At 39.3% G+C, this 476,434-nt stretch overlaps 3 protein-coding genes and 4 pseudogenes across 9 annotated transcripts; 4 read left to right on the plus strand and 3 right to left on the minus strand.

Annotated features, from left to right (window-relative positions):
* Positions 1-78,748: 78,748 nt before the first annotated feature.
* On the minus strand, positions 78,749-79,792 carry MAGEF1 (MAGE family member F1; the record flags this gene model as incomplete). Its single annotated transcript, XM_039850573.1, is given in 7 exon segments — positions 78,749-79,062; positions 79,064-79,233; positions 79,236-79,321; positions 79,323-79,380; positions 79,383-79,502; positions 79,505-79,618; positions 79,621-79,792. Coding segments are annotated over 7 exon segments (954 nt in total), but the record flags the coding sequence as incomplete, so codon positions are not given.
* An 82,263-nt stretch (positions 79,793-162,055) lies between these two features.
* On the plus strand, positions 162,056-397,839 carry VPS8 (VPS8 subunit of CORVET complex). Of its 7 annotated transcripts, none has more exons than XM_039850761.1 (48): positions 162,070-162,136; positions 169,400-169,489; positions 174,636-174,880; positions 175,761-175,829; positions 181,265-181,395; positions 185,175-185,268; positions 188,719-188,751; positions 189,706-189,760; positions 197,643-197,767; positions 203,750-203,836; positions 206,262-206,329; positions 207,599-207,752; positions 207,857-207,916; positions 209,198-209,305; positions 212,883-212,963; positions 215,288-215,458; positions 220,596-220,670; positions 221,413-221,448; positions 222,330-222,420; positions 222,860-222,906; positions 223,892-223,981; positions 244,094-244,140; positions 257,051-257,273; positions 260,485-260,574; positions 262,957-263,008; positions 273,793-273,835; positions 275,223-275,295; positions 275,592-275,711; positions 283,381-283,452; positions 288,543-288,662; positions 289,691-289,747; positions 293,083-293,165; positions 293,907-293,991; positions 294,829-294,927; positions 300,032-300,121; positions 303,268-303,314; positions 313,767-313,914; positions 317,231-317,320; positions 319,468-319,510; positions 322,817-322,920; positions 327,758-327,839; positions 328,188-328,270; positions 337,831-337,911; positions 339,534-339,703; positions 342,315-342,480; positions 360,758-360,811; positions 393,786-393,866; positions 397,109-397,284. In XM_039850761.1, exons 3-48 carry the CDS (start codon positions 174,728-174,730, stop codon positions 397,256-397,258), a joined length of 4,281 nt encoding a protein of 1,426 aa, XP_039706695.1. In that variant the 5' UTR covers positions 162,070-162,136; positions 169,400-169,489; positions 174,636-174,727; the 3' UTR covers positions 397,259-397,284. The 7 variants fall into 7 exon arrangements, with proteins under 7 accessions (XP_039706694.1, XP_039706698.1, XP_039706695.1 ...); XM_039850762.1 differs by lacking the exon at positions 162,070-162,136 and adding an exon at positions 162,539-162,720; XM_039850760.1 differs by lacking the exon at positions 169,400-169,489 and having other exon boundaries at positions 162,056-162,136; positions 397,109-397,839.
* LOC120593145 (uncharacterized) lies at positions 195,138-195,255 on the minus strand (annotated as a pseudogene).
* Positions 303,482-303,604, plus strand: LOC120593090 (uncharacterized; annotated as a pseudogene).
* LOC120593116 (uncharacterized) lies at positions 324,605-324,733 on the plus strand (annotated as a pseudogene).
* LOC120593080 (uncharacterized) lies at positions 335,158-335,276 on the plus strand (annotated as a pseudogene).
* Positions 397,840-406,268: 8,429 nt separating the features above from the next.
* CUNH3orf70 (chromosome unknown C3orf70 homolog) lies at positions 406,269-460,828 on the minus strand. The gene is made up of 2 exons (XM_039850630.1): positions 460,490-460,828; positions 406,269-410,196 (listed from the first exon to the last, which is right to left on the minus strand). The coding sequence occupies exons 1-2, from the start codon at positions 460,677-460,679 to the stop codon at positions 409,640-409,642; spliced, it is 747 nt and encodes a 248-aa protein (XP_039706564.1). The 5' UTR covers positions 460,680-460,828; the 3' UTR covers positions 406,269-409,639.
* Between the last annotated feature and the right edge of the window lie 15,606 nt (positions 460,829-476,434).

Here is a 476,434-nt window from a genome sequence, read left to right on the forward strand (position 1 = left end):
GCAGGTGCTGGGAGATCCCTGGGCGGTGGGGAGGAAGGGATGAGGGTGCTGGGGCCAGAGGCTGGGACCCAGGCAGTGGGGTCTGACCCACTCGGGCGGAAACGGAGACTAATTAGGGCCTTTTTATGCTAATATGCACCTGGCTGGTCTTTTTTAGGGCCGAGAAAGGGTGTAGAGTAGAAGGGAAGAAGTTCCGGAGAGCCAGAAACTTCCGGAAGCACTTGATTCCCTGATAAAAGGCAACCCGGCTCCACTGCTCACCCGCCCTGTGGCCTTGGGGAAGTTACAGGGAAGACGTTATTCAGCTTCAGTTTTCACCTCTGAAAAAGAGAACACAGGTCAAATTTCTTCCCGAACTCAGTCACTCTGTCAGCAAAGAGATGGAAGTCTGGCCCTTAGGTTGCTCTCTCAGAATGGATTGGAGGCCGACTGCAGGAGGCTTGAGGAGGATGTGTGTGTCAGGGCAGAATCCTGTCAGATGCAAAGCACTCAAGGTGGCAGAAGCCAGGAGCACGTTTCCACGGGCCTGTGACTATCTCCACTGTTGCCCGGAGGTCAAAATGAGGGGGCGGGGGAAGAAAGCTGAACAAAAGTCCCCGGGTTGATGACAGGAGAAGGCAGCCGGGTAGTAAAAGAAGATGGGAGATGGGGGGAGGGCGACAAGTCTGGTAAGAGAGTGAGTGTTTTATGGAGGGTTTTATGGAGGGGGTGGCTCACCTGAGCTTAATCGTAAGATTGGGGTGGAGGGGAGGGATGGGTTGAAGATGCCACGGAGAGAAAGGGGAGATGACTGATATGGTCGTGTCCTGAGGAAGGTTAGGCGGGGTGGGAGCTTGGGCACAGGTGGGAAAGAACAGGAAACACTTTGGGGTGATGGGTAGGGAGAAGAGAGGACATTTTGAAGGCCAGCCGGGTGGGGTAAGTGTGATGGGTGTGCGGGGTGCAGGGACGATCTTCACTGGCCTTGTACAACTCATCTCAGTGTTGGATGAGTCCTCAGTATAGCCACTGAGTGAAGAATGAGAGTGGACCTGGGGAGAATTCACTATGGAGACCACATCAGTAGAATAGGGAAGATGGAGGGGCTGACGGGCAGGGATGCGGCTGAGGTTGGATTACAGGAATTTGAAAGCAAAGTAAAAGAAACCTTTGAGGGATAGGAGAAGGCTGGCATTTACTGAGATTGTTTATACATTGTCTCATTTAATTCCCACCACACAGTGTGGTAGGTGTTTTTAATCCCATTTTATAGATGGAGAAATGAAGGCTCAAAGTGATGAGGAACCTTGCCCAAGGCCACTCATCTGGTAAGAGATGAAGGTGCTATTTGAATCCAGGTTTGTCTGCCTTAAAACAGCTTCCATTGTGTTCTGCTGGGTAAGAATCCTGACCCTAGGACCTCAGCGGTATTTCCTTCCCCAGGTATGGCCATCCTGGGGCACTGACCCATTTGGTTGGAAGGAAGGGGCTGAGTTTTCAACCCTGTGCAGGCTGTCTAGACCCAGCCTGAACTTAGCAGGAAGCCTCTACTCAGTGAGAGGAGGGGGAAAGGGTGGGCTTTTTTATTTTCTAAATGAGATCAAACCGTACATGTTGTTCTGTAATGTGCCATTTTTCTCTTACTATTTCCATGTGTGTGCATTTAATTTTTTAAAGTTGTGTAGTACTCCTTTGTATAGATATTTTACTTATTGTTAATCTATCCCCCTACCAGTGAACATTTATATTGTCTCCAGAATTTTGCTGTCACAAACAGTGCTTTAGTACGCTACCATTTTTGTAAGAGTATCTTTGTGCAAATAGAAGTATTTCTATAGGATAGATGCCTAGAAGTGGCATCAGTGGGTCAAAGGTATGCTTGTTTTAAGTTCTTATAGATAGAACTAAACTTCCCTCCAAAGAGGCTATATCAGTTTATACTCTTTCCATCTAAGTATGAGTATGATCATTCTTTCACATCCTTGCCACTGGGTATAATATACACATATTTGCCACTCTAGTGAGCAAAAATGATTTTCACTTTCGTTTTCATTTCTATTACCCTGAGCCTCTACAGCTCAGCCAAGTCCCATTAGCTAAAGAAAGCATTGTTTGTGAAGACCTGAAGAACAGCTTAAGAATGATTAGCAGAGATTTAAGGCAGCTCTGAGGAAGAACGGAATGTCATTTAATGCTATCAGGACCTTGATAAGGGAGGCAGCAGAATTCTGGTCTCTGAGCATATTCCTATGTTCTCAAGTAGATGGGATCCCCCTGGGGCTCAGCGTGAGGGCTGGCTACCTAGGGTCTCTTGGCCAGCAGCAAGATAGATACCTACTGGGAAAAGCCTGGCTCCACAGGGGTTACAGGAATAAACTAACAGGCTGCATGTAGCAGAGGAGGGTAGGTTTAAGGGAGGGCACAGGAATGAGTTCAGCTTCCTAAAAGAGCCAGGGAAGATGAAGGTCACCAGGCTCTGGATGCTAAATGAAAACTGGGAGGCCATAGGCCGGAGAGGTGAATGATGGGACAAGAGTGGGACTCCAAAATCTTAGCTTAGCAAAGGTGCGGGTGGGAGTACATGAAGAGTGGTAGCGGCACCCCACCATCCATTTTCTGAGTGCTTATTGTATAAGACATTGCTCTGAATGTTTCAATTTATTGAATAATTTAATCCTTGCAATGACTATATGAGATATGTGTAATTATTATCCCCACTTCACAGATGGGGACATGGAGGCATAGAGTTAAGTTGCTCACCCAACATCACACAGCTAGAAAGTAGCTATGCTGGGATTCAAACTCAGGCAATGGGGCTTCAGAGTTCATGCTTCCAACTCCCCCGCCCCAGCCCCACATACACACATGGCTTTTCACAGCCTTCCTTAGCCAATATGATAACTGCCATTAATTGAGAGCAGAGCAGGTACACTATTTTTCAAAATTTTCTAATGCTTAAAACAAGTCTATGTAATAGAAGGTGTTATCCTTAATTTAAAGATGAGAAAAGTAAAGTTCGGAGAGGCTGAGCACCTTGGCTAAGATTACCAGGTTTAAAAGAATTTGAGTTAAAATTTGCACTCAGATCTATGTGAATCAAAAGCCCCTGCCCCTTCCACATCGTCACAGGGCCTTTCACAACATAAGGAAAGGAGAAATGACACAAAAACAGACTGGGCCGGGCTAGAAGGGACCTCTGAAACCATCTAATCTGAATCTCTTATTATTGATGGAGAAAGGGAGGTGCAGAGAGGGTACACGCCCAGGTTACATAGCAAGGCTCAGAACGAGGCACACTCCTAGGCTCCTGGTCTTCTCTGGGGATTGAATGCTTTGCCTCATCTCTGCAGAGTGAGGGCATGTGAGTGCAGCCTAGAAGAGAATCTATATGTATATATGCGGGGGGCTGGGGCTGTATGCAGTGCTGGGGAGAGCCCCACTCATTAGCAGGGCCGACTGGGAAGCAAGTGACAGTTTGGAAGGGGAATCTGGGGAAGCCATTCCTGCATTTCCTCTCTGCCCCATTTCCCTAAACACATGTGTTCACCCTCGACCTAAGTAAAGCATGAGTTGATGTCCTTGACAGAACTTCTTTTGAAGGGTTCCAAGAGACTCCCACCATCCTGGGTGACCTGAGGACTACCATTTCATGTTATAGGGCCACCTGATAAGTTACCCATTGTCCTTTCCAAGGGTACATGTAAAAATGCAAATTACCTTGAGACCTATGGCACAGTAAAAGGATCTAGCAATCATTCACACCTTCCTGTGAATTTGTTAGCTAGGACAGTGTTTCTCAATCTAGGGTATTCATCCTCAGAGTTCCCAAGTTCTCTTAAAATTTGGATTTTATCGATATTAAAATATTTCAGCAGCTATAAAGTCAGAACTCTTTGCAGTTGACCATTTTCATAGACTAGAACTTCAGTGCCTTACATTGGTGTTGCATAAACACGGGTCCGTGATCTGTTGGAAACTCACAGACAGGATCTCTGAGAATTGCTTTTCCTTTTGAGAAGTCTGTTCATACACGGGTTTTGGAGACTAAGCAAGATTAGACAGGGGTCCAGAGATTTGGATTCTAGTCTTGGCCACTTGATCACTCTGGGCCTCAGTTTCTTCAGGTGTAAAATTCACTTACTCTTCACCACTTTTGCAGCATCCTCTCTGCCAAGCCTGTGCTGGTTGCCAAGAGGAACAGGTGAATGAAGTTCAGGCCTGTGGGGCCCACAGAAGCTGGTGCAGGTGCTGAGCCTGGCCCCCTACTCTCTGACAGTTCAAGGCAGAGGGTAGACAAAGGCTATGGGGTCTAGTGGAGGAAGAGGTCACTTCTGCCTGCCAAGTGCAAATGGGCTTTGTGGCAGAATTGGCTTCGAGGTGGGCCTTGACCCAGAGCCACAGTGGGTAAGGGATCTGGCCCTCCAGACAGAGAGGATGGGTGGGGTGGGCTTGTGGACAGTCAGAGCTGAAGTACATTCAGGGGACTAAACCCAAAGCTGAAAGACCTCAGAGGCCATCTCGTCCAACTCTTTGTAGTATATCATGAAGCCCCAATTTTAGGCACTTCTCCATGGTCACACAGCCAGTTGAGTCTATATAGATAGCAAAGAGGTAGGCAAGAATTTTTTCAATCTGGAGCTGAGTTCCCAGTCTCAGGAATGTTTTCAGGGAGTCCCGCCCAAATTGACAAGCTCCTCTTTTACCACACACTCCACGAAGCCCACTATGAACTCCTTATTTCCATTCAATAAAACAGCCCGATCCTGGCATAACCCAAGGTGGAAGGAGGTCTTTAGTCCACCCTTCCCAGCCCCTAGTCCTTGAGCTGGGGTAATAGAACTCAGGCTGAAGAGAGGTGTGAAGGCCAGAACTAACAAGACGCCTCTTCAGAGTGCAACCTGCACAACTTCCTAAGTTGTGGGAGTTCCAATAGCCATCAGTTAATGGGGGTGGGGTGGGGTGGGGGTGGGCTGTAGATTCCAGTCCTGAGCATGGACAGCCTGCCTCCACTTGGCCCTGGGAACCTTTTTCTCTCCTTGGCTGGGGAACACTCAGGCTGTGCCTACCCCTTTAGACGGGAGGAAATCCTCCTATCCCATAGGCCTGTTGAGATTCGCAGCTTCCCACCTTGTCTGGGAAAAGAGGGGGCTCATTGCCTCAGGACTAACAGGATGTGGTGAGGCAGTCAAAATGAGGCTGGGACCAAAATGCCTAGAGTCTGGTGTTCAGTTCTCCCAGAAAAGATGTGGAAAGAACAGGCTAGTATGGGAATCAATCATAGATGCCCAAAACAATGACTGTGAAACCATGTCCAATCTAGGTTTGGTTGCTGCTACCATGACCACCAACACTGTCATCATTTCTATTTCTGCCACCATCATTGCATTTCTACCACCATTGTTACCATCATCTCCACCACTATCACCACCACCACCTTTATTAATATCTCCATCACACTCACAGCATCATCTCCACTATCGCCACCACCTCCACCACTATTCGCATTTACATCTCCATTTCAACCATGATCTCCATCTCCACAGCCATCACTACACCCATCACCACTACCACCTCCACCACCATCATCACCACCTCCACTGGTGTCACTGCCTTCATCACCAGTACCGTCTCCACCATTAGCATCACCACCGCCACTACCCCTCTCGCCTTCCCCAATACTTTGGTCTGCTGCCACCACCAGCACGGTTACCCTGCCCACCCCTACCACTGCCCATTTTGTTCCATCCATGCTACGTAGAACACAAAGAATTGCATTTGGGTTGACCCTTCAACCTCTTTTCTTTTGCTCAACCCCAGAAAGGCCAACTATAAACCCCGATTCCTCCATTTTTCTTTTGAGACTTCTCATGGAACATGAAGTTAAATGCCTTGCTCTTTAAGCTAAGGACAATTACATGTCTCTTGCCGTTCTTGATTTACCAGGCCCATCATTCTGTCCTGGAAGGAAATTGGATTACTCTGACAGAATGTGTTCTTTGGAAAGCAGTGCTGGTTATTACCTAATTCCTTATGACCTAGTGTTTGCAGATTGATTTTTTGACGACGTGTCCCAATAGTTTTCTATCATATAGCAGCTCGGCTGATGGGTCCGGCACTTTCAGAGGCATCTGCTTTCCCCCAGGTTTAAAGAAAGGCAGGGACAGGCTGTCTGGTCTCCCTCTGGTCTCCAGGCCCCTCACCAGTTCTTTATAAATCCCCTCGGAGTCAGAGCTAGTGATCTGACTCCACCTTGGGCCAATTCCTTAAGTACCTAAGCATGTAAGTCATCAGAGCCTATGGATGTGAATACACAAGTTCTTTCCTCATTCCCTCCTGGCTTCCTGCCTTCTCATGATCCCATGCAGTGCCTCTTTTCAGTTTTCAGATCACAGCTGACCTTTTTAGGCTAAGAAAAAAATTCAAAGCCTCTGCTTTTTTAGTGTCATTGCTTTATAGGCTTTCTTTCCCCAACTCAAAAACGAGCCAGCAATCTCCTTATCCCCTTTCGCTGGCCTGTTAGAGTAAGAAAATGTTTTTCTCATTCTTCGCCTCCTTGTGCAAGTTATACCTCATTTCTTCTTCTAAACCACTCTTCTGATTTTATCTTCATAGCCTTTTGTTTTCTTTTTTCGTTCGTACCCTTCCTTTATATCCTGGCCTGATTTCCACTTTCTTTGGCATGACCATTATCATTTTAGTTCTCTTGGGAGCTTTCTGCATAACTAACAAGTAATCTCTGAGTCTTTTTGAGCTGTTTTATGCATCAGGGTAGTTTCATTCTCTTCTCCTAATTTTGTTGCCTTATGTGGAAATGTCCAACTTTCCTTAGAGAGTGCCTCAGTTCTTAAACTCAGGATTTGTGCTTTTCATCTTGGTTCCCAGTGCTTGGTGCAGAAAGATTTTAGAAAGGGCTAATTTCAGAATCTTGTTTGAGTTCCTGCTTTGCTTCTTTTCTCTCAGGCGGTGGTTACCTTTCTCAATACTCCCTTCCATTCTCTAGCACCTGTCGTGTGTGAGTGTCAAACCTAGTTGGCACCTGCTCCCCAGGATACATACTGAGGTAACTACACAGGGAGAGGACTAGCACCTGGATCTGGTCACTGGTGCTCACACTGGAATGTTGATGGTGACACTTACCAGGAGTGCTTGCTTACCATGGAGGGCTCTCTCCATTCACAGACCCATTCGTTCATTCTCAGACTCCCTCATTCCCTCTTGAACCTCTATTTTTGTTTGGGGGCTCTGCCAGTTACAGGTTCACGGGGCGGATGAGTCTTCCTGAAAGTCAAGTTGATAATGGCCTGGAGGAGTGCACCGGCTAGTAGGTACACAGACCTGAAATCATGTCAGTTACATAGAAGGTGGCGATTGCTTGAAGGCAATGGTGTACGTGATATGCTATGTCTCTGTTCTGAAGAAGGCTTCTCCGAGAAAGCCACATTTGAACAGAGTCTTTAAAGTTAGGAAAGTGTTTGCCAGGAAGGGGGGATGTAGAAGGGCATTCCAGGTAGAACAGGATACACAGAGACAGAGAGGGACATTCGAAACTGGCCATGTGGGGCTAGTTGAGCTTCTATACTCCATGCAGGCCCATGGTCTTCCCAACTCTCCATGGTCTAGACAGATCACATCAACATGGCCCTGACACAGTCCCTTTCTGTGCCTACCCTGGGGGTCCCAGTGCTCCGGGAGTTATATGCTGTCATCTCTAAACTTGCCTCTTTCATGAAGACTCTCTCCATCCAGCCCGGCCAACCAGTGTCCCTGCATTCCTCCCCAGGAGGCTCAGGACCTCATTCCTTTCCTTTTTTAATGGCTGTGACAGTAGGAACTCAACGAACCTTTCCTGCACAAATAACTTTTCATGGGTTGAGTCTGTTCATCTTCAACTCAGTTTGCTTAGTGAACTCCTACTCATCTTTCAGTGCTCTGTTCAGACAAAGAGTTTGTGAGGGTTCCTCTGACCTATTTGTTCCCTCCCCTAGGATGAAGAGTCTTTCAGCTACATTATAATGGACTCTGTCCACTGGACTCCCACCCTTCATTAATTGGATGAATTCCTTTCTTAGTCTGATTCCTGTGTCTTGTATATTATTTTTTATTGTTCTCATTATACTGTATGTGTTTACGTACTTGCAAAACCTCTTAGCTATGCATAGAAGGATAGAAAGATTCGTTCTGCTTCTAGAAATTCTTCCTATGGAAGATGTTCTCATCGCTTACTCAAGAGCCATTCACTGTGGTCTTCTTTGCTAATAGACCTTGATCTTGTTCAAGCAGCCATGTGCCTAGAGATAACTTTGCTGGTGATTGGTCAAGGAGTGGTCTAATTCCTGCCAGCAAGACACAAGGGACTAGTCTTCAGGGGGCTTCTGGAAAAGGTTTTTCTCCCTTCTAAGAAGAAATGACAGATTAATGTTCCCTTTTATACCTTCCCCTTTCCTCTCATTTGGGACAGGATTGTGCGAGGGTGTGATGTTTGGAGCTGTGGCATCTATCTTGTGACGAGGCAAAGGCCAAGAGAAGCGCAGAGACGTGGATCCAGAACCCTGGAACTAAACAAACCCTGGGTTCTCCTACCTTCCAACTTCCTGTCATGTGAGGTAGTTAAATGACTTTACTGCTTAAGACACAAGTAGTTGGAATTTCTGATATTTGCAGCTGAAGGCATTCTCAACTAAAAAATTTTGTGAATAAACTTGTTATTTTTAAATAATTGTACAACTTACATGTTTTTATGAGATTATGAAGCACTTAATATCCAGATGGTATAGAATAGTCTGTACTTTCCCCCTTAAGTGACCATACGGCATCTACTATGAGTGGGCCTTGGGGGGGCTTTCCTTTCTCTCCTTGTTTTTCAGTTTTCTAACCTCTCGAACCTCCTCTAGGAAAAGGAAAGAGCGTCCTCCTTTGGGCCTCTGACCCAGGCTTCAGTCAGTCAGTTTCATCTAGTTTTCTCCCATTGGAGCTGGGAAGAGTTTCGGGTCCTATATTATCTTCTTAGTAACTCATTTTGTAGAAAAATTGAAAGTCAGATTAGTAAAATGCCTGATTGTGATCACACAGTTAGTAAGCAGAGGCGCCCCATGGTGAGGTCTGCCCAAATGCATCATCTTTATACCTCAACACCTGGCCTCCCTTGGGTTTAAATAATGTTGGTATCAAGCAAGTGTATATAATAAAGGTTTGGGTGGCAGCCATGAAAACGTGCCACTTAGATCTCCTACTGCGGGAATGTAATTGACCAAGGGCGTTGTAATTGCTCCTGTGTTGGTGCCAAGGCCGTACTTCCCACGGGCTGCTCCTCACTGAACACTGAGCATGGCAGGGATACTAAGACAGGCCCGTTCCTGAGAGATGCAGGCCTCCTCTGGGGACAACTTTAGCTTGAGAACTTTCCATTGGCTTGACCAAAAGCTCCTTGGACCTACGCTGCAGTCTGGGACTCTGCCCATCTAACCCTCCACCCTTTCCTCACTTCCTCACAGAGGTCAGACCTGAATCACGGTCTGACAGCTCCACACCTCCTCTGGCCACTTCCTTTTTTCCTTCAGAGATGTTTCTGCAAATAAATCTTTTGCATATCTAATCCCATCTTAAGATCTAGCTCCTCAAAGGACCTGAACTAATGTGCTTTGATTTTTAAACCCCCAAACTCAACCCGGCAGCCAATATATAAAGCCTCTGGCATGAACTGGGTCGTTCCTCTTTTTCTGGTGTTAACAGTGGCCATACCATGAGGCTGTTCCTATGTCCAATGGGAGCAAGATGGACCACCCCATCACCAGAATATGTACATACCTGGAAACTACATATCTTAAGATCAGAGAGGCTGAGGCACTCAAGGGCACGCAGCTAGCTCATGCCCAGGTACCCACATATATACACTCTGATACATGGAGTGAGGAGACAAAGTCAGAGTGAAGAGATAGGGTCAGGATGCAGTGTGGGCAGGCAAAGGGAAGAAAGCAGCCCCTTCCTGCCCCTCCCAGTTGACTTTCTACTGCTGGTTAGTGTGTTTTGCTGCCCTGGCAACTGGCTATGAGATCTGCATGTGGAAAATGAAGCTTAATATTAGGACACTGTGGAGAGCTAGACAGGCCTAGAAGATACCAGGTCCATGGCCTACTGGCCTCCTAGCTTTGCTCCAGCCTGGAGACACTGCCCAGCCTAGCCAAGCCCTCAGCCATGGAGAAATGCCTTTCTCTGTTCATACTCACTGCCTATCCAGCCAGATGGGCTCACCTGCTTGGCTGTACTAGCTCTGATTCCGGTATGTTCTGTTCTCTTGTTTGTCTAAATCCTCCCCATCTCTCAGGGCTGAGTTCCAATCTCACCTCCACCTGGAAGTCTTCCCTGATTTCTCCAGTCCACAGAGCCTTTTTTTCCCTCTGAACTTGTCTCGCAGTTACTGTGATCTCTGTAGCATTCATATTGTGATTTTGGACTTTGTCCCAGTCTAATTCAACAATCTCCTGAATGCTGAATGCTCATGTGAGTATCTTGGGGCTGTCTACTCTAGGCTCATTAGACTTCAGACAAGGAAGCAGCGGACCATCTAGCAGCTCTGGCTTTATAACCAGGGGACCATCTAGCAGCTCTGGCTTTATAACCTGGCTTTATAACTGCCCCCATCAGTTCCCCAAATTAGGCAGGAAAGAGGGTTTGGGTTGCAGCTTATTAGAGCCTTGCATCTGAGTCTAGACAGGTCACTGTCTGAGTCTCATTTTTCTCAGCTATGGAAAGAGGATGATAGTACCAGCCTCACAGACTTGTTCTGAGGACAAAGGAGATGATATATGTAAAACACCTGACACTCTGATAGAAGTGGTACTTCTCTGCCTCTCTCTCCATGCCAATTCTCACCCTGTACCCCCTGAATCGACTGAAACTGAAAGATTGTTTTCTCATCTTCCCCTCAAGACTTTTCAAAGAACTCACTGTCCTGGGTCACAGAGCTAAAAAAGGCAGATGCCTGCCCACTAGGAGCTCACCATCTAGTGCTTTCACACACTGGCTCTCATTTCATCCTCCACCAGCTCTAGGACAGGAAATAGTATTTCTCTGTCAAAGATGATAGAGCCAGGACACAGAGAAGCTGAGCCCTATCCCAGATCACAGAGCTCGTAAGCAGTGGAGTTGGCCTCAGAATCAGTCCTGAGACGTAAGAGAAACCTGAAGTAAACAGAGAGAGCACTTGATATGGTGAATATAACATTTCTGCTCAAAGAATTCTATAAATTCAACATAATGGCAATCAAAATCACAAAAGGGTGTGTGCGTGCGTGTGTGTGTGTATGAAATTTAACAAGCCAGTTCTAAAACTAATCTGGGAGAATAACTATGTTGGAATAGTCAAAAAATATTTGAAAAAGAAGTACAATGAGGGAGAACTTGCCTCATCAGATAATAAAACACTACTAAGCTGTGCTAATTAAAATGGTGATGTGCTGGCACAGGACAAGACAAATGCATCAGCGTCATAGGATAGAGAGTTTGAAAGGCTTGTATAGGATAAAGTAACATTGATAGGATACATAGGATAAAGTAATCCCTAAGAGGTAGGGAAAGGATGAACACTTCGAAAATATTGTAGAGATAACTGGCTATTTGTGTGAAAAAAACGTAAAGTTGATTCCTGCTTCACACCATTCACTAAATAAATTCCAGATGGATCAGAGAGCTAAATGTAAAAAAAAAAACAAAGCTATGAAACTATTAAAAGAAAATATAGGAGAATTTGTTTATAACCTTGGGGTAGGAAAGGCTTTCTTTAGTAAGACGTGAAACACAAAAACCATAAAGGGAAAGATTGCTAAATTTGATTATGTCCAAATCTAAAACTGCTGTATGAAAAAAGACACCATAAATACTGTTAAAAGACAACTGACAGACTGAAAGAAGGTGTTTGCAACATATACAATTGAAAAGGATTAATATTCAGGATTATATAATGAATTCATACAAACAATAAGCAAAAAACAAACCACCCAAAAGAAAAAATGAATAATAGTTCGGAACAAACAGTTCACCTCAGAGGTACTGCAGATGGCCAATAAATGTATGACAACAGGCTCGGCCTCACTAGTCATCGAAGAAATGCAAATCAAACAATACTGATGGCAATGAACACTTTTCACTGTTGGTAAGTATGGAATTCATCATGGTGTTTGTAGAGTGTGATCTGGAAATGCCTGCAAAAACGTAAAATGCCCAAACCCATCGCCACAGCAATTCCACATCTCTGCCTGAAGAAATGTCCCAAGTGCACATAGTGGTCTGGTCACGGGGCTGTGGTGGCAGTGGCAGTAATCCAAACAATCAGAAGCAACCCAAATGCTCATTAATAGAGAAAGGGCTTAATACATTTCTGAATATCCACATTAGTAATGGTTATCTGAGATCCAAACGAATGAGGTAGACCTCTGCATCTTGAAGTGTAAAGGTCTCCTTATGAGAAGCAAGTCACAGAACAAGCTGGCTCTATTTATGTAAACACGGATGCACACTTTGAAACTATGTGCGTGAGAAAGAATATTCTGGAAGGGTACGCACCAAACTGACAATCTCTAGGGCGGGGAGTGAGATTGTGTAGGAGCCACAGCAGGCTTTATTTGAACTATTTACATTTTTTGCAGTGAGTATGTATAAGTTTAATAATAGTAATAATGAATAATAATAATAATAATAATAATAATAATAATAATAATACATTTAAAATAACTAGAAAGACCGGCTCTTACTCAACCCCAGCAGCTTATACCCCTAGTTTTCAAGCCCTGTACCTGTTGGTGCCCTGAACCTGTTGCTTATAGATCCCATGCCTGGTTTCTGACTACATGCCCCATCCCCACTCTTCACCACCTCCACCCCACTGGGCTCCTAGTCTGGGTTCTTGACCTCTGCCACTGGTCTATGTGAAATTGCTCATGGCCCCAGAAGAGCACAATTTCCAGTAAAATAAGAACTTCAGAAAAGATTTGATTGGAAAAACCAAGGAAGACTTCCTAAAGGAGGTAGCATTTGAGCTGAGGCTTAAAGATGGATCATATTTATTCTAACCTCTCTCTCCCTTCCCCTCCCAATTACGTAAAAACTATATAACATCATTATAGAAATTTTGAATAACAGGGAGAAAACCTATCATCCATAATCCCATCACCCTAAGCGAATAACTTTTGTGAATTCCCTACAAGGCTTTGTCCACAAGGCACACATATGTTTAAGAATTGCTATGGACTGAATTGTATTACACCAAAATTCATATGTTGAAACCATACCCCCAAATGTGATGGTATTTGGAGATGGAGCCTTTGGGAGACAATTATGTGTAGATAGGGTCACAAGGGTGGGTTGCTCATGGTGGGATTAGTGTCCTTATACAAAGAGGAAGAGACACCAGAGCTTACTCCTCCCTCTGTGCACACACACCTAATACCATGTGAGAACATAGTGGGGAGTTGGTTGTCTGCAGCCCAGAGAGAGAGCTCTCGCCAGTCACGGACCCTGCTTTTGACTTCTAGTCTAAAGAAATAAATTTCAGGTTCAGTTGTTTCAGCTAATGGTAATTTGTTATGGCAGCCCGAGCAGACAAAGATAAGTACGCAGTCCAAATAATACATTCTATTATATGTCTTGTTTTTTAATATAACGTTATATCATAGCCATTTTTATATTACTAAGTGAAATTTATAATGATCACTTTTAATGGCTGTACAATATGCCATCCAGTGAGTGTATTATGATTTAATTACCCATTCCCCTATTGTTGGATTTTTTGGTTGTTTCTTATTTCTAACACTGTAATGAACATGTAGTTTTCTTTTTTTTTTTCCTTTTGGGCTATTTCCTTGAAACAAATAAATTCTCAGAAGTGGAAATACTGGGTCAAAATTTATGAACACTTTTATGGCCCTTGAAACATGTTGCCAAATTGCTTCTAAAAGTTTAATTTCAGAATACACTGAAGGCTTTGTTAGGCAAATATGAGAGGTATAGGAATGGAATTGGGGGTCCCAATTCCAGGAAATAGCATGTGTAAAAGTGTATTGACCAGGACACACTTCTGTGATGTATCCTTTGAATGCCATCGCATGGCCCAGGTGTAGAATTCTAGGACAGATCTGTTGGTTGGCCAACTCGGTAGCCAGTCTTAATCTCCTTCTCTCCTGTTACTCTCTCACTATAGAAGGTAAATCTAGATAATCTGCTTCCCAGCTTCTTTTGCAGCTAAAAGTGACCATGTAACTCTGTTCTCTTCAAAGAGATGTTAATGAAGGCTCTGAGAAGAATTCCTTCCTTCTTTCCTTCCTCCCTCCCACCTTCCCTCACTCTCTCTTCCTTCCTTCCTTCCTTCCTTCCTTCCTTCCTTCCTTCCTTCCTCCCTCCCTCCTCCTCCTCCTACCCTTCTTCTTCCTTCCCTTCCTCCTTCCTTCTTCTCTTTCTTCCTTTCGCATTTTCAACTTGTTTATTAAGTTTTTCAGCTGGCAACTTGAGGGCTTCTGATTTCCTGATTAAAGGAGAAAGTGTCATTGGCACCATCTCTCTGTCCCTCTTTCTGCCTTGAATGCAGATGCAATGCCTAGAACTGCAGTAGCCACATTAAGAACATAAAGTTGGACAAGCACAAGGACAAAAAGCCAACGTAGTGAAGGTGGCCTAAAGGCAAGACAGAAAGGACCTTGATAGCACCATTTGAACAGCTGAATCAATACCGTCAACCACCTACCTCTAATTTCTTGTTTTGTGGGAGAAACAACCCCTCATTTGATTAAACAATTTTTAGTCAGATTTTCTGTTACTTGCAGTTTAATGCTTCCTAACAGATGTAAGACTCCACTGCTATGCCCCATCTCCCTCAGCACCTGGGATTTAGATTCTAGTCCCATTGTACTAGAGTTTAATCTTGTCCCTTGAAACTGGTGACAGGAATCTCTGCAGCCCAGTACATGTACTGCCTGCCTGCCCACAGTCTAGGTGGTATCCCTTCCTAGCTCTGGATGCCCCCAGAGTCTGAGGCCTGCTCCTAAAGTTCCTGAGCCCTGTTTGTCTTTTTCAGGAGCGGCCACTAGGCCAGGACCTTATATTCAGGGTATGACAATTACTAGCTCCCTTTGAGGTCTCAAGAGAATCCTGAGCCAAGAGTCCTGGATTCATTTCTGAATTGTTCCCTTACCAGTCATGTGGTCTTGGTCAATTCACTTAATCTCACTGAGCAACGGTCTCCTCATCTGTAAAATAGGGATGACGTGGATTGCCGGCAAGATTTAGAATTGTAAATCTGGTAACATGGTAGGGCCCTGAGACATATCTTCCATTTGAAGCTAACTAAGGTTCAGAGAGGAGAAGCAAGGAGCCCCACATCCTCACGGAACAGAACCAGGAAGAGACTCAGTGTACTGAGTTTCCATCAAAGTGCTTTCCAGTAGCTGTGTGGCCTCTGTGGAGATCTGATGCTGGGAGTGACACACATTCTTCCCCAGTCACTCACAATGGAAATGACAGCTGGCAACACAGTGCGCGGCGAGGCCGGAGTTCACCATGTTCTGCAACAGACCCCCAAGGGGAAGAAGGAGGCTCCGCTTCTAGGCCATGGGGCTCGCAAGGCCTGCTGAGACTTTGGGAGCTGGCGACCTGTTCCCAGTCCCCTGGCACAGAGCTGAGATTCCCTGCATCCCTCCAAGTGGCCAGAGTCAGATCAGCCTGCTTACGCCCCCTGCACAAAGTCTGCAAAACCAGCCCCGGGTCTCTCCTGCACATTCTCAGCTGACTACTTAAAGGGCACATGCCCCACACCAAAATTAAGACATGTGCCCTGTCAAAGGATTCTTTCTGTGGCTGAACGTATTTATTTGAAAGTTTTTATCGAGGAATAAAAATGAACTCCACCAGAGTTTAATGAATTGCCTTAATTGAGAGGAACACCAACATGTGCCAACAAGGCTGTGTTGGAGATGCTGATGATGTCAGGACATATTTTCTTCTTAGGAGCTGAGAGGTCAAAGTCTTAGGCCCAGGGCGGAAGTGGGGAGGTGAAAGGGAGTGACCATGGGTAGAAGTTACTTGCCTTGAACAAATTCTTCCAACAATTTTCAAAGGGAATATAGAGGCATGATGACTAGTGAAACCAGAAAGAAAAGACATAAATGGATGTAGCCTGAAAGAAAATCCAGGGACCACGGAGAGCAGGTGACCAGAGGGTTGGCTTGTCATTTTATTCACTGACTCCTCCCACTTCGTTCCCTCCCTGATACACAACTTGCCAATGGTGCAGGTCCTGCACCCAACCCCACCCCAGACTTCCCTGTGTAATTACCCACCCTAGACTGGCCTCTGCACTAGAGAGACACCAGGTCCCACCCGCCATAGACAGAGTTTCCATCTACCGTCAAAGTCACTCACAGCCTAAGGGAGGGAAAGAGAAAGAGGGAGGGGTGTGAGGCCCAGGAAGAGGGCTGTTCTCATTGGAGCATTGCAAGGTCATTCAGATGGAGTGTTTGCCATCCCATAATAAAGCTGGAATCCCCTGTAAGTCTGCTCATCACACCTGCTATAGTGGACACATGACTCATCTCCCCTGCCCCAGTCACCTCATTCCGGGTCTGACTGGGCCCCAGTATCCCATCCGTGAAGAGCCCATCAGGGGACAGCTTGTCACCTGAGGCCAGAGGAAGCAAACCCTTGTTCTGTGTCTTACTGTGTGACCTTGGTCAAGGTAGTTAATCTTACTTAGCATCAATTTCCTCATCTGTAATGTGGACCTCACGACTTCTCCCTTATAGGTCTAATCATATGCAGAGCACCTATTTCATTGTCTGACACATAGTAGGTCATTGATAAATAGCGACTATTAGTGTATAAAAACCATTATAACACATAAAAGTATAAGGGACACCAACATTAATAACAATTATCACATTCTTCTCATTTCCTCAGGCAGAAGGAAGCAAGGAGAAATGACTATTACAGCCCTTCCAGCTCTGAGGCCTGACTTCTCATGGGGCCACTTGCAATGCTCTTAGGTGAATGGGGTCTGGCTAATTTCCACAGGACTTTCCTTTTACACAATGCCATTCAGACCCACGGATCTGGCATGACCCTGTTCTCAGCTGGATAGGGTGCCACTCTCGCCTCCTCCATAACAGTCAAAGCCAAGACCAGGGGTATCCCTTCCTGTGTCAGCCACCTCCTTGCCACTCTCTAGGGGAGCCCCAGGAAGTTCCCTCTCCAGCTCTTCCAGCTCCCATATTCCTTGTCCATGATCCCTTCTTATCCCTCCTCTGATCCACTCAGCCTGTTCACCAGCAGTGGCTGCAATGCTGTGCACGTCCGAAGGGGAGACTCAGAGGAAAGCCCTGCTTCCTGCTCATTGTCTGTCCTGTCTCCACATCCTCCAAGCTGGGCAGGCGGGACCCCTGCTAGATGTCCTCAGCCTGGCTTAGCCTTGCAGCCAGATCCCGCCCCCACCTCGCTCATCTCCTCCAGCCTGTGGGGGTGGGGGGTGAGCGGGGAGATCTTAATTTCTCCCGCTTTTAATCAGCACAGCTGGGAGAACCAGCAGGCAAGGGCAGGAGGAGGTGAAAGGCCAGGGGCCTAATCTACAAGCCACCCAGTCACCAGAGCCCAGCTTCCCTCCTAACAAGCCATGCAGCAAACAAATTATCTTTGTTGTTCCTGGGAAATCTGCAAGTACTTAGCCGTGTAATTAGCATCTGTGCCTTGTGCCGGCAGTTCAGGTGAACAGGCCGTGGCTACCCGATGCCAGGCTGCCTGTAATCAAAACCAAAGCAGCCGCCAGGGTGCTCTCCGGCAAAGACGATGTCAAACTTAATCAGGCCCTCACCTGGGATGGCGTTTCCAGGAGCCAGCGCAAGTTGAGGCCTCAGTAGCTCTGAAATGCAAGAAAGGAGTGGATGGGAGGCTGGCATAGCCCAGCCATTTCCACAAACCACCCTGGCACTCTGAAGCTAGGACAGATGGAGGGCCTGAGGCCTGACCCACTGATGCAAGGCCCTGGGCCCGGGGATCTGTATTTTAAGCAGCTAGCTTCTCGGGTGACGCTGAGGCATAGCCAAAGTTTGGTAAACACTGGATATTCTCCAAGATCCTCTTGGCTGGTAGAGTTAGTAATAGTGATAAGTATCATTTATAGGCATACCTCATTTTATTGTGCTTTGCTTTATTGTGCTTCACAGATGTTGCATTTTTTACAAATTGAAGGCAAGACCCTCCATCAGCAAAAAGATTATGCTCACTTTATTTTGGTGGTCTGGAACTGAACCCTCGATATTTCCAAGGTATGCCTGTACTGAATGCCTACCTACTAGGTGCAGGGGCTTTATGTATGAATTCATTATCATTTAATTTCTCATACCTGCAAGGAAAGTATGAATGTACCCTTTTTATAGAGAGCATAACTGACTTGCCCAGAGTCACAGAGTGGTAGAGCTGAGAGTCTAAATAAGGTGTGCCTGTCTCCAAACCTTTTTCTGAGCTTCTCCTCAGAGTGATTTCCCACTAAAAGCTTCTCGTTCCTTGTCATGTGACTAAGTGGCATCTCCCTGATGTTGCACATGGTGTGGCAGCTCCCTACGTCAGAGGGGACAGTGAGGGTGGACACAGGAAGCTCCCAGGTATTTTATTCCGGTCTGATGGGGGAAGCTGTTCTCTGCTTCTTGCTCAAAGCAGGGAATAAATAACACACAGCTCTTTACCCCACTGCTGAGCAGGAAGAACTGGCCAGTATGGGCAACTATCCACACTAGGAACAAGCCAGAGAGTAGAGGCTGGCAGGAAGCCCAGGGTGGGGTACTCCCTGAGACTGTAGGAGGCTGGCCGAGGCAGCTCTCCTGAATACAGCCTACAGAGATTGCACTTAAATAAACCTGAGTGAGCCCACCCTTGGAGCCGGATGGTCGAGGCAAAACTCTGGAGCAGCCAGCCTGGAACTGGAGTGAAAGGAGCAGTGGTGAGAAGCTGCAGAGTTTGCAGGGACGGTGCAGGGTAGATGTTGATTCTAGCCTGGATAGCACAGAGACTGGGTTTTCATCAGTTCCTCAGTGAAGAGGAAATTGGAAATTAATATCAAAATCCCACTGAGTGGCGTCCATAGTTTCCATATGTAATCATGCTTGGCTTAGCTAGGTAGTAAAATGTTTATGATTTTCTTTCCAAGGTTGAGTTTAGTCATTCTCAACGAACCGTTTAGTTGGCTTCATAAAGTCCTGTATTAAAGAACCCCTCTCGGTGATGCTATCGATGGACAGATACCTGGCTAGGTGGGCCCTCCTCGCTGTTGAAGTTGAGGCCTGGGGCCCAGACCATGGAAATCTCGGGAAGAAGCCATATTCCCAGACAGCTGCTTTGACGAGACCGAGGCGCCACATGTTACACACAGCCCTGGCTTGACAAAGAATGCACCATAAGTCTCTTTTGAGGATCTCTCCTGGCATTTGTAATTCATATACAGAAATTCAAATAGTATTCCCCTCCCTCAACACATGCTTTTGGTAAACTGAGGCATCATTGCACAGCCAGCTAACATCTAAAGGGGAGGTTGATGGGTACAGTCAGTCATTATAATCAGGTAAACTCCAGTGCTTCTTTCTGCTCCATCTTGGAAAAAGCAAGAAGTGCAGCAGCCTCTTGCCCCCTGCCCTGATCTTTAGCTTATTCTACACTAGAAATGTGGACACAGATTTAGAGACCTATAGGCACATTCCCTCACCATCTGCTGGGAGCTGGAGGCAATGAGGGCAGTTTGGCAGGCTGAGGTCCTGAGGATCTCATCTCATCATCTGTCTACACACACACACACACACACACACACACACATTCATGTGCGCACACATACGTGCTCACTCATAGACATACACATTTATATACACACAAGCTTACATACAAAAAGATGTATTCTGACACACATACTCATATAGATGTGCAGGTATACAGACACTAACATACTCATACAAGACACATCCCTATATGCAACACACAGACTTCATACCCTCAGACACACCCAAGTGCACACACACATTCCCTCTTCAATTGCCCCCTGGACAGGAGAAGGCAGTGTCTGAACGGCCGTGTGTGAGGATGTCTAGTGCTTCCAAGCAGAGGGAGGCCTTCTGCCAAGTCCTCCCCTGCTGCCCTCACCTTGGCCTTGACAAATGCCCTGATGATGACCGCACACTTGGACCCAGCCTCCCCCTGCCTTCTGATCTTCTCTCCCACACATCGGTAGACTCTTTCACAACAGCATGCTCACCCCCACACAGACTCCAGCGCGCGCGCGCACACACACACACACACACACTCTCAAACACACAAAGCGTGCTCTCTCTCTCTTTCTCACCATCTCATTGTCACACTGGACTGCTCTGTCTCCAGCCTCTCTCAGTCACATCCACGCCATTTGCCTGTCAGCTTGCCCCGCACCCCACCCTCAGCTTTGGTGTTTGTCTCAGGCACAAATATACACGGTCCATGCAGACACCCTGTATCTGTCTGTCTGTCTCTTGAACATAAGGAACAACTTGAGCCATGGCAAGTGGAGAGGGTGTCAGGCCTGATGGAAGCTGTTATTCTTAGCCCTGTCACCGAACACTTCCAAATCCTCCCCACTCAGTCCCTGCCCTGCTCGTCACCCTCCCCACGAGACAGAGCCACAGAGCCACAGAGCCGAACCTGAGGCTGGTCTAATCCCCCATCTGTGAAGAAGGAGGGGAGGCAGTAGGGGATCGCATCCTAGCACTGAAAAGGAGCAGAAAATGGGATTTATTTTTGCTGCCCCCACCCCCCACTCTGCCTCCAGCTGCTCAGAGAGCAGTTGTGTGGGGAACTGATGGAAGGGAGGGAATTTGCATTTGAAAATACTTGTTAGATGGCCTGAAACATTTGGTGCCATCGCTGATCCAATTCTTTCTCAATTCCTCTCACTCTGCACCCCCCGCCCTGCACCCCTGCCCCCCCCCCCCACGCCCACTAACCCCACACCGCCCCGCCCCCACCCCAGAGGGTGCAGGCATGTAGGAGGGTGAGTGCACTGAGGAAGCAGGACTCAGGGAAGGCACCCGGCAGTGTCTTTCCTAAACCGTTTCTTATCTCTTTCTTGCTTTAGAGCTGAAACTGGCCATAAATAGATCAGGCCCCAGCTCAGCTTCTGTTCAGTCCTAGGAATCACCAACTCTCAGAACTCTGTGCCACTGGGCCCTCCCCAGGCCTCGGCACCTGCTAGGAGTTGACGTGGTGGCCAGGGGGAAGGAGTTCTGCCCTAAGAAAGTCCCATAGATACTTCGACCCCAGAGTTCTTGGTCTTTTCCTCTAAAAATCTCCTCCTTCCCATGTTCCCTAAGCTGGACACTTGAGACATCCCCAGTTTCCTCCCTGCCTCTGCCTTTCTGGTTGGGTTTCAAACCTTCTACCTCAGAAGGTGCCCTCCAAGAGTTCTCTGGTCTCCACTCCCATAAGCACAGCCCTGGCCAGCCCTTCTTGGGCCCTTCTTGCCTGGACTATTGCAGTAGCTCTTAGCTGGTGTCCCCACCCTCAGTCTCCCTTCCTGCCAGTTCATCCTCCAAACAGCTGCCAGTGATTTAAAAAGTAAAAATAAATAAAACCTGACCATGTCACTCTCCTGCTCAAAACTTTTCCTTGTCAGCAGATAGAATCCCCTAGGGTGGCACGCCGGACTCCTCGTTCCTTTCCTTGCCCCTTATACCTCTCATTCTGCACCACAGAGGGCCAGTGCCTCCCTGAGCAGGCCCTTCCATGCCTTCTGCCTTGGCACATATCGGTTCCTTAGCCTGAAATGCCTTTTCTTGCTTCTTCACATTGGAATCCAACTCAGCTGTCATTATCCCTTATGAAAACTTTTGCCTCCCGCTACCTACCACCACGTGGATAGTTTTTAATCTTCTCTCTGTTCTCAAGTGTTTGCACAAACCTTAATTCTAACCCTTAAACTCATTGCCCCTCAAGGGTCCCTTAATTATTCCTACCTCCCTGTCTTTGCCAGTTCAGTTCCTCTTATCGGAATGTCCTCTATTGCCTTGTCCATCTGACTCAGTCCTGTCCAGCTTGAGCCTAACCCCACCCCCTCTGACAGAGCCTCTGGTCTCCCTTCCTTTGGGATTTTCCAGTTTGTGGCCCACACAGGGCCCCAGATTCTTGTGCCCTGTGTTGTCTACACTGCTTACAATTTATGGTGTAGGGTCACCCCAGCTGGCCTGTGAACTCCTGAGGGGTGTCGTGGTGGGGTTCCTGCCACAGTACTCCTATGGAACCACAGCTGGGGCTCAGGTTCCTCAGGGGATGGGGTTGGAGCGGGGGAACTGAGTTTAAGTCCAGGAGAGAAAGGAGAGGAGGGAGAAAGGAGCCCGCAGGAGGTACTGAGTGAAGATGGGCTGCAGCCCATAGGACTCCAGTACACAGAGTAGGGCTGGGGACACAAGACTTGCTCTCACTTGGCAGCTGTTGGCAAAGCCTGAACCTGGCAGTGATGCCAGAGGTAGGGGCCAATGGACAGGCTCTGGCTTTGACACTGGCATCTTGACTGTCCAGGAGAGAGAGAGAGACTCAGAGTGGGAGAGGCAGAGGTAGAGAGGCAGAGAGAATGCCAGAGATAGAGACTGAGAGGCCCAGGTAGTAAGTGAGACAGATAAGAGACATAGTGACAGAGAGAAGGACAGACAGAAAAAGAGAGGGAGATAGAGATAGAGACACCAAAAGAGAGACTGACAATTCAGAGACAGACTGAGAGACTTAGAGATACACACGAAGATAGAAATGGAGTCATAGAAAGCAAGAGAAACCCAGAGGGAGACAAATAGAAAAGGAGACAAAAAGGAAGGTAAGCAAAAAGGACAAGAAGAGGCAGAGAGAGGAGGGAGGTAGATGAGAGAGAGTGAGGGAGAGGCAAACGGACATAGGGTACGGGAGATCCCGAGAGAAGCTTGATAAACACGTGCATACATATACACAGAGGAAGCAGGAAACCACCTGAAGACAGGCAAGGTGTCAAAGGGAGGAGAAGGCTCAGGGGCCAGGGGAGGCGTGGGGTAGGGGCCTAAGGAGGTCAGGGACTTTTAGCTGGGTTCCTCTCCTTGGCTGTGAGCTGGGGTGGAAGGCAGCCTTGAAAATAGGAATGGGTGAGAGGGTTTTGGGTGGTGGGGGTCAGGGGAGAGCTTAGCTCTAGCCTCGGCCCCTTTAGGGTCTAAAGCTGCCCCCACAGGAGCCTCAAGAGGGGAGGCTTGAACCAGAGAATGGCAGGTAACGAGAAGCTCCAGCCAAGCCTAGAAGCAGGTTGTCCCAGCCAAGACTGAGTCCAGAGAAGCTTCTTGAACATGGAGCCTCTCAGCTCAGCAGGGAGAGGAGCTGCTGGGGAGCCACAGGGCTGAGCCCTCGGAGGCACTCACAGTGCTGGGCATCTGTGCCTAGGCCCCAGGTAGACTCCCCAGGGCCTTGGCAACCCATTCCATTGTTCCACTATCCAACACAGAGAGCCCACTGGAAGTCCTCCCTGCTGTCTAATTCAGATACCTCCCACTGCAAGTGCAGCCCACTCAACTCTTTAGCAGGTTAAAAAAGAAAAAAAAGAAAAGAAAAAGAAAAGAAAAGAAAGGAAAAAAAACAACTCTACCGAAATCTGAAATGCCACAGAGTGCTCAGACAAAGACCCCTTTCTGTAAAGTTCCACTCCCTCCTACACCTCTCTCCCCCTCCTCACCCCCCTTCCTTACTGCAGGCTAAATTGGCAGTGGAATAGTTTTGAGTCAACAAATGCAGTGGGCTGGGGAAGGGAGCCCTGAAGGGGATTCCTGTCTGGGAGACATTTGCTGACAGCAGTTACTGTGACAACGAGGAAGGCCTACGACAGACCCACCAGAGCTCCCGCCTCCTGCCTGCTGACCCCGCCCAATTCTAGCTCTTCCTGCAACCCTTGCCCCAGTTTCTTCATTTATTCATTCATTCCGTCACTTACTCAATAATCTCAGGACATCGACCGTGTGTCCAGCACCTGCTTGGCATTTTCGTATTGACTGTATCAATACGAAACAGATACTTAGCAAAGTAGAAAGCTGAAGGCCAGTATACTGAAGTGACTTGCCCAAGGTCTCACAAGATGATAGAGCTGGGATTTGAACCCAGGTCTGTCTGGCTTCTCAAATCAGTATGTGGGCCTCTGGCCGGTGCCAAGAAGCCTAGCACCAGGTGGTGAGCTCCATGAGGACCAAGACTTCACCATCCTAGCTCTACATCCCTAGAGGGGTCTGTACACAGTAGGCACTTAGTACATGAATGAATGTTTGCTTATCAAGGGGAGTGCAGAAATCAGCAAAATTGGAGCCTTCAGAAGAGAGGGCGTTCTCACTTGGAAGCACCTATACCTTCCAAGCAAGGTATATATCCAAGCACTCAAAGGCATTTATGGAGTGCCAGGCACTGTGTGAGGATCTTTGAATACAAAGATTTTAAAAATGTTTGTTCTTTGCCCTAAAGAAAGTCTTTGTTTAGCTGTGTAGACCTGAAGCATAAACCTATGGAGTTAGTGGTGCTATAGAAGAAAGAATCCAGTGCTGTGGGATTTCAGGTGGAGCATGGACCTAACTATGAAAAGCAAAGCAATAAAGCTTTTAATAAAGGAAGGAAGACAACAGAAAAATAGCTCCATGACCTCAGAGTAGGGAGAGATTTCTTAATACAAAAAAATAATGCTAACCATAAAGTAAAAGATTGATAAATTTGAGTACATTAAAATCAAAAAGTTCCATCCTTCAAAAGATACCATTAAGAGAGTAAAAAGGGAAGTCAGAGTGGGAAAAGATTTTGCAACACATACAACCCACAAGGGCTCATCTCCAGAATGTGTAAAGATACTGCAAATTGGGACGCAGGAAACAGACAACCCAATGGGAAAATTGGACGAGGGAATTGAATGTGCGGAAATTCAAATGACCAAAAACATATGACGAGTTTCACAATCTGATTAGAAATCAAGAGAATGCTAATTAAAAGCCCAGTGAGATTCTATTCCATATCAGATTAGCAAACATGCAAAACTAAGCTTTGGTGAAGTTGTGGAATGGGGGTTCTCAAATACCTCCTTGGGAACATCCAAACAATATCCAAGTAGTCGAGTCCAAGACATGAGTACCCCGATGGTGAATTCACGTACAAGAATGTCCATGGCAGGCACTGATCGTGAAGGCCCCAAACTGGAACCAATGGATATTGTAGATTGGGTAAACTGAGTAAAGGGGAACTGAGAGAAGAGCACAGTGAATTATGTCTGAGGGGACTGAGTATATGGGAAGGGGACCTCTGAATTAGCTCTTGGAGGATGAAGTTTCTCAGTCAAGGAAGAGGGAGGGAGGGCATTCCAGATAGAGAGATCGACAAATGCACAGGCATGGGGTTCTGAGCCGTTCCCGCTTGTCCAGGAGGCAGCTGGGTTGGAAGTGGCAGGGAGCGAGGCAGGAGAGGAGAGCAGAGAGTGGCTTGGATTTGTAGAATATGAAGGCCTTTGTGTGCCATTGTACAGTTTGGCTTAAATACAAAAGTGGGAGAGAAGCAGGAGCAAGGAGCTGTTAGAAGAAGGGAGACCAGTTAGAGGCCATTATGAAAGATAAGGGCTGGAAAAAAAAGAGGAGCAGCTTGACAGAAGGGATACAGTAGATTTTGGAACATTTCTGGGACAGAATAGATAAAATGTGGTGATTGGGTATGGGGGGCGGGTGATGGGGAAATGCTGAGATAACTCCCAGGTCTCTAGCTTGGGAGCTGGGTGCATGGTTGGAAACATGCTGTTTTGGTTCTGCGTACAGGATAGACGGATGAACATCCAGGACACTGGGACAAGCTCGGACATGGAGCTACAGATATCAGAGTTATTGGAGCAAGAAGCCATGGGTTTCGATGAACAAATTTGGGGAGCAGGAGCAGGGCAAGACCAGAAGAAGTCATAGATGGAGTCCTGGCAACCCAACATAGAGGCAATGGGCAGAAGAGGAGAAGTAAGTGAAAGAGACAGAGACGGGATGATCAGAAAGTAAGAGGAGATCTTGAAGAGGGTGGTAGTATCACAGCAGCTAAAAGAGGAAGAAATTTCACAAGGGCTGGGTGGTCTGCGGAGTGCACATAGGTGGGGGTGGGTCTGTGATACGCGGGGAGGAAGAGTAGAGGAAGTTCGGGAGTTCTGGTCTAAAAATCCCTATTTCCTTTGTCAATTATACTTGAGAGAGGAGGCAGGCCAGAAGCCTGAAAGGGTGGTAAAGGTTTAGAACAGGAGCTGACCATCAGGGGCCCAGTGCCTGGAGGGCCAGGCTGGCGTCAGGGACCATAAATCTGGAGTGCCACCAGTCTGCATGGTTGGGTGATTTTCCTATGCCTTCCTGTAGCCTGGGAATCCTGATGGGGAAAGCAGATGACTGGAATCTTCCAGGGCTGGGCAAGGCAGGGTAAGGGGGTGTGAGAATCAGGGGTGCCAAGGAGAATGTATGATGTGGCCAATCACAGGCTGGTCGATAGGGGAGGAAGTGGAGCCAGGAAGGGGCTGACAGCCTGGCAGAGTGCCTAGTCCAAAGCCAGCACGCCAGTACCCTTGTCAAATGAACAGGGCAGAATGAGAGAATTGGAGAAATTTCTGTGAAAGGAGACCATGTTTTATGGGAGGAAAGGAAAGAAGTTGTGGCCCAAGAAGGGGATACTAGACTTTAAGATTTTGCAGGAGACATTCCAGGCAGTATGTAGGTGGCTTAGGTAGAGAGAAGAAGGTCTTTGAAGATGGAGAGGTAGAGGAACCAAGCAGTGAAGGTGTTGGTCTGTCCATGTGGATATTCAAGGTACCTAGGATGATGGCTAGAGTTGGGATACAGAGGCAGATCATAAGCCAGGTCCCCAAGTTCTTAAAAGATGTTGGGTGACCTGTGAGTGGATATGTGATATTGGCCAGGTTAGGTAAGGCGAATAATGGATGCATGACGGGGAACCTGGAGGTCTGACTTTGAGTGGGAGAGGAAGTATAATGGATTGAGGTGGTAGAGGGAGGCAGGAGAAAGCTGACTCTCCAGCCTGGCCAGGCGCCGCTTCCTGCAGGTTCCCTGATCACTCTCTTCTAGGCCTTCATCGTTCTTTGAGTCTGAAAGACAGCTTAACCCTTGAGTATGCACAACCCCTAATAAGTGCTTTCTCCCCTGAAGATCATAGGGCAGGACTTTACTCTGTGAGTGGATGTGGTCCCTACGTATTGTGGACCCAGGATATTCTGAGAAATGGGCATGAGTACAGGACAAAGAGGCCTGGTCTGCAGCTTGGGATAGTGGAAGTGTGGGGCTGTTCTGGGCCAAGCCATATCACCTGCTGGCTTTCTCTGTCCTTTCCCCATCTCACTGGGACACACAGAGCTTTCTACCCTTCAACTCCCACATGGAAAATTAAGCCAATACAAAGAAATGCCAAGTGTTAGGGCTTGAGCTAATGCATAATGGTATCCAATATTATGACAGCTCATTCTGTCTGAAATACCCACCCCCTTCATCTGCTACCAAAACCCTGCTCGGCCTTCAAGGCCCAGCCAAAGAGGTGTCACCTCCTTTCTAATCTCCACTTCTCAATATCAATTACTTTGATAGCAAGCAAGATTTGGTCCATCTGACATCCATCAGTCTTGATGTTGGTTGCTATATAAGGGTCTGTGTTTTCTAAGACTTGATTCTTGAAGACAAGATCTCTGAAGGAGCCATGAGGACAAACAAGACATGGCCCCTCTGGGGAAGAGCTTGCATTCTGGTCATAGTGTCCACGAAGTTGATTAATTTCTGGATCTGAAGGGCTAGGACTTGCAAATCAAAGGCCAATGGATCCCCAGGGAGAGGGAGTGGGAACCACCTGGAGAACCTTTCAAGATCACAGAGGCCATACCTAGGGATCTGGATGTAGCAGGTAGGGTGGAAGGGTCAGGATCTCTGGATTTTTAAAAACCTCAGGTGGGTCTGAATCTTACTTCTAGTTGAGAACCACTATTGGGAAAGTAACATAAACACGCTGGGGACTAAGTAAGAAGTGAAAAACTCAACTCATACTGTCCATATGATGGTTATACAAATGACAGTCATTCATGAGCCCTGCTTGCAACCAAACACTCTTCACTGTGAAGCACAATTAACAATTAGGCATGTCATTAAAGGGTGTCAACTCGTTTTTTGTAGGTGACATTAGGTGACATTAGATTATAACTAAACTTCTTGGGACTGGCCAGGCTGCTATGTTGTTCAAAGTACTGAGTGCTAATCACAGAACCTCACCATCTTTCTCTCTCTTCCTCGCCCCTCCCCTACCCCCGTCTTTGAATCTTTTGGCTTCTGTAGTTAGGTACCCAGAAAGAAGAAAATTAAGGCATACTGAGCAACTATCATATGCTAGGCACTTGAAGTATTTTTCTCATTCAATCCCCCAAACTTCTCTATGTTGGGGAGCAGTGTGAAGAACGAAATATTTTAGAGCAGTGTCCTCCGCTGACCCAGATTCAAGTCATAACCCTGCAGCTCACTAGTGCAATCATGGGACGGTCTCCTCACCCACAGCCTCAGAGTTCTTATCTGTAAAATGGGGCTAAGACCATCTCATCAGGCACATGGTAAATGTTTAATACTTTTTAGTTGTTTATTGCCATCATCCCCATTTTACAGATGAATAAACTGAAGCCTAGTTGTGAGTAGCTATAGGTATTTGCACCCAGGTTTGGATGGTAGAACCTCTTTCCTCCACCACTCCACCTCCAGGCAGCCTGACCTTGGCTAGAGGTGTGTGTGTGCCCCAAGGGCCTTGGCAGAAGCTGTGAATCTTTCCTGGGGGGTGGGGGCTGGGGGTGGTGAGAGCACCTGTGGCCATTAGAAATGGCTTTTATGAGCCTGTTTCACCAACTAACTCCCTCCCCCAAGTCTGCAGCACATTGAAGCTCTTCCTGTTTGCTCCCAAGCAGATGGTGCTGGAATCTCTCTACACCAACTCCCATTCATAAATCACTGCCTTTCCCCTGGTGCTGGAGCAGCCATTCTAATTACAGTGGGGGAGGTGTGTATGTAAGTGTGTGTGTGAGCGTTCGAAGAGACATAGAGACTGCTGGCCAGGAGCTGCCACCTCTTTCCATTGGGGAATATAGCCTCTCCCATCACCAGCACTCCTAGCCCACCCTACTTTACAGAGGAACTTTTGGGGTCCTAGGCCTGAGGAGGGAGGCCCTGTTTCCTGTTTTAGGTGCCCCACCCCCGTCACCACTAAAAGGAACTCTGGGACCAGGCAGCCATTCTTAACCCCACACTTCTGGCCCCAGGGTCTCAGGTGGTGGGGGTGGGGGTAGGGCAAGGGGAGTGTGACAACAGAGACCCTAGTGGTCTCTGGCACCCTGATGGATATTTGCGTGATCAGACTAAGCTCAGACTCCAGAGCTCTCTGATTCTCTTCCTTACCTCAAGCCCCTGGGCTATGTGAGTAAACATTATTCCCATACATATTCATATACCTGAGTGTGTAAGTGAGTTTGGATTCGCTTGTGGATCTGAGGGTGTTGTGCTTATTGTGTGTACAAGCAGATTGTAAACTCTAAGTCATCCTGTGCATTGTTCATACTTGTGTGTGAGTATTAATGGGCTTGTGTGGGTAGGGTAGGGATTGAAGCCTGTGTGTTCTTAAAGGGTCTTGGGGCGTATTTGTGTTTAGGGTGGGAATAGGGGAGCTGCATGGGTGCTGGAGTCTAGGTGACAGGTATGAGGTGTGGCTGTTGTTTGTCTATGACTGTTTATATGTGTTTGGGCCAAAGTGATGCTGCGCGCCTGAGTGTACTGTGTGTGTGGTCCCTGTTCCATCCACCCCTCCGTTCTGAGCACCTGACTGCAGAGCTGTGTCCAGGGGTTCGAATTCTTTCCCTAGTTCCTGGAGCTTCACTTACAAATCTGAGGCTTGGACTGGCCCCTTGCAGTTCACTATGAGGGATGGGAGGTGAGAGAGGACAGGGGAACCCTCCCCCGACCCCCATAAGCCAGAAGGGGGCATTCAGTCCTCTAATACTCTCACCTAGGGATAGTGGCTGCCCTCGGGGCTCATGGCTCAGTGTCTTTCCTCCTCAAATCCCTTCCTTTGTTGAGACCCTTGTAAATGTGATTCTGCCTAGGATCCTTCCCCAGGGGAGTCCACCTTTGGGGCTTCCTCCTTTTCTTTCCCTTGTTCCCAGAGAAATCTGAGCCTACCTGCTTATGTCCCCTCATCTGCCTCTAGCTCTCACTGGTATTAGGTGGCACACTGAGGAGAGCGGGGTGCAGATACTGTAACAGACACTGCTTTAATTTCCCCCGCCTGTTCCTCCCTACTTCTTGTCTTCATCCCTCAGCACTTCCCCAAGCAGTTCCAAGCTGTCCCAGCAGAAAGAGCCTTGACTTTAGAATAGGATATCCATATTTGGCACTTGTTAGTTGTGTCTCCAGCCACAAGTCATTGCACTTCCTAAAACCATTTCCTCTTATGCAAAATGGATATTAAAATACCCACCCTACCTACCTCATAGGATTATTTTAAGGGTTAAAGGAGGTAATGCATATGAAAGTAGCTAGAAATGATGAAAGACTATATGCACATGCTAGTTACTACTACTTTGGATTTTTCTTTTAAGTAACCAACACTATATCTATTTCACAGATAGAGAGACTGAGCCCCGGAGAAATTTGACCCTCTGTTGCTCCTGTGTCTTTTTTCAGGATCCCAGCCCCCACTATCCAGCCCTTACTCTCAGTTCTTAACACAGGAGAGCCTGACTTTTGCTATCCCTTCCGCCTGTCTCACCTTGCCTGCTTTGAAAGCTCTTAAGCATCCTTCAGGCAACAGCTCCAAGGGCACCTCCTCCAAGAAGATTCCCAGATCTGAGCAGAGCTGGAGTCTCCTTCGCCAGGCTTCCGGCTCTCTGAACACACCTCGTGGCGGCTCTTATCAGGCTGCTCTGTAATTGTTTGTTTTTCCAACACGATTTCACAATTACTGTGCAGTTTACAAACACTGACAGTGCAGTGTGATTCAGCTACTGCAGCTACTGTGAGGTGCCACCCAGGTGCTAGTTCCTTCTGGGCCGGCCCTTCCAAGGTAGAGCCATCTTGCCCCAGCTCTTACCTGTGACCACCCCCACCCCAGGGCACAACCCAGAACCTGGCTCCAAGAGGCTCTTGGTAAGTGGTTATTGACTGAAGGAACATATGAATGAGGGAAAGAGTGGAGATACTGGGAACAAGATAGAAGGAAAGAGATGCTTCTCATTAACATGTCTTCATAAAAGCCAGCGAGTTCCTACATCCAGCTGGTGTCTGAATTGAGGCCAATCATAGAACAAGGAGTCCCCTGAGGCTGAGGGCAGCTGGCTGGCCAATGGGCTTTATATGACAGTTTTATGGACTCAGCTGAGATGTGGTGATGAGAAGCCAAACTTTAAACATTCCCTTAAAGTTCTCTTTCACTCCCCTGGGCCTCTGAGCTGAATGGAATTGAGGAGAAGGCCTATTGAGGAGGTGCCTGTGGAGGGATGGTGAGAGTAGCATCACCCACATGGACCAAAAGGAAGTAGGCAGGAAAGGTATGAGTTAGATATGAGAGAGGACTTCCTTCTGGGGCTGGGATGAGGCAGAGAGTGACAGGGAGGGGAGCAGATGGACTGACTTGCTCCTGATTATTCTGTGACTTAAGGGGGTCATGCCATTTTTACTTCCTGCAGCCTTCGCTGATGTTTCTTTCAAGAGGGCTATCACCTCTGCTCCCCATCTCACCCTGCTCTCTCTTGACTTCTCTCCCATTTCGAGTCGGGCAGAAGCTGGCAGAAGGAGGGAGAAGAGAAAGAGAAGCTGAGGTCAGTACCAGGATCTGCTCAGGAGCAGAGAGCCCGGGCTGAGCCCAGTATGGCCAGACCTGTGAGCACAGAGTCCCCAGCATCCGAATTCTAAAGCTTTTCTTACAACCTCCCCACCTCCGCTGTTTGACTTGTGGAAAGGAGAAAAGCAGCCAGCCTGAAGAAAGTGCTGAGGTGAGATTTAGAGCTGAAGTAAGGCCAAAGAGACAAGGAAAGAGAAAAATCAAAGAGGAGAAGGAGAAAAATGCAGAAGGGGATTAACATGAGTAGAGCTCTCAGGGCGGGCTTGGGAGGATGATCTCAGCCATCTTCACAACACTTCAATGAGTGTTAGCATTTTACAGACGGGGAACCCTCACTTAGAGGGGTTCCATGGAGTTCGCAATGGGTAAAGGTCTGGAACCCAGGACTGTCTAATTCAAGCACAGGCAGGTTCCCTGGGGGAATGCAGGGCTTTCACAAACTGGTGCCAGGGCAGAGAGACTCTTGGCTTGGACTGTGTGAGCTCAAGTAGTCCGGGATGCTCCGAGGACCATTGTCCTTACAGCTGGCGGGCAGCTGATCCCTCTGGGCCCACTGGGCCTGCTGTTTGAGGCTGGGCTTGTGGTTGGGCTGTCTGCTGGGAGGATTGATGACTATGCTCTCAGGAATACAGAAGTCAGAACCCAGTGAAAGGCTTGTCAACTTGGGCCAGAATCCTCAGCCACAGAGATGGTGCCCTTTGCCTTGGGGGCAGTAGCTCATTCTCTGGATGAAAGCCTCTAGTCCAAGCCTAGTTCCCCACCCTCCGCCCCCTTTCCCTTCATAGCTTCTGTCTACAGGGAGTGGTCAAGGTCAGGAGGGGCTGCAGCTCTGCAGTTTCACTGCTACCCTGGTGGCCTACCCACTGCAGGAGGTGTCGCTTCTGAGACAGGGGAAGAGGGGACGGTGCTCTGACAGACCCACCCCATCCACACCCAGCTCTGAGTGCCAGGCGTGGGTGGGGAGTGTGAGGGGTGGGGAAACTTGAGGGTGGGGGTCTTCCTCCTTCTCCTTGGGCTTGGCCTCAGGTGTGAGTATGGCCCAACCCCTTCTTGATTCCCTGGGGCGGGGAAGGAGGAAAGAGAAGGAAAGGGAAAGAACCTTGATAGAGCACCTGTCACATGCCAGGAGCTTTACATACATTAGCACATTTAATCTTCACAGCCACCCGAAGGGAGGATTATTATCCTCATTTTACAAGTGACAAAAATGAAGTTCGAAGGGAGGATTATTATCCTCATTTTACAAGTGACAAAAATGAAGTTCGAAGAGGTTAAATATTCCACTCAGTCAGGAAACAGTGGAGCTGGGATTCAAACTCCGGCTCTCTCAGCCTGGCTTTTGCAGTCTGGGAGACAAAGATTTGACCACCCTTCCAGAACTTCCAGGCTCCAGGCGTTCCCAGGCACAACTCCATGTGTGCATATGGCCTCTGGGGGCCCAGGCCTCCCAACTCCAACAAACACCCTTCAGACGTTTCCGGACACTTTCCACCCCTGCTCTGGGTCCTTGGGAAAACCGGGTTGCCTTTGAAGGGGCCCCCCAGGCCCGTCAGCATCTCTACTATTTCACACTTTCTCTACAGGATCATCAGATGAGGAACAGCTGGGCCTGCAGATTTATTAGGGTTTTGCAAGTGATTCCATCCTCTCTTCCCTTCCCTAGCTAAGCCCCGCCCCTGCTTCTTTAGTAGCCTCTGGAAAGCAAAGGGAGTTCCTTTGTCACTGCCCCAAACTCACTTAGCTGGTGTGATTTTTTGCCTCTCCTACTTCTCACAACAATTGGGAACCTGCCATACATCTCCCCAGAAATGCGCGCATGCAAGCGAGATGGGGGAGAAAGAGAGAGAGAGAGAGTTGAGTTTGAGTTTTACCTCTGTTTCAGAAAACAAAACAGAAAAAGCCTGGCTGGAGAGACTGAAGACCCAGATTTTCTTCCCGGTTCCATCTGCTGTGTGGCTGGAGGCACGTCACGTAATCTCTCTAGGTCTCAGTTTCCTTGTCTATAAACTGGGACAGTACCTCCCTGAGTACCTGTTAGGGAGGATGTGAGTATCAAAGACGGGGCTTTGTACTCGGAAGGCATGTCCCAGGCCCTTCTCCTCATGGTTCCGTACCTGGAAAAATTAGGTGGTACGCTAATGTGTGATGGCCCACCCTCATACACACTGAAAATATAATGCGACTGTGGCGTTTTCACCTAACAAAGACTTCAGGAATACCGAGCATTTTTCATTTTTCTCCTTTGTTTTCCAGTGGTCACCCATTGACCTATACTTGTGTGATACACATGTGTGGGCAGCTCCCCATGGTCATGTGACACCAGGAGAGCCAAGGGGAGGAGGTACAGGAAGTGGTGGGTACAAGGGCACAATATGAACATTCAGTGACAAACAAGAAACTAAAGGCTCCAGCCACACCGGGGTCAGAGTTGCATGTGTGACCAGTTGTCACAGGTGCCACTTATAAGAGCTGGGCAAAGCCCTCAGGTAGTTGAGCAGAGGCCTAGACTGATGAAGATATTTTAAAAATGAATCATTATTAATTATTCTAATTATTAAACAAAGTATACTAATATTTGGTTAACTATTAAAGTACTAGTGATAGTACTTATGAATTAATGGCTCAGAATAATTATGATGGTCATTGCAATAATGCTATGCTGCAAGAATTTTTTTGCCAATGGACAAATCAGAAAGCAATTGAGGTATATAATTGCAGGACTGATATGTAATGACAACCAAAAATAAACATGCATGTGTCCAAATAAAAATGCAGGTGTCAAAATGACAACTGTCAGCCCTGACCACCAAGCTTGGCAGAAGAGCTCTGTCACAAAAGCCTTGTGCGGCAATAGCCTGGCCTTTAGAACCACCACAAGTGAGGGCAGTAAGGTGGCTTCGGCCTGAAGGAAGCTGAGTCCGACCAGAATCCTGAGTGGGCCCTGAGAGACACTGGACATAGCTCGGGAGAGTAAGCCCAGCACAGTGACTGAGGAGAGAGCAGAAGTACAAGCCAGCTGAGGGTGATGTGATGAGAGATGGGGGGTGAGAATTGGCAGCAGAAAAGCTCTCATGAGCTCTGTGCCAATTCTGCAGCCAAGCATTGAAATATAATCACCAGGTATTAAGAAAATAGAAATGGGGTCTCCAGGCGCCAGGCAACATGGGCAGATAAAGAAGACAGAAACAGACAACATGGAGAGATGATTGAGGTCCAGAGGCAGCATGAGGCTCACCTACCTCTGCTCGAGGAGCAGGGATGGGCTGCTAGAACCAGAAAGACAACCATGCCTTACACCTGTAATTAGGCAAAATGCTTACTTTAGTTGTTTAATAAAGTTGTAGTTGACTCTTCTGTGACTTGGCGCTTTACCAGGAATTCAGTAATTCCTTTGTTTTAAAGTCCAACTTAAGAGATTCGACCAGAATGTACCTAAACTTTCAGTGTCTAGGCAGAACTATTCACATCGTAGAGTTCAGAAAAGGACATAAAGACATAGAATAAACCCTGTTGTCTCCTATACCGAGCAGAGAAGCAGGGTTACCTTACTGGATAGTCACTCAGCCAAGAAAGAGCTCACCAGGTTTGTTGATGAGCCAAGAGATCATCATGGGAGAGAAAAGTTTGGGGCAGTGACACTGATTCCTCTGTTGGAGGAGGCCTTCAGGAGTTATTTGATTTGCTTTGAATTCTTCCAAGATTCAGTTTGTGCGGGCCTTTAACCAACTAGAGAGGGCAGTTGCCTTGCATGTAGGCAAGGAAGCTGCAGCTAGCTAGACCGGACTGGAAGAAGTACATTTTCAAATACCCAGACGTTTCCTTTTGGGGAAGGGGTTGGGCTTGGGGTTCACACTCTTCTTGGCTTGAATCCCCGGAAACATAATGGAGGGCCTCACACTGTCTTTTTGTAATCATGCTTACCATGTGGTGTTAGAAAGAAATTTAATGCATTAAAGAGCCAACCATTCTGTATTGTAAAACAGGAAAATTCCAGTGGTCTTAAAATTCCACAATGCCCTGAGTCTTTCAGTGAGTTCCAGTGTTGCCCTTCATGGATAGCCAGCTTGCCATGGGGATGTGCACACAGTAGGTTCTCACAAGCACTCATGCCTTCCTCTCCCCCTTCTTATGCTGGCCCAAAACACTTAAGGTTTTATAACAGGTCAAATCTTATTTGTAGATTTGTTTAACCTCACACCATGTTAGATATAAATTCCTTACTCCAAATAACGGTCACTCATTTTCCCTGCCTTGAAACAACAGGCATTTCATTCACCCCAGCTGGCAACGCCCGACAGACCGGCTAACTGGCTCTTATGGGCTGAAACGTGCTGCAGCTTGTTCCAGCTCCATCTCTCCTCCTTCTCAGTTTTTCTACAAGCCACATGCAAAAATCTGCCCCATTACTTGATTATCACATTTCATATGAAATTAGGTATTGCAGGTCTCATGTTATTCAATTAGCTTGGTGTAGGCTGAGGGCATGACTCAGAGGCACTCCCAGTTTCACCTCCTTCTAGTCATGCCCTCCTCTTTTACTCTAACCTCTGGAACGTTGTCTCGCCAGGACACTCTTCTTACTCCTGAGGCTTAGGTGAAGCTATACTTCCAGGCCCCTTAGTTCCTACACAAAGGGCCTTTTCTGGCCAGCTCCCCACTCGCCTCCTCCTCTCCCCCTCCCCCACCATGAACCCTGACTCGCCAGTGCCTCCTAGAAGTACTCAGATGAATTACCTCCATTCGCTTTCCTTATGGTGTGGCCAGCCCGGTGGGCCGCCCCTGTGCTTACCCTGGCCCTGGCGGCTTTTACATTCTTCTCCCTGTCACCAGACTAATGGTTTCTCTAAAAAGCTTCAGCTCTCCAGGCTGCAGTGTCAGCAGCTCTGGGTGGCCCAGCACACACTTCCTCCAGGTACATGTGAGTGTGCTAAAAATCCTGGTTCCACCCACATATCTTGGCCTGGTAGCCTCCCCTGTTCCACTTTGCAGGCTTCGCATTCTCAACTCCCATGTTAACATTTCATCAGAGTCAATCCCAAACTCTCTGCAATTTCCCCATCAATCTATAGTGATGTTTTTGGCTATACCCCCTGCCCCTGGAAATGATTTCCCACCACTCCAGAGACAGATGCATGTGGACCTCCTTCTCTTCCCCTGCACACTTTCCCTTCTCTGCTCAACTATCCTCAGAGGTGCCAGGAAATGCATTTGGGGTTCATTTGTTCATTCAGCAAAGATGTCTACGTACCTACTATGCACAAGACCTGATTTCTTACCTTCAGGATTTATAACCTTGGAAAAGAGATGAGAAAAAAAAAAATTAGTAATAACACGAGAGAAAGTGCCTCTTATGAGAGAGGACAGAGGAAGATAAGACACGGGGGAGGCTTAATCTGCATATTCACTCTGGGAATTCTGGGTTATCATGTTCGAATGCTCAAGGACCTCTAGGAAACAGTGAAAAGAACTTTAGGTCTGATGATCAAGTCTCAGGAGACTCAGTCAAGACTCTTAAAGACAAGATAAAGGATGCATCAGCTGTAGTTCTGCCCTATGGACCCAGAATTCACCTTCAGTTAGAAAGGAGGGAAGGAACATTGAAAGATCCAGGTTCCCTTTTTCTAACAATGAACTGAATCAGTTTCCTAAGAAGGGCCTCCCCTAATTTTGAGGTTCCCTTTGGAAATAAACCCTGTTAATTGCTCTAAAGTTCGTATGACTGTTTGAAGCAAAAATTATAACATTGCCTTGTGGGTTTTATAATGTATGTAGATGAAATACATATGATAACTATAACCTAAAAGATGGGGGTAGGGAATAATGGACTTCTGTGGTTGTGAGGTTTCTACATTTTACATGAAATAGTAACCCTAAGTGGACTGTGAAAAGTTAAGGATATGTATTGTAATCCCCGGGGCAATCATTAAAAAATTAATGCAAAGAGGTAGAGCTACAAATCCAACAGATAAATTTAAATGGAATTCTAAAAATCCAAAAGAAGTCGGGGAGGGAGAAATAGAGAAATAGAAAACAGAGGGGTCAAATAAAACTAAATTCAACCATATCGGTAATTACATTAAATGTTAATGGACTAAACATTTCAATTAAAAGGCAGAGATTATTATAACAGATTTTAAAAACCTAACTATTTGCAGTCTATAGGAGATGTACTCTAAATATAAAGACACAGATAAGTTGAACATAAATTATTGAAAAATGATGTACATTCAAAAACTGGAGAGGCTATATTAATATCAGATAAAATAGACTTCAAGACAAAGAGATAACAGAGGGACGTTTTATAATGGCAGATGAGTCAATTCATCAGGAAGGGAAAACTCATAACCACGTATGCAGCTAGTAACAGTGCTTCAAACCCATGAAGCAAACACTGACAGAATTAAAGGAGAAATAGACAATACTTTAATCAGAGATAGAGATTTCATCAGTAAGGGTGGTGTTGTCTGATTGTACCTTTGGGACACATGGATTTGGGAGGCCATCCTCTGGGCCAGATCTGGGCTATAGGGGCTTTGGACTGTGGTGAGACACTGCAAGGAGGAGGCTGAGAGGGAGTCGAGAAGTAGTTCAGCAACAAAGCCTGCAGAGATTCTCCAAGGCTGCCACACTGATGGTCCCTTGTGATTTTATGGAGAGCCTACAGCTCAGGCAGCATCTGAAGGAGAGAGGCAGTGGATGAGGGTATAGAAGCTGGTTCTGAAGGTAGTGGTCATAGTGCCCAATGGTCACTTTTGTTAGCTGTTTCTGAACAGGATGCCAAGTCGTGGAGTGGAAAGCAGCAGCAGAGGCCAAATACAGTTTACCCACTTCGTTCTTAACCACTCAGGACCTCATTAAATATATCCGATGAGGTGGGCTCAGGCGTCAGCATAGAAGGCCATCATTGGAGGTCAGGGTGAGTGGTGTGCCAGGTAGAGAAGACATTCTAGGAGACAGAAAGGACAAGGTGCATTTAAGAGGCTGAACTGTAATGTCAACATAAGGAGTGGAGCAGAGAAGCCTGGTAAGGTGGACCAGAACCCAAATCAGGCATGGAATAATTTAAAAGTGAAGAGCACAGTCTTAGGAATCAGACACGTGGGTTTAAATCATGACTCTGCCACTTATTAGCTGTACAACCTAAACGAGGTTACCTAAATTCTCAGAGCATCAGTTCCACAATCTGCAAAATGGGGCTAATGCTAATACCTACTCTCAGGATTGCTAGTGAGGTAGTCGGGTAAACACCTGGCACAGAGTAAGAACTCCGTCAGTCAATGCTAGGATTGATGCTGAACACAAGGCTAAGGATTTGTAGGCAGAGTGCACTTCTGGACTCATCTGCGCACTGATATTGAGCACATCAGGCCTGGGCTGCAACTTTGGCAATAAGCTAATAAGACAGTATTTGTGAAACCCTTCCTGAGGACACTGGACTTTTGGCTCAAAGAGTTCTGGGCCTCCTTCTCAAGGTGATCTCACATTCTTCTAAGTCAGGCTGCTCCCCAGCTCTGCTCTGGTTCTTCCCAAGCCCCTGGGCAACCACAAGGGGTGGTGAAGCAGCTCCCCTGGGGCCCAGGCAGAGGAGCTGCAAGCATTCTTCTGGATTTACTCATCCTGCTTTCAGAGGTATCGGTTGGCAATCGACAGAGCAAATGGCAGCAACATTTGGATTTCTTTTTTTAAAGCAAGAAGCAAAGGGGATTTTGTCCATCTGCATTAAGGAAAGGGGATGAATTCCTCCCTCCTTCCCCGTGTTTTGAGATAAAATGGTTCAATTCCATGAAAATTGAAACTCAGAGAAGAATCTTTGCTGTAGTACCTTTTTGATTGTGACCTAAAGGGGATAGAGTGATGTACGTAGGATAGAGAACCTTGCCCATCCCCCTCTCCTGGTGCCACAGAAGACCCCAGGGCATGGGCACTGGTTCCTAAGTGGCCCCTGTATGATTCTGACACTCTGCGCTGGCAGCTTTACAGGAACATGGGCACTGGTTAGATTAGACTGAGGTTTCCATAATCCCTTGGAAATCATAATCAGGCTCCTACTCCCTATCTCTTTGGGAGACGGCTTGTCACCCAGGCCACTACTCCTCACTCCAATCCCATATAATTCAAGCTTATTCCTCTTCTTCCCACCCACCCGCTACTAAGGCCTTAGCATGTCTTATGGCCATGTCCTTGCAGGACCTTACAGCGACAGGGTGGACAGTCACTGGTCTCAGGGCTAGAATCTCCACTGGTAGTTTTCTCATTCTGCGGCTTGTCCACAGTGAATTCTGACCCCTCAGTAAGGGTGCCTGGACCCCAGCACTATCTCTGTTAATCCCCATCCCCACTCCCTGCTTTCTGTCTTTGTGGTTTGAATGGAGCTCAGGATAAAGCCAAGCCTTGGTCATCTTGGGGAAGCATTGTTCGTGGTTGGAAATCATGAGTACATTTTGAAAAATAGTTAAAGAAAATCCTGCTTAGGGAAGCAAGTTTCCCAGCAAAAGAAGAAAAAGCCAACTGGCAAAGTACAACAGGAAAGATCAGAAATAGTCTCTGGATTATTCACCTTGGCTATCATTTAACCCCTCCCCAATCTTCTCCACAGCTCGAGTAACTGGGAGATACCTACGTTCAGGTGATTGTCTAGGAAGAATCAACTTAGACATGAAGCCAAATTCCTGAGCAGTTTCCACTGCAATCCAGATTCCCTCATGCTGCCTTCTCCAACTCCTTCTTCATCTAAATGCAGTTCACATTATGTACCTGCTCCCTGGGGGCTGTTGGCCCTGGCAGATGTTTGCAGCAGAACCCTGGGACTGATCCAAGGGTTAGACCTTCTGGGCCCTGCGTGGGGGAGGTACAGCTTAAAGGTGTAGGTGGATTTATCTCATCGGCCAAGTATTGCCTGAGTGAATGTCTGCATGAACAAAAGGATAGTGAACTCCCCTTACTTAGCCTTGCAAATCAGTCCCTCAGCGTTTCCAGCCCATGTGGGGGTACTTTCCTCCCCAGGGATGTAGTAGAATAAATGAGGCAGCAGCCCAAGTGGGAGGCAGGGGATCTGGTTCTGAACTGGCTGAGTCATCCCTCTGTCCTCCCCTTCTCCTTACCCTCCACCATAGCTTTAATTCAGTCTCCATTTTCTCTTTCCCCAGGTAGGCATCAGCCTCCCTGCCTCTACTCTCCACAGAGCAGCTTCTTAAAAAGTAGATCTGAGCATGTGAATGGCTTGGGATTTGTACATAGAAACAACCAGGTGTGGAGCTTTGCAGCGGCCTGGAAGAGGGATTGTGGGGAAGGCTCAATCTGTGTTAGGACCCTCTCTTGGTCCAGTGGGGTCAGGGGGCTTTCTATCTGTAAGTATAGGTTGGTCCCTGATAGTCCAGGTCATGGTCTAGGGGTGACACCTCTTCCTTAGAGCAGCGATCCCCAAACATTTTGGCATCAAGAACCAGTGCTCCTATGAGAATCTAATGCCTGATGATCTCGGGTGGAGCTGAGGTGGTGACGCTGGAGCTGGGGAGCGGCTGCAAATACAGATGAAGCTTCACCCACCCGCCACTTACCTCCTGCTGTGCAGCGCGGTTCCTAACAGGCCACCAACCTGGACCGCAGCCTGGGGGTTGGGGACCCCTGCCTTAGAGAGTGTTGTCGCCAGTACGACTAGAAATACTTAAGCCCTGAACTTCTTCAACTACCCTGGGGAAGGAGAGCGCACCTCTCTGAGCCCTCCAGTGCCCTCTTTGCTCTTGGAGGCTGGGCCTCCATGGATGTTTGTGGAATGACTGCAAGGCATCTAGGAATGCGGCAGAGTCCAGCAGCTTTGGAGTGGGGGTGAAAATGGATCATGTTTCTCTCCCAAGCCTTCCCCCAACTCCTTGGGACCCAGGAGTGAGGCCTCTGAGAGTTGACGGGCTTATTTTTAGTTCCGTTTCTGGCTCACAAGCCCTATTGTTTTTTGGTTTTGCTTAATTTGGGCCAGGCCCTGAAGGTGTCTCCTAGGACCCTGGCTTGGGCTGGTGAAGGTCTGCAGGACATGAATGGTCATCTTCCAGGGCATTGGCAGAATGCAGATTGCCCAGCCAGGCCTTCCTGGGGCCTCCCAGTTGGAAGAGGAAGGAGCCTGGGCCTCCCAGGGCTGAGCCTTTGGTGAGTTGGGGTGGGAGGGGTATAGACTTAACATCCTGTTTAAATTTGGCACTAGTCACGTTTTTTTAACAGAGGTTATGACCCTCTCTCCTCCCTCTCCCAGGCCTTCCTTACATATTCCTCTAATCAATTTTTCACTTTTGGCTCTAATTCTGCTCTTCACCTTGGAGCTTTGGGCCTGAACAAGGGAGGAGCAGTGTGATTTCTTGAATCTGCCTCTGGACAGGGCTGACTGTGGAGAGGCTGCTGGGAAGCATAGCAGCAGCCAGGGACAGACGATGCGAAAGAGGAGAGGAGGAAAAGGACAGAGGAGGACAATAAAGACAGGAGGAGAGGATTGACAGAGAGTGTGTGTCTGCGTGTGTCTGTGCGTGCGCACACGCGCACGTGCACGCGCGTGCACACGAGAGGGTATTGTATTGCCACATGTGAATGTATTGGGACAAGACGTGGTGGAGAAGGAGGTCCGTGAGGAAAGGCAAGAGAGAGGGGAAAATGCCTAATTACAGCCAGGCACAACTGCCCTCGAGCCCAGTCCCTGGCCAGCTGGCCATGTGAGCAGAGGCTCTGTCGAGCAAACACCCAGCCCCTCTGCGACTCCCAGGCGGAGGAGCCCACATTCCTGCCCAGCAAAAGCTGCTTTAATCAAGGCTCCAGATCCTTCCTGCAGCCGCCCGGGGGGGACTGTAACGCTAAACACATTAGTGTGTGAGATTGAAAGGTAACACATTCTCATGGAAGCCCCCGGAACAATGGGCCTCGGGTCTGGGTTTCATTTGGAGGAACTGTGCGGTGGGAATTTCTCTAATCAAATAAAAGGAAAATGAAAAACTCTATCGTTCGCAAACTTTAATGCTCTTAATTGCATTAATTTGAAAAACATACAGGGTCTTTCTGAGCATGGTGTTGGAGCCCGATAGAAGAGCAAGCTCAAGGCCTGGCAGGGGTCTAACGACAGTGAAGGGTGCCTGCTGGCGAGTGTGGCCAAGGCTGAAGGATGACCTGGCAGGCACCCAAGTGATAGGAGGTTAGGCCTCTGTTCCCCCATCACCCCTCCCAGCCCTGGTATTTCCGGGGCCTCTATGGTGGCTGAAGAGGCCTGAGAGCCCCTTAAGGCCACTTGGCTCAGACCTGCTGCTGTCACTCACTCCTCATCTGCCCAAACCTGAGGGGGAAGGGCAGATCCTCTGTGCTCTGTCAGCACCTACAGCCCAGGGCCAGCTGCTCATCTCACAACACACGCCACCTTGGATGCCTCCAGAAGCCCAAATGCCAGCTTGCCCCTCACTCCCACTTCGCCCTACTGGACTCCAGGAGTTTACCAGGCTCTTCCTGTTTAGATCTCCATCTCCACAGAGGATGGAACAGAAAGAAACACCTGCAGGAGGGCATTGAGTCTGTCAAGATTTGATTTAAGCTTCCTGAGGCTTGAAGGAGTTATAGGTTTTCCTCTGCCAGTCTGTGGCAGGGCCTGGAGCTAGTAGGTGCTCAGGTGATCCGCATTTCTTACCTGGAGTTGGCGGGGCTCTCCATAGTGTTAAGGTTGAGGGACAAGGAACTGGGCCCTGCAGAGGGTTGTGGAGCCTGGAGGTTTCTAACTATACTGGGGCACAGCCCTCCTTGAATATCTGATGAGAGCGAGAGACTGCTACACACACATGCACGCACACAACAGACTTGCACATGATTTCAGAGGTTTTACAAACACCTGTCATCTGTGTCCAAGGAGTCAGGTTAAGTCCTGCTCCTGAGTCTTGACAAGGACATTGACTTGCTGGAAATCCTTCCAGCGGAGTGGGACTCTGGGCACTGAAGCTGGGTGCAAGATAGGGGTGAGGATGACTGTCTGGATTTGCAGAGAACCTGGAAGACTGATATTTAAGCCTGTGACTCACAGAAAGATATGCCAGGAACCCGGCATGTTGGGGTTTAACTCCAGTGCTTCCCCATTCTCAACCTGTGTGACTTTGAGGCAGTTGGCCTTCATCTGTAGGAATAATGTAAAACCCACCGAGGCTGAGGTGAGGATTAAATAAGGTATGCTACATGTGGGGCAAGCAGTAAGAGCACCATAAATATTGGTTCCCCCGGGGAGCCCAGTCCTTAGGTGACAACGGGGGCGGGAGAGTGATGGTTAGCTGTGTGTACATAGGAGCCTCAGAAAGTGACCACACAAAGGTACCTTTTTCTCTATTCCATAATTTCCTCCCTGTATCACTGTTGTCTTGTGGGTCCCTCAACCTGGAATTCCTGTCTCATCCTTGAACTTGTAGTAAGATCATCTCATCTCTCAAGTGTCTCCTCTGTGAAGTCCTGTGAAATATTTGCAATAACTGATTCCCCTGGGAGTTAGGCTGGGGATGTGTTATTGTTCCTATTCTTCAGACAACTGAGACGCTGAGAGGTCTGTTGACTTGCCCAAGGTCGCGCAGCAGCAGAATCAGAACCAATATTCCAGATAATGGCCTCCACTATCTTGTACATGCCCTAAGCCCAACCCAAGTGACTGTGCTGATCATTTTGTCTATGTGAGCTTGCTGGATTTTACAGAAACCAAGTGTCTTGGCTCCAGGTCCACATTCTTTCCTGGCACCACACTGCCTCCCAAAGACAAAGATGGAAGACCATGAGGCTTCCAGCACTCCTTTAAAATCTTCCTTTGTGAAGAATTTTCTCAGTCATCGGCCAACACCACTTACTCAGCACTCTGGGAGTGGACTAATGAGGGATACAGTCCTTACTTGGGCGGAATGCAGGCTCTCAGGGTGGCCAGACCTGCCACTCTCCAAGGGAAATGGAAGAGAGAGAAGATAAGAATCCTAAGAATCCAGCTCTCATGCTGGTTCTGCCACCAACCAGCTCTGCGACCTTGAGTAAGTGATGCCTCTCCTAGTCTCAGTTCCCCCATTTGTATCACAGGGAGCTGGATGCAGAAGGCCTCTAAGGACATTCCCAGCCCTATGATTCTAGGATTCTGTGACTTCCGAGAGTGCTGGGGCTAGCTATGCCTGGGTGCAGGGAGGCAGTGAGCAGCGGGGGTTCACATGAAGATACCTTGGTCTGCTGTAATCTTGCAGTTCCATTGTCTGCCAGAGTTCAGAACTCAGAAGGAGGGGCTCATCTGGGATAAGGGGAGCCCTGGTTAAGATAATTTGCAAAATCAGGATGTGCTCAGGTTAGCAGAGCCTAATGGTGTGCTGGGGAACAGGCAGATGTGCTCCCTAAGCTGGCAGATGTTATTTTTTAAGAACTTCTGAGGCAGAGTCTTAGGGAGAGAGAATCTCATGGTCTCCTCTCTCCTGTGCCACAGCAAATGCTCAGTGACTTAGGAACATGACCTGATTAATCCTCTCATACGATCTGTTGAGAAAGAATATTGCTGTACCCCGCCCCTACCCCTCTCAGCTCCATCCAGGCTCAGAGGCAAAAGCAGCCTATAAGATGTATAAGGTTACCTGGCTGAGAAGTGGCAGCGCAGAGATTCAAACCCAGGCCAATGCTAAGGTTCTGTTCACTCCGCTGTGCCACCCTGTACCTCATCTCCATCGGGAAGGAGTGTAAATGACAGTGTGCGCAGTTGAATTCCAACACCAAGGATACTCAGAGAAGAAAACCTCAAATGAAGGGGTTGCAAACTGGATACTGGTATGCCTCAGTTTAAGCAAATTCGATATACCCAAATCTAAAAATAGCTCCTTATATTGGAACTCTTTCCCATATGAATTCATTCCCATATGAAAAAGAATCACTGGTTCTTTTCTTGAAGAAGCCAACTCCATTAGTGCATTAAAAATACAACCCAAGTTGCCAAATGTGATTTCATATGCAATTCACTCTCCCCACCCCCAGCCGCAACATACTTCTCACTCCTGATCCCAAAGGAATACTCCGCCTTGCCTAAAGAGAGGTTCGCCTACAGTGAGGGGGGCTGGTAATCAACATGGCAAACACATGTCCTGGATTTTCTGAGACTGGCTCACTTTCTAATATTAGGTTTCCATTGTCCCATGAGAACACTTGGAACTATTAGGCCTTGGGGACTGATGGTACAATATGGTCACCATGGAGAGGAGGGCACTGTTCTGTCAAATCCATTTTCCAGCCTGGCAGAGTTGAAAGGTAGGCCTGGTCATAGACGGGGTGACATGGGAAGCCCAGCACTGAGCATGTGAGGTGGGGTGGGGAATGCTGAGTATGGGGGGAGTCGACTGAGAGGCAGCCCCCTGGGTTCCTGGGATCTATTAGCGGGCTTGCCGTGCGGAACAGGCAGGCTGTAAAGACCAGGGCTGACTCCTGAGCGCTCCTCTGCATGGGAAGTGGGAGGGCGGGCCTTGGAGGGTGGCCAGGGAAGAGCAGCTCCATGATTAAAGGGTTGGAGACCAGGACTTTTGAAGCAAGATGGGGATGGCTGGTTATTTATGCATTCAGCTCTGGGTCCTGCCTCAGCCCCGCCGCACCCCACTCCACCACCCAGCAACTCTGACCCACAGCCCAGCCCTGGGCCACACACTGGGCTCCAGGAGGGTGGCAGGGAAGGCAAGGATCTCCAAAACCTTGACCGAAGACCTGAGGTGTGCCAGCGGAGGCTTTAACGCAGGCATCATGACTCTTTCCAACACACCTGTGGGGGTAGGAGTTACTATCGCCACTTTACAGGTGGAGACACTGAGTTAAAATGCTTCGCTCAAGGTCACATGGCCATGTGGAAGAAGGACCTAGGTCTTCTGATTCCACCTCATTACAGCAAAAATGAAAGAAACAAAGGGTGATGGTAGAGAAACGTGATCGAATTCCTCCAACGATTAGGTTGTTTCCCCAGGTTGTTTACGTGTGAAATGGTAGTTCTCAAAACACTAACAATAATGAGTTTGGTGCTACCTACCACTTATTGAGCAGCTACTACATGCTCCAGACTACTTCATGTAATTCTTACAACCATATCTCAAGGTAGGTATCATAATCCTCATTTTAGAGATGAGGAAACTGAGACTCAGAGACATCACCTGACTTGCTCATGGTCACAGAACTAGGAAAGGGCAGAACTAGGAAGTCAAACTTGGATTGTTCTGTCTTCAAAGCCCACAGTCCTTCCATCATCCCATGCCTCGTGTAGCACCCACTTTACATTTGCTGGAACTGCTTTATCTAAGGGATAGATGAGGTAGATGGGGAAGGACTCAGGAGCCATCCTGGGAGCATTCTTAGAGAAGAGGAGGGTTACCCCAGGAGGCTGCTGGCTGGTTAGCTGTTTCCCAGCACCCTATACTAGCTCACCTCCATGCTTTGGTTCATTCTGTTTCCTTCCTGCATTAAAAACAATTTTTTTTTTTTACATGTCAAATCCTAGTCATCCTCTAGGATTGAACTCAGATGTCTCTTATCCTATAACTCTTCCCTGATCTCCTAAACATATTCATGCACTCCCTCTCTGAACTCTTTCTCTGCCATTCATGTAGCAGGGAGAAGCCTGGTCTTTTCCTATTTATCTGGCTCAAAACAGTTGGAGGAGAGAGATCGAGTTAAGTTTAAGGAGGGGCTCCCTGGTTGAAATTTCAGAGTGGTGATTATGAAGTTCCAATGCGGAACTTGAATGAGTCATAGAGAATGGTTTCTCATGGTAAATTAGGGGATGGGGCAGCAAAGCCTACTCCCCGCACAGCCCCAGGCACAGACACAGCGCTGATCCGGCCTCTGTTTTCCCTTGCCTTCCTTATCAGTCTCGCATTGCTCCTTCGAAAGTCTGCAGTTTCCTGTCAGGCACCCCATAACCCTTCCTCTTATGCTGCACAATCGTGGTTCCACCATGGTGTTGTAGAAAGAACTCAGGACCAGGGGTCCCATAGACCGGGGTTTGGTGGCCTGAGCCTGTACCTGTGTGACTTTGGGCAAGTCAGCTTCCCTTTCTGGGCCTCAGACTGGCCAGTGGGCTTTCCACTGAATTCAGGAAATACAAGGGTCAGTAATGTAGTGTCCTGCCCTCAAGGAGCTCCCAGTCTAGAGAGAGACACAGTCAGGTAAATAGGTCATTGTAAGTCAACGTGCCTACATCTACAGTAGAAGGATGGACAGCATACTGAGGGGAAACAGGGACGATCGGAGGTAGTAGTGATCGACTCTGCCAGGGGGAGTCAGGGACAACCTTACAGAAGAAGTGTCATCTGAATAAGGATTTGAAGAATGATGGGAGTTTATTGGGTAGAGAAGTGGGTGGGGGTACCCTACTTGGGAGTTTGGTGGCCTGGATCTACTCCTGACCTCAACTCAGCCACCATTTAAATCCTGGCGAGACTCAGTAAGCTCACAAAGGAAATGGGTGGTAGGCCCGGAACAGAGACCAGAGAAGCAGGCCAGAGGAGGGAGTGTTAAGAAGGAGCTATTTAATAGCGTTAAGTGCTACAGGGACCAGGAAAGACGAGGATGATGAAAAGCAAGAAAACTATAGGGATAATGAAAAAAGACTGGAAGGAAGTATGCCAAAATCCTCACAGTGGTCACTTCAGGGTGGTGTGATTGTATATGGATTATCCTTTTTTCTGCTCCTATGCACTGCTCTATACTTGCCAATTTTTCTACAATGAAGCATTCATTTGATAATCAAGAAATAGAACAATTGAAACTTGTTTAGAAAAGAAGTCACTGGTGACCTTGGCAAGAGCAGATTCAGTAGATTTGTACCGCCAAGCCAGATTGCAGGGCATTAAGCAAGTGGCAGGGGGCGAGGAAGCGGAAGAAGTGTGTGTGGAACACTCAGAGAGGTTTGGCAGTAAACAGAAGGGCAAAGATGATACCTGGAGGCAGCAAGGCCAAGCAAAGATGTTTGTTCTTTATTTAATGGGGGAGGCACTTTAAAAAGTAATGCAACTTCCTGAATAAAAATATCAAGATCTTATAAAGGCCTTTTGTGTCTCTTCTGAATATAAGACACTGAAGGAGAAAATTTATTGGAATTTCTGGGACTTTTCTGGGACAATAGAAGAAAATTGTATGAAGCTGGAATTGTCCTGAAAAATCCAGGCTTTGTGGCTGCTGAATAGTGTGGGTTTCCAAACAGAAGAGAAGGAAAAAATAAAGAGAAAGATAAAGAGGATGCCAAGAAGTAGGGGACAACCATGTTCACAGCAGCATCATTCACAGTAGACGAAAGCTGAAAGCAACCCAAAGATCCACTGATAGATACATGAATAAACAAGGTGTTATATATACATACAATAGAATATTATTCAGTCTTAAAAAGGAAGGAAATTCTACAACATGGATGAACCGTGAAGACATTATGTTAAGTGAAATCAACCTGTCACGAAAGAACAAGTACTGTATGATTCCACTCAGATGAGATACCTGGGGAGTCAAGCTCACAGAGACAGAAAGTAAGATGGTGGTTGTCAGGGCTAGGGAGAGGGAGGGGTGAAGAGTTATTATTTCAGTTTGAAAAAATGAAAAAAGTTCTAGAGACGGATGGTGGTGATGGTTGCACAGCAATGGGAATGTACTTCATGCCACTGAACTGTACACATAAAAATGGTTAAACGGTGAATCTGATGTTACGTATATTTTACCACAATTTTAAAAATTAAAAATAAATAAAAAGAATTATGAAAGGAGGGGGAGAGGAGGAAGTAGAGAGAAGGGGTAGGGCAAGGACTCCTGGGTGGCAGAACTCGGGGGTCCTGGGTGTTCCAGTGGGGACGATTTGGGCAAATAGAAAGAACACTTTCTACTCAGAGCACAGAGTGAGTGGGAAGGGAGGATAGAGAAACAGAAGTGTGATGGAGGAGGGGACAGGGTTAGGTAAGGGACCCAGGAGAGCCTGCCCCCTCTGCTATGGCTAAGAATTAGAAAGCAGTTTGGAATTATTCATTTATTCTATGAGATAGGACATCAGCACCAGCAGGACTGTTGACATATATGCAGCACCTTTGCGGGAAGTATAGAAGAAGCAGGTCCCTACTTCCCAGGGGAAGATACTGCCTCAAGGGTGCGGGGCTTAGCAAGTGGTCAGCATCTCTGGGAGAGGAGATTTCCACCCCTGACTGGCCCCTCTGCTGAGCGCCTCTATATTGTAAACAACTTACCCAAATGTACCCATCGACCCTGTGTACCAAGTGCTGTGTGAGACCCCGTAGAGTTTTCTGAGCTACAGAAGACCCAGCCCATGCCCTGAAGTATCAAGTGTTGCCCAGGTTGAGGGAAGAGAGGGAAGAGAAGAGAGGCAATCAGTGGGACAGCATGACCCTGAAACTCATGCATTTTAATTCTGCAGGGCCCTACAGCCAGGATACAGGGATGAAAAAAATGGCAGGAGTGATTGGGGTGGACAATGGCATTGCAGACCCAATACAGGTCCAGGGGACAGGGACATGGGAAGGACCACACTGAAGTGGCTGATCTAGAGTCCAGGCCAAGGTGGGAGCCTGGCTTGTCTGGGGACGAAGGAACCTGAAGACAGCAAATATGCGTGAGGTGCTTATTCTGCTTATCACCTGGAGGAATGGCCGCTAATACTGGGTATCCTCAGGCAGTGATGCCTCTCTGTACCAACCCTGCTACCCAGAGATATATGGTCAGCAGCATTGACTATTTCTGGATTATCCCTAGGGCAGGATGCTTATGACTGATTTTAACTAGAGGTTGTCTGACCGACCCACTGCAACTGTTAGGTGCTGCCTTTTCCACTGTCAGCACAAGATCTTTGGCTTATTCGTGGTCTGAGATTGTGGGGTTGGAAAGACCAGGGTTCAAATCCCAGCTCTTGGCTCTACAATTTACAAGCTATATAATGCTGGATAAGTGTCAAGTTTCTTTATTTGAAAAATAAATTCAATTATATCATCCCCCCAAGAGTTTATAAATATTGAATATATATATATATATATATATATATAGCACCTAGCACAATGCCTGTAAAAACTAATGAATGTTTAGTAGATGTCACTTCACATACACGCAAACACACGCACACCCACTAACGCTTTTTAGGAATGTCTACTTGTTTGGAATGTCCACTCGTTAGGAATGTCTACATCAGTAAGGTTTGCCACCTGGCCCAGGTCAATAGGTGGTTGGGCTGGCCCAAGCTTCTACCTGTGGTCACACAGAGACCCATTCTGTTTGCTTGGTCACAGTTTCTCTTCTCCCCTCTAGTTCCTCCCTTGCATCTAGTGGCTTAGAAACAGGACTGCCTCTGTTGACCATGGCAGGGCCTTGGAGCTTCAACCCCACACACTGCATTTGTATGGTATTTGTGAAGAAGTATGATGTAGTATGCTGAGTGGCATGCTGAGGTGAGGTAGAGTGTGCTGTGGGGAAGTAAGTTATCTTGTGATGGCTGCGGGGAGGTGAGGTTTGCTGTGATGAGGGGGAGGACACTGATAAACTGAGGCCCCCTATGGTGAGGGGACATGCTCTGGTAAGGGACAGTGTTGCCCTCCATTTCACTGTCCTGTCTCGCCTTCCCACTTCTGTTTCTCCACTCTTAAATTAGACTTTTCATAGACAGGGTCCCTTCTGTAATGGACCTAAAAATATCCGTCTCCAACAGACACTACTCTGAGAACAGCTCTGTGACCTCCTGCCTGGGCTCCTTCCTGCCGGTACACCTTGCTGCAGATCCATAAGTGCCCACTTTACCGTGTATACCCTGGGCACCTAATGTGACCTGATGGATGGATGAAAGCATTAACAAGGGGACGAGTGGTGAACAGGGTTCGCTTCTGCACAGACTTACCGAAGACCTCCACGGTGTCACGCACTGTGCTAGTTTCTGGGGATCTGGACCTGAATAAAAACTGGTTCTCACTCTCAAGGAGCTCAGGGTGGCAGAGGACATAGATTCCTAGATTCACCTGGGCTTAAAGTGCTCCCAGAGGCTTGAACCTCTCATTTATTCAGAGCAGAAAACAGGCCACCAGCTCTGTCTAGGTGAGTCTGTAGGGCTTCCCAGAGGTGGTGACATCTGAGGTGGGAGGAGTAGGAGTAGAAAACCAGGGACCACACATTCCAGGTTAGGTCTCAGTGGCTCCAGAGGTTCTGACCCATGAGAGATGTGTCCTGTGAAGGTTCTCCAGGAACCTACAGTGCCATCCTGATTTTCTGTAACCCACGGGACCTCATTAGGGTGACAGGATCTGTGAAGGGGCTACTGCCGTTTCTATGTAGAGGGAGGTGGGAAGAGGGTTGGTCAGAGAACTTGGCTGCATCTCTCTCTCCCAGTTGTAATTTGGTCTTTTCCAGTCAAGGAAGGAGGGAGGTATGGAAGGTGAAGGAGGGGCTGGGTAGGCTGGGCTGGCACTGAAGGGACTGGCCGTTGGGTGGGAGGATGCTGTTTATTTGACTATGATGTATATTTAAAGGTCTCAGTTACAATGGGCCCGGGGCGCTCTTTAACAAGCTGCAGCTGTCTGGTCGCTCATTAGCTTTCTGACATCTTCTCTGGGCTGGGCCTCGGGTAGCAGCCCCCAAACCCCTCCCTGTGGGCCAGGGCCCTGGAAGGCTGACTTCTTGCCCCCAGCCATGGAGCCACCATGATGAATGGTGCTGCTGCCCCATACAGACAAACATCTTCCTGGAACAAGCCCTGTTTGTTTAAGACAAACAATCCCAATGGACTCTGGTGAAAGCCTCTGGATTGAAGGCCCCAGGCTCACCTGCCACTGCCTGCCCTTCTACCTTTGGGCACTGGGAAAAGACGCATCAGGGGCCAAGCAGCTCTAGGCACTGTCTTCAGAATGGGGACAGAGCGGAGTCTCCAAGGACAGCAGGGACTGCATGTCTCTGGAGTGAGTTGAGATAGAGAACTAACCCTCCAGAGAGAAGTGGGGAGGCAGGCAGGCCTCATGGTAAAGCAGGGGCTTCGGTGGCTCGGCATCTGTTCGTTGCCACTCTCACATGTGTCTCTGCTCAGGTTACACCTCACTTGGCCTCAGATCCCTCAAACATAAAATAGGCCAGTTTGCAAGATCAATGGTTCTCAACCCTGACTGCGCACTGGAGTCACCTGAGGAGCCCTTAAGAAATAGTAATGCCCAGACCCCATTCTCAGAGTTCTGATCCATTTTGGTTTCATTTTTCCCTCTTAAAGCCCTCAAGTGATTCTAATGTGCAGACAGATTTGAGAGTCATTGGTTTGAGTGGTTCCCAATGGCCTATGGGAACCACTCAATGACTCTATGGACTATGAGATCTTTCTTGAAAATTCCTGGTTCCTTAGCAGACACCTCCAGGAAGTCATCAATGTGCAGCATGTGGGCCCCAGAAGTTCTTCTACTAGGGGTTCCTCCTGAACGACCCACCCGGACTGGAGCCGGAAGGGACCTCAGAGCTCATCTGGTCCAAATTGGTTTTAGAGATGACAAAACTGAGGAATCCTCTCCTCTATGAAAAGAACTCCAGACCACATGGAAAGTGTTTTGTAAATCTAAGCATCAACAATGTGGGAAATTATTCCTATTACAGATGGAATAGTTGGAGATGGGGACCACGATTAGAGCACTAGAGTTACAATTACTCTGTTTTCCCAACGAGACTGCCAGCTCCTTAAGAGCAGACAACAGGACTCCTCTTCCTTGCCTTCCTCCTCTTCTTCCTCCTTGTCCTCCTCCTCCTCGTCCTCCTCCTCCTCCTCTTCTTCTTCCTCCTTTGGATCTTCCTCCTGACTTAGCAATACGTGACTTGGATGCATGGGTGAATGAACGGGATGAATGAATGGGGCCGCCTTGTTTTGGGCATCCATTGCTACATTTACTTGTGGGTCACCTGGGCTGACATCACCACTGTCACTGCTGTGAATAATGGAGGGGCAGGAGCTGAGGGAGGCACTGAAAGACCCTGTTAGCCTTGGGATTCAGGGGAGAGCCCTGAAGTTGGTCTTGACAGATTTACTGTGAATGGTGAGGCCAGATTACATACCATTTATACTTCACTGTGAAGTTACATTTTCCAAAGCCCACACAGCGTAACCAGGAATTTCACATCCTCAAAGGTCTTTTGGCCAAGATGGCCATTTCGGCCCAAGGAAGAATATAGTCCTGCAGGCAGCAGGTGGGAAAGAGAAGGGCCCAGCACTATGTGAGAATAGGAGTTGATACTCTAGATTGGGTCTGTGTAACCCTCACAAACTCTTCGGTTCCTCAAAATACCACCCAACACTCAACTAGCCACCCTCTATTGAGCTCCCCCTTGGACAGAAGCTTTGCTCCCCTGAGGTCACTGAGGTAAAAAATAAAAACCCTGTCGTTGAGGAACTTACAGTCAAGGAGTAGAAGCTGTCAGGAAACAGCAAAGGGAGCCACAGAGGAGGCGGTGCCTGACAGGGTCCGGAAGTCAGGGTGGCAGCATAGAGGTGATGTTTAAACTCAGTGGGAAATCTGAATTCTTTTAAAAACTCTTCAGGGGATTCTGTTGTGCAGAGAGGTTTAGGAATTGCTTGGCTAGTGGAGGGTGGGGGAGGCATCATAGGTGGAGGTGAACCACATGTGCAAAGGAAGGGAGGTGGTCCCAGGGCACACGGGAAATGGCCAACAGTCAAAAGAGTCTGGAAGCCAGCTTATTTGGGGAGAGGAGGAGATGCGATTGGGGTGGGAGGATGGACTCGAAATGCCTTTTTGTTAGAATAGTTTAAAATAATTCCCCTAGGAAGCAATAATCCATTTCAGTCCTCCTTCTGCAGTGCTGATTTGCCCAAGTTGCAGGGAGATCTGGTGCCGATTACCGGGTTTCGGTGCATTAAGTAATGCAACAATAAAATTTGGGTCACTGCAGCACAAAGTCCCCTTTATTTTGACAAGTGTAGTTCTTACTCTGAAGTGTTATCATAAATAATTAAATTAAACCAGTAAATGGCGTGTAGTGTGCTTTGCTGAAGTAACAAAGTCTCTGTAACCCCAGACACTGAGCCACTCCTTTGGGGATTCTTGGCTCAGAAACATTCGGGAATTTTTCAGAGCTCAAGAGTATTTGAACCAGTCAAGAGAGAGGATAGAATGGAAGGCTCATCTTATTCCCCTGCTGCCCTCCTTCCTATCGGTGTGTCCCTATTTGGCTGTGCCCCATCCTGTCATCTGACCTGTGGTCATTTAAATCCAAATTTGATTGCTCCCCAGCTCTGAGCTGGCCCTGGGTCAAGGGGCCAGGACCTTAACGCACATACTGGGCAGTCCATTTTTTATAATGCCTGCCCAGGCACCAGGATGTTGATATGTTGGTGTTTCGGATCTTGGGGTGGCAGAGCTTGCTGGGGCTCTCAAGACCATTGGACTCCCCACCCCCACCCACTGCTCGCACCATTTTATAAACAGGAAAACTGAGGCCCAGAGAAGTGACGTGGTTTGCCCAGGTGCGTGTTGGCTGATGGTTATGTATGAGCAACATGCAGTGTATGAATGAAGAAGACTCAGAGACCCAAAGGGAGAACGTGCTGGAGGCACAGGGGCTTCAGGACAGAGAAAGAAGCAGGGAGGGTAGAAGGAAAAGGGATACAGTGGAGAAGCAAGAGTGAGATTTCTTGGAGGGGGGAGAGCTTTGAACTAGGCTCTTGGGGACATCCAGGAGGAGACCCTGAGAGATAATCATCAGAGTCCTCAAGCGCTCAGACCTCTCTCTGTCCACTGCATCTAGATAGTTCTAAAAACTAAGAAAGGAAGAAGTGACATCTTTCTAGTGGAGAGAGAAAAAAAGATAGTAGAGGGAATCCCAATACAGAACACGCTGGTTAAAAGCAGGGAGGAGTGTTCAGACTCTCCTCAAGGTCAGTGGTAGCCTTTCTTCTCCTCTCCCATCCACTCCGCCCCACACCATACTCTCCCGTCATCCTGCCTGATAGACATCCAAGCATCAGCTTCCCTCACCTTCCTCAGGGCCCTTAGATAAGGTAGCAGCTGGCAGCCTGGTTGGAGAGGGGTACATTCCCATCACCCTCTCTTCTGGTGGCATTCCAGGCCTGTCGAACTCCGTGCAGGGATAATTCTGTCCTTAGAGCCAGCCAGAGTTCCAGAACCCTTGGCTCCCTCAGAGTCCCAGGCCACTGCCAGGACCTCCCGGGGCCTCTGTGCTGAGCCAGCTCTGAGTGTCACAAACAGGTGTCCTGGATGGAGGAGCCCATCAGAATGAGGTGCCTGACAACACACACAGACTCTCCACCCACCCCCTCAGACTGTGTGTTTTTCAGAGCACCTTCAGTGGAAGGGACAGCATGCTGTTCCAGCTCCATGGAATGCTGAGCTATGTCAACAATAGACATGGAGCCTGAAACAAAAATCACCTACAGGGCAGACAGAGCCTAACCAGAAATCCCAAAGAAGAGGTGACTTGGGATCTGAAGTTCCAAGGTGGCTAACAGTACATACCCTCAGATGTTGGTGAGGTGTTGGGTGACATGGGCTTTTGTCTTGGGACTCTTGGTTGCTTTTGGAGGGTAGTGGAGGGCTGGTGGCAGTCCCTTATCTCTCCCTACCATCCAATGCATCTGTCACAGCGAGTGTGGACAGGAGAGGGGAAATGAGCTCAGCTGACCTGGTAAACCCTGACCAGGCCTGCGACAGCTGGGAAGCTGGTAGGTTCTGCTGGCTCACTGATCCTCTCCATCTCCCACAGACCTATGGGTCCTACGCCACTTCTTGGCCAGTGGTGGCAGGGCAGGGGTGGAGAGGAAGAGGTGAACTGCACACTGGGTGGGATCCGAAACTCCTGAAAATTTGCTGCTACTAAGCTGAATCCTCAGGGAGCAACTTCTGAACTGACCTCCCCTCCCTACTGGCCTCTTCCTCCTCTGAGTCACCATCTACTCCAGGAAGTTGTCTCTGAGCCTCAAGGCTGAGCTAGGTACCCTCCTCTGTGCCTCACTGTACCCTGTCACACTCAAACCTTATCATCTCAAGTCTATCTTATTAAGGCAAGCTTGAATCCTACTTGCCTCTGTGCCCACTTCCATATACAATAGGTGCTCAATACATGTTTGTTGTACAGAACAAGATATCTCTAGACAATGCCTGATACTTGGGGCCTTTTCAAGGCTGAGGGCTTTAGTGGGACGCCTTATTCCTTGACTGAGGCTGCACTTGGCCTGGAGGTACCAGTTGGCGGAGAAGCCTGGGAGACAGAGCTATGTGCACTGCCCTCAATCCAACCACCTCTCTGTTCCCTGTCACAGTGGGAGCCTATCTCCTCTTCACCAAGCAGGACTGTGGCTACTGCATTCCCTCCCTGTCAGGCACTCGGGATGTGTGTGGCCAGGTTGGGGGGAGGGGACTTAGAACAAACAGTCCACGGTCCCAGTGAATGCCAAGGCTCACCACACCCCCCTCCCCAGACCCAGGCTCGCTGGACCGTGTGACAAGGAGCCCGCAGAATTGATTTATCAAAAAAAGGATTTGGTGCTCTGCTTTCCACTTTCCCAGCCAGAACAGACCAGATAGCCTCTCTTGTTCTCCTTCTCCCTTGGGCCTTTCACCCCCTAATCCACCAAGTTGGGAGCAGTCACGTGCCACCCCTGCCCCCCCGCAGCTCTCGACAGGAAGCTGTCAGCATCACTGGCTCACAAGGCTGGCTCTTTTGCCACCACCAGGAAGGCAGGCTGCCTTCTCCAGCCCTGCTCGCTGAAACCCAACCCCTCTTCCCAGCTGCAGCACGAAAGAGCCGCAGGCCCAGCCTTCCCCCCGGGACCGTGCAGCCTGCAGATCTCACGGTCAGGGAATTTTCCCTGTGCAGTGTTCCAAGCCGGCAGAGCCTCCAGAACAAAGGCCAGGCAGAGACAGCGACCATTTCCCCACTTCACTATACCCCCAATCCAGGCAAGGGAGACCTAGAGGACAGAGACCATCCTTCCTGGGGAGGCCTGTGTTTTGAGAAGGAATCCCCGGAGGAGCTGGGCCCAGATTGGCTTGGAGAAGTCCCCAATTCTTCCTGCTCTTTCCCACCAGGGAAGACACACTTATGCTGGCCCTGAGCTGAGTCAGAGTCAGGCCTGCTCAAAAAAGCCTCCCATGCTCCTCAGGGAAGGGGACTGCATCCCAGAGAGCAAGGAATGGTTTGAACCCGGTTTCACCAGTTACTAGCCATGTGGCTGGTCCAGCTGTAGTGACACCTTGATATACATTAGATACAAGTCAGTCTCATTTGCTCACCTGTAATATGGAACTAATATTATTTGCCATGCCTACCTTCACTCATTTCACAACTATTAAGTACCTACTATGTGCCAGGCCTTAAGTCAGTTGCTGAAGACTGAAAAGTAACATGATCTCCACCCATGGGTCACATCAGATAATGTGTATGAAGGTGCTTGGAAAACTAAAATGTTGAAATAAATAGATAAAGACCAGCTGTAATGATCTCATTAACTTTCTCTGAATGGGGCTGTTAAAGTGATTTTGAAAGTTCTTAAAAAATGTTTTAAGTAAGCCAGACCTGTCTCTGTAATCTGTCCTGCACTATTTATTTGCTTAGCAAACCATTTCTTCATAGATAGCGCAAAAGGAAAGACTCAGACCAGCCGGAGGCAGAATTTATCCCAAATTCAGAGTAAGTGGGGTCTGAATTAATTAGGTCTTTCTCTAGCTTAATGTATAAACCTGGGCTCAGGAAATTTGGCCTTTAAAGCAGGTGCCCTTTCAAATGAGGTGGGTTTCATGTGACTATTTTAACTTCAGCTCCATTACCCTTTATGGGCTGCAGGGGTGGTGGGGGAAGCTGGCAGGGAGGGATCTGGTGCAAGTCTGCTTCCATGAGTGAGGAGCCAAAGGAATTGTAAAACAGCACTCTCCCAACTGGGTAAATCCACACTTGCAGCCCTGGCTGGGGTCTCCTCCAGCAGGGGTGAGGGCAGGTGCGAAGGCTCCTAGTCCTACTTACAGGTCTGGTTTCCTGCTGGATTTTTTTCTCCACCTCTTCTTATTAGCCTCTCATTGTCTTTGGACTTTCCCCTCCCCAGCTTTATTGAGGTATAAGTGACTAATAACCGTGTAAATTTTAAGTGTACGTACAGCACTCTGATGATTTGATATACATCTACATTGTGAAATGATTACCACAAACAAGCTAATTTAACACATCTGTCACCTCATAATTACCTTTCTTGGTGAGAATACATAAGATTTACTTCCTTGGCAAATTTCAAGTATATGATATAGTGTTATTAACTACAGTCACCATGCTATACGTTAGGTCCTCATTATAAGATGAATAACTGAAAGTTTGTCCCCTTTGACCATTTCCCCATTTCCCCCACCTCTCAGCCTCTGGAAACCATCATTCTACTCTGTTTCTAAGTTCAACTTTTTTTTTAGATTCCACCTATGAGTGATATCATACAATATTTTCTTTCTCTGTCTGACTTATTTTTCTTATCATGCCCTACCGTTTTATTCATTTTGTTGCAAATGACAGGATTTCCTTCTTTTTTAATGACTGAATAATATTCAATTGTATATGTGTATATATATCACACCTTCTCTATCCATTTATCCATCAACAAACAGACTCTCAGGTTGTTTACATATTTTGGCTATTGTGAATAATGCTGTAACAAACATTGGACTGCAAATATCTTTTCAACATAGTCATTTCATTTCCTTTGGATATATACCAAGAAATGATATTGCTGGGTCAAATGGTAGTTCTATTTTTAATTTTTTGAAGAACCTCCATACTGTTTTCCATAGTGGCTTCACCAATTAACATTCCTACCAATAGTGCACAAGCGTTTCTTTTTCTCCATATCCTCACCAACACCTGTTATCTCTAGTATTTTTGATAACAGATATCCTAACAGGTGTGGGATGATAGCTCATTGTGGTTTCAATTCAATTTCCTTGATGATTAATGATATCGAACACCTTTTCATATACCTATTGGCCATGTGCATGTCTTTGGAAAAATGTCTATTTAGGTCCTTTGCCCATTTTTTAATCGGGTTATTTTTTAATTTTTATTTTTTTGCTATTGAGCCGTAAGGGTTCCTCATATATTTTGGATGTTTACTCATTTTCAGATATATGGTATGCAAATATTTCCTCCTATTCCATACATTGCCGTTTCATTTTGTTCATTGTTTCTTTCGCCGTGCAGAAACTTTTTAGTCTGATGTAATCTCACTTGTTTATTTTTGCTTTTGTTACCTGTGCTTTTGGTGTCAGATCCAAAAAATAATCACCAAGACTAATGTCAAGAAGCTTTTTCTTTATATTTTTTTCTACGAGTTTTATGAATTCAGGTCTTATGTTTAAGTCTTTAATACATTTTGAGTTGATTTTCGTGTACGGTATAAAATATGGGTCCAATTTCATTTTTTACATGTGGCTATCCAATTGGACTGCTTGTTCTGTCTTGTGGGTGGCCTCTAAATTCCCTAGCCATCAGAGTGCCATCCTGGGTACCAGGTCATAGGACACTCACTTAAGAATCTCTTGGTAATGCTGAAACTCCTCATCCCCAATCCATGGATCTTTCCAACTTCCTCTTCTTATCTGCCTTGCGGGATTCCAAGTCAACTGTCCCTTTAGCCAGTTCAATGCATTGGCCACTAGCCATATGTGGTTATTGAGCACTTGTGAACAGTTGAATTGAGATGTGCTGTGAGTGTAGAATACAGACCAGATTTTGAAGACTCATGGAAAAAATAATGTGAAATATCTCATTAATAATTTTTATATTGATTACATGTTGAAATGATATTATGGGTAAATTGGGTTAAAGAAAATATATTTAAAAATTAATTTCACCCGTTTCTTTTAAATTTTTTAATGTGGATACTAGAAAACTCGAAATTATACCTATGGCTCCCGTTTGTGACTCAGGCTTCTAATGGACAGCGGTGCCCTGGAGCATTGAGCAGTAAAACAGTGTCTGGGCAGGGCTGCGGCTGGTTTTTTTCAATGACCTATCTAAATCCCTGCTTCCTTTTTTTCAAAAAGGATTAAGAGTATCAGCTTCAGATAATTGTTGGGAGAACTTAGATGAGCTAACAATTGTGAAAATACCTGGTATATACAAGTTAACTCAGTATACGTTGCGTTTTTTCCCAAATCTCAGTTCACCTCTTAGAGCAGTGGTTCTCAATTCAGGATGCACCAATTCATTTGGGTAGCTTTTGAAAAATATGCCCAGGCCTGAGTCCCATTCTGGTTTAATTGGTCTGATTTGAGGCCTGGGTATCAGCATAATTTCAAAGCTCCCAGTTGATCCTAACACCCAGTCAGCGTTGAGAACCCCTGTTCCAGAAGAACTATTCACTTCTTTACCCCTCGATGTTCTGACCCCCTTGCTTTATGTAGTGTCCTGTTAGCATTTTACATGTGTTTTGTGCTACTTTAATTATAACCAACAAGTCTACCAAATGTCTGGCACTTTACATATATTGCCTCTAATCCTTACCACAACTCTGCAAGGTGAATTAGATTAACCCCATTCTGCAGATGAGGAAGCTGGGGCTTAGGAAGGTTAAGGTAATTTACTTGTTCAATAAATAAAGGGGAGCCTGGGGGAAGCACTCGACCCAGCTAGGTCTGACTCCAGAGTGCCAGCCATTACCACTAGACTACACTGCCTTTGTTTTAAAGCCTTCAGTAACTAGACATAAGCTTCCATGAGCAGGGACGATTTCTTTCTGTTTGTAAAAGGATTCAAATGATGCATTCAGCAGCTTCTTGATAAATACCTAATAAATCTTAAGAGTATCTGTTTGAGAGCAACCCTGAGTGAACTGATGGGCTGGAGACCCACCTGGGGATGAGTAAGGATTGGGGTCTGTGCTGCACTTCAAGGAGTGGGTCAGGGCTTCCAGGGCGGCATTCCCCTGGCAGACCCCTAACAAGTGCAGGAAGCCTCTGCGAAGGGCAGCAGGCATCTGACAGGCTCTTTGGTTTCCAACCTAACATTCTCCTAACTAGTCTCTCCTGGCAACTCTCTGGAATGGGAGCGATGCTGCAAACGCAGGTCCTGCAGGGCCACGAAGGCAAGGGGACTGGTTTTTGTGGCTCCTTGGTTGGTGGCAGGTGCTCCAACCCCATCCCCACTGTGCCTCCCCCACTCGCAGACCCCTTCCCAATGTGTCGCAACCAGGGGCTGCCCAGATCTTCTGAGTCGCTATAACTTTATTTTTTTTTTTTCAAAATAGTCAGGCTTGACTAAATGTGATTCAAATTTTCTACCTTTTGAAGGTTTCAAATACAAACATTCTTTTTTTAAATTTTTAAAAAATTTTTTATTAAGTTTATTGGGGTAATATTAGTTAATACAATTATATAAATTTCAGGTGTACATTATCATTTGACATCTGTATATTCTATTGTGTGTTTGCCACCCAAAGTCTAGTTTCCTTCAGCTACCATATATCTGATCCCCTTTACCCACTTCACCTTCTCCCTAAACCCTATATTTGACCCCCTTTACCCCATCTGTCTCTCCCCTCCTCCCCCACCCCACTAGTAACCACTAGTCTATATAGTTCTCTGGTAACCACTAGTCTATAGTCTATGTCCATGAGTCTCTGTTTGTCCTGCTCATTTGTTGCTTTTAGATTTATATCCCACATATAAGTGATATCATGTGATTTTCAACTTTTTCTGTCTGACTTATTTCACTTAGTGTGATTATCTCGAGGTCTATCCATGTTGTTGCAAATGGCAGTATTTCATCTCTTCTTATGGCTGAGTAATTAAATACATTCTTAAATCAGGGGTTGAAACCCTTTGCCCCTGCCCACACGATAGACTCACCTGCAGCCATTCAAAAGGAGGACAAGCAAACTGTACAGTGACATGGAAAGACAACTATGATGTCATGACAAGTGTTGGGAAAATCTGGATCTACATTCTGGAAATGATAAAGTTAAAATTATTAAAAAAATAGTTTTAAATAAAAAAGGTGGGATAACTGGGAAGGAACTACTTGAGAATGTTACCAGGAGTTGTTATGCTGGTGAAATTATAGATAATTCTTTTTCTTCTGTTTGTCAAATCTTCTGCAATATGTCTACATGACTTTTAGACTAAATAAAAAGAAAAATTCCTGTGGGGTGATCCATCCCAACAAAAACCAGAAGATAGGATCTGCACTATTTCATCCTCTACCTCAGTCCAGGCCACATCACCTCTACCCTTTCCACAAGAACAGTGGGGGGCGGGGAGGGGGAGCTCAGCAGGGCACCCTGGAGAGCCAGCCAGCCCCTGCTCTGTGGGAGGACACAGGCATTTTTTTTTCCCCCCACAGCCATTTCGGAAATGGAAGACTGAAGGGTTGTATCCTCCTCTCCAGGAGCAGGGTCCTTTGGCCTCTATAATCAGGCTCCTGTTGTTCTGCAGGGAGCAAGAAGGGAAGTGGGGAGCCTCTTTCTGGGCTTCCCTGGTGCCTTTCTCAAATTTGGAGCCAAGCGCTGGAGCAGGCCACCCTTGACATTGGTCCTAGCCAGGCACAGGGCAAGATAGCCATGTGGTTTTAGTCCGGTGTGTGCCGGGCTGGTGAATGTCCAGAAGTGCAGTTACTGAAAATGAACAACTTTCCCCGTTCTCTTAGGCTCTCTCCTCTCCCTGGTGTGGCTGGGGACCCACCCAGAAGCTAGTCCAGCCCATCCTGCCACTGTGGGCCAGCCCACTGACAAGCAGGCAGTGGGTAGAGTGGCTCTGAGCTTTGGATCCAATCAGACCCTGGTTAAAATCCTGTCCAGTTCTGCTACTAGCTAAATGAGCAACCCCGGGAAAAGGACATGCGATAGGAGACTCATCTGAACAATGACATAATAACCGCCGTCTGGCATGGTTGCGATTAGGGTCAAATGAGAGAAAATTGACAGGAAACACCTAGCACAGGCTCAGCAAACAACAGCTGTTATTGGTGCTTCTGTCTCCCTGGCCCCTCCGGAGTGGGGCTCTGGGCACTGAGGGAGGATCCTGGATTTGACTTTAAGGATCAGCTCCCTTTCGTGCTTTGTTCTTCTGGCCCTGCCTCTGAGGCTGGCTCTGGGAAATTTCTGTGACTTCAGGCTGGTGACTTCAGGCTGGTGACTTCTCCCTTTCTTTACGTCTGCTTGGCTCTGGAGGAGTGTGGTAATCCTTGGGAAGAGACCCTCACTCTTTCTGGGGGGTATAATCACTGTCCCCCTGCTGGAGATTTGATGCTGATGGTGAGAGGGCTGACCTCACCCTAGCCCTCCTGCCCTGGCCATGCCCTGCTGCAGGCTCCTTCAGGAGACAGAGACTCCTATCTAGAAGATTCTGGCGGTGTCCCCCCCGACTCACCAAATATTCACAGGCTTTGGGGGTACTTCTAAGGGATAGGGCTGTTTCATAGTACTTGCTACACTGTGTTATTATTGTTATTATTATTTCTTATTGTTATTATATAGCATTCCACAGTTTGCAAAGCATTTTTCATATCCCATTTTATTTTTTCCTTTAAACAAACGACCTTGTGGGAGCGATATTATTATTATCTTCATTTCACAAATGAGGCCACTGAGGCTCAAAAGAGTAAATGACCACAGGAAAGTGATTAAGTGATGTCTCCTGATTGCAAATCCTGGAGAGTAAACATGGGCTCAGTGGCAAGTCTCCTGGGGATTCTCCCTTTATGTTGAGTCTCTACACACACCCAAAGGAGGTCTTTTCTCTTCTCCCTTCAATAGAGAAAGTGGGAATCTGATTAAAGTGGAGGTGGGGTAAACAGAGAGGGAGGGGAGTTCATTTACCTCAGGTTCTGGGTATGAAATGAACAAGCGGAGCGGGCAGATGTCTCCTTGCCATGGGTGGCGTTTCAAGTGTAGGAGGGTTAGCTGGCTCCACACCTGGGGCCTGTTAGGTGGCCTCCACCGGGATGTGATCCAGTCCTTCCCACGATGCAGGCACAACCTTGAGGAAGAGAACTAAATTCTCCTTTTTGGTGTTTCCCTGGCGACTGAGGGAAGAGAAATCTCTGGAAAGGCTTTCCCATGAGCAAGACCCCCCCACTGTGCTCAGAGGCGGGGGGGGGCAGGAAAGGAACCCCTTATCCCACTTGTCCCACCTCTGGAATAAGTGCCTATGTCACCTATTAGCTAGAATGAGAGGGATGGGGGCAGGCTTGCTGAGATCAGTCTCCATTTCTCGGTCTGTTCTGCAGATAGATTGTGGTGGCCCAGGATCCCACTGGCTGTGAGGCTCATCCCAGTGACAAAAACTTGTTTTAAGAATCTTTGACTTCCAAATTGCTGTGAGATGCTATGGGGGAGGAGGGAGGGAGGAGAATCCTGTACTAAGTGTCTTGAAGCCAGCTATCAGTTTAGTTTGGCCATTGCCTGTCCCTCTGCCTTTATGGCCAGCTGTGTGGTAGTAATATTTTCAACATGAGCGGCAGAGCACAAATGTCCTTGTGCACTGTGAACCAGCTTCCTAAAGTGAAACCCGAGCCGGGAGGTCCCGGGGCACTCCCAGGCAGGGCCTCAGACTAGTCCCTGGAAACTATGGCCCCTCTCCATGCTCTGCTCAGTGCCTCTCTCAAGGATTGCTCAGATAATAAAATAAGGCATTACAGTAATGGTGGCCATTTACTGATCACCTACCATAAGCTAGGCACTGTGAGGCATTTCATTTACGTTATCTCATTAGTTACCGCCTTATCCTGCTTCTCCTATAACCTGCTTTAGAAAGAGGCATACTAAGTAGAGAACATGCATATGGTTTCTAGTTCATTAAATTTGTCGCTGATATATTAGTCCCCCCGAAACATTGTTTTCATGGGGGCAAATAAGACTTCGTTTATATTGTTTCGCTTTGCAAGAAAACTTCCAGAAACTTCATTCTGATCGAGGACTACAGCTGCTGGTGTCCACAATGGGCACAACCTCTGCAGACATGTCACCTATAACTCATAATGTTTTTCTGCTCTTTGCTGTTCTTCCCATCAAAGAGGCTTTTAGATGTTTTTCTCTCCTTTGCTCAATAACTAAATTCTTTCCTATCTGAATTGGAGAGACAGAGCTTCTGGGTCCAGCTAAGACTGGTGGGCCAGTGGGGTGGGCCTTAGCAAGCCCCCACCTCCCAGTTACTGGGCCCTGGGATGCTGCTCCTGCAGGAGCTGCCAGCAGAGCGGAGGGTTTGTGGGGAGGGGAACATTCCTCCAGCTGGTGGCAGGAGCTGGATGGCCAGAGGCCTTTTTCATGGCCCAATGCAGTGCGGCTCTTGTGTTTATGAGCTTTGTGAGATTTAGATCACTCCGTATTAGCCACAGGTTTTTTGGGGTCACATCAAAGGTTAGAAAGCCGTGGAAAGAGTTCTTTCCCCATGAATCACACTTCCCAAAAATCTAATTCTCTGAGAGGAGCCGGCTTGCTTTACAGAGCTGGCAGGAGAAAGGGAACAGCAGGGGCTTCTGGGTAGTTTTCCTGAAGAAGCCTCTGGAAGACAGTACAAAGGAGCTTTCAGATAGGAGAAAAGCCAGGGGAGGAGAAAGACCAGGTTAATGGACTAGGGTTTGGGGGTTGGGGTGAGATGGAAAAGGCTTCGATGTTGCTGGCCTGGAAGTGTTGGGCCTCTGCATTGTACGACTCCAGGGAGTGCCCTGGCTTGTGCAGTGCACAGCCTGCACAGCCGCATGTGGCAACTCTGTCTTTCCTTGCTCCCTCATGGATGGATTGGGTATCTCTTTAGTGGATGCCCATAGAATCCTCCAGATGGTCATAGGTTATAGTTATCTAATATAATTATCTGTACCCCATTCCCGGCCACTTGACAATTATACCTTTGAAGACAAGGGCCAGCCATATCCTCTCAGCTTTTGCTTTCTAGCTAGGCACATAATATACGTTCGGTAAATGTTTGTGGAAAGAATGAATACACATTGCTGAGAGAGTTCCAGCTTATGGGGACTGGTATGTCTAACTTAAGTGTTAGGAGCCCAGAGGGGCTTCGATTTCTTTGAAGAAAAATTACTATCGAAATATACCAACTCCTTTAAGACCCACATTGACCACTACCTGCTTTAGGAAACGCTCTGTAGAATTTTGATTCACTTAGTCCCTGCTTCATTTCTCAAACACTTACCAGCCTCTCTCTCAGGCACTGTAATGGGGTGCCTTTGAGAAGCCCACAGTTCTGATGGGGCAACAGGTATACATGTTGGTCATTACAATGGGGAGTTCAAAACTCCATATGAAAGGCACATATGAGGCATGTTCAGGGGCCAAAGGGTGCCAGGAAGGGAGAGGCTTACTCACCGCTCTAATAATGGCAGGCTTCACAGAGGGATGACAGGGGCGCGGGCTTGGAAGAAGGGGCTGGTGAGAAGACATGGAGGGAAACCATTTTTGCTGTGCTCTTTTCCAGGCGTTGGCTCTCTTGAGCACAGAGAGGTTAAGCGTCTGTTGCAAGGTCACACAGCCAATAAGTAGGTGTCAAATCCGATCCTTCAACTCCATATCCCATGACATGTCACCTCTTTCTATGCTCAAGCCCAGGTCTTGATTACCTGTCCATCTAGTAGCCCCCACGGGCTCACAGAGCATCCGATGTAGAGGAAGACCTCAGCAGTGGCTATGGAGTTTATTCCTGAGTTATCTAATGACCTGTCTGGGCCTCCTTTTATCTGCGGTTGCCCTGTTAACAATTCAGCTTGTTCTCAGCTCCTCACATATCTTGCTCAACAATTTGATGCTCTGTTGACCTACTTGGCAGCAATCATGCTTCCTGTTTTGTTCTCCAGGTCTTGCATGGCAATCTCCCTCATGGTGGATTATAACACCTTTGCACCCTTCTGCACCTGGCCTCCAGGTTGTCATGTGGCACTGGAGGCTTCAGCTCCTCCTGGTCTGAGAATACTCCACTGAGTCTCCTGCACTGGCTGAGCCCAGATAGAGTCCCTGCCACCTGCTGCCAGATATCCCAGGCCAGTCACCTTTGCTAGGACTTTGTCTTTTCCCTCCGCTCGCTGTCTGGGACACTGCCCATCAGGGACTGCAATAGCAGAGAGGATGTGGGCTCTGTAGTCAGACAGATCTGGTTTAATTCTGGCATCTGCCAGTTTTCAGAAGTTCCTTAACTTTCCTGAGCCTTATTTTCCCATCTGTAAAATGGGAATAATAATACCTACCTTGCAGAAATACATGCACAATATGTGAAAACGCCCAGTTTTGTACCTGATACATGGCTTAGGAAGTGGGAACTGATAGCAGCTACTGCTTATGAAAGTTTTTCAAAAGCTTTTCACTGTCCAGGCTTTGACTCTCTTGAGCACAGAGAGGCTAAGTGTCTCCTCCAAGGTCACATGGCTAGCAGGTATGTCTCAAACCCAATTCTTCAACTCCATATCCTGTGACACGCCACCATCTCGATGTCTTGGGCCCAGGCCTTGATAACCTGTCCAACCTACCAGTCTTGTTTGACCCTGAGATGTATGAAGAAAGCTCAATTTAGCCCATTTTACCGTGAGGAGATTTGGCCTCAGTGAGAATAAATGAGTTGCCCAAGATTGCACTGCTTATCAGAAGGGAGCTGGGTGAGAACCTGCTTTGATTCTCCATATCGTGGCCTCAAAACAAATCTTTTCCACCTCTTTTCCCCCACTGTCAGAGCCCTCTTGCCCCATGCTTAGAATGGCAGTGGATCTGGGCATAATTCTGGCTCTTTCCATGGTCTCAAGCAGACCCTTCAGGTGGAAGACAGTGAGAAGGGGCCTTCGGGTAGTTCTTGGGGTGTTGGGGCTTCTGGGGGGTGAGGGATACAGTGCCTGGAGCCCTGGGAAGGCGGATGCTGCTGGTTGATCCACTCCTGAGTCAGCCCAGACCCTGCTCTTCCCACACCCCAGCCCCTGGCCAGCGCAGCCCTGTGGCCAGCCCTGTGGCCAGTTGGCGGCAGCTGCCCGGCCTCCCGCCCCTGGCTGCCAAGGTTGGCAGGCTTGCCGCCACGCTGCACCACTCCGAGCCTGTCCTCCTCAGTTTATTCCTTCCAGATACACAGTTGCTACTTTGTATTTGGATCACTTTTCTGTGTTATGGCATTTTGGTGGTTTTTCCAATCCCTCCCTCCTTCCCCCTGCCTTTCCCCGTGGCAGGATTCCTAAGAGGACGAGTTTTTGGAGAGACCTGCAAGCACATCTGCTCTCTGGCTGTAGCATTCCAGGAGGGCCTTGTCAGGGGCTCAGGTCGCAGGCAGCCAGGACACGCCAGGCGGTGGAGGCTGGCAGGTGGGGTGCAGGGCCCCTGGCACTCGAGGCCCACAGTGGGCACACTCACTGAGGCAGGCAGGGCTGAGCCTCCGGGCCTGTGGGCACTGCGAAAGTCCTGGAGCCACAGCTGGCCGACTCCCCAGCCCTGTCGGCTGTGGCTGCTGGCTCTCTCAGCTCAGATCTGGTATGCCAGGCATGGGGTGGGAGAGAAACGAGGAGCCTTCAGAAACACCCTGGCTTTCCGTCTCCTCTTTTGTCAGTGGTCTTGAGGGGGTGGGGTCCTGCGTGTGGTCAGTGTGAGAGTGTGGGGGTACATTCATGTGTGCTAGGGAAAGTGTGGTGTTTGTGTGCAAGCTCAAAAGTCACAAGACCTGGGTTCAATTCCTGACTTTACCACCAACAGCTGTGTGAACCTGGGCAAGTTACCGTAAACTGCATCATCGACATGGTGAACTGAGTCAATACGTAGAAAGACTTCCTGGCACATAGTGAGTGCTCAATAAATGTTTTAGCTATTACTATTATTATGTGCGCATGGGGGTATGTATGAAATTTAGTAGATTTGGGGTGGTGCTTATTGGACTTTGGAGTGTGGGAGTTGCCTGGGAAGCTTGTTAAAAGTGCTGGCTTCTGGGCCTCAGCCGCAGAGATTCTCATTCAGCAGCTCTTGGGTGGGCTCAAGAATTTACTTTAATCCAGAGGCCCTGGTGATACTGATGCCGGTCCAGAGGCTGATTTGGAGTAGTTTGAGGTGTCTGGGTAAATAGATCCTTGGAATCCTGGGCTCTGGTAAGTCAATCAGAACTGCTCTGCAAATGTAGCCAGAGACCAGACGAAGGGATGGAGTGGGATGAGGCCGAGAAATGGGCAGAAGCCACCACAGACCAAGCCTTGAGGCTGTAGAAAGAAATTAAAGTTTTAAGAAAGGAATTGACACAGTCCTACTGAGTGATTTGGATTGGATCAGGCCGGTTTACAATCCCAGGGCACGGCAGATGGCAAGGAGGGTGTAAAATTCCAGTTAGCTCAAGGCCTGAGTGGCAGAAGGGTCTGTGTCCTGACAGCAGAAGAAGCAGTATCTGGAGAAAGAGAAAATCCTCAGGTTGAGCAGCTGTGCCAACCCCCTCCTCCCTCAGATTGGGCATCTTGAGCTGCTGGTGGAGGCTCCAAGCGGGGCTGGGGCTCTGTGAGTCAACGGACCGCTGTACCAGCCAGCCAGGCTGTGGCCAGACTCCAGGGCGTGGATGAGGATTGGAATCCAGCTCTGTCGACTGGTCCCCTCAAGAGCTTGTAGTTTCTTGGTTTATTTTTCCCTGATTTTTCTCTCAGTAAAAATCTTTTAGAAAAATTCTTTGTTTTGACTGAGCTAAGGAAAGGAGGAGGTGGGCAGTGCTGAGCCTGGGGAAGAGACTAGACACCATCAGTGGGGCCCACGATGCAGAGGTCACCCCTCCAGGAGCAGGCCGGTGGGGCAGCTCTGAGAGCTGGATCCTCCTCACCTGCCATCTCCCTTCAGTCAGTGAACTTGGTGCATCTATAAGTGTATGTGAAAGTGTGTGAGTGATTGTGTATGTCTGTGTAGAGGTTCATGTGCATAGATGAGTGTCGTATGTGTATATATTCATTCAATTCTTTTAACAACAATCATAAAATGTTTACTGAGTGTGTGCTAGGCACCAGGCACTGTTCTAGATGCCTGGGATACATCAGCGAACAAAATAAAGATCCTGCCCTTGAGAAGCTTGCATTCTATGGGGGTTTTGCGTATCTGGAAGGGATGGATATGTTTGTGTGCATACGTCTGTTGTGCACACATGTGTGAAGAATGAAGAATAATAACAGGTGAGAGTATTGGCAGACCTGGGTCAGGATTCATCTACTATTTCCAGGCATGATCTTGGGCAAATACCTAACTTTTCTTAGACTCAGTTTTCTATAAAATGGGAAAATAATCTCTTTCTCTCACAATTGTGAGACTAAATGTGAAAATACTAGGAAAACTCCAGGCATAGTACCTTGTATATCATAGTTACCAAATGATATTTTCCTTTGTGTCTCCTATATAGTTGGAAGAGACATTTCTAGATGTATATACCAAGCGTGTGTTCGAGCCTAGGTGAAGTTCCCTGTGTGTCTGAGGGGTCTGAATGTGTGGGTTCCCCCTGAGTGAGAATCTCCCATCCTCGGGATATATCTCGTGCTGTGGAGACATCTCAGGTCTGATTAAAGGTGATGATGTTGCCTGGAAAGTTCTAAGCCACAAGGTTCACTATAAAGAAAAGAGAGAAAAACTGCTAAGGCTTGAATCCCATGGGTTGGCCCATTTAAGCCTTGGCTTGGGTCTGTCATGAGTCCTTCCAGTGTAGTGTGACTCAGTTGTTTGCAGTTCTGTTTTAGGGTGCACAAAGAATCTTGGTTACCCATTAGTTGATACCCACCTACAACAATATGCAGCTTCTTTTCCCCTAGTTTCATGACTCCCTGGCCATGCTGCTCCCTTCTGAGACCTTTTTCTTATCCCCCAGATCATTTGTGGAAGTAAATCTAGAAGATGAATACCAGAGCCAGCCCCCAAAGGCAACTGTGGGAGTGGGACTGCATTTCTGGGTAATCTGCTTGGGACTTCCAAGATTCTTGCTTTCTCCTACACAAGAAGGGAGATGGGTCAATTTCCTGCTCTCCTCCCTCTAAACACTGCCAAGGAGAAAGACCATGGTTTTGAATACATCCTCTAAAAGGGTGACTCAGGGTGTCTACCTTCAGCCTTAGTGTGCCTCCTCTGCTTCATCTCTAAGTGTCCATTGGATGTACAACTGAGCAACTGAGACTCAGTGTTCCCCAAGCCCTATCCATCTTCCTGATCCCCAACCAGCTCCCCCTGAGCATCCAGCTATTCTGATGAACGACTCCAGCATTCTACTATTCACTCCAGCTTGAAATTGCAGAGTCATCTCTCACGTGTCCCTCTGTTCCATTGCCCACAGCTAATCAGCTATCAAATCATTTCCAGTTATACCTGCAACATGTCCTTTCCCACTGCCATTCCTGCTGCCACCACTCCTCTAGTCAGGTTGTCCTCAAGTCCTATTTGGACTATTGCCACGGTCTCCCATTTAACTCTAGCCTCCCCCTTCGCAACCAGCCAGTCCGCCTCCTAAAGCACCGCCATGCACCAATTGCCTACTCCCTCAGCCACGTTCTCCATCCACAGCGCCCTCTCTCCTCTTCTACACACTTTTTGCTCAAACCTAACTGGTCCCTTGTGGTTCCCAGGACATTGTACGCATTGCTGCTACCCTATCCTTGCTGAAATCCGTTCTCCCATTCCAACATTTTACTTACATTCCACGCATCTCCAACACTATACATAACACCCTAACATTTTGAAAACATGATAAGGAGAGGTGGGAAAGGTGGGGGTGGGGGAAGCTATAATTCCTAGTAGTTTGCTAAACGTAGAGAATTTAGTTCACCTCTGGGGCAGAATTTTGCTATGTTTTGGAAAAATCGACACAAACCTAAAACTGTGTAGTCACTGTCAGCCTGAATGCAGATCACTCTTCTGGTTCAGCATTGGCTTTGGAGACAGAGACGGCCTTTTTGTTCCTTTTTTTATCTAAGGTTCGAGAGCAGGAATTGTGGAGGAGGGGAGCATGGACCGATCCCTGTGGAGGTGACGATTTTCAGTTGAAGTTTGGAGAGTTGCTTGCAATCTTCCAATCTTCCTGAGGAGGTTGGAGGGGGTCTGGCACTATTGCTTGGGTACCCAGGTGACATATCTCGGCAGAGAGCTGGGGAGAAGGACACTTTGTTCGCCTCTGCACAGAACACAGCATCCCTCCAGAACTCTGGGCATAGAGGAGGCAGCAGCAATAGATGCTTGGGACCCCACAAAAAGCATCTCCAGTAAAGGAATCCACGAGCTCCATGTAGTGACTGCTGTGGGTGGATGGATTTATGACATCATTTGAGATGCCCCATTGGGAGCTCCCAGAAATATTTGAGGGAGATATTGCATGGAGTGGGGCTCAGTGTCACTGCAACGCATTGTTAAAGAAGCAACAAATTATTTATACTCTAGGCAGGTGAGAATTAAATACACACTACACTGTTAACCGTGGTTACCTCTGGGTGCCAGTATTCTAGAGAGTCTATTTTCTTTTTCGTATTTTTATGGAACTTTCCAAATTTTTGCACTGTAAGCATTTGTAATTAGAAAAACAAAAGCTATGAATAAAGAATATTTTCTCTTTCCTTCCTCTTCTGGGTCCAGTGGAAGCTTCCGCATTGCCTAAGGCTGCTGTGGTTTCTTCCCTTGCTGAACTCTTACAGTAACTCTTGGGTGCAGATCCATGTTTATTCATTGTTTTAGGTCCTTGTGCCAGCTCTGAGAGCTCCTTCAGGATAAGGAGTTCATCTCCTACTCAAGCTCTCCCCCTCCACTCACTCTGCTTTCAGGAGCTATTTTGCAGAACCTTCCTGGCCTGCTCCCACCCTGAGCCTTCATTCTTGCTGTTGCGTCTGTCAGCACCCCCACCTCCCCCATCACCCAGACAGCTTGTGGTCTCCCTGCTTATCACCTTCAGTTACGACTCAAATGTCACTTCTCAGTGAGGCTTTCCCTGACCAAGCTATTTACAATTAATTTCGCATCCTCTTAGTACTCTTTCCCCCTTTCCTGCTGCATTTCTTCCTAGGACATAGATCTCCATCCGACATGCTATGTATTATACTTCTTCATTATCTATCTCCTTACACTAGTATGTAAGCTCTATGAAGGCAAGGATTTTATTTTGTTCTCTGCTATAATCTCACTATCTAGTATATATATATATATATATATATATATGACTAGTATGTATAGATAGTATGTATAGAAGATGCTCAATAAATATCTGTTGAATGAGCGCATTTTATAATAACAATTGTTACCATGTACCAGATACTGTGGTGGGTACTGAGTAATCCTCTCATTCAGTCTCCACGGTGTTTTGAGGTAGGTGGCATGATTTCTGTTTTAAAGGTGAGAAAACCAAAACTCAGAGAGGTTAGGTAACTCAGCTGAAGCCACATACTATCGTGTAGCAGAATGGGATGACTGCTCCAGGGGCCAGGAGCTTCCACTTCAGAAGGTCTCCTCAATCCTGGTGGTTTGGGTAACGTGGCTAAGCGTCCCTCACTGGGCCTGACACCAGCAGACCTCCTGAATAAGCTCAGGCTGGGACTGCTGCTTCCCTTGTGCCGATTCCCCCACTGCAGGGACCACGGAGCTGCTGCTCAGAGGCATCACTCCTCAAAAATGGGCTCCTCTCCCAATTTGGGTTCCTTCTTGTGACAAAAGGCCCACGATCTTACAACCAGAGATGCTAACTTGCCCCTCCCCCGCTTGCTGCCTCTACTTTCTAGCCTGGTTGCTCTAGCTTACAGCATAAATGAGCACAACAATGGGTTTCCTTTCTTTTTCTGTCTATTCTCCCAAAGTAGGGGGGGGTGTCGTTTGCTCCCTAAGAACCTCCTGAAGACCAGTAGGATGGCACACCAGCAAAAACCCAGAAGATTTAGGTACAAATTCTGGATCTGCTGCTCACTAGCCATGTCATGAGTGTGGACAAGTCTTTTAACTTATGCACTGATGAAACAGAATCGTTCTTTCTCGGTGGCTGCCCTCTAGTATCGTAATCTTGGCAAACGTAGAACCCGCTTCATGGGACTGTTGTACAGATGCAAAAGACAATGTAGTGATCATATTTAGCACCATGCCTGATATATAAGGCTTAATAAATGCTGGCTTTTACTGTTATTTGGTCATGACTGATTTGGGAACTGGGCAGGGTCTGCAATCAGCTGGTAGGATGGGGTGTGCGCTGTGGATTGTAGCTGACCACCACTCCAATCACTCACTAAACTCTTTCCTAGAGCTTCAGTTCTCAGAGTGTATGTTGCTTGTTCAAGGTTACATAGTCATGACTTTTAAAAGGCCTTGATTAGGATACTTTTTCAGAATACCTAACCTCCTTAGTACACTATTATTTCTGCTGGGAGGTAATCGTTGCCATCTCTGCTGGGTTGCACAATTTGAGGAGTATTTGCACAAGCATCAATTGCCAACATGACCAAGGCAAGAAGCCTAATTATCTCTAGTGGAAACTGTGATTGAGCCTGTGAATTGAGGCCCTGATTTGCAGAGGCTGTAAATGAGCTGCCACCTCTGGAGCACTATGTACCAGCTGGTTGTTGGGGTTGTAATCAACCTGAGCCTGTTTCCAAACACTCATTCTCTAAGTTCCAGTGGGTCGAAAGTCTCAACTCTGGTGTCAAGATCCCTGCAGAGTATGTGGCTGAACTGAGATCTTCCTATCATCTGAGACATGATTCATAGTTTTCAAGGGAATTTCCTTTACTGGGTTTGCTTTCTAGTTGCAGTGTAAGTATGATTTGGTGCAATTCGTCCATCACCACTCTCCCCGAAACAACGCTCTGCTCTCCTCACTCAGTGTGTCGCCTAGGAAGATCGAGTTCTATTTGTGCCTAAAGGGGAAGGAGATGGGGGATCCAGGCCTTCTTTTGCATGCGAATGACCATACAAAACAGAAGAATTCATCTCTTGCCCTCACCATGGCCCATGTCTGCTCTACACATGGGCCCAGAGGCCATACTTTGAGTACTTCTGAGAAGCTGACGATGGCATCTGTGACATGGGAGGTCTTTTGTCCTGAGGCAAGGGTATGCGTTCTTCCAGCCCTTTGTACCATCTGGAAACAACACTGGGAATCCTATTTACAGGTCCACAAATGTTATTTGATTGCTCCATGACATGAGAGACTTAATTTGAGGCTTAGTGGAGAGAGCAGACTAAAGAAGACTGAGGTGACATGGGCTATAAGGGCAAAACATGATGAGTTTGAGCAAAAATACACATTCTACATGTAGTCAACACTCTGTGAACACTGGGGAGAGAGTAGGCAGAGCTGGGATCAACGTTCCCAGATAATTTTCCAACTTTATTTTGCCTTCCTTTTAACCTTCCTTCAGGCCATTGTCTGTCATAAGTACCTTGGCTACACAATCCTTGTTTGTAGCTCCAGAGAGACAGCGGCGTTTGAAGAAAGAACATGAGTTTGGAGACAGATGACGCAAGTCTAGGAGGAGCTCTAAGATAAAAGAAATGTAAAATAGTGAAAAGTGCAGGCTTTTGACTCAGTCAGACTTCAGTTCCAGTCCTTGTTTTGTTATACACTATCTGTGAGACCTTTAAAAAGGCTCTGAGCCTGTTTGCTTAGTGCAAAATGGAACATATAGTATTTATCCCGTAAGGCTGTTATAAAAATCACTAAAAAATACGTAAAGCATAAAAAAGCTGGCTTATCTTAGATATTAACATCTGCGAAATAGGGATATTTAGTAATAACTATTTTGTGATGTGGTTGTGAAAAGTAGGGGGGTAAATGCTTTTGACCTATAGTAGATGTTTAATAAGTGGTACTGTTAGTCCTGTCTTTGCCAGCAAAGTCCCCTCTGCCACTGGTAAAATGGTGAGTATTTCCACTTTACCTTACTCCTGTAAGTACTGCAGGGAAACTGGAGATAAGTACACAAGCTTTGCTGTTTTTTGGAGTTGTAATAACTCAAATCACACACAATATATTGGAAGCCAGTAATGGGGAATAATGTGCTAGAATGAAACACACCAGATTGGGGGGCAAGGGACTTGGGTTCTAGTCTTGACGCTCTTTTGCTGATCAAGTGACCACAGGCAAATCACCAAGTAATCTGACCTTCAGGTGCAAACACTGTTGACCTCTCTATGAGAAAATACAAACCTGAGAAATTATCATTGTTATTGTTCCTTGAGGATAAAGTCAGTCTCTCCCTTTTAATCTTTAGAACTCAGCAAAGTCCTTGGCTTACAGTGGGCATTCAATATTTTTGTTTAATGAATTATAAACTGCCTGGAAGTAATGTTTTTAATCATTAGCGAGGTGTTTTGCCCATAAGCTTATATCTTTTGATTCTAATCTGATTTGTTGGATCTCTGGGCCTGTGTCCCAAAGTATTTGTATTCCATGCTAACCTAATATACTCAGAAATGTTTTTATGGACACAACCAGGAAAAAAACTGGCAGTAAGAATAGAAGAAAGCAGCTCTTCTGTATATGGCAGCTGTAGGACAGTTTCACTATTTCTCCCAAATACATCTCTGGTTTGGTTACCACTCCTCTAGGCTCCTTATTGTATTATGTACCCACTCTACAGGATTTATCCCCAGAGTGAAGGTGGTAGGTATTGCAGAGGCCTGAACTGCTTATGTAGATGGCCCTTCATGAGTAGTCAAAACTGATGGGTGCCTTACGATCTCCTCCAAATGGGAAGTGGCAGGTGGAAAGCAGCAGGTAGAAACATGGATGAGGGCACTGGGCTTCCTGGTGCCAGGGGAGAGAGCAGAAAGTGGAACTTCTTGGTAACAGGGGACACCGCATGTGCCCTCCCCACCCACACTACATACTGTTTCAGAATTGTTACAATATTTGGTCTCTGAGGGCTTTGGTAGAAGAGGGAATCTTGTAGGGGTGAGTTACCATCATTGTTTGTGTACTGTAATAAGTTGCTCTGGAGCAAAAGCACAGGCAAAGGTAGAATGTTTTCCAGATCTATGGTGTATCAAGTCTTCTCCCCACGTTACTGAGGAACATCTGTGACCTTAAGTCATTTTTTTTCCTTACTAGGTTACCAGTTTATTATAAAACGATATACCAGGAGCAGCCAAATGCAAGGTATGGGAAAGGGTGCAGAGCTTCCATGCCCGCTTCTGGTATATGACTCCCCCCAAATCTCCATGTGTTCACCAATCTGGACACTCTAGCCATTTTTAATACCATCTTCCATAACCAACATCTTCCTCTTTTCCTTTCCTTCCCCTCCACTCATCACTCCCCCTCACCCCCATCCCAAAGTTTGACTAAAGCCTCACCCAATCACTCCAGCTGGGTTAGGGGGCTCTCTGTAGCCTTCAACTCACTGCACTGTAATTTCTGGCTTATTTACTTACAGTCTAGTTCTGGAAAGTAGGCTCTTCATGTTGTTCAACATTCTATCCCCAAACACCCCAAATGGCACATCACACTAAAGAAGATGCTCAAGAAATGTTTGATTTATTTAGTGTACCAAAGTATATCTCTGATTTACTGCATTTTAATTTTTCTCTAGGTACTATAATAGCTAAGCAAATAGAGGTACATGTCAGTCCCTTTTATTTATACAATAAGACAAAAAGTGTTGGGAAGCTAGACACCAATCAGCTACTTTTTTTTTTTTGTACCAGATCCTCATACTGCAGAGGTCCTTCAAATTGTTAAAGTACAGTACTACAATGCTGCATAATTTGTTCAAGATCACAGAATAAAATACAAAGTTTTCAAACCATTTTACCAAACCAGCAAAACTCTACAACAAAATCCTACAAGTAGAGCGATCTCATTTATAAACATCAATGGTATATTAAATCTAACAAAAACTATCAAGATACAAAACTTAAAACCTAGTTATACAATTCCTACAGAAATAATCCTCCCCCCACCTATACTACTTAAGACTCAAACAGTAGCTTCCATACCCACGCCCCCAACCCCTCTCTGGCTGATCACCTTTACATCAGCCTCACCAGGGGCAGATACCAGCATTAGCATTGGCTCAGGCCCTAACCCTAACCCTCATACTGACCTCAGCTCTGGCCCAGTTAGCCCCATCTGCCAGGGCCTCACGGTACCGCACTGGCCAGTGCTGGGGTTCTTTCTTATAGAACTTGGCCAAGAAACTTTGGATTTGCATCTTGCTGGTTTCCAGGTTGTTTCAGGGACCCCTAGAGAATTTACATTCTGGTGGATCGGTGTGAGGCGCCCTCCTGTAATTGAGGTATTCACTGCTACACGAAATCGTCTATAATAAGTCTCTTCCAGTACCCAAAGAGGAAGTGATACTTCAAGGGATTCATCTCCAATAGACACAGCATCTCCCATACCTGTGCCTCCCTGGCGCTACTACCTTTTATGTAGATAAGGCCCAAGATCATCATTGAGAGACTCAATCTGAGGCCACCTCCTCCTCCTCCAGAAATTTTAATTTGTTGATCGGGATATAAGTGTGGTGCTTGCGGCCAAGCTGTTTCACCTAGAAACCAAAGACACCGCAGATGTTCTGCGGCCCTAGCGATGATGTCGGGGACCAGATCCTTCAAGTCTCTGGACTCTTCTTTTTGTCCTTCACTAGTAGTAACCGCACCAACTCCACAACCATATGATCCAGAGAGCAGCAGGCCCTGCGCTGGGCTAAGGCTTTGGCGGCGAAGGCCCTCGCGCCTTTGGGGTGAGAGCGGGCTCAGCAGCCTTCTCCTCCCTCAGGGCGCCAAGGTCCTCCTTGGGGCTCTCCTGCAGGAGAGGGCTCAGAGCCTCCTCCTGCGAGGTGGTCAGGGTCTCACCGTCAGGCCGCCATCCTTCTCCCCCTCGGCCTGAAGGATGGGGAGACCCCCCGCTCTCGGTTTCTCCAACACGTTTTCAGGCAGCCAGGGGCGGAGCACATACACGGGCCGAGGGGCGAGCAGCCCGTTGCACAAACCCCGGCGGAGGGGTTGGACAGCGGCCAGCGCGGCAGCAGGAGATTAGGAGCGATGACAGAGGGGGATCTGTGGCTGCTGGGCAGCACCGCAGAGAACTCGGAACTGCCGCCGAAACACCCCCCGCACCAGGTTTGCGGGGCGGCCACCGCGCAGCCTCAGTCCGCGCCGGCGCGCCGGCTCACGGGGCCACTTCCGGCCACTTAGGCAAGATTGTGGGCCCGGGTCCCCGCAAAGCCCCGCCTTTTCCGGCTCCCCCTCCCCACCTCCCCGGCTTGGGGTACACGCGGGCTTTTTTGGGCGTCGGGTCCGTGGAAAAGTGTCCGCTCTTCGCTGCTTTTTAGACTCGAGAGCTGGAGGGGCGCTACCAGGGTTTTAACATCCAGGGCATTGGCAGTGGGTAATGTTACAATGTACAAGGATGAAATAGGGATGCAGTTCTAGCCACGTCCTTTCAGCAGGTGCTTATTTACAAGAGTGTGTATCTAGGATTTTGAATGATTTATTGTGGCCCACGTGCAGAGTGCATGGAGGTGAAAGCCGAGAGATAGGCCGTGCAGGCCAATTAGTGAAAGACCTTGAACAGGATGTGAGGGGAATTGAAATTATTCCGAACACGATGGGAAACTACTACAGGGGGATTTAAACAAGGGAGTGCCCGGACCAGTCTGTATCTTCACTATTCCTTCGTGGCACTGTGGAGGTTGGGTTGGAGTAGGGCCGACCAAAACCCGGGAATCCAGTTTGGAGTATTATTACAGTGCAGAATAGGAACTGGAATTTGGCCTGTCTTGTTCTTTGGTGTATCCCTAGTGTGCAGAACAGTGCCTGCCACGTTGAGGCACTCCATAAATACTGTAAAATAGATGATTAAGGGCTAGGGATAGCAGATTCTACAGGGGTGAAAGGAAAATGAAGAGATATATTGAAGTACAGTTGGCAGAAATAGAGACTGACTGGAGGAAAGGGAGGGTTTTGTTTGTTTGTTTGTTTGTTTGTTTTTACATAATCAAATTTAACTACTCCCGTTTTTTCTTTTTGGTATCTTACTCTGAGCTTTCTCTCACTTCTTGCCACTGTTTTTTTTTGTTGTTGTCCTCTTTTTCCTCCCTCCCTTCCTTCCATTCTTTCTTTTTCTCCTCCATTCTCTGTCCCTCCCTCTCCCTTTGCCCTCTCCCTCCCTCCGCTCCAGGGTTCAGCTTAAATGTCACCATCCAAAGCCTTCCTTAGTCTGCATGCATGGAAGTTATTCACTGCCATCTCTGAATCACCATAGCAATTTGTATTTATTTCACATCCATTTACATAGACCTTATTATGTGCTGGGCTCTATTCTCACCTTTTTTTTGAAATATTAATTTGTTTAATTTTCATTAAGTACTATTATGACCATCCCTATCTTATAGATATGTCTTTCCTATGGCATTTGCTATTTACTCGCTATGTAATCTTGGGCAAATTACCTAAACTCCCTGCCCTCAGTTATCTCATTAGTATAATGGGTATGATAGTAGAAATAACATTGTGGAGATTATGTGGTTATGGATATGAAGCATTTAACAGTGCTTGGCAAATATTGTTCAATAAATGTTAACTATTATTTACTGCATATTTTTAATGTGCTGATACTGTGCTAAGTATTTTCATGTATTAACTCATTTACTCCTGATAACAGCCCTGCTATATAAGTGGTATTATTATCCCCATTTTAGAAGTGAAGTAACACACATGGAGGTTAAGTAACTTTCTCAACATTACATGACTGAGATTTGAACCATATAGTATGACTCCAAAGATCTTCCCTATAACTACTATATTAATAAATGTTAATTATTATTCTTGACCATACTTTGCTTTGTATTATAATTACTTTTGCGCTTATTTTATTACCTTCCAAAACCAAACATCCTAAAAGCTAAGGTCGTGTCTTTAACTTTTCTGAAGAGCCCCTCAGAGTCAGCATTCAGTATATAATTGTCACAGAATAAATGATGGAAGCCTTTACTCTTATACGTAGGAAATAACATTTATTTTAACATCTGACAAATAGACTTTTCTAGATTAATCACGAACTCTTCATTTTAAAAACTTTTGAAAATTTATACTCATTTATACTATATGACTTAACAAATCTGAAAGTGTGTGAATGAAGCAAGAAGATATATATTATAGTCTAGTCTGAGGCTATTATTAGTTTCCATTGTGCCAAACATTTATGTACAGTATAATTTAGTCCTCACATATCCCTATTATGAATGTATTATTATCCTCATTTTACAAATGGGAAAACAGTCACAGGGAGGTTAAATCACCTGTCCCAAACCACCCATCTGCTAAGTGCTAGACCGGAAATGAGAACCTAGATCTGTCTGTTCTGAAGACATACTCACAACCACCATGCTGGATTGCCTGGTTATCTGTTTCTCCCGAAGGTAGAGAGAACCACTCCTACCTAAAAGGGCAGTATTAGAGATAAAAAAGTCCACTTACATATCTTTCTCATATCAAGCATTGCCTAAGAGATGCAGGATATATGCATGGAAAGGAAGCATGCAGGAGATAAAATGAATGGAAAGAATTTTGAAGAACAAATTAATATAGGACAGTTTTAAAAACTGAATAATGTACTACTGCTCATAAAAAAGGGAACAAACTACCGCAAAATGAGTGGCATATATTCTGTTGAGTGAAAGAAGAAGGATTTACAAAAGATTACATACAATATGATTCCATTTAATCTGATGTCCAAGACAGATTAGACTAACCTATGGTGCTAGGCATTAGAACAGTAGAGTGGGGTTGACTGGAAAGGGGTACGCATGAATTTTCTGGGGGTGATGGGAATGTTCTGTATCTTGGTTTGGGTGTACATTTGTATACATTTGTCAAAACTTATCAAACTGTGCCCTTAATATCTATGCATCTCAGTATATAAATATACCTAAAAATTATGAAAATAAAATTTTTATTGCGGTATAATTGACATAATATTAGTTTTGAGCATACAACATAATGTTCTGTGTTTGTATGTATTGCAAAATGATCACAATAAGTCTAGTTAACATCTATCACTATACATAGTTACAAAATCATTTTTTTCTTTTGATAAGAACTTTTAAGATTTTTCTCTCTTAGCAGTTTTTAAATGTGCATTACAGTAGCATTAACTATAGTCACCACGTATAAAGGATTTTTAAAAAATGAATCACAACTCTATAAGGTGTGTATTTTTGTCCTTCTTATATAGAAGAGGAACCTGAGGCTCGGGGAAATTCAGTAACTTGCCTAAAGTTACCTGTTGAATAAATGGCAATGCCGAACCAAGTCCAGATATTTTTAAGAGGAAATCTCATAATATTTTCAAGACCATTGGAGTGGCTTTCAGGTTTGGATTGTCACTGAAATTTGGATAAGAAACGATAGGCTTACCAGGTCGAGGTTTATTTCACCTTAAGAAGGGATAAAGAATGTGAAACAAGAGCATGTTAGGCTAATAATATCATAAAGGCCTTGGACATCCAGAGCCAGTGTCCAATGTCCCAATCACTGTTTTGGTCTTTTTTTTTTTTTTTTTTTTAATTTCAGGGAAACTTGAAAGCAATTTAGTTGTAAAACGAATTGAGGTTAAGAGACAGAAAGAAGAAAGAACATGAAACCTAACAGACAGGAGGGAGGACGGCCACTGGACAGGGACTTCCACATCAGCTCTTCTCTATCTTGGAAAAGAGGTCACCACAGATTCTGGTGAGTACATTGTATTCTTTAGTCTTCTGCTCCAGGTCTTCTCCAGTGAGTAGATGTGCACCTGTTCCTTTCTCAGGCTCACGTGGAAGGCCGAGGCCTCCGCTTAGGCCTTGCTGGTGACCTGGGCAACCTCCTTGTTTGCCAGCTTGAGTTTGTCTTCTGCTTGGTTCTTCAGTACATGATATCTTTGGCCTTCTCAATTCTTACAATGTAATCCTCAATGCATTTTTGACTTTGGGTGGTGAGCACTCTATAGAATATACAGATGTCAGATTATAATGTACGCTTGAAAATTATATAATGTTATTAACCAATGTCACCGCAATCAGTTTAATTTAAAAAAATAAAGCAGTCCTTACCCAAGCTATTAAAAGGGAGAAAATGTTTATCTCTGGTTGGGAGAGGACAGCGAAACAAATACTTTGATAACTATTAGATTGACACCTTGAGGGAGGATCCTTGTGGCTAGGCTAGAGTCTTTGAAAGCCCACAGTGCTTAGCACAGTTTAGTATGCGGAAAGGGATAAGGGAGTTACACTGGAAAAGCAGAAGTACAGGCTGAATTATCCTGGAAATGTCCAGCAGTGTGGGTGTAGAAAAGGTGTGTCCTAGAACAAAGAACTGAACTAGGTCAGAAGACCTGAGTTCTGGTGTCCCTCCTCACGCACTCATTCTGTGACCTTGCATAGGAGGCAACCTCTCTGGGCCACTGTTTCCTCATCTTTAAGGCCTGACAACCCTTGCTTTGCCCATCCCCACAGAGTTATGTTGAGGTTCAAGTAAGATTATAAATGCAAACATACTTTTTTTTTTTTTAGCATTTAAAGTGCTCTACTACCATTAAGAAACAAATATAAATGTTACGCTTTTTTTTTTTAAAGAAGTGGTAGAAAAATCTCAGTAATGAGTGTGACTGGCCTCTCATGCAGACATTTTGGAATGAGCTTACACATTCCTGGTTGAAAACACCGTCTGGCCAAAAAAGATTAAATAAAGAGATGTCAAGTCCTGACACTCCATCTAAGGCCAGTGAATGTTTTGGTAAAGAGCCAGAGTTATCTTGTTGGATTCCTTCTAAACTTGGCAATAGAATCCTCCAAATTCAAGGACCTTCTTCACACAGATGCTGAGTAACATCTCACTCCAGATCTGAGGGAGCCCCAAACTGCATAGGTGTTTGTGTCTTTCTTATTTCTCCTGGCAGTCTCTGCAACCCTGCAGCCGAGGAAGCTCAAAGAAGGCATCAGGGGAAGAGCTTTGTCCAGTATCCCTGGGCCAGGGGCAAAATAGAGCCCAGTTTTGTCACAGGAGAATCAGCAGAGCTGAGGCCACCAGTCCCTGTATGTGCGTAGCTGGTATTGATGCAGGATGGCTAGGCGGACAATTTGATCTGGCTTGGGTAATGAAAATTGTTTCTGTTTGACGAGCAATTGTGTAAGCAGCAGTACTTCTGTGTTGGGCCGCCTGTGACCCACCAGTGTCTGTAACATAACACCCAACCCAGAGGAGGAGCAGAGCCAGGCTAGAGGGGGAGGAGAGAGATGCTAGGGGCACAGGGCCTCCTTCTCCCTCCTCCACTGTCCCACCCCTTCTCTAAACCTCGAAGGAGAGTTGGTGAGAAGGCATTTGCCACCTGGACACAATGAGGCCCAGTGCAAGGGGCAGGCGCGAGGCTGGCAGAGAGCCAGGGCCCTGGTCTGAATGGCTGTCGCCAAGAGGCTGCCAATAACCCATCTCTATCCCTGTGAGGCCGGGCCGGGGCCTGGGCCAGGCCGGGGCCGGGTGAGGGGAGGGTCCCTCCACCCCCACCTCAGAAGCCCAACTCACGCCATTCGCTGGCCGTGATCGGAATGCGCGCGACACAGGCTCTTTGAGCAACTGCACAGAGCCGTTTCCCCTCTGCCGGCCGCCAGTTCACTTGGATTAGAGCAGGCTCTCCGGAGCCCCTTTGTTGGCTGCTTGTTATTCCGCACGCACCGAGCACTGTGCATTCATCTTTATTAGTTCTAATTGCTTCCCTATTCTAATGGGATCTTGATATTCCCATACAATTGAAAGGAAATCTATTCATTAAAATAATTCTTCTCCAAACTGCAGCTTCAAGCTGCTCCTCTAAGTGACATTGTCTCTCCAGCCACAGCCTGCTGAGGCCTCTTATTAAGACTCTAGTCAAAAGCCAACTTTGGGCAGCAAACTTTCCTTGCAGGAGTTTCCAGACACTGAAGAGAGGGCGCTTTTTAATCGGCTCACACACTGAAGTTGGAGGCCAGCTGGTGTAATTGGGGGTGCTGCTCTGGCGGGTGAGGGGAGAAAAGCTTGCCTCAAGCCCTGCCTCCCATAACAATGACCTCTTTCTGCACACCAACTGGCTAATTTAGACAGAGCTTGCCACCTGCCCACCCCACCCCCCAACTTTTTGTTTATGCCACAGCAGTTACTAGATGTGTTTTAAGTGCAGGGCTTTGAGTAAGGTGCTGTGGGAAGTGTGAAGACGGAGCTGTAGTCTCAAGGTGTTTATGGTCTCCGTGGGTGGCTCCCAACTCCCAGTCCCTAAAGTGAGGCAGGAGAGGAAAGCCTGGGACTGCTCTTGGTATTCAAAAAGCTTAATAGGACAGAGAACTTAGAAAAGCAGGCTGCTATTTCATAAATGTGTTTGATTTAATAACCATTCAAGCCATGGGATCATAGGGGGTAATACAAGAAGCTTTTCTGGGACATTGGGAACCATTGATCTATTTGGGGGAAATAGGCCATTATGAAAAAGAATGACTGTGTAAACATATATTCTTTACATGCATGGCATAAAAAAAGTGCTATTGGAGTTTGGAGGAGTGGAAAGGAGCATGTGCTGGGCACTGTGCTGTTGCTCAAAACTAATTTAATCCCTATAACAGCCTATGAGAGAAGTGTAGTTATTCCCCATTTTACAAGTAAGATCTAAGAGGAGTAAGGTGATTTGTCCAGTGTCAACAGTTGGAGTCAGGATTTAAATCCCAGTGTTCTGATTCCAAAGAACAGGCTGTTTTCAAGGCATCATGCTACCCCTCACATTGTATCTGTCAAGTGCCATCAGAGGAGGTTTAATGTAGAAGATGATGTTTTGAACTCCCTTGAGGACTTTAGTGATGGTGTGTTGTCAGCAGGTAGAGTGGGGTCCACAGTAAGGAAGAGCAAAAAGCTTGGGGGCTGGGAAGAACCTGGCACAGCAGGAAATGACAGGAGTCCAGGTGGCCCAGTAAGAGGAGAGTGTACAAAGGAGTAGTGGGAATTGGGCAGAAAGGTTCACGAGGGCCATTGTAAAGAGCCTCGCCTGTCAGTAGTGTGGATTTTATGCTATGGGAACTTCTCCAGGAAGGATACTTGAGCCTCTGGATAAACACAATATTTCTTTCAGGAGCATCATTTTTCCTTGAGGTGAATAATTACAAACATCTTTATCTTAAAAGAAATTCAGATATATCATGGAATAGAATGCAAAATTCTTATGAATTTTTAAGAGAAAACAGAAGACTTCAAAGAGAGCTTGGGTATGTTGGCAGGAGCGTAGGCTATGAAGTCCCTTGAGGGAACTGAAGGCATTTCTTTTGTCTGTTGTTGGTGTACTTCAGCTGGGAAGTTTGAGAAGTACTAACTTTAGGTAAAGGTTTTGATCCCAGGTATAAAATAATTAAGTGTATTTCAAGAAGCATGGCAGGGGCTTGGAAGATGGGTTGGACAGGGCAGAGACTGAGAGCAGGAGACCAGTAAGAGACTATTGCAATCAACTCTCAAGAGACACGAAGGGCCTAGGGGGCTGCCTGGGCCTCAGAGCCCACCTCTTTACCCTGGCCTTTTTGGGGGCGCTGCCTAATAGATGCCCTACTCCGAAGCTGCTCCTTCTTATTAAGGAAGGACTAGGATTAGACTAAGATGGCCAGGAAGGCTGTAGCAGAAGCAGCCTAGGAAGGGCCTGGGCCTGGGCCAGGAAAGGGTCCTCTCAGAGAACCTTCTGCACCCTGGCTACCTCACTCACCATGCTGCCTGCCTACTACCTTCCAGCCCAGCAGGTTTATTAGCTTACCTATCAGAAGGCAAGTGGTTAGGCCAATGATTCTCTTGGGAGTGGGGAGCAGGCATGAGGGAGAGAGATCCTGCCTTGTTGCAGCATCCTTCTGTCTTATACTGGTGGGCAGTGCTGTTGTATCTGGTACGGTTGCTGACAGACACCCTGTGGTCGAGAGGGACTCAAAGGGAGAAAGGAGGGAACAAGGCAATTTAGCTTAGGACCAAGGCATAGCTTTACTTCTCTTTATCATCAGTAGATGGAGATAGCCCACCTTAGTTAGCCAAACTCGCCTTTTGAGTGGGTGACTTTTTTTTAGATAGTTTAGAATTTGTCTTTTGAAGCATCATTTTTTTTTTTAAGCATTAAAAAATTCCTCAATGCTTTATTTTTTCTCATTTTAGAAGGAATTGTGTATTGTAGAGTATTGAGAAAATCCTGATGATCAAAAAGAAAAACAAAACAAAACACCTTTAATTCTACCACTCAGGGGTAACCACAGTTAACCAATAAATACCTTGCTGTGTATCCTCCCCCAATTTTTCTAAGCATGTACATTTTTATTTTTAATGGAGTTATATATATTACCTATATATGTACAATATATTTCTTTGCATATTGTGAATCTTTCACAAGAATAAATACTTTTCTATAATGTAATGTTTTGTGATTGAAAATATCTCAGACCCTGTGTTAACTTTAATGCCTATTATTATATATTTAGGTTGTTTTTAGTGTGATAAACTTACTTGTGGCTAAATATATCACCAGGCAATATTGGAAATAATGTTTCCTTCTATTTTATAGTACACAAATAACTATTTTATTACAGAAAAATAGAAGTTAAGACAAGAAAAAAATTAAGCACCTGTAATCCTACCATCCAGAAGTCATATCTATTTATCTTGCAGAGCTCGTCCTTACAGATTTATTCTGTGCATATATTTATATTATACAGAAATACATGCACCAAATAAAGTCTATAAGTTTGGTATAGATTCATTTTTATTAAAATGAGACTATTTGCCAACCCCCTTTTCCTTCTTAGTATATATGACTGTCGTCATTGAAGAGTATTCAATATTATTTTATTGCTTTCTGATAATATATTGTATAAGTGTACAAACATTTATTTGTTCTATTATTCATTTGAATTTTTCCTGGAACATTCTTCTTTTTATTATTTTTTTACAAGAGTTCTTTAAATAGTAAGGATATTAAATTCTTTGTCATGTTGCATATCTTTCCTGGGTGATTATTTTTCTTTGAGGCTTGTTTAAGGTAAGCTTCTTTCTCTTTATTTTGTAATTATAGAAATAAAACATGATCATTGTACAAAAGTTAGAAAATAGAGATGAGAAGAAAAATAATTAAAATTAAATAACCCTAAGTCCCCTTCAACTAGAGATAACTACTATTAATATTTTAGAGTGTATCTTTCCAGATCTATTTTATTTACCAATATATGTAGGAATACGACCATATAGAGATGATTTTTTAAAAAATTGATATTATTTTGTATACATACTTCTGTGACCTATTTTATGCACTAAATTTATTTTGAAAATCTTTTGTGTCAACATAAATGAATCTGTGCCATTATGTATTAAAATAATTTTATTTTAAAAATAAACAATATTTTCACATAGTTCAAAAATCAAAACAATATAAAAAAGTATACACTGAGAATTCTTGCTTCCACCCACACCCCCCTTTTCCTGGTTTTCTAATTTCCTTTCTCATAGATTACTGCTTTTCATAGTTACAGTGTTCCTTTTTGACAACACAAGCAATGCAACTAAATATGCCCTATCGTTTCACATAGAAGTTAGCACACTATATACATTATTAGGTACCTTGCTTTTAAAAAGCAACCTAATAGTATATAGTGGAGACTTTCTCGTATCAGCAAATAGAGAGATTCCTAGTATTTCATGGTATGGATGGTCCTTAATATCTAACAAATTTCACGTAATCGGACATTTGGGTCATTTCCAAATGTTCACAATTATAAGCAGAGCTATAATGCATACAGATGTCATATCTGTATGTGTGCAAATGTATTTTCAGGAAAAATTTTGGGAGTGGGATTGATGAGTTAAGGGGTAAATATGTTAGTAATATTAATGGAAAGTGCCAAATTGTCCTTCACAGGGGTTATATCATTTTGTAATCTTATCAGCAGTGTATGAAGGTGCCTATTTCCCTACAATCTCCCCCAATTTACTGTATTTTGGACATATGTAAATCTGATAGGTGAAAAATGGACATATCATTCCAACTATAATTTGTACTCTTCTCATTAAGTTGAACATATGCTTAAATGCCATTTGTATTTTTTCCTGAAAATGGATATTTTTTTCCTATTGGTCTCCTTGATTTATAGAAACAAATGATATGTTAGAGTGATTGACACTTTGTGAAATGAGTTGTGATTTTTTCTTGTAGTTCATCATTTGCTTTTAAAAAGATGTTATTATTTTCTACTTTGCTTATAGTGCTTTTGCCATGTAGGAATTTCAAGGTTTTTATGTAGATGTATTCATCACCCTTCTATTTCATGACTTCTGGATTTTGAGTCAATTATAAAGGTCTTTACTACTCCAAGATTATAAAGGAGTTCTATTATTCTTCTGGTAATTTTATGGTTTTCTTTTGTGTATTTAAATTTTGATCCAGTTGATGTTTATCCTGGTATACTATGTGAAATACTGGTCCAGCCTCTATCTTTTCTCAGTTAGTGGAACACCATTTATTAAAAAGTCTGCCTTTAACTCACTGATTTGATATTTATCATATACCAAATTCTCATATAAATTTGGATCTGTTCCTGGGCTTTATTCTATTTCATTGGTCTGTTTATCTATACAGCATCATTTTTTGGTAGCTGCATAATATTTCTGGTTATGCATATAGCATAATTTATTTGACCATTTTATTTTTGTTAAACATCTAGGTTGCTTCTAGTTTTTCAATATTCCAAAGAGTGCCTTAGTGAATAAAATCATGCACATATTTTACATGCACGTGCATGTGTAGTGGATCAATTTTTTCCTTTGGATAAATTTTTTTTATACATAGAATTACTGGGTCAAAAGGTATGCGCCTTCTTAGGCTTTTTTCATACACATTGCCAAAATGCCTTCCAGAAAGATCGTCCCAATTTACACTTCCTGCAATAGCATGTGAGTGCTGGTCTCCCCTCACCCAGGCCAGTTCTCAGAATTATCATTCTTTTTAATCATTGCCAATCTGATCAACAACAAAAAAGTGGTCTCTCATTGCTGTTTTAATTTGCCTTTCTTTGAATGCTAGTAAGGTTGAATATTTTTTCAATTTATGGTGGTTTTTTGATGTACAGAAGTTTTTAATTTTTTATGTAGTCAAATCTATCAATCTTTTCCTCTATGGTTTCTGCTTTTGTTGACATGTTTAGAAAGTCCTTCCCTATCCTAAGATTATAAAATATTCACTTATATTTTCTTCTAGTACCTTTATGGTTTCATGTCCATCTTTATCCATCTGGTATTCATTTTGATGAATGGTGTGAGCTGAGCAATAACTCGTATTATTTATTTATTTCCCAAATGGATACCCTGTTCTTTCATCACTGTTAAAAAGCATATATGTGTGTGTGTGTGTGTGTGTGTGTGTGTGTGTGTGTGGATAAGACGGGGTAATCCATCTCTAGACTTTGAGTCATCATTAGGAATATCAGTTATAGTACTAAATAGGCAGATGTGGCATTCGCCAACATATGTGGGCTTTTGAATCAAAACCAACTGACATTTGACATTCAAATGCCAGCGTTGCAGCTCAACATTTGTGCAACTTTGAGCAAGCCCATGATTCTCCTTGAGTCTTGGCTTCTTCATCTGTAAAATGGGGTAATAATATTTATCTCATAGTGCTGCGTTGTAATGTTTGTAACAACTGTCATCATATCCCTTACATATCATGGATAGTCAATGTATATCACTGCCCTTCGCACCGCAACACCCGGCTCCCCACCCCACCTAGTGATCTCCTCAGGTTCTACTGTAAATAGGATATACTGGAGAGGGGAGGGGTTGAGTGCTAGGTTTGCTTTTTATAGGTTTTCTATTTTTACTCTTGTGAGCAGACCCTCATTTGTTATGTCTTGTTGCTTTTAGTGTCTTTTCATTAGCAGTCTTTCCCCTTTCTAAATCTGCTGCTTTAAATCTTATACCAGCTAGGAAAACAGACAACTGTATTCTTAGGAGTGTATATAAATTAAGAGTAACTGGGACCTGAGTGAGGTCCTGAGGGCCTCTCCTGTTGTATAATGTAGTGGTTCTCAACTCTGGCTGCATGTTAGAATCACTTGGGGAGTTTTTAAAGCATATCCATGCCTAGGCCATACTCCAGGCCAATTAAATCAGAATCTCTGGTGGTGGAGCCCAGGCCTAGGTGTATTTAAGCTCTGCAGGTGATTCTAACGTGCATGCAGAGCTGAAAATCATTGATCGAGTGCGCTGGCTTTGTGAGATCTGTATTCACGTCCAGTAGTCGGTTTCCCTCTCTGGGTCTCTCCCAAAATGTGCCCCAGGTTCGGGAGATCTTTTTATGCTACAGAAGGCCGGATGGTAGAGATATCAGGAATGTTCAGAAGGCTGCTGGGCTTGCTAAAGGGAGCAGCTCCAAGTCTCAGGTCTCTGTCGCCCTGGAGGTCACATTCCTCTGGACATTTAGAAATGATGTTGGCAGTTTCTCTTCAGAAGACAGAGCTTTCCCAGTCCCCTCCCAGGTATGTGTTCTGCCTTTAGGGGCATCTAGGGACCACCATAGCTTTAACTCCTGAGAAGAGCAGGAGGTGACGAGAGACAAACCTTGAGAAAATATGTTTATTTATGTATTTGTTCTCTTTTTCTCTTGGCCTCTTCTCTGTCCCCAAAAACACATGTACGTGATACATGACAAACCTGCCTAGTTCCCAGCTTTGGTGGATTCATTCTGTCTAGGGATAGAAGCACTTTCTCCAAAAGGCAGACTCACTGCCACCAACTATTATTGCAGGTTGGGGATAACAAAAAAGAAATAAACAGAGCAAGTAACATGATTCTGTATAATTTCGTTTATAAGATGTGACTTGAACATAAGGGTTCAGGTCCTGCCTTATCCTAGTGATAGTCAGTATCATCACAGCAGTCCCAGCCTCAGGGCAGAAGCCTGGATAGCCATCCTCTTAAAAGTTCAGAAGGATCCACTAAAGGAATAAAACCAAGGAGACGAAAGTTTCCTTTCTATGTGGTCCTACCATCTGAATTCTAGTTTCCTGCCTAAGGAGCTGCCTCCTCCTGGGATGGTTGAGGTGATTGGTCCTATTTGTGGGAAATGGAACCTCAAATTCAAGTATGGTTTTATTGATGGTTAAGGCTGCACACAGGAATAAGAGGGGTCGGCACACATCAGCTCACCTCAGTGCTTTAACTGGTCTTGCTAGAAGGGCAGTTTACATCCACAAAAGACAATGGTGTTTCTTTAGATATGTTAGTCAAGAGGCAAAATGTCATAACATTGTGAACTACTCTTTGATGTTGATTCACAATGGAGCCATGCACAGGTGAGCCATTCGAGGTTACTTACAGAGTGCTGAGGATCTGCTTTTCAAAGAGTCCCTAGTAGTTGACCAGGGAGAAAAAAATAAAAGGATCTGTCAGTTTACTAAGACTCGTTCTCTGCCTGGAAGTCTAAGTGATGTAGCTTTGCCTATTTTGATGCTGATTTCTTCTTCATATTCTTCAGAGAGACCAGGTCCCCTATACATCAGGAACAACCTTACTCTGTGCTCCTGACCAAACAAGAATGTAGCAGGACACAGTAAAGCATTGGGGTCAGAGCATGATGTGCCAGTAGATTTCTGTAACATTGTCTGTCTGTCTGTGTTCCTGTAGGTGGTGTGGCTATCATCTTGCATTCCTGATCAGTTGGATAACACCGTGAACTCTGGCCCACTGATCCTCAGTGGAGTCAGTGCTGCCCCTGGAGGCATTTTAGAAATGGTGTATTTATGTTTGTTTCACTGGCAGCAGGGACTCTTCTTGGGGGAAGCAGAGGGAATCAGACTTCTTGCTTTAGGTGGGGCAGTTTTATACAATGAAGATTTGTCCTGCACTTCATGTGACGTTTCATGCCCCGCCAGACATTCACATAGATAGAAAATCTCTTTCTGTTGGTCTCGGCCTAGAACCTAATTCCTTTTTGTATATAACACAAAGAACTTTTTGCACAGTTTTAATAGACACTGAATTTTTCACGAATACTACCATCATATAAACCGAGAGAATATTATATTTTATCTTTATCAGGAGTCGTTCACTATTTCAGAAAACTACGATACCAACGGCAAAATGCTCATGGTATCTGAGTTGCCAAAATAGCACACTCTATTCATCTGCATTTGTACACATCTCTATGAATATATAGTACTTATTTAGTCTTGCTTCAGAACATCGAATATAAAGAAGTACCCATAATGTTCCAGTTAATATTGTTTTACTTCTCTTAAATTCAAACTTATTCATTATAAGTAGATAAAATTGTCTTATATCTTCTGGTGCAGTTATGCTCAAACATTTATAGATTAAAGTGCATATTATTTTATTCTAAATTATTTCCTTTTAGTTCATTATTCTATAGTTAGGGCAGTATACTGATTCTTTAAAAAATGACGTGTGCAAGCGAGTTATATTATCTATAATTTTCATTTCAGAATAGTAAAGGTTGTCTTATAAAATATTTGCTATAAAAAGAGAGTATTGGGTCTGATAGGATTGGGATCCACTGCTCTCGGCAACCTCCCAGAGGAGTTTTTGTTTCATCTAATTTTCACTACAGCTTTAGGAGCTAGGTCCTATTTTGACCACTATTTTGCACAGGAGAAAACTGAGTCACAAAGATATGAGATAACTTGCCCAAGGTCACATATCTAGAAAAGGTGGGAACCGGGATTCTCGAGCCCTCTTACTACACCAGTTCACTATTCTGCCTCCCACTCACCATGTTTTCTCCATGCCTCATGATTTGTCCAGGTGCCTGGGGCTTTTCTACCTTGAAGCCCTCCTCTGACCCTGCCAGTCCTGTTACAGGGCCCAGCAGAAACTCAGACTGGAAGAAAAAAAATAACTGTTCCCTTTTGAATAGAATTTCAATAGAATAAATCAAAGGGAAGTGCTTTGCATAAAGCAGACCCCCAATAAACTTTGTTGGTTGAATGAATGAATGAATGAATGAATGAGTGACTTGGTGGTGTTTTGGGGAATAGTGATTCTGGGTGTTTCGGAACAGCCTCGGGCCTTTTAGAAATTTATTTCAGTAAACTGAGTTTCTCAGGGGTTAACAGCAGGTTCATAGGGCTCCCAGCTCAAGATGGACACTTCCATTGTCTCCCTGGGGCTGAGGGAGGCTGGCCACTCTTTTTCCCCAGGAAGCACAGCTGTTGAAATAGGAGCCAGCACATCTCTTTCACTCTTTCCCCGTGCTCACTGACATGGATCCCAGTCCCTGGAGGTGGGGGTGTTCTTTAAATAACTGCCCCCTGGTGTGTGATCTAACTCTGGCCTTTGAAGACTCCAGCTCCTACACTAGGCAACCCACAAAGAGTAGCACTGTGTTTCCTATGGGTCTTTAGCAGGGTCTTACTCTGAGCTATTGCTTCTTCTTCTTTCATTCAGCAATGTTTCCCGTGGTCTTATTTTGTGCCAGATACTGGGGTGCAGAGATGAGTAACAACACATGGTCTCTATCCTCCAGAAACTCAGATTTAGGACAGAGGACTAGCTTTTGTAATAAAGTATGGAAAGATCCGTGAGAAAGGAATATATAGAGGCTCTGGGAACCCGAGGGAATGGGTAGCTGATTCAGACTGGGGAGAAGAGGGAAGCCTTCCTGGAGGAGGTATTGCCTGAACTTAATCCCAAGGAAAGATTCTGATTTAGCAAAGATAATGGACGACTATATTAGTCAGGGTCCTGATGAGGAATGATATGACACATAAATTAGGATAATTTTAGGAGGGTTTATGCACAAAGGTGTGGGTTTGGGGGAACATCACAAGTTATCACAGAAACCCAGGGCCAGCAGCAGCAGAGCTTTCACCATCCCTAGGCCAGAAGAAGTGTGTGTAGAGGAGTGTCGTACTCTGGAAGGAGAGAAAGTCTAGCCTTGATAGAACCTTCTGTCTGGAATCAGTCAGCCTTATACAGCCTACAGAGAGAGAATAAATACCCTGGCTGCACCGTCTTCTATGCTTCAATCTCTACTGGTGCTCCCCATTGGCTGAACCCAACCAGAAACCAGGGTGCACTGGAGTTTGTTTATATGTTCCACATGGGGCAGCCTCTGGGGTACAGAGCAGGGCAGAGAGTGGATCTAGACGGGCAAGTAGATCTACCCAGCACACTGAGTTAGGGAAGGCATTCCCAAGTGAGAAACCGTGAAGCCGGCGAGGCGTGGGAGAGCATGCAAATCAGGGAAAAGCATTCTTTTTGGATGGAATTTGGAGTGAGCAGGCGTAAGAAAGAGTTGTCCATCATGAAAGGCCTTTCGTGCTTTTCTGAGGCATTTAAAAATTTATCCTAAAGGCAAGGGGAGCACTGAACAATTTTAGACAGGAGGTGACATGATTAGGTTTGTGGTTTAGAAGAGCCACTCAAGTCCTGGTGTGTAGATGGTCTGGATGTATCTTTTCAGACCAGAGACAATGAAGCCTTAGTCAAGACAATGGCAGTGGAGAAAGAAGTGGATGAATTTGACAACATTTTAGGAAGGAGACTCAAAATGTGATGAAAGGTTGAATGTGAAGGGTGGGGGAGAGGGAGGTGTCCAGGGAAATGCCCCGGTTTCTGGCTCGGAGCTCGGGTGGGGGAAGGTGCATGGAGGGAGCGGGTTGGCTGTCCATCTGTCACATCCCCAGCTTTGCTCTCTGGGTTCAGGAGAAGACTTAGATTGTCCCCCATTGGCAGGACTTCAGGCTTTCAAGGGGGCTTTGGAAGGACTTCCTAGTCATGCCACAGGGCGGCCTCACCTTGGCTGTTCAAAGAGCAAACAAGACTACAGAGCAGGAGAAGTCACCTTTTGCTGCCACCCTGGGGTCTCCTGAGCTGGGACCTACTCTCTTCCAAACTCTTGTCCCTTTCCATATGGAGAGAGAGTGTGTTTTCTTTTAACGTGCTTCATTGCAGGGGCAAATGAGGCCCAGCTGAGGGGTGAGAGCCAGCAATGACGGCAGAGTGTGGCCTCTGCAAGCTGGGGCCAGCGCTGGGGTCCTGTCATCCCCAGTTTCCTTCCCTGGCTTTTCTGAAGGCTCCATCTGTCCCTGTAGGCTCATATTTCATCACTAGCAACTCTGAAGAACCTGCTATCCAGTAACAGGTCCCATTCCTTGGAGTTCCCTGCCCAGAAACCTGGAATAATTTTCTTTTGTTTTAGAGGGAAATGCTGAGGTAGTTCTTTCATGTTCTAAGAACTTGGGTAGTCATGGCAACACATAGGGTGGGGTGGGTGAGGTGGGGGACTTCTTAGCAGCATTTCGTTTCAAACGCCAGATTAAAGGAAAAGCTTCTTTGGAGTTTGCCTCATTAAGACATAGCTGAGTGCAGGCTTGCTGGCTGATTTTCTGGTTCATCATTTTACACATTACATTTTGCCTACATTTTCTTACCTGATGGACAGTCTTCTGAGACTTTTCCCTGTGAATTTTGGCTCAAAGACTTCTCCGAGAATTTAAGCCACTTGGCAGGAGAGGTAGTGGGAGTGTTTCCTTTGTTCCTAGCCGGGACCTTGTCCTGTAAGTCCCTTTCTTACAATAAGGCTGCCACTAAAAAAAAAAAAAAAAAAAAAAAAAAAAAAAAAAAATAGTATGTTTATTGAGGTTTTGTTTTGTCTATGGAAAGAAATATGTTCATTGAGTATCCTTCCACACTACACTTTTGGTGCAGGATCTTTCTCTTAGAATTTGACCTGGGCCAAGGAGCAAAGAGAGTCCCAAGCTGACTCTGGCTCTGGGGCTCTCGGGGGATAGCCTTCTGACTGCTGTCTGAGGAAATCTAGGAGAAAATAAAGGTGGAAACGTTTAACCCGGAGACTGAACTCAAGGGCTATTTTCTAAACTGAACTGCATATCCTGTATTGGTGACTTCAGAATTCTTTAGCTGGGACTGGACTCCCCACTCTACCCCAGTCCAAACCTTCTTTCCCAGCAGGGATTCCATTTCTGACCCACCGAAGATACTCAATCTCATTACAGTTGCCCAGGTGTCAACTAAAATATTTCCCACACTTAGTCACCAAGTCTTGTCATTTATTCCTTCAGAGTGTATCCTAGCTTCATTTTTATTAATTAGAACATTATTATTAATGTTCTTATTAACAATGGCCCTCACTTACTGAACACTTACTGAGAGCCAGGATTTCTGTGTATCATGTAATTTAATAGTCACCCAAACTCTATGAGGTAGGGACTACTATCTTTGGGAAGGGAACTGAAGAGCCAAATAACCAATTTGTCCAGAGCAAAATAGCTGATGGGCGGTAGAGCTGGGTCTGTCTGATGCACACCCACGGTGCTGCTCCCACCACAACACAGCCTGTCTCCTCAGCCACCACCCAGCTTTCATCGCCTCTTACCGGATCGCACAAAGCACTCCCGCACTGACCTGCACCTCATTTCCTCCCTACTTCATTTCAGCCAGTGTGTAGCCACCGAATGATCTTACTCAAGCTCCCTTTTCATTGCTTCACACTAGGCTCAGTTTGGGGGCTACAGAGACCACAGCTGTCTTGTTCACCATGGTATCGACAGGACTTAGCCCACAGAAAGTACACAATCAGTGCTTACTTATTTACTTAGTGGATCAATGAAAAATACCTTTTCCTCCACCAGTCCTTTCCTCATTCTCTCTTCTTGGGTCTCTCGTAGCTGGAGCCACTGCTGCCCTCCGTCATCAGATATGGCTTACTTACCTGGTTTATCAGAGTATGCAAGTGTGTTCTCAGGGTACATTTCTGTGGGGCTCCCATAGCTCTGGCTGCTTCTGTTTTTGCAGGGGCAAAGTATTTCTGTTGTGACAGATCTGAGATCTGGGGTATACAGGATGAGTCCTGGGCCCTTGAGGCCCCCTCGGTCTCCTGTCTCACCTCCTTCACATATCAGCCTCGTCCATCGAGTAGTCACTTACTAAGCACTTATTGAGTTGGGCACTTCACAGACGTTATCTCATTTACTTGTCACAGAAACCTCAAAAGCCTGATATTAATCTATCCATTTTACAGTTGAGGAAACTGAGACTTGAAGAGATCAAGTCACATGCAAAAGGACTCACAGATAGGCAATGGTGGAGGAGGGATTTGAGCAGGAGTTTATCTTGATCGGAGCCTTTGTGATTTTCCCTTCACTGCCCTTTCTCATAGGGGCTGAGCTTCTGCCACGTTCTACTCATCAAACCTAAATCCCTCATTTTCTGGGAACCTGACAATCTCAAGGGCTGATAATCATAGTAAGAACAGGTACAATTTTGTGAGCATCTACATATGCCAGAAGCTCCATAAATGACCTTATTTAATCTTCACCTCTATGAAGTAGGTGCTATAATTATTCCCACTTTACAGATAAGGAAACTGAGAGACTTTAAGTGTCACCTCCAATGTCATATAGTTACTTAGGTAGGGAGCTGGGAAGCAAACCAGGCTTGTCTGAGTCCAAAGCTCATGTTCTTTACTCCTCTTGCAAAAGCCAGCTGACTGGGAGTGGGCCCTGACAGTCCTCTACTCCCCTCACTGTACCCCACTTTTAGCTGAGGTCCAGCCACCCAAAACCAGGTTGCCACTGCCTTCCAGCCTCTGGACTTCTGCTGCTCTACTCCACCTGTCTAATGGACTAATCTTCCAAGTTGAGTTGACCTGAGCCATGTTCACCTGCCCCTCTGGTTGCTGGACTTGACACTGCTGACCACCCTGGCAGCCAAGTCAGTTCCTCCACATCCCAACCCCTGCCTTTGCCTGTGTGTGGAGGTCCCTGGGGGATTCTCACCACTGATCCCATCTGCCAACTTAATGGGCTGTCATGCTCCGCTCTTGTCTCTGCATGGCTTTCTAAGGCGGCCTAAGTTAGTCTTAGCTCCTCTGACTGGTTTTCTGAGTGTCATGTAGCTCCTCTGCTCCTATCCACCAGTGGCAACCTCTTCCGTAAGGCCTTGGGACCCCCACATTCTAGAGACAGTCCCTCTACTTGGCCAAACCTGGCTCAGGGCTTTCTAGGCACTGTGGTGATGCTCTTTGCTGGCTCCCAGCTCCCTGCTGACCTGCCGAATGCCCTGTTCTGCTTGGTTCTGCCATTTGATGCCTGCCTGCATCTATCTACCCAGTCACTTGTCTCACCCCATTTGATGGCACATTATCCAGCCTTTCTCGGCATCTCCCAACTTGGACTCTGCTTCACTTAGAGGAGAATCAATCCTTCAACTAATAATCTGTGATGCGGGCCCATGTACAAGACATTGTGTGGAGGCCCTGACACATCCCAGCTGCCGCTGCTTCTCAGACTCCCTGTTACACACCCTTTGTGCCAGGTCTTGGGTCTTTACTGTTCTCCTTGATTCTCACTACTGCAGCAGACTCCTTCACCTCCCCTCACCCCACCAAAGCCTCCTATGCTCTGAAACCTACTCTGAGGACTGTCAGCTTGGCTTTTCAACAAAGGAAAGGCAAACTGGGGTAAATGGAGGGAGAGCTAGCAGCCTGGGAAGAGCCAGCCTGGAGGTTTAGACAACCCAGGCTTGGCCACAAGAGCTAAAGGGATGGATGGAGTCTCTGCTCACCTCCTTAGACACTCTCCTCTAAGCCACAGTAATAAAAACCGTGATAGATCCCTTTTATCCAGTGATTAAAATGTACCAGGTATTTACATACATCTCTGGTCCTATACAGCAGGTAATCATTATCCCCATTTTACAGGTGAGGACCAAGGCTCAGAGACATTCAGCAGCTTGCCCAAGGGCTTTGCTTCTCTGAACTTGTAATGTGCTTAAAGTGGGTGTCATGTCATGTTCCCTGTGGCATTCTTTTTGCTCCATATGTACCCATCTTGCACTGAAAGAGGGAGCTCTTCGAGAGCAGAACTGTGTCTGATTCCTATCTGTGTCCCTACGCTGCCAGCACACTATATGATAGACTCTGTGCTACCTATTCTCCAGGTTCTTCTGGGAAGCCCAAGGCCCCTTCAGCCCAGCTCTCACTTTGATCTCAAAGAAATAAACCCATGTGTCTTCCCCAAGGAAGTCCAGACGCCTTATCTGGGTAGAGTGTTTGGGAAATGGGGCTGAATGGCCATCAGGTGGCTTGGTGACTATGGCCCTATGGGATTAGGGTGTTTCCAGGTCAAAGGTTGTAGGAGTCCCTATCTCTTTGCTCCTCCTCAGCAGGACTTCTCCATATACTACTGTCCCTGGTCATGGCCTCAGGAGGTCTTTCCCACTTCAGGTAGTGAGAAATCTCAAGTATTTCTACAAAGATGATCCTATCTTTATATTGAGCTCCTCATGGCAACCCATGGCAGTCCTTGAGAGGAGAGAGGGAGAGGGTCAGAGAATTGAGAAGTGGGTCCTTTTACCACAGTCCTGCCTCCATTCTATCAAGTAAAATGGACAGTGTTAGCTCAGTGCGACCCTAGGAATTGCTGAGCTGGTCCGATCTCTCCATTTACAGATGGCAAAGCCAAGGCTTGAAAAGAGGAAATGTTTTTTTGCAAGGTCACACAGGGGAAAGAGGCAGAAACACCCTGACTCTCCATTCGGGGCTCTTCCCACCAATTATGTAGCTTCAGCATCAACTCTGTTACTGAAATGCTGCCACCCATTTTGGGTTTCTGGAGGTCACTGACTTTTCTTGGTTGCTTCTTGGCTAGGGGACTTTATGCCGCACCTATGCAGGGTGGGTATTGGTGGGTAGGACCACAAAAGGGCAAAAATTCAGATGTGCCCATGTGGGTGGTTGGCTGCTGTGACACTTGACACAATGGCAGGCTGGGCTGCTTGCGCTCTCACTCGTGCCCCCTTTCGCTCTGTTCCCGCTGTCTGGAAGCCCGGTGGGAGGGAAGCTGCCTCTGTTTTGAAGACTGTAGTTGCTATGAGCCCATTCGTAGCACAGACTTTCTGCAGAGTAGAGGTCTGCGCTCTTTGGCCAATCAAAGGGCCTGGCTATTTCTCAGCCCGGCGGGACCTCCTCCTCATCGCCATTTCTCCCAGAGGGAAGGAGCGAGCTCTCTCTGCCATCTACATATTTTCAGCTGAGTTATATTTTGCATAAAGTAAACTTAGCAAACAGAGAACACAGTAAGAATATATTTGGCTTTGAAGCGTCAGTGTTCTGACAGGCATTTCCTATTAGCTATCTCTGAGCCGACCAGCCCAGCTAGGTTTTGCTTAAGTGGCATAATTCTCCTGCAGTGGAGACAGCTCATTCATTAGTCATTTCAAAAGCCAAATACAAAATATCCTTCTCTAAGCCAACTCCACCAACCAGCTCTGCAGCCCGGGTGGAACAATGAAACTCTGGGGCTTACTCGGCCTGTCAAAGGTCAGCCTGAGAGCCACCTGTCCGCTGGGCTTTGGAGGAGGCTTTGGCTCTAGCCCTCATTCCCTTTGGAACAGGAAGGACACATCTCCCTTTCTTGGCAGGAGTTTGGGGAGCCTTTTAGAGGATGGGCGCTATCCCATTTCACTACTGAGTCACTTGCAACAGCTCAAATGCACGTGGTTTTGTTTCATTTATGGTTTTTTTTGTTTGTTTTTGTTTTTGTTTTTGTTTTTTAGGTCCTAAAAGCTAAAGGTACCCATTCTAAGAGGAAGCAACGGAATGTGTCCTTTCTTGTTTGGGTCTCTCAGCTGAACTCAGCCCTTCCTTGATTGGCATTCTGAGTGTTATCTCTTTTAATCCCTGCACAGTGAGGGCTGATGTCCCCATTTTACAGATGAGGAAACTGGAGCTCAGGGAAGTGAAGTGATTTGCCAAGGGTCACATACCCAGGGTTCAAGACTGGCAGGCTCCAAAATGTGTCTTCTGTCTTCTCTTTCAGGAAACTTCCTTCAGGATGATTGTCTTGAATTTAAAAATGAAAATATACATAGAGATGAGGGTCTCCTTTTCTCAACTTTAGAAGAAAAAAGAATGCCACTGTGTTCTAGGCACCCAGAGCAGGGTATGCTGAAAAGCCAGCCGGGGAGAAAGCAGGGAAGGTATGTTGTTCTAAAAGGAAGGCTGAAAATACCCTGGGGTGGGAGTTGGCAGGGGTAGCGGCGGGGAGGGGGAGGATAGTTTGGGTGCGGGCAAAGCTTGATTAGAGGTGGGCCAGGAGCTGGGGCCAGAACAGGGACAGGGAAGGGTTTGTTGTTGTTCCACGGTCCAGGTGACAGTTCCACAAGTGCCCCACTGAATGGGCCATCTGACAAAGCCTGACAAAGCAGAAAGCTGGGGGGGTAAAGACTCCCCTAACACCCAGTATGAAGGGAACACCTGGGGAACACCAAGAAAGTTCCCGTGCAGATGCAAAGAGCTGAGGTTGTGACCACAGTTGGAGGTTCCTGTCAGACCCCCCAAGAGGGCCTATTTAGCGAACACATTCACAGGTACTCAGACCAATGGGAAGTGTGTGTATACGGGGGTAAGACAAGCTAGATAAGAGGTAGAGTATTTCTACTTAACCTAGAATGAGAATCTCGGAGTCCCTCCAAAGCAGATATCCAAAGCGGAAATTCTTGAATGGTGTTCTCCTTAGCCTGGCATTAAAATTCTCCTCAGGCTGCCCCAACTCACCTCCGTAGTATCATTTCCCACCTTTCCCTTCAACCCTCCACACAGTCTGTGTCCAACTATTTGTCATTTTCAAATACGCACAGCACTTTTACTCTATAGCCCTTCCACATGCTATTTTCTCTGCATACACTTCATCTCTCCCATCCATAGCCCCATCTGGCAAACTCCTATTCACCCTTCAAAGCCCTGGTTAATTGTATCCTTCTTCATCTTCCCAGGATACCTTTTTCTTTGTTCCTGACCTTTGTCTATAACTCTAGTAAATCATTGATTCTAGTGCACTGTCAGAGACCCTGTCCTGTTTTATCCCTGGATTCCCAGGACCCCATGGAGAGCCAGCATATAGGAAATATTCAACCAATTGATAAAGCAACACAGCCTGAATGGCTGTAACTTTTCCAACATGTGCCACAGAAACATTGTGCCTCAGACCTAGAAGAAAATATACAATCGATCTAGTAAACCACTTCTCTGATGCTTGAACCCATCATCTGTATTTCCAGCTTGATGTAAAGCACATAAACCACATAATCTAGTAAATGGCATATATTAGATGCTCCATGAATGATAGCTGATGTTGTTGTTTCTCAGGGACTCAGAATGGATGTAGACGAGCCCATTGAAAGAACACTGAATCTGGAGTCAGGGTTATGGCTCTGCCTCTAAGACCCCATACAACTGTGGAGAAGTCATTTCAGCCTCTCTAGACCCTTGTCTAGAGTGTGGGATACAACTAGATTCCCTATAATTGGGTCTCTTTCAGATCTAATTAAAACAATCCAAACAATACCAAAGCAAGTATCACCAGTAAATCTTAGGGATTCAAGCTCTGGTCTTCTTTGTATGACCGCTGATCAGAAATCAAGGAACCAGTCTTGGCGTTACTGCCCCTTCTGGGGAGTGTGCTCTTCCCCCAGGCAGGACCAGTCCTCAGGGAGGCAGAAACAACTCTTTGCTAAACTCGAGGCCAGTCATACCCACTTTGCCATCCTGGAGAAGGAGGGAGACAGTCTGTAATGGAGCTTGTGGCAAAATCCCTCTTCCTACCCAAACACTAGCTATGATTAGCTGTGTCCTCACCACAAAACTGCAGGGGTGTGTGCGGGTGAGTCACAGATGTTCAGATCACATTTATAGAGTGCTTGTAAGGCAGGGGGTGGGGACGGGTGGGTGGGGAATGCTTGGTGGTGGGGAGGGGGCTGTCAGAAGTTCCCCAGTTCCTTTCCCTACACCCAGCAGTTGTTGAAATTTTAGGACCCAGGTATTTGGGTTACAGAGTTTAAGAAACATCTGATGCCGCTCAGCTTGTTATGCCAGGTCTCTGCCACTCAGAGCAGCTACCCTGGAGGTGGGCAAGGGCTTGCCCCTCATTCCATTGTCCCTATCCCACCTCACGCCGCCCAGGAGGGCTGTCATAAAAATAGAGCCAGGCCTGAGCCCTCTTATTCTTGAACCCCTCTCTCCTTGTTCCATGCCATCCCCAGGGCTACTTCAAAGGCATCGGATCTCTCCAGAAGTGGATGGTCTGAACCTCGCAACCTCCAGGAGCCCCAGCAACCACTAACCCCATACCCTAGGCTCCCTCTGTGGCTGCTGATGTGAGGCAGAGTTGCAGCCATGGCACAGAAGTCCCACCCCCTCTGAGCTGCGCATTCTGTTCCCAAATGTCCCTCTCACACCCTCCTCCCATGTAGTGATGGAGGACCCTGATGTGCATTCAGGAGCTGGGGAGGAGGAGGAGACCTCTTAGGTGGAAGAATCCTGGCAGGCGGGCAAGTCTCAACAGGTGGACCAGGGCTGTGGTGTGCAGACAATGAATCACCCGGGTCCCCGCTGCTTACTGGACAGAGCCAGAATAATGACAATAATAATAGAGACTGAGGGTGCTGTTATTAACGCCCACCTTTCCTCCCAGGATGGCATCTTCTCTACTCATCTGATAACCCTCAGGGGCAGGGAGGAGCCAAGGGCCGAGGTTTTGTTGCCTTGTCTTAAATATGGGGGAAACTAAGGCCAAAGTTATTCTCCACTGAACCCAAGTAGTCCTGAGAAAAAGACTCCTCTGACTCCTAATGTCATCCTGATGTCAGGAAAGTCACATGGGGCTTCAGTTAGTGGTCCTCTTCATTGGCAAAGCTCTAGGCTCGGAGGTGGAAAGAACCCGTCTTCTTTTGAGTTCTCACAGCCTATCCTCTAATCCTTACCTATAATATCCCTAGGGGGGCAGGGATGAATATTTTCCCCATTTTACAGATGAGGAACCTGAAGTTCAGAGAGGTTAGGTAATTTTCCTATGGGCACACAGCGAAGAACTGTCAGAGCCAGGATTTGAACCCAGATTTGACTGTGCCGTCTTGGCCTCCAGTGCAGCTATGCTATCCACAGTCAAGAATCCCAGGCTCTCCAAGGTTGGCTTCTTAGGCCTTTGAGTCTGGCATTTCTTCATTGCCTTCCCCTCCTCACTCTACCTCAAGATAGGGCTCTTCTCGGGGCTTTCTGGAGGCTGGCTTTCATTTTCATCTTCGAGCAGCCATGGAAAAGTAGAGTCAACACTTTAATTTTGGGGTCTTAGTAATTATCTGGTATTCACCACCCACTCAAGTCTACCCACTAGTTATTATAATAACAACAATAATAATTTGGAGAAGCAATGATGATGATCACAGCATTCACTGATCCCCCAATGGAGGTTAGACACAGATACATATAGCCTCGCTATTTTTTAATTTCAAAATGTTCCTGGATTTAGGAGGCAGTAATATTGGATTCTAGCTTTGTTCTGGCAAGGAAGTCATATATCATATGGCTGAGTGAGCCCCTAAATCCCTCCATGCCTTCATTTTCCACTCAGTAAAATGGGGATAATAGTAATCTTAGAAGATGATGTGCTTTAAACTTCTTGAAAGAAAGTCATAATAAGACAATTTTTCTTTAAGCATCACTACCCACTATTTACTATTAAAAAGGACCCAGCAGTCTGATGCCTCTGGGTCCTTTTTAAGTGATGCATTATCTTCACTCTCCAGTCTCCCACTGCTCTGGCTGCCCAGCCCTTCGGAAGGGTGCTGGATGGAGGCTGGAGGCAGGGGCTGATCTTTTGGTTGCAATGGGAGTCTTGTTTTTCCAGCCCTCACCCTCAGCAGCTGCCTCTGCCAAGGCCCTGGAGCTAGAAAAAGCGAAGCCATTGCCTGAGCGTAATAAATGCTTTTATTAGTCCTTTTATTAATGATGGTTGGTATTTGTCGAGAAGCTGGGACAATAGTTATTCCAGTAAGAGGATATTAAGCTCCCGCTGACAGGTCCTGTATATCTAACACTCTGTGGCCCCCACCCTCCCCCCAAGCTGCTTTATTACAATGCAGCATACCCCTGGCCTCCTAGCAACTCCAAGAAGACAGAGGAGGGGTGGGGGAGGTAGGGATAAACTGGTGTCATTAAACACAGGTCTTTTCAGAGGTTACCTTAAGCAATAGCAGGAAGCTTTTTCTTTCCCCTTGAGAGCTTAAGGAGCCTGCGTGATTTTTGCATTCTTTTTTCCCCTATCTTTGGGTTCTTGGCTATTTTATAGCCAGAGCTGTAGGTGATGAGTTGATAAAGGAGGAGGACATTCTTGAACCATTCCTATTCTTCATTTTCAGCCATTTTACATTCTTTTCAATTTATCAAACACATTTATAATATATGCTGGCATTGTTCTGAGTGCTTTTCGAATACTAATTTATTTAATGTTCATAACATCCCTATGAGGTAGATACTATTATTATTCCTATTTCATTATTCCTATTTCATAGATGAAGAAATTGAGGCTCAGAGAGGTTAAACAACTTGCCCAAGGTCACACAGCTAATAAGTAACAGAGCCAGGTTTGATCCCAGGCAGTTGTCTCAGGAGTTTGTGCTCTTTATCTGAAGTTTTAAAATGGAGAGAACAAGGAAGTAGTTCCCAAATTCAGTAGCTTTATTGCTTTATCAAAGAGAATTAGATATTTTCATGTAGGGAATCATATAATAAATTATAACAACTCTCAGAATCAGAGTATCTGTGAGTTGAAAGGATCCTTAAAGGTCATCTGAGCCAATCCTCTAATACAAGAATTCTCCCTACAGCATACCTCATATGCGATCCTCCAGCTTTTGCCTGAATACCTCTAGTGACAGGGAACTCATTACCTCACCTGGCAGATCATTCTAGCTTTGCACAGTTCCCGCTGTTAGAAAAGAAAGGTTTTCCTCAGGAAAGACAAAACTTTAGCCTGTAACTTATTCTCATGGACCTATTTTTGACATCTAGAGTTGGGCAGGGGGAAGCTTTGTCTCTTCTGTATAGGATAGCCCTTAAAACAGTTTTGTTTTGTTTTGTTTTGTTTTGAAAGCAGCTTTCATGCTTCCTTAGATCTTTTTTTTCCTTTTAGGGGTTAAACTTCCTTAGTTCTTTCATGATTCTTGTTTGTTATAATTTCCAGATTCTCTACCTTCCTGTTTCCACCCCTCCGATGATGATAGTTTGTCAGCGTTCATCCTAGAGTGTCGTCAGAAGGAAACACATCAGGCTCGATCCAGCAGCGCTGAGAACAGGATTATCACCTCCTTCATCTCCTTCTTTTGCGTTCTCTGGTTCCATTGATGCAGCATAAACTTGCCTTAGGTTTTTTGAGAGTCACACTATACCCTTGACTCACATTGAGTTTGCAATCAACATGTAGCTCTTTTAGGTCCAGCTTCCAAATTCTGAAATTATACAGCTATGCTGTTTTTTTGTTTGTTTGTTTCTTTTTTTTCTTTGTTTTTGAGCCCAAGAGTGAGACCTTACATTTCCCACTAGTAATTTTATTTGTTAAATTCAGTTCCTCGTTCTAGCCTATGAAGTTTGACGTGGAATCTTACTCTTTTATCCTATTTAGTGATTTCCTCTTGATTTTATATTATCTGAAATTTTGATAAATATGCTGTCTATGTGCCCATTCAGGTTGTTATTATTTTTTTTTCTTAGGCTGGAGGATGATGGGGCAAAGCTGGAGTGATTCCTAAGAGTCGTTTTCTGTTTGGATCAACATGAATGACTAGTGCTGCGCACTTTCTGGGAACGTTGAGTGGCTGGGTAACCAGGTACAGACTCCTAAAGCATCACTTCTGCGTCAGAGGCTGTGACCCATGACGAGGCAGGAAGGCAAATATTGATAGCTTGTTTCATAGATCTGATTGTTTCCTATGTCCCTTCTGCCAACAAGTACTGAGTTGAAATAGAGGATGTTATAAAATAGAAGTAAGGCCCATTGTGAGGAGACAGACGACCCCCAGACCAGAAAGAGCCAGGTGATCGCCATAAGCATTAAAACCTCCAGAAGTAATAAAGAAGACATTCTTGGAACAAAGACGGAGCTAACAAGAAAAGAGCTTTAGAGTTTGAATAAATTTTTCTCAGCTCAAATAGCCATTCCTTTCTGTCATTCCATAGAGGTCACATCTAAAAGCTGAAGGAATCAGACTGAGGCCACATCATTGGGGTTCACGGCAGGGGATCTCTTTTTATGCCAAAGGGTGTAGGAAATTAATGTCCCAATTTTTCTATCATTGGCCCTTTAAAGAACCCAACCCACTCATGCCACTGTACCACAGGAGTATATTTTTAACTCTTTTTCTAATATTCACCCAAATGTTTCCTTCCTTGTCCATTTTGACCCACTCTTTTTATTTTCTAGTTCCCACCCCTTCTTTCCCACATGCCTCTTCCCTACCCTCTCCAGAGTCTGGCATGCTGTGGTATCTCAGGCACCTGAGCTGGATATAGCTAAAGAGACTGAGGTAGATTTTGTGCCTGGGGGAGTAATTCTTGGTGACTGAAATTGTAGAATTTCCAAGACAGCCATGAAGCAGAAATGGAACCCGGTTGCCAAGTTAAGGTAGGATAAGCCAGGAAGCCTGGACTGGGAGAGAGCCTGAGACTGAGTGACAGCCAGTGTCTGGGGCAGAACAAAGAAATGGACACTGAACTGATGAGCAGGCAGAGTTTTTAAGTGGCTCCTGTGGCTTAGGCAGAGTCATGCTTCTCGAGGTTAGGGTCCCAGGCTAGGGGAGAACATTTCCAGCATTTGACTCCCTCCCTGCTCCACACTCCAGCTCTGACACCCAGCAAGACTATCTTGTTCCCATAATGCTCTGAGACTCTGTCTTAGCCCATTTGAGCTGGTATAACAAAAATGCCATAGACTGGGCGGCTTAAGCAACAAACATTTATTTCTCCCAGTTCTGGATGCTGCGAAGTCCAAGATCAAAGCACCAACTGAATCAGTGTCTCGTGAGGTCCTAATTCATAGCCGCTCATCTTCTTACTGTGTCCTCATATGGCAGAAGGGGTGAGAGAGCTCTCTGGGGTCTCTTTTATAAGGGCACTAATCCTATTCATGAAGGCTCCACCCTCATGATCCAATCACTTCCCAAAGGTATCGCTTTCCAATACCATCATATTGGGGATTAGATTTCAACATATAAATTTGTGTGTGTGTGTGTCGGAGGGGCAACACAAATATGCAGTCCATAACAGACCTGCTTTGTCAGTTTGCTGAACTCGAAGTGCATGGTCACTCTCAACTTAGTAGGTATACCCCTTCACTCAGATGACCTGTAATTGTGGAAAGAGACACTTCTGCCACCTGCCTCAGCTGACTGGAGCCCCACTAGGTGGACTATCACACCTGGCCTCCCTGCTTGGTTAGAGTGGGGGTGGGGTACTGGACATACTGGACACTTACTTGGCATTAGGTGCTGTGCCTGGGAAGATCTGAGCTCAGACAAACAGGGGAGGCTAACCTCAAAAGGGTGGAAACCACTTATCTGCACAGAGCCAACATTTCCATTAATTTAGTAAATTAAGACCCTTGTTCAGTTAAGTCATTAAAAAGAAGGTGAGAGTAAATGGAATCTGTTTCTTAGTCATGTACATTAAGGGAACACATAAACCTCTACAGTTTGCCTGGATTAAGCATTTCACTTTACAATTTGTCTTTAGGTAACACCAATCCAGTTTCTGGCAGACCATCGGCCTTATTTATTATTATTATTATTATTTTCTATTATTAGCCAAATTCTTATTTGCCTGTGGTCTGATTCTTTTAGGTCTAGGATTGTGGACCTGTGTTAATTTATAGGATTGAGTTATTTATGTTGTGTTATAATCTGGTCTCAATTTCCTACACATTTTCCCCTCAAGATGAGCACTAATTTAAAATGAATTAAAACCCTAAACCCAGAGATAGGAAAAAAGGGGTGAAAATGGGATTTGAGAAGAACTGAAGGATTATCTTTTTGTATTTTGCTCTGGTGTCCTAGACCCCAAAGGTAAAAGAAGGCAGGCATTCCCACTCACTGCTCACAGCTGTAAGCTCGGAAGGAGGGGGAAATAGGAAGATAACACCTATAGAAACACCAGCCCCACCCAAATGACTCAAAAGAAGGCGTGTCTCAGAGTCTGGTGTTTTCCTGAAACTCAAGGCCTGAACAGAGAATAGAACTGTCCAGCTGCCTGGGCTCGAACGAGGACTTCATAAATCTCCAGAAAGCCTCTGACCCTTTCTCTTTTCACTTTGGCTCTGTTTCCTTCTATGCTGAGGGTCCCTATTTGTCAAAGCAGAAGGGAATTGCATCAGTCAGCTTTGAGTCAGACAAAACAAAAATAAGTGGACGGCCCTCCTTGAAAAGGAAAAAGAAGTGGTGAGATTTTTTTTTTTTTTTTAGACCATCTCTGACTTATTAGGCAGCCCAAAGTATGTTAGAGGAGAGCGGCCAGGATTCAGATACTGCATAAAGGAGAGGTTTGAACACTGGGGGTTGGGTAGGAAAGCAAGGGTTTGGATTCAGCCTTATAGTTCTCCCTCTCCCCCTGCAGGTGAAAAGACACACAAGGAGAGACAGAGGCAGAGCAGCAGAGGGACGTGCAGGTGTGAATGTGTGTGTGTTTGGAGGAGTGCCCATGTACACACTGATACAAGGAGTAAACAGAGAAAAGAGTGCAGAATAAAAAAAGAAAAGGTGATTGAAAGTACTCTGGGAAATAATAATGATCATAAGAACCATGCGCCGCACTCATCCATTCAATATGTATTTATCGACTGCTGCTCTGGGCAGGGTATGTTCTAGGCTCCGAAGATACAGCAGTAAATGAAACTAAGTCCCTGCCTTCAAGAAGCTTATGTTTTAGTGTAGTTCATGTCAGGCACATAACACAGATTATCTCATTTATCCACCCCACAAGGTAGTTTCTGTTATCTCATTCTACAAATGATGAAACTGAAGCACGAAGAAGTTTTAATAACTTGGCCGAGTCTCACAATAGAGCTGAGATTTAAACTCGGGTCATTCTGACCCCAGAGGTCCTGCTTCTAACCCCTGGAACAGAATACACCACCCCCACCTGCGAGTCCTGAGCTAAAGCCCCGCTGGCCCCACCTTGGTTATTAGAACTTCTTAGACAGACCATGTTTCCTTCTTGAACCTCAGTCTATCCATCTGTTAAGAAAGGGGGTAAATTAGTTCATCTCTGAAATCCCTTCCAGCTCTAGAGTTTTATTATTCTGGGGAAAAACTTCTATATTTGTATTCTACCCCCTCCCAAGTGTTTCTTATGGAGTAAGCAGACGCTTAGTAGATGTTCATGAAGAGATGAACACCCAGAATCATGTTTCCCACACTGGGTTCCAAAGATTTCTTTCCAGGGATTTGGAATTTTATATGAGAATTTTACTTTTATGAAACATTTCTTGAGGGTCCTCAGCCCCAGAGAGAAGCAGCTCTGGGGTTGCCCTCTGGCCAGCAGAGGAGGGGGAGAATGGGGTTGGGAGGGAGGATAAGGAGAGTCTGCTGGGGGTTGGGACTCAGTCCAGACAGCTGCTTTTCTTCCTTGGGGTACAGGGCTGGGGTAGTTCTTCCTTTTCCTCTTCCTCTTCCTCCTCCTCCTCCTCCTCCTTTTTTCTTCTTCTTCTTCTTCTTCTTCTTCCTTCTTCCTCTTCCTCTTCCTCTTCCTTCCTCCTCCTCCTCCTCCTCTTCCTCCTCTCCTTCCTCTTCCTCTCCTCCTTCCTCTCCTCCTCTTCTCCTCCTCTTCCTCTTTTTAATATCTAGCACATCAATATCTTGCTCAAGTCAATCCCACATGAGGCTGGGAGAGGTGGAAGGCAGTGGGGTCCATCTGGGGCCCAAGGCTCAGAGTCCAGGAGGGCGAGTGCGGTTCATCTTTCACCTAAAACTCTGTGAGGATCTGGCTAGAATGTTTGAGGTGGGGAGGGACATGTTGTCAAATGAGAGGGTGTGTGACCGAGCAAGGTGAGATGGGCCTCAGCTCTTCACCTTGACCCTGACTCACCTCACCTGACTGGTCAACTGCTCCTAATGTGAGCTTTGTCAAATGGGAAAGTGAGGTAGCAACAGGAGCCCAGCTTGCCCAGTGACTGACCGCAGCCCCGGTGTCCCCAATAAGCTCAGTCGACTTATTAAATTACACAGGAAAAACTGAGATAGAATATTAATTCCACACACCTCTTCTCTCTGCCTGGAAAACGTGCCTTCCTGGGTTTCACTTTTCAAAGCCTGGAACAGATATGGAGACCTCACACTTAATTAAAGGAGAAAGGGCACTCATTTCAAGTCTTTTCAAAACCATTTTGGTTCTGAGCTCAGTGGAGACCTCGTCACCATCTGGCAAGAAAGGTGTTAACTCAGAGACTCTGGACAACTCTAGATATCAGATTCAGAAACAAAGAGAATTAATTTCGGAGGCCCTCTTAGATGGCTCCTCCCGCTCCAGCCTGTAAATTGAGAGCCCATGTATTGACTTGCTAGGTATTAAAAAGTTAGGTCTGAGAGGTCACCTGCAATGCAGAACACCAGGTGCCAGAGCTCACCCCACAGGGCAGATTATCTTATCAGCCAGGCTGAAAGAACTCAGGAAAGACTGGCCATAAGGAACAAATATTTATAAGCCCAACACCTTTCAGCCCCTAACAGATTAGGCACGGAATGTAAGCAGGAGCAGAGGGGTAGGTTAGCAATCAACCCTGGGCATTGGAGCCTGATTTTTGATCAGAACCTTCCTGGGCTCCTCTGGTCTCATTAAGAAGGATGCATGTTAAATGTTGAATTGTTTAGGAGGCACTTTCACATCGATCACCCCACATGACCCGAAGGACACAGCCTAGTGAGGGCAGAGCTATTATTACCCCAATTTTACAGATAGGGAGACTGAAGTGCAGAGAGGTTAAGTGGTTTCCCTTTTCACATAGCTAGCAACTGGAACTCGAACTCAGGCCTCCTGATTCAAGAACCCCTGCGCTTTCCACACACCAGTGATGGCCTTGACTGGGTCTCACTAGGCTAACCTTTAAGTTAGCATTTCCCCAGGAAGACTCTCTGCTTTGCCACTCTGTCCCCCAATCACAGGCTCTGCTCCCTTGGCAGATGAGGCTGACCAGAATCAGGAAGAGGTAAAGGAGACAGTGACTCTGTGGGGATGGCTGAGGGGTGCTCTAAGATAGCCTTACCCCAAAATACATCCCTGTGGTCTCTCCTGGGGCTTGGAATTCATTCCTTTTGGTCTCCAAGTCTTCTGTTTATTTTTCCTGGGAGAGGTTATTAAAAGACTAAATGCACATGCATTATATGAGAGGCCCTTGGTGCCAGCAGAGGGGTCACTGATCTCTCGTGTTGGTGTGGAGAGGGCATGAGTGGAACCTGGAAGAAACCTCCTCCCTCTGAGGGCCTGGGTCTCCCCTCTGCCAAAGGTGCAGTCGGACTGGATGATTTGAGACATCCCTATGGCTTGGACCTCTCAGGTCAAATCTCCTGAGATAAAGAGCCCTTTAAGCCTTTCTCTTTCAATCCTTAGACACGAGAGTGGGAGTGTTCTGGAGGAAACAACTTCCAAGCTCAGAGGAGAGCAGGTGAGTAGCTGGGGTCAGGAAGCAGCTAGTGCAGAGGCCTAGACATGGGTGTGAAGCTGGAAGCTTAGGTTACTAGAGGCTGAGAGATGAGGCTGGAGAGATGAGCAGGAGCCAGGTCACAAAAAGCCTTGTAAAACCATGTCAGGGAGCTTGGGCTTTATCCTAAGAGCAACAGGGAGTCAGAAAGGATTTAAAGCAAGTCAGTGGCATGACAATATTTGTGTTTTAGAATGTTCCCCCTGGTGCAAATACGAAGAGAAAAATGGAGGGACAGGGACAGGAGAAGGTGATGGGAGGAGGAAGGGCAGTGGGAAAAAGACTCCAAGTGGACTTATTTCTACTTTCTACCTCCCTTCTCTTGACTTAGGCTGGCCTGGTTATGATAGCTATATTTGCAAGAGTAATACTAATGGCTACCATTTATAGATACTTTCTTTGTGCCGGGCACTGTGTGAGGTCCTGTGAACGCTTTGTCTCATTTAACCCTATGAAGTAGGAACTATTACCGCCCATATTGTACAGAGGAGAAAACTAGGCTCAGAGAAGGCAGGTGTCTTGCCCTGGGTCACACAGAAAACATAGTCTTTAAGTCATAGCACCAGGACATAGACAGAGATGTGGCTCATTGCAAAGCTCCGGCTTTTAACCACTGGTTACCCTGCCTGCTGGGATGGCCTGCACATCACAGTTAGTCTGTACTCTCCAGTGGTGGGACGGTGCCCTACTGGCCAGCTTCCTGCAGCAGAGGAGGACAAGAGCAGTCAGAGTTGGTACAAATGTGACTTAACTATGAATCTCCTTTAAACAAACTGAAGGTTATGTCTGGAGAAGGTGTGAGGTCTTTGGGAGGTTTAGTCTTCATGTCTGCTTCATCTTTGCTTGTCAGAGGAGAAATGGAGCCGGGTCTGGGACAGGCTCTGCTTCTAGTAACCCTGTTCTCCATCCCCCTGGCACATGAAGGGTCTCTTAGAAGCCTTAGGGTTTTGGGAACCATTTCCAATCCATGGGGGAGCCAAGAAATCACACTCCCCAGAGGCTGGAGAACACCGAGGGAGAATGGCCACTATTCTCTCACATGCTACTTCTTCTTAAAGGGGGAGCAGGGCCCCACGGCTGGGGCAGGGCAGGCTGGAGGGCACCCCAAGGTGGTTAGAGCAGGGGCAGTCTTCCCAAAGGTTTGGGGTTGGAGAAGGGCAGACTGTCCTCTCTGCTCCCCCAAAGTCGCCACGAACCGTCAAATGGCGTAGAGGGAAATTCACCCAATTCTAGCCACTGACAAGAAGCACAAAGGTCACTTTGCCAAGAGCCACAGGTGCAGGCTTCTGACCTGGATCCAACTGTGGAGAGCTGAGTCATCTTGGAAAAGTTCTTTCTCTACTCTTTGTACTTCAGTTTTCCCACTGGGTTAGGTAAGCCCCAAGTCCCCCATTCTCCTAGCTCTGGGGTGGAGTCTCTGGGTTGAGGCCGTGGTTCAGGCTGGCTGGTCACAGCCCTCTGCAGCCCTCAGGGCCCAGCTTCTCTCAGGGCTACTTTGGAACCAGGCTGGATAGCAGGCTGTTCCTTGGGCCTTCCGTAGCCTGAGGTGGAAGATCTGCCTGCCCACTCCAGACCAGCACCCCGCTACTGCCCTCTCCGCCCCCACCCCATAAGGACACCAACTGTTTGGGTCTGCTCTGTCAGTTGGAAAATAGGGCTGGCTTACACCTGCAGCAGGGAACATTGATTAACTTATTTTGTATCATTTTGCATTACCTGGCTTCAGGGCCTACATCTCGATATGCAGATTTATGTAAAATAGACCCGACATGCAAATGAGCCAGGCCTGCCACTTGTTTTAGTAACTGGGAGGACTGCATCACTGCTTTCTCCCGCCCAGCTGTTCCGCCTACAGCCACTAGTTCTCACAGGCTGAGGAGGTCCATCTCCCTGAGCTGCTCGTCTGCTCTTCTCTGATCCCAGGCCAAGTGAGAAGTCAACTGGACAATGAGGTCAGAAGGAAGGAGGAGGCTAGAAACAATGCTTCCCCAAGAAGTTTGTGGCTGAGTTGTTTGTGAGACACAGAGAGACAATGGCGAGATAGACAAACACACTACAAAACAGAGAAAACAGAGAGAGGGAGAGAGAGAGAAAGAGAGGGAGGTGGATTCAGAGGGGGCTGGGAGACAGCTGCACATAAAACAAGCATGGACAGAGATGGACAGACAGATGGACTCAGAGCAGACAGAGACAGCACAGAGTCAGAGGGTGAAAAGCAAAACGAAGCAGAGACAAGAGACAGGAGAGATGGGGACACTGGAGGGGGATGCTGATGGAGGGGGCGGAGACCAAGAAAGGAACAGATTTCAGAGTTGTGGAGGAAGAAGTGAGGATATAGCAACAGCCTGGCTGTGGGGAGGAAAAGTGAGAGAGAAGATGACGATGATGACAGCTCAATGTTGGGGAGTTGGGAGGAGTGACAGGCGGAAGTGACTGGAGAGACCTGTGAGAACAGACACAGGAGCTGCCCCCTTAGATGCACTGGTAGCAGCTTGGCTGCCACAGACAGGCAGCATCGCCGCCACCTCATAAATCCTTGATTTGTATCCATCTATATTTATACACACACATATGTCTAGACACACACGTATCTCAACTACTCAGGCACACATTGGGTAGAAGAAGCATTCTAGAGCCATTCTAGAGCATCTAGAACAGAAGAGCACTGTCTCTTCCTCAGAGAACCCAGTTCCACCCCGTCCTGGCTATCCCTGGCCCATTTAACAGCCAACACCTCTGATGCTACATCTCAGCTGGCCTGAGCCAGCCTCCCCAAGCTCTGTCCTTTGAATGTATTCAATCTGAGCATGAAAGCAAATAGGTAGACAAGTCAAAAAAGGAAGAGGAAAACCCACCTTGTTTCCACAGCCTCTTTTGTAGGGAAATTGACTTTGTGGAAAGGAGGGAGCTGAGTGTAGGCCCCGGGTGGGTGGTCTTGGAGTGCAGCAGGAAAAAGGCCTGGAAAGCTTCCTGTGGCTTTTGGATAATCTCTTCTCCCACACGAGAGCTCCAGGAAGGGGATAGGAGAGGGCATTTTTTTAAAACCTAAGGTGGCATCACTGATAGTACCCTCAGAGACCCAACATCATCATTTCACGGGAGAGGGAACTGTGACCCAGAAGGTCCATTAGCTTGATCAATGCAGAGTTGGGCTAAGGGACTTTTCGCTAAGAATTATCATTTCTTCCAAATTGACCCTTTAGCATTGATGACCTTTGCTTTCTTTTTCTATGATTCCTTTGACTTGCCTGCATCAGTGCTGGACACGCTCACAGGCCACTGAAGAGGGGACAGTTATTTTTACTCTGAGACAGATGAACTTCGCAACATTGTGAAAGTTGTGGGCACAGACCCTCCTATGCACTTTTCACTGATGCCCCAGGAAGACTTAGGGCTCAGTCCCCTTCATCATCTCACTAGCTGGTACCTAGAGCCTCAGCCGCTAAAACCAACAAAAAGCCCAGCTTAGTGAAGGTAATGTAGGAAGGAGGCATGAGAACGAAATGTTAAATCAAGCTGTATTCAGAGCTTGCAGTGTGCAGCTGCCAGACCATAGGTAAACCCACAAAACAAAGGAAGATTCCTGCTGGCATTACTAACAAACCATTTACCCACACTGTGAAGGGAAAACAGAGTCTTTAAGTCATACCCTACACAAAATAAACCCAATCATTCATTCCCTAGGCCAAAAGCCATGGAGAACCTATGGAACAAAGGCTGAGGATTGCCAGTAGGCTTTCTGGCTACATACCTATGACTTTTATGCTACATACCCTTATCTTTCACACTGTGTACCATACCACCAAAAGAAAATAGGTAAACAAAGTCTTTAAACTGTAATTCATAGAAACAAAGAATGGTATATAAACTAAACTCCCCGAACACTTAGGGTCTATCTGTCTGTCTGTCTGCCTGTCTTTCGATTTGTCTTTTTCTTCCAGTCTGTTGTCTCTGTCTCTCACTGTTCCTCTCTGTCCCTCTCAGTCTGTCTCACTCTGTTTCTGAGAGGAGACTGTGCTCTGTCTATGGAGCGTTATTCCTTTTCTAATAAACTTTCCTTTGTCTCTAACTCTGCTTGACTTCTTTCCTGCACTCAGTCAAGAACCCTCTCTCTTGGTGCAGGACTTGAATCCCCACTTGGGGGGATTCACCCTGTCCTGCATCAAAGGTGTATTACGTGAGCCATGGGATTTCACCTGGCAGAGATCAGCTTTCGGATGGAGTCTCCAGGAACCCAGGTAACCTCTGGGAATCCACCTCCCTTCTCCCCTCCCCCACATCTAGAAGTGAAGGTCACCTCCTCAGACTCACATTACTACTTAAGCTTGACCCAGTCTACTTGTTTCAGCCAGAGGTCATCTGGCTCCAATCTGGCCTTGTCCTTTGGGTCACTCTGGCCAGCCTCAAATGTCACCTTTGTGTTAACTTCTAGTCCTGCGGTTTTTACTCTTTTGAGGTGAGGGATCCTTTTGAGAATGTGATTACGACCATGAAGTTTCTCCCCATAATAATGTCCCTACCCATAAGATGTTGCATACAATGTCAGGGGATTCGTGGACTCTCTGAAGCCCTCAGTCCAAGACAGACTACAGAGTCCTCCTGGCATCTTCAGGCTTTAAGATGCCAGTGTCAATGAGACGAGACCTCAGGACCTCACCCATTTCAGAGATTAACACAACCCTGTTAGGACAATATCTTCTTTCTTTATTTCTGTCTCAGATATTCCTTTCCAGGCAATTATTTCTTCCATGTTGAAAGTTAGATCTAAGCTACCACTATCCCCTAGCTACATATCAAGGCAAGCTCAAATGTCACGTAATCTGAAACTCACTTCTACTCTCTCTTAGAATCTCTCTCTCTGTCCCCCTCTCCAGTAGCACCTCCCCACTCAGTCTATTGCCCTGATTCATTTTGCTCTGTCTCAAGCCAGGGCTCCGCTGAGCATCAGATCCTGAGGTGGTCCCAGAAGATGGGAAAGACAATACACTCTCAGAGTTTGAAAGCTGGTAAGTCTTGTCCTCTCATTAGCCAGAGGAGATCATGGATGGCCACATTCTCAGAAAAAAGGCCTCTGAGGGCAAGAGTATGTGGGAAGAGCAGAGAAGTCAGAGGAGAGGGGGGTAGGGATGGGGCTCAACCAGAATGAGGATTCTCTCTGCAGATTTCAGACCCTGAGTACTACTCCTGCCCCCACCTCACCCCATCCCACCCCCACCTCTCCTTTCCCAAGAGCTGGTGATAGAAGAGATTGCAAACTCCAGCTCTGGGCCTGGCTGGAGATGCTGAGAGGCCTCTGTGTGAAGGGGTAAGGATGGAAAGGCAGGAATCTCTAGGGGGCCAGGGCAGGGTAGGGGCATGGGAAGTTTCGAGTAGAAGGCCCAGGACTCGGGGTGGGCCGGGGCTCACAAGAGTGAGAGCAGGCCCCTAGCCAGAGATGGGTCTAGCCAGCCCACGGGGTGGCCCAGGCATCTGAAGTGCCTTTAGATGGAGAAAGCTGCTTAATATCCCCCTGGAAATCAGGAATTTGGAACCCACACAGCTGATTATGGGGCCAGAGGAGTGATTTCAGGGGAAAGATTAAAAGAATTAAATTTGGCTCAGGAGGGAGCAGATTGAGAGGGAGCTAGGGGCAGGTGTGGGGCTGAGAGGGTTATCTGCAAAGCCTCTACACCCTGATCCCAGTCAGGAGGGCTTCTGGGGGTAGCGATGGGGAGACTTGCAGAAGTAGAGTCCATGGCCGAGGATCAGGTCTGTCATCTGGAGGAGGTTCTGAGGGAATGAGCGTAAAAGGTAGAAAGGGAATACCAAGGTCTGAAGACCATGAGAGAACTCTCAGCGGGGCTATCAAGAGGCCAGAAATAGAGCCTAAGCCCAGATTTCCAGTCCAGGCAGGGCCTGGAGGGGTGGCTCTGTGTGTGTCTGTGTGTGTGTGTTGCGGGGGGCGTTGGTCTTCTCAACTATTCCTCTCCTCCAGGCCTAAAACAATTCAGCCCGAAATATTTTGGCTAAGCAGGAAAGAAGGACAAGAAAGTGTAGGGTGGGTGAGTTATCGCCAGCAGAATGTATCATGGAGGCTGTCCTAGGGTGGAGGAACAGGGGCTATGTCCCAGGAGACCCTAGGTTGAAAGACAAGGACAGTCCTGGGTAATGGCCTTGTCCTGCTTCAGGTCTAGACAGGAGAATCAAAGCTGGGGCTCAGGCAGAATCTCTGATGATTCCTCTGCTCTGCTGTCTGCTCTAGTCACACATGGGTATACACACACACCACTCAGCCATACTTACTTGCTCACCCAGCCTTCCCTCCTTCTCTCTCTGTCTCTCTCTGTCTCTCTCTGTCTCTCTCTCCCTCATACACACACACACACACACACACACACACACACACACACACGCACATACACACTTAAACATACATTTAAATAACTTGCAGACGTATATTAGCAAAAACATTCCATCTGAGCTGGGATTTCTCTCATTGCTTTGAATTCCCCTGAGTTTGAACTTGAAAAAAAAAAAAATGAGGAAGATTTGACTAATGTTGAGTTAAGGTTTTTTCTTACCCCTTTCTTTCTTGGTTACTGACTGCCAAGAATTTATGTTTGCAAAAGGAAAAGAATTAACTGTGTTGATTAAGAGGCAAACTCCCTGGAAGTGTTCTCTCTTAACCCTTTGGTGCCCTCTCATTGAGGGATACTGAGATTCTCTGGAGGCCCAGAACCTTCCAAGGGGCTGATCTTCCCCAAAGGGAACTTATGGAACTTGCCCCTTCTGGTGTGTGAGGGTACGTAAGTGTGTGTGTGAGCAGATGCATGGATAAGTGGTGTGAGAGTCAGTGTGTGGGTACTGTGGGAGAGGAGGGTGTGCGTGCATGTGTGCACATGGGAGTGAGCTTGGTGTCTGTGCATGTCTTTCGGCAGATGTGGGGTGTGCTGGGAGTCTCCGTGGCTTGCTGGCTGCATGGTAAAACTCCATGAAGGTGAGGAGACCTTCACTTTGACCAAATGAGCAGGAACTGATTTGGCAGGAGCAGGGAGGCAGAGGCGCTGGACGTGGGGAGGCTTCAGTTGAGGAAGCAGGTTCTTTCTTGATATCTAGCAGCTGTTACCATAAACTAACCACAACCCAAGGCTAATCCTGGCCATTGGTCAGTGTCCTTGCATAGGGAACAGGAGGGTGGAGAAAAATTTTCCTCCTTCCTGCCCAGCATAAGCACCCACTCCTTAGCGTCTCCCCTCCCCTTTTTCTTTCTAGAGCTTCTCTGTCCCTTAGGAAGAGCCTGAGATGCATGGCTCCCAAGCTAGGACATCAGAAGGACTGAAGCCTCTGGGAAAAGGCAGAGCTAGAGCTGGGGCCAAGGGGTCTGACCGGATGCATATGCATTCAACTGAACAGAACTATTTGTTTTTACTGAGTGCTCCACTAAGCTTTACTCTTTCCAGACTTCGTACAGGATATTTCCTTCCACCTGGACAGACCTTCCATTCCTCCTATGGTTAGCCAATTCCTATTTGTTCTTCAAGTCTTAGATGCCACCTCCTCCAGGATGTCTTCCTTGCCTCCATCACTTAGCTGTCCCCCTCTTGCATGACAACACCCTGGACACACAGACACTTTCCACGTGGTGTAATCCTTATGTCCTCTTGTCTGGACCCTACATTCCTTGAGAACAGAGGCACTGTCTTTATTCCAAATCCTCATTGCCTAGCATAGACTCAATCAGTGCTTACCGAGTTAGTTTTAAGGCCCTTGACTGCCAAAATCGGTGTGAGTCACTCCACAGTCTGTGATCTAGAGCGCCTTGTATGCATGCCCTCGTTATCACACTTACCCTAAGACCCTAGGATTATCTGCTCATATACTTGACCCTCTCAATTTTCTGCAAAGCTCTCAGGGCAAGGGTTTGGTCACAGTTATCCCCAGGGTCTACCACAGCATCAAACAGATAGTAAATGTCTAATAAATGTTGAATGAATGAAAGAGTAACCGATGCATAATAAATGTTCAAGAATGTACATAGAGTAAGCTAATTGTGGCTGTAAAAATTGTTAAGTGCAGAGAAGAGACTATGCTATCAGAGCAGGGTGGAGAAGAGAGAAGGGAAACATTTATTGAGCACCTGCCGTTTGCCAGCACTGATCCAGCACTGTACCAGACACCTAGGGGTCATTATTTCACTTCGTCCTCTCCTCATACTGTGAGAAAGAGGTATTTCCCTCATTTGACTATCAGGAAATTGAGAGTAAGAGAGGTTTAATAATTTTTCAAGGTCACATGGCTGGTATAGGTTAAGCTGAGATTCAAACCTAGGCCTCTCTGAGCCCAGAGCTTATGCAGCTCCCACTGTGCCATGTTTCATGAAAGATATGAGTTAGGGGTAGTATTTTGATAAATGAGAGGTACATGGCTTTGTAGAGAAGGATCTCGAGCCCAGGTAGGTGGAGGACTGAGGGTTCCCAAGAAGGCTGATGCTGGCTAGCTTGTCCCATCAGCTTCCATAAGCTACTATGTGACTAGGAGGCCTAGAGAACCAGCATGGCAGTGACAGAGCAACTGTGGAGGAAGGTGTGGAGCAGACAGCAGTCAAGGAAGGCCTTCAGAAATAGATCTGAAGCCCAGTCTTGAAAAGGCTCCGGGTTAGATTTTCAAAAGGAACAAGTGCAGATGTAGGGCTTGTTGGGTGTCAAGCATTGTACTGAGCACCTTGTTAATGCATTTAATTCGTACAGCAAGGCTACAAGGTGGCTCCTACTATAATCCCCAAATACTGACAGGAAAGTGAGGCCTAGGAAGGTTAAGTAGCTGCCAAGGTCATGAACATGGACTCTGCTTTCAGAGTCCAAGGAGAGAGAGTGTGGCTATGAATGGCCTTCAACGTGGAGGGGTCAATGTGAGGCAGACTGACAGGCTGAGTCTGGAAATGTCATCTGCATCTGTCTGGAACAGGAGGGTTCAAGTTAAAGGAAAGACTTAAAGCCAGGCTGATGAGTTAGGAAATCATCTGAGGCTAGGGAACGCTTATAGGTGGGATGCAAGGACATGGTCTCTGATGATCTAAACCTTCTCCATGTACATGGAGAGCTTGTCTTGTTTCAGGGACTTTGGGGTTCATCGACCCTGTCCCAGCCCCCATTCAGGAATCCCCAAAAGGCTACAATGAAGTGGGTTATTACTAGGCTTCTTCCCCTGGATAACTCTAACCTATTTCTTCTCTTTCCCCTCATCCCCACCTATAAGCAGGGGATCCAGGCCAGAGACAGCAAATGGCAAGCTGGCCCTGCCCCTGGCCTTGCACTTGTTCCTGCTAGACACCTGCTGCCCTACGGGATTGGGTACATTACTCTCTGAGGTCTCCTCTCTTCATCCATTCAGGGCAGGTCCCCCTGGGAAGGGGACTTTGGTAGCTCAGCTCTGACATTTGTCTAGTTAGTGGGAGACTGCTACCTCCCAGCTATGCTCCTTTGTGGTCTGGGTGGGTGAGTGTCACTGACTCAGCCCAGCCCCCATGCCTCTTTCCAGCCAGTCCAGAGACACTTGGGAAGAGTACTACAGCCAATCTGTGGGTTGACAGAAGACGGTGACTCCCACATACTCTCCTGGTCTTTGTGTTTTTTGGTTTTTTTTTGTTTTGTTTTTTGGGGTTTTTCTTTTTTCTTTTCTTTTTCTTTTTCTTTCTTTCTTTTTTTTCTTTTTTTTTTTTTTTGAGCGGGGTTCTTTGTATCAGAACACCAAGAGATGTTTTCTTGAACACCTGTGTTCAAGAAACACTTTCTACCTGGCTTTGGAACTTTGGGTCTGGAGGGAACTGGCATCCTGGGACCCTCTCTACAACTTTTCTGTAGCTACTACAGAGCAGCCTCCAGCTATTATCTCCTCATCTCTCCCCTGGGCAGGAAATCATCTAAAAACATACCCTTGAAACATCCCCTCAAACAGTCCCTTACAGCATCTTATAGTCACCAAACATTCTTGCATCCTCAGCCCCTGGAACCCTCCTCACATCAGCCCTGTAAGGTAGGCAGCTCAGGGATTATTAGAATCATTTAGAGATGAGGAAAATGAGGTCAAACGGTTAGTGAGTCACATTTGCTGCACTGTTAGATTTCTAGGCAGTGGGACCAGAAGGTAGCCCAGCAGGAGTGGGTGCTGGTGGTGGGGTCAGGATCTGGGTCCATGCCGCTGGGTCCATGGAGGAGTCGGAGGGATGGATGATCACAGTTTCTCTGTGACCAGAAAGTCCCACCTTGAGTCACATGCCTTTCCCTGACAGAGACAACAGCAGCCTCCCCACCGAGCAGTGGTGAATCACTCCTCTTTGCCACCACCCCAAGGTGCTCTCAGCCAGGCCCTCTCTTTGGCTTTCGTAGGATCTGACTCAGGGTCTGTTTCAGGTCGGCAGTATCTGTAGAACCTCCTGGTGTAAGGTCCACGTCTAAACCAGAGGAGGCGTTTGAAAATTATTTGCGGAAAAAAAGAAGCCCATGAACAGTGTTTGGGTTCTTCAGAGAAAAGAGATGTACAAGGCAACGGAGGTGGTGGCAATAGTAATACTCAATCACGTAACAGCATCGACAATTACATCTTGCATTTCTTTAGCATCTGCTTCCAAAGAGCTTTAAGCACCGTCAGATTTATTAGGCTATTTGATCTCGTAAAAGTCCCACAAATGGGTGGTAACAATTGTTATTACCATTTTATAGTTGAGAAAACTGAGGCCCTGAAGGGCGTTAAGTGATTTGTCCAATGCTTCGCAGCAAAGGAGTGAGGAAGTAGGGCTGGGTCTGTTCTGTTTCTAGAAGTTTCTTTAGGGGTTTTGTGCATGGGACTCGCTTTCGGTGTCTAGGTTCCTATGAGGCAAGGTGTGGGCAGAGGAGGTGACTGGCAGCAGGCTCAGAAAATTTTCCTGCACAAGGTCACTCAGAAACAATGAGTCAGGCATCCTCATGTTGAAGTCAGTTTCCTCTTCCACTTCCCCAAACAGATGTCGAGGCACAAGCTCATGTGTTACTTGTTCTCAGATCAGGAGCCAAGGATATTTGCACAGTTGCCCCTAAAGGTTTTAATAGTAGTGGTGCTCTGACAAAGAGGTCAGCGCTTCTATCCTGGGACTTCTGTCCTCCTGACTCACCCATCCTCCAGCCAGGTGTGGGGTTCTCTCTAGCCCTGTTACCACAACCTCTGTGCTGGTTTCCTGACCTCCAGTACCATTCCCATCCAATCCTCTCTATGACCGATCTTCCTAAAGCTCTTTCCCTTCCCATGAATCATCAATGGAGTCCCATTACTTCCAGCCCCAGCTTGGTATTCAAGCCCCACTCAGGTCCCAAACTGTCTTTCTAGCCTTGGCTCCTCTCCTTGTCCTTCTCTACAAAACCCTGTTTTCAGCCAAGACTGTAGGACTTGCCTAGACATGCTTTGTGTTTTCCCAACTGTACTCTTGACTGTCATATCATTCCTCTGGCCTGGAAAGCCACTTCCACCCTCTCTTCCTGGATCTACTCATCCTTCAAAACCTATGACAAATGTGACCTCCTTTGTGAAAACCTCCTTGATTCCAACACCAGGGAGTGATCTCTCCCTCCTGGGTTATCTCACCTAGTATACAGGTCTGTACACAAGCAATTCTCTGGTTGTGTGTGGTGGTGATAGTGTAAAGCTTTGGACGTTTGCAAAGCTACAAAGATTGCAGAATTCTATAATATCGTGCATGCGTGTGTGTGTGTGTGCGTGTGCGTGTGTGTGCGTGTGTGCGCGTGCGCGTGTGTGTATTGGTATTAGAGGTGAGCATGGTTATGTAGAACACCTGAGCACAAAAAAAGGGCTTGAATACTTACTGGGTTTGGAATATGTCAATCACTTCCACTCTGACAGTGACCAGAGAGCCAGATGTCTCCCTCAGAGGACAGAGAACACTCACTATAAAGTCTATAAACACACTCAGAGGAAAAAAGACTATAGAGAGAAGGAGGATGTGAACAAGCGTGTAGTGCCCGTTTACTCTATTCCAGGCGCTGTGTCAGAGAGGAAATTCCACATGCACACTGAGCTGACCTGACCCTCACAATAACTTTGACAGGTAGGGATTATTGCCCCCAACGCGTGCATGTGTGCTGTCGAGGGTCAGGTTCCTCAGGAAACAGATTCCTAGAGGGAGGCCTGTGTGCACAAGGTTGACTGGGGGATGCTCATGGCACAACGGCTATAAGGGAGTCCTGGAAACAGGGCTGTTCGGAGGGAGAGGCTTATGGCAGTAGGGTTGCCACAAGGCCTCAGCTGCTCCCATGGGGCATGCTGAATCTTGAGCAACCCTTCAAAGATGTTCCCCCATCCAGGGGAGATCCTGGGTCATTTTACCCCCTGGGAAGGGGTATAACTTAGGCAAGATAGCTCCCTTCAGTCAGGGCAATTCCTCAGGGCGGACGGCACTCACCTCACATATAACTCCAGACCTGAGAAGTACTGCCCTGCACGCACACAGTGCTGATGGCAGGTGGATGACTAGGGAATGACGTCAGTCCTGCCTGTATCCTGAGGCACTGCGCGGCTTGCGGCTTTTGGTCCATCTCAGAAGTCAGCCTGGCCACCCTGTGCCCAAGAGGCATCCTTAGGAAGACCACACCCAGAAAGTCTCCCATAGCAATCACCCCATGAAGAGAATGGTCTCCCTTTGTATAAAAGATCTAAGTAGATCTGGTGTCAAATAATAGCAGTGAGAATGCAGGTATTGCTAATCTAGTTACTGATGCTTTCGGTTGCTGTCTGGTTCTTACTCATACTTTGGAAAATTTGATGGTGAAATCCAAATGTGTATTCAAAATATTTAACAACCAGGAAAACTCTTAGGACAGTCAGAGTGTGTGCTGGCAGCAAGCTTCCCGGCTGACCATGAATTAGACCTGGCGGCTCCGGGGGACAAGGGTGCATTTCCCCTGAGGGCCATGTGGTGGGGAGGAACTCAGGAAAGGCTCCCTTCAGAAAACAAAGCTGAGAGAGGCAGGTCTCCTGATTAAACTGGGCATTCGGCTTAGCATCCGAGGTAGAGGTAGTAGTAATTTATGCTGTAAGCGTCTCCATTTTGTGTCTTACTCATCTCTGTATTCTTCCACACTTAGCACAGTAAATTTTGTTACATGAAATCTGGGTGACTCTGGGCAAGGCACCATGCTCCTCTGTGCCTCAGTGTCTTCATTTATAAGATGAGAGGTTTCCAAATCCTGTTTCTCCTTGAAACAGGAGAATCTGGTAAAGCCCTCTTAGGAGAAGGGAGGTAAGTGGGCCGGGCCCAGGGCCTCTCTCCGACTTTAAGCAAAGCAGCTCTCCTTGTGTTTGTTTATGCTTCCATACGGTTTCACTTAAACCAGCATTCCTCAGCTAAAAACAAAGCCTGGGAACCACGAAGCTGCATATGATATCTGAGGTCTCTTACACACAGCTCTGACATGTGCAGATGTGAGCAAGGGAATGGACAAATAGATGACTGACTGACTGACTGACTGAATGAATGAATGATTGAACTCTTTGTTCACCTAGCTAACATAGGCCAGTTCCTGGTCACACCCTCTCTTGGAGCAGATGGCCAGCTGTCCTAGTTTAGTTTGGAAACTTAAAAAGAGCTAGGTCAGAGGTCTCATGATGTCCTGTCGATGGCAGGATTCTGTCTGCCTCTGCCACAGCCACCAACATGAGGCTTCCCTCCAGGCACCTCAGGTGCCACCAGTCTGAACTGCACTCGTCTTCTTTGACCCTCCCAATACGCTGACTAAGCTGAAAGAGATACTGACAACAGCAACAGGAGTCACTGGCAGGTTTGGCAAAAGAATCATTGGGTTTTCTCGGTATGTGTCTCGGGGTGTGGCACCAGGTCTGGCTTGCCTCGCTTCTCTCCATCACAGGGATAGGGTTCCCAACTTTGTCCTAGCCATCCCTTCCACCATCCCTCCCTTTTCCCCTCCCTTCCTTTCTTCCTCTAAGGCAGTGGTTCTCAATATTGGCTGCACATTGGAATTACCTAGGAGAACTTAAAAATTACCACTGCCCAGAGATTCTGATTTCTTGGTTTAGGATGTGGCCTTGGCAGTAGGAGCTGAAAAAGCTCCCTGGGTGATTGTAATATGCGACCAAGGTTGAGAACCACTGGTCTGAGGACAGGGAATACAGATCCCAACTTTATTCAGCCTAAACCATTTCTAGCGGTGGAATTCAGATGTGTCTGCTGGATTTGGGGAAGTGTGTGGCACGGCATCTATTAGTAGTGAGGGGAAGGCAGGGGAAGGAGAGGGGAGTGCACTGCACCATACCTCTGCTCACTCACGCTTGCATCTGAGTCCTGTGGAGAGGGAGGCCTCAGAAGTAGCTGAAGGGGCTATTTTCATAGGGGGGCCTATGAGACTCAGAGAGGTCAGTAGTTTTGGTGTGCAGGTGACAGGGTGTGACAGAGTGGGGGAAGGGCACAGGACCCTCTAAGGTTTTAGTGCACTGAGGATACTAGGTGGGCAGTGGGGCCCTTTGGGGGAGCTTCAAGACAACACCCTGGGCATAGTCAGCAGCATTCTTACTGTAGTCTCTGATGCAAGGCATGCTAGCATCAGAGAGCAAACAGGATGGGAGAGAGAGAAGACTTGATGAGGCACAGCATCCACTCTCACTGACCATCCTATTTATGAGCACATATGGGGTACTTCCAAGAGGTCCCCCAAATTACAGAGTGAGCCTACGGTAGATAGGCACAAGCAGCAGTGAAATCTGGTAATTTCATTGATGAGAGCCTGCCTGGACTTAGGGGAAAATGAGGTCTGGGGACACTTGAGTGACAGATAAAAGCCACGATCATGAACTGATAGTGGCAATGGTGCGGTGCGATATGACAGAGGGGTACCAGAGACGCAGACATTTGCCAGCCGGCTCTGAAATTGCCCCTTGATTGGTTTAGTCAGCTTTCACTTCTTGCATGAGCTCACCACATGATCAGGAACTTCTCAACTTGAGGCTTTTCTGCATACATGTTCTCGATGCGAATTATTTGCTTTGCTTCCTGTGCAAGTTCTTGCTCTCTCTCTTTCTTTTTAAATTACATTTTCTCCTAAATTAGAAAACCTCTTTAATTGTTAGCAGGAGCTGGGGTTCTGCTCCTTGCATGGACAATATCATTAAACATTGGAAAATAAACAAACTGGAAAAGTTTAAGACATTTTCAAACCCTTTGCTTCCCAGAGGGTGTCTGGGGCCCTGGGCAGGACAAGGTTCTGCTGGCCTGGGTTTATACTGTGTTGATGACTTGACCCCTCCAGCTGTGAGAAGCCAAACTGACAGCAGGGTTGTTTTCACTAAACTTCCCAGGATTGCGAACTTGATTTGGGAGGCATTTGCGCTGATTTGCGCTGAGATCTCCAGTGACTGCATCGAGCGTCCTCCTCCGGCAGAGTGCATGATGGGAGTGGGCCAGTGGCTCTTGTCGCTGACAGCTGTTGTAAACCATCGCTGTCCTCCAGAGTTATTCCACAGGGCTGGGGGAGGAGAGGGGAGCCTGGGAGGGGTGTGTGTGTGTGAGAACATTTCTTTCCATCTTGCTGAAATGTGAGTCTAATGAAATGATAATGAGGTTGTGGCCTTTAAGCTCCATTGAGCTTCTTGCCCGTTGTAATTTTACCCAGAGTGGGGCTAGTTTTTGAAATGATTAAAACTATCGATTCCTAGGCTTGTGTGGCTTGAATCGGAATTCATTAGAGGCCCAGAGGTGAGGGATAAACATTTCTCCCTAGTTCAGCCAGGAAACAGATCCCATCTTGTGAGTGTATCCTGCCTGCCCACCCACCTCTACAGCAGGACCCCTGGCGGCACAACCAGCTGGTGTGGGAACCACTGGCAGTGCTGGCAGACAGACAGTACATAGGATCCAGCATCCAAAGAGCCACAAGTTACGAAAGTCCCAACCATGAGTCCCAGTCCATTTTCCTGAGACCTCTTTCTCAAGTCAGAGGACAGAAATTTTCAGAGTTCAGCCTTGGTTCTATTTTCTTACAGGAATTGTAAGTGAAATGTTTTCTCTGTGAAAAGAAACACACAGAAACAGAAATGCTCCCAAGTGTGACCTAGAAGAATGCTGAAAAAAGAAACTCTAGCTCGGAGTGGTGGCTAACAATGTGGCCGGAACTTGGATCTCCTGAGCACCATCTTTCTCAGCATAAAAAGAGGGGTTTCTCCCTCTGATTTTGTTGTCACCACCATTCTGGCTCCTAAGAACATAAGATTGCTCCTTTTAAGTTCTAGTTCAAGTTCTCTAGAGCTGAGACAGGTTGGTATCTTAAAAAATAACTTTACTTTGAATACAACATGGAGATGCTTCAAAAAAAATTAAAAATAGAACTACCATATTATCTGGCAATTCCCCTTCTGGGTATTTATCTGAAGGAAAGATAAACACTAACTTTACCTGCACTTCAGCGTTCATTGTGGCATTATTTAGAGTAGCCAAGATATGGCAGCAACCTAAGTGTCCGTTGATTGATATAGAAAATGTGCATCTATACAAAGAAATATTATTTGGCCTTAAAAAAGAAGGAGATCTTGCCATTTATGACAACATGGATGGACTTTGGAGGCATTATGCTAAGTGAAATAAGTCAGAAAAGGACAAACACCATAGTATGATGTCACTTATCTGTAGAATCTAAAAACAAACAAAAACCAAAAACCTGACTGGGTGAATAGGGTCAAAAGGTACAAACTTCCAGTTATAAAATAAATAAGTCCTTGGATGTAATGTACAGCATGGTGACTACAGTTAATAATACTGTATTGTATATTTGAAAGTTGCTTCGAGAGTAGATCTTAAGCAGACTGGGGGTAGTGTAAATAACTTAAGAAGACAGCTGGGATGCTGTGTTCCACATGTAGTCTGGCAAAAGTCTCCTCGAACCCCATCGCCATCTTTTTTATAACCTAACTGGGTAGTTGTAGTCATAAAATACACATCGCAATAATCATATTCAGACAAGAGCATCAGAGTCTGCCTTTAAGGTCACACACACCATGATCATGTTGACATTCTGGAGATGATGTGATATATTTCCAATTTTCTTGCTTACCTTTTACACGTCGACTCGGGCATCTACGTCCTGAAGCCCTGTCTATACCAGGCGAGTGGGCTTCTCCTCTGACTTTACATAGCACCGTGGGTGTCTAGGGACCCCCCCCATACCATTTTTTATTATTCTTTCCATCTTTTCCTCTGTATGGTCCCCACTACACTGTGGGCTTCTTGAGGGCAGGGTTTGCATTTTATTCCTTCTTCATCCCATTACCCAGCACACTGTCTGGCTCATAACATAACTGGGCAGATGATTGCTAAATGAATGAATGAAGAAAAGAATCTATGATGGATGTCATTTGATTCTCAGGACAACCTCGTGAGTCAAGCAAGATAGGAATATGAGCTCTGATTTCCTGAGGGGGGGGGAACAGAAAAAAACACAAAACTTCCGGGAGGGTAAGGCCTTGCTTAAGGTCACTTGATTCCTGGAGCTGGCACCAGGGCTGTGGTGCAGGCTGGCAGCTCTGAGAAGCATGCATTTTGCTGCCCATATTTGCTCTGAGGCTCATAAGACACGCACCATTGAGAGTCTCTCCTGAGGTGCCTCCTACACAGGTGGTTCCCAAGTGGTTCATATCAAGGTTCCCTTTTATTCCCCACCTCCCCCCGCCCCACTCCCAGCACCTGGGCTTTGAAAGATTTGGCCTAGCAAATGAACTACAATTATGCAGTAATAATGACTCCATTTTTCTCGTTTTTATTAATAAAAGACATATGTGACATGCCACTCAAAGCTTTCAGCTGAGAGAAAACGAGTTTCCCCACCAGGTGAATAGGATTCCACCCAGAGGCAGTTAAGAAACCGCCTTTTCTGCTCTGGGCTGGGATCACAGCGCTGCACTTGACAGCCCTTTCCATGGGCCTCCACTGAGCCGGCTGCCTGCCCTGGGTCTCTGAAGTCGGAGGAGACGGGCCATTTCAGCTGCTCCCCGCTTGCCTTCCCGTCCCCGCTGGAGTCAGCAGACCCTGACTTCTGGAGAAGCGTTACTGCGATGTGTCAGCTGCTCCGGGAGAGCCTGGAGTGATGTATTCCAAGAGCTGTCAGGAGAAAGGGTTTACGGTCGGTCGGTTAGGAACTGTAAACTCCTTCCCATGGAATTGTCGGTGGAATTTTAATACTCTGTCTCCCTCTGTCTGGGCACTTCCTTCTACTCTTGGCCGGCTCCTCAATGCATGTGGAGCAGGGCTCATGTTTGAGGGTCCCCTGGGAGAGCACACGGCTTCATTCTGTCCAAGTGTCATGACTGAAAATGGGAGGTGAAGCTCAGACAGGACGCCAGCCTTCCCGCCGCCCTGGCCCCTGTGCCGTTCATTCTCCAGCGCTCCCTTCCTTTTCAAGGCAGGAGTGAGGCCCTACACAGGCTTGAAGGGAGCAAAACATGGAATGCTAGCCTGGCTTCTCCTTCTTTTCTTTATTTGGGTAACAAACATTGAGGGCCCGTTATGTGCTGAGCAGGGAGCTAGGAGCTGGAGAATGAGGGTCACTGTCTCTGTCCTCATGGGACTCCTTCCTGCTGCTATTCAATTCTGATCATCTCACAGGAAAAAAAAAAAATTGGAAAAAGAGAAAATTGGAGAAAAGGGGGGAAGTAAGAGAGAGGAGGGTGCCAGAAGAAGTCGAAGTCAAGAATGACCTCAAGAGGAAGTGAAATTGAAAACCAGGCACTTTGAGAGATTTGGGAAGCCCAAATGACCCCCTTCCCACATTGCGGCTCTCTGCCCTGCACTCTTCTCTCGAGGTGACTTGTCTACCACATCTATCTACACTGAGAATTTCAAAGTCTCTATTTCTTACCCAGACTTCACTTTTGAGTGTCAGACCCACTATATCCAACTATCTTTACCTGGCAGTCATAGAGGCAATGAACAAACTCACTATTTTCCATAAGCTGTTTAATTATAATCTCCAACTTCCTTCTCCTCCTCCTCCACTAGACTGTGAGCAATTTGAGGCTAGTCCCCATGTCTTGGTTACCTCTGCGTTCCCAGTGCCCAGTGCCGCCCCTGGTACATGGTGGGCAGCCAGGAATGTTGTTGAAAAATGAGCAGTACCACTTCACAGAAGAGGCAGCTTCTACAGGACCAATTTCCCTAGTTTTCCCTCATCTGTTTTCCCTTGGCTACAACTCTCAAGACAGTTGTTTTTAGTAAAATCAAAATGGAACTGATGAGATTTCTTCATCCCACAGGGAACTCCTTTGACCAATTTGGGGGTGGAAGGAGCTGTCTTTGTGTTCTAAGTCCTCACGCACAGGGCTGGATTTGCATATGTTAATATGGAGAACTGTAGCTATTTAATGAGAAGCAGTGGGCCATGTGGGTGAGCGGAATTCCTCAGAGTATTTTTTTCAGATGTCTTAATTCACTCTCTTTGTTGTATTTCGGCAGATCCAGGTGTTTGGATTGAATCGGTCCTGGTCCCCACTCCCCTCCCCCAAATCTCTGAAACCACAGATCTTTCTAGATGCCAGACTTGGCCTTATATCCAGAGGGCGATGGTTGGGGGAGCATTCTCTCCACCTAGGGAAGAGATGACCTGAGGGAGACGATGGCCTGGGGCTGGAGGGCCCAAGCCCAGGGGTTGGGGGAGGGGATGTTCCCGAGGAGGGTGGGGTGGAGAGGATAGAATTCCAGAGACAAGAACCCTCTATGGAGACAGCCCGCTGGGCTTCTAGCCCTCCATCTGGGTTCCACTAAAAACACATTTTGCGTGTTTCTGTTGTTCTTAAGTCTGGGTTTATTTCAAGGGGAAAATTATAAAGAAACATCTTTGCCTCTATTTCAACAGCAGCTTGTGCTTGGGTAGATTCTCATTTGTCTGGCCTGTTCTGCTTGGAGGTTAAAGCATGGGGCTAGGTGGGGTCTCAGAGAAAGGAAGCCTCAAGAGACTAAGTCTCTAGGCTTGCTTGCTGCTAGTGTCCCAGACCAGTGGTTCTGTCATGGATTCTTACCTTCCCAGCTGATAGAAACATCGATGGGCAGAAGAGACCCTTGGAGGTTTGAGAATGAGGGGAGGGAACTGGGAGAAGCACAAGATAAGGGGAGATCTGCCGAGGCTATCACACCTGGGAAATCTTCACAGACAGGAAGGCAAGTGACAGTATCCCCAGAGGTATTTGAAAGACTTCACTTCAGAGCCCAGGGTAGCATTCGGCTGGTGACCACCCAAGTGAGTTTGGGTTTTGCCCTGACGAAAAGCCAGAGATCATAGAGGCCCATCCTGAGGACTCAGGTTCTAATCCAGTTTTAGAATCCCCAAGGTTACTGAGCCCTTGAACTTGAATCAGTCCTCAGAAATGCAAAAAATAAATAGCAGAGCTACAAAGGCCGGTACAGAAAGGCCTTCCTACCCCAGTGCTTTCATTTCATAGATAAGGAGACTGAAGGGGAAGCCGCTTACTCAGGCTGCACAGTGGATTAGTGGGTAGACTTGTCCTACATCCCAGGCGTCAGTGCTACTTGGCCTTTTTGTACCGTGCTGTTTGTGAGGGTAGGTGGGTGGTCAGATCCCCATGAACTCTAATAAACATGCCCATTCATGGACTCACACACACATATGCACACAACATGTAACTGACCCTCTGACTTTGTCAGCAGAGCTTATCATATCCACTCCCACAGCCCAACCTGGTTTTCTCCTCCAGGATCATCTTGGACACTCAGGCTCCAGGCAGACACAGGGACTTGGAACATCGTGGTAGATATGGTCCTGTCTTTGCACAGAGCTAGTGTCAGACACAAAGGGAGAATTCGCAGCCCAGGCACTAGGTCCTGGTATTCACCCACCAGAGAGCAATTCCTGCAAAGCCCCCCTCTTTTCCCTAGAGGAGGACCTTGCAATCACTCAAGTCGACCTGCTTAGAGAAGTACCTGATTGCCCCCTGGTGGTCATTTCTCACATCTTAAGCCCCAGCTCCCCAATGCTTCAGTCCATTCATTCATCAAATACATATGGAGCCCCTGCTGTGGGCCAGGGAAAGAAGTGGTCAGTAGACAGTAGGAGATTGATATGCAAAGTAACAATTACAGTACAGATTTATTAGTGCTATGATAGAGGTAAGCTTAGGGTACAATGGAAGCTAATGAAGAGAAAGGAACAGGTGTCATCCCAGCTTCCAGGCAAGGAGCCTAAGATAGATTCAAGGGGTGTGAGATGACATGCTTCCCGGGCTATGCATAAACAATCAATAATTAACATTCATTTGCCTATGAGTTTACAGTTTATCAAAATATTGCACTCATATTTCCTAGTTTATCCTACTAAATAGTCCCATGGGTTATATATTATTGTCTCCATTTTACAGATGAAGACGCTGAGGCTCAGAGAGGCTAAATGATTTGCTCCAAGTCACCATCTTATAATTGACTCTTATTTGATTACTAGAGATTCCAAACTACTCCAAGTGGACCAGACAGCCCATGGGGAGGTGGGTGCACCAGGCAAAGTTGCATGTGGGGATTGACCATGTCTGCCACAAAAGGATTGGTGAATTAGGGGTTCGAACAACTAAAGCTCTCTCTCACCTCTCAGGGAATAGAGTTCTCTTCTTCCAGAGCTGCACAATGATGCCTGATGGGCCTCACAGGGCAAATGCAAACTGGAGGGTCCTGGGTCTGGTGGCTAAGGCACAGTCTCCTCACAAACCTGGATGTGAGGAACGTGAGAGAGGGACATTTAATTTCCTCTTTACCACCACCAGACCTGTGGTTAGAGCAGAGCTCCGGAGCACAGCGTGACACTGCGAGGGCCTTGCTAGATGGGGTCCTCGGAGCCACAGTAAGGTTGGCTGGCTTCTGGGTGAGGAGCACAACTCTAGGAGGAGCCTCATCTTCCACACCCCGCTCACTGCCAAGCACAAGCCGCAGGTCCCAGGGGACGCCCTGTTACAGAAGAATGAAAAATCTGGTGCAGCTATTTAAAAATTAGCAGAGCGAAGTGGCCGATAGCAGTAGGGCATGGCCCAGGCAATATCTGAGAAATCATCCACCACTGTCATCTCTGGAAAAAGAGACCTTGCATTCCTAGCTGATGGGCTGTGGGTCCATCATCCTCGTGCCCCTGAACTAGTTCATCTAGGGGTCCTGTGGACACCTTTCCTGAGTGTTCCAACAACCCCAGTGCTACCCCAGGGTCCAAGCCCTGTCACTCTTGGCTTGGAAATCCAGTTTGTTTCTCAACTGCTCTCCCTCTCACTTCTCCCTACAGCCTCCCTTGACGGGGCATGACCAGTGCCTCGATCCCACCTGCTGGGCTCCCTCAGGGTGGGTCTGGACCTCAGGCCTTCTGATATCTCATCTAGGTAAGGAGCTGCCCCTGGAAAGGGGCTGGAAAAGGCTGTGGGGAAAGAGTTGGGATAGAGAAAGCCCCTGTTGTGGTAAACCACCAAGGGAGGCTTTAGCGCGAGAGGCTGTGTGCAGTGGCCTGGTGGGCCCACGAGGTGGGCTGCTGTGTGTGTCAACATTTGGGTAAGAGATAATGTGAAGATTCTGCTGGGGCTCAGTCCCTTGTACCTGCCCCCAGAGTCTAGGCCCATGTGTTTTCTAGTGAGCTATGAAATGGAGATCCAAGGAAGCCATGTGTTCTAGGAGCAAGGTTCAGTGAAGGCCTTTTGGACTAAAGAAATTGGCAAGGGTGGAGAGTTTAGATTCAATGAACCTTCACTGACAGGCTTCCGTGGACCCAACACTGTGATAAGTACTTGCTCATATTTAATCCCATTTAATCATCACCATAGTTCTATATGTGACTGGCCTCAGGTCACAAAGCCAGTGACAGTACTAAGATTCAAACCCAGGCCTCCTAATTCCAGTGTGAGCCGTTACAAGAGCATCTTTTGACTATGCTAATTTCTGGACATGATGTGGAGACTTTCACGAAACAGTCAAATATTTGGGAAGCCAAACATCCAAGGGAGAGGGTGCCAGGTATTTTTATGTAAGCAGATTGCCTCTGCCATGGAGTCTGATTCCCTGCCAGCTTTGCCCTATCCCAGGACACATATTCTCTGTCATGCATTTGGTTTTGTTAGTGCTCTATGGAACTGAATTTTCATGGACTCCATCACTCCCCAAGCATAAAAATGTGTCTCCTTCATTTTTCCTGTTAAGCAGATTTAAAGAATGAACGAAGAATCTTGGCCACCATTAATGTCACCGCCTATAATTATTTACATCCCCTTTTTTCTTGAGTCATTTAAAAAAGCCCTTATGATTCCTTTAATCCCCTTTGGTAGAGTGATTCCATTCTCTTCTCTCCCAACCTCCTCTCTCCTGAATGTCCCCCGCCTCCCCACCCCCACCACAGAAAGCTTTAAATAATGCAGCAAATTCTTGTTTCATTTCCTTTTCTCTGTTTCCAGATGGATTTTTCTCCCCAGAACATCCCTGGAAATCATTCTGTCAGACGCTTCACTGGATGTCCCTTGGTCTTTACACTCATCTATCCCCTTCTACCCTCCCCCTCCCAACTCCTCCGAAATTGCAATTTGCTGTTTTAATTATAGTTTCTCTTGCTACACTTGAGAGGTTTTTCCCTTTGCAGTCCTCTACCTCGCTTAGATTTTAATCCTTTCTTTCAGTGCAGAGAATTCATTAAGATTTCTAGATTCCTCTAAATTTTCTTCCTTGATGGTGAATAATTCTTCTTAGACTTTGTATTATTCTGATTGTTCAGATGCTGAATTAAGCCGCTGAGCAGTGGGGCCAGGGTGCCCCATGTGCACTAGGGGCCCCATCCAAGTGCAGATTGAATCACCCCTCTGGAAATAGAGCGTGCCTGGGTCTGCCTGGTTGCTGCAGTCTTAGAGCTCACTGTCTCCAAGACCTGACCATGGCCCTAGGGCGGCCAGCAGCATGCCTCTGCCTCCCCGGGCAGCTTGTGAGAGCTCCTGGGACTGTCTGTCTTTGGGGTCCGTGAGTTGCTCTTTGCAGGTCGGGCCAGCTGATCTTGACTGCAAACCATCTGGGTCGCTGTTTCCCAAGTGCCTGCTGGGCTTGTAGGCTGAGGCTGCAGCTAGATGTGAGTCTGGGCAGGAAGAGAACGGGGAAGTGACCAGTGTGACTAGGAAGTTGATGAGGATTTCATTCAAAGGGCAGGACTGGAAAGCAGTTCTCCGATGATGCATTCCAGGCATAGAGGCTGAGTTACTCATCACAAAGAGGAACTGCTTGAAAGCTGCCACCCATCCTATTTGGGCTCACAAACCTATGCCTGTTCTGTCCTTCAGACAGGTATGTAAGTGCGTACGAGTGAAGGTAATTTACTGTGGGAGTGTGTGAACTTCAACTTTGAGCCTGGCTTAATCAGAAACATAGGTGCTCCAAGGGGACCTAAAAGTCTCTTGGAAAGGGTGATACACTTATAGCTGTGTAACCTGGGGTGGGTCACATTACCACCCCCCCACGCCCCGCCGCCAACATACACACCAAACTTCAGGGCCTATTTGATGCAATGTCCACAAAAGACCACCAATGGGCAACACTGATATTATTATACAGCTGAGGACATGGGGGAGACATCATTCTCTCATTGATATCCTTTCATATTTTAAAAGGGATTTGGGGCAAGAGACCTAGCAGGAAAATAGACAAAGGAAAAATGATTTTTGAGATCCTAAAGTGCAAGATAAGGTCTGAGATTGTCTCTAGTGGGAGTAAATAAAGTAAACAGGAGGATGGTCCCGTAAAATCATGTAAGGAGGATCCAGAGGCTGAGGCCCTCGATAGCCTGCTTTTTGTTTTGACATAGGCAGCTGATGTCTTCTTAATCTTATGTAAAATGTGAATATAAGCCCCGTTAGAAAAGTTGCTATTTTTATTGATCTGTTCAGAATCAGTCGAAGTCCCACCACTGCTCTGAGACAAGTCCCCTGTTCCTGCTTCTAATCACACTGCTATTTCTAAGTCTCCACTAGGCAGACAGCCCAGAGTCTCATCCACTCCAGGGGCACTCCACATTGTACCAAGAGAGGGCCAGCCGACGAGGGAGACTCTCAGGTGGTCTGGGGGCCTGAGGGATGAGTTCTTGTCACAGTGGGGATTTTAGCTGGGCTGGATGTAGGGAAGGCAGGGGATACACTTCTTCTGGGGAAGAGGGCATGGACATTGATGGAGATGGGAGAGAGTCTGGTTATGGAAGACGTAGAGGTAGGTCTGTTGAAAGGGAGGGTGTCTAGAAAGGGGAAGCAGGAGGTGAGTTTGGAGAGGTGGTGGTGCCAGATCCAAGGAGGTCTGGAGTGCTGGGCGAAGGAGGCAGGGTTGTGTCCTTAGCAGGATCCTCCGCTGAAGGCTTCTGAGCCCAGGAAATGCAGGGGTGAAAGTCAGATCTTCCCCAGGTTCTTCTGGTCATGTATGATAAACTGCAGGGTGGGGACATGGCCAGGGAGATTAGTAGGGGTGCTTTGGTTCCAGCATGAGAAGCAAGGGCCTGGACTAGTGTGTATGGCATAGGAATGAAAGGATAAATAGTAAGTGAAATGCAAAGGACATGCCAATAGGAGGGGCATAGCCCAAGAATGGGAGGACTTGAACGTTATGAGGCGAAAAATGCACCAGGTGCAAGTGACATTGGTACTTTATATTCCCAGAAAAATTCCTAGGAGAGAACTAGTTAGTCAGGTTAGTTACTGCTGTCCAGCCCCTGCTAATTCATGCAAAAGAGCAGCAGAGAGATTTTCCACAAACCTTCCCCGGGAAACAGCAGATTGAGGTAGGTAGGGGTTAATGTGGTCTGCAAATAAACTGAAGATTAATCCTCAACAGTACTTAATGCAGGATAAAATGTGATAAATTATTCACATCGTACAGCGTAATAAGCAGGTTGAATCTGCGGCACTAGGCCTCTTGAGCTATACTTTACGCTTAGGTCCTCCTCTTATTCCTCTTATTTAATCATTTTCAGAACACCTGACTTAAATAGGTGTTTCAGCTCCCATTTTTTTTCCCTGCAAAAATAAATTAGATCATACATTCGCCTCATGACATTCTGACATTTACCATATCCTTACATTAAAATAAGCATGATTAGAAAGAAAAGAGCTCAGTAATTAGGCACAAGAGAAAGCTGAAACACACTTTTCCTAAGGTTACCCCTTCTGGTCTTCATGGAAGAAGAAGGTCTGTTCTACAGAGAGTCTTCAGAAAGCTCATTTGCATGTGGGATACTCCCAATCTGTGGTTTATCAGAGGGCATTGGATCTGTTTCTTTAGAGCTGACTGGGATTGTCTCTCCTGTGGAGAGGGGTGTCTGGGTAGAGGTTCTCATAGCCCTCTGGGGTGTCTGTAAAACATTCATGTATTGTCATGAACGGGCTTTTGTAGCCAACAGCCTCCCACTCGTGGGCAACCTTTCAATGGCTCTAATCCATGGCAGCTAATTGTCCAGAACAACAGCAGGGATGGGAGGGCGGGATTTGCTCTACCTTCCTCGGGCAGTCTCCCCAAAAGGGCACAAACCTTTATGAGTAGAAGTTTGTCTGTGGAACTTAAAGTTGGTGGGGAAGTGCTCAGAAGCCACAGGAGGAGGGTAAATTAAGGCATGATTGGGACAGGGGAGAGAGCACAGAAAAGAGAGGAGAGAGCCTGCCAGGAGGTGGTGGACTAAGGAATCAAGTACAAAGGGAGAAATGGCACCTGGAGAAGGGCAAACTGAGATGGAAAGTGAGGTGTTGGGGGGCAGGGAATAGCCAGGGCTGGCAATGAAGCTTTGGGAGAGAATTAAGGCTCTCAGACAGAAAAAGAAGCCAGAAAGGAGGCACATGGGAAGACGTCAACAAATGAAAGAGTGTCAGGAATAGTGTGAAGGCCGTCTCTATCCCCAGCCATTCTGATGCACCAAGCTAAGGGTCATTTAACTACACTGTCATCTGTTATTCCTAATCTGCTTCTTACTGTGTGAAGCGGGACACAGGCACACGCCGCTATGTAGTTCTCAATTTCTTTATTGCATGACTCTCCGTAAAGTACTTGGCAAACACAAACTGCTTGCTTCCTTCCCCACCCAGTGATGTCCTGGGTCCGCCCCTCCTTCTCTTCAACAGCCAGGCTAAGCAGGGCATTTGTGATGTTTAATTATAAATACAAGACAGATGGAAACTATTAGAGTCTGCAAAATGCCAACAAAGTGGTGGGCTCTTTTTCTCTCAAAAATAGTTTCAGGGGCCCGAGCAGCCCATTCAGCAGATCCAGTGAGTGTGATTGTGGCCCTGACCAGTTGTTTCTGAGGGAGGGGGCTGGTATAGATAAGAGTGGCTGGGGCACAGTGCTGGAGCCTTGTCTTGCAGAGGGAAGCAATGGCAGCAAATGTTTAGAAGTAAGTTTCTAATGGATATTCAGCAATACTATGAAAGTTCCAGGTTTATTTGGGGGATGGTTACAGTTCATATATGCTACATTATATAAGAAATCAGAAAAAGAGAGCAATGCAGCTCAGATTTCCCAATGACTATGAAAAGCTGATAATACTATGATTTTTACCACAGAGGCAAGAGGCACCTGCTATGGTATGTATCATGGGGGTAAGAATGACTGAAGGAAGAAACTCAGCATATCTTTGGGGATGCTGGCAGGCAAGCCCAGGGGGAAGGGAACATCAAGCTGCAGCCCACCCCAAAGCTGCTCAGAGCACGAGGAGGGTGTAGCTGACTGGGTTGCCAGTTTGGACCTTCCACAGCCCCACTTCAGCTCTCTGAGCAGGGCCATTGGAGCTTCCCCGTTAGTGCTGCTTAGAAGTTGATGGTGAACCTGATGTCAGCACTGGGTTCTGGCATGTTGCCTTTCCACTATCGGCACGGAAGGGAGGCCTTCTGCCCAGACTCCCCTGGGCGAGACAGTGCTGAGGACAGACAGTGGCAGTGCAGAAGCCTGGGTGGTACATCGCTGGGCAGAGGGGCTTCCAGGCCACTTTGGAGCACAAATAGTGCAATTGGGAGTAAAAGTTTTCAGCATTCCCTCTCAGTGCAGGCCTTCTGACTGTCTTACTGAAGGCTGGTCTTTTTTTTTCATTTGATCAATTAAATGGAATCAATATTTATTGAGCCTACATTTAAAGACTGGCCCTTAAGAATCTCCCAGTCCAGTGAGTCCAGTCTGAGGAACAGACTAGTGAACTAGTCATCTCATTTTAAGTGCATGATGGATTTTTGAACAAGGTACATGAATGACATAGAAGATGGAAGAATTTAAGGGATAAATAATAATAATAATAAAAACTAGCAAACATTTATTAAGTGTTTATCATGTTTCAGACACAGTGCTAGAGGCTTCCTTCAGTGAACTCCCTTAATTATCAGAAAAACTCAAAAAGGTAGGTTGTGTTGTTATTCTCATTTTACAGGAGTGAAACCAAGCACAGAGGGTTTAGGAAAGTGATCCAAATTTACATAGCTTGTAAGTGGGAAAGCAGGGCTTGATGCCACTACATTCAACTGACTTGCTAAGATATTAAATGAAAAAAGCGTTCACGTGGGAGAGAAGGTGGAAGAAACCATTGCTGGCAGAGAGAAGAACATATACAAAGCATGGAGGCATGAGATCGCATGTCCTGGGAACGATGTGTAGCTCAGTTTTGTAGGAACGTGAAGAGCAGGACCGAGTGAAATGTGAGGCTGGAGGAGCAGGCAAGGGCCAAGCCTTGTGGGGTCTGAGAGCTTAGACTTCACCCTCTTGTCATAAGGCACTCTTAAAGGGTTCTTAGAGGGAGAGTCGCAGAGTCAGATACACTTTTAAGAAAGACCACTCTGGCCGCGGAATGAATTGGGGTGATGGAAGCGGAGGGACAGTTGGTAGGCTATTGTAATAGAGAACAAGTGAGACAATGAGGAACTGAACTAAGGCAGTGAAAATGGACATCTTTTGGAAAATTTTTAGAAGATGGACTCAACAGGCCTTGGTGGTTGACTCAATGTGAGGGGTAAAGAGGTGGGTGGTGGGAAGGATGAGCTTAGGTTTCTGGCTTGACAGTTGCTATGGTCACCAGTCAGGGTAGAAAGAGCAGATTTGTGAGAGGGTAAAGGTAAGGAGCCCATGAGTTCAATTTTGGCCATACTGCTTTGGGAGTACCTGAGGGACTTCCAGGTATGCGGAGAGCAGCAGGCAATTGGATACACAGATCTGGATGACCGCTGGCCACCATTCCGTCTTCTGTGCCCCATCCTGTAGACAGTTCTTCACTGGGAGTACAATGACAGGAAACATTAGATGATGGAATCTGGAGTCGGCAAGGCGGAGCGTGATTAATGCGGAAGAAATGAAGACAGTATTCGATGGCAACAGACCCAGACTCTTAGACACAGCAGAAAGTGATCAAAGAGGCTGGGATAAAGGTGGTAATGGATGCTCAGAATATTCACTCCACTAGACAGTAGGACTCTTAAGTGATCTAAAGACAGAAGAATTCAATAAAGGCACACCTGTCTTTTATTTTTAGTGTCAACTTTTAATTCAAGACAATGAAATTTGTTGAACAGTCATATGCATTGATTCAACATTTATTAAACACTTACTGTGTGTCAGGCCCCTTTATAAGAGTTGAGGATAGAGCAGTAAAGAAAATAGACAAAAATCTCTGCCTTATGGAGCTCGCTTTCTGGTGAAGGAAGGTGGCGAGACAAATGATAAACAAAAAGGATATGAAATATATGATATTTGGGTATCAACTAATTTATACATCATCTTTATGCAAATTAGGGAAAGGCCACTCCTCTGGGCTGTTGCAACCCTGTGCCCAGGCGCAGGGCTTGGCGAGCTCCTTCAGACAGGCATCCAACCTGCAAAATTTTAATTTTGCACGGCAGCCCTATGTAGAATGCCAACGGCACAATGAAGAAAATTAAAACAAGATAAGGAAGACAGGTGGTAAAGGGTAAGGGGTGTTGCAATTAAAAAACTGAGAAAGCCTCAATGAGAAAATGCCATTTGAACAAAGACCTGGAGATGGGCGAGTAAGTAAGCCATGCGGCTCTCTGGGGAAAGAGCATTCCTAGGCAGGGGGAACGGACAATGCAAAGGCTTGAGACGAGTATGCTTGGAACATCTGAGGAGCAGCAAGGGGGCCTCAGAGAGCAGGGAGGTGGCTGGAGCAGGGAGAGCAAGGGGGAACAGAGAAGGAGACTGGATCAGAAAGGCAGCTGGGGGCCAGATATTGCCGCAAAGACCATTGTAAGGACTTTGGCTTTCACTCTGAGTGACACAGAAAGCCTTTGAAGGATTTTGAGTGGGGAGGGGGTGCGGGACATGATTTGACTTACTTTTTAATGTGCTCCATCTGGCTACCGGGTTAAAAATATAGTACAGAAGGAAAGAATGGAAACAGGGGACCACTAAGGGAGCTACTGCATGACCAAGGTGAGAGGTGATGGCAGCTCAGACTATGGAGTCCGGAGTGGAGGTGAAGAGAAGTGGTCAGATTCCGAATATATTTTGCGAAGCCAATAGAATTTGCTGATGGATTGGATATGGGGGTGGGAGAGAAGAATGACTTCAAAGTTACTGACTTGAGCAATGGAAGAATAGAGTTGCCATTTATTGAGAAAGATAAGGCTGCAGGAGGCAACATAATCGGGCATAATGTCAAAAAATTTAATTCGAGCCCTGATGTGAATGTGCAAAACGGCCCTCCCCTGTAATAAGCCTTCACCCTTGCAGCAACTCGAAATTACAGAGGACCAAACTGAAAGCCAGAATAATGTGTTTGAATCTTGCCCAGATAATAAGTGACAGAATTAGGACTCAAAAGAATCTGTGTGACTCCAACACCCATGCTCTTTGTCCCAAACCACATGATCTAAGAGAATTCCTTCACCAAGGGACAAGACAGAAACTAGACCACGAGCGGAGGCTGTACCTCTTCCACTTCTGTATCCCCAGTGTCAGAATTTGGTTGAAGGAACTGGTAAATAACACTCCTCTCAACTCGATTTTGGAAGCTGTTGAGAAACAGATATGAAAGTCATGCCGATAAAAAAAAAAAAAATCAGCTTTATCTTTGGTAAACTTGAGGTGGAAGATAAGACTTGAAGCACAGTCACAATGGGCTTCCTGCTGTTGGTTCCGCCAGCTGAGCTGGCAGAGCTTGGACAGTGCAGGCCCTTCCTGGAACCTTCACCTGGAGAAGCAATCTAAAATGCAGGTATGCTGCCGGCAGACCAGCTCCAAGAGAGAGAAAGGGAAGGGGATGTGCTTTGCATGCTCGGGTCCTTCTCTTAAACTCATTATCAGATAAATCACTTCTTCCACAGGGAACAGGAAAATGAAGGTACCCTGTATCCCTACCCAAACCTGGTAATATAATAAGTGCTCAGCAAATGTTTGCAGAAAGTTTTTTTTTTTTTAATGGCTAAAATACAACCAAGCACCTACTATCATGCAGACTCTAGAAGGCACTTTGCATACATACACATTTACTCCACTATAATCCTGTGAGGTAGGCACTATTTTTATTTCCATTCTACAAATAAGTAAATGGAGGCATTGAAAGGTTAAGGTTGACCTAGGATGGAGCCAGGGTTTAAACAACGCAGTTTGTCCCAGAGTCAGACCACAGAATGAGCACATGTGCATCCCTCATGTGCTGGTGAAAATCCCATGTGATAAGGTCAGTAGACATACTATTAGACATTATTATGAAGTGTGTTGGGAACCAGATGAGTGACCCGTTAATTCTGCCTGGAGTTGGGGTGGTGACAGAGGGAGTCAAGAATAGTCACAGAAAGAAGGTGACAGTTGACATGAGTCTTGAAAGACAAGAAGAGATTTGTCAAAGGGACAAGATTAGGGGAGGAAGGAAATAGCATTTTAGGTAAAAGAAAGAGCTTAGGCGAAGACCCTGAGACTTGAAGAATATATGGTGTGTTTGGGGAATGATGAGTGGACCAGATTGCTCAAAATAGAGATCCCAAAATGGCAGCCCACCCTCCAAATTCAGTGTGAAGACATGAGCATAAAATATACTCATATATTATATAATGTATATTTAATTATCCCAACATTTAAAAATTGGGTGATTTCACATAAAATTCTGGACTTTGGGCTTTTCTTGAAAAATCAGAAGATAACCCTAGGTAACTCTAGGCTTGAGTTCCCATGTGGCCACCTTTGCTGAGAGCAGAGAAGCTGCTACCTCCTTCAGATGGACATGTGCTCCCTGCCACTTCATCTCATTCCCCAGCACCTGCCTGCATCACCCACGTATTTAACTAACCTTCCTGGCTCCTGTGGGCCTTTGAGTTAACAACCCTTGGGATAAATGCTCAAACTGAGATTTGAAGGGCCTGTTGCGCCATGCCAGGACTTTAAATTTATCCTGAAAGCAATCAGGAGTCTTTGAAGGTTGTTAGAGGCTCGCACAATCAGATGAGTACAAAGACAGGGTGAATGGGAGAGACACGGAGGCAATGTTGAAATTATTAGGCATGAGGGTACCAATGGATTTTCATGGAAAATTTCTCTTCTGCCCAAAGCAGCAGTTGTTCCAGGAGAGTCACTGTTGTGGGCACTAAACTCACAGCTAGAAGGCCTGAATTAAAGAAGGTTTTTCTTTTAAACGCTGTTACCCCCACCTCTCCTGTCTGTTTAGTGAAGAAGAAGAAAATAAGCACAAACCCAGATCTAAGTCCCAGATTTGCTATTTGCTCCCTGCATCTTTGACAAGTTACCTAACTTCTCTGAGACTCAGTTTCCTCAACTGTGAAACAGGAATAACTACCTAATTTGCAGATTGATCCTTAGCATTGAATGAAGAAAGGTGTTTGAACATGTTTGTAGATGGTAGAGGTCCTAGGAAGAGTAGAAGATTCCTGAGATTGATCTTATAAGGAAGACCCTACATGTGGGGTTTGGCTCTGGGAACGCCAGACATCTAGAGGTGGCACAAACCCCCAAATAGCTGGGGTCCTGCCATCCTGGAACTTTTACCAATGACACAGGTCACATCAAGCTTCATGAAAAAGAGCATATGCATAAGGACTTACATCTCTTGCTTATCTCCTGCTTTTCTCTGCCCCGTCAACACACACACACACACACACACACACACACACACACACACACACACACACACACACAGTTTGATGCAAGGGCAAAAACCTAGCAAAAACCCAACATATAATCTGAGGATTTGACTTTGGGATTGGGGCAGGCTATAGGGGGTCTAAATCTCCTGTGTCCTGCATACAGAATAATGATGACTTAGGGACAGAGGATGCACAATCAGTCTGATTTCAGCCTCTCCTCTCCTTTCTCCCTTCTCTGCTCTGCTGCTCCCTCCCTTTCCCTCTCCCTCACTCTTTCTCCAGCCCTGCAATTCATCACAGCTCTGTGTCTATGCCCTCTGTGACCGTGTCTCTCTGCAGCACTACTTTTGCATTTTGATGTTAAAACAATATTTTACCCATTATATGACAGCACTTGGAGCCTTTGCAAAGGGCTTTCACATCTGTTATTTCATTTGATCCTTGCCAGGTCGCTGTCAGGTAGGCAAGGAAGGTATTATTAGCAGGCGTGATAGTCAAAATATTTAACAACCATGTACTATGGGCCCAACCAATTGGAGTAGATGCAGTCCATAAGGCTGAAAGCGGACACTGGAGGTGTCCTCCCTTAGTTAGTGGTGGAAGGTCTGGGGGCGGAGTGAGGGCAGTCCCAAAGTAGAAACCAGGAAGGCAGGGGCAGAACCGGGGCAGATTTGAGGGACTCAGGAAAATGGCTTTTTACCAAGCAGTCTGGAAGCATTTCTGTTTTTCAGGCACGTTTAACTTTACCAGTGCTTACAGTTGACTGTGATTATCGGCTCAACTATGCAGATATGGGAATAGAGGTCCAGGGAGATAAGTAACTTGCCCAGGTGAAAAGAGGACCAGACAGTTGGGTCCCTGGCCCCTGGGGCAGAGGTTTTACTACCACTTCAGAGCGCAGGCTAAATGCAAGGGCTTTTGTTTACACCTCATCCTCCCCTGGACAGCACAGCAGCCTTGAACATGATGACTGCTGCTCTTGAAATTTGATCCCTGAGCTCACACTTCTCTTCACACTTCAATCACCAAGTCGTCTTATCTACTCACTATCTCCTCTGTCTCACCTTCAGATGTGTCATCATTCTGCCCTCAAATTTCCTCACTTGACCTTCTCACTGATGATCTCCACAGATTCCCATATCTCCTGTTATCTGGCTGATCATTTCCAGAAACTCCCAGTGGCCCTCATCCCTCTCCTGAGCTGCCCATTGAATATGTCCCCCAGGTGTCCTATCACACCTCAACTTGGCCCAAAGTGATCTCACCACCTTCTCCTCTGAAACCTGCTTTCACAGGGCTTGTAAATGGCAGCACCATTTTTCCAGTCACCTAGACCACATAGAACTCATCTGGTAGACCGCCCTCATGCCAGTGCCCCAGGATGGCTATCCTCCTGCCGTCACCTGATGCTCCCAGAAACCCCAAGGAACAACAGTTCTGAAGTTAAGATTGAGGCTGGGGTCTGATCTCCTGCAGCCCCCTGCTACCCTAAGATCAGGACCCTATCTTCCTTTGCACGGGCTTGTTTGTTCTTTGGTAAATATAATTTTAACTTTTATTAAACTAATACATATACAATGTTTAAAAAGCTTAATAGTCCTACTAAGTATATAATGAAACAAATTGCTGTCTGCTTCATTTCTCCCCACCTCTGATTCCTCCTTCTCAGAGGTAATTGTTTTAATTTTATTTTTATTTTTATTTTTTTGCTACTTCTTCTAGTATTTGCCTCCATTTTTGTAAAGGAGGTTAAATTTCGATTTTGCTATTTCAGACATTAGCTATTGACTTCTATCTCAGATGCTGTTAGTGCCCTGCCTGAATCCCTTAGACCTTTCCATGCACTTTGCTTTCCTCACTTCCAGCTGCCAGGGTCCACATCTCTACATCAGAAGGCTTTGGGGCTCTGCTCTCACACACAACAGGCTGACAATCTAGGAAATGAGAACGCTACCTCCCCTGCCCCCAGCAGTCTTCGACTAATGACTCTCAGGGGTCGATGTGTAAATACTTCAGCTGCCCCCCTCTCAGGTAAAGTACTTCTGAAGCCTGTGTTTTGCCTAATTTCCCAGAGTGTTCCCAGCGGAATTACGTTCCTATCACCCACAGGGCTGTCTGAGGTAATCCCACATTCCTTACTGGTTGTTTTCTCATTCTTATATCATGTTCCCAGTTCTCTATGAGTGTCCCCTGCACTTCCCAACTAAACTGTACTTGCAGGCAAATCCTTGTCTCAGGGTCTGCCTCTGGGGAAATCTAAACTAAGACAACTTCCATAGGAATATGAAGAGTTATCTCTTGCAGTTCCTTTTCCTGAACACACACGCACACACACCCCCTCACAACCACCACCACCACCAGCACCCCACAGTTTCTCAATATTGTTGAAGCATGATTTTAGTTAAATCAACACTCAACATTTACATTATTATTACTATGTCAATACTGCTCACAGCTGACTGACATAATAAACTAGGATTACATTTCTTTTTTTAAATAGCATTTTCCTCATAAGTTAATAATTGCTTCTTTTTTTTTCTTTGCTTAGAATTCTATGTACTTATCATTAATTCATCCCCAAACTGTCTTACAGGCTAAAATATATAGTTAAATAAATCATGTTATCTATACATATGTTCCTTTATTTTCTTGGAAATTTCACTCCTGAAGCCTGAGGTCTTCCTGCTCCAATCTGGATTAGTTGCTTTCCTGGTTTGCTGCACAACTGTCATCCTGGGCCTTCCTTCATCATCTTTCTGGAAAGTTCTTTAGTCTTTCTCCTTTACTCTTAGGTTCTCTTTTCTTGGGTCCCATGTCTTCTTTCTTGGTTTGTTCCTCATAACATCCTTTAGTAACTTTATGAAAATGGGTACATCAGAGAAAAACTTTTGAAACCTGGAATGTTTGCAAATAACTTTATGTTTTATTAAAAACTATGTGAAACATTTTGTACATGGTAATTTCTCAGATAATTCTAGACATAAGATTTTCTTTCAGAATTTGGAATAAATTGCTCTATTGTCTTTTAGCTTCCACCCAGCATTGCTTTTATTTGTTTTTGTTTTACTTTATACAGTAATTCATTTGAACAATATCTTTAATATTTATGCGTGGATTGTTTTACTAGCTGCTTTATAATATGCTTATGCATTTTATATTTAAAATATTTATGTATTAATTCCACAGTTTTGTATTTTATAAATTATTTTTGTTACAAGATTATTAGGTATGTTTTTGGACTTGTAAAATTCACCATTTCAAGTGTACAATTTAATGATGTTTTAAAACTAAATTTACCAAGTTGTACAACCATCATCACAAAACAGTTTTAGAACATTTTCATCACCCCACTAAGACCATTCAGCAATGCTTTTGAGAAGTCTGATACATTTTGAACCCCAATTCTTTGTATGTGACCCAATTTTTCTCTCTAGAAGCTTTGAGGATCTGTTCTTTATTTCTGATGTCTAAAATATTACAGTGATGTACCTTAATCTGATTCTTTTTTTTTTTTTAACTATCCTGAAAAATGTTTAATTATTTCTTCAGCAATTATTCCCCAACTTTTCTCAGTCTCCTCTTTCTGGAAACCCTGTTGTTCTAGTTTTGAGTGTTCTGGAATAATCCTTTAATGGTCTTGTCTTTTTCCCTTATTAGTTCTTTAAAAAAAATCTTTAATGTTTTAATTTTGGGAGATTTCCTCAAATTTTTCTTCCAAAACTATATACTTAAAAAATTTTAGCTATCTTTATTTCACAGAACTCTTTCTGATCTCTGAAGCTTCTTTTTTCTATAGCCCCCTGATCTTATTTCATGGGCACAATGGATCCTTTTTCTCTGAGGATATTACTTATGCTGTTAAAATTTTTTGTTCTTGAATTGTCTGTTTCTCCTGAGTACATTGAAATCTCTATGTATGTGTGTATGCCTTAGGATTATCTGGTAGGAAGCTGATTTTCACTGGAGACTTTCCCAGATTCCAGTATTAGTAGGTCTTTCTTGGGTCAGTCAATTTACCCAGCAGACACCTCCCCAACCTCTTCCCTCTACAATGTAAATAAGTTTCCAGTTTTCTTGGAGCCCAAGAAGGGAAAAGGTGGGTTATCACATTTTTCAGGATGTGGACTTTCCCTAAAATCTCCATTTTCTGTGTGGTGCCTTACCACATCCATCTGCTTTGCCTGGTGTCTTTTCCAAATCCAGAGTCTCTCTCCTTTGGCCTCTCCAGAGAGTAAACTTCCTATATTTTGCTGAGTGGGGTAGAGAAAGTCATCCGGCTACAAAGGCTAGGAGAGAGGAATCACATTTTCAACCCATTCTTGAGTTTTCAGCCCAACTCCATTTCATTAAGTAGCTTTAACTTCTAAACATTTTCTTTTAGGGGTGGGGGGAGGGATTTCAGTTTTTCATATCAAATTGGTTCCTTTCTTGAAAGCTTCTCTACCTCTCTGCCTGCCCTACAGGAAGCTTTCTTGTCTTTACTAAGTCAGTGAATACTCATCCAATCATTATTCATCTTCCAATTTTTTTTGACATCTTCCATTAGCTATTGTCTTTTCACTTGTTGCTAGAGTCCTTGTGGGTTTATACTTTATTATTTTACTGTCATTTTAGGAACGAAGTCAAATGTATATGTTTAATGTGCCAAGCCTAACCAGAAATTCCCCTCCTGTTCTGCTACCACATGCTTAAGCCTGACTTTCATTTTCAGTCTGGACTACTGACTATTCCTCAAACATACTCTTTCTGTCTCTCCTTTCTTTGCTAATAGAGTTTATGGAATGGTCTCTTCACCTTCGTTGCATCCTTCAAAGCTAATTTTAAATATCCTATCCGTGAACACTTCTTCAATTGTCACTGCTAGAGAAAATTTTGCCCTCCTTTGATGCCCATTGCATGTTTCACCTCACCTAAGACACCTCCTACCAAATGGTGTGAACATCTATCACCTCTCCTATGTAAGTTCCTTGAGGGAAGGAACAATATCTTAACATCGTAAATCTCTTTCAATTAGCTCCATATATACTTGTCGAATAATAAGAATTATAATAATCAAATACCTGCCCTATTGTGTATATTTTTAAAATGTGCATGTTAACCATTGGCTTCTAACACTCACAGTAATTCTGCAAGGCAGGATATTAGCTTCAATTTTTAGATGAGGAAACTGATGCTCCAAGATATTAAGCAACTTGACCAAGGTCCAGCAAGAGGCAAGAACAGAATTCAAATCCTGTTCTCTCTGTCTCTAAAGTCTGAAGCCCACTTACTATGTTTTAGTTATCTTTTTTTTTTTTTAATTAGTAAACTTTATTTTATTTACTTGGGTACTTAACATTTTTCTTCCAACTGTGTGCTACTCCCAGTACTCTGAAAGTGTAGGTGCATTGTGGTTATATTGCTGATTCCAAAACATTGCCCTCAAGCTGGAATCTTCAACATGGCCCCTATCGATCCGTCTCTGTCATTTATTGGACATTTACTCTCTGCCAAACAATTAGTATAGGCTCTGAAGACAAGTTCAAATGTGGACTCTTCTACCTACTAGTTGTAAGTGTGAACCAGTTATAACTTTTCTAAGCTTCGATTTCTTCCTCTGTAAAATGGACTTAATAGTAGATATCACATAAAGTTACGGTAAAAATTAAATGAACCAAACATACATAAACTTCTTAGACCAGTATATACTAGGTAATGTTACCTATTATTTTCATATACTTTATCTCATTTAACTTAACTTCACACCAACTCTCTCAGGTAGAAATTATTATCCTAGCTTTACAGAGAGGAGCCTGCTATACAGATATAAATCTGACTCTGAAATCATATTCTTAATCACTGTGCTACACAACCAGAGAGACAGGTGATATTTATGGACATTTTTCAGGCTTTTAAAATTTGGTAAATCAATGAACAAGAAGTCAGGACACTTTGGCCTCCAGCACAGGTCTAGAAAGAATACGAGAGCATCATTACTGTACAGGGAAAAGAGCCACCCTAGGCTAAGAGTCAGGAAACCTGGGCTCCAGCCCTCATTGCTGAGTAACAACCCCCTACCCACACCCTCCCTTGGTCTCATTTCTCTCCTCTGTAGAATGAATTGTTGCACTGGCCATTTCCAAGAACCCTTTGGCTCTCTTGCAAAGGCTCCCAGCAAAGCCAGGGTGTTTGTTATCTGCTGAATGCCAGCACCATCTGGTGGCCATGAGCTATAACCCAAGCCCATTGCCTCCCACTGCCATCTGGTGGCCACTACTGCCACATTAAGTTTGCATGGCATTTCGAATTAAAAAAAAAAAAAATTCAATACATTAGCACACGTTATATTTATAGCAACCTGATAAGACAGATAAGGCAGGTGTTGGTACTGACTTTTGCCAACAGGAAACTAGTGCCCAAAGAAATTAGGTGAATGCCATGGAGTCACATGGCAAGTTGGTAGGCTGTCAGAGCCTGGTTTAGAAGTTTCAGGGGTATTAAGCTACCTTTGAAACAGATTTAACAGATATTTATTGAGAACCTATCATATACAAAATGCTTCACATAGGTCTTTTATTTATTCTGAATGCACAAATGAGACTCAATGAGATTAAATAATTCACTCAGCATAGGGTGTGACAGAGGTAATATTTGAACTCAGATTCTACAACTCTACTCAGCCATTTTTCTCCTCCTCAATGTCTGGGGCTAGCACATGGAACAACCAAGGTTTCTACTCTCAAAAATTCTGTCATTCCTCTTCAGGATCGAATATCTAATTTTTAGCTGGGCTGATAGTCACCCAGGAGAAAGACTACATTTCCCAGCCTCTCTTGCAGCTAGATACGGGCAGAACTGGTGTAGGCAATTTTAGGATAGAGTCTTTGAAAAGAGTAGGCAAGGACCTTCTTTGCTGGCAGCTTCTAAAATAGCTCCTAGTGATCCCACTTTCTGAAAGTCATACTCTTGTTAATCCCCTCCCCTTCAGTATGGGTTACAGCCAGTGCTTATAACAAATAGAATGTAGCAAAAAATGATAGGAAGTCATTTCCAAGATCAGCTTACAAAAGACTGTGACCTTTATCTTGTTCTCATTCTTGATGGCTCTTCTTACTTTCCTGCTTGGATGAAGCAAGTACCATGTTGTGAGCTGCCTTATGGAGAAACCTATGTGAAAAGGAACTGAGAGCACTTCTGGCCAACAACAAGTGGAGAACTGAAGCTCTCAGTCCAACAGCCTGCAGGAAAGCAAATCCTGCCAAAAAACATGTAAGTGATATTGGAAGCAGATCCTTTCCAATTTGAGCCTTGTGATGTCTGCAGTGTGGGCCAACACCTTGGTTGAATATTTCTGAGAGACCCTCAGCCCAAGGACCCAACTAAGCCACGCTTGGATCCCTGACCCACAGAAACTGTAAGATAATACAGTTTCTATTTCAAGCCTCTAATTTTTAGAGTAGTTACACAACAATAGATAACTAATATACCTACTTCCTTCCTCTTTTCTTCCTTGCCAATTGGAAGGTGGAAGTGGTGGTTGGAGCAGAGTCTTGGACCATGAGATAGATTTGGGAATTGAGGCCCAACATGGAGGCACAAGGAGATAGGAGGAGTCTGGATCCTGGCACAGGGAAATATCTCTATTTTGAGATTTTTCTCATTCTCAGTTGAGTCCAAAACTCTTCCTTTTTTTTTTTTTTAAAGAGGTAGTATGTATCCTTTTATGTAAGCAATGCTATCCCCAGGCAAAATGGTAAAATAGTTCAAATTTGCCTTTGATGCCCTTGTTGTTTCTAGATCTTCTTTACTCTTTCCTTGCTCTTTCCCTTGTCTAATAGTCCTCTTCAGTGCCTGCCTCGGGTCCCTTTCTAGCCCACATCCAAGCCCTGCACCTCCCTCTCTACCCCTTTCTTTGCTGCTGAGTTCCAGCAGGGCTCCCCTGCTGCTAGTCTTCTGTTCAAAAGGCTGGTATATGTTCTGCTTATCTGCTTACGGGTATATAGGTGGGATGGCAGAGGTGAGGATAGAAGACAAAATACTCTAAGCAGATTTCAAGTGATATCATTTCTGGAATTGTGAAATTACTGGGAAGAGAAATGCTTTTAAATAGTGGGATTTTCTAGTTTTCTCTCAACTAAGTCCACATAAGCTGCTATGTACTCTAAGGCTGAGGGGAAGGGGTATGTCAGAAGGCTCTAGAATAAATGAGTAAAAGGTGAAGGCAACCTGTTTGTCGAGAATGCAAAATGCTAGAGAGTATAGATATTATTTCTTTTATGACTTTGAGAAGCAATTTATGATTCCTGAGTCCTCTACCTGTACTCTCTCACCCATGACTTTTTGTTGTTGTTGCTATTCTAGTAATGTTTGGATATAAAATTTGCTTTTCTCTAAAGGTCAGAAGAATTTGGTCTTTTGATCTCCCATAATTTCTATTATGGGTCTTAATAAATATTGCATTTATTTATTTATTTATCTTTATTAAGTTCATTGGAGTAACATTGGTTAATACAATTATATAATTTTCGAGTATACATTATAATTTGCATCTACATATTTTATTGTGTATTTTCCACCCAAAGTCCAGTTTCCTTCAGCTACCATATATTTGATCCCCTTTACCCACTTCACCCTCCCCCTACTCCTCTATATTTGACCCCTTTTATCCCTTCTACTTCCCCCCTCCTCCCCCACTCTCTACCCTCTGGTAATCACTAGTCCATTGTGCATGTCCATGAGTCTCTGTTTCTTTGTCCTGTTCATTTGTTGCTTTTAGGTTTATACCCCACATATAAATGATATCATGTGATTTTCAACTTTTTCTGTCTGGCTTATTTTGCTTAGCATGATTATCTCGAGGTCCATCCATGTTGTCGCAAATGGCATTGTAGTTTTGATTTACATTTCCCTAATAGCTAGTGATGTTGAACATCTTTTCATATATTTGTTAGCCATTTGTACGTCCTCTAGGGAAAATTGTCTGTTCAAATCCTCTGCCCATTTTTTTATTGGATCATTTGTTTTTTGTTGTTATTGAGTTGTATGAGTTCTTTGTATATTTTGGATATTAGGCCCTTATTGAAGGCGTTGCTTGCAAATATATTTTCCCATTCAGATGGTTGTCTCTTTACCTTGAGATGGTTTCTTTCGTTGAGCAGAAGCTTTTTAGTTTGATGTAGTCCTATTCATTTATTTTTGCTTTTCCTTCCCTTGCCTTTGAGATCAAATTCATAAAATCTTCTTTAAGTCCAAGGTCCTTGAGTTTAGTTCCTATGTTTCTTTCTATGCATTTTATTGTTTCAGGTCTTATATATTCACGTCCTTAATCCATTTTGAGTTAATTTTGGTGTGTGGTGATAGACAAGAGTCTAGTTTCATTCTTTTGCAGGTGGCCTTTCAGTTTTCCCAGCACCATTTATTGAAGAAGCTTTCCTTTCTTCACTGAATATTTTTGGCTTTTTTGTCAAAAATTAAATATTGCTAAAAATTTTTCTTCCTGGCTAAGGATCAGGGACTATTTCTCATAAATGTGTTCCTGGTACCAAGCATAGTACCTGGCACACAGTAGGCACTCAGTACATGCTTATGTATGCTGTGAGAAGGGGTTCTTTATTCCTTGGGAAGCATCTTGGGTCAGTGTATGTGATACCTCCTCCATACACAAATATAGACTGTCATTGCCGAATTTATTCATGTATTTAATAAAAAATTATGGAGCTCCTACCATATACTAAGTACTGGTCTCGATGCTGGAGATAAACCATAAATTAAAGATAAAAATGTCAGCTCTCATGGTATTTATGTACCACTGGAGAAGACAGAAACTTAACAGATAAATAAATAAAATATATAGTATGTTGCATGATGATAAGTACTATAAAGAAAAATAAAACCTAAAAGAGACTGCTGGGGAAGGGAGGGGTGGTCAGCGAGACTTTGTAAGAATGCTCCCCAGATATTCTGAGTGCTCCCCTACACTTCCTGGCCTTTGTTGCAGTAAAGCAGGGTCAGATGGCTGGTGCTGGCCAATGGACTGTGAGCAGAAGTGGTACTTGTCACTTTTAGGCCAAGGCAGTTCAAAACTAGTGGGCCTTTTCTATCCCCCCTGCATCAGAGAACTTGGAGGACATGTGTTCATCTGATAGTGTCACCAGATGAAAAGAACCTGGGTGCTTGAGACCTGAATGCAAGAGAGTAATCTTTCTCAATCTGCCTTATACTTATCACCCTGAATAATGCAGTGGCATTTGAGCAAAGCCCCAAAGAAGATGAGGAAATGAGCCATGTGGTTATCTTGGGGATGGGAGCGGGGAAGGAAGAGCATTCCAGGCAGAGGGAAGCTGAGGATGATATCTGGCCTAGCTTGAGTAATTTACAGATAACTAATTTTACTTCTTTCCAGCTGACTTGGATGTTTTGACTCCATTAAGAGCTCTGTACACCAGGTTTCTTTTTAAAAGGAGAAAAGAGGCCAATTTATTTTGTGATCGTAAAAAAAAAAAAAGAAAGAAAGAAATGACTCAACTAATCATCTCCTAGTCTCTGCTTTTTGTTCCCAGGTAGCAGACATATTTTCTTTCGGGGTAGATGTGTCTTACTCTGGATGCAATGTCAACAGCAATATCTAGACCATGCTCTCCATCCTTCCTGTCTTGGGAGAGCTGGAGGAGTAGGACTGGGTATCAGGACATAGTCTAACTAACTGCAGCAGCCTTTGGATGATGTTCCTCTTCTATCTTCTTGCAATCAGAGCAGCCAGCCCTCACTGATTCCCATGCCCCATCACATGTGTGCCTTTTTTCTTATGGGTTTAATTTCTCCTAAGCCCATTTCACAGAAGTTCTATTATATTTGCTATTTGCGCAACTGTTTTGTCTTACTTAAAAAGACAAGTTTAATCAATCCAAACATTCTCTGTCTAGGTCTTACTGATGTGTACAAAGTTAACTTTGATGAATGGTTTATTTTAAGCCAAAACATACTCCTCAAACCCTAAACATAATATAGCTCTTGGTGCTCTTTCCAAAGGCAAGAAAATTATAATAATATTCTGTAGAGAAAAATTCCAATACTGTATAAGCTGCCACCACTTTTACCTTTTTGTTTTTTAAATCTCAATGCCTATGTTTAGATAATTACAAATGAAACTTTAAGAAACTTCCTGTATTAATGCTTCTCGAACTTAAATAATGTTTAGTTTCTTTGTAAGGGAAAAAGATTTTCACAGATCTCTAGAATTGGCTTAAATTATTTTTTATAATGTTGCATTAATATATATGTATATATACACACATGAACACATACACACATATATCAGACATGAAACAAAGACTCCTGATTTGTTCAGATTTTCTTCATTTATAAGACCAAAACAAATTTATAAATTAAACACAAACAAAATTAACAAATGAGGAAATTAAAATTTACAATATCGATTTTATATAAGGAATGTTATTTTGTTGAAACCAAATTACTCTTCACAACATGAGTATTTTACTGACTGCAATGGCACAAACTCATTTAATTACATATCTCATGATGACTCAATTTTCCCACCAAACTTTGTTTGTACAGTACACCACAATATAATTTGACTATAACTTGGTGTGACCACATCATTTATTTTTTAAATCCTTCTCTGTTTTTTTTTTCCTCCTAAGTTTGCAACAATTCAGTTAGTACTATTTGCCAATCACAAATGTGAACATAGGCAGTAAAATTGCATTTCCAGAATAACTATAAAGGATTGATAAATTTATAAAGACATTCCACCCCACTAGTAATCCAATACAGATTAAAATGAGAGACAATTTCTTCTATCAAACTGGCAAAGCGTTTTTAAAAGACAAAATAAACACTGGTGGCTATGTGTAATGGGCACCCTCGAGCACTTATGATACGAATGAAAACTGGCCTGAACTTTCTGGAAAACAATTTAGCAGTACGTAGTCACAGACTTAAGAACTTCAAAGTCTTTGGATCAGTAATTTCACTTATAGTTTTCTAGCCTAAGGAAATAACTTTAAAATGTGGGCAAAGATTTCTTTATAAAGATATTCATAGTCATGTTCTTGTTAACAATGAAAAAATAGGAAACTCTCTAAATGCCCCTAAATAATAAAATAAACTCTATTATCAACAGTTATGTAGCCATTACAAATGACATTTGTAAAAATTTTTAATAGTGTATAGTGTTCAAGATATAACATTGAGCAATAAGAGAAATTTAGGATACAAGACTATATATTCCATTTAGTTTTATTATGTCAAAAATGTAAATATGCAAAGTAAAAAGCCAAAACCATGAGTACTTTTTTCTGGAATGTGGATCATTTCTGCTTTACTTTTATATTTCCTGATTTTTCCAAGTTTTCTATAATAGCATACAATATTTTTAATTTTACTTAATGCAAACAACACTGTAAAGGATACCATGTCAGTTCGGACCACCCTAAAACACTCCTGATTGTGAATTGGAATCATTTCCCTATAACATCCATCCACAGGTCCCAGGTTTACTTTCTACAGTTACTATGGGTAGAGTCATGCCACTTCTCTGCTTAAGAACTTTCAAAGGCATTAACCAGGCAAGTAGACCCCCCAGCTTGTCATTCAATGTCCTCCTGGATGTGGTCCCAGCCTTTCCAGCCACTTACCCCAACGTACATCTAACTCACTCTACATCAGTGCTTTCAAACAATGGATTGCTGTGCATTAGTGAGTGATGAAATCAATCTAGTAAACAGCATTAAAAAAAAAAAGAATAGAATAGAAAATACCAACTTGGGCTGCACATGCTAAAAGCAGTTACTGTCTCAAGATGTACACACACATACACACACGCACGTGCGTGCACACACACACACACACACACACACAGTGTGCATATATATACCAGGCCATAGCTGAAATATGTGTCATACTGGGAATGATGACAAAGAAGTGTGAAAGCTGCTGCATCTGGCCACAGCCGCATCTGGCCACCAAGTAGTCCCCAATCTTGCTTTATACAGTAGTCTCCCTTTATCCACAGTTTCAGTTACCTGAAGTCAACCACGGTCCAAAAGTAGTAAATGAAAAAATTCCAGAAGTAATTCATAAGTTTTAAATTGTGCACTATTCTGAGTAGTGTGATAAAATAATCTCATACCTTCTGGCTTCATCCTACAGATTTGAATCATCTTTTTGTCCAGTGTATCTACATTGTATACACTATTGTTCATTAGTCACTTAGTAGCCTTCTCAGTTTTCGGATACAGATCGACCGTTGCAGTACAACGCTTGTGTTCATAATCCTATTTTACTTAATAATGGCTCCAAAATGCAAAAGTAGCCATGCTGGCAATCTGGATATGCCAAAGAGAAGCTTTAAAGTGTTTCCTTTAAGTGAAAATATGAGTACAGCATAATAATAAATTTTGAGAGACCATATTCATGTTTTATTACAACACATTATAATTGTTTTATTTTATTATTAGTTATTATTGTTAATCTCTTGCTGTGACTAATAAGTATGTACCTATAGAAAAAAAATATTACCAATATATAGGGTTTGGTACTATTTGCAGTGTCAGGCATCTAACTGGGAGCCTTGGAATGTATACTGCCTTTGATCCCACTGTTTCCTCAGCTGGGCATTCTCTCTGCTCTGTCTACTGAAATCCTTCAAGGCCCTAGTAAGATACCGCCTCCTCACCTAAAGTGTTCTACCTTTTCCACTCATCCGTGATCCTAAAATGATGGTGTCATACCTTTCTTATACCACTCAAAATAGCCTGCCTTGTATGACTACGTCTGTACGACTAGGTCTGCACACTGAGTTCTTAGAAAAAGAATACCTAGAGAGCAGGGCTGTGTCTTACCCACCTTTGAGTTTTTCAAAGGCCCAGAAGTGTAATGAACCTGGTTGTTGCTCAATAAACATCCACACAACTGAATATTTTCTATACCTCCTTCATGTTGTGGTGCTCTGCACACTATTTTCCTGACCATGGGCTCCAGCAGGCATAAGATTTTTGTCCTGGGACCAATGTTATCTACAGTGGTGCCTCTAAAAACCAATTTGTCCTGGAAGCTTTCATCTTTAAGAGGAATAAGAGAAATATATGCTTTTATCCATTTAAAAGGTATCTCTTTTATTTGGGAGTTTGTCTCTCCTATAATTTTGGTGTTAAGATGTATTTTCGTGGAGCATTGTTAATAAATTAGAAAATAGCTGCTTTTTAGTGTGTGTGTGTGTGTGTGTGTGTGTGTGTGTGTGTGTGTGTTTACTGCCCTTACTTGGAAAAATAAAAAGCTGGCAATTCTGTGTTCGTCTCTAAAAAGATTAAATGTAAAAAATACTGTTTGCAAACTCGGAAAGTCTGGGAATCAGTTGCTCTTTCTGGGATATCTGAAGGTAGGTTCGCTTTCTTAAAGGCTAGATAAATTCACTGACGTAGAGCTGCAGGAAGGTAGGTTCGTCTTCTCATTTCAAGGACTGCAAGGTTGCGCTCCTCCTCAGGTGTTTCCACTCTTGTTCCCAAAGATGTTTATTACCCGTTAAGTCCGGGTGGAGACTGCGTACTCCTGGCTCTTTAAATGGAGGCGTGGTGTAGAAAGACAGACCGCCCAGGAGAGACAGGGGTGAGGGGAGGAAAGCGGAAGCGTGGCCAGCGGTGGTAGATACTGCGCGTGCGTGAGGCTGTAGGGGGCGGGGTCACTTGGGCCGGGGATCCTGGGCTGGAATCGCTGTTAAGCGCAGGTAAAGAGTCTCCAGTGAGCGGGCCAGTAGGGAGGGAACAGCAGTGAGGGGCTGTACCCCGGGCGGGAGGAGAACGAGCGCCGGGTCTCCGAGCCTCCGCCCTTTTCCGCGCGCGACAGCAGCGCGGCCTCGGGGTGGCTGATGGAGCAGCCCCTGACGGGCCATCTGGACCGGGGCCCACCCGCCGGGCGAGGTTGACGCTGAGGGCGGAGGGGGTGTGCCCCATGTTTGGCCTGAGACTGGGTCGGGCGGTTTCTATTTGTTGGTTACAAACGAATGGGAGGCTGAGGGTCAGTTGCACCCTCTCCCTCGATTGTGTAACTAGGAGGAGGCGTTGGTTGATCACCCCACCAATCCCCCTACCCCTCCAGCCCCCACCCCCACCTCCCCTACCCCCCTTCCCGGTCGGAACAGGTGTGCAGCCCTCCTTTTCCGGCCTGGAGCATCGGTGTAGGCTCCTCCATCCCTCGAGGACTGGGATGAGTATGCTCTCCAAGTGTGAGGCCCAGGCTTAGATGGGGGTGTCCAACTCTTAGGATTGGTGCGCACTCCGTGAGGCTGGTTCCAGTTTCTCTGCCCGCAAGGTATGCCTCATAGTGAGGGCAGCAGGGGACTAGTGGGTCTCTAAAGTTCCAGGCCACTCCTGTGTCCTGGTTAGTTCTCCAAGTGTGGTACCCGGGGAAGGAGAGAAACAGTCTAAAGTGTTTGGGTGTATTTCAAAGGAGGTTAAGGTGAGATGAAGTTGGATCAGCCTGAGAGGCTCCCTGGCCAGGTTTATCAAGAACGCGAGAAGAACTGTCTCCAAATAGGCTTGCCACCTCCTTACCCACCTAGTATTAGGCTAATATTAGAATGGACAGGAAGGCATGTGTCCTCTGCATTGCCCACCCTCTATCACACTCTCCTTAGTGGCCGCCCCCACTGCCCCCCCAAAAAAACAAGCGGAACAAACGGATGTTAACTTGTGGCACCAACTCTAATCCAGATGTCTGTGATGGGAGATAATTACGTCAGGGGTGTGTGTTTGAAGTCTAATACAAATGGGGTTGGAGGATCTACATATGTTTGTGCAAGATGTGGGTTTGCTCAATGTTAAATTTAAGTAGAGAGTAGATTCTGAATCCTCTGGCAAAGCTGGCCTGTTCCATAGAATGCAAAATAAAGATAAATGGGTAAAAAATTTTTGGTTGAACTATTAGGCTTCATATGTTAAAGAGACATGTGTGAGAAAATTCTTTCTAGAGCTATGAGAATAATATGTTGATTATCCTTTATATATTTCCTTTGTACCTAGACCAGCATCAGCATATGCATGTTTTCTGTCTTCCAGAATATTGGGACATCTTGATTTTCAGCTGTATCTCTTTTCATAGGTATTTTGACACAACTATTGTGACACAAAATGTCAGTTATATATGTGAATATATAAGTAAGGGCTTTTGAACTTAATGAAGTATGTTTGACTTTTAATCTTTCTATAGTTTTCACAGAGGTTAGATAGCATCTTTTCTTGACCCACAGCTTCAGACGTCATCTCTGTATATTTGTAAGATTAAACTGTTCTGTTCTTAACTGAATCTTAAATTAATATTTGAATTCTTTATTCTATATACCAGCCCTTGTTAAACCTTCTAAGCTTCCAAGAACCCAGAGTAAAGAGAAAACTCCTGCCTTTTGTGATGTTTACAAAATCCAGGGAAGGACACTGATTGGCAAGATTGTACACAAGAATGTTGTGTGTCTTCTCTTCCGACTAGGTAGATAGGGTATTTGATTGGCAGCTAGGGTATTTGATTGGCAGCACCACCAAAATTACATGGTCGGAGTGGAGGAGGGGCAGTTTTCCGAAGGAAAGTGGTGAAGGTGCTTGGATGTTTTAATTGTAATCAAATTTGTCTTTTCCTCTGCAGTTCAGCAAGAAGCTTCCTCTTGCTCTTTCAAAAAATAAATAAATAAATCTCTTGTGACTCTACATCCTCCTTGACAGCTAACCAAGATAAATTGAATTGAGGTGACAATTTAGTTAATTGATAGTTAATTAAGATGGATGGGAAGGCCACCATCTACTCAGCCTACAACTGAGTGGAATCCTATCTTCTGTGCATTCAACTTATAAGAATTCACCCATACCAGTTCAGTGAAGAAGAAAAGGGAATATAGTTCAGCATACACAAGGCCTGTGTGCTTCTTATGAGTTGTCTGAGGTTTGTGGTGGGTCTTTGACAGAGATTCTTGTAATAATAGAGACTTCTTAGAAGCTTGAAGGAAGTGATGATTTTTCTTATTCATTTTACTTATTGCCTTACACATATTAATATAAAGCTGATGAATAATATTAGGATTTGTACATAATATAGATATTTGTAGACTTAGTTCTAATTATTTTGTATTTGTAATAGGAGATTTAGATTTTTGTTTTCTGAAATGGGGCTATAAGAGAGTTGTGTCTGATAATTCATAGTAGTAACTTAGCGCCATGCATAGGTAGGTCTCAGGCACTCTTCTTTTTTAAAAATGTCATTTATTTTTTATTTTGCCCCTCTGGTAACTACCCTTCTTTTCTCTGTGTCTCTGAATTTGTTTGGTTTGTTCGTTTGTTATTTAATGTTTTATGTCCCACATATGAGTGAAAATATATGGTTTTTGTCCTTTTCCATCTGACTTGTTTCGCTTAGCATGATTCTCTCTATGTTGTCCCAAATGGCAGTATTTCATCCTTTCTTATGGCTGAGTAGTATTTCATTGTATATATACCATGTCTTCTTTGTCTAATCATCCATTGAAGGATAGTTGTTTCCATGTTTTGGCTACAGTGTATACAGTGTTTTGGCTGCAATGAACATAGGGGTACATATATCTTTATAGATAAATGTTTTCAAATTTTGGGGGAGATACCAGAAGAGTGATCGCTGAATCATACAGTAGCTGTATTTTTAATTTTTTTTAGCAACCTTTTTATTGTTTCCCATAGTAGTTATACCAATTTACATTCCCACCAGCAGTGCATGAGGATTCCTTTTTCTCTACATCCTCTCCAACAGTTGTTTGTTGTCTGATAATAGCCATTCTAATAGGTGTGATGTGTTATCTCATTTTGGTTTTGATTTGTATTTCCCTTATAGCTAGTGACATTGAACATCTTTTCATATGTCTGTTGGCCATTTGTATGTCTTCTTGGGAAAAGTGTTCATGTCCTCTGCCCAATTTTTAATAGGATTGTTTATTTATTTTTTGTTGTTCTATGTGTTCTTTATATATTTTTTTAGATATCAACCCCTTATTAGAGGTATTGTTTGCAAATATCTTCTCCTATTTGGTTGGTTGCCTTTTTGTCTTGTTGAAGGTTTCTCTTGCTGTGCAGAAGCTTTTTAGTTTCATGTAGACCCATTCATTTATTTTTGCTTTTACTTTCATTTGGGGTCAAGTTCATAAAATCTTCTCTGAGACCAAGGTCCATAGTTTAGTACTTGTGTTTACTTTTATGTATTTTATTGTTTAAGGTTTTACAGTTAAGTCTTAATTCATTTTGAGTTAATTTTTTGTGCATGATGTCAATAGCAGTATAGTTTCATTCTTTTGCATATGGCTTTCCAATTTTCCTAGCACCCTTTATTGAAGAGGCTTTCTTTTCTCCATTGTATGTTTTTGGCTTCTTCATTGAAAATTATTTGCTCATATACATGTGGATTTATTTCTGGGCTCTCAGTTTTGTTCCTTTGGTCTATGTGTCTGTTTTTCTGCCAATACCATACTGTTTCGATTATTGTCACTTTGTAGTATTATTTGAAGTTAGGGAGTGTGTTACCTCTGGCTATATTCTTTTTTCTCAGAATTGCTTTGGCTATTCAGGGTCTTTTATGGTTCCATACAAACTTGGTGATATTTTGTACTATTTCTTTGAAAAATGCCATTGGGATTTTGATAGTGATTGCATTAAATCTGTATATTGCTTTAGGTCATATGGCCATTTTAACTGTGTTGATTCTTCTAATCATGAACACAGTATTTTTCTTTTGTCTTCAATTTTTTCAACAATGTCTTATAGTTTCCAGGTATAAGTCCCTTACCTCCTTTGTTTTTTCCTAGATATTTTATTATTTTTGTTGCAGTTGCAAGTGGAGTTGTTTTCTTCAATTTTTCTGATATTTCATTGTTAGTATATAGGAATGCAATGGATTTTTATACATCAATTTTGTATCCTGCAACTTTACTATATTTCTTTATTTTTTCTAATAGTTTTTTTTTGTTTGTTTTGTAGATTCTTTAGGGTTTTCTACATATAGAATCATGTCAGCTTCAAAAAGTGACAGTTTTACTTCTTCATTCAATTTGGATGCCTTTTATTTCTTACCTAATTGTTCTGGCTACGACTTACAGTACTATGTCAAATAACAATGGTGAGAGTAGGCATCCTTGCCTTATTCCTGACTTTAGAGGAAAAGCTTTCAGTTTCTCACCATGGAGTTTACTATTAGCTGAGGATTTGTCACGTATACCCTTTATATTGAGGTGCTTTCCTTCTTTTACCCATTTTATTGAGCATTTTAATCATAAATGGATGTTGTATTTTGTCAAATGCTTTTTCTGCCTCAGTTGATATGATCATGATTTTTATCCTTTATTTTCTTAATGTGGTGTATCGCATTGATTTGTGTATGTCGAACCATCTTTGCGCCCCTAGAGTGAACCCTGCTTGATTGTGATATATTATCTTTTTAATGTATTGTTTAATTTGATCTGCTAGTATTTTGTTTAGGATTTTTGCATGTATATTTATCACAGATATTGGCCTATAATTTCTGTGTGTGTGTGTGTGTGTGTGTGTGTGTGTGTGTGTGTGTGTGTGTTGTGTTGTGTGTTGTCCTTGGCAAGTTTTGGTATCAGGGTAATGTTGGCCTCATAAAATTAAGTAGGAAGTATTGCCTTTTCTTCAATTTTTTGGAAGAGTTTAAGAAGGATGACATTAAATCTTTGAATATCTGGTAGAACTCACTAGTGAAACCGTCTAGTTCTGGACTTTTATTTTTTTGGAGGTTTTTAATGATTGTTTCAATTTCCTTGCTGTTGATTGGTCTATTTATATTTTCCAATTATTCATGATTCAGTGTAGGAAGGTTGTATATTATTAAGAACATGTCCATTTTTTTCTAGGTTATTGAATTTGGTGATGTATAGCCTTTCATAGTACTCTTGTATAGTCCTTTTCATTTCTGTGGTATCCATTATAATTTCTCTTTTCATTTCTGATTTTGTTTGAGTCTTTTCTCCTTTTTCCTTAGTGGTTCTAGCCAGAAGTTTGTCAATTTATCTTTTCAAAGAACCAGCTCTTTGTTGTATTAACTCTTTCTATTGTCTTTTTGTTCTCTATTTCATTTCATTTTGCTCTAATTTTTATTATTTCCTTCTACTGACTTTGGGCTTTGTTTCCTTTTTTTTTCCTTAGTTTTTTAAGGTTAAATGTTAGATTTTTGAGATTTTTCTTTTTTTTTTTTTTTTTTTTAAGGTAGGCCTGTAATGCTGTAAACTTCCCTTTTATTACTGCTTTTACTGCATTCCTCCAAGTTTGATATGTTTTGTTGTCATTCTTATTGGTCTCTATGGATCTTTTGATTTCTTCCTTGACCCAGTCATGGTCAGTAGCATCTTGTTTAATCATACATTTGTGGCTTTTCCAGCTTTCTTTTGCAGTTCATTTTCACTTTTAAAGCATTGTGGTTGGAGAATATGCTCAGTATGATCTCAGTCGTCTTAAACTTGTTGAAGCTAGTTTTGTGCCCCAACGTAGGGACTGTCCCTGAGAATGTTTCATGTCACTCTTCTTTCCCCTCATGTTTCTTTTTAACATTTGTTGTTCTGCATGTGCTTCCTAAGTTTGAAATGATCTCATTTACCAGGAGAAGAGAAAAAGAATCAGAGTGGTTTGGGCATTTTGAAAGCAACCGTTCTAAGCATGGTGGTCGTAGGTACCTAACTGTGCCTGTTCTTGGAAAGAAAGTAAAGAGTCAAGTAAGCAGCTCGTCCCAGTATATAATAGCATTGCGTCTAACACAGACCTGTTTCTGAAGTCCATGGGTAAGGTGAAACTTGAGTACCCTTGAAAAGTACCTTGAATATTGAGTATCCTCAAAGCACCCTGGGAAGTAGTCATGTTGAAAACTGACATAAGATCTCTCAGGAAATCCAATGCATCCACTTTTTACTCCATATTGGAACAGCATGCTGTTGTTATTTTGAGCACAGATGAAATTGATTGCTTGTGTATGAGGCATGCAAAAACTGAGACTGACCAGAAGGACAGCAGATATCCATTTCTTCTCCTAGGCTCACTCTGAAGCATATAGTTAATGAGTGGAATGGTATACAGAGTCCTTTGGCTCTGTGTGAATCATTTCTTCTTTTCTTTTTCCCTTTGCTGAAGATAATAGTTGAAGTCCAATCAATTGAATGGACATATGATACATTTTCACTATTTTCATCTTGGCCTATAGGCTGAATTAATGTAAAAAAACATGAAACATCTGAAAGTGTGGAGTTTGTCTGTCATGTTATACATGAACAAAATGATATTTTAAAAAATCAGTGTTACAGATTTAAAAAATCTCACCTACATGTAAAGAATTGAGTTTGCAAGGTGGGAGACTTTTTGGGGTAGAACACTAATCATATCTTGTTTTGAATGACCAGAACTTCTGTTTGAGACTCTGGAAACCAGTGTTGAAGTGTTGCTTGGCTGCTTACCTAGTAGGGGAAGGATGACTGCTGGCTGGGTTTGTGGGTTGATTAGCTACTATGTCATTAAGCACTGGGAATACAGTGGTGAACAGGGTGGATCTGGTTTTTGTTCTCCTGGATCCTGCATTCCAATAAAGGTAAGGGAATGGTGGTTCAAAACTGAAAAAATGATTGTAATATGATAAGTATAATGAAAGAACAGTGTTATAGGTGCATATTAACAGGAAACCTGGTCTCGTTGAACAGGACAAAAAAGACTTTTTTGAGGAAGCAAGGTTTTAGCTGATATCTGAAATATGAATATGATCAGCAGTAGTTGACAGGCATGCTTACATAAAAGTAGAACTCAATTATAACTTGGCTTATTATGGTATAATATGGAGTCCTATATGCTGTGAGACAAATAATAATATCCTCTGAAGCTTAACATTACAGGTAATACAACAGATCTATTTAATTTGCAACACAGATGTTATTCCCATCTTCCAGTTTCTGTGTTAATCAGCAGGTATTTATTGAATGTTTACATAGCTATGCAAGTCAGCCCAATGATGTGGAGTGTACAAAGAAGCATGGCCCCATTTTTATTGTCTAGTTGGAGAGAAAAGACATGGTCAGATGGTAAGTTAACTAGTGAATCAGTATGAAGAAAGCATCAAGGCACTGTTCTAAAAAATGCATGAATTCATGCATTCTGGATTCAGAGGATGCTTGGGGGAAGGAAGGTGCCCAAATGGAAGGAAAGAAAGAAGAAACTTAGATAAATGGCGAGGAAAAAGAAAGGTGAACTAGCATGAGCAGACATAGAGGGAAAATGGAAGCTATTTTTGAAGGCCTAATTACAAATAGTAAGTTTATTTGTAAAGGAAGATAGGGTCAATCATGAGATGTCTGGAATCCTAGGTTTAGAATTTGGAATTTTATTCTGTAGGCATTGGGAAGCTGTTAAAAATTAGTCCATTTACCTGAGAAGGATAATAGGAAACTAGTAGAAGTTAATCTTCTATTATATTTTTCTTCACTAAACAAATTCAAGAAGACAAAACAAAGAAATGGAAGAAGTGAAATACTTGGATTGGGAAGGCTAGGAATGAATTTGGCATGTGAAAATGATTTCGTAGTATCTTTCTGGTGATATAGTAAATTAAAACACACACACACACACACACACTTGATTTGATTGCACTGTAATATGAAAAGTATCTTATGTAACTTTTAGGAGGAAAAGAATGTCAGTGAATTAAATAAGATCCTGGAACTTGAGAATATTTACCAAAGTTAACAAAAAAAAAAAATGGCAAAAGAGTTCCATATTAATCTGGCCTAGTCTAGGTCACATTCTAGAGTTCTTATTCAATTGGCCAATGTCATAATGGGATCATTGCTGTTTATATGGTGCATATCTTTTTTTAATGATCCTTGAATCTATTATTAATTAGTTGGGAATAATCTTATTAAGAAGTAACAACCTTGGGAACTTTCAAGATGTCAGATAATCTTAAGTCATAACTATTAAAATATTAGTTTATCAGCACTCAGAAGAGAGCAACATATGGGGTAGTCATGATTCTGTGACATACATTTCCTGTCATATTAATGTGATTTCATCTGGGAAAGACTAAGAAACAATTGACGTAACCTGACGTACCTGCAGGTACTATCTTGCATGACATTGCTTAAGAACTATAAAAAAAGTAGATCACCCAGTGAATAGGTGAAGAACTAGTCGTAGAATTGTATGTCAAGAGGAAATTATCAGTAGTTCATTGCCACTCTTTGTACTGGGATAAAACTTAAGTGATATCTGACAGCAGTATCTGCATCAAGCTTGTAATCTTAAGCATCATATATTAAGCATGTCATCATTGTTCTGCATATCGGAATGAAGAACTTGCTCAGTAAATACTTGGGCAACACCAACTGATAAGGGAGGGTTTAGTATTTCAGAATGTTGGAGATATGGCCAGAAACAAATTAAAGTTTATTAGAATATTTCCTATTGCTGCTGTAACAAATTACCACAAATTTAGTGGCTCAAAACAACACAGATTTATTATTGTATAGTTCTGTAGTTCACAAGTCTGGCACTGGTCTTACTCGGCTAAATTCCAGCCATGGCAGGGCTGTGGTCCTTCTGGAGGCTCTAGGAGAGAATCCATTTACTTGTCTTGCACCTTCTAAAGGCTGTGTGAATTTCTTGGCTCCTGGCACCCTTCCTTCATCCTCAAAGCCTGCAATATAGCATCTCTCTGCTTCTGTTGTCACATCTCTTTCTCTGGCACTCTCTTCTCCCTCTCTCTTCCACTGTTAAAGATGCTTGTAATTCCATTGGGCCCACCAGAAAATCCAGGATAAACTCCCCAACTCAAGATCCTGATTTAAACACATCTGCGAAATCCCTTTTGACACGTAAGGTAACATAGTCATAGGTTCTGGGGATTAAGATGGGCATCGTTGGGCATTGTCATTCTGCCTTCCACAGATAAGTTCATACACAACTCAGATTCCAAAACATTTCCAGAAGCTATTCTAGTGAACTCTTTTTAAAAAGCCTGAGCATGGTGACCAGGCTTTTTGATTCAGGGCTGGAAAATTTTGCTAACAAAGAAAAACTGGTGTTAAGTGACAAAAGAGGAAGTTGATGTAAAAAACAAAAAGGCATGATTTTACAATGAGTAGTATATGACAATTATTATCATAATTAAAAGTTTTTATTAAGTGCGTGTGATGCTTTGCTGGGGGCTGTACTAGTTTTAGGTAAAACTCCACCATTCAGCTCGTGAAGAAACTTATATGATGTTAGAAGCATATCCTTCCAATAAGGCATCCTTCTGATATGCTTAGCATGGTCTGCATCTTTATAAAAGTACTGGATCTTGCTTCAGAGTGTTTAAGAGAATTTGGAGATCTTGAGGAAATTTTAAATGATAATAGTTAATATTTCTTGAAAACCTATTCTGTGTCCAGGCATTATTCTAAATGCTTTACAGTTATTGTATCACAGTAGCCCTGCAAAATAGGTAGTTGCATTCGTAGGAGTCAGGACTCTTAATTGTAAATGACCAAAAAAAAAAAAAAAAATGGGAGAGTATGTTGGCTTATGTAGCCAAACTACCGGAAGCCTATGGCCAGAGCTAACTTCATAGAAGACTAGAATCTAGGGCTTGAATGATATCAGGACACTCTTTCCTCTTCTGCTTGTGTTTGTGGGTTGATTTCATTCTTGCTAGAGAATCTGTACCTAGAATGTAAATTCTGTCTGTAATAGTGGGTCTCCAGTGACAGATGCATAGTAGATGTTTGGTTGATATGTGTTGGATAAATGACCTCCTTTTCTGCAGACCCAGGGTTCGGGTGGAGGGTGGAGGGTGGGAGTGCTGCCCAGCCTTATTATCATTGTTTAGAGAACAGTGGAAATAACTCTTCCTCACCAGTTTCATTTTAATGAATTATAGTGAAAGACTCTGGCTTTTTTATATAATTTCTGTTACTAGAGGATTTTTGATTGGCAGCCTCCACAAGAACCACATGGTTTGAAGGAGCCCTTACCAGAACAAGAGGAATTGCTCTGTGTAAACAACACAAATGGCCACAATATTTCATCTTACAGATGTAGAAATAGAGGGGGCTCCAAAAGGATATGGACAGATTGACAAAGGTTATAGGTAGGAACTGATAAAGTCCAGATTCAAACCTGATCTGAATTGATTCTTTGGCTGTGTTCTCTCCACTTTGCCATCACATCACATAAATCACAGGAGCTCAGTGAGGTGAAGACTGAGAAAGGAATAGGGTAGCATGGCGGGATGATGTTCTTTCTTCAGGGAATGTTGATTATTTGAAACTTCTGCAAGGTGGGTTGGTGTTCACAGTTGCTGACCTCTAACTCCAGGTAGGAGATATAAAAAGAGCCAGAAAAAATTTTCCTTTCTGAGTTGTTATGGAAAGATAAATGTGAAGAATGAAACATTTTAGGTTATTGATCACTTAAAGTTTTCTCTTTTTCTTTGTTGTCATTTCCACTATTAAAAAAAAAGAATAAGTCTCAATAATCGACCTCAGGCACCACTGAATGTGAATTTTACATGTTTGCAGACATTCCTTGACTAATTGTAATTATTTTTGTTAAGTAGTACAAATTAGAGTGAAGCTTATTAAGTAATATTTTTTATGAACCAATTCCTCTTTGAAGAAAGATGTATAAATGCTAGTATTGCTACTGTATTTGGCTTATTGCAAAAGAAGCAGTACATTTAGTAACTAAGATTGGAAATGTACTTTCTAATGTTACCAGATACAGAGTGCCCTCAGTTATGTTTTCTAGGAATGTATTTAATAGCTCGTGTTTTATAGAACAGAGCCTTAGAGTCTCTCTTCTGGAACACGTGAAAGAAGTTAGTCTGCATTTAGTAGTATACCAAATGTACTAGCTAGAAAAAAAATGGTTTCAGTTCTTAAAAAACTAGACTTCATGAGTCTGTGTGTCTTACACATAGTAGATATTAATTTCCTTTAGTCTGACAAAACTGAAACATTGAAAGAAGTGAAATTATAAATACTGAAAAAATAAGCCTAATTAGATAAAAATTTGAGTTTTGGGCATGTTATATATATATTTAAAAACTAATTCTCCACTCCCTTTTAAAAAATTAGTTCTTTCATTGGCTCGGTGGTTAACAGCATTTTTTCTGCTTTCACTTCACTGAGGAGTAAGAGCAGAGAAGTTTTGTGGTGGGGAGAGTTGTTGGTAGCCGTGGTGATTCTGCCCTCTGTGGGCAGTATGTAGTTTGAAAAAGCTTCCCACTGAGAGTTCCTGCTACTTGATGGGTACTGTGGAAAACATCATCTAGAAAACAAAATGACCTTTGTTTTTATTGTCGTTATTACTATGGCATTGTTTATATTTTCATATTTAGCTTCTTTAAACAGGCAGAGCTAAGTGATAGACTTTTTAAAGTTTGGTCACTTGGAGCCTAATTATAACACAAACTAAAAACATTTAAGAGTAAATTTAATCAATAAACTTATTATTCCTGAATATGTTTTTAGTTTTCTAGAAATTGTGTAAGTAAACTAAATTTTTTTGATATAGCATTGTACTATTTAGAGCTGTGAAATCTACAAAAAAATTGCATATTTTTTTGAGTATTTCTGTTTTCCTTGAAAATGTCCATGTTTATGACTAGCTTTCTTTCTATAAATCTCTAGTTAACTATGAAATTATTTTATCATGGCATCATTTTTGTTTACCATAATAGATCTGAATTTTTAGTTTTGCTAGTTTCCTATTAAATGACTAGCTATCCATTCTGTGTCTACACAAGGCTTCCTGAGAGATCTGTGGCCCTATATGGATACCAATGACAAAATTGGTCTATGCTTATCTGCAGGGGACCTGGAGATCTACTCTAAGGTTTGGGAATGTGAGGTAAAGGTTAATTGCAGCTTTTGCCACCAATTTACCATTCATGCTCTTAGGTACTTAAGTCTAGTTACTACCAGGTCTAGTGACTGAGTTTATCTCGTTTATCACTATCACTAGACTTATGACTTTTGGTGATGAGTCACTTCCTAGATTTCTGAGTTAGATGTTCCTCCTTTGTGCTCCCATAGAAACCCTCCCTCATATCATACACCATACCCTAGTATTGTTTTCTTTTTGCCTATAGTCAGATGATTGAATTTCCATGTAAGTCTGACCAAGTAAGTCTTCAGAATGTCCAGTTGAGGAAATCTAAATGACATATTTTTTTTCTTTTTTGAAAAGAGATCATCATTCAGGTCATTGTGATCTAAGACTCAGAACAAAACAAACAAAAACTTACTTGGATCAACAGAATACAATTATTAAAAGTAAATATGGAAAATGAACCAGACCATGAAAATGTGGAACAGAGCCTCTGTGCCAAGACTACTGAAGAAGAACTGAATAAGTCTTTCAATCTAGAAGCTTCACTTTCAAAGTTCTCTTACATAGATCTGGACAAGGAATTGGAATTCAAAACTGATCTGGTAAAAATTCAGCTTCTGTCAAGTGATATTGTTTAACCAAAATGTTGGCTAGAGTGTACTTCATGACTCAAAGACTCCAAATCTATCATTTTTGTATGGATTAATAGGAGTCTATGTACAGTTTTATAAGATAATAGCACTTCATTTGTATAGTTCACTTCAATTTCTGAACCACTTACATGCATGTTCTCATTTGAGCTTCACAACACTGATAATCTATTTTATAAAGGAAGAAACTGAAGTGCAGCTACGTTAAATGACTTCTCAAGATCATAGAACTAGTGGTAGGTTTAGAATTCTTGCGCAGTGATTTTTTTTTTTTTTTTTACCATTGATTTGTAATTAATAGGTTCTTGTGACCATGAGAATATTTAATGATATATTTGGTGGCCATGAGAATATTTAATGATATATTTGGTGACCATGAGAATATTTATGACAAATTGTTGACCTAATTATTCTCACCATAATTTATGAAATAACTAAGAAAGGCAGTGTCAGACCTTTGTATATTGCTTATGGCTTATGTCAAAACTTAGAAAATTAGGGCTTGTCATAAAACATGTTGTTTTATCATGTCTAAGAAAGCAGATGCCAAAGTCCTTCAACAGAAGCGTCTGGAAAGGGCTGTCAGGATGGTGCAGTCAATTAATATGTGTCCTTGTTAATCACAGTATATGTGGATAGGAAAGGAAAAGATTCTATAGTCTTTTGACCGATTCTTATTACCATGGATTTTTATTGAGTTGTCTTTCTATGTGAACAGTTTGGTGATATGTTTGTTTCTTAATTGATAATTGTTCTAATCAATTAAAACACCCTCCCAATTATAAGAGAGAAAACATTATTATGTGAGCATTAATTTATTTTATATATTTAGATTGATGACAAGGAGTTTGATATTCCTCAAGTTGATACTCCTCCAACACTGGAAAGCATACTAAATGAGGTAAGTGTATATTAATGATCAATATAATTTTACGGCATTGATTTTAATATTTCTGGGTTAATTATAGTGTATGTATCAAGAGCTACACTGTTCAGTATGGGAGCCACTAGCCACATGTGACAATTTAAACTTAAACTAATTACAATTAAACAAAAATGAAAAATTCAATTCCTCAGTTGTATAAGGCACATTTCAGAGTCCACATATGGCTAGTGGTGACTATAATGAACAGTGTAGACACAGAATATTTCTGTGGTTGTAGAAAGTTCTTCCTGACAGTACAAATCTAGATTGTGAGCCTCTCAGGGGCAGAGGCCATGTCTTGTTCATCTCTGTGCCCAGTACAACGCCTCATACTTGGTGGATTAAAAAAAAAATGTTTTATTAAGTGAGTTGAAATACTAAATTCATGTCACTTTTGAGATTTGTATTGTTTTGATAAAGTCGTCTCTACCAGAGATATTCAAATAGCTCGTCTTCTGACACGAAAAAGCATCTGCAGTCTTGTAATGTAAAGAAAACAAACCCTCCATAATTTATCTTATGAGTGCCATAAAATGATGTTATTCTTTTCTGAATTAGCAATCGTAAAGGCTTTATAAAGGAACTCTGTGGAAGTACATGTTGATAAAGTATGTCGGTTTTTATGTACCCTGCATCTGCTGACAATTCTTCCACTCAGTCTTCTTGATCTCTTAAAAACTTGCTTAAGACTCCCTTTAGAGGTTTTCGCTTTTAATTTGAGAAAGATTTTTTAATGTATAAATCTGTTTCAGATCCATGGTTGTATATTTTAAAAGGTAGTGATGCAAAGGTTCCCCAACAGAAATGCCCACTGATCCTGCAGCTCTGAGTGAGCTGGGCCTCATTTGTTATTACTTCTTTACCTACACTACTTTCGGGGTCATAGTCAACACTCTACAGAATGCAAACTACTTTCTCTGAGTTATTACTTTCATTTTTCTTGCATGACTTTTATTCCTATTTTTTATACTAGTTGATGTTGCCATTACTTTGAATATATTTTAATTTCAAAAGTGTATGATCTGTGTTAAGACTTAAGCATTTAAAATTTTGACAAAATAGGTTTTGGTCAATGAAAGAATAGCCCGTTACAGTGATATTTATTTATTGCTTTCTAATATTGAGGAAATCTTTCATTTAGAGATGAAGAGGTTCATTTTAGTCAATTTTGTTATGGTATTAATCACATCTCATTTCAATTACTTTATTAAGTGTGAAATAAAAATAACCTTAGAGGATTGTGTACAAAGCCCTATTTGTACATATTTATATAATAATGGCTAAGAAAATAAGGCTTATATGAATGAGACTGTAGTTCATAATGAAGGAAAACCATCTTTGTACAATTTATCTACTAGTAACAGTACAATCATTAGTGGTTCACTGAGAAGATAACGCTGTTATCCTCAGTTGTAATTTGGGTGCCTCGTGTATTTGGGTCACAGTGTTAGATACTGGGATTATAAAGTGCTGTATGACTGCCTCTGACTTTGAGAGAAAAATGAGACTGGAAATTGGCCAGCCTTCACACTTCAAGGGAGCTAAGCAGGTGAAAAAGTGAAAGTAAAAGTAATTTAAGTTGTGGAACATTATGCAGACTGTAAGGAGGAAAAGGTATTAAAGAAAATGATTTTTTAAAAAGAAAAAATAGAAAGGGCAGAAGTAGAAAGTGTAAATAAGCACTTGCTCCAGGATATATGGGTGCAAATATTCTATAATGTTCATTAATATCAACCTGAAGAGAGGCTGAGAAGAGATATCCCAGATAGTTTACAGAATGGAAAGGTAGAGAACACTGAGACTTTTTAAATCTCAGAACTTAGAGCATGAAATAATGTTGCTAGGCCTTGTCATCCTTTGAAACTGTTATCTCTGAGGTTTTTAATTTTGAAATTCCATTCTCCAGCCCTAACAACCTCCCCCTCATTCCCTTACTTCCATTAAACCTGATCTTTGACCTCATCAAAACCAAGTCTCTTGATCGTTCCTGGTCTCCCAGTCTCTGAGTAGTCCTGGCTTCACTTCAATCTAATTGTTGCATTTTGCAGTCAGAAATTTCTTTTGAACTTTTTATTGAAGTATAACATTCATATAGGAAAAGTGCACAAATCATAAGTGTACAGCTTGGTGAATTTTCACAAACTGAATGCCCTGTGTAACCAGAATCCAGATGAAGAAATAAAACATTACTAGCATCCGAGAAGCTTCTTTTTGCCCCTACCTTATAGAACCCCAGGATAATCACTATCCTAACTCACTGGCATTGATTAGCTTGTCTGCTTGGAACTTCATACAAATGGAATAATACAGTAAGTGCTTTTGGGTGTCTGACTTATTTCCCTTTAGGTTAATTTATATTTTGCATATAATTGTTCATTCTCATTGCTGTATAAAATTCTTTATATACTATTATTTATTCATTTTACTGTTAATGGATGTTTGTGTAATTTCCAATTTCTGGCTACTGTGAAAAATGCTGCTGTGAATATTCTTATTCATGCGTATACGATCTATGTATACACATACATACATGTACATACACACATTTACACATTTTTGTGGGTGTAAACCTAGGAGTAGAATTGCTGGGTCATTAGATATGGGTATGTTGAGCTTTCGTAGATACTGCCACGGGTTTTTCAAAGTAGTCGTTAACAATATCTACTTCCAGCAGCAATATGTGGGGTTTTGGTTACCATAACCTCATCAACTTTTGAATTTTTCTCTTTTTCACTTATTCCTTCTTATAGTGGAATCACATCATAGTTTTCATCTGAATTTACCTCAAGACTGATGAGATTGGGTACCTTGGCATATATTTTGGCCATTTGGATATCTCTTTTGTGAATTGCCTTTTTATGTTTTTGCCCACTTTTCCACTGTGTTTTGTTAACCTATTATGGGAACTCTTTATGTATGATAGATATAAGCTCTTTATTAGATATTTGTATTGCAAATATCTTTTTCCATTCTCTGGGTAACTTTTTCACCTATTAATGGTTTCTTTTGATGATCGGAAGTTCTTAATGTAGTTCAGCTTATTAGGTTTTTCCATTATGTTAGTTTTTGTGTGTGTGTTTAAGAAAATTTTGCAGATTCCAAGGTCATGATGATACTCTTATAGTTAAAAAAATCTTTATTGGTCTACCTTTCATAGCCAGATCTGTAACTCATCTATAATGGTGTGAAGTATGAGCAACACCATTTACTGAAAAGAGGTGTCACTTTGTTTTAAATCAGGTGATCATATATGTAGGTTTGAGCCCATTACTCTTTCTGTACTTGCCCATATCACATTCTAATGTTTGAATCTATATAATAGATCTCAATATCTGCTAGTTTCAGTATTCCCGCTTTGTTGTTGCTCTTTAAGAATGCCTTCCTAATTCTTGGTCTTTTGTGTTTCCACATAAGTTTAGAATCACTTTATTAGTTTACACACATACACACCAGCTGAAATGTAATAGATTGTGTAGAGTTTACACATCATTTTGGGAGAATTGATACCTCTGCTGTATAGCTAGTAATTTTAAATTCAGCCTTATTGATACCTCAGTTCTCTTCTTTCCTTCACTTTTCCTTTGACTTATTCTTGTAAGCTCTCAACCCTGGCTTAACTTAGCTGATCTGTTTTCTTTATGTCCCCAGACTGCTTAAGAAAGTCAAATAAGATTCTGATCGACTTCTTGTTTAAGACATTTGTGCTACAGTTCTTATTTCTGAATTATTTCCTTTCCTTTCAGCAGTTATTCCAGTCTTGTACAGCTCTCTCAAATAACATGATACCTCCTTGCTAATCCTAACCCTGTTCTTAGCAGACTTGTGTGTGTGTAGCTATCTGAAAAGCAGTTGGAAATATGGGCCTAAACCTCAAGAGCAATGTTGATACTGAAGATACAGCTTTTGGAGTCATTAGCATGACAAGGTACTTGAAGCTATAGGTATAGATTAGCTTGTTCATATAGGAAGTGTGTGAAGTAGGAAGAGAAAGGAGCTAAGAGTATAATCCTGGAGAACAGAATCATTTAAAGGTTGAGCTGAGGAAAAGTAAAGAACATGACTGATAGAAGAGGCCATATAAGTTGGAGGAGTGCCAGAAAAAGAGAGGTACTGGAAACCATGGAAACAGTAAGTTGCAAGAATAGCAAGTGGTTAGTAGTGTTAAATGATGCATAGAGGACAAGAACATGCTAACTGAAAATAACCCAATGGATTTGGCTCGTAGTTTCAGCAAAGATAGTGCTCAGTAGCTAGTAATGGGTGGAGAAAGTAGAGATGGACTGCTCTCTTAAGAACATTGATGGAAATAGTAAGGCAGAAGGTAGTCCAGAGAAGGTATGATCAGAACATTTTTCTTTAATGTCTTACTCAGAATCCATTTGTTCAAGGCTAAACTCCTCATTCTGCTTTATCTGTTTTCTTATCTCAATTAATAGTATCACCTTTTGCTTATCTGCTCAAGCTAGAAATCTTGGAATCTTCTTTGACTTCTCCCTTAATCCCTCCATTTAAATGGTAACCAGGGACTTAGGATTTTAACTCAGTAATGTCTCTTTAATAATTCCTTCTCTTGACCTCTTCTGTTGCATTCCTAGGCTGAACTTTCCTGTCTTTTCTTGACATTACAGTAGCCTTCTTACTGGTTCTTAATAACTTCCCTGCCTCAGTCTTCCCCTTTACTCTCATCCATCTTCACACTGCCCCATTTATCTCACTAAAACATAGTTCCCATTATGTGTATCCACTTAAAAATCTCAGTTGTCTTCTTACTGCCTACTATATAGTACACTCATTCATTAAATAAATGAGTGCTAATTATATGTCAGGCATTGTGCTAGGCACTAAGGGTACAGTGATGGACAAGATAGATATGGTCCCTGCTGTCACCTAGCTTAATGGAATATAAGGCTTTTTATACCTTGGGCCCCAGCTTATCTTTCTAGGATCACCTCCAGCTCCTATTCATATACTCCATTCATTTTGGTCTACTACTTTTTTTTCCATGGGCAAAATACATATTGTGAAATCACTGAGTTTGCACATGCTGTTGCACAACCCAGAATGCCTTTCTTCTATCTGCTTGTCATATTTCTCACGATATACTATTTATATAGTCAGGTGGTGTTAGTTTTCTTCTAATTAGCCATTGGCTATTAGTTAACTAGTAAAGCATCAATACAGATTTGAATTTTAAGAAATATTCTGTAGCTAACAATTATCTGCATAACTTCTCCCACTTCTTCTACAACAAAGGAATAGTTAGTAACTATTTTGGTTAGTAACAATACATGGAAAAGAGGTGAAAAGCAGAAATAAGCCTGTGAATGTTTTGCAGAAACCCATTAATGCCTGTCTGACTTGTAGAGTATTTGGAATTTTTAAATTTATCGATCCATATTCTTCCAATTTAGACTGATGATGAAGAAGAGTCTTTTGTTCTCGAGGATCCTACTTTGTTAAACATTGATACTATTGATTCTCACTCCTACGATACTTCATCTGTGGCAAGCTCAGATAGTGGCGACAGGACTAACTTAAAGAGGTAAGTATGTATTCATTTTAATCTTGCACGTGAAATATTCGATCTTTTAAAATGTAAATATCTCTTTATAGTACAATATGGTCTGCTGAAGCCCTTCATAGAAAGTAGAAGGCCCACTCGGATAGAAATAATATGCTTATTAGACTATAAAAATTTTGGCACTGGTGAGGGGAGAGGATAGAAAGGTGTATGTCATAACCAGTGTCTTCTGCACTCCCAATAGGGAGCCTTAATAACAGCCAGGGACTTCTAGAAGCAGTAGAGCCCTTGGAGGGAGCACAGATTAAACCTGGCACAGTGTCTATGGTGGAAACGTGGAGCTTGGTTTACTTCACCACCCTTCTGCACTCCTCACCCGCTTCTTCCAACTCTCTAAGGTCAGCTCCAGCATTCCTTCATTCCATTGGAATGGGTTCAGAGGAGAGTCAAAAAGATGATTAAAGATTTGGGAAGAGGACTTCTAACCCTAAATAAGTTCATTTTGGCTGCTTTTCACCTTCCAAATTCTTGGAGAGCACATGAAAAGGAAAGAGAAGTGGAGGAAGCATAATGTAAATACTTTATTGAATTCATATGTAACTTCAATGTTGATAAAGTTGTCTTTGTATTTTTCCTCTCTTCTTAAAGTTTGCCTGTATCAGTGCTTTCTTCTTTTAGGTTGTTACCTCTTATGGTGCAGGGGCCATTGCTGGATATATTAATTTGTTTGTCACTATTTCCTACAAATAGATAACTTAAAGATTTTTTTTCAGCTTTATTGAGATATAATTGACATCGTGTAGATTTAAGGTATACTGTGATTCTTTGATATACATATATATTGTGAAATGATGACCACAATAGGGTTAGTTAACACCTCATCACCTCACATAATTGCCATTTCTTTTGTGATGAGAACGTTTAAGATCTACTCTTTTAGTAATTTTCAAGTATATAATACAGTATTGTTAGCTATAGTCATCACGCTGTACATCAGATCCCCAGAACTTATTCATCTTATAACTGGAAGTGTGTGCCCTTTGACTCGCATCTCTGCATTTCCCCACTCCTCAGTCTGTGGCAGCTGTTCTACTCTTTGTTTCTATGAGTTTGGCTTTTTTAAATTACACATTTGAGATCATACAGTATTTATCTTTCTGTGTCTGACTTATTTCATGCAGGCATAATGCCCTCAGGGTCCATCCATGTTGTTGCAAATGGCAGGATTTCCTTCTTTCTCATGGCTGAATAAACCATTGTGTGTGTCTGTGTGTGTGTGTATACATATACACACACACACAGACACACACACACACATACATATATACACACACACACCACATACATATATACCACATTTTCCTTATCCGTTCATCTGTAGATGGACAATTAAGTTGTTTCCATGTTTGGCTATTGCGAATAATGCTGCAATGAACGCGGGAGTGCAGATAGTTCTTTGACATAGTGCTTTCATTTCCTTTGGATATATACTCAGTAGTAGGATTGCTGGATCATATGGTAGTTTTATTTTGAATTTTTTTGGGGAACATTCTTACTGTTTTTCATAATGGTTAGACCAATTTATATTCCCACCAATGGTATACAAGAATTCCCTTCTCTCTAGATCTTTATTAACACTTATTTCTTGTCTTTTTGATAATAGTCATCCTAACAGGTGTGAGGTGATATCTCATTATGGTTTTGATTTGTTTTTCCCTGATGATCAGTGACGTCGAGCATCTTTTCATGTACCTGTTTGGCCATCTGTATCTTTTTTGGAAAAATGTCTTCAGGTCTTCATTTTTTATTTTTTTTTTTTTGCATTGAGTTTGTAAGAGTTCCTTATATATTTTGGATATTAACCTCTTATCAGAGAGTTGGTTTTCAAATATTTCCTCCTTTTCATTTTGTTGATTATTCCTTCTGCTGTGCAGAAGCTTTTTAGTTTGATGTAGTCTCATTTATTTATATTCATTTTTGTTGCTCATGCTTTTGGTATCATATCCAAAATGCTGTTGCCAAGACCAGTGTCAAAGAACTTTTTCCTTATGTTTTCTTCTAGGAGTTTTATGGTTTCAGGTCTTATGAGTCTTTAATCCATTTAATCCATTTAATTTTTGTGAGTGGTGTAAGATAGGAGTATAAATTTATTCTTCTGCATGTGATTATCCAGTTTTCCCAACAGTATTTATTGGGGAGAGTATTCTTTTACCATTGTGTAGTCTTGGCTCCCTTGTCAAATATTAGTTGACCATACATGCAAATGTTTATTTCTGGGCCCTCAATTCTGTTCCATTGGTCTATGTGTTGTTTTTATGCCAGTACCATACTGTTTTGATTACTACAGCTTTGAAGTATAGTTTGAAATCAGGAAGCGTGATGCCTCAAACTTTGTTCTTCTTTCTCAAGATCGCTTTGGCTAATTGGGGTCGATTCTATACACTAACAAGAAAAATTCTGAGAAAGTAATAAAACAGTCCTGTTTACATAGCATCAAAAATGGTAAAGTACTCAGAAATAAGTTTAACCAAGGAGGTGAAAAAACTATACACTGAAAATTATAAGACATTGATGAAATAAATAGAAGATACAAATAAATGGAAAGATATCCTGTGTTAACAGATTAATGTTGTTAAAATGTCTTTACTACCCAAAGCCATATATAGATTCAATGCATTCCCTATCAAAATCCTAATGATATTTTTCACAGAAATAGAAAAAATAATGCTAAAATTTGTATGGAACTACCATAACATAAATGTTTTTGGTGATATGGTCGTTAGCAGCTTAAAAGATATGGTGTCTTCTTTTTGTCTATATGATAATGTCAGAATTCCTTTGCATGCATCATTCTGGACCCTTTTTACCATTTGACCTAATCTCTAAGCAATCCCACTCCCATCCCCCTGGTTCATGCCTTTTGTATACTTATATTCTCCACACACACTGTGCACCTTTGTATCTTTATATTTCTGCTTGTGCTTTTTTGTAGCCTGACAGACTCCTAGTTGTCCGTCACGGCCAGATCAGATGTCCTGTCTTCTATAGCTGCCCCTGATAGCCCCCTAATAAAGTAGGATTAAGTTCTCCTTTATTTCGTTTCTCTAGTGCTTTACTCATTATTTTGTAATGTTTATCCTTTAAGAGTGAGTTTCTTATTAGTCCCTCTAACTAGGCTATGACGTCCTTGAGCGTGGGAACCTTGACTTTATTATTTTTATCTCCAGAGCATACATTTAGTCACACAGAGTAGGTACTCAGTGTTTGGTAAAAGTTTAGAAATTATTTTTTGATTGTTGTTGAGTAGGGCAAATAAAAGGAGCTGTTAGTAGGAGCAGCAGAGAAAGAGTAATGAGTGTGGAATTTGAGGTGGTTGAAGAATGAAGTGATTATAAACAGGAGGAGGGCAAGAAAGGTGGGCAAGTGTGGAAGGCAGGTAGAGGTGATGTAGACATGTAGGGCAGAAGGAGTGCTCTATAGGCAATCTTTTAGTGAATAGTGGAACCTCTTGCTATATATTATGTAAGGTGGGCAAGGAACAGTTTGAATCAGTGAAAAAGGAATGGTGGCTTTATTCATTTTTCTGTTTGTGTTTCTCCGAAGTTCAAGGTGGGTTTAGTACATCTTAATGTGAGATTATTAGATTCTTTATACCTCTTTGCAAAACAGAGCTAACAGATAACATAGGTTTTTTTCTGCCTTACTTATTTTTGTTTTTTTTTTCTTTCAAAGATTTAAGACCCTGCCTTTTAAATTTTTTTCTGTTCTTAAACTGTTTTGTTTTCTTTTTCTTTTTTTAGGAAGAAGAAATTACCTGATTCTTTTTCACTTCATGGATCAGTTATGCGACACTCACTTTTGAAGGGAATTTCTGCTCAGATAGTGTCTGCAGCTGTAAGTATTTTGTTCTCTTCCCTCAGCTTTATAACCTGCATAATGAAGTAGGAATGAGCATAAAACAAAGCACAACACTCCTTTTGGCCCGAGGCTTAAGAAAAACAGAATCTGGCTTCATAGGTTTTGTGTGATTATTTTTGACTCATAAGACATGCCTACACATCTTGACGTAGAAATTAGTGCAGCCATGAAATAAAGGTCTGCTCGGAGTCTCGGGTGTGCCTAAATGAAATATGGCAGCAGGCCTAAAAGAAACACTATCTGCTTTTTCTGTAAATTCCTTTTCAGTTCAGTTGCCATCTTGTGTATTTGGTTGAGGTAGAGCGCTTGTTTTTTTCAGTCTTTTCATATGGAGAAATGATTGTTCAGAATCTTTTATAACCGAGTGATCTTTTTTAATAATTCACACAGTCTTTTCATGTACCTTATTTAATTTACTCTTATAACTTTGAAAGTAGGTAAAGCCATATCCTATTTTCAAATGAGACAGGCTTAGAGAGGCGATATTAACTTGTCTTACATCACTGGGTTAGGAGATAGCAGAGCAATTACTTGAAATTGGGGTTTCTGGCTCTAAGTCTAATGCTTCTTTCTTGTGAAATGGAGGTGGTATTGGTGAATGTGTCCAGTGTATAATGGCTGGAACAGAATCTGGGAGTTTTTTTTTTGAAAATTATTTTGAGCACTAGGATAATGTAAAGATATTTAATAGTTCATCAAGACAATAGACGTTGATTCTGGTATGTTTTGTAAAATTTTTCTTGACCTCAAAGCCTTTCGTTTTATGTAGTCTTTCAATTTTAGTTTTCTGAATTCAATATATAGATAATAGTTAATAATAATAACGGATCCATACCCCAAGAACTTTAATGTGTTATTATGTTCTTTTCATGAAATTTAATTAGTGTTTTGCATACTCAGTTTGGACAAAGTTTTGATTTTTGAGGAGGGTAAGAAATAGATACAGAAGAGGCATCAGTATACCATAACCACATTACAATTTTCAGGTTTATTAAAGAAAGCTCCTATTGCAGATAAAAAAAAAGAAAGAAAGAAAAGAAAAAGAAAGAAAAGGAGAGGAGAGTGTTTTCTGTGGGCAATTGGTATATCCTGACCCAGCTCATGTATCATGAAGTCAATTTAAATAGATGGTCAAGCAATGGAGGAAACCTGGGCAATTGTCCTTCCTCTTTAGGTGGGGAGTAACTCATATTTGCTAGAATGGGAACCACCTGTTGAGGATTACATTTCCATGACGTTTTCTGAATTTAATCCTTATGTAGGTGATGAAATTCATTCCTTTCAAAATCAAGATGAACCAGAACAGTCATTTGACCCACCTGTGCAGTTTAAAAAATATTTTGAATAATGGAGACTGAAATAAAACTTAGACACTGAACAATGATTAGATAAATCTGTTATTTAAAAGGATTTCTCTTCTCTCTTGAAGAGGAGGGAAAAATTCTAATAAATCCCAGAGTGTTTGCATTCTATTCTTATTTCACTGCTATGGTTGAGCTCTTCTGGTATGTTAAAATGAAAACTGCTTTTCCTGTGACAGTCTTCATACCCTGCCTTCCTAATTTTGGATTACCAGCTCAATTTAAGTTGTATGCTTTTCTGTGATGGTTGGTTTATTAACCTGTAAAAGCTAGTTGTATTTTTGGGTGTCCCTTCTGAATAGTTGTTCAATAATGCCTTCAGCCATGTGCGTAATGATGTTGTTAGGGCTCCCTGAGGCCTTGATCATCATGGCTTTGTCACGCATGCCCGGAGAACGCTTAGGAGAAATGAAACTTTTCTAGTTGTTAACCTCATTGTTTAATTTTGGAAGTTGCCTCAAAGTAATGACATGTGACTATGTTTAAAATTAATTCAAATTAATTTATAAAGTATATTTGTCATTTGTATGGTCACCTAAGATAAAAGAGATACCTTAGCACAGTGGTTTTTTCAAAATGTGTCTAGTGCGTAAGAATCTCCTGGGGTGCTCATTCAAATGTAGATTCCTGACACATCTCAGACTCACCAACTTGGAGTCTTTGGCAGTGTAGCATGGAGATCTGCATTTTTACAGGTAGCCCAGGTGATTCTAATGCACCCTGGCTTTTGATAACCCCACCCCAAGATGTTGCAACACCAGTACTAAAATTCTGTAATCTCTAAAATGCTTCCCACATCTGTGGTTTTTTAGCTTTTAAAGTTAGCCGACTTCTGGTTTCATTATTGAGGTTCCATTTTGAATATTGAATATTGTTTCTGTTCTTCATCTGCTGTCTCATTCTTTTTCCCTGTCTGGGACACAAATCAATCATCAAATATTTATCACATATTTTTTAATTATTAAGCATTATGCTAGGTGAGCTTTATACACACATATCCACACAGGCCTGGGCATATCCTGCTGTTGAGGACACTGTACATAGTAGCCTTGGTGACTGTCCCTCATATCCCCATGCACTGGAGAAAGTTTTTTAAGTTAGTTTCTGGGAAGCTCTATAAAGTTGGATAAAATAAATTCTGCCTTCTGAGAGATTATAACTGGCCACATTGATAGGGACAGACATGTAGAGGTGATATAAAGAGCCTAGCCCGGGACCTAGAAGCCCTGAGTATGAGACATAGTTCTACCACTTGGAATAATCTTGGGCAAAACTGTTAAACTCTTCCATTTTCTTAATCTGGAAAATCCTAATAATACCTATTTTATTTGTCTCTCCTGATTTGAGAATCATATTGTGTAATACATGTATATGAAAGCTCTTTGCTATTACAGTGCTAATCATTGTTAAGTCATTACTATTATTTAAAGCTATGGAAGCAGCATATAGATACTCTTACATTTATATGACACTTTACATTTAGTATGATCCTCAGGACAACTCAGTTGAGGTAGATGGGGTGGTATTTGCTATTTCCTTGAACAGATAAGACTAATATCCAGAAGGGTTAGGTGACTTTCCTAAGATCATACAGTTACGGGTAAGGAGCTGGGACTAATTTTTAATTTTTTTACGCTTGAGAACTGACTGAACAGACCCCGCTCAGGTTTTATTTAGGGGTTGTATAATCTGCTGCATAGGAAGCTCCTACTTAAAGAATATCCGTAGCATATGTTTACCTTTTCTAAAACCTACATGTATTCCTACTGTTTTGACACATAGTACTTATACTTTATTGACATTATTGAAAATGGAACCTCTTTCCTCTCTTTTTCTTTATATATTCATTTATAATCAGTACCTTTCCTGAAGCAACTCTTGCTCTTTATATTTTGTTGGTATATTACAACTTTTGTAGTTTCTTAGTTAGGACAAAAACAAAGGTTCTACCTCTTGTCCGAATTGATTTGGATGAAGATATCTGTAAAGAGAGGCCCTTATACCATTATCTGTTTTATAATGAGAATATCATTTCAAAAACTTTTTTTTTCTAAATTTTATTTAGGACAAAGTAGACGCTGGCTTGCCTACAGCAATTGTAAGTATCCTTTAAATAATCCTTTAAAGGTAATAAATTTTCTATTTGAGTTTTCTTAGATTTCTTCTTCTAATGTTTAAAGTTAATACATAAATTATTGTGACAATAACTTTATAAGTAATTTATTGACAGTAAATCAGGTTTAAAATTTATCTATGTTGAATGTTCTCTTTCTAGTGTATTGTTACTCTTCAGGCTTTTGTTTGAAAATCACATAATGGAATAATGATTAGCATTTTCCAGGTTTATTTGTATGTGGTTATACCCTGCCGAAGTAAATTTGCTCCTTCTGTGACTTGGTCTCATTTTGGTCATAGGGAGTGGAAAACAGTATTCGGTAGAATCACTTTGTGGTATATAGTACATTTAACAGCTCTGAACTCTGTTGCTGAGCCTGCCAAGTAAATCTGTGGAGTGATTATAGAGAACTGGGGCAGATTGAAAGCACACTAGTGCCCTCTTTTTCTGACTACTTCCAGCTGTCTCCTGTAGCTTTCTTATTAGCTGGTTAATTGGTGAGGAAGTCAGCTGAATTTTAAACATTTCTAGTGCCTTTTGGCTCCTGTGATTAAACTAAAAGAGATCTTTCTAATCCTTTCTCCACACCTCATAGGAAGTTCTTGGTTGGATACCTAAAGTACTTCTTACTTTGTCTGGATCCCTGAATTAAAAAAAAACTGCTTTAGAGGAAGCTAAGTGTCATGTTTTTGCCTATAATGTTGAACATATGATATTTTGATACTGTTACCCTTAAAGTAAATTTAGAAGCATTTCCAGAAATAAAATGTCCTGAGCTTCATTTCCCGTTTTGCCTCCTAGCTGAATTTGTCCTTATTTGTAATACTTGGTATGTCATCTGGTGCCCAGGGGAAGAAAGACCAGCAAATTCAATTCTGTTTATTTCAAGATCCTTGATATAATATCTTAAAATATAATCTCCCCTTTTGTTCTCAGGCAGTATCCAGTCTGATAGCAGTGGGTACATCTCATGGATTGGCTTTAATATTTGGTAAATTTTCTAAGTGTTTTCTTTATTTTAAATATTAAATATTCTTTTGGGTTTTATAAGGTCTTTTAATCATAGTTTATATAGTGAACTTTATTTACTTGGAAAAGACAGGGAAACTTGAAAAGTAGCAGTCAGTATTTTTATAGTTAAAAATTACTTGACTCAGCTTCATTTTTTTTGCTTGTTGCAAGTTTATTTTCTTTATGCATTTATAAGCTGTCATATCTTTTGACTCTCTGCAGACCTAGACAAAAAGAATATGAAGTTGAAAGGAACCTTCAGTTGTCATGTTGTCTGCTTCCAGTTGGTGGTTGTGGTGGTGGGGGGTGATTTTTGATTCTGAATCATAACTGAGTAATAGGTATTCTAGAAGATCTTCAGAAAAGAGATTCCCAGGCGTTCTTAGTGATTTTCAGTAACTCTCACTGCCAATAAATTCTTTTTCATTTCCATTTAAATCCCATAATCATATTTTCTTGGTTGAGAAGAGAACTAGTTTTATTTGTATGATAGAGGTTGGTTTTAAGTATTTTCTCTTTTTTTTTAATCTGAGACAAAATAATCCTAGTTTCATTAATCTTTCTTTGGTTTTTAAATATAGTACCATGAGCAGAACATTTTGTTCTTTTTTATTTTTTTAATTTAAAAACTATTAAATAATATTTTCCTGTCATTTTTAGTGGTCTCCTTTGGATCTTAAATTTTTTTCATCTCTCTTAAATGGAATTCCTGATGACACTGTATTTCATTTAGGAATCTACAGGATATTGTATAAGGATCACTTGGGAATACTTTATAGCAGAACCACAATTTGATCTCTGTGGGCTGTACATCTTTATTTACAATATTAGTTATTTTCCCTTGCTTTTGAACAATATGACTTCCTATTTATAAAATTTTCTATTATGCTAGAAGCCTTATTATGTGATTTTTCACACCTGTCTTTTCCAAGGGGATTTATTAAATGAAAGTTTTGTTTGGGGATGAGAAGAATAGAAACAAAAATATAGTTCTCTTGAGCAAACTATAGAATTGATTTTAATAATTTTTTCTCAGTTCATAATTGATATGATTTTCTATCGTGTTCATGATAGAAAATTTAGAAAACACTGATGAGCAAAAGGTTGAAGATATGAAATACCAAATTTTCCCATGCAGGAATAGTCCCTAACGTTTCTGTATAGCCTTCTGATCATTTTTTTGTCTGTGTGTGTGTATGTGTGTGTATACATACGCCAAAATGGGATCATGTAATTGGTAATCTGATTGTTCATTATAAGGAACATCTCTCCATGTAATTATGTATTCATCTGTAACATTTTTAATGGCTACATAGTATTCTTTTGAATGGATTCACCATAATTTACTAACCATTTACTATGATAAGACATTTAGGTTGTTTCTAAACAAACAGTATAGTGATGAACATCCTTGTTACTACATTTTTGTGCACATGATTACTTAGGACAAATTGCTAGAAGTGGAATTGCTGGGGTCAGGGTGTGAACATTTTAAACTTCTGATATGTATTGCCTAATTGTCTTCTAGAAAGTTTTACCAGCTGGCTCTTCTATCATGTGTAGGAATGCTTGTTTTCCTATGGGGGCATACTTAGTATTGGACTGATAGAATTTGAGGAAAGGATCTTAAAAGATCTTTTAGTTCGGTTCCCTTATTTTACATGTGAGGTGGTTGAGAACCAGAGAGGCTAAGTGACATGCACAGAGCCAAGGTTAGAATCAGGAATATGGACTCCTGGGTCAGTGATTTTCACCATTCTGAGCAATTCTCCTGTCTTGAGAGAAAAGGAGGCAAATTCCAAGATATATGAAGAATATGATATATTCCAAGATATAGGAACTAAGGTGAATGAGGATAGAATATAATGCATACGTTTATCTGTGAGCAGAATACATGCTGAGTTTTTGTTCCTACTTACCATTTTTCACTTTTCTTCAACTCTACTTTAACATTCCCTCCTTACCATGAGGTTATAAGAATATGTACCTACTTATAATCAAACTCATGTAGAACTCACTGCAACAAATTAAAATGAACATACTTAAAATAAAAACTAACAGAATAAGAGTATATTATCTTTTGCTTCTGTCTCCTTAATTTCCTTGGGCCAGCTTCCTAATTTGCTTTAGATCCCAGCAGCTTTCTTGTAGATATGATGAAATAGTAAACTTTCATTATAGTTTTATGGAAAAGAAAGTATGCCAAAGTGAACATTTTGAGAAAGAATCTTAATATTCTGGTTATATTGTGGGTTTAATCATGCAGTTAATAAATTTTACTCATTATTTTTGTAGGAATCAGATATTTGGACAGTGAATTTTAACAGATGAATTAAAATTTGCTTGAGAGCCAGGAACAAATGGCAGAGTAATAATACTACAAAGTGTCTAGGTTAGATATCTGAGTTAAATCTGATTTTTTTAAAACATCTTCATTGATCATTTGGAAAAAGTGTGGAAGGAAGAACTATTCTTGTTTAAGTACCTAGATTCTCTTTTGGAATAGAGGCCCAGGTCACTCAAATAGTAACCATTTGAAACTCCATAAAGGTTGATGTATGTTGCCTATTCTTTGGAACTATAGATATGTGGCATTTATTGTGTATCTTGGTTGTTACCTATATACAAGGTCCCCAAAAATTCACATCTTAAGATGTTTCTCTATTCCAAAGCCCTTAGTTTTCCATTTTTCAGGTTGTCAGCATAATGTTTTTTTTCTATCAAACTTAATGGACTTGGATTTACTTAATGTGTTGTAATTTGAATATTATGCCTTTCCTCTTTTCCCATATTGGTACCTGAATGTAGTCATAAATGCTGGAGACATTATTTAATCACATTTAGTATCATTCATACAAATAAAGTTGGTCACTTAAACTCTTGAAATTTTACCTGTCTTTTCTTTGAACTTTTGAACTGATTTTTTGCTTTTCTCTCTTTTAATCTTCTCTATGGATTCAAAGGAAAAGGTATAGTAATTTTGGTTTGCATGAGTGACTTTTTCTTTTGACCTTTTTAATATTGAAAGAGAATGCTATCAATTAGTGCTCTCTTACGAAATGCTTATCGAAGAAAACCAGCTAATTGAAAGATTGGTTAGAGCAAGGAATTGTTAAAAATTATAAATTTATGCATACCTTTACTGTTGTAACTGAAAATATGTAAATATTCTTTATTCCCTCAATCTTTTGATATAGTCCAAAGCCTTCACTTTGAGTTTGTATCTGCCAGTTAGAGGTCTGCGGCATCTTTTTTAGTGTTAATTGCATCAATAATGGGTCATGTAAAATTTGCACTTTTAATTTTTAAAAAAAGAGGTAAAAGCTTAGGCAACTGTGAATTAATCAAGGAGTGCAAAATACTAGATTTTCTCAAAACTTTTCTTCAATCTTCCACACCTATCATGTTCATACCTTATTTCGTGATAGTTTTTTTTAAAGCAATTTAACAAGTTTTTCTAAAGCATTCATTTAGTTTTCATAGAAACAACAGCCCTTTCTTCTCCACTCTTTTGTTAATTAAGTTTTTAAAGTACAGCAGTGTTCAGTGGCATGAACAGGTTTGGGAACCAACACAAATGACTCTTCATAAGTGTCAGCATTCTAGAAAATAGCCAATTAGCCTTGGGGATTCAGTGTGTCCTGGGCTTTAATCAGTAAGCTTTATAGAGAGGATGAGAACTTTAATTCTGTGTGTTGGTTAGATGGGGGTCAGGTAAAGGCGTTTCTACTGTTTTATGATCATTAATGATAATGTTTCTTAATATCTCTTTGCTTCTCCTTTGGTCTTGGAGAATATTTTAATATGCTCAAAGGGAAAGAAAAGAGTAATATTAAAGAATGGTGAACACTGGCAATAAAAATAGAGCTCTAAACACACTTAAATTTGATTTTTTTCTAGGATCTAGGTATTTCCTACATTGATGGTCTTTTAGGAACTAGTTAAATTAGGGATGAAGAAATAGAAGGTTAGGTTAATTTTAGTATACGGAGAAAAGAAATTCTTGAAGTGTAGTCAAATTAAAATTTTATAGCTGTTATAGACTATGCATTCATTATTTGTGACTTTTCTTTGCTATTCAGCACATTACTCGTAAGCCCAGAATATGCTGGAGTGCTACCTTAAACCAAGAATACTAATAAAAGAAATAGGTATAATTTATTGCAGTATCAGATAGATGTGCTTTTTGTGGTATCTGGACTTCAAGTTCTCTTAATTGATAAGCTATTTATTTGTTAATAATTTCTTACATTCTTACCATTTTGTAGTTTTCAAATTTTTGTGGGCATTTTCTTATTTAAGCTATATGCCAATTCTGTGAAGTTTATAGGAAAAATGGTAGTCTCATTTCTTATTTCCTGCTCAGAGACATTTGCTTCATAAGGACCCACTCTAATTTTTTTTTAAACTAAGTCGACAATGCCAACCAAATGTGATGTGTGTGACTTTATAAATGAAATTGGATGTACTGCCGTACTACTAATTTAATCTCTTTTCTCCAACAATAAAGAAAGGTACTTCAGAGAGTAGGGGGAGAATAGAATTTTTCCTTTTAAATTAATGAGATCAAGAGCCCCCTCTGGAGGAGGAGAATGTAGAGTGTGCTCTGATTTTCACCTTTCTTGTTTCTGTCCATGTCCTTTTGGTTTTTTTCCATATAACTACAGAATTTAAATGTTTAGAAGAGGTTTTATTTTTATTTTTGTCAAGTACCTTTCTCTGGAATTGTCCAGAATTATCTAGACTACAGAATGTTTGGTTACTCTAGCAAAGAAACCTCTCCAACCAAACTCTGCTTGCTTTTTCCTACAGAAATCTATCTTTCCTGAATTTAGTCTAAATTGTGTAATAGCAAGTTTGTTAATATGGTACCATAAAAATAAATGTATAAAGACAGCAATAAGAATTGATAAATATCTTTTGGAGTTTAAATAGATTATATTTTATACAGTATGTATCACCTCATAGCTATGCTACCTTATAAAGGGATATTATAAAAACAATGAATACATTGTAAAAATCAAGAAAGAAGTTAAGAGTATTTTCATTAACACTGTCCTGTGGCATGTAAATTTAATACATCTTTCAGAAATGACTAAAGTTGATAATTTGGTTCCTTGTCTTAGCTAGTTTTTAGTATATAGGACCCATAGTTAGAAAAGCAGAGTCGTGTTTGGGTTTTTATTTGAGAAGTTAGATACGTCTTTTTCCTTCCCTCTTTTCTTCTCTATTTCTTCTTTCTTTTTTAAAATCCTTAATTAATTAATTAGTTAATTAATTAATTAGGTGAGGCAACCTTTGGTTGACCTCACAGATTGCAGTCGTCAGTTTTCAGTCCCTTATTTTTTTATTTTTTATGCCTGCAGCACCTGGTCTTCCTAGGTGGTCTCCCATCCAAGTACTAACTAGGCCGACCCTGCTTAGCTTCCGAGATCAGATGGGATTGGGCTTGTTCAGGGTGGTATGGCCGTAGACTTCTTTCTTAGTGGTACCCTTATTCTCTTAGCCTAATTTAAAGTATGAAGTTTGTTAAATCAGAAAGCAGTAGTGATTGTCTCTAAGTATTGGTGGATCAGAACTGTATAAAGTTTGGATCTCAAAACAGGAATTACAAAGGATCACAGCTGGATGCTATTCAGACACCATTCTGAGCCTGGTATAGAATTTCTGCCTTTGTCCTCTTACTTTTAGTCTAGCCATTGCCTACAGGCATGCCCCAAAGTAGTGGTATGTGTAGAACACTGTTGCTCAACCATTGTATCTTGACAGTTTGCAAAACAAGGTATATGGATAATCCGCTAACTGCATAAGGCATCCCTGACAAAATAAGGATCATGGGAAACATCATTTTTTGCAGGCAGTTTCAGTAAAGCAAAATAAAATGCGATGTCTTATTTAGAGTCGGGAATATAGAATAAAGGAAATTTTAATGATTTGAATTAAACTGGGAGATGGAGGAAAATATGTAAATGAGGAAAGGGTAAGGAAAAAATCTAATAATGCTAGATATGAATAAAGATAATGACTTTTAAATACATTAGACTTCGTTTATTTATGAATTTTATTCCTTTTTGGATGTTTATTTTGATAGACTAAAATCTGAAATGATTTCAGTAAATTCTGAATTTTCTATGTGCCAGATACCATACAGCCATCAATTGTGTCAGAATTCCTTGGGGAGTTGAAGATTACTATTTGAACCAGCTTATGAACACAAAAATATTCTTTTGGTGTTCACTTTGGATGGGCAAAAGGACTTAGATATATTATTCCCTAGACCTGAGAGTAAATGTTTTTGGGCTTGTTCTGATAACCAGATTCATAGAAAATCTTATAGAAGGAAGATTTGCAGATGTGGGAGCTCTTCAGATGATTGTCAGATACCTCTGAGTGCAGGGTATTATGGGAGTTTAATTCACTCATGACCTCCAGCCTTAGAGATGTCTTAGTTGAATAGTAAAATAGTATGACATTCTTACCTCCAAAAAGTAACAATTCAATAATGTTTAAAAAAAAAAAAATTCAACTGAGTAAATTTTAAAGATCTTATTGTCTTTATTCAATGATTCATGAACCAGGCAGCATCCCATCTAGCAGACAGAAAGGAGCTCCAAGAAGCTATACAAAATGAAAGACTTTCACAGGCAGAAAGGAATAGGACAAGGAAGTTAACAAAAGCAAAAAAAAAAAAAAGCAAATTGGTTGTGGCATGGTGACCTTCCTTTAGGGAATGACAGGGGTCTGTCAGGCAGATGACCTAACTACTACTGACTAGGCAATTCCCGATTGATTGGTTTAAGATTCTGTTCCTGGGAGAGGCCGAAACTGTAATTATGTTAAGTGTTAAGTCTCAGTATGGTGACAAGGGGTTTAGCAAAAGTGACTCCATTTGGGGCCTATTGTCTTGTTTTTAACAGTAGTATAAGGGAGGCACAAACAATTGCTGAGCAAATTGAGAGAAATCCAGACTGTGCAATTATGGCAAAGTTATTTATTTTTCTCCCTAAACAGTTAAAGTTTGTAGGCATGCCTTCTTACATTTAAATTTTTTACTTCATTGTTTTCAAGTGGATACAATAATGAATGCTATACAAAATAAGCATGCCTAGGAGAAGCCCTAGAGGAATTTCTTTTAATTATTAGATAATAAAGTTTAAATATATTTGAGTGCCTCATGGAGAAATCAGAGGTGATTAAGACAAGGTCCTTGCCCTTAAATAACCTAATCTAGTAGAGATTTGAATTATTTGCTTTTAGCATATTAGATGTTGATGCTCGAAATAATTTTCTTAGTTTAAATATTTGCTCTGTAATTTTGTTTGTACTGTTAATTTGTCTAGTAAATCTTTTCTTTATGGATAATATAAATGTAAACTTCAGCCAAATTCTTAATTAATAAATTTTGATTTTTGAAGTTTTAAAGCTACTTTAAAAGATGGTATTCCCTGTAACTTTGCATCCTGAAAATAGCAAAGAATACAATTCTAAAATGAGAGAGATGAAAGATAGTTTGTTTAAGGAGATACAGATTTCTTATGGATTTTTTATTTATTAGCAAGTTTTGTGTTATGCATCCTCAAAGATAGTTTTTTCCTGTATTCTTAGTGTCTAATTCAGTGCCCAGCCTCTAGTAGGTGCTTAATGCATATATTTTAAAATAAGTGTAACTTATATTAACCAATGTTACCCCAATAAACTTAATTTAAAGAAATTTAAAATAAAAAAATAAAAGAGTGTAACTTCATCATTTGATTCTTTTGATTCTTGTTTCCTTCCAAGTTTTTGATAACAAGCTTATACTAAACATATATTTATTCACGCCTTCCATTATTTTCACTTGATTTTATAAATTGCTTTTTTAGATCAGAATCAAGCTTTGCGACTCTGTCTGGGTAGCACTAGTGTTGGAGGTCAGTATGGAGCCATCTCTGCCCTCAGTATTAACAATGACTGCTCAAGACTTCTCTGTGGCTTTGCTAAAGGACAGGTAAATATGAATCTTATTTTATCCATAAGACAGTGTTAAAATCAATTAAAAGAAAAACTAATATCTCTAGATCAATACCTTAAAGACCAAAATATGTGTTATAAAGCGACATGTCTGTAGAGCTAACCTGAGATTGCTCAGTCTGACTTTTGCTCAAAATTTTTGATAATTGTTATTGACTGAGTCAGAGTATGTGATTTTTTTTTTTTAAAAACTGAGGTATAATTCTCATATAACATGTTAGTTTCAGGTATACAGCATGTTTCAGGTATACAATATTTGTATATACTATGAAATAACACCGTAATAAGTCTATTTACCATCCATCACCATACAAAGTTACTGTTTTTGTTCTTGTGATGAAAACCTAAGATTTACTCTCAGCAACTTCTAAATATACAATACAATATTATTGACTGTAGTCACTATGCTGTGCATTATATCCCCATTACTTATTTTATATCTAGAAATTTGTACCTCTTAACCTCCTTCATCCATTTCACCCAAGTCCCCCTCCCCTTGGCCACCACCAATCTGTTCTCTGTGTTTGTGAGTTTTGTCTGTTCATTTGTTTTGTTTTTTAGGTTACACATACAAGTGAAATCATATGGTATTTGTCTTTATCTGACTTGTTTCACTTAATACAGTACCCTTTAGGTCCATTCATGTTGCTAATGGCAAGATTTCCTTCTTCTTTTAAGGCTGAGTCGTGTGTGTGTGTGTCTCTCTCTCACATCTTTATTCATCCATTGATGGACACTTATGTTGTTTCCATATTTTAGCTATTGTAAATAATACTACAATAAACATGGGGGCGCAGATATCTTTTTGAGTTAGGTTTTCATTTTGGGGGGTTAAATTCCCACAAGTGGAATTGCTGGATCATATGATGATTCTATTTTTAATTTTTTGAGGAACCTCTATACTGTTCATATTTTTACCATAGCGGCTGCACCAATTTATATTCCCACCAACAGTGCACAAGGATTCTATTTCTCCACATTCGCCAGCACTTGTTATTTCTTGTCTTTTGATCATAGCCATTCTAATATGTGTGAGGTGATATCTTATTGTGGTTTCGATTTGCATTTCCCTGATGATTAGTGATGTTGAGCATCTTTTCTTGTACCTGTTGGCCATCTGTATGTCTTTGGAAAAATGGCTATTCAGATCCCTTGCTTTTTTAAAATCTATTTTTTTTTCTCTTGAGTTGTTTGAGTTCTATATATATTTTGTATATTAACCCCTTATGAGTTACATGATTTGCACATATTTTCTTCCATTCAATATGTTGCCTTTTCATTTTGTTGATGGCTTCCTCAGTGTGCAGAAGTTTTTTAGTTTGACGTCCTACTTGTTTATCTTTGCTTTTGGAGTCAGATCCACATATTTATTGCCAAGACAGATGTCATCTGTGTTTTCTTCTAGGAGTCTTATGATTTCAGACTTAAATTCAGATCTAATCCATTTTGAGTTAATTTCTTTTGTATAGTGTAAGATAGTGATCTAGTTTTTTGTTTTTTGCCCATGACTGTTCAGTTTTCCCAACACCGTTTATTGAAGAGACTATTCTTTCCCCATTGTGCATTCTTGCTTCCTTTGTTGCAAATTAATATGTGTGGGTTTATTTCTGGGGTCTCTATTCTGTTCCATTGATTTATGCATCTGTTTTTATGCAAATACATATAGTTTTGGTTACTATAACTTTGTGATGTAGTTTGAAATCAAGGAGTATGAAGTCTCCAGCTTCGTTCTTCTTTCTCAAGATTGCTTTGACTATTCAGGTCTTTTATGGTTCCATACAAATTTCACCTCCTTGGTTAAATTTAATCCTAGGTATTTTATTATTTTTGATGTAATTGTAAGTGGGATTGTTTCCTTAATTTGTCTTTCTTATAGTTTGTTGTTAGTGTATTTCTCCTTCGATTTCTTCATTGACCAATTGGTTATTCAGTAGCATACTGTTTAATCTCCACATATTTGTGATTTTTTCAGTTTTTTGATTTCTGGTTTTATACCATTGTGGTCAGAATAGATGCTTGATATGATTTTAGTCGTCTTATATTTATTGAGACTTGTTTTGTGGCCTAACGTATAATTTATCATGGAGAATGTTCTCTACACTTAAGAAGAATGTGTATTCTGCTGCTTTTGGATGGAATGTTCTCTATATATCTCTTAAGTACATTTGATCTAAGTGTCATTTAAAGCCCACGTTTTCTTATTGATTTTCTGTCTCATGATCTATCTATTGATATAAGTTGGGTATTGTATTAAAGTCTCCTATGATTATTGTAGTGTTGTCAGTTTTTCCTTTTAGGTCTGTTAATTTTTACTTTATATGTTTTGGTGCTTCTCTGTTGGGTTCATAAATATTTATTATTGTTTATCTTCTTGTTGGATTGACCCCTTTATCACTGTGTAACACCCATCTTTGTCTTCTATTGCAGACTTTGTTTTAAAATATTTTGCCTGATAGAAGTAGAGCTATCCCAGCTTTCTTTGGTTTTCATTTGCATGAAACATCTTTTTCTATCCTTTCATTTTCATTCTGTGTATGTCCTTTACAGTTGAACTCATCTAGCCACTTCTATGTCTTTTGTTTGGAAAATATAGTCCACTTACATTTAAAGTAATTATTGGTAGCTGTGTACTTATTGTCATTTTGTTGATTGCTTTCTGGCTGTTTTGTTGTTCCTTTCTGTTCCTTTCTGTTCCTTTTCTCTTGTTCTATTTCCGTGTGATTCAATGACTTTATTGTTACGCTTAGATGCATTTCTCGTTATCTTTAGTGTATCTACTATAGCTTTTTGCTTTGTGGTTACCATAATGTTCACATATAATAACCTATATGTATAACCAGTTTATTTTAAGTTTATAGCAAGTTTTTAACGCATTCTAAAACTCTACATTTTTACTTCCCCTCCCCCATGTTTTATGTTTTTGATGTCACATTTTACATATTTTTATTTTGTGTATCCTTTTAACTATTTATTGTAGTTATAATTAGTTTTACTGCTTTTGTGTTTTAACCTTCATACTAGCTTTATAAGTGGTTAATCCAGTATCTTTTATATATTTACCTTTACCAGTGAGATTTTTACTTTCATATATTTTCTTGTTACTAAATTGTGTTCTTTCTTTTCGGCGTAAAGAAGTTCTTTTAAAAATTTTTTAAGGCTTTCTTAGTGGTGATGATCTCCTTTAGCTTTTGCTTGTATGAAAATTTAATCTCTCCTTCAATTCCGAATAACCTTGCCGGAAGAGTATTCTTGGTTGGAAGTTTTTTCCTTTCAGCACTTTGAATGTATCATGCCATTGCCTTCTGACCTGCAAAGTATCTGCTGAAAAATGTGCTCATAGTCTTATGGGGGTTCCCTTGTTCATAACAAGTAGTTCTTCTCTTGTTGCTTCTAACATTCTCTCTTTTGACATTTTAATTATCATGTGTGTTGGTGTGGATCTCTTTGTTCATCTTTTTTGGAACTCTCTAAGATTCTCGGATCTGGATATATGTTTCCTTCTCTACTTTAGGAAAGTTTGCAGCCATTGTGTCTTCAAAAAGTTTTCTGCCCTTTTCTCTTTCTCTTCTTCTGGGACACCCATAATATGAATGTTATTTCACTTGATATGCCCCCGAGGTTCCTTAAGCTACCTTCACTTAAAATTTTTTTATTTTTGCTGCTCTGTTTTGGTGAGTTAGTTCCATCCACTGCCCTGTCTTTCAGATCACTGATTCTTTCTCTTACTTTATCTGCTGTTGAACCCCTCTAGTGTATTTTCCAGTCTAGCTTTTGTATTCTTTAGCTCCATTACTTATCTTTGATACTTCCTTATAGTTTATATATCTTTGTTGAAGTTCTTACTGTGTTCGTCCATTCTTCTCCCAAGTTCAGGGAGCGTCTTTATTACCATTGCTTGAACTTCTATCAGATAAATTATTTATTTCTATTTCATTAAGGTATTTTTTTCCTGAAGTTTTATCTTGTTCTTTTGTTTGGAACATACTCCTTTGTTTCATTTTGCTTCACTATCAATGTTTGTTTCTCTGTATTAGGGGAAGCAATCTTGGAGGAGTGGCTTTGTATGGGAGATGAATCTTATTGTACAACCTTGCCTAAACTCTTGGTTGTCTCTTAAACATTTGTGATTGTCTTAGCAGCCTGATTTATTCTTGATAGGGGCCAGTTTTTGAAGGTTTGCCAAGACCTGTCAGTGTTACAAAGGGAGGGATCTCATCAGCATCAGTTTCAGGCTGATTGGAAACCAGATCCTCCAGCAGCAGCTTTAAAGTATGCAAATATATACAGTCTTTTGAGACCTCAATTGTAAGCCATGCTGGCCTTCAGACCAGATGATCTGGAGGTGTCCCCTGGGCAACAGTTGCAAATATTGCAATTTCAGACAAGTGTATAAGCTCCTTTCTGGCTGGTACCAGAGAGTTGTAGTGATGTTAAAAGAGAGTGCAGAGATAGATCCCTTTGCCTATGTTTGTTCCCTAAGAGCTCCTCCATGGCCTCTGGAAGTGTAGCAAAGCTGAAACTTGCTTCTGTATGGACTGCACACTCCTGCTGGCTTTGACAAGGCAGAGGGACAGTACAGGGCTGGAGTACACCTGCCAGCTTTGGTGAGGCCACTAGAGAGTGCTGGGCTGGGGTACGCTTGCCCATTTTAGTGGGGTTGTGGAAGAGTATAAGGGTGGTGTGTGCCCTCCAGCTTTAGTGGGGTGGTGGAAGTGTGATGTGACTGTGCATGCATGCTGGCACAAACAGTCTGAAAGAGAGTGCAAAAATGGCACCTGTCAGCACCAGTGCTAGCAAAGTAGAAGGGGAGCACAAAAATGGTGCCTAGCAGTGCCTCTGGTTCCCAGAAAGAGTCCCATCAGGCCCCTGTCCTTCTAGCAGACACTTTAAGATTAGCAAATGAATCCCCTTCACATATAGTCTAGGCACTTTTTAAACTTCTGCTTTTGTATTGGGTGCCTGGGAAAGTGAACTTACATGCAAGCCCTTTAAGGCACAGTTTCAGTTCCCTAGAGCCCTTTGGGTCTCCTGGACATAAACCTCTTTGGTTTTCAAAGCCAGGTGTTTTGGGGCTCATCTCTCCAGTGCAGGTTCCAAGGGCAATCTGTGCCTGATGTGGGGCACAGATTCCTCACTCCTCAGGGAGAAACTCTGTATTTGTGAGATCTCTCCTGATTGTAGGTTGCCATGTGGGGGTGGGGTTTTTGGTGAAAGTGCATCTCTGCTTCTCCTAACTCTTGATTTAGCCCTTTTATTCTTTGTTGTGGAGGAGTTGTTCAGCTAGTTTTCAGGTCTTTTTCAGAGGGAATTATTCCATATGTAGCTGTAGATGAGGTGTGCCCATGGGAGGAGGTAAGTTTAGTATCTTCCTATGCTGTTATCTTGAACCTCAAACCTTCTGAGTCTATGATTTTTAATAAATCATGTAGCTGTATAAATTTAATAAACAAACCAGGGTGTTAATACAAAATTTACTTCCTTATAGTAGTATAGATAATTGTTGCTGCTTTTTAAATACACTATATTCTGTTTCGTGTATTCTTATTACTGTGATCCTGGATAACTATTTTGGTATTTTTTCTTTCCACTTCTGAAACTGTCAATAAGTTATGGTTTTTGTCATCTTTTGAATTATACATCACTAGTTAGTTTAGTAGTAAGCCTTTCCAACAATTTTTATCAGTGCTGAAGAAATGGACTCATTAAAGAAATTTATTTTACCTATCATTATAAAAACAACATTTAAAATCTAAGGGGAAAAGTAGATTGGGCAGGAGAGGGGTAGATGAAGATGGAATGAAGGCCCTGTGCTTTAGTGGACCCGCAGACTAACTTTATAGTTGTTTTTTGCCTGCAATGTTTATAGACCAGGAATAGATTATTTCAGTGAGAAGGCAGGATACTTAAGTCCAAAAAAGAGTAATAAATTTGTTTTCTAAAGCATTTAGTTATCTTATAGATCACTATGTGGGATTTGGCCAGTGGAAAACTTCTAAGATCAATAACAGATGCTCATCCTCCAGGAACAGCAATATTGCATATTAAGGTAATATCTTTGTTTTCTTTTTTTACTAATTTTTTGTTATTATGCCTTTCTATCTGTTTTTAAGTAAATTTCTTTACAAACGGAATCCTTGAAAATGAACTGTCTTTAATTTGACGAGCCTAACAGGATGTTTTCCCAAGTGGTGTTTTCCCGTTTCCCAGAGATGGGCTAGCGTGGTACCATTCAGTTGCAAGTTGTATTGAAGTCTGATAGGCACAGCAGCAAAAATAGTAACTGACATGATCCTAGATGAGAGGCTGGCAGCAAAGATGGCGGGCATACCCAGATGAAAACTCATATGAAGATTTTAAAAGTTTTGGTGTTTTTGTTTTTGTTTTACGTTTTGTTTAGTCTACCAAGATTTTATTGCTGAGGTGGTGTGCTCGGTCATACTTTGTCGGGAATTACCTGAGGTTCAAGGCACCAATTATGAAAGAACCAAGGTTTGCATTATGTTTAGAAATGAATCTGTTGGTTTATTTTCTTTCAGGCTTCCAAAGGAAAAACATTAAGATTTGCGTTTTGGCTTTCTCCTTACAGGCCTGAAAAAAATAAACCAACTTAGATAACAGATTTTATTTATAAATACAATGTGAACCTTGGTTTTTGTATGCTGTCAAGCCCATGTTTAGAAGCATAAAACGTAAAGGACTATAACTAGGGAAGTCTAAAATTAGATTTTCTAGATTTTAATCATGAACACATTTGGTTGCTTAGCTGTGCAGACCTCTCTTACCCATACATATGCTTTTTAAAGTTTGCAAGCATCTGGAGTTTGTGTCTGTATCTCGTTTAGTTACATGAAAGTCTTTTGTGAAAAAGCAGCATTGAAGCATTTAGCAACAATGAAAACAGCCTAGACAAGTAAAAGAGAGAATTTCTTCTCTTTCTGAATATCATAGCAGTTTATCTTGACCTCTTTTCATATGGCATGTGCCAACTTCTCGTATGTTGTTCATGTTTATGTTTTATCTCCATAAATAGATTAAGATCTTTGAAACCAGAATCTCTTTCTCACTTATTTTTGTGTGTTATGCATAATAGGTGCTCAATAAATGTTTGGCTGAAGGAATAAGTAGTTGCTGGTGTTTATAAAGACCAGTCCATTTGCAGAAAGAAGCATAATCTTTGGGAAACAATAGGGAATAGAAGTGATTAAAGGCAGAAAGGAAAGAGAAGAATGCAGTTGAGGTTAAAAGCCTGCTGGCCATCATGTTGCTTGGGAATGGTGATAAAGGAGGTGTGTGCAGACACCGACATTGGAGAAAGGGGTAGCAAGAGTTATATGTGACTGAATACTTCTAAAGTCTTGGATTGACAATAGCCCCTTACAATTCAGTACTCTTACTCATGCTCCAAACTTAACTCTACATCCCATCAATAACAGTTTGGGCTTGCACTCTTCATATTTAAATGTACATGTGCACATATATGTATGTATTTAAAAATTATGTAAATGTACTACTGTACTAATATTTAAGTACATTGTAAAACACATAAACAAGAAATAGAAAATAAATAAAAATACAAGTCTTGTTATTTTTTTACAGTACAGGGTATATGCCTCCCACTTTGGCAACTACTTGGCTAGGCTTTAAGACCAAAGGTGTGAAACTGGTTAACTGTGCCTGTGCATGGGGTCAAGGAAGAGAATTTTACAGTAGCCTCCTGTACTTCAGCTATCCCCGACTAAGCATGAAGGCATGCCATTTAGGATGGTTCACCAACCATTGGAGTTAGGGAGACTAGTCACTGTAAATGGTACAAGTTAAGTTATTCAGTTTTTTAGCTTACTTACATCACATTTACCATAGCTCATAAGCCCCTTCGGACAGCCTGTCATTGCGAACGTTATTGTTTTGAGTTTTCTAGGGTACATAATAACACCTGAAGTATACTTGGTCAAAGAAGATCAAGGAGACAGCACATTTTAGGAAGAGTTACATAAAAGTTCAGCTATTTTAAATGTGGTGGATTAACTCTTCAGTTATTAGGAAAACATTCAGACAAGTTTATTCCCCAAAGATACCAAATATCTTTTATTGTGTTTTTATTCTTAAACTAGGCAACTGTAAATATACCCAAAGTATCCTATTTAGTTTAATAGCAAGTTAGAAAAAGTTAATGTAAAAACCCATGTAGAGAACTTTTAGGGCTTTTATGAAACATAGTTTGTATCTTTCTTTTATTCTCATGAAAGATAGTTTTGCTTTCTTAAAGCTGCAGTTTTTTTAAAGGTAATTGAGCCATTTTCATTCAGAATATGGTTGTGTGTGTTTAGAGTAATAAGCTAAATCTAAGTAAGGCAATTTCAGATGCTATTAAATGTGTTTGATTTAGATTTTTTAAATTTTATAATTTTTCCCTTCAACACCTGCCTGGTTGTTTAAAAATCTATAAGAAAGTAAACTCTTTCTCTGTTTAGTTTACAGATGATCCAACTCTTGCAATTTGCAACGACAGTGGAGGCTCTGTTTTTGAATTGACGTTTAAGTAAGAGACTAATGGACATTTGTTGAGAAATGAAAAGAATAGCTCTGGTTAATGACTTGAAGTTGAACATGAAGAGGTCTGGAAAACTCATGTGATTGAAAATAGGTTATGGTTCTATATTATAATTACCTGAGGAGGTTTATAGAACATACAAAGTTCCAGGTCTGGCCCCCCAAATTCTGTAATAGTAGATCTGAGTTGGGATTCTAAACTCTTACTTCCCCAGGGGATCCACATGCCCCGCGAAGCTTGGGAACCATTATTCTGCAGTATTTCACTAATTTAGGTTTAGGCCCCAGGTCCAGTTGATTATAAAACCGAAATGGCCAGGTGTAGAGAGGTTTTTATTGCCTTGGAATTTCCTATTTACTCTTTAAATAAGAGCAAAGACTGTCTAGATACATGGAAGAACACTTATAAAGCTGAGTTTTAAAAAAAAAGTAAAACAAAATCAATGTGTATTATATTTCCATAAGTTCTTTAAAGTAAGGACTATGTTCCTGGTGGTTTTTTTTTTTTAATACCTTCTAACAATGCTGAGCCCAAAGTAATTGCTTAAAAAATACTATTTATCCAGCTAATGTTTATTGAGCATCTTCTATGTGTAGGCATTGTTCTAGGTACCAAAGTTGCAGCTGTGAACAGGACAAGGTTGCTGCGCTAATAGAACTTATATTCTAGTTGGGATGGAGTTAGGGAGACAGACAATAAACCAACACACAAATGAAATGATTTCCATAGTTATGAATGCTGTGAAGAAAATAAGACAGGTCAGAGTGCTGGAGTGTGCTTGAGAGTAATTTAGGGAGGCCTCTCTCAGAAGGTGACATTTGAGTAAAGACCTGAATGATAATGTGGTCAAACAAATGTAGAGATCTAGAAGCAGTGTTCTAAGAAGAGGGACATTCAAGCACAGAGGCTTTGAGGTGGACACAAACTTGGCCTGTGGAGCAACGGACAGAAGGCAGGTGTGGCCGGAACAACAGTAGTGGGAGAGGGGTGAAGGCTGGAGCCAGATCATAAAGCGCCTTTTAAAACATGGAAAAAGTTCGGATTTTATTTTATGTAGAGGGGCAAGCCATTGGACTGTTTTTAGAAGAATAATAAATTTGACCTATACATTAAAAAGATCATACTGATGTCATGTGGAGTTTGGATTGTTGGGGGCAAGAGTAGGAGTTAGTAGGCTATTGTAATAGTCCAAGCTAGAGATAATAGTGCCTTGGGTTCTTGCTAAATTGATTCTGAATGTTTTGATTACATTTTCAGGAGAGTGATGGGAGTGAGAACGTGTGAATCTAGATGCCTATTCAGTGGTTCCAAGGGTGAAGTGTGCTGTATTGAGCCTCTCCATTCCAAGCCCGACTTGAAAGATCATCCCATCACACAGTTTTCCTTATTGGCCATGGCATCCCTAACCAAGGCAAGTGTATTTAGAGGATGAAATTCATAACTTGTAAAGGCTTTGGATACCAAAAAAATGGAAAATTACGGGATAAATATTAAAAATATGTTTTTCTCCTGAAGATACTGGTCATTGGATTGAAACCATCCTTGAAAGTATGGATGACTTTTCCTTATGGACGGGTGAGTAACCCTTTTCATCTTATTGGCAAAAAGACCACGTCAGGAGATTGGGGAAAATGACTTATAAGTGGCGAATTCTGTGAGATTGTCAGAAAACTAGGTAGCTTGGAAGTCAGTGCTCCAAAGATCATTGTCTGGACTTACCTTGATGTCACCAAAGCAGCATAAGCTGGTGACTAGAGAGAGCAGTGTTCTGGGGATCGTGAGATATGTACTTTCCGGCCTTTATTACTTTAAATTTTTCTTCTATAAACAGTTTCTGCTTGGATACTGAACACCCTACCAAAATATCCAGCATAAATTGCTACTGCATACTCTTCCTTTGGCTTCTACCTCTGGTATTTTACTTTAGGGGTGGTGCTTCCTAGAATGTATTTATGCACACTGCACTTTCTCTCTCCTTTCCTGCTCAGTTGTTTTCAGAGAGTTGTGGTCTTCCAGTGTATATGTGAGAAGAAGTATCGATGGGATGGGATGGAGAATGATTGTACAGAACTAAGATTAGCAGCCCCTCTACCTCTTCTGTTTTCTTATTGGTACTCTGTATCTCTGGGACCCAGGGAAAGCCTGGCAGAGCTGGTTTAGATTGCCATTAACGTTTCTTCATTGGCTAATTGAGGTTTATCACTGTGGTATGTGATTGCACCTTTTTGGGTTTTTTTATTGGTATTTTCCCAACATTTTATTATGAACATTTTCAGACAAATAGAGAAGTTGAAAAAAAATTTACATTATACATTTGTACACCTACCATTTAAATTCTGCCATTAACATTTCTTTCTTTATTATGTATCTGTCTACCTCTCTATCGACCCATAATGTTTTTTTTCTGTGCGTATGAATTTTCCAAGTAAATTGCAGAAATCAATACTCTTTTTCCTAAATATTCAGCATGCATATGATTAGCTAGAGTTCAGTTGTTATTTAAGATTTTTCTTTGGTGTAAAATTAACATACAATGAAATGCACAGATCTTGAGTATACATTTGAGGAACTTTTGTGACCCAAACCTCTCTCAAGATATAGGACATTACCATCAACCCAGAAAGTTCCCTCTTGATACTTCCCAGTTAGCGCCTGCTTCATAGACCTTTTTTTTTCTTTTCCCCTCTTTAATCCCCCCCCCACTTCCACTCCTGATGCTTCATAGACCTTTAATGAGAAATTCAGAGAAGTCTTGTCAAGTAACACTATTCAGATGCTGTTTTTAATCAGTTTTATCTGTGTACTTCTGTCTGTTAACTTAATGACTTTTATTTTTGTGGCCTTCTCCTACCTCAGATGGATCCTTCCAGTGTTCCACTGCTGGCCTGGCACTTTGTGGCTGTGCATAATTATGTGAATCCCATGCTCGCTTTCTGCAGAGGAGATGTTGTTCATTTTCTTTTGGTAGGTCCTAATATGCCAGATCTGTTAAAAGTCCTTTATCATAATATTTTTTTCTCATTCACCAGTAATTTAATATTGTGTCAAAGAAATATGCTATCATAATTCTTTGGGGGAGAGAGTGACCTATTTAATTTTTCTTTGAGATTGTAATGGTTACATGGAAAACAACTGATCACCCTCTACTCCATGCCTTTTCATGGTATATTTCTCAGTTTCATCTCCTTTGATTAACACATTATTAATGGTATATGTGTATGTTTAAATATATGAGTGTACATATGTGTATATTAATGGCTTACTTATCTACATGTAGTGTATTTATTAGACAGCAAATATCAAATGCGTACCGTGTTCTCTGCACTGTAATGGACGCAAGAAGCAAGTGAAGGAAGTATAAACATAATTTTCCCTTTCACGTAGCTTACTATATTGTTCGAAAGGCAAAATCAATATGCTCATTACTACTAGGGAGAACAGTGTAAGGATTCAACTATGTGATGAGAATTAAAAGTTGATTAAATTCAGGGTATGAAGAGATTCGTATAGACTAGAGAAGCCATGGAGGACTATGAAGCATATATGGCAAACACTATAGGAGGGGTGGATATGCCTATTGGAGGAAATAAGTGAATTGAAGTTATAGAGGTAAGGATGTGCCTGTGTAATCTCCTCTTGGGTTTCTTATCTCAGTTAAGCAATCGCACCACTGTCCACTTAGTTTCTCCAGCCAGAACCCGAGGAGTCACCTTTCAGTTATCCTTCTTTCATTTCTGCTCTATCACCACATCCTGTTGACTCTGTCTCCAAAATCTCCTGAATTTACTCTCTTTTTGTCTCTCCTTTTACTGTTCCCCTAGCTGAAACCACTGACATTTCCAGCCTAGACACCGGGGTAGCTTCCTAACTACGTCTCTGGCTTTGGTGTCTTTACATATGTTGTCACCTCCTGGCTCATGATTAATGCTGCCTTCCCTGATCTCCTGAACTAATAAGTTAGTGTTTCTTGCCATGGACACCTATAAAACTTTCTCCTTTGATAATATTCAGCACTTTTTAAATAACTTGTTTAATATTTTTTTCCTCACTAGACTGAAAGCTCGATAAGTCTAAAGACCAACTCTACTGCTATATTTCAACTACTAGGACAGTGCCTAAATACAGGAGATGTCTAATAAATGTTTATAGAATTAATGACAGGGAGAAACCTATTGTGGAAAATAAAGTTGAATATATGGCACGGATCTAGATTAGGGGTTGGCAAACTATGGCCTGTCATTCAAATCTGGCTGGCTGCTTGTCTTTGTAATAATGTTTTATTGGAACACAGTCATGCCCATGCAGTTATGTATTATTTATGGCTGTTTTTGTACTACAGTGGCAGAGTTGAGTAGTTGTGACAGAGACTGCATTATCTGCAGAACCTAAAATATTTGCAGTGTGGGCTTTTTTTACAGAAGTTTGCTGACCTCTGATCTAGATTATGTATAATTGGCCTAAGTTGGTGATGGGGAGCCATCACACGTTCTTAGATAATTAAAGTACTATTTTAGGAAGATCAGTGTAGAAATAGCAAAAAGAATAGATTGTCGGAAGTAGGAGGGAAATAGAAGGTTTTGCTGTTGTAATAAAGCAGATGTGAGGTCTTTAGACAAGGATGGTTGGTTATAGTGAGAGTTAGGGATGACATTTTGAAGGGGAGACAGAGCTTCTCATATTATTGGATCTGGGGACTGAAGGACATGAATGAAACATTGTAGTTTTGACTTTGCATTTTAGAAGCATGAAATATTCAGAGGGTTAAGGTTAGGGAAGGTTTGAATGTGCTGAGTTGGAAGAGAAGGTGGGTCTCTCAACTGTTGTGTTGGGGAATGTCCTCTGGGTGGATGGCAGTCCAGTCTGGAGTGCAAATGAGAATTTTAGGATAGAGAAGGTAATTGAAGCTGCAAAAATCAAAAGCTAGAGTTTATGTAATCTTGGTGATCACTCACGCAAGGGAAAGGGGAAAAAAAAAAAGGGCAACAGGAAAGGAGATTCCTGCAAAGGCAGGTGAGGTAAGAGAGGAAACAGGACAGGATGGCATCATGCAGAGGACACAGAAGGAGAGGTATGAGGGTGTTACCAATTCCAGGTATACCAATATCAGGGTAAGATAAGGAAGACAAAGACCAAGGACAAGACCACTGCATGTGCAAGAATTAGAAACTTCAGAGAACAAAATATCAGTGGAATGGAGGTAGAGCTAGATTGTAGAGCCTTGTAAAAAAAAATGAGTATCTAGAAGCACAGACTCACAATCTTGGTTTAGTGTTTGGTTGGAAGAGGAAAGATAATGGTTAAATATCTTTAAGAAGAAAGTCAAGGGAAGTTTTTTTTGTTTTTGTCTTTTATTTGAAGATGGAAAAGTCGGAAACACATTCAATAGCAAGAGGAAAAGGAGTGATTGAATATACTGTCAAGGGAAGGGTAATACTAAACAGTGGTGGAGGAGATAGGATTTAGAGTGTATATGGGTGAAGTAATTTTCTTTAACAAGGACTTCACCATTAAGAGAAAAATTAATGTTGGCATTGATCTTTTCATTAATGAAACGCTTTCAACATATGCAAGGTATGGAACAGTTTGGTGCTGTCTTATTTTCATTTTACAAATGAGGAAATGAGAAAGAATAAGTAAGTTGCTGTTGGTCACACAACCGTAATAGTGGAACTTAAACCCATGGCTTCAGATCCCATGCTCCTTTTACCAAAGTGCCCTTTCTTACAGGGGAAGTGACTTAGTGAAGATAGGAGTACACAAAGGGCCCACATTAAGTGGTCTCAGATGTTTGTTAAGGTATATGGTGAGGTCAGTACTACAAGTGGTGGAACTAGAAAGCAAAGAGAAACTGGGACTTAAAGGGAAAGGAAGATATATAGAATACTACTATGGGGAATGTGCAAGAAAACTGAGGTTGAATTGAATGTCATGAATTTCAGGTGGGTCAGGTGTAAATTATGCTGTATCTCTCTTCTTCAGTGCTCTACCACCTTGGAGCAGAAATAGAGAAAGCAAATTATAGGGATGATTGAAAATTATAGGGTGTCTGAATACACATGTGTAAAGAAGATATTGACACTTGAGGTTCTTTGGGGGAAAGTTTATGTTTGAGCTATAATAGTATTATATATCAGAAAAGTCATTTTTGTCACTGCAGCAGCTATTTTTTTTAGTGAACTTCGTTTGACTTTTGCACACCATGTCGCCAATCCCACTTTATTCTTTAACTCTAGCTAAATACAGTCATTGGTGTGATGAAGTTAGGTTGTTCTGAATTATGACAGAGTGAATATTATATTATAGCATTTGCTAATACTGACAGCTGGACCACTGACCACTGACCAGATACGCCTTGGATTTTGGTACAAATCATGGCGTTGTGATGATTTTTGTCATTTGTGTAGTAATTGATTATCAGTATTTTTGGCTTATCTATACTCCGAATGGAAGTCATTTTCTAGGTGGAGTATTATTAAGTATCTAAGAAGGTCCTTCAGTCCTTCAGTAGCTGATACTTGGGTTGTTTTTATTTCATCATCAGGTTAAGAGAGATGAATCTGGAGCAATACATGTTACTAAGCAAAAGCACCTGCACCTACACTATGACCTCATCAACTTTACCGTGAGTATTATTCAAAGTAAATATCCCCATTTATTTCGTGTAATTGATTTCAGTCCATGGTGTAGTCATGCTATCAGGATTGCTGCCATCAACCATGACCTTTAGGATTATATAAAATACAGAGAGAAGGGAAGTCATGCTTATATTGAATACAGCCTGAGTATGCTGTGATGCTATGTTATTTTTGTTGTCTTTTAGCCTTATGTCTTACTGAACACTGGCACAGTCAGCAAAAGTTCTCTTTAATGTCCTCATTGGCTTACAGGGGAGTTCAGAAGGATTTAGGTGGCTTTCTTCAGGATCATTGCCCAGTTTTTTTTGTAAACAGATTTGTATCTTTCTGAGTTTGTCCTAACTGGTTCGGGAACTTCTGTAACCTATTCTTTTCTTGGGCTAGAAACTGCAGATTTCTCTCACTGCCATGCATTTCTGTACTGAGTGACTTTTTGGTTAAATAAAAAAAAAGATGATTTGTTTTTGCGTCAATTGTTTTTTCAAATAATGTGTTAATTCTGCGATAGTGTAATTATATTTTCTGAGTTTTTATCATTAGTGCTTTTAGCATTAATCAATATCTAATATCCAGTGAAACATTTTATATGTACATGAATATAGACAACTCAGAGTATAAGATGCCTCATTTTCCCAAAAAAAGTCTTAAAAACAGTTTTTACCCCCAATTTGATAATATACAACTTTTTAGCATTATAGATGAAATAGATCTTTTCTTTATAATACGTGATCTATAAATTTAGTTGCACTTTACCTTGTAATCTCACATATAGACTGTTGATTTAGAAATAATACTTTTTCTTATGCATATTTCACAAGATAATTTTGTTTTCCACCTCTTCTTTATGTTAAGATATCAATGTCTCTGTCATCACCAGAATCCCTTGTTGAATTATCTAACACAGTTTTCTAGAATTCATCATCACTTCTGTTTAAGATGTTTGATATACAGCATTTTAAAAACTGGCATATAATTCTTTCCCTGAGAAAATTTCCCCACAAATAGCCATTCTCCTAACAAAAGCACAGTATTTTCATTTGTCCTGTGGCTTATCTGTGATGTGACCAATAACTTCATTGCTCTGTAAGTTCCCTTTAAAAGGCCTATTTACAACAATGTCAACACTTGCAATTGTTAAGGTCTCATCTCAGGAATAATTGCTAAACTGCTAACATTCTCTGTCATTCTCTCTCTTTTAATCAGTTGATCTTTGAAAACATTCAGAAACTATTACTGACTGAGGCTAATGAATAATGTGTCTTTCCTAAATGATACTTTGTTTTTCAAAGTAAAGTAATTAAGAGAGCACCATATAGGAGCTCTTTGTGAAATATTTGAATATTAAACTCTTTTATGAGAGAGAATTTTTGGGGGGGGGGACAAACAAAATCAAAACTCTTACAGTAGCCACTATATAGTGATGGAGTGTATCTTCAGCATATATCAAAAGAAAATGGATCTACTTTCAACGTGGTTGTATTGATATGGCATTATGCAAATAACCTCTGACAACATGCAGTAGATCATATAAATAGACCAACATGAATACCAGCGAGATAAAGTGCAGGGGAAGCATTTTATTCTGTCTAATTTAGAATTCTAATTGAGCAGATTTTAAAACTTTATTTTTCGGGATGGATTGAGATTTAAAACAATATAGTTTGAAAATAAATCTCATATATAACGTAATAAATTTATCAAAACAGCATCCTTCAGATTTTTATCATTATTATTTAGTTATTACTTTTAAAATTATAACAGTACTTATTAAAGAAAATGCAGACAATATAGAGAAATAGAGCAAAGAACTCCCCCAATAATTTTTAGAGAGGTTTTGAAGGAAATATACATTTTAAATTGCTTCTATTTTAAAATATATATTATTTGAATGCTAACAATTATCCTTTAACCACCTAGGTTTATGAGATTTAATTTGCCTTTTTGTTTTATTAATGTCATTAATAACTAGAAATGCAAAGCTTATCGCTTTGCTTAAGTGGTTTGTGCCAATGTACTTTTTAAAAAATTTTGTAACAGCCAATATATCCTGTAATATATCTATTAAAGAGCTTAGTTAGCCTTCTTTTAGGCTATCAGAGTGTCATTTTAACACTGTCAAACTCAATACTATGTTATATATCTATTGTCCTCTGGGCTGGTTGCTGAGTAGTTCTTGCTGTGATTGTGTTGTCATCGAGTTAATAAATGGATAAGGTCCTCAATGTAATTTGACTGACTGGCCAATCTTCTTGTCTTGAATGATGGCATAGGATGGGCCTCACTTTTGTTTTGTTGTGTGCTTGAATTGCAGTGGATAAACTCACGCACAGTTGTACTCTTGGACAGTGTAGAGAAGTTGCATGTGATCGATCGGCAAACTCAAGAGGAACTGGAAACTGTGGAGATCTCAGAAGTTCAGCTGGTCTACAACAGCAGCCATTTCAAATCACTAGCCACTGGAGGAAATGTTAGTCAGGCACTGGTAAGGGTAACCCATTATCTTAGTATTGATTTGATAAACTTGGTCTTTTGTTATTGTTTTGTTCTAGAAATAGAAACTCTGAGGAGTTATCTTTATGTGTCGAGGTATTTCTTTAAAAGCCACTAGGTTGAAGTAGATATGGATGTGTTTGTAAGTATTCAGGAATGTGAACTAAAATAATAATTCCTGTCACCTTCTGTCCAGTAATATGACTAATTTAATACCAAAGAGTTTTCACTTGTATACTAAACTAATGAAATGAAATTGAAAATTTATGAGAAAGAAATTATAAAAGCAAAATATTTTAGAAAGTTTAGTATGGTGACAATAAGCCTGTAGATTTAAAGGATAAATCACTAGAGCTAGGTAGCTGATGAGGCTTTGGAAATATATGGGTGATTGGTAAAAGCTTGAACAAGTATGGGGCTCTGGGCATCGATGGCTTTGAGAGAAGGAAAAGATTCTTCAGGAATAGAAGATAAATGAAAGGTAGGAGCTTGGAGAGAAGGAAGATGTAAAAGTTATTATCTTAGTACTAATTTTACTACATTTTAAGCAACTACAATAATATCCTTTAGCAATTGACACAGATAGTTTACAGTTAAATTACTTTGAATTGTGATCTCATGTTTCCTAAACCAGTAATCTTTAAGCAGGAAATTTAGACTATTATGAGGCTTCCCTGGGTAATTTCTCTAAAAAAAAAGGTAATGATGGTCGTATTTAATGTGCCTACTGCATGATATGTAGCCATTGTTCAAATCTCCCTGAGATATTAGAACTTCAGAGCATAAAATATATATGAAAGGACCTTCCAGTCTCAAAACTTAGAAACCAAGAAAATCCAGAATAAGAAATGATAATACAAATTGAATTCACTAAAGTAAGAATAATTACTGTCTCACACTTAGATGTTTTCTTGTGCCTGAGTGGTTTTTAAAAATACTGTTAGACTTTAAACTTGTACTTTAGGCTAAGGTAGAATAATGGGGATTGGATTTACTCTCCTATCTGGGGAAAAATAAAAAAGACACGACTGTTTTCAAGATACTGAAAATCAGGTAATGAAGAATAATGATCTCTGACAAAATGGGAAACAAATGACATGAGCCCTATGGTTGTCCCAGCATCTAGCTCTGAGAGAGTTTCCAGACTGTGACTCAGGGAGGAGGAAACCAGTTGGAGCTTAGAGGACTGTATGAGTTGAGACAGAGCTAAACCTGCAGGAAGACACAGGTGGATTGAGCAGGATAGTACTGGACTAGAGAGTGCTATACAAAGGGTCCCTCCTGGGTATTCAGACTATTGATCACTAGATGTATATGAAGAAAACTACCCAACGCCAGGGAAAGAAATATTTGAAAGGTTTAGAAGGAACTATATCCAGTGTTCCCACTGGCTTGTTTACACTGGCCATATGGAAAACTTCACAATTCATGGGGCATGGGGTAGAGTACTCAGGGCATCTTGCCTCAGTAGTGGGAATATTAAGACTAAACACTGCTCTGGTCCACAGTAATAAATCTTAAAAACTAAACTAGAAAAGATCAAACTGTTTCTAAGTAATTTAACTCCCCCCAGGACAAAGCACAAGAATATTAATAGGAATACAGAAATTTCCACAACCCACAAAGGTAAAATTCACAATATCTGCCATCTAATCAGAGATTACTAGGCATGCAAAGAAGAAAATAAACACAATTTATAATGAGGAGAAAAATAAAACTGACTTAGACCTGAAACCAATGGTGGAATTAGAAAACAAGGACATAATAGTTACTTTAGTTATAGTTTGTATATCTGAGAAGTTAAGTAGAGACATAGAAGATATTTAAAAAGATGCAAATCTAACTTCTAGAGATAAAAACTCCAATGCTTGAGATGAAAAATACCCTGGATGGGATTAACAACAGAAAGTAGACATTGCCACTGAGGGATGGGGAGGAAGACTTTAGTGAACTTGAAGATAGAGATTTCCCCTGCTATCCAAAAGGAAGGGTATTCCTATGAAACCTTTCATAGCCGAAATGGTGAAAGCAAAGAAGCAGTTGCCATTAATTTAGGTGGAAAAATTTTTGAGTGTTCCTAGACCCCAAAAGTAAAACCTACCACATCATACCAAATATGATTAATTACATAGTTTTATGCTAAGTGTAACACCCATACAAATCTCTTAGGCTTTTCTGGTACCTTAGGCTTAGGACACATCTTGCTAATGGGTGCACAAAATAAATTGAGATAAAGCATAGATGCTTACACACATAGTTCAAAGCTATGGTAGTTCAGAGTAGGGAATATTGTCAGAGATGAAATTTCAAATTGATAAAAGAGTGTTAATTTGTCAGGAAGACATAACAGTCCTAAAGTTTTAACAGCCAATAATAGTGTAAAGCTAACACTAACAAAACTAAAAGGAGAAAGAGACAGATTTATAATTGCAGTTTAGAAATTTCAAAACTCCTCTCTCAGTAATTAATAGAATTAGTAGACAGAAAATCATTAAGGGTATAGAAGTCTTAAAAAGCACTGTTGACCAACTTGACCGAACTGACATTTATTGAATATTCCACCCAAAAAAGCAAAGTATAAACTTTTTTCAAGTGCACATGGAGCATCCACCAATATAGGTTATATACTAAGCCTTAAAACAAGCTTCAACAAATTATTGAAGTAATCATCAAGGTGAATCTGGAGAAAACTCAAATATTTGGATATTAATAACACTTTTATAAATAACCCATGAATCAAAGAAAAAATCTCAAAGGAAATTAGAATATATTTTGAATTAAATTTGAACTAAATGACAATGCGGCATATAAAAATCTGTGATCTAAAATTAGTTTTTTGAGAGTAATTTATAGCATCAAATATTTAAATTAGAAGAAAAGAAAGATCTCAAATAAATGATCTAGGCTTTTATCTTAAGGAAATAAAAAGGGAGAGCAAAATAAATTTAAAGTAGATTGAAGAAATAATAATAACACAATTCAATTAAATAGGAAAAGAACAGAGAAAAATCAAAGAAACTGAATACTAATTCTTTAAAAGATAAAATTGATAAACTTCTAGAGATCAATCAAAGAAAAAAGAGAGAAGACAGTTAATAATATCAGGAGTGAGCAGCAATATCATTATAGAGTCTATAGTTATTAAAAAGATAATACGAAAACTTTTTGCCAATTAATTCAACAACTTTAGATGAAATGGAAAAATTTTTTGGAAGGCACGAATTACCAAAGCTGACGACTCAAGAAGAAATGGAAAATCAATTAAATAAATTAATTTCCTGCAAAGAAACTCTACGCCCAGATAGCTTCACTAGTGAAGTCTGTCATTTTTAAGGAAAAATATAACACCAATTTTACACAAAAACCTTTTTAAAAATAAAGGAAAAAGGAGTACATAACTTTTTTATGAGACCAGCTTATCTCTGAAAATAAAACAAGAAAAGACATTACAATAAAGAACATTACAGGTCAATGTCCTCATAAGTGTAGAAACAAAAATCCATAATAGCAAATAGAAACCAGCAGTGTATAAAAAGAGTAAGCATGATCAAATAGTGTTTATCCAAGGCATACAAGGCTAGCTTCACATTAAAAAATCAATGTAATTCACCATATTAATGGTAAGAGAAAAACCATAATATTATCTCAAAAGGTACAGGAAAAGCATTGACAAAATTTAACATCCAGTTCTATAAAACTCTTAGTAAACTAGAAATAGAAGGGAACTTCTCCAACCTAATAATGAAGGGCATCTACCAAAATTCTACAGGCATCATCTTACTAATCCAAACCAAAACTGCTGATTCCGATCAGACCTCTTCTAGAGAAAATATAGAAGACAGAGAAACATGTTAAAAGATTCCTTGGGGATGCAGTTAGCAAAACTCAGATAGGATAAAACTCTATGAATAAGTGTTCCAACTTCTTCGATAAAAAAAATTCAAGGAAAATAAGGGACTAAGAGGGATGGAGCTAAAACCTATAGATTAACAGAGACTCAAGAGACCTATCGGCCAGCTCCAATATGTGGCCCTTATATAGACTTTGATTCAGACAAATTAAATGTAGAAAAAAACAAAAAACATAACAATAACATCCACAATGTTTGATGTTTATGAGGTAATTTGAAATCCAAACACTGATAGGGTATTCAATATTGAGGAATGACTTAAGTTTTAAAAATATGTTAATGAAATTGTGGTTATGTTAAAAGGGACTCACTTGTTTTACATATGCTGAATTTTTATAAATTTTTATAAATATTCAGTATATGTATAATAAATTCAAAATTTCAAAATCTGAGATTCACCTCAAAATTATACAGTGTTACAGGAGAGTCGATGAGACTGTAGATATAAGATTGGCGATGGGTTGACCAATGATGAAGCTAATTAATGGATGCATGGGGTTCATTATTTTCTTTACCTTTGCATATCTTTTAAAATAAAAAGTTAAAAATTATCATAGTTATCTGTTATTGATCACATATATTTTGGGGGATTTATAAATATTAACGTATTTAAGCCTCACAGAAACAGAGCATGGTTTTCAAAGATGAGAAAACTGAATATGAGAAGTTTGAAACTTAACATCATACCAAGTGACAGTCAAACTTTGCAACCCAGATTTATCAGACAGTAGGTTTTGTTTCTTTTTTTTCTGGACTATGCTGATTCCCATATGCTATGTTGCTTTGTCTTCCTGTTTCTTCTTGTGTTTTTTTTTAAATTGATAGTTATTTTAAAGAACTTAGAGGTACTCCTTTTAGTCAGCCCTATTCTTTGCCAGAAACAGAGACTGACTACCTGTCCTCTAATAATGGGCAGGTTGCAACAGTTTTCTTTTAGATTTAAAATTGGCATGGTCCTCCCTTTTCTGCATTACTCTGAAAAATAAAAAGACTATATGTAAGCAGAGAATTGCTTTCTGTGCTTTGTCTTTCTGCCACTTCCACTGACAGACTGGCACTTGATTGACATTTTTTTCCCCACTCACTTATGGAATGAAACCATGTTGACCTAAAATGTCGTTTCTGCAATTGACATTCTTTAAAACTTGATGAGACTTTTAAATCTTGTACTCTTTACCTTATTTATTTATTTATTTATTTATTTATTTATTTTTTACAGGCTTTGGTTGGAGAGAAGGCTTGTTATCAATCCATCAGTAGCTATGGTGGTCAGATCTTTTATTTGGGAACCAAAGTAAGCTCTTTTACTCTGTGACTTGGCATTTGTTTGTGTCAGGATAGTTGGGGCTGAAGGAAGTGTCTGGTAAAAAGAGCAGTGCATTACAAAGTAAATCTTGATCAGCATAATCTAAAACTTTTAGGGGTTAGGTAGTTAGGATTTTATCTAATTTTATTTTCTCCAGTTTTAGACATACTTTTACTTTCACTTAATAATATGATGCTTATTTTCTTGATTCAAAGATATACTTTCATAATCTTCCTTCACTTTTATGTTTTCATGACCAGGAAGATACCTTGTCATGTATATTTGTCGTGTAATTAAGATGTCCTTTAGCTAGATCAGCTTCACATATATTAAAAGGCATTGAGGCATTTGACTTAGAGTAGAATCACTAGCATAGCAACTTTCTGTGTATCAGTTTGTTTCTGTGCTTTTCTTAAAACTTAACATACAGAAACATTTCTTCATTATTAACATTTACAATATTCCCAAGTCAGTACAGGGAGCTGGGTGTTCCTTGTTCCTTGTCTGTGGGATTAGCTCCTTCTCAGACTGAAGACTTATTAACCTGGAAATATCTGTTTGATTTACTTTTTAATGTGGGCCCTTGAAGACCATTTAGTCAATACTTCTGTCTATAGTATGAAGTGTTTCTACTTAAAGAGATGTAAAATGAGATGTGGGACTGGGGCAAATGTGATTCCCAAACATGTTTGTTAAAGATGGTTATTTCAATTTCCTCTTTGTTTTCCAGTCTGTTTATGTGATGATGCTAAGGAGCTGGAGAGAGGTGAGTGCAAAGTAATTTTATATGTTAGAGCTATTGAATTGATAGCTTCTTAGTATTTATGTTTTGACTTTGCAGGAAAATATTATTTAGATTTGTGCTTTTTAATTTCAGAAGTATACATCAAAACCATTGACTGTTAAGTACTTGATTTGATAAAACTTGACTTTAAATTATGATTAAGTTTGGCTACATACATCAGAAAATGCAAAATAACAGTGGCTTCAACAAGATTTCTCTCTTATATAAAAGCAGTCTGTGGCTAGTGTGGTAGCTCCATGGTCTTCAGTATACTATCCCGTTCCACCGTCCTTGTGTGTGGATTCTAGTCCCAAGGTCATTTTATGTTCAGTATGGCTGCTGGAGCTCCAACTGTTAAGTCCACATTCCAGGAAGGACAAAAGAGAAGAGAAGGGCTGGCTCCTTGCCTTTTAAGGTGACATCCTAGAAATACCAAACAACACTTCCACTTATCATGGGCTAAAACTAAGTCACATGGCCCCAAGTGGCTACAAGGGAGTCTTAGAAATGTCCTTTAGCTGGTATACTGCTGTCTCAAATAAACTTGGATTTGTTACTAAGAAGGAGAGAGTGAAGGATATTATGATAAACAACTAGCTGTTTCTGTTACAGTGAAATTCTGGATGTTTCCTCTTTTCATATCTAGGCCTTGTGGCTGCCAGTATAGCCTACTAACCTATAGAGTCACTGTACTATCTAGTGCTTTAAGAAATTATTTTTCCTGGAAATAAGATATTCACATGGTTATTAGAATAATTATAGCTACTAAGCAGCAATTCTAGAAACATATTAGGAGGAATAGAAATACTGACTTGTGATTGGTTAGATAAAAGAGTCTAGCTTTTCTCATTTATTCACTTTAGAGAGTGGATCATCTCCTGAAACAAGATTGTCTTACAGAAGCACTGGCTCTTGCATGGTCTTTCCATGAAGGAAAAGCAAAAGCTGTAGTGGGTAAGTTAACAATACTGGTGTTGTAGACTTTGTTTTTCTGGAGTACAGAGAGTGAATAATACTAATCACTCATAAAACACTTTTTAGGTTAGTATTCAAGTATTTTATAAACCAGATGTTATCAAACCTTACAGATTTCAGTGAAAAAGTTAAATGATAAATAGAGGATATAGAATTTTAAATGTCACTTTTTAAATTCTTTCATTTCATCAGTAAAATTTACTATTAGATTACAAGGGAAGTACATTGATAAGCTATCTGCTTAAATAGATGTGAGGTGTTGCTATTATGGGTATCCAATATTTTGATACCTAAGGATTGTTATAATTATATCTATATCTATTGTTAGCATAGATTATAAATAGAATAAGACCAGACAGTTTCACTCCTGAAGATGTGGATTAACTTTGTTTTTATGTTGGATTTTACTTCTCTGCAGGATTATCAGGGGATGCCAATAAGCGAAAGGCTGTTGTTGCAGATCGAGTGAGTTTTTTAATAGGGTCTTTCTAGGGTTCAGTACGGATTTGCTTTGGGTATTTGCTAATAATCTTTGGGCATGATTAGGTAAATGGCTGTAGTCAAGGAGGCAGTGTCTTAAAAAACAAATCAGATTATAATTCCCTGGGATCATCTTGAATGCTTTTTAAATTTCTTCTTATCATCTTTTCTTTTTTTCTTGCTCACTCCTTTATGAAGAAGATAAAGTAGTAAAATAGCGAAAAGACTATTTTACTATTTGTAGTAGAAAGAAGGAGGAAGCCCATAATCTGATTATTTCTGAACCAAATTATAGCTCATAGAAAGTTGACATTTGTTATTTTTTAATAAACTGATTAGTAATTATGAGAAATATATGCAAGCATGTATCTTGCCTGATGTAGCAGAGAGGACTGATGTTTTATTATTAATTAATATTAATCTGATAACATTAATATTTAATAATGGCTTTGTTTTCCTGGTCTAGACTTAGTTGAACTCATTTACTGTACTCATTTTTCCCCTTTTAATTGTGCGAGTTCATTGGTAAAAATTATATTCCAAATTAGTATAGACATTTAGAAAACAAATAGGAATTGGCCGCTTCTTAGACTCTTGAATGGTTTTCTCAGTTTCTACTAAAATATTCAGGATTCTGTGTTCTATCTGTGTTCTTTAGGGAAATACCTACAGCAGAGGATTACGGAAGAGCTTAACTTCAATATTTCATTTCGTGAGCAATGTAGATACTAAGGTGTAGAACCTGGAGGTATTTTTAGGAAAGAGTAGCAAATTAGTACCAGCCCTGAGGCTGAAAGAAATTAGGCTGGGGTTAAAAAAATTGGGAAATAAAGCCACTAATATTTTTAATTATGTTTTTAATATAATAGCAGAGCCTGATTTTATGTTATTCAGGAAGATCAGATATATTAAGTATTGAAAAATTTTAGAGGTATATTTTAATATCAATATAAGGCTATTTTTCTTACAGATGGTAGAAATCCTATTCCATTATGCAGATCGAGCTCTGAAAAAGTGCCCAGACCAGGGAAAAATCCAAGTGATGGAGCAGCATTTTCAGGTACACCTTTGCATGTGCTTCTAATAGCCATTGCTGTTAGTAGGTCTAGCACTGCTTTTTCTTTCTTATTACTTGAGAATGGAACTTTCGTGGTTTGGTTAAACAATTTTCAGTATTCAAAGCTTTGTTCCAGGGTTTGTGGAGCATTCTAAATGATTAGATTTTGAAGTAACAGGTCACATGGGAACGGATGAGTAAAATGTTGTGAAGTGCTAGTGCTTAGCTGCTTAATACTGTGTGGAAGGAAAAGCTGTATGTATTAGGGTACATACCTGTGAATTGACCTCTTATAGTGGCTGACACCTTGCTAATGACTAGCATTTATGTTTACTATAGTTGGAGGAGAGGTAAACTACTAAGTTTTAAATTTAGTTCTCCTAGGAGCATCTATGAGTCAAGAACAGATCAGTTACAAAAAAAGTATCTAAAATATACTAATGAAAGATTTTTAGTTTTCTCTTGGAATTCAGTGAAAATTGGAGTCAAGGAATGATTTAAGGCCTATATAGTTTTTATTATACAAGTTTTAATATTTGCAATGATCTCCAATTATTTTTGTTGCAAATCTCTTTTTCTCCTTCCACATTTCTAGAGCTCCCTCTCCTCCCCTACCTCCTCTTTGAACAAATATTTTAGGATCTACTACAGGGGTCAGCAAACATTTCCTAGGAAAGGCCAGATGGGAAAATTTAGGGCACGTATGATCTCTGTCACATACTCTTTTCTCTCTCTCTCTTTTTTTTAAACAACCCTTAAAAAATATAAAAACCACTTTTATCTGTGAGCAATTCCGAAACAGGATGTGGGCAGGATTTGCCCATAGGTTTAACGTGTACTAGGTATTGGGCATAGTGAGTGAAATATACATGATCCTTGCTATCTTAACATTTGCAGTCCAGTCAAAGTAACTTTTCTTGTGTACATTAGCAGAAATATATAAAAGAAATCTAGGGGTTTTGAAGTTCTAGAGCAGCACAGTTCACACCTTTTCATATCTTCATTTGATCCTCATAATTTTGGAAAGTAAGGATAGGTACAGCAGTTCACATTTGGAGGGTATTAGAGGAGTATTTGGTTTCCTAAATTGTACTCTTTAATGAGTACAGTAGTGGACTTCTGGCAGAGTAACTTTTATTGCTATTTGGCCAGAGGTTCATTAAATTTATCAGTAAAGAAGAGAAATAAGCCTGGATAAAACTACAAAAATAAATAATTCAGGAGGAAAACATAGGTAGAAAGAAAGCATTTGGGAACAAAACTAAGAACAATACCTTGTTTATATACCTTGTATGTATATAAATAATTTTGTATACCAGTGGAGTATATATAGAAAACAATATTTTTTACAAGAGAATATCTATTACCAAGAGGTGGTAGAGATGGTATTCATGAAAGAACTCTGACTATTAGAAGGAATACTTTGTTGAAAAGAAGCATCTAATAAGGAACACTAGAAGGGGTGTGTGTGTGTGTGTGTGTGCACGTGCGTGCACATGTGTGTAATATAAAAACCACCATGCTGGAGAAGAACATGGTAGAGAGCTATAAAAGAAGAAAAGAACAAAAGTGATGTTTTGATGGAGAAATATGAAAGAATCTTAGCATGACAGGGAATGTAGATGATGGTTTTTAATACAAATCATAAAATTTACAGAGAAACAAACTAGTACAGTGTGTTCTTTAACCATCTAGATCTCTGTGAGAAGTTTCATTCTACTTAAAGAATATCTGATGAAATTTTTAATGTATTAATAATTTAGTCTCATAGAAGGTAAAGAAAACAATAGTGGAAACCATTATTCTGGATATACTTTTTATCATTGATTAGAGAAGTAGAAAGAATAGACTTTTGAGAGAAAAATTATCACTTAGCATCAATTCTATATTTTATAAAGCAAATAAAAGAAAATATGGGCACAATCTAATTGTTATAGGCTCCAAAAAACTAAAGGGTTCACGAAGAATAGGAAATTCTTAAATTTTGACATAATTATCACAAATAACTCCCCCCCCACAAAAAAACAAGGAAACCAAGAGGAATGTTGAGAAAAGTAAATGTCTACAAAGCACAGAACCAGCTACAAAGGATGGAGAGAGGCAGATAACCAAAGATCTATGCCAAAAGTATCATGAATCTATAAAACTGTTAGAAAGGAGAATAGTCTGATCCTGATTGTGCCTACCAAAATGCTAAGGTGTACACAAAAGGAATTTTCACAAAGATTCACTGAGTGTATATTACATGTCAAGTACTATGTAAAGTGTGCGATATTTATTATTCATTTTTATTTAATTTTCACAACAATCCAATGAAGTAGATACTGTTTTAATCATTAGTTTAGAGATGAGGAAATATAGGCTGAGAGAGGCTAGGTAAATTCCCACAGTAATATTGCTGGTTAGAGATGGGGCCAGCACTCAAATCCAGGTCTTTCTTACTTCAAAACCCAGCTCTTAACTAACCATTGTAGTATATTATTATTTCAGACAAGTACAAGGAGCGGATGGGTGAGAAGGGTAATGTTAGGTGATCAAGAATGATGATTATAGCTTATTATATGTAAAGTACTTAATGCTTATTATATGGCAGGTACTGTTACAAATTCTTTATGCATATTAATTCATTTAATTCTTATCATAACTCTGTAAGGTAGGTACTAATGTTAATCTTTATAAATGCGACCGAGGCACAGAGAGGTTAAATAACATGTTTAAGTTACATAGCTAATAAATGATAGAGCTAGGATTAAAATCCAGGTAGTTGGGCTTCAGGGTCCATATGTGATTGGTATACTCTATTGTAGAACAACGCTTCTTATTTTGCTTCCATTTTCATGAGTGCAGAGAATGGTCTTTGAAGTAGAAAAGTCCAGATAAATATATTTAAGAAAACAGCTAAAGCCTAGCATATGTGACACCTAGTTACATTATGATTATGAATATATTTTTTCCTGTAAAAGGTTATCTTCAGCCCATTAGGATGGGTAAAATACACACACAGTTGGCCACAAATCTACTGTTTTAAGTGTTTAACCTTAAATATTTAATCATAAAATAATTACAGTTTGACTCTAAAAGTGTATTTTTTTTAAAAGAAGAGTGGACTTCAGGAACTACCCACTGATAATCTCAATGTGGTTTGTGAACACTTTATGAGTTCACATAAAAATGTCCATGTTAAACTCATAAATTGCATTTTGAAAGGAACACGTGGACAGTATATTCATGGAATGCCTATTATATCACATCTTGATTTCATTAAAGTTTTTGTTTAAATTTTCCAGTATCCTCATGGCTGAAATAGATTGGTAAACAGTAAATAGATTTGCAGCTAGATAAACATCCCTCCCCAAAGAGAATTCTTTGGTGATTTAGTATTACCTCTGAGGGCTCTTTTATATCCAAGTTTTTATCTTTGATTTGGATGAAGATTTATTGAGTGGCTTGTCAAATTTAGATGCACCAAGAATTAAGGGTTCAAAATGATCTTGACAAAGTACAATCAGAATTGTTATGAGATGGAATTTAACAAGGATAAACACCAAGACTTCATTAGATTCAGATAATTAAATTGCATGAGTGCTAGACTGGGAAAATCTGACTGGACAGGATTTTAGCTGACCACAAATGTAGTATGAGCCAATAGTGTATTACAGCCCAGATAAAGAAAAGTAATGGGACCCCTGGGCTAACTTTTGGAAATAAGACCTCTAAGAGATTTTATAGACTGTTGACATACTAAGCTCTATCCCACAACTTAGATGATGGGAGGTTTTAAAAACAACAGTTAAAAAAAAAAAAAATACCGAGGTCGTTTCGTCAGAGGAGAAAATAAGTGGAGACATGCCTGCCTTCAGATGATGAAGGGCTGTCATCATATGGGGATTTACTGTATTGCTGCAGAGGGCAGGCTAGTGTGAGTGGGTAGAAATTATGGGAAGGTGCTTTTCAGTTTAAAATAACATAATGCTGATGTAACAGCTCTTGGATTTATGCACCTACTATTATTGAATATATTGGAATAAAGGGAGGATTACAAATTGACCAGGAGTGTTTTTAAAAGACTTCCTTTGCTGGTGGGAAGACCTGAGATTCTGCATCAGTATCAAGAAACTGTTAGAAACAGGTAAACTCTAATCCAATTAAGACTGGTTTCTATCAGTCAAAATACTGAGAATTTGTATTTTACCAGCAGGTGGCACTCATGCTTGCTGCCTCAATATAAATCTTTAACTTTGAGGAGGGGCCTCACCTTTTCTTAAGAATCAGAAAATATGCCATTCAGTTTTTCTACTTTCCTCTAAAGATAAATCAATATTCTGTCCTGTCTTAACTATAGAAAATAACTTTTGTAACTCGTGATGTTTTTTGACATCTGTGGCCTTTATTTATCTAAAAAAGATTTGAACCTATAATTATACTTTATTTGTATAATAACTAAGATTTTTAAAATTGCGTATAAAAATTTGGTCTTCATCTCATACATCTGGAACCTTGCTTTTTCTTCAGGCCAAGTTCTTTCCATCCCCAAAGTCACACAGCAAACAAATCCCTTCTTTGCCCTACGCCATACCTAGTAGCCTCACGCCTATGTTTGCACATTCTTTGCAGAGCCAAACATCTAATAAGACTTGTCTCCATTTCCTCACCTCTGTCTCGTTCCATGTCTATAAATTCTGTGGACGCTTTGCCCATCTTACTGATCCTCACTAACATTCAACATAGTTAATGACTTCTTAAAATAGTCTATCCATTTGGCTTCTCTGGTATCATACATTCCAGTTTTTCCCTCTCTCTCACTACTTTTTGACTTCCTTTGTTCACTCTCTTTCTTCTTCTACTTAACCAATAAGTATTAGAATTCTTCACAATACTCTTACATTATTTCTGTATCAGTGTTTCTCAGGATGTTTTCTGTGGACAATGTGCTTCAAAGTCACTTGAGAAGCAGTTTCTTGTATTTTAAGTTATTTTATCTTTGTACACTCATGTTTGTGAAACAATGTAGAGGTATAAATAAACATGAGGTATTTTATTAATATAAATCAGGCTAAAAAGGTTTGAAAAATAATGTAATTTTTAAAGATTTTAAAAATGAAGCATTACATTGTTACCAAACTCTCCTTCCAGCTTCATTTACATTTCCATGAGAAGATCATTCAAGGCCATTGTAGCAGCTGGTGGCATATGTTTTTGTATTAAGAGTTCATGCCAAAGAGTGGTCAGAGACTAAAAGTTGAACACAGAGTGAGGCAGTAGGAGATTTCCTCGTTGTCACTCATGCTTTCCTGAGGTGATTTGAGGAAGGGAAAACTGTGTTGGTGTCCAGCACACCGTCTTATCCCTAAGGCTTGCTTAAAATGCTGGTTCTAGGGAGTCAGGTATTTCCTAGATTATTTTGTATCCCATATCTGAAAAAATAAAAAAAGGAAAAATACGTATACACATACAGAGAGATATCTCTAGATAACTGCACACGATATTTGTATACTAGTATTGGAATGCCAGCTGCCTAGCTCTCTCTGGTAGCCTGTGCAGATCTGTCTGTCTGTCTGTCTGTCAGTGTTTAGGAATGTTTATTTGTCTTGGTATATACAGTCTAGGCTTTGCTAAAATTTTAAATCATTTTTAAACAATGAGGTTTTCAATGCTTGTTTGACTTTTAGAATATAAATTATGAGAATTAAAAGCAAAGGAATCTACATTTGCTATCTTATTTTTTTTCACAACATCCCTATGAAATAGAGAAAGCCAGAGATTATACCTTGTTGGCAGATGGTAAGAGTCACAGTGCAATAAAATGATCTATGCAGTCACTCAAACAATTGACAGGTCTAAATTTAGGTTTTCTCTCTGTCAGCTCACTGTTTTCACATATTCATGTTGCCTTTTTAATAAGTCTTAAATATGCACTAATATCTAACAAGAGAAACAATCTTCTTTGGCCAATTATAGGACTGTACATCAAAGAAGAGATTAAAGAAATATTTCTTTTTCTTTTTTAATGCTGGAGACTAAAAATTCATTAATTTCTTAGGGGCATCCTGCAAGCTTTTCAGACAGACTGGAATATTCTTAAAGTAAGCATTGCTCATTATGTTTCTGTTGAAGACTTGAGGCAAATAGTAGCAAGCAGCACACAGCACAGGCTGAACTTAAGGGCAGCAGGGCTGGAAATTTACATCTCTCACCATCCCCTAGAGAGGCATTTGTAGACCAAGCCTAGCTGGTTGGTCTGAGGGTTTTGTTTCCCTTTCTTTTCGGGCTCTCATAAAAGCAGCCTTCCAAATGGGATAAGTGGTGGGGATCATCTGAGTTTGGGTACCAGCTGCTCAAAGTGCTTGTATACTAGTCCTGCAAATGTCAGCTGCCTAGCTCTGACTGCACATCCTGTCAGAAGGTGAATCTGAGTTTACCCTTTGACACTGGGGAAATAGAGAGCTACTGATCTCACCTAGCTCATTTTTAGACATCTGGGAGATTGCCACCAGGGGTTATCCACTGGACAGTCTAGCTTGTCTCTTCGTAATCAGATTCTAGAAAAGAAGGCTTAAGATATGGAAATAGATTTCACTTTAATGTCTTGTTTATGGTTTTAAATGTTCAAAATTGATAAAGGCCTGATTTCTTTAAGAAGCCAAATTGAAAGCATTAATTGGGATGGTTTAGCCCTACTTGAGTTACGAACAATTAGGGGCAGACATAATGACTATGTATTTCCTTTTTTCAATTTAATTTTTTAAAAATTTGGCATTAGTGTAGATTCACATTAAGCTTTAAGAAATGATACAAAAAAAATCCTATCGTATTTTTAATTTGATTTTCCTTAATGGGAACATCTTGCAAAACTGTAATACAACTACATAACCAGTGTAGTCACTAATACAGTAAAGATATGGAACATTTCCATCACCACATGGATCCCTCATTTTGCCCTTTTATAGTTACACCTGCTTCTTTCCTACCCCTACCTACTCCTTAGGCCTTGGCAACCACTAATTATTCTCTATTTCTGTACTTTTATCATTTCTAGAGTGTTATATAAATGGATTTATATAGTATGTAACCTTTTAGAATTGACTTTTTAAACTCAACATAATTCTCTGGGATTCCATCTAGGTTATTGCACTTATCAATAGTTTGTTACTTTTTATTGCTGAATTGTATTCCATTGTATGGCTGTACCAGTTTGATTACCATTCACCCATTGAAGGACATCAGGTTATTTCCATTTTGGGGCTATTAAAAATAAAGTTGTTCTAAACTTTTGTGTACCTTTTCTGTGTGAACATAAATCTTCATTTCTCTGAGAGAGATGCCCAGGAGTGCAGTTGTTTGGTGTCCACGTGTTCATTAATAGCATATAAAATATAATTGATTTTTGTATGTTTATCTTATATCCTGCAGCCTTACTGAACTCACTTCTTAGTTCTAGCAGGTTTTATGTAGATTCTTTGGGATTTTCTATGTATGTAATCATGTCATCTGCAAACAGAAATAGTTTTGTTTTTTTCTTCTTACTCTGTGTTCCTTTCCCCCCTTTTCTTACTTTATTTCACTGGCTAGAACTTCCAGTGTTGTGCGGAATAGGAGTGGTGAGAGCAGTCATCCTTACCTGTTCCCAATCAGAATGAAAGCAGTCTTTCATCATGAAGTATAATGTTAACTATAGCTTTATTGCAGGTACTCTTTATCAAGAGGAAATTCCCCTCTATTTCTATTTTTCAAAGAGTTTTTTTCATGAGTGAGTGTTGAATTTTTTTCTTTATTGATTGATTGATATGATCATCTGATTTTTCTTTAGCCTAATAACATGGTGTATTGCATTGATGGATTTTTAATTATTAACGCTTATGGAATAAGCAGAGTAGGTTCAACAAATACACAGACCAGAAAAATAAAAAGAGAGAGAAATACCTTTTTGAAATTTGATATTTCAGAAAAATCAAAGTAGTTATTTAAAAAAATCAAAATGTCAGACTTGTGAAACTTATTTTACAGTTTAGTACTTTTTTTTTTCAAATTATATACAATGTATAATCTTCGTTTAGGACTGCTAATGTGTGTGTGTGTGTGTGTGTGTGTGTGTGTGTGTGTGTGTGTGTTTTAATATTTACTAGAATAGGTAGGGGTGATTATGCCATGAAAACAATTAAAAAGTAATTTCAATTAATAATCATGAAAAAGTCATTAATACTACCAGAATATAATTATCTTGATAGCTAACCTATTATACACTCCTAGTTATATTTGTTAGAACATCATAATTTATCTCAGTAATCATTCATTAGCATCACATCCAGTCTTTTGAATGAGCCTCGTAAAGCAAGATGCTTTGTCTTGGAGCATCTTAATTAGAAATAGGATGATCACTTTTCCTTGTCCCTTGGTAGATATACTAGAACTACAGTATGTTAGTTTTTTGTTTGTTTGTTTGTTTTTTTAACTTGAAATTTTTTTACCTTTTTAGCCCCTGCACTCATTTCTCCCACCCACCCCCACCTCTGCATCTGCTAGAAACCACCAGTCTTGTTCTCTGTATCTATAAGCTTCTTCTGCTTTTTTAGATTCCACATACGTATTTGTCTTCCTCTATTTGACTTATTTCACTTAGCATAAGTACCCTGAAAGTTCATTTATGTTGCACAAATGGCAAGATTTCATTCTTTTTTTTATGGCTGAATAATATTCCATTATATACATATACCACAGTTTCTTTATTCATTCATCTATTGATGGACTCTTAGGTTGTTTCCATGCCTTAGCTGTTGAAAATAATGCTGTGGTGAACATGGGGGTGCATATATATTTTTAGTTAGTGCTTTCATTTTTTTCAGATGAATACCCAGAAGTGGAATTGCTGGATAATATGGTAGTTATATTTTTAATTTTTTGAAGAACATCCATACTGCTTACCATAGAGGTTGCACCAATTTACATTCTCACCAGCAGTGTTCTAGTGTTCTCTTTTCTTCACATCCTCACTAACACTTATTTCTTGTCTTTTTGATAACAGCTATTCTAACGGGTGTGAGATGATATCTCATTGTGGTTTTGATTTGCATTTGTGATAGTTTGTGGTTTTTGAGGAATTAGTGTATTTCATCTAAGTTGTCAAATTTATGTGTGTAGAATTGTTCATAATATTCCCTTATTATCCTTTTGATGTCTACAGGGTCTCTAGTGATACCCTCTGCTTTATTCTTAATATTGGTAATTGTGTCTACTCTTTATTCTTTGTCAGTCTTGCCAGAGGTTCATCAATTTTACTGATTTTTTGCAATGAACTGGCTCTTTATCAACTTTATTGTTGTTTGTTTTTAATTTCATTGATTTCTGCTCCTTATTATGTCCTTCTTTTTGCTTTGTATTTGTTTTGTTCTTTTTGTACGTTTTGAAATGAGTGTATAGAGTGATATGAAACTTTTCTAATGTATACATTTAATGCTACTTTAACTGTGTCCTACAAGTTTTGACATGTTGTATTTTAATTTTCATACAGTTGAATATAACTTTAAATTTCTCTTGTGACTTTCTCATTGATTCTTGGTTTATTTAGAAGTGTATTGTTTAGTTTCCAAGTGTTTGCAGATTTTCTTATTATCTATCTGTTGTTGATTTCTGGTTTGATTCCAGTGTGGTTAGAGAACACACTCTGTATAATTTCAGTTCTTTCAAATTTGCTAAAGTTTGTTTTGCAGCCCCAGATGTGATTTTCTTGGTATATGTTTAAGGGCACTTGAAAAGAATTTGCTTTCTGCTTTTGTTGATTGGAGTGTTGTAAAAATATCAATCAGATACTTTGATGGTTGTTGATGTTATTGAGTTCTTCTATATCCTTACTAATTTTGTCTATTCTAATAATTGTTGAGAGAAGGATGTTCTAGACAGAATTGTGAATTTGTTTATTTTCTCTTTCAGTTCTATCAGTTTTTGCTTCATATATTTTGCAGCTCTGTTGTTTGGTGTATATACGTTTGGGATTGCTGTGACCCTTTTAATCATTATAATGGCCCCATTGATCTGTAAAAATTTTCTTTGCTCCAAAGTCTATTTATATGGTATTAGTATAGCCATTTCTGCTTTCTTTTGATTAATGTTTGTATTATATATCTTTTTACATCAATTTTCTTTCAACCTGCATATATTGTTATTTTTGAAACTAGTTTCTTATAGACCTCTTTTATACACTTTGCAAACCTCTGTCTTTTAATTGGTATATTTAGACCATTTACATTTAAAATAATTCTTCATATGTTAGGGCTTAAGTCTGAAATTTTATTTTTTGTTTTCTATTCGTTCTCTTAGTTTTTTGTTTCTTTATTTTCTCTTTCCTGTGTTCTTGTGAGTTAATTGAAAATTTTTTAGAATTTCATTTTGATTTCTCTATGGTTTATTTGAGTGTGTGTCTACATAGCTTTTTATAGTGGTTGGGCTAGGTATTACATTATATATATGTTTGTATTATATATATCATACATATCTACCTATCTTTCTATCTTTTTGTCTATCTGTTATTATCTATCTATCTATCTATCTATCTATATCTCATCATCATCACAGGCTACTGGTGTTGCATTTCCAGTTGAAGTAGTGTAGAAACCTTACCACCCTTAATATCTGTTTACCCTTGTCTGTTTAATATGCTGTCTTAAATATTTCCTCTACATTGACTTAGAACTATATCACATAGTATTATAATTTTTGCTTCAACCATAAAACAGAAGAAAACTCAAGAGAAGGTATGTCTATTATCTTTGCCCTTATTTTTGCTTATCATGTTCTTTATTTCCTGATGTTCCAAGGTCTCTTCCTTTATTGTTTTCTTTCTGTTTAGAGAACTTTCATTAGCCATTCTTTTGGGGAAGTTTTACTAGCAGCAAAGTCTCTTCGTCTGAGAATGTCTTGATTTCTCTTTCATTCCTCAAGGATATTTCACTGGATTGAGGATTCTGGGTTGACAGTTATTTTTTTTTTTAGCACTGGAAAAATATTGTGCCACATTCCCTGGCCTTCATGGTTTCTGATGAGAAAAACATTCATTCGAATTGTTTTTCCCTATAGTTAAGGTGTCATCTCTCTTATACCACTTTCAAGATTTTTTTTTTTGTCTTTAATTTTCAGAAGTTTTAAAATGTCTTCGGCGTGTTTTTCTTTAGGTTTATCCTATTTGAATAAATCTGTGTTTTGCATCTTTTGACAAATTCGGCACATTTTCAGCCTTATATCTTTGAGTACTTTTTCAGTCTCTCTTTCTTCTTACTTTCTGAGACTCTGATGACATAAATGCCAGATCTTTCGTTACAGTCCCAAAGATCCTTGAGTCTCAGTTCATTTTTTTCAGTTTTTTTCTCCTTCAGATTAGAAACTTCTATTTTTCCCTCTTCCATTTCCTTGATCCTTTCCTCTGAAACCTCTATTCTGCCATTGAGCCTATCCTTTGAGTTTCAAATATTGCATTTATTGTATTTTTGTAATTCTAAAATTTTCATATGGTTGTTCTTTATGTCTTCCTTTATTTCTTTGATGAAACTTTCTATATTTTCATTTGTTTCAAGATTGTTCCTAATTGCTCATTGAAGCACTTTTATGATGATTCTGCTTTAAAAATCTTTGTCAGATCGTGATAACATCCCTATCATTTCAGTGTGGGTATCTACTGATTATCATTTTAAAATTCAGTTTGGGATCTTCCTGTTTCTTGGTATGATTTTGTGATTTTCTTTTGGAACCTAGACAACGTGGGTGTTATATTGTGAGACTCCAGACCTTTACGCTGTTTTAAGCTGCTTTCTTCTGGTACTGCTCTGGCAGGGTAAGGGGCATTGTGCCACCTCGTTACTACTGGGTCCATGTTGCCCACATAGATGGGAAGTGTGCCTCCTCACTGCTGGACAGAGATGAGCATTCCTGTTCCTTACTGGGCCTTCACGGATACCTCACTGGGTAGTTAGGAGTAGGAGTGGCTCATTACTACTCCACATGTGGCCTCCTTTGACACCATGGTGAGAGTGGCCTCACTACTGCAGATTGGGCATTGGCGAAGGTTCTGATTCGTAGTTCTGGTGTTTCCTCTGATACCACGCCAGTGGGGTCTTACTGCTCTTGAGTTAGGTAGAAATTCAGGCTCCCCACATGATCTACACTAACAGTCTCTATGGGGAAGAGTAGGGGTTTGTTACTGGCTTGTTGGTATTGAAAATCTTGACTTTCTGTAGCCTTCTCTGATATCACCCTGGTTGAGGGAGAGAGGGAATAGATACCTTGTTATATCCTGTGCAGGGTAGAAATCTAGGTTTCTCACTCAGTCTTTGATGGCGAGAGTGAGTGTATTAATCAGGATTCTCCAAAGAAACAGAAATAGTAGAGGGTGTGTATGCGTGTGTGCGTGTGTGTAAAGAAGGAGGGGGGAGAATTTGAGATGTAATGGAAGGAATTAGTGCACATGATTTTGGAGGCTGAGGAGTCCCAAGATCTGTGTTTAGCAAGCTGGAGACACAGGATGGATGATGTGTAGTTCCAGTCTAAAATTTGGCAGATTTGAGACCTAAGAAGAGCAGACGTTTCAGCATTAAGGAGGACAATGTGCTTTGCTCAGTCTGATTCATATGTTAATCTCATTCAAAAAACCCTGACAGACACATTGGAATAACGTTTGATCAAATATCTGGGCACCTAAACAGCTATGGATACCTAATATTTTGTAAAATGCTTTGAAGTATGGGAAGAAAAAAAAGTACCTTGTGATCCAGCCAAGTTGACACATAAAATTAACCATCACAGCGGGCGTGGAGCCATAGTTTCTCAGTGGTGTTCAGCTGGAGTAGAGCAATTATTTCTTAAAGTTGTTTTTTTGTTTTTTTTCCTGTTATTTTGCCAGATTTCCTTCTCTTCTGTTTTATTGGTAGAGAAATTAAGCTTTTGTTGGGGCTTTTTCTGTCTGCTCTCCTGGGCATTTCTAGATTGCCGGCTTCTTCAGCTCCGAGTCTGAGACATGTGATTAAAAAGAAACTTAGAGAGCTCACCACCACGTCCTTCCTCAGGTCCTGAAGTCCCTAGCTGGTCTGCCATCTCTCCACCTTTCAGAGTCTTTGTGTGTTTGTGTTGTATATAATGCCCAGGGATTTTAGTTGTACTAGTGACAGAAATAGGGAAAAATTTGTCTGTTCTATCTTCCTGGAAGTGGAAGTTTCCTGTGTGTCCTCTTTCAAGACATTTTAAGCCCCTTGGATAAGAAAGAAAAGGAAGTGAGCAGAAATTTGGAATTGTAGATGGTAAGGAGTTTAGGCCAAGAGAACTAAGAAGTGCTACTGGGAATGGGAGTTGACAAGTGGTGCATAGTAGCAGAGACCACAAAGAAGTAATGAAAGTCTATACGTGTATTTTAATGTAATTGCATTGTATTTTTATTTTTGTGACAAAAGTAAAAAGACTCTAAACTATGATCCTTAAATTTTTAATCCCACTTCCTCACATAAAACCCCTTCAGTGGTTTTCCATTACCTTTAGAATAAAGTTCAGAATCCTGCGTATTGCCTCCTCCTCGCCCAATGCCATTCTCCTCTTTCTGTGCTTTCGTCACAGTGTCTCTCTCAGTTCTGTGCCATCTCTTATAACTGGACTGTCTTAGAAGCTATTATTCCATCTTTCTGGAGCATTCTTCCCTACAATTTGGTTGGTGAATGTTATCTTTTAGGTGTCCACTTAAATGTTCCATTCTCAGAAAGACAGGCTTAGGTTAGGACCGCTTGCTATATAACTCTCCGTGGCACTCCAGATTTCCCCTCTCTTAACTTTCATTATACTTCACTGGTACTACTTTCTTAAAAAAAGTCTTTGTACTAGACGTAAGATATGTCTGTTTTCTTAAATACCTATCATTAGTACTTAGCAATGTGCCTCATCCATAGAAAATGCTTTGGTTAAATTTCACCAGTGGTTTGGTGTATATCTTTGTCTATGTAAGTCCTAGCCAGTTATCTTTCCATAGAATTGAGATTGACTGTACATAGTTGTATTACCTGCTTCTGCTCTTTTTTTTAAACATTTAGTTAGTTTTTGGATCAGTTACACATTCATATGATTCAAAAATCAAAAAGTATAAAAATGTATACAGTGAAAAGTCCCCCTTCCACCCTAATGCCATCTGCCCAGTTCCCATCTGCTTCTCACTATTGTAACTAAGTTTTTAAGTATATTTCCAGATTTTCTTTACGTAAATACAAGCACACATACATATATTTACTTACCCACATGTCATAATTCCTCCTACTTTAACCCAAATGATAGAAAACTATATTTGTGATTTTGTGCTCTTTTTTCCACTTAATATGTCTTGGAGATCTTTTTATATTGGTTCATAGAGAATGCCAAGTATGCCTTTTTTGGTAGTTACATAATATTCCTTTATTTTTTAATAATACTATAAACAGTTTTTTTCCTACAATTTCAGCTTGTGCATGTCTATTATATATAGAAATACAATCGATTTTAGTATATTGGTCTTGTATCCTGCAATCTTCCTAAACTCACTTTTTGCAACAAGTTTTTGTATTTTCTGTCGGATTTTCCATGTAGACAACCATATTGTTTGTGAATAAAGACAGGATTACTTCTTTCCCAATCTCGATGTCTTTTAGTTCTCTATCTTGCCTTATTACACTGGCTCCAGTATGGCCTTCAGTATGATGTTGAATAGAAATGGTGAGAATTAACATCCTTGTCTCTCCCAGTGTTAGTGGGAAAGCATCTAGTCTTTGATTTATAAATATGAGGCTATTGGTTTTCAAAGATGCCCTTTATCAGGTTGAGGAAGTTCTATTCTTAATTTCCTAGGATTTTTTTTTAAAGCAAATGTTCTTGGCTTTTGTCACATTCTTTGTCTGTAGAGATGATTATATGGTTTTTCTTTTTCATTTGTTAATATGATAAATTATATTGATTTTTTAAAAATGTTAAACCAGCCCTGCATTCTTGGGATAAACCCACTTGATGATGATGTATTATCTTTTGTGAACAATTGTGTTCATGAGGACTGATGGTCTTCTGTCTTCTTTTCTTGTAATGTCTTTGTGTGGTTTTGGTATTGGAGTAATGCTGTTCTCATAAAAGTAGTTGTGAATTATTCCCTCCTTTACAATTTTACGGAAGTTTGTGTAGAATTGGTGCTGTTTCTTCCTTAAATATTTGATAGAATTCACTATTGAAAATATCAAGGCCTTGAGTTTTCTTTGCAGGAATGTTTTTAACTACAAATGCAATTTCTTTAATGTGTTATCTATTTCTTCTTGAGTGAGCTTTGGTATATTTTATGTTTAAAGAAATTTGGACATTTTATCTAAATTGTCAAATTTATTGGCAAAAGTTGTTTATGACATTTTATTACCCTTTTTATATCTGAAGAATCTATAGTTATGTCATCTGTCATTTTGTTTTTGTTAATTTATATCTGAAGAATCTATAGTTATGTCATCTCTGTCATTTTGTTTTTGTTAATTTCTAATTTAATTCCATTGTGGTCAGAGAACATACTTTGTATGACTTGAATCTTTTTAAATTTAAAACTTATTTGATGGCCTAAAATATATAATTTAGTAAGTGTTCTCTGTGCTTGAGAAAAATATATATTCTGTTGCTGCTGGATGGAGTGTTCTAAAAATGTCGATTTATAGGCTTATTTAAGACTGTCAATTAAATATGTATTATTTTCATTATTGTCTTTATATCTAATCTTCAACCTTGATTGGTTTTCCTTCTCTGAAGAGTTTTAGAGAAAGTTTTTATTCTTTTAAGTGGAAAGAATCTTATTTTCTGATACATGATTATTTTCTAGTGTTTTTGGGTTGTGATCAGATAATGTTTTATATACTAATTCTACTTTTTGGAGTTTATTTAGATTTTTTTGTGGCTCAATATATGGCCAGTTTTCATCAGTGTTCCATGAGCACTCAAAATATAATGCTTGGTGTGTTTTCACAGAAAATAGTTTATTATTAATCAGATTTTAGAAATTATATTCTAAACCCTTGCCCATTTTTATCCAACCAATTTCTCATGGACTGTGAAAAATAAAGTGCCCTGTTAATAGTGCTCTTTTTTTCCATTTTTTCTCCCATCTTCTGCTTTATGAGTATTAGCATTATATAATTTAGTAGAAATTTGGCATATAGAAATAGGAAATTTATCTTTTATGACTTTTTAATTTATTGCCCATTTAGCCTGAATTCTACTTTAGCTGATAGAAAGATCACAATCTCTGATTTTCTTTTTTGCATGGTGTACGTTTGCTTATCTATTTTCAATATTTCTGGATCACTTTGTATTTGTTTCTTGTTTACTCTGTTTTTTATTTGTGCATGTACTAATATTTAGGAATGTACATTTAATTCCAATGAATACCTTTATAATTATAGCATTATATAGTGCCCTTGATTCTCTATTTCCTTTGACAATGTTCCTTGCTGTGATAAAAATTAGCATGTTTTTCTTCTTCTTTCTTCTCAACTCCTCATCCATTACCAGATTTTAACCATTATCTTAGTATTTATTTTTATAACGTTAAACATGCTTCTAGTTCCAATTTTACTTGTGAGCTTTAAAGTCTATCTTTTGACTGCCAGTTTACAGATGAAGCCAATGATTTTTTTCTGTCTCCCACCTTCTTTTCTCTTTCTCTTTCCAATTTTTCTTAAAATAAATCTTTTCTCATTGTCAAAGTGTGTTTTAGGCTTATTTTTATAGTTGAATATAATTCATGCTCATCACCAGTGGTCATTTCTTGGTTGTGGAAGCAGTTTTTTAAGAAAGGCGCAGAAGAGCAATATTCTTTGAGTTGTTGTATCTTCAAATTGTTGGTCTCTAGCTTTTATATTGAAAATTTTCTTAAAGATATTGAAAATATTGCTCTGTTATCTTCTGGCATTGAATGCCTCCATGGCAAAATCTGAGGCTAGCCGTATTTTTTTCTTCCATTTCAAAATTGATCTCTTTTCCTGGCTATTTCTTAATTTTTGGAATCCGGTAACTCTACTGTGTTGAGTCTCCATGTAAACGTTCTAGGCTATTTTTTTTTCTGGCTTATGACATACTCTTTCAATATGTAGATTTAAGTCTTTTTTATATCAGGAAAGTTTTCTTGAATTATATCTTGAACTATTCATTGTTACATTGGTTTAATTTCCTTATTCACTGATTTCCGTTATGCATATGTTGATATTTTCTCTTTCTCTTCCTCCCTCTTTCCACTCTCCTCTCTCTTCCTCTAGTCTCCTCCCTCTTTCCTTTTCCCTCTTTTCCCCCTCACAAATGCCCAAATACTTCATTCACCACTTCTCTGCAGGCTGGATCTCACCCATCACTGTACTTACTATCTAATTAAGAAAAGCACCTTCTTACTAAACATACCAATGATATCTTAATTGCTAAATCCAATTAACACTTTTGATATCTTAGTCATCTTCAGTGTGGTCTTAATCAGTGATAATCACTCTTTTTTGAAATTCTGTATCCTGTAGATATCTGGGACTATGTATTCTTCTGATTTTTAAATCTCTGTGACTACTCCTGAGTTGGATTTTCTTTCCATCTTCTGACCACATCATAAATATTGGTCTTCCTCATGATTTACTCCACTGTTCACTGATTTTTATCTCTTACCTACCACTGGCAGTTTTATTCATATACGTTGTTTCCTCTCATGACTTAGAAATCTATAACTCTAAGTCAGATGTTTCAGATCACTATATCCAATTTCTTATTATTCAACATCTAACTAAACATGTTCCTCAAATCTACCATACCCAGGACTACTCTTACCTTCTTCCTTCTAACACCTCCTCTCATATCTCTTATTTTATGACATCTTTTTTCAATCATCATTTAAATTAGAAATTTAGGAGTTATTATAGACTCCTTCCTATGCCTTCCAATGCACAACCAAGTTGTCACCAAGCTCTACAGTTTTACTTTATAAATATTTCTTAATTTTGTTTGCTGTGTTTTATACCTACTATCACTACCCTAGTTTAGTTCCCTATTTCTTTGACTACTGTAGTAGCCTTCTATCTTCAGTCTTGGGTTTTCCATACCCTGTCATCATAAAATCACCAGAGTGATCTAAAGGTATGAATCTGATGGTTTCACCCTCCATTATTCCTATAGTATATCCTTAGTACTAGGCTAGGCACTTAATTTCTTACTTTATATCTTTAATAATTATAGATATATTTTAATAACTTCTACCTGATAATTATATTTGAAGTTGTAGCAGTTTACACCTGCTATTTGTAGTTTCTGCTGATGTTCACTCATGTGCATTATTTTATGAGGTGTTTTAAATTTTTATTTTGAGCACATTTTTACTAGTGCTTTATCAGGATTTATTTTGCCTGCGTTAAGCACTGTCTCTGGAGAGATTCTGAATTTGCTTCTTTCAGATGCCTCAAGAGTATCTTTTTGCAGGATCATTTTTGTGTTCATTTCTGTGTCTTGATTGTTCCCATACTAGGGAGATAGTGGGAATTCAAATCCCAAATCCACCTGCAGGCAGGATCTTGATTATGGATACCGAGATCGTACAAATTAACCCCCACTAAGTCCAGGCTCAGACAACCTTTCTTGTCATCTTTATTTGCCTATAGGCAGATTTTTTTTTTCTAATTTCTTTTAACAAAGATGCAGCTTTTTAAGAATCCTGGTTTTAGGCAGATCTTTTCTTCAGTTCCTCATGTTGCAAGGTCTAAAGACCTCAGCTTCTTTCTGGCACTAAAACACAAGCTGTTATATGACCAACGAATTTATAGGACAGTCTCAGTGACATCTCAGGGATTATTGCTTTGGTTTTCAGTTCCCCTTTCACTTTTAGACCCTGTTATTTCTCTAAACTTTCTTAGGAGCTCAGCTGTGTATTTTAGAGAATGTTTATGAAATTTTCCCCAGTGTTTCTGGGGAGGTTTTCCCACCCCAGGTTATCTGGCCCACTATATTCTCATTTAGGGTTGAGGCTTTAGCTTTAACACTTTTCAAATGTTTGATTTTCATTCCTGTTTTTGAAGAATCTAAGATTTTAAATATAGACATGAAGAATATTGATGACTAACGGAAGCAGATGGATGGGTCAGGGATAGTTCTATAATCCTTTCAGATTAATAGGGCCTTTTCTGATGTTTCTCTCTCAAATAATAAATGTTCCTCAGTTGTGTTCTTTTTGTCAAACCAGTGGTAGCATGTAGTATTTTCTTCACATAGTTCCTTCTCCTTCCTGATGGAATTTTTTTCTGCCAGTAACCCATGCCGACTAGGATTTTTTTTTTTTTTTAAAGGAAACCATTTCTCTGTAGCCAGCAGAAAATAAGAGAGTACTGCTGAAATCTGATGCTTGGTTACATGACAATTTTCAGTCGTAATGAACTATTTCTCCCTAAAACTGTTTCTCTTAAAAAAGACCAAAATTATGGATTGCTCTTCACTTGATATGAGTCTATTTATACATTATGAATTTAAAGTAATCAAAATATTACAAAACTGAGAAGTTAAATCAACTTTAAAATAGCTGGTTTGGAGGATTGTGACAAAATATGGATAACCTTAATCACCTGAGCCACTAATAGGACCAACTATGTCCTATTATCAACTTGATGTATTTTATTTTAATTTGCAAATTTTCTTTAGAAAGTTGTGAGATAAATATATATTTTTACCTAATGTTTATTATAATGTTATTATAAACTTGTATTATCTATGTAATATTTTACTTAAATAATGAATTTAATTAACTGTTTTCCCATGCTGTATATTTAATTTGTTTCTTCCTCCTCTCTTCCTCCTTCTGCTTCTATATAGAGCTACAGTGAACACTTTAATGCATTATAATTTTTTTTCTTTAAAGTATTTAGGATAAATTTCCAGATAGAATTACGTGTGAAAGTGTTTTCACATTTTTAAGACTTTTAACACGTTGTGCCAAATTGTTTACCAAAAACATGGTATAAAGTTACATTCTCCCAACAATTTAACGATATCTGAAGCAGACCACTTTCATTATGTGTTGTGTCTAACCAGTGGGCCATCAGACAAAGATATGGTGCTAATGCTTTTTTTATGGTTTCTCTACAGGATATGGTGCCTGTCATAGTTGATTACTGCCTTCTGCTGCAGCGAAAGTGAGTATATATTGCCTGTCAGAGTCAATTATTTTGAACCCAAGTTGCCTCTTGCTTATATTATAATTTACTGCCATGAATTGTGTGCATTTGACTAGATAGGTTTTAAAAAAAATTGATTTACAGAAATTTGATTCTTTTACAATTTACAGCCCATTTATCTAATAAAATTAAGTTTTGAAATAAAAATAGATACTGTAGGTTTATCATCTATGTGTTTGTGTAGCAGGATAGTGGAACATAGCTAACAAAAGAGCAATACTACTTAAGGATCTTAAAAGTAAAAATGTATGATTCATGTACTGTATATATACTCTTTCATGAACCATCACTAAAACAGTATTTCATACCAGCCAAAAAAAGGGCAAGATTATTATGCTTTTTCAGTGTCGATTTATGCAGCCTTTTTGTTGAAAAGAAATCATTGTAAATAAACTCTTGATTAGGCTTTATTGATTTAAATAGTAACTGTATGAATTAACCAACCTGTATTGGCTCACAGATTTTTCACACTTATATTAACAGCCCCTACATGCCAGGTATTGTTCTAAGCCCTTTATATTAACTTATCTAATTTTTATAAAAACTTATTTAATTTTATTACAGTGAAGTAGGTATTATTATCTTCATTTTACATAGGAGCTTCCAGAGGCAGGAAACCATTAAATAACTTGCCAAAACTCACTGACACTTCTTTTGAGGTTCCGAGGTGGCATTCTAATATAGGCAGTCTAGATCCTGGGCTCTTGTTCTTAACTACTGTCTTGTACCACTTTCTGATGGTGGAGAATAACTCTGAGGACCCAGTGCAGATACTCCTAAAATTCTATACAACATTGACTTGACTCATGAATTTAGATATATTCAGGTAACCTAAATCATAAAAGGTTGAATCATACTTTGAAAGTGTCTGTAAAGTTCATCAAGAGGGCAGTTATTTACCATGTCAGACCTTTGATTAAGTCATAAAGAGCTATATAGCATCTGCTTCCTTGAGGCTAAAATTAATTCCAGTATTTTAGCTATAGCGTAATATGTAATTATTCATTGAAATATGTTTTATTCATAGTTAGGATGTTGCTGAGAACATTACTTTGTTACACATTGTCTTTTTTTCATGAGGGCCTAAGGGTGAAATTTCCCTCAGGTATTAGTACCAGAAATACTTTTACAGCTTATGAACAGCTTGTTTACTATTAGCTGATGGAGAGTGAATTGTGTAGTTAATTACTGTTTCTTATAAAGCTAAAAGCCATGATATACTAACTTCACCCTAGCTTTTAACTTAGTTTTCTCTTTACCCTGCTTTTCACATTCTCTTGTTATTTATCTTGTATTTTTAAAAACAGCCTCAATAGTTTACGGATCAGTTTTACATATTTCATTTAATCCTCATAATTATAGTGTAAGAGAGGTAATTTTATCTTCATTTTCAGGTGAGGAAATTAAGTTGTAGAAATGTTTCTAATACTAATTAGCACTGGAATCAACCCAACTCTTCAAATCGAGATAATTATAAATGATATCAAATAAAGTTGAAGTGGCCCTAGCAGTTTTAAGATGAAGGATTACATAAGGAAAAAGAAAAATGGGTTCTTTCTTTTAGAAATATCTTGTGTTATTCTCAAATATGTTCATATAAAAAATGTAGCTTCATTTCAATATGGTATCTTTCTCCCTGAACTGGACTCTCTTTATACCATCATCTTCTTTGACATTTTCCCTTCAGTTTATATTGAGAAATAATTGATATATATCACTGTATAAGTTTAAGGCATTCAGCATGATGGTTTGATTTGTATATATTGTGAAATGATTACCACAGTAGGTGCAGCTAGCATCCATTGTCTCATACAGATATAGTAAAAAGAAGAAAAAAGGAAAAAAAATTCTCCTTGTGATGAGAACTCTTAGGATTTACTCTCTTAACTTTCCTATATATCATACGGCAGTGTTAGCTACAGTCATCTGCAGTCATTATGTACGTTGTACATTACGTCCCTAGTACTTATTTATCTTATAACTAGAAGTTTGTACCTTTTGACCTCCTTTTTTCAATTCTCCCTCCCCCCCAACCCTCCGCCTTGGGCAACCACAAATTTGATCTCTTTTCCTAGGAGTTTTTGTTGTTGGTGTTGTTGTTGTTTTTTAGAGTCCACATATAAGTGAGATCATATGGTATTTTTCTTTCTCTGTCTGACATTTCACTTAGCATAATGCCTTCAGTGTTCATCTATGTTGTGACCGTAGTGGTAGGATTTCCTCATTTTTATGGCTGAATAATATTCCATTGTGTGTGTGTGTGTGTGTGTGTGTGTGTGTGTGTGTGTGTCTGTCTGTCTGTCTATCTGTGTCTGTCTGTCTGTCTGTCTTTATCCATTTATCCATTGATGGACACTTAGATTGTTACCATGTCTTGGTTATTGTAAATAATGCTACTTGAACATGGGGGTACAGATATCCTTTCGAGTTAGCGTTTTCATTTCCTTTGGACATATTCCCAGAATTGGAATTGCTGTGTCATGTGGTAGTTCTATTTTTAATTTTTTGAGGGTCTCTGTAGTGTTTTCCATCATGACTGTACCAATTTACAACCCCACCAACAATGCACAAGGGTTTCTTTTCTCCACATCCATGCCAGCAGTTGTTCTCTCTTGTCCTTTTGATGATGGCCATTCTAACAAGCATGAGGTGGTAATTCGTTGTGGTTTTAAATGGCATTTCCCTAATGACTAGTGATGGTTAGCATTGTTTCATGTACCTGTTGGCCTTTTGTATATCTTCTTTGGAGACATGTCTGTTCAGGATCTTTATCCATTTTTTAATTGGGTTAGTTGCTGTTTTGGTTTTGAGGTATGTGAGTTCTTTATATATTTTGGATATTAACCCCTTATCAGACATTTGGCTTACAAAAATTTTTTTCCCACTGTGTAGGTTGTCTTTTCTCTCTGTTGACGGTTTCCTTCTCTATGCAGAAGCTTTTTAGTTTTACGTAGACCGATTTATTTATTTTTGGTTTGTTGCTTGTGCTTTTGATATCATATCCAAAAAATTATTACCAAGACTCACTTCCATGTTATTTATTCCTATGTTTTTTTCTAGGAGGTTCATGGTTTTGGTCTTGCATGTAAGCCTTTAGTCCATTTTGGTTTTAATTTTTGTGAGTGGTGTAAGGTATGGGTTGTTTCATTGTTACATGTGAATATTCAGTTATCCCAGCACCAGTTTTTGAAAAGACTGTCTTTTCTCCATTGACTGTTTTTAGACCCTTTGTCAAATATTGGTTTATTTCTGGGCTTTCTGTTCTGTTTCATTGGCTTAGTTCTGTTTTTATGGCAATATCATGTTATTTGATGTATACGGCTTTATAATAATAGCTTGAAATCAGGAAGTATGATTCCTCCTGCTTCCCTCTAGCCCTTAGGATTTTTTGGCTATTTGGGCTCTTTGTTTTTCCAAATGAATCTTAGGAATGCTTTTCTACTTTTGTAAATAATGCCATCGTAATCTTGTTAGAGATTGCATTGAATTTATAAATGGCTTTTGGTAATATTGACATTTTAACAATGTTAATTCTTCCAATCCACGAATATAGATCTTTCAATTCCTTAGTTAAATTTATTCCTAAGTAATTCATTGTTTTCAGAAAATTTGTTACTATTGTATAAAGTGCCTACTGATTTTTGTATGTTTTGTATTCTGCAACTTTACTAAATTCATTGATTAGACCCAAGGTTATTTTTTGGTTGAGTCTTTAGGATATTCAATATATAGAATAATGTCATCTGCAAATAGAGACAATTTTACTTCTTTCTAATTCTGATACCTTTTATTTCTTTTTCTTGACTGACTTCTCTAGCCAGGACTACCAGTACTATGTTGAATAGAAGTGGTGAGAGTGGGCACCCCTGTCTTGTTCCTGATCTTAGAGCGAAAGCTTTCAGCCTTTCACCACTGAGTATATGATTTTAGCTGTGGGTTTGTCATATATGGCCTGTGTTATGTTGAGATGTTTCTTCTATGCCTAATTTGTTAAGATTTTTTATCATGAATAGATGTTGAATTTTGTCAAATTCTTTTCCTGTGTCTATTGAGATAATCATATTATACTTTCTTTATTCTGTTGCAATATATCACATTGATTGATTTGCATATGGTAAACCATCCTTGCATCCTAGGGATAAATCCCACTTGATCATTCTGTTATGTTCATGTACTGTTGAATTTAGCTTGCTAGTATTTTATTGAGGCTTTTTGCATCTATATTCATCAGGGATATTGGTCTGTTTATTTTTATTTTTTTCCCCTTGTGTCCTTTTCTGGTTTTGGTATCTGGATAATGCTGGCCTCATAAAATGACTTTAGGAGTGTTTCCTCTTCAATTTTTTGGAACAATTTGAGAAAGATTGGTGTTAATTTTTATTTAAATGTTGGATAAAATTCACGAGTGAAGCAGTCTGGTCCTGGACTTTTCTTCATTGGGGGAATTTTGATTACTGATTTAATCTCCTTATTAGTAATTGGTCTATTTAGATTTTCTATTTCCTCCTGATTCAGTCTTTGTAAGTTGTATGTTTCTAAGAATTTTTTCATTTCCTCCAGGTTGTCTGGTTTGTTTGCGTATATTTGTTCATACTAGCTTCTTGTGAGCATTTTGATTTCTGTGGTGTCAGTTGTATTATTTCCTTTTTCATTTATAATTTTTTTTAATTTTGGTTATTTCTCTTTTTGGTTAGTATAGCTAAGGGTTTGTCAGCTTTGTGTATCTTTTCAAAGAACCAACTCTTAGTTTGGTTAATCTTTTCTATTATTTTCCTGTTATATATTTCACTTATATCTGGTCAAAACTTTATTATTTCCTTTTTTTTTTTTTTGGCTAACTTTGGGCTCAGATTGTTCTTTTTCTACTTTAAGGTGTAGAGTTAGGTTGTTTGTTTAGGATCTTTCTTCTTAATGTAGATGTTTATTGCTATGAACATCCCTCTTAGAATTATTTTTCCTGTATCACACAAGTTCTGGTATTGTATTTCCATTTTCTTTTGTCTCAAGAAAGGTTTTTATTTCCCCTTTTATTTTTTGACCCATTGGTGGTTCATGAAAGTTTTAATTTTTACGTGTTCATAAATTTCATAATTTTCCTCTTGTTATTGATTTTTAGTTTCATTGTGGTCAGGGAAGATACATGGTATAATTTCAATTTTCTTGAATTTGCTGACTTGTTTTGTGGCCTAACAGTTGGTCTGTCCTAGGAAGTGTTTCATGTGCACTTGAGAAGGATATATATTCTGTTGTTGGATAGACCGTTCTGTACATTTAAGTATATTTGATCTATAGTGTTGTTCAAATATAGTGTTTACTTATTGATTCTCTTGTCTGGATGATCTCTCCATTGTTGAGAGTGGGATATTAAATTACCAAACTATTATTGTGTTACCGTTTATTTCTCCTTTTAGCCCTGTTAGTTTTTGCTTTATATATTTAGGTGCTCCAGTGTGGGGCACATAATTACACCCATCCTTGGGTTTATGTGGATTATCTGTTCCACGTTTCTTTTTTTCTTTTTTTTCACATTGAAGAAAATCATGTAAAAAGAGTCTACCAGTACGGAAAAAAAATACTAAAGAAATAGGCCAATATAAGTCATAAAAATATTTATTTCACATATTTTCACATAAAATGCTAATGAAAATTCAGAAAAAACAAAATACATTTTATTCACTGTTGATGTCTGTACTGTAATCTAAAGCAATCAGCCTTCTCTTTTTAATTGACACAAAGTCACTATCTTTATTGCTTAAAATATTTGAAAGTACTACTTTAGCTTCATTTTTTATGTTTATGTTTTTGGATGATCTTTTTCCAACCTCATCTTTCACTAAGTTTTCATAAATTCTTCGGTATTCACTATAACATTTAAAAAAATCTTTTCAAAATTTTAAGGCTCATTCGATGTGTGGATCAATATCTAGAATTGCAGTTTCCAGTTTTGTGGCCAATTGAAGAGCTTCGTAATATTTTCTGCGGTGAATGAAACTGGTTTAAGGTCACTGCTGTATTCATCAGCAAGATGGACTTCAGATATTAATTGAATTGATTATCAGTAATTCGTTAATATCATCTCCATTCAGATTGTCAGAGCCTTCTTGAAATTTATTTAATAAATTAATAATGCCAGTTAATCCCTCTTCAGTTGTTGGAACCATATTCCCTGATACAACCACTTCTGTCCTTATTGCTTCCCAGCAAGCATTTAAAGTTGAGAGCTTTATATAACTCAAAGCTAAAGCAATATTCTTGCTACAACTTAAAATTCTGTATTTATTCCAGGGTTCTGTAGGTGATTCATTGATTATCTTCAAGTTTATTAAAAATATCCTTAAAACTCCATTTAATATATTTAATCTTAAAGGTGGAAATAACGCCTTGAACTAGAAGTTGGATTAAGAAAGTTTTATTTGGTGACAAACATACAACTTTTACATTTGGATGTTCTAAATTGTGTGGATGCCCAGGGGCATTATGTAAAGTGAATTCTAGTTTGACAATTGTTTTCTTTCAGTATTTTGAATGTGTTATCCCATTCTCTCATGGCCTACCAAGTTTCTGTTGAGAAATACACCTGTAATCTTATGGGGGGTTCTCTTGTATATAACTTTTCTTTCTTTCTTTTTTTTTGCTGCTCTTAAAACTCTTTCTTTGTCTTTGACTTTTGACAATGTAATTATTATGTGTTTCGGTATAGCCCTATTTGGGTTCAACCTATTTGGTATCTTTTGAGCTTCATGGACCTGGATGTCCATTTCTCTCCCCAAGTTTGGGGAAGTTTTCAACCATTATTGCTTTAAATATATTTTCTGTTTCTCTTCTTTTTCTGGATTTCCCAAAATATTGTTTCTTTTTATGTGTCCTATAATTCCCATAGGCATTCTTTATTCTTTTTTTTCCCTGCTCCTCTAACTGGGTAATTTCCAATGTCCTGTTCTCCAGGACACCGATTCTTTCTTCTTTGTGGTCAGTTCTACTTTTGAAACTCTTGAATTCTTCAGGTCAATTATTGTATTTTTCAGCTCTAAGATTTCTGTTTTTTGTTTGTTTGTTTTTTGTTAATATTTGCTGTTTCTTTGTCAAACTTCTCTTTTTGTTTGTGCATTGTTTTCCTAATTTTTTTTAGTTGTCTTTCTGTGTTTATTGTAGTTCACTAAACTTCCTTAGGAGGATTAGTTTGAATTCTTTGTCTGACAATTCATGATCTCCATTTCTTTGGGGTCAGTTATTGGAGCTTTTTAAATTTCCTTTGTTAGTGTTTTGTTTACCTGGTTTTTCATGATCCCTATGTTGATATCTGTGCATTTGAGTAATTGGGCTCCTTTTTTAGACCTTACAGATTTGTTTTGACAGAGGCAGTTCTTCACCAATCAGTTTGGGTTTCTGGGTCTGCTGATAATATCTTTGGTGGGTCCTGCTATTATGGTCTGGTCTTGGGTGAGATAAACTGTTCATGCCACTCGCTGAACAGTTAGGTAGGACTGCTGGCTTGGTTTCCTACTCAAGTGAGGCTATAGGATTCGCTCTGCAGTTGCCTGGATTCTCTGGTCAGGCTTGCTAGTTGGTCAGTACTGATTACTGTATTCGGTAGTAATTAGGACTATGAATTAGTTTTCCTGCTCTGGTAAGGGAATGAGGTGAGACCCAGGCCCTGTACAGCTCATTATTTGGGAATCCAAATCAAGTCAGAGTGTGTATTGATGGCCTTGGTCAGATGAGGCCACCAGTTTTGCTCTGCAGATGAGATGCCATGGGCTGTGCTCTGTTCAAGTGCCAATGTATATAGGTCTGTACAACTTCCCATGTGCTCTGGTTAGCTTCTCTGGTCAGACAGGCTGAAGGCTGTATTCAGCAATGAGCAGGGTTATGAATTAGTCCCTGCCTGGGCACAGGAGGAGAAGCATCTCTAAAGCCAGTAAAGCTCTGTGTTTACTGTGCTTCTTAAATCAAGCCAACCCATACCCCAAGTTCCCTGACCAAACAGGGCCACTGGTTTTGTTCTGCAAACTTTCAGCTCTTCCAGCCTGCCTCTGGGCTTGAGTTCCCCTGGTCCACACAGCTTCCATGAGTTGTCTTCAACCCTTCTGGTCAGATAGGCCCCGAAGATAGTCTCCACAGAGGGTGGGGCTCTGATTCACCTCCCTGCTTGGGTATGGGCAGACTGAGTTCTAGGGCCAGCAAAACTCTTCATTTGAGGATTTGAATCAGGCAGATATACACCCCACTGAGTTCCCTGGTCAGAGTACACTTCTGATTTGGTTCTACAGACGAGCAAAGCCATAGGTTGGAATTACTACTTGGGCTCTGCAGGTAAGAATTCCATCTGTCAAGATCCATCAGCCAGTTTTTGCAGGCCCCGCCTCCCTTCTCCATTACAGCCAGATTCCCATTGGTTGATTTCTGCAGATTCTCCTACAATTCCTGTGGTGCAAGATCAGAGTAAAGGCTTTTGCAAGTGACCCACAAGCTCAGGGCGGGAGCTGCTAGTTGTCGCCTTTGGTCTCTCTTTTCCACTGGAGGAACCAGAGACTCAGGGAAGACCTCTCTGCATGGTGCTGCATTGGCTTGGGGGAAAGGCAAATGCAGTCAGCATGTAACCACTTCTCTTGCCCTTCTACTGCAGTCTGTCTTGGTCTCCGGTACAGGGGTGTGCTTCAGGCTCACTCCCATGTTCTAAAATTCTCTCTGTGGTGTCTTGTTCTTGAATAGTTGTCGTTCTTGTTATGGAAAAGGGGCAAAGTTAAGAACAACCTGTGTCACCTTCTTGTTGAAATTACTCTCTTCTTTGACATTTGGTTCCATTTACGTCTAGGGTTTTCTCTTCTATATTCCCAAGTTTGCAAAGTATCTGTGACATTAAGATTGCTTTAAGGAATATTCAGATTGTGCACAACACAAATATATCTTACAAAACATAATTTAGGACTAAGTCAATTTCAGGTAACTTCTTTCACTTCTAGGGTCATCACGTAGATACTCAGTGCTAGCCCCTAGACTCCTTTCTATATTAATATGTTCCAATTGGTACATTATTTTTATAGTCAGCCCTCTTATTATACTGTTTCTTATGTGGGTCCAATTATAAATACAATACATATTCTGAAATTAATTTTAACTCTGTACCATAATCATTACATTATAGTTACTGTTACCTCTGTATCATAATTCATAGAACCCTATACCCAGCAGTAATATTAATTAAAGTAGTGTATATATGTATTCCCATTCATATTTAAGAATTCTTTTATAATGTAAAATCCTTTTCACTATGGCAAGAGCCACACTTCTTTTTCTCTGTAGGGCATACTGACCAATATGTTGGTTTTTTTGGTTAAAATTTGGCTCTATAGTCTCTGTATGAATTCTTTAAAATCGGAAATGACAGGAAATTATTTTTAAAGATGTGTGCTTTTATTCTCATAATATTGTCTCTGTTCCACAATTTCATTTCAATTTAGTAGTGTGTATTATTTTTTAATATTAGACAAAGGATATGTCTCAAGGCTTTTTGTAGGACATTTAATGATTTGTCATTTTGCCTGTACAATAGTAGCCATAATTTAAGTTTATTTTCAGAATAGATCCAAAGTTTACTTGAACTATAATTATAATTTTAAACATTGTTTAAAAATAGGTACAATGTTACTATATGTGAATGATTTCTCAATAAAGCTGTTATAAAAACAAAATAGGTGCTGTATATGGATGATCTTGACCACTTTGAGCATGTATCACTACAAGCAAATATCCAAAGATAAGCCATTATTCAGATTACTTGAATTATATATAAATATGAACTAAAAATATTTCTGTGAAATCTAAAGTGAACCTGATATAGTCTTTTGATAGCCAGGGTATTCGTTAAGTCTCATTGTTCAACATCAGGGTTATTGTTTGAGAAACAGAAAGATCTCAGTTATCAAGCATGGTTGAGGAGCTGCGTGTTTTGAATACCGTTTTCTTGACAACTGCCTGTTAAAATTTTAAACATCAGAGCTCAGGGGGAAAAGTGCCATTCCCTTTTAATTTTATAACAGATATATTCAGCTATAATTCACATACCATAAAATTCATCCTTTTAAAGTATACAATTCAGTAATTTTTAGTATATTTACAACCCTCACCACAATTAAGCTATGCATTTTTAAAAGAAATCTTTACAAATTGTGATGCTTGTATCAGAAAACAGAGCATTTTGAACATAATTTCATAAAGTTCATTTGAACTTTACTTTTACTTCTGTAAATAAAGAGACCAACCCAAATCAATTTTAGATTTATTAAATGCCACTTATATCTAGTGGGGATTTGTTTATTTGGTTATGGTGATGTGTTTCGTATAGAATGGCAAGTGTTAGGATTGATGCTCTTGCTCGCTCAGACACTCTCTAAATTTGCAATTATCAAAGCTTTATTCTTCGCATTTTTTTTGAATTATAAAATTAATAACACACAAATTTATCCATTTTCTGTATCAATTTGAAGTTATGAATGATAAACTCCAAATAATACTTTGAGTATTCACACAAAGTGAAGTTATGTAGAAAGCAGACCTCTTCGATGGTCTTCTATTATTCAGAATGGATTTTGTGTTATACTGGTTACAGGGAGGCTAAGCTAGAAGTGATAAACAGCAATTTGGATTTTAGCCTTCCCAGTAAACAAAGTCAGCACTCTGGAGTGTAATGCTTAAATATAGAAAGAAACACAAGGCCTAAAAACTTTTTTCATATGTACTTTTCTTTCTCCTTCCTTCCCTAATGCTCTAATAAATATTCTCCCGAAATGATGAAAACATGTCTTAGAATTTTGTTTTATTTATATTTCAAGGAAGAGATGTAGATAGGAGTTGCTGAATTTTATTTTCTTGCTTCTTTATTCTAGCTTCTGACTGGTTAAGAAAGAAACTTGTAGTTTTGCCATTTATCTCACCAGCATTGTTTGCTGCTATGTGTCACAGGAGTGCCTTCTTTGTCAACTTTTATGCTCTGTTGACTGAATTTTTAGCTCTTTAATTCTCTTCCCCAGGGCTTTTTATGCTGAAATAAAATATATAATTATCTTCCCTGGCATGTTGTTTTTAACAACACATTACAGAGTGCAAGGACTAGCAAATACATTTTCTTTAAATTCATTAGAGTTACCTTGTTACTCTATATTTCTTACAGTAAAGCTTCATTAATCTCAGTTTCTTTCACTTGGTTAGTAATTGGTAATCACAAAAATGTGATGGAGTATGGATTAAAATGAAACTAACATGAAATATACTCTGATAAATATGAAGCAAAGGGTAAAAATGTTGCAAAAATTACTTACATTTGTGGATATGAGCTAAAAATTAATGGATATGGATTCCCTCCCCTCGCCAGGATATTGCAAATGCTGTTTATTGGAAAGTGGCATATGGTTCAGGTGCAGTTGCAGCCAGTCTGTTTATCATCTGTCCCCTTTCAGGACCTCAAATGAGGCAGGACCCCATTATTCTCCTTTCAGAATCTTCCTTGCTTTTTTGTGGAACTTGTCATGAAGACTATACCTGTGGATAAACATCTAGCACTTTTCATGGTTAACATGATACTCATATAACGAGATTATACATTTAGTAAAGTAAATAAATAATACTAACGTATAGAGAATTAGTACAGTTTTTATATTAAAAAAAGAAATGAATGAATGGGTGAATGATAACAGGCAATACACTACAGAAATGGAATGATAGAAAATATTTAATTTTGCCAGTCATCAGAATTAAAAACAGTGATGTCGTTTAATTTATACTTATTAAATTATCCAGGAAAAAAAAACAAACACAATTATCTGGCGAAATTGATATTATACATTGCGGGTGGCAGTATAAATTGGTACTGATACTTTTTGAAGCTAATTTAGAAACACATTTCAGGTGCTACAAAAAGATTTCATATCTTTTAGGTAGACATAAATTTCTAAAAGTAGAATGACTAAGGAGTTAAGGCCCCTGAATGGGAAAGACTGTATATGTAGATGTTCATTGTGGCATTATTCATAAATTATTTAAATACTGGAAATAAGTGATATAGCCAACACTATAGGAATAGTTAAGCAAATTCTGGTGTTTCAGCATATTGAAACATTGTGAGTTAGATAAAATGGTCATTTTAAAAGTACATAGTAACTTAGGACAATGCTTACCATATAATGTTACATGAAAACAATTTAGAATTAATGAACTCTGCAGAAGGAATATGAAATACATAAAATATAATTATCGAGTATGGTGGCATTGAGATTAATTAAAAACATTTTTGTTTCTGCAATAAAATTGTTTTGACATATTTTTTGAAATGTTGAACATTTTCTTCTTCTACCATCAATTATTACTGCTTAAATCCTTTGGGAAGCAAATGGTAAGAACTAAATGAAGTAGCAAAATGCCTCTGCAGATCAGCTAAGAATATTTAGGTACCAGAAAAGAGGAAAGGATAACTTGTGACTAATCTTTTTAAATTTTTTTCCTACATTGTCATGTGCACCATACTACCTGCTCCCATGTCAGTGTTGTCTTTAAGATGTGTGCCATAATAAAGTCAGCGCAAGATTTAGGCCAGAAAGAGGAGTTCAAATTCTGACTCTATCACTTGTTAGCTATGTGACTCTCAGCAAATAATTTAAGTTAATTAACTTTTCTTATCTGTAAAAGAAGTACTGGGAAAATTAATTAAGATAGTGTATATAAAAAGGTTTTCACAATATAAAGCTCTGAGCAAATATTGTTACTGTTTTTAATAAACTTGTAAATTGAAATAGGAAAAAGATTATATACTTAGCAGACTGAATTTAATGAATGCTTGGAATGTTCCTAATTTTTTTTTTCCTTTCTTTTATAGGGATCTTCTATTTAGCCAGATGTATGATAAATTAAGCGAGAATTCAGTGGCCAAAGGAGTGTTTTTGGAGTGCCTTGAGCCATATATTTTAAGTGATAAACTGGTGGGGATCACACCCCAGGTAATGAAAGACTTGATTGTTCATTTCCAAGATAAAAAGTTAATGGAAAACGTGGAAGCCCTCATTGTACATATGGATATCACCAGCTTAGATATTCAACAGGTAAGTTTATAGACTAACTTCTGGAATAAACATCAATCCTTTGTTGATTATATTTACTTGACTGATCAGGCCTCAATCTGCCATCTGCCTCAGTAAGTAAGCCCCAGTTACTTGTTGAGCACTTTGGGTAAGATTTCTTATATACTTGTATTTGTCAATATATTTCTTAGGACTGTTTTTTAATGAAAGCTAGATTATGAACTCCTGCAAGCCAGCAGTTTTCTGTTTCTTTGACATTCCCTAGAACTCTTATCATAGAGTTTATATTTGGTAGTTGCTCAATAAATGCTTATTGACTGTTCCTTCTTCATCTGTTTGTTCTCATCCTGAAAGTGAATTCAACTATGAGTACTTTCATATAAATAATAAAATATTTTTACTTTTAAGAGTATGATGTCTCTTAAAAAAAAAAAAACAACTAGTTTCTAAGTCCAGAGTTGATAATTTTCATACACTGAGTTTTGAAATAGTACAAGAATATTGTAGGGTGTCTCAGTGTCCTCAGCCAGCCCATTGTTAGATAATATACTTCCAGTATATCTGAGGTCTCCACAATAAGTTTTCAGTCCTTAAGAGGAGCAGTATGTAGTCTGGCCTAATGTATTTCACAGTTTAACTCTTTAGTTCCACATTAGTCCTAATAATGAGCATGTTACTCCTGCAAAGGCACAAAGGCACTAAGCCCTATTGGGCTAAAATATGAGTAACTTAAAAAGATCTTAGATAGAATAACAAAAAAAAATTTTTTTAATGTGCAAAATTACATAGAAATGAAGGGTTTGGAAAAATGGTTATTCTTTCTGGAAGCTCTTTATAAATGGCTGTGAATTTGCAAAGTAAAGCCAGATTCCCTTTTATACATGCCTTCCTATTATAGGAGTAATTTGGTGTAATCTTCACAGTCCAACAATAAGTCTGATGATTTGAGAGCATGTTATCAATATAGCTTTATTTACCTATCGACCAGTATAGGAGAAATTTCTAATTTCTTCTCTTTCCAACGTTTCTAGCTTTTCCTCAATACTATGTAAATATTTTTCAGTCTTTTTCATGTTAAAACAGTTTTTAAAAAATCTCAGTCTCCCTTCCCTCCATATCAGTCCTGTTCCTCTTGTTCCCCTAGGTTCCTGCCCCATTTCACTCTTCCCAGTTATACAGCCAGATTTCTTGAAAGCATCTTGCGTAGGTTGCTATTTGTGTTTTTGTTTACATCCTAATAACTCTTCAAGTTTGCTTTCACCACAGTCAGCAATGACCTCCATGTCTACTATATCAATTGATATTTTTCAAATTTTATTCTTTCACAGCATTTGTTCATTAATTCAAAGAGCATTTACTGAGTGTCAGGCTCTGCGGATGCTTCAGTGACCCTCGTGGACAAGGTTTATCCTCTCATATGGCTTAGAGCTTAGCAAAAAAGTTTGACAATAAATATAAACAAGTAAATAAATAAGAAATATCTGAAAACAACTGTTATGTTAAAAATCAAACAGGCAAGCAGATAGGGAGAGAATTGAGGGTCTACTTTAGACTGGCTGATTATAAAAGCCTTTTCTAAGAAAGCAACACTGAGTCTGGAATATGAATGACAAGAAGGAATCAGTAATGCAAAGATCTTGGAGGAGAAGATTATTGTAGGTAAAAGTAACAATGCCAAAAAAATCATACGTACCTATACATAGGTGCACACACACACATACCTTGTAACAGATAAAAAGCAAATAAATTTGAAATGTAGTTGAGAGTGAGAGGTAGAGCTTTCAGGGCAAGGTACGGATTTTTCCATGTTGTTCTAGAATCACTAAAAAGTCTTAAGCAACATCACTCTGGTTTACTTTAGGGATAGCAGTATAAAGGGTGGGGGTCAAGGGGTGGGATACTACCCCTTGAGCTGGTCCAGCGGGTGGTCCTGGCCAGAGATGGTAACAGGGAGATGGAGAGACATGGCCAGATTTTGGAAATGTTTTGGAGGTAGAACTGATTTGCTGATGAATTGGATGCAAGGGAGTGGAAAGAATATAAGGATGATGCCTAGTTTTTTGGCTAAAGAAACAAGGTAGTGATTCCTTTAAGAAGTTTGGAAGACTGGGGTGGGTTAAGTTTAGGAGACAAAATCAAATTCTATTTTGCCATTTTATTTTGAGATAGCTACTAGACATTCAGATGACGATAGCAAGTAAGTGGTTGGATATATGATTCAGAGAGTAGATTAGGGCCGAAGCTGTAAATGTGTTAGTCATCAGCAAAAAGATGTATGATCATGGCACTGGCTGAGAGGGTGGGTAGTGAGAGAAGAGAAGAGGTCCAAGAACATGCCTTTCTCTAGAAAAACTACCCCAATGACACTTCACTTTAGTTTTTTCTCTTACGTCTATAATTCTCCTTCGTCGACCTGTACTCTACTCCAGCCCTCTCTTTAGCACTCTATAGTATAAATAAGTCTCATAGGAACAGAATACGAAGTACTCTATATTTAAGTCATCTCTATTATTCTTCCTAAATATTTTCTCACTTTGATTTCTCTCCATTCTTAAACATTTCAAGTTCCTTTCCACATTGGGACCACCCTCCTTACTGCTTCTGACTGCAGAGTCCCTAGTTTCTACCTATGCTTTTGGCTCACATACATGCATTCTTTAGGTCCTAGCTTAAATATTGCTTCCTCAAGAATGATACTTGAATATCCCAGACCAAGTCATGTTCCTTCGTAATACTTATCACAATCGTAAATGAATTATTTGTGTAATTGAGTGTCTTCCCCAAGTCTTAACTCACATACCATTTTGTGGCCCTCCCTTCTTTTAGTTAGTAGTGTCCAAGATGAATAGAAGTTCTGTAAGGGTAGATACTAGGTCTGGGTTTGTTTTATTTATCACTTTATCTCCAGTGTTTAGGAAAGGACCCAAATCTAGTGTTTACTAAATATTTATAAACTATTGACCGAAGGTAAAATGTATATAGAAAAGGGAAGAATAGAGACAAAATAAAAATAGATGAAGGTTGTTTAAAGTAACTATTATATTGTTCAGAGCAGTAGTGAACCTCCAACAGTTCCTACCATGGCCTATGTTTGAGTACTTCAATTTTTTTCAGAGAATGAATAAGAAAAATTAGGGAGGAGAATTCAGGATCTTCATTCTTAAAAGTTTAAGGAAAATAATTGGATAGACTTATTGAATTGTATGGACGAAGCAACTTTTCCTTTTTATAGGTAGTTCTCATGTGCTGGGAAAATCATCTGTATGATGCTATGATCTATGTCTACAACAGAGGCATGAATGAGTTTATTAGTCCAATGGAGGTAAGATACTTTCTAAATTTGGTACATATTTAATATTGTTTATTAATGTTTTTTCATGTTCTCCATTTGCTTTGAATAGTTTCTGTTCTCATCCAATAATTTTTTAATGATTTATTAGACTTTCACCCATTTGGGAATTTATAAAGTAGCCTTTAATTTCATATTTTCTGCCATTACTTTTTTTTTTTTAATCTTCATAAGTAGATATTTAAATCTCAGGGTACAATAGATAAAATTAATGCATGACTGTTAGACTTTATGTTTTTTCCTAAGAATTTTTAATATTATAATAGCTTTTCTAAAAGGTATAAAAAATTAACTATATATAGTTATTGTATGTAGAAAATGTGCTATTGAGTAATACTGTTTGTAGATATATTCTGCTGCGGGGAGGTCCTGAAAATATTGGAAATCTGCTGATTTGTTGCTTTTCCAAGCTCAGAATTTTATAGCATTCATTATATTAGAATTATTTCTTCTTACACTAGAAGAGAACATCTAAAAAGCATTTGGGTATTTAAAAACCCCATATCCGTCTTGTTACTTGCTTTATATCTGAAGACAGAGTTGAGAATAATGGATTTTGGAAACATGTGGTGCCCTGCCAGCCCATTGCCTTATTACAGCGACTAAATACTTGGCTCAAAAGAGTCAGGCATCTGCTGAAGGCATCCAGTCAACTTTTTTGCATATTAAATGGTCATCCAAAACTATCTCCAGTATTACTGAGTCAGCATGATAGTTCAGTCTTCTTTAAACACATTTAGGTTGGTGAGTATCCCTCTCAATTCGGAACTCCTTTATATTTGGTTGTACCTCTCTTCTCTTGGTCAGTTTCCAAAATAAGAGCCACAGCCCTATTCCCCTGCTTTTGACCCTGATTGTATGTCAACTAAATATTTTTTACACTTGAACACCTCTCAGCTGCTTCCTCTGACCCAGGTCCAGTACTTCCCTGAGAAAGAGCTGTCAGCTGCCTCCTCAGTGAGGTCCAAGGCCTCTCTGCATGCAGAACTACTAAACCACAATTAGGAAGAATTAATGCAATTTCTACTTTCTCTCGAAATAATTCCTAAAAACAGATTCTAATCTGATGTGTTTTAAGTTGATAAAAATGATTGCTGGGTTTGTGTTATTGTTGCTTTTGAAGTTTTTGTTTTGTGTGGGTTTTTTATTCTTCAAAATCTGGTTTGTATTTATACCTGTACATCTCAGATGGAACATCCAGGTTGCCTTGTTTTCTGTTAAGAGTGGTTTTCAAGTTCAATGGTTTTCAGCAGGAGCTTGGTATTTGTTATTAAATAGTCATTTGGAGATTTTAGCAGTGGGAGGTTAGGTGCATTCTGTGTTTCCTCTTTTATAATTCTCTTCCTTTAAGGAACTCTCTTTTCAATGTTTAAAGTTTAGTTAGTTTAGTACTTAAAGAGGTCTAAATTAAGAGAATATGTCCTGTCTTTTGAAATTTTCTAGATTTTCTAGAGTGAAAGTGTCCTCACATTTGAGATGACTACTATAGTTTCTGAGATCTTTCTTTAGTTCAGTTTTGGCTGCTTCAGAAGTAAAAGTAGTGCCTTGTATTGGGAGGAAAAACTTCCTCTTACCATCTTAGGTCTCAGTGGTTGGGGGAGGCCTGCAAATTAATTGACAACAGACAGATTAACAGGAGAAAGGGCAAGGTGTATTCACATGTGTACTGGGAGTACTCAGTAATAAGTAACTCATTAGGCAGAAGTAAAGATTTATATACTAGTTTAAGAAAACATTGGGTGGGTGGGAAAGGATTTAGGGCTTCCATGGGAAAGTTTGGCTGGTTTTATTGGGCTTTTTGATGCTAATGGACAGCCGCATTTGCACTTTTCAGTGCTAAGGGTTCCTCTTCTCCTAAACTGGAAACTTACTTCTAGGAAGCCCAGTGTAGTTTTTTATTTGTTATCGTATTTTCAGAGGCTCTGCTTAAATTTAGACTGTTTTCTTTTTCCGTGGCTGCTGATTATTCAGATGTTTTCAGTTTAAAGTAATTCTCATCATTATTTTGGTGGGCTATTAATCCATTTACTTGCTTATGATGTTTTAAAGAATAAAAGACTTTAAGAAACCTAAGGATATTTTATATCAGAAATTATAACCTAAGCAAAGACCTTCATCTAACTGGTATTTATTAAATGGTTTCTTTTTGTGAGGAATATAACAACAAATGCTTATTTACCAGTGATCCTTCGGAAACAGTTCATGTTCACATGAAAGGTTTTTAATCTCAGTAACATTTGACTGTCTAATTCCATCAGAGAAAGGTGATTACTAGCATACGATCCTTGATTATCTTTTTAAAGATATTCTTTTTAAAAAATAATGGTATTGTTTTTCTATTTCATTTTCATACAGAAACTTTTCAAAGTCATTGCTCCTCCTCTGAATGCAGGAAAAACACTAACAGGTATTTTCTAAACTTTAATTTTTTAATTTTTTTGGTATTTTAATATATTATTTAAACATCATAAAATTCACCATTTTTACATGTAGAGCGTGAATTTCGGTAATCGTATGAAATTATGTAACCACCGCCATAATCAAACTACAGAAGAAATAGTTCCTTCACACTAAAAAGTTTCCTACTGTCCCTTTGTCCACGGTCCCACCTTCAGTCAATCAGTGATTTACTTCGTCTCACATTTCATGTAAATGGAATAATACAGTATGTAATTTTTGGTTTTTTATTTCTTTCATTTAGCATAATGTTTTTGAGATTCATCCATGTTGTTGCATGTATTAATATTTCATTCCCTTTGCTGAATGGTATTTCAAGAATTGGATCTACTGTCATTTGTTTACTTACCAGTTGATGGACATTTGAGTTGCTTCTAGTTTGGATCTTTAATAAGTAATGCTGCTACAACATTTATAAACAAGCTCTGTTTTGTTTTTAATTAAACTTTTTATTGTGAGGAAATTAAAGATTCATATGCAGTTGTAAGAAATGACACAAGAGAGCCTATATACTCTTTATCCAGTTTCCCCCAATGATAACATCCTACAAAACTTAAGCACAATATCACAACCAGATATTCACATAGATAAAGTCAAAATACAGAACAGTTTCATTACCACAGGTATCCCTTATACTGCCCTATCCCCTATCGCTGGTCCCTAGCTATGAATAAGTTTTTGTGTGGGCATATATGTTCATTTTTCTTGGGCAGCCATCTAGGATTGGAATGGGTAGATTTTATGGTAAATATGTTTTACTTTACTGTATGATTTTTCAAAATATCTGTACCATTTTGCATTCCCATCAGCAATATATGAGAGTTTCAGTTGTTTCATATCCTGGCAAGCACTTGGTATGGTCAGTTTTTTAAAATCTCTTAAAAATTTTAGCTGTTCTACCAGCTGTATGGTATCTCATTGTGATTTCAATTTTTATTTCCCTGATGGTTACTGATGTTGAGCATCTTTTCATGTCCTGTTGCCCATTCAGATACCTTCTTTCGTGAATTATCTTTAAATCTTTAGCACTTTTCTGAGGGTGTGGAGGAGGCATTATTTGACTTCATATTGTTGAGTTATAAGGGTACAAGTGAGTGAACTCCCCAGCAGAACCTATAAGAGTTCTTTGTGTAGTCTGGATACAAGCCCCTTTTCAATGTGTGTTTTGCAAAAAACTTTCTCTTCTAATCTGTAGCTTACCTTTTTGTTTTCTTAACCATATTTTTCAAAGAACAAAAGTTTTTAATCTTCACGAAGTGATTTTATTCATTTTTTCTTTTGTAGTTTAGTCTTTTAGTATTATGTTTAAGAAATCTTTACACAGTTCAGTGTTGTAAATTATTCTTCTAGAAATTTAATGGGTTTAGCACTTGTATTTAAGTCTATAATCCACTTTGAGTTAATTTTCATGTATGATGCAACATCAGGTTGAAGGATTTTTTTTCCCCATAGAGCTATCAGTTGTTCCCTTACCACTTTTCAAAAAGATTGTCTTGTTTCCATGTAATTACCTTGATACTTTTTTTGTCGAAAAAATTTTGACAGAAGTTGATTTTTCTCAAAAATCAATTGACCATATAAGTGTAGTTCTATTTCCATGCTATTATATTTCATTGATCTATATGTCTATGTGATGCCGATAATATACTGCCTTAATTATTGTAGCTTAATAGTGAGTCTTGAAATCAGGTACCTTTATTTTCAAAATTGTTTTAACTAGTCTAGGTTCTTTGCCTTTCCAGTGAACTTTAAAATCGCTCATCAGTTCTTTTAAAAAGTTTATTAGAATTTTGTTTGGGATTGCATTGACTCTGTAGATTAATTTGGGAGCATTGCCATCTCAACATCACTGAGTCTTCTAATTATGAATATATGTTTCTCCATTTGTTTTGGTCTTTTAAAATCAATTTGCTTTCTCAAACTACAGAAAGGCAGCTGGGATTTTGATAAGGACTGCTTTGAATCTATAGATCAATTTGGGGAATATTGCTATCAACATTATTAAGTCTTCCAATTCATAAACACAGGATACCTTTTCATTTTTTTTAGGTCTAGTTTAATTTCTTTCAATGTTGTTTTGCAGTTTTCAGTGTACAAGTCATATACTGTTAAATCTATTTCTAAGTATCATTTATTTCGATACACTCATAAATGGAATTGGTTTTTAAATTTCATTTCGGAATATTCATTGCTAATGTCTAAAAATTGATTTTTATTTATTGGTCTTGAGTCCTGAATTTTTATTGAATTCATTTATTCTAATTTTTAAAATGGATTTTTTATAATTTTCTACATATATAAGATCGTATCATCTATAAATAGGATAGTTTTACTTCTTCCTTTCTATTCCTTTTATTTTTTTTCTTCCCTAATTGCCCTCAGCGTTGAACAGAAAAAGCAAGAGTGGATATCCTTATCTTTTTCTTGATATAAGGGAGAAGCATTCAGCCTTCACCTGTAATGTGATGTTAACTGTGGGGTTTTTTTGCAGATGACCTTACCAGTTTGAGAAAGTTTTCTTCTTTTCCTAGTCAGCTAAGTGTTTTTAGCATTAAAGAGTTGGATTTTATCAAATGCTTTTTTTTTCTGCATCTATGAAAATCTTGTGGGTTTGACTTTTTTTTTTATATGGTCTATTGAGATTGAGTTTTGTATGTTAAGCCAATCTTGCATTCTTGAGATAATCCCACTAGGTCATGGTATATAATTTTTTTTTACATGATGCTGTACTGAGTTTGCTAGTATTTTTTTTTTCCTGAAGATGTTTATGCCTGTATTCATAAAGGATATTATTCTATATATTTTCTTTTCATATTTTTTTCTGGTCTTGTTATCAAGTATACTTGATATCTTGTTATACTTACTTCCTAGGATGAGTTGGAAAGAGTTCTCTCTTCTGTTTTTTTGGAAGAGTTCATGAAGGATTGATGTTAATTTCATTGTTTGGTAGAATTCATTAATGAAGCCATTTGGGCCAGGGATATTCTTTGTTGGAAGTTTTAAAATTATAGTTCAGTCTCTGCTTGTTAAATGTATTCAGATTATCTATTACTTCTTGAGGCAGTTTGATAGTTCGTACTTCTAGGAATTTGTCTATTTCATCTGCATTATCTAATTTGTTGATATATAATGCTTATGGTATTCGCTTGTATTTTAGTTTTGTAATGTCAGTAGTGATATCTCTTATCATTGATTCTTGTAACTTGAGTCTTCTCTCCTTTTCCTGGTCTGTCTAGCTAAAGGTTTGTCAATTTTGTTGGTCTTTTCAAAGAACCAATTTTGATTTTGACATCCTTTATTTTTCTTTCCTTTTTCATTTATTTCAGCTTGGTTTTTATTATTTAGTTTGCTTTGGGTTTAATTTGCTCTTTTTTGTAGTTTCTTGAGGTGGAAGTTTAGGTTCTTGATTTGAAATCTTTTAAGATAGATGTTTATGGTTACAAATATCCCTCAAAGCAATGCTTTAGCTGTATCCCATAAGTTTTAGTATATTGTGTCTTCATTTCATTCATTTCAAAGCATTTTCTAATTTCTGTTGTGTAGTTGGTTCGTTAGAAGTATATCGTTTAATTTCCACATATTTGTGAATTTCTCACAGTTCTTTCTGATACTTATTTCTAATTTCATTCCATTGTAGTCAGAGAACGTCGTAAAATTTCTATATGTTAAATTTATTGAGACTTGTTTTATAGCCTAACATATGACTTATTCTGGAGAATGTTTCATGTACCCTTGAAAATAATATGTACCCTTGAAAATAATATGTTGAGTAGAGTGTTCTATAGATGTTTGTTAGATCTAGTTGGCTTATAGTTTTGTTTAAGACTTTTAGTTCCTGTTCATCTTTTTCTGATTGTTCTATATGTTATTGAAAGTGGAGTATTGAATTATCTATTTCTTACTTTAAGTATATAAGTTTTTGCCTCATTTTATTTTGGAATTTTAATGCTCCTGCAGGCAGTTTACAGTTCTGCCTTAGCCTTCACTTACTGCTTGTGCAGAGCCTCAAAGTCTACCATAGGTTATAGATTAGGGCATTTTTAGGTTTTTCCTGGGCATGTGCACAGCCCTGTACATATATATATCCTTGTAGAGTTCCAGAAATATGTTGGAGCTTTTGAAAGCCTGGAGACCTCCCATCCTCCAGTTTTTCCTTTTAAGTTTTTGGTGAGTCTTTTATTAGTCCCTTCGGTAGCACCGTCTCTGGTACTTGTAAAGTTAAATAACTGACCTGGTTGTTTCTGACAAATCCCTGAGGATAGTGCTGTTTGTGAAGAATAAACTCTTGAGTCAGGACAGAAAAAAGACAAACCCTGAAAATGGGACTTTTGGGGAGCTTCAAATCCATTCTGCCTCCCAGTGGCCAATAGGTTGCTGGTTTTCACAGCTACTGTAGTTTTAAGACTGTTGGTTTTAAAAAACTACTGTGTAGCTGGGGAAAGGGAGATGAGGACTAAGTAAAGATAAACTACCAAGAAACTCACTGTTCTTACTGAGATTCAGCCATAATTCTTAAATAAACATTTACTGGATTATTGTAAGCTGTTAGTTAATTTCAAGAGTTCTGAAAAAGTTGAATTTGATTGTTTTTGCCAGTGTTCTCTTTGCTTTTAAGGAAGAGCAGATTTTTGAAGGTTTTCCTCTACCATCTCATAGGTCAGTCCCTCTGGGTTTTGCTTTTGTTTTGTTTCATCTTTTTTTCCCCTCTTTGTTCTTCTCCTCTGATGATTTCTGTTGCTCTACCTTCAGATTCACTCTTTCATGCCAACTCAGCTGTTAAATCCACTCAGTGCATTTTTATCTACCACGATTGTATCTTGCAGTTCTGTAATTTTCATTTGGTTCTTTTTTTATTACTCTGTTCCTCTCCTGCATCTCTTCATTTATCTGTTTAAATTTTCATGTACCGAAACATGTTGTATTGTACTTCATTGAAGAGAAATATAATAGTTGCTTTAAAATCCTTATCTGTTCTAACATTTTGTTCATTTCAGGATTAGATTTGATTGATTTTTTTTTTTTTCTCTTAACAATACGTTATTATCTTGGTTCTTCATGTATTGGATAATCTTGGATTTTATCCTGAACATTATGAATGTTACATTCTGGAGATTATAGATTTTATTCTTTTTTTCAACTGAGAATTTTTTCTCTTTGTTTTATCAGATAATATTCTTGGCTAGGCTTGAATTTGCAAACTCTCTTTCTGCTGTGGCAGCTCCAGTCTCTTTTCAAAAGGACATTTTCCTTTAGTTGGTCTGCTTTTATCCTATTCTACATGTCTGGCTTAGAAGCGGTCAGTGATGATGGTAGAGTTTGAGGATCCTCTTTCTGGCTTTCTTTTTTGCAAGATTATTCCAGTGTGTTAACTGTTCATGTTTCTTATCTTCTCATCTCTAGTTCCTCAAACAGAAAGATTGCTGATTTTCTTACGTGAGCCTCCAGCTGCAGCTACACTTGCCACATAGACTGTACTTAGTCCCAGGCTAAAAGCCACAAGTAAAAGTAATTTATTTGTGCACCTCCTTGTCTCCACTCCTCTAAGCACCTGGCCTCCTCACCAGAGCCTGTCTGCTTCTCTTCACACTCCAGTCCATTCAGGGAGGCAGCGCCTCCAGTCTTGGTTCTGACTTTTTCTCTTGGGCTGAGCTGCTCTGATTCTTTTTCATGTATGGTGGTTTCAGGATCCCTCATGGATGTGGATAGATAATTTGAACATCCCCTCTTTGACTCGTTCCCTTTTGAGAATTCTCCTGCTATCTTCCACATTCACGGTTTCCTGGCTTCACTTTTCTGGTACCCTAGGCCACAAAGATTTGGGGTTTTCCATCCGCTCCCCCTTCCTCTACCCCTAAAGTTTCTATATATGAAGTGCAGAGTGCATTTAGCTCAGGGAAAGGCTGTGAAGAACAAAAGTTACTTGTATGGCTGCCAGGCTGGTCTCTTCCTAGTGAATGTAAACTCCCCACCAGATTCATCTATTTCTATTCACTTTGCAGAAGCTTCAGATAATTACTTTTAATATTATATCTAGGATTTTATAGTGGTTTTTTTTTTTTTTTTTTGTAAGGAGGTAGGGGGATCAGTTAGTCTCTCATACCTAAAGTATCCTGAAACTAATCTTTTTTGAAAAAGACTAGAAAGTTGTCTTTCCCATGTATGTGTAGCAGAAATGAAAGCAGAATATTGGAAATCCAAATGGGATTAATGAGCTTTTGCAATAGAAAAGTATATTAAAAAAGATATTGGGGAGAGAAAAGGAGGAAAAAAAGATCAAGAAAATTAAATGCTATGTGAGTTCAGTATACGTTTACTAAGTACTTACTATGTGCCAGATGCTATACTGGATGCTAAGAACACAGAGATAATACAGTCACTGCCTTCAAACTCATAGTAATGGAAAAGTGGAGTTGGAATGTTAAGCAAGTAAATTTAACTCTCTGGGAATATCAAGAGCTATATGCATTCTGAGATTTCTAGCAATAAAGGTTTATCTAACTGGCCAATAAACACGAATTTGTTATACTGGTAAAATGACTGCCACCATGTAAATGCTAACTGAGTTGGATCAAGTAACATTTGAAACTTCTGGTTTCTAGTCTGGCTAAAGGTGCTTAGAAGTCACCACTCTGTCTTACCAACAAGTAAAAAGCTGAACAAAGATCTCCCAGAGAAGTGAGGTCATAGGCCAAACCACCAAAAATTGGAGAGACAGGCAGATACAGAGAATTATAACTTACTGTAGCAGACAGCTCTGCAGGAACCAGTGCTAGAGTAGGGAATCTTAAACTGTAGTTGACAAATTGCCAGGAGCTCAATGTGGAAAAGTCTAAGATTTAAAAACTCCGGGGCACCCAGCACAGGGTAGCTCCCACAGTTTTGTGTGATGTACCTCGAGGACTGCTACCAGGTTCTCACAGTGAATATCAGAGAAAAATTCCTTGTACTTCTGCAGGGGAAGCGGAAAAGAAACCATTTTGAAATATCCTAGAGTATCCTTTTTTTCTTAAATAGGCTGGCCATCAGGAGAAACTAACTTATTGTGGTTTTATCAGAACTTAACTTACTTGGGGGAAGGGAAGTACCTAACTCCAACACCTTTAAATCATCTCGTGCTACCTAAGGGGAAAAAAATTGAGAAGCATTGGTGAAGTCGACAGTCCAGGGACACAGGCTCACCAAAAGGCTGAGACCTAATCATAAGACTATGATTATCCTAAGAGTGCTTCCCTTTCCCTCACAGCTTACCACTAAATTACTAAAGGCCTATTTACTATAGTGCCTTGTACCTAGTATATCATGTATCCCTTTCAAAAATTACAAAGCATACTACAAGGCAAAAACACAGTTTGAAGAGACAGAGCACTCATCAAAACCAGACTTAGATGTGTCAGGAATGTTGAAATTATCAGACCAGGAATTTAAAAAAAATACTATGATTAACATTCTAGGGGCTTTAATGGAAAAAGTAGACAATATGCAAGAACAGATGAATAATATAAGCGTTGAGTTGGAAATTATAAGAAAGAATAAAAAAGAAATGTTAGACTTTAAAAACACTGTAACAGAAATGAAGAATGCCTTTGATAGGCTCATTAGTAGACTGGACGCGTTTGAGGAAAGAATCTCTGAGCTTGATGACATAACAGTAGAAACTTAGAAAACTGAAAAGCAAAGAGAAACAGACTGAAAGAAACAAACCAACCACAACAGAATATCCAAGAGCTATGGGACAACTACAAAAGGCCTAACGTACATGTATTAGGAATATCAGAAGGAGAAGAAGGAGAGAAAGGAACAGAAGCAATATTTGAAGTAATTATGACTGAAAATTTCCCTAAATTAATGTCAGACCATACCAAACCATAGATCCAAGAAGCTCAGAGAACACCAATTAGGATAAACAGAGGGAGAACAAAACCCAAAAAACAAAAATAAAAAACAAAAAAACTATGACATAGGCATATCACATCCAAACTGTGGAAAATAAAAGATAAAGAAAAAATCTTGAAAGAGGCCAGAAGGAAAAAAGCACATTCCTGTAGAGGAGAAAAAATGAGAATTACATCCTACTTCTCGTCAGAAACCATGCAAGCAAGAAGAGAGTGGAGTAAAATATTTAAGGTGTTAAGAGAGAAACCCACCAACATAACATTTTTTACCCCACAAAATTATCTTCTAAAATTGAAGGAGAAATAAAGACTTGTCAGACAAAAATTAAGGACACTTGTTGCCTATAGAACTGTTTTGCAAGAAATGTTAAAAGAAGTTCTTTAGAGAGAAAGAAAAATAGTATAAGTAAGAAACTTGCATCCAGGAAAGGAAGAACATCAGAGAATGAATAAGTAGGTAAAAGAAAACATCTGTTTTTCTTATTCTTAATTGTCCTATCAGATAACAGTTTGTCCAAAATAATAGCAACAATGTGTTTGATTGTGTGTGTGTATGTATATGCTTATGTATAAATGAAATGAATGACAGCAAGGATACGGGCACAGAAGGGAAGAATTATGAGTATTTTGTTATTATAAGATACTTGCTCTACCTGTGAAGCAATATAGAGTTATTTGGAAGTAGACTTGGATTAGTTGTAAATGTATGTTGGAAGCTTGAGGACAACAACTAAAGATGCATAATTGACATACTATGAAAGGAGAGAAAATGAAATCATTTAAAATGCTCAGTTAAAACCACAAAAGGCAGGAAAAAGTGTTGAAGACAAAAATAGGAATGAAGAACAAAGACAAGAAATAGAAAACAGTAACACTATGGTAGATATTAATCCAACTATATTAATAATCATTTTAAATGTCAGTAATATAAATACACCAATTAAAAAACAGAGATCGTTAGAATGGATCAGAAAAACAGGACCCCCCACTAAGTTTTATGTATAAGAAACCCATTTTAAATATAAAGACGCATTCAATAAAGAAATGAAGAAAGTTACACCATAATAACACTAATCAAAAGAAAGCAGGATTAGTTGTATTAATTTCAGACAGAGCCAACTTCAGAGCAAAGTTTTCAGGAATAAAGAGAGGCATTACATAAAGATAAAGGGATCAGTACTCCAAAAAGGCATAACAATCCTTAATGTGTATGCACCTAACAACAGTATCAAAATACATGAGGCAAAAACTGATAGAATGGCAAGAAGAAATAGATAAATCTACTATTACAGATGGAGACTTTAACATCCCTCTATTAGAAATAGACATATCCAGCAGGCAGAAAATCAGTAAGGACATAACACCATTACGTTATAATATTAACATCTATAATATTATAGATGATATTAACATCTATAAACTACCTCATCCAGCAATAACAGATTACACATTCTTCTCAAACTCACATGAAGCATTCACCAAGATAGGCCATGTTCTGGGCTATAAAACACACCATAAGAAATTTAAAAGAATAGAAATATAATGCCTGCTCTCAGAACACAATGGAATTAAACTAGAAAACAATAAGAGAAAGGAAGCTTGAAAATCTCCAAATACTTGGAGATTAAACAACACACTTCTAAATAATACATGGACAATAGAGAAATCTTGAGAAATTTAAGAATATTCTGAATTAAATGAAAGTACTTATAGAAATATGTGACATGCAGCAAAAGAAGAACTTAAGAGGAAAATTTATAATATTGAATGAATATATTAGAAGAAAGATCTAAAATCAATACTGTAAGCTTTAACCTTAGGAATTTAGAAAAAGAAGAGCAAATTAAATCCAAAGGGAGAAGAAAAAAGAAGTAATAAAAACTAGAGCAGAAACATGACATTGAAAACAGGAAGTCAGTAGAGAAAATTGTTGATTTTTGTTTCGTTTAGTTGAAACCAAAAGCTGTTTCTTCGAAAAGGTCAATAAAATCGACAAGCCTTTAGCCAGGCTAACTAGGAAGACAAAGGAGAGAAGACACAAATAATTAACATCAGAAATGAAAAGAGAAAACATCAGTACATACCCTATGGACATTAAAAGGATAATAAATTAATGTTATGAACAACTCTATGCCCACAAATTTGATTACCCTGATGAAACAGATAAATTTTTGGAAAGATACAATTTGCCAAAACTCACGCAAGAAGAAATAGACAATCCAAATAGGCCTATATCTATTAAAGAAATGGAATCAATAATTAATGACATTTTAAAACAGCACTAGGCTGAGATTGGTTTCACTGGTATATTCTATCAAACATATAAGGAAACAATTATACCAACTCTCTACAATCTCTTCTAGAAGACAGTGCTGAAGGAATACTTCCTAGCTCATTCTATGAGGCTCATATTACTTAACACCAAAACCAGACAAAGACATTATAAGAAAAGAAAACTATAGTCGAGTATCTCTCATGAACATAGATGCAAAAATCCTCAACAACTTTTGAGCAAATTGAATCCAACAATGTATAAAAAGAATTATACACCACAACCACGTGAGACTTATCCCAAGTATGCAAGGCTATTTGAATATTTGAAAACCAGTTATTGTATTCCATCACATCAATAGGCTGTTTCTTGTACCCTTGAGTGACTCATTGATTTTGTCTGTGAAAAGAATCTAACGGGAATTCTAAAAATAATAAAGTGATCTCAGTTTTTTGTTATTTGGGGATATGCTTAACTTTAAATGCTAAGTTTTATTTTGTTTCCACATAATGATTATATATCTGAAAAGGTTTTGAGAGAAAATTGCTGAAGATACTTTTTCTATTTTAGATGAACAAGTAGTTATGGGCAATAAGCTTCTTGTATATATTAGGTAAGAGTTTTTTATTTATCTCTATGTATGCTCTTTCTATAATTTTCCCCATCCCCTCCCCTCGTGTTCTTAGAGGTACTGCCATCTCTTATCTATGTAGCTTTTCATTTTTCTTTATTCTCTCATATATAGCAGTGTTTCTCAACCATGGATGAGTTCGTCCCTCATCCACCCCTCCCCCCACCTCCAGTCATTTGGCAATTTCTAGAGACATTTTTGTTTGTCACAACTGAAGTTGGAGGAGAGATGCTACTGGCATCTAGTGGGTAGAGGCCAGGATGCTGCTAAGTATTGTACAATGCACTGAGTTGTTCCCACAACAAAGAGTTATCTCTCTCAGGGTATCAACAGGGTGGAGGTTGAGAAACCGTGATGTAGACTATTTTACTACTGACAACTTTGTGGGGTATGTGTCGTCCTATATTATATTCAAGGGCAAGAGATTTGTTTAATTCATAAAAAAGTTAGTGATGGAGTTAAAACCGCTACTGGAACAGTTCTTTGAAGTAGACTTTGCAGTCTCAGAATGTGTCGTGTTAGATTTTTTTAGGTAGATAACTGACAGGCTGGGAGCCAGGTAAGAAGGTGGCAGAACCTCCCAGAGCATCTCTATAGCTCCTATCTAGCATCAGAGTTAACTCAGAGACCTATTTCATAGTTTAAACTTAGAATATTCTGGTATCCTGCTGTCTCTAACACTCAAAATTGATGACTTGTTTAAAGAGGTTTAAAATCTCTCCCCCGCCCCGCAAAAAAAACTCCAGAAAAAATAAGGACATATTCAAAAGACATTTTTTGTAATTCAGCCCACAAGGCAAGTCATTAGCCAAAAGGAAGGTGTGATTCGGAGGTAAAACTGTACAGTTAATTTCTCATGGGATTTTAATTCTTCCTGAAAGCTTGTCTGATTGTAGACATTCTGCAGACGTTTCTTAGTTTATCTCATTCTCCATCTTTAATCACCACTCTTAGAACCACTGGCTTCAAAAGCCTCTGAGAACAATCAGGTTTTAACAGGTAAATCATAGTGTAATGGTGCCATTAGGTTCTTTCTAGATGCTGGGTGTATATATGACTTTTAGACAGTCTGCTTTTATTCCTTCTTGCCCCTTTAGTGCAGCTTGGGTTTTTCTTAGGTAAAATAAGAAAATGTGACTTACTCAGTCACAGATGTGTTACTTCACAACCATCTTGTCACCCACATTTTCTGAATTGGCTATCATATTGAAGTTCAAACAGTTCGAACTAGACTTGGGTTTGAACTTCTAACTGACAAAAGCTAAGCTTGCTAAAAAATCAAACTAGTTATCCTGGGTTTGAGAAACAATGTGTTACCTGGAAGTTAACCCATTACAGGTCGCCAAATCTGTTCTTTCTTTTCTTCTAGCTGTTGTCTAGCAGGTCGTGCCTACCCCCTTGGTGACATCCCTGAAGATCTTGTTCCCTTGGTTAAAAACCAGGTTGGTGCCATTTTCTCAGCATCTTTGACTATTACTCCTCTTGTAAAGGTGCAGTAAAGACAAATTGTACTGAGGGTTACACATGGTCAGGAGCTACCTATCAACTATGATAGGAGAGAGTCTACGTACCATTACTGAAGGCAAAGTGGTAGCTGAGAGAGGTTAGAGAAGGTATAACATAGTGGCACTTTAAAGTAGATTCAACTTGCTTTTATTTTATCCAAATGGGAATCAATGCTTCAGCAAGATACTTTGTAAGGTGAGAAAATAATCAACTTTTTTTTTCAACCTGGCAGGTTTTTGAATTTCTAATTCGCCTGCATTCAGCAGAAGCTTCCCTTGAGGAAGAAATATATCCTTATGTTCGGACTTTGCTGCATTTCGACACAAGAGAATTTCTAAATGTATTGGCACTGGTAAGAGATAATACGATTTTAAGGTGTTTTAAAAGCCAGGATGATACTTTTTTTTTTAATATGAAGAAAGATAAATAAAAATCGTTAATCAGGTACTATTTTTATGCCCTAACAGTAAGTCAGGTTTGAAATGTTTAATTTTGCTATGCCACCCAATATTTTCTAATTCCTTTTCTCCCTTCCTTTCTTCCACCTTCTTCCCTTCCCACTCCCCTCCTCCTCTTCATTCTCTTCCTTCTTCATTCTCATTCTCCCTCCCTCCTGCCCTCTCCCTCTCTAGTTCTTTTTAATACATTCTTATCAAAAAGTTAAAGCAAGGTTAAATGTGGTGCATCTTTGATTTCATAAATTGTATTAGTTGACATGCTAAATATGGCAGAAGGACATGGTGGTGATGGTAGTGGAAATCACTGTAGTTGAAATGAAACAAAGATGCTTCCTGCTGAAAAAAAAAAATCTTTAGACAGGTTTAATTAAAGGTGGATTTAGGTGAACTAGGTTCTTTGTGAAAATGCCCCCAAAGGAATAATTATATAAAATATATATTCCCAAATAAATAGTATTGTATTTGTTTTTAAAGGCATTTTATAACATAGACAGTGCTTATATTATAGTGTTTAGTGAAGCAGCAGGCTTACAATTGTATAAAACACACACAGATGTTGTATATGTCCAATGTTTGGAGAAACAATACATCTAAATACTAATAGTAAATGTGAGAGGGGGCAAATTTCTCTAATGAGCATAAATTATTTTCATAAGTTGAATAATAAACTGTAAATAAAAAAAATAAGTGCCCATGAGAAGGTTAGCATTCCAATTATAGAATATTCGAATTAGTTTAATTTGAAAATCTGACTTCAAGAGTAGTAACTTTAATTGCATGGGAAGAAGGGGAAAGAAACTTAGAACTGGAAGTCAGATCTAGTTGGTTTAGGAGACTTCAGACTTCCAGAAGAGAACGTAAGGGAACTTGGGTCTGGCATGTAGGAAAAAAGAAACAGAAAGTGTGAGGCATTGGATTCAGAAAGAGTGGTAAAGAGCAACAAAGAATTTTACCTGATTTTTTTTTTTTTAAGTGCTGTTGTAGCACTGAAGATCATTTGGAATGGTGTCTGAATAATGATACTGGGATTGGTAGTAAGGCTGCAATACAATCTCTCATTTACTTGGCAAATATTTGAGTGCCTAGAATACCACATGTACTATACTATCTGGGGGTACAACTTTGGCTGACAGGATATAAACCCTCTTGTGGAGTAATAAGATCCAGACTTGTAGATAAGTAATTATAGCATAGTGTAATACATGCCATTGGAGAAGATGCTGTGGGAACACTTAGGAGGGGGACCTAATGGAGGGTCAGGCAGCTTCTTGGTTAAAATGATATCCATTCTGAGTCTCAGAGGATGAGTAGAAACTAGTCAGGTTAAGGTTAGGGGAAAATATTCTAGGCAGAAGACAGAATTTGTAAAAGGCCTAGGAATAAGACAGAGCAATATGTGTTTAAAGAAATTGAAAAAAAAAAATCAGTATGACTGCATCTGTAAGTATTAGGAAGCCTGCAGAGAGAGACAGATCCAGAGAGGTGAGTAGAGACTGAATTTTATAATCTATGGTAAGAAGTTTAGATTTTATACTAGAGCAGTAGGTAGCCATTGAAGCCTTTTAGCTAGAGGAATGTCATTTGTAGTTCAGAAAAATTCCCTCTGATCGTTGTATGGAAAACGGATTGAAATAAGAAAAGATTGGAGGCAAAAAGATCTGTTAGCAAATTTTTGTAGTAATCTAGGTAGAATATAATGGTGGCTTGATTTAGGGCAGTGACAGTGGGGATACTAAGATGCGAAAGGATTTGGAAAATATTTTAGGAGGCACATTGGCCTAAAATTTAGGATGTGAAAGTTAAGACAAATGGGGAATCATCAAATATTCCCAGGTTTCTAACTGGATGAACTGGATGTATAGTGGTTTATTTGTAGATTCAAGAGGGAATCACAGGAAAAACAGGTTTCTCAAGAAATTGAGTAGGGCTCAGAGAGACATAGATAATTAGTTTTCTTTTGAGCATAATGAATTTGAAATGCCTAAAAGACAAGTGATGTTTTCCTTCCTTGCATACACCAAGTGCTGGCTGCATCCTCAAGTACTAAAGCTGGAAAAATTGCTAAGACCTAAGATACTGGATTCACTGCCTATTATGTTTACCATAATTAATTAATCATATGACTTTCCTAATTCAGTTAATATACTTTAATAAAAAGAATAGTTTCAGAGAGACCCAGAAGAATTTCAGTGACAGATTTTTAAATAACATTTCCCCAGTTTTTTTCATTTAGGAATATTTTTTCAAGTAAGACTTTTAAATTTAGCTTTTTTGTGTAATTTGTACAAAATATAATTCACCCTTTTCACAGGAGAAGAGCTTGACATATGTATGCAGTCTTGAAACCATTGCTGCAATCTAGATATAGGACATTCCCATCATTCCAAAAAGGTCACTTTTGCTAGTTTCTCCTGTGACTGGGTTGAGACTGACTTCAGAGACTCTGGCAACTACTGATTTGCTTTCTGACAGTGTAGTTTTGCCTTTTCTAGATGTCATTTAAATAGAATCATACACTTTGTAGTGTTTTTTTCCTGGCTTTTTTTTTCACTTTAAACTATGCTTTTGTGATTTATTCACATTGCATGTAGCTAGCTATAAGTTGTTCTTTTTTATGGCTATGTAATTTTCCATGTTATAGATATACAGTTTGTTGATCCATTCTCTAATAGAGGGTCCTTGGGGTTGTTTCCAGTTTTAGGCTATTATGAACATTTACAGACAGGTCTTTGTGTGGACAAATATTTTTATTTCTCATGAGTAAATACCAAAGAATGGAATCAAGCATTTGTTAAGTGTGTTATTTTACTTTGTAAGAAACTAAGTTTTCTGTTACAGTTCTAATATTATACATTTCTACCAGTAGTATATATGAGTATCAATTCTTTCGTCTTCTCACCAACATTTGGTATGGCTGACCTTTTAAATTTGACCATTCTAATAGGTATATAGTGATATCCCATTGTGGTTTTAATTTATATTTTGCTCTGGCTAATGATGTTGAGCCTATTAGCAAAGAAGATATGTTTGCCATTCATATATTCTCTTTGATGAAATATCTGTTCATATTTTTTGCTCATTTTTTTCAAAATTGTGTTTTCTTGTTGGATTTTGAGAATTCCTTATAAGCTCTAAATACAAATCAGATTGCACAAGCAAATGTTTTCTCTCAGTCTGTAGTTTGTCTTTTCTTTGTCCTAACAATGTCTTTTAAATAGCAGAAGTTTTACATTTTGATCATCTAATTTACCAGCTTTCTTTTATGAATCATGCTTTTGGTGTCATATCAAAGAAATCTTTGCCTAATCCAAAGTTGCAAAGATTTTCTCTTCTGTTTTCTACTAGAAGTTTTATGGTTTTAGGTTTTACATTTAGATATAATCTATTTTGAAGAAATTTTTAATGTGGTATGAGGGTTAGGTACAACTTTTTCCCCCTTTTTTTTTTGCACATAGATATTCAGCTCTTACAGCACCATTTGATAAAAAGACTACTCATTCTCTACTGAATTCTTTGTACTTTATCAAAAATCTGTTATCTGTATATGTGTGGAGTCTGCTTCTGAACTCTATTCTATGCCATTGGTCTGATTATCTTAATTCCAACACAGCACTGTCTTGATTACTGTAGCTTTATAATGAGTATGGAAATCACACATTATGTTACCTCTCCGATGTTTTTGTTCTTTTTCAAAATTGCTCTGTCCTTTGTAGGTTTTTTGATTTTCAGTATGAGTTTGTAGAGTTGTCTTGTTAATTTCTACTACAAAACTCTGTTGGAATTCTCATTAGGATTGTGTTAAATGTTCAGCCAATTTGAAGAGAATTGACATTTTAGCAACACTGAGTTTTCTGACCCGTGAAAAGGTATATTGTTCCATTTTATTAGGTCTTCTTTAATTTTTTCAAACGTTTTATAGTTTGTAGTTTTCTGAGTGATGAGGACTCAAAGTAATGTTTTTCCTACTATTGTGCAATTTACAAATTTTGATAAAATAAAAATCACCTTTCTCTTCTCTTGCTTTGTATATTGCTATCAAGAAAACTAATGTCATCCTGATTTTTCTTAACTTTCGAAGGAACTTAGTCCTTCTTTCTAGAGAGCCAGAACACTTTTCCCCATAGAGTTTTACTATAAGATTCAACTAGGTCTTTTCCTCTGAGATTTACTCTAGAATTGACCGTTCTGGTTCAGTTTTACTATATATACTTTGGGCCCTTTCAGTCGTGAATTCGAGTCTTTATTTCAAGAAAGTGTTTTTGAATTGTAAATTTAAATACTTTTTCTCCTTCATATTTTGTATTTTTTCTTTAGAAATGCCTATTATTTGTATATTGTATCTTTACCTTCTGTATCAGCTTTTCTCCAATCTTTTTTTCTTCCTTCTTTGTTTAAATTTTATTTTCTTGTTTCTTTTCATTTATCTTCTCAATTTCTCTTACTGTGCTTTAGTCATATCTGTTCTCCCTTGAGTGGCTTGTAATTGTCTTCATTTCTGGGGTGAATTTACCCTTTTTTTTTTTCATTTTTTTCCTGAGTTCAGTTAGCTCTTATTTCATATTTTTCTGCTCTTTGTTCATTTCTTTTTCAAATTCTTAAATTTCTGGTTTGTGATGTTCTTTCAAATCTGTAGTTGTATGTTTGAATATATTTAATATACATTGGCATATTGTTATAGTTTACTTCTGTTTCTATTTCGTGGCTAGTTTTTATTTTGTTTTATTTTAGAGTGCCTTCATTTGCTGTTTTTATTTTCATTTTTTGTATTGGATTTTTCTGGCTAGCTGTAATAGGTGACTTCGTTAGAGGGTAGGAGAAAATTACCTACTGGCATTCCTAGTTCAAGTGCCTTCTTCATTTGCTACAATTAAGTACAATTTCTTAAATAAACAATGTCTTCTGAGGATAGTCTATCTTCTCAGTCTTGTTTTAGTAGGACCTTTATCTTGAGCCACTTGCTTCTTTTCACATTAGCCATCAAAGAGTGTTTCCCACTCCCAAGGTACCTCCCTTTAGCCCTAAGCCATATCTTACCGAGACCTCTGATTCACACTTGCCAGTCCTCTTCTTTTCTTCTTCCTATTAGGCATTAGGTCTCAGGCCTGATCTCTGCACTTCCTCACCCAAAGTGGATCTCTTTTTTCTTCTGGAGGTAAATTCTATTTGATATTCTTTATTCTGCTACCACTGAAACCTTGTCATATTCTCCTTCTACCCAATTCTATTCAATTTATTGTATTGATGTCCTGGGCTTTGGAGCCGACGCTGCTAATTTGGGATGTTCATTTTTCCAAGTTTATTTTATGTAAGTTTAAATTTGTGGTATTTGTCATCCTTTAGTTTTCCCATTACCTTGAATTGTGAGTGTTTCTTTTTGCTCTTTTTTTTTAACATACAGGGGTCTTAATGGGGGATGTGTGAAAATATTAGTTCAGGAGTCCACAAACTACAGCCTATAGATCAAATCCAGCTCCGTTTGGCCTCTGACCTATGCAAGCTAAGAATATTCTTTCACTTTTTAGGGGTTATAAAAACAGGAGAAGATTATGTCATAGGATTGCATGTAGCCCACAAAGTCTTCAATATTTGCAATATTTTCTCTTTGGCCTTTTACAGAAAATGTTTGTTGACCCCTGGATTAGAATTTAGCCAATTATCATTATTTTACAGAAACTCTATAATAAATTTTAAGAGACTACACAGAGAAGTTTTATGACCAAATTTACAGATGACTTTGGACTTGAATTTTAGGTCTACCTTTGTGCTTCACAAACTGTCATTCTCCATTAGGACATCTTGCATATTATTTCTCTAACAAGCATTGTGTAATTAGAAGTATCTTTGTAGGATGATAATGTTTTAACAATGATGTGCCATTTTGGTGGCAGCTGTTAACTACAATCAAAATATGTCATTATGTGTATCATAATTTCATAATGTAGTATATCACCACTTAATTGTGTTTAGGGAAATAAATATTCAGTATCTGTTTCAAAGCAGTAAATTCATTCTGCCAAAGGGAAAATGAATAAGGAAATTTCTTTCTACTTACTATTACTGCTATAGTTTTTTAATAGGTATGTTAATTCTTCATGGTTTTGTGTTTTAGTTGAATGGCATTTGTATTAGCAGATAGTACCTTCTATTTGTACTTACAGAGTGAGGTCTCACTTAGACAGGCTGAGGTGGGGTGGAGGATGGTGTGTGTATGTGTGTGTTTGTGTGTGTTGTTCTCATAAACCTGAAGATAGAACTGAGAGACTTTATAGTCTATCTTTCTGTCTTCAGGCTGGATCATATTTAACCCACTTAAACATCAAAATATTTTCTGTTTGAGCTTTCCAGAATATGATCTCCTACGTCTCCTAGGTAACTCATTTTAGTATTTCTCAGCTAAGCAGCCTCAAAGCAGTCTAGTTGTAAAAATGATTAAAAAAAAAAAAAGAAAAGATTTTATTTTTCTCTGTAATTAACTAGACAAATCAGCAGTCGTTTGTTTAAAGTGCTTACTGTGTATTGGGCTGGAGAAAAGAAGGAAGGGCATGCTAAGAAGAAACAGCCTGAATAAAGGTACTTTGGAGAGAAATTGGGGAAGTTCAGGGCCCATTTAAAGATTAGCAAGCATTCTGGTTTGAATGTAACTATAATATAGTTTTGAAAGTTCATGGTTGTGAAATTCCTTTTTTTTTTAAACTATTGAGATAATATGTAGTCTTTGTTTCAGGAAAATAAGCAGTAAATTATTGATATTTGAATTTAAACATTTCTAAGAACCAAACATGCTAAATGAAAACTATTTGAAAATCAAGTCTTTATTATTCTTATTACTAAGTAATCTCATTTCAATTTTTTGATATGAATAAAATTTCATCTCTTTCATATATGCATCCTGTAGGTACTAGGTATTTTCAGAATCAGGTGCTGACCTTTACTTTGGTGCATGTTCTACTCAAAATATATTTGGCTCTACTTGAGCAGGGACATAAAAAGAGTTATACTTGGCAGTTTTTTGAAAATAGGATACCTATTCCTTATATGTAGGCTTGAGGATTTTAACATTGTGACAGTTTTGCCATAGTAATTTTTTAAAAAATCTATCTTTGAACATCATTTTTCTTAGTTGTCATGACAGTTATTTTTCATGACAGTTAATAAGGTGTATTTCAGTTATTGTTTCCAAATAGCATAGACAGAATGATAGCTGAGCATGTAACATGTATTTCATCCTTCTCAAATCCTTGCTTATAAATTGCCTTTCGCCATTCATTAGTGTTTGTTTTTTTTTTGCATTGCCAATAAACTTTGCCCTCCTTTCTCGAATCATTTTTGGTTGTATGATAATTACTACATTTTTATACTTTTAATCTATTTTTAAATTGCAATATTAAATGCCATAGCTTTCTATTAAACTCACTAAAAATACCTTATAATTAATGGTGTATAAAGAAAAACTTGATGAGCAATGGTTATCTTTTATGGGAATTTAGCTATTAATAAGAATTTAATATTTTGTTTCCCTCTAAAATTTGCAAATAATTATTTTTTAAAATTTCTCCCTTTTAGACTTTTGAAGATTTTAAAAATGACAAGCAAGCTGTAGAATATCAACAACGTATTGTGGACATTTTGTTGAAAGTAAGTATTCAAAGAATACATGTCTTTGTATTGATGTAGATATTAAGAAAATTGAATTACTTTATAGAAAGTTCTGAAATAATCTTGTTTAATGAAGTGATATGTTAAACATTTTAAACTTTTATTATGATGTCATTGTCTTCAAAAGCTGAATAAAATACTAATCATTCATTCAAAAAATTTACAACTTTAGACTCTGTACTACAATACAGGGTACTCTTGAGAAATGTCTATTGTGATAATGGCTACGTTAGTATGATTATACACAATAATAGAGACTGACTTCAGAGTGCTTTGATAAAATAATTAATGTGAAGAATCTCTTTTCGTCTCATACCAACATCACTGTATTGCCAAAGTAGTACCATAGTTTTGCCATGGTAATGAGATGATAGGTGGCACTTAAGAATGATTTGAGGCACACAGAAATGATCATCCCAGTCTACATCTAACTAGATTCATTCCAAAGCTATTTTAAGACTCATGCTGTTGCTAATGAATGAATGCAGAGACAGATTCCTTTCCATCTGCACAGCTTCAACCAGGCCAGTTTCTTCTTGCAATTGAAAGCTTAGAGTTTTCATCCTGTTCGTTTGGCTGTAAAATGGAGATTTCTTCCTCATAGTGACTTTTAGATTTTAGACAAGAGACCAATATGAAAATGTTCTCTAGTTGTGCATAACATTAATATATTACATTTGTAGTACTTTATAATTTTCAAAGCACATTTATATACATTACATCATTTAAGCTGTTTATTGACCTTGTAAGATAGGCAGTGATAAATATGAGAATCGGCTTGCTAAGCTTATCCCAAATAATGCCAGTTTGATCCGGGTGGCTGGTATGGAGAATTTTTACCTAGATTTCCAAAATGCTTATCAAACTGGTATACCTAATTTTGTCCTCCTTTACTTTGTGATCTTGCCTTTTCTCTACCTAATATTCTTCTATGACTCTCCATTGGATCGGCTGGAATTAAGTTTTGCTCTGAGAGAAAATTCAAAAAAAATTGATGAGAATTTTTTTTCTCATATAAGTCTTAGATGGGCAACCAGATCTAGCTAGTAGAGTAGCTCCATAAACTTATCAGGGATGCAGATTCCTTCTGTCTTATTGCTGTTATTCTTTGTCCATGGTTTCTGTTTTTTGGTCCAAAATGGTTGCTCAGGCTCTAGTCATTACCTCTGCATTCTACCCAGCCTTAATGCAGAAAGAGATGAAGAGAGTGTTTCCTCTTTTTAAGAAAATTTCTTACATGTTGTTTACTACAATTCTGTTTATATCATGTTGATCAGAACTTAGATGTACAACCCCTCAGCTGCTAAGAGAGACTGAAAAATGTACTCTGTATTGTGTATGACCATGTGTTTAGCTAAAAATGAGGAGTTCTATTTCTAAGTTAGGAGGGAGGAACAGATGTTGGAGCATAAGTACTAGTTTCTGCCATACCTATCTAAGCTGTTTTACATGACATCCAAGATCCTTCTATATTTTTTTGGTCTCTGACTACTTCCCTATAACTGCCCCCGCCATTACGAAAGTCTCAACTGTCTGAAATTATTGAGATTCACTGAGCTTTCTTTGTCATCTTTAAGGCTTATATTCTTTGTGTGAGTTTTCTTTTATCCTGTCATGCCTTTGCCTTCTCTTTTTCTGCATGGCAAATGCCTTATAGTTTTCCAAGATGTAACTCAAATATCATCCACGAGAAACTCTTAGAGTCCTCTCCCACTCTTCAGTTTGATTAGCTTGCCCCTTGTCTGTGTTCATATAACTTTATGCTACACCTGGCACACTGTATGGTAAGTATTTACACATATATTTTCCTACCTGGAGTTGAGCTCCCTGTAGGTAGAGACTGTGAGGATTTGTTTGTTTGTTTTGTTATTTCTTTTAATTGAATTATAGTTAACATACAATATTATTTTAGTTTCAGGTGTACAACATAGCAATTCAATATTTTTTACATTACAAAATGATCACCATAATAATTCTAGTTACCATCTGTCACCTTACAAAGTTATTTCAGTATTATTGATTATATTACCTATGCTGTGCTTTACATCCCCATGACTTATTTTGTAACCGAAAGTTTGTGTCTCTTAATCTTCTTCACCTATTTTGCCTGTTCCCTCTACTCCCCAACCCCCTTCCCTCTGGCAACCACCAGTTTGCTCTCAGTTTCTATGAGTCTGTTTCTGTTTTGCTTTGTTTGTTATGTTTTTTTGATTCCACATAGTAGTGACATCATATGGTATTTGTCTTTCTCTGACTTATTTTTCACTTAATGTAATTCCCTCTAGGTCCATACTGCAAGTGGCAAGATTTCATTCTTTATGACTGAGTAATAATCCATTGTGTGTATATACCACATCTTCTTTATTTGTTTATCTATAGATGGTTGCTTTCATATCATGGCTATTGTAAATAATGCTGCAATGAACATGGGATACACATGGTTTTTCAAATTGGTGTTTTTATTTTCTTCAGATAAATAACCGGAAGTGGGATTGCTGGATCATATGGTGCTTCCATTTTTAATTTTTTGAGAACCCTCCATAGTGGCTGCACCACTTTATCCAACAATGCACTAGTGTTCCCTTTTCTCCACATCCTCACCAACACTTGTTATATCTTCTTTTTGATAATAGTTATTCTGACAGGTGTGAGTGGTATATCATTGTGATTTCAATTTGCATTTCCCTCATGGTTAATGATATTGAGCATCTTTTCATGTGCCTGTTATATGAATTATCTATATTTTTTTAGGAGAAAATGTCTGTTCAGGTCCTCACCCATTTTTAAATCTGATTGTTGTGTTAATATTGAGTTGAATGAATTCTTTATGTATTTTGGATTTCAACCCCTTATCCAATATATTATTTGCAAATATTTTCACCCATTCAGTAGGTTCTCTTTTAATTTTGTTGATGGTTCCTTTGCCGTGCATAAACTTTTTAGTTTGATGTAGTGTCTTTTTTTTTTTTTTGCTTTTGTTGCTCATGCCTGAAATGAAATAGACACTTAAAAAAACAATTAAAAATCAATAAAACTAAGAGCTGATTCTTTGAAAAAAACTTTTGATAATTTTTTAGCCGGACTCATCAAGAAAAAAAGAGAGAGGGCCCAAATAAAATCAGAAATGAAAGAGAAGTTACAAACAACACCACAAAAATACAAAGGATCATTAGAGACTTTGAACAATTATACACCAACAAATTGGGCAACCTAGAAGAAATGGATAAATTCCTAGAAATGTACAAACTTCCAAAACTGAATTATAAAAGAATAGAAAATCTGAATATACCAATTACTAGCAATGAAATGGAATCAGTAATCAAAAATCTCCCAAAGAACAAAAGTCCAAGACAGCTTCAAAGATGAATGCTACCAAATATTTAAAGAGTTAATACCTGTTCTTCTCAAATTATTCCAAAAATTGAAGATGAAGGTATGATCAATTATGTACGTGAGCAAGCTGTGATTACTGGACAAAAGCAGGAAGAGTAAAAGAAAGGGATATACTGCTAGCAAAGTAAGAAAAGGTAGGCCAAAAGCTAGGCCCCAAGGAAATGTTTTATAATAAGAAAAATCTTATACTTTATTTTCGAATGGAGAATAGTCTGAGGGAACAGAGGACTTTTCGCTAATAAGAGGATACTGTTTTCTAATTTGTTGTAGAATTGCCTCCATAAATTCAGCTGTCTAAAACAGTACATTATCTTCTTTCCCAAACTTCTGCATTCTCTCTGCTAATGGCATTGTTATCCTACCTGCCTCTCAGGCTCAAGATTTGTCAGTTTTTACTCCTCCTTTAGCCACACTTTTCCACATATGTGCCCAGTCGTCTTGTTTCCTCTTTCCGCAGTGTCATTTGCACCTTCCCTTTTTGTTATCACTGCCCTAGTTCAGAACCTCTTCTCTCCCATGAACCCCTTCAGTCACATGCATCTCGGTCTCTCGCCTTTCTGTTTCTTCCTTCTGTTATTTTATCCTATACACTGCTGACAGGATAATGTACTAAGCACAGTACTGATTACGAACAACTCTCCTGGTCGAATACCTTTAATAGCCACCACCCCCGCTCCCGCCCCACCGCACCCCCTAGTTTTCTATGGAATAAGTTTTAGAATTTTTAGAATGACATTTGAGGCCTAATCTTTTCTTTCAATCTAATTTCTCCTTCCTCCTCATGTATCCTGCTGCATTCTAATGAAACCCATAGTTCTTCCAAACAAACTCATCTTTTCCTACATCCATGCTGTTGCTGACACTTGTCTCTCTAACTGGATTATACATTTTCCCCTGTCATGGGTTCCACGTCAGCTTTAAATCTTAGTTTAAAAAAAGTACTTTTCTCATTTCTTTTTAGTTCTCCCCAGTCGAACTGAATTTTCCCCACAGTGCTTCTATAGTCATTTGTTCCTTTATAATAGTGCTAATGACATTACTCCTTTTATTTAAAGTATGTTTACCTGTCTCACCATGCATTCTCATTTATAATTACTTCGAAGCCATCTACTGTAGCATCTTACACATAGTAGGTACTCAGGAGAGGACAGCTTACTTAAAGCAGTAGAATGATGATTCGATAATTCTCTGTGGTTGTAAAAAGCCTGTTATGCCAAACCATCTGTTCAGAAAACTGCTTATAGACAAGGCAGAAGCCATTCGCTTCATTGCATGGGTTAGTTGACTTCTTTTCTGGGATACCTTCACTCTCAAGTTACCTTACTTTTAAACCCCAAAGTAACTCCCTGTGTTGGTGGGCAGTTACTTTAAGTTTAGTAGGATTCTTTTTTAAGAATTCAAGAGGGAAACATGATTAATATTTCTTTGAAAGTTACCTAACAATTCATTTCTCATCAAAAGCCGCTAGAAATGTGCTAAAAAGTCGCTAAATGCTCCTTTCAGAGCATGCAGATAGTCATGCTCTTTCTCTGAATGGTATTGAACTCAATTGTTGCAGTCAATAAAAGAATTTTTTCATGAGTCTTCAGCAGTGAGCCCCTTCGCATCTCATTGTACATTTTTGTTTGTTTCAAACCAGATGGTGTATTGAATAAAGGGTCTCTTTTGCTTGTCAGGTTATGGTGGAGAATTCAGATTTTACTCCCTCACAAGTGGGTTGTCTTTTCACATTCCTTGCCCGGCAGCTTGCAAAGCCTGATAATACCTTGTTTGTAAACAGAACCCTCTTTGATCAGGTGAGTATCTTTAACAATGAGAGCTAAATTGTCTTTATTCTATTACTGTTCATAGAAAAGTTCACTGGATTTCACGGTTTCTTAATAGGCTGTAGGATATGTGTCGTATCATGGAGAAGCCTGTTAAGGTTTTGATTTGGGTCTAATTTAGTTTTTTTTCAATGATGTCTCTGGGTAGTATGATTTTGCCTAATAATTTGGTATCATAGGAGTATGGTTTGTTGAGACTAGTTTATAGAGATTCTGTTCTCTCAATTATTCTGTTGCTCCAAGTTGCCTAGATTTCTTTGCTCAAGAATTTTCCAATTTAAGAATCACCAACCTCATTGGCAGTAAGACTACTGTGTTGATCATTTAGAGGAGGGATTACTTTTAGAAAATCTGAATTTACTTACAGATGTTTGACTGTGAATGTCATCTCCTAATCTCAGTTAAATAGCTCCTATGTATCCACAGGTGGCAATGAAAATACTTTTTTACCTGCAGATAAATGCTAATGACAAACATTCATTGAGCTCTTCATAGTGCCAGGCTGCATGCCAGAATTTTATGTTTATATATGAACTCAGTGCTCCCAATAGCTCTGAAATTGGTATAGTTGTTATCCCATTGAGGAAAATAAAGCCTGGAGAGGTGAAGAGTCATGTGTTATTAATGCGTTATTATTACAAATAAATGTTAATAAGGTTAGAATTCAAATTTAAGTGGCCCAACTCCAAAGTTCATGATTTGCTTGGTCCATAGTATCAAGGATCTTAAAGTTAAGGTATATAGATCACACTGCCTTCTAGTTATGTTTCTAAACATAAAGTAAAAATGTGTGTAAGATACATATTAAATTGTAGCATACCTGACTCTTCTGCGTCATGTACTATGGCCACTCAGTTGAGAAGATTCCATACACCTGTGGTATTTGTTATGGCCGAGTGTCAATGAATGGGTGATATAGAAAGGGTAGTTGTTTTCATTGTGACAGTGTTATGGTGCGCATGCTGGAATCCAATAAAAAATACTTTTTCTTTGACCAGGTCCTTGAATTCCTCTGTAGTCCTGACGATGATTCCCGACACTCTGAAAGACAGCAGGTATGAACTCTTAGAACTCCTTTTTGCTAGAGAGTAGGAAAGACCACAGAGTAAGCCAGAAAGAACTCTTCTGTGCTAGATTTCATGAGGCATAAGGGGAAAATGACTTGTGCCAAACCTTAATACTAACTAGGTAGTGGAAACCAGAAAATAGTGTGGATGGTTGTTACAAGTACATATGTAAGGAGCTTATATCAAACTAAATTCCTAGGCAGGCTGGACCTGTCTTGCATTTAGCCTGATACCAAAAAGAACAACACTTCATCCTTCTCCATATGTAGAAACAGTTGGCACCTGTTGTGTTCTGCTTTCCACCAGTGTCATTAATTTGAGAAAACCATTCTTAGCTGCTGTAGCCCTGAACCAGAAAGACCGCAGGATCCTGAGTAATGAGACACTCAACTTTTGAGGAGTGTCCTCTAGCCCCACTGCTTTAGGGCTAACCATTTCTGGAAACTAAAACCCACCTCTCCCTCCACTAACCACTGTGAGATAGTAACTGTTTGATTACCACTTGCCACTTCCTTGAGGGTCCTTTCTAAGAGTAGGATTCTTTAAAAGTTTACCCATGATATTGTGAGCACTAAGAAAGTCAACCCATTTAAAATCAATAGCCAGATTTTTGTTAGGTAAGCCAAAAAAATTAAGTACTTTGAGAGCTATATTGATTTTTTATGGTAGTAGTCCATGGCTGAGAGGTTGAGATTCAGATAAAAAACATTGGATAGTAACAGTGACTCCTTACTCTGCACAGCTGTGGCCCAGTGACTGCTGGAGACTACCTCAGGGAAGAGAACAGCTGCTAAAATTGTAGTTATCTCTTCAATTATATTGAATACAAATAGTAATGTGGACCTCTCAATTTTGCTCCTAATTCTCTGTTGATCCACTGATTTGCATGGTGTTGCTATATAAAATGATTAAAACTTTTTATATAAATATCTAAATTTAACAGAAATAAAAACCAAATCTAAATGTAAAAGCCAAACCTTGGAAAATAATTATTGGATAGTAATATTCTATTATTGGGAGACCCCTTTGAGATTATCTAGTTTCTTTTTCTACTCATTTTAGAAATAACAGAAAACTGACAAAATTGCTCAAAGTCGAAACTTAGAACCCATTTCCTTCCCTTCTAATTCAGCACTCTTTCCCTTGTACAAATCGTTATATATCGGAATTCGTTTATGTGATATTTTTTATTGTTTTCTGGTGGAATGTTGATAAAAGTTTAACTAATGGCTCTTCAGTTCTGATGTGAATGTTGGTTGATATTTTCTTTTATGTAAATGAGTAAGATGAAAGTGCAACAATGAAAGCATGTCAAAATGTCACTCATTCATCAGTGAAGCGACTTCTTTGCTGAATCAGATAACAGTTTTTTTATATTAAAAAATAATTCCTTCATTTTTTTGTGCTATTCACAATGTGATGACTACCACATGCACACTTTTAAGTTTGATTGCCTTATTAATACCATCTCCCTCACTTTCTTAACCAAGGATTAGCAAACTTTTTCTGGAAAGGGCCAAAGAGTAAATATTTTAGGCTTCGTGGGCCACATATTCGTGACTGTCACATATTCTTTGTTTGTTTTACAACCTTTTAAAAATGTGAAAAGCCGTGATTTACAGCATTTGCCAGTTTCCATGGTGTAAGTACTCCCACCATGGCTGATTTCAGCCTACCAACATGATGTCACGGAGCAAAGCGTTGGGAAGAGATGCACAGTACCACAACCTTATGTAATAGTTCCACCATACAGATACAGTTATAGAAACTAACCTCATGAGAATACACAGTAAAATGTAGTAAAATAATTGGCAAGTGGTGAGTTTTGAGTATTACCATCATTTTTAATTTAATTTATTTAACTGTAAGTTTATATAATTTAATTTATAACAATGGCTGTTTTTAACAGCCGACTTACAAAATTCCTGAAAATGTAACAGTCAGCTCTAGTGTGTTGGTAAGATTGGCTCCAGCAATGGCATTTCTATTATGTTACTCCCTACTGAGGCTTCCATCTGATGGGGTTGACTCCATAGTTGTTCTACATAACAGTATGTAGTCCTACTCAAAATGGATTAATTTAGGGTTCTGAAATGTAAAGTTTGAATAGGTTTTATTTCTTTTCTGCCTTTTTTTTTTTAAACTTGAAAGTAATCAATTTCCCACGTTAGAAAAATACTTTGGTGAATGGTTTCCTGGAGTTCTAAAAAGGGTCCTGTTTCTCTGGATCTTGAACTTAAATGCAAAAGAGAGCTTTTTTGTATTCTGATGACTACATAACAATTCTATTGTATTTTGAGGTTTATTTTAAAATACTGTTGAATCTGTCACAACATCCTAGTCACCTTTTTCATTTTAGGTACTTAGTGTGTTAAAATTATTAATATGAACCCCAATGATTTTCTTTGTTTTTTATTGTGATAAAATATATGTACCATAAAATTAGTCACTTTAACTATTTTAAATGTATAATTCAATGGCATTAAGTATGTTATCATTGTTGTACAACCATTACCAACATCCATCTCCAGAACTTTATCTTCCCAAACAAAATCTGTACCCATTAAACAATAACACGCCATTACTTCCTCCCCCAACCCCTGGCAACAACCATTCCACTTTATGTCTCAATGAATTTGACGACTTTAGGATCCTCTATAAGGGGAATCATACAGTATTTTGTGTGTGTGTGACTGGCTTATTTCAGTTTGTATAATACTTTTAAGGTTCATCCATGTCATAGCATATGTCAGAATTTCATTCCTTTTCGAAGCTGAATAATATTTCATTATATGTATATACCCTATTTTGTTTATCCATTCATCCATTGATGGACATTTGGGTTGTTTCCACTTTTCGGCTCTTGTGAATAATGCTATTGTGAAAACCCCCAATGTTTTATTAGAAAAAATAACATGTAAACATGGATACTACCTATGGACCATAAGACAAAGAACCGTGAGAACCATAGGACATAAAAGTACTAGACAAAAATTCACTTCTTGAAAGTATATATATGGACACTTTTAGTTTACTGGAGGATCAGTTAGATATTCTAATAAGGCTTTATTTGCAAACACTGTGGCATTCCTTCCATGTTTGAAAAATAGTCATTTATCTGTTTGTAAGATTTAAATACAATATGATCAACCCTATAATGGCAGTCTAACCCATCATACATGTGAAAGTCAAGCCAAAATCATCAGCAAGTATTTAAGACAAAAGGAAAAAGTTATGGTTTATGTGGCTGAATGGACTCTTAAAGATCTAGTAAATAAAAGTAGATTCCAAGGTGTTTTCACTCATTACTTTTAAATGTTCAGGTCCTTTTAGAATTGCTGCAGGCTGGAGGCATAGTTCAATTTGAAGAGAGTCGGCTCATTCGTATGGCAGAAAAAGCAGAATTGTAAGTCATTTTGAAGCCATGTATTAGTTAATACAACTATTAAATTACATTTCTCTAACTTGAAGCCCAGTATACTTATGCATTGCCATTTTTTTAATTAAGAAAAACTATGCAAATAACAACAAAAAACCTAAGTGTGAAAGTTTTTGCCTCTCACGTCTAGAAATTAGTTAAATTTGCAGAAATTAACAGTGAGTAAATTGAAAGTGTTTGTACGTTTGTTTTAGTATAAAAATGAATTAACAATCTTACGATTTATTATTTTAGTTACTTTTTTACTTGCAGTTCTCATTTTATTTAATAGATGTTTGACAGTTATTTATATATATATTATAAACAATGCAGAATTTAACAAAGCAAATAAGGTGCTATTTTTTAGCACTACTGTTTATCTAGTTTGTTGAATATTTCATTTGACATTTAATTCTGAACATAGAAACATCAAATAATTAATTGATATCTAATATATTAAGTATTTTTATTGACACATTGTTGCTTTAACATTTATTTTCTACCCAGCTTTGAAATATATTATAAACATAGTATTATTAAACCTGTATTTAGAGGAATAAAAGATATTCATCCCCTTAGATACTGTAACTTCATTTAGCATTAGAAATAACATTTACTCTATTTATTTTTCTTAATACTAACTTCTATGTCTGAGCAAACTTTTTGAAACAATAAGTTAATAACCACTTGCCTGTTTGATACACTGAAGTTTTTCCTTTTATGTTCTAGCTATCAAATTTGTGAATTTATGTATGAACGAGAACACCAATATGACAAAATTATCGATTGCTATTTACGTGACCCACTAAGAGAGGTGAGTTAGGAGCCCGCTTACCCTTTTTTCTTACTCATTCCCTCCCTCCATTGAGTAGATATAACTATTCAGTAAGTATAACTGTTCAGTAGAAATATTTGGACATGTGTTTGCTGATTCATTTATTCAGTAGGTTTTTATTGAGCACCTATTAGCAAAGTATACAGCAATAATTAAAACAGATATAGTTCCTGCAATTTTAGAACTTATGGTTTAGTGGTAGAGACCGACAGAAACCAAATATATAATTACAAATTGTGAAGAGAAGCTAGATTTTACATTAGAGGATAATGGGGGAACTGCCATATGCAGAGTAGCCAGAGAAGGAATCTCAGAGGAAGTGACATAAAGTGACTTTGGAATTTAGGAAGTCAGTCAAGCAGAGAGCAACAAAAAGGTGTTCAGGGTTAGAGAACTGTTTATGCAAAGGCCCCGAGGTAGGGGAGAATTTCGGCACATTTAGAGAACTGAATAGAGATCATATAAATGAAGATCAGTATAAGTAGAGCACAATAGACAAGGGCAAGAGTGATTTGAGATGAAATTGGGAATGTGAACAGGGACCACCAAAGACAAAAGTATGATATTCCCTCATTAGGTTAATGAAAATGAGACCAAAATTAACTGGAACAGATTTGCAGCTTTTAAGAATCTACCCTAAAATTTTAAACAATTACTTTTTCTCTTTAGTGTCAGTTTTCCACTAATCAGTTGTTTCCAAAAGATTTTCTATCTCTGAACGATAGATATTTATCAACACTGGTGCAGATAGTAAAGAGTGACCATAGATTGCTTGAGTGAATTAATGAATAAATTATATTGTCTTGTGCTCCTTAGGAAGAAGTCTTTAACTACATTCACAACATCTTATCTATCCCTGGACACAGTGCAGAGGAGAAGCAGTCTGTGTGGCAGAAAGCAATGGATCATATTGAGGTGCTGATTCAACAAAACTTTTTAAACTTCCTCACTTGTATAGACATCTCCTGAATTAAACTATGCTAACTAAGCAATGGCAAGTGTCATATTATTAAGGTGATTTACTTGCCGATTAACATCTTTTTCAGATAATTTATTCCACCTCATATTTATATTCATAAAGCCTATGTCATATACAATTTATTATATCATGAATTCTGAAAATAACCCACATTCAATCAGCTGGTTGACAAACTGAGATATTAGTGGTTTTTTACAGCCGTTTTAGAATGATTCTGAGAGTACTCCTGGTCTTTTTCACCAATACATAATGAGAGCCATCCCCTACCAATCGCCCAATGGAATTTTAGAAACATTTCTGCAACGAGTTTTTCTCTCATGTATTTCCCTTCCTTCTGTAACAGGATGATGATTCTGATTTTGTTTATGCATGCTGTTTTACAAGAATTCAAGAGCTGACATTGAAACAAAAAGTTCTTTTTAAAAAACATACTTCTAGATGTCTGAATGGAGAGACTAATAATGTGTGATGAACATGTGATTAGAATGCATCTCAGACTGTCCAATTATTTTCATATTGTATTTTTAAATTTTGTTTTATGAGTCACTGATTATTGAAAAAAGCAATGACAAAAGGTGCTGAAGTAATCCTAGTTTTGGATATAATATTTATATCCAAAAAGTTTATTTCTTCTTCCTTATAGTAAGGATCAGGTGATGGGGTAACTTCTGGTGATGGGTTTAGAGATGCAGTGAAAGATATGGTTATTCAACATGTTTTAAATTTTTTAGTACATATTAAAATGATAAGAAAGGATGAGCTCTGAAACTCAGAAAACATTTCATATGACTTGAACACTTTGTTCCTGATGGTTGTAAAGTTTAGAAAGATCAGAAAAGTGAACAACATCTTATGTAAGACATCTGGTGTGAAAGAGGTAAAGTCGGTCATCAAATGTGTGTTCTGAAGTAATTTCTACACTTTCATCTATAGGATTGAGAATACACACACACACACACACACACATATATGTTATTTAATGTTATGATATTTCTGCTAACGACAAGATGAGTATATCTTGATGCAAGAACCCAAGAAAACCTCCTATTTTGAGTTATATCTTCTCTTCTTTAATCATTTTGCATTCTTTTTCTTTTCATCATCCCCTTTAAGTCTCCATAGTTACATTATGGCTCATTCTTCATTTCACTTCATCTGCATTATGCAGTGGTTTGAGCACATGGGCTCCAGACATCCAAAAATGAAGCTGTGTCTCTCTGCATAATGTGAAACGTGATGAATTAATCAATGAGCAAACAAATTACTCAGCAGAAAACTCACACTGGAGAGAAGTTTTTTTGCTGCACAACAGTTATTTCTGCTGACTGTTTTCTTCACATCTGTACATTCTTTTCACCTTGAACTTTTTAATAACTCTTAAGACTGTGATTACAAATATATAGACTTTTGGTTGAAGGACTTCTGTGGCTTTAGTAATGTAAATAAAATCAACATTAAGTCGGAAGGGGTAAAAGTCCTCATAATAAAGTTTCCTGACAGTATACTCAGTGTATAGATTAGTGGTCCTAAATACTTTGGGGATTATAGACCTCTTTTGAGAATCTAATGGAGGATTTGGACCTGTGCCCTCATAATGTACATGTGCACAGATACATAACTTTGTTTACAATTTCAGGGATTCACAGACCTCCGAAAAGCCATTCTTAGATTGGATCTGTGGATTCCAGGTAAAAAAATCACCAGTTAAGATGGTTTTTCCAATCCGGACAAAACATGTTCCATTAGATTTTTAAAAATATTTATTATTGTGAAATATAAAAAATATCCAAAAAGTGCATGAAGCAAATATACAGATTAATAAAACATTAAAATCAAACATTCCAGGCCCAGACCAAAAAATAGTTATTTTTAATACCTCAGACTTCCCATGTATTCTTTCTTAATCACTGTCTTCTGCCTCCCATGATATACCTGTTATCCTGGCTTTTCTGATAATCTCTTGCCTTTCTACTACTGTTAACTGCATATACCTACATCCCTACAAATTTTATTTCTGTTTTGCTTGTTTCTGAACTTCATATAAATGAAGTTATAGTCTGTATTTTTTTTTCCTCAATATTTTGAGAAGTTTGTACATGTTGTTGTATGTAGCTGTGGTTCATTTTTATTGTTGTGTAATATTCCATTTTACGAGTATATCATAGTTTATCTATTCTATTATTAGTGAACATTTCAGTTGTTTCTAGTTTTTGACTATTAAAAATAGTCCATTCATAATCATTCTTCGATACACATCTGAGCACAGCCACATGCATTTCTCTAGGCCAGTGGTTCTCAATTTGATCTCCAGTCCAACATTATAATATCAGCTAAAACTTGGTAGACATGCAGTTTCAGTCTTCAATTTAGACCTTCTGAATTAGAAACTCTGGGGATAGGACCCAGCAATATGTTTTAATAAGCTCTCAAAGTGGTTTTGAGGCATGCTAACATTCAATAATCTCTGTTCAGAGTCTATGATTGCCAGTTAATGGGGATAAATATCAAACTTTACCAGGTGCTGGCATTAAATGAGATTTTCCATTGGCTCTATATCCTTGCTAGATTTAAAACTTTTGCCAATCTAGTGGACATGTAATGATATTTCATTATGTTTTAAATTTGCATATCCTAGTTACTAACAAGATTGATAGACTTTTCATATTTATTGGTCATTTAAATTTCCTTTCTGTGATGTGCCTATTTATGTCTTTTGCCCATTTTTCTATTATAATGTCTTTTGTACTTATTGATTTATAGAAGCTTTTTATGTGTTCCTGGATATTAGTCTTTTTTCAGTGATGCATGTTGTGAATATCTTCTTCTACTCCATGGCTTTTTTCTATGGTTCTTTTTAAGAAGTTTTTTTTTTAAAATAAGTCAAAATAATCATTTTTTTTTCTTCTACACTAAAGAAGTCTCATATTATTGTCAAAAAGCTTTCTTGATTTGTTTTGTTTTTTTCCAACTTTAAATCTTAGGTCCACCTGAAAGCAATTTTCTTATAATGAATGAGATGGGAGACCAATTAATTTTTAAAAATATTGGTGCTCAATTTTCCTAGCACAGTTATTTTAAAGGTTGTCTTTCCCCATTGCTCAGAAGTGCTACTTTGTCATAAGTATATCAAGGATCTATATGCTTGGTCTATGTTTTTGGGCCCTCTTCTGTTTCATTGGTCGATTTATTGTGTCTGCATCAGTACCACAGAAGTATTTTAAATATCATTGTTTTATATAAATCTTGTTATCTTTATGAGAGTATTGGCTATTCAGGACCCTTTGTACTTCCAAATAGATTTTAGAACCAGCTTGTCAAGTTCCACAAAAAAATTTTTTAACCTTATGATTTTGACAGGGATTACATTGAATCTGTCAATCATTTTGAATGTTATTGACATCTTTACAATACTGAGTCTTCCAATCTATAACCATGTGTTATAACTCTTTATTCAATATTTTTTATAAAGTTTTATAACTTTCTCTTAGAGATTTTCCATCCTTTGTTAGATTTGCTCACAACTTTATATTTTTAGCATAACAGTGCTATTTTTAATGCAATTTTATAATTTCCAACATAAGTACAGTATTTACTGTAAGGATTTTTATGGAAGTCTTCTATTTCTACTATGTCAATAGTTTTCTTAAGGAAGAATTTTATCACCTTTTCTACCTTATTCTATTGTTATGGTAAATTTTTTTGCTATTAAACCAGCCCTGAATTCTGTGGATAAATAAATACAACTTGATCCCGGTATATTATTCTTTTTAGATATTGTTTGATTTTGTTTTTATTTAGGATGTTTGTATCAATGTTCATGATTAATTTCTGTAGTTTTTCTTTCCAATATTGTCTTACTGGGTTTCAGTATCAGAATTTTGCTAGCCTTATCCAATGAGCTTAAGAGGTTTCCTTTTTTCTGTTCTCTTTAAGAGGTTAATTAATGTTGGAATTTTTCTTCCTTAAATGGTTGCCAGAAGTTACCAGTGAATCTATTTGGGTCTAGAGTTTTCCATATGGAAAGGTTTTTGACTATTCACTTTCTTTAGTGGTCAAAAATTAATGCAGATTTTCAATTTCTTAAGTCAGTTATTTAATTATATATTTTTAAAAATTTATCTTTTGTGTCTAAATTTTTAAGTTCTTGACATAAATTAATTCACAATAGTTTCTTATCTATTTAATGTCTGCGGATCAGTAGTAATGTCCTACTTTTCGCTGCAATATTGATTAGTTGTGCCTTCTCTGTTTTGAGATGTATTCTGTGAAAGTAGTATAAACCACAATTATTTGTGTCAACTCATTATTAATCTACAAATACTAACACAAATTATTAGATATACCATGAATTTTGCAGTCACACTAACTTACCTAATTTTTATTTGATAATACCATGTTGATCTATATTTGTTCTTTCCATTTTATTTGTGTAAGAAGAGAGTTTCAAGAAATAAAGGGTAGCCAGTAGTGTCTAGGAAAGTTTAAGGAGAGGACAAATTGGAAGTCTTATATTTGACAGAAATAGATCTTATTAACAGTGGTTAATTAATAGTGGTCAAGCTCTAAGTTTCAGTTAAGACTTATGACCTTAAGTTGATTTCTTAAGATATTTCCAGGCATCAGAAGTAAAGTTTTAGAATTCTTCACCAGAGAAATTGTAACTATACTCTTTTTTTCATTTCTTCAAGTTATTGCTTTAGGCTCAAGGGTGAAATTCACTGATGGGGATTTTGGGAAGCTTTTGTTCCTTCTGATCATCCTGCAGATATCGCGGCCTAAATCCAGAGTTTTAATGCTTTTATTTTTTCAGAATTCTTAATTACCTTTTATATCAAATCTGATTTTTTATGTGGCACATTTTAAATTTTGCTCATTTACAACGTGCCTTTAAATTGAGGCCCTACATCAAGGTCTTTCGAAATGCAGTGTAAAAGCTCATAAAAATATTGAGGTAGATGATCATGCTTCATCTATGGAAATTCAATTTAAATTAACATTAAAGATTTAACAAAAAGGTTTTATCTTTTTCTTTTACTCTAGGAACTTGTGTCCCTGAAGCCCTGTAAAGCTGCAGAACTGGTTGCTACTCACTTTTCTGAACAGATTGAAACAGTCATTAAAAAACTTAAGGTAAATAATATAAAAATACATTGGGAAGAAACACCTAGTAGAGAGACAATTATTGCATATCCACCTAAGAACTTTTGGTTGTAGTAATTTCCTCAATTAATAGTTGCCATTTACACATCGTGTGTGTGTGTGTGTGTTTGTATTTGGGAGCAGTTACGTAATGATCTGAGTCTAGAAATGAGGGAGTTCATCTTTGTGTATAATACACATTAACATCACAGAAACAATTTTGGACCATAACCAGTCCTTATTCTAGAAATCGTATTGAGCAGATTCTCTCCTCAGGCCCCTACTCCCCATTTTCTTTTGCTATAGGAACGATAGTTGTACTCTCTTTGAGGTTCATGTTATTTATTCCGACTTTTGTTATTCTCAAATTGGTTTAATGCTGACTATTTAGAATTTTTGTTGGAAAATCTTACCTAGAATATTACCTATATTAATGCTGAATATTGAGATGCTCCGTTCGAAGTACTATTTAATGGACCTAGTATTCCACTTGTCACTACAAGTGATAGAGGTAGGGAATAGGATAGTGAGAAGGACATGAAGAACAACCCAGAGTCCTCAAGTGGTGATAACAGTAATAGGTGATAGATATGCAAGATAGAAACCAGAGAAGTGAGTGGGAGGCAGCTGGCATGGGAGACAAAGATACAGAATTCATTCATTTAAGCACTTATTGTGGCCCCACTTTGTACCACAGTGTGGTATGCCCTGGGAGGCGCAAATAAGAATACAATCTTTTTTTTTCCCCCTCTGGAACAGACAAGCACTTATATAACTACAGTATGATGTTGTGAACACTACAGCAGACATATGTAAAAAGTCCTGCAGGAACAAGAGGAGAGGGTGATAGACAGTGTGAGAAAGTAAGACAGGAGTTCTCAGAGCCTGAACTGGGTCTTGAATGATTGGTATCCATTTTCTAGGCAGAGAACTGGGAAGGGCTTTCTAGATAAAGTGCTCTATGTATGTAAATACTTGAAGGCGTGAAGCAACATGCTTATTCAGAGAATGGTCAGACTTATGTGAAGCATGATGTGGTGGGGACAGTGGTAGAAGAAGCATTAGATTAAACTATAAAAGGTAGATTGGATGGGAGGAGTTAGAAGTATAGAGGCTGGAAAATAGAGTTTCAGGACCTGATATTGAAGTCTTATATGTAATGCTAAGAAATTATACTGTATCTTCTGTGTACTGAACAATTACTAAAGTTTTTTTAAGCAAAAGAGTGACATTATTAGATTCACCTTCTAGAAAATAAACTCTATAGTGTGGAAATGTACTGGCAAAGAGAACAAATGGAGGAGAGAGACTAGTTAGAAAGTCTAGGCAAAAGATGGCAAGGACCAGGACTAAGTGGCAGTGGAGAGGACAGTAAAATGTGTAGAGCTTAGAAATTAGTTGAACGTGGTGGGAGGAGTTAAAAATGACTCCCAGATATCAGGCTTGGTTGTCTAGCATCATGAGGCCCATTAACTCAAGATGAAGACTCGTTAATTAAGTCAATAAATATTTATGTACCTGCTGTGGGCCAAAAGCATTGTTAAGTGCTGAGGATACGAAAGTATGTAAATGTATGCCTGTGCTCAAGGAAGATAAATAATCCAGAAGACAATTGCAGAGTCATTGAACTTGAATGATGATAGAGCACTGCCCATGGTACTGAGGAAGTATGTGGAGGGTCATCTAACCCAGTCCAGTGAGGGGCAACAGGAGGACAGTTCTTCTAAAACTACTCTCAACCCACAGAATTTCTACACCCTTTAAAAGAATTTCTACACCCTTTAAAAGTCAGCGATTCTGATGAATCTACTCATAGTGTTGTTACTGTCATTTAAAATGTAAGATTATCTATTGCACTATTCTTTTTTCCTATAGTCTCTAAAGATATTTAGAGGTAGAGAGGCTAGGTAAAATGAATATACATAATGTCATTCATCAGGCAAATGTATAAAAGCTGAAATGTCATGGATTTAAAAAAAAAAAAAAAGATTGTCTATTTGACCATGGAAAGTTTGTGTATTCTTACACATTTCTTTTAAAGAAATGAACTATTTCTTTTATTGCAGAGCTTTATTGATTATGTGAGAATCCTGTACAAATTTTAAAGTGCCTTTACTTTTGATGGCAAGTAATATGTCTCTAACCGTTGTTTTCAGAATTCTTGGAATAAAAAATAAGCCAGAATATTAAGTTATAACCAGGAGTCGTATAAAATAAAGTGACAGGCCAGGGAGAAGATAGAAAATCAAAGACTGATAAACATATTTAAAATATCATATTCTAAATGACAGTCCTTTTCAGTCTTGAGGGCTCCCTGCTTTTTTATAGGTGAAGGTTAAGTGGGTCAAAAAAGAAAAACTAAGCTATGATAAGTTTTGCTTAGCTTTCCTCAGACCTCAGAAACATTATTAATAGTCATATGGTATTCTAAGGTTTATCTCATTTAATTTTCACCTCTATCCTGTGCAGAGAGTAGAAAAGATACTGCTGTTCTCTTTTACACATAAGTAAACTGAATAAATAAGAGAGTCTGACTTACAAAAAGTCACAAGCTAATAAGTAGAAGAAATAGAATCCAGATTTCATGGCATATGAATTGCTAGTGTGTTGCAGTTTGCCATCTCTTCTGTAGTTTATTATATTGGGGAGTTAATGAGCTTTTTTGGTGGTGGTGGTTATTGGGGTTTCACACTCCCACCTTACCTAGATTAACTATCTCACAATAAGCCTTTGTCACAAGAAGCACTAGGTAAAGCAGTGTGAACCCATCAGTGCAGCCAGAACTCACGAGCAGCAGAGCAGTTCAGAGCATCCTCATGTTGGGAACTGCTCAGGGTTTTGTCTCAGTAGAGGGTTTTGTCGTTGTTTTTTGTTTGTTTTAATTTTTTTTTTTATGGTAACAAGGTGTTTGTGTTTCTTCTCCACTCAAAATCAAATGTGTGACACTGATTAGAGTTACTGAGAGGAAATGCTCTCCAAATGATTCTTTAGAATTTCTTAGATCTGTACAGAGGGCTTCATGGAAATAATCACATGTGTGTGTTTATTTTAAAGGGATATTCTATAGTTACTCTTTACCATGGCATAGTTTGAAGAATTTGTTTTAATATTATATTTTTTACTCTTTTTTTATTCAGAACCAGGTTTTGCTTTTCAAATTTCTGCAGAGTCTTCTTGACCCAAGGTATGTTGATAAACCTTAGTTTTTCATGATGCATAGATGAGAAATCAAAGAAAATAAATTGAGGTTAAGAAACTAGCCCATGATATCCAAATAGTATACTCAGCTCTTGATTTTTAATATTAGTGGGAGTAGCAGTTACATAGATTATTTCAAAATACATGACCTAAGTCTACGGCCATGCCACCCTGAACACACCTGATCTCGTCTGATCTTGGAAGCTAAGCAGGATTGGGCGGGCCTGCTTAGTACTTGGATGGAAGACCACTTAGAAATACCAGGTGCTGTAGGTGTTAAAAAAAAAAAAAAATCCATGATCTGGAATAGTTTATAGCCTAAAGGAATACTTTTCTTTCTATTTGAACATGAGCATACAGAGTGAGTTAATAAAATAATTCAAATAAGATAATGAAGTCATACCACAAAGACATGTTTCACAAGGAATTCGATAACCATCTAGCTTCTCTTTTCTATCCTAACTTCACTCCTTTCTTTTATTCCATACTGCAGATCGATGGCTTTACTTTCAAAGTAAACACCTAGTCTCAGCCCACATCTAAATTTTACCTTTTAAACTCTCATTCATAGTGCTTAGTTTTAAATAACTGTTCCGGGTGGTGTGAGAAGGAAAGTTTAAATGTTTTTTAAATGTTATTTAGTGGTACTCATCAAATAAAATGTAGCCCAAGGAGATGATGAAATTAGCAATGGATTTGTAAGCAAACCATCTCTGCATGTGAGATCTTAACATTTTGTTGTGACGAAATGGAGTACATTGGGAGTTGAGTGTAATGACATTTAATACCGTCTAAGACAGTCACTCTTAACCAGCAGTGTGTGTCAGAATCACCTAAGAAACTTTGAAAAACATAGATGCCTGGGCCCAACCCACAGAATTACCACGGGTGGGGATATTTTTGATGTACACCTAGAATTAGGAGTCACTGGTTTAAGTGTAATATTCCAGATGACACAGCTTTCACATCAGACATACGAACTTTTAAGTTGCATTTTAATGTATAGTAGCCATTGAAAACAGTCATTTACTTGCTTTAGTGATTATGATATCAGTTTTGGTTCTTCCACTGTTCTGTGCTATTTTTAAATACCAAAATAACAGTAATTTTGTTGATTATAATAATTTTTTTGAATTCTTAATCATTAAAACCTTGAGCAGGCTGTGCTGCATTTAAATTTAGAGTCATACAGATATGCATATGCAGATGTTTAGAAAGACAATCTGTCTACATTTTCCCCTGCACCCCAGTTCAGTAACTTTTCAAAGTATCTGTGTCAGATTTGTTCTCTTAGGACTGACTCCTCTTCTAGGATAATTAATTTTAACCAAGTCATTTTCCTCCAGCTATCCTACCAGGAGAGACTCAAGCTGGACAGATTAAGTTCAGCCTTGAACTTGGCCTTTATCACATGTAATAAAGTACAAAAGATAATGGTGACCAAATCGTACTTCTTTAAAATTAAAAAAAAATTACCAGTATTAGGTAATATAAATATCAATACTATCATTTGCTCTGATATTGCAATCGCTGCTTGAACTTCGCAGTAATAAAAATGACACATCACAAGAGTTTTCGATGTCTTCCATGGAAAGGCTTGCTCTGTTATTACCTATGTCTACATTTGAAAGATATTAATTAGGTAAGATCCTTTAAAAGTACTGTGAAAGTTGTTTTGTTTACTAACAAACCACAAATTATTTTACATTTACTTGGTATATTTTCTCTTCTCGAACTAACCCTAACCCAGGATAATTACTCTGAATTAACTTGTCACACATTGTTACCATTTGGGGGCGATTTGAACTCCGGTGTGGCCCCAGAGACATAGGGGCGGTGTGCGGGGGGCACGTTAATGATGCTAATTTGGTTCTTCCCTGCTGATGCTGATGCAGCAAAGAGTATGGAAAAGAGGATGCGCACCCCCATGGGGAGTGGGTTATAGCAGGGAAAGAGAGGGCTGTACCTGCAGAAGTAAGAAGGTTTGTATTATATCCAGGCTGTGATGGGTGGTTACAAAAATGTTCCTAGGTAATTAGCATGTGAGATCATTTTGATTGACACTTGGCTGCTATATAACTCTTTGCCTAGTGCACATGTGCTTACCCAGAATTCAGTCTGTAATAATTAGATTCATGAACTTCCAGGCATGAACATGGTATTATAATGATGGTATAATGAGGCTGAGGCTGTGGGCAGGTTAGGGTAATACCTTCTGCACAAGCGTCTGTGGCCAGATAGAACCAGCTATAAGTTATGGCCCTCCTGTCCTTTGTCTTCCAGAATGCAGGAGACATTCTTTAACTGCTAATGAGGTGTTCTTTGAGTGGTCTCTGGCCTGCGCCTCCATTCCTTTGTTCCTCTGTCACTCATGTCTAGCTACCTTAACAACATTATTCCTTCTCGTCATATCAGTTTGGCTTCAAGGTCCTCTCTTACCTGCTTCAGAGAGAAGCAGTATACCTACAGCCCTTCCTCTTCCCTCTTCCCAAAATCAACATGATCTAGAATGTCCTCACTTTTGACAACAGCCAAATTTCCAGCTTTACTTTAGCCTAGCAGAAATTAGGAGCTGACAAAGATTCTCCCCTTGACCAAACTTTATTCAGGTTTCTCTGAATCCTTGGCTCCACTAGGTCTGACTTTGGGCTTCTATCTCTATCCTTGCAGTCTTGATTTAGCAAGAATTCTGCTAAGTCAGTTTAGCTAGAATCCCCCACTCTTAGTATCTGATCAGCCAAAATATCTGTCCAAACTCTTCCATTCCCCAGTAATATGTGGTCACTCTGGCTTGCTTTCAGCAAGAATCCTGTTAGGTCAGTTCATCAAAGAATTACTCTACCTTGTTAGTAATTTTCTATCCACAACTGCCTTCTCACCTCCCCACCCCACCTTTAGCTATAAATTCCCACTTGTCCTTGTTGCATTTAGGGTTGAACGTAGTCTCTCTCCCCTACTGCCAAAACCCCATTGCAGTAGTCCCTGTACCTATCATGATAGTCCAAATAAAGTTTGCCTTACTATTTTTTCATACCCCTCAGAGCCTTTGATTAACAGGACTGAGACTTTAGTTCTACCTTTTAAAGAGCTCAATTTCATATTGATTCATCTCCAAGATGTCAAAGATGTGGTGGTGTACTTTGAGAGTCCCAATCCAGAATTTATCATATTTTATCCTTTTACCTTATGTCTTATATAGTGAGCAGATATCAATTTAGATTATGCTCTAAATTCATTGGTAAGTTTGATGTTTGGCATTTTAATACAATCATGCTTATGTAAAGATCATTTTAAGTGACAGTATCTCAGATTAACCTATAAAAGCCTGTTTAATGCACAATGTAAATATATAATAGTGGGAGAAGGAGAAAAATCTTTTCCTTCTACCCATCTAGGTTCTTGGCTGTTTAATGCACAATGTAAATATATAATAGTGGGAGAAGGAGAAAAATCTTTTCCTTCTACCCATCTAGGTTCTTGGCTGAGACTCTGTAACAAAAGACACATTAAGAGAAGAAAACATACAGATTTATTTAGGATAAATTTTACCTTATATGAGAGCCTTCATAAGGAAATGAAGACCTGAAGAAGCAGTTAAACATGAGCATTTTTTGCTAGGTTTGATGAAGAGTAGAAAGTTATAGGAAAACGTGATAGGACCAGAAGATATGAGCTAAGGATAATACATGGAGGAAGCTGTTTGGATTCCTCTTCGTGCGCATCTTCAGAGAGAAGGATACTCCTTTCCTCCAGGTATAGGGTGAGCACCTCTCACATGAAGGTCTTATGATCTCCTTACGGTGTGAAGGGGGAGGACGGAGAGTCCTTCGTGCACCCGCCATTTCTCAGATGTTTTCAGCTTAAAATATTCAGTATGCCAAGGTACCATATTTTGGGGTACCATATTTTGGGGTAGTGTGTTCCTCTGGATTGAAGGAGAGGAACAATGTTAAGAAGGTTGAGTGCAGAGGGAATAAGGAAGAGTTGCTTCCTGAGCTGGCCTTAGACAAAGTTTGAATTATAGAATTATTGTCTTTGGTGCCCTCTGCCTCCTCCCACTCTACCCGCTTCTTTCCAGGGGAACAGGATGCACACACTTCTTCAAGTTCCCATTTCATAAGCATATTGAGATATGTAGCATTGTTCTTAGGTAGATCATTTTAAATCCAAAATTACCTCCTTCCTTGATTCCCCAATCAAAACTTCTTCTAGTTGCTTTGTCAATTTCAGTATTATGTGACACTTTTATGGTGAGAATATACAAGTAACATATGATACAGTAAAGCATACACACTAATGAAAAAATACTTTTCCAATGCCCACTGACTTCTAGGATAAGAAGAAAGGAAGTAGTATGGACTAGTTTACAATAATCTCTGAATGACTGATTTTCTATCACATTTTGGCCTTTTCAAATGAGTATGCTTGTTGACTAACCGGAAGTAAAGGATTAGAGTCTTGTTAGGTACTGGGAAAAATGAAGTAGGAAACTAGGGGAATATGGAAAAAGATAATTAGTGTTGTTGTAAGAACATCCAGACCTGCAGAGAATTTTCATAAGAGTTTATTGGAACCAAACTGATGACATGCTGGGAAGCAAGATGTCAAATGCTCCAGAGAATGACTATTTTGCAGGTCTTTTTCAACATTTGGAATTAAGGAGGATAACATGAAAGTGGGAGAAAGGAAAAAGCAAGATAGAGAAATCTCTATGATTGGTTTATAGGCTAGTTAAGAGGTTTATGTGCTCCCTTGAGGGTGGTTATGTCTCTGAGGAGTATGAAAAAGAGGATTACTCTGGCATTTCAAAGGTATGTTAACCTAGATGTACAGAAACATAGTCAGGGCTTGCTTAAGGCCAAGAAAAACCTTTTACTAAAGAAGTTATATGCCTACGGTGTGACTATTCACCATGACCTGCCCAGTTAGAATTTATGATCTGATCACCCTATGAGGTTACTTTCAGTCACTTGAATATACCAGATTTATTACAGAATCTCTTTTTCATTCACAATAGGGACAAAAGAACATCAAGAATAAGTAGACTTATGTGACACTTTTATGATGAGAATATACAAGTAACTGCCCTCTCTAGTAGTTTTCCCTGGCAGACTTCAGACTATTTATGCCTTCGATTCTTCCCTTTTTGTTCTTTGTAAGCAATAAGATTTTTTTTTTTTTTTAACATCTAGGTTTATCCTCCCCATGAAGCTCCTATAGCAGCATTCCGGAGAATAGAGAAAAATGAACAAAAACAGTTATTTTGAGATGGGGACTGCTTGTATATATGTGTCATATAAGAATATTGCTTTTTTTGTTCTTTTTCCAAAAACCTGAGTTAATAGGATTCTCATTTCTGTGTATATAGTGTATGCATATTTGATTTAACATTTACATGTATTCATTGAGTTGTTTTTGAGGGAGTAGCTTTTTTTTTTCAATATTTTTAAAGGAAGAAGGCGTCTAATTAAATTCGTATATTTTTCTGTTTACTTTATTCAATTTCTTTGCTATTTTTGCTATGTAAATGTCTTCAGTAGAATTAATTGACCTACAAAGATACTGGTGACATCTGTATGTAGAAAGATTAGATAGTCTGGTTGGGGGTGGGAGAGGGAAGGCTGTTAATCCTCCAGAAACAAATTATTTGCCTGAATTGTAGCCAGAGCTTGGGAGAGAAAGGATTTGCTGCATCTTCCAATTCCCTTCTTTGGTACAGCTGCCACATAAAGCCCTACCCCACCCCCACTCCCTGTGTGCATTCCTGCTGGCCAAGAATTCTCACAGGAGTTCTCCTGGCATATTTACATCCAATGGTCTTTTGTGTACTGAGGTTGCTTGAAGGAAAATACAAAAGGACACTGATGTTTTTCGTGAGGCTGTAAGCTTCATAAGGAATAGAGAACGTGCAAGTATATTTATATTCACAATAATTTCCTCAGCATGATTTTCTTGGTAATGTCGTTTTAGCCTTTGTTAAGAATGTCCTGGAGGCCTCTGAAATATACGGTATGATTTTCTTGTAGGAAAAAAAAAACGCATAAAATGTCGCATTGTATTTCTAAGTCTTTAATCAAAATAAAAATTGAACATTGCTAAGAGAATGAGTGTTTTTGCCAAGGAGTAAAAAGGTAGTTTACGGAAATGGTTATACATTGGATTTAAGTTGAATCTGTCAGTGTTTCTGTGGATATTGATACAGTGTTGACAGCGTATTTCAAAGTTAAAATAAAAAAATTAGGATATTACATATGTTTATGAACTTAGACATATAAAAATACATTTCTACTTGAGTGAGTGTCTATCAGCTTGGCCAGGCTTACCACCAGGTATCATAACTTTGGCTAGTATTTTGCCAGCAGCTCAAATTCAAGTTTGAAATCCTAATACGTCATCATCCCCTAATCTTCAGACATTTCAGGTAGAAAGATAGGTAGGTAGGTAGAAAATAGATAGAAAGATAACATATTTATTTCTTTGTTGTATTATTCAGTAATTCTTTATAGTGAGACTGCTGTCTGCTAAGTACTGTGTGAGAGTTTGAAATGGCTCAAAATTATACTCACTTTTTTCAGTTTTTTCTTTGTTTTCTCTCTTAGCAAATGTCATTATCCACTGATTTATTTCAATGGACAATTTACTGAGTAACTATAACATACTAAACACCAGGACAGGCACAGGAGATAAAGTGATGAATTAGATGGAGCCCTGCTTTCAGAGAATTTGCATTCTGATTGAGGAAGTAGATAAGCACGCGGGCAGTTGTAGTATGTCTTTAAAAAGAATTCCGAGAGTGATGATGAATTTTTCACTTTTTAAAAAACACTTCACCCCAACTTCTTAGCCACACTACAGAGAACTAGTCTGTTATCAAAATCTACTTCGTGGCTATCTCTTCTATGTGAGTCCTCTTGTTTACCCACACTGCCCTGGTTCAGGCACGCAAAATCTCTCTCCTGGTCTCTCTTGCTGGTCTCCTAATCAGCCTAATTCTTCTTACTTTCATTTTTTTAATCTAAATGGTTAGACATTTATATAATTTATAAAGTTATCCCCCTGATTACTCTGGTACTACACATAGCCATTACAATAATATTGACAATAATATTGACTATATTCCCTATGCTGTATTCTACATTCCTGGGGCTGTTTTGTAACTACTAATTTGTACTTCTTCATCCCAGTTACTGTTAATATTCTTCTTCTCCTTCTCATAGTTCTTTCAGTTCCCATTATTCAAGGTAAAATCCAAACTCTTTATGGTGTACAAGGGCCTTCTTGATCTGAATCAGGCATATCTGTCCAGCTTCATTTTCTTCCATTCTGAAGAAGGGGAAATTTTCTCTTTTCCCCTTCATTCCACAGCAGTGCTGAAGTTCATAGGATACACTACACATTGTCTGTCATTCCTCCCTTTGACTACGTGTTCTTCCCTTTTAGTCCACTTTGTTTCCTTGAAAGCATTTTCTCTATATGTTTTGAAAGCTCAAAAGTTATACATGTGCTTTGATCCATTGGTTCCATTTTGGAAAATATATTTTAAGGAAATAATGTGAAAGAAAGAAGTAGTTACTACTCAAATATCCACATTAGCATTTATATAGTGAAAAAGTTATTTTAAAAAGTGGACGGAGGAGATGGCTAAATAAATGTTAAAGCATATGAGCATGGTTGATTACCAAATTGGCAAACATGACAATGTGAATGTAAAAATAATGCTAAACTGGAAGAATACATAACATTAAATAGCATGCACTGTTGTGGAGAAAGAAATTTTACTATACCCTTGTAGGTTCTTCTGGCTGGTCTAATATTTAAATCTACATGAGACATATTAACAAGAGAAAATAACCAAATTGAATTATGTATGTATGGGAAACCCACATACATGAGAGATGCAGAGACCCTACAAACATGAGAAGTTTGAGACAGAAAGGTGAAATGAGGGGTGTGTGTATGTGTGTGTGTGGTGTGTGTGAGAGAGAGAGGAGAGAGAGAGAGAGAGAGAGAGAGAGAGAGAGACATGCACAGACGCAGACACAGACAGACAGATAAACATCCTGAGCTAAGGAATGAGGTAAGGCTTCTGGGCTTCAGAGGGGAGGAAGATAATTCACAGGACGATAAGACAAGATGTTCGTTCAGCAATTAGATGTTTGCTCTGCCATACAAATATGTAATCACTCTTGTGTGGACAAAGCCCCATTTTAAATTCTTTGAAAGGAGAGGTAATAATTTCTCATGAGCCTCAGGGTCTTGATTGCCTTCATCTCAAAATAATCTACATCTCAATGTAACCTACCTTGGGGAGGCCTATTCTGAACCCCTTTACCACACACACTGTTTTTGTATATGATTAAATAATAGTAAGAGGATATATAGAGAGATAGATAGCTTAATATTCACTATACTGTTTGCCCCTGTTAAAGAACAGAAATTCAGTGGAGTAAATTTAAAGATCTAATTGGCTTTACTGAATAATTTATGAATCAGGCATCATCTCATTTAGTAAATGGAAAGATGCTCCATGAAGTCGTACAAAATGGAGAAGGTTTTTATTGGCACACACTGGGCAGGACAAGAAAGTTATTAGCAAAAGAAAAGGATTATTTTAGAAAAGACCACCTTTGTTTAAGTGAGGACTTGCTATATACTATAAATAAGGGTAAATAGCACTCCTACTTTTACTAATAAAAGGCTTCAGTTACAAGAATAGGAATTATATTTAGACATAGGAAATCTTTCCCAAATTAAGAACTTTGTGACTCTCCTGACCAAAGGTTGTTTGATGAACTCAGTAAGTTCTGCTGCTTCAGGCTTGGGGCTTTCAATACTTGCTGATAGGCTAATTCGTATCTCCTCAATTTGGCTGTAAATCCCAAAGATTGAGTTTCCAATTTTTTTTTTTCACAACTGCCTTCAACGCAGGATTTTGTTAAATGACTGACTATTCCCTATGTAGACCACCACCTTAGGGTTCTTACTACATAACTCGAAAATTATCTATTAAGTGTCTGTGGCCAACTATACTATACACTCTCATAGGAAAGACTGCATTGCATTCGTCGTTGTTTCCCAAGCATTAGCATAGTCTTGGCACATAATAGGTTCTCAGTAAATGTACACGAATTGAACTTACTGACCAGAAATAGTACATTGGACAGCCTTCAAACTGAGAGAACCAAATATAGGATGGAGGGGTGAAAATTACAAGGACTAGGGTAACAAAGTCAGATATCGCTAGGAATAAATTCTGTGAGAAAGTTCTGCGTGAAGAAAATAGAAGGTGCATGTGATAAACCCAGAGAAATGATAGTTCTTTCTGGGGATCAACACTGTCTGAATAGAACACTATTAGGTCAAAGAGAAAAGAGAGTGCTAGCCAACGTTTCTTGACATTAAGGTGAGCCAGTATAATTTTCCGATATTTATGCCACATTGTAGGTGGTGTTCATATTTTTTTCTGCATCATACTTCTGTTAATATGTCTTATAAATGCAAGACTATGGAACAAATTAAGATTAGACATAAGCATCTGCCAGTGACTCATAGTATTTATTTCTTTCCAAACATTTATTGGCAAAACCCTTTACAAATACTGAAGTTGTGAATATGCATCAAACCAAGCAAATCACCCAAATAAACAGATTTTGATGCACTCATTTGTGAGGGAAGTAATGTGTCTCCTGGGAACTGATCGGGCAACATCAACATAATCAAAACTTTAATAAATAAACTAGCATTAATGAATTTACAGTCATTTCTGACTGCTGCTTATCAGTCTTGCACATAAATACAACTTGTTATATCCATTTCTCAAAGCTCTTTCTGTTAGTCTCCTATGAGCTACCTGCTTTGTCATATACCCTCTGTTAACTTTAATGGCTACCAAAAGTAGCATAGTATTAGCATGTTATAAGTCAGTGCTCAGTAAAAGTACACTGTTCTAGGCTTTGAGAATTCATTAGTGAGGAGATCCCTGTGCTTACCTTCACAGAGTGTACCATCTCTTAGAAAAGACATAATTAAAGAAGTAATTACAGCATGGTGTGATTGGTACTATGAGGAAAGCTTAGTAGAGACATGAGACTGGTAGATGATTTATATCTATATATTTACTCACGAATCAAATTGTTTAAACTGAATTGGGCCATCTGTTTCTTTTAGAGCAACAGTACAACTTTTGGTATGATTTAGAGGAGCCTCCACTAAATATCATTTCCTTAATTATTCAGTGTAAAGTGAGCAGTATTGTAATTTAAAATGCCTCTGATGTAAAACACAGGTCACCCTAATAATCTAAGTAACAGTGAGACTTTTAATTCATGATTTTACCTGACCAAAAGGTAGTCTTGGTTTTAAGATAACATGCTTTTTACCTGTAGTCTCATTTATAGATGTGATTAATTAATGTTACTCTCTTGTTTTTTGTTTTCAGGGAGGGTATTCATGTAAATCAAGAATCGCTTCAGATATCTCCCTGTATTACAGAGCTGTTCATTGAGTTGTTGTGTCAGTTCAATCCAAACCAAGTTATAGAGACATTGCAAGTCCTTGAGTGCTACCGCCTAGAAGAAACTATCCAGGTAAGACCTATAACGTAGAGAAGACAAGAGTACACTTTCCATAATCATTCACCATTTTACGAATGAGCAAGGGAAGACTTACGTATTAAATTACTTGCCCAAATTCTGAGATCAAGCCCAGATAGTCTTACTCCTTAGGGCATGCTCTTTATTGCTGTGATAATAAACTGCTTCTCTGTTTATTTTAGTAAAGTCAGAAACAGCATGTCTGTCATGTTATTAGTCAGGCTTCACAAACATTAAAGCCAACACACTAAACATAGAAAACATAGTAAAAATATTAAAAGGAAGAAAACAAGCTCTTGTTTGCAGGCACTGATGGTCATTACATAGTCCTCTTATGCAATAAGACTTAATAGGCTGAATGGCAATTCAGTAGCCTTAGTAGTCATTGCCTTGATTCTCTTCCCTTGTTTTCTCCTATTTCCAAATGAAAATGCATATATACATATACACACATATTCTATTCTAAGGGGCTAGAATGTTTCCGGTTTAAAATTTTTTAAGCTACCATTATATCTCCTTTCCTATCAATACTCATGAAACAGTAACCTGAATTTTCTGTATCCACCTCCTGAATTGCTCACACTTAAAATTTTTTAAGTGATGAAATAGTTCAAATATAAAGAAATGTGCAGAATATCAAATACATATGTATCCACCAAGCCAATTTTATAGATATTAACATACTGGCTTCAGGTCTTTGTTGTTGTTTGTTTTGTTTGTTTTAGAAACAAAGCATCTTTTATCTGCCATGTCCTCTTCTCTTCCCTGAGGTCATCACCAGCCTGAAGATGGGAAGTTAATCCTTCTCATCCATGTGTTTTTATTTTTCCTATGTATATATATACCTATAGAATATAAGATACAGTTTTATATAGTTTTAAAATTTGTATTAACGGTATCATACAATACATATCCTATTGCAAATTGTTTTTTTCATTAATTTTTAATCAGTTTTTATATATGTAGATCTAGTTCATTCATTTTAATGGTCATACAATAGTCTGTTAAATGAATATGCCACAGTTTATCTGTTTCCCTATTCATCATTTCCAGTCTTTTGCCATTATAAACAATGCTGTATTAGACATCAGATTTCTCTAAGTAATACACCTGAAAGTAGAATTCTTCAGACAATAAAATATTTTAATTCTGTTGATGTTGCCATGCCGATTTCCTGTTTGTGTCTATTGTCATCATGAGTGATTGATATTTGCTGTTTTTCCACATCCTTGCTGATTCCTAATATTTTTATACCTCTTAATTTTTGCCAGCATTGTGGGTATCATTGATTACTCATGACATTGAATATCTTCCATATGTCTAATGAGCCTTTGGATTTTCTTTTCTCTGAATTATCTATTCATATCATTTGCTCTTTTTTTCTATTGAGTTTTGCCCTTCTCATTGATTTCTAGAAGTTCTTTCTAACTTCTGGGTCTCTAATCCTTTGCTGATTATAAACTTTGGGGATGCCTCCTTCCAGTCTCATCAGGCATGTCTTTTAACTTAGTTTTTAGTGACTTTTAATTTATCTGCCTTTTGTTTAAGGTTTAGTTTTTTTGTTTGTGAGTCATATTTCCTTTTTGACTTTGATGACATAAAGGATATCCTCTTATATGAGTTTTATAGTTTAGCTTTTTACATTTAGGCTCTTAATCCATCTGGAATTTATTTTTGTAAACAGATCAAGAGAGATTTATGTATTTTTTTCTGTGTGGATGGCTAACGGTCCATGTGGCATTTTATTGTCATTTCCTCACTGATTTATAATGTCATACTGACGTGCAGCGAACTCCCAAGTGTACATTGATCTGTTTGTGGATTCTGTTCTGTTCTGTTTCTGCAGTTATTTGTCTATTCCTTTACCCATACCACATTTTAATTAATATAGCTTTACAATGAGGCTTATTATTTGAAAGAAGAATCTTTCCTCCTTATTCTTTTTCTTTAAAATTCTTTGGCTACTCTTGGCCTCTTAGTACTCCACATTAATTTAGGAAGCACATTGTCACTATGCTTTAAAAAAATATGTTTTTCTGGTATTTTGATGGAAAAATACATTGAATTTATAGGTAAATTTGGAGAATTCACATCTTATGGTATTGTCTTCACATTCAGGAACATGGTTATCTTTTTAAAATATCTTTTATGCTTTTTGGTGAGGTTTTATAACTTTATATAATATTTTACGTCAGGTTCTTTACACATATTTGCTTGAATTTCTTCCTGAGTGCTTATACTTTTGTTAGCATTGTGAAAGGAAATTTGTTGAAGTGACATTTTTTATTGATTATTGCTGCTGTATGTTATTAATTTTTGTGCATTGATTTATATCTGGTTACCAGTATGAATTCTTTTTTAATTCAATAGTTTCTAGATGCTTTATGACAGTAACATTTTCTATGAATACTGATAGGTTTTTTTTTTTCCAATCTTAAACTTTTTTCTTTTATCAGATGTCTGAGAGCTCTAGGGTATTTTGAATAGAAGCAGTGGTAGTGTGCATTCTTGCCTTGTTTGTGATTTAAAAAGGAATGTATCTAACATTTTCCATTGAATATGGTGTTTATTGTAGGATTTTGATAGTTAATTTTTATTAAATTAACAAAGTTTCATTCCCAGTTTGAGTAAGTGTTTTGTATTGTTTTTGTTTTGTCAAATACTTTTTCTACATTTATTGTGATGATCACATTTTTCTCCTTTGATCTGTTAACTTGTTAAAATGTTATTTCTGCCTCTTTTTTTTAACACCTAAGTTTTATTTCACTTTATTAGTCTTTTCAAAGACTAATTTGGGATTTGTTAAATCTCTTGATTATTTCTCTGTTGTTTCTTTCTATGGCATTATTTTCTGTACTTCTTTTATCTAAGCTTAATTGGTTTTTCTTTTTTACTTATCAGAAACTCTTAGTTTATTAATTTTAAGAGCCCACAAGTTGATATTTAGTGTTTTCATTGTCATTTTGTTCTAAATATTTTGTATATAGTTACACTTATCAATTTCTGGTTTATATTTTTACTATTTATATACACGTGTTACGTTTTCTCCAATGGATATACCTCATTCAGGTGTATAACAATTTTTTAAATAAATAAGTGAAAAAAAATGAATGTACTTGGTCCAGTTAGAATACCAATGATGCCACTAGAAGACTAGAAAGTCAAATATTTGCATATTATACTGTAAAGTAGCATACTACTAAGGTATGAGTTCATTATTTATTATCATGTTCTTTTTTTCATCCTTAATAGGATCTTCCTTCTTCACATGATTTGTGAACAAAAATCTTTATCTTTTCTTCTTTCCTAGATTGCCCAGAGGTATCAACTTCATGAAGTCACTGCCTATCTATTAGAAAAGAAAGGAGATATTCATGGTGCCTTCTTAATAATGCTAAAGGTAACATTTAATCTATTTGCTTTATCATGTTTCTGTTTATCTCTCTATTCATCAGTCTCTTTTTTTGAGATTTAATTGACATACATTTTCATTAATTCATCTTAATTTTTGTTTTAAAGTAAATTAGAAACAGTAGTACATTTTACCTCTAAATATTTTTATCATACATGTCATTGACTAGATTTACCACTACAGTGGCAATAAGTATATTTACATTGCTGTGCGACCATCACCACCATCCGTGTCCTGAAAATTTTCCACTTTCCAAACCCATTAGACAATTACTCCCCCAATCCCTAGAAACCACCATGCTACATTTAGACTATGAATTTGATTACTCTAGGTACCTCATATAAGTGGAATCATACAGTATTTGTCCTTTTGTGTCTAACTGATTACACAACATAATGTCTTAAAGTTTTATCTATGTTGCAGCACCTGTCAGAATTTCATTACTTTTTAAGACTAAATAATGTTTCATTTTATGTATATACTACATTTTCTTTATCCATTTATTCATCAGTGGACACTTAGGTTGCTTCCACCTTTTGACTATTGTGAATAACGCTACTATGAACGTGGGTGTACAAATACCTTTTTGAGCCCCTGTTTTCAATTCTTCTGGGTATATACCCAGAAGTAAGATTGTTAGATTAAAGGTGATTCTACTTTTAATTTCTGAGGAACTGCCATACTGTTTTCCATAGTGGCTATATCATTGTACATTTCCACCGGCAGTGCTCAAGAGTTTCAATTTTTCTACATCCTCACCAATACTTATTTTCTGTTTTCTTGATAGTAGCCATTTTAATGAGTGTGAAGTGTTATATAAGTTTTTAAAATACTGTTATCTAACCAGGATTAGATTACAGATGTCTTATTTATATCAAAAATGATCCATGTTGGCTTCTAGTTTTTTTTCTAGTCATATAATTGTAAAACAGTTCAGGAAGAATACTCCACAGAGGCTTTGTGTTGGCTCTTAACCTCTTTTAATTCCTAAGTAATCCCTACATCTCTTTTTTCCTTGCAATTTATTTATTGATGATACCTTGAACCTAGTTTTAAAGGATAAGTAAAAGTATTCCCGGCACGGATGTGGGGAAAAGAAGCAGGAGATCCTTGCAGGGAATAAGATCATCATTTGCCAAGGGCATGAGGATACAAAGAAATATGAACTGCTAGGAGAGGAGCCAGCAGCTTTACTAGGGCTCAACTATCAATGTACAGGCAGGCCAGGCTAGAAGCAAAGGCTAGGTCCAGATTTGGAAAGATTCTGTGGGACACGCTAAAGAATTGGAACTGATTCTGTTTTCACACAGGATCAAATAAAGGTTGTCATTCGGGGAACTGATGTGATGTTTGTTTCATAAAGACTGCTCTGGTGACTTGTAGAAAGATGTGTTGGGAGGGTGGTATAGAGAAATGGGAGGTAAAACTGGAAGCAGAGAGTACTTGAGAGGCTATTGCAGTAGTACAGGTATGTGGCACTGGTGGTGGAGTGAAAAGAGCATGTAAATTTGAGAACTTATTGATCATTTGAATACAGTAGAGGGTGAATGTGAGGGAGTAGTTAATAACGATCTATGATTTTTAACTTAACGTTAGTCTATAAGGGACCTCAAGAAAAGGAACAAATTTTGGGTAGAAGGGATATGTTAAAGTCCACTTTAGTGTATACTAAGAAGCCTTTGGAATATCAGTTAAGGGTATCTAAGGATCTAGAATTCAGCAGAGCAGTGGACACTACAGCTGTATATTTAGGAGATATTGCATTCAAAGCTCTACCCTGTGCTATGGGGATAGACTTATCCTTTTTTATTTACATCACCCCTTTTTCTCATAACCCAGTATGAATTTTATCCCCTTACCCAAAGCGTGGGTAATCCTCATCGCTGTGTTTAAAGAATGTCAGTAATGACTATGCGGGTGGTACAGCAGAAGGAGAAGTGGGACAAAATAAGTGATACTTGATATTTTGGGTCCCTTCCAATACTGCTAGCTATGCTTTCTATATACATAAAAGTGTTCTTCTGAATACAGGAACCATTCTTAATAGCCTTGTTGTTTCCTGGGTTTTTCTGTTAAAATATGTCAATTCAAATATTTGGTGGATTAGAAATTAAAGTGTTCTCTTTACCTCCTAGAGACTACAAAGCAAACTTCAAGAGATAACCCAACAAGATGAAAGTAAGTTCTTGAGTGTCATTTACAATTTTCTTTTCAACATCAACCACATGTTTTTAACGATGTTATCTAATAAATTGTATTTATTAAGTACTAATTACATTGATCCGTACAATTACTGTTTATCCACTTTAATATTGATCCTAATTTTAGCTCATTTTCAAGGGTTCATAATAGGAAATCATATAAACCATGTGGCTTTATGTTGCTAATTGTCAGTGGGATTCAATGTACAGAAAATTAGGCACTCTTTTACTAGTATTGTTTTGTTTTGTTTTGTTTTGTTTTGGTTATTTCTGTACTTATATTCTGTACTTATAATCTATACTCATTTGGTTGTAAATGAGATGCATAACTAAAGTCTTAAAAATTATTATAATGTTCTCAGCAACAGCAAATCGAAGCTTCTAATCAGTAAGTAATAACCAGTGTTTTCGTACTGAATTTATGTAATTTTAGCACAGAGCAATAAAACCTGACAGTTTAGAATCTTGATAGACTGCCACAGATAGATATATAATTCCCATTATATTTCTTGATATTTAAAAATATTATTTATTTTGTAAAATTGTAGTAAAATATACTAACAAAATTCACCATTTTAACCATTTTAAGTGTACAGTTCAGTGACATTAAGTGCATTCATATTGTTATGCGATCATCACTACCACCCATCTCCAGAAATTTTTCATCTTCCCAAACTGAAACTCTATACCCATAAGACAGTTACTCCCCATTTCTTCCTTCCCACTCAGCCCCTGGCAACCACTGTTCTGCTTTCTGACTCTGTGAACTTGTTACTTTGAGTGTCTCATATAAGTGGAATCATACAATATTTGTCCTTTTGGATCTAGCTTATTACATTTAACATTATGTCTTCAAGATTTATCCATGTTGTAGCACATGTCAGAATTCCATTCCTTTTAAAGTCTGAATAATATTTCATATATATACCACATTTTGTATCCATCAATCATTAGACATCGGGTTGCTTCCACTATTGACTATTGTGAGTAATGCTGCTATGAACATGAGAGTATAGATATCTAAGTCCCTGCTTTCAATTCTTCTGGGTATGTGCCAAAAGTAGGATTGCTGGATTAAATGGTAATTCTATTTTTAACTTTTTGAGGAACCACCGTGTTGTTTTTCATAGCAGCTGTATGACTTTACATTTCCACCAATAATGGGTTTCAGTTTCTCCACATCCTCACCAACAATTGCTGTTTTCTATTTTCTTGAGAGTAGCCATCCTAATGGGTATAAAGTGGTATCTCATTGTGGTTTTGATTAGCTTTTCTTTAATAGTTAGTGATGTTGAGTATCTTTTCATGTGCTTATTCGTCATTTGTATATCTTTTTTGGAGAAATATCTATTTAAGTCCTTTGTCCATTTTGAATTGGATTATTTGTTTTCTTGTTAGTTGACATTTCCAAAATAGCTCTCCCAAAGTTCAGAGAATCACTTGATAGGTGATTTTTTAGATCATTCTACCTTTTTAACACACCAACACATTTCTTGGACCCCTTGGCCCACGATATTTGTCCTTTTGGATCTAGCTGATTACATTTAACATTATGTCTTCAAGGTTTATCCATGTTGTAGCAAATGTCAGAATTCCATTCCTTTTCCCCTAAATACCGGTGCCCTAATTCTCTGTAGATTATTTTTGGAACTTCAGTAAACACTTGGTTAACTTTTCTGTATTTATTCCAGATAAACATTTAATTACTATTATTGTACTGTCGGTATATGTTCAGTCAATTTAACTATGTTAGGTTTGTTGTATTTATGACATTTTTCTTTTTCAATTTAATGTTATGAGAATAATTTTTGCAGAGATTACATGAAAGAGTAAGGGAAAAGTAAGAAGAATGTTTCCATAAATCACTACAACGATTCGCAGGTGGTATAGATCTAGAGAAGCCAGTTCTTTGAATTCCCATGAAGATAAATTTCTCAGTGGTAGTCTCATGTCTACCATTTACTTTCAGATTCAGTTTTGACAGTATGCTTAAGAATTTTGGAGGATTTGCTACTTGCTAAAACACTGTGCTAGTTTCTGTGGGTTATACACAGATGGCTAAAACACAGTCCTCACCCAGAGAACTGTAGTCTTGTGAAGGAGACAGCTTTGTAAATAAAAACTTCTAGTGCTGGCAGAATCAAATATTATAAAAGAGGTACAGTAAGAGTGGCAAAGATTATGGAAAATTAGGGAACAATTTGTAATTTATGAATCGAAGATATTTTTGTAGAAGATGTGACCTTTGAAGTAATTAAGATTAGAATGATGAATAGGAGTTTGATAGGCAAAAAGCAAGGAAAGGGCCTTCTTGGCTAAAGAGAACTTGAACATGAAAGTGCCTGGCCAGTAACCTCAGAGAGTAAGAAGTAATCTGGCGATATCAGAACACAGTGTGAGAAGATGAACCAGAGTGTTTACTATGTTTATTTAGGGTCAGAGGTTTACTTACTGTCTATTTTAAAAATTAGAAGTCTTTGATGGTTTTTGTGGATGGAACTGATGTGTTTGGACTTGTGCTTAAGAAAAGTTTAGTGACAGCAGAAAAGAGAATGAAGGAGACAAGATTTAGAAGTCAAAAGTTTAAGAGGCTGTCGTTATAGTGCAAATGAGGCGATAAAGAGCTTCACCAGGGTAAAAGTAGTGGGCATATGAGAATATGGAAGTCTAATTAACAAAATTGGCAATTTATTTGAATGTGTGGGTGCATGAGAGGGAAGCATCAGAGCTGAAGATTTATAAACTGGTTGACTTAAAGATGATAATTGCACTAATTTAGTTTGGAAGTGTAGGGGGAGGAACAGATTTGAAGTGAGAAAAATGGCTTGGGTTTTGCATATATAAAGTTCAAGCTGATTGCAGGACATCTATGTAGAGATAGATGTCTTAGACTTTGTTGAAAATCCAAGCTGCAAATTTTGAAAGGAATAAGGGCTGGAGGTGTGGTGTATATATGAAAGTAATTAGCAAGGATGTGAGAGTTAAAACCACAAGAGTGGCTGAAAGTATTTAAAAATGAAAAGATCCTAAAATAGTATCTTGGAGAAATACCCACATTTAAGAAATATAGGGAGAAATGGTAGAGTAAGAAAGATGAAAGATAATCTCTCTACTAACTAATCCACAAACATATGTTTGGGAATTTTTCATAGCTAAAGCATATTAAAATGCTAAGTGTGATGTGCTATATATGTGCTATGAATGTTAAACATTGATATGGAAGATTAAAGCACAGAATCATTAATATATTCTTAAGTGATGTTAACGATTTTTCTGACTCTAGATACCAAGGAGGATTCCTCATTGAAGGAGGTAGAAGAAACCACGGTAGAGACGATTGCCCTTTGCCAGAGAAATTCACATAATTTGAACCAACAGCAGAGAGAGGTAGGAGAATATGACTACTTAGGCATTTAAAAGTCTGTTCTGGTCTAAAACTAGCAAATAATTGTAGTTCCACTGCCCTCTCAGCTGAGTTTAATTCAACTGGATTTTAATCACTGTTTATTGCTCCCAGGAGGGTAAGACTCCCAAAGTTATGAAGTTTGCCCGTTCTCTTTGTTCTCACAAAAGCTTTATATTCGTAGATTTAGCCGTGCTGCAAAACTTAGGTGTGTGAATACTGGATGTCCTAGTTCTCTTTGGACTGAGATTTTTTTGTATTCTGTGTAGCGATATTGTGATGCATCCTCATTTATCATCTCTTCCATTCCCCATGGATTAAAGTGAGTGTGAGGAACTGAAAGAAAACCCTCAGGGATACAGAGAAAGCTGGAAAAGGTTAAAGAAGGCTATGATATAGTAGTTCTCAGCCTTGGCTGCACATTAGTGTCACCTGGAGAGCTTTGAAAACTCCCAACACTCAGACTGCACCCCAAATCAGTTAAAGTCTCTGTGGCTGCGACCCCATCATCAGTATGCTTTAAAGCTTCCCACATGATTCCATTGCACAAAGTTGGAAGTCTGCTGTAACAGATTCCAGAATGCAAAAAGGGAGAACACAGAACTGAAGGAGGTATAGTTCAGCACCTGTGCAGGTGGGAGTTACAGCAGTGAAGCAGAAACTAAGGGGGCGAGATATGACTTGACAGCTAAATTTTGCAGTAGTTTTAAGAAGTAAAGTTGGCAGCATGGTAGGACAGAGCTCCTGAGGTGCCTGCCCCTCCAGGCTGTGGCCTCTGACTTGACAACAGCAGGCCTCTTTCCAACTGCCTGGTTTCCTGAAATGGGAAGCAGTGTAAACATTTAATGTATAGTTAGCCGTACATGTTACAATGGAAATAATAAACTTGGTATGTTTTCTGTTCTTATGGGTAAATTTCTCCACATTTTTGTGAAGGATTTTTTAAGGTCATAAATTTTGAAAAACCTTTGGAATATAAATTGTTTGTGACGAACACATTTATATAATAGATATGATTTTTTTCTTTATTAAAAAAACTTTTTATATGAAAAAGATACATACCCACTTGTTAAAAAAAATCCTGCAGTACAGAAAGTTACACAGAAAGACGTTTTAAAAATTACCCTGTATCCATCCTATCACCCAGAAATAACCATCATTATCATTTGATGAATATCACTCTAGATATTTTTTACCTGCTTAGGTTAACATGATTTTTAAAAAATTGGATCAAGTAATGCTTGCTTTTAAAACTAAATATGATATACAATTTCATTTAGGAAGCTTATGTAAAACAGGAATTTTTGAATTTGAAATATTTTTTTTTAATTTATTTTTGGGGGGTTGACATTGATTAACAAAATCCAATAAATTTCAAGTGTACAATTCAACAGTAAGTCACATTTATATTGCATTGTGTGTTTACTGCCCATAGTTAGGTTTCTTTCCATCACATATTTGACCCCTTTTACCCTTACTTACTTCCCCTTCCTTCCATCTGGTAACCACTAGTCTGTTGTCCATGCCCATGAATCTCTGTTTGTCAAGTTTGTTTGTTGCTTTTAGATTATATTTGACATATATGTGATATCATGTGGTTTTCCACTTTTTCTGTCTGGCTTATTCTGCTTAGCATGATTCTCTCAAGATCCATCCATGTTGTTGCAAATGGCTTCTCAGCCTTTTGGCTAAGATCAAGTGCAGTATCTATTCTTATCAGCTTGAAATAGTTCTTAACCATACTATTTCTTAATAAAAATGTCACTAAAGTTTAAAAAAATCTGAACTGTACTATTTTAGAATTATTATGTTTATAATTACATTTCAGTTTTTATAATATCTATGATGCCAAGCCAGTCAATAAGGAACTTTGCATGAACTCATGCTTGCTCTAAACTCTCTTCTACAACCTTCTTAATTAGCTATGTTATTTTACCTCATTAAGGTTGATAACACATTTTTTTCTGAATCCATAATTCCTATAGTTTTTTAATCTTTATTTAAATGGATTATCAACTTTACACCAGTCCTTTTGCCATGATTTTTCCATACTAAGTTTTTATTTTCATTTATCTTTTGGTTAGCTGGCTTTATTTGGACACGGTTATACTTTGATAGGAAAACACAAAAGGGTAAAATTGTTAAGCTACCTTATACCTATTTAATACTAAGCCTTTTTTATTTTTCAACCCTTCCATCTCCTCTCTGATATCCATTTGATACTCCTCTTCAAGAGTATCATAGTATAGATATGATATTTGGAAATTTTAAGGAAAAATGACAGTTATATTTTATAAATAGAGCCATTCAGATTTTAGCTGAAACATGTCCAGATTCACTTATTTTAACAGTAGAATTAGGTATAAAATCCATGCCTCCAGAACTCAGATTATCCTAACTGTATTTGAACTCTGTATCTCTTTATCAGAAACAGGAACAAGACTTCCTTTGATGTATGTGGCAAAAGGGAAATTCTATCTTTTTTTTGTCAAAAGTGTCTGAGTTGAAATTTGTTTAATAAAGATATTAGATGTTACACTTCATTCTATTCTTTGAAATTTCACTTCTCTAAAATTATTGTTACACCATTTACTGGCTGCATATAAGAAATGTCTACTTATAAGAAAAGACTGTCTCTACCTCTCTTAGACACACACACACACACACACAGACCTCACACTATGTACCCTTCCCTCCAACAACTAGTTTCTGCTTCGTTTCTGAACAAGTTTTATAACAACAACAAAAATATTTGAATGTTGGTTTTATGTAAAGAATATTTTTGTGAAAATACTCCCTTATTATAATATCAACTTTTAATTTTGGGAGATTTGAATGGTTTTTTCCCTTGTTTTTGTTTTGTTTTGGAGAAAGTAAGAACAAGAGCTATTTATTGCTACAGACCCTAAACTAACTAGAAATGTTGAAGTATTCAAAAGCATGATAATATCTTCAAAATATTTAATATTATGGAGTATTTCCTTAAAGTTTAACCACAGGAAGTTTGGTTGTCAATTATTTCCCAAGTAGAAGTTCTGTCATACTTTGTATGCCTGTCTATTTATGCTGCTACCCCAGTGTCCACTGACTAGATGGAATAAAGAATATGGCTTTGTTATACATATAATTCCCTGGAAAAAAAGCTATTTGCTACCTATCAGGGCAAAGTAATTCAGATTTAGTATTGTTACTCTCAGGGGTTAGGATTGTCACTGTCATAGATGGTTATTTTAGCCTGTGGGTTTTTAGTTATCCAGGTTAAAAATTTAAAGAACCAATATTAAAAAGTAAGAGAGGTAAAATATGTAAAAGATGTTTAGAGTATTTAAGATTAATATGGAGACTTAATTGAAGAAGAATAACTTCTCTGTTTAGAGTGTGAAGACTTCCCATGGCTCTGACCTCTACAGCCATACTTCCCCCAGTCTGCCGTTTATAAATCAAGAATAAAGTAACCTTTAAAACAGTAAATCTTCTAAAATGACTAGATTAAGTGAGAAAATTTATAATTCAAATTTATCAAAAGATAAAAATTTGATATGCCATATATAATTAAAAGACCATAAAATACACAGAAATAAATCATGGGGTTATAAACAACAAGTTAAACTAGGCAACTAAAATATAAGCTAAGTAAAAAGTAACGAACAAAACAAAACAAACTCATAGATACAGACAACAGAGTAGAGGTTTCCAAAGGGGAAGGTGGTGGGTGGCGAAATGGATAAGGGGGTGAAATATATGGTGACAGATTAAAACTAGACTTTTGGTGCTGAGCACACAGTAGAGTATACAGATATCACACTACAATGTTTTACACCTGAAATTTATATAAGGTTATTAACCAGTGTTACCTCATTTTTTGAAAAAGGTAAGAATACAAGATTAAAAGTTCATGAGTACTGAATAAAATAAAATTTCAGTAAAAGCCTTTGTAAATCATTATCCAACAATAAAAGGTGTTTGAAATTTTAAAATGTATTAGTTTGATTTTCTATTATAAAGATTTTTCCGAAGGCTTTAGAAGAGCACAGAATTTGGAGTCAGACTACCAATTTATTGGCAGTGTAATCTTTGGTAAATTACTTAACTTTTCTAAGTTTCATTTTCTTATCAAGTGAAGATAATACTCACTGTATAAGGTTATTATGAGATTGAAATGAGAAAATATAGGTAAAGCATTTAATACAGTGTCCAATGTAATAGGAATAAATAAATTGATAGATCTATTCATTTATCTCATGACGTGGTTGGAAATGTTAATTGAAATAATGCTAACTTCCACTTCTTGATCTGTGATGACTAAGGAAATACAAAATAATGCTTGATGTAGGAGAAAACTTTGGATAAAGTTTATTCATTTATCTTGCTTGACATAGCTGAAGAGAAATGGGGGGAGAATAGCTGTGTGTACATGGCGGCAGGGAGGGTTCTCTGTTCCCCTCTGCAATACCCAGGGTTATTTAGACTTATTGATGCATCTGTACCAGGGTATATAAGAACCCAGCAGGAGGCTCTGCCCTGGTTCCTTTGATACTACTTACTCCTGAGACACAGAAGATTGCAGTTCAAAGGTCTAGAATTACTTAACTTCAGCTTCTTTATTTTCCCAAGGTGTATGGTAAAGATATCTGTTCTAGCTATGGTCCATGCTTTTTATTGTCTTTTCCCAATCAAGTGTTCCATCTTTTCTTTTTCTAATTTTTACCAACAATATGTATGAGAAGTACATTTCACTCTATAAAACACTATGCTGATATTACTTATTCTTAAAAATAACAGAGAACTTTCATTTTTCTTTGGTTTTCTCTGACATTATAGGCACTCTGGTTTCCATTATTGGAGGCAATGATGGCCCCTCAGAAGCTGTCTAGTTCAGCTGCACCTCATTTACACTCTGAAGGTAAGTTCATTAGAGTTCACCTGTACCATTGCCCAATTTTTTATCTGCTAAAAATTATTATTGTGATAACCTTTTCTCAGTATCATATTATTATTTTCTTCATGAAATCATATTGTAGTATTGATCTCATCTTTTGGATTCAGTTCTTCCTGTGGCACCAATTATATCTTTTGTCTTGAATAGTAATAGCTTTCCAACTTATCAATAGTTAACTTTAAAATATTAAACTGGCCTTCGTTAGCTAAATGTGAAAGAAGCTATATAAATCGACTATTTTCCACTGACTTATAGAAAAAACAAAAACTCTTATCTTAAACTAACCTTAATATTAACATTTTATCATAACAGCTCTGAAATCTTTGACCATGCAAGTTCTAAACAGCATGGCAGCATTTATTGCCCTTCCATCAATCTTGCAAAGAATCTTACAGGTGAGTTAAAATGGGGAAAAATTCAATGGTGATCAATTCCAACTAATATTTTAGTTATATGTAAATAACAGCAAATTGGGCTAATATTTAATTGTGTGTCAAGCATAATAAAGCTGATTTTTGTTATTAACTAAATCTCGAGCTCTCATCTCAAATCTTTGCTAGCTCTAGTGGTGTAGGTTTGCCTGGCACACACTTGGAACTTTCAGTTAGGGTGTGCAGCCTTCAGGTGCCCCTGTTACTTCGGGATTCAGGTGCACAAGCTTCCTATTGGTGTGCTAATAACTGCGAGAGAATTGCCATTATTTCTAGCTGCTTATACTTTTTAAAAATTAAAAAAAAAAAAAAGATAGCCTAAAAATTAAGTTAAGATAGGCATTTCTTAACCATTGGTTGTTACTTAGGTTTTCTAACATCCTAAAACTTTTTTGTGTCCAAAATTCATCCCCTACTCTAGATTCTAGCTGGCTTTGTATCCAAAGCTTTTGCAGGAAACATTTCAGCCTATTCAGCAAAAAGACCTGAACCTTTCCAATTTCATTAAAAGGAGAACACTAAAAATACACTAAGGTATATTTTTAGAAAAATCTATGAACATTCTTGGGGAAATAGCAGGAATTATCCTTGGAGCCCATTTTGTCTTCCTTCACTTTATTCAGTATAGAGACACACCAAAAAAAAAAAAAAAATCAGTAATATAATGCCATTGGTCTTTATAATTTTCAAATGATTTTTATCCAATCAAGAATGTTTCTATCAGCTCTTTTTTAAGACCCTCCAAGCTCTTCTTCCCATCTGGTATTAAGCATCTGGGACTTCTGATAAAGACTACTGCATTTAGTAGTCTCTCATCACATAGTACCTTATCATTTAGAATGTCTCTTTACATATATTATCTCATTTGATCCTTGTCATGTGTTGAATAATTCTTTGATATAGACTGCTTCTCATATTCATTTTAAAATACATTAGTCGTAAGGTTTTTCATCTCATAGAAAGGAATATCTCCATAAGGCAGGAATACTTTAATTTACCAAGTAAGTTAGAAAAAATGAAATTCTAAAGCCAAAAGTGGCTTCTCTTTCAGTGTATGCATTTTGCTTTATGTTGAGCTTTAACCACACTTTCTGATACATAAATTATAATAAATAAAAATCTATTTTTACCTTGGCAAAAATAGATTTTTTAAAATTTTGTATTTTAAAATTCATATCTTTGAAAGCTTTTGATACTCGAAAATCTTCACTTTATTTTGAGTTACCCTGGCATTTATCATAATTGTATTCTTATCATTTTTCTACCCTAAGTGGTTTTTAACTCCTGATAATCAGGAGGGTATGCTAGTTCTTAAATTCTTTATTTGCACACTTGTGATTACTGTAATAACTCTACCTTATATTTATATAGAGATTTTTATTTTTTCAAGGTACTTTCACAGATATTATCTCACTTGAAGCACACAACAATCTCTTGAAGTGGGTAGGGCTACTATAAAAATTTCTGTTTACTAAGGAGGAAACTGAAGTATAGAAAAGTTAAGTACCTGGCCTGCCATTAGTGGCAGAATCCAGACTACCACCAAAGTCTCTTACCTCCTAATTTATGCTCTTTCCCATTATATCATGAAATCTTTTTTATTCATTTCAGTCCCTGGATTTTTGAAAAGTTAATTATTAGTTAATTTGTTAATTATATATGTTACCCAGTTTGGTCATTACCTATGTAGATGAAAGGCACAGTTCTTGCCCTAAAAGAGCGCTTATACGAAAGACAGAAATGTTCTGTCATAGGGCTCTAAGCAAGTAATAGTGGCGACCTTTAAGGATTATCTTCTCCATGTGGCGTAATTGCCACTTCTCCATCCCTACACTTTCAGTCCCTGTGCTTACAATAGGAGCAGCCATGTGAAAGCATGACCCTGCCTCCTGGCTCCACCTGATTGACTCACAGAGGGGGCTGGGGATGGGAGGGCGGCAACCAGCCTAAGTGGGGCCAATCAGTATTTCTTATTGGAAATTTTAGAACTGAACTTCAGAAAGATGAATAAGTGTCTCTTGAGGTCTCTGGATTATACAAGATACAAAATTCAGGAGCTGACAGTGGCTACTTTTCTGTCATATGGACTGAATTAGCAAAAATAAGTTAATCTACAGAGAGAAGGTGAAGAATAAAGTAGATATACAAAGAGGAGAATCGACAAGGTACATAGAGAAGAGAGAAGTTACAAGGAGAGGATTCAGGACACTGGGAGAAGAGACAACACGGAGAGAAAAATCCCGATGGCATTTGAGTCCCTCATTGTAGGTTTTAAAGCTTACCTGCATTCCTTTGCCTGGATCCTTAAAACACCCCAGTACTTTTATAATAATTATCTTTCTCGAATAAGTTACAATAAGTTGGGTTTAAGAATACATATATCCAAAGAAGTACCAATAAATCTTTATATCTGAAACAGACGGGGGAATTTCAAAAGATTTCCTGGAGGAGGAGATATCTGAACTGAATCTTAAAGAGCCTAAAGGAATCAGGAAAAAAAAGGAGATAGGACTATTCTGAGCAGAGTGAACTATATATACAAAGAATTAGAGGTAAAACATGGTACATAAGGGGAGTTCTAAGTGTTTGAATATTCTTGGAACATAGGACAAGAATAAAGGTGAGTCACGGAGCTAAAATTTGAGAGACAGGCAGAGAATGTGTCCTTAATTGCTTTGTAAACTATGGTAAGGACTTTGGATTTTATTTTTAAATCAGTAAATTCTCATCAAAGGATTTAAGCAGAGGAATAATGGAATGAGGTTTCTCTTTAGAAAGATCACTCAGCCTATATTATACAGTGTACACTGGAAGGGACCAAGACTGATGGTATAGAGACATTTAGAATGCAATAAGTTCTCAAAGTTTGTAAATTGAGTTACAGAGTGGATAGTAGAAAACGGATTTGGAAATTACTTAGTTGGTAGGATCCAGTTGACTTTTTGACTGTTTAGATGCAAGAAAACGCAAGAAGATCCCAGGTAATCCTTTGATATCAGGTTCATGAGGCTAACAATGAGCAGTGGGGGAACAGAAGACTGGAATTTATAGGAATAGATAAGAAGTGGAGATAGAGACTTGGAAATCATCCACATAGAAGTAATAGTTAAGTTCTTAAAACTAGATGAACTTTAGGAGGAAGTGAATTAGCAAGAAAAGCAGAAGGCCAGAAATGGAGTTCTAGGAAACATCTAAGAATTAGAATATTTTTATTTCCTATTAGTACAGAAGGACCTTGGATATAAGACTATACTTTGCCTACTACTCTATTACCATCACCTAGCCCAGAGGCACCTGGCATATAATAAGTATTTCTAGAGTAAATAAAAGTCAAGGTTGGAGGAATTCTACTTCTGGTCAAGATGGAGTAACAGAGACTAGATTTACCCTCCTGCTTGAAACAACCAAAAGAAAAAAATGTACAAAATATATGAAACAGTAGTTTCAGAAAACTGGATCTCAGGCATTAAAGACAGTGGAGAGAGACAAGAAGTAAACCAGGTGAACCCTGTTTGTTCCACATTAATGTTTTGAGAGTTTCCAGGCAATAGTGCAGGAGGGGGATCCCAAGCGGTTTCTGGCATACTCTTTGATTTAAGGAGATAGCTGAGAGTCAAGAGAGACCAATGTAGCCCGAGTTTGCAGGGCAAGACCAAGAGAGAATTCTGGAGATGTGCAGAAGGCTGCCGGCCCTCAAGTGTAAGTACGTGATATGAGGAAACTACCTAAGCAAGGGAGAGAATCACCTGAAAGGATTGAAGAGAGTAATACTTGAATTCAAACAGGGCCAACAATAGTGTCTTTCCCACCAGTAAAGATTAGAAGACCTCATAATTCACAGAACATTGGATAGAATTCTCAGAGGTACTCAGTAGTGGGAAACAATTAGCCATAAACATAGCTCCAGTCATGCCTTACAAATCTCAAAAGCAAGACCTGAAAGGATCAAACTGTTTCCAAGTAATTTAACTGCATCCCAGAACAAAGCTTAAAAATACTTTCAGAAATAAAAAAATATTCAGGTCCCAAAAGCATAAAATTTAGTGTATGACATTGAATCAAAACATATAAGTTATGCAAAGAGTTGGAAGACAAAACCCAGATATGACATAGATATTAGAATTAGTAGACAAGGACACCAAAAAAAAAAAAAAATTGAAGACAGAGATACAGGCTATTCAAAATGAAAAACTTTAAAGCAAATCAGAGCATCAACTCTGGGATAAGCAGCTATGAGACACTTTCACGTGATCTAAAATATGTATACTTGGAGTCCTGAACAGGGAGTCAGAGCAGAAAATATTTGAAGAAATAATGGCTGAAAATTTTCTAAATTTATTGAAAACTGTTAGCACACAGATAACTAACCCCAAACTCAAAATATGTAAAACTACAAGGCACATCACAGTTGTTCAAAATCAGTGATTAACAGAAAAGTTTAAAAGTAGCCAGAGAAAAAAGACACCAAGGAACAAAAATAAGAATAGCAGCAAATTTCCACTGAACACTTTTAACTGCTTTGACCTAGTTGACATTTATGTGTCAAATACAGTAGCAGAATATATATTGTTCTCAAGCATATATGGCACGTTTACCAAAATAGACCATATTTTGGGCTATAACACAAGTCTCAATAATTCTAGTATTTTAGCTTTTAACCATTCAAATAGGTGTGTAGTGGTCTCATTGTGTTAATTAGCACTGCCCTCATGGATAATGACATTGATCATCTTTTCATGTGCTCATTTGCCATCTGTACATCTCCATTGGTAAAGTGTTCAGTTCTTTTGCCCGCTTTTTTTAGTTGTGTTTGTTGTTGTTGAGTTTTAAGAGTTCTTTGTATATATTTTATACAAATCCTTTATCAGAGATGTGCTTTGTCTGTGGCTTTTCATTCTCTCAGCCATGTGTTTCATGAAGCAGAAGTTTTTATATTTTAACGAAGTCCAACTTTTCAGCTTTTTCTTTCATGGATTGTGCGTTTGGTGGTGTATCTAAAAACTCATCACCAAACCCAAGGCCACCTAGATTTTTTTCCCTTGTCATCTTCTAGAAATTTTATAGTTTTGCGTTTTACATTTATGTCTGTGATCTATTTTGAGTTAATTTTTGTGAAAAGTATAATGTCAGTATCTAGAGTCATTTTTCTGCATGTGGACGTCCACTTATTCCAGCACCGTGTGTTGAAGTGCCTTTGCTCGGGGGGTCTGTTTCTGGATAATCTATTCTTTTTTCATTGTTCTATTTGTCTAGTCTTTCACCAATGCCATACTGTCTTGATTATTGTAACTTCATAATAAGTTTTGAAGTCAGGTAATATCCTCTGACTTTGTCATTCTTCAATATTGTCTTGGCTATTTGGGGTCTTTTGTTTTTCCATATAAACTTTAGAATCATTTTGTCTATATCCATAAAGTAATTCGTTGGCATTTCAATTGAGATTGTTTTGTCTGTTTTTGGTATTAGGATAATGCTGACCTCATAGAATGAGTAAGGAAATGTTCTCTCTGCTTTTGTTTTTGAAATAAATTGTAAAGTATTTGTGTAATTTCTTCTTTAAATAATAAACCAGTGAAACCATCTGGGTCTGAGGCCTTGTCTTTTGGAAGGGTATTACTTATTGATTCAATTTTGGTAAGAGATACAGATCTATCCTACTTCTTTTTGTGTGAGTTTTGGCAGATTGTGTCTTTCAAGGAATTGACCCAGTTCATTTAAGTATCAAGTGCTCTAACCGTGAGATTTTTTGTACCTAGGTGTTTTTGTTGTTTAATCTTACCCCCATCATCAGTTTATAAAGCACTTCATCTCCTGTGATCTCTATAAGCTGGGAAGGTAGCAGTATCCTCATATTTCTCATAAGGGAAGTGCCACTCAGAAAGATTAAATAACTTGCCTTATGTAGTTATTAAGTTGGCACAGCTGGGACATTAAACTAGATCTTCTAACTCCAAATTTTAGGCTTTTCCTCTGTACCTAACATCAGCCATGGTGTTTTTCATATTCACCTTACCTTATCAGGTCCCCTGGGGAAAAATAGGGAGTAACAGTTATTTAGATGCACAGTTGCTCAGATATTTATAGTTTTTTTTTTTTTTTCAGAAGAGATGTTCACATAAGAGGTTCTCAAAGACCTTCTTGACCTCTAATGTTTATTCAAACTGATGCCTGGCATCTGAATTGTACAGGTTTCTTTCATGAACATTAAGTGATAAGTTAGTATTTTTAAGAGACTATATTTATGTTATATACATTCTGTCTTCACTGCTTGCTTTTATTGATCTTCACTTTGTGGCACAAGTAATTCTTGGCTTCTGAGAAGCTGTTTATGTCTCTCTTACTGAGGGAGTTAAAGCAAACAAATGATTTATATGCTAACCTGCTGTGGGCATTATTCATATCTTAAAGTAACACTTGATTAATAAAGATTTTATAACAAACCACATACATGATATAATAGATACTAAAAAGCAATAGGGAAAAACATGGTCATCTCATTTTTTCTAATGTCCTTAAAAAAAAAGTTTATGTGAAATACCCAAATTTGCTCTTCTTTTATAGTTTATAAAAAAAAATTCAAGAAAAACCTCAGTAGTTATTTATTGCTGAAGAATCTAGCTGACAACTTTGGGAAATAATTTGAAAAACTAGTGGTTTGTGTGCATGCTGTGCAAGAAGCCTTGAGCTCTCTTTTTCATCCTATAATTTATATGTTGTCCCAGCATGAGGTAATTTCATGATTTTGCTATTAAATTATGCATATTAAAGTAAAATGTACTGATATAAATATAGACGTGACCTATAAAGATTTGTTCTTTTTACCAGAATTTAACCTTTTAAAGACCTCTTTAGTCTACGACCATGCTACCCTGAACAAGCCCAATCACGCCTGATCTCGGAAGCTAAGCAGGGTCGGGCCTGGTTAGTACTTGGATGGGAGAGCACCTAGGAAGACCAGGTGCTGTAAGCATAAAAGATAAAAAATAAGGTATTGTAAGCTGACAAGGTCCTTGCAATCTGTGAGGTCAACCAAGGGTTGCCTTGCTAAATAAATAAATAAATATAAAGACCTCTTTATTCTCCAAACCACTCCTGTCATAAACAAATGATAAAGCTAGAGCTATATTAGTGATTTGAATGTACATATTATAGTAGATATTATAATAGGTTTTTTTATAAAAAGGTATTATACTCTATATTGATACTTTTATAAATAAGTGTATTTATTAAGAACTTGACCAAAAAAGCATAATTGAGTGTAAGGTCAGAAACATTAACATGAGTCTATTTTTATGCAAAGAAAATTAAAAGAAAAATTTGTCTGGTGGGTGGGTATATGGCCTGAGTTGTTTTTCTAATGAAGAGTTAGTCTCAGCTATTTCTAGACTTGCCTTTTATAAATGATCCACATGGTTGACAGGCATCTTTAGCTTAGTGATACAGTCTCTAGCTGTGAAACAGAAAATTTCCTCACTAAGCTTAAGTGACCTGTTCAAGCCCAAACTGGTAGATTTGTTAATTAGTACACAAACACATAGTTATTCTCTGTCTTTGATTTCTTCAGCATAAACTCAGCATCAGGGACCAGGAACCTTTGGTAGACGATCTTGCGCTGTTGTAGAACAACTAAAAGTACTGAAAATCAGTCTTAGAAACTATACCTACCCAGTCTTCAGGAGGCGCCATCGGAGCCTAGGAGGGGAAAAGGCGCACATCCTAAGACCGTGTTGTGCAAGAGCAGGAAGGCAGCATTTCTCTCTCATTTCTGAACCTCTCTTCTAAGTTTTGCCTGCTTTACTGCCTTTGTCTTTTTTCTTTCTTAACATCTGAACTCACACTTATTCTTATTGCACTAAGGTTTTAAGAACCCTTACTCCCTAAGAGGTAACCAGAAACGTTACCCTTATTTTCTAGCCAACGTTGGTTTATCAGTTATCCATATCAGTTACCCATGTTATCTGGCAAACATTTGCTTATTATTTGGTTTATTAGTTTACGTATCCATACTTGGGAGACCAGTAAAGTGTGTTAATTAAAATCATGGTTTCTGAAGTACCTAGATTTAAATCCCAGCCTACCTGCTTAACAGTTTTGTGATCTTAGAGAATTTTACTTAACTTCTCTGAGCCTGAATTTCTTCATTTATAAATATTCTGGAAGGGATTTAGTGATGTGGTCTGTATTAAGTACTTAGCACTGTACTTGGCATTTGCTACCCACTGAATACATAGCAGTTTCTTTTATTTTTACCTTTTAGTTGGATTTATGTTTAGCATGGAAGAGTTATTTATGTCATACATAACCTCATATTAGAGTGAGTTCATAGACTTGATACACTCATTTATTAGGAAAAAAATTTATTATAATTCCCAGCCTAGCCAAAGGTGCAGCAAAATGAGCACAGAAATGTGCTGATGGAGATAAAAATTGCATAATGCAATGTTTTGGAGCAGTTGGGCAATATATATCAGTACGCATAAAAATGCTCTAGAAATCTTCTCTAAATAAAGAGATCCAGACCAAAATTTGAGGCCATTGCCATTTGATAATAGTGAGTGAGATTTAGGGGTGGAGGGCGGGAAGGGAAAACTGAATGTCCAACAACAGAGAACGGTTGAATAACATAGTATTTTCATATAATTCATACTCTGTAGCTATTATGAAAAATTTGATGACGTGTGAAACTGCTCACAATATATTATTAAGTAAAAAAGGATATAAAAGTATTATATGAAATACTCAAATTTAGTAAACTAAGAAATATATTCCTGTTTCTCATCCTTTTTCTCCTTCCCCAGAAACAGTACTGAAAGAATATACATCAGAATATCAAAATTGTTTCTGGGTAGTTGGGTTTCATTTTTTTGTTGTTGTTGTTTTATTTTTGTATACTTTGGTGTTTTCCAAATCGTGTGTAATAAACGAGTTACTAGGCAAACCTCATATGAAAAGCAGTGGAAGTAAGATTGGGTGGGTATATTGGTATCTGTTGTTTATCAGTAGTGACTTTATTGAAAGAAGCTTTGAAAAACTAAAAGCTGCTCCTTAGATCCATAAACTCATCTCCCAAACTGAAATCTCTCCTAAATTAAAGCAATTTAGTTTGTTTAGGCCAGGAGGTGGCCAAATTTAGGTCACAGGAGTTGTTAGATTCTGGGTATTCATGAGTACATTGGTTTTAATATAGCAGATAAATAAGAACTCTAAGAGGGAGAGGTGGTTTTTAATATGAAGAGAGGAACTTTCTGCAGAAAAAAAATCAGAGCGAAATTAAATTAGACTTGCAGAGAAGATTGCGAAGCAGGGAACTTGGATCATTTAAACTTTATTTTTCCAAAATATTTGTGATGGCCAGAGGGAGAACAATATGCATGTCCAGTGGAAGTTTCATGGAAGAATAAATATTTTGTTGTAGAAAAATATTCAATAATATTCAGCTTTTTTAGATAATTTATATTTTAAAGTAATTTTAAAATATCAAGAACAGAATTATATAATTTTTTTGCAATTTTTTTTCAAATTAGGATCCAGTTTATGGAAAAGGAAAGCTTGGAGAAATCCAGGGACTTATTCTGGGAATGTTGGATACCTTTAACTATGAACAAGTAAGCTACTTTCTATTTCTAAGCCTGTCATATGGTAGAAAGAAGCTATTTCTTTTTTCTTTGCATATACTTTGTCTTTTAAAATTGTCCTCTATTTAGTGAAAGTTTGGTAGATTGAAATATATGGTTTTAAAATTTTTTAAATTTCTCTTGACCTTAATATATAATTTTTATGCACACACATATATTTTAGAATGTAGAAATGCATCAAATTTGGATTATTTTATTGTTTTAATTCATTGGCAGAGGAACAGATATCTTTTTCTTTCTTTTTTTTTTTTGGAAATCCAAAGTGCGAGAAACTTTCTGGAAAAATAACATTGCAAAGATATAACCCATGAAAAGGAAGGGTCAAGCATGAGTATAGAAAAATTGCAAAATAAAATTATTCTTTTAAGCATCCTGAAGCAGATAATTGCCACTAACCAAAAATGGTCATTAGTCTTCCCTTAGCTCAAAACTGCCTATAGCTTTTATTCTCAGTGGGAGCCAGCTTGTATAGATTTTTTTTCTTAGTGTACTTCAAAGTGACTCATGAAGCCTCCTAGGAAAAGTGCATTTAGGCATGTTAGATACAATGTCTGCTTTTTTTAATAGAGAAGAAAAACATTTGGGTGACAGAGCTTTTCTTAGGGTATTGTAAAAACTGCAGTTTTGCTAAGCATAACCAAATGAAGCCGATTTCCCTGCAGGCACAGACTCCATGTCTTCAGAAAGAAAGCTGAGTGTAAGCAGAAAATTTTTGTGAACTTTAGAACTTTGGAAGAAGAGGAAAAGATGAGATTGATTGGAAAGAATTATATTTAGTTCGAATGGTTATGCCATTCGAACTAAAAGTTTTTCATTATAGATAAAAGTAAAGGACGAGGGTATGTAGCCAGGAGGATGGTCAGTATATCTCTCCTTTTGGACTGACAGAAAGAACCCAACTGTACATCTAAATGACTTATATGAATGTAAGAATTAGATATAGTATAAAAGCCATACTTAATAAGCACATAGAGCCTGAAATTGACTTAATGTGATAGCTGTGAAAATGTCTTCATGTGACTTAATGACAGATATCACAGTCTTGATAAGATTCAAATGACTTTTAAGTGCCAATCAGGAAAATATGATCTCTCTGCCCAAGGGAGATGAAAATTGAGTAATGGCTATTAGCTTTCCCACTGAGGTGATTGAAATATTGCCATGGATGCAGTTTCTATTAAAATAAATCGGGGATATTTTTATTATTTGTTACAACATTTCAAGCTATTCAGAAAGAACTTATTTTATACATGTAATAAATAGATTTGGGATTCTCTAGTCATTTGAAAACCATCAGTACTGAATGGCAGAGCATACATTTCTCAGTAGAAACTAGGAATAGCCTTTTAATAATTATTTTGAGAATCTTAATGTCTGCACTTGTCATTACTCTGCACATTAAAGTTAACCACTTAAGTATGAGGGTTTTGATATTTGTTTGATTAATTTTATGCCTTTATAGTGGATTCCTATTTCAGTTGTTTGTGGTTGAAAACAAAACAACTGATACTCCCTATTCATCTTCTCTGTCTCTTTCACTTTATAAACCATTTTTGTTTGTTCATATATTTGTTTGTTTTGGTCTTTCCTAGACCCTGCTGGAAACAACTACTAGCCTTCTAAACCAAGATCTCCATTGGTCACTGTGTCATCTGAGAGCTTCAGTCACCAGGGGACTAAATCCCAAGCAAGATTACTGCTCTATATGTTTGCAGCAGTACAAAAGGCGCCAAGAAATGGCTGATGAAATTATTGTCTTTAGGTAAGAGAGAGAAGGAATTGTTACACGAGGGGCGTGTGTATGTACACATAGTATTACCAGTCAGTCATTCTAGCAGTGAAAAAAACATAGACCTTACATTCTGCCTGGGAGTCGAGAGGAATGGGCGTTAGGGTGGTCAGGCAGTAAATAAATACAAAGTAGTAAGAGCTTTGAGGAAAAATAAAGCACAGGTAAGGGGAGGGAAGGATGAAGTTGTTCATGGTGAGAGTGCTATTTTAAGACACCATAATGAGGAAAAACATCTCTAAGGAAGTGACATTTGAGCAGAATGAGAGGTAGGTGTGAAGGTTCAGAATACATTTTAAGGGTACAGCTAACTTGATGTATTAGACGTGGAGTGTGAGTTGCCTGAGCAACTGGATGAACAACAGGGTACCACTGTCTAAGACGAAGAAGAGCACGTGTGAGGAACTGGGGAAATCATGAGTTTGTCTTGGAGATGTAAGGTTTGAGATGGCTATTACACAGCCAGGTAGGGATGTCAAGTAGACTGTTTAGAATGTCAGAAACCTGGAGACAAGTCCTGGAAATATAAATTTAGAAACCATCAGCATATAAATGATATTTAAAGCCACAGTGCAAAGAGAGAAGAAATCTAGTATAAAAGTGAAAGGTTTGGTCTCAGGAGCAAAGACAGTTCACATATAATGGATAGAGATAATATAAGATAAACTCTTGAGTTCAAATTCCAACTCTTCCACTTACTAGCGGTGAGACTTTGACATGTAAGTTAATTTCTTTACATCTTGGTTTTCTGATCCATAAAATGAGATACTGATTATACTACTTTCTAGGATTTCGTGAAGATTAAATGAGATAATTCACTTAAGATACTGTGTCTGTGGTGACATACAGTAAGCGCACTGTATAAGTGTTATCTACTGTTATAGATAACAGGGAGATTGGTAGATGTGATGATAGGAAGGGGAAGTAGTTCTCATCACACAAAGAGCCCATTCATTCAAAAAATATTTGTTAAGCATCTACTGTATTACCCTATCAAGGATATAGGGTACAGCATGAACAATAACAAAAAAGGATCTGCTCTAGTAGAGTTTACATTCTGGTGGCAAGGGCAGACAAACAAGTAAAATGCCAGATAGTGACTACTATGGAAAAAAAACAATAAAAAATGTCAAGTGAAATACATTGTTCGGCGGGAAAGATATTTTATGTAGAGGGTAGAAACCACTCTCTATAAAATATATAGGAGCATTCTGGGTATACTTGAGGAGTAGTGAGTGAGTAGGTGATTGTTGCCTGAGCAGAGTGAAGGAAACGAAAAATAGTAAGAGATGACTTCAAAGGAAGAACAGGCCAAATTATGTAGGAACTGGGTTATTATAAAGGGTTCAACTTTTACTCTGAGATGAGAAGGCATTGGATGGTTTTAAGGATAAGGTTGACATGATCGGACCTCTGACTTACAGATCATTTTGCTGTGTTGAGAATGGACTATAGGAAGTCAAGGTGAAAGTAGAATGACTAGTTAGGATGTTGTAGTAATCCAAGTGAGAGATGGCCTGCGGTGGTGATGAAGTAAAAAGTGGTAGGATTCTGGATATATTCTGCAGGTAGAGCTGAATAAGATCTATTTATAGATTAGATGTGAGCTGTGAAAGAGTAGTCAGGGTGACTCCAAAGTTTTTGTCCTGAGAAACTGGAAGAATGTGTTGCCATTTATTGAAATGTGGAAAGTTGGATGAGAGCATGTAGTGGGAGCGGAGTGGGGTAAAAATCAAGAATTTTGCTTTGGACATGTTAAATTTCAGATGTCTATTAGACATCCAAAGTAGAGTTCTTAAGGAGATAAATAGATGGGTTTTAGAAGAGAAGTCTTGGCTGAAGGTATAAATTTTACAGTCATCAGCATGTAGGTAGTATTTTAAAGCTATGGAACTGGAAAGAATCACCAAGGGAACAAGGGTAGCTGTAGGAAAAAAGAATACAGAGGAGAAAGACTATAGAAGAGAAAGCTTATATATAGAAAGAAAAAACTAGAAAGGCTATAGAAAAAGATTGACTTCTGAAGTAGTCCAGTATTTTAGGTTGGAGAAATGAGGAGGAACCAGTAACGATGACTGAGTTATACTCAACACTCATTTGGCAACTTAGGGTATAATCAATAGTGAGATTCTTCATAAGAATAATGTAAGAATTTACTATACCGCTGACATTTTTGTAAATGCTTACTCAAATCACAACTTTTGCCTTGAATTTGATGAGGCAGACAACTCATGTTATTATCGAGTTACTTACATAATTATGATTTTCCCTAATTTACTTTTTTTCAGACTGTCTAAAAATATTTCATAGTTTGAGAAATTAATAGAAGTTCAGCTCATCACCCAGGTGGTTTGTGGTCAGAGAACTGTGATTCTGTTCCTACTCACAGTATACAAATATGTGAGTCTGGATTTTAAAAAAGACAGGTCAACAAAAAGTATATTCCCTTTCTTGTTTCTGAACCTATTCTTAACCCATTCCAGCTTATCTGAAATTTTACTACTTATAAATACACTCTAACAAAACTTATGGTTATGGATTTTATGATAATGAAAAGTACAAATTGGTTGCCTTCATTTTGCAGCTGCGGCCATTTGTATCATTCATTCTGTCTGCAAAACAAAGAATGCACCATAGAAATTGAGGGGCAAACAAGATGGACGTGCTACAAATGCAGCTCAAGTAATAAAGTAGGAAAATTAAGTGAAAATTCATCGGAGATTAAAAAGGGGAGGATAACTCCATCACAGGTAAGACTTGTTTTCATGGCAAGATGGAGATGGTCTCTTCTTACCAATGTCTTATCAGCCTGGCCTCCCTATAGGCTTCAACAAATTTATCTGATGAGTATCCAGTGCATGACAGCTGTTTAGTCCCATTTAGAGAAGAGCTGCTTCTCTCTGTCCCGCACTGTAAAACGGAGATTTGATAGCAACAGAAGACATTTTCTGCCCTTAAAAAGCTTAAGATCTAATTAAACAAAGATGTACACACAAGCCTGCTTAAGATCGTTTGACAAAGTAAGAGGTCAACAAGTACAAAGTCTGCAGTACTAATGGGTACCTATGTGTTGAAGAGTGCAGAGTTATCACTTTTAAGTAAGGCTGATGGACAAGGTAATACACATGTGCTCTGTGAATAGTTTTCTCATTTGGGTAACTGTCTTCAAAGGACTTAGTGTTCATTTGAGGAATTTTCATTGCCTCTGGAGTCTGATGGACTAGAAACAATTTTTGTTCATTTTATAGCCTTTTTTTCTTATTAAGCAGGCAGTGGAGCAGAGTGTGAACTCTACTTTTTAACTGCTTTTGGGAGAACGAAACTTGACAACACGAAGGGCTCCATGTGGAGGAGGAACATACTAGGGCTGTGACTTGATCATTGTGCTGTTCTCAGTTTCTTTACTCTTCAAAGTGGGAAGTAGTGTCACATTTGCTGTTTCCTGCTCTTTCCTGTGTGTAACCCTATTCTGTAGTCATCTTTAACATTACATAGTGAAAAGTTGTACCTGCTGTTTTTCTGTCTTTGTTTCATTAGCTTTCAGTGTTTTATCAGAGGAAGACCCAAGAAAAACCCCCTTTCCTAGTTTCTCCCAGATAACAGTACAGACTTTCTACACTCTAGTGGTAGGCATTCATTTACATACTCACTCAGAATATATGGAGCAGTGTGCCAGGCACTGTGCTAAGTGCTGGGGATATAATAGTAGACAAAACCGTTGTCTTTCAGAGTTCACAACCAGCAAAATTATAAACAGATTTTGAATACATTTTCTCAAGTTCTTTCTAACACCAATTCTGTCAGTTCTCCAGCAGTTGAATTCAGTTCTGACACTGGGCTCATTCCCATAAAACTGCCCTCACTTCAGATACCAGTTGCAAGTGGGGTACCCAGGTTACTGGCACTCCTGTCTGACTTAGCAAACTCAGGAGTCCCTGTGATACCTCACCCCCTGCCCAGGTTCAATAATTCACTAGAATGACTGCTAGAACTTAGGAAAATACATTTACCTGTTTATTATAAAAGATACAACTCAAGAATAGCAAATGAAAGAAATGCATAGGACAAAGAATGGGGGGGAGGGCACACAGAGTTTCTATTCCCTTTCCTGGTACCACCTTCCCAGTACAGCAGTGTGTTCAGTAGTTCAGAAGCTCCTCAAACCTCATTTAGGGGTTTATATGGCCATGGTTGATTAAATCACTGGCCAGTGATGATTAACTCAATGTCTAGCCCTTCTCTCCTCCTCAGTGGTGTAGATTGGGGAGGAGAATAAGGGGTATAGAACTAAAAGTTTAACCCTTTAATTATGGATTGATCTTTCTGGTGACTAGCTGCCATTCTAAATCTATCTAGGGGTCCCCAAACGCTTATTGTCTTATTAGCATACAAAAGATACTCATTACTCAGGAGATTCCAGGAGTTTTGGGAGCGATATGACAGGAACAAGGGACAAAGATCAAATATATATATTTTTATTATACTACAATTACTTACAGATAAACTATGCAAATAACAAATAGATCTAATCTAGACATGGGAAACCATAAAGGCTTCCTTGAAATGCCATGTTAGCTGCCCTGAAGTGCGGGGGCGGGGTGGGGGGTGGAGAGTAAACTAGACAAATTTAAGTGCAAGGGTAGGCAGGAGGAGGAGTATTCCAGGCAGAGAATAATATACAAAACAAACAGACAACATCTGTACTGTGAAGCAGGAAGGAATGTGGAAGTAGACATTATTTTTATGTTTGTGCTAAAGAAACAGGGAAAATAATAAAGGGTTTGAAGGAAGCAATGATATGATCTGATCAGAATAGGTTTTTTTTTTTCTTCAGAATAGTATTTTTAAAAGAACACCGCAGAAAGTAAATTGAAAGGGAATCAAGAATGGATATAGGGAGACCAAGAATATTGAAGTAATTTACAAGAGAGAAGTGGTAACTTGTTCTAGAATGGTAGAAGCTGGGATGGGGAAAAGAGTATATATTTGAGATGTGTTTTTAAACACAAATATCAAAAAAAATAATTCATCGTTGGAGTTAAAGATATCTATCTGCAGGACATAAAGGTAAAGATGTTCAGTATGCTTTCCAGATTGAACATTTTGTTAACTATACATCCAAAACACTTTCTTGTTTGCATATTTAGGAAAGAAAAAACAGGTCCTGTGATTGCCAGCATCTTTCCGGCTGATTCCAAATGCAGATAGGGAAACTTTATGTGGATACTTAATGAATTAAATCTTGGGCATTTCAGTTTTTTTCCTCTTTCATTTATATCCAACGCATAGACAACTTGCGATTGCATGTATATTGTGGCCTAGATATTATCAATTAATTTTTTTTCTTTTTTCCTAGATAATCCTAAGAGGCTAAAATAGACCTCCCTCCCCCTGCCTTTTTAAAAAAATACAGTTACATATTATATCTATTTGTAGTCATTCTCTCCCCATACCCTCAACCTCTGGCAATGACTGATCCATTTGGAGTTAATTTTTAATAGGGTGTGAGATAAAGATTGGGGTTTGTTCTTTTACATATGGATATCTATTGAATTGCCTTTGTAACTTAATCAAAAGTCAATTGACTATCTATGTGTGGGCCCGTTTCTAGACTTTCTATTCCATTGATCTCTATATTTGTCTTTTCTCTGATACTGTAGCTTTATAATATATCTGGATATCAGGTAGTGTGAGTCCTCCAACTTTGTTCTTTCTAACATTTGGGTGTTCTGCTTCCTTTGCTTTTCCATGTAAAATCGACATATCAGTGTCTACAAAAAATTATGCTGAGATTTTATTGGGATTGTGTTGAATATATAGATTAATTTGGGGAGTGTTGACATCTTAACAATATCGAGTCTTTTCCAGTTCATTAACATGGTATATCTGTCAGTTTATTTAGATCTCTGATTATTTCATTGGCGTTTTATAGTTTGGGGCATATAAATCTTGTATATGTTTTGTAAGATTTATTTCTAAGTGTTTAATGACTTTCGATGCTATTGTATATTTTATTGTTTTATATTTCAATTTCTAATTGTTCATTGCCGGAATATAGAAATACAATATATTTTTGTGTATTGACCTTGTATCTGGTAAATAGTGGCCTTATTAAGCTTACTTATTAGTACTAGTACTTTTTAGTAGATTCTTTGGTATTTTCTACATAGACAAATGATATTATATGGAAATGATGACTTTTTTCTTTTCCAATCTTATACCTTTTATTTCTTTTTCTTCCCTTTTTGCATTGGCCTCCACTCCAGGGTTGAAAGGAATGGCAAAAAGACATCCTTGTCTTGCTACCGATCTTAGAGGAAAAGTGTTCAATTTTTCATCATTAAGTATAATGTTAACGATAGGCTTTTTGTTTGTAACTTTTCTATCATGTTTAGGAAGTGTCCTTCTATTTCATGTTTTGCTGAGAATTTTTCATGAATCAATGTTGAATTTTGAAGCCATTTATACTACATTGGTTTTCTGTTACCAAATCCCCACACCTCATACAATGAAGAAAGACAATAATCTGTTTCATTGTCCTTTCTCCTGCCTTCTCTCAGAGTGTCTAGAAAAGGAAAATTATTTTTAAAGTGAATCTAAATAAAGGCAGTTTTATTTCTGAGACTGTTTCATTGTGCAGGGCAAGAGAGACGAGTCAACCTTTACATTCTTTACATTCTCCAGTAAGATTACTCATCAGATCCTCTTGAAAATCTTTGTTTGATGCTTCCTGATAATGAAGCAAGCTAGAATGAGAACTATTTTGGATTTCTTAAATTTTCCTCAAGCTGTCTTACCTCCCTTGTTTTTCTTACTAAGATATTGTAAAAAGATCCAGTAGGTTGGTAACACAAGACAGAAAGAGGAAAGGAAATTTATCAAATATATGCTTGAGACATGTTTATGTTAATCTTCACTTTATGAGGGCGATATATTCCTTATTTTACAGCTGAAGGAACTATAGTTCACAGAAGGAGGGCCAATATTTGAACTCAGGTTTCTAGGACCATCTTCACTCTGTTTTCCTCCTCCAGTCTGTTCTAATTTTAGCATTCTGGTTGTACTGAAACCTAGTAAAGCTGCTTTTTTAAATACCTCCATACCATATTGGCTGTGCTAATTAAAATTTCTTACTATCGTGTGAGCCATTCACGTTTTTAATTATAAAAAACATTTTAAATGAAAATGATAGTTTTTATTAAACTTTATTTCTTGAAAGTTCTACTTTGCTCTCTTAATTTCTTTTGACAGGCTGTTAGCCCTTGTTAAGTTCCTAGCCAGTGCATGGAGGGTAATAGAGGTGAGAGCCCCAGTGACTCTGAAATCAAGCTGATTCTGTCAGTCAGCTTCCACCTGTTGCTGTCTACCCCAAAAAAATACTGAATGCATTTGAAGCTTCTCACTGTCTTTGTAATGTGATCCTTCTATAAAATAGCTTTTGTTTCATCCTTTTCCAAGACTTGTGATAATTGACTTTTGCTTCTTCACTTTCTGACTCCAACTCAACAGGATGAAACAGTTACCTTCAAAACTGTGGTTTTAGTCAATAAAGTCTTCCTTCTTGCCACTCCTTATCTTATTTCTGTTTTTCACAACTGGTCAATATGTATAACCAGTAATGCTGACATATCAGTTGCCTTCGAGCAGGTTTGCACAAACAAGATTGAAGTTACTCCCCTAGAAAGCCTGCTTTCCTCTGGAATAAGCACTTTTCTTTACAGACAGGAAAAAAAATGACTCAAATTTCATCCTTTCCTTATCTCCTCTCCCCCTGCTCAGGCTTACAGCAAGCAGCTCAGTCTGGAATGTAGATCCACAGAATAGACCTTGCAGGTCTCTGTGATTCTCAGTTTTGCTTTCTCTATATATTATCCAGAGATGAAATACAATGGAGTAACTAATTTCAACTGAAGAACTCATCATTCTATTATATTTTCTCATCAGATGTTATTTCCAATATAATGTAATTTTATCTTTGATTATTCCTTTATTAAATTTATAGTAGCAAATAACCATTGTCATCGATACCGATTAGCATTAGAAGAAATTAACTTGCTATTCATTTTAAAAATAATAATTGTTGGTCAACAGGCAACTTGATATAAATTCAAAGAAACATAATTGAAGATTTACAGATTTTAGTTTTAAAATCATTAACAGGGCTTAGAGTTCTTGAGAGCTGGTAATAAACTAACACATTATTATATACCAGAAACATTCAAGTTTTATTCCTTTTAAAACTTAAAAGAACAAGAGTATTTAAAGACTCATTAGAAAGTTTTTTATAATGTATATATGGCTCGGTATCTTTTCAGATTTGGATAAATCGTTCCTTATCAGTTGAGAGCCAAGTACATTAGTCAAATGTCAGAGTTTTCTTTTTTTTTTTCCCCCCAATATGAGATAAATATCTGAGGAAGAAGGGGAGTGGAAATACACATATAGACCTATTCACCTTTTAATAATCCCAAAAGGAGATAATTAAACGAAATAAGCTGATTTTTCCCCTGTTACCTGGAATGGTTTTTAATTCTTCATTTTTAGAGTTGTCTAAGAAAATATTTTGTCTTTCAGGGTAAATTTATAAATAATATCAGAAATATTTACAACTTACAAGAAATTATCAGTAAATGACATTTATGCTCACTGGCCGTAATTTTCTATTAACCATTGTACTTTGTTTATTTTGGGGAGGGTTCCCACTATAAATTGGAGATTTGGTTTACATGCTGCTTAATGAAATAGGAACACTGGTATTAATGCCCTGTTTTCTTTGCCCATTTTTGAAGACTATTAGCTCCCCTCTATACGTATGTTAGATTGAAATTAAATGCTAAAAAATGAGATTTCAGTTTTTGGTGATAGCGGCATTTCTCAAAAGAATATCTTCTAAATTAAATTTACAGATTAAATGAAGATTAATATATCTTAGAAGTGTAAGAGGTGACAAACGATCCTAATGTAAATGAATGTTTTTGAGGAGACTTTTGCCTATTTTCCAATAGTCTTGTTATTATACTCTAGTATGAAGCGATTCATTACTTCAGCCAATATTTAATGTATGCCTACTTTGATCCAAACTCTATTCTTGGTACTAAGTATACATTGGTGAACAAAAACAAATAGTTCCCACCATCATGTAGCTTACCATCTGATAAGAGAGCTAGACAACAATTAAATAAATGATAAATCAAATATATAATTTCATACTGTGATAGGTATATAAATGCTGTAAGGGGAAAGAATAGAATGTTATGAGAAGAATAACATGAGGGAAAGCCTACTTTGGATTCGGTGGTCAGGAAATATCAGTCTTTAGAGATGATGTTTGAGATCTTAAAGATGAGAAGGTACCAGCTGTGGGAAGAAAATTATAAGCAAGAGCGAACAGCAAGCACAAAAGAACTGAAGAAGAAAATGACATGTTCCAGAAACTAAAAAAAAAAAAGAAATCAGTGGCTGGAACATAGTGACTAAAGGGGAACAAGGCAAGGAATGAAGGTGCAGAAGTAGGTAGGGCCAGATCCTGAATAGCCTGTAAGACTGTGGCAACGAGTTTAATTTATTTTCTTAAAGTGAAAATAGGAAAGATTTTAAAAAAGATTTTTAAAAATCTTTTAAAAAATAAATAAATAAAGGATTAATATGATCCACTGATGGTGATTGTGGAAAGTGGATAGATAGCCACATCTCTACTACCAACCCAGTCTGCACCACTTCGTCATAGCAGTGTAGCGGTTTTTTGTTTTGTTTTGTTTTAAATTTGTCTTTGTTGGTTTTTATTTGGGGGCTTTCTGAGCCAAAGTGATTCTTAAAGTTCTAGAATTTTGTGCACTTGCCTTTGATCCAGAAAAGGCTCGTTGTGTCCGAGAGACTGAAGGATGACAATAGTACCGAGAAAGTGTTTCTAGTCTTTATGTAGAACAAAAGCTTTGAAAATATAGGCAGAGGACATTTAAAAAAATTCTGTTGTCCAATGAACTCTGAAAAAAATGTTTAACTTTACCAGTAATCAAAGATATGCAGGTTAAAACAGCAATATGATGTCATTATTTTTTTTTTACTTATTAAATAACAGGAAGAAATTTTTAAATACATATTAAACTGTCATACATTAAAATATATGTGTGCATTTATATTGCTAAGGATGTGAAGAGACACTTTTATGTACTGGTAGTGGGAACGCATACTTGTACAAGTTCACAGTCCCTTATCCAAATCCCTTTGGCCAGATATCTTTCAGAATTCAGATTTTTTTATTTTGGAACGGTAATACAGGGACTTCTATTTTGGGCAGGATGTATTTGGAGTTTCTTGGAGGGTGGCAAATGGACAAAATATATTAAACAATGGTTCTGAAAACATGGGACCTCAACAGTAAAGGAGAGTGAGCCCTGAGAGACAAGAAACAAATTATATAAACTGTAGGATGGCCCCCAAATTACTGCTAGAAGAAAGTTTCCAAGCTATGGTGCAAGGAGGGGTAACAGAGGCAGAGTTTATCATTCTCTCTGAGTTGAGACAGAGCTGGGCATCCAGGGAAAGCAAGGTGGCTAGAATTCATTAGAGAGAGCCACACAGAGAGCTTCAGGGATTTGCCAAAAAAAACTTTGAATATAAAGTTAAATACTGACTGATTCATGTGATGAAACTACCGAGGCCAGAAAAAAGAGCACCAGAAAGGATTTAAGGTAGCAGTGCTCCACATTCACATAGGGTGAGGAATAATACCAGTCTGGAAAGCTTCATAATGCACAGGGCAGCGTTGAGAGTACTGAGTAAGGTCTCAACCTCAGTATTAGAGGGACCCTAGACTAACTGCTGTTCTGAACCCACCTACCAAAGTTTGAAAACAAAACCTAAGAAAATCACATTATTTCCAAGTATTTTAACCACATCCCAGAATAAAGCTCAAGAATATATTAAGGATTAGAAAAATATCTAACCCAGCAAGGTAAAATTCACAGTATTTGGCACTTCATAAAATAATTACGGGCATGCAAGAGAGCAGGAAAATACAGGCTGTAAAGAGGAGGGGAAAAAGCAATTATATGACATTCTGGAAAGGGGAAAACTATAGACACAGTGCAAAGATCAGTGGTTGCCAGGGGCTAGTGGGGAGGGAAGTATGAATTAAATAGAGCACAGGATTTTTAGGGCAGTGAACATACTCTCTGGTACTATAATGGTGGACATATGTCACTACACATTTGTCCAAACCCATAGAATGCCATGAGTGAACTCTAATGCAAACTGTGGACTTTGGGTGATTATAACGTGTCAGTGTAATGTGTCATCAGTTGTAACAAACGTAGGACCATGTTGCTAATAAGGGAAGCTATGCATTTGTGGAAGCATGGGATATATGCAGTATCTCTCTACCTTCCTCTCAATTTTTCTGTGAACCTCAAACTCCTCTAAAAAATAGTCTTAAAAAAAAAAAGTCCATTGAAATAGACCCAGAAACAGCATATATAATAGAATTAGACAAGAACATTAAAAGTTATTATAATTGTATTCCATGTGTTCAAGAAGCTAGAAAATTTTAACATGTTAAATAGAAATATGGAAGTTATAAAGCCCAGTAGAACATCCAGAGGTGAACACACTGAATGGGATTAACAGCATAACGAGGATTGCAGAAGAAATTATTTGTGAACTTGACTGTGTAGCAATAGGAACTATCCCAAATCAAACAGAGGGGAAAAAAAAGACTGAAAGTAAATAAAGTATCCGTAAACTATGAAACAATTTCATGTAGCAATATATATGTATATAATTGGAGTCCTGGAAGAAGTGGGGGTGAAAATAATGCAGAAGAAATATTTGAAGAAATGTAATACAGAGTTCCAGTTCTAGTAACGTCAGGGTAGCCTGTAGTGGATAGCCGTTCTGTCAACAATTATAAGCTCTAGACAAAATATGAAAAAACATTGTTTAGAAAACAACCAGAAGCAGGCAGAAACTGTAAGGAACACAAATCTTAAGAAGGGAAGCAAATTGGAGAGCTCAACATTTAACCAGCTTTTCCCTTAGGGCACTTCTCAGTTTGCCTTGGAATCCTATGGGGGGAAAAGCTTAAACAAAAAGTAGCATTCTAACTGGGATGATGAATCAGCAGTCAGTGTTCAAGACTATCAAAGCAGATGTAAGTTGAGGGAGGAAGTCTCAAAAAGAAATGTCAAGGAGGAGGGAGCTCCAAATCTTTTTATAGGTTTTAGAATTGCACATACACAGACAATGCTCTAAGAAACCAGGCAGAAAGTAGCATTGGGAGGACTAAAGAACTGAGCCAAAATTTCAGCAGGTGCGGTGCTGAGTTTTGAGTGCAAGTCTTGCCGAATAAGGGGATTGATAAACACTTCACATTTTGGACTGAAACTGCAGAAGGACTGCTTTAGGACCAAGGGCTACCCCAAGACTAACGGCAAAAACCAAATAAATCCTCTAACAATGCCAAAGCTCAAACTACCATAGGATCAGTGTGGAGAAGTAGGAAAATGTAACCTAAAATCAAGAGAAAAAGCATCAACAGAAGCAGACCTATGGATGAGACAGATGTTGGAATTGGCAGTCAGGGACTTTAAAATTGAAATTATAAATATGTTAAAGAATTTACAGGAAAAGATTAGTAGAATGATTGAACATTCTCAGGAGATAAATGGAAACTATAAAGTATAAATTCTAGAGCTGAAAAAACATCTAAAATGAAAAATTCATTAGATATCAACAGCATTTTTAACACTGAGACAAATGTTGTCAGTAGATTTGACGGCAGTTCAGTAGAAATAATCCTAACTGAAACAGAGATTAAAGAATTGAAAATAAAGAGAGCTCTCAATTTTTCTGTGAACCTCAAACTCCTCAGTGACCTGTAAAACAATATCAAGAAGTCTGGTGTATATATCATTGGAGTTCCAGAAAGCAAAGGGAGAGAAAGAAGTAGCAGTGAGGTGACCTAATAATGTCAGATTTTCCTATATTTGGTGAAAAACATCAATCCATATGTCCAAAAGTTCAGCAACTCTCTAGCAGGATAAAAAAACAAACAAACAAACAAACAAAAAAAAACAAAAAAGAAACTTAGATACATTATAGTCATAGTCAAACTACTGGAACTGAAGATTAAGAGAAAATCTTTAAAGCAGCCAAAGATAATAATAATGGGGGATGACTTCTCATTTTTTTAAAAAAGAGAGGCCAGAAAACAATAAAATTGCATCTTTCAAGTGCTAAAAGAAAGGTAATACGGGGCATCTATTGTATACTATATAACATTTCTAGGCTAGGGCAGCATCCCATAATCAAAGGCTTGTGTGGGATAAATGAGTATAAACTGCCTGACTTTAGGTTAGGTGTTGTCAGATGACTTTTGGTGCCGAAATTTTTTTAAAAGAAATCCTTTTGATTTCAGAGCTTTTTGGATTTCAGAATTATAGGAAAAGTGTGGACCCATCTTACTTGTCAGGAGAAAAATTGGCAGTAATGTCTACACCTTCAGAAGCAGGGATTTATAAGAATCTGTCCAACTAACATAACACATGAAGAATATGTGCCAAATGTTACATACAAGGATGTTTATGACAGCATTTAAAAAAAAAAGAATTTGAAAGCAACCTAAATGTTTCAATAGCCTGCCAATAGTTGGTTAAATTAGTTATGGAATAGCTGTACAATGAATGGACTGCTTTATAGACATGAAAAATTGTGTTGTTGAAGAATATCAATGTGGTGAAATAAATATTCTCAACATATAACATGAAAAGATCACAAAACTGTGATTCCAAATGTTAGTAGTAATTATTGCTGTGTGGTTGGATTGTGATTTTTGTTTTGTTTTGCTCTTTCGTATTTTCTAAATTTTATATTTTCTAAATTTCTATTAGTGAACATGTATTCCTTTTGTAATCAGAAAAATCAAGGCTTGTTTTTAAAAAAGAGCAAGGTGATAAGGAAGGTATTCATTCTCATTGCTGTTAAATTTCAGATTAGATTACTTCTCTAAGTCAGGAATCATTTTATTATCAAAGATCACCAAAGTTCAACATTATTATTATTAAGGCCATAACTTGATATGTCAACCATATCCCCAGATCGAGGGTCTGCACACCTGGATTTAAAGTGTCTCTTTTAAGCTGCATTGCCTGAGGCATTTCCAGAAGGAATCCTGTTAAATGAAAAATAAGACCTTTCATGAGCGATGCTGAACCATTTCTGTTGCCACTTCAAACACTCTCTGACTTAATCTCCAGAAACAGCTTTCTCAGATAAATTATCCAGCACCACATCTAGTTCTTGGCTTGTTTTTAAAAGTCTGTGGATTCTTTCATGAGGTCATTTTTTTAAAGCTTAACTATCTACTTTGCTTTGAAAATCTATTTTCTCCCTTTACAAAAAGAGCATACTAGGAGTTAAAATTGGATCACATTTAGCAAGCTACATCATACATCTGGAATAAATTACAGAGTATTAATGTCATGGTATGTTAGAGTAAAGACTGTCAAGTCTAATTTTTGCAGATCTGCTGAATCTGAAAAGACAGTCTGGACAGCCAGCAGTTTTGATCCTGAACTGAGGTATGTTTTCTAAAGTTATTCTGAAAGTCAGGGGGAAAAGTCTGCGGCGTGGTCCTATTTGAATAGCTTCATGCCACAGTGATAGGAAATGTTTTTGTCATCTATACTATAGGCTCTTAGAATTTGACTGTTAGAATTGGAACAGGCTTGAGAACTTGAGTCCAGTTGCTTACCCAGTACTTAGACCTCTTTTACATCATTCTAGACAGACAGTATCTAGTATTGAATTACTTGTAATAATAATTTCATTTTTCCTTGTAAATTAATTAGTTTGCTATTCCGATTTCATATATTTTTGTGTACTTAATATTTGCTAGAATTCACTGCTAAAACCATGTGGCCTTGGAGTTTTCTTTATAGGCAGACGTGATAACATTTAATTTCTTTAACAGATATAGAGCTATTCATATTTTGTTTCACCATATTTTCTGTTTCTGTCCATTTTTGTAAGTTGTTTTTCAAGGAATGTGTCCTTTAATTTGCCAAATTTATTGGCATAAAATTGTTCATAATAGGCTCTTATTACCTTTTAAATGTCTGTAAGTAATGTTACATTAGTATTTCATTGCTGGTATTGGTAACTTCTCTTTTTCTTGATCAGTCTACCGAGTAGTTTGCTAATTTTGTTGGTATTCCAAAGAACCAACCTTGGCTTTGTTAATTTTCTCTGTTATTTTGTTTGATTTCCATTGCATTGATTTCTGCTTATTATTTCCTTCCTTTTATTTAGTTTGATTTTACTGTGATCTTTTTCTGACTTCTTAAACTAGAAGCTTAGGTCCTTCATTTTAAACCTTTCTTATTTTCCAATATAGCATAAAAAACTGTATCGCATTTCTTTCTAAGCATTGTTTTAGCTATATGCTACAAATGTCTTTAAATGCTTTATTGAGGTATAATTGCTATAAAATAAATTGCACATAAAGTATATGAATTTGACATATGTATGTATCCATCAGTGACCCATCACCACAGTCAATATACTGACCCTGTCTATCACCATCAAAAATTTACTCAGTTCCTCACTTCTGTTCCATGGAAACCTCTGGCTTTCTGTAACAATAGATTAATTTGCATTTTCTAGAGTTTTAGATAAATAGAACCATAAAGTATGTATGCATTTTTGATCTGGCTTCTTCCACTCAGCATAATTATTTGAATTCATCCACATTATTTTATCAAGAGTTCATTCCTTCTTACTGTTGAGTAATGTTTCATTTTATTGAGATACCATAATTTATGATTTTACCTCTTGATAGGCATTAAGACTGTTCTAGTTTCTGGCTTTTATAGATAAAGCTGTTAAGAATATTTGCGTACAAATCTTTGTATGGACATATACTTTCATTTCTCTTGGGTAAACACCTAGGAATGGAATGGCTGACTCATAGAGAAAATGAATGTTTATCATTTTAAGAAACTGCCGAACTGTTCTCCAAAGTGTTTGTACCATTTTACCCTCCTACCAGCAATAATATGAAGGTTCTATTTCTTTTATATCCTTGGTATAGTCAGTCTTTTGGGTTTCTGCTATTCTAATAGGTGTGTAGTGTGATCTCATCGCATCTTTAATTTGCATTTCGTGAATGATTAATGAGGTTCAGCATCTTTTCATGTGCTTATTGACCATCTGTATATCTTCTTTGGAGAAATGTCTATTCAAGTCTTTTGCTTATTTTTCAATTAGGTTGTTTGTTAGGTGGTTTGTTTTGTTTTGTTTTAGAAGTTCTTTGCGTATTCTGAATATTAATTCCTTATCAGATATGTTATTTACAAATATTTTCTTCTGTGAGGTGCCTTTTTCCTCTTTGTAATATCCTTTAGTGCACAGAAATTTTTAATTTTGATGAAATCCAATTTGTTTTTTAATTGTTGTTTGTGCTTTTGGTGTCATATCTAAGAAATCATTGCTAAATCCGAGGTCATGAAGTTTGTCCCCTGTGTTTTCATCTAAGAGTTATAGTTTTAGCTTTTGCAGTAAGATCTTTGATCAACTTTGAATTAATTTTTGTATATAGTGCTAAATAAGGGTCAAACTTCCTTCTTTTGCATGTGGATCTTCAGTTTTCTTACCACTATTTAGTGAATAGACCGTCCTTTCCCCCAATTAAATGATCTTGATATCCTTGCTGAAAGTTATTTAACCATATATGTGATGAATCCCACTTGATCATGATGTATGATCCTTTTCTTTTTTAAATTTTTCAATTACAGTTGACATATTAGTTTCAGGTCTACAACATAGTAATTAGACATTTATATAACTTACAAAGTGATCACCTCAATAAGCCTAGTAGCCATCTGTCACCATACATAGTTATTACAATATTATTAACTATACTCCCTATGCTGTACTTTACATACCTATGACTGTTTTTATAACTAGCAATTTGTACACCTTAATCCCTTTCTCTTGCTGTTGAATTTGGTTTGTTGGTCTCTCTATTTTATTCCATTTGGTCTATATGTCTGTCTCTATGCCAGTAGCACACTGTTTTGATTACTGTAGCTTTGTAGTAAGTTTAGCAATCAGGAAGTGTGAGACCCCCGACTTTGTTCTTTTACAAGACTGTTTTGACTATTCAGGTCCTTTAAGACTCTACACAAATTTTAGGATGATTTTTTTTTTTTTTTTTTTTTACTTTTGCAAAAAATACTTTTGGGATTTTGATAAGAATTGCATTGAATCTATAGATTGTTTTGGATAGTATGGACATCTTAACAATGTTAAGTCTTTCAGTCCATGAACACTGGATGTTTTTCTGTTTATCTTTGTCGTCTTTAATTTCTTTCAGCAATATTTTACAGTTTTCACTGTACAAGTCTTTTGCCTCCTTGGTTAAGTTTATTCCTATTTTAGTCCTTTTGATTCCATGGTAAATGGATTTGTTTTCTTAATTTCCTTTTCAGATTGTTCATTGATAGTGTACAGAAACATAGTATGATATTTGTTGATTTTGTATCCTGCTACTTTGCTTTATTAGTTCTAACAGCAGTTTTTTGGGATGGGTTTTTTTGTTTTTGTTTATTTTTTTTTTGGAATGTAAATTTAGAGTTTCCTACATGTAAAATCATATCATCTGCAAACAGATAATTTTACTTTTTCCTTTCTAATTTGAATGCCTTTTATTGTCCTCCTTACCTAATTGCTCTGGCTAGGACTTCCAGTACAGTGTTAAATAGAAGTGGTGAAAACAGGCATCCTTATCTTATTTCTGATCTTAGAGGAAAAACTTTCAATCTTGCATCGAGTATAATTTTTTTTATATATGTAGCTTTTATTATGTTGAGGTAGTTCCTTTTAATCTTCTTTAAGTGTTTTTTTTTTTTCATCTTGAAAAGGTGTTGAATTTTGCCAAATGATTTTTCTGCATCAATTGAGATGATCATGCAGATATTTTTCTTTAATGTGGTGTATCACACCTATTGACTTGTATATGTTGAACTCTCCTTGCATCTCAGGGATGAATCCCACTTGATCAAGATGTATACTCTTTTTAATGTGCTATTGAATTCACTTTGCTAGTATTTTGTTGAGGATTTTTCCATCTTTGTTCATCAGAGATATTGGCCTATGGTTTTATCTTGTAGTGTCCTGTCTGCTTTGGTATCAGGGTAATGCTGACCTCCAGAAATAGTTTGGAATTGTTCCCTCCTCTTCAATTTTTTGGAATAGCTGGAGGAGTATTGGTGTTAATTCTTCTTTAAATGTTTGACAGAATTCATCAATGAAACTTTCTGGCCCTGCGCTTTCCTTTGTTGGGAGGGTTTTGATGACTGATTCAGTTTCTTTACTAGTTATTAGTCTATTCAGATTTTGTTTCTTCATAATCCAGTCTTGGAGTAGGTTGTGTGTTTCTAGGATCTAATTTCCTTTTCATTTTTTCTATGGGTTATTTGGAAGTATATTACTTAGTTCCTCAACATTTGGGAGTTTTTTCCAGAGATTTTTCTGTTATTAAAGTCTAATTTATTTCTGTTATAGTGAAAGAACATTCTTTGTTTGATTTGAATTCTTTTAAATTTATTGAGGATTCTCAGCCATAAGAAGAGATGAAATACTGCCATTTACAACAACATGGATGGACCTTGAAATAATCATACTAAGCTAAATAAGCCAGACAGAAAGGGTTGAAAATCACATTATATCACTTATATGTGGGATATAAACCTAAAGCAACAAATGAACAGGACAAACAGAGACTCATGGACATGGACAGTGGACTAGTGGTCACCAGAAGGAAAGGGTAAAGGGGGAGGGGGGAAAATGAAAAAATAAAATGTTAAAAATAATAATTTTAAAAAATTTTTAAAGAAATATAAATAAAATTATTTATTTATTTATTTATTTATTTATTTATTTATTTATTTATTTATTTGTTGAGGATTGTTTTATTGCCATAAAATGGTCTATGTTGGTAAATGGTTCATGTGTACTTGAAAAGAATATGTATTCTGCTTTTGTTAGTCAGAGTATTCCTTAAATGTCCATCTGATCAAGGTAGTCGTGTTCAGTCTTCTATATTCTTTTTCAAAAAGTTTTTAATTGAGATATAATTGACATATTGTGTAGTTTTAGGTATACAATGTGTTGGTTTGATACATTTATGTATTGCAATGTCATTACTATACCTTTATCATGTCATATAATTATCATTACCTTTTTTTGAGAACAGTTAAAATCTAGACTCTTAGCAGCTTTGAAATTTATTACACAGTATTGTTGACTATAATTGCTATGTTGTGCATTAGATCTCTAGAATTTATCTGCTAGTTTCAAGTTCGTACCCTTAAACAATTCCCTTACCTCCCAGCCCCTGGTAACCACCATTCTACTCTCTATTTTTATGAGTTCAGTTTTTCTAGATTCAACATATAAGTGATATTATACAGTATTTGTCTTTCTTTGTCTGACTTATCTCACTTAGCATAATACTGTCAAGGTCTATTCATGGTGTCACAAATAGCAGGATGTCTTCCTTTTGACGGCTGAATTATATTTCATTGTATGTGTATGTATATATATATATATATATAGATAAATATACAACGGAAGATGAAAGATATATATCTATACATACATGTATATTACCTCACATCTTTATTCATCCATCCATCAGTGAACATGTAGATCGTTTGCATATCTTAGCTGTTGTGAATAATGCCGCACTAAATATGGTGTGGTGATAGCTCTTCAACATACTGATTTCTGTTCCTTTAGATATATATACAGGAGTGGGATTGCTGGATCATATGATATTTAAATTTTTAATTTTTTGAGGAACTTCCATACTGTTTTCATAATGCTGTACCTAAATTTACATTCCCACTAACATCGCTTTTCCCAACACATTCCTGTTTCTCCACATCCTCAACAACATTTATCTCTTGTGTTTTTAATAAAAATCATCATAACAAGTGTGAGGTGATATCTCATGGTTTTAATTTGCATTTCCCTGATGATTAGTTGTGTATCTTTTCAAATACCTGTTGGCCTTTTGTATATCTTTTTCGGAAAAATGTCTTTGCCCATCCTTTGCCCAAAATTCCTTTGCCCATATTTAAATGGTATATTTTTCCAACCATCTGCCTACTTGTTCTCTCATTTATTGAAGGAGAGGTATGGAAAATCTCTGACTATAATATGTATTGCTCCTGGCAATTCTATCAGTTTTTGTATTATGTATTTTTAAGCTATTAGATGCATAGATATTTAGGATTATTACATCCACCTGATAACTTGACCCCTTTATTATTATAAAAAGATCTTCTTTCTCCCTGGTAATAATCTTTGCTCTGTAATCTAGTGCTACCATGGTATATCTTTCCAGTCTTTTTGCTTTTAAACTATTTGTGCCTTAATATTTAAAGTATGTTTCTTGCAGGCAGCATGTGGTTGAGTTTTGCTCTTTTATCAAATGTGACAATCTCTTTCAACCTTTCAAATATCTGCACATCGTCCTGTACCATCAGTCTTCTCTCCCTTGGACTGAACATCTTTTTATTATGGTTTGGCTGATACTTTATCTAAATCTTTCACTATTATTATCAAACTCTTTTGTGAATGTTTTGCTTAAAAGGAATATTACATCACAAAAGATACGTGGATCTGGCCTCTGCAAGAAATGCTGACTGTTGCATGTTATATCAGTTGATTAACATTGTCAACAAAAATGTGTATCTATTTGTCTCCTCATCATTTGGTTAAAACCAATTTGGACCATCTGTTCTACTTTTCTTAACCTAATCATATTTTTTTGCTTGGCTAACTACTGACTTTTTGATCTCCAGAAAAATTTCAAAGGGACTTAAAAAAAATCTATTCATTGTTCCTCTGAAAAATGTCCGTTTTATCTGCTACATCAATTCTAGTTGGGTTATTGTGAGTGTAGCTAAATAAAATGAGACTATAACTAAAAAGATATTAAAATGTTTGCCTTTTTTTTCCTAGGTAAAAATGTCCCCATCCTGTCTTCCATCCAAAGGGGATCCTGCTGTTAAGAAGGTGAGTGAGTTTTAAAGGCAAAAACAACTTCCTCTTTCTATGTGTTTATTCTCCATTTAACAGTTTTCTCAAAATGACAGTGATTTTTAATCATTTTAATGCCATCAAATGTTCTTTCCAATTGGTTTCCTTAACGATGTATCAGCAGAATTCCTTGGTTCTTCCAGAGAAGCCAAGTGGGGGTTTGGGCCTGGCATCGGTCTCCTGGCAACTAGGGACTTCTTGTTCTAAAATTCCCATCCTCTCCACCAGATGTGCATCCTTGTATCAGTGAGTGGTAGCAGATGAAATATATTCTAAGGAGGAAAGCTATATAGATTGCTGTGCCTAAAGAAAACTGGTGTGAGATATTAACAATTTCAGCACGTACCACATAAAGTTCTCAGTAAGGACTTGTAGGGTAGAACTCTCTGTGCCACTTCAGTCTCTGACTAAACTTTGTGGCACATGTAGGGTGTGAGTCTTTCAACTGAGCAATCCTCAGATGATGTCTCGAAAACCACTAAAATCCTTTTTTTTTAATCCAGCTGCAGCAGTACAGTTGAAACACGGTAAATAGATTGACATTTTTGCTGTGTTTTCTTTTACCATTTTTATTTCTCTGATAGTTGAAGTGTCCCTGGACGTAGGTTCTCTTTCCTGGCCCTTTTCACAATTTTAGCCAGCATTCATGTCACCGAAGGATTGTAGAACAAAAATAACAACTTGCTGGCTCTGTCGTAACAGCAGGTTCTAGCTTCAAAGCAGTGTGCCAAAAATGGGTCCCTTTTTTCTGCTTTCAGAATTGCCTGAGACTTTTTCAAAAGAAGAAAAAAGAATAAAGACAAAATATGTTGTCTGAAAAGCCCTATAACAAGCTGCACGTGAAATCTCTTTCATGCTTGTCAAGACAGCCACGGCAGGCAAGACTGAGGTGATGATTGTCGCTGCTCAGTACCATCACATAGTAACACGAGGAGTTGGAAAGGGCTTAAATAATTTAGTCTCATTCAGTAAACAAATGAGGAAATTGGAATTTAGAGGGAATTTTTTTTCCCTCAAGCTCTCAAATGTTAGCTATGGGCCACACTTAGAAAGTAGAGGTTAAAAACATGTGCTTTGGATTCAACCAGACTTGGGTTCAAAATTGACGCTTCTGCTTATTTATCTGAATAACCTTGAATAAGTCAGCCTCTCTGTTTTCTCCTCTGTAAAATGATGATACTACCTCTCAGAATTGTCCTGAAGATTACATGAGATACTATTTAAATGCCTAACACTGTTTGACACATATTAAGTACTCCATAAATTATTGACACATAGTAAATACTCAGCTGTTATTGAAACTAGTATTAAATCAGGTCTCTTAATTAGATGTCCTTTTACTTTATTTTGCTACTTATATATTATTGTCCATTCAGCAAGTATTTCTTTATACTAGACACTGAGTTCAGAAATGGACAATAGAGATGAAAAATTCAATCCTTGTTCTCAAGGACCTCAGTATTTAGTGGGCAAGGGAGACAGGCAAACTGATAGTTACCATACGACTTGACACATGCCATGGCAGTTTCACAGATGCTGCAAGAGTAGAGAGGAGAAGCCCTATTTTGCAATGGCTAAGCTGATTTAGTATCACGCTTACGTGCTTAATGGTAAAGAGCCCAGTGAAGAAGTCTGAGAATTAGCTGCTCCCTTACAACTTTGTTACTAGATTATAATGAAGCAAGCCCTACTGTACTTGTAGACACTTATTAAATAAATATTCATTTAGAAATAGGTTCATGCAACCTGTTTTTTAAACTTCGTAATGTGCCAACTGTCTGTCATTGTAGGTGTCTGACCACTGTCAGAGATGTAGCAGTATTACAGAAGCAAGATTCTGTTACTTTTGTAATCAACATCAGACAAAGAGAAACTTCCTAAGCCAATGACTGGACATAGGTGGCCCAGCTGGTATTCCTAAGTGATTAGGTGTAGACTTATTTCTTCTCAATGCAAGAGTTGGGACTCTCTCTAAATTATTTTATCCAATCTACATATCTTAAATACCTGTTATTTTAGCAATGAGGTCAATTTCTAATATTTATCATTTTGATTAACAAGCCATAATTTCACCAATAGAAAAATTTTTGCTATATTTTGAGCAAATGTGCAAAGAAAGTCTTAAGTATTCGTCAATATATGAACAGCTGAAGGGCTTTTAATAGCTACTTTGGGGAGTTCGTGATAGCTGGCAATCTCTGAAATACGGATTCGTGGTTAGGGCCACTGGCCACCCCTGAGCTGAAGCCTAAAATAAATAGTACACACTTAATATCACACTGTTTATGGTGTCTAGAATAACTTTAAAGTATACGACATGACAGGTGCCTCTCCCAGAGGAGGTAAAGCTTGATGCCTTAAAACACAAGGGGTAAGGTACTCCAGGCAGGCATGGGCAAGTACAGTGCATTTCAGGAAATGAGTGGGGTGGGCGGGGGGAAGGGTTCTGTATGTCTTAAATATAGGAGCATGCAAAGGCCTGGTGAAATCAATGGGAGTCCAGATCACAAAGAGCCCCAGTCTGTGACATTTGCTTTTTATCTTGAGGATAAGGATTTTTGTCAAAGGTGAGATTACAGGCAAAAAGACCAGTTAGAAAAGTAGGACAGTTGTCCAGGTAACAAAAAAGGCCCTAAATCTATGTTGTGTTAATGGAATGAAGAGATGAGATAATAAATTCACGTCTTATTTTTTTCTCAAGATCCTTTTTGACACTCTAGTCTGAGTTAGGCATCTTTTTTTTCCCTAGCTCTTATAGCAACCTGAACTAGTCCCTACCAACATACTTACCTGCGTCTTTACGTATATGTGTCCCCATTAGACTAAATGCCTCATGAGGGCAGGAACCGCATCAGTCTTGCTCTTGTTGTATCCCTATGTGAAGAACAAACTACTTACTCAGTAGTTGTTGAGTGAATGAGAGAGAAATGAAGGAGATTCCACAGGACCTCGTGTTGTTTATGGGAAGTAAGGGTGCGGGGGAGTTTCTGGCCTTGATAGAGAATGAGCAGATGAAGCAACTTTGCTATCCCAGGTCTGTATTTCCAGCATGTTCAGTTCCTTAGTGTTTGAGCTATATCAGCAATACTCTGAGTGAGAGCAGTGTGAAACTCGGCAACTCTAGTTGGGCATGTATTTTTGTGTGTATCAGTTTGAGTGTGCATATATGTGTACATCTACATATGCATTCTGGTTATTACCCTTAGAGCTACAGTCTTTCTTCCCGAAGTCGTATTGACAGATGGAAGCACCAGCAGTGTCTGTTGAATAGAGTGACTGCCAAAGTGACATGTGTAAGAAACACAAAGGAGCAGTAGTGTTCTTGATTTGAGCCAAAAATTCTGTGTTGACCAATAACTGAAAAAAATGTTTGGTGACACTACTACCAATATTGGCCCAGCCTGGAGCTGGATTCAAGTGCTAAGGAAACAGGAACTGTGTTGTGTAGGATTCTGCTTAACTTCTTGGGATAGGGGTCTCGTGTAAGAGTCACTCTTCTGCTCTGCCGCCACATGTCACAATCTGGCAGATTCTCCGAGCATGTATACATAACATCTTTTTGCAGCACAAGCTTTTTGCATTTGAGATATTCTTTTAGAAAGCTCAAGATTAGAAATATTTATCATGTATAATATATGTCGTATAATATTTACCTTATGTATATAGAATTTCTTCTTAATGGGCTCTAACTGGGAACTTCAGTAAAGTTGGAAGATACATATACTTCCCTAAGACTTTTCCAGTCTTTGATCATGGATGACCATAAATTTAAAAATCAGGAAGCATTTCCCTGAGATAAAAATTGCCATAAAAGTCCATTGCAATAAACTCCCTAGAATAAATCCAAACTGGAGATGTTGACATTGTTCGAGGTGGATTAAATGAGTTTAGAAAATTAGTTGCAGATAATATCAGAAACCACTCAGCTACAATGCATCTCTTCTCAACTACTAATGAAACACCAACCAGGAATTTGTATAGCAAAGTTGGGATTGTTACATGCATAATAACCAGAGAAAGCAGTTTTGTCTTATATCTCTATCACAAAAGCGTGGTTACACTCTCTGAGCCATCCCCTGTTGTAGGGGAGCATTCTCTGCTAGTATGTTGGTAGAAGCCTGAGGGGCCAGGAGCTCCGGCTGAAGGATATCCTCAGACGGGTGAAACCCAGCTGATGTTCTCCTTGGAGTGACTTCTTCCAGTTAGGGACAAGGTGCTGGGAATAGCAGCATAGAAAGCCTTTCCAGTAGTTCTAGGTAAATTCAGTAATATTCAACAAGCCTTGAAGGTGCCAGGCCTTAGAAGGACAAAGGTCAGTGAGATATAGTTCTTGCTCTCAACATACTTACAAGTTAATGGTAACTAAACTGGTGGATTTAATAACCAAACTTCCCAGAAATTGTCAGTTTGTTAGCTATTCAAGTATATTATAAGAATTTGGAGCGGATTGATTGTGTTCGAGTTTTCTGGTGAGGTAAAATTTTTATAGCCAGTTCTCAGTCTTGCCACTCATGCCAAGAACATAAACGACTACAGTCGCTCGTGATTTTTATTGACTCGGGGGTGCGGGGGGTTGAAGTTTCTTTATTTTTAAGGAAAAAAGCCTCACAGATCCGCTGTTTCCATAACAACAAGAAAAGCTGGCTGCAATATCTAAGCTGACTGGCCCCAAGAATGGCTGGTTGATGGTTTCACAAAAGTCAGGAGAAACATGAAAAGGAAAAAACACTGAGATAGATGCAGCATTTTCTAGCTATCATCTGACAGCGGCTTAAATAAAAATTCATTTGCCTTTTTATGTCTCACTTTTAACTCTCCGGCAAAGATGCAAGTAAGTGATAGCCCCTGATGGATGTTGTCTTAGTAGAACATATCCAAATGTGATTCCTGTGCCTCTTCTACTGATCAAAAAAAAAAGAAAGAAAGAAAAGAAAAAGAAGTGGAGGCATGATTTGGTCTTCGTTTTTACATGGGAGGGTAGAAGATCTCCACAGGGCAGGTACCTTTTTATGCCGATGTGAAGAAGCTGGGATGCAGTTGCCTTCAGACATCTGGAGGATGCTGATTTGGAAGAAAGCATAGGCATCCTTTGCAGTTCAGAGGACAGAACTGGTATCTTTGGGCAGCCGCCATGATGTAGATGGAGATGTTGGCTCAGTATGAGAAATTTCTAACAGTGAAACAAGTTACCTGGTGTGATTGATAGTTACTAGTTTAGTTACCAGTTGTATTTGATCACCGGCTGGATGTCTGTCCTTCAGAGATGCTGCAGAGGTTTCCATGCCATGGCTGAGAGGTTGGACTGGTTAATTTGTAGATCCCTTGGAAAGATCCTATGGTTCTGCAGTTGTGTTAAACTCATGACATGATGTGATAAATGATTTTAGTTAGACCCCAACATCTGGCCTGCACTAATAAAGTATGTTGTCTAGCACAGAATAAAATTTGTACTTAGATGAGGAGACTTTATTCAAAAGAATTATTGCAATAAAGAGAGGGACTTATTGCAATAATAGGGAGAATGTTCCAACCATAGATCTGCAAAAGTGTCAAAGATCAGGCAGAAAGGAAATTTCTTTTATACAGGTGGGCAAACAGGGCTAGAAAGAACCAGATGTGAAGGGAGCAGGTGGCAGAATTGGACAGTTGATCAGGAAATATCTTTCCTTGTGGTCAGATTCTCAGAAGTAGCCATTAAGGAGGCCTTGTAGACTGGCTTAGGCAGAGGGTGGGTCAGCAAACAAGCATTTGTTCCAATCAGTGAAGACTAACAGCTGACTTGTGAGGCAAAGAATAGGAATTTGGTGGGTCTGTGTCTGGCCTGTCATAGGTAAACATGGTGGCATTGAGAATCTTGTTGCAGTCCTTTGGGGAGGGAAGGTTCTTTGCAGTAAGCTATTTTCCAGAACAAGGTGGGAGAGTTCCTTAACTATAGCCGTTTTCCAGGAGCTCAGGGCTCAGGTGAAGTATAATGTGGCCATGAGCCTGACTGCTGCCACCATGTCCTTTCCTTATTCGTCTCCATGATTATGACCTGAAGGAAGAAAGCACAGGCATTTCTTCCTTGTCCGAGTCCATGACCTGGGCTTTTCTGAAACCTGATCATCATTCCTCAGGTGCAGGGAGAGAATGTCAGCTGGAAACAATTACTAAAAGAGGAAGTGGTGACCATTTGCTTATGGTATGCACTCTTCTTGCCAATAATTATGCACATCTTCTGGCATGAAAATTGTGACTAGCTGAGAATTTCAAAGGAGCTCAGAGTTCTTACCCAATGTCTAAATCTACTCCTCACCCATTTCTTTTGCATTAAATGAATGATTTCTGATATAGCATTTTGATTTCTCTAATGATTTTTTTAAATTAATGCTTTATTTTTTAGAGCAATTTTAGGTTTACAGAAAAACTGAGCAGAAAGTACAGTTCCCATTTATTTCCCCCCTCCAAGTTTTCCCTCTTATTAACATCTTGCATTGCTGCGGTACATTTATTACAATTGATGAGCCAATATTGATATTAACATTAACTAAAGTTCATAGTTTACATTAGAGTTCACTCTGTGTGCTGTACACTCTGTGAGTTCTGACAAATGTATAACGATGTGTCCAGCATTTACAGTATCATACAGGATAGTTTCACTAGTCCCCAAATCTCATGCTCCACCTACTCATCCTTCCCCCTTTCCCCCCAAATCCTGGCAACTGCTGATCTTTTTTCTCTCTTCATAGTTTTGCTTTTTTCCAGAATGTCATGTAGTTTAGACAGTATGTAGCCCTTTCAGATTGGCTTCTCTCACTTTGTAGTAACCCATTGAAGTTTCCTCCATGTCTTTCTGTGGCTTGATAGTTAATTTCTTTTTAGCATTGAATAATATTCCATCGTCTGGCTGTATCACAGTTTGTTATTTATCCATTTACTTACTAAAGGATGTCTTGGTTGCATCCAAGTTTTAGCAATCGTCAGTAAAGCTGCTGTAGACATTTGTATGCAGGTTTTTGTGTTGATCTAAGTTTTTAGCCCATTTGGATAAATACCAAGGAGCACAACTGCTGAAAGGTATAGTAAGAGTATATTTAGTTTTGTAAGAAACTACCAAGCTGTCTTCCAAAGCAGCTATCCTATTTTGTATTCCCACCAGCAATGAATGAGAGCTCTTGTTCTACACCCTTCTCAGCATTTAGTGTTGTCTGTGTTTTGGATTTTAGCTGTTCTAATAGGTGTATAGTAGTGTCTTGTTTTAATTTGCATTTCCCTAATGACATATGATGTTGAGGTTTTTTCAGGTGGCTATTTGCCATCTAAATTTCTTCTCTGGTATGATCTTGAAATGTTTTTTGAAAGTTATTTTAGTGGTTCTTCAAGGTTTACCATATGCATCTTAAGTTTTCTGATTTAGCTTCTGATTTAAACTACCTTAATTCCAGCTGTATATAGAAATGTTACTCCTGTATAGCTCTTTTTTGGTATTGTTATACATAATAATACATCTATTAATGTTAAAATAGCTTTCTCCCTCTTTTTTGGTATTGTTATACATAATAATACATCTATTAATGTTAAAAATCCAACAGTACATTGTTATAATTATTACTTTACCATCTGTAGTCATTTTCTTAGCCCAGTGAAGCTCCTACCAATCTCCTTTGTGCAAATATATTACACATGTATTACATTTCTATGTGTTATAAGCCATTACACGTATGTATTACATATACATATTAATTTATACGATTACCTTTTAAAATCAGTTATGAGAAGGGAGAAAATATAAAAACATTTATATTGTATATTATAATTATATAATTACCAGTTCTTTGTTTTTTTATGTGGATTTGAATTATCATCTAGAATCACTTGCTTTCCATTAGTGACTCTATGAACAGTGACTGATGAACTTCCATTAGTATTTCTTTCCCCCTCCTCTTTAATTCTTCCCCCGCTTCCCCCACCCCCACCCTCCCCCGCCACTTCCACCCTGACCTATGGATGTTGCCGTTTCCCCTTAAGAACTGGATCTCTGAAGGTGGGGCATCTTCTCCCACGCGCTCGCAGCGTGCACCCGGGGCCTGGCACCCCCTGGCTATGGTCCGTGGCTCCACCTGGGCCACATACCCAGGACCTTCTGTGTGTAAAGCATACATGCTAACCACTACTCTATAGAGCCACCCCCATTAGTATTTCTTATAAGGTGGGTCTGCTAGAAACAACTTCTCTTTTTGTTTATTTAGGAAAGTATTTCGTCTTCATTTTTGAAAGATAGCTTTGCTAGATATAGGATTATTTGTTGACAGTATTTTTCCTCATGGGACACTTTGAATATGTTACCATTTGCCTTTTGGCCTTTACTTTATTGTTTCTTTTGAGAAGTCAACTGTCAATCTTATTGGGGTTCTCTTGTAAGTGACTAGTCATTTTTGTCTTATGAGTCTCAAGATTTCCTCCTTGTCTTTGAATTGCAGCACTTTAACTATGATGCATTTGTGGATCTCTGTACTTATCTTGCTTGGGATTTGTTGAGCTCCTGGATGTGTCGCTTACTGTTTTTCAATAAATTTGGGACTTTTCAGCCATAATTTCTTCAAATATTTTTTCTTCTCCCTTCCCTCTGTCCTCTCACTTTGTTACTCCCCTTATGTATTTGTTGTACTGATGGTGTCTTGCATTTCTATAGGGCTCCGTTCATTTTTCCTCCTTCTCTTTTCTCCCTGATCTTCAGCATACATACTCTCTATCGACTTATCTTCAAGCTTATTAATTCTTTCTTCTGCCAGTTCAGATCTGTTGTCGAGCTCCTTTAGTGAATTTTTTATTCCAATTGTACTTTTCATCAGAATATCCATTTGATCCTATTTTATAATTTGCTTCTCTTTTTTGATATTCTCTATTGGGTTCAAATTGCCATCATGCCTTCCTTTACTTTTTAAATCATGCTTTCTTTTAGTTCTGCAAACATATTTATAATGGCTATTTTGAAGTATTTTCCTGTTAAATCTGACATCTGTTTACTCTCATAGGCTGTTTGTGTTGCTTCCTTTTTTTTTCTGGCATATAATCATACGTTCGTGTTTCTTTCCATGCCTTGTAATTTTCTGTTAGAACCTGGACATTTTAGGTAATATATTGTAGCAACTCAGCGTATTCATTCCCCTACTCCTGGGGTTATTGTTATTTGCTCCATTCTGCTACAGAATGCTACAGCCAAACTGTTTTTTGTTTGTTTATTTGTTTGTTTTTTATTCCTTTTAGTGACTGGCTGGGTTATTTTAGTGAAGTCTATTTTCCTCCATAGTGATAAGCTTCTGCTGTTGTTGCTCACTAGGCCCAGCTTTGGGTATGCCTAGTCATCCAGGGATGGCAGTGGTATTTCTCTTTTTCTCTGACCACACCCAGCTGTGAAACTCCTACCAGTTGCTCTGTTGTTTTCAACAGTGCACTGGGACATAAATCACTCTACAGGTATCCAGTAAAATTGTGGCTCCTTTGAAGGTGTTGTTTCTGAGGTCTGTTTTCAATATTTTTTTTGACCTTCTCACTGGGGCTCTACCCAGCTATCATTTTCCTCATGTTGTCATCTATAAAATAGCTAGCCTACAGTCTAGGTTGTATCTACTTTAAATCCATGCATCTCCTGCCTGTTGCCTTTCACCACAACCTCCTTTGTTAAGAGTTCACTGAGGTTTGAACTTTTTCACACTTAGTTACAAATGAAGTCAGTTCCTTTGGGAAGTAATTAGGAGCCTGTTTCCCCCACCCACAACCAAGGAATAATCTTTGAATCAGGGCTCTTTAGCTGGGGGTGGGAACTGTGGCAAGCTTCTCTCTGAATGACAGCCCCATTCTAAGACTTCAATGCTTGTTGAAAGGAGGAGCAGCCCAAGGTCCTCGTGGCTTGCCTTTCCTGCTGTGGAACCACCGCCTCACAAGGGTGATCAGGGACCCACTATTTTCAGTGCGTGGCACCCAAGGTAGAGCCTCCATTCCATATGTGGAGTTTGGGTGGAAGAAGGGAGCCCACACCACTTCTTGACTGCACTTGCCTAGGACTTAGCCTCAGCAATATGTAGCTGAATAAGAACTACTAAAGTCCTGCTCCTACTGAGAAGAAAGCCTTTCTTCTCAGTAGAGAAGGGAGAGAAGGGAGCCAGGTGTTGTTGGCAGCCACAGTCTGGAATGGAGTCTTCACCCTGCTAAACTGGGGGGGAGGGGTGGGAAGGGCGCAGTCCTGGTTCAGATACCACAGACTTGTTTTATTGCTGAATTTGCATAATTTTTTTTAATAGCTATTTCGTCACTTGCTGTTTTCCTTTAGTACCATTTCCAAGGTCTACAAATGGTTGTTTTGTTTTGTTTTGTTTTGTTTTTTGTTTGTTTGTTTTAGTTTCACTGGGAAATGGGTCAGCAGAATGTCTCATGCTATCATACTGGAAGTTGATCTCTCTCCTCATCTATTTCTAACAAGCAGTGTCTTGCCTCTGCTTGAAAGCCACCTTCTAAGGCAGGATGTTTCATCTTCAAAAGCTCTGACTAAGATGGTTCCTCCTCATTCTGGATGATGCCTTTCTACCCATTGATCCTGGTCAAAAATATGTCTAATCTAAAATATGTCTAATCCCTCTGTCTTATAGCATCCAGTCCTTCATGTAGTTGAAGGCATGAATCCCCACCCTTTGATCTTCTCTTGTCCAGGTAGAACACCCATAGTTTCTTTCCTTGTTCACCTCCTACCCTGTTATACCACATCTCTTCACCATTGTACTTAAGAGGACATCAGTTTAGAGTAGAATGAAATTACTTTCCTTATTCTAGATTCTTTTTCTGTAAATGGAACCAAAAGCACATTAAGTTTTTTAGCAGCAATTTTACATGGTTGACTCAATGAACATGTTGATAGCAAACTCATGATTCTATTCACACATGCTCCTGATTCCATCCTCTATAAATACTGTTGGTTTCTAGAGCTAAGTACAAGACTTTCTTTATATTGTTTCTTTTTATAACCTTTTGGAATTGCATTTTTTTCATCCCATGCATTGGCCTTTTTTATCTTTATCTAAGTCACTGATAAAATATTTGTATAAAACAAAGCCAAAGATACTACCCTTCAGCTCATCACCAGAGACCTACGTACCGTTATTTATCAGTCACCATTCTATGGCAATTGAGAGTTAATGGGTGTGGTTTTCTTCTTAATATGACACCCCTTCGTGAAAAAATTAACAAAATTGTTTCCCCTGAGTAGAATCAGATCATATGAGTCTATCACAATGGGGCTGTATGTAAGACCATATCAGATCCAGTGGTGGTTCTTTATTCCATCTTTGCCCTCTCCGTATATCAAAACAATGCCATCATGCCTTCCATTTCCTTGGAGTTTTAGACCCTACTGTAGTTTGGAGTGTTCATTAAGTTATAAATAAGCCTTTCCCCTCCAACGGTGTTTCCTGATGAAGCTTTTATGCACTTCCTACAATACATGGCAGAGATCTTTTTTCTCTTCAGTGTGTATGGTAGATTAACTAACAGCCTATTATTTTGCATTAAAACAACTTGGTAGGCCATTCTTAATTGCGCTGTACAGAAATATTACCTATTTGTAAATATCACAGAATCCAAACAGCAGAGCTTTGCAGAATTTAAGCTGCTCTAATGTAAGTGGTGTTTTGGGGGTGGCTAATATACTGTTACTGTAGAGTCTGCCTGGACCACTGTCCTAAATCAGTGTGCCATCCCTGAAAGCTCACACTCCTTTCATATGGTATTAGAACATGGGATTGAGTGTGTTCAAGAAACAGTGAGAAATCTTCTTTGGTTAAAACAGAAGGAATGGAAGAGAAGATGAAATACTGGCTGATGCTTAGTGAAGTCTGTTCTGTCTGACAAAAGCCACTGCCTTAGGGCTGTTGTATGTTGTTGTTTTCTATACTTATCCTGAGGGCATTCTATTTGTGATTGACATTGGTTCTTCTATTATATCATAAGTTTTAGCTCCCTGTTTTGTAAGGAAGTATCTACTGATGGTAGATATTATTCCAAATATAGCATATCCTTAAAGGAGAGACCCCATTCCACATGGTTAAGACACTTACCTTTCTATTTATAGACCAAATCATTTAAGACTACCTTTTATGATACTAAATAGGGCAGTTCATGTCTGTCTCTGACAACTTCACAGCACAGTATAAGAAAAAATGAAATTAAACTGAAATTTCTTTGCAATCTTTGGAGAGAAGAAATTGTCTAATTTCAGTTACCTTTCTCTGCATTTCACTTTTAACTATGAGAAGTCTTCTTCAATAATGTCCTTAATTCCATCCCCTCATAACTGACATATTGTTTTTAGCCTCCAGTTCAAAGTCTGTGTTGTTCCTTTTAAAAAAAAACTTACTGGATACCTACTGTGCACCAGGCATAGGGCTATGTGCAAGGGACTCTACAGGGAACAAAACCAAGTCTCTGCCTTCACAGAGCTCATGTTCTGGTGGCAGAGGGTAGGTATTAAACAAATAAAGATATGGTATATCAGATTTTGATAAGGCTATGGAAAAGAAGCTTGATGAAGGAGATAAAAAGGGAGATTGCTGTTTTATATGAGTGGTCATGATAGGTAACGTATCCTCCTTGAAAAAAGTAAAAGTGAGCATGAGGGAAAAGAGCATTCCAGGCAGAAGCAAGAGCAAACACAGAGGTCTTGAAGCCAGAGAATGTATGATGTGTACCAGGATCAATAAGGAGGCCACTGATCTGGACACACAGCTTGGTAGGTATGGTGGTGAACAGTTTTGGAAGTTCTCTTCCTCTTTATTTTCTAGTTCACTGAGAAAATAGAAGTAGATAGAATCAATTGAGAATGTGAAGGAGGTAAGGAAATGTTGGAGGTTTGAAGAAAGAGGTGAAGGTATAAAATAAGCATCTAGCTTCTTAAAGTGAAAACTTAGATCATTTATGTTAATAAGTCTTTCTTCTTACCAAAGGTAAAAATTTTAAGCTATAAATTTTTAACTACTAATTTAGCTGCATCCCACAAATTTTGATTATATTTTATTTTCATTATCATTCATCTTGAAATATTTTCTAATTTACCTTGTGATTTCTTTCTCTATTGGTTATTTAAAAGTATATTGTTTTAATTTCCAAATATTTGAGACTTCTCCTATTGTTATGGATTTGTAATTTAATTGTTTTGGCCAGAGAACATACCCTGTAAGATATAAATCTTTGAAAAGACATTGAGATTTTTTCATAGGCAAAGATACATTCTTTTTAAATAAACATTATTTGTGCCCTTAAAGTGTAATCTGAAGTTGTCGTGTATATGTCCTATAAATATCACTTAAGTAAAGGCAGTTGTTAGTGTTATTCAGATATTCTGTATGCTTACTATTTTTTGTCTAATCTTATTAACTACTGAGAGAGTGTTAAAAATCTCCAGTGTTGTTGATTTGTCTCCTTCAGTTCTGTCATTACTCAGTGTATTCTGAAGCTGTACTATTAGATGCATATACATTTATTATTGTTACATATTCTTGGTTTAGTAATCCTTTTATTATTATGAAATGTTCTTTTTAATCTCTAGTAATATTCCTTGTATCAAAGTCTGTTATCTACTCATATAGCCATACAAGCTTTCTTATGATTAGTGTTTTCATTATTTATCTTTTTCCCATCCTTTAAATATCAATTTATTTTTATTTTTGTATTTAAAGTGCATCATTTTAAAACACCGTATAATTGAGTCTTTCTCTTTTAATCCAGTCTGACAATCTTTGCCTTTCAATTGAAGAGTTTAATCTATTTAAATTTAATATAATGATTTGATTTGTCTTGTTTTTTTTGTTTGTTTGTTTTTTTGTTTTTAATCTGTATTTTGCTCCTCTACTCCTTCTTTGGGGTTATTTGTATGCTTTTTAATATTCATTTTGATTCTTCTATTGGTTTTTTAGGTGTGTCTCTTTGTTTATTTTTTTAGAGGTAACTCTAAGCATTACAGAATGCATCTTTTATTACCTTGTCGCAGTCTGATTTAAGTTAATATTTTACTACTTAACATTAAACATAGGAACTTGGTAATGTTATGGATTCATTTACTAACCTCCCATTATTTAGTTCTTTTTATAGTTTCCATTTCTTTAGTGAGATTTCCTCATATATTCAATTGTTAGGTCCATCCTTTCTTTAAATCCTTAAACATATTTATAAAATAGATGTTATAAATTTCTTGTCTGCTAACCCAGTATCTCTGCCATCTCTGACTATGTTTCTATCAGTTGCTTTCCTGGTTATAAGTCATATTTCCTACTTCACATATCTAGAAACTTTATTGTATGCTAGAAATTGTGGATGCTATTTTGTTGAGCATCTGGATTTTGTTTTCTTCCATTAGAGACTTTTGAGTTTTGCTTCTGACAGGCTATTACTTTACTGTTAAATCAGCTACATATTTTTGAGACATTTTTAAGCTGTATTTGGGCAGGTCTACACTATCCCTGCTCCTAATACATGGCTTGTTGGTGGTCTCATTGGATGCTCAGGGTGTTTATCATGGTCTTGTTGTGGCCGCCAGCCCCCAATAGACACATGGACCACCAGAAACAGTGAGTTATAGGAAGCATACTCTTTATTCAGCCAGCTGGGTCTGCCAGGGGTACGCAGACCCCAAATTAAGCAGCCCCAAAATGTAGAGGTATAGGGTTTTTAAGCCCTAAATCCCATTCCTCATTCTGTCTTAACACAAAAGCCTATTTTTCATCTATTTACTGTCAACCCACAGGTGGGTTGTGCAAGCGGGGATACAGAAGCAGAAAGCTCATTGTTAGAATGTTATGTTCCCATGGGTGATAACCTATGTTCCCATGGGCAATAGCCAAGCAGTAATTTTTCAGCCAGCACAGTCTTTTCACTCTGGCTGGTTCGTATTCCCATTCTTCTAGAACTCTGGAACCTCCACAGTCTCATAGCTGCCCAGCAACTATTCTCTGCTAAGCCTTTGGAGTCTAGCCTGCATATGTGCAAAAAACTTAAGGGACCCCTATAGAGATTCCTAGGGCTCCTCACCTCACTCAGCATTCTCCTCGTCAAAGTCTACCTACTGCCCAGCCCCAAACTCCTATCTCTAATTCCTCAGCCCAGCGAGATTGCCATGCTCTCCTTGCGTTCTCCCTCCTTGTGCCGAGTTCAGAAAGTGCCTCCAGGTAGAATTCTAGAGAACTTACGGGACTCGCTGTGTATGTTTCCCTTTTATCAAAGATCACACTCCAAAGTTCGAAAACTGCTATATATATTTTGGCTGATTTTATATTCTGATAGAGCTAATCTAATCTAGTACCATTACTTAATAATGGCAAGATTTAGAAGTCTCTAGTTTGCCTTTAGGTACAATAGCTTAATATATTAATTTCACTCAGCTTCCATATTCTTACTTCTTACCCTCCACATTCCAACAACCAAGTTATACAAAGAGAAATGGTTCAAAAGCTTTTCTCTCTTTCAGATAGCAAATTTGTGTTTAAAATAACTAGATTACAACCACAGTGCATCAGTACTCTTTTTCCCGTGGTTTCTAATTACATTGTTAACTTATAATGGGTTTTACTTTAGGGTTAAACTTGCTTTTCCAGTTGATTCTAGGTTCTTATTATCAAGTAATCACTTTTAGGTCTATCTAGTTAACATTGGCAGGAATATTGGAACTGAAAATGTTTCAGTAGTCATGGTTCTGGTAAAAAATCATTAAGGACCCTGGCCTCAGAGGAGCTCTTTGTCATAATTGCTGCCTGCCCCACAGCAGCATCCATCACGATAATTGTTTGACTTTCTTCTTAAGTAGGCAATAATCAGTTAGATAATCAAAAGGTAGCAGGCCTTAATTATATATATGACATGAGTGCTTTCCTTGTTTTGATTTTTTTTTTTTTTTTTTTGAATAAGGCCAATAATAAAACAAGGGAGAAGTTTCAGACTAGCAATAGATAAATGCTGGCCACTAAGAAGTTTTCTTTGTAACTCTTCTTCCCATAAAAATAAATGTTTCTGGATTTATTTAATTTATTTATTTATTTTTATATCTTCCTTTCCTGACAAAAAGAAAAAGCAGGAATGGAGTGACCACAATATACCATATAGCAAGAATCCAAGCTTGCATAGGACAGTGCCCTCAGGAAGGAAAGAGGTTGGGGGTACCAACTGAGTTGTCATATTGCATTTCCCAGTACTATCATTTTTTATTTCTGTTTATAATGGTCCTAGTCTATGTCCTGATATCTCCAGATAATGCTGACTCTAGATAATGCCTCCATTGGGGGTGGCAACAATCTAACAATTATTTTTTAATCTGTTTGGAAGTTTGCACTTTCCATGCCCATGACACAGTTTAAGATGACCAACCCTTTGTAATAATGATCCCTGTCTAGATAATAGCAAGGTTTTAATTTGACCAAGGAATTACATTAGTTATTTAAAGTTCAAACTACATTCTGCAGTTACCTAATCAGTTTTTTAAAATCCATTTTTTTTTTTTAGGCATCATAAGATTATATAGTCTTTTGCCACCACAGATTTAGAAAGGCAGGCTAGGTAAGAAGTAGCCAGGCACAGACTGGTAGAATGCACAGGTATGGCAGATTTTAAACCAATTTAGGGACATTTCTTTTTTTGAGGGAGCAAAATGGGTGAACAAACCAAACAAGAAAAAATACTGTGTTATTTTGTATAATTACACAGCGTTATGTTGCGCTAACCTTGAGTGGAGTGGTCAGCCTCCAGCACACCAGGCAGCTCACATTGTCCATGGGAAGCCGTAACACCTTATAGATTCATAGCACCTCATATTCATCACAAACATGGTAGAGTAGGCTTTAGGATTAGACTTATTGTCAAGAGCCGCCCTTTCTCTTACAGATTGTAGTTTAACATGTCCAAATCTGTGTCCTCACATGTAAATTAGAGATAGTAAAGTTAGCCTCACTGGGGTGATGTACGTGTTAAACACAAAAGTACCTAGAATAAAGCCGGAGACTAAATAGATGACAGGAAACATGTGTTTTCTCCATTTCCCTTTCCTCTCCTCCCCGCTCCACTCCACCTCATGGAGCCTTCTGAGGTAGGTTATGCAGATTTTCTCTACCTTATAGATGAGATAACTGACATCAAGGCTATCAACACAACATAACTAGTATCACTAATTAGTGTCAGGGCCACAGTCAGGGTTTTTTCTGTGATGGCAGAAAATATTCATAAGCACCTGGTATGTGCACAAAACTGTCTTCTCATTGTGTGTGAAGTCTCTCACTGCAGAACCTAGCTTAGCTCCTAACATCATTGGCTCTCATGGGCTTCTTCAGCTCAGACTTCCAAAGTTCATTCTTAAGTAGGACATTAATAGCTGTAGCTCATTTTCATTGGCTACTGCCTTTCTCCTGCACTTTTGTTGAGACTTCACAGGCCTGATGTGATGAGTTTCTTTAACTAGAAAGCAGAATGAAGATTTCTCAGAAGGTCAGAGGCCATTAGTGTTTCAAGAGCGTGGCTTAGGCATTTCGGTCACCAGCTGGTCCTAGCTTCCTCCTGACACAACCTTTTGGGTCCTTTGAAAGTGACCTTCACGCTTCTTCCAGACTGATACCCAGCATGGCAATGAAAGAAAACTCTGGAACTGGACTGCCCAAATTCAGATCTGGGCCACCCCACCAACCAGAGTGACCTTGGACCCTTCACTAAACCCAGGACCTTAGTTCTTTCAGCTGTAAAATAAGGATAACAAAAGTACTGAGCTCATAGGGTTTTTGTGATGATTAAATGAGATAATACGTGTGTCGTGCTTAGAACAGTGGCTGGCAAATTGTAATTACTTGCTCAGTAACTGTTAGCTGCCGTGGTGGTGGTGTGTGGCGATCACTCCTCTTCCTCACACCTTAAGATTTAAACCGGCATTCTCTTCCTGCTGTTGTGAAAAGTCACTGTTATTTTTTTAATTGTGGTATTGAAGGTCTTGGTTTTTTATGGATATTTTCCAGTCAGCCTTTCACCATCTCCATCTCCAGCCTCAAGAAGTCTCTTCTCTGAGAGCTGTTCATGTTAGAGCTGTGATTGCTGCTCTAAGCGAAGTCTCCTTAAGACATGTTCTGCCAGGCATTTCCCTCCTTCCTCCAGTCATCTTAGCAACATACTCGCTTATTTTATTTTATTACCTAATTCATCATTAGCTGTAACCTACTGAGAGTTTTGAGGCCTTAGGAAATGAGAGTGTATGAGAGGTCAGCTTCTGAGAGCAAACTGTGTAGAGGGTGGGAATTTTAGGAAATGTATTTTCTGTTTGCAGAGGGAAAGGATGTGTGGTTTCACTCTTACCTTCGAAGCCAAGGTTTCTTTTTAGGCAAAAACGTCAAATATTAAGGCCCTCTAGTTTGAAATAGCTTGGGTTAAGGTCGCAAAAGTCTGAGGCCTATAATGTGAGAGGTTATAATGTAGCCTATAACGTAATAGGGAGAAAGATTTGAAAGTGAGGCCAGTGGCAGGGAGAAAAGGTTCTCATTCCACTCATATTACTCAACCTTTACCCTCATCCCCACCAGCAAATTATAGAAATGCCAGTAAAAGGCTCCTAGAAAGCTAAAAAGACCAATAATCATGTTATAGAATTACGTCAGGTGTCCCATGTCTCTCACAAACTAGGTTTGACCTTCACATGTGCTAGTATGGAAATACAATCAGGAAAGGAAATGTCAGGATTTTGCTGTCAGGTTGTTATTTATTGTAGAGAACAAGAAATAAACAAGCAGAGCTGTCTTCTGGGATCCGTCCCTGTATGTGATTTGGAAGGTTTTGTGTCCAGAATCCCTCGGACTATTATGATCCCTCTTCCTAGGAACCCAGCCTTCAGGGTGGCAGGGGATTGTGGTCGCTTTCCTCTGCCGAAGCTTGATGTGCTGGTTAAGAGACCTGTGGATCCTGAAAGCCCTAGTTCGTTTCCTTCCTTCCAGTGGTTGTAATTACAGCTCCCACTTCCACCATGTCTGTGAGTCACTGAGCTTTGAAACGTGCTGGTGTACTGCGTTGCTGCTCTCCCTGGGGCTCTCCTACATTATCAGACCTCATTTTCCACCGGGTTTACTTTAATGCTGAATGTTGCAAGGTCATTTCCAGGATTGTCATGTTTCTTCCTCTAATGTGCAGCTACCGTTTAATTTTCAGCTCTTATCACTGGACTTCATGAGACGGGAAGAAATAAATTTGTTCCAGTGTGATTTTCTTTTCCTTCCAGTTGGAAAATCACTCTAATCCACCTGTGCTGATGGGTTAGCTGGCCTGAGAACGCTGGGAAGGGTGCTTTATGTTTGTGGATTTGTCAACCTGAGATGTTGCTCAAATTTTGTTGTTCTCATTTTTGTGCATGATACTGATTTGGCAAATGAATTTCTCTGGCGTCTTAGACTGAATCTATTACTTCTCTTCAAGGCTACCATGAGTCTTCGTGGAAGTCCCTCTAGTTGGTTGCCCTTGTCTGCCTCTGATTACACAATAAAAAGCCATGATCAACTTCAATGAACAGTACCATCTTACCTGAAACTTTCATGCCCTAAATGCCTATCATTTCATAGTGCCTGTATCTTCCACGGATGGTAGAGTGTAGCTCAAGGTGGCATTGCTCTTTGATAAATGAGAACATAGACTGAGAGGAGCGGTATGAACTGCTCGGGTTGTACCCGGAGCAATGACAGGATTAGGGATAGGTTTCCTGATTCTTGCCCATTGTTTGTTCTTCCGGCACTTCTCTGGGGAGTATAGATAAGACAATCACAGTAAATCACAATAATCCCTGCCACTGATGTTCACTATCTGAACATCAGATAGGTGCCAGGCCCATACATTGTCTCTAATCCTCACAACAGTTCTGCAAAGTAGGTATTACAAATAAAGAAACTGACACTGAGAGAAGCTAAATAATTTGGCCAGGGCCACTCAGCTAGTTGTTACCGAATCCAGATGGACCCAAGTCTGTCAGAAGCCATGCACTGTGTTCTTACTGCATCACAGAGGGTTTACAAATGGTCCAGTGAATGTGTAAGAAATAGAAAATCTCTCTGGTTGCCTTCCCATCCCGTCATCCATTTGATCAGCAGATAATTATTTCACAGTTGCTCTGTGCCAAGCACAGTGCTGGGTGCCACCGAGAAAGAGAGACAAAGGCCCTATCCTCAGGGAGCTGTCATTTTCGTGAAGCTTTCCCTCCACTCTCCTCATTCTGTTTCCTGCAACATCCACCCATCCCCTTCATTGCCAGGTTTGCCAGTTTTGTCAGCACTGTGCTGACTCCTTTCTTTCCATCTCAGCGGCCACGTTAGGCCTAAGTACACGACCAGGATCCCACACAGACTGTGTCTGTGTTCGGTGCCTGCGAGGCCCTCCTGTGCCCTCCAGTCAATAACACTTATTGAGAACTTACAGTGTCCTGGGCTTTATTACTTGTTCTACATGCATTACCTTCTTAATCTTCTCAACCACTTATGTGGTGCAGCTATTATATCCCCATATAATTAAAAAAAAAAAAAAAAAAGAGCTCAGAGATAATAGGAGTAACTTGCCTAAGAACGTAGTGCTAGTGAATGGTGACACTGGAGTTTGGGCTTAGGCAGACGGATCCTAGAGTGCAGGCTCCTACCCAGCAGGGCTGCAGTGTCACAGGCACTTGGGAAGCAGGCCCTGCCCCCTTCAGCAGCCTAAGTCACACCGAGGAGGGCTCTGTACTAGGAAATGCTGCGGCAACAACAGAAAGAGGCTTTTAACCACGAGTCCACTCTTTTCGTAAATTTTCCAACTTTCTTAAAAGGGTTAGAACTCATGTTTTTTGAATAAAATATTTTCACTGAGATATAGGACAAACATGCCAGAAATCACAATGAATCTTTACATAGCCCAAGTTCTTGAAAATAGGAAGACAAATGCCAGTAATTTCACACTGGACCAGGAGAACAGGTTGCTACTTGATCTTATACCTAAAATGAACAGTTCAGAATAAACCGGAATGTGGGGTTGTTAAGCAAATGTTTGTTGAACATTTGCTGGATGTAGAGCACTGGGAACAGAAGGATAAATAAGATACAGTTCTGATATTCAAGGAGTTCACAGTCTAACAGGGGAGACAGTTAAACAGATCATTACACTGCCATGAGTGCAGCAATATGGTTGGTTATGCACACGTCATATGGAAGCTGATCTACTGACGGGACTGGGGCTTTCAGAGAAGGCATTCTGGAGAGAAGGCCAGAGCTGAGACTTCAATGTCTCATTATATGCAAGAGTGTAATCTGGACCCTAACATGTTGTAATTTCAGGGGCATTTTGATGGTTTGTGTAGGTAATGTGACAGCCTGTTTCAGACACGGCCCGCCTTAATAAATATGCAATATATGGTTATTATACCTCAGTAACTTCTCGGGCTTTGCTCATTAACACTGAAGAAGGTGAAATGTTTTGTGGGGTTTTAATGTCCCAGAATCTATGAGACCTGAAACTTGACCTACTCATCTTTGCACCCCGGGCCTGATATAGTAGGGGCTCTGGAAATATTTGTTGGACCACAGAACTAGATGCCAGTTCATGGGCCAGGAGGTGATAGGACAGGAGCCTGCATAGGCATGGCATGAACCAGCTAAGTGGGCCTTGTGTGGACAGGCTGCCTTCCCTGGGGCACTGGCCCTCTCATTCTCACCCTACCCCACTTGTCGAGCCCAAATTGCCAAGGAGAAGCGTACAGAAATCCAAATCCTCATCTTAGTGATTTATTATTCGCTGGATGCTTCCTTTCAAAAAACAAACAAACAAACAAACAAACAAAACCCCTCTTATTCCAGGAAGGATTTTAAGACAGGTGAGCATCTACTAGGACATAGGCATGTCTACAAATAGCTCTCCCGTTTTACCGCAAACAATGTCTTCAGACACTTGACCACAGAGACAGTATGGCCTGGCCAAGAATAGGGTGTCTCCACCCTGCAATGACGTCACACTTTCAGAGGATCCCAGGGCAACCCCAGCATTCACTCCTTAGTTCGGTCTCTGGTTGCCCAGGATAATGGCTTGTGTTATAAGAAAAGACGTGTCATCTTCAGTTATTCCACACCCATGGAACGACCACATTTTCCAATTTCTGAAGGATGTCGTTGTTGGAAACCCCTGGTATCTCTAAGGAGTTTAAGGACCTAGAGGATTAAGAGCATGATAAGCCACCCTTGCACACTTATGGGCTTGTCATGTTTCAAATTATGTGTTTGAGTGTGTGTGTGCATACACACACATGTACTTACCAGGTTGTTACTCCAGGTTCTCCAGGGTTTATAGGGTAAAGGCCCTGGTTATGATGCTTAGTTGGTTGCAGATTTTTTATTCATATTGGGCAAGCCTCATAGCCTTCTCTTCTTCAATTTATATAACCCTTTTTAATTATTTAGTAAGCTAGGTGCAAGGCTTAAAATTCAGTGAGATTTGAAGTAAACCATGTGGCAGGAACATTGTTATGTTATTAAATTTTATTATTCACAGAGGCTGCTAAGATTCATGTGAACTCAATGAGTGCTGAACGCAACATACCTAATGGGGGTATCTTAGAAAAAAAGAAATGCTAATTGGTTGATTTAGTGCAGTTGAATCAGGAGGCAAAATACCCATAATTGAGAGTATTCTGTTACTATTAGGACTCAGTAAAGACAAAGAAGTCTCCAGCATCACCAAACTGCTCTAGCAGTACAGATTAGCTTGTTGCTTGAAGTGCAGGTTGAGGACCAGCATTCTCACCATTGGCTGGGAGCCTGTTAGAAACAGACTCTCAGACCCACCCCAGACCTACTAACTAGAATCTGCATTTTAACAAGATCTCTCAGATATGAAAGTTTGAGAAGAGCTGGATCAGAAAACATGGGTTAGACCATCATTGAGACTCTTGTACTTTCTGCCTCAGTGAGCAAACTCCCAGGAGCTAGAGCCACTCACCCTGTGCCTAGAATAGACTCTTCCGCCAGGAGTATTTCCTGCGGGGTGAAAGCATGATTCTATTTTTAATAGTGGCGTTTTCTACTTATGAACTGACATGACCTTCACTTTCCCAGAATGATTTAGGCTGGCTTCCAAAAATACATCCACTAGGATGAATTCAATAAATGAGGAAGCCTAGATTTTAAAACAGTATGTCTGTGGAAAATAATATAAAACCAGGTTGTAGTAACACACATAAATGTTTGCTACCAAGTCCTGAGTAGTTGATGGTTCTGTGTAGTCAATCATTTAGCCCCAAGTTCCCTTCTGATAAAAGCAAAAAACACAATTAGTAACAAGTCTACAGTATCAAACACAGCTTTTCTAAGTGCAGGGTCTGATGGGAATTTTCTTCAGTGGATTGTCGTAAGTGGTCTGTACTGTCAAAATTTTTGTACCAAGTACAGTAGTAGTTCATGAGATTTTTTCCTTGCAAATCCCTTCAAGGCAAAGGGTTGTTTTGAAAAGTACCTCCATAAGGAGACCTTTTCTTTCTCTTGCTGCTTTATCATTTGCAAACTCAGTCTTTACAGTTTTTTTTTAATTAACCTGCCCTGCCTACCTCCAGCTCCCCAGTGCCTTACCCAGTACATTCTTGACTTGCCTCCATTTTTGCTTCCTTGTTAAACCTTATCACAGAGTAACCAAGGATTAAGCAAAGGTGAGATCAGGGTGGCTGGTCCCTTGCCATATGGACTGTGGGGGTGTCTGGCCCCACAGCTAAGGTTTTGAGTGGCCAGTAAAAGGCATGTATCATCCTTGTCCTTAGGCCACCCCTCTCCCCAGGTTATGCCAGGAGTACTAAAGGCATTAGGAAAATCAGGGAGCAGCCCATGTTTTCCATTGTTAAGTCTCTTGAAGGTAATTATATTTTTTCTCTTTTTGATTCGTTTGAGCTAGGTTTGTGGAATTTCTCGAACCTTCAGATCATCTTTACCTTGAATCTCTTTTGTGTATTTTATGAAGTATCTTTCGGAAGTGTAATACTCCACACACTTTCTCTCCAAGAATATGATTGTTTTTCCTACCAAATTATACTGAGAAAAAAAAAAACTTTTTTAAGTGTCAACACAAGTTTAAATATTGTCAGATTAGAGAATGATTCTCCATGTGTCTGGCAGACCCAGAGACATGAGTCTAACCGAATGAAAAACAGAGCTTCCGTGGGCCATTCATTTACTCTTTCCGGCTGCTGTTTTGGATGACACTGCCCTTCTCAGGATTTCCATTGAGCTGTCTCCATGTCCCCACAAGCTATCCCATCACTGAGAACATCAAGAAAGACTGAGGCGACTATGCCCTTGGCTGGTCTCCAAAGCCAGATATCATTCAAGCCCTAACATTCTCTTTGGCTCACCACTGTGGGTCTCCAGAAGCCTATGAGATGTGAGCCTCCTTGGTGACAGCTGTTTTCTGGATCTTATAGCAGATCCTTTACACTTAGAAGATGAAGCTGTGAAATAGTTTCACTCTAGGCTAGCATGATTTATTTCAAGCGTAGTGCTGGCTTCCATTCTTTTAGCTCTTAGTTGGTTTTCCCCTAACTGTAGTAAAAATTTTGAGGAAAAGAAGCAGTGTTCTTCTTGGAAGACAAATTAAATTTACAAAGCCTCTTTTTTTTTTTTTTTGCTTTTTAAAATTTATTTTTCAATTACAGTTGACACACAGTATTATATTAGTTTCAGGTGTACAATATAGTGATTAGACATTTATTACCTTACAAAGTGATCACCCCCAGTAAGTCTACTACCCATCTGACACCATACATCTTATTACAGTGTTATTGGTTATATTCCCCATGACTGCTTTAATAACTGGCAATTTGTACTTCTTAATCTTTTTCACCTTTTTCACCTATCTCCCCCAACACCCCCCTATCTAACTACCATCAGTTCATTCTCTGTATCTATGAGATTTTTTCCTGTTTTGTTTCTTCATTTATTTTGTTTTTTAGATTTCACATGTAAGTGAAATCATATGGTGTTTGTCTTTCTCTGTCTGACTTACTTCACTTAACATAATACCAAGGTCCATCTATGTTGTTGTAAATGATAAGATTTTATTCTTTTTCATGGCCAAGTAACAGTCTAGTGTGTGTGTGTGTGTGTGTGTGTGTGTGTGTGTGTGTGTACACCACATCCTTATCCACTCATCTACCAATGGACACTTCAGTATGGTTGCTTCCATATCTTGGCTATTATAAATAATGCTATAATGAACATAGCAGTGCATATATCTTTTCTTATGAGAAATTTTGATTTCTTCAGATCAATAAATACCCAGAAGTAGATTTCCTGGGTTATGTGGTAGTTCTGTTTTTTAATTACTTGAGGAATGTCCATAATGCTTCCTTTAGTAGCTGTACTAATTTACAGTCCCACCAACAGTGCACGAGGGTTCCCTTTTCACCAAATCTTCACCAACACTTGTTTGATTTATTGATTATAGCCATTCTGACAGGTATGAGGTGATATCTCATTGTGGTTTTTAATTTTCATTTCCCTGATGATTAGTGATGTTGAGCATCTTTTCATATGTCTATTGGCCATCTGTATACCCTCTTTAGAAAAATGTCTATCCAGGTCCTCTGCCCATTTTTTAATTGGATTGTTTGGAGTTTTTGATGTTAAGTTGTATGAGTTCTTTATATATTTTGGAATATTAACCCCTTACTGAATGTATCATCTTCTCCCATTCAGTAGGTTGTTTTTTCATTTTGACGATAGCTTCCTTTGCTGTGCAAAAACTTTTTAGTTTGATTACTCTCATTTGTTTATTATTTCTTTTGTTTCCCTTTACTGAGGAGATATATCAGAAAAAAAATGTTACTAGGAGCAATGTCAGAGTTTACTGCTTATGTTTCCTTCTAGGAGTTTTATGGTTTCAGGTCTTACATTTAAGTCTTTAATCCATTTTGAGTTTATTCTTGTATATAGTGTAAGAACGTGATCCAGTTTCTTTTTTTTTTTTTTTTTTTTTTTTTTTTGCGTGTATTAGTCCAGTTTTCCCAACACCATTTAGTGAATAGACTGTCTTTACCCCATTGTATATTCTTGCCTCCTTTGTCATAGATTAAATGACCATATAGATGTGGGTTTATTTCTGTGCTTTCTATTCTGTACCATTGATCTATATGTCTGTTTTTTTTGTCAGTACCAACTGTTTTGATTACTATAGCCTTGTAGTATGGTTTGATATCAGGTAGTGTGATACTTCCAACTTTGTTCTTTCTCGAGACTGCTGTGGCTATTCGGGGTCTTTTTTGGTTCCATATAAATTTTAGGATTATTCTAGTTCTGTGAAAAATGCCATTGGTATGTTGACAGGGATTGCATTGAATCTATAGATTGCTTTGGGTAGTGTGGACATTTTAATGATGTTAATTCTTCCTGTCCATGAGGACAGTCTGTGCTTCCATTTATTTGTATCCTCTTCAGTTTCTTTCTTCAATGTCTTATAGTTTTCAGAATACAGGTCTTTTACTTTCTTGGTTAAATTTATTCCTAGGTATTTTATCTTTGTTTTTTGATGTAATTGTAAATGATATTGTTTTCTTAGTTCCTCTTTCTGATAGTTCATTATTGGTGTATAAAAACGGAACCCATTTCTCAATGTTATTTTTGTATCCTACTACTTTACTGAATTCATCTATCAGCTCTAATAGTTTTTTTAGTGAAATCCTTAAGTTTTCTATATCTAGTATCATATAATGACACTTTTACCTCTTCCTTCCAAATTTGGATGCCTTTTATTTCTTTTACTTGTCTGATTGCTGTGGCTAGGACTTCCGGTACTATGTTGAATAAGTGATGAAAGTGGACATCCTTGTCTTGATCCCGATCTTAAGGAAAACACTTTCAGGTTTTCCCTTTTGAGTATAATCTTAGCTGTGGGTTTGTCATAGTTGGCTTTTATTGTGTTTGGGTATGTTTCCTCTATTCCCACTTTCCTGAGAGTTTTTATCATAAATGGATGCTGGATTTTGTCAAACACTTTTTCTGAATCTATTGATATGATCATATGGTTTTTATCTTTCAATGTGTTTATGTGGTATATCATATTAATTGATTTTTGGATATTGAACCTTGCATTCCAGGAGTAAATCCCACTTGATCATGGTTTATGATCATTTTCATGTATTGCTGACTTTGGTTTACTAATATTTTGTTGAGGATTTTTGCATCAGTGTTCATCGGGGATATCGGCCTATGATTTTCTTTTTCTGTAATGTCTTTGTCTGGTTTTGGAATCAGGGTAATGATGGCTTTGTAAAATGAGCTTGGAACCTTCCCTCCTCTTGAATTTTGTGGAATAGTTAGAGAAAAATAGGTATTATTTCTTCTTTGAATGTTTGGTAAAATTCACCTGTGAGGCCATCCAGTCCATTTTGTTTGCTGGGAGTTACTGATTCAGTTTCGTTGGTTGTAATAGATTGGTTCAGATTTTCTGTTTCATCTTGATTCAGTCTTGGAACATTGTATGTTTTTAGGAATTTATCCATTTCTCCCAGATCGTCTAATTTGTTGGCATATAAGTACTCATAGTAGTTTCTTATAATCTTTTTTATTTCTCTGGTGTCATTTGTCACTTTTCTTTCATTTCTAATTTTATATATCTATTTCCTATCTCTTCTGTTCTTGATGAGTCTGGTTAAAGGTTTATCAATTTTGTTTATTTTTTTCAAAGAATCAGCTCATGGTTTCATTGATCTTTTGTTTTGTTTTTTTCAACTGTATTTCATTTATTTCCACGCTGATCTTATTCTTTCCTTCTCCTCACTTTGGGCTTTGTTTGCTGTTCTTTTTCTAGTTCCTTTAAGTGTTAGGTTAGATTTTTTCATTTGAAATTTTTCTTGTTCCTTGCAGTAGGCCAGTATTGCTATGAATTTCCCCCTTAGGATTGCTTTTGCTGTGTCCCACAGATTTGGGGTCATTATGTTTTCATTTTCATTTGTCTGAAGATATCTTTTGATTTATTCCTTGATCTCATTGTTAGTAGCATGCTATGTAGCTGCCACGTTTGTGTGTTTTTCATTTTTTTTCCCCTTGTAGTTGATTTCTAGTTTCATACCATTGTGGTCAAAGATGCTTGATATGATTGCAGTCTTCTTAAATTTATTGAGACTTGTTTTGTGGTCTATCTTGTAAACGTTTCATGTGCTTGAAAAAAATGTATATTATGCTGCTTTGGAGTACTCTAAAAATATCAATTAAATCCATCTGTCGTCTAGTGTGTCATTTAAGGCCACTGTTTCCTTGTTGATTTTCTGTCTGAAAGATCTGTCCATTGGTACTTGAAGTGTTAAAGTCCCTTACTATGACTATATTGCTGTCAATCTCTCCTTTATGTCAGTCAGTATTTGCTTTATAAATTTAGTTGCTCCCATGTTGGGTGCATAAATGCTTACTAGGGTTATATCTTCTTGTTGGATTGATCCCTTTATTATTGTGTAATCTCCTTCTTTGTTCCTTATCATAGCCTTTGTTTTAAAGTCTGTATTATTTGATGTAAATATTATTGCCCCACTTTTTTCATTTCTATTTGCATGAAATATCTTTTTCCATCCTCTTTCACTTTGTCTCTGTGTGTCTTTCGATCTGAAGTTGGTCTCTTGTAGACAGCATATGTATAGGTCTTGTTTTCTTATCCATTCAGCAGCTACCTTTTCTTTTGATTGGAGTATTTAATCTATTAACATTTAAAGTGATTATTGATAGATACATAGTTATTGCCATTTATTATTCTTTTTTACCCCCTTCTTTTTCTTAAAGAAGTCCCTTTAACATTTCTTATAATATTGGCTTGGTAGTGATGGATTCCTTTAGGTTTTTTTATGTCTGGAAAGCTCTTTTTCTCACCTTCAATTTTAATTGATAGCCTTGCCGGGTAGAGTAGTCTCGGTTATATGTTCTTACTTTTCATCAGTTTGAATATTTTGTGCCAATCCCCTCTGGCCTACAAAGTTTCTGTTGAGGAATCAGCTGACATTCTTATGGGAGCTCCTTTGTAAGTAACTAGCTGCTTTTCTCTTGCTGCATTTATGATTCTCTCTTTGACTTTAACTGTTGGCATTTTAATTATGATGTGTCTTGGTGTGGGTCTCTTTGGGTTCATCTTGTCTGAGACTCGCCGTGCTTCCTGGACTTGTATGTCTTATTTCCTTCACCAGGTTAGAGAAGTTTTCAGTCATTATTTCAACTACATTCTCTATCTTTTGCTTCTAATATCTCTATGATGCGAATATTGGTACATTTGAGATTGTCCCAGAGATTCCTTAAACTACCCTATTTTTTTCTTTTTGTTGTTTCAGTTGGGTGCTTTCTGCTACCTTGTCTTCCAAATTACTGATTTAACCATTGCTTTTTCTAACCTCTTGTTCATTCTTTCTAGTGTATTCTTCATTTTGGTTATTCTTCACTTCTGACTGGTTCTTTTCTATGGTTTCTGTGTCCTTTTTTATGCTTACTGTCTCATTGTTGAACTTCGTTTAGTTCTTTTTCTGGAGTTTTCTCCTGTCCTTTTGGGACATGTTTCTTTGTTTCCTCATTTTGGCTGCCTCTCTGTGTTCCTTTCTATATACTAGGTAGATCTGCTATGTTCTCAGTCTTGGCTGGCTGGCCTTATGAAGTAGGTGCACTGTGTGGCCCAGTGGCTTGGTCTCCCTGATTTCCTGTGCTTGGTGATTCAAGAGTGTCCCTTGTGTGGGTTATGTGTACCCCCTATTGTAGTTGAGCCTTGATTGCTGTTTGCATGTCAGTGGGTGGCATTGACTCTCACACACCCGCAATATGAGCTGCTATGTAGGAACTGACACCATGGAGTGGAATTCACTCCACTAGGCTCATTTGCTTATTGAGACCACTCATTGGGCATGCCACTTTGGGGGCTAGTGAGGTAGTGTTCTGTTGTAGTCTGAAGCCAACCTCCAGGATTGTTAGTTCTGGGGCACCTTGGGAGGGGCTTCTGTGCAGGCCAAGGTCAGCTGCTGCCTGTGACCACCAGCCCAAGGCTACCTGGTAGGAGCTACAGCGCTATCCAGAGTTGGTCGCTGCCTATGCTGGACCTGGAAGTGCATAGGAGAGGCCACCCTATGAACTGAGGCTGGCTTCTAGCTATATGAGGCCTGGGGTAGCTCAGCATAAGGCCCAGGGCATCCCCAGGCCTAAAGTTACCTGTCAGCTGCCTGTAAGACTCAGCTGATGAAAGAACATTGGGAGGTACACAAGTTGGGTGAAGTGAGGTACCGGGAAGTCACTATGGTGGGGCAAGTGGTATTCACCAGGTTAATGCAGATTCAGGTTTGGTGCCAGTGCTGAGCCTGGGGCCACCCACAAAAGTCTCAGAGCACACTGAGGCCAGCTACAACCCACTTGGGCCCAAAGACCCCCGAGACTTGTCCAAGAAAGATTGCAGCCTGGGCCAGAGCTGGTTGCTCACCACCAAAAGTGTCTCTGGCACCGTGTCAGTAGAGACCAGCTGGACAGATCTTTCAGACTGAAAGAGCCTCTTGCGGTGTGCAGGGTGGGATTGGTTGCCTGGCCACTGAAAGTACCTCCAACTGTTTGAGTTGGATGGGGCACGATCCCAGGCAGTCACCAGGGTGGAGCAAGCAGAGTTCACCCAGCCCATGCAGATTCAGATTTGGCCATGTTGTGGGGAGGGCTCAATATAGGAGAGATGGAGCTCACCTGTAGGCTGCACAGGAGGAGGACTCAACACGGGGATATTGGTGGCTATCTTTCCAGCCTTGCCTTGAAGCCACACAACTCAGTCTCTCCCTGTATGCCTCTGGTGCCTCCTGAGTCACCATCCCTACACTGGAGCCCAGGGTGAGTGTCTGCAAGCAAGTCTATGCATGAGCTCTTTAAGAGAACATCTGGATTTCTAGCAGCCTTCTGTCTCACACCGATGGATGGTATCCCCACTGATTTTCACAGCCAGATGTTGTGGAGACTCCTCTTCCTGGCACTCGAACCCTGGGCTGGGGCCCCTCACTCTTCAGGGGGGACTTCTGCAGACGAGATTTCCCTCCTAAGTTTCGACCACCACACGTGGGTGTGGCACCAGCCCATTTCATGTCTCCGGCACTGCTACCAGTCTCAATGTGGCCTCTTCTTTATATCCTTAGTTATAGGAGTTCTGTTCAGCTAGTCTTCATATGGTTCTACAAGTTGTTCTATAATTGAATTGTAATTTTAATGTGGTCAGAGGAGGAGGCAAGCACAGCATTCACCTACTCACCATCTTGCCTGGAACTTCACCCTGTCTTTTAATTGGAACATTTTGTCCATTTACATTTGAAATAATGATTGATAGGTATGTAGTTATTGGCATTTTATTCTTTTCTGATTGTTTTTGTTCTCGGTTTCTTATTCTTTTGCTCTGTTATATTGATGTCATTCTATAGTACTGTGTTTGAATTCCTTTTTCTTTATTTTTTGTATATCTCTTGTGGATTTTTGGCTTGTGGTTACCATGTGTCTCATATATACCAAGCTATGTTTATAGCAGTCTATTTTAAGTTGATGGTTGCTTAAGTTTGAACACATTCTGAAATCACTACAATTTTTACTTACCCCCTCCATGTTTATGTTTTTGTCATTTTTTTACTTCTTCTATTATGTATTTGTGGGTATCCCTTAATTTATTGTTGGAATTATGCATGATCTTCCTACTTTTGTCTTTTAACTTCGTACTAGCTTTATAGTTAGTTAATCCACTTCTTTTACCAAGTGTTTGCCTTTGTCAGTAAGAATTCTCTTTTCTCCTATATTTTCTTATTCATATTTAAATAAGTCCCTTTAACATTTCTTCTAATACTGGTTTAGTGGTGATGAGCTCCTTTAGCTTTTTCTTTCTGGGACATAATCTGTTATAAAATGCTTTTTTTTAAAAAAAAGCTCAAATCCTTGTTTGGGAAAAAATATGGACCCCTCCCATTAAATAGCGCTTGTGTCAACACTCAGACCCTTCCTCATGGAAACCTTTCTCCTCAGATACATTGGGAGTATATTTAGTAATCCTTTTATATATGCCAAAACGGTTCATAATAAGTACAGAGCAAAGAAAGACATCGTTTTACTAGTCTTATATATAAACAGAATACTTCTGAAATCAACATTTAATGAAGGCTGTCATTTAATAAAAGCTAGCATATACTGAGCCCTTGCAGGGTTCCAAGCAAGTTAAAGACACTTTAAATATGTGTCTCATATAATTTAGTTTTCAGCAACCTAATAAGGGAAATATTATTCTCTCTCACTTATAGGTGAGGCAGTTGAGGCTCAGAAAAGTGACTTGCCTGAGGTCACACAGTGAATTAGTTGCTAGAACTAATATTTCAATTTACTTCTGACTCCAAAGCCTATGGCTGCCTCCCACAGAATCTCATTTCTTTAGGTACGAATTGGACCAGATCCACCGAGAGAAGAACCATTGTATAACATGTTCCACCACTATAAGAGGTAGAACAAAACAAGACTGCTGTAGAAATGTCAGAGTTCACCTCTTTCAAAAAGCAGTAGATCTAATTTGCAACTCCATAGGTGGCTACCAGCTTTATAATGAGATGGAGAAATGACATGACTTTTCCTATTATGATACACCACCACCACAAAGAAGGGCCGTCTTTGCTGGCCATACTGAGTGATGGATATGGGAAGGCAAAAGGCTGGATGGAGCGAAATTGCTCTGCTTAGTAAAGGCAAAGGGGAATCAAGAAGCCCTAAAGGAAGCTCATCATTATGGAAAATTAGAGACCACACTGAGAACAGGGTCCATAGAGAGGTCAGCCTAGGGGCTGGCGCTAAGGGATTTTACTAATATTCAGTAAAATATCTCACTAATTGCTGGTAGCATGGATTTTCTTCAGAGGAATGAAGGAAACAGCACGTCCTAGTTAATCACCTTATTGTTTTTTATTTCTCAGGCAACCTCAGAACCTGTTCTAGATCCACAGCAAATCCAAGCATTTGATCAACTTTGCCGTCTCTACCGAGGAAGTTCCAGGGTAATGTTTTGTGGTTGTTTAACTTTTTATTTCCTTATTTAGAATTACTGTTTTAGAAATGTGGTGATCTTAGGTTCTTGCTGCAGTCCCTCCTTACTCTGGAAAGTGCCCTGCTATGCCCTGGCCTTAGGGAGCAATCAGAATTTGGCAAAGGATGCAAAGGAAGTGGAAAGATATCTGTCCTTTATCTGCCATGGACTGTGAGGACACAGAAGGGCATCCGTGTTTGTACAACCTCCAGAGAGAGCAAACAGAAGCCTAATCCCTCATCTGCAAGGTCTTTTTTTTGTATTGACTGCCAAATCTGCCCAAAGCCCAAGACTCTGCTAAACGTCTGCATTGGTTGAATTTACTAAATTATAGTGGTTTAAACAAGATAAAAGTGTAAATGCAGGTAGCCCAGGGCACTTTCCATAAACCTCTCTCCAGATTTCTTCTATCTTGTAGCTCTACCGTCTTTAACATACGGTTTATACTGACATGGTTCAACATAGTTGCTCCAGCTCCAACCATCACATCTGTATTCTAGCTAGCAAGATGGAGGAAAAGCATAAGCCCTTTGTTTAATGGTACTTTCTACAAGTTATATACACCACTTCCACTTACCTCCATTGTCTTAGAACTTAGACACATGCAATGCAGACTGGGAGACTGGTCTTTATTCTAAAAGGTATTAGACTACAACTTGGTATCCTATGACCATAGGAGAAGAGTACAGATTTGGAGTGCTGCCAGCAGTCATACCATGACATCAGTCTGGGTGTCTCACAGGCACTTCAGAAGTGTACTCATTAACTTTCTCAACGTGTTCTTTCTTGCTTAGTAGTTCTCTGCAGGTGGCACTTTCTCTCATCCCTCCCATTACATCCACTCACTAGGAAGATCCTATAGGCATCTTACATCTCCTGTGTATTTTTCCCCTTTCCTTCTGAATTGTCACAGGCCACTGAAGTTCTTCTGTCCCTTCTCCACAGTGCTTACTGCCTGAGTACTCTTTCCAAACCCAAATGTCATGTTAACCCCTTGCTGAAAATGCTTTCCTGGACCTCTGTCACCTGAAGGTGGAGTCTAAACTCTACCACTTCCTCGAATCCTCAAGTCATACCAAATTCTAGCAAGGCCAGATTTTTTCTTGAGCTTGAGTTTGCACAGACTGCTCATGTGCTCTGTTTGACATCAGTCAGAGTAATATCTTTTTGGATATGTCCCCTCAAGCAAGGGAAATGAAAGCAAAAATAAACAAGTGATACTTAAAAACCGTCTGCACAGTGAAGGAAACCGTCAACAAAACAAGACAACCTACTAAATAGGAGAATATATTCACAAATAATATATACGATAAGGGGTTTATATCCAAAATATGTTAAAAAAAAAAAAAACTCATACAACTCAACAACAACAAAAAAATAAACAATCTGATCAAAAAATGGGTGGCAGACTTGAAAAGACATTTTTCAAAAAAAGACAGATGAAAAGATACGCAACATCACTAATCAGGGGAATGTACATCCAAACCACAATGAGATACCACCTCATACCAGTCAGAATGGCTCTTATCAAAAAGTCAGCAAATAACATGAGTTAGCAAGGATGTGGAGAAAAGAAAACCCTTATGCACTGTTGGTAGCACTGCAAATTGGTGCAGCCATATGGAAAACAGAATGGAGATTCCTCAAAAAACTAAAAATAGATCTGCCATACCACCCAGCAATTCTAATTCTGGGCATTTATCCAAAGAAAATCAAAATACTAATTTTAAGATATATACATCCCTGTGTTCATTGCGGTCTTATTTACAAGTAGTAGCCAAGATATGGAAGCAACTTAAGTGCCCATCAATAGGTGAATAGTAATGAAAAAGTGGTATATATATATATATATATAGACATATAATGGAATATAATATAGCAGTAAAAAATTAAATCTTGCCATTTGTGACAACATGGATGGACCTCGAGGGAATTATGCTAAGTGAAATAAGTCAGAGAAAGACAAATACCATATGATTTCACTTACATGTGGAATTTTTAAAAATATAACAAGCCAAAACAAAACATAAACTCATAGAAAGAGACCAAAAAGATGGTTGCCAGAGAGGAGGGGGTGAGGGGATGGGTGTTAAAGGTGAAGGGGAATATAGTCAATGAGCGTGAGTCTGCACAGTGACAAGTGGTTACTAGAATTAGTGGGGCAATCACATAGTAAGGTATAAAAATAACCCTATATCATATCCCTGAAACTAATACTATATACCAACTAAAATTTTTAAATATTGTTTTAAATAGCACTAATATACACGTAGAGGACCTAGCATAGTTCCTGGCACCTAAAAAGCACTCACCACAGTTACCTGGGGCTAAAGGTCCCCATGGACTTCCAGCCTGGGGTCTAACACAGGATCACCTTGGGTGTTGAATTCATCTCTTCTCTGACCATCAAGGGCATCTCGAGGGCCAAACCATCAGGCTCCCTACTCTTGCAGAGGTTCTTTGAGGTAAAATGAATGGCCCCTCTGAGTGGCAGGGCCTGGTTTCCCAGTGGGCTGACATTAACCTTTCCTCCTGCCACACTCTGTCCTTGGCAGCTCTTTCAGAACTGAGCCACTGGGTGAGGTTTTCGCTGGTGTCATTGGTGGAAATAGGGAAGCTGGGAGCAGGGGGACAATAAGAGGAGGTACAGTCTGAATTTCCCCTGCGGCCCCTGAGTTTCAAGTGACAGCTGGGCACCCATTTGGAGCTATCCAAGTTACAAAAGAGAGCGGTCAGAGCCAGTGGTCATAATGCAGAGTCTCTCGCCCTGAGGAGAACTCACTTAGAGGGAAGGTGTGGAATGAGATGAGCAGAGAGTGGAGAACCTCAGCTCAGGGTGAGGCTACAGGGTCACGCACCAGCTGGATGTGGAGCACTCAGAGCCTGGCAGGTTCAAAATCAGACATTTTCCATGACCAGTGTCACAGCTTGATGTGCCTATGGGATTTACCCAGTCCAGTCTTGTCGTTATTAAAAGAGGAAATGTAGGCCCCAAAAGATGAAGTGAACTTGCCCAAAGTTACATTACTTGTTTGTGAGATACAGACCAGGGACTCAGACCATTTTTATATCTTCCCGCAGTGCAGCACAGTCCCTCCTGGACTCGAGGCGGGGGGATTCAGGATCCCCCACCTCCATTCCACATCCCCTCCCACCCCCCCCAGATTCTCTGCCCCCACAAGCCTAGGCTGATGTGTGTCCCCCCTTTTGCAGCTGGCTCTCCTTACAGAACTCTCCCAGAACCGCAGCAGTGAGAGCTACAGGCCATTCAGTGGCTCCCAGAGTGGCCCTGCTTTCAACAGCATCTTCCAGAATGAGAACTTCCAGCTGCAGCTCATTCCCCCACCTGTGACTGAGGATTGAAGCCTGTCTGGGGTCTGGCCTGGAGACTAGAGATGATCCTGAGGCAACTGGGAAGGAACCCTCCTCTCGACTGGCTTGGCTCACATTGCCTCTCACACTTCTGAGCAGAGGATCTGAGGTGAACTGTGCCCAGGGCTGTCTACGCACCCACCATCCCCCAGGGAGACACCCTGTCTCTTCGGTGATGTCACTGCATCATTTCATCAGACTAGTCGATTTTGTTTTGCTTTTTAAGCAAAAGAATGTCACATACGTCCATCCAGCCTTTTGTGCTCTGCCTGTTGGGACTTTTTTCCTGTTTTCCTTGAAGCCGAGAAAATAGGTGGGGCCCACACAGGCGGCATTCTGGGGTCTGTCACACTCGTCTCCTCCAGTTGATGGGTGACACGGAGAGACTTCAGAACTTCTGTTGATGTCGGGAACAGGGAATAGTGTCGGCCAGGCTGCTGTGTAACTAAAACCTGCACTGGAGGGAGCCAAGAGCCTGTAGGGTTGGGGCATCTCCCTTTTGATGTGTTTATGTTAAAACCCATTTGAGTGTAAGATTTTCCCTTTCTAACAATAAACACCTCTGTGTTTAAGTTTGCAGGCTTGCTGGCTGGCTGTCAGCTCTCAATCTATCAATCTAAGCCATACAGACAATTTAGAACCTTTAGAACTCTTACTGCCACAATTCAGTTTCATTAGCTCAAAGTCAAAGATTCCGATTGTGACAACATTACTTTTATTCAAATAAGCAGCTCCATCTCAACTCCATTCAGAGCAGCCCAGCCACCCAAGTGCTTCCATGGCAGGCACTAGGCCAGAGTGGTGTTTTTACATTTCTTGACCTTGGGACTTTGTATGTCATTGAACTGACAGTAGGCTGAGGTAGGCTCCTTTTTCATTGGTCCATTCAGGGATGAGCAGACTCTCATGCGCTGGCTTGCTTATGCTATCCAAGCCCACAGGAAATAGATGTATAAACTAGATGTGCCTCTGCTACAAACTAGCTGTGATCCTGGATGAGTCACTTAACTTCTCTAAGCTTCAATTTTTTAATAAAGCTGTTGTGAAGACTAAAACAATACACATAAACGTTTAACACTGTATAGGCTCATGGCAAACATTATACAGGCATACCTTGTTTTATTGTGCTTCGCGGGTGCTCCATTTTTAACAAATTGAAAGCAAAATCCTCCACCAGAAAAATGATTAAGACTTAAGTGCAATACTGTGTTGCAACACTCTGGAACCAAACCCGCAATGCCCCAAGGGATGCCTGTATAACTCCTCCTGAGACCCAGGGCACCAGCACCGGCTACTGCCTCCTGATAGAGGTGTGAGGAGGTCAAATGGGAGGAAGCGGTGAGCATTAAGTGAACATCAACTGGATGCTGGTTGCAGCTATCTGATGCGATAGTCTCAACCCTGTTTTACACATGAGAAAGCTGAGGCTCAGACATAAGTTAACCAAGGTGCCACACTGAAGAAGCGGCAGAGCCCGGATCTGAACTCAGAACTGTGGTTCCAGAGCCAAGATGCTAGCTCCCCAAATTACAGATCAGAAGGTTTCTCGATGAGCTTAAAATTTAGGCCGAACGAGTTTGACATTCTCAAAGCAAACTTGGTGATTACCTTTCTTCATTGTATAGAAGAGCCAGGGCAGTTTGCTGAGCATCAGAACCCCTGCTCAATCAGGGCCAGTCAACACCAACAAATTACTCTTCTCTAGCCCCTGTCCTCTTTTATCAGTCCCCAAGAGTTCTTTAACTTGTCATTCAAGTCACTGCACCACTGAATACATTACAGCAGCTTTATATTCAGGTCATGCCCTCCTAAGAAGAAACTCTGGATTGGATTTGAAGAGCCCACTTATTTCACCTAAGTGTAGATGAGAACCCAACTCCGAGTGCTGGGCACTGGAGATGTGGCAGGCCTGAGCTGAGTACCAACCACTGCCATCAGGAGGCCATTGTCACTATCCCTGTCCCCTCTCCTGGTACTTAGTACATGTTCTATTCTGCAGTGATGTCAAGTCCCACTTCAAAGCAGTTCCTTAGGGGCAAAGAGTGACCTGGAAATATTTCTAGACAGAAATGGCAGAAGTTCAGCCGACATCACCATGGAGCTTAATGAGGGGAACGGTGGGGTGGGGGGTGCTCCCAGGACCGAGGAGCAGGCCTAGAGCAGGCAGCTCTGAGCACCCCACCCTGGCCCCAGGTGTTTTTCTAGGTCACGTGCTCACCCCTTGACTGTGACAAGTGGTAAAAGGATCCGGGGGAGGGAGTTTCCTGAGACCTTCCAGCTACCTTTTGGGGAGGGCGGGTACCTCTTCCCTTGCTGCTCCCTGTTGGGAAGGCCAGTGATCCTCTGAAAGGAAATCAGGGGAAATCCTGACAGGAGAGGGGAGTGGATTCTGAGTAGCCAAACACAGCAGGGTTTGTCACAGCTTTGTTACCTAGTAAACAGTAAATATCTGAATGGACAACCTGAAAACATGGTTACTCTCAGCAGCCAGCTTCAGCTGAATTCCTCCCTCCCCCACACCCACGCTCTGCACTTGCCTCCATCCTGCCACCAGGGGAACGGAGTGGCACCCAGTTCTCCACCAGAAGCAGAATGGGCTGTGGGAAAGCACCCTGGGCTGCCAGTCAGGAGCTCCGGGTTCCAGGTACAGCCCACCACTCGCCCATGAGTGAACGGAGGAAGGCTGTTTGCTCTTTTGAAAAATAAAAATAAAAGCAATCTGCTTCATCTATAGCAAAATCCAAATGACATGTGGGAAATGCTTTACCAAGTAACATTACCAACTAGAGCCTGCAGAGGTGAGGGGAGGGAAGGTGTTTGTGGAAGAGAAAAGCAAACAGGGGCCTCATCAATGATGAATGCTTTAGTGAATAAATAATTCAGAGCTCTGAGAACCCTTTTAGAAGCTCTGTGTTCCTACTCAGCTCTGCCTGCTGAAAATGTTTTTCCAAAGGTGCATCTTCAGAATCAGACGCCTGGAATGTGCCCAGAGATACAGGGAAGGCCTCCCGGTATGTTGTCCTCTGGGCAGCCAAGGGCCAACTCCAGGCTCCCAGGGAGCCTGAGCACTGCTGAGCTCCCTGAGGGCAGCAGAGGTCATCAGAGAGTTCGCCCCAGCAGCCCCTCCTTTCTGGGTTGTCCTTGGCTATCTTTCTGCCACCCATGTGCCCGAAACCCTAATAGTCTGAAGCCTTCCCCAGCTTAACAAGGAAAATGTTTGACTAACCTTATTTCTACGCATGAGTGTTTTCTTGTCTCCATCAGTCCTAAAGTCAGACTTATGTTCTGTCCACGCCGTGTCCTCCATAACCCAGTGCTTAAAACAGAGTATCACCATCTTTAAGATACTATCTTTTCAAATAAACTTTTTATGGGCAGAAATGTTCACAAACCCTATCTGTACAGCTAGATTAATTCACAAAGTGAACACACTTGCATAACTAGCACCAAGATCAAGCAAATAGAAATGATCAGCACCCCAGGGATCTCCTAAATTCTCTGTTCATCGCACCTCCCCCCAAAGTAACCACTATTCCGACCTCTCCCAGCATAGATAGCTTTGCCTGTTTTGAACTTCATGTAAATAATGTTATGTACTATTTTGGAAGTGGTTTCACTCCAGTTATGTTCGTGAGATTTACCCACGTAATTCATTCTCATCGCTAGTTTTCCATTGTATGAACACACCCAAATTTATCCATTCCATTGTTAATGAGCATTTGGGTTGTTTCCACTATTGGCCTATTTCCATTCTTCTTTTAGTGAACATATGTACATCTTTCTTTCTGTTGGGTATAAACTTAGGAATAATTTAGAAAGGTAAGTATAATTAACGCTTTTGAATATATGTCCATCTGCATGAATGAATGAATGTCTGCAGCCCGGGGGTGGGATGGGATAGGTAAGATGAGAGATGGTGCACACCACCTACGCTCTGCACAGTCCCTTCCTGAGCTTGGCTCTTAGTGCACAGGCCCCGACTTCTGCCTCCTGCCCCAGCCAGGGGGTAGTTGGCTCAGGAGCCTGGCAGGATCTGCTGTTAAGCTGCTGGGGGGCCGGGCCTCGGTTTCACACTGGGGTACTTCCCTATAACTGAGCGAGGCCCGTAGCCCCATCCCTACCTGACATCTGTTTTCTCAGAACTCAGCACTACATCCATCTCGAAGGTCAGGATTTGGTCTTAATAGCCTTTAGGGAGCCTGAAGTCTTTAGGTAGTTTGCCCAACCCAGCCTCCTCTCTCTCCAGATGAGTGAGCTGGCCCATCATCCTTCAACACTCCCACAATGCACCCCCACCTCCACCTAAGATGGTGATTTCCAATCAACTCCCTCCCTTCATCCTCCCCATCGCTGACCTTGCCATGACCCCATTATTCCCTAAGTGGTTATATCGGGCAAAATATGGGACCCAGGCGATTTCCTGTTCGATTCAGGGAACACATTGCAGCTCCAAGAGTTCAGTCTCTGACTCTTGGATATGTTGATCACGGAGTGAGAATAAATAAATCCTTTGAGGCAGAATTTAGTGCACAGGCCCTGACACTTAATCTGAAAGCACCAGTGAATTCTGGTTGGACCTACTAATCTTAGGCTGATCTCTCGGTAACCTATCCAGAGATGCCCACTGTGGGTCCCTCATTCATCTAGGGCCTTGGGTTCCTTGGGAACCCCAAATCCCTAGTGTCCTCCCCATATACTCGGTGCAGCCCCTAAATCATGCTAGGGCCACCTCTCACTATTCTAGATTCCCAGGTAAAACAGGTTCTGTGGATCCCTGTGCAAATCCCTCCCAGGCCTTGATGAGGCTGCCCCCAAGACACAGCGCCATGCCATCTCCCCACCCGAGGCCTTCCTGAAGGCTCCTTGGCTGACTGGCCTCTATAGTGGCACTGCAGATAGACTGTTATGGCTTTTCGGGTCATTCTGCAGATACATGGCTGTGCTTACCTTTGTTTCGTGAATTTTGGCATCACAGTTTACACAGGCAGATTGTAAACATGAGAGCAGAAAGCTGGCCCTAAGCCTAATTAATGCATGGGGTCCTGGTTAAGGCAGAGATCAGATGTTCATGGCCGGGTCATCAGTCAGTGAGTGCCTTGCGGTAGACTGGCCCCAGGTGGCCAGTCCAAAGTGAATGATGAATGAGGGCATGCAATAGTTGAAGGAGGCAGCTGGAACCAAAGGTCCCACCCCAACAGGACTGGGAAGGGGAGAAAGCAGAAGCAGCTGATACCGAAAGTGATAAGATCTGAGGCCAGTTCCCAAGAGAATGCACATCTGAGCATGAAGCGGCATCTAGGCTTCGTGGCAAACCCAGGTCAAGCCAAGATGGGCACAAAGCCAGAGCAACTTGGCGACAAGGGCAACATCAGACGATGCCCAGAGGGCTGAGCTGTGGCTCCTCAATGCCTCCACCTAGAGCCAGGGGTGGTCTCAGTCTAGGGAGGGCCTAGGTGTGCAAGGTCTCGGGGCCTCAGGTGTGGGAGGAAAGACACAGATGAGGAAGAGAAGTCTAAGCAGGAGCAGGGCGAGGTTTGCACGTTGGCTAGATTTGGAATCAGCCGAAGTTTGGAGCTCTGGCCCTGCTACTTACCGGCCATTTATGTGCCTCACCTGCCTTTCTTTATAGCTGACTTAGCTCTTGGTTGCTTCAGCCATAAACTCACAAAATTACCCTGTTCCATCTACCACACAGAGTCACTGGTATGGCAGATAAGTTGACATCTGGGAAAATGCTTGGTAAGTCTCCATTCAGATGTGTGGTACTTTGCTGGTCCACGATGCTGTGCTTTGTCATCATCTTGCAATGACGTTCCAGACCTTTTTCTTGGGATAAATCACCTGGGGTTTTATATTAGGTGACAGGCTAGGTGACATAGAGAGCTAACATGTCCCACTACAGCCCACCCTTCCTGATCTCCCATCTCCAAATTCACATGCAGAGCTTCAGGCCGGGGACTAAGAAAGATAATTAAGAAACAAACCCTCCCTCTTCAACCCACTGGCCCAAGAACTTTCTAACCATGGATGGAAGTCTGGAATGGGGTTATACCTCAGTGGAGGCCAGTAGTTCCAGGACACACACTCTTGTCTTGTCTGGCAGGCGCACGAGCAGGTGAGATGCTGCCTGGACTCACGGGCTCTCTGCTCCCATCCCACACACCCAGCCGAGTCAGACTCCACCGGCACTCACTGACCTAGGACTCCGCATCTTCGACGTAACTTACTGGGTTTCCTTCTGATTACAAAAGTAATATCAATTCATCTTAGGAAACTAGGAAAATTCAAAAAAGCAAACAGAAAAACACCATTAAAACCTAGGAGTTTACTTTGCCTTGCTTTTCACTTCTGTTTCCATCAAATTTCCATATCTGCCTGGTTCCTAAAGGATTCCCTCTGACTCCCAGTTGCTGCTCCTTTAACCCTACTGCAGTGAACCCGAGTCCTGAGTTACTGTCTTGCCCACAGTTGTGTCAGCACAGAACTGAGGTGACACACCAAGAGTAAAGGCATTACCAGTTCCCAGTGATTGAACTGTAAGGAGGATGAGAGGCTAAAGTTTATTGCAGAATAAAAGTGTGTGTAGTCAGCAATTGTAAGAGCTACAATGAAATGCCTTCTAGAACTTGCCAACACAATCATGTAGACTTAAATTGGTAGAATGCACACAGAGTAGATGGGATTAGCTATCTGAAGTCACTTTGAAAGACAAGTTATCTTTTGTGAAGGCAAAAAGAGAGAGCCTTGAATGCTAGTCAAGACGTGATTAAACACAGAAAAAGCAATGGCCTAATCAAAGCCCTGAGATATTTGCCCAAAGGCACAGATAGATGGGGGGGTGGGGTGGGGGAAGTGGTGTGTGTGTGTTCAGGGGAGAGGGGTGGAAGTGTGTGTGTGTCGTATGTGTCGTGCGTGTGCTTCGAGAAGTGAGGGGGGGGGCGTGGTAATGGAGCACACAAAAGGAAGAGAGAGGAAGGAAGCCTGTGGGTGTTACCCAACACTGCCTGGAGAACAGCCACCCTGGGGGAGGCATGAGCCTGTGGGAAGGTGTTCGCTGGGTTGGGGACAGGAATGGAACGGGTGCTGCTCTCCTCTCAGGCTCACTGAGCAGCCTCCTGACTCAGCCCCCAAGTATCGTGACGGTGGGAAGGGTGCTTACAAGAGTGGACAACACAGGCAAAGGGCCAACATCGTGAGCTCTAGAGCTAAAGTAACTGGGTTCAAATCCTGACTCCTTAAGAAGCTGTGCCACGTGGGACACAAATGTTTACTTCTTGAGTTCTTTTCCTGGCTTGTGAGGTGGGGATGCTGAAATCTCCCTCAGAGGGTTGCTGTGATGATTACTACTCATAGAAAGCAGTAAGGTAGTTGTTGAGCTCTGGTTATTAATAATACTAACAATGCTATCATTGTTACTAATAATTTATTTAGCAGTGTCCAATGAGGTTACTCAAAAAAAAGTCAACTCCAGAAGCTGTTCTTTTCTGGGTGTGCTGAAAGTAAAATTGATCTCCTGGATTTACCAGGCTGAGGTCTGGACCATGAACCTCGGTGACCAAGTGGCCGCTCCCCCAAGGACCTACTTGTGGGTAGAACTGTCTTACATGGCATTTATGAACTGAATACAAAGCTTGTGGCTTTGTGTGAAATACTGTTTGTGGGGGAATGTAAGTTTTATTTGTATAAACCTAATGTACCCAATGAAAAAGTTCTTATTACAAAGGGGTCTAAGAGTTATTATGAGTGATGACCATTAGTGTATGTTATGTATAACACTTACCTGTACTTCATAAAGTTTCTGTAAAGTTTAAATAAAGATGTAAACTGCTTATTTCCTGGTACAAGGTGAGCACTCAGTATAAATGTTTCACATTTTTACAATGTTGGTTTTGTTTTGTTTAGCTCACACTGTATTGTTACTTAAATCAGACAGAACCTCTCAAAAGGGGGGACTGCAAGAAGAGAATATTCCAAAATCCAAAACATCAAATTTGTGTTGGTACAAAAGAAAAAAAATCACATTTATTTTACAAGGTAGTATTTTCCTAAAGTATTATACATAAAGGAAAGTTGAGCTGTCAGTAGGAAAACAATATAATTGTAGGAAATTACAGAATGGTCGACGTTGTGCTTAAAACTTTAAAATAGAGGTTTAAAAAATAGCACAGTAAGTGAATACTGCAAGGTATAAACAGCCTTAAAAAAGTGTATATGAACACAATGATATGGAAGCTCAATATTAAAACGTCTAGTGATGATTTGCTTTCAGACTTGTTCGGACTATTGAGAGAGCACTGCTTCGATCTTAACAGATAAGAACTCAAAGCACGAATAGAAACATGGCCCTTTCCTAATACAGTCAACTCTCAATCATCCATAATATTGAAAGGGAGCATAAAATTTTGAAAAGGTAAATAATTCCAAAATTAATTTTGAGAAGTGTCTTTGCACTTATTTGGATGTGAGAAAATACTGACAGTACTGATGAAGTTAGCAGAACTCCCATTTCCTTCTCCCCTTCTCCTCAGTGAGAAAAGACACAATCACATACTACTTTCTAAAAAGCCTGAAATACAACTGACTTCCTTAATTCTGGTTCATATCTCCTCTGGAGAGGGGTGTAGGAAAGAAAACTGTTAAAATTTTGTTTTCCTCATGTAAAAAGCCAAACTGTTGCAATGAAATGTTGCAAACGACGGAAAAATCAAGAACTGACTGTATAAATATTATTTTAACTTACGCTTTTTTCTTTAGTAGTATTTATATCGTCAAATGTATCTGGATATGTTCACACCTTTCTAAATTATCTGGTTGCATCCTACTACCCAGAGAGAAAAGTGCATAAAAGGAGTCTATTCCGATAGGTTCAGAAAGAACTGTGATGCTTCAATCAGGCCAGGAAGTAGAGGGTAAGAAATAAAACCACCACCCACAAGACAATCAAATCCTAGACTGAATCCAAAAAGTACTTCAGGGCAACACTTCCATGGTTTGGCTCTGGTTTGGGTGGTCTATTTTATTTTATTTTGTATAGTATTACAAAATACTACAAGTTTTTCCTTAAACTACAAGTTTTTCCTTTTCAGGAAAGCAACTGTTTGTCTTCAGGGTTTTTCCTCAAATTCTCTTTTCGAATCTTGAAAATCACGAGGTAAAAAAATATCTAGAGTTGATTGGAAAGCCTTATTTGTTAATGTACCAACTAGTTATAATGACAAAACACTTCAATTGCTGTATCATTTCTCGGAAAAGTTTTGAGCATATATGAAACTTAAAAATTCTGAAATAAATCTTAGTTAGATAAGAAAGCTGAATTCCTCACAGCGCTTATTTTGTATCTTCTACCTAATAGCTTTTACAACTTTCAAAAAGTAGGAATGGTGCCAAGTTTCTACAAAAGCCCAAGAAAGCAGTTTTCTCCATCCACGTAGCCCAACCCTTTGTTCAGGTGAGCACGCCAGCTGGTCCAAGTTTAAAGCTTTCATATCTCTCAATGTACAAGTATTAACCAAAAGGCTACTTAACACGACTGTGTCCAGTGTCTATAATACACATTGCAGTCTAAACATTTTCTAAAGTGCCTATAAATATGTTTATACAAGTGAGCAATATAGTATCAGGATTACAGAGAAATTCTTTTATATATAGAACAGGCCTAGAATTTAAGTTGAAACTACACATTTTTATATCCTTATCAGTTGTTTTTGGAATGCAAGCGTAAAGAAACAATTCTGGTTCAATCGTACATGATTTTCTAGAGAATTTAATATTAACAGTACTAGGACAAAAGAAATTCTTGCTTGTGCTTGTTTAGAAAAGGTTATTTTGAGATCCAGGAGCATCTGATATTTAGAATCCAATGGAACATCTCCAGTTCTACAAAATAGATCATAGTAAGTGAAGCTTAGTGAGTTTTTCATTATAAAGAGCTTGTGCAAATATTTAAAGTGTTATCAATCATTATTAAATCCAAAAATTCCATTAAAATTGTGGCTAATCTGAATGGCAGTTCGCAAGTTTAAAAAACAGGAACCTAGGCAAAAGTCATAGATATTATTGATAATGGGCCCAACCCTGACACAGCCAGCTTCAGAAACGTGGTCCTGTGACCTGGTGGTGGTCTCCGATTACTCTAATGGATAGGAATGCGCCTATCCATTAGGGCCCGGAGTAGAGAACTGATAGGAATGATGTAGAGAAAAAAGACCCTCCGTATGCCTACCAGGGGATTCAGTGAGCTCACCCACGGGGATGGGTGTACGCAGGGCCACAGTGCCACTGTCATCAACCTAGATAGGTGATGGCTGACTGCATGGCTTCTGGCTCCCAAGCTCCCCTTCGGCTGGCCACTCAATCACAAGAGGCACCGAGAGCCTCAGGCAGAGCTCATCACATGTCTGTCCCTAGCCCCCTGGCCTGGGCAGGCCAGGAAGATGGGGAAGCCCCTTTCTGCACTCCCGCCCGACCCGCCCTCTTCTGTGCCCTGCTGTTCCTGGAGTTCCTCTCCCCACCTTATTGGTTTGACTTGCTGAGTCCTTACATTTCAATAAGTGAAAACTTCATGCTGCATTTTCATCTAGTGTAGAAAGTTTTACCCAACATTGTTCTCAAAGGAATATGTATACTCTGCTTTCTAAACCCTGTGGATGTTTTGGGCACCTAAACCTAACAAAGTGTCCAGCCAATCACTCAAACTGCACATACACCTAGAAGAGCAGCTTCGGCCTAGAGTGATTTGTGAAGGAAGCCTATGGAGGCTTCAGGGAAGAACACAACAGGCCTCTTCTCATTTCTTAAAATACAAACTAAGGAGCGACGTGCCAGAATGATGACAGAGCACAAGATGATGCCACAGGAGCACACTCACGGACAGTTAAAATACACGAAATAGTTCTCTATCTCCAACTTTGATAGTTCTAGTTTCATTAGGCCATATTTAAATTTCCTGGATTCTTAACTCTGCCTCACGAAGAGTAGATCTGGAGAACTGGCAGATAACCGACTCGCACAAGAACACCTGGTGTAAATGGAGATCAGGAGTAGAATTCTGAAGAGAGCAAAATAAGAATTATTCACTTATCTGCTTGTGTGAGGAAAGAGACCATGTACAACAGACTACGAGTATTACTGTAGTAAAGCAAATGAATATTACACAAAATATATTCTCCTGACTTAGCAGCGAACTATTTCGACTGCATTTGCATGTGCATAAAAAACCCATGCATTATACTGAATTCTAACCCATTTCTCGCCTAAACCATTCTAATGCTTCATACAACCAAATGAAGCAGAATTAACCAAACCTATTAGATTCATTCCTAATCCCTAAAGGACTGCTCTTAGCATTTCCATGCTAACTACAACTATTATTGTTTTTCCCTTAAGATGTCAGATGTGGCCGCCTCCTAAATATAATACTTATATAATACATAACTTCCTAAAAGTTTTCCCCAGATTTGAAGAACAATTAAGAAAAGCAGGGAAATGTTGGGGAACCCACCCAAATGCTACAACGCATTCCCCAGCTATAAGCCAGGTACATCTCTCCTTCTCCTGGGTTCCCAGAGTATTCTGGGCACTGTGACCTGCATATGGTATCTCCCATGTTGGACAGTGGGTCCCGCTTCATGGGGAGTCAGGTCTTATTCATTCTATATCCCCAGAGCACTCTGCAGAGTGTAGGTGCTCAGCTAAAGCCAGACTGAGCATGAAATTGAAGATGTCGCCTCCTCTTAAATGAAGGTCTGGCTCCACCCCAGGGCATGGAAGGTTGCGCAGACACTGGTCACTACGAGGAGCCGAGCTGGCCTCCGGTACCCTCCTAGAAGTAACCCAGGCAACACTGGCCGAGCCCCATGCAGATGGTGGGGAGCAGGTAAAAGGGACAGAATGGCATCTACCAGTGCACACTTTGTTCCCCTCACGTAAGCTGATTCCCATATGGGGCCAGCAGGGCAGTAAGGGTGCCTGTCAGTACTCCAAAAGTAACGCCAAGAGTTGTTCTGTGAAGAACTGACTATTTAGAAAATGCAGTCTCCTTCACTCTGGGCAGCTCCTCAACCTGATGCATGACACTCTGTGATCATCGCTTCATCACTTGCAAAGTTCCCTGTGAAATTAAGGCTGGGTCACAATTAATGACACCAGATGCTACATAGAAAGTAAGTCAAGATACAAAAGAAAACCGTTTATAAGAAAAAAAATCTTAGTTATAAGACTAATTCAAGGGTGAAGCTAATCAGCAGACCACTGAACTGCTATGGTTATCAGAGACAGGTAGAAAATACCAACTGCACTGGAAAAAGGATCCATCAGATGAAAGTACAAGAAAGCTCAGTGTGGATCAGAGGATGTGTCTTCCTGCCCGGAAGCTCACACGGTGGTTTCTATTGTTTCGATCACCTCCAGATCAGACTGCGATGGGGAGAGAAGGGTGCAGTCGTCCGGTTCCCAGCTGCTCTCTGGACTGTAATCTTCCTCTGAACTCAGTTCTGCTCCTTCTTCTGTGTCCTCATCACAGGATTCCACGTAGTGAGCCCCAATTGCATTGATCCCAGAGTCCTCAGAACTTGAGGGAGAAGAGCAGTGATCTATTTTTGGTGTATTACTCTCTTTTGAAATTAAGGCATCGTGTGCAGAGACCTCCTCAGGGCTCATTTTGTGAGAATGCGGTGCCGGCTGCTTCTGCACATAACACATCTTCCCATTGATACATTTAACCTGATAGTTGTCAATAAAGAGGTCTGAGATCACACAGTACCTTGGTGAATCAGGTGGGAGGGGAGGCTGGAAGACAGATGCAAATTTCAGAAAGTGTTCGGTGAGTGAGACTGAGATCTGAATGGTATTTGTGGGTTCCTGAGGCTTCGCAGGAATCTCCGTGCTCGGAAGCTGTTCCACGGGGGTCATAGGCTGATACACGTATTTGCCTGTGGGGAACACAACAAAGGTGTTCGAGATCTGAGAGCATTACACAAACTACAGTAACGCAGCCATAATGGTTGCTTTCTGAGGCCTTAGAATGTTGTTAAAAATATTTCAATGACATTTCGAAAGAAACTAGTCACAGAATCATTCCACATTGTTATAATCAATTAAAAACAGCATGGTACATAATTTCATGGTATTTTCATCTAAGAATCTCAATACACTTTACAAATCTTAATTTATATTTGAGTCTAATGCCTCTGAAGTAGGTGGTTGGATACTATAATCCTTATTTTATAGACAACTTTAAATGATTTACCCCCTCATTCTAGATAAAGAACATCCATGATATAGTATAGTAAAAATACAAGTTGTAAAATAGTATATGATAAATTATAATTTCATTATTTTTAATAATTATATGATAATATACACATTCAGGAACTGGAGGAATACATGCCAATTTATTATCAGGATTACAGAAAACTTTGAATTTTTAAGCTTCTGTGTTTTAATCACAATACGTATACACACGTATTTAATAGGTAATGGCCTATAGCAGCGGTCCCTAACCTTTCCGGCACCTGGGACCGCTGCTCCTATGAGAATCTAATGCCTGATGATCTGAGGTGGAGCTGAGGCGGTGATGCTAGAGTTGGAGGTGGCTGCAAATACAGATGATGCCTCCCTCCTTCGCTTGCTGCTCACCTCCTGCTGTGTGGCCCAGTACCAGACTGGTACTGGTCCGTGGCCTGGGGGTTGGGGACCCCTGGCCGACAGGATTGAGCTGGCCACCCTCAATGGCTGGAGTAAGATGTAGGGTGTGAAATGATCTCTTTCGAGACCAAAGCTCATCAGTGGCCCAAGTAGGAGATGTTCTTCCTGACACCAACTCCACTGGCACCAAGCAACATGAGCCAAGCAGAAGCAAAGGCACAGGCAAGTGCAGGGGTGACCTGCTACCCATTTCTAGGAAACCAAGCAGCTTATCTACAAACCTTCCCCTCTGCTCTGAACCCTTGGGTTTCTCACATAGTTTACATGGAAGTGAACCCTAAATGAATCTGTTCCTGGTATGTCTTTTTCCTTCTCTTTGACTTCACTTAACGTTTAGCAAAGCCTCCCAAGTACCAAGTGCTAAGGAAACAGATACAGAGATGAGAATTACCTAGTCTGTGAGTCTAAAATGATTTCAAAATAGAAATATGAAAGGAAAACAAATCCTGAAAAACCCAGAGACAGTAGCACCAGCTTGGGTTTTTCCTAATGTAGTTATTTATCCATCAGTCTGTACTGTATCTTCTGCCTGTATTTATGACAGTTTTTAAACCTCAGCACTACTGGCATTTTGGACCAGACAATTCTTTGCTGTAGGGGCCTTCCTATGCACTATAGGATGTTTAGCGGCATCCTTGACCTCTACCCACTAGATGCCAGTAGCGGCTCCTCCCCAGGCGTGACAATCAAAAATGTCTCCAGACATTGTCACATACCTCCTGTGGGGCAAAATCACCCTGGTTGAGAACCAATGACTTATGACATCCTCAGGAGCATCTCTTTGCAGGCAAATCACTCACTGGGCATGGCACCTGCTCCTGTTTATTTCTTGGTCAGACTGAAAATTCTAGAATAGGAATCATATTTGTAATAAAAACTACCTTAGATTGTTTAAGTAAATTAATTAAGTAGAACAGCAATTTCAAATCACAAATACTGCAACATCAGTAATCTATTAGACATCAAGTGTGCCTATATTTTTCACTTGTTTTTGTCTTCTGTACAAAAAAAGCAGGCTTAGATGCCATAATTTCTTTGTAATTAAATTACCTTAAAAATATGTTCAACTCCATTCTGGAGTAACACACAGAAAAGGTACATTTAAAACTGTGAGGACTCTGGGTTGCCAGGTCTGCTTCCAAGCCTAAGCATGTGTCATGTAAACCCTATGAAAATACAAGGGTGAAGAACCTGTCCTATCTGCCTGGGAAATGATGTTTAAAATATACCAGGCATCTTCATTTGTTACCTATAAAAAATGGGTACTACGCCTTGTCAGGCAGAGTTCTAATCAGGTAAAAGCTAACAGTTTAGCACAGTAGGACCTCTATTTCCAAGCATTACACACGGGCTCATCAACTGAAGGGAAAGAAGACAGACCCTCCAATCCACCAGCCCCAGGATTAGAGAAAGACATGTCCAGGCAGTGGACAGAGAAGGGACTTAGAGAACTTGGAGAACTACTCCATTCTGTCCACGGAGTGGTGAACAAAACATCTGGAACGGAGGTTTGGTCTTTTCTGTTCTTGACTGGTGGACTGGTGGTTATTGAGTTCAGGAGACTGTGGATGGCAGGCACTGGAGAACTGCTTATTGCAGAATGCTAATTACATTTATTCCAGCCAAAGTGATCCCTGGTTTAGTGACCTGCTTGTCACAGCCATAGAAGGTTCCCGGCAATTGATCTTCAGATCCAGAGGGTTCTGGCTTTAGTCCAAAGACAGAGAGACTCTTAAAGTTTGACTCTGGGACTCTTCAAACCAACTGCACCTACTCTCACTTAACCCCTTGCCCCACCTCCTCTTCCCTTCCTCTCCTTTGTGTTTCCTCATAATTGATTTCTGTGCTTTTTCGCTTCTCGGTTCTTCTCTTTCTCTAATCCTTTCTCCTCAAAAGCACCATTTTATTTCCTTGAAGTGTAGTGAAAGAAAGAGAAATGCAGCTGGGAGAGGAAAATGAATATTGTATTCCAGATTCCATAAGTTAACTTTCTATAAGTTAACCTACTAAATGTGCTTACTCAGAGCAAGAGACACAGCCCCGATACCTGGTGGTGTGGGACACAGATGCAAAGAGGAAAGCAGAGAAGAAAAATAGTAAAGATGGCCCGATGAGAAACAAGGTTTAGCAAACATTTTTCAAATATTATATACTATATTATTTGATTTGTTTATAAACACATAAATAATAAACTCCTCGAGCATTTAGTTTTGTAAAGATTCAGAGGGGGTAGTGCCTTGCTCCAATCTCTAATCACCTCTGTCCTCTGTGCATTGTGCTGTGAATCGATGTTCACAGTGATAGCCCTGAACCACCACAAGATCCTGAGTCATCAGAGAAATTCAATTATGTCCACTCTACTGCACTTACTAAGAGAATAAAATGAACTAACCTACTTCTGCAATAGCAAGGATTAAAACAAAGGGATTTTTGGACACAGCCAGGAAATTAAATAACTGCTATACTCTATTCTCTAAACGATCTTCTTAATTAAGGATTTACAACGTTACAAAAATAAATGCATGAGAACTTTTAAAACTTAAATCTCTAAAAGGAAAATATACTCAGAGTCTGGGCTTGGAGAAGAGCAAACTAGAGGTACAGTAAAAGAAGGATCCGGATACAATATTATCTGGCAATTCCACTTCTGGGTCTATGCCCCAAAGAACTGAAAAGCAGAGTCTCAAAGAGACAGTTGTATACCATGTTCATAGCAGCATTATTCACAAGAGCTGAAAGATGGAAGCAACCCAAGTGTCCATAATGAATGGATAAACAAGATGTGATGTGTACATACAATAGAATATTAGTCAGCCTTAAAGCATAAGGAAATCCATACTACAACATCAATGAACTCTGAGGACATTATTCTAAGTGAAATAAGCCAGTCATAAAAAATAAAAATAAAAAAAAATTCTGTGATTCCACTTATATGAGACAGCCAGAGTAGTCAAATTCTTAGACAGAAAGAATGGTGTTTGCCAGAGACTGGGGGAGAAGAGGGGATGGGAAGTAGCTGTTTAATGGGTATAGAGTTTCAGTTTTGCAGGATGAAAGGATTTCTGGGTGGTAGTGATGGGTGGTGGTGATGGTTGCACAACAATATGACTATATTAATACCACTAAACTGTACACTGAAAATGGTTATGATGGTAAATTTTATGTTATGTACATTTTACCATGATTTTTAAAATTAAAAAATTAATTAGTATAATTCACTATATTAATAGACTGAAAGGAAAACTTCATACAATTTTGAATATGTAAAGAATTCTTATAACTCCAAACAAGCCAGTTTTAAAGGGGTGTGGTTATACAAGGGCAATATGAGGAAGCCTTGTACTGACAGAAATGTTCTGTAACTTGACTGTATCGTTGTCAGTATCTTATGATATACAACTATAGTTGTCATGGGGGAAAAATAGGTAAAGGATATATGGGATCTCTATTTTTCTTTAATGCACTTTTGGTGGGAATGTAAAAACTGGTAGTCACTACTGGAAACAGTATGGAGTTTCCTCAAAAAATTAAAAATAGAACAACCATATGATCCAGCAATTCCACATCTGGATATTTATCCAAAGAAAATGAAAACATTAATTCAAAAAGATCTATGCACCCCACATTCACTGCAGCATTATTTACAATAGCCAAGATATGAAAACAACCTAAGTGTAACATCAATGGATAAGTGGATAAAGAAAATGTCATATATATACACAAAAGAATATTATTCAGCCATAAAAAAAAGAATGAAATACTGCCATTTGCGACAACATGGGTGGACCTTGAGGGCATTATGCTATGTGAAATAAGTCAGACAGAGAAAGACAGATACTATATGATTTCACCTATATGTGGAATTTATAAGAGCCAAGCTCATAGATATAAAGAACAGATTGGTGGTTGCCAGAGGTGGGGGGCGGGGTGGTGGGGTGGGGGTAGACAGAATGGGTGAAGGAAGTCAAAAGGTACAAACTTCCAGTTATAAAATAAATAAGTTGTGGGATGTAAAGTATGGCATGGCAACTATAGTTAATATTGTGTTGCATTTGAAAGTTGCTAAGAGAGTAAATCTTAAAAGTTCTCATTGCAAGGAAAAAATATCTGTAACTATATATGGAGGCAGATGTTAACTAGACTTATGGTAATCGTTTTGCAATATACAAATATCAAAGCATTATGTTGTACAACTAAACTAATATAATGTTGTATGTCAATTATACCTCAATAAAAAAACAGCATGTGGATCTATAATTTTTCAAAATAAAATATATAATTTAAAACAATGAGAAAAAATATAGAAGTAATATACCCTTTTCAGTGCATTTTATCAGGAGGTACATGCTTTTGGTACATCTCATTACAGATGATAAGTTTGAACACTTGTTTAATGTGGTATTTGTCTAAGTTTCTCCACTGTAAAGTTAGTATTTTTCTCTTTGAAATTATGAAGTATCTTGTGAAGAGATACTTTGAAACTATGCAAATATCCTATTTCTCATCATACGGTTCACCTGCTAATTTTAGCATGCATAGGTGGACTTGGTCTACAAAAATCATTACTCTGGTGTTTGCCAGTGATTTCCTATTTCTATCATTCCTTCTATATTTATTAATTAGAAATCTATGTCAGCAAGAGCAGCTTCTTCTTCCTCTATTTATTCAATTATTTATTTATATAACATTGACTCATAGAAATTTATTCTATTATATGGACTGTAACCTGTTACTATCATTATTTGTTTTATTCAGATTGTCCCAGATTTAGCTTTTAAGAGGTCCTTCAAGTTAGCACACATGTCCTTTCAACATGCCCCCATCCTGTTTTGAAGACTTCCTTATTTCCTGGCACCATGTTACTGGCTTATCTTGTACTTCCTCTTGCCCCAGTCCAGGAATCTGCCATTTCTCCAAGGATCCCTAGTTCCTTTTCTTAAGAACTCCTACACAATCTTAAGCTTGTTTTCAAAATATTCCTGTAAAGTAGAATCTTAGTTTGCTAATAACACATTCAATCGCTCACAAAACTCATTCATAGGAAAATGAAGACTAAATCTCATCACAGTACTTAACATCCATTTTTAAAATAATATGACATTTAAAATAAACTTCATGAGCCCATTAATTTATCTGGAATCTTTTACAAAGGAACTGAAATCACTTTCTTAGTAATGACACTGATTATACAATACTAAGATCATAAAAATCAATTGTGTTCAGTTAGTGAAAAATAAATTTCATATATCTTGTTTCTTTTCAGGAAACGTGGTTCAACACTTACAGCTATTTCTCAACTAAAGACCAATCAAAACCACTAAATAAGTAACTCCCATTATCCCTTTAAAGTCTTGGTTCATGATCTTTCTGATTGTTCTTCCCCTTTGGAGTTTCACAAGGACTTATGACACACTAAAAAAGATTTACTTTCTCATTCTAGTTCTTTGGTTAAAAGAAAAAGAAGAGTTAATTACTTCCTCAAGCTCATTTATTAAGACAGGAGTCAGTTCTAGGACCCAGGCCTTGTGACATCTTGTGTTCTTCAGGAGGATATTCATTACTTCATTAAGAAGGTTTGGATAATGCTCTTAATTTACACTGACATTCTCTGCCATTAACTTCAACTAAAACTCTAAGTTGTATCATAGTGTAAATACACAGCAGATACATTTCATTGAAGGCATTTTTTTGGTTGTAGAACACAAAGGGAAGAGAAAATATATAGAGAGAGAGAGAGAAAAAAAATAATTCAGATGCCCGGTTAAGTTACTAATATGCACCTTGTTGAATTTTTCTATTTTTTTTCTTAGGATCAGTTGTCATTTTGATTCTCTAAAAAGATCCTTTGGGGGGAAATAGCTTTTTGCTTTTACAGAGAGTTTTATGACTGTTAAATGTGTGTCCCCTTGACACATGTAGTACACTGCTCTCAGGGAATGCAAAGTAATTTTAAAATTAGCCTAAGCAAAATATAATTAGAAAGGTAAATCTACTGGAAAAAAAATGAATGGCCTAAGGGAAATTGCATCCACAGTTCAGTTCTTTGATTTTATACAGTGAATCACAATTATGTTTATTTTATTCCCAAGGGCACTCATTATATTAAGAGTAATGTTAAATACTCTTATTCATCTATTTCTGCAATGTCCATTATTTACTAAGTTGAGTAGCATATCACAAATTAAAAGCAAAAGAACATACATTAATTATAATCAATATTTTTTGTGGCCGTTCCCTCCACTCTGGCCCACTGGCAGTCAATATACCAATATTTTTGTACTTTGATCTATGAGAACATTAAAGTTCATATATTGCCCAATATGTTGAAGTCCCCAATCAGAAATTTATGCAAGATCCTAGTTTCTTCATTTTTCAAATTGTATAACCTTCTTTAGTGCAGTGGAGCATATTAATATAAAGCAAAGCTCCGGTGAGACAGAAAACCAGCAGCCTGGTTTATTTATTCATTTACCAAATATTTATTGACTATCTACAATGTTTATACTAGTAAATCAGATGCTGCGAGGAAATAAAAAGTAGTACAATATGTAGTCATGCTTCAAGGAACTATCAGATTGGGAGTAGAAGATAAAAATAAAAATAAGAGTTGAGTAAAACTGTAAGAATATATACAAGGGTATTCTCCAAGAAGTGAAACACGATTTCAGGCTTCATTGGAGGATTCTACATGACTATTAAAAGATATGGACCTGTGGAGTAGCCATCAGAACCACTCCAGATCAGTTTCAGAGCAGGAATGTGTCAGTTGGGCATTCTGGGTTCAAAGAGTTGACCATGAGAGAAATGGAAGATAAAGTTTGTGAGGAAGATGGCAGCTGGATGGGGCTTAGAATGAAAGGCCAATGTATTCATGTTTTGGTAACAATGGTGAATCACTGGAGATTACTGAGGAGGTAAGTAAGAAGGATTTTAGAGACTTCGGTCTGGTAAAGATACGAAGATGGACTGGAAAGAGAAGAAATGGGGGTTAAGAGAAGGCTAGTTATGGATTTTTGAGCATCTTGTTCTGATCTAAAGTCACATGGCTGGGTAGAGAAAGATATACAGGGGTCACTCCTTGGATCTTGGGGTTTAAGGACAATGAGTGGGGAGTCAAATGCACCTGGATTTGAATCCCAGCTATGCTTATTAGCTGTTTCACTTTTATCCAATTGTTAATATTCCTATCTTTTCTGTTTCCTCAGGTGTTAAAGTGTTTAGTGGTATCTACCTTTTAAAGCATTAACTTTTAAAGCGAACCACAAAGAAAAATAGGCAAGAAATGACAGGAAGAAAAAGCAAAACCGATGATTAGAAATTACATGTGGAATGTGTGATTTGGACGGAGGTGGAGGAGGGGAAGGGGTGTCAAGAATGACAATCCCTGAGAAAGTGATGATATGTGATACATGTTGTCCTAGAACTGAGTGGGCGTTAATCAGGCAAAGGGGAAGAGCCAGAGAAGCTGGAAAATGTTAAGCAAGAAGGAGAATGGTAAGGGACGAGGTAGTGGGGGCCAGACCTTGCAGGGCCCCAGAGGCCACGTTAAGGATTGGGAATTTTCTCTTATGCAGTAGAAAGACATTGCACAGTTTTAAGGGGAGGGTGACACGACTAGCTTTGCTCTTCTACTCACTTCCATTTCTGTCTGTTCCTCTCACAGTTCGAGCACAGATAAACCTAATCTGAAACACTAAACAGTCTCCAACAACCAGGCTATCACCCCTCCCCCACTTTCACGCTCAGATGTGGACTTAAGTTGAATCAATGAGAGAGGGAATGGAAGAGGTGGAAGAAAGTACTATGGAGCAAACTGTCCTGAGCAGGAACCCTTCACTGACGGACTTCTACAATCCACACTGCTCTGAGCACTTTCTGACAACCTGAAGTATGAACAGCTGGTACAGTGAGACCTGCCTTAAAAATAACATTTCTAAAAGTACCATAAACCAACAATAGAGAAAGTACTCACCACACTTGCCAGTTTATAGCAGACAATCTGAAGAGAGATGTAACGAAGGCTCTATACTTTTAAAACCATGTTTAGTCCTACCTGAAACCAAGTCAGCTGGTTTAAGAGAACGATACATGCAACAACTCTTGTGTATTTTAACAACTAGGCGGAAAAGAAGTGTAAAATGCATCCCTCTTACAATCCAGTCTGGGTCACACAAACATCCATAAACACAAGAGGAAAGACAAGTAGTATGCTGTGGCGTGTACATTATACATGGTGTAGGAGCTCAGAGTAAAGGAGGGCTGGAAGGGCTTACAAAAGGCTCTGAGGAAAATATGACATGTAAACTGAAGAAGAGCTAGGACTCAGGCAAAAGAAAGTGAAGCGGCATGCCTTGGGCTAAAATCCAGAGATAGAAGTATGGGATGTCTAAGGGGTGGTGGAGTGACCAGCCTGACTGAAACAGGGAGACTGGATACAGTTTGAGCCACTCAGATGAACAAACTGGCACAATGACACACATGGAACTTGGAGACACAGACAATTCCAGTTGAGAAAGAACCCATTCTATGACCAGAGTTAAGAAACATTCTGAGAAGTCTGGCTAAAATAGACAAAAGTTAAAAAAAAAAAAAAAAAAAAGGCAGAGAATGAGAACTCTGTCAAGCCTGCAGTTCCTTTTAAGTGGCCAAATAAGGGTTTCACGGAGCGAATATATCTACCTCTTTCCACTCAATCTGGAAAGTCCTACTTATTCACCAAGAGCTTTTCTGCAGAGCTGGTTTTAATATAGTAATTGGTTAGAAAAGGGAAAGCTGAGGGAGTCCTCGCTTAAGGATGGGTCATTGGGAGTAAGATGAAGCATGAAAACCATATGTTCAGAAAGAAAAAGATGCTTGCTGACAGAGCACAGAGACTCAACCAGTATATACTAAGTGTCTGCACTCTGCAGACACAGGAAAACACCGAGAAAAGCTTGATGGAGGGAAAGAGGCATAAATGGGAAAATGGCTGATTATGGATCATTACATGGTGAGAAAGCTGTATGAGTACCATCGGTTTTTAGCTGAAGATTGATGAGGATGATGATAATGTTCAAGATGATGATAATAATGATGATGATGATGATGATGATGATGTCATTACCTTTGATTTCTTTTAATAAGTCTTGACCTTATGGGCACTTTATAAGACCATCTCGGCCTCCTGCCTTTCTCTGCAAAAATCAACAGTGCATGGGCCGAGTTATCAGACTGAACAACAGATTTCTAAAACTGCAGTTAGAAAAAACTCTGAGAGCAGAGAAACTCCCAATGGGAGGCAGCACAAGTGGAAATTAGAACATGATGACTCTGGCATAGTTTTCTGCCATTCCACTAGCACACAGCCATATATTTCTACAGACCCCAAATAAGTATTAGCAGTCATTAATTCAATAGACAGACATTCCTGACAAAGCTAAGGGAAACAGTGTAAGATATCTGTTACATTTATTTATTGATCTGGGGATGAAAAGTTCAGAAATTCACAAGGAAAGGATGCTAACCAGCCAACCTGATCTAAAAAAAGTAAGATCTTGAAGCATCTAAAGAATCTGTGCTTAGCATAGGGGCTCAGTAGGGACTCAGTCATTGTTTACAGAATCTTTTTAAATGTATCTTTGTTAAAAGTTATTTTTGCAGGAAACCATGCCAGTACATTATTCAGGAACCTCATTTTCAAATTTATACAAACCAACATAGTATTCTGGAACTTTTTAATAAATTAGTCACAATAATAAAACACATTCTAAGTATCAATGAAATGCACTTTAAAACCAAATTATTGATATTTATATTTTCCAGTGTAAGAAAATATATTCCTCATGTTTTTTGTTTACTCGATTGTAATAATTACCTCTCATTTCTCTTAGACCTATGGTTAGGATAGCCAATTTCGAAATCAGTGCCATTGGAAAATCCAAAGAGTTAGGGATAAGAAGTAACAAATTTAGTATTGACAGCTAAATAGCGTCTCTACTTAATTATCCACTTAACTACGCCTGAACGGGGACAAGGAGGCTCAGATGATGGTACTCTGTCCTTCAATTACCTCTTTGTCACAATGATTGGTTTGCAAAATATATGGAAGGAGTCACTCCACAGTTGACACTAAACAGTAAAGAGGGGGTTAGAAAGGGTCCAGATTACAATGAGACTATAAATATGCTAGTTATCAATTTGATGCCTTTCGACTCCGAATTTTTCCTTCATTATGTGTTCTACCATAGCGAACAAACTTCCTTTAAGCATGCAATGCAGTGAGCCTGATGGTGTTTTCTCAGTAGAGAACACTGGAGGGACACTGCAGGAAAAGACGACTCTTCTGCTGTGTCTGGCACATGTGAGGAGTCAACGGATATGGAAATCTATTAGATCTCTGCCCCGACCAAGCACCTAGATTATGTGGTTCCTTGGAAACCCTGCAATCCTGGCCTGGCCTAGTGATATCTGTGGCCCTCTCCACCCAGAACCAACCTTCCCAAGGCCTTCTGCCTACATTATTCTCTCCTGCCCATCAAGCCTCTGCCCCCCTATACACCTACACCCTTAACTGCTAATTGCCCATGCCTTCCCTGCACTCCAGAGGGCTGCTTCCTGCTTGTCAAGCAACTGCAGACCAGTACAGCCTTAGCAAAGTAGCAAACTTCTCCACTAAGTGTGGGCTGAATACATTTTCTCCAACAAGGTCTGAACTCCAGCCTTGGAGAGGGGTCCTCCTTCCACCTTTATCCTTCCTGGGTATTCTTCCTCAACCCTAGGGAACCATATAGTGTTTCCTTATATCTTATAGTCACTTATTTCTTAGAGTGTAATAACGTTATATTAAACTTCCTCTCTGTGTAATCTACTGTACGGTTTCTATCTCTTGATTAGACTCACACTGATTTAATGACCAAGGTCAAGGTGTGGGATTTCCTGTAGGTGGTACTTTCCTGATTTGTCTACTGAGAAAATATAAGCATTACATTAAGAAATTAAGTCATTTATATATTTCGAATCTAGACTAATAGATCTAAATGTTATGTCTTAAAATACCAATAATTCTTTAGATGTTTAAAACTGGACAAACTGATAAACAATTAAGTTTAATATTATTAGTGGAGGATTTTAGAAAAATATGTTCTAAAACTTATTTTTAAAAGAACATTATGTTTGCTACCTGACTATTACTATGTCAATAATGTCAAAAGAAAAAACTAAGAAAAACAAAGAGAGCTTATTGAATACCCTTGAGTATTCTCCTCCAAAAGAATGATATAAAACTATTGAACTACAAGTCCTTTCCCTGAAAAAACAACCAGGAAAACAAATCAGAACCAGCCTTCATAAAAGACCAATATATGTTCATCTTAATTCCAGACTGAAAAAATTCAGCAGGTAGGTTAAGAGTAACATTCAGTAGCTTTATGAATGAAAGCAGAGCATCGTGGTGGGCAAAGCATAGCACAACTCTTTTCCCTAGGATACAATCGCTTAGGAAAAGAACAATGGAGAGGGACAAGAAGGAAGCACCTCTGCCTGTGAAGCACAGCATGTGGAACGAAAACGGTAGAACAGATCACTGCAGAAAAGAAATCCTGATTCTGGACAAAACTGGAGCAGCATGTAGGAACAGCATGTAAAATAAACCTAAGACATTCAGAACGGTGATGGGCACTGTGGGAGCTTTATACCTATTTGCCCACATTGCTAATTTATGGCTACCACAGCAGATCCCTGTATGGTTTTAGCCTGCTGGTTCATCAATGAGATTTGGTAATATGATAATGCAGATTTTAAAGGCCAACTGAGATTTCTATGGGTTTGATGAGTTTTTTAATTATCATTTGAAAACATTAAGGAAAAAAGGTAACACAAGCACAAGTATGATCCCTGTAGAGAAACAAAGCCACAGGCCTTCAGGAGACAGGTTGTGATTAAAAAAACAAAAATTACTCCCACGGACACCAGCCCCACAGTAAAGATGAAGCATGTCCAGGTGCAGTAGTTCCTGTGTGCCTGGGCTAATCTAAGCAAATAAAAGCATCCTGGAAATTGTCTAACTGTGCAGATGGCTGGCTCAGAGAGATCCCCAGCTGTTCTTGAAAGAAGCATACCAATTGTGAAATTTTTTTTTAATGTTGCTAATAAAGAACCAAATAAGATTTCGGTGAATCCTCTGCAGATCATGAACCTAAAATGTCAGGTGAGATCTTCTCGGTGGTTTCAGACAAAGAGATTAATGATGCTTTTATTGTTTCTGTCTGGAATAGTAGCAGGCCACATTCTTTTCAAATCAAATATTTCCTAGAGTTCACTGATTAATGCTAATAATTCATAATATCTATAGTTTTCCCAGAAAACCTCAAAGGATTATAAAATGATGTGAAGACAGAAAGATTTTCCTTTATAGTAAACATTTTTATGAACCCATACAGGGAAAAAAAAAAAAAAGATATACTCATATATTTTACTGCCTGTGGAAACTAATTTCAAAACTACTCAAAACTATTTTACTGCTTGATGGATGTGATGGTTAATTTTGTCAACTTGAAGAGTGTTCTGGATGAGACTAACATTTAAATTGGTGAACTCTGGGTAAAGCAGATTGTCCTCCATAATGTTAATGGGCCTCATCCAATCAGTCGAAGGCTTAATAGAACAAAAAGAACCCGTCTGAACAGGAGGGAATTCTCCAATAGACTGTCTTTGGATTGCATCTACACCATTGACTCTCCTGGGTCTCTAGCCTGCCAGCCCACACTGCAGATTTTGGTTTGCCAGCCTGCATAATTGTGTGAGCTAATTCCTTATAATAAATCTCTTTCTATACATACATACATACATACATACATACAACCTATTAGTTCTGTTTCTCTGCAGAACCATAACTAATATAGTTGGACTCATTTCACTGGCAATGGTGATAAGATATTGCCATGGTAATATAATCATATATATAACTTCCACTAATTGGGAAAAATATTTCCAACTCTGTAGTCCACTGCCCTATTCCTTGACGAGACAACTCCAAAAAGAGATATTCTACCTCATCTTCAACTGTTCCTCAGGCCAGCTGGAAAGAAGCAGCACTGAGAAGTCCCCAACTTCCTTCTGTTAAGGGCAAACATGCATGTGTATTATATTTTTTAAATTTATTAGATTATATAGCTATATCTAGTCTGATGCCCCTATAACAAAATGATGGAATTCACATACATCAATGAGTTATTTTTTTTTAGATATTTCTGTCAGGTTTTCTAATAAATATCGCCAGCAGGACTTTTTCCCACCTGCTTTGGTTTCCGATACTTTAGCTTCTTAAATATTTTAAAATATTGATTTTTTTTCTGACATTATTCTTTATGCAATTTCATTCTGGTTGTGACCATGAATAAAGACAAACTGCATTCTGAGTCTTCTGTTCCAATTCAATGTTGCAAAATCAAACTAAAAATGTTAAAAGCCTCAGATATTGAGTTATTTCATTTATTTTCATTTCCTTTAGGTATTTTCAGTTTTAATACTGGGTTTCATATGATTCTGGTCCAAATTTCGCATCCCCTTTCTAGTTACTTGATGCCTATATATCCCAGGATCATCATTGGAAAATAGCTGTCATTCCTCTCTTAGATCATGGTCGAAAAAGAACAAATACAATACAGTGTGATGTGATAAATGTTGTTAACAGGATGACATACAGAATACAGAGGAAGAGCAGAGAAACAGGAGAGGAATAGACCACAGGAGTCAGTAAATACTTGTAAAAGGTGATGCTTGAGCTGTCTAGTGGCTAGAAACTTGGTGGGGCTGGAAAAGGTCACATCAAGCAGACAGTGTGATGTGTAAAAACACAGGAGTGCATAACAGCAAAAGTTTTCAGAAAATTAAAGCACTTTATTATGGCTGGAGTAAGTGTAAGAAGGAAGATTCCGAAGAAATGAGCAGAGGCCGCAAAAGGCTGTGTATGTCATGCTATATACACAGATTTTATCCAGAAGATAATGGGAAATCATTGAAGGATCTTAAGTGAAGAGGAAAAGGGTCAGAACATATTTTTGTTTTAAAAATACCACTCTGTCAATAGTATAAAAGAAAAATGAAAGGGTCAAGAAAACAGGAAACTACACTTAGGTTGTAGGAGAGAAATGAGTAAGAGCCTAAATAAAGGCAATAACAAAAGAGAAAGTTAGAAAGGGATAAGTTCTTAAGGCTTGATAATTTGATACGTAAAGTAAGGGAGAAGGAAGGGCCAAAGGTGATTTCCAGGTTTCTAGTTTGAACAAGATAACAACAAAAACCCAGACAAAATATGTGAAAGAATGGTTTTCAAGACACTGAACATTAGAGAACAAAGAAACAATTACCCCTGAAGACAGAAAACAAAATAGGCAAGCCTTACAAGTTCTCAAACTTACTGCCATGAAACAATTTCCTGGCCACAGTGAAGGGGAGGGTAGGAAAAGCCTCATAAAATACTCTCATAGCTACAAAAACAAAGCTGAAAGTCCAGGGAGACTAAGAAAACTAGAATACCATAGAGGAGAGGGTGCAGAGAGAAACACAGAGATCTACACAGTCTCCTTGAGTATTCAATAGCATACAGATGAATACATACATATGAGGACACTACTGAAGGCCAGGAAAACATTGAAAAAGATTACAGGGAATAGTGCCCGCCACTCACACAGAGCTGGTCTCCCCAGGTAGATGAGAAAAACTTATAATTTACTGGGCATTGAGGACAGGACTCAGGAAGATCTTATCTAGAGCAAGAGAAAAATTAGTCCTACAGTGAGCACTGTTCTTGAACTACCTAAAAAATCATAAAACAAAACCTGAAAGGATCAAACCATTTCCAATTAACTACATCCCAGATATAGGTCAAGAATGTTTACAGGAATACAAAAATGTCCAATAACCAATAAGATAAAATTTACGATGCTGGCAACCAATCAAAGGTTATCATATATATCAAATAAGGAGGAAAATACAACCTATAATGTGAAAAACATCAATCAATTGAAATCCATTCAGAACTAACACAGATATTGAAATCAGTAGAGACACTAAAACAATCATTATAACTGTACTCCATGTGTTCAACATATTAAGTAGGTGCTGGGACAACTGAATATCCACATACAAAGAAGTTAGACCCCTATCATACAACCTGTAAGAAAACTAACTCAAAATATATCATAGACCTAAATTTAAGAGGTAAAGATTTAACCATAGGATAAATCTTTGTGACCTTGAATTTGGCAATGTTTTGTTAGAGATGACACTAAAAGCACAGGCAACGAAAGAAAAAAAAATAAATTGAATTGCATCAAAATCAAAAACTTTTGTGCTTCAGGAAAGTGATGGTTGTACAACCCTGTGAATATAATAAAAAACACTGATTGTACATCTTAAAAAGGTAAATTTTATGGCATGTAAATTATATCTCAATTTTTTAAAAAGCAAAATTAAACAGAACACAGAAAAAACATTAGTTCCATCCATAACCTAGGGTGTCTCAAACAATCTGTCATAATAACCCTTTGGTTATTGTTTGTTTTTATTAATTTTCGATCTGTTGCAGACACTTTTGTAAAATCCAATAGAAATGAATCTCTAGAATGTAAAATGTAAAAAAGATACAAAATACAAGCCTACATTTAAAAAATTGGATTCACTTAATATGAAATTATTCAAAAAAAATAGTGATAAGAGAAAATACCTTTTATTGTTGCCAGAGTAAAACATGCAGAGGAACAAAGATAGGAATGACAACAGATTTCTTGTTTAAAACATGCAAGCAATAACCAATGGAACAATATTTTTTAGGTACTGTCGACCTAAAATTCTATACCCAGAGAAAATATCTTTCAAAAGTCAAGAATAAAGATATTTTCGGACATGTAAAAGTTGAAAGAATTCATTACTAGATCTGCATTTAAAAAAAAAAAAATTGAAGTCCTTCAGGAGGAAGGAAAATAATACCAGATGGAAATCTAGATCTTCACAAAGAATGAAGAAGACTAGAAATAGAAGCTATATGGATAAATATATTCTTTAAATTCTTATTTTTTGAAAACTTATTAAAAGATAAATGACTATATGAATAAAAACAATGTATTATGGAATTTGTAACATGTGTAAAAGTAATATGCATGACAACAACAGCATAAAGGCCAGAAAGGGAGAAATGGAAGTATACTATCGCAGGGTTCCTAAACTATGTATAATGTGATATATCACTCGAAGGTAGACTATGATACGTTTAATACTTTAAACCCTAAAGCAACCACTAAATTAACAAAGAATCATTGCTAATTAACCAACAAAAGAAATGAAATGGAATCAAAAATTTCTCAGTTAAAAGGAGACAAAAGAGAGAAAAAGGAACAAAGAACAGAGAATAAAAATAGCAAGATGACACTCTTAAACCTAAACATCAAATTGGATAAAAGAAAGACCCAATTCTATGTTGTCTAAAAATATGCATTTCAAATAGAAAGACATAGGTTAAAAGTAAAGGAATATAATTAACACTAATCAAAAAAAAATCTAGAGTGGCTATATTAATATTAGACAAAGTAAAAAATATTATCTGGGATTTTAAACAAGACCCTGATAACAGGGTCAATTAATTATAAGGACATAACAGTTTTAAACGTTTATGTTCTTAATAACAGAGTTTCAAAATATTTGAAGCAAAAACTGACAGGACTTCAAAGAGAGAGAGGCAAATCAACAAATATAATCAAGGATTTCCATAGCTCTCTATCAATAAGTGAGAGAACAAGCAGAAGGAAATCAATAAGGACAGAGTAGAAATAACTAAACTATCCACCAACATGACTTCATTGACCTTTCAGAACATTCCACCCAACAACAGCAGAATACACATTCTTCTCAGGTGTACATGAAACATTTACCAAGACAGACCATATTCTGGGCCATAAATCCAGCCTCAATAAATTTAAATTTAAAATAATTAAGGTCATATAAAACATGTTCTTTGACCATGATGGAAGTAAATTAGATCTGTATACTGGAAAGTAAAAGCACTGCTGAGAAAAATTAAGGAAGACCTAAATAAATGGAAAGATATAACTATTCGTGGATTAGAAAACTCAGTATTGATAAGATATCAATTCTTTCCAAATTGATGTATAAAACCAACACATTCCCAGTAAAAATTTCAGCAAATGACAAGTGATTCTAAAAGTCGTATGAAGATATGAAGAACCTACAATAGCCAAAACGACAAAGAACGCTAACAACTACCTGACTTCCAGACTTACCTTAAAGCTACAGTAATCAAGTCAGTGCTAATTACTAGCATGAAGGTAAACAAGAAGATAGACAAGATCGATGAAACAGAATTGAGAATCCAGAAACAGATTCATATACACATGGACAACTAATTTTTGACAAAGATGGAAGGGCAATTCAGCAAAGAAAGACTAATCTTCAACTAGAACAATTAGATATGCAAAAAAAAAAAATCCACACTTGACAGGCCAAACATCAACTCAAAATAGATCATAAATGTAAAACTATAAAATTTCTATATGAATACATAGGAGAAAATCTTTATGACACTGGGTTATGGACAGCTCTTAGATGACACACAAGCAGATCCAAAAAACCAACTAGATAAATTGGACTTCATCAAAATTAAAAAATTTTGCTCTTCAAAAATACTATTAGGAGAATGAAAAGACAAGCTACAGGTTGGGAGAAAATATTTGCAAATTATGTATCTGATAAAGGACTAGTCTCTAGAATACATAAAGAATGCTCAAAACTCAATATATAAGATAACAAATAAGCCAATCTAAAAATGGGCAAACAATTTGAATAGACACTTCATCAAAGATATATAGATAGCAAATACAAACATGAAAACATGCTCAACATCATCAGTCATTATGGAAATGCAAATTAAAAGCACAATGACATATCACTACATACCTATTAATTAGCTCAAATTAAAAAGACTAACCCATACAAAGTACCAGCAAGAATGTGAAGAAATTAGAACTCTCATACTCTGCTTGAGGAAACATAAAATGGCACAGTTTGACAGTTACTTTCGTTAAACACACAACTACAACACTAACCAGATATTCTAATTCTAGGTATTTACCTCAGAAAAATGAAAGCACATACCCATACAAAGTCTTGACATGAATGCTCATTACAATTGTATTTGTGCAACAGCCAAAAACTGGCAATAACACAAACATCCAACAACAGGCAAACAGATAAACTGTGGTAGATTCATACAAGGTAACACTACTCAATAATAAAAAGGAATGAACTACTAATACATACAAAACATGGACAAACCTCAAAATAATTATGCCGAGTAAAAGAAGCCAAGCCAAAAAAAAGGTACATACTATGTGATTCAAGTTACATAAAACTAGAGAACAGCTATCAGCAAGTTTTTCTGTGAGCCAGCAAGTTTGTCACAAATACTCGAACTGCCATTTTAACTCAAAAACAGCCATAAAGAACACACAAATGATGGGGTATTGCTGTGTTCTAGAAGAACTTTACAAAAATGACAACAGGCTAGATTTAGCCTACAGGCCATAGTTTGCCAACCCCTGCTCTAGAAAATTTAACTTGATCAATAGTGACAGAAAGCAGACTGGTGGTTGCAGCTGTAGGTGGAAAAGAAAAGGTGTGGGACACCGAAAGATGGAAAGTTAGATTGCAAAGGGACACAACAAGACTGAGTGATGAATATGTTCACTATCTTGATGGTGGTGATAGTTTCAGGGGTGCACACATGTCAAAACTTATTAAACTGTACTCTTTATGTACTGTTTACTGTACGTCATATATATTCATAAAGCTGTTACAAAAAGGACTATGAGAGGAGTGGGTTTTGGAAGGGGGCAGATGATGTGTACAGTCTTATACATGTTGAACTGAAGTGCACGCAAACATCTAACAGGCAGCTGGAACATGTATACAGAATGCAGGAGAGATATCTAAAGAGAATACGGAGTTTCAGGAGTTCATAAGGTATCTGAGACCACGAATATGATTGTTATCATCCTTGATAGTGTATGCTCAGAACAGCAATTCTCAATGGGAAGGGGAGAGGAGCAGGACTTATGTGGGAACATATCAAAACTGCAAGGGAGAAGTGTATGTAGTTTTAAAAACCATGTGAACATCAAAATATAAGTTTATACTTATCAACTTTTAAGACACTAATTTATAAAGTTTCCTCAAGTCTGCAGGGCGGCATGCACACAAGAATGCACACACACTATGCTGTGTACTTAACTTCCCTCTCATAATTTTTAATTGCCCCCATATGTCTTTAACTCCACCTTGTCTCAGGTGAACTTACATTCCGGGGAAGACACCAAAAGGATGTAATATACAACCCATCATTCCTTCCCAAGAGTACCTGAATTCAGGTTCCAGGGAAATAAAAACAGCCCAAATTCCTCCTCAATGCTCCCATCTACACAAAGTGGAGGCAGCCTCATGTATCCCTAAGTTCCTCAAGAGAGACATATAAGCTAAACTCTAAGATCTGATATGATACCTAAGACTAGTTACTCTCTCTTGCAGTACGATGTAATAAAAAGACAGCAGGAAAATAGCTATATAATCAATTAGATAAAAGCCTATGTTATACTTACTATTTTATATCATTACGGAGCTCAATTAGCAAACTTTTCCAATTCAAATAATATCACTGCTTTCTGGGTCAAGGGAATATTGCTCTTTGTCTAACATGATCCTCACTTTAAAATTTAAAAAAAAAAAAAACACCTTTAAAGAATTACTATATAAAGTTTTAATTTTTTGTTCTTACAAGGCAAAAACATAAGCAAAGGGGGAAAATGTTCAAGAATTATAAATCAAATAACATTTGAAATGTACCAGGAAAGACTGATATTAATGAATTCCACAGTGACTATTTATAACATACCCCCCCCATTTATTTTTAAATCAGGGTCTTTCTTTATACAATATCAGAAGTATTTAAGGCAGCATATACCTTTATAACAATGAATTAAAACACTTAATTTAAAAGAAAAGGCAAAGATGTTACTGAAGAAATGATCATCACTCTTGTGGTGGCATGTTCTATTATAATATGACTTTAGAAGAAGAAACGCAAACGAGCTATCATTGTTATATAGAAAGTGCCAAATAAATATTTATTCAATGACTACAAATTAAAAGAAGTGTGCTTTAACGGAAACACACTGGAAAGATCTGCACTATCTTAACTACAAAAATATTTCCTCTAATGTGTCCACCCAACAGCTACTCTAATGTCACTAAAAAACTTACTTGCCATAAAGAAGCACATGAGCAGATATTGATCAATGAGAAAGCTGCTTCAAAAAAAAAAGAAAAAAGGCTTTGGCACATTAGGTAACTCAAAGCAAAGAAAATATTGATTTTAAAACAATTTGCTATAAAATTGGAAATCTACCCTAAAATTTAAATTTTTGTTTTTAGATCACAACTTTTCAATTTTTTTTTCTCTTTTTTTCTTTTTCTTGGCTTTATTGATTTTTTAAATTATTTATTTAATTGAAGAAATGATTTAAATTTTCTAAAATTTAAAATTTATTTAGCGCATATTTATTTAGAGATCCCATGGGAAAGTTCTTGGCCTACTACAAGCTTACCCATCAAAACTTACTACAAAGGGTGCTAATAAATGAAAATAGAATACATGGAGGATTTCAGAAGTGGAAAACTATAAATCTAGGTGGTTTCCTTGAGGGCTCCATGGTACAATGAGATACATATTAAGTTCGGTCAGATGCTTACCTGAGTAAAAGATATAGCTGCAGGAATTATGCATTAAAAACATGTAGAGGATTTAAACACATTGGTGCAAATAAAAGTATTTTTAAACTCCAGCATCTTATTCCATTAAAGTTTAACACAATTAAAAAAAGGCAGTAGGGGAAACTTACCTAGACAAAAAGAGCCTGATAGTCATCATTATTTTCTAGTAGAGTTATTTAAGTTTTTGTTTTGTTTTCTATGAGTTTTTTGTTTTGTATTGTTTTTGTTTTGTTTTTACAAGTATGGATCTGTAATCTTCACTTATGCTGCTTCACTTATGAACAGATAAACTTCTGGTAATTTACTAAAAAGCTGCTCTTTTGGGGGATACCAGTGTCCAGCATTCCCTTTCCCTAATTTAAATTTGCCGCTTCAAATTGGCTTAAGTTTTTTTTTTTTAAAGGATTCAGACAGAAAGTGTTTTAGATATCATCTGATCTAATTCTCTTATTTTACAGATGAGGAAATCAAGGTCCAGAAAGGTAAAAAGTCAATATCCACTTTTCTTGACACTAACAGGAATCTCATGAAATCTATATTAGCTTCCTGTGACTGCCATAACAAATTACCACATTTCTGGTGACTTAAAATTACAGAAATGTATTCTCTCACAAGTCTGAAGACTAGAAGTCTGATATCAAGGTGTCAACAGGGCCATTCCTCTCCAGAGGCTCTAGGGAAGAATCCTCCCTTGCCTCTTCCAACTTGACCCATGGCTACATAACTCCAATCTCTGCCTCTATCTTCTCATGATCTTTTCTTCTATGTCTTCTCTTCTATAGCTCTTAGAAGAAACCTGTCATTGGATTTGGGGCCCACCTGGATAATCCAGGATGATCTTACCACCTTAACTGAATTACACCTTCAAAGACCCCTTTTCCAAACAATAAGGTCACAGTCACAGATTCCAGGGGTCAAGGTGTGGACACATCTTTGGGGCCCACCATTAAAGCTACTAGAGACTCTACAGAATAATTAATCAATCAGCAATGAGTAATATCAAATTCTTTCTCTAGAATGGAGAAGGAGTGAAGAGACAAAGGTGGCACTGGACAACAAAAGCAGGAAAGGAGTAAGTACCTAAGAGAACAAAAGAACGAAAGAAGAGGCTGCAGATTGAGAAGATAGCTTAAAAAGGCTTCTAATTTTGTCAAACATCAACTTTAAGATAACTGGCAACTGTGCAAAATATTTCATCATGCAAGTTGCATATACATCTGCTTTTTGTGACTCGTGAAATGTTTTTTAAGTATTTTAAACTCAAATTTCTTAGAAGAGAGTCCAGTTCCCAAAAGACTTATTAATTGGGATATCCCTGAAATCCTGCCAATAGAAAGTCTGGATGACTTCTCAAAAGCCCTGTAGTCCTACATTCTGTCAGCACTGGCAGGGAAGGAGATTTACAGCTTGGCTTCTGAGTCATTTCTACTCCAAAAAGATACGGAATCTGATATTTGGTGAAAGACATTAAAGCACTGATGTGAAAGATTAAAGCCTTGATGTAAAGCAACATGCTCAGGTAGAAGATAAATCAGCTTTTATTAACAATAAAACCGAAAGCTCAAGTGAACTCTACGTAAGTCTTCCTTCAGAAAAGTTTAGTTTCTGGTTTCCCTCTCTCTCTAAATTCTTCCTAGTCGCAAGACTTTGGCAGGTGTCACTGATGACTCCTGTATCATGTATATGGTAGTCCTGCGTGGTTCATTTTGTGATAATATTCCGACTGTATGGTAGCGGAGGCCAAGCTCACTTCCCTTCCCATAATAGGTAAAGGACTTTTCAGGGTCACAGCTGACGTGGCACAGACCACCAGCCCTGGTCGCTCACTCCCCTTATGGCCCGCCAACCAATCAAAATACACTTATATGTATAAAAGGGAAAGCTGTGATCGGGCTCAGTCTTTGGATGTGAATCCACTGAGCAGGTGCCAGCACCAATAAATGCTACTTCCTGCTTATTTCCGCGGTGTCCCATCTCTCTGTCCGAGTATCCTGCAACAACTGTAATAAGAAACTGGTTGAGTGAATTTATACCTAATTATTTTTCATTACACCCTGAACTTTGTATGTCTAGACTAATTAAAATATTTTTTTGTATATTACATATCACCAAACCAACTCTTACTATACGATAATCAATAATGATAATACTGAAAAAAAAAACCCTCAAGAATCTGCAAATTCACGGGGAAAAAACTCCTATGACATTATTTTGAACCTGAGTCATTGAACATGAATTAAATTTTTAACATTTTTATTTCAAAATGATAGTTGCCATTTGACATGCACACAAATCCTATGAACTGTGGCAAAAAATAAAGTAGCCTATTATTTGCCTTCCTATAGAAGCTTTTACCTAGATGAGAAAAAAAGATCTACAATATGTAGAAAGTTAAAATGAAAGAAAAATGAGACCGCTAAAGAACTCTGCCATACTTTTTTGATAGTTATAAAAACAGAAGTTGAAAGAAACACAAGATTACTTAAAGAGAGTATCCCTTTTCTTTGAACATGGCTGAAAATAGCAGTGTCTTGATTCCTGCCTCACCTCAGATTTGCTCAGGAAGGAGAAATTAGGAAAACCTTATGCAGTCATAAAATAATGGAAAAGCATAAAAGGGACCATAAATAACACTAGTAGAAACATTTAATGAAATAACTCTATTCATTAGTCTTAGTGAGCTTCTATTATAATTCAATCCAGATACTGCCAAAAGGAAACTGCCAGTTTTGATATGTATGGAGAAAATACATAGCGGATTATTAATGTCAGAATATGAAACAGTAATTAAGCTAACCAATATTTATTAAGCACTTCTTAGGTGCCAGGGACAGAGTTACATGGGGCAGGGAAGGAGGAAGTACAAAGTTTAATCTTTAGAATGTAATAGGCCCTACCCTTAAAGCCAGAAGCAGAAACAATTTAAATTTCAAATAATACTTCCTAAATTGATTACTATAAGAAAATAACTAAATGCGTACAAAAATAACTAAAAGAACATAACTGGATGAAGTGATTTTCGTCTCTGTTTTATTTATATATTGAGAAATACTAGGATTTCATTAAAAAGGCTCAAGTAATCATTCAGATATCTGAATATATTTAGTCTTGGAAATATCCAAGAAGAATTAGCAGCATTTTTCCTGATATTCCCCAGCATGTAAACATGTCCTTAGAAGCTATATCTACAATAAATTAATGAAACAAAGAAGCTCAGATATTCAAGGCATCAATCACACTTTTAAATGGTGGTAATATCTAGATTTTATTGATTGAAGATTTACCACCAGAAACCTATCCTAAAATAGTTTAATTAAAGTGACTTAATATTTATGAATGCACCTAGCATTGCACTTGCTAGAGAGTGGATTCTTAATAAAAGTTAAAACAACAAAGCAGTTAACTCCACTTAAGGAGTAATAAAGCTCACACTTTATATTTGAAACTACAGAAACAGTTTTACTGACTGAAAAAACCTTGGAAATGATCTTGTCTAACGTGTTAATTTTAAAAAGCAAGGAAACTGAGGCATGATGACTTAGCCAGCTAGCACCAGAGCCAGGATTAAAATCCAAGTCTCCTGCTTTTGCCAATTTTTCTGTTAAACTAAAATTATAGTGGGGAGGGAGGATGAACCTAGCAAAACGTTTGTTTTCAATAAGAAGCCTTGGACTCTGAGGCAGAAAGCCAAATTCTTACTCCAGTTCTCACTAATTACAGCCTTCGGCAAGTCACCAAAACTCTCTGAGATTAAGTTTTTGGAGATAAAATGAAGTTAGACCAGATAAGTGATTCTCAATATCGGCTGTGCAGTAGAATCCTCTGAGTGGCTTTTGCAAAACGCCCAGGTCCTATGCTCCAAGATTCTATTTTAAAGGGTCTAGTATGGTGACCTGGCATCAATTTTTTTTTTTTTTAAGTTTCTCTAGTGATTCCAATGTGCAACCAAAACTGAGATCCACTGGACTAAATAATTTTTAAGTTTCTTTTTATCATATAAAATTCTAATTCATTTTTCCTTGTTTTGGTTGTAGTCATTTGGCTTTGGGTTAAATAATGGGTAGATTAGACACAATAAATGAAGACAAATCCAAAAAAAAACAGTTTCCTTTTAGACTTTGCAGACATTCACAGTGTGGGGAGATTCTGTACCATAATCCCTTAGCATTTACTGAAGCCTGTTATGGAGAAGGTGTCCCTTCTGTACGGAGGGAGCTCCATTAATATCAAAGTTTTGGCCCTCTCTATGCCTTTTCTCCCTCTACTCAAGGATAGAATGGTTGAGAGATTGACAAATTTGGAAGAATAAACTAGACGTGCTTGGCTCTGCTCCCTCCTCTTGCCTTTGGGAATGAGTCAACCACAGAAAACACAGTCCTGACCTAGTTCTCTTAAGGACGGTCTCTGCATTGGGACTCATCTCAGTCCAGTGCTACTAGGACTGGGTAGATAAGCCTTCTAATTCTGAGGTAAGAATCTGGAAGCCCACCTGCCAGCAAACATAAGCTACATCCTTTAGTTTAGATTTTATTAGAAAGAGAATGATATTTTGATTCCCAGATACTTATTCACTGATTCAAAATTCAGTGAAAGAAGAGGAATGCTATTTACTGGTTCCCCTCAGATATCTCAATACAGCTTACTCTGTCTAGATAATACCATAGGGATACAAAGCTGATGTGCTTAATGTCATCTAGCAATGTTCAGAGTGAGTGAATAAACAAATGAACAAATAAATATTATTGTTGTTACGAACTGAATGTGTACCCCTAAAATTCAAATGCTGAAACTCTAACTACCAATGTGATGGTATTAGGAGATAAGGCCTTTGGGAAGTAATTAGGCTCATGAGGGTGGAGCCCTAATACATGGGATTGGTGCCTTCACATGAAGAGACCCAGGAGAAATGATCTCTCTCTCCACCATCTGAGGATTCAGCAAGAAAGCAGCCATCTGGAAACCAGGAAGAGGGCCCTCACCAGAACACGACTGTGCTTGCACCTTGATCTTGGACTTCTAGGACTTCTAGCTTCCATACCATGAGAAATAGATACTTGTTGTTTAAACCATCAGGTCTATGGTATATTTTTTTTTAATAGTGGCCTAAGGTGACTAAGACAATACTAGAGACAGAATGCCATAGCTACTCAAGGATTATATTTTAACCAAAGGAAGTCTTATCAATCTTGCCTTACTTCAGGATTTCTCAACCTTATCAATATTTTGGGATAATTCTTTTTTAAATCACTTTACTGAGGTATTACTGACATACAAAAAGCTGCACATATTTTTTATAATTTAATGAGTTAAGTGATAAGTATATACTCATGAAACCATCACCACAATCTATTCCATAATATATCATCACCCCCAAAAGTTTGAGCTGGATAATTTTTATTGTGAAGGGCTGTCCTTTGCACTCTAGAAAGTTTAGCAGCATTCTTGGCCTTTATTCATTAGTTGTGAATAGCAACTCTTCAGTTCTGACGACAAAAAGTATCTCCAGACATTGCCAAATGTTCCCTATGAAGCAAAATCACCGACTGTTGAGAACCACTGCCTTAATTTGATATGACAGTACAGGAAAGCAAAAGTGTGACTAACTACCTGTTGAAAAAGCAAGCACAGAATCATAGATTACAACAGCCGGAAAGGTCTTTAGAGCTCAGCTATTCCAACATTCTGCATTTTTAGATGAAAAACCAGTTATGAAAATATTAATATTTATCATTCATTTACTGAAGCAGAGCCTCTTGCTATTAAAATCAGCAACCTTGTCAATAAAATGCAAATAGAAGGATAACCTAGGAATCCTCTAGTTGTTTTTTCTTCCTGAAAACATTAGTCAGTATTATATCTGGAGCTGTGACATACCACTTTAAAATATGTGAAATATATTTCCTCCAATTCCTGTCCTTATGAGAAATCTTTAGAAGTCATGCCCACCACTAAAGATAGAAAACATGGTTCTCGCCATAGGTGTATCACCAAAACAGCTTAGAAGAAAGCACTGATGTGGCAAAAATGAAGAAACTAAAAAATACAGAACCTATCATGTATTATTACTTGGCAAGGAAACAAGAAGATATTAATGCAGTCAACCTATCCTCCACAGTAACCTTTCTCGGGAAGATCATTCTTCATCACAAATATGGTTATGTTTCTCTCAGACTGGCGTCAAATCTTTCCATGGTTCACAACATCCATCATCTTTAAGACAAAAACCAAACTTCCTAAAATGTTTTGCAAGGCCTTCCACGGCTTTGCTCCTGGCCCACCTCTCCAACCTCGTCTCCTTTTCTTCTCCTACACATATCCTACATACAACCATTCTGTACTCCTTCAAGACCCCTAAAGATACCCAGAAAACCATATTTTATAAGAGAAGTAAAAATGAGATTAATACAACATTTAGGAACCCACCTTTCAGTTGTCAGACCTAGTGTTACTTCCTCAAGGAACACTTCCCAATCCCAGCTCTATTATATGTTCTCACGAACCTCTCCACTGCTTTTAACACAGTTATAGTTTTCATAATTTTTTGTGGGATTATTTTATTCATCTCCTTCTCCATGTATACTGTAAACTACAATAGAGCAGGAAGTGTCTGTATTTACTCTCCAATATGTCTCTAATATAGGTGCTACATATGCCTGACATAGTAGACACGTAATAAATATTTGTCAAATAAAAAATGAATGTTCTTTTATATCTACAAGTCTTTTCACAGAGCTATTTCCTATCTGTTATGACTCTCCTTTCCTTCTTTGGCCAAGTCCTGTTTTCCTTTAAAATTCAGCTCAGCATCCTTTGTCCTGAAAGTCTTCCCTGATCTCTAAGTCCAAGTTAGAGACTCTACTTCTGTGCTTTCATAGCATCCTGGATATATTTTTATATAGCACATATACTTGACCACAGTTTTCTATTTACTTGTCTATCTCTCCCTGTCTCCCCTACTAGACTATGAGCTCCTTAAGGACAAGGGCTGTGTCAATTATCTGTATATATTCTGCAGGTAGCACAAGTGCCTAACACAGAGGTGGCACTCAGTAAATGTTTGAATGACATACATGTGCATATACTGCATTTTGTTATACAGGTTCATATCTGTCTTCAGAAATTTCTACTGAGTGAAAATATTTTAAGAATAAAATAAGCTTGAAATGAAACCTCAACATTTAAACTAGAGTAAAGATTTTCATACAGGACTGCGACCTAACAAAACAGCTTAAAATTTTTTTTACACTGTTCTCCTTGGTATGATTTAAGAATGACAAAACTTAAAACTAGTATCAGAACACTAAATAGAACTTTAAAAAATTTTTAATAAATCAGTTCTAGAAAAACAAGAAAGCTGAATGCTGTACTCTGTGCCAAGCTGAGTCATTTTAAAATAATAATATCTCAAAAACCACTTTCTATCATGTCATTCCATTACTGAAAGGATACTTTAAGAATTCCCCTGCAAATAACTTTACCCCTTTATAGACAATGGTAATGATTTCTATAAATTTCTCCTAGGTCCCTATACTAAAAAAGAGATGGCTGCTAAAACAACTTCATTTTTCTTAACACATGATCTACCTCTCAAGACTTTTAAAACATTAAATGTCCTTCCAATGATTCTTTAATGGACATAATTAAAACAATACAGGAATGGGGGCTTATGTTATTTGGCTGCTTCTACTGCAGCTCATAAATTACTGTGCATTTGCCCTACTTATGAGCTAATCTCTTCTAAACCAAGAACATACAAAAATTTTGAGAAACAAACAAAAGGTTAACAACCAAGAGACTACCCTCGCAACTTTATTTAAAATGCAACAAAATGAAAACTCAATGGAGAGAGGGGAAAGCAGGGATAGAGCCTAAAAAAATAATAATGGCAACAGGCTCAGCTTCATTCACATTTGAACAGATAACATATTGCCAGATCGCTCTATTCTACTGCACAACAGAAACAACTGGATTATACTAATTTAGATAATTTTTCCCTATTTCTTTCCTGTATCTGATTTGTGAGATAAAAACACTCTTTAATAAGCTGTCTTCTTATAGTTACCACTTCTACATGCAACCTATGATCTCCACTCTTATCCCTGGCCTGGGTTAAAACCCTAGAGGCCAATATCCAGTCCAATTACTATCTCATGGCATCCAGATTTTAACTTCCAATCTCTGTGTTCCCCCCTGGCACCAGGAGATTTGCCTTTTCTGCTTTCAAATGTGGCTATATATGAAATAATTTTTTCCTGTTGTTATATTTAATCCAAAATTTATCTGGGTTTGCAACAGGAAGAGGACATTCCATTATCCCACCTGGAAATTACTTATTATTATAAGTTACTCTTTAATACGTCATGTTTAACATTTTAAGACTTTACTAATGTCCCTTAAAAATAAAAGTATTACTTCCTTAGCAGATTTTGTCTCTCTTCTCACCATCGACATTTGTTGATACTAATGATTGACTGATGACTAGTTTACTACCACTTTACATTAGTCATCAAATGTCAAATCTAAACAAGGCACCACATCTCATTACTATGCAAATGTGAAAATGAACTGAAAAAATGTCTAGGTGATTATGAAGTTTTGATTCAGAATCAATTAATCTGATTCTGAATTTGTCATAAAGATATATCACTAATCTATTTTCAGTTTTGTGTCTTCTGGGTGCATCTGCATTTTTTTACAATTTTGGGTGCTTTTAGAAAAATGAAGCTAACCTTTATAAAGTGTCTTACAAAGATCCTATCCTTGGTCATTTAACAGCACCACCACAATGGATTACTTAGATGTGTTATTACTAATGGGCAAAGGTTAAATAAGCAAATATAAATTATATATACATATGTACACACACATATATAGAAAGTTTATATATAATGGGGATATGTACAATTAGAAGTTATATACGTATAAGATTATGTAACTCCTGGAGAGAGCCAAATTTTGGAAAATTATTCATTCATTCATTCAATAAATATATTATATGCCATACACTGTTATTATTGAATGCTAACTATTCAATGAAAGACAGATAAGACTCCCCCCCATTACCTTCATAACATTGGCATTCCGGTAGGAGAAGGTAAACAATACAGTAAACAAATAAGCATGCAAAACAAACAGAGATTGTTATTGTAACTAGAAGGAAGCAAGCATTATTCTTTTACAAAGAATAGGGAAGGCCTACTCTAAATAGGATGGTCAGGAAAAGCTTCTGTGAAGAACCTAAAAAGAGATGTAAAGTAGTATTTAAGAAGAGATGTAAAGGACAGGAAGAGTATTTACTGGAAAATTACAGCATGGGAGCCTGGAGGGAGGAAGGGTGGTAGGATACCAAGGGGTGTGAAAATATTCAAGGGAGAGACACCAGCAATAACAATGATTTATAGCAAGAAAGAATTTTGTGTGTTCCACAAACTGAATTAAGGCTAGTCTGACAGGAGAGTAGTGAGGAAGGAAAGTGTAATGAGATATGTTTGGGAAGCGACAAGGCCATATCGTGTAGGACAATCAAAGAAAGTTATGATGCCAGACTATATTAAAAAGCAAGGCCCAACAATATGCTGTCTACAATAAGTCCACTTTAAACATTAAGACATAAACTGGTTAAAAGTAAAAGGATAAAGAAAATATACCATACAAACATTAACCAAAGAAAAGCTGGAGTGACTATATTAATATCAAAGTAAATTTCAGAATAAGGGCTATTGCCAAGGACAAAAAAGGATATTACATGACGTCCGTTACATAAAAGGGCCAATTGACCAAGAAGATATAATAATCCTAAATATGTACAAACCTGAAAACAGAGCTTCAAAATATATGAAGGAAAATCAGATCTCTCCAAACTGATCACATATTCAATGCAAACTTATCCAAATCCCACGAGATTTTTATTTTGTTTTGTTTTGTCTTATAAATTGAGAACTGATTATAAAACATATATGAAAAGGCCAAGGAATTACAATAGCTAAAACAATTTTGAAAAAGAATAAAGTGAGAGAACTCACACTACCTGATTTCGAGGCTTACAACAAAACCACTGTAATCAAGACTGTGATATTGGTGAAAGGACAAGCAACAGGTCAATGGAAGAGAATTTATAGTCAGAACATTTACAGTCAATAGACTTTCAACCAAGGCAATGCAATGAAGAAAGGAGAGTCTTCAACAAATGGTGCTGATAAAACTGAATATCCATATTTTTTAAAAAAGGAATGACAACTAATACCTAACATCATATACAAAACTAACTTGAAATGGAGGAATCACAGAATTAAATATGAAACTTACACTACAAAACTTCTAAAAACACACACAGAAAGAAATCTCTGTGACCTTAGATTAGGCAAAGAATTCTTAAACAGAACACAAAAAGCATAAACCATAAAAGAAAGAATTGTTAAAATGAGTGTATCATCAAAATTGAAAACTTCTTTCTAGACACTATAAGAAAATGAAAAGGAAGAATCCACGTAGACTGGGAAAAATATTGCAAACACATGTCTGACAAAGGATTGATATCCAGAATACATAAAGAACCCACGCAACTCAACAGTAAAAAAATAACTCAAACAAATAAATGAACAATTAGATCAGATATTTCACCAAAGAAGATTATACAGATGGCAAATACATGAAAAGATGCTCAACATCATTAGTTGTTAGAGAAACCACATTAAAACTACAATGAGAGACTGCTACGCCTGTATTTAAGTTGACACATTTTTTTTAAAACTGACAACACCAAGTGCTGACAAGGATGTGGAGCAACAAGCACTCGTTCATTGCTGATCAGAATCTAAAATAGTTTTTTCTAAAATTAAACATACACTTATACAATCCAGCAATCTCATTCCTATATATTACTCAACAGAAATGAAGATATACATCTCCACAAAAATATGCATGCGAATGTTTATAGTAGCTTTATTCTTAATCTGAAAAAAAAAAACTACAAACAACCCCAAAGTTCAAAAACTGGTGAAAGATAAACAAATTGTGATACATTCTGCAATAAAAAAGGAACAAACTACTGATATACTCAACAGCAGGGATGAATCTCAAGAACACTATGTTAAATGGAAGAAACTACATACTATATAACTCCATTTATAAAACATTCTGAAATAGTATAAGAAGTATAGTAAAAAGGTTACATATTGTATTATATTCCATTTATAAAACATTCTGAAAAAGACAACACTATAGGGATCAAAAACAGATTAAGGATGGCTAAGGCTGAGGATGGGGATGTAGGAAGGCTACAAAGGGGCTTGAGGGAACCTTTTAGGGTGATGGAAATACTCCATACCTTGATGTGGTAATGTTTATATAACTATATACATTTGCTAAAAATACATAGAACTGTACACCTAACATGTGTGAATTTTACTATAAGTTATACTTCAATGAACCTGACCTGCTGAAAAGGAAAAGAAAACAGGGATCATGGTAAATACAAATGATGCCAATGCAATAATGAAGGTGAAAATGATATTTTACAATTCTATAATGCTCAAATTTTCTAAGCAGTCTCCTCTATATTTTCTCACTTTAAGACCGCTCTTTAACTTAATTAACTTCTTGAATTAAAAAAAAATCAAATGATATAATATGGCCGTCTGAGTTCAGGCTTCCAATGTCTTTACATAGGTAACGAACTGCGAGCTGAAACCCAGGGCCTTTTCCTACGTAAGACTGCATAAAAGATTTGTTGTAAGATGATAAAAAGGATATGCAAGTCACAGACTAAGAAACTGTCTTTTCAGACAAGTGAAATTTAGAAACGTAACAAAATAGCTATAGAACGAGGTCATTACTGTTAGAGAAAGAAGTCACAAATAACTTCCCTAGTTGCCTCCAGGTAGGTGCAGCTGAGAAGAGAAATCTGGGAAATAACTTAGAAATGAAAGTCGCATTGCATACGAGGGAGGCTCAAAATGGACTTTCAGATGTTTTGGCTCATCTTATCTTCAATCTAGGGAAATAGGTATTATTTTTTCTGTTTTAATGGCATATGTATTTTTTCTTTTTCTTTTTTTGCCTTAAGTGGAATGAGCATAGGAAAAGGCAGGGCTGGCTATATCATTTACAGGGCCTAGTGTAAAATGAAAATGCAGGCTTCTTGCTCAAAACTTAAGAATTTCAAGCTGAGAACAGCAAAACCTTAAACTGAGCTCAAAGCCCTTCTAAGAGTAAGTCCTGTCCAACTGCAGTCACATGACCACAAAACCAGCCCTGGGGAGAAGGTACAGTCCACTGACAGATTCATAAACATGCAAGAGATCTCCTGTCCATTCTTGTATTGCACTTATAATTACACCTTTAAAATAATATTTAAAATCTTCACATTCAAATCTCCAGAGATCCTATAGCTTTTTAAAAATCCAATTGACTGTCTCAGGGAAGTTCTCCAGGTATCTTTTACCTATCTTTTCTACTGAAATTCCCCATCTCCCTTATCTCATACCCAGGAACAACAGAAAATCTCTCTCCAGTGCCTTCTGTAATATGTCCTCTTTATATACCTGAAGATCATCATAGGCTATCTAGAATCACAGGATGTAAAAGTAAAAACTTTTCATTGACATTAGAACTTAAAAAAGCTAACTCTTCTGGGGAAAAAAATTAATCAGTTTTTAAAGAGTGGGCCTAAAAATGAGATAAATAAGAAAGTGCTATCGAAAAAGTTAAATGTAATCTTTCTATAATTTTTATCTCAAGTTTTAATGAAAAATCTAATCTCTAACTCCTTGAGAAGATATATAAGATTAACTCATAGAAATGAACTAAGAAGATCTAGAAATTATTCCTTAAAAAAAACACTGTTTTTTAAAGTCCAAGTGAACATGTTGATTATGTGGAGAATATGTAGAGTAGATCTACACAAGCATTAAAAATCTAAGAGACTGAGAAAGAACTTTTACGAGTCAAGGTTACAGAACGATTTGGCCCGGAAGATTTTCCCCTCAAGGTTACCTTCAATTTTTTATTAGTATGGATGGAATCGCCAAAAAAAAAAAAAGCCCCACAAAACAAAATATAAACCTCTTGTACATATAGCTCCTATACTACTACAAAGCGGAAACTACTTTTCAAGTTAAATACACAAACAATAAAACCAATAATATATTAGCGACATTAATTTAAAATGACAAATAATTTTTTTAGACAGTTAATTGCTGCTTGAAACCCGACTGTGGCGCTCGCTGTCACAGAAGATTCTTTTGAGTGTCTCAGCTCTGAAGACTAAATTTAGAGAGTGCTTTTATAAAACAACCAAGTCAAAAGTGAAATTTTTTGTCAGACCAGATGTTATACCTTTATGATCGACAAATCCATCAAAGTTAAGAATGTAAAATTCTTACTTCTAAAACCTAATCAAAATTAATTTTAAATTATATTCTGACATGTTATTCACAACACATAATCCTTCCATTTCTGAGATAACTAAGCAACAACAATTACGTAAAAACAGTATCTCTAAACACATTTTTAAAATAAGGTCATGAAGGATGTCAGATCAAGATGGTGAAGTAGGTAAACTCTGCTCGCCTCCTCCTACAACCACATTAAAATTACAACTAAATTAATGAACCACCACCATTGAAGAACACCTGAAGACTAGCTGAACAGAAGTCCAACTTAGGATATAAAGAAGAACCCACAATGAGACTGAAGAGGGGCAGAGACGTGGAACAAGCAGGTTCCACACCCACTGTGTGGCTGGCGATTAAGAACTGAGAGGATACCTCCCGTCCCCCTTACCAAGCGAGGGGTCCCAGTTCCACACCTGGCTCCCCAGCCTGGGCATAGGAGTCTCTTTAACATCTGGCTGTGAAAAACAGCAGGGATTGCATCCTAGTGAGATGAAGGGCTACTGGAGCCCCAGGGGTTCCTCTTGAGCGCCTGCACACAGACTCACTCATTTACAAATTCACTCACTCTAGGCTCCAATGCAGGATATGCAGCTCAAAAAGTATCAGAAACATATAAGGAGGAATTGAATTAGCTTCAGAGTGAGGGCTAGAGGAGCAGGGGTCAGAGCAGCTCTCTCCAGGGACAGAAGCACTGGCAGGCACCACTGCTCCTTTATTGAGCCCTTCCCCACCTAGCCAGCAGGTTCAAGCATGTGCCAAATCTGAGCTCTCCATTAACCTGGCTAACACCATTAACCTCAACCTGGTGATTCCTCAAGACCCCAACCCTCCCAACCCAGCCGGAGCCACATCCATGCAGCAAAACCACATAAGCATCCTGCCTCAGCTTGAGCTGCAGACTTTCCTAAACTCTCTCAAAGGTCCACAAACTCCAAACAAGCATCAGTTGCCCTGTATACCTTACTAAGTGACCTCAAGCCTGGCGCAAGCTGCAACCGGTCCCAACTTGCACTGTAACTCCCATCAAACGGTCCCAAGCCTGGCATAAGCTATGGCCTGTGTTGGCTTCGATCATAGCTTCAATTAAGCAGTAACAAACCCAGCACAAGTAGTGGCTGGGCTCAGATCACACTGTGGTGCTCCAAGGAGTCCCAAGCCCAGCGCTAGTGGCAGCCGGCCCTGGTTTGCAGCATAACCTCTCTCAAGTAACTCCAAGGCCAGTACATGCAACAACCAACCACAGAACCCACGGTAGCTCCCACCAAGTGAACCTAAGCTGGGCACAAATGGTGGCTGTCCTTGGCCTGGACTGGATCCCTTTCCAAGAGGCTCTAGAAACAACACACCCAGTGGCCAGCTTCAGACAACACCAAAGCACCACCTAATTAGCTTCACAAACAACACAGCCGAAAAGTGAACTCAGCTGCACCAGAGCCCAGGTAAAGCAACTCCACTCCATGGGGTCCAGACTCCACAAAACAGCTTGTCTGCTGTAGTCATGGCTAGCCCTCACAGCCAGCCTAAGGGTCAATCCCAACCACTGATGTGCTAACAGCAATTAAGGCTCAATTACAACACAAAGGCAAACACAACCCACTCAAGAAACATTCTTGGAGCACCCAGCTCAGGTGAGCAGGGAGACTGTGCCACTGGGCCCCACAGGATATCTACTACACATATCCACTCTGGCAAAACTAGGAGACAAAGCAGATTTGCCTAGTAAATAGAAACAAGCACAGAGAGTCAGCCAAAATGAGAAAACAAAGAAACAGGTCCCAAATGAAGAACAGGAGAAAATGCGAGAAAAAGAACTAAACATAATGGAAGAGGAAATCTAACAGATACAGAGTTTAAAACACTGGTTATCAGAATGCTCAATGAACTCAGGGGAAGAACAGATGAACTCTGTGAGAACTTCAACAAAAACATTGAAACCATAAAAAAGAACCAGTCAGAAATGAAGGATACGATAACTGAAATGAAGAATACATTAGAGGGAATCAACATCACATTAAATGAAGCCGAGGATCAAATCTGTGATCTGGAAGACAAGGTAGCAGAAAACATCCAATCGGAACAGCAAAAAAAATAAAAATAAAAAAATAATTGAAGATAGTTTAAGAGACCTCTGAGACAACATCAAGCATACCAACATTCACATCATAGGAGCACTAAAGGACAAGAGAGAGAACCAGGAATTCAAAACCTATTTGAAGATATAATGACTGAAAACTCTGCTAACCTGGCAAAGGAAATAGATATACAAGTCCAGGAAACGCAAAGAGTCCTAAACAAGATGAATCCAAAGAGGCTCACACCAAGACACATCATAATTAAAATGGCAAAGGTAAAGGACAAGAGAGAATCTTAAAGGCAACAAGAGAAAAGCAGTTATGTATAAGGGAGCACTCATAAGACCATCAGCTGATTTTTCCACAGAAACTCTGCAGGCGAGAAGGAGTGGCATGAAATATTCAAAGTATTGAATAGCAAAGACCTACAACTAAGATTACTCTACCCAGCAAGGCTATCATTTAGAATTGAAGGAGAGATGGAGTATCCCAGACATGAAAAAACTAAAGGAGTTCATCACCGCTAAACCAGTATTACAAGAAATGTTAAAGGAATTTCTTTAAATAGAAAAGACAAAAAAATATGAATAGGAAATCTTAGAAAAGAAAAATATTCTCACTGACAAAGGCAAACAGTAAAAGCAGTGGATCAACCAACTATAAAGCTAGTACAAAGTTAAAAGACAGGATTTGGAAGATCATGTGTAATTACAATAAGGAATACACACACAAAAGCAGCAAAAAATAATGAACAAAACATAAACGTGGATGGATGAGTAAAGACTGTAGTGACTTTAGAATGTGTTCGAATTTAAGCGACAATCAATTTAAAATACACTGCTACGAACATAGCTTGGTATACATGAAGTACATGGTGACCACAAACCAAAGATCTACAAGAGATATACAATAAATAAAAAGACAGGAATCCAAACACAACACCATTGAATGACATGAACATACAAGAGAGCAAGAGAAAAAGAAACGGAGAACTATACAATCAGAAATCAATTAATAAAATGGCAATAAAAACATACCTATCAATAGTTACTTTAAAGTGGAGGCTAAATGGATAAGAAAACGAAACCCTTACATATGCTGCCTATAAGAAATTCAATTCATACTGAAAGATACACACAGACTGAAAGTAAAGTGATAGAAAAAGGTACTCCATAAAAATGGAAACGAACAAACAGGTTGCAAAACTAATACCAGACAAAATAGACTTTAAAACTAAAACAAAGGCTATAACAAGAGACAAAGAGGGACCCAGAAATCCCACTTCTGAGTATTTATTTGAAGAAACCGAAAACACTACTTCAAAGGGACATGTGCAACCATATGCTCATTGTAGCATTATTTTCAAGAGCCAAGATATAGAGGCAATCAATATGCCATCAATGGATGAAGGGATAAACAAGAATACATGTATACAATGGAATATTATTCGGCCACAAAAAAGAATAAAATTTGCCATCTGCAACAACAAGGACAGGCTTAGAGGGTACTGTGCTGAGGGGAGTAAGTCAGACAGAGAAAGACAAATGCTATATGATGTCATTTATATGTGTAATCTAAAGAACAATATAAATTAACAAAAGAGAAACAAGTTTATAAACACAGAGAGCATTTTTATGGTTGCTATGTGGGGGAGGAGAATGGGGGAAGAGGGAAAGGAATTAAGAGGGACAAATAAAAAGATATTTAAAAATATTACTTTAAATGTAAATAAACTAAATTCTCCAATCAAAATATACAGGGTGGGCGAATGGATAAAAAAAACAAGACTCATACATATGCTGGCTACCAGAAACCCACATCAGATCAAAAGACACACACACACTGAAAGGGATAGAAAAAGATACTGCGTGCAAATGGAAACCGAAAAAAGCAAGAATAGCAAAATTTAGTCAAAATAGATTTTAAAACAAGGGCTGTAACAAGAGACAAAGAAGGGCGTTATATAATGATAAAGGAATCAATCCAATAAGAGGATAAAACTCTTGAAAACAACAATGCACCCAACGTAGGAGCACCTAAATATATAAAGCAATTATTGAGGAACATAAGGGAGAGACTGATAATAAGAGTCATAGTGGAGAACTTCAACATCTCACTAACATCAACGGAGAGATCATCCAAACATAAAATCAACAAGGAAACAGTAGCCTTAACTGACACATTAGACAAGATAGACTTGATATTTTTTTAAATATTTCACCCAAAAGCAGTAAAATATGTTATTTTCAAGTGCACATAGAACACTTTCCATGATAGGTCACAAAATAAGTCTCAATAAATTTAAGAAGACAAATCATAACAAGCATCTTCTCCAATCACAGTGGTATTAAACTAGAAATCAATTATAAGAAAAAAACTGAAAAAGACAAACGTGGAGGCTAAATCACATGCTACTAAACAATGAATGGGTTAACAATTAGATCAAGAAGAAATCAAGACACCTTAATAAACTTAAAGCATGTGAAGGATCTATACACTGAAAACAGTAAGATATTATTAAAAGAAACAGAAAAAGACACAAATAAATGTAAAGATATTCCATGTTAATTGATTGGAAGAGTCAACATAGTTAAAATGGCCATATTACCCAAAGGAATCTACAGATTTAATGCAACCCCCATCAAAATCTCAATGGCTTTTTTTAAAGAAATAGAACCAAAATTAACTCAAAATGTATCAAAGACCTAAAAATAAGACTTGAAACAATAAATTACATAGAAGAAAACATAGGTATCATGGATCTTGAATTTAGAGAGGATTTTATGAATTTGACCTCAAAGGCAAGGGAAATAAAAGCAAAAATAAACGAATGAAAACTATATCTGCACAGCAGAAGAAACCATCAATAAAACAGAGGCAATCAACTGAATGGGAAAAGATATTTGCAAACAACTCCAATAAGAGACTAATATCCAAAATATACAAAGAACTCATATAACTCAACAACAACAAAAAAATCCAATTTAAAAAACGGGCAGAGGACCTGAAAGACTTCTCCAAAGAAGACATACAAATAGCCAACAGACATAAGAAAAGATGCTTAATTTCACTAGCTGATAAGGGGTTAATATCCATATAAGGAACTATATAAAGAACCCATGCAACTTAACACCAAAAACCCAATTAAAAAATGGGCAGAGAACCTGAATAGATATTTCTCCAAAGAGGACATACGGATGACCAATAAACATATGAAAAGATGCTCAACATCAGGGAAATGCCAATCGAAACCATCATATTATTTCACACCTGTCAGAATGGCTACCATCAATAAGTCAACAAACAAGTGTTGATGAGAATGTGGAGAAAAGGGAACTCTGGTGCACCATTGGTGGGACCGTAAATTAGTAGAGCCAATGGAAAACAGTATGGAAGCTCCTCAAAAAATTAAAAATATAACTACCACATGATCCAGCAATTCCATTTCTGGGTATTTATCCTTAGAAATCTAAAACACAGGAAAAAATTAATTCAAGAAACTTTTAAACACAGTACTCTAACTATACATTCTTTCTAAGACATATATATAGTCTAATGACCAAAACATGCAAAAAAATCTTGACCTTTATCCAAGTTTGTTGCTGGCAGTGGTACTACCATAATAATCCCTAAACTATTTTGCGTGTAGCTGATGCTACAGAAAAATGAATAAATATTATGATGTACTGGAAACCAAGGTTTTTACCCACGAAGAAGAAAGGTACAAATATGGAATGGGGAAAGGTGAATAATACGACCTATACGCACACACACAAACATCCTAGATCTGTCCATGAAAAGGCCTAAACGCAGTAACATCGCAGTAGAAATAAACACACTGGATGCTCAGATAATAGTGTCCCAACCATTCTTCACTAAAAGGAACCTGAGCTCCTTGGGAAAACAGCTGACTTCTAGTCTGGGGCAGAGAAATTACTAGATAAGCCTGAAACATTTTATTCTTCTAGAAAGCAGGGAAGTGCTCAAAAAAATGGTAGGGACTTATCAAAAGGACACAGGAACTAGTATGAAGGGATTCTCACTGGCCAAATTTAAGATAATTTGAAAATCAAAAAGAATTATGATACTTGATTATAAAATATTGAAAGAATCAAGTTGTGTATAGTAATGTCTAAGTAGATGAAATACAGGTAGAGAAACTTCTTCTTTAAAAAGAATGCCATCATACAGTAGAGGAAGAATCTTCAGTCACTGGGTTAAAGTTCATTGGAGAATAGGATATTCACTCAGTGTCAAAGTATCACACCACGATTACTTGTCAAAAACAAAAAAAAAATTTAAAGAGAAATAGCAAAAGGGAAAGGGTATTTTTATAATGCAGATTTGGCAGTAATCACCTAGCATTAGCAATAGTGGAACAACCTGACATTATATGTCTCCTCCTGTGATGCTACGAGGTTACAATGTCACCTATGTAATAATGCAACAAAAATGTTTAACCTAAATCTATGATGAAACAATTAGTAAAATATGGGACATTCTACAGACAGTTAACCTGGACTCTTCAAAAATTTCAATGTCATCCAAAAACATGTGACTATTCTAGAATGATTTAAGGAGACTAAAGTAATATAATAATGAAATGTGATGTATGCATCTTGACTGGGCCCCGGATTGAAAAAAAAAAATGTCAGCTATAAAAGTCATTTCTTGACAAATAAGGAAACTGCATATTTGATGTTATTACTGAATTAGTGTCAATCATCTTAGTTATAATTAGTATTGTAGTTATATAAGAAAATGTCCTTACTCTTAAGAGAGGCACGCTGAAATATTTAGATGTGAAGTGTATGTCTGCAACTTACTTTTAAATGGTTTAGGAGAAAAGTACATGTTTATGTGTACACAGAAAAATATAAATAAATGAATCTAACAGAATTTTCCACAAAATATCAAATTATCCCACTCTTAGTGTTTTTATGTCATCGAAAGTCTGTTAAAATGAGATACAGAGGAAGAACTACATCTGTATTACACCAAAACTTCTGGTTTTAAATGGGCAAATAAGCACTAGGGAGGTTAAAGAACTGTTTTGAATGAACTGTTTGGGGCATTAGGCAGACGCTGCCACAGGGATTTATTACCATTGTTGGCACTCCAGATATTGCATGGTTTTAGCAGTATGCTTGCGGAATACTATTAAATGTCAGAAAATTCCAGAACCAAAAAGAACAGGAGAAACACAAAACAAAAATTCTGTGAATCTGAGTACAGTAACTTGCAAAGACTACCAATCGTCTACTGCAGGGGTCCCCAAAACCCAGGCTGTGACCAGTACAGGTCTGTGGCCTATTAGGAATCAGGCAGCACAGCAGGAGGTAAGCAGCAGGCAGCAAGTGAGTGAAATTTCACTGGTATTTGCAGCCGCTCCCCAGCACTAGTATCACCACCTCAGCTTCACCTCAGATCAGACATTAGATAGAGTCTCATAAGAGCACTAGTTCCTGGTGCCAAAAAGGTTGGGGACTGCTGGTCTACTGTGTCCAGCATTCTAGCAGCCAGGATTCCTCTATTAACTGGCACTTGTGCCATTTTTTCTATACAAAATCAGTATTCCAAATGATGGCCAAGTGTCACCACAAGATCTTGACAAGACTTCTAAATCATTAAAGTTAACTACGTTCAGTTTCACTTCAACATATCACAAGTTTTGTAATATTCTGATCCTTTCAAATCAGTTGACCTATATTTGATATATATGATAGCTCTCTATTAACTGGTATATCTGATTAATGAGATCTATAGCTTAACAATGGTGGAAAACGATGAAGTAGGGGTGTGGGTATTGGAGCATAATATAAGATTTCATGATAAAAAGTAGACACTTATCACAGTAACTTTTACAAAATAGACCTAACAGTGACGGCAATAAAAAAAACTCAATAATTTCTAAATGTATTATTCAAAATGTATACTCTTACGATCTTTGTTGTTTTTGAGTGTTTAATTGAACAAATAAGTATGGTCACAAAGTGAATTCCAGTCTAACCAGGATATCTGCAGATGGGAGAAACAATTGGGAGTTGGGGTCTTTGACAGTCATCACACTATGAGGCTGGTATTGTTATTAGCACCATATTAAAAGTGAGGAAACTGAAAGACTAGAAATTAAGTAACTTCCCCCAAACCACGTAACCAATAAGTGAGCATAGCCAGGGTTCAAACACAAAGTCCAACTCCAGAGCCTGCTCTCAGGATAACTATACTATTTAGTATTTGCATTGTTTATTTGTTTGCTTTTGAGGAGGGGCTTATGTCACTCTTTACTGAACACTGCACAAGTACTTCCCTGGTGTCATTTAATCTTCACAATAACCTTGTGAAGCACAATTATTTGTATTTCTCAGACGAGAACACACGCTGAGTAATCTGTCCAAAGTTATACTCCCAGTAAGTGGAAAAACTAGGACTGAAAACCAGGTGTGTCTCATTCCACGGCCCTTATCCTAGCGAGGACTACACTCTGCCTTCAACATTCTATGTATAAACTATTCTTTATTTTTCAAGAAAGCAAATCTACTAGACAACTTTTGGTTGTCAAACATGTGTTCCTATTTTTGTTTGGGATTAATAACATTAAATTTCCCTGAAAATATTCTTTGTTGTAATTAGTAAGATTCTACAAAGTGAGGATTTTATAATGTAGGAAATTATCATAGAAAAGCCCTCAAAAACTATTTCAAATCCCTAAGTTCAACAGGCTTGAAAGCCTGTAATAATTAATGGTATGTATGCAAATCTAACCAAAAAAGGCCTTGCACTAGTTCAAGATCAGTTGAGGATATGACATGACTGAAGCTTCATATCATACATTATCAAACGTTTTTTAAAAGCACATTATAGAGTTCACAAACACACCAAAAATGTTCATCATGTATATAATAGCTCTTCTTTTAAAATAAGAAACCATTCTCGTTTACCTTATTTACTTAAACCCTGCTTATCCCAAAAAGAATTTAAAACAGTTGAAATCACTCTCACTGAACCTTGAGTGGAACCAAGAAACTCAAAAGTCCTGGTTGCCAGATGGTTTGTAAGATTCTGATGCACATTTCCCATATGTAGCCAGAGCAACTATGTGTGACCTTCGGAAACTTTCCTAATCTAAAAAATGAGAATAACAGTACCTGCCTCACAAGGCTGTTTGTTGTGAGGCTTCATGAGCTGACACATGCAAGATTATAACTGTGCCTGATATAAGCATTCTGTGTGTTTTTATTATTGTAGTTGATGGACATCCATGACTGAAACACCACTTGGATGGAAAAATACCCATCAGCTTTCTCCATCTCTGAAGAAGCTGAGGAAACTCACTCAGAACTTGATCTCACACTTGTCCTCTTAACATCTGAATCCTTCCACTACTGCACATGGTAAGAACCCTTGTTCATAGCAGGGGGGAAAAAGCTTCAGCTGACTTCTCCATCCAATCAAACTACCACTCCATCGTTGTTTTTTTTTGGGGTTTTTTTTTTTGGGTTAGTTTTCGTCATAAAACTTCTGAAGAGGTTTTTCTGTAAAGGGCCTGTTTCTAATATGATTGAGATGTCCCTTAGAAAAACCAGCTGGCATTACCCTGAGGAAGACAGAACTTGATTTTGTGAGTTTCCCCAGAGCTGTGTAGAAGCGGGAAAACAAACAGAATAACACAAAAACCAGAAAGCTAATATACTAACTAATGGAGAGAAGTATATTTAGCTTAAGGTCTTGACAGTTAAATCCTCTAATCAGTTCCTTCTCTTCCTTTAGGAAATCTATAAATAGAAAGCCAAACTTTAACGAACCCATTTGCTGGGACAGTTTAGTCATAGGGACCAGATATTTAAGCCTCTGGGCAGTGTACCACATTCTCTGAAGAGTCCTGAAAAAAAGACTTTCAAATTCTGCCTCTCCAACTCCCATTTTTCTACATTTCCATGCTGCCCATCCACATTCTGCTGTGACAGTCTTTCTTTAGATATGTTAATAGCATCTATTAGACTACATCAAGTCCCACTCTTTCTGCCTTCAACCTGAAAGAGACAGACATCTTTTAAGATGTCTTCTGCAGAAAACTGAGTTTATCTATTAAAGTCATTTTATTAAGCCAATTGTGAGTTCTGCTGGTGGCACATCATACCACGTACACTCCCCGACTCCCACCTTCTAATCACTTTCTCTTAACTTTTGGATTTCATTCCTCAACCCTTAAAGAATGAGAACTGTAAAGAGTTCACTACTGCATTTCACTACTGCAATCCGTACAATTTGCCACCCATTTCTTAAAAACTTTTCCTATCACTGGCTTTAATGAAGCCAAAAACCTGTTGCTTCTGTTCATTTTAAACTGCTCTGTGGTACCTATCGTGAAGAGTCCAGGTCCTAGAATCACTCTGGCCTGGATCCAAATCCGGGCTCTACGCCTTACTAGCTATGTGCCCAAGGAAAAGTTACTTAACTTCTCCAAGCCTTTTTCCTCAACTGAAAAATGGACATGACATAATTGCCTATTAAGCGCTTAGCATAAGCTTATTCTGGCGCAAAGTAATCACTCAATAAATATTAACTATTATCTCTGTGTCCTAAATCTCAGCTCCTGGCATTCTATTTTCCTCTCCTACCTTGCAAAATTCACTACCTCAAATAGCTTTGACTAATACTGCAATTACGTATATTCCTGAAGTTACTGTTGCACAACTAAACCTTTCACTCTCTTCTCAGTAGTAAAATCACTATTTGTATATTTCACCAATATCTAAGAAATAACCTGCAGAAAACTGATTTCATCTTTGTACTCTTTCTTAAAACACCCATTTCCCTTGGCATCTTCAATACCATACTTTCCAGATTTTTCTTCTCTAGCCATCTCTTAGACTCTACTGCCAACTCATTCTCCTGTACCAGACTCTAAATGCTAGTGTTCTAACATTTAGAGAAAGCCTAAAGGTTTTCTTCATTTCTCATATTATACTCTCCCTTGGCGAGCTCAGTGTGTCATCATGACTACAACTGCAATCTATAAATAAGTAAACGACTTCCATATTATCTGTGGTACAGACCTCACCTCTGAGTTCTAGATCCCTATAGCCAACACCTACTAACATCACAGTGAGACTCAACAGATCCAAAACTAGATTCATGATCCATGATCAACCAAACCTAGTTCTTCTCCAATATTCTGTTGTTGTTAGTGAATGAATGGCACCACCATCCACCCAAGTTGCATTACACAGAATTCTAGAATTGTAAGAGTTATCCTTTATAGCCTTCCTCTTCTTCTCCCTCCAAATCTAATCTATTTTAACTTCTATTGTATGAATCTTGTTGTATGAATTTCGATCTATTTTTATGCTAATACCAAAATAACCTCCCTTGCTGGTTTCATTCCCCTATTGCCCACGTAATCACTATGATGCCAAGGTCTCTATCAAATCAACCTCCTGACTTCTCCACTTTTTCTGTTCATCCCACCCTCACATTTCAACAATCTAATTTCTTATTCCTTCTGAATATTTATCTACTCTAGCCACAAAAGTCTACTTTATCATATCTGCATATGATTCATTCTTTCCCATCTCTCTTCACTGGCCAAACCATGTCTTTTTCTCTCTCAAAACCTCTCTTGGAATCCTTCACTCATTAACTCAACCCGATATCACTCCCTACTGGGGAAAAAAAGACAGACACAGGGCCATAGTTTATTTGGTCCAACAATCATTCTTTGACAGTGACACCAACAAAACATATTACAGTTTCCCTCCCAGACATGGTACTCAAAATCTGTCATTACCCAAATACACTAATTATTTCCTTTAATATCAGCACTGCATCTATGAATATATATACGTTTTATGTCTTTTATAAACATGTATATATTTGCAGTCTTTTCTATTTCATAAGGTTATGAATCTCACAAGTTTAACATCAACTGTATAAAACTGAACTTCCTTTTTTTGTTCTGAGTTTTCTCTCTAAGCATCAAGGTACTCTTTTCATTTTAACATTTTCGGATTTGGTGAAAAAGCTGATACTTTTCTCATTCACATCATTTGTGATTTTGAACATAAGAATAAATACAACACGAATCATGCCCTTATACTCTGCTTAAAGGGTAGGATCCAGCTGTATTCATATTTGTATTCCTAGTTTCCATGATAATGTCTCAAGGAGAAGGTGCTCAAAACACGTTCAACATAATTAAAAGAATTCTGCTTAGTACTGATGTAATTAATGTTCAGGAACGCAAAAGGAATGCAGTTCTCAAATATGTTAACTCTGCTTTTTTTTTTTTTTTAAATGATCTTTGGGTTTTAAAAGGGGTAGAAAGAATTGATGCCCAGCATAGGTGAGGAGGCTAATGTAGCACCTTGCTGCTTTAAATGAAATGAAGTGCATCGTGAATGTGATCACTGAATCGCTGCCAGTGGGGGAAGCATGGAGACTAGGAGGGTTGCCAAAGACTGGAAAAGAACAAATAAATGCAGGTCTGATTTTTTTTTTTAATGGAAAGAACTGCCAACAATAATCCACTATACTTGATATCAATCTTCCTAAATTCAGATTATTTATTTTAAAATAGATTATTTATTTAATATTATTTAAAAATAGCTCCAATCACTTACAAAAGAAAGTGGTAAGCATTTGTGGAACCAACCTGAGTTATACCAGACTAATCTAATTTCCAATTTTTTTTTTTTTTAAAAAAGAGTGTGTTTGTATGTTTATAGTTAGATCATACATCGAAAAGCAGTAAAAACAGTGTGTCAGTAGGATTTCAACAAGGTATTTGACCAGGTCATTACACCCATATGGGTAAGATAAACATAAGATGGTTAACAGTACAATCTAGTAGCTAGGTAATTGTTTGAATGACCATAACAAATGCTCATCAATGAATTGCTACCCACCTGAAGGGCAATTCTATTGGCAAACTTCAGGACTCTATCTGTGGCCTTCTACCATTCAACAATTTTATCAATAACTTGAATGAAGATGTACAAGGTTACTATACTACTGTTGACATCCAATGACTTGAAACTCAGGCGCTCAGTTTCATGAGTCAGGATCTAAAAATACAATGACAAGCCAGAAAAATGGGCTAATTCTAATAAAATGAAATAGGGAAAACTATCTAAGGGATCAATCAATACCTGTGTCCAAAATATATATATGTATGTATATATGTATATATATATGTATACATACATATATATAAAACTGATAAAGGGGCAAGCACTGTGACTTAATTGCCACATACGTAAGCAAAGGTTTGAACAGCTTTTGTTGACCACAAACTTAGTTCAATTTGACAGCAGCAAGTTCAGTATGTTGTAGATATCAGAAAAGCTAATGTGATGGTAGCTGCAGCAGCAGTAATATCTCAAACATGGGAGAGAGCAGTCCTACTCAACTCTGGAATGATCAGACTACCACTGGGTTATTGTGTATCCTTCTAGGGGTCATAGTCTTTGAAGGATCTTAACCATATTGGCACATTTTCAGAACAGAACAACCAGGATGCTTAGGAGCTTGGATACTCTTCCACAAAAGGAAAGACAAAAGGATATAGAGATTTATAAACAGGACTAAATGATACCTTTGGAAGAAAATGATGGCTACCTTCATTCAGTCATTCAACAAACATGAATTTCAAGCCCATTTCAGTAGACATTGTGACATTGGCTTGGGATACAGAGAGAAGATACTCTGTGTCTGTGAGTTGAAAGAGCCATGTTCTAAATAAGGATTAGATTTTCTATATGATTTCATAAGGTAGAGACAGGGTCAATGTAAAGAAGTTAGAAAGTAACCAATTACAACTCCATATAAAGAAGAGTAGTATTCTTAGAGTCGAAGCTGTCTCATGAAGGAAAAAGCTGCCTGAGAAGGCTGTAAGGTTCTGATCACTAACAATGTACAGGCATTGAACTGGACCATCTTTAACATTCCTCACATTCTACATTATGATTCTACACTTCTTCAGGAAATGGGCTTTCACCAGATTAATTCTACTTGTATACTTCAGCATCACAAGTTTCCTACAGTTGTTATTTCTAACTGTACCCTGTCCCACAATGAAGCGATGCTTTAGAATTGGGAACAGACCCAAAAGCAACAGAAATAATGAAATATGGGAAGAAAGTGCCTCATCAGCACACAGAACACAAAAATATCAATACTGTTCAATGTGCCATGTATCTGTAATGAAAATGTAAGAACTGTCTATCCTTTAAGTCATAAATTCAATTAAAAAGTGTTACACTCACTAAATGTAAACAAGGATTTATTATCTACTGCATTTCTTGTTGGGAGCCATTTTTTTTTCTAACCAACAAGGAAAAAATTTTAACTTAAGATCACTTTGAGAATTTGTGTCCTAAATAAGCACTCCAAAACCCTCTATTATAAGGTTATGTGGAAATGAAGTCTGAAAAAAAAATCTAATAAGAAATGATTCATCAGCTATAGCAGGCCAAATACCATGAACTAATCAAATCGTGGAATTCTGATTAAATGGATACTTAAGTTTAATCCATTTTAAAAATCACAGGCAGGATAAACACAGAGAAAAGGCCTAGAGTATTTAGTTCTGGCTTTTATAAATTGGTTTAAGATTATTTAAGCATATTTTCATTATTTTACTTTGTAATTCTAAGTCTCATTTATTGACTCTATTTGCTGCAGCTGGGCATTTAAGTTCACCCTTCCAAACCGTTAATATTAACTTCTTGGAAGCAGTCCCGTACACTTTAGCGCTTTCTCAAGTTAGATGCAATAAACGGGCCACAATTCTATTTCCAAGGGCTCTTTCTTGTAAACAGCAGCCCAGAAAGACAAAAGTGAAAAAAGAAAAAGGGACATCTTTAACCACCAGCCCCGATAAAAGGTTTTCCCTCTGGTTGTCAACTCTGACGGCTCTCTACCATTTCTCAACACACTGCCTGGTCGTTACGGTTTAAAAAGAAAAAGAAAAAAATGGATTCCAGTTTTCCTGGGACGGGGAGATCCCCTTTTGCAGAAGTGGCTAAAGCTAGGTTCCCTACGGGATTTCATTTCGTTGCCAAGGCAGCGCCAACCCAAGTCGTTCGGCACGAGGGCAGCTCCCGCCCGCCGGAGCCCAGCGGGGCACCAGCCAAGCCCCGAGCCTCCGCGGCTGCAGAGTCCCAGCCGTGACCCCGGACGGCCCCGCGGGCGCCCCAGGACCGCGGCGAAAGGCGGGGAAAAGCGGCTCGACTTACAGTGACACCATCCTAGGTGACAGCACCAGTGCAGCTTGAAGCACTTGCCATGGCTGTGCGTGGCACAGATGGAGAGCCCATCGCACGGCTGGAAGTCAGGTCTGCGGGCAGCGCAACTCCGCGCCAGGGCCTGAGCCTCGTCCACTTTCTCGCTCTTCCAGCCCCGCTCGGGCGCCGCCGCTGCACTCATTTCCTCTCCCTCCGCGGAGTCGAGACCGGGAGCCCGGGAGAAGCGGCGTCCGGGCTGCCAGGAAGCCGAGTCGGCTGCTGAAGCGGGAGGGCGCGGCGCGGGCCGGGAGTCACGCCAGCGCGCGGCGGCGGCGGCGGCGGCGGCGGGAGCGCGGCGGTCCCAGGCTCGCAGAGGAGCCGCCCCGGGCGCTGCGACCGGAGGGCTGGGTTTGCCACCGCCCCCCTCCCTCCCTCCGCCGCGGCGCGCAGCGCGCCCCACGCGCACACGCGCGCGCGCCGGCCGGCCCAGGCAGAGGCCGCGCGTCCCTCGGCAAGCCCGGCCTCTTCGCACACACCCCGCAGTGGGGCGCAGTCGTCGGCGTCCTCTCCGGTACGAGAGCGTCCCTGCCACACTCACGCCTTCCTCGGAGGCTGACTCCAGCCCGTGGAGGGCCGTAATGAACCTACACACGCTTCGGCGGCTTGGTTTTCACATGCACACTTCCCTCCGAGCTGGGTCGTCTCGAGGACTGACACATACACGTCCACACTCCGCGGAGGCCTGTGCGCGCCGAGGACACGCCCACCCGGACCGCTCGGTGGGCTGGTCCCTGCGCATCGGCGCGCGAGGTCTTCTCTCTCACGCAGCCCTCTCCCCACACGCGCCTCACATCTCCCTCGTACACACCTCCCAGGGTGTCTGAGCTCAGGACCCCTCGGAGGCGCGCACACGTTCCCACACGCGCACACTCCCCGGGGACCTGCCTCCCGCCCCGAGCGCAGCCCCTGGGGCTCACGTCAGGGCTGCGCCAGTTTATTGGTTGCGGAACAACCTCGGGTTCGGTTTCACACCATACCCAGCCTCAGAACTGGAGCCGGAGGGGCTGTTCCAGGCCTTGCTGAGTGGGGAAAGCAACCAGGCTGGGCGCGGTGCTGGTGGGGTGTGTGTATGTGGCGTTCGCGCTGCCGCGCATGATGCATGTATGGTGTATGGGGGGACTGGTATGTAAAATGTGTTGCGTGTGTGTAGTTTGGTGTTTATGCGATGTGTGTATTGTGTGGGTGTACTGTGGAGTATATGTGATGGACGTGTGTGTAGTTGGATAGGTTGTTAAGTGCTTACATGGTACGTACGGTGTGTGTGGTGTGCCTAATGCGCGTGACTGTTATGTGGAGTGTATCGATGAGGTGTGTGTATACATGTATATCTGGCATGGATGTATATGACCAATGTGGAGCGTGTTTGGTGTGTATGTGTAGTAGGGTATATGCGATGTGTATAGTATGTGTAGTTGCATATGTGCATTCATGTGTACATGGGCTGTTGGTGGCTATGATTGTTATGTAGAGTGTGTGTATATGTGTTTGTGGCATGTGTGTGGCAGTGTGGTGTATGTGCCCGGCATGTAGAGTGTAATAATGGTATATTGACTGGAGCTGGGTCTGTGTGGTACATATGGATGTGGGCACAAACTAAACTCATGTTTGCCTTGGGCTGTGTGTGTGCCTTTGCATGTTAATGCCCACCCAGCCAGAGGGTGTGACTGGCAGGATTAGTGGCTGCAGCTCCCCTACCCAATCAGCTTGCCTTCTTCCCTCCTGGGGACAAGTTGCTCCAAATAGATTTTCCATGCCAGGCTGGGCAGCTGCAGGAACCCACCACTGGCTGGATTTAGTGAAAAGAAAACAAACCATTTGCTCCCAGGGAGCACAGTTGGGAATTAGTGTTTCCCTGCAACAAGGCCAAACCCAGCCTTGAACAGAGAAAAGGAGGGGACTGCCTCTCATCGTTTACCAAACGCTTTTCAGAGCAGAGGATAATGCCTCTAATTGCCAAGGTTCAGGGAACAACAAAGCTTTTCAGCATAAATGTTGTACGGGAACATGTTTATACCTAGGTTCACTTTCTCCATTACTTTTTTCCTTCTTTTGCTTTGCACTGGCAAGGAGACTCATCATGGTTTTGAAATAACCAAATTCATTTTTAAGCACTGAAAATCCTTGCTTCTATAAACGATCTTCCATAATTTTTCCTTTTATTTAACCTTGGCTTAAGAAGGGAAATGTAATTTGCATATATCTGATTCTAGCCAAGTCTTTATTTATTAGAGGTTGGGGAAAGAATCATAGTGGTGGCAAAGGTATTTTCAAGAAAGGTCTGAATTAAAATCTCAAAATACGGTTCCCCCAATAATCTAATATTGAAACGGTTATTAACATGAAGCTTCAGCTTCAAACCCAAGTGCCACCCTCCCAAAAAAACTCCTAAGGACTCATCCCTGACTTATAAAATCTATCCATCCCTGCTATTAATTTCACAGTCTGACTCATCTCAAAATAACATGAGTAAAAGAAAGAGAAAACGTAATCAAAGAAATTAATAATCCATTATTGCTGTAGCAAGCCAACCCAGGATTTTTTAAAGGGGGATTCCCATATCTCCTACCCTATTTTTCTCCTTCGCCAACCTATAAGCTAATATTACCCATATTATATAAGACCTTATAACAATATTTTTAGTATTTCTGTAACTAGTATTTCAACAGTATCCTTTCAATGGCTTTTATTTGAGGGCGAACCATGTTATAAGATCCTACTGTATATGAAACCACACCATCTCAGCTAGTGAAAACAGCATGAAAAATAATGTGATATATCACCTTAGCCAGGAGGCAAGATAAATTACCCAAATACCTTACTTTATGTTAGCCACCTGATTTGAAGCTGAGCCACTTTTACATTTTCTATAACATAAAACTCATTCCATCCCCTTGCCCAAAAGATGTTATTAACCTCTAATGTCTGCAGGAGGAGGTAAATGTGCTGTGACCTCACAGACAGACACACACAGCCTTCAGGAGGTGGTGTCAGGATACAAGTTTTTAGAATTTTATTATAGAAAATGAAGCACATACTAGAAAGAAAGACTAATATAAGGAACCCCCATGCACCCATCACCTGGTTTTAATAAATATTAACTCATTTGGAAAATTTTGTTTCATCTATAGCTCCACCCACTCTTGACAGCTACCCTGCCACTGGATGATTTTGAAGCAAATCCCAGACATTGTATCATTTCACACATAAATATTTTAGCATTTGTCTCCAAAGGAACTTTAAAAAACCATAACTCATAATACCATTGTCATGTAATAGGATACAATTGGATCATAAATATGAATTTGACCCATAGCTGCTGATTACCTTTTCAGCTCCCCTTTAAGAATGCCACTTCTGTCTGTAATTTTCCTTTTTCTCCCTCTTTCTCTCCTGCCTTTGTCTTCAGCTTACGTGCCACTTCCTCAAAGTTTTTTCTGACCAACCCAGACTAAGTTACATATACACTCACCGTTCATATAACTTAATTTTAAGTGAATAATTAAAGAAGGAATTATTGAATTGTCTTTCCCCATTTCCCCTGTCCCTTGCCACAAGCTGTAAGCTCCTTGAAGGCAAGAACATGGCCTCTGTCTTCTGTTCCCAGTGCTTAGCACAGAGAATAAAGTAATAGTTGAATCAGTGAAACTTTTTCTACCTCAGACTTCCAAAGCCTGGAAAAAGTTCATCTGTGGTAAATTGTTTACTAATACGGCTGAATAATTCCTATAATTACCCTTCCTGTAATCACACCCTTAGATATTCCCCTCCCACACTGATTAAGTTTAGTTATGTGTATTAGTTGTCTATTGCTATTTAACAAATCACTCTCAGATTAAAACAATGCAGTTTCTGTGGGTCAGGAACCCAGGCATGACTTAGCGAGGTCCTCTGCTTCAGAATCTCTCACAAGGCTGCAATGAACATATGGGCCAGGGCTGCCCTGTCATCTAAAAGTTCAGCTGGGAAACGGTCTGCTCCCAAACTTCCTCATTGACTGGTTGTTGGCAGGATTCAGTCCTTAAGGAACTGTTAGGCTGAGGGTCTTCATTCTTCACTGGTTGTTGGCTAGAAGGAGCCCTCAGTTCCTTTTCACATAGACCTTTCCATGGGGCAGTTCACATGTAGGAGCTTGCTTTACCAGAGTGAGCACAAGAAAACAGTCAGAAAGCGTCACAGTCTTTTATGACCTAATCTCAGAACTCCTATCCCATCACTCTAGCCGTATTCTATTCATTAGAAGCAAGTCACTAGGTCCGGCCCTCACACAAGGGTTGGAGATAATGCAAGGCATGAATATCAGGAGATGGGGATCACTGGGAGCCATCCTGAAGCTGCCTACTACACCGTGCAACTTGCTTTAGCCTATGGGAAAATAGCAAACATGGCATAGTAAAAATTTCCAGAGTATGTTCATTGGGTTTTGCCTTCCATTTCTGTGCTTGGAACCCTGAGACCACCATGTATATAAGTCTGAGCAAGCCTGCTGGAGGGTGAAATGGAGGAATAGCCTTATGGAGGACAATGGAGGTACCCAGTAATGAGCAGCCGATCCCTAGCCAATGATCTATCAACCACTAGAACTAACACTGAGACTGAACTTGACCATCCTAGGCCCACCAGCTGATCACAGAAGCATGAGAGAGATCTGCTGAGCCAGTCCTTACCAGAACAACCACTAGAACAAACTATAGAATCATGAGCTACATAAAATGATTATTGTTTTAAGCTACTAAGTTTTGGGTGGTTTCTTACATCGTAAAAGCTAACACTTACCACTCATCTCGTGTTGTAGACAAAGTAAATGAGGATTCGAGAGGCTAAATGACTTGCTCAATGTCATAGTGCAGCAGGCATAGTGGGAAAAGTTCTCTAAGACCTGGCATCAGAGCAATGCAGATGGTTCAAGCCTAAGCTCTATCTCTTTCTGGCTGAGAGAACTTGGCAACTCTCTTATGCTTTTCGGGCTTTAGTTTCCTTATCAGCAAAACAAAACAAAAGGTTTTCCTGAACATCTTTTAGCACTCAAAGCTATGACTCGTCCATGGATTACAGACAGAGGTAAGGTAAGACTCCTTTTGGTTCAGATGTCATCTGTGAATAGTCAGATATCACCTTCCTATTCTATTGCACACATTTTTGTCTAATGCTAATGTAAGTTATGTCTATGCACACCAACCACTCTGAACACTTTGATAAATTGAGTCATTACCAATCAGTTACTTTTGGGTTGCTTGATTGAACCAAACAACTAATTCCACTATGGTTATAAATAACTTGCTAGTAATTGGTCAATTTGTCATATTAAAGCAATTAGAATGATTTAGTGGATGGAGAAGCTTCCAAATGAGGTGCAACTAAATTAAGAGTCTTCTATGAGGAGGGAGGATGCCTCCTTAGCATTGCCACTGACATAACAGAGCCTCTCATCCCCTTTGGCATAAAAGAAAGAATAGCAGCTTTGGATTCAGAATGGAATCAAAGCTCAACTCCACTACTTCTAGCCAGGTGATCTTGGGCAAGTTACTTAGCTTCATCTCTTAAATAAGAATTATAATTTCTACTTCGTACACATGCAGTGAACACTAAATATGATAACATACACGAAGAGCCTAGCATTGTATCTGGCACATTGCAGATCTTAAATAAATATTAGTTCTCCTGTTCCCAGCACCTCTAAATTCCCTCCCTGTCCACAGGCTCTCCATGCTCCAATCCTTCCTTCACAGTGCTTAGAGAGATCTCTTTAAAATCTGATCATATCATATCTGGCCTTAAAAACCTTTGACACTTCTCGTTGCTTACTAAAAAGATATATATATATATACTACTTTGTAGCTTATTCAAAAAGCTCCCCCAACTTCTTATCCAGCTACCCTTTCCCATGCCCCCAAATCTGTACCCTCCCCAGATTACTGTTGTTTTTTCTTCCTGGAAATGTGATATCCTCTCCTGCCTGCCTCTGTGCCTTTCCTCATCCTTCTATTTGCCTTGAATTGTCTGACCCCCTTTATGCACAGGGAAACCTACATTTCCTTCAAATCCCAGCTCAAATGCTACTCAAAGTTTACTCTCTCTTCCATACTCAAGGACATGTTGTACCTATCACTTGGTACCTCAAGTAGATAGGCAGGTTTTGTGTATTTCTAGTGCCTGGCATTGTGTTGGGTAGTAGGAGATGCTCAATAAATATTTTTGAGTGAACACATTAAAATATTTATGACTAAAAATTCATAAATAATATAGAAAGGCAAAACATCTGCTTATCAAACGGATCTGAGGCCCCCAGAATTAGAACATTCCTCTGAAGCCTTTGAAATTCAAAAGGAGTCTTACTTAATAAACTGGCTTGTAATCTTACTGAATGTCTTACCCCTATAGGTAACCCAGGCTGCAACATTACTGTAGACTCATGGAGGTATTTTAGACATTGCAAGAATGACAGACCCATAATAAAGAAATATTCATGGCCCTTCCCTAACCTTCTGATACTGCATCATGAAGGGCAGCTTTCTCATACAATACTCCATCGTGCCATCATCAAAGGCAAAATAGAAAAAAGGACGAACCCTGAGCCAGTCCAAAAGAACATTTCTTACATTTTTAAAATGGTGGAACTAGTTGATATTTGTGGACAGATTACTGTGACTTTCAAAATTCACCATTCTGTCCCTCAGCTTCTCTTTGCAAGGGACATACTAGTTTTGTTCCAATTTGTTTTATCAACTAAAGAAATTTTTTTATCTCCGAAAAACTTTTAGTGCAAAAATAAACCTCTAGAGTATTGAACATAAAAGAGAGGACTAAAAGGCCAGTCATTAATATGCCAAGCAATCAGCCTCCTATGGCATCGATATATATCCTCAGGGCTCAAGCCCAATAAGCACTGGACTTTTCCTGACTTATGTGATGTGACATTAATAGAAGTAGGATCTGGGTCAATTTTGTGCTCCACACAACACAACATGTTCTTTACGCTCCAGCAGTCCACACTTAACTTCTGGAAGCAATGGACCTATCATAATTTTAAAACAAGAACACTCTGGCTTCTTTTAATGATAGGATAACACACACATTCTGCCATTTTCATTTAAAAATCTTTTTTCTTGATGATTAGCAGTTAAAATAATTCAGCTTTAATTAGCTCATTTCGGTAAGCGGCTAAAGGGTAAAATGACAGTGAAGAGCAATTTGGAATACAATGACTGACTCATGGATTATAAATGGGGCAGCTGAGGTACCATAGACAGCCCGTGAAGATGCTGGTCTGTGGTCAGCACTCTATCCACACCCAGGGCCTCAAGTTTTTAAGCAATATCCACTCTACGAATAGTAGTTAATTTTCTTCTATGTGCCTGACCCTGGGCTGGAGCTGGAGAAAATTTAGAGGAGAGACATAAACCAACCGTAAGAGTATAAAAGGTAATTGCTTTGATTAGGGGTTTAAACAAAGCACAATAGAAAAATAAGGGAGAAACAAATAAGTCTGCCTGGAGCCATCAAAAAATATTTCACAGAAAGGATGAGTTAGCACTGGCAATGCAGATAAGCTTGGCTGTGGTATTATATGGTATTAGAGAATAACATGCATGCAGGCAAGAAGGCAAAGGGCCACTCTGTAAGTCTGTCTTGCTTGAAAGTAATATGGACCTGAAGGAGCAGTCGAACAAGAGGCAGAATTGGTAGGCAGGGGCTAGATCATGAAAAGCCCTGCGCAGTTGATATTTAGTCCTCTAAACCAGTCTTTTTGGAACACCTTTCACTGAAGCACTTCATTCAATGGAAACACTTATCAGAAAGTATAAATGAAACATTTTTAAAGTCCAGCTGCTCCCATGCTGGGGAAGGTTGGAACCCCATTTGTTTGTAACCCCCACAACACCAGAGCCAAACCACTGCTTTGGGAGAGGAGAAGTTATGGTAGGAAGCCTCTAACATGGCCCCATGCATAATTTCCTCCGTTGAGCTGTGGACTGGACTTAGCAACTCCAAAAGCAGTGATGGAGTCATTTCTAAGATTAGATTACAAAAACTGTGGTCTCCCTCTCTCCCCCCACCCCACCGCCGAGAGATGCCAACTGCCATGCTATAAGTGGCCTTATGGAAAAGCCTACATGAGAAGAAACTGACATCTTTGGCCAACAGCCTGTAAAGACCTGAAGCCTGCCAATAACATCATGAGTGAGAGTGAAACAAATTCTCACAGTTGAATCCTGAGATGAAACTATAGCTCTAGCCAACACCTTGATTGCAGCTTTGAGCCAGCAAGCTGTGCCCGTATTCCTGACCCACAGAAACTATGAGATAATAAATGTTTGTGTGTTGCAGGTACTTTACTTTAAGTAATGAGGGCATTATGCTAAGTGAAATAAGCCAGAGAAAGATCAATAATGTTTAATCTCACTTATATGTGGAATGTTAAAAAAAAAAAAAAAATGAACACATAGCTACAGAGAACGGATTGGTGGTTGCCAGAGGCAGGGAGCTGGGGGGTGGGAGGCAAAATAGCTAAAGGTAGTCAAAGGGTACAAAATTCCATTTATAAAGTAAATATGTCATGGGGATGTAACGTACAGCATGGTGACTATAGTTAATAATACTGTATTGGATATTCGAAAGTTGCTAAGATAGTAAATCTTAAAAGTTCTCATTGGAAAAGAAAAAATCTGTAACTGTGTAGTGATGGATGTAAACTAGACTTACTGTGTTGATAATTTCACAATATATACATATATCAAATTATTATGTTGTATACCTGAAACTAATATAATGTTCTAAGTCAATTATATCTTTTTAAAAAGTTGGTATGAAATTAGTTGCAGAAAGATGACATGTAATGTTACAACACTGGAAGCTCTTCCAGGAATCCCCTCTTTCCTCCTTCCCCCCATCCCCTCACTCCAATGTATCAAATACAAAGAATTATCAATGCAGTTAGCTCCAAACACAATGTCTTTGGTGGCTGCATTTATGTTCTTCACATAGCTGTTTGGAAAATGAACCCCTTCTCTGCCCCAGCTTCGAGGAGACAAGAATAAAGCTTTCTTTCTTTCTCTGCTGCTCATTCCTACTTGGCCTGTCTACCTGTGTGGAATTTGGGGCCCCGCAGTACACACAGTCCTGAGTAGAGCCAGTTCATCTAGGGTGGGAGCAAGGCTTCTCCTCCCTCAAGCGAAGCTGGCTTTCCCCAGGGAGCTGCTGCCCCTGGGCTTTTTACCTTCTATTTCCCAAAGAGGGAGTGAAACCCCAGTGGCAGCTGTTGTGATTTCCAGGAGGAACAGAGCTGGGAACTCCCCACTTTCCTTGCATCTCCCATGGATGTCCATCCAAATGCATATGTTCCTGTTTGAAAGCTGAAGGTGTAAATAGCTTTGAAAGTGACTGAGGAGAGATTTGTGGATTCATAAATCAATAGGATTGGTTAAGTAAAATGTCCCTTTTATTATTACTCAGGAAAGTGGAGTCACAGAAAAGTGATGAAGTGACTTGCCCAAGGTCATAAAACTACTTATTCCACAATCTATTCCTGGTAGAAAAAGAAACAGAAGTCATATTTCATGATTCCAAAGCCACTGTTCTTCCTTCTATCTTAGAGGTGTGAAGAAGAATTGGCTACTGCTTTTTTGAATTTTAAATCTTGATTACTCCTTTTCGCTCTCTACACACTTGGTTATTAGGGTGATGTTTTGATACTGTGATATAACAGGAAAGGACCCAGCAATGTCCAAACCCTGCCTTTCCTGTCACTCCACTCACAGCTCCAAGGAAGCTATGCACAATGGATAGCCATAGATTTTGAAACAAGATACCTCTTCAGTAAGATGACTCAGGCATCCTTACTCTAATGCAGAGCTCTCCGGTAAAAAAGGTAAGTAGGGCCTCCTTCTTCCTTTCCCTGACCTTTGACCATAAGTAAAGAGGAGGAAGTTTAAGAAATAGGAGAACTATAAGGCCAAGTTTGCACAATAGGGCTTGCCTGATTTGTTCACCCAAATTTATGTTAGGAGGAAAGCAGAAGAAAGAAGAGACTAGCTAGGCCTTATCCATTGAAAAGTGATACAGGAAGTACAAGAGAGGAGCATATAGGTTCACACCCTTTAGTAAATGTAGCCTGTATTACTTATTTGGTGCTGTGCAACAAATTACTCCATAACTTGGTGGCTGACAACAATAATCACTGATTATCTCTTACAGTTTTTGTGGGTCAGGAATTCAGACTGCATGGCAAGGATGGCTTTTCTCCGCTCCACAATTTCTGGAGTCTCCACTAGAAGACATAAGGAGTGAGGAATGGACATGCCTGAAGGACATGTCGCTCACCTGTCTCGTGGTTGGCTGTCGGCTAGAACACGCACTCATAGTGTCTGTACATGGCTTCCTTGAAACAAGGTAAGTGTCCCAAGACAGAGCCAAGTGGAAGTCTTATAAACTTTTATGACCCAGCTTTAAAAGTCATACAGCATCACTTCTGCTACATTAGATGGGTTGAAGCAGTTAAACGGTCTGCCTAAGTCCAGAAGGAGAGAACAGATCCCATCCCCTGATGAAGCATGTCAGTATCATGTTGTCAGAAAATTATGAAAGATGAGACATTTTTGGAAATACAACCTGCCACATAGGACAATTGATGTCTTGCACTCTGCCATTGAGATTGGAAAAAAATGTCATCGGAGGTAAACATGGCTGGGAAGAGAGCCTAAAATTTTATTTCTCACAGAACCATCATCCTTTTCCTATAAATATTAGAGATTCCTTTCTACTCTCTTTGTAACTTCCTTGCCTTGGCCCATAACAAAAATTCAAATAAACTCTTTGGTTTTGACTTCTGGATAGGACTAGATTGATAAGTAAATGGGCACATATTTACATAATCAAGAAGGACCCCTGCCCATTCACCTCTCTTTCAAACTAAACCAAACAAAACCTAACGCTTGATTGTACTGTGCCTGAAAAATTCATATGAAAGTTAATTTGTCTTAAAACTATACCAAATGTTAAATCCAAATACATTCAAAGTTATTAATCATGTACACTTTAATGGAAATTCATTGGGTTTGAACTAGGAAGAAAAAAGAATAGAGAGAGAGTTGAGACTCTGGTAAAGATAAGGTAGAGGAGAAAGGAAAAGCAGAAAGAGCAGGAGCTATAAATACCTGGAACATCACTCTGTTATACCTTACCAAAATTTAGTTCTTGAAAGCAATTTACATGGGTTTCCCACTGTAAAACCACAATATCAGCTTGGGGATCACAGATCCTCCTCCACCTCTCATCTAGAAACCAGCGCTTGAGCCAGGCTTCTTTTTCATCTTATCCCTCACCAGAAAAGCCTCTTCCCTTTGAGTACTCCTACAGAAGGAATTAAGTCATTCATATTTTCTAATTAATAAAAATAACAATGACAGTTAACATACTAATATGTATTAACAGCTTACTATATGTCACATACTATGTTAAGTGCTCACACTCTCTCACATAATCTTTACAGAAACAATCTAGAGGTAGGTGCTGGTAATTATCCCCACTTTACAGATGAGGAAGCTGGAGGCACAGGGAGGTTCAGTATGTGTCCAAGACAGCACAGCTGATAAGTCCTGAAACTGAGATTGAGCCCAGGCAGCTTAACTCTGGAGCCCATGCTCTTAATCACTGCATTATTCTATAGGGAAACTTCTTATAAACCAGTTATTGGGGGGAAAGATTATTCTGAACACATTTATTAATTTAAAAAAAAAAAAGAGATAAACATGATGAACTAAAACTTTACCTAAAATATTTAGTGAGTGGGGAAAAGTAGCAAACCAAGAGTAGAAAAATGAAACAAGAAAATACATAAATAAAGAACAAAACCAACTTAATATATTGAAAAAGTAAAAAGTGTTTTTTTATAAATGACTAAATTCTCAGTCGAAAAAAGGAAGAAATAAAAATTGATAAGATTAGAAATAAGAACATAATACATAACCCTATGGGTGCTTGCTTATAAAATATAAAGCACTATGACAGATTAAATAACTGGAAAAGAGATGTAAGTGGTTACCCCACAAAGATGCCTGGTCCTGATTTTCCAAACGTTCAAAGACTAAAAAAAAAAAAAAAAATCCCTATGTTACATAAGCTTTAATGTGTATGAGCACCTGTGTGTATGTTGTATGTTACCTAACTTATTTTATTAAATGAAATGATTGATTTCAAAACCAGAATAGTTATGGCATAATGTTAAGTTAAAAACATCACTATGCAAAATTTATGTAAATTTTAATTACAATAGTTTAAATGTAAATGGATCTAAAATTCAAAAAAAAAAATCTGAATAAGAAACCGAAATCAAATTATAAGCTAATCTCATTAATGAACATAAACATTAAGATTTTACGTTAGCGAAAGGAAAGAAAAAGACTTTACATGTATTCGTCACTATGCTTAATTCTAGAAACACAAAACTGGTACAAAGAAGTAAAACCTAAATATAGCACATTACACTAAGAGGAAAATAAAAATTTCATATATGTATATGTAATGTCCAAAGAAATTTTTATAAGTTACTGGCGATAATTCTCATCTCTTCTTAATGAAAACTTTTTAAATCGAGTGGTATTGATAATTTAGAGATTGCTTTTTGTCATATGGAATTTAGTTCAGTGATTCAGAAGAAAGGCAGATTCCTGGTCTGCATTGTTTAAACCTATCTCTCTTATACGAGAATATATCCTTTACTCCTGGAGAAGGAATGTGGAGGAAGGGGCTGGTAACAAGAAAAATCTTGAGGCAGGGACCCTCCAGTCTACAGACTGTGACACTAGGGATCTAGGACCCAAGGAGAGATGAATTCAAAAGACTTATGTGTATGAAATATCTTAGCAAAGCTCAGGAAAGGGGAATTGGAACAATTACTTCTAGATGTCCTAATGAGATCACACACACACACACACACAGAGCTTATTTTGATTAGCTAAGACAGCATCAGCTATGTTGAATTTCCAGTCTAAACATGATGGAATGTGTGTTGAAAACAAAGAGTCAATTTTATTCTTAAAGAAGAAACACATATTGGTTTTCTCTAAGTAGGATTTATTGTTCCAAAAGTGTTGTCAATAACTATCCAAGAGGAAAAGAAATGTTATGTATAAATATTTAAAAGGAAGAAACAAACGTATCTATTTTATAGATGGTATGATTGCAGACCTAGAAATCTAAGGAAATCAACCAAAAATTACAAGAAGTAATGAGTTTAGCTGTAGGACTGACTAAAAAAGTTGCATATATGTATGTATATATAATATATACATATATATCGTCTATGTAGGTATTGTTTTATATACATATAAAACAATATATATCAAGGAAAGTATAAAAATGAATTCTATTATTATTACAACAAAAACAGATTAAATACATGGGGATTGATTAAACATGGCAAGGTTTATGCAGAGAAATTATAGGGAAGATTGTTAATAAATTGAGTACTATACCATATCTGCTCCTGATTAGGAAGGTAAATATATTAGTATTTCCAGGGTTAATGTGTAGATTTAACAATTAAAGCCTCAGCAGTTTAATTTAAAGTATGTAGCAAATGAAGAGTACAGTTTCTCCAGTATAATGATAAGAATGCCAAAAATATATTTTTTTAAATGTAATGATTACTGACTAACCTTATTGTATATTTTGCTTTACTAAATTTTAATATATATTATAAAGTGATAATTAATAAAAAATGGAGCACTAGGTTAAAAACCATAATAAAATTATTGAATCCGAGAGATGTAACAGATTAATTCAAACTCTAAGAGTTTAATTCATGACAAATTAAAAGTAGTACAGTGAGGAAAAGGATCATTAATAAATGCTATTGAGACAATTAGATATTGGTATAAAGAAGCATTTACTTATACATAGGATAATTAAGAATAAAACTGGAATCAAGTCATCTTTGGCAAGTTTCTTAAAATTTCTAAGTCTCTCTGGGGGAAAGATTATTCTGAACACATTTACTAATTAAAATAAAAAGGAGATAAACATGAGGAACTAAAACTTTACCTAAAATATTTAGTGAGGGGGAAAAAGTAGTAAATCAAGAGCAGAAAAAATTAAACAAGAATATACATAAATAAAACAAAGAACAAAATCAACAGTATACTGAAAAGTAAAAATTGTTTTTTAATAAATGGCTAATGTCTCAGTCAAAAAAAGAGGAAGGAATAAAAATTGTAAGATTAGAAATAAGAATATAATCTATAGCCGCATGGGTGCTTGCTTGGTAAATGGGACTCATAATACCTATCTTGAGGGTAGTTTTGAGGAGTAACATAGTTTATGCATATAAAGCACTTAGCATAGTGCCAGGAACATAGTAAACAGTATTATCATGAGCCAGAGAGTTAAATATAAACTAGAACAAACAAACTGGTTAAATGATCTAGATATACAAACAGAAAAGCATGTTGATCCCAGTGGTGAAGAGGAAACCAATTTCTCATCATAGAAGCATGAAGGATACTATCAAAGACAAGATAGATGTACAAACACTTTTTAAAAAATCCAAAACGAAAATCTCAAACAAAATATATTATTGAGAATAAACACATATTATTGAGCTCCTAAGTGAGGTAACTTTGGAAAGAGTGTAGCCGGGCCAGTGGGGTGACAGACTAAATATCAGGATGGCCTAAAGTCTCACTCTCTATTAATCAAAAAGCTCTTCCAGGGGAGGCCCCAGAGCCTTCCACATGAGCCCAAAGGACTTCAGACCAGCAAAGGTGGTCCCCTTCCCTCTTCTATCACCCCCTTTGGCTAGGTTTGTCCAGAACCTTGCGGTTCCTCTTTCAGCTTGGGGTCCAGAAGAGCTTCATGTGGGCTAGATGGGTTTGTGGTTCTCCCTGGTCATGCTGCCAGCTGAACCATCTCCCTCTGTTTGCAGGGGCCGCTCATCAGGCACAGCTCTGGCCAGTCCTGCTGCCCCCACCAGCTGCCTCCAGCCTCCCCAACAATCCTTTGTCCTGTTTACCCCTTCACACCCGATTAATGCTCATTGCCTCACTTTTTTTTCTAGTAACCCCAAATTGCATGTCATTCCTACAACTGAACCCCAACCATTACAATTCTGTATTAGTCAGGGTCCTCCAGGGAAACAGAACCAATATATTAAGAAATATTTAAGAAGGAATTGGCTCACATGGTTGTGGAGGCTAAGAAGTCCAGTCCCAAGAGAAATGATGGTATAATTCCAGTGCAAGTCCAAGTCTGAAGGCAGGAGAGACTGATAGCTCAGCTCCAAGACAGCAAGGCAGAGAGAGAATACTCACTCTGCCTTTTTATTCTATGCAGGCCTCCAACAGCGGGGGTGTGGGGAGTGGGGGTGGGGAGTGGGGTAGTGAAATTCACTCTACATTGAGGAGGGCAATCTTCTCTACTCAGTCTACCAATTCAAGTGTTAATCTCATCCAGAAACAGCCTCACAGACACACCCAGAAATAAGGTTTAACCAAATATCCGGGCACTCCATGGCCCAGTCAGGTTGACACATAAAATTAACCATCACAGACCACACCTTTGGACAGGAACTCTTCCTTTTGTCTGGACCACCCACCCTTTTGTCTTTCTTCATCTGGATCATTACTTCATCCTTTATAACTCAGGCAACACTTCTAGGAAACTTACCTTGACATATCCTAGCTGAATTGAAACCCCTCTTCCAAGCATCATAGCAGCCTGTGCTTTTCTCCCTGACTAGCTTGCAAATTCCTTATGGGCTGAAGCCAATCACAGCTCTTAGGCATCTTGGTTCCTAGCACAGTGCCTAGCTCACAATTGTCCTAAGAAAGGTTTGTGCCATCTGAAGCTGTTTATCCCACTTCTGGCCACGAGCATGACATCACTGTTTTTCCCACTGAAGCTGCT

The sequence above is a fragment of the Pteropus medius genome, unplaced genomic scaffold, assembly GCF_902729225.1.
Source record: "Pteropus medius unplaced genomic scaffold, Ma_sr-lr_union100, whole genome shotgun sequence".
Taxonomy (NCBI): domain Eukaryota; kingdom Metazoa; phylum Chordata; class Mammalia; order Chiroptera; family Pteropodidae; genus Pteropus; species Pteropus medius.

Bases quoted from the DNA above. Each gene is read 5' to 3' on its own strand.
- CUNH3orf70 (XM_039850630.1), bottom strand. From the start codon at position 460,679: ATGAGTGCAGCGGCGGCGCCCGAGCGGGGCTGGAAGAGCGAGAAAGTG. The intron at 410,197-460,489 runs GTAAGTCGAGCC...TGTTCCCCACAG, and splicing joins TCACCTAGGATGGTGTCACT to GCAAATACGTGTATCAGCCT.
- VPS8 (XM_039850760.1), top strand. From the start codon at position 174,728: ATGGAAAATGAACCAGACCATGAAAATGTGGAACAGAGCCTCTGTGCC. The intron at 189,761-197,642 runs GTAAATTTTCTA...TTGCTTTTTTAG, and splicing joins TGGATTGGCTTTAATATTTG to ATCAGAATCAAGCTTTGCGA. The intron at 327,840-328,187 runs GTAAGTTCATTA...TTATCATAACAG, and splicing joins ACCTCATTTACACTCTGAAG to CTCTGAAATCTTTGACCATG.